The 543,324-nt window shown below is 43.2% G+C and overlaps 15 protein-coding genes, 2 long non-coding RNA genes and 1 pseudogene across 34 annotated transcripts; 9 read left to right on the top strand and 9 right to left on the bottom strand.

The window, feature by feature from the left end:
• Nucleotides 1-1,561: 1,561 nt before the first annotated feature.
• On the bottom strand, nt 1,562-14,227 carry tchp (trichoplein, keratin filament binding). 3 transcript variants are annotated; one of them, XM_031818126.1, is made up of 13 exons: nt 14,123-14,227; nt 7,730-7,935; nt 7,242-7,452; nt 7,061-7,117; nt 6,735-6,803; nt 6,233-6,406; nt 5,656-5,768; nt 5,460-5,526; nt 5,192-5,364; nt 5,005-5,086; nt 4,698-4,883; nt 4,419-4,562; nt 1,562-1,845 (listed from the first exon to the last, which is right to left on the bottom strand). In XM_031818126.1, the coding sequence occupies exons 1-13, from the start codon at nt 14,159-14,161 to the stop codon at nt 1,813-1,815; spliced, it is 1,554 nt and encodes a 517-aa protein (XP_031673986.1). In that variant the 5' UTR covers nt 14,162-14,227; the 3' UTR covers nt 1,562-1,812. The 3 variants fall into 3 exon arrangements, with proteins under 3 accessions (XP_031673986.1, XP_020324344.1, XP_020324351.1); XM_020468755.2 differs by lacking the exon at nt 14,123-14,227 and adding an exon at nt 8,161-8,319; XM_020468762.2 differs by lacking the exon at nt 14,123-14,227 and adding an exon at nt 8,161-8,233 and having other exon boundaries at nt 7,730-7,948.
• Nucleotides 14,228-14,285: 58 nt separating this feature from the next.
• LOC109876300 (transient receptor potential cation channel subfamily V member 4) lies at nt 14,286-59,733 on the top strand. Of its 3 annotated transcripts, XM_020468741.2 has the most exons (22): nt 14,286-14,399; nt 16,223-16,364; nt 18,175-18,233; nt 18,338-18,470; nt 18,785-18,933; nt 19,184-22,321; nt 34,617-34,707; nt 41,643-42,136; nt 44,919-45,103; nt 46,679-46,831; nt 49,779-49,919; nt 52,019-52,317; nt 52,520-52,699; nt 52,961-53,119; nt 53,289-53,381; nt 53,590-53,663; nt 54,225-54,390; nt 54,500-54,566; nt 54,672-54,982; nt 55,251-55,378; nt 55,857-55,987; nt 56,113-59,733. In XM_020468741.2, the coding sequence occupies exons 8-22, from the start codon at nt 41,703-41,705 to the stop codon at nt 56,211-56,213; spliced, it is 2,622 nt and encodes an 873-aa protein (XP_020324330.1). In that variant the 5' UTR covers nt 14,286-14,399; nt 16,223-16,364; nt 18,175-18,233; nt 18,338-18,470; nt 18,785-18,933; nt 19,184-22,321; nt 34,617-34,707; nt 41,643-41,702; the 3' UTR covers nt 56,214-59,733. The 3 variants fall into 3 exon arrangements, with proteins under 3 accessions (XP_020324330.1, XP_020324325.1, XP_020324335.1); XM_020468736.2 differs by lacking the exon at nt 34,617-34,707; XM_020468746.2 differs by lacking the exon at nt 34,617-34,707 and having other exon boundaries at nt 41,643-42,144.
• A 13,967-nt stretch (nt 59,734-73,700) lies between these two features.
• Nucleotides 73,701-145,874, bottom strand: LOC109873008 (protein FAM222A-like). The gene is made up of 3 exons (XM_031818110.1): nt 144,897-145,874; nt 106,657-106,811; nt 73,701-77,100 (listed from the first exon to the last, which is right to left on the bottom strand). The coding sequence occupies exons 2-3, from the start codon at nt 106,760-106,762 to the stop codon at nt 75,617-75,619; spliced, it is 1,590 nt and encodes a 529-aa protein (XP_031673970.1). The 5' UTR covers nt 106,763-106,811; nt 144,897-145,874; the 3' UTR covers nt 73,701-75,616.
• An 84,156-nt stretch (nt 145,875-230,030) lies between these two features.
• Nucleotides 230,031-248,562, bottom strand: LOC109871508 (mevalonate kinase). Its single transcript, XM_031818109.1, has 11 exons — nt 248,416-248,562; nt 248,218-248,314; nt 245,940-246,087; nt 243,820-243,967; nt 242,449-242,604; nt 241,806-241,909; nt 241,405-241,450; nt 238,697-238,787; nt 238,071-238,190; nt 237,450-237,603; nt 230,031-235,992 (listed from the first exon to the last, which is right to left on the bottom strand). The coding sequence occupies exons 1-11, from the start codon at nt 248,532-248,534 to the stop codon at nt 235,841-235,843; spliced, it is 1,335 nt and encodes a 444-aa protein (XP_031673969.1). The 5' UTR covers nt 248,535-248,562; the 3' UTR covers nt 230,031-235,840.
• A 160-nt stretch (nt 248,563-248,722) lies between these two features.
• On the top strand, nt 248,723-255,865 carry LOC109876291 (uncharacterized). Of its 3 annotated transcripts, none has more exons than XR_004208127.1 (5): nt 248,723-248,849; nt 249,086-249,180; nt 249,377-249,445; nt 249,551-249,646; nt 255,618-255,865. It is a non-coding gene; the product is annotated as an uncharacterized LOC109876291 (long non-coding RNA). The 3 variants fall into 3 exon arrangements; XR_004208125.1 differs by having other exon boundaries at nt 248,723-249,003; XR_004208126.1 differs by lacking the exon at nt 255,618-255,865 and adding an exon at nt 251,131-251,190 and having other exon boundaries at nt 248,723-249,003.
• Nucleotides 255,733-267,843, bottom strand: aldh3b4 (aldehyde dehydrogenase 3 family, member B4). Of its 6 annotated transcripts, none has more exons than XM_031818062.1 (10): nt 267,509-267,843; nt 263,508-263,703; nt 259,214-259,324; nt 258,625-258,745; nt 258,406-258,491; nt 258,228-258,309; nt 257,718-258,110; nt 257,299-257,465; nt 257,113-257,212; nt 255,733-256,628 (listed from the first exon to the last, which is right to left on the bottom strand). In XM_031818062.1, exons 1-10 carry the CDS (start codon nt 267,547-267,549, stop codon nt 256,429-256,431), a joined length of 1,497 nt encoding a protein of 498 aa, XP_031673922.1. In that variant the 5' UTR covers nt 267,550-267,843; the 3' UTR covers nt 255,733-256,428. The 6 variants fall into 6 exon arrangements, with proteins under 6 accessions (XP_031673922.1, XP_031673950.1, XP_031673938.1 ...); XM_031818090.1 differs by having other exon boundaries at nt 267,626-267,843; XM_031818078.1 differs by having other exon boundaries at nt 257,299-257,438; nt 267,509-267,619.
• Nucleotides 267,844-267,954: 111 nt separating this feature from the next.
• On the bottom strand, nt 267,955-282,055 carry LOC109876279 (ubiquitin-protein ligase E3B). Its single transcript, XM_020468724.2, has 28 exons — nt 281,780-282,055; nt 281,176-281,330; nt 280,774-280,943; nt 280,567-280,678; nt 280,275-280,334; nt 280,081-280,185; nt 279,880-279,976; nt 279,671-279,756; nt 279,294-279,376; nt 278,898-279,003; nt 278,593-278,713; nt 278,009-278,186; nt 277,646-277,809; nt 277,261-277,428; nt 277,004-277,175; nt 276,677-276,795; nt 276,407-276,521; nt 275,963-276,062; nt 275,736-275,855; nt 275,377-275,553; nt 275,143-275,253; nt 274,795-274,932; nt 274,390-274,455; nt 274,246-274,304; nt 272,214-272,396; nt 271,841-271,952; nt 271,612-271,704; nt 267,955-271,148 (listed from the first exon to the last, which is right to left on the bottom strand). The coding sequence occupies exons 3-28, from the start codon at nt 280,932-280,934 to the stop codon at nt 270,957-270,959; spliced, it is 3,198 nt and encodes a 1,065-aa protein (XP_020324313.1). The 5' UTR covers nt 280,935-280,943; nt 281,176-281,330; nt 281,780-282,055; the 3' UTR covers nt 267,955-270,956.
• A 2,697-nt stretch (nt 282,056-284,752) lies between these two features.
• kctd10 (potassium channel tetramerization domain containing 10) lies at nt 284,753-292,752 on the top strand. Its single transcript, XM_020468721.2, has 7 exons — nt 284,753-284,868; nt 286,633-286,846; nt 289,127-289,296; nt 289,689-289,775; nt 289,891-289,943; nt 290,255-290,450; nt 290,753-292,752. Exons 1-7 carry the CDS (start codon nt 284,866-284,868, stop codon nt 290,963-290,965), a joined length of 936 nt encoding a protein of 311 aa, XP_020324310.1. The 5' UTR covers nt 284,753-284,865; the 3' UTR covers nt 290,966-292,752.
• LOC109876251 (unconventional myosin-Ih) lies at nt 291,737-312,693 on the bottom strand. The gene is made up of 31 exons (XM_020468704.2): nt 311,577-312,693; nt 311,242-311,357; nt 310,735-310,933; nt 308,905-308,985; nt 308,606-308,785; nt 308,420-308,518; nt 308,096-308,209; nt 307,915-307,986; nt 307,616-307,735; nt 307,449-307,516; nt 305,452-305,557; nt 305,146-305,226; nt 304,901-304,992; nt 300,995-301,089; nt 300,798-300,844; nt 300,133-300,213; nt 299,697-299,802; nt 299,394-299,511; nt 299,031-299,144; nt 298,873-298,949; nt 298,723-298,791; nt 295,850-295,934; nt 295,478-295,640; nt 295,283-295,366; nt 294,283-294,376; nt 294,125-294,180; nt 293,860-293,995; nt 293,548-293,618; nt 293,256-293,353; nt 292,971-293,070; nt 291,737-292,648 (listed from the first exon to the last, which is right to left on the bottom strand). The coding sequence occupies exons 1-31, from the start codon at nt 311,700-311,702 to the stop codon at nt 292,622-292,624; spliced, it is 3,075 nt and encodes a 1,024-aa protein (XP_020324293.1). The 5' UTR covers nt 311,703-312,693; the 3' UTR covers nt 291,737-292,621.
• Nucleotides 312,694-328,759: 16,066 nt separating this feature from the next.
• LOC109871486 (forkhead box protein N4) lies at nt 328,760-337,262 on the top strand. Its single transcript, XM_020462387.2, has 10 exons — nt 328,760-329,688; nt 330,422-330,522; nt 333,457-333,641; nt 334,135-334,247; nt 334,381-334,491; nt 334,819-334,946; nt 335,184-335,280; nt 335,528-335,735; nt 336,083-336,472; nt 336,623-337,262. The coding sequence occupies exons 2-10, from the start codon at nt 330,443-330,445 to the stop codon at nt 336,880-336,882; spliced, it is 1,572 nt and encodes a 523-aa protein (XP_020317976.1). The 5' UTR covers nt 328,760-329,688; nt 330,422-330,442; the 3' UTR covers nt 336,883-337,262.
• Nucleotides 333,177-334,214, bottom strand: LOC116365434 (uncharacterized). Its single transcript, XR_004208097.1, has 2 exons — nt 334,105-334,214; nt 333,177-333,622 (listed from the first exon to the last, which is right to left on the bottom strand). It is a non-coding gene; the product is annotated as an uncharacterized LOC116365434 (long non-coding RNA).
• Nucleotides 337,263-340,453: 3,191 nt separating the features above from the next.
• Nucleotides 340,454-400,505, bottom strand: LOC109876227 (acetyl-CoA carboxylase 2-like). 7 transcript variants are annotated; one of them, XM_020468689.2, is made up of 54 exons: nt 399,972-400,496; nt 394,461-395,041; nt 371,129-371,261; nt 370,746-370,884; nt 370,457-370,566; nt 370,143-370,224; nt 369,914-370,012; nt 369,574-369,683; nt 369,149-369,259; nt 368,734-368,943; nt 368,348-368,518; nt 367,995-368,156; nt 367,731-367,894; nt 367,267-367,417; nt 367,030-367,133; nt 366,682-366,763; nt 366,211-366,356; nt 365,977-366,127; nt 365,709-365,843; nt 363,694-363,840; nt 363,216-363,404; nt 362,830-362,930; nt 362,642-362,730; nt 362,415-362,539; nt 360,461-360,574; nt 360,157-360,270; nt 359,968-360,057; nt 359,744-359,862; nt 357,502-357,525; nt 356,734-356,904; nt 356,502-356,601; nt 356,091-356,198; nt 355,876-355,932; nt 353,685-353,726; nt 353,338-353,553; nt 352,878-353,033; nt 349,917-350,120; nt 349,472-349,627; nt 349,213-349,335; nt 348,804-349,073; nt 348,268-348,365; nt 348,011-348,131; nt 347,740-347,850; nt 347,106-347,249; nt 346,684-346,804; nt 346,383-346,479; nt 345,952-346,048; nt 343,705-343,840; nt 343,197-343,374; nt 342,927-343,039; nt 342,499-342,653; nt 341,935-342,105; nt 341,546-341,682; nt 340,454-341,440 (listed from the first exon to the last, which is right to left on the bottom strand). In XM_020468689.2, exons 1-54 carry the CDS (start codon nt 400,155-400,157, stop codon nt 341,314-341,316), a joined length of 7,548 nt encoding a protein of 2,515 aa, XP_020324278.1. In that variant the 5' UTR covers nt 400,158-400,496; the 3' UTR covers nt 340,454-341,313. The 7 variants fall into 7 exon arrangements, with proteins under 7 accessions (XP_020324278.1, XP_020324285.1, XP_031673889.1 ...); XM_020468696.2 differs by having other exon boundaries at nt 356,734-356,874; XM_031818029.1 differs by having other exon boundaries at nt 394,461-395,119; nt 399,972-400,495.
• Nucleotides 400,462-416,827, top strand: LOC109872977 (DNA polymerase epsilon catalytic subunit A-like; annotated as a pseudogene).
• Nucleotides 416,828-422,314: 5,487 nt separating this feature from the next.
• Nucleotides 422,315-429,707, bottom strand: LOC109872964 (P2X purinoceptor 2-like). Its single transcript, XM_020464405.2, has 12 exons — nt 429,568-429,707; nt 428,714-428,849; nt 425,651-425,722; nt 425,299-425,374; nt 425,081-425,177; nt 424,867-424,947; nt 424,452-424,599; nt 424,005-424,135; nt 423,608-423,698; nt 423,411-423,476; nt 423,218-423,295; nt 422,315-422,971 (listed from the first exon to the last, which is right to left on the bottom strand). The coding sequence occupies exons 1-12, from the start codon at nt 429,705-429,707 to the stop codon at nt 422,864-422,866; spliced, it is 1,224 nt and encodes a 407-aa protein (XP_020319994.1). The 3' UTR covers nt 422,315-422,863.
• An 834-nt stretch (nt 429,708-430,541) lies between these two features.
• Nucleotides 430,542-460,779, top strand: LOC109876218 (pescadillo homolog). The gene is given in 16 exon segments (XM_020468681.2): nt 430,542-430,690; nt 431,185-431,264; nt 431,810-431,963; nt 432,069-432,178; nt 432,372-432,543; nt 433,171-433,260; nt 435,645-435,761; nt 436,674-436,751; nt 436,945-437,034; nt 442,808-442,938; nt 443,581-443,706; nt 445,066-445,194; nt 445,196-445,248; nt 452,755-452,873; nt 453,034-453,219; nt 460,350-460,779. Coding segments are annotated over 16 exon segments (1,743 nt in total). The 5' UTR covers nt 430,542-430,666; the 3' UTR covers nt 460,434-460,779.
• A 3,398-nt stretch (nt 460,780-464,177) lies between these two features.
• Nucleotides 464,178-473,137, top strand: LOC109871475 (galactosylceramide sulfotransferase-like). The gene is made up of 3 exons (XM_020462379.2): nt 464,178-464,557; nt 470,728-470,874; nt 471,156-473,137. The coding sequence occupies exons 2-3, from the start codon at nt 470,747-470,749 to the stop codon at nt 472,309-472,311; spliced, it is 1,284 nt and encodes a 427-aa protein (XP_020317968.1). The 5' UTR covers nt 464,178-464,557; nt 470,728-470,746; the 3' UTR covers nt 472,312-473,137.
• A 22,065-nt stretch (nt 473,138-495,202) lies between these two features.
• Nucleotides 495,203-498,361, top strand: LOC109871467 (putative claudin-24). The gene has a single exon (XM_031815855.1). The coding sequence runs from the start codon at nt 497,327-497,329 to the stop codon at nt 498,149-498,151; it is 825 nt and encodes a 274-aa protein (XP_031671715.1). The 5' UTR covers nt 495,203-497,326; the 3' UTR covers nt 498,152-498,361.
• A 3,857-nt stretch (nt 498,362-502,218) lies between these two features.
• On the top strand, nt 502,219-538,916 carry LOC109871456 (apoptosis-inducing factor 3-like). Its single transcript, XM_031817986.1, has 20 exons — nt 502,219-502,651; nt 515,231-515,454; nt 521,557-521,776; nt 526,423-526,532; nt 528,225-528,334; nt 528,448-528,492; nt 528,591-528,684; nt 529,330-529,442; nt 529,950-530,036; nt 530,308-530,399; nt 530,531-530,661; nt 530,879-530,994; nt 531,651-531,722; nt 532,219-532,282; nt 532,687-532,763; nt 533,062-533,179; nt 533,334-533,432; nt 533,928-534,003; nt 534,213-534,317; nt 536,330-538,916. The coding sequence occupies exons 2-20, from the start codon at nt 515,424-515,426 to the stop codon at nt 536,367-536,369; spliced, it is 1,800 nt and encodes a 599-aa protein (XP_031673846.1). The 5' UTR covers nt 502,219-502,651; nt 515,231-515,423; the 3' UTR covers nt 536,370-538,916.
• Nucleotides 538,917-543,324: the final 4,408 nt, after the last annotated feature.

Raw genomic sequence — 543,324 nt, 5'->3', positions numbered from 1 at the left:
GTCAATCAGGAACATTTCAAGGACTTTGAAAGTTTCTTCAAGGGCAATCTGATTTATTTAGAATTCAAGGCACACTTAACCAGCATGGCTACAACTGCATTCTGCAGCGATATGCCATCCCATCTGGTTTACCCTTAGTGGGACTATAATTTGTTTTTCAACAGGTCAATGACCCAACACACCTCCAGGCTGTGTAAGGGCTATTTGACCAAGAAGGAGAGTGATTGAATGCTGAATCAGATGACCTGGCCTCCACAATCACCTGATCTCACTCAACCCAATTGAGATGGTTTGGGATGAGTTTGATCGCAGAGTGAAGGAAAACCAACCAACATGTGCTCAGCATATGTGGGAACTCCTTCAAGACTTTTGGAAAAGCATTCCAAGTGAAGCTGGTTGAGAGAATGCCAAGAGTGTGCAGAGCTGTCATCAAGGCAAAAGGGTGGCTACTTAAAATATATTGCTTTGTTAAACACTTTTGGTTACTAAATGATTCCATGTGTATTATTTCATAGTTGATGTCTTCACTATTCTAAAATGTAGAAAATAGTAAAAGAAAAACCCTTGAATGAGAACGTGTGTCAACTTTTGACTGGTACTGTGTATATATATTTTTTTCCAGTGATTATAATAACTTAAAACAATCTGTTTGGGCTTCTTGCAGTCAATTTGCAGTCTACAAATGATTTGTATTTATGTTCCGGCCCCCTGAACATTTACTCAACAAAAAAATAGTCCCGCAGCTGAATCTAGTTGATGATACCTGCTGTAACCTAACTATGGAATTCTAATGTATAATTCAATATGATTCCAGCAAGTGTAGGAAGGAATGTTGGGAGATTTGGAACTGACTTGAACCATCTCATCTGTGCACATTTGCGTATCCCTGCAATGCCAATGTGCCTCCCCTGTGTTATTGCTTCCATTTTGAAATGCATCTACAGCTATCTATGCCTATTTCATATCAACACTTATTCAGGGGGGCAAATGATGCTCTTCACCAGCAATATGTTGTTTGTATTGAATTCTAGTGATATCTTTTTTGAACCATCTAAGATGGTAGACAGGGTTCTGTATTTGCTTGTGTACTAGAACAGTGTTAGTGCTGTGACCATAGCTAGATTTGCAGCTTATGAATCATTTTCCCTCTTCCGTGTGTTTTTGTGCTCCATTTTGTAATGCTACTAAGTTTTTATTAAATGTGCAACTAATTGAATAGGATTGTAGATATCCCCTGTAGATATCTCCTCTACAATTCTGCCAGCGGGTGGTCGTCATTATTAGCAGATGGTTTAGAGCTGTGTTATACTGTACTTGAAATGTGATCAAGGAAATGTCCCTCTGTGCTTCTCTTGTTCTGAATGGACTTTCAATAGGTGTCAGTCCTGCAGTTATCATAGATGCAGTGTTTGTGTGTGTTTCTTTTTATAAAAGTAATTTATAATTAACCCTCATGTTGTATTTGTGATAATGTAGTTATCCTGTCTATTAATGACCAAGTAATTGTTTGTTATATTCTTGTGTGATGTGCTTCGTCCATGAGAGCAGAAAAATGTGCAAAGAAAGGAACAGTGATTTATTTTAATGAAAAAATTTACAATTAAATCAAGAAGATTATATAAACATAAAACCCAAGATTGTAAACGCTATCCCTTACACACCATTTTGTAAAACTCTACAACCACTTTCTGCAACTGACGAGCATGGTGTTGGAATACTTGATAAGTTTTAAACGCATTCAGATTCACTTTTTGTACAAATGTGTATTAAAACATATGATTGTGCTGTGTCTTTTTTGGCCTCACAGGATCGTCATGTCCAGGCTGATCGGGGTCTGCTACGAATCTATGAGAGGAAGACTGTATGAATATGGGACAAAACTAATCAAGTGCTTTAGCAAATAAGAGCAAACATGGTAAGATATCAATCCAAATCAACCGCAATAGGCTTATACACTGAACAAAAATATAAATGCAACATGTAAAGTGTAAAGTCCCATGTTTCATGAGTTGAAATAAGATGCTAGAAATTTTCCATATGCACAAAAGCGACTCAATTTGTGCACAAATTTCTCCTTAGACAAGATAATCCATCCACCTGATAGGAGTGGCATATCAAGAAGCTGATTAAACAGCATGATATTTACACAAAATAGTGGTTGTCACACAACACAATGCCACAGATGTCTCAAGTTGAGGGAGTGTGCAATTGTCATGCTGACTGCAGGAATGTCCACCAGAGCTATTACAGAAGATTTAATGATAATTTCTCTACCATAAGCCGCCTCCCAACGTCAATTGAAAGAATTTGGCAGTACGTCCAACCGGCCTCAACTGCAGACCACGTGTATGGCGTTGTGTGAACAGAATGCCCCATGGTGGTGGTGGGGTTATGATATGGGCAGGCATAAGCTACGGACAACGAACACAATTGCATTCATCCGCCGCCATCACTTCATGTTTCAGCATGATAATGCACGGCCCCATGTCGCAAGGATCTGTACACAATTCCTAGAAGCTGAAAATGTCCCAGTTCTTCCATGGCCTGCATACTCACTAGACATGTCACAAATTGACCTGTTTGAGATGCCCTGGATCGACGTGTACGACCGTGTCATGACTTGTCCTTTTGGGTGAGGATCATAGCTGCCAGAAATATGAAACTATTTGTGAGAAGATGTAATGTGATGTTAGCCTTCTAAATGAGAGAATTGTTTTTCATAGGAAGTCTTAACCACTCAGTCACCACACCGACGTGAGCACAGACATTACCCCCCGAGTGCTTAAATAGGACTCGTGACAAAATGTATATTAGGCCAGCGAGACCAACAGTGTGAGCTGAAAGGTACGGAATGGCTAGAAACTCAAACTTTTAACAGAGAAGAAGAAAATCTCTACAAGACCAGAGAGCATGGAGCTGTGGCTACATGTTGAAATGGTTAGACAATAGAGACCCCTGAACAAGGCAGTTAACCCACTGTTCCTAGGCCATCATTGTAAATAAGAATTAGTTTTTAACTGACTTGCCTAGTTAAATAAAGAATATATTTAAAAAAAGAGACCAAGCAGGTGGACGGTGTGAACCGGACGTCACGAATGGTTAGACTCTATAGACCAGCTACCAGCAGCGCCAGCGGAATATGTTACAAATGGTTAAGAAATCTACAAAACTAAAGACTACACATTCACAGTCTGCTGCTGTATATGTAAAATAGTCTAGGAAACTCGACCGAAGACGAGAAACAAAGAACAATTTCCTCTCACCACTCTATTCTAAGGAACAGAGCTGCTGAACAAGCTACGACTACAAAGGAGGGGTATCTCTGGTGGACAACCAGACTCTCTGTCAACTGACTCTTCAGAAAATGGACCGGCGATTTCAACACAGAGACAACAAAGGCATACAATCGTAAATATGTACATTGCAATTCTTTTCGAATGAGCAGCTAGCCGTTCATGTGCATAGTATTTCCATGAGCATAGTTATCAGCTGTATGTACAATAGTGAAGTCCTTTGTCTTTTCTCCCACTTTCTTACATTCCCCTCCCTTTTCATTTTGTGTAACAAGCCATCATAACGGTTTAGTCCACTAGGGACCTTTCATTGCATTGTGTTAGTAACCAATAACTATACCGTGTGTGTTTATGTAATTCTGTGTGATTATTTAGTTAGTAAATAAATAATTACGCCAATTTGTGTATCGCTGATTCATCATGGAGACTAGGGTTTGTGCAGATTTGAAATCAACAATGTTCAGAATTTGACTGATAGAAAGTAGTAACAGTTAATTAATGAGAATGTAAGAGATCTTTAAGAGTTCATTTGGAAAACGGTAACTCGTTAAATAAACTTATGTGGTGCCCCAATATTGCTAATGAGTTAATGGTTGCGATGATTAATTTAATCAACGTAATAATTAAACATAGTTAATTGATTTGATAAAACAATTGTCATAACATTAATGATAGCCAAGACACGACAACAGCGTGTTGCAGTTCCCACCAATATCCAGCAACTTCGCAAAGGCATTGAAGAGAAGTGGGAAAACTTTCTACAGGCCACAATCAACAGCCCAATCAACTCTATGCGAAGATGTGTTGCGCTGCATGAGGCAAATGGTGGTCACACCAGATAGACTGGTTTTCTGATCCACGCCCCATATAATTTTAAGGTACTGTATCTGTGACCAACAGATTCATATCTGTATTCCCAGTCATGTGAAATCCATAGATTCAGCCCTAATGAATATATTTCAATTTACTGATTTCCTTATATGAACTGTAACTCAGTAAAATCTTTGAAATTGTTGCGTTTCTGTTTTTGTTCAGTATATTTTCCAAATGAATTGTTATCTGTATAGCTGCCAGGTAAAAATGTTGATATTGTGTGCCCAAATGAACAGGACTGTGGTTCAGTACCTTGTCCTGGTAGCCCTGCTGGGCCATTCTATGAGTCTCCAGCCTCAGCTCCTCCTCCTGCAGCCTCAGGGCCTCCCTCTCCACCTCCTCCATCTGCTCCTTCCGTCGCTGCTCTTCCCACTGCTCCCGACGCCGCTGCTCCACCTGCAGGCGAGAGAACAATGAGCCACAGACAGCTTCATCCTCTAACCCATGTCAACAACTGACCCAGGTCAACACAGGCTGTTCAAGGCCTTTCATACATCCTTTTAGAATTGGAGTTTGAAGGCCACCGCCAACCTGTGCATTGATCTCCTGCATCCGAGCCGTCCTGTGACCCTCGTCCTCCTCCCTCTCTTGGCGTCTGGTCTGCCGCTCCAGCTCTAGCTCTTCGATCAGCTCCTCGCGCCTCCTCAGAGACTCCTCCTGAGCCTGACGATTCTCTTGCATCTTGACATCCAGCTGCTGCTGTCTGCCTGCCAGAACCTTCCAGGGAGAAAAGGAGACGCTTGGATTCTCTAGTCTTCTGTAGATACAAAGACGCAAGCTTGGCACTCCTTGGTGTGTTGCTCATGTCCTACCCTCCCTTCCCCTCAGGCCCACTCACCTCCTGCATAAGCCTCTCCCTGGCTCTCCTCTCCTTCTCCCACTCCGCCTCCCGCTTCTCCCAAACACGCTGGGCCTCCTCCCTGACAAGACCAATAATTTAACTTATACAATACAAACGCAGATCTCCACCCCATAGTCAGACCTAGACTGTCAGGGGGAGTCATGATAGTATTGGTTCTACTGACCGGTACAGGACATCAAACTCTGCCTCCCTCTCCCTCTCCAGCTGGAGCTGCTCTTCAATGACGTGCTTCATCCAGGCGGCATCCGCCACTGCCCTCTCCCGCCGCACGCTTTCCAGACGCTGGTCCTCCTGCTCCCCCTCCAGCAGGGCTGCCAGAATCTTGCGATCCGCCTCCTGGTGAACGACACAGGCATTGCAAGCAGTGGTCACTGGTGAAGGGTGTGTCAATTCACATACAGCTGAGCAATTAAAAAAACAAGCGGACAAACCAGCTCCTCCTGCACCTGCTGGGCTCTCCTCTTCAGTTGGGCGCGGTACTGGCGGGTCAAGAATCGCCTGAGTAAGGAAACAGTTTGATCAAACCACAAAACAACAACTACTGGACATGAGGCAGTTTTTCAGTCCAGATGGTTTATTTATAGTTTTCATCCTTGACTGAACTCTTCCAATGGGAGAGTCTCTTACCCCATTTCAGATTTCTTGTGGCACTCCTCCACCTTCCTTCTCTCCTCCTCCAGCTTCTCCACCTCCCAGCGCTGGGACAGCAGGGCCTCCTGCTCCTTCTTCAGACAGCTGGCCTGAGAAACAGAGATAGCATAGGGGCTCAGTCACACTACCAGCATTTACAGTGCAATTCCATATTAGGCTTATGCGGGACTACCAGGTCTTACCAACAGGCTGCCAATACCAGAAATCATTCGTCCTCACCATTATCAAACAAACGACTGCCCGCCACCCCCATGAATCTGAAATGTTGCTTACCCCATGGACTGTATCCACGTGTTGTTTTTGTTGTATTTTGCTTGTGATTTATATTGTTGTATGTATTTATGCAGTATATGTGGTGATGCTGTTGAGTTTGAGATGAAATTTTCTGAAATGGACAAATTATTATTAATATGTCGTCTGACTGGTCTCCATAGTCTTGCTTTACTCAATGCACTACACCATGTACGGTGCTTCTTCTTATGGTTTAACAGTACCATTTTCCTCCTTTGCAGAACTAAAGTGTCCAGAGACTGAACGACAGCTGCTTGCTTACCTCTTCCTCCCGGAGCTTGAGCTCTTCCATCTGTTTGCGGAGCTCCTTGGCTCTCTCCCTGTCCTCTCCTCTTCTTCTATCCTCTGCCTGCTTCATCCTCTGCAGCGCCTCCCGTCTACTCGTCTCGTATTCGTTCTCAAAGCGCCTCTTCTCCTCCTGGGCTGCCTCCTCATGCTGCAGGTTTCAATGCCGGGATTACCACTTCATTGTCTTTCGATGATAATCAGTTTAAGATATGTCTACACTATTTGTCTTATTTTGAATAAGCATTGTGGATATCCACACATTTAAGGAAAGTCTTATTTTTCACCCTGAGTAAAGACTAGTCTAATTGGAGTTTATTTCCATAAAAGAATACTGTACTCACAGATGAAAGAATGCTCTTTAAATACTAATGACCATCTTGAAATTAAATACTCAAACCTGAGTTAAAGTGCACTAACTGAAGTGAACTAAACCCTGCGACAAAAAGGTCATACTGGCTGTAGCATTGAGCGCATACCTGTTTTTTCACCAAGGTCTGTGTCTGCCATTGGCTCACCACATGATCTTTATGTAAAGTTGACTCGACCTGTAGACACAAACAGTTCAATCAGGATTCGATACACAGAAGAGATGGAACAATTGCATCACAAGCCCTTTGGTTTCCAGATCAAGTGTACTTGACAACAGTTGTACTATACAGCACTTAGTCACCAGTGTTGTGTTCATTACGCACCAAATGGACTGAAACGGGAAGGACTTGTCCAATAAGAAACACATGTTGTTGTGACGAACTGTCAAGGGCTAGTCATGGCATCCTAAACCTCTAATTCGTCGGCCACTAACCTTCTGCAACTCAGGGTTGTTTTTCTTCCAGTGCTCCCTCAACAGCTCTTCTGCTAGCTGTGTGGTGGAATAGTAAAACAACAAAAATCATATGTCAATGGTCATGCACTCTGCCAGCTCAGTGTTCGTGTATCTTATTTGTTTTTGAGGAATAAACCAGATGAGGTTGGTGCCTCTATACCTTCTTCCTTCGTTCCTCTCGGCCTGAGCGGAGGTCTTCGGTCTTGTCCATCAGTTGCCTAGTCAGTGTGCTCCTGTCAGGGACAACATCCCGTAACTCAGCCTCAAGCTGGTCCCGCTCCTTCTGGAGCAGGGTCCTGAGACGCTCCCTGCGCTTCTCCAGACTCACCACCTTCTCCTCTTTCAGTCTCTCTTTGTGGTATGCTGACATACTGATGGATGGGAGAGAGGAGATAAGCCATTAACTAGTGATAATGGTTTTCAAGTATCATCCATTAGATCTACTGATGGTGTTCTTATCATTGTTGAACTATTGCCACTACAAGAAAAGTTGGATCAATACTAGATACGACTGGAGAATCAGGACATTTTTTAAGCATGAAATTAGTTATAGCCTAATTCCCATCATAGTATCTCAGTCAATTATCAGTTTCTGAAGTACAAACAATACAGCGGAAGGACAATACAGCCCTTAAGAATTAGGCCTACCTCTCCTGGTATGATTGACGAGAACTCCAGTGTGCCTGCTTACTGCTTACAACGTTCTGTTGTCTGTAGTACTTCGAGTTCATCTCCCATTGCTGCCGCCAACAAGCCTCCTGTTCCCGCTGCCGGCAGTGCCGCACCATCTGTCTTTCCAGAGAACGAACTCGACTAGGCCAGTGGGCAGAGAGGGTTGGTAGAGCCATATAGATCTAGATGGGAAAACTATATTCAGTTACCTATTTAGAAACGGATCCAACTGCTTCTGTTAGACAAAAGCAATGGACAAAGCCGTTACTTGCTAGCTACAGTAGATAGCGTAGCTAGCTAGATTCAAAATATGACGCCATCAGTAAAGTCCTAACAAAAGTTAGCTAGCGTAAAGTGCTAATCGACATTTGTCTTTACAAAAGTACTTTTTGCATCAAATTGCTTACCAGTCAACGTTCCCTCTCCAAAATATAATTTTGCGGCTGGAGAAAATCCTTAGATTTCTCTCTTCCCGTTTCGCTTAGTAACCAAATCCCTTCCTAGTTACACTACGGAGATTCACAAGGGTCAAACAGCTCGATGAGTAGGGCATTGTAATGATGAATGCGGTTTTTTTTCTTCACATTTATTTAACCAGGTATGTCAGTTGAGAACAAGTTCTCATTTACAATGGCGACCTGACCAAGATAAAGCAAAGCAGTGCGACAAAAATAACAACACAGTTACACATAAACAAACGTACAGTCAATAACACAATAGGGGGGGAGGGGGGGGGGGGGGGGAATGAAAAATCAATGTACAGTGTGCAAATGTAGAAGAGTAGGGAGGTAGGCAATAAATAGGCCATAGAGGCGAAATAATTACAATTTAGCATTAATACTGGAGTGATAGATGAGCAGATGATGATGTGCAAGTGGAGATACTGGGGTGAAAAAGAGCAAGAGGGTAAGTAATAATATGGGGATGAGGTAGTTGGGTGTGCTATTTACAGATTGGCTGTGTACAGGTACAGTGATCGGTAAGCTGCTCTGACAGCTGATGCTTAAAGTTAGAGACTCCAGCTTCAGTGATTTTTGCAATTTGTTCCAGTCATTGGCAGCAGAGAACTGGAAGGAAAGGCTGCCAAAGGAAGGGGTTGGCTATGGGGATGACCAGTGAAATATACCTGCTGGAGCACATGCCAGACTTCGGGTGTTGCTATGGTGACCAGTGAGCTGAGATAAGGCAGGGCTTTACTTAGCAAAGACTTATAGGTGACCTGGAGCTAGTGAGTTTAGCGATGGATATGTAGTGAGGGCCAGCCAACGAGAGCATACAGGTCACAGTGGTGGGTAATATATGGGGTTTTGGTGACAAAACGGATGGCACTGTGATAGACTACATCCAATTTGCTGAGTAGACTGTTGTGGAATAATTTATAAATGACATCGCCGAAGTCAAGGATCGGTAGGATAGTCAGTTTTACGAGGGTATGTTTGGCAGCATGAGTGAAGGATGCTTTGTTGCGAAATAGGAAGCTGAATCTAGATTTAATTTTGGATTAGAGATGCTTAATGTGAGTCTGGAAGGAGAGTTTACAGTCTAACCAGACACCTAGATATTTGTAGTTGTCCACATATTCTAGGTCAGAACCTTCCAGAGTAGTGAGGCTGGAGGGTGCGGGCAGCAATTGGTTGAAGCGGAAGGAGTGTTGTATGGTGTTTAAACTCGTTTGGAGGTTTGTTAGCACAGTGTCCAAAGAAGTGACAGATGTATACAGAATGGTGTCGTCTGCGTAGAGGTGGATCAAAGAATCACCAGCAGCAAGAGCGACATCATTGATATATACAGAGAAAAGAGTCAGCCCGAGAATTGAACCCTGTGGCACCCCCATAGAGACTGCCAGAGGTCTGGACAACAAGCCCTCCGATTTGACACACTGAACTCTATCTGAGAAGTAGTTGGTGAACCAGGTGAGGCAGTCATTTGAGAAGTTAAGGCTATTGAGTCTGCCGATAAGAATGTGGTGAGATTCGGTGGGAATGCGGTGGGATTCAAAATAGTCTGTGATTTGTTTGTTAACTTGGCTTTCAAAGATTTTAGAAATGCAGGGCAGGATGGATATAGGTCTATAACAGTTTGGGTCTAGAGTGTCTCCCCCTTTTAAGAGGGGGATGACCGCGGCAGCTTTCCAATCTTTGGGGATCTCAGACGATACGAAAGAGAGGTTGAATAGGCTAGTAATAGGGGTTGCAACAATTTTGGCGGATAATTTTACAAAGAGAGGGTCCAGATTGTCTAACCCAGCTGATTTGTAGGGATCCAGATTTTGCCAATCTTTCAGAACATCAGCTGTCTGGATGTCAAGAATGCCAAGAATACAAGCAGCACTACAACCCAGGTCCATGTTTGTAATTATTTTGCCAACCACTGACACTAGTTAACCTGTTTTGAGCCCCACATGTTTTGCAAAACATCAAATTAAAATACAATATGTTTTTTAATACGTGTCACATCAGTTTGCAAACAACGTAAAATTGTGTATATATATCATTGAGGTAATAAAGCTGTGTACAAACATGGTCTCTTTGTTTTCTTGAGGAAGGGAGCTCCAAAATGCAGGTGTTTCGGCCTAGCTCAGTGCTTTCTGTGGTGGTGGTGCAAGCCAGCAGAAGATATGGAGCTTTGCGCCGTGATTGGCTCAGTGTTCTGTCACTCATGGGGACACTACGTCACCACCAAGTCTAAGGGTAGACTTAGAACATTCTATCCCCTTGGATGCTGCCATAGAGTTACATCAGACGTGCCCATCCAAGAAGGCTGAAGGTCATAGGCCACACATAAAATGATGTCAAATCACGTTATATCTACAGTAGCTTTGTTTGGACATCATACTTTCAACATCATCATACTTTCAATATCTTAACTAGCAGTCATCATCATGAATCAAGTCAACAATCTACTGGCAAATCCTTTTTAATCCTTGTCATATGAAGAGAAATAATGAAGAAACAATATAGATAAAATGTATCGGTGCTCATCGGCCATTGGACATAAACATTACAAAACAAGTTGGAATTCGCAAATTCAACTAAAAGTGGTTTGGAAGGAATCAGTGGCTAACTGTGAGTTCAAGACAATTGGGAACTCTGGAAAAATGAGCTACGACTGGGGGAAAGAAGTTTTGAACTTTCATCCAACTTTGAATTGTAAATGGGGAACTCTGGCCTCTTTCTGGAGCTACGACCTGAAGATCACCGACGTCATCATGATTCAACTTTTTTTCTCAGAGTTCCCAGTTGTCTTGAATGCACTATAAATCCAGAAAATGCCAGACTTCGATGGCAAAGTTTGATGACAAAATTTGCCCACAAAGGACAGCAGCGCCACCTCCTTGTTCAAGTGAGCACAGCACAATGAGATGAGTCCAAAAATGTCTTGTATGCTGCTCCATAACTGTAAAGTGCCAGGGAATTATGTATACTGTAGCTAAGAAAGTAATTCTAAGTTTATGTTGTGTAGTAAGCTCTTAGTAGCCCATGTGCCTCATCCTAATAATTTGGTCTATTTCCACCTCTTAATTTATCCTACGGTTCTGACTTGGTGTACAATAATTAAGATGTCTTATCTGCATAATATGCTGATGTGATATACTTGTTATTAGAATGCATCCCTTTGGACTTTGGTGTTGGCAGTTGCACTTTTCCCTCAGCTGGGGCTCAGTCACTTGGGGCCCAGAGAGGGGAGAGGTCAGGCTTGTCTTTTACATGTCTCTGGTGCTATGCAGAATATCAGAAAGGGAAGAGGACAGGATGGAACATTGTCTTCATATGTGAATGTGTCTTTACCTATTCTTAAATCTTGTGAAGGGATGGCGTGATTAATGGGGAAGCGATTACTTGTCTCCATAATGTCTGTGCGCAAGTCACTCCCTCCTTGGGGGGAGGTGTATGGCAGTGTCTGGAACCATTGTATGTCCTTTCTGATATAGCACATATCCTGGGATAGTGTATGACATAGAGGCTCACTCCCCTCAGTGAGCTTGTCCAGGAGAGGGGTCAAGAAGGGTTTTACTTGAGATGGGAGTATCTAGAGTTGACAATTGATTTATGCCATTGGATGAGTTGGTGATTTTGTGTTATGAAGTACCAGGAACGACCAAACTGAACGATAATTTATAGCGAATGCTATCTGGCTACAGGATACTCCTTTCTCATTATAAAATCTTAACCTTGTGACCATCTGTGGTTCGTCATGTAGGTTGAGAGGGGTGTATCTTGGCTATAAAATATATTTTTACTTTTGTGTTGTCACTATCAACGGTTAATTAGAAATGGCAAATCGTTGAAAGTCAGTGCTATCTTATTATTAAAGATGTAGTTTAAGTATAACTTTGACTGTTGTGTGAAGTTTGTAACTCTCCTCATTTGGTAATGCAGAAATTAGCCACCACAATAGTCCAGCAATAATAATGGCTGGAATGGAGTCAATGGAATGGCATCATGGCAACAAAGGGTATATAACAAAGTATTGAGAAACTTTTGGCCTCTCTCATCTTTTTAAGTGGAAGAACTTGCACAATTGGTGGTTGACTAAATACTTTTTTGCCACACTGTATATATATATATATTTTTTTTTTAACTGCATTGTTGGTTAGGGCTTGTAAGTAAGCATTTCACTGTAAGGTTTACACCTGTTGTATTCGGCACATGTGACAAATAGAATTGGATTTGTTTCAATTCCATTGACTCCATTCCAGGCATTATTATGAGCAGTCTTCCTCTCAGCAGCTTCCACTGGGATACAGGGGTATTTAGACAAACTGATTGTATAATTTTCAATACCGTAAAAAATATATTTTTTAAAAGAAATAGCGCCCCTTGTGTGCAATTCTTGTGTGCAACGATGATATGAAAATATGGATACCGCCCAACCCTAGAATAAACCCTCTGACTTCGCTACGTTGATGTCAGAAGAGGGATGATCCTCGGTTGCAGCCATCGAGAACAAGTTAAAAGGGTTCTGCGGGAGAAACGTACAAGGGTAGTCTTCGACAGCAAATCCCCAACACAGGTGCACGATCAAAGGACCTAAAGTTAGAGTGAATTGTGGGACGGGACAATCTTTCAAAAGACAAGGGCAGGCAGTGAATACACTTATGAGCACAACAGGTATGGTGTTGGACTGACAGTAGCGGAGACTTGGGTTCAAGTCACGGCTGGGGCAACTCATCCGAACATGCCACACACAGTACATTTACGGCAGTATGCAAATATTTTCTTTGCCCACTGTCACCTGGTTGTGATTCCTCATTGCATAAAGAAGGGCATCGGGAGCAGGCCTGGGCCTAAAGTGGAGACACATAATTCTCTGATAAATTATTTATACATGGCTAAATCTTTAATAGTAACCAGATCATTGTAGGCCTTTGTCATCTGTATCTGCTAAATCAAGGATTTAGAAGAACATTTTACCAGAAGTAGCTTACAATGTTTTTTCTTCCTTCTCCATGAAAAGTCACAGAGTGCACAATGAGTTCAATTTGATTATGTTATCCACATTTTATTGTTGATTGCTAGACAGTTGCAGGTATCCCTGTACTTCACTTTCACAAGTCCCTTTCGATAGCCACAAGAGCGAGTGTCAGTCATCTTCTGACACCAATGCAGCAACCACCAGGGATGACCCTTGCTAAAGCTTTCTTGGGTGATGGTACCCAACCATCTGACCAATTCAGTAATTAAAAAGACAGCCTTTAACAGTTAATGTATATGTTTGAAATGTTGTGCTTGTATAAAGTGCTGTCAGATTAGCCTACCCGGGAAAATGTTCTCCCGCCTCTGTCACATGATTGGTGCACTGATGGGTGGGTAACCTGTTGAAATGGGCATTCAGCATGTGGTGTAACAGACAAAACGTTTTGCAATGGAATCCGACTAATGAATACACCCCAGGCAGGTAGCCTAGCGGTTAGAGCGTTGGGCAAGTAACTGAAAGGTTGCTGGATCAAATCCCTGAGCTGAAAAGGTAAAAATATGCAATTCTGCACCTGAACAAATCAAGGCAGTTGACCCACTGTTCCCCGTAGGCCGTCATTGTAAATAAGAATATGTTCTTCCTAATTAAATAAAGTTTTTTTTTTAAGTATGTTTGCTCCCGTTTTGTGGGTGTGGCAAGCTGTGGCCTGACCAATATCGTTGTGACCATTTGAAATAGCAAAACTAGTGCAGCACACCATACTGTAATCACCCTCTGGGCCACCATAATCGCAACGTCATCAACTGGGGTGAATTAATTAAGGAAAACAGTTTACCAAACAGAGCAAAACGACAGATTATGTAAAACAAATCCAGGTAGGTCCCTCCCCGTTTCATTCGCTTCCGTTTAAGAACCGTTTTGCAACATAATTGGCAGAATTAATAGCCCTACCGTGTCTGTTGAATTCAACGTTGCCCACCGTTCTGTCATACTGAACACACCCCTGGTCAGCTGCTGTGCTTCCAGGCAGTTTTCAGACCATTGGTGGGAGATGCTTAAGAGCTCACACCGGTGACAGTTCCGGGTTTTTACAAATCACTGTCGGAGTGTTTGTGCAGCCGACCATGGCTGTTGTTATGGCGCATCCATTTTTAACAGCTTCCAGACGATAAACAAGTGGAAACTAGATCTTTCTTGGAGTCGGTGTCATATCTTCTGCCATTCTTTGGTAAGTAGTTTGCAAATTCAGATTTTAGTTTGCAATATTCTAGCCATTGATCATGACTCCGTTCCACTATATTAGACATAAGAGTGATTTGATGAAGGCGTCTTCTGTAGGGCGAGTTTTGTTATTAATAGCCACGCGGCAGTTGGTTAACACACATTGATTGAACATTAACACACATCACTTGCGGTACTGTTTTGGAAGCATAAGGACCGTATCTTTAATATCGACGATAAATAATACACAATAAAAAGGTTTATATATATATATCTTTATACGGTTAGGGTTACCACACAGCCATATATTAATGTTACAGTGTTTTATTTACCGAAGAATGAGTGGAATACCTGTGCTAATTACTATCTGAGTATCTGAACACCTGTGTGTAAACGGAAGACATACGCCACGAAGGTGTTGTCACTGAAACATGCTGATGGCTGTGTGTGCATTTGTGAAATGATTTTGATGTCATATGAAAGTAGTGGGATTTATGTCTTCTAGAACCATACGTTTATATGGAGTATTTAGCTATTTGGGCTTCCAGAGCCAATTCGCCCTTTAAACAGAACATGTAAGGTCCTTGGACTAAGGAGTAACGTTTGGCTCCTTTAGGCCAATATTGGGCTAGCCAAAGCCTATGCATAGACCACCACCCACATTCCTCTCTACTTTGTTACAACAATCTTTTGCCTGTTACTCTATTGCATTTATTTCTACAAAATTATCACACCATTCGCTACAGCCCATCATGGATGAAGACAGAATTTGTCAGTAGGTTATGTGCTTTTCTCTTTTCTCAAGGTTAGTGTTATGAAAATTTGATTAACCTGACAATACTAGGAGAGGCATTCCTGTATCCAGAGAAGGGACTTTCATTAATCAGTAGTCTGAGGGATTTCAGAAAGTGAGTAGTGATCTGTCAAAACACCTCTGTAAATCCCAAGCAAAGAACTGCCTGAAGGGACAATCTAATTTATTTATATGCATCCTCCGAAACACCAGCCTGCCAAGCCGCACTGCTTCTTGACACACTGTTCGCTTAACCCGGAAGTCAGCCACACCAATGTGTCAGCGCAACTGGTGCCCAAAGTCAGCTTGTAGGCGCCCGGCCCGCCACAACAAATCGCGATGGCACAAGGAAATCCAGACCGACCTAACCTGGATGACGCTGGGCCAATTGTGCGCCGCATCGGCTGGCTGTGACACAGCCTTGGATCGAACCCGGGGCTGTAGTGATGCCTCAAGCACTGCGATGCAGTGCCTTAGACCGCTGTGCCACTTGGGAGGACTAACAAGGGACAATCTTTTTTGGATCTTATTTCTCTTTATCAAGCAGTCAACAAACATTTTTCTTGCATAATTTAATTCACTGGCCTTGATTTGAAGTTGTGAAAATTGATTAGCGTGGTGTTGTTTCCCTTGGCAATTCACTGACTGTGGTGCATTGGGGCATCTTTTTGTGGCTTCATTCTCTTTTAATATACCAAAGGTATTGTATTGAGTTAGCCATGTGAAACCCCTGTGAACCCTGGTGTTGATATTACTCTCTTTCCATTTCATTCTCATTGTTTAAACTGACCTTAACATTTTCCTGGACAACTTTTTTCCTTTTGACCTCATCAACTCAAGAAACAGGATATGTATGGTTAATTTGTTTTCTATGTGTTTTATTATGGTGTACTGGATTGTGTTATTTTAATGTTATACTTAGTCATAAATCAATTATGTATAACTGCTACATTGAGTTGTGACTAGCCCATATCATGTTGGAATTTCAAAGCTCTTGGGAGGATAGGCCTAAAATCTAATCTTTGTTTTTCCACCAGTTCTATATTTCCATATTATTACATTATGATTCCCCTCCCTGACCAAGGCCCTTCTCCCGATTGTTCAGCTGGCCGGGGGGCCAGCTCTAGGAAGAGTCTTGGTGGTTCCAAACTTGTCAACTGTGGGACCTTATATAGACAGGTGTGTGCCTTTCCAAATCATGTCCAATCAATTGAATTTACCACAGGTGTAGAAACATCTCAAGGATGGTCAATGGAAACAGGATGCATATCAGCTCAATTTTGAGTCTGGATACTTATGTAAATAAGGTATTTCTGTTTATTTTTAAGGTATTCCAAACCTGTTTTCGCTTTGTCATTATGGATTGTGTGTAGATTGAGGAATGTTAAATAAAATAAATAAAAAATCAATTTTAGAATGAGAGTGCATTCGGAAAGTTACAATGTAAATGGCCTGTTAGAAATTGCAGTTGCTTAGCCAAATTCTCCTATTAGAAAAGGCAAAGAATAGATTCTTACAAATTTTGGATCATTGGTAGTCTTTAAACCGAATGTGCTTAGGTAGGTTACTATACAATAATTAGTCTACACCTTGCTATGAAGAAAACTGTGCAAAACTTTCCCCCTGTAGTGTGGTGGTATTGGTCCTCTTTACACAATCCATGTCTCAATTGTCTCAAGGCTTAAAACCTTGAGACAATTTAACCTGTCTCCTCCCCTTCATCTACACTGATTTTTAAAGTGGATTTAACAAGTGACATCAATAAGGCATCCAAGCTTTCACCTGGTCAGTCTGTCATGGAAAGAGCAGCTATTCCTAATGTCTTGTACACTTAGTGTATATCCATAACATTGGTCTATTTGTACCTTGGAGAGATCTCAAACGGGACCAATACCACCACACTACAGGGGGAAAGTTTTGCCCAACATATTCTAACTTTTTTTTCTCAATTACCCCTCTCTCCTGTACTTTGTTCCTAACCCCTCTCTCTTTGTTCCTAACCCCTCTCTCTTTGTTCCTAACCCCTCTCTCTTTGTTCCTAACCCCTCTCTCTTTGTTCCTAACCCCTCTCTCTTTGTTCCTAACCCCTCTCTCTTTGTTCCTAACCCCTCTCTCTTTGTTCCTAACCCCTCTCTCTTTGTTCCTAACCCCGCTCTCTTTGTTCCTAACCCCGCTCTCTTTGTTCCTAACCCCGCTCTCTTTGTTCCTAACCCCGCTCTCTTTGTTCCTAACCCCGCTCTCTTTGTTCCTAACCCCGCTCTCTTTGTTCCTAACCCCGCTCTCTTTGTTCCTAACCCCGCTCTCTTTGTTCCTAACCCCGCTCTCTTTGTTCCTAACCCCGCTCTCTTTGTTCCTAACCCCGCTCTCTTTGTTCCTAACCCCGCTCTCTTTGTTCCTAACCCCGCTCTCTTTGTTCCTAACCCCGCTCTCTTTGTTCCTAACCCCGCTCTCTTTGTTCCTAACCCCGCTCTCTTTGTTCCTAACCCCGCTCTCTTTGTTCCTAACCCCGCTCTCTTTGTTCCTAACCCCGCTCTCTTTGTTCCTAACCCCGCTCTCTTTGTTCCTAACCCCGCTCTCTTTGTTCCTAACCCCGCTCTCTTTGTTCCTAACCCCGCTCTCTTTGTTCCTAACCCCGCTCTCTTTGTTCCTAACCCCGCTCTCTTTGTTCCTAACCCCGCTCTCTTTGTTCCTAACCCCGCTCTCTTTGTTCCTAACCCCGCTCTCTTTGTTCCTAACCCCGCTCTCTTTGTTCCTAACCCCGCTCTCTTTGTTCCTAACCCCGCTCTCTTTGTTCCTAACCCCGCTCTCTTTGTTCCTAACCCCGCTCTCTTTGTTCCTAACCCCGCTCTCTTTGTTCCTAACCCCGCTCTCTTTGTTCCTAACCCCGCTCTCTTAGCTCTTGGGAATGTAGACAAAGCTGGCATGTACATTGTGCAGGATGTTACTTTTCCAGTATGGGCAAACATGGTATTTTTAAATCTCTCTACAGACTGCCTTGGCTCTATTGTTTTTGCTCGAGGTAAATCTGACATTGCAGGGAGCATCACAGTAAGTAGCCTACATCAACTTTTTCACATGGTTAACGTGCAAATGGGTAAACTTGGAGCCATAAAGAAACAAACAGCTATATTACTGAACTACCCCTGTTTTAGAAAATCAAGGTGGTTTATGACAGCAACCTAGCAGGTTCAAGACCTGCCAAAAAATCCTGGAGGTAGAGAACGAGCTGTATGGAGCAGGCTGGCCCAAAATGGGAGCCACCATGGCACTAATGTGGCTGAAGAGGTCAGACAAATGTTTTATTTTTGGAGCTTGAGTCTAAAACTTTAGGATGCTTTTATAATGCATTATAAGACTTGTCATGAGCATACAAACCTCTTATAACATCTCGCTAGCATCTAATAATGAGCTTGATTAAGTACCAGACATTTCAATTCAGTTGATTTTAAATAGAGGGATATTTATATAGTCCTTATTATAAAGCCTCATACCTGCTTTTAACAGGTAAAAAGCCTTCCGGTAGATTGGTTTAAAGTGTCTACAGCTGTACCCGCTGTCTGATATGTGATTTGTATTTTTTCTCGTTCTTTATTGACCAGTGTCCGGTTTATCCAGGTCCTGCTACAGAGTTTGGTGGATGGGGAGAAGGGACGAAAACAACCCCAACCTCATCCGGGTCAATTGCACTGAAGCTTGTGCGCTGGCCCTGAAGAAGTACCATGGGTGGCTAGTGCAAAAGCTCTTCAAGGTAAGCGCCTCACCATAGCATGATTGCTTTAGATTACGGCTTTAATTACACTGTGTCTCCATTGACAGTTTATCACATTATCCGAAACTGTTATAGTTTAGCCAATTTGAAATCACTTGGTAATTAGCTGTGCTAGTGGTGGCCATCATTCAAATGATGTCACCGTCTCTTAGTTCTAACAGTCAACTTTGTTTGCTTATGTCAAGTCTGCCTTTTTGAACTGACTTTACTTGAATGTCTTCCACTGTAGGCAGCTGTGTTCGCAGCCCCCTACAAGGCAGATTTCCTGAGGGCACTGTCCAAGAGGTCAAGGAAAAGGACTGCCGGGACAAAATACGACTTTCTAGTGAACTTCACTGCCACTGATGCCATCTGAGATGTACACCAAGATGAATGCCGAGATCTAATTCCATTGGTACATCAACGTGATTGTATTTGATAAAAGATGCCTTAATATTGATGTAATCATACAAATGTCATCTCACCTAATCATCATTTAGGAAGTCAAAACCAAATCTCTCGCGGAAACAGTCATATCACAGGAGACTAATATTTGTAAACTGTCAAGTCGGGATGATTTGTTTTAAAAGATTGAAAAGTTCCAAGCTTCAAATAAGTGAGTCTTTTTAAAGTGTTCTAAAAAATGTGTTGGAAAGGAAATGTTTTATAACCTTTACATGTTAAGTGACATTGAAATCAATCCACCAAATGGTGACATTTCATTTTAGGCTGTTTCATAAATATGATTGATTGTGAATTACATTATGATGCAGTATTGATTATGATAAATAAACCAGATTTATTTTGTGTAATTATAGTGGCTGAATCAAGCCATGTGAGTATAGAGATGCCACTAATATTGTTAACCTAACTGTGCCTTCTGCCATTGACACAGGGGAGAGGGTGAACTCTCACTAGCTTTGTCTTTGTCCAACAGTGCAACTTTACAGGATGCCTGCCTCTTGAGTTGAATTTTTGATTTTCATAAGGCACTTTTTTCTCTTGCGAAACATTAGTGTACCCTAATTAACACACCCCTGTGATATATTGTAGAGGGTTTATCTTGAGAACCATAATGGAGCATGTCTTTCCTTGGTATTTCTCAGTTTTACTTCTGATTGACTTTCTAATACTGATTTGGGTGCCTCCAGATGTCCTTTCCTTGCCCTTTTGGAATTCATATTTGTTTGGTGGCCTATATGTCAAAACATTTAATGAAAACACTATGGCATTATAGTAAATTTATAGCATTATAGTAAAATTAAATTCACTGAAAATGTATTTTTTGTCAGTGATTCGTTTCCATTTTCTGGTTATGAATTTTTAGGTATCACTTGATTGTCATGAGAAATGTGTATGAAAAGGATTCAAATGCAGGGCATAAATTAGGCACGATATTATACATTATTTTAATCTTATATTGCAAATGAATATTTTTACAAAATATGACCAGTTTCTAATTTTATATTGACTTGTCAGAGGGAGCACCCCCTATTCACATCGAAAGGACAGCAGTCGAGAAGGTGGAAAGTTTTAAGTTCCTTGGCGTACACATCACAGACAAACTGAAATGGTCCACCCACACAGACAGTGTGGTGAAGAAGGCGCAACAGTGCCTCTTCAGCCTCAGGAGGCTGAAGAAATATGGCCTGTCACCCAAACCTCTGACAAACTTTACAGATGCACAACCGAGAGCATCCTGTCATGCTGTATCACAGCCTGGTATGGCAACTGCACCGACCTCAACCGCAAGGCTCTCCAGAGGGTGGTGCCGTCTGCACAAATCATCACCGGGGGCAAACTACCTGCCCTCCATGACACCTACAGCACTCTCACAGGAAGGCCAAACAGATCATCAAGGACAACAACCACCGAGCCACTGCCTGCTCAACCCGCTATCATCCATAAAGCGAAGTCAGTACAGGTGCATCAAAAGCTGGTTACCGAGAGATTGAAAAACAGCGTCTATCTCAAGGCCATCACACTGTTAAATAGCCATCACTAACTCAGAGAGGCTGCTGCCTACACTGAGACCCAATCACTGGACACTTTAATACATTGATCATTAGTCACTTTAAATAATGCCACTTTAATGTTTACATATCTTGCATTACTCATATCACATGTATGTACTGTATTTTATACCATCTACTGCACCTTGCCTATGCTGCTCGGCCATCGCTCATCCATACACTTATGTACATATTCTCATTCACCCCTTCAGATTTGTGTGTATTAAGTAGTTGTTGGGGAATTTTTAGATTACTTGTTAGATTTGTGTGTATTAGGTAGTTTTGGGGGATTTGTTAGATTACTTGTTAGATATTACTGCACTGTTGGAACTAGAAGCACAAGCATTTTGCTACACTCGCATTAAATCTGCTAACCATGTGTATGTGACCAATAAAATTAGATTTAGTTATTAATCATGTGTGCCCATATCAACTTTAATAACATGTTTTGTACATACTTTGTGAAATTCACTGGTGCCTGCTCAAAAACACAAGAGATTTTAGGAATTGTAGTAGGCTACATGTCTCGGAACAAAGCTGGTCAAATTGTCTTATTATCCACTTGGGGGTGCTACTGTGTTACTTTTTGGTGGTAGTCAGGATGATTTATTGCTGTATCTGCATGGCATGTGATTAGCCAATTCATTGAATTTGGAGTAACACCACAATACTATAAAGAAGTAAAACAGTGTAGTCCTCTTGTGAGACTGACTGAGGCATTTCAGCTATTTAAAAAAAAAACTTTCCTGCTGAAAACAATATCCTAAGTATAAATACAGTCATTTACACACATTTATGGGTAAAAAAAAATGTTTTGATCATAATTGTGTTTTCTAGACTTCAAGGAGTTGCTGGTCTGATGTGATGTCATTGGTCTCCCCCTTGCTGTTTACATCGTTCTCTTCAGCATTGTTTGCAGAAACAATAAAGGAGCAACAGAGGATAACAAAGAAAAGCGCCCCCCCGGTCACTTATTGAATTGTACCTTTTTAAAGTAAATAAGGTTATAAATTAGGTGAAAAGGAGACTGGGGTGCCACTTTAAGAGTAGTCCCTGTACCGGTTAGTCCGGTTAGTCCCCACCCAAACACAAGCGTACCTTGTATGCCTGAAAATGGAAACCGATTGGTGGAAACCAGAGGACAGAGGCTGCTGTAGTGTACCTGGGCACACTGCTTGCGGGGCTGAATAATTATTGGACTAGGCTACACGCGAAATCAGATCACTTTTCTCCCAAATACTTGGAAGAAAGAAGTAGCCTACTAAAGTCGGGAGGCAGTCGATCCAAATGTTTTGTCCATACACTTTTTTGAACTTTTCCTATTGTTAAGAATGAACAACTACACTGCACAAAAGGTCCATTGATTATAGGACAAGGTAAGCATAAAAAGTTCTCATTTGGGGCTCACTTATTTTCAACCGGGAGTAAGGTATTTTGTGTTAAATGGTTTTTGAAAGTGTAATTTTACTTTATGAAGATATTTATCCTATTGTGGCCATCTTCGCAATGGCATTTCTAGAAACCATATTGTACGTATAATTGTCGGGTTGGTGTATGTTTGAGTCCCTAGACTAGTGATCTCTCATTGATTCTAATAGCCAACATTGAGTGTGTCATGTAATTATGAGTTAGGCCTATTAGCAAAACATTATTTTTTAAGAAATCAGTGCAATTTTTCAGTCTAATTTATTTTATACAAATATTCACCCTCTTGCTGGAATATATGCCACACCATCTTTTAATTGCTTCATATTGGAACTTTTCTGTTCAAAGTTAGGCAAAGAAGCCAAATAATAACATTAAGACATTGAGGTTGTGAACATCTTCTCAGCTCATGAATCTATTGTTATGATGAAACCTGACAGTCAGACATGCATCCATGGGAATGTGAAACCGATTGTTGAGTTGGAGGCTGTTGTTGAAACAACAGTGGAACTGGCTAAATCCCATTTTCCCACAACCATTTGCACCTGGGCGGAACCCTTGCCTTCCCAAGTAGTCTGGGTCATATCCACTAAATCAGTGTTTCCCAATCTGGGATACTAGGATGGGAAAACACCTGAGCCATGGCCTGTTCACCCCTCTATCATCCAGAAGGCGAGGTCAGTACAGGTGCATCAAAGCTGGGACAGAGAGAATGAAAAACAGCTTATAACTCAAGGCCATCACTATCCGGCCTCTCCCCAGTACTCTGCCCTGAACCTAGTCACTGTCACTAGCCGGGTACCACCTGGTTACTCAACCCTGCACCGTAGAGGCTGCTGCCCTATGTACATAGACATGGAACACTGGTCACTTTAATAATGTTTACATGTTGTTTTACCTATAAAAGGCTCCCGAGTGACATCATGGGAAAATTAATAGAAATTAGCCAAGACCTAAGAAGAAAAATTGTAGACCACCACAAGTCTTGTTCATCCTTGGGAGCAATATCCAAACACCTGAAGGTACCACGTTCATCTGTAAAAACAATAGTACGCAAGTATAAACACCATGGGACCACGCAGCCGTCATACCGCTCAGGGAGGAGACGCGTTCTGTCTCATAGAGATGAACGTACTTTGGTGCAAAAAGTGCAAATCAATCCCAGGACAACAGCAAAGGACCCTGTGAAGATGCTGGAGGAAACAGGTACAAAAATATCTATATCCACAGTAAAACGAGTCCTATATTGACATAACCTGAAAGGCCGCTCAGCAAGGAAGAAGCCACTGCTCCACAACCGCCATAAAAAAGCCAGACTATTGTTTGCAACTGCACATGGGGACAAAGATCATACTTTTTGGAGAAATGTCCTCTGGTCTGATGAAACAAAAATAGAACTGTTTGGCCATAATGACTATCGTTATGTTTGGAGGAAAAGGGGGGGGGGGGTTTGCAAGCCTGAAGAACACCATCCCAACCGTGAAGAACACCATCCCAACCGGGTGGCAGCATCATGTTGTGGGGGTGCTTTGCTGCAGGAGGGACTGGTGCACTTCACAAAATAGATGGCCATCATGAGGAAGGAAAATTATGTGGATATATTGAAGCAACATCTCAAGACATTAGTCAGGAAGTTAAAGCTTGGTCACAAATGTATCTTCCAAATGGACAATGACCCCAAGCATACTTCCAAAGTTGTCGCAAAATGGCTTAAGGACAACAAAGTCAAGGTATTGGAGTGGCCATCACAAAGCCCTGACCTCAATCCTATAGAAAATGTGTGGGGAGAACTGAGAAAGCATGTGCAAGCAAGGAGGCCTGCAAACCTGACTCAGTTACACCAGCTCTGTCAGGAGGAATGGGCCAAAATTCACCCAACTTATTGATGGAAGCTTGTGGAAGGCTACCTGAAAAGTTTGACCCAAGTTAAACAATTTAAAGGCAATGCTGCCAAATACTAATTGAGTAAACTTCTGACGCACTTGGAATGTGATGATAGAAATGAAAGCTGAAATAAATAATTCTCTCTACTATTATTCTGACATTTCATATTCTTAAAATAAAGTGTTGATCCTAACTGACCTAAGACAGGGAATTATTACGAGGATTAAATGTCAGGAATTGTGAAAAACTGAGTTTAAATGTATTTGGCTAAGGTGTATGTAAACTTCCGACTTCAACTGTAAGTGAAATAATATGTCTGTGGTCAATTGTTGGAAAAATTACTTGTGTCAAAGTAGATGTCCTAACCGACATGCTAAAACTATAGTTTGTTAACAAGAAAGTTGTGGAGTGGTTGAAAAACAAGTTTTAATGACTCCAACCTAAGTGTATGTGAACTTCCAACTATATATACTGTATTATAGTCAAGGCCATCCTATTTAACAATTTCTGTACATATACTATTCTATCCTACTTATTCTACAGATATACTGCATATTCTATTCACATACTGTCCATAATGTCTATACATCCCACATATATATACTCCGGTATTGCTCATCCTAAAATGTATATATTTCTTAATTCCATTCTTTTACTTTTAGATTTGTGTGTATTATTAGATATTACTACACTGTTAGAGCTGGAAACGCAAGCATTTCGCTGCACCCGCAATAACATCTGCTAAATATGTGTATGCGACCAACAAAATTGATTTGATTTAGGACCCCTGGGGGGTAAATGGTCTATCCACATGGGGTACTTGAGAAGACTCATTAGACCATAGGTTAACTGGTAAAATGCACATGAGGGGGTACTTCAGAGGTACTCTTGAAAGAGTAAAATGTACTTGGTGGTACAGCAACCGAAAAAGGTTGGGAACCACTACACTAAGTCCATGAGGATTAAGGAAGTCATTTGGTTTTAGGGAGATAATTATCCTCAGTCTGACCCAGCTGACATGTCATCACCAATCATTCACCATTAATATTACCAATACATTGGTTTGTGTGAACGAGTGGAGGCTGGTGAAGGGAGGATGGCTCATAGTAATGGAACGGTGTGAATGATGTGTTTGATACAGTTCCATTGCATTAATGAACCAGTCCTCTGATTTAAAGTGACACCAGCCTCCGATGGTGTGAACACAATAGTATTAGCCTGTTTTCGGACTCATTCTTCATCTGAACTCCAGAGAATGGTCTCATTTGTCACCCCTCTGTTTAGAGAGTTTATCAACGAAAGCCTCCCTTCGTCCTGTTGTCCTTTTACCCTCCACAGTAGGAGTCCATTGGAGTGGAGAAGCCTGATAATCCTGTGTTGGAGTTGACTGGAGGCACTCCTCTGTTTTCCCTGACTGGACCCCAGTCTCTCTGTTTGCGTTGCTCCTCTCGGAGGAAGAGTCTGGCTTTGCTTAGTTTACATGTCAACCCTACGTGCTGTCAGAGAGAGACCATTCTGCTGCCAAGGACATGTGACAGTTTGTTTGTAGTTTATACCAAGGATGTACAGAAAACGGCCAAAATAATGGTAACACTTGAGTACTATAAATTGGGGCATATTGAAAGCAGGTGCTTCCACACAAGTGTGGTTCCTGAGTTAATTAAGCAATTAACATCCCATCATGCTTAGGGTCATGTATAAAAAGGCCCAGTTGCCCATTATTCTGGCTACCATAGCTAGAAGACATCTCAGTGACTTTGAAAGAGGGTCTCAAAGGCGCATACGGGGTTTAAAGTGTGTGTATATATATATCTCAGTCAACAGATCTCAACCCAATTGAATGATTATGAGAGATTCTGGAGCAGCGCCGGAGACAGCGTTTTCCACCACCATCAACAAACTCTAAATTATAGAATTTCTGGTAGAAGAATGGTGTCGCATCCCTCCAATAGAGGGACAGTAGAATCTATGCCAAGGCGCATTGGAGCTGTTCTGGTGTCTCGTGGTGGCCCAACACCCTAGTAGGCCAAAGACACTTTATTGGTGTTTCCTTTACTTTGGCAATTACCTGTATAACACTGTTATTAAAAGACATGCCTAGACAAGGTGACTACATTCTAAAGAATCCAGAATGATGACTTAGCATTGCTGTCCTGTGTGTGTGTGTGTGTGTGTGTGTGTGTGTGTGTGTGTGTGTGTGTGTGTGTCTGTGTGTGTGTGTGTGTGTGTGTGCTGCACATTGGACCCTTCATCTCAATTTCTGCCTAAAATGAATACTGCATCAGCACTTTTACGGATGAGCCCTGCATCAATACATCAAATACACAACACATATAAACTCAGCAAAAAAATACATGTCCCTTTTTCAGGACCCTGTCATTCAAAGATAATTTGTAAAAATCCAAATACTGTAACTTCAAAAGATCTTCATTGTAAAGGGTTAAAACACTGTTTCCCATGCTTGTTCAATGAACCATAAACAATTAATGAACATGCACCTGTGGAACGGTCGTTAAGACACTAACAGCTTACAGACGGTAGGCAATTAAGGTCACAGTTATGAAAGCTTAGGACACGAAAGAGGCCTTTCTACTGACTCTGAAAAACACCAAAAGAAAGATGCCCAGGGTCCCTGCTCATTTGCATGAACGTGCCTTAGGTATGCTGCAAGGAGACATGAGGACTGCAGATGTGGCCAGGGCAATAAATTGCAATGTCCGCAATGTGAGACACCTAAGACAGCGCTACAGGGAGACAGAACGGACCGCTGATCATCCTCGCAGTGGCAAACCACGTGTAACAACACTTGCACAGGATCGGTACATCCGAACATCACACCTGTGTGACAGGTACAGGATGGCAACAACAACTACCCGAGTTACACCAGGAACACACAATCCCTCCATCAGTGCACAGACTGTCCACAATAGGCTGAGAGGGGCTGGACTGAGGGCTTGCAGGCCTGTAGTAAAGGCAGGTCCTCACCAGACATCTCCGGCAATATCGCCTATGGGCACAAACCCACCGTCACTGGACCAGACAAGACTGGCAAAAAGTGCTTTTCACTGACGAGTCGCGGTTTTGTCTCAACAGGGTTGATGGTCGGATTCGCGTTTATGGTCGAAGGAATGAGTGTTACACCGAGGCCTGTACTCTGGAGAGGGATCAATTTGGAGGTGGAGGGTCCGTCATGGTCTTGGGCGGTGCGTCACAGCATCATCAGACTGAGCTTGTTGTCATTGCAGGCAATCGCAACGCTGTGTGTTACAGGGAAGATATCCTCCTCCCTCACGTGGTACCCTTCCTGCAGGCTCATCCTGACATGACCCTCTAGCATGACAATGCCACCAGCCATACTGCTTATTCTGTGCATGATTTCCTGCAAGAAGGGAATGTCAGTGTTCTGCCATGGCCAGCGAAGAGCCCGGATCTCAATCCCATTGAGCATGTCTGGGACCTGTTGGATCTGATGGTGAGGGCTAGAAATGTCTGGGATCTTGCAGGTGCCTTGGTGGAAGAGTGGGATAACATCTCATAGCAAGAACTGGCAAATTTGGTACAGTCCATAAGGCGGAGATGCACTGTAGTACTTAATGCAGCTGGTGGCCACACCAGATACTGACTATTACTTTGATTTTGACCCCCCCCCCTTGTTCAGGGACACATTATTACATTTCTGTTAGTAACATGTCTGTGGAATTTGTTCTGTTTATGTCTCTGTTGTTGAATCTTGTTATGTTCATAGAAGTATTTACCCATGTTATGTTTGCTGAAAATTAACGCAGTTGACAGTGAGAGGACGTTTCATTTTTTGCTGAGTTTATATATATAAACATATATATTATATAAAGTAGGGCAAACACAATCACTATAATGAAATGTGTGGACCAATAGGCAATAAGACACTCAAAAACCCCAGCCCCATCATGTCATAGCCAACATACACATAGGCTATGCTAATACATTGTATTAGTAATGGTGGACTGTCGTTTCATATATATACATATACAGTACAGTCAAACGTTTGGACACACCTACTCATTCAATAGTTTTTCTTTATTTTTACTATTTTCTGCATTGTAGGATAATAGTGAAGACATCAAAACTATGAAATAACACATATGGAATCATGTAGTAACCAAAAAAGTGTTAAACAAATCAAAATATATTTTATATTTTATATTCTTCAAAGTAGCCCCCCTTGCCTTGATGACAGCTTTGCACACTCTTGGTATTCTCTCAACCAGATTCTCTTGGAATGCTTTTCCAACAGTCTTGAAGGAGTTCCCACATATACTGAGCACTTGTTGGCTGCTTTTCCTTCACTCTGCGGTCCAACTCATCACAAAACCATCTCAATTAGGTTGAGGTCGGGTGTTTGTGGAGGCCAGGTCATCTGATGCAGCACTCCATCACTCTCCGTCTTGGTCAAATAGCCCTTACATAGCCTGGAGGTATGTTGGGTCATTGTCCTGTTGAAACTCAAATGATAGTCCCAGAATAGTGTGTAAGCCATACTGGTCAAGTGTGCCTTGAATTCTAAATAAATCACAGACTTCATTTGAAGAAACTTTCAAAGTTCTTCCACAAATTCCATAAATGATCTTTTAACACATGTTAATTGAAATGCATTCCAGGTGAGTACCTCATGAAGCTGGGTGAGGGAATGCTAAGAATGTGCAAAGCTGTCATCAAGGCAAAGGGTGGCTATGTTGAAGAATCTCAAATATAAAATATTTTGATTTATTTAACACTTTTTGGTTACTACATGATTCCATGTGTTATTTCCTAGTTTTGATGTATTCAATATTATTCTATAATGTAGAAAAAGTACAAAATAAAGAAAAACCCTGGAATGAGTAGGTGTGTCCAAACTGCTGACTGGTACTGTTTATAGAAATCAAAGAAAAATATCTCAAATGAATATGCAGTCATTTAAACAGCTGCATTAGCATGTGAAGCAAAAACATATTTTATTTACTGATATAAAAGTGGATATTTTCCTTCGAAAACATTTATTTTGCTCTGGAATCATAACTGTGCTCACTCACAGAGTCCTCATCCATTCATTTCGTGTCACTCTCCCGGTCAATTTCTGTAATAATCTCATCCAAATGTGTGTACTTGGACTAGCTTTTCCAATCTTTGTAGCCATGTTTTACTTTTTCAGTTTTGAGAAAAGTTTGTAGAAGAGAACGAACGTAAACTACAGTGCGTAATGTAAACTACCACAGCTCTAGCATGACGGCTGTTTGTCATAAAAAGGGTGTTCACGTACTGCGGGAAAGCCCAGCTCATTGGCTATCTAGCTAGCAGTGTTTCAAAATTAAAGGTGGTCATTGAACCAAGACACTGTCAGTCAAGTGAACCCTGCTCGTCTCATTGGTGCGTAATGACAGCTGACCTTCATTGGCTAATTGATGTGTTGTGTAGCCAATACGTAATGTAGAATGATGTAACAAAGTTTGCTTGCCTTCTAGAGTGTCTGAGGATTGCACAGAAACCAAACTTGACCGGGTTAAACAATGCTTGGCTAATTAGATTTCATGAATTGTTTTGTTGCAAGTTGAAAGATTCGGAAATAATGCAAAATGCTGTATACAACATGGATCGTGTTAGGATAGAAAAATGGATTTTATCCAACAGAATATGCTACATTTTATCTCTGGGACCTTCAGGATGACAAATCAGAGCAAGATTACTGAATGTAAGTACATTATTTACTGTCAGAGGTAGAGGTCGACCGATTATGATTTTTCAACGCAGATACCGATACCGATTATAGGAGGTCCAAAAAAAGCTGATACCAATTAATCTGCCGATTTTTAAAAATGTATTTGTAATAATGACGATTACAACAATACTGAATAAACACTTATTTTAACTTAATATAAAACATCAACAAAAATCCATTTAGCCTCAAATAAATAATGAAACATGTTCAATTTGGTTTAAATAATGCAAAAACAAAGTGTTGGAGAAGTAAAAGTGCAATATGTGCCATGTAAAAAAGCTAACGTTTGAGTTCCTTGCTCAGAACATGAGAACATATGAAAGTTGGTGTTTCCTTTTAACAAGAGACTTCAATATTCCAAGGTAAGAGGTTTTAGGTTGTAGTTAATATAGTATTTATAGGACTATTTATCTCTATACCATTTGTATTTCATATACCTTTGACTATTGGATGTTCTTATAGGCACTATAATATTGCCAGTATAACAGTATAACTTCCGTCCCTCTCCTCGCCCCTCCCTGGGCTCGAACCAGGAACACATCGACAACAGCCACACTCGAAGCAGCGTTACCCATCACTCCACAAAAGCTGCGGTCCTTGCAGAGCAAGGGGAATAACTACTCCAAGTCTCAGAGCGAGTGACGTTTGAAACGCTATTAGCGCACACCCAGCTAACTAGCTAGCCATTTCACATCGGTTACACCAACCATTAGGCTGATAGGCTTGAAGTCATAAACAGCGCTGTGCTTGTGAAGAGCTGCTGGCAAAACGCACACAAGTGCTGTTTGAGTGAATGCTTACGAGCCTGCTGCTGCCTACCATCGCTCAGTCAGACTGTTCTATCAAATCATAGACTTAATTATAACATAATAACACACAGAAATACGAGCCTTTGGTCATTACTATGGTCAAATCCGGAAACTATAATTTCGAAAATAAAACGTTTATTATTTCAGTGAAATACGGAACCATTCGGTATTTTATCTAACGGGTGGCATCTCTAAGTCTAAATATTCTTGTTACATTGCACAACCTTCAATGTTATGTCATAATTATGTAAAATTCTGGCAAATTAGTTCGCAATGAGCCAGGCTGCCCAAACTGTTGCATATACCCTGACTCTGCGTGCAATGAACGCAAGAGAAATGACACAATTTCACCTGGTTAATATTGCCTGCTAACCTGGATTTCTTTTAGCTAAATATGCAGGTTTATATGCAAGCCTATAAATACACTTTCCTACTTGTTGATTACTGCTGAGTGGAAATAGGAAGAATGCCCATTTCATGGCTTATACAAGTCTTGAATACAAAGTGTTGACAGTGCTGAGTAAGAACTTAAACATGAACTCACTTATAAAAAATAGTGTCTCTTTACTGTATACATTGACAGTCTCTCTCTAGTCAAATCAAATCAAATCAAATCAAATTTATTTATATAGCCCTTCGTACATCAGCTGATATCTCAAAGTGCTGTACAGAAACCCAGCCTAAAACCCCAAACAGCAAGCAATGCAGGTGGAGAAGCACGGTGGCTAGGAAAAACTCCCTAGAAAGGCCAATACCTAGGAAGAAACCTAGAGAGGAACCAGGCTATGTGGGGTGGCCAGTCCTCTTCTGGCTGTGCCGGGTGGAGATTATAACAGAACATGGTCAAGATGTTCAATGTTCATAAATGACCAGCATGGTCGAATAATAATAAGGCAGAACAGTTGAAACTAGAGCAGCAGCACAGTCAGGTGGAAGTTGAAACTGGAGCAGCAGCATGGCCAGGTAGACTGGGGACAGCAAGGAGTCATCATGTCAGGTAGTCCTGGGGCATGGTCCTAGGGCTCAGGTCAGTTGAAACTGGAACAGCAGCATGGCCAGGTGGACTGGGGACAGCAAGGAGTCATCATGTCAGGTAGTCCTGGGGCATGGTCCTAGGGCTCAGGTCCTCCGAGAGAGAGAAAGAAAGAGAGAAGGAGAGAATTAGAGAACGCACACTTAGATTCACACAGGACACCGAATAGGACAGGAGAAGTACTCCAGATATAACAAACTGACCCCAGCCCCCCGACACATAAACTACTGCAGCATAAATACTGGAGGCTGAGACAGGAGGGGTCAGGAGACACTGTGGCCCCATCCGAGGACACCCCCGGACAGGGCCAAACAGGAAGGATATAACCCCACCCACTTTGCCAAAGCACAGCCCCCACACCACTAGAGGGATATCTTCAACCACCAACTTACCATCCTGAGACAAGGCTGAGTATAGCCCACAAAGATCTCCGCCACGGCACAACCCAAGGGGGGGGGGGGGGGCGCCAACCCAGACAGGATGACCACAACAGTGAATCAACCCACTCAGGTGACGCACCCCCTCCAGGGACAGCATGAGAGAGCCCCAGCAAGCCAGTGACTCAGCCCCTGTAATAGGGTTAGAGGCAGAGAATCCCAGTGGAAAGAGGGGAACCGGCCAGGCAGAGACAGCAAGGGCGGTTCGTTGCTCCAGAGCCTTTCCGTTCACCTTCCCACTCCTGGGCCAGACTACACTCAATCATATGACCCACTGAAGAGATGAGTCTTCAGTAAAGACTTAAAGGTTGAGACCGAGTTTGCGTCTCTGACATGGGTAGGCAGACCGTTCCATAAAAATGGAGCTCTATAGGAGAAAGCCCTGCCTCCAGCTGTTTGCTTAGAAATTCTAGGGACAATTAGGAGGCCTGCGTCTTGTGACCGTAGCGTACGTATAGGTATGTACGGCAGGACCAAATCAGAGAGATATGTAGGAGCAAGCCCATGTAATGCTTTGTAGGTTAGCAGTAAAACCTTGAAATCAGCCCTTGCTTTGACAGGAAGCCAGTGTAGAGAGGCTAGCACTGGAGTAATATGATCAAATTTTTTGGTTCTAGTCAGGATTCTAGCAGCCGTATTTAGCACTAACTGAAGTTTATTTAGTGCTTTATCCGGGTAGCCGGAAAATAGAGCATTGCAGTAGTCTAACCTAGAAGTGACAAAAGCATGGATTAATTTTTCTGCATCATTTTTGGACAGAAAGTTTCTGATTTTTGCAATGTTACGTAGATGGAAAAAAGCTGTCCTCGAAATGGTCTTGATATGTTCTTCAAAAGAGAGATCAGGGTCCAGAGTAACGCCGAGGTCCTTCACAGTTTTATTTGAGACGACTGTACAACCATTAAGATTAATTGTCAGATTCAACAGAAGATCTCTTTGTTTCTTGGGACCTAGAACAAGCATCTCTGTTTTGTCCGAGTTTAATAGTAGAAAGTTTGCAGCCATCCACTTCCTTATGTCTGAAACACATGCTTCTAGCGAGGGCAATTTTGGGGCTTCACCATGTTTCATTGAAATGTACAGCTGTGTGTCATCCGCATAGCAGTGAAAGTTTACATTATGTTTTCGAATAACATCCCCAAGAGGTAAAATATATAGTGAAAACAATAGTGGTCCTAAAACGGAACCTTGAGGAACACCGAAATTTACAGTTGATTTGTCAGAGGACAAACCATTCACAGAGACAAACTGATATCTTTCCGACAGATAAGATCTAAACCAGGCCAGAACATGTCCGTGTAGACCAATTTGGGTTTCCAATCTCTCCAAAAGAATGTGGTGATCGATGGTATCAAAAGCAGCACTAAGGTCTAGGAGCACGAGGACAGATGCAGAGCCTCGGTCCGATGCCATTAAAATGTCATTTACCACCTTCACAAGTGCCGTCTCAGTGCTATGATGGGGTCTAAAACCAGACTGAAGCATTTCGTATACAGTCATGGTTTTAAACGTTTTGAAATCTCACATTACCAACTTTTCTGTAGCTTCCTTATATGCATGCTACGTTACTGCAGACACAGTCATCTGAGATATACGATTGGACAGCGTTAGACTTATAGTGCTTTTGATTTGCTCTCTGGGCCCACTGGCAAGGCAGATTTTGTACCTTCAGAAACATAAAATGGTTCAAAATGGCAACAGTTTGCCTACCCGGCGCGCAGGGCAGCTGAATCGGGTGCACATACCGTCAACAACCCGAGACAAAAAAAAAAGGAACTCATAACTTTATCTTTGCTGTTTATTTTACAGAAATGTTTAGCGACCCACTAGGAATACCTTGGAGATCGACCAGTTGATCGCCATCGACCGGTTGGGCTGATATTTCTGTGTGGCAGCCCCAGAGGAGCTGTGCGGCAGTCTCAGGGCTACAGCTTAGAGGGAACATTGGGCCTGTGTGTGTATATATATGTGTGGGCATGCCTGCACAGGTACATGTGTCTGAAAAGAAAAGTGACGTGTCATAGTAAAAGCCTGATACAGAAGACATGCTCCCTCTAGGGATTTCAAGACCTGTAGCTGTGTGGTTGATTTTGGCTAGAGACCTTAACTTTGGTTTCTAATGATTCCCCCACAGGATAAAACTTGTTTTGTCCACAGCAATAGTTGGTAACCAGAAGACCAACCTCAAGTCACATTTCACCCATAGTGGCAAATGGAGAACCAAAACCTCTACTCGCTGTAACACCCTTCTCTTTCATCAGTGTGCCCTGTCATGCTTTCCTGCCAGTCTGTATTACTGCCAGTTGCCCTCTCTGCTAGTTTTTGGTCTAACACAGATTTTGTTTTTAGCTCACACAGGACCTCTACATGCTCCAGGGTCACTTCTAGTTCCCCCTGAAAAAGAATACAGTACCACAGTGCGACATAAGGGATGAATGAGGTACGGACGGGTTAAGTGAATAGATCCCAGGACCCCAAGAGAACACACATTTTATTTTTTTATTTTACCTTTATTTAACCAGGCAAGTCAGTTAAGAACACATTCTTATTTTCAATGACGGCCTGGGAACAGTGGGTTAACTGCCTGTTCAGGGGCAGAACGACAGATTTGTACCTTGTCAGCTCGGGGGTTTGAACTCGCAACCTTCCGGTTACTAGTCCAATGCTCTAACCACTAGGCTACGCTGCCTAGGCTACGCTGCCGCCCCATGGGTATTCCCTTCATTTAACAGGTCTTCACCAGCTTTCTCTTTCTACCATCTCCTTGTCACCCTGAGTAGAAAATGCACTCTTTGGGGTGTAGCCATTCAGACTTTGTCAGGTGGTGATTCTTTTTATTTTTTTCCCCATTTGGAAAATAATCTGGGCCATGTTCATTAAAACATTTCAACATTTTAAAAATGTTTCTTATTGGACCAGTCCAGGTAGTCCCTCCCTGTTTCAGTCAGTTTTCTTACTTTCCATTGGTGCCTAATGAACACAACTGTTTTTATTATCGTCTGCAACAAAAAGGAATAGTTATATTACATAACATTACTGGAAAGGAGTAATGGGTTACTTGCATAAGGTACTTCAAAACAGTTGTTTATGTATAAGCCTATAATGATAATGGTTTAAAATATAATTATTTCAAAACAAAGGTTCTTGCATTACACTGTGATGAAACGTTTTGCCAAATATATTGATAATGGCTGAAGAATGTCATTGTTTTATATTTTCATATTATGTAATTGGAGAAAATACTCTGTCATCACAATAGTGTCTTTGAAGTGGTCCTCTGTCGTGTTCTCTGTCTGGTCAGTAAGCTGTTCTCTGTCTGGTCAGTAAGCTGTTCTCTGTCTGGTCAGTAGGCTGTTCTCTGTCTGGTCAGTAAGCTGTTCTCTGTCTGGTCAGTAAGCTGTTCTCTGTCTGGTCAGTAAGCTGTTCTCTGTCTGGTCAGTAGACTGTTCTCTGTCTGGCCAGTAAGCTGTTCTTTGTCTGGTCAGTAAGCTGTTCTTTGTCTGGTCAGTAAGCTGTTCTCTGTCTGGTCAGTAAGCTGTTCTCTATCTGGTCAGTAAGCTGTTCTCTATCTGGTCAGTAGGCTGTTCTCTGTCTGGCCAGTAAGCTGTTCTTTGTCTGGTCAGTAAGCTGTTCTCTGTCTGGTCAGTAAGCTGTTCTCTGTTTGGTCAGTAAGCTGTTCTTTGTCTGGTCAGTAAGCTGTTCTCTGTCTGGTCAGTAAGCTGTTCTCTATCTGGTCAGTAGGCTGTTCTCTATCTGGTCAGTAGGCTGTTCTCTGTCTGGCCAGTAAGCTGTTCTTTGTCTGGTCAGTAAGCTGTTCTCTGTCTGGTCAGTAAGCTGTTCTCTGTCTGGTCAGTAAGCTGTTCTCTATCTGGTCAGTAAGCTGTTCTCTGTTTGGTCAGTAAGCTGTTCTCTGTCTGGTCAGTAAGCTGTTCTCTGTTTGGTCAGTAAGCTGTTCTTTGTCTGGTCAGTAAGCTGTTCTCTGTCTGGTCAGTAAGCTGTTCTCTATCTGGTCAGTAAGCTGTTCTTTGTCTGGTCAGTAAGCTGTTCTCTATCTGGTCAGTAAGCTGTTCTCTGTCTGGTCAGTAAGCTGTTCTCTATCTGGTCAGTAAGCTGTTCTTTGTCTGGTCAGTAAGCTGTTCTCTGTCTGGTCAGTAGGCTGTTCTCTGTCTGGTCAGTAAGCTGTTCTCTGTCTGGTCAGTAAGCTGTTCTCTGTCTGGTCAGTAAGCTGTTCTCTGTTTGGTCAGTAAGCTGTTCTTTGTCTGGTCAGTAAGCTGTTCTCTGTCTGGCCAGTAAGCTGTTCTCTATCTGGTCAGTAGGCTGTTCTCTATCTGGTCAGTAGGCTGTTCTCTGTCTGGCCAGTAAGCTGTTCTTTGTCTGGTCAGTAAGCTGTTCTCTGTCTGGTCAGTAAGCTGTTCTCTGTCTGGTCAGTAAGCTGTTCTCTATCTGGTCAGTAAGCTGTTCTCTGTTTGGTCAGTAAGCTGTTCTCTGTCTGGTCAGTAAGCTGTTCTCTGTTTGGTCAGTAAGCTGTTCTTTGTCTGGTCAGTAAGCTGTTCTCTGTCTGGTCAGTAAGCTGTTCTCTATCTGGTCAGTAAGCTGTTCTTTGTCTGGTCAGTAAGCTGTTCTCTATCTGGTCAGTAAGCTGTTCTCTGTCTGGTCAGTAAGCTGTTCTCTATCTGGTCAGTAAGCTGTTCTTTGTCTGGTCAGTAAGCTGTTCTCTGTCTGGTCAGTAGGCTGTTCTCTGTCTGGTCAGTAAGCTGTTCTCTGTCTGGTCAGTAAGCTGTTCTCTGTCTGGTCAGTAAGCTGTTCTCTGTTTGGCCAGTAAGCTGTTCTTTGTCTGGTCAATAAGCTGTTCTCTGTTTGGCCAGTAAGCTGTTCTTTGTCTGGTCAATAAGCTGTTCTTTGTCTGGTCAGTAAGCTGTTCTTTGTTTGGCCAGTAAGCTGTTCTTTGTCTGGTCAATAAGCTGTTCTCTGTTTGGCCAGTAAGCTGTTCTTTGTCTGGCCAGTAAGCTCTTCTCTGTCTGGTCAGTAAGCTGTTCTTTGTCTGGCCAGTAAGCTGTTCTCTGTCTGGTCAGTAAGCTCTTCTCTGTCTGGCCAATAAGCTGTTCTTTGTCTGGCCAGTAAGCTGTTCTCTGTCTGGTCAGTAAGCTCTTCTCTGTCTGGCCAGTAAGCTGTTCTTTGTCTGGTCAGTAACCTGTTCTTTGTCTGGTCAGTAAGCTATTCTCTGTCTGGTCAGTAAGCTATTCTCTGTCTGGTCGGTAAGCTGTTATTTGTCTAAGCTGTTCTTTGTCTGGTCAGTAAGCTGTTCTTTGTCTGGTCAGTAAGCTGTTCTCTGTTTGGCCAGTAAGCTGTTATTTGTCTGGTCAATAAGCTGTTCTCTGTTTGGCCAGTAAGCTGTTCTGTCTGGTCAATAAACTGTTCTCTGTCTGGTCAGTAATCTGTTCTATGTTTGGTCAGTAAGCAGTCCTCTGTCTGGCCAGTAAGCTGTTCTTTGTCTGGTCAATAACTGTTCTATGTTTGGTCAGTAAGCTGTTCTCTGTCTGGCCAGTAAGCTCTTCTCTGTCTGGTCAGTAAGCTGTTCTTTGTCTGGCCAGTAAGCTGTTCTCTGTCTGGTCAGTAAGCTCTTCTCTGTCTGGCCAATAAGCTGTTCTTTGTCTGGCCAGTAAGCTGTTCTCTGTCTGGTCAGTAAGCTCCTCTCTGTCTGGCTGGTAAGCTGTTCTTTGTCTGGTCAGTAACCTGTTCTTTGTCTGGTCAGTAAGCTATTCTCTGTCTGGTCAGTAAGCTATTCTCTGTCTGGTCGGTAAGCTGTTCTTTGTCTGGTCAGTAAGCTGCTCTCTGTCTGGTCAGTAAGCAGTCCTCTGTCTGGTCAGTAAGTAGTCCTCTGTCTGGTCAGTAGGCTGTTCTCTGTCTGGTCAGTAAGCTATTCTCTGTCTGGTCAGTAAGCTCTTCTCTGTCTGGTCAGTAAGCTGTTGTCTATCTGGTCAGTAAGCTGTTCTCTGTTTGGTCAGTAAGCTGTTCTCTGTCTGGTCAGTAAGCTGTTCTCTGTTTGGTCAGTAAGCTGTTCTTTGTCTGGTCAGTAAGCTGTTCTCTGTCTGGTCAGTAAGCTGTTCTCTATCTGGTCAGTAAGCTGTTCTTTGTCTGGTCAGTAAGCTGTTCTCTGTCTGGTCAGTAAGCTGTTCTCTGTCTGGTCAGTAAGCTGTTCTCTATCTGGTCAGTAAGCTGTTCTTTGTCTGGTCAGTAAGCTGTTCTCTGTCTGGTCAGTAGGCTGTTCTCTGTCTGGTCAGTAAGCTGTTCTCTGTCTGGTCAGTAAGCTGTTCTCTGTCTGGTCAGTAAGCTGTTCTCTGTTTGGCCAGTAAGCGGTTCTTTGTCTGGTCAATAAGCTGTTCTTTGTCTGGTCAGTAAGCTGTTCTTTGTTTGGCCAGTAAGCTGTTCTTTGTCTGGTCAATAAGCTGTTCTCTGTTTGGCCAGTAAGCTGTTCTTTGTCTGGTCAGTAAGCTGTTCTCTGTTTGGCCAGTAAGCTGTTCTTTGTCTGGTCAATAAGCTGTTCTCTGTTTGGCCAGTAAGCTGTTCTTTGTCTGGTCAGTAAGCTGTTCTTTGTCTGGTCAGTAAGCTGTTCTCTGTTTGGCCAGTAAGCTGTTATTTGTCTGGTCAATAAGCTGTTCTCTGTTTGGCCAGTAAGCTGTTCTGTCTGGTCAATAAACTGTTCTCTGTCTGGTCAGTAATCTGTTCTATGTTTGGTCAGTAAGCAGTCCTCTGTCTGGCCAGTAAGCTGTTCTTTGTCTGGTCAATAACTGTTCTATGTTTGGTCAGTAAGCTGTTCTCTGTCTGGCCAGTAAGCTCTTCTCTGTCTGGTCAGTAAGCTGTTCTTTGTCTGGCCAGTAAGCTGTTCTCTGTCTGGTCAGTAAGCTCTTCTCTGTCTGGCCAATAAGCTGTTCTTTGTCTGGCCAGTAAGCTGTTCTCTTTCTGGTCAGTAAGCTCTTCTCTGTCTGGCCAGTAAGCTGTTCTTTGTCTGGTCAGTAACCTGTTCTTTGTCTGGTCAGTAAGCTATTCTCTGTCTGGTCAGTAAGCTATTCTCTGTCTGGTCGGTAAGCTGTTCTTTGTCTAAGCTGTTCTTTGTCTGGTCAGTAAGCTGTTCTTTGTCTGGTCAGTAAGCTGTTCTCTGTTTGGCCAGTAAGCTGTTATTTGTCTGGTCAATAAGCTGTTCTCTGTTTGGCCAGTAAGCTGTTCTCTGTCTGGTCAATAAACTGTTCTCTGTCTGGTCAGTAATCTGTTCTATGTTTGGTCAGTAAGCAGTCCTCTGTCTGGCCAGTAAGCTGTTCTTTGTCTGGTCAATAACTGTTCTATGTTTGGTCAGTAAGCTGTTCTCTGTCTGGCCAGTAAGCTCTTCTCTGTCTGGTCAGTAAGCTGTTCTTTGTCTGGCCAGTAAGCTGTTCTCTGTCTGGTCAGTAAGCTCTTCTCTGTCTGGCCAATAAGCTGTTCTTTGTCTGGCCAGTACTGTCTGTCCAGTAAGCTGTTCTTTGTCTGGTCAGTAACCTGTTCTTTGTCTGGTCAGTAAGCTATTCTTTGTCTGGTCAGTAAGCTGTTCTTTGTCTGGTCAGTAAGCTGTTCTCTGTTTGGCCAGTAAGCTGTTATTTGTCTGGTCAATAAGCTGTTCTCTGTTTGGCCAGTAAGCTGTTCTGTCTGGTTAATAAACTGTTCTCTGTCTGGTCAGTAATCTGTTCTATGTTTGGTCAGTAAGCAGTCCTCTGTCTGGCCAGTAAGCTGTTCTTTGTCTGGTCAATAACTGTTCTATGTTTGGTCAGTAAGCTGTTCTCTGTCTGGCCAGTAAGCTCTTCTCTGTCTGGTCAGTAAGCTGTTCTTTGTCTGGCCAGTAAGCTGTTCTCTGTCTGGTCAGTAAGCTCTTCTCTGTCTGGCCAATAAGCTGTTCTTTGTCTGGCCAGTAAGCTGTTCTCTGTCTGGTCAGTAAGCTCTTCTCTGTCTGGCCAGTAAGCTGTTCTTTGTCTGGTCAGTAACCTGTTCTTTGTCTGGTCAGTAAGCTATTCTCTGTCTGGTCAGTAAGCTATTCTCTGTCTGGTCGGTAAGCTGTTCTTTGTCTAAGCTGTTCTTTGTCTGGTCAGTAAGCTGTTCTTTGTCTGGTCAGTAAGCTGTTCTCTGTTTGGCCAGTAAGCTGTTATTTGTCTGGTCAATAAGCTGTTCTCTGTTTGGCCAGTAAGCTGTTCTCTGTCTGGTCAATAAACTGTTCTCTGTCTGGTCAGTAATCTGTTCTATGTTTGGTCAGTAAGCAGTCCTCTGTCTGGCCAGTAAGCTGTTCTTTGTCTGGCCAATAAGCTGTTCTTTGTCTGGCCAGTACTGTCTGGCCAGTAAGCTGTTCTTTGTCTGGTCAGTAACCTGTTCTTTGTCTGGTCAGTAAGCTATTCTCTGTCTGGTCAGTAAGCTATTCTCTGTCTGGTCGGTAAGCTGTTCTTTGTCTGGTCAGTAAGCTGCTCTCTGTCTGGTCAGTAAGCAGTCCTCTGTCTGGTCAGTAAGCAGTCCTCTGTCTGGTCAGTAGGCTGTTCTCTGTCTGGTCAGTAAGCTATTCTCTGTCTGGTCAGTAAGCTCTTCTCTGTCTGGTCAGTAAGCTGTTCTTTGTCTGGCCAGTAAGCTGTTCTCTGTCTGGTCAGTAAGCTCTTCTCTGTCTGGCCAATAAGCTGTTCTTTGTCTGGTCAGTAAACTGTTCTCTGTCTGGTCAGTAAGCTATTCTCTGTCTGGTCGGTAAGCTGTTCTCTGTCTGGTCAGTAAGCTGTTCTCTGTCTGGTTAGTAAACTGGTTGGAAATTCAGAATCATCCCACTCTGTTCTTCAACCTCAAATTGAAAATTCCGGGTACCACTTCCTTCACACGAGCTTTGGGCCAGGAAGTGTCAGGCAATACAGTGCTCAGTATTTACAGATTATGTTCCCAGGCTGACTGGTGTACTTCCTGTGCCATCAATGTTGCCCACAAGATGAGTAGGATGCAAGAGCTCTACCAACACACACCTGGGCTGCAGTGCATAGCGCTTGACCAGGGCCCTTGGGGTATAATCCCTGTAGTGCACTATAAAGGGAATAGTGTGTCATTTCGGACATAGCCCTGGTTACTTCAGGATTAGGGCTACACACAGGAGAGTCACTTTTAGACATACATTTTCTCAGTCTCTTATCTCAGCTGTGGTCAAAGACTTATTTTATTCAAGTGACTGTTTTAGAGTAATTAGTGATAGTTGTTCAGGGTTGTGTTCATGAAGAACCAGATGGAAAAAAACAGACTGAAACAGGGAGGGACTAACTGGACCTTCTTGTTTTCTGCGGCAAACAAATTCAGCTGGATCACTGTTTCTCTCCCATGTTTCTCTCCCAGGTCTTTGACCTGTTTTAGGGCTGCTCCGCTGCCACTCTACTGAGAAGGTATCACGTCGCCATGACGGAGAAGGACACGCCTTCCTTGGCTGTGACCAAGGCTGCTCTGTCCTCGGGCTCAGAGAAGGGAGGAGGTGGAATTGGAGAGGGACAGCCTGATGCCAGTAGTACCTACTCTGATCTATCGGCACTGGCCAACCTGTTTGAGAGTGAGGAGGGCTCCCAGTCAACTCCGGACCTGACCCAGGACCCTGCTCAGAATCTAGCCCGACCAGGCCAGCTGCAGCCAGGGGACGGCCGACAGAACCTCCGAATGAAGTTCCACGGTGCCTTTAAGAAGGGCATCTCCAACCCTATGGACTTGCTGGAGTCTACCATCTATGAGTCACCCGTGGTGACTGGCCCCAAGAAAGCCCCCATGGACTCACTCTTTGACTATGGTACCTACAGTCACACCAACAACAAGAAGCAAGGCAGGAAGAAGCTCCTACGAGGGTGAGGAGGTACTTGTTATGGTGGCCACAGGGGTTCATGAGCTCATGCAGGCATAGATTGTTAAACAACATGTAGAGTTAGGAGAAGCATAGTAGATCAATTCCGGGGTACAGATGTAACCTACTGGGTTCGAACCCGGGTCTCCTGCACACCACAAAACTGTGTTAGCCCCTTGAGCTTAACGCCTATATATCAGCTCAGGGAGACTATACAATGTGTCGAAAGCGTTCCACAGGGATGCTGGCTCTTATTGAATCCAATGCATCTCACTATTGTGTCAAGTTGGCTGGTTGCCCTTTGGGTCGTAGAACATTCCTGATACACACGGGAAACTGTTGAGTGTGAAAAACTTAGCAGCGTTGCAGTTCTTGATACAAACCGGTGCGCCTGGCACCTACTACCATACCCTGTTCAAAGGCACTTAAATAATTTGTCTCAATCCATGTCTCAATTGTCTCAAGGCTTAAAAATCCTTCTTTAAAATGGCTCCTCCACTTAATCTACACTGATAGAAGGTGACATCAATAAGGGATCATAGCTTTCACCTGTTCAGCTGGTCAATCTATGTCATGGAAAGAGCAGATGTTTCTAACATTTTGTACACTCAGTGTACATAAACACCTAAAGTATGTGTTATACAGTACCAGTCAAGGGTTTTTCTTTATTTATACTATTTTCTACATTGTAGAATAATAGAGAAGACATCGAAACAATGAAATAACACATATGGAATCATGTAGTAACCAAAAAAAGTTTTAAACAAATTAAAATATATGTTATATTTGAGATTCTTCAAAGTAGCCACCCTTTGCCTTGATGACAGCTTTGCATACTCTTGGCATTAATTCAATTCAATTCAAGGGGCTTTATTGGCATGGAAAACATGTGTTAACATTGCCAAAACAAGCGAGGTAGATAATATACAAAAGTGAAATAAACAATAGAAATTAACAGTAAACATTACACATACAGAAGTTTCAAAACAATAAAGACATTACAAATGTCATACTACGCATATATACAGTGTTGCAACGATGTACAAATGGTTAAGGGTACACAAGGGAAAATAAATAAGCATAAATATGGGTTGTATTTAAAATGGTGTTTGTTCTTCACTGGTTGCCCTTTTCTTGTGGCAACAGGTCACACATCTTGCTGCTGTGACGGCACACTGGGAAATTTCACCCAGTAGATATGGGAGTTTTCGAATTCTTTGTGGATCTGTGTAATCTGAGGAAAATATGTGTCTCTAATATGGTCATACATTTGGCAGGAGGTCAGGAAGTGCAGCTCAGTTTCCACCTCATTTTGTGGGCAGTGTGCACATGGCCTGTCTTCTCTTGAGAGTCATGTATGCCTACGGCGGCCTTTCTCAATGGCAAGGCTATGCTCACTGAGTCTGTACATAGTCAAAGCTTTCCTTAAGTTTGGGTCAGTCACAGTGGTCAGGTATTCTGCCACTGTGTACTCTCTGTTTAGGGCCAAATAGCATTCTAGTTTGCCCTGTGGGAAGAAATGTGATTGTTTTTTGCCAATTTTAACCGCACACTTGCATTATCTGAACCTGCTTCATGAGGAAGTGCTGAGCACTTGCTGGCTGCCTTTCCTTCACTCTGGTCCAACTCATCCCAAACTATCTCAATTGCGTTGAGGTCAGGCGATTGTGGAGGGCTGGTCATCTGATGCAGCACTCCATCACTCTCCTTCTTGGTCAAATAGCTCATATACAGCCTGGAGGTATGTTTTGTCATTGTCCTGTTGAAAAATGAATGATAGTCCCACTATGCCCAAACCAGATGGGATGGCGTATTGCTACAGAATGCTGTGGTAGCCATGCTGGTTAAGTGTGCCTTGAATTGTAAATAAATCACAGACAGTGTTACCAGCAAAGCACCCCCTCACCATCACACCTCATCCTCCATGCTTCACGGTGGGAACCACGGGGATCATCCGGTCACCTCCTCTGTGTCTCACAAAGAGACAGCAGTTGGAACCAAAAATCTCCAATTTGGACTCATCAGACCAAAGGACAGATTTCCACCAGTTTAATGTCCATTGCTCGTGTTTCTTGGCCCAAGCAAGTCTCCTCTTCTTATCGGTGTCCTTAGTAGTGTTTTTTTGTTGTTGCAGCAATTCGAGCATGAAGGTCTGATTCACGCAGTCTCCTCTGAACAGTTGATGTTGAGATGTGTCTGTTACTTGAATTCTGTGAAGCATTTATTTGGGCTGCAATTTCAGAGGCTGGTAACTCTATTGAACTTATCCTCTGCAGCAGAGGTAACTATGGGTTTTCCTTTCCTGTGGCAGGCCTCATGAGAGCTTGACTGACATTCACATCTTAAAGTAATGATGAACTGTCATTTGCAGTTCTTTGCTTATTTGAGCTGTTCTTGCCATAATATGGACCTGGTCTTTTACCAAATAGGGGTATCTTCTGTATACCACTCATATCTTGTCACAACACAACAAATTGACTCAAATGCATTAAGGAAAGAAATTCCACAAACTAACATTTAAGAAGGCACAGCTGTTAATTGAGATGCATTCCAGGTGACTACCTCATGCAAAGACTGTGCAAAGCTGTCATCAAGGCAAAGGGTGGCTACTTTGAGGAATCTCAAATATAAAATATATTTTGATTTGTTTAGCACATTTTTGGTTACATGATTCCATATGTGTTATTTCATAGCTTTGATGTCTTCACTGCTATTCAACAATGTAGTGTCCAAACTTTTGACTAGTACTGTATGTGAGTGGAAATTATGTCTATGGTCCTACACAGTAAGACTGAGATGTCCTGCGATGAAGGTGTGGACCCTACAGGCTCAGATCCACCCATGGTGATTAAAGAGTTTAACCGCACGCTGCTCTTCGATGGCGTGTCACAGGCCGACCCAGAGGCCCTTTCAGGCCTGCTGGAGTACCTGCAGGGTCACGACAAGAGGCTCACCGACGAGGAGTTCAAAGGTGAGATGATCCCAGTGGTGGGTGGAGCCCTCTGGTGCCAAATAGACAGGAGATATGTCAGCTTTCACAGCCAAAGGCAGAAAGGACAGAGGAAAAGAGAGAGTGTGTATGTGTGCTGAAGGGGAGGGCTTAAGATGTCCTATTCTAGCTACTAAAATAGCATATGAACTTTGTCTCAAACATTTCACCTCGGTTACAATCGTCTTATTCAAAGAGAAGCGTTACCTTTTAGTCCACTTAGGCCTGTGACTAACACCTTTAGTTTTTGTGTCATCCTGGAGTTTTGTCATGACTTCGTATAGTGATACTCAGTACAAATGTCTAAACAGACCTCTTTCTGCCCCTTGGGGTTCAACTCTGTCCTATCAGTATCCCCCCCTCCCTGTTGTTTTTGGCTCCAAACAGTAGAGAGAAGGAAGATACTGTGATGTCCGGGGTTTTGTCCTGCCAGTGGTGTGTCCAATGATAGCTTCCTGTTAGCTGTGTATGTATGGGGCGGGGCTTTATAATAGAGAGAAATCAGAGCAAACTCTCCCCTCTGGGAAGAAAAGGACTAAAGGGGGCTTGACAGACTAGCTAAAAAAAACTCAGCCCGAAAAACAATAGAAGCAGACAACTTAGTGCTTTAACATTTGGGTTGGGTGTTCTGTTTCTCATGATTGAGGCGTTTCCATTTTCAGTAAAATGTCACGCAAGCTTCCCTTTCTTATCGCTAACGATTTATCACCGGTCTTTACTTCCTCTATTTTTGTGTTTGTGTCACTAACCTCTTCCCCTTCTCTCAACTGGGAACCAGAGCCATGCTTTTAGAGAGTTGGGGCAATGCAGTTTCTGCATTTACATTACACAGCAACATTCTATAGTAGCCATGTTAGCTCCCCAATAACATTTACATGTGGAATATTTAAACAATGCTATGTTACTGAATGTCTAGAACAATATTCAACATTCTAAAAGTTGTCCTAACTCCAAATATAAGGACACAAGGCAAGACCCAAATGCAGACCCAGGAAGCAGATGGTTGATATTTATTAATCCAAGGGGTAGGCAAAAGGTAGGTTGGGGACAGGCGAGAGTTCATAAACCGGGTCAGAGCCCAAAACAGTATCAGACAAAGGGCAGTCTCGAGGTCAGGCCAGGCAGGGGTTTAGTAAACAGATTCGAGTCCAAACAGTACAAGGGGATAGGCAGGCTTGAAAACAGAACAGCCAGAGTGGTCAGGCAGGGGTTCAGGTGTCAGGACAGGCAAGGGTCAAAACCAGGAGGACTTGAACCAAAAGAAACCGGGAAAAAATAAATAGGAGCAAGGTTGACTTGACAAACAAGACAAACTGGCACAGAGAGACAGGGAAAGATATACACACACAGGTTATAATTAGCGACACCTGGAGGGGTGTTGCTTATGAACTTGGTGCTTGGTGTCACCCTGGTTGCAAGATAGTTTTTCACATTAACAATGCACTTTGCCGCAGCAAAGCATTTTTTTCCCCAATTTTTTTTCCCATGAATTCCCAGAACTGTACATGTCCACTCTGAGTATCATTAATAACCATCCTTTGTTTGATTTTTTTCCAGAACCTTCTACAGGTAAGACGTGCTTGCCTAAAGCCCTTCTGAACCTGTACAATGGTCAGAATGACACCATCCCTCTGCTGATGAATATCGCAGAACAGACAGTCAACCTCCATGATTTCATCAACACACCCTTCAGAGATGTCTACTACAGAGGTGAGCTCTCTACTAGTGATGGGAAATTCGTGAACAGCACATCACCAGTCTCTACTCATATTAGCGCTTCACTAAAAACACGGTCCTGATCATTAGGCACCAAATGAACTGAAACAGGGAGGGACTACTATCTGTACTTGGCCAATACAGATGCTCACTTTTGGTCTCCATTGCAAAACGTTTTAAAAAGTTTTCATTAGTGCACTTTTTTAAAAAGTGCACTAATGAACATGACCCAGTACCGTAGGATCGTTTGACTAGGATTGAAGTAAATCCTATCCTTCTAATTGGATATTATCACCTGTACTGTATGTCTATGATCTCATGTACCTGAAATAGGTGGCCTACGTACATGACGTACATGAACTACAGCATGGTCAAGCAAGTTAATGTTTATGACAGTTTTGGACCGGAGCTGCCTCCACTATTCCAGCACTATTTCAACATCATCAAATCACCTATGCTTGGTCTAATACAGTGACAACTAAAACATACCCCCAAAAATATAAATATACAATTTAGTCTAACTTCCATTCATGGGAAACGTTAGCTAATTAACATTAGCCTTCTACATCTAGCTACAGTTGAAGTCGGAAGTTTGCATACACCTTAGCCAAATACATTTAAACTCAGTTTTTCACAATTCCTGACATTTAATCCTAGTAAAAATTCCCTGTCTTAGCTCAGTTAGGATCACCACTTTATTTTAAGAATGTGAAATGTCAGAATAATAGAGAGCATGATTTATTTCAGCTTTAATATCTTTCATCACATTCCCAGTGGGTCAGAAGTTTACATACACTCAATTAGTATTTGGTAGCATTGCCTTGTAAATAGTTTAACTTGGGTCAAACATTTAGGGTAGCCTTCCACAAGCATCTCACAATAAGTTGGGTGAATTATGGCCCATTCCTTCTGACATAGCTGGTGTAACTGAGTCAGGTTTGTAGGCCTCCTTGCTTGCAAAATGCTTTTTCAGTTCTGCCCACACATTTTCTACAGCATTGAGGTCAGGGCTTTGTAATGGCCACTACAATACCTTGACTTTGTTGTCCTTAAGCCATTTTGACACAACTGTGGAAATATGCTTGGGGTCATTGTCCATTTGGAAGACCCATTTGCGACCCATCTTCAACTTCCTGACTGATGTTCTGAGATGTAGCTTCAATACATCTACATAATTTTCTTACGTCATGATGCCATCTATTTTGTGATGTGCACCAGTCCCGCCTGCAGCAAAGCACCCCCACAACATGATGCTGCCACCCCTGTGCTTCACGGTCGGGATGTTGTTCTTCGGCTTGCAAGCGTCACCCTTTTTCCTCCAAACATAACAATGGTCATTATGGCCAAACAGTTATATTTGTTTCATCAGACCAGAGGACATTTCTCCAAAAACTACAATCTTTGTCCCCATGTGCAATTGCAAACCATAGTCTGGCTTTTTTATGGCAGTTTTGGAGCAGTGGTTTCTTCCTTGCTGAGCGGCCTTTCAGGTTATGTCGATATAGGACTAGTTTTACTGTGGATATACATACTTTTGTACCTATTTCCTCCAGCATCTTCACAAGGTCCTTTGCTGTTATTCTGGGATTGATTTGCACTTTCCCACCAAAGTACGTTCAACTCTAGGAGACAGAACGAGTCTCCTTCCCTGAGCAGTATGACGGCTGCGTGGTCCCATGGTGTTTATACTTGTGTACTCTTGTTTGTGCAGATGAACGTGGTACCTTCAGGCATTTGGAAATTGCTCCCAAGGATGAACCAGACTTGTGGAGGTCTGCAATTTGTTTTCTGAAGTCTTGGCTGATTTCTTTTGATTTTCCCATGATGTCAAGAAAAGAGGCACTGAGTTTGAAGGTAGGCCTTGAAATATATCCACAGGTAGACCTCCAATTGACTCAAATGATATCAATTAGCCTATCAGAACCTTCTAAAGCAATGACATCATTTGCTGAAATGTTCCCAGCTGTTTAAAGACACAATCAAGTTAGTGTATGTAAACTTCTGATCCTCTGGAATTGTGATATAGTGAATTATAAGTGAAATAATCTGTCTGTAAACAATTGTTGGGAAAATTACTTGTGTCATGCATAAAGTTGATGTCCTAACCGACTTGCCCAAACTATAGTTTGTTAACAAGACATTTGTGGAGTGGTTGAAAAACAGGTTTTAATGACTCCAACCTAAGTGTATGTAAACTTCCGACTTCAACTGTACATATTGAACTGTCATCCTCTCCGGCATGAGGCACAACAATGTATGAATTAATGGTTGGATCAGAATCGCCGTTATAATCATTGCCAGTACGGAGAATTGAATAAAACCACAAGACCAAATCTCTGTCTCCAGCTATGGCTAATTTAGGAAAGGGACAATTTTAGCTAGCTGGCTAGCTAGCCCCCGTAGAACAAAAACACAATGACATGCAACAATTCTAGTTTTTCTCTCAATGACATGTGATCCCAATGGAGTTTGATAGGAGTGACTCCAAATCCAAGCTGGATTCCCTTGACACTTTATTTTGTTGCGCCAGGATCATTCACTGTTGAGCTCGCTCAGTTTAGCTTAACACTGATTGGCATTTTTTTTTATACTGTACTTTTTTTTGTCAAGGGATGCCAGATGCTCGCCGGCTTCCCTTGTCTTCAATGCTATGGGTGGCAACAATGTCATACTCGTTTGGACCAGACAGCATCAGATATATGGCCTACAGGAAGAGAGACATAGGGGCGCTGTATCGCTCACTCTGATTCTTTCTCCTGTGAGAACATTCAGCCTCTTCTGATTGAGGGAAAATGATGAAACACAGCGAGACAAAAGATAAATGATTTTCTTTTAAATAAAAAAATAATAATTTGTCAATTTTTTTAGGGGGGGGGGCCTGGCTTCCCTTGGCATTCATGAAACGCCACTGGTGTTGACTGACTCATTTGCGTGTCGCTAGGCCAGACGGCGCTCCACATCGCCATCGAGAGGCGTTGTAAGCAGTATGTGGAGCTGTTGGTGGAGAAAGGGGCAGATGTCCACGCCCAGGCCCGCGGACGCTTCTTCCAACCCAGGGACGAGGGGGGCTACTTCTACTTTGGTAAGACACCACAACAGTAGAATCAGATCTGATCCATTCTACTGTCTACAGAAGCTCTTTGTGGTCCTCATCGGACTATGTAAGATTCAGATTCAGGAGGTAATATTTATTACCATACCAAGAACCGAAGTCCGAAGTCAGCAGGAGGTTAATCAAATCATGCTTTATTTATACAGCATATTTCAGACATTGAATGTAATGTTTCAGACAATGTCCTTCAAATATAAAAATATAAAAATAAATATTTACTACACAGCAAACATAAGAATATCAATAAAAACGGAATGACTAAAAAGCCCCCTAAGGAATAGCAAAGCTAAAAATATGCATTTTAAGATCTCTTTTACATATGCTTAAAGTGACAGTACAGTGCAGGAGTTTGGTTTAATCACAGAGACGTCTCAGGTATCCATTTGGTGCTATGTATAGTAAGTCATGCCATCCTAGTCTATTATTGAACGTTGGCAGTATTTCGATACTAGTAAAGTCATATTCTATTCCTCATGGTTTTCAATGACGTGTGTTGTTTTACATGACATGGGGCCCTTGGTTCCCCACACAGTAAAAAAGTGGTTTTCTAGCTATCTCAGTGAGTCTTTACTGTACATGCCCAAAGGTTTGGGCTATAAAAAGACTGGATCGCTGCACAGTAGGATAACTTAGAATAAATATGTACTGGATCACAGCTAAGGTATTGCTTAGTTTCTCTTGTAAAATGCTTTCAGTTGTCATGGTAAAATGAACTGACATTTGAGGCCACCTTTCCCTTTTTACGTTGCTGTTTTGGGCTGGGCAAACACATTCAGGATAGTTCGATGGGCCAATGATAAACTACTGTAACCACCAAAAACTAGTCTGAAGTCATCAAAACGATAATTCTTAGTAGTCATCTCCAGAAAATGAAAAGAAAACATGTCACAAGTTCAACAAGTATTTCTGAGCAGTTTGGTGAAAGGTCTGTGTCTTGCTGTTGAAGAAAAGCAAACATACTGACTCGACTTCAGACGGGTGGGTTGCCCTTGCCTTGCTGACGTCACCGATGTTGCTGGCCGAGAGTACATTGACAGAAAGTCCAAATGAAACTCACTCCATACTGCCCTCTGCTGATTGGACAGTATCCCTGAAACTCTCAACCCTGAACCCAACATTCGACTATAGCCAGAGTAGACTAGCCTACATGCCATTCACCTCAACTAGACCTTCCAGCCTCAAGTTCAATAAACAATTTTTTCACACTATCCTTTCAAACCGAACTGCACTGTGCTGGCTCGGATATGTTACCTTGCTTGACATTGTTCTTTCCAGCACTGTGTCAGCAACTATGGTGGATACGTAACCAGGTCTGTGCAGTACCCTACAGCTCGGCTTGGCTCAGGGATGTGAAAGGGCTATAAAGGAGATGGAGGGAGAGGCAGATAAAGAGATACAGGTAGAAAGAGAGAAGATTTTAGTAGGCAAATATATACCTAAAATACTCTGTACTGTCAATGTTAATGTATTAATGCATTCAATTCCATGCTCATCACCCGGGGGATGATATCCAGTTGCACTAAGTGCGACTGTCATTCCCAAATCCCGGTGTGTCTCTGGCACAGTGCTAGTCATTCGCTACGGAGCTTTGTACTGAGGTGAACAGGAAACCTGGCAGAGAGGCGACAGCTAATGTGATTTAGCGCTATACTAACACTCAACGAGCACCCATGCAAATTCATGAAGAGGAGCGTTTCCCATGCGAGGTGACAGGGTAATCTGTCACCCATGGCAACAGCTTGTTTTCAGCAGCTGCTTTTGGCACATTGGTTTCAATACATGGGCCACTCCCTCAGACAAGTGGTACTAATTGGGCTCTTTTCGTTGCAAGAATTTAAGTCCAATCTTTGATCCACGTATAGGGAGCATTGCAAAGACATGCTTAAAGTGGTTTGCTGTTTCACATTAACTTTTCATGAACACATAAACTTCAATTCCTGGAGTGGATAGAGACTGCCTGAGTACCAGGTCAGCGGGGTTTGGGACTTCTATTGGTTCCATTGTAAAAGGGGATCCTTTTGATGTATGTGCTTGTTGCTGTATGTCTCTGACGGTATCTATTTGGCTAGGCGAGCTGCCTCTGTCGCTGGCAGCGTGCACCAACCAGCCAAACATGGTACACTACCTGACCGAGAACGGCCACAAGAAAGCCGACCTTAGACGGCAGGACTCACGCGGCAATACTGTGCTGCACGCCCTGGTGCACATCGCCGACAACACTCGGGACAACACCCGCTTCCTCACTAAGATGTATGACCTGCTGCTGACCAAGTGTGCCAAGCTCTACCCAGAAGGCAGTCTTGAGGACGTGCTCAACAACGACGGCATGTCGCCCCTCATGATGGCGGCCAAGCTGGGAAAAATTGGGGTGAGATTGAGAACGAACACATATCACGTGTATGTGGAACTATAATCTTAAAGGGATATTTTGAGTAACATTAGCAATGCCAATGGGAATGCTTTTGCGTAGCGCTTCAAGGGGTTAGGTATTGTATTATTGACAGAAATATAATCACATCCATTATAAAATAGACAAAAAAGGTCAACTTTTAGTTATTATTTTCTCCAAGGTTTTCCAGCACATAATTCGCAGGGAGATCAAGAACGAGGAGGCGCGTCACCTCTCACGGAAGTTTAAGGACTGGGCGTACGGCCCCGTGTACTCCTCCCTGTACGACCTCTCCTCCCTGGACACCTGTGGAGAGGAGGTGTCCGTGCTAGAGATCCTGGTCTACAACAGCCGCATTGAGGTGTGTGATACCCGGCTGAGCTAAAGTCGGGGCTTTAAAGCTCTGGGAGCTAACTCAAGTCTTCAGTGTATGTTTTGTGGCTAAGCATATGAGGTGGGGCATGATAGACAGGGTCTACGTGTGTTTCCTATCTGCACCTGTAATAGATGTTTTACTGAGAGAAAGGGAGAGCCATTATAGTCCTAAGAAAGATGGAAGATGATGTCGCTTTCACACCATACTCACTTACCATTAGTGCATGTCTTCCTGCACTGTCCACAGAATCGCCATGAGATGCTGGCTGTGGAGCCCATCAACGAGCTGCTGAGAGCCAAGTGGCAGAAGTTTGCTGCCGTCACCTTCTACATCAGTGTTGTGTCCTACCTGTTGACCATGATCATCTTCACCCTGGTGGCCTACTACCGCCCATCCCAGGGAACGGTACGTATGTGCCCAACAACTATCATACAAATACAAAAAATGTATGCATTTATACAATGTATGAAAGTGTTGGCCAAGTGGCATTATTATTATATTACTATACGTATACTGTGAAAACTGTATGGGTGTCACCACCAGCAAAGCTTTAACTCCGTTTGTCCCCACCCAGCCTCCGTACCCCTATACCACCAACACAGACTACCTGCGTATGGTAGGGGAGATTGTCACCCTGTGCTCTGGAGTCTTTTTCTTCCTTACCAATGTGAGTTTTTCCTTCCGGTTGAAGCATCCAATCAGTCAGACAGCTTTGAATGTTGACTCTACAATAAACAACTTCTTTCAAAGATGCCTCAATGTGTACACAAACATACACTTTTGCTATAAATCTTAGATCTACCCTGTAAATGTATCTTGTTCTTTTTTGACATTCATTGAATCAATCATTTCCTCTCTCTCCCCCCGCTTTGTAGATTAAGGACCTCTTACTGAAGAAATGCCCTGCGGTGAACTCAGTATTTGTCAATGGATCTTTTCAACTGCTCTTGTAAGACTCCAGCCCCCCCCCCCACCTCCTCTGTAGCTCCCTCTGGCTTGTACTGAAGGCTTATTTCTCATCCTCTTTTAATTGAGTCCTCTAATGAAATCCACATTAAAGCCTCCATTTCCCTGGTACGTTTTATAGTTTACGTCTTCTTTAATTAAACCTACGATCCCATCAAAGAGCAGAGGATTTTCGAGCGCCGCTCCAAAGCATGTTTGTTTTCATCATTAGCGCTGCGTCTGCGAGGGCCTACACGGTGGGCCTGTTAAATGCCAAATGGCAGTCCCGTGTAGGTAGGAGAATGATTATTATTATTTTTTATTTGAACCTTTATTTAACTAGACAAGTCAGTTAAGAACAAATTCTTATTTACAATGACGGCCTAGGAACAGAGGGTTAACTGCCTTTTTCAGGAGCAGAACGACAGATTTTTACCTTGTCAGCTCAGGGATTCGATCACAATGCTCTAACATTATTGTACAACGTGTATCTTGTACATTTCGATCAATTTTCTTCCATTTGGGGCAAATGAACACGGCCCAACTCTTCTATATATTTTTTTAGCTTCATCTACTCTTTGCTGGTGATAGTGACTGCAGCTCTCTACCTGTCGGGTATCGAGGCCTATGTGGCTGTGATGGTGTTTGCGTTGGTCCTGGGCTGGATGAACACTCTCTACTTCACCAGAGGCCTGAAGCTCACCGGCACCTACAGCATCATGATACAGAAGGTATCAACTCCTTCACTCTTTCATCCATCACATTGAATTTGAAATGAATGTGGACTTCTTTGGACACTAGATGGCAGATCACAATTTATCCTTCTTCTTTGGCTCTCAGATTCTCTTCAAAGATTTGTTCCGGTTTCTGCTGGTCTACCTGCTCTTCATGATTGGATATGCATCAGGTACAGTGTCCTCTACTCAGCACTTCTTCTTCTCAGCAGTCCGATGACCAGTTGAAACAGAAGAGAACTTCCCTCATCTCCTCATGTCTCCCATCTCCTCCCCAGCTCTAGTGTCCCTCCTGACAGTGTGCCCCGGGCCGGAAGAGGTGTGTCCAGAGAAAGGTGGCTGCCCCACATACCCCCAGTGCCGGGACACAAACACCTTCAGCAAATTCCTGTTGGACCTGTTCAAACTGACCATCGGGATGGGTGATCTGGACATAGTCAGCAGGACTCAGTACCCGGCTGTCTTCCTCATCCTGCTGATCACCTACATCATACTCAGCTTTGTTCTACTGCTCAACATGTTGATCGCTCTGATGGGAGAGACGGTGAGCCAGGTGTCCAAGGAGAGCAAGAAGATCTGGAAGCTGCAGGTGAGTGAGGAGGACAGCTGATGGACAGCTAGGTTCCCTAGAATTCATTAGGGCACATTGTAGTAAATGTTTTGCAACAGAAAACAAAAAACTATAATTTCTAATTGGACAGAAAGTGCAGAAAATCAGCTTTCTTTTTGGTGCCTAATTAACACAACCTTGTTATCCTCTGTTGACGGCATTATGCACAGTGCATCGTCTAGGCAGAGGCACATTATATTATGAAAGACACAAATACATGTCGGATGACATTCTGCTTTAACGACAGTGGGCTACGACCATCCTGGACATCGAACGCTCCTTCCCTGTGTGTCTGCGGAAGTCCTTTCGGTCTGGGGAGATGGTGACAGTGGGGAAGAACTGGGACGGCACCCCTGACTGCCGCTGGTGCTTCAGGTACAGTAATTTCTCTGGACTCTCACCCCTCTCTGCACTAAAGAAATGTGTCTGATTGGTCAGTCAGACAGCCCAGTGTGTTCTTTTTGTGATATGCTATATTTTCTGAAAAAAGTTATTCTGGGGGCCTCCTGAGTGGTGCGTCTTGACCGGGAATCCCAAAGGGCGACGCACAGTTGGCCAAGCGTAGACCGTGTTAGGGGAGGGTTTGGCCAGGGGGGCTTTACTTGGCTCATTGCGCTCTAGCGACTCCTTGTAACAGGCCGGGCGCCTGCAGGCTGACTTCGGTCGTCAGTTGAACAGTGTTTCCTCTGACACATTGGTGTGGCTGGCTTCCGGGTTAAGCGGGCGGGTGTTAAGGGCTTGGCGGGTCATGTTTTGGAGGGCACATGACTCGACCTTCACGGTTTGGCGGGTCAGGTTTCAGAGGGCGCATGACAAACATCTTCTAATGCAAACATCTTCTGTGGTCACCCAGGGTGGATGAGGTCAACTGGTGCCACTGGAATCAGAACCTGGCCATAATCAACGAAGACCCGGGCAAGAACGTAACAGAGACCCTCCAAACCTCCAGTACAGTTCATCAAACTGTCCGTGGCCTGAGGAGAGGTGAGACTCTTATACTCGGTTTCTAATAAATGCTCACACAGTTTACAAAGACAAATGTACAGTGTATAAGGGCAAGGTAAATCACATTAGCCAACCTTTGACCTTTGTTCCCCAACCTCCTGTAGATCGTTGGTCCACGATGGTGCCGCGGGTTATGGAGCAGAATAAAAGGCAGCAACCACGGGATCTAGTATTGGAAATGGAGCCACTGACCTCCAGACATTGAACCTGTGCAGGGCCAATGGGGGGCCCCGGGTCCTTAAGAACATCCTGCAGATCGGAGGTCATCATACTCAAACGGACAAAAAAGTGTTGGGCCACAAAGTTTGCCACTTTGCACAAAACTCTGTTGCAAAAATATGTATTATAAGAAAATTGAACAGATTTTTAGAACGTAATGAATCTAACGTATGTTCAAGCCAACAATTCATTGCTCTAAATAGGATTCTACTTGATGGTATTAACCCAGGGGGAAGGTGCATCTTTACCTGGTCGCTGGTTCGAATCCCTGAGTTGACTAGGTGAAAAATCTGTTAATGTGCCTTGAGCTAGGCACCTGTATGTACAGTTGAAGTTGGAAGTTTACATACACCTTAGCCAAATACATTTAAACTCAGTTTCACAATTCCTGACATTTAATCCTCGTAAAAATTCCCTGTCTTAGGTCAGTTAGGATCACCACTTTATTTTAAGAATGTGGAATGTCAGAATAAGAGTAGAGTGATTTATTTCAGCTTTAATTTCTTTCATCACATTCCCAGTGGGTCAGAAGTTTACATACACTCAATTAGTATTTTGTAGCATTGCCTTTAAATTGTTTAAATTTCAGCAGCAGCGCCGGACAGGCGGGAGACTCCGGCTGCGCCGGACAGGCGGGAGACTCCGGCTGCGCCGGAGAGGAGGGAGACTCGCAGCCGGAGAGGAGGGAGACTCCGGCTGCGCCGGAGAGGAGGGAGGCACTGGCAGCGCCGGAGAGGAGGAAGGCCCCGGCAGCGCTGGACAGGCGGAACGCACTGTAGGCCTGATGCGTGGTACTGGGCCAAGGACACGCACAGGAAGCCTGGTGCGAGGAGCTGCCACCGGAGGGCTGGTGTGTGGAGGTGGCACTGGATTGACCGGACCGTGAAGGCGTACTGGAGATCTTGAGAGCAAGGCTGGCACCAACCGCCCTGGCTGGATCTTCACCCTAGCCTGGCAGATGTGGGAAGCTGGGATGTAGCGCACCGGGCTAAGCATGCGTACTGGGGACACCATGCGAACCACCGCATAATCCGGTGCCTGACCAGCACCACGCCCGCCACGGTTAGCACTGCTAGGAGCACTGTAGTGCTGAGATGGCACAGGACGTGCAAGGCTAGGGGGATGCACAGGATGCCTGGTGCGTGAGGCTGGCACAGTCTTCACCAGACCCCTAGCACGCACCTCAGGATGAGTATGGAGAGCTGACCCAGGTGCCATTAAATCCCTGACACGCTCTGTCGGGCGAATGTCGTGCCTCATGCACCAAACCAGCAACTCCCTCATATCTCTCTCCTCCAATTTCCCCATTAACTCCTTCAGTCTCTGCTTCGCTCACCTCCAACACCAGCTCTGGTTCTGAGCTCCGCCTGGGCTCCTCACGATAAACGGGGGGAGTTGGCTCAGGTCTGACTCCTGACTCTGCCACACTCCCCCTGTGCCCCCCCCAAGACATTTTTGGGGCTGACTCTCGGGCTTCTATCCGCGCCGCCGTGCTTGCTTCGCCAACCTCATTCTCCTGTAACCTTCCGCGCACTGCTCCATCGAATCCCAGGCGGGCTCCGGCACTCTCCCTGGGTCGACCGCCCACCTGTCTATTTCCTCCCAAGTAGTATAGTCCATATTCTTGCCGTCCAAACCGTCCTCCCATGTCCATTCCTCTTTTCGCTGCTGTTGCCCGTTACCACGCCGCTTGGTCCTGTTGTGGTGGGTGATTCTGTAACGGTTCTCTTGGGGTGAAGTAGAGGCGGACCAAAATGCAGCGTGGTGGTTATTCATGTTCTTTAATTTATAAAGACACTACACATGAGATAACCTAAAACAGCCCTATCTGGTGCAAAACACAGAGACAGGAACAATCACCCCCAAACACAGTGAAACCCAGGCTACCTAAATATGGTTCCCAATCAGAGACAATGACTAACACCTGCCTCTGATTGAGAACCATATCAGACCAGACATCAGGCTAGACAAACAAGACATCCAACATAGAATGCCCACTCAGATCACACCCTGACCAACCAAAACATAGAAACATACAAAGCAAACTATGGTCAGGGTGTGACATTGAGATGTTTCTACAACATGATTGGAGTCCACCTGTGGTAAATTCAATTGATGGGACATGATTTGGAAAGGCACACACCTGTCTATATAAGGTCCCGCAGTTGACAGTGCATGTCAGCGCAAAAACCAAGCCATGAGGTTGAAGTATCTGGAAAAGGATACAAAACATTTGTGCACCATTGAAGGTCCCCAAGAACACAGTGGCCTCCATCATTCTTAAATGGAAGAACACTCGGAAGGGAAAGAAACAATTGAATCCATTTTAGAATAAGGCAACAGTACAGAATGTCACCTTTTCATTTGAGGGTATTTTCATACATATCTGTTTTAGAGATTAGAAATGAAGCGCTGTATGTATCTAGTCCCCCCATTTGAAGGTGTCATGAGTATTGGACAAATTCACTTCAAAAGTCTAGTATTTGGTCCCTAGCATGCAATGACTACATCCCGTGATTGGGAGTGTGCAAAGCTGTCACCAAGGCAAAGGGTGGCTACTTTGAAGAATCTCAAATTTAAAATATATTTTGATTTCTTTAACACTTTTTTTGGTTACTATGTAGAAAATAGTAAAAATAAAGACAAACCCTTGAATGAGTAGGTGTTCTAAAACGTTTGACCGGTAGTGTATGTCTCTGAACACTTAATTAATTAGGATGCTACCAAGTAAGAAAGTAAGTAAGAAAGTTATAGATGCAGAAAGATCACGCCCCCTAAACATGATGACCTCTTACCATAACAAATAACAGGAGAGGTTATCATTTTTTGGGGTATGATATTTATGCTTTTCTAAACATATTCTATTGTTATTTACAATAAAAATGACTCCAAAATGACACAATACATTATTTAGCATTAATTTCTATTGTAGAGTCACAGAATTCATGTAGTCATTGCATGCTAGGAATATGGGACCAAATACTATTACTTCTGACTCAATTTAATTCACTTTAAGTGAACTTGGCCAAATACATATGACACCTTCAAATGGGGGGGACCAGATACATAAAGTGCTTGCATTTCTAAATGGTAAAACAGATTTATGAGAATACCCTACAATAAAAGGTGACATTCTGTACTGTCGCCTCATAATTCTTTTATCTCAAAACCAAAATGCTGGAGTATAGAGCCAAATTAAAAGTATTACACGTCACTGTCCAAGGAAATACATTGGGGAGTGTATGTACATGTGTTTTTAGAGGTTTGGTGTTCTATGAAAATATACCTTAATTTAAGACTGAAACATTTGCTACTAATCCAATATCACCCAGAGAATGGTTTTGAATATGGAGGCATTACTATTGCAGTGAAGAATATTTAAGATGTCAATTTAAGATTGTGTTTTGAGGCCATTTTGGGACATTATTGGATGAATGTCTTCCTATGTGTTTCGATGTTTTTTATACAATTCTTTATACATTTTGCAACAAAGTTAACTACTGGTCCTTTGTGCCTTTTTTTATGAATGAATCATATGACATAATATCAAATTGCATGAGCTATATGATTTCTTGCTGTTCTGAATCTGCAATCAACAGCAATCCTTATGTTGGTCAGCAGATGGAAGCAGAGGTCTAAATTCCTAAATATGCTCAGTGGCCTTTCTTCCCTACAGCACAAAGGTTGTATTCATTAGGCACTAAACGGAAGGAAACAAACTGAAACAGTAAGGGACCACCTGAACTTATGCAATAAGAAATGCTCTTTTTCCACTGCAAAATGTTTTGCTACGGTGTGCCCAAATGAATACGACCCTGACTAATTACTTCTCCAATTTAAAAACACATTCTCCAACAAAAGTCAAAGCCTACTACCTTCCAAAGCACCTTTAAGTTTTTCTCCTTTATTCATCCACCTTGCTCCTATGTCTTCTCCTGTTGTCTGGTTAAACAGTCATATGTCTCAGATAGGTAGTAGGCAAAAGTGCTGCAGGGCCTGTATTAACAATAAGGGGTGCTGATGTAGGATCAGGTCCCCCTCCATATAATCTTATTTATTATGTTCTCAAAGGGAAATCTGACCTATAGCTGCACTTTGTGAATATGGACCCAGAGCCTCATCCATCACTTTCCCACCTCCCTCCCTCCCTCACTCCATCCCTCACTCCATCCCTCACTCCCTCCCTAGCCTTGCTGAAGGACATCGGGAATCTCTTGCTACCTCACAGGAGAGGCTAATCCTCTTTGCCCCAACTTTAACTGGGGCACTAATCCTCCATGTTTATCTAAGCAGTGTGAGCACCTAGCTAGCTCTGCTGACAACTTGGCCTGCCCTCCTCCCTCCCTGCAACCTCATTATCTAGGACAGGGCCAGGGTTTGCTAGTGTCACCGCCAACAACCCTCTCTGGAACCGCACACTTACACAGGAAGTCGTTAAGCTAGTGATTTTCTCTCATATGCTGTACTAGCCTTGCGTCATCGTATGAGTAACTGTGTCTCTGACGCAACACCACAAGTGGTAGATAAGTGGGGTCAGTCCCTGTGTTGGGGTCTGTAATTGGTTGACTGTCTATAACACATTGTTTACTGTCATTATAGGGCCATTCTTATACAACAGAGCTGTAGCTGGCAGCACACCTTGTCCAGATATTGCCACCTAGCCAATTAGGCCATTAGAATTAGAGCCTGATGAGTCTGAAGGTGATGATACCACAGAGTTTCTAAACCCAGAGGCCCAACATAGCAAGTCTTCCGGGAACACTTGAGAAGCAGACTTGGCAGACCAGACGGGGGTTTGAAAAGTCAATAAGAGAAGTTTAAATGTCTTCCTAGTTGTTATTTTTCTCAATCTAAAGGCAAAACCTAGATTTGAGCCGATGTCTTAAGTAATTGAACATGTTATTACTCCAACCTCATGAAAGTGACAAACTGACACATTTCCATTTTTGTCAAAAACAGCTTTATATTGAATGAGTGCCTTTGATTTGACGGCCTGTACATGCTCAGTTTGGCATGAGATGACCATTAGACCCGAGGACGTGTTTCTGTGCATGAGTTTAGCTAGCCGATGTCGCCATGACATCGCCTACAATTGTGATCAGGAATTTCTGTTGCAGAAATACTTTCTACATATCTTCATACTAAACCATCTTTGATTATATTATATGGGCTTCAGTCTTGCTCAGCACTCCACTCATGCTTGCCTTTCTCACTCATCCAACTCAGATCAAGTGTCCTGCCCAGCCCATTGGATCATTCATTACTTTTTCAATAATGAATATCAGTCGAAAATTGCGCCATTTTTTAAAATCATTATTAAAGACACTCGAATCAAAGCAAAGTTTATTTGTCACGTGTGCCGAATACAACAGGTGTAGGTAGACATTACAGTGAAATGCTTACTTACAGGCTCTAACCAATAGTGCAAAAAAGGTATTAAATGAACAATAGGTAAGTAAAGAAATAAAACAACAGTAAAAAGACAGGCTATATACAGTAGCGAGGCTATAAAAGTAGCGAGGCTACATACAGACACCGGTTAGTCAGGCTGATTGAGGTAGTATATACATGACTGTATAGCTAAAGTGACTGCATATATGATAAACAGAGAGTAGCAGCAGCGTAAAAAGAGGGGTTGGGCGGGGCACACAATGCAAATAGTCCGGGTAGCCATTTGATTACCTGTTCAGGAGTCTTATGGCTTGGGGGTAAAAGCTGTTGAGAAGCCTTTTTGTCCGAGACTTGGCACTCCGGTACCGCTTGCCATGCAGTAGTAGTGAGAACAGTCTATGACTGGGGTGGCTGGGGTCTTTAACAATTTTTAGGGCCTTCCTCTGACACCGCCTGGTGTAAAGGTCCTGGATGTCAGGCAGCTTAGCCCCAGTGATGTACTGGGCCGTACGCACTGCCGTCTGTAGTGACTTGCGGTCAGAGGCCGAGCAATTGCCGTACCAGGCAGTGATGCAACCAGCTCTCGATGTTGCAGCTGTAGAAACTTTTGAGGATCTGAGGACCCATGACAAATCTTTTTAGTTTTCTGAGGGGGAATAGGCTTTGTCATGCCCTCTTCACGACTGTCTTGGTGTGTTTGGACCATTCTAATTGGTTGTTGATGTGGACACCAAGGAACTTGAAGTTCTCAACCTGCTCCACTACAGCCCCGTCGATGAGAATGGGGGCGTGCTCGGCCCTCCTTTTTCTGTAGTCCACAATCATCTCTTTGGTCTTGGTTACGTTGAGGGATAGGTTGTTATTCTGGCACCACCCGGCCAGGTCTCTGACCTCCTCCATATAGGCTGTCTCGTCATTGTCAGTGATCAGGCCTACCACTGTTGTGTCGTCTACAAACTTAATGAGGGTGTTGGAGTCGTGCCTGGCCATGCAGTCGTGGTTGAACAGGGAGTACAGGAGAGGACTGAGCACGCACCCTTGGGGAGCTGCAGTGTTGAGGATCAGCGTGGCAGATGTGTTGCTACCTACCCTCACCACCTGGGGCGGCCCGTCAGGAAGTCCAGGATCCAGTTGCAGAGGGAGGTGTTTAGTCCCAGGATGCTTAGCTTAGTGATGAGCTATGAGGGGACTATGGTGTTGAACGCTGAGCTGTAGTTAATGAATAGCATTCTCACATAAGTGTTCCTTTTGTCCAGTTGGGGAAGGGCAGTGTGGATTGCAATAGAGATTGCATCATCTGTGAATCTGTTTGGGCTTTATGCAAATTGGAGTGGGTCTAGGGTTTCTGGGATAATGGTGTTGATGCTTTAAAGGCATCAACTCAGCTCTAACTCTATCCACATATGCTCATCATCATGGGATCAGAATGAGGAAGAAAGGAGAACTGTAATTCTTTCATCAATGAAATGAACCATGGCTAACTTGATATTTACCCCATCCCTCACAGCCATTTAAAGACACACCCCAGCTATTTTGGAACTTTTCCTGTTGAAAAACAATATCCCACATATAAATACCGTACTGTATTTAAGTTGTACCAAGATATTCTCTGGTACTGTTGTATACTAGGTAGCCAGCGGTTCTGAAAATAGCGCTCATGAGCCAAAAGTAGTCCCCGGAAATTGCATACTCACAAATGTGCAGATATGTGCACCACATCATTGCTCTCTCTCTCTCTCTCGCTGTGCATCTTTCTAGCTGTCACTCAAATGGCAAAGGGCTGAAGCTCATTGGCTGGAACTCGAATTGCTAGGGGGCTGGCTCATGGCGAGGTACATGTATGGAAAATTGTGCGGGACAGCTTCCAGGCCACAGTCGCTTTCAAACTAGGGATTTCAGTGGCTAATTGAGGTAAAACAGGTATTCTGCTCATAGATTATGCATATATGAACTACACATTGACACATCCAGCTCAAAGTGGGATGTTTAAAAAATACTTGCTAGTTGCCAAAGTACCGGAGCATCTGTCTTTAAAGGTAGATAGAGAGGTGGTAGAGTCCAGAAAGCAGATCTGTTTAGAGCCATGCTGACATGTTTATTTCAGGATCACTCATTGTCCCTTAGACAAATAATTTTTCCACATGTAATTATTCTTTCCTTTGAAGTAATTCCCTGAAAGGCTTTTCATATGCACCTGTGAAATACATCGCCCATGTCAGACATTTCTGAATGAATATATCCACTGGGAGAGTTAGGAACAACGACCAAGGCTGTATTTTTTAAAACCTTTTATTTAACTAGCCAAGCCAGTTAAGAACAAATTCTTATTTACAATGACGGCCTACACCGGTCAAACTCTAACCCGAACGACGCTGGGCCAATTGTGCGCCGGATTCATTAGGGCTCACCGTGGCAAAAGGCTTTGCAACGGAAAACAAACTGAGCATTTGTTATTGGACAAGTTCAGATAGGCCCTCCCTGTTTCAGTCAGTTTTCTTCCATTTAGTGCCTAATAAATTGGGCCCCAAGCAGTGGTGTAAAGTACTTCAGTAAAAATACTTGAAAGTACTACCTAAGTATTTTTTGGGGTATCTGTACTTTACTTTACTATTTATATTTTTGACAACTGTGACTTTTACTTCACTACATTCCTAATGAAAACGATGTACTTTTTACTCCATATATTTCCCTGACACCCAAAAAATCTCAATACATTTTGAACGCTTAGCAGGACAGGAAAATTGCCTAATTCACACACTTATCAAGAGAACATCCCTGGTCATCCCTACAGCCTCTTATCTGGCAGACTCACTAAACACATGCTTTGTTTGTAAATTATGTCTGAGTGTTGGAGCATGCCTCTGGCTATACATCATAAAAAAAAGAATAATTATGCAGTCTGGTTTGCTTAATTCAAGGATTTTGAAATGATTTATACTTTTACTTTTGATACTTAAGTATATTTAAAACCAAATACTTTTAGACTCTTCCTCAAGTAGTATTTTACTGGGTGACTTTCACTTTTACTTGAGTCATTTTCTATTAAGGTATCTTTACTTGTTCTCAAGTATGACAATTGGGTACTTTTTCCACCACTGGCCCCAGGTATCATGGGGGAATGTGGCTGGTGAGATGACCTTTCGTCTAGAATCTGAGAAGGAGCAAACTTGGGATGATTCAGAGTGTCAAAATGGCAGGTTGATGGTACGGTGACGGCAGAGGCACAGCAGCCCATTGGCTCATGCTATGGGCGTTTGTCCTCTTGATTTCTTGTGAAATTGCCAGGGACTCAATGTAGCGTGCAGGTGGATGAGTTTTGCTAATAAGAGAAGCATTTCTGCTCCACAGATCCCCTCTTTTCTGTGTGAGTGAGCGTGCATGAAATCAGTGTGCAGTGAGTCTCCCAGCTCCACATGCTCTGCTGGAGACGGCTGCCTGTGCCTGCCTCATCAGCCTGGGAGCTTATCACAGGGTTTAGGTGGGTGGAGTGGAATGGAGTGGTGGTGGGGAGGATGGAAGGGAGAAAAACAACAACAGCTCAACTTTCAGAGTTGGAGGTGCCAGTGTCATTAAACATTTAACTGGAGTGCTTGTAGTTTGAAGCCAGGATTCAATCCAAGGCGCATTTAAATAGCAGTGCACTGGACAGCCAGACAATGAGCCTTTTTAAAGGCATTTTCCTCAAAGTTTGCTGATATCTCATTCACGGTAAACGCTACACATGTCGGCTCAAGCGTAAATTATAGCTGAGTTGGTAGCTCAGCTGGTAGAGAATGTCGCTTGCAACGACTACCTGTACTCAAAATGAATCCACACATGACTGTAAATTGCTTTGAATGAAAGCATCTGCTAAATGGCATATTTAAAAAAAAAAAATGTTTTAAAGTTTTTTAATGTAACCTTTATTTAACTAGGCAAGTCAGTTAAGAACATATTCTTATTTACAATCGCGGCCTACCCCGGTGCCTTCGGAAAGTATTCAGACCCCTTAACTTTTTCCACTTTTTGTTAGATTACAGTTATCAATCTACATACAATACCCCATAATGGCAAAAGCAGGTTTTTGGAAATATTTGCTAATTTATAAAAATAAATATATAAATACATAAGTATTCAGACCCTTTACTCAGTACTTTGTTGAAGCACCTTTGGCAGTGCTTACAGCATCGAGTCTTCTTGAGTATGACGCTACAAGCTTTGCACATCTGTATTTGGGGAGTTTCTCCCATTCTTCTCTGCAGATGCTCTCAAGCTCTGTCAGGTTCGATGGAGAGCATTGATGCGCAACTATTTTCAGGTCTCCCTAGAGATGGTCGATAGGGTTCAAGTCCGTGCTCTGGCTGGGCCACTCAAGGACATTCAGAGACTTGTCCCGAAGCCACTCCTGCGTTGTCTTGGCTGTGTGCTTAGGGTCGTTGTCCTGTTGGAAGGTGAACCTAGAGCAGGTTTTTATCAAGGATCTCTGTGTACTTTGCTCCGTTCATCTTTCGCTTGATCCTGACTGGTCTCCCAGACCTTGCTTCTGAAAAACATCCCCACAGCATGATGCTGCCACCACCATGCTGCACCGTAGGGATGGGGCCAGATTTCCTCTAAATGATGCTTGGCATTCAGGCCAAATAGTTCAATCTTGGTTTCATCAGACCAGAGAATCTTGTTTCTCATGGTCTGAGAGTCTTTAGGTGGCTTTTGGCAAACTCCAAGTGGGCTGTCTCCAAACTCCCCGTTGGCCAACTCCAAATATGCCTTTTAATGAAGAATGACTTCCGTCTGGCCACTCTACCATAAAGGGCTGATAGCTGGAGAGATGGTTGTCCTTTTGGAAGGTTCTCCCATCTCCACAGAGGAACTCTAGAGCTCTGTGGGTGACCATCAGGTTCTTGGTCACCTCTCTGACCAAGACCCTTCTCCCCCGATTTCTCAGTTTAGCCGGGCGACCATTCCTAGGAAGAGTCTTGGTGGTTCCAAACTTCTTCCATTTAAGAATGATGGAGGCCACTGTGTTTGTGTGGATCTTCAATGTTTCAGAAATGTGTTTGTACCCTTCCCTGGATCTGTGCCTCGACACAATCCTGTCTCTAAGCTCTACGGATAATTCCTTCGACCTCATGGCTTGGTTTTTGCTCTGACATGCACTGTCAACTGTGGGACTTTATATATAAATGGGTGTGTGCCTTTCCACATCATGTCCAAACCATTCAATTTACAACAGGTGGACTCCAATGAAGTTGGACTGTATGACTGTATTACTGTATAATGCGCTGCTCTATAACGCATCTTGAATTGAATCCTGGCCCTACTTTGTGGTGTAGATGTGTTTCCAAATGTGCCTAACACTCTCATACCCTATGGGCCTACTGTTGTACACGCTCTCACATTCAGTACACACCAACAAATGAAGAAGAAAGGGAACTTATAACATGGTCACTCTGATTAAATACCATTATTTGATTGGATCAAGTTATCACCTGACAGCCAGAGGTAATAAACACACGTGTAGAATTCTGTCCAACTCAAAGCCCAGGAACAAGTACAAGAGGGAATATACATACATTTCACTTTGTCTACTGGAAGCTACGTTATAATATGAGCGAGAGCAAGCGACTGCGAGAGGAGGTGAGGGGAGAGAGAGGTCAATGGCTTTCAGTTGACCTCTAACTAATCAGGGTTATTCCTTGTTTGGAGAAACCTCTGCTACCCCCTCCCTCCCCGATCATGCACTGTATAATCAGCTGCTATAGGACACCTCCTTTTGGCTAGCTTGCTAAATTGAGTGTAAAAAGAGTTTAATCCAAAGCTTGTTTTATCTCGCCCTCTCTTTATCTAAGCCCATCTTTAGACGTTCCCAGGTCATGTGGTTCCCCCTCCCTTTAAATCTCCATCTAGGAAAGAATGTTATCCCATTACACAATCAAAAAGGTACCCCTCCCCACTTCATTTGTTGTCCTCCCTTTGTAAACACCACACTACTACATACAACTCATACTTTCTTGCTTCCCCCTTTTCCCCTCAAACCACTGCAGGACTTTTCTCCAGCGGTGGAAAAAGTACCCAATTGTCATACTTGAGTAAAAGTAAAGATACATTCATAGAAAATTACTGAAGTGAAAGTCACCCAGTAAAATACTACTTGAGCAAAAGCCTAAAAGTATTTGGTTTTAAACATACTTAAGTATCAAAACTAAATGTAATTACTCAAATATACATATGTACAAAAGTAAAAGTATAAATATTTTTTTATTACTTATATTAAGCAAACCAGACAGCACCATTTTATTTGTATTTATTTTTTGGATAGCCAGGGGCGCACTCCAACACTCCAACACTCCAACACTCCGACATAATTTACAAACAAAGCATGTGTGTTTAGTGAATCCGCCAGATCAGAGGCAGTAGGGATGACCAGGGATGTTGTCTTGATAAGTGAGTGAATTGGACCATTTTCCTATCCTGACAAACATTCCAAATTTAATGAGTACTTTTGGACGACTTAAGTAGTACTTTAAAGGATTTTTACTTAAGTACGTTACACCACTGCTTTTCTCCTAACGTGGGGCACCAAGGTTAATTATGCAACAGTAATGGTCAAACTATAGATGAGAGAGAAGCAATAGATAGTACCAAAGTCACCCAAATCCTACCTCACCCAAATCATGCCTGCCTCAAGTGTAGTTGCAGACTATCAGGTGAAAAGGCCACAGTGGATTGCAGAGGGCAGCAGACTACAGTATGCGATCATGGTGCGGTTCATGGAGTTTCAGCCTCCCACCACTAATGGACTTACCTTGGTTACCATAATCAGTTAGGACAGGGGTGGGCAAGAATTTTGTCTTGAGGGCCAATATTTCTGCGTAGATTTCTTGCCAGAATAATTTGTTAATCAAAAGCAATTTGCGGGCAAGATTGAATTGGCTTGGGGGACGGATCCGTATGTTGCCCACCCTTGAGTAGGATCTGATGGGGGAGACCTTTACACAAGAGGTGGAGGGAGACAGAGGGAAACTGAGAGACAGAGGGACAGAGAGAGAGAGAGAGCATGGGTTTATTTTATATTTTCAAGTGAGTAGGCCTACTTTGCAGTGAAATCATATTATCATAACATAGCCTTCTACCCACTGTGAGAGGAAAAACAACCAAAGCCGTGGACATAGAAGCCATCATCCATTTTATTTATTTAATGTCAAACAATATTACAGAACAGAGGACAGAATAAATTAACCATCTACATCAAAATAAAGAAATTCAGTCCTGAGATTGACAAAAAAGCAGGGAACAGTAATATTAGAATGATCCACTATGGTACCTGGGCTGGATGAGGGGGCACACAGCGGCAGTCTCAGCAGATTGGATAAGATAGAGGTTGGGTGGGGAGGGGGGCTGTAGGGGCGAATGGGGGGAGATTGTAAATGTGGGCTGGGATTCAAAAGTTGAACATTCCAAGGCTAAAGGATTTTACAGCTTTTTTCTTTTTAGAATTCAGAACCTTTTATTCAAAATCCAAGATTCAAATACACTGAGCAAAAATATACAAGCAAATGTAAAGTGTTGGTCCCATGTTTCATGAGCAAAAAGCTTATTTCTCTTAAATTTTGTGCACAAATTGGTTTACATCCCTGTTAGTGAGCAAGTGGACTGAAAATTTCCCAAATGCACTGGATATGATTTTCTCAAGGTTGTGGCACCCTCAGACTTTGGCAGCATTGGAGATCATTGTAGAATCTGTCCTGTTTGTCTACAGGAACCACACAAAGAGCCACACGAACAATGAATAGATACAATTAGAACAAACAAACAAAAATTCCTCAGACTTTTTAGATTGGATACAGCAACATAGCCACCCCATGAAATAGATGAGAGATTTGGGGGCCCTTCTAGAATTAATTTGTTGTTACATACAGTTGTAACATTGAAGAAAGTTCTACTTCGTTAGGTGCCTGAAAATTGTGCCCTGCTGCACTCCTTTGGCAGAGAAGGGCTACTAAGCGGTGCCTCTGATTCTACCGATCTGATCTTGGATCTGTGCTATAGGTTTATTTTCCAATGCTTTTATTGCTTTTTGATGACATAAAGAGAGAGAATGCTAGAAACAACAGTACTGTACATTCAAACTGAATATTCACATGCCAATCTGTGAACTGTGTCACCAGTGCCCATGAGGGATAACTGTAAGCACTCTGCTGTGGGCGATTCAATCCCCAATATAGATATCATGCAACTTGTGTAAGGCTCTTATGTCACCTAAACAAGCCTCCTCAAGAAAAACTGAATTATCAATAGAAACGTTGCTTTGCGTTAAACAGAGCCAAACGGCGAGGACTTTGTTGACCTGATGTTCCAGTTGGTAGCGGAGAGGTGGAGGAGGATAGGTCCCTGAGATAGGGGACCACAGGGGCCCAATGGGGTAGCCAGGGGATATGTCTCAGCTAGCCCTCTGGTAAGGAGTGAAGTGTTGACCTTAATTGATCTGCCCCTGTCCCCTGTCCATATCTGCAGTAGTTCTATGGCCACAGGCATGTACACAAGGTGAAAAGACCCCATGGACTTGAAGCCAGGGGGCGGGGGCGGAGGCTGGGGGAGTTTACTGAGAGATCTTAACAGCCTGTCTATCACAGTCTATCCCTCTTCATCTCTCCCCCATTGGCCGCACACTTAGTATCTTCCCTCTGCCAGTGTCACTGTGTCTTTCAGATACCTGAGATGCAGAGCACTGGAGGAATGCATCAATAGACATTCTGTGATATTAACATTTCTCCATATCCATTGGCCACAGTTAGATAGCAAAAAGGTTGTGGAGGTCATTCTCTCTGTAGGAGAAGAGTAGACGGTTGTTATATATCCACTGACCTCTGCCCTTCCAGGAACAACTGGCAGGTGATAAACAAGAACGTACATTTGTGCTTCATACAAATGGAAACCATTCAATACCCCTCACTGAAGACTGTGCTAGACCGGGATTCAAACAAACTGCACCGACATCCCACTGCACTTGACTAATTAAGGTCATTTTATGCTTCAGCCAACATCTGCAGCATTTACCAGTGAAATTTACCAGTGAAAAGACCGTGTGATATTGGTGTAGTGGGATTTGTTGGATCCTGGAAGCCAGAGATCTTGATAGATTGGCAGAAAGGTTTGATGTGAGTAACCAGTGTGCATCATAACACTCCCAGAGGCACACACTACTGTTTCTCAAAGCATAGCCTATGTGAATATGGGAGAACAGTCACCAGCTGGGAGGCTGAAACCAGCAGCAGCCGCAACGTGGCAATTATCCTGATTACTAAATGCTTCAGGGCTTGTTCTGACCCCCACTGCCTCTCCATCTCTCTCTGTTTGTGAGATCTGTCACAGAGAGCAGGCAGGGCCCCTCAGCCAGCTAGGACCTGGGCACATACAGCCACATCCATGCATAATCCAACAGAAAACAAATCCCCCCCAATCATCAAAAACAATAGGCCATCTTTCAAAAGAGCCTTCGCTGCCTCGGAGCCCAGGGTGTTGTAGAAGAGGAAGGCCCTCTGAGACGACGCTGTGTTTCAGTGACTCCCACCCCCCTTATACTGCCCCATCCCTTCAGTCCTCCTAACATTGCGTTTGTTTAAGCACTGGTGAACTCTGTTGGCCCTGGATGAGGGCGAAGGAGGGAGGGAGGGCTTCCATAATGACTTGCCATATGCCACTCTGCCTCTGCAGCTGAGAGAGGTCCTGCACGGATGGACCCATGGATGGACGCCCACAAGTCTTATTGAAAATGTAATTCCATTATCCTGATATAGGCTGAGCATCCATTGTCCCAAGTAGACAGAGGGTAAGGTATATTACATCACCAGTAACCCCCCTTTATCCAGAGTCTGGGACAGAGGGTTTGGAGGCTGTGTGACCACAAAATAAAGCCTCCTATCCCACCCAATGAAGCACGCGAGATACATTGTAATAGTATTACTGAATGCTAACAATCTAAAACAATTGCCTTTATTGACCAAGGGTCAATGGTCCCGATTTTTATAGATGGAATGGAACGATGAGACTTTCTTTATGGAATAGTTTAACTCAAACACGGTATTATTCTCTATCCTCAGATAATGACAAGTACAACTCTGAAAAGCAGTGTTGCAAATGGACATTACATAATAAATCAACAGTCTACAGGACTAGAATTTGAGAGGATAGAGCCCATTGTGGAGTGCAGAGCTTTACATTTGGCTATAAAATAATATAAGCCTCAATTTAAGTCTGTGTGGAGTCAGGAGAGAGGAAGAGAGCTGAGGAGTAAAGTCCTGCACATCCACTGTTTCAAAAGCACATTGACAATCTGCGATTCAACGCACAACAATAACCTCCCAAAAGGGACAGACAGAAGATGACATGCCCTGCATGAAGAGATACCCGTCTGGAAGGGTGCTCCGAGACGTTCCTTTTGTGGTGACAACGATCTGACAGATACGACCAAAAGAAGAAAGACAATCCGTCAGCATGCCAAGTCCCCAGGGGCTCATGTGGTCAGCTTGAGTGTCTGCCACAGTGAAGTCGAAGGGCAGAGGACGTGAGCTCACAGTTCAGATGTTTATTTCTAAAATATTCTTTCAATTTTCTAATAAGGAAGAAAATGTAGATTTGATGGTATTTTGTCATTTTCTAAAAAAATTCAAACATGAGAAGAAATACCTGATGGGATAAGGGATATAATACAATATAGTTAAAGGGTTTTATCGATTCTTCTGTCCCTCAAGAAAATCCCCTTGCTCTCTGAAAAACAGGATATAGTGCATTACAATCCTGTGGGCAAATTCATCCCACTCCCACAGTTCGTCACCCAGGCGTTATCCAATACTCTCATTAGATGGGAGGCCCATCACCACTAACGTTTCCTTGTGGGAAAACGCTGACACCAACTGCTCCACACACTGCCTGAAGTCTCACTAGCCCTCCTCCAACATCATGTGACATAGTTTAATGCATGGGTGCAGAAGCCAAAGGGAAGGGGATTTGGGATCTGATGCATCTTCTGTAAATCTGTCAAAATATTTCGACAAGACTGAATAAAACGATGCCAGAAACAGAACTGTGGCGGGGGTACTAAGCTGTTGAAACAACATGAAAATATTTTACTATGGAATTTTAAAAGGCCCAGTGCAGTCAAAAACATGATTTGCCTGTGTTTTATATACATTTCCAAACTGTTGGAATAATACTGTAAAATTGTGAAAATTATAAATGCCCTTTTAGTGTAAGCGCTGTTTGAAAAGAATGCCTGAAATTTCAGCCTGTTTTGGTGGGATGGAGTTTTGGCCTGCCTGGTGACATCACCATGTGGTAAATTTAATACACCAATAAGAGCGCGTTCTAAACCGCTCTGCCAATAACAGCACATTTTCAGTTCTAACTGAAAACTTTCAGTTCAGTTCTTCCTGCTTGAGAAATGTTTGTTTTCAATTAAAATGGTCAAAAAGAAACAATCAATCACAGTAAGGTAATTATATTGTTACCCCGAAATGATTTGATATTGAGATAAAAAATTGCTGCATTGGCTAACTTAAACTACTAGTGCAAGTCCAGGTACTCTTTGGTCTAAGAGCTTTGCTTTGTCAGCATTCCAAGGACTTCCACAAACTTTATTAGCATATTCATTAAGACTCATGATTCTGATTAAAAAGCAGGTTGAGGGGAAAACGTAAATGATGTTTGCTGATGCTGTTAGTTGTCTCCTTTTTGTGGCTCTAGTAAATCTAGGGATACAGTGTTGGAATATCTTCAAATTCGAAGATACGACTGTAGGTTGATAATTGTTATTTTTCAGTGTATGTGAACAATGGATGCAACTCATACTAGGCCATTTGAACAAGTGGCAAATTTAAAAGAGCAATTCCTTATGCAAAGGTTAGTTTGGGTTCTGTAATGACCTCAAAAGCATTTATGAAGCCTTTTTAACACACATTTCACACACACACAAACCTTAGATATAGCCACACCATGACTCGCCAAAAACACGATCAACTCCAGAATCATGGATATTTGACTTGAGATCCTTTTCTCTTCTTTTTTTTAGGACAGTAGAAAAATAATGACAATTCTCACAGCCAAGATTTGGCTTCTGAATATATTCTCAAATGAGATTTATTTTACACCTGAAAACAGAAAAGGATGGGGATCGGGGAACATTGGGAATGTATTCACAACTGTAGTTTACATTTTTTTGGTGTAAGCTCAGAGAAACGTTAATACAGTCATAATAATTGCACTTTATATATCTCCACTGTTGCCAGCATTTCCTCGTGACAAAGCCCAGCTCTCTCTCCAGTTAATAAATTCAATTTACCAGTGAAATTTGACTGACAAAGGAAATGCTAATTTAGGACCAGAGGACTGCTTCACTGCTGCACTGATCCAATTTGTCTTTTTTCTCGGGTTCACTCGAGTCCCAAAAGGCATTAGACATCGCAGTAATTTAAGTGCAGCACATTCAAGGGAAACTCAGACATAATAAATATTTAAATGTTCTGAATCCTAAAGTCAATGAATGACCCGGGCTCAACTCATCTCAACCATGGGCTGAAACGTACTAGGAAAAAGCAGTGAACCTTGTCTCATCTCACATCACCTGAGAGGACAGGGCATGATTGTTTCACTTTGTTCTTGTTTTTCGGGGTATGGGGCACATCGGTGTACCCTGGACAGACTCCCCTTTGGTCCCGGCTCACACTCCTTCTATATGATAGGGCCCAAAAGTGAAAGGGATATCCCACTTCTACCATACTTACTTATAAAAGTTAGGCAAGAGAGGAATAGCATTATAGCGGAATTAAGTAAAAAGCCCTCTCATAGGAAAAAGCTGATTCAGCCTCATTTTCAGATTCCTAAACTGGGTTTTTTTTTGTTTGGGGGGGGGGGGGTGGTCTAGGGGACAAAAATAAACAAATACACATCAGAGGTCATAGTTGACAACCTCTCAATCTTCAATAGTGACATTTTTCTCATCTTTTTTTTTTGCAACATTTTTTATTTTGAAGATATACTGTAGATTCCAGTGTTGGTTAGAGAAGAGAGCACTCTGGCCAGCCACTATGCCTTACACTAGAACATCAGAAACTGCCTGTCAGTTTGAGGAGGAATAACTAAATAAACCAATAAACCCCAAATGAAACAATAAAAAGCATTGAGACACTTTTCCCCATAGCAGCCAATGCATATAATATACCCACAAATATAGAAAACAACAAAAGTAGTTTCAAGTTTCTTCAACATATCATATCCAAACTACCCAAATCCAAACTCCAAAGTTAAATGTTTTTAAACTCCAAGCAGTGCAATTTATAGTATCAATTAAAACAATAATTACTAATATTGTAATATTTTTCTGTCAATATTGTGATTCTTGTACATCATACCAAAGTATTGATTCCATGTTTTTCTTTTTCTTATTATATTGTGTTTTGTTTGTGTATGTGTGTGTATGCATATAGGTGTGTGTGTGCTTGTGTGCGTGCTTGTGTAAGCAAATGTATGTGTGTGCGTATTCTTTTGGAGTTTAGAAAGCAGCCCTACACCTTGGCCCTTTGGGTCCTTCTATGTGACTACAGCACCCCACTGGCGTTCTATTTGGATGGGGGAACAGAGGTGGCTGTATGCACTTCATATCAAGCTATGATTCTCAGGAAAAGGTTTAGTCAACTCAACAACAAAACAAACAAAAAACAAAAAACTGCCCCAAATTCCAGTTGGCAAATGAACCACGGGACATCAGGAGAATCTTCTAAAAACCAAAACCACTGAAATCCCTTTTCTCCCCCACTGATAAATAACCATTCTGTCATCCTACACAGGATCCAGTCTAACGCCATCGCTTCCCTCCCTGGAGCCCCCTCCCTGCTTCAAGCAGTGCCAGTCTCAACAGACTTGTACATCCCCAGGAAATCAAGATCTTCTGTCCCTCACCTTTAATCCAGATTTCACTTCATTCATTAATTCTTGAGCTCTGGCACTCGCACTCTCATCCCCGTTCTATCTGTAAACCGGGAGGCGGATGTGGGCATGCTGGTGGTCCAACAGCCGTGGCACCGACACAGTCTCATAGCCTTTGCCCAGCATCTGCTCTTTAATGCAGGGCGGGTGGATGTCGTTGACCAGGTACTCCAGAGACTGCAGGCTGCTGCTCAGCACCGATGTGTTGCACAGCTGACTCTTACTGGGCAGGCTGCAGCACAGGCCTCCCCCACTCCCACTGTCCATGGCGGGGTAGTGGTGATGGTGGTGGGGGTGGTGGTGGTAGACCATCTCCCTGTGGCCCCCCGTAGCTGGTCCTCCTGTGGTGGTCCTCAGGAGCTCCTGGTGGGGGTTGTAACAGTCACTGTCAGGGGTGACCAGCACGCTGTTCCAGGGCGGGGCAAAGTATTGGCCCACAGAGAAGTTGCCATGCATCCCCATGCAGTTCAGAGGGGAGGAGCTGACCTTGTCCAGGCACCCCCCGCTGACAACGCCCCCCGTCAGGTGGTAGGGTCTGGAGGAGGAGGAGGAGGAGGACGACAACACCTGGGCCTTGGCCATAATCCCCCCTCCCCCCGGGGCACCACAGCTTTCAGGGGACTTACTGATGGCCCCTCCTCCCCCGCTGCCCCCACTGTACATGCGAAGCACAGCCTGTTGTTGCTGTTGTTTCTGCCACAGGATGTAGTCCATACTGTCCGAGTACACCCCGGCCTTCATGGCCTCGCCACTGTGGGCCGCCAGCGGCAGCCCCACTCCTGTGTACACCAGGTTAGGCTGGGGCGCAATGCTGCCCACATAGCCACCCCCCGAGGAGCCAGAGGAGATGCCCATGACACCCCCCGCACCCTTCTTGGAGGGGCTGGGGTTGGTGGAAGGTGCGGTGGAGGAGGTGGCCCCCTGGCACACCTGCTGCAGAGCCTGGGCCTGGCAGTGTTGGTTTATCTGATAGATGATGCTCTGGATGGAGGGAAGATTGGACTGGGAGAGGGGCTGGGCCAGGCCTCGCCCCCCTGTCACGGGGATCATAGAGCCGGCCACAGTGACGTTAGGGGGCACCGAGCGGGAGAGGGCAGGTGCTTCAGGGGGCTTCGAGGACCCCGTGTGGTACACCATCTGGCCGTGGCCATTGGCTAAAGTGCTACTGCTAGGGGGCGGGTACGGGGCCACAGCTATTTGGGCTGGGGAGAGCTTAGTCCGTCTGCCTTCCGAGTTCTTGATGATGCCCTTAGTGGGGCCGAAGGAGGAGGATGAGGTGGCATTGACAATGGCCAGGAGGCCTGTGTAGCCGCCGGTGTGGAGGTGTGGGTAGGGGCTATAGCGCTGGCTACCTGTGGTGTCGAAGCCATTCACAGTCCGGTTAAGGTGCTTGTGCTGGGGGACCCTGATGTTGGTGGGGAAGATCTTGATGGACAGCGGGCTGCTCTGCATCTTCTGGGCGTAGGCATCCAGCTCAGCCACACTGGGGTAGCGGGGAGAATGCATGGGAACCACCAGCTCACCTGCAAAACAAAGAGAGAGACACTGGAGTGAGAACAAGGGACAGAGCTAACCAACATGTGACCAAGTAATACGTCACCCCAGGGAACATCAAACTAATACGTCACCCCAAGTATAACTACAATGGTTCAGAATTTTAAAAACATATTTTAATGAGACTATGTTGAATAACTAGAGAGAACTGTGAAGACTGCTGATAAACTACTGCTGGGAATCTCTGAATTGTAACGTTTAGATCTAAGTTGTAGTATAGGGGAGTAACCACAGATTGAAGTCGAAAACATTAATATAGTCATATATGTACGCATCTCTATGGGTCTATGGGTGTAACACTAGATATTCTGCCTGGTACCAGAATTACACTCTCATAACCAAGCTCATGGGTCATGCACAACTGAAACTGGTGGTTGTAGTGGGGCTTTGCTATCTGGAGTACCTGCAGCCATTCCAACCCCAAAAATTAAATTCCACAATGTTGGAGTCCGCTCACACAAAAAACTTTGATTGGCCTTTACTCAAGTAGGAAGAGTTTAACCGACGTGAGTAGAGGTGGCAGGCAGCAAAATGTCCATAAAAAAAAATAAAACATGTCATTGTTGGGGGGTGGGGTACCATGGCGATATTGGATTCAAACGACATTATTCAGACAATTTCATGGCTAATTAACTACGTCCCACAAAAAGTGGCGTCAGGGAATATAACTAAATTGACCACCGATAAATCAACTGCCCCCAATGATTCGTAACCTCTTCAAAAATGTAATTTTTCTGCAAAAGCTAACAAAAAAAAAGCACCAAAATGAGAAGCCAAAGAACCAGTCAATGAATGTTATGGCAACCTGAGGAGTTGAGGGTAGGGGATGTGTGAGCGGGACTTACTCCATTTCATTTCCTATCACAAAGTCATGTTAAAGAGACTCCATAGCTAAGCAGTCACAACTCTAATTTCTCCGCTCCAATTACTGATACCATGGAGAGTTCATTTCTACAATGCAATGGGCCTTCAACTGTGAAAATGATTCAATCTACAAGATCCATATCATGAAGGAAAGAAAGTGGGAGTTAAAAAGCAGGGTGAGGGCATAGTATTCATGTCTGTGAATTTAATGCCAAAATGGAAGATGCTTTTTAAGCCGTTCCCTTTGCTCCGACTACAAGAGGATTAAATGCTGTATGTCGAAGTAAAACATTGATGGTTCAAGACAGATATATTAGGCCTATATATCCCAACCTTCAATAGTCAATGACAGATATATTAGGCCTATATATCCCAACCTTTAATAGTCAATGACAGATATATTAGGCCTATATATCCCAACCTTTAATAGTCAATGACAGATATATTAGGCCTATATATCCCAACCTTTAATAGTCAATGACAGATATATTAGGCCTATATATCCCAACCTTTAATAGTCAATGACAGATATATTAGGTCTATATATCCCAACCTTTAATAGTCAATGACAGATATATTAGGTCTATATATCCCAACCTTCAATAGTCAATGACAGATATATTAGGCCTATATATCCCAACCTTCAATAGTCAATGACAGATATATTAGGTCTATATATCCCAACCTTCAATAGTCAATGACAGATATATTAGGCCTATATATCCCAACCTTCAATAGTCAATGACAGATATATTAGGCCTATATATCCCAACCTTCAATAGTCAATGACAGATATATTAGGCCTATATATCCCAACCTTTAATAGTCAATGACAGATATATTAGGCCTATATATCCCAACCTTCAATAGTCAATGACAGATATATTAGGTCTATATATCCCAACCTTCAATAGTCAATGACAGATATATTAGGCCTATATATCCCAACCTTCAATAGTCAATGACAGATATATTAGGTCTATATATCCCAACCTTCAATAGTCAATGACAGATATATTAGGCCTATATATCCCAACCTTCAATAGTCAATGACAGATATATTAGGCCTATATATACCAACCTTCAATAGTCAATGACAGATATATTAGGCCTATATATCCCAACCTTCAATAGTCAATGACAGATATATTAGGCCTATATATCCCAACCTTTAATAGTCAATGACAGATATATTAGGCCTATATATCCCAACCTTCAATAGTCAATGACAGATATATTAGGCCTATATATCCCAACCTTCAATAGTCAATGACAGATATATTAGGCCTATATATCCCAACCTTCAATAGTCAATGACAGATATATCAGACTCCAGCATCACAATTGGTCCTAAATAAGACAAGAGACAATGGATTTTTTTTTTAACAATCCCATGTTTATGGCTGTAAATGAACTGATCACAATGGGATGGAACTGTCATACACAGTGTACAAAACATTAAGAACACCGTAATATTAAGTTGCAGGTGTATGACTAACACCAAGTATGAGTTTCCTGATAAGGACACTGTACAGATTACAAGGACACCGTACATAAAGGCATAAAGGACCATAGGCATCCAGATCAGTGGGTAGCAGGACCGGGGCTGCCTGACTGGGACACAACTCTCCCAACCCTCCCTGGTGACAGCAGTGGTGGCACCATGCTTTGATGTTCCCACAGGTACTTATTTAATTTGCTCTAAAGAGAAAAGAAACATGCTAATGGTACGGTGGCAGTTTTTTTCTGATCTTCTTTACAACACAGGATAAAAAAACATATTTGATCACATGGTTTAAATGAGGAGAGATACTCAGCTTTGTGCCGCCCCTCGCACCCCCATGATTTCTCCTAATTATTGCCACATGAGAAAAAACAAACAATTAAAAAACCCTGCCAGAAACAGCCAGGAAATTCTTTAAAAAAGGTGGATAATTCCCATTCCTTTCTGGTGAGTCCATATTTTCCACACCTAACTGCTGTGCCGTATATTTTCCCTCCTGCAGAAACCTAGACTCAGTCTATGAGATCAGGCTGGCCACAGAGAAACGCCCCACTACTCCCTCCATCCATCTCTCCCCGGCTCACCCGTCATTTGTCAACAGGCAGAACTATCTCAGCCCCACAAAGGCAGAGGAGTATAAGGATGAGGAGCAGGAGGTGGAGTATAAGGATGAGGAGCAGGAGGTGGAGTATAAGGATGAGGACCAGGAGGTGGAGTAGAAGGATGAGGAGGAGTAGAAGGATGAGGAGCAGGAGGAGGAGTAGAAGTATGAGGAGGAGAAGAAGTATGAGGAGGAGAAGAAGTATGAGGAGGAGAAGAAGTATGAGGAGGAGAAGAAGTATGAGGAGGAGAAGAAGTATGAGGAGGAGAAGAAGTATGAGGAGGAGAAGAAGTACAGTGGGGCAAAAAACGTATTTAGTCAGCCACCAATTGTGCAAGTTCTCCCACTTAAAAAGATGAGAGAGGCCTGTAATTTTCATCATAGGTACACTTCAACTATGACAGACAAAATGAGAAAAAAAATCCAGAAAATCACATTGTAGGATTTTTAATGAATTTAAGTATTTGGTCACCTACAAACAAGCTAGATTTCTGGCTCTCACAGACCTGTAACTTCTTCTTTAAGAGGCTCCTCTGTCCTCCACTCGTTACCTGTATTAATGGCACCTGTTTGAACTTGTTATCAGTATAAAAGACACCTGTCCACAACCTCAAACAGTCACACTCCAAACTCCACTATGGCCAAGACCAAAGAGCTGTCAAAGGACACCAGAAACAAAATTGTAAACCTGCACCAGGCTGGGAAGACTGAATCTGCAATAGGTAAGCAGCTTGGTTTGAATAAATCAACTGTGGGTGCAATTATTAGGAAATGGAAGACATACAAGACCACTGATAATCTCCCTCGATCGGGGGCTCCACGCAAGATCTCACCCCGTGGGGTCAAAATGGTCACAAGAACGGTGCAAAAATCCCAGAACCACATGGGGGGACCTAGTGAATGACCTACAGAGAGCTGGGACCAAAGTAACAAAGCCTATCATCAGTAACACTACGCCGCCAAGACTCAAATCCTGCAGTGCCAGACGTGTCCCCCTGCTTAAGCCAGTACATGTCCAGGCCCGTCTGAAGTTTGCTAGAGAGCATTTGGATGATCCAGAAGAAGATTGGGAGAATGTCATATGGTCAGATGAAACCAAAATATAACTTTTTGGTAAAAATTCAACTCGTCATGTTTGGAGGACAAAGAATGCTGAGTTGCATCCAAAGAACACCATACCTACTGTGAAGCATGGGGGTGAAAACATCATGCTTTGGGGCTGTTTTTCTGCAAAGGGACCAGGACGACTGATCCGTGTAAAGGAAAGAATGAATAGGGCCATGTATCATGAGATTTTGAGTGAAAACCTCCTTCCATCAGCAAGGGCATTGAAGATGAAACGTGGTTGGGTCTTTCAGCATGACAATGATCCCAAATACACCGCCCGGGCAACGAAGGAGTGGCTTCGTAAGAAGCATTTCAAGGTCCTGGAGATCAGATCTCAACCCCATAGAAAATATTTGGAGAGAGTTGAAAGTCCGTGTTGCACAGCAACAGCCCCAAAACATCACTGCTCTAGAGGAGATCTGCATGGAGGAATGGGCCAAAATACCAGCAACAAGTGTGTGAAAACCTTGTGAAGACTTACAGAAAACATTTGACCTCTGTCATTGCCAATAAAGGGTATATAACAAAGTATTGAGATAAACTTTTGTTTTTGACCAAATACTTATTTTCCACCATAATTTGCAAATAAATTCATAAAAGATTTTCTGGATTTTTTTTTCTCATTTTGTCTGTCATAGTTGAAGTGTACCTATGATGAAAATTACAGGCCTCTCATCTTTTTAAGTGGGAGAACTTGCAGTTGGTGGCTGACCAAATACTTTTTTGCCCCACTGTATGAGGAGGAGAAGAAGTATGAGGAGGAGTAGACGTATGAGGAGCAGTAGACGTATGAGGAGCAGTAGACGTATGAGGAGCAGTAGACGTATGAGGAGCAGTAGACGTATGAGGAGCAGTAGACGTATGAGGAGCAGTAGAAGTATGGAGGTGGTAAATTAGTGTCTGTGCTTTTTCTGATTCTAATTGCCTACAATCATTTCTTTGTTGCAGAGATTGTGACACACACACACACACAATTCTCTGCATCATTCTCCTGTTCTCTTGATTTTTCTGTTTCTCTCTCCCCCTCATTTGTGCACAAACACGCTCGTATGCACACACGCCCACAAACACACTTTGATGTGGTGTTTGATGTGCATGGCCAGGGTCTCTCCATCGGTCTTCTCCCAGGAGGAGCAGTATGTCAGGATAAGTAAACTAAGGCCATGGAGAAAGGACACTGCCTGGCGGTGTTCAGGCCAGATCTGCAGCTTTGTGGGACTTATTGGCTCTGGCTGCAGTAGATCACAGTGCTGAGCAGCAGAGTACAGATGGTACTGGCTGATAAACACACTGAGGCACCCACCCACTGCATCCTCAGTCTACTGCCTCCCCCCAGGGCTAGGGGTTTCCTGCACACACACACACACACACACACACACACACACACACGAGCTCCAGCTGTGATTGTGTGTTTCACTTGCCATCACTGGAGCATCCTGCTCTCTGCTGAAATGTAGGGCAGGGACGACAACAGGTGCCTGGGCGGGCGACAGCCTGCAATGCCTCCTGGACTAAATGCTTCACACTCGCTTCACTTCAACACCTGACAGCCCTGTACGGATTAATTACTTCCCCTGGGGATGGAAGAACAAACTTTTTTCTCTTCTTCAGAACGAGGCATGAGGCGACAACCGGCACTCTCACGTGTACATCTGAAACAGCGTCACAGAACAGAAGAAACACAGGAAAGACCAACACGGCTTTATAGCAAAATGCTACGACTACCACTCTCCAAACCATCACTTCAATGACTATCCAACCCCGATACCACAAGATTAAACTACCTGAAGTGAAGAGAAGTGGCATTGCCGGGTGCAGCTAGTGGTGGTGAGAGCTGGGCTGGGCTCCCACGCCAGGGTGAGGAGATGGCAGGGAGGCAATTAACAGGCTGACCTTTGCACTTAACCACCCAGCACACAATGCCCATGTGTCAGAGCGGGCACATCTCTAAATGCCATCGCTCATTAGTGCCAAGCACCCGAGTAAGAGAGGTAATGTGTGTATGTTAGTGAATCTGCTGATGTAAAAAGGGCTTTAAAAACACATTTATTTGATTGATTGATGCACGGGTTGCCCGCATGGTTATATCCACAGGGTGGGCGGGTTTAGGGTCATTAAATATTATGTGGATGAAGGGCAGGTGGGTGACAGGCAGGTTGAATAAGAGAAAACAATGCCTTAAAATCCTAAAATCCAATTTACACAAGACCACCTGCTCTTTCCATGGCATAGACTGACCAGGTGAAAGTGATAATTCCTTATTGATGTTACTTGCTAAATTAACTTCAAATCAGTGTAGATGAAGGGGAGGAAGCGGAGGAGACAGGTTAAAGAAAGATTTTCAAGCCTTCAGACAATTGTGACATGGATTGTTTCCCATGTGTATCAAGAATGGTCAACCAACCCAATGGACCAACGCTTGGCATTGTGCATGGTGATCTTAGGCTTGTGTGCGGTTGCTCGGCCATGGAAACCCATTTCATGAAGCTCCCAACGAACAGTTATTGTGCTGATGTTGCTTCTAGAGGCAGTTTGGAACACGGGTGGTGAGTGCTGAAACAAAGGACAGATTGTTACGTGTTACGCGCTTCAGCACTCTGTGGTCCTGTTTCGTGAGCTTGTTTTGCCTACCACTTCAGGGCTGAGCCGTTGTTGCTCCTAGACATTTCCCTTTCACAAACACAGCTCTTACAGTTGACCGGGGCAGGTCTAGCAGGGCAGAAATTTGATTAACTTTGTTGGGAAGGTGACATCCTATGACGGTACCACGTTAAGTCACTGAGCTCTTCAGTAAGGCCATTCAGGAACCAATGTTTGCTTTTGCATTTACTCCCCGGGCCCTAAACGAAAGAAACAGACAGAAAACTTTACTTAAGTCAACTAGATTGAAGCATTCTATCAATTTCTTACATTATTCTGGTGAGCAAGGGTTTATTTAGTCTTCTAGGGCAAAATATAATGACAGAAGAGAAGCATTTATCTAATTAGACAGGTTAACAAAAAGCCTACCAAAATGTTGGAAATTAGAAATATTTAAAATCAGGCGGCAAAAAAAAATCTCTGACCAGCACACCACTAGTGTCTGTGTGTACCACTACTGTAAACACAGAGACAGAGAGACAGAGAGACAGAGAGAGACAGAGAGAGACAGAGAGAGACAGAGAGAGACAGAGAGAGACAGAGAGAGACAGAGAGAGACAGAGAGAGACAGAGAGAGACAGAGAGAGACAGAGAGAGACAGAGAGAGACAGAGAGAGACAGAGAGAGACAGAGAGAGACAGAGAGAGACAGAGAGAGACAGAGAGAGACAGAGAGAGAGACACAGAGAGAGACAGAGAGAGACAGAGAGAGAGAGAGAGAGACAGAGATGGCAGAGCTAGGGATAAACTACAGCACGGTGAGATAGAATTGAAGAGAACAGGACTGAACAGCAGAGGGCCTTTCTCAACAGGGCCTTTAATAACAAAGCATATACAAAGTGTCTGTAACTGTTCTTCCATTGGTTTTGGTGACATGGAGCTCACCAAGGGCATCGTCCTTGGGGTGCCCTGTGCCGTCTTGGGGGTGCTGTGTGTGTGTTGCCCAATCCTGAACACTCAATTAACACTCCTTTAATTAGACAGCGGTACTCTGAATTCTGATTAACTAATTTTCTGTGTGTGGGGGTGGAGGAGGGAAAGATGTAGGAGGCAAGGTGGAAGGAGGAGGGAAGGATGGGGTGGGGTCCACTGGGTATGATGAGGTCCACTGGGTATGATGAGGTCCACTGGGTACGATGAGGTCCACTGGGTACGATGAGGTCCACTGGGTACGATGAGGTCCACTGGGTACGATGGGGTCCACTGGGTACGATGGGGTCCACTGGGTACGATGGGGTCCACTGGGTACGATGGGGTCCACTGGGTACGATGGGGTCCACTGGGTACGATGGGGTCCACTGGGTACGATGGGGTCCACTGGGTACGATGAGGTCCACTGGGTACGATGAGGTCCACTGGGTACGATGAGGTCCACTGGGTACGATGAGGTCCACTGGGTACGATGAGGTCCACTGGGTACGATGAGGTCCACTGGGTACGATGAGGTCCACTGGGTACGATGAGGTCCACTGGGTACGATGAGGTCCACTGGGTACGATGAGGTCCACTGGGTACGATGAGGTCCACTGGGTACGATGAGGTCCACTGGGTACGATGAGGTCCACTGGGTACGATGAGGTCCACTGGGTACGATGGGGTCCACTGGGTACGATGGGGTCCACTGGGTACGATGAGGTCCACTGGGTACGATGAGGTCCACTGGGTACGATGAGGTCCACTGGGTACGATGAGGTCCACTGGGTACGATGAGGTCCACTGGGTACGATGAGGTCCACTGGGTACGATGAGGTCCACTGGGTACGATGAGGTCCACTGGGTATGATGAGGTCCACTGGGTATGATGAGGTCCACTGGGTATGATGAGGTCCACTGGGTATGATGAGGTCCACTGGGTATGATGGGGTCCACTGGGTATGATGGGGTCCACTGGGTATGATGAGGTCCACTGGGTATGATGAGGTCCACTGGGTATGATGAGGTCCACTGGGTATGATGAGGTCCACTGGGTACGATACAGCAATAAAGAGAACTGGGAACGGGATTAGACTGTAAAAAAAAAATTACTTAAATTCGGTGCACTTCTAAGTGAGGGGTCAAATTGTGTTGATCACAAGAAGCAGTGGCAGACGGAGTGAGCAGGAGAGCATGGAGTTGGGTTAGTTGGAGGCAAAGAAGAGGGAGCGAGGGAGATAGCGAGAGAGGGAGCGAGGGAGATAGCGAGAGAGGGAGCGAGGGAGCAAGGGAGGGAGCAAGGGAGCAAGGGAGGGAGGGAGCAGGAAAGGAGGGAGGAGGAAAGGAGAGAGACGCAGAGTCAGAGTACAGTATCAAATTCAGAGCAGCATAAAACCGGTTGGCATTCTAATTAGTGGCTTAATTGAATATTCACAGGAATAAGCCGGAAAGAACTGGATGAAATCCTCTCCTTCCTTGCTTCCATTTATTAGCACTCCAAACGCTCTAAAATCATGAGCAGGTTGGGGATATTTCTAGTTATTATGAGAAGCCAACGAGTCACACATCAAATGAGAGCATCTGGTATTTTCTCATTCTCAGGCACAAGCCAGTATCAATGTGGTGCTTACTATACACGTTCATCTATCCCCTCTTATCCTACACCAACAAAGCCAAAGGAAATGTCCTTGTTTAAAAAAAGAGGGGGAACTACTAGGTGGTTGGGCTGTTTGCAATTATGTCTTCACAGAATGATATACACATAACATGCATTAGCTTTAACCAAATCAAAAGATGCTGTGAGGACAAGAGGGTGAGGGCAAATACAACAGGAGCTGATTTGTAGGTAGGTAGAGGGAGAGGGAGAGAAAGATGAAAGAAAACACAGGGTCAGCCACAGTGCAACATCCACCAGGTTCACCGGCGTTAACCTGTTCTCCAGAGACGAGTTGCTGCTGTTAAATGTGCATGAGCTGTCAGCACCATTGAGGGCCACAGAGGACATTAGCTGCTGCAGCCCCAGCTTCAGCCCTGTCACCCTATAAACCACAATGCTTTTAGGCCAAGCCATCCTAATCTACTTTTTTCCATTTCCACCATGCTGCTGCATATTCAATCTGTCCTCCCTCCATCCACAGAGCGAGCAAGCAACGCTTTGCCCTTTCAACCTCATTGTTATGGAGCTATTCAAGTTAATAATTAATGGCTAGAATGGCCTTCCAATCCCTCATGCCCAAATCACTTACTTTGGAAAAAGTTTCACTTGTTTAAATGTATTGCCATTTGGGAATTGACAGATTTGAAAAAGCATTGTTGCGAGGGGACACCCTTGACCCGTGCCTATTGTTGGGTCCTTGGCCAGATAGAATCAGGGTCTATGACACCCCCCCCCCAACGCCAGACAAAAGCAGGGCTGTGAAAGGAAGCAGAGGCCAGGGGGTGGAGGGAGGAGCCAGAGGCGGCACGCTAAACAATACCTGCCTTGTGCTAATGGAGGTGTCATCTGGCACATGGCTGATTAGTCAACGATTACAGGCCGGTCCTCGATTGCCGTGACAACTTCTGCAATGCACAATGGGCCCTGATAGAGCCAGCTGTTAGGTCCTCTGCAATTAACCCTGCATCCCTGTCGTCCCCGGCGGTGCGCCACCTCTAATTGACTATTGGGCACACAAAGCAGGGGCTGTAGGACAGACCCCCCCCCCCCCCAGCCAGAGGTAAAAACTATAATAAGAGCTGTCCTGCCGACTCGGCCACCAGTCAATCATATGTCTGGCTCCCCTGCCGGAGCTTCCGGAGGAGAGCGAGATGGAGAGAGAGAAAACTGAATGGAAGAGCTTGCGTGAGCCAGCTATCAACAGGGTACAGTTGCCTGGCGGGGGTGGGGGACATGTTGATTATGCCCTCAGTCAGGGAAACGAATTCAAGTGCATGTGGGGGGAAATGAGAGTCCCGCTGCTTGCTTTGCTCAGCATCAGGAAAAAAACATCCCAGGTACACTCATCTATCTCAGTTAATCACAAGGTTGATTGTTATACTGAACAAAAATATAAAAGCAACATGTAAAGTGTTGTTCCCATGTTTCATTAGCTCCAAATAAAATGTTCCATATGCACAAAAAGCTTATTTCTCTGAAAAAACACATTTGTTTACATCCCTGTTAGTGAGCATTTCTCATTTGCCAAGATAATCCATCCACCTGACAGGTGTGGCATATCAAAAAGCTGATTAAACAGCATGATCATTACACAGGTGCACCTTGCGCTGGGGACAATAAGGCCACTCTTAAATGTGCATTTTTGACAAACACCACAATGCCAAATATGTCTCAAGTTTTGAAGTGAGCATGCAATTGACATCCTGAATGTTCACCAGAGCTGTTGCCAGAGAATTGAATGTTCATTTCTCTACCATTAGCTGCCTCCAACATCATTTTAGAGAATTTGGCAGTACTTCCAACTGGCCTCACATCCGCAGAACAAGTGTAACCACGCCAGCCCAGGACCTCCACATCTGGCTTCTTCACCTGCGGGATCGTCTGAGACCAGCAGCCCAGACAGCTGCTGAAACTGAGGAGTATTTTTGTCTGTAATAAAGCCCTTGTGGGGAAAAAACTATTTCTGATTTGCTGTGCCCGGCTCCTCAGTGGGTGGGCCTGGCTCTCAAGTGAGTGGGACTATGACCTCACAAGCCAACCCATGGCTGTGCCCCTGCCCAGTCATGTGAAATCCATAGATTAGGGCTTAATTATTTTTGTTGTTGTTATCGAATGATGTCCTTATATGAACTGGAACTCAGTAAAATTGTTGCATTTATATTTTTGTTCAGTATCTCTCACACACACACACACACACACACTTTATTAATGTAATTGTCTATCTGCAATAAAGCTCATCTACCCTCATATATATATATATATATATATATATATATTAGAGGGTAGATCAGCTTTATTGCAGATAGACAATTACATTAAAGCCACAATTTATATAATTTCCAATCCCCCATATAGATATCTATTTTTTTAGTAAATATATATGTATCATTTTATATATACACTACCAGTCAAAAGTTTGAACACACCTACTCATTCTAGGGTTTTTCTTTATTTTTACTATTTTCTACATTGTAGAGTAATAGAGAAGACATCAAAACTATGAAATAACACATAAGGAATCATGTAGTAACCAAAAACGTGTTAAACAAATCAAAATACGTTCTATATTTAGATTCTTCAAAGTAGCCACCCTTTGCCTTGATGACAGCTTTGCACACTCATGGCATTCTCTCATTAAGTATTCACTTGGAATGCATTTCAATTAACAGGTGTGCCTTGTTAAAAGTTCATTTGTGGAATTTCTTTCTTTCTTAATACGTTTGAGCCAATTAGTTGTTGTGACAAGGTAGGGGTGTTATTTAATATATATATTTTACATTCATTTAACTAGGCAAGTCAGTTAAGAACAAATTCTTATTTTCAATAAGGGCCTAGGAACAGTGGGTTAACTGCATTGTCAGGGGATTTTTACCTTGTCAGCTCGGGGATTCGATCTCGCAACCTATATAAAATATATATATAATAAATATATACATAAAAAATACACACACACACACACACACACACACACACACACACACGAAGTTGGAAGTTTACATACACTTAGGTTGGAGTCATTAGAACTCATTTTTCAACCACTCCACAAATGTCTTGTTAACAAACTATAGTTTTTGCAAGTCAGTTAGGACATCTACTTTGTGCATAACACAAGTCATTTTCCCAACAATTGTTTGCAGACAGATTATTTCACTTATAATTCCCTGTCACAATTCCAGTGGGCGAGAAGTTTACGTACCGAAGTTGACTGTGCCTTTAAACAGCTTGGAAAATTCCAGAAAATGATGTCATGGCTTTCGAAGCTTCTGCGAGGCTAATTGACATCATTTTGAGTCATTTGGAGGTGTACCTATGGATGTATTTCAAGGCCTACCTTCAAACTCAGTGCCTCTTTGCTTGACATCATGAGAAAATCAAAAGAAATCAGCCAAGACCTCAGAAAAAAATTGTAGACCTTCACAAGTCTGGTTCATCCTTGGGAGAATAGCACGCAAGTACAAACACCATGGGACCACACAGCCGTCATACCGCTCAGGACAGAGACATTGGTGCGAAAATTGCAAATCAATCTCAGGACAACAGCAAAGGACCTTGTGAATATGCTGGAGGAAACAGGTACAAAAGTATTTATAACCACACTGAAACGAGTCCCATTTCAAAATAACCTGAAAGGCGGCTCAGCAAGGAAGAAGCTACTGCTCCAAAACCGCCATAAAAAAGCCAGACTACGGTTTACAACTGCACATGGGGACAAAGATCGTACTTTTTGGAGAAATGTCCTCTGGTGGCTGCATCATGTTGTGGGGGTACTTTGCTGCAGGAGGGACTGGTGCACTTCACAAAATAAATAGCAACATGAGGCAGGAAAATTGTGTGGATATATTGAAGCAACATCTCAGAACATCAGTTGGGAAGTTGAAGCTTGGTCGCAAATGGGTCATCCAAATGGACAATGACCCCAAGCATACTTCCAAAGTTGTGGCAAAATGGCTTAAGGACAACAAAGTCAAGGTATTGGAGTGGCCATCACAAAGCCCTGACCTCAGTCCTATAGAAGATTTGTGGGCAGAACTGAAAAGGAATGTGTGAGCAAGGAGTCCTACAAACCTGACTCAGTTACACCAGCTCTGTCAGGAGGAATGGGACAAAATTCACCCAACTTATTGTGGGAAGCTTGTGGAAGGCTACCTGAAACATTTGACCCAAGTTAAACCATTTAAAGGCAATGCTACCAAATACTAATTGAGTGCATGTAAACTTCTGACCCACTGGGAATGTGATGAAAGAAATGAAAGCTGAAATAAATAATTCTCTCTACTATTATTGCCCAGAAACCTGCTCCTTTTACTCTCTGTTCTGAACGTGCTAGACGGCCAGTTCGTATAGTGTTTAGCCGTACCCTTATCCTACTTCTCCTCTGGTGATGTGGAGGTTAATCCAGGTCCTGCAGTGCCTAGCTCCACTCCCACCCCCCAGGTGCTCTCATTTGTTGACTTCTGTAAACGTAAAAGCCTTGGTTTCATGCATGTTAACATTAGAAGCCTACTCCCTAAGTTTGTTTTAGTCACTGCTTTAGCACACTCTGCCAACCCAGATGTCTTAGCCGTGTCTGAACCCTGGCTTAGGAAAACCACCAAAAACCACTCATGCTGCCAAACATACCCTTGTAAAACTGACCATCCTAACGATCCTCGACTTCGGTGATGTCATCTATAAAATAGCCTCCAGCACTCTACTCAACAAACTGGATGCAGTCGATCACAGTGCCATCCGTTTTGTCACCAAAGCCCCATACACTACCCACCATTGCGACCTGTACGCTCTCGTTGGTTGGCCCTCGCTTCATACTCGTCGCTTAACCCACTGGCTACAGGTTATCTACAAGTCTCTGCTAGGTAAAGCCCCGCCTTATCTCAGCTCACTGGTCACCATAGCAGCACCCACTCGTAGCACGCGCACCAGCAGGTATATCTCACTGGTCACCCCCAAAGCCAATTCCTCCTGGTCGTCTTTCCTTCCAGTTCTCTGCTGCCCATGACTGGAACGAATTGCAAAAATCTCTGAAGCTGGAGACTCACATCTCCCTCACTAGCTTTAAGCACCAGCTGTCAGAGCAGTTTACAGATCACTGCACCTGTACTTAGCCTATCTGTAAACAGCCCATCTATCTACCTACCTCAACCCCATACTGGTATTTATTTATTTATTTTGCTCCTTTGCACCCCAGTATCTCTACCTGCACATTCATCTTCTGCTGATCTACCATTCCAGTGTTTAATTGCTATATTGTAATGACTTTGCCACCATGGCCTATTTATTTCCTTAACTTACCTAATTTGCACTCACTGTATATAGACTTTTTGTTTTCTTTTGTTCTACTGTATGTTTTGTTTATTCCATGTGTAAATCTGTGTTGTTGTATGTGTCGAATTGCTACGCTTTATCTTGGCCAGGTCACAGTTGCAAATGAGAACTTGTTCTCAACTAGCCTACCTGGTTAAATAAAGGTGTTCCCAACTAGCCTACCTGGTTAAATAAAGGTGAAATTAAAAAAATTTTAAAAATAAAGTACATTTCACATTCTTAAAATAAAGTGGTGATCCCTTTACTAGGATTAAATGTCAGGAATTGTGAAAAACGGAGTTTAAATGTATTTGTCTAAGGTGTATGTAAACTTCTGACTTCAACTGTGCATATATGTTTTATATTAATTCAACTAGGCAAGTCTGTTAAGAACAAATTATTATTTACAATGACGGCCCACCCCGGCGACGCTGGGACATTTTTGTGCCGCCCCAATCACGGCCAAATGTGATACAGTCTGGATTCAAACCAGGGACTGTAGTGATGGCTCTTGCACTGAGATGCAGTGCCTTTGACCGCTGCGCCACTTGAAAGTCTAAAGATAGCCCTATCTGGCAAAATACCAAGTCCATATTATGGCAAGAACAGCTTAAATAAGCAAAGAGAAATGACAGTTCACCATTACTTTAAGACATGAAGGTCCGTCAATACAAAAAATATGAAGAACTTTTTCAAGTGCAGTCGCAAAAACCATCAATCGCTATGATGAAACTAGCTCTGAGGACCACCACAAGAATGGTAGACTCAGAGTTCTCTGCTGCAGAGGATAAGTTCATTAGAGTTACCAGCCTCTGAAATTGCATAAATGCTTCACACGGTTCAAGTGTAATATTCTTGTTAGAACCTAGTATTGAGTTATTTGTTATAATGAATTGGCATTAGATTTAAGGTGATTGAATTGCTCCCAAAATGTAATGTTGTTAATGCATTTCTTTTAAGAAATATTTATTTAATGTATAATTGAATAGGTTGGTTTGCTTTTAAGTTTAAGTTGACCAATAAGTTGGCTTGTTAAGCTGTGGCCAATGGGAGTTGACCTGGTTAACGGGAGGCCTGCCGGGAAAAAAAGAGGGAGAAAGACGTTGAGAAAAGGACGGACGTTACATTATGACCGTTGGTGAAGAAAAATTATAAAAGAAGATGTAAAAATAGAACACCCATATCTAGAGTTTTGAAGGGAAATACCGATTTTATTTTATGAGAGTTGTTATAATTCTGTTAAGAAAGACTTCGTGTGACACCGAGAGAGAATTGCTTGGGAAAGATTAACGAGTTTGTGTTCCCATGGGATTTCTGTTACTGCTAAAGAGTACTGTCTGCATTGATAGCTGTGCTTGCTGTGGATCTTGTGAGGAAACCTGCAAGGAACTGCCATACTTCACTGAGGGAATATCTACGAGTAGTGAGTAACCACAACGGTGGGGTGCTTCTGGACTTTGTGTGTTGTCATTTTTTTGAGCTCCAATGCGCCAATGGGTTAACTTCTTGATGCACCCATCCCGTTAGCAGGATCATTTTCATCAACATCCACTGAATTGCAGAGCGCCAAATTCAAATTAAATTACAAAAAATATTTCATTTTCATGAAATCACAAGTGCAATATAGTAAAACACAAGGTAGCTTGATGTTAATCCACCTGGTGTGTCAGATTTCAAAAAAGCTTTTCGGCGAAAGCATACCAAGCGTTTATGTAAGGACATCTCTCTCAGCAGACAAAACATTACAAACAGCTAGCAGCAAAGTAGATTGGTCACTACTTTTAGATTGGCTTTCCTCCTGGGAAGGAGAGGCGGACCAAAATGCAGCGTGGTTATAGTTCATGTTTTTTTAATAGGTAAACTCAACATGAACATAATACAAAACAATAAATGTGGCAAAACCGAAACAGCCCTATTTTGTGCAACAAACACAAAGACAGGAAACAACCACCCACAAAACCCAACACAAAACAGGCTACCTAAATATGGTTCCCAATCAGAGACAATGACTAACACCTGCCTCTGATTGAGAACCATATCAGGCCCAAACACAGAAACAGACAAACTAGACATCCAACATAGAATGCCCACTCAGATCACACCCTGACCAAACAAAACATAGAAACATACAAAGCAAACTATGGTCAGGGTGTGACAGTCACGAAAGTCAGAAAAGCAATACAATGAATCGCTTACCTTTGATGATCTTCGGATGTTTGCACCTACGAGACTCCCAGTTGCACAATAAATGTTCCTTTTGTTCCATAAAGATTATTTTTATATCCAAAATACCTCCATTTGGTTGGCATGTTATGTTCAGAAATCCACAGGCTCGAGCGGTCATGATGGGGCAGACGAAAATTCCAAATAGTATCCGTAAAGTTCGTAGAAACATGTGAAACGTTTTTTTATAATCAATCCTTGGGTTGTTTTTACAATATATAATCGATAATATTTCAACCGGAGGATAGCTTCTTCAATAGGAGCGAGAGAGAAAATGTCTGCTCCACTCTGTTGGCGCATGCAAAACGCTGCTGGCACCCAGCCATCCAATGACACGATGTGATCTTTCTCGCTAATTTTTCAAAATAAAATCCTGAAACTATCTCTAAAGACTGTTCACACCATGTGGAAGCCATAGGGAAATGAATCTGGTTGATATCCCTTTAAATGGAGGCAAGGCTTGCAATGGAACAGAGAGCTTTCAGGAAAAACAGCACTTCCTTGTTTTATTTTTCTCAGGTTTTCGCCTGCAATATCAGTTCTGTTATACTCACAGACAATATTTTGACAGTTTTGGAAACTTTAGAGTGTTTTCTATACTAATCTGACAATTATATGCATATTCTAGATTCTGGGCCTGAGAAATAGGCAGTTTCATTTGGGTATGTTTTTTATCCAAACATCAAAATACTGCCCTCTACACTCAAGAGGCAAGCTTGAAACAATTTGGACATGGGTTGTGCACGAATCATTGGGGTATATTATTTTTTATTTATTTTGATGTGGTGCTTTGAAAATGTAATAATACACATCTTGAACCTTATGTTGCCTTGATGGAGTCATTTACTGTTTCAACTTAATTTAATGCATGGGAAAGTATATCCTTAAACAATAATCTATAATCATTCCATCTGAAGTTAATACCCTATTTGTCATCACCCTAGATAGTTTACAATAGGGATTCTTATTGAAGATGTCCTTCTCACCAAACATCCCATGCTGTTGAGATATACGTAAGTTAATATCGTGAAAGTCAAATTCGAGACTGGTGATAGGCTTACACATGTAACAGACATCTCAACATCAACTGTTCAGAAGAGACTGTGAATCAGGCCTTCATGGTCAAATTGCTGCAAATAAACCACTACTAAAGAACATGAATAATAAGAAGAGACTTGCATGGGCCAAGAAACACGAGCAATGGACATCTCCCAAATTGGAGATGTGTATTTCCCACCGTAAGCATGGAGGTGGTGTTGCATCAGTTGACATGGCCTCCACAATCCCCCAACCTTAACCAAATTGAGATGGTTTGGGATGAGTCGGACCGCAGAGTGAAGGAAAAGCAGCCAACAAGTGCTCAGCATATGTGGGAACTCCTTCAAGACGTTTGAAAAAGCGTTCCAGGTGAAGCTGGTTGAGAAAATGCCAAGAGTGTGAAAGGCTGTCATCAAGGCAACGGGTGGCAATTTGAAGAATCTCAAATATAAAAACATATTTTGATTTGTTTAACACTTTTTGGGTTACTACATGATTCCATATGTGCTATTTCATAGTTTTAATGTCTTCACTATTATTCCACAATGTAGAAAATAGTAAAAATTAAGAAAAACCCTTGAATGAGTAGGTGTTTTAAAACTTTTGACCGGTAGTGTATCTGTACTGTTAGTTTCTCTATTTCATTTTTAAAGATAAAAACTATTTAGGTTAAAAGAGTTAGTTTTAAAAGATGAGTATGTAATTGCATGGCTGATTATTTGGTTAATTACTTGCTTGGAGACGACATCTAAAAAATAAAATTGGATGAGATTTAAAGATTTGGTATGTAGGCTAGCTATAATTGTTCAGATTCTTATGAAAGTTCATGATGACAAAGATAGCTTGAATTATGTTTATGATGCATAGGCCTACAAACAGTACATGCAAGAAAATCATTCAGTTTCACACCACCCCCATCTGTGAACTCCCCGTCTCTGATGGCTACTTGACTAGTAACAGAAATATAGACATATTTCCGGGAAGGGAATGAGAGTGTTCCATTGACGGCCTGTTAGGCCCTGCAATCTCACATCTGATCTATCACAGCAAACTACAGAACCATGTCAAAAATGGATTTAGAAATTTAAAAAAAAACTCATATGACTCCTAATTGTTATCTTTAATTTCAAAAAGGTCATTCTCACCACAAATCCAATAAAATAATTTCCTGGCAAATGTTGGCTTTGTGCTTCCTTCCTTCAGCCTCCTGGCACTGATCACCTCTCCTCTTCTCAGGCCTACGAGAGCAACTTCATTGTCATAAATTAGCTTCAACAACTGTAGCCAAGATCATTTTCTCCTCATCTTTGCATTATTTTCTACTAAAACATTGATACATACAGTTCTTTCGTTAAATATTTTGACCCCCTTCACTTTGCTACCTTACAGCCTTATTATTTTAAAAAATCTACATACATCAATCTACATACAATACTCCATAATTAGAAAGCAAAAACAGGTTTAGACATTTTTGCAAATTAATATTTAAAAAAATACTGAAATATCACATTTACACAAGTATGCAGACCCTTTACTCAGTACTTTGTTGAAGCACCTTTGGCAGCGATTACAGCCTCGAGGCATCTTGAGTATGATGCTACAAGCTTGGCACACCTGTATTTGGAGAGTTTCTCCCATTCATATTTTCAGGTCTCTCCGGAGATGTTTGATCGGGTTCAAGCCCGGGCTCTGGCACGGCCACTCAAGGACATTCAGAGACTTGTCCCGAAGCCACTCCTATGTTGTATTGGCTGTGTGCTTAGGGTCACTGTCCTGTTGGAAGGTGAACCTTCATCCCAATCTGAGGTTCTGAGCACCCTGGAGCAGGTTTTCATCAAGGATCTCTAATTTGCTTTGTTCATCTTTCCCTCGATCCTGACTAGTCTCCCGGTCCCTGCCGCTGAAAAACATCCCCACAGCATGATGCTTCCACCATGCTTTACCGTAGGTATGGGGCCAGATTTCCTCTAAATGACGCTTGGCATTCAGTCCAAAGTGTTCAGTCTTGGTTTCATCAGACCAGAGAATCTTGTTTCTCATGGTCAGAGTCTTTAGGTGCCTTTTGGCAAACTCCAAGCTGGCTGTCATATGCCTTTTAATGAAGAGTGACTTCCGTCTGGCCACTCTACCATAAAGGGCTGATAGGTGGAGTTCTGCAGAGATGGTTGTCCTTCTGGAAGGTTCTCCCATCTTCACAGAGGAACTCTGGAGCTCTGTCAGAGTGACCATCTGTCAGGGAGGTGACCAAGAACCCAAGGCTCTTCTCCACAGATTGCACAGTTTGGCCGGGCAGCCAGCTCTAGGAAGTCTTGGTCGTTCCAAAATTCTTCCATTTACAGAATGATGGCCAGTGTTCTTGGGGACCTTCAATGCTGCAGACATTTTTTGGTACCCTTCCCCAGATCTGTTTCTCGACACAATCCTGACTTGGAGCTCTACGGATCTCATGGTTTGGTTTTCGCTCTGAAATGCACCAACAACTGTGGGACCTTATATAGACAGATGTGTGCCTTTCCAATTCATGTCCAATCAATTAAATTTACCCCAGGTGGACTCCAATCAAGTTGTAGAAACATCTCAAGGATGATCAATGGAAACAGGATGCACCTGAGCTCAATTTTGATTCTCATGGCAAAGGGTCTGAATACTTATGTAAATAAGGTATTTCTGTTTTCTATTTTTAATACATTTGAAAACATTTCTAAAAACCTGTTTTCACTTTGTCATTATGGGGGATCGTGTGTAGATTAATGAGGATTTTAAAAATGTAATCCATTTTAGAATAAGGCTGTAACGTAACAAAATGTGGAAAAAGTCAAGGGGTCTGAATACTTTCCGAATGCACTGTATATAGTGATATAGTTACGTCCATTGTTTTTATTATCTATTTGGTATCTCTCTATACCCAGACATTAATCAATCAACTAATTTGTTGGTTTGATGTAGCAACATGCCTTTTATGGGCTGTAGGGGAAATGATTGAGGATTGATTGATTCTGAAGGAGTTCCCTATGCACAGGGCCTAACACACACACAAAATCCTGTTTAGAACAGATTATCCAAACCACCCCTCTCCAGTTGAAGCTTACTTCCTCTAGTAGCTAGCACTGTGCATCATTTTATTAGCCTGGATTTTCTCCCTCTCATTTCTCGCACTCTCTCTCACCCAGAGTAAGTGAGTTCCTTTTGGGGTGTTTGCAGAGTGAAATCACCTTGTGGCGAACACTTTATTATCTATAGTCAAAGCGTCACCAAATAGCATTCTACACACACACACACACACGTGTCACTTTCCATTTGTCTGTGCTCAGGCTGCATTAGCAGAGCCCCGGGCCGAGCCCAGAGCAGAGCCCGGGGCCGAGCCCAGAGCAGAGCCCGGGGCCGAGCCCAGAGCAGAGCCCGGGGCCGAGCCCAGAGCAGAGCCCCGGCCCGAGCCCAGAGCAGAGCCCCGGCCCGAGCCCAGAGCAGAGCCCCGGCCCGAGCCCAGAGCAGAGCCCTGCAGACACCACTGCTACAATACTCAAGTGTTACCATTATTAGGATTATTAGACAGAGTAGTCCTAGTCACGCTGGTGGTCATGTCATAATGGTACTTTATTAGTGATTTTGTTATCCAGAGAGACCGTTTCCATATGTCACCACCACAAAATTCCTATGGCTGAATTATTCAAATGAAGCTTTCTTGCTAAATATTTATTGTTGTTGATCATCTTAGCTCAGTGTTGTTTGTGCAGCATTTGTCATGGACAGATTGTATAGCGGATAAACAGAGGTGTGTCTGAAATGGCACTCTATTCCATAAGGGCCCTAGTAAAAAAATATGGCACTATATAAGGAATAGGGTGCAATAGGGCTCTGGTCAAAAGTAATGCACTATATAGGGAAGAGGGTGCAATAGGGCTCTGGTCAAAAGTAATGCACTATATAGGGAAGAGGGTGCAATTTCACATGCAGCCAAATAGTTTTAAAAACTCCCCACATTATTAAAAGGATGTAGCTGACTATATTCAACAGTGATTCTAGTCCTCCATCTCCCGGGTTGAGTAGATAGCGAGACCAACAGAGAGCTGGCCGAGCCGGGACCCCTTTGTGTTGGCTGGGGAGGAGGAATGCAGCACGTCAGCAGTAGCCATGTCGGCTCTATTTGTGGGAAGGAGGCCCGTGTACCAAACAAACACTGAATCTGGGGCAACATGTTTACCCCCACAATTCACGTGATCCCGATAAACAAAACAGGCCAAACAAAAAGAGCTATGCCAAAAAACGGGTGTCCAATTGAACTTTTAGAAAAATAAAAAATAAAACATTTACAATCTCACGCCGCCGGCAAAGCCCATAGACCCGACCTCCTTTCAAGCACCGAGACACGCCAGTCTTTCTTTATTCACCAGCCTGTCCTTTGATTAAAATGGAGTATACCCGAGGGGAGCCTGGGCCTGGTACAGTCAATGGTTCTGTACCAGGCCCAGAACCATGGCGGTATGGCTGTGACGAGCCTGGCCACCCTCATTGTACACAGCATGATCTAGAAAGCAGAGCTTTATCAGCAAATACCCGAGTCAGCAGCACCGGCGAGTGGGGGGGCCGTTATGCGTTGCGACTGGCACACCAGCCGATATTGTCATGTGTGATTAGGCCTGTGCTCACGAGCCCGTGAACTCATTCCTGTGGCATCAAAGTCACCCCAGCCCCCTGATCTCTCCCTCCCCCGTCTCTATCCATTTCTCTCCCACTCCGCCCAGCCCCCTCCAATACAATGTGCCCCCATTGCCCTGTTAGAAGCTGCGCTCCAGTGCCGAGGGACACAGAGCCAACATTCAACATCAACCCAGACTGGTTTTCATTTCCAAAACAGTAGTGTTGACCTTTTTATACGCTAATGATCCCTGATCTCTCACACACACAAGCATGCACTGGGGCACTAGTTTCAATCACAACACACCTCTCCAGATGATAGCCCTGATAAAAGAGGAACAAATGGAGGCTCTGTGTAAAGCCACACACACACACCAGCTATATCATCTATTACAACAAGGCACCTCTTCTGTCCTGGCTGCTGTCTTTCAATAGTATTTGCGACTGTGCTACACTATTTCCTAAAAATGCCTACACAAGACACAAGGGGAGCAGAGCCGGCGGCAATGCACACAAACACACAGCACCCGTCCTCCACAAACTCAAGTAACCCAGAGTTTGAGTACGGGACCTGAGGACTGGAGATTGTAGGAGCACACAGAGCCAGAGATAACAGGCAGGCAGGCAGGCAGGGCAGCAGAGGGAGAGGAGGGAAGGCCGGCTCTGGGCAGGGCTGTCAGACTGGAGAAGGCCTGCAGGTAAATGGGAGAAGGCTCCCGCAGGCTGCCTGAGGCAAAAGCCCAGGCCCTTCTGTTCTATCATTTAGGAGACAAGTCCTCCACTGATTCCCAATTAATATTTAACGCTGTACAGACAACAAGGCCCTTCCACCAGCGAGCGAGAGAGACCTTTAATGACTCAATGCAGGTCAGAAAGGAAACTTCCAATCTGGATGGATACCGGTCTGGATATATGAGTAAGGAGAGATTGAGTATTCTCTCTACATATATCCTTCTGTCACTTAAAAGCACAGTGTGGTTTGGATGGATGACTCGTTTTAGCCCTTAGGGATCCACAGAGCAGTAGTGACAACCAGGGTCAGCAAGAACACTCACATCTGACACAGCTACTGTACACTGCTGTAGTCATGATACCTCAGAAGGCCAATCTCCTTACACATGCACACAATACAGTCAGGTAAGAGTATTACAGCATTGTTAATTATCCACATTTTGATGAAGAAAGAGTCCTACCCTTGGCAGTGATAGGCTGCCATATCTCAGCGACAATAGAATGTCACAGCCAGCACACAGTGATAGAATGTGTTACTGTCCTGCACCTGAGATACCAAAATGCCATCTAGCTGGGAACGGGTAGCCTACAGTACGTTTCCAAACCAAGTCCCAGTGTGGTAAAAACTAGAGTGGCCTGCTTTCTGGAACCTCACTGCCCTATGAAGAAACAACACTCCACACCCCCACGCCACCGCCGCGCCCCATAAACAGACGGAAGAGCGAAGGTGCATGGCACTGTGGGATGCGGCCTGCCGGAAATTATCTTCTGAGTGCCAGCCCTGAGATGCCCGCCACCCTCCTGGCACAATTGAGTGCCAGTGGGCATGAGACAGGCTGCTGGTGCGTGTACTGTATGTCCAGACTGTGTCCATCCACCAAACCACAGACCCAGGTTCAAATAGTTGTTTTCTTTCAAACATATTCGAGTGCTTGATTCGGATTTGCACTTTTGGGACTATTCCATTCGTTCCATGGCGCCAGGCAAGCATCAATCGAGCGCAGGTGAAGAAGTTACATCATGATTTTTTAAATTTGTTTTATTTATGTGAGTGGCTGTTACACTTAGTGGTACTGAGGGGGTGTGGCATTGAGCACTTGGCTGTCAATCACCTCTCACTTTGAGAAAGGCCACTTTAACATCTCTCCCTGTTCCCCAACGCGGAATAAATGGAATAATGATGGCGGCCGGCCATGTGCAGTGAGCCTGTGGAATTCCAAACGGGAGATGGAAGAGGCAGTTCAATCAGTGGGGAAAGGTCAAGTGCATGCAGATTCTCCCAGGGTACACTGCTCCTCCCCTCTCTCGCCTATTCCCCCTCTCTCTCCTCCTCTACATTTCCACTCCAGTCCTCTCTCCCTCCGGGCTCAAAGGCAATCAGGGAAAAGGTTGTCATTTCTGCTGCCATATTTAAGTATTCTACAGAAAACCTTTCCCTTTTCTCCCCAGAACAGGCTGTGGAGGTATACGATTGGATATGGAAAGGTAATTCTACGGTCATGTTTACCTCTGGCTCAAACACCAGCGAGAGAGTGGTAGATAGGGTGCTTTGTCAGACAGACTATTCCCTATATAGTGCACAACTTTTTGACTAGGGCCAATAGAATATCAGCATAGAAATAGAATTTCATAAATGTATTTCCTGTTCTAGCCATTCTATGTCTATGGATACCAGGCACGTAGTGAACCTAGGATATCAGCATAGAAATAGATTATCAGAATGGACATTCCCATTCATTTTGACCCGTTCAAGTTATTCTATTTCTACTGATGCCATAGAAACCCTCTGTGCACCTCCGTGATTGGCTCTCGAGGCCTGCTGGATGATGATATCAGCGTGCCTTCTGGACGTGGGGTTTAGAATCAGGGCCTGCTGTTGGCTAGAGGCACGACACAGATTGAGCCGAAAGTCTGATCCAATCAGGGGGCAGAGCCCGAGGTCTGATCCAATCACGGGGCAGACACAGGAGCGTCTGTGACATGTGCGGTCTAACAAGGGCAGCACCTACAGCGGACTGACCGGGGAAAGAACCCACGACGTGCAGATCCCAGTCTGACAGGGCTGTCAAACACGCCATATTGATAGCCACGAGCGTCATGGTCACTCCTGCTGATCTTGCCGACATCAAACAAACCATACGATGAAATAAGATAATAAAATGACCTGGACAGTGAACACATTCTCACATCCTTATCAAATTGTTACATTCTCGTCAAATTGTTACATTATCATCAAATTGTTACATTCTTATATAGGTGAAATGAGAAGTTGACCTGCTGTAGAGAGTACAGTAGCCTCTGTCTGGGACTATAAAAAGGTTATATCCTCTCCTCCAAATGAATGGCTGCTGAGTGCTGCTGTGCTGTGGTTCCTCCTGACCGGCCCTCTTAAGGGCCCTACACACACTTTCAAACAGAGCTACGGAGCGTCATATATGGTGTGTAGCGGCCTTTCGTTGGGACCCTCAGCCTCTCTCTTAGCCCTCAGCTACACCCTTCTCTGTCTACACCTCCCTATTTAGAGAGAGGCCGGTTCCACAACCACAAAGGGGTAGGGGCCTGAAGGCTGAGGGGTGAGAGGAATAAGCCTGGGTGCCTGGGGACTGGAAACTACTTTCAGTGGCATCTCTCTCCCCATACAGGCCCAGGGTCTTCCCTCTCTCTCCTCCGACTGGTCTGGGTGCCCTCTCTCTGGGGGAGAACGGCCTGAAGAGAGACACTGGCTCCATTGCCGTGTCCTCTCCTGCTTCTCACGAAGTGCAGCGCATAGTGGCAGAAGTGATGGGGAGGGGAGGACGGGAAGGGGGGGTTGCTACAAATGTCCCATAAGGGGAGATTTAATAAAAAATGACAGGTCCTGGTGCGCGGATAGTACAGCCCCATACACAGGGAATTTGGGCACGCTGAAAGCAAATGCCTATGATTTATAATTTATGTAATTCCTCCCCACTCTTAATTCCACAGCCAGAGAGCCAGAGAAGAGATTTGTTTTAAATCTAAAGGCCACCTCAGTGAGGGTAATCCAATAGGATGTTTCTAAAGGTCCAGTGCAGTCAAAACCTAGATATTTCAGTGTTTTATAAATATTTACACACTACGAGGTTGGAATAATACTGTGAAAATGATGATAATGCCCTTTTGGTGTAAGAGCTGTTTGGAAAGACCACATGACATTTTTGCCTGTTTTGGTGGGATGGGGTTTTGGCCTTCCATGGTGACGTCACCATGCGGTAAATTAGTTAGACCACTAATAGAATGGGAGGTTCAAACCTCTCTGCCAATAACAGCTACATTTCAGTTTTCCCTTCCCCACCCAGACAGTCCTAGACACATTTTTTCTTGAGAAATTGCCCTTTGCTAAGAAGCTATTTTTATTTATTTTAAACCATTTTAACTGAAAACAATCACAGTACGGTACTTAATTGTTACCCAGAAAACATTTGATATCGAGATAAAAATGGCTGTATTGGACCCTTAAAGGCAGGGAGTCAATGGCATTTTAAAAAGCCAGTCTCCCTCTCTTGTTCTCCCCCATCGCTCTCCCACTCCATCTTTCTTTCCTTCTCTACATACCGCTCTCCCGCTTCCCATTTCTTTCTCTCCCTCATCACCCTCTCTTCATTTCTCTCGCTCTCCTGGCCCAGATGCAGAGCAGACTGTGATAATGGAAACATCCCTCTCTTTCCGCCTCCCGTTTCTCCCGCTAAGCTCTATGCGCTCGGGGGAAATTGATTGTCTGGCGAGCCGATCTGAACTCTTCCCGCTGATGGCGAAGCCAGTTAAGTCCTTTTTTATTGAGGGTATGAGGGATTTTTAATGGGAGTCGCATCAATGAACTGTGCAGCTGCTCAGCATCGCTGCCCCCCTCACCCACCACCACCACCTCCTCACCATCCCCCCCACTCACTGCTTTCCTGCAAGGACAGCAGATGCAAATGGCAGAGCAGCTCACCTCTCCTGCCACTTCCAAGTAATAATCTCCCTCACATCCTATTTCTCTCTGTGAGGGGGTGGTGTCTGGCAGGCAGGTAGGCAGAGACAGGCCTCACTCGGGCTACTAAGAGCCAGGGTCACTTTACCCCACAACCCCCACTCCTCCTCACTCAGCTCAAACTGGGCCAGAGGGTGATCAATCGATGGGGACCTAGCTTTGCACGAAGGAGCCCAGTGTGTGTGCCCACGATCCCCCTGGCCAAAGCTGACATCTGCCTCTCCGCACCCCTTTTGAGCCTGGTTGAACAATCCCCTCTCTCATTGAAGGGCCAGTGGCTGTAAAGTACAGTACAATGCTGAAATCCAACACTCAGTCTCACATCCGCGGGACAGAAAGGAGGTCATTCTTCTCAGATCCACTCATTATATATGGCCACAGTGGTAATATTTCAATCAAAGGGTTTAACAGGTAGAGAGGTAGAGAGAGGTAGAGAGAGAGAGAGAGAGAGAGAGAGAGAGAGAGAGACTGTTATTTTTCTCTATTGATTCCATCTCTGACTCCCACTGGCTGCTCTTCAATAAGAGGCCCGAGGAGGAAGTGGGCTAATCCTGTCCAAATTGGAGGGAGAGGGAATCGATTAAGACAGCCATTTCCCCCCTCTGACTCATTCACACAGCCCTCCCTCTTTCTCTCTTTGGGAGGCAGAGGGTCCTTAGTTCAGGCCAGGTATGTTGTAATTTATTTACTGTGTTGAAAATGTATTTCTCTGAAGCTAGCTGGTTGTTGTACTCCCATCTTGAGTCTTGGTTCACGTTACTGTAAAATAAAAACAATTGGTTCTCGGGATATTTATTCTATGTAAAACTATACGATCACATTGTGTTATTATAGCCATGTTTGCCCTTTCATTTCTGATTATGGCGCAGACAGAGCTGGAGGAATGCAAATTCTTAATCGTCTGATTTGAACTTGAACACCTACGCTGTGTGCTTTATTGCCAAACTATAATAAACGGGGCAATCGCCTGAAGTAGCAACAGTCAAAAATCTAGGGGTTACAGATGCAACAGGAAGATGTGTACATAAGCGGGCCAGACCCACTAGTCGCGGTTAAATAGGGTCATGCGGATGTCCAACAGTATGTTTTTCTCGAGTGGAATTTTTTAAAATGTTACTACTAGTGATATGTTGTTGACAATTAGGCCTATTAGCAGGTGGAACTGTAACATGTTTAAGCTTTTGTAAACAGAGGTTGAAAATGTTAGGTTAACTCCTTCTCTCCATCCGCCTTGCCATGCAAACATAGGCCACTAAAGACTCTTGGAGTGTTCTATAAGCGGAACAGCCCCCTCCACCACCGATACACACAGGACAGTCTCATTCCACTAAAGGGCTAATCCCGAGGCTTCAGGGAAATTAGGCAGAAAGTCACCTTCCAGGGGAATACAGCAGCTTTCTTTAATCCTTAGCTGGTCCAAACTAGTTTCTTTCCCATTCATTTCCATAACAACTTCCCATGGCCAGTCCCTTTATATACAGGATTTTATGAGAGGGACTTTTGGGGATTTTAGAACCCCACAAGGATAGAAGAACTAACACAGCTACACAGTCACCGAGGGCCAGGGAGGCACGTTAAACTCTGCACAGTCAGCACACCTAGACAGTCACCGAGGGACAGGGAGGCACGTTAAACTCTGCACAGTCAGCACAGCTACACAGTCACCGAGGGCCAGGGAGGCACGTTAAACTCTGCACAGTCAGCACACCTAGACAGTCACCGAGGGACAGGGAGGCACGTTAAACTCTGCACAGTCAGCACACCTAGACAGTCACCGAGGGACAGGGAGGCACGTTAAACTCTGCACAGTCAGCACAGCTACATAGTCACCGAGGGCCAGGGAGGCACGTTAAACTCTGCACAGTCAGCACAGCTACACAGTCACCGAGGGCCAGGGAGGCACGTTAAACTCTGCACAGTCAGCACACCTAGACAGTCACCGTGGGCCAGGGAGGCACGTTAAACTCTGCACAGTCAGCACACCTACAGTCACCGAGGGCCAGGGAGGCACATTAAACTCTGCACAGTCAGCACACCTAGACAGTCACCGAGGGCCAGGGAGGCACGTTAAACTCTGCACAGTCAGCACACCTACACAGTCACCGAGGGACAGGGAGGCACGTTAAACTCTGCACAGTCAGCACAGCTACACAGTCACCGAGGGCCAGGGAGGCACGTTAAACTCTGCACAGTCAGCACAGCTACACAGTCCCTCTATAAACAAAGAGTAACAACATAGCAACCCCAAGGTCTCCCTCTACCAATTCAAATACATTGGGAAACCTAACAAAACTCCTGACCCTTCTTTGCCTTGGACTCACATTTTCGGCTGAGGGCTTGAGGCGGCTCCAGGGCCTTGCTGGCGCACAAGGGGTGCTGGGAGGATGGGATTGGAGGGTTCTGCCTCCTCTGCAGGCAGGCCAGCATGGCGGGGAGGCGGGCGGACAACTACAACTGGGGGACTGCCAAGGCCAACCTGGGGGAGAGAGAGAGAGAAAGAGAGAGGGGGTTGAACAAAGAATGTGAGAAAAGCAGGAGGATTTGGAAGAAGCTAAGCTCAATGGGCATGGAGGTCTGTGAAGTTCAGTGGCGGACTGGGACTGGCTCTATGCCACCTACAACTGTCTGCCTGCTTAGCAACTGGGACTGGCTCTATGCCACCTACAACTGTCTGCCTGCCTAGCAACTGGGACTGGCTCTATGCCACCTACAACTGTCTGCCTGCCTAGCAACTGGGACAGGGATAGCTCTATGCGACCTACAACTGTCTGCCTGCTTAGCAACTGGGACTGGCTCTATGCCACCTACAACTGTCTGCCTGCTTAGCAACTGGGACTGGCTCTATGCCACCTACAACTGTCTGCCTGCCTAGCAACTGGGACTGGCTCTATGCCACCTACAACTGTCTGCCTGCTTAGCAACTGGGACTGGCTCTATGCCACCTACAACTGTCTGCCTGCTTAGTAACTGGGACTGGCTCTATGCCACCTACAACTGTCTGCCTGCTTAGCAACTGGGACTGGCTCTATGCCACCTACAACTGTCTGCCTGCTTAGTAACTGGGACTGGCTCTATGCCACCTACAACTGTCTGCCTGCTTAGCAACTGGGACTGGCTCTATGCCACCTACAACTGTCTGCCTGCTTAGTAACTGGGACTGGCTCTATGCCACCTACAACTGTCTGCCTGCTTAGTAACTGGGACTGGCTCTATGCCACCTACAACTGTCTGCCTGCTTAGTAACTGGGACTGGCTCTATGCCACCTACAACTGTCTGCCTGCTTAGCAACTGGGACTGGCTCTATGCCACCTACAACTGTGCTGGTCTGGGGGCAGCAGAGTCAGACAAGTTAGGAGGAGTAGAGTCCAACCTTATAAATAGGACATCTGCTCGAGCCTGGCTCCTGTCTATGAAAACACATGCAGTACGTACATGTAACACTCCTTCCGGAGCAGTGCATAGCATGTGCAGTGGTGACAGCATTATCTATTGACAGCTAAACGGTAATGCTGAGAAAAGAGCAGTCTACCTGAAGCAAGTTAACATAGGACCACAATGGGAGAATGTCAGCAAAGGCCTGGGGGACCAAGATCCTAAAGTCCCCACAAAGATAGTAAAACAAGGAAAAGTCTTCCTCTTGGGGACATTTCCCATGTCCCCATGAGGACAAAGGCTGTTTTAAGGTTAGGGGTTAGAATTAGGGTTACAGTTCAGGTAAGGAGTTAGGGTAAGGGGTTAGGAGTTAGGGTAAGGAGTTAGGGAATATAGGATTTTGAATGGAAATACATTTTAGTTCCCCACAAGGATAGAAGATCAAAACGTGTGAGTGAAAATGGGTTGGGAGTGCCAGCAGTGCATCAGGTCCAGTGACAGCATTAATCAATCTCCCCCTAGGCTAAACATCTCCAGCTCTACTCTAGAGGAACAGAGCCTCTCAAAAATACCATCAGTGTGGAAACACAGAACACAACACACACGCAGTCAAGATCACCTCCGTCAAGGCCCATACACAGACCTGCAGGGCAGCCTCATCCACAGACTGGATTAGATCGAAATTCAGTCACATCGCCATCACCCAACACAATGAAGGATTACACAATGATGAGTGATTACAAGGACCGTGGGCTGAATTAATGGCCATAAAGAAGCAAACTGCGTCTTCTCATTAGACGTAGACTAACATTTTGTTTGTAAACTAAAAAGAGACGTGCAATGTAAAAACAGTAGGTCAGAACCTCAACCAGACCTAAAACAGTATTGTCTATGGTGTTTCAAGCTATTTCTTTCCTCTGTCTGGGACACTGTGCTGATGGAGTCTCCTGACGGCAATGCATGGATATGAATCAGTATCGTTTTCATTACATGAAAACAAAGAGAGCAGTCAAATATTTCACCGGGGCTGTCAATGCCGCCGTCTCTCGCCGTGATGCACAGCAGATTATTGAACAATTATTTCTCACGTGCCTGTCAAATGCCGGTCCCCGTTATTCATTTTCCCGGTGAATCACTAGATGAACATTTAGCCACATTCGCTCCAGTACTTAGTGTTATAGATTTGAATTGTAATATGAAAGAAATGAATTAAAATGATGAGTAAATGACTAGCGGTAACTCTTTAGAACCCGTAGCGGCCATCGAAGGCCTTTCTTTAAATTACTAAAGCGGCCACGAACTGCCTTGTTTTTCTAACAATAATATCTGTGTCAATATCGCAAAATGTACTATCTGTTGTACTCACGTGGCTGTTGTCAACCATAAAAAGAGAAACAGGGTTTACTTCACTTCTCAAAATAATGGCACCAAAGTGGACACAACTTTTAACTGTGAAAAAGGCTGTATCTCTGTTGGTTAGTGATACGGATTCGGACATGTCCTGGCAGATTGAAATACGATGATGTTGATGTGAGTTAAATAAGTTAACAGTACATATGTTTGGTGTTGTCGATGTTTGATGCTGTGGAACAGCTCTCAGATTAGCAAGTCCTGTCATGAAACTTGGTTGGTACAGGCTAGCACATCAGCAGTGGAGCTGGAATGATTGCCCTCTGTCTCATGAATTAGTTGCAGTGTGTGTTTAGCTGTATATAGTCACCTAACTAATTGGTTGTTTTGTCTTGTTTCTACCGATGTAAGTCATATGGAAACAGCCCAAGCTGCTTGCTATAGCTAGTCTGTCATGCAAGAAAAGTTGTGTGGAGGTAAATTTGGGCTGCACTTTCACTAGCTAGCCGTACACAGACTACCATCTACCTAGCCACCAAAATGAAGGCTAGAGTAATGTCTTTCTGTTGGGCTTAGGTTATGGTTTGTTATGCTTGCTAAATGCAGATATTCATAGGCTATGCATAGCCTCGTTTTCCTACTGTTTGACAGCTTTACTTCGCGTTAGGGTAGATATCCCCGCAGTGGAGCTCATATGATAGCTAGCTATAGCTATTACATCGCTTGATTAAGATGGCACCGGAAAAGGCTGACGTTTTACGTTTTCTTAACCAATTGTTTTTTTTGTTCATTTTTTTGCTTTATTTGTAACTTTTTTTAAACTTATTTTGTACATAATGTTGTTGTTACCATCTCTTATGACTGAAAATAACTTCTGGATATCAGAACTGCAATTACTCACAACGAACTGGCAGAATCCTTTTTTTCCTTTAACGAGTCCGATGTGAATGATACTCTGATTTCCCGGGAACAGGCCCAGATCCCTGTCATTTGTATGAAGAGACGGTGGGGAAAAAAGGGTCCGGAGGGCGGGCTGCCTTCTGAGAATTGTTAAGGGATCGAATATACCCCCACTGCCTTCCATTCTGCTCGCAAACGTTTAATCTTTGGAAAATAAAATCGATGACCTACATGGAAGATTAAATTACCAATGGGACATTCAAATCTGTAATATCTTATGCTTCACGAAGTTGTGGCTGAACGACGACATTATCAACATACAGCTGGCTGGTTATAACAGTGGCGTCTGGTAAGACAAGGGGCGGCGGACTATGTATTTTTGTAAATAACAGCTGGTGTACAATATTTAAGGAAGTCTCGAGGTTTTGCTCGCCTGAGGTAGAGTATCTCATGATAAGCTGTAGACCACACTATCTACCTAGAGGGAGTTTGTCTACATACCACCACAGACTGATGCTGGCACTAAGACCGCACTCAATGAGCTGTATTCTGCCATAAGCAAACAGAAAAACGCTCACCCAGAGGCGGTGCTCCTAGTAGCTGGGGACTTTAATGCAGGGAAACATAAATCCATCTTACCAAATTTCTATCAGCATGTTAAATGTGCAACCAGAGAGAAAAATAATAATAAACTCTGGAACACCTTTACTCCACACACAGAGACACATACAAAGCTCTCACTCACCCTTCATGTGGCAAATCTGACCATAATTCTATCCTCCTAATTCCTGTTTACAAGCAAAATTTTAAGCAGGAAGCACCAGTGACTCGAGAAATCAAATCTGGTCAGATGAAGCAGATGGTAAGCTATAGGACTGTTTTTTGCTAGCACAGACTGGAATATGGATTCCTCCGATGGAATTGAGGAGTACATCACATCAGTCATAGGCTTCATCAATAAGTGCATCGAAAGGGGCCTCCCGGGTGGCGCAGTGGTTTGCGCGCTAACCAAGGTTGCCAGGTGCACCGTGTTTCCTCTGACACATTGGTGCGGCTGGCTTCCGGGTTGGATGCGCGCTGTGTTAAGAAGCAGTGCGGGTTGGGTTGTGTATCGGAGGACGCATGACTTTCAACTTTAGTCTCTCCCGAGCCCGTACGGGAGTTGTAGCGATGAGACAAGATAGTAGCTACTAAAAACACTATTGGATACCACGAAATTGGGGAGAAAAAGGGGTAAAATTCAAAAAAATAAATAAGTGCATCGATGAAGTCGTCCCCAACGTGACCGAAAGCTGCCACTTTCAAGGAGTGGGACTCTAACCCGGAAGCTTATAAGAAATCCTGCTGTACCTTCCGACTAACCATCAAACAGGCAAAGCGTCAATACAAAACTAAGATCGAATCATACTAAAACAGCTCGTCAGATGTCCAAGCACACCAAGGTCCAAGCACACCAACACAGTCGTGAAGAGGGCACAAAAAAATCTATTTGCCCTCAGGAGACTGAAAAGATTTGGCATGGGTCCTCAGATCTTCAAAAGGTTTTACAGCTGCACCATCGAGAGCATCCTAACTGGTTGCATCACTGCCTGGTATGGCAACTGCTTGGCCTCCGACCGCAAGGCACTACAGAGGGTAGTGCGTACGGCCCAGTACATCACTGCTTCCTGCCATCCAGGACATCACTGCTTCCTGCCATCCAGGACCTCTATACCAAGCGGTATCAGAGGATGGCCCTAAATGTTCAAGACTCCAGCCACCCTAGTCATAGACTGTTCTCTCTGCTACCGCATGGCAAGCGGTACCAGAGCGCCAAGTCTAGGTCCAAGAGGCTTCTAAACAGCTTCTACCCCCAAGCCATAAAGACTCCTGAACAGCTAATCAAATGGCTACCCAGACTATTTGCATTGCCCCCCCACCCTCTTCTACTACTCTTATTATCTATGTATAGTCACTATAATAACTCTACCTACACATACATATCACCTCAATTACCTCGACACCTGCACATTGACTCCGCACCATATCCCCTGTATATAGCCCCGCTATCGTTATTTACTGCTGCTCTTTAATTATGTTATTCTTATCTTACCCCCCAAAAAGTATTTTCTTAAAACTGCATTGTTGGTTAACTCAAACTTGCTCCCATGCAGACACAATCTGTTTTTAGGTTGTTAAAGGATTGGCCATTGTGAGCGCATACATTTGTTTGGGGTTTTTGTTCAATTTTATTTCCTGCCACTGATAGACATCTGTTTAGGATTAGAATAGGTGAAGAGGGGATAAACGGACGGGTGGGGGGGGGGGACGTGACAAACAAGTCCGACTTCCTCCTCTCCTCTCAAAGTTAAGGCAGTAATAGGAGAAAATTGGTTCTTGAAATGGAATGGAAGGGGAAAGCGGTCTCTTTGAGAGCAAGATAATGACTTGGAATACATTTGGCAAGAGCAAATGGAGAATAATGGAGGGGTAGTTACACAATTGTCTTTCATTTTAGGAGAGGGAGGGAGGGGGTGATGAGGCATTCCCCATTAGGATGGTCTTTGGTCTCTATCTATGCTTTGTGCCCCCCCCCCCATCATCCCCCTGAACCACTAGCCTTTAACGAATGGGCTGTGAGGGAGGGCTTGTTGTGAAATTAGTATCTTCACAGAGGACACAGAGAGGCTTTTAGCCTGTGAATGGCCAGTAATGAGCTCAAAGTGCCTGTGTGTTTGGGCCAGGCCTGCCTCTGTGTGTGTGTGTGTGTGTGTGTGTGTGTGTGGTGTGTGTGTGTGGTGTGTGTGTGAGCGGAAATGGCACTGCACACTAGTGGGCTTTTCAGAGGCACCTGGCGGGGGGAAAAGAGTGCTCCTCTTTTTCAAACCCCTTTGTGTGCGCACATATAAGTCTTCTTTGACTATGCATACAGCATATGCACACATTTAGCTTCAGTTGGTACACTATGTTACAACAATTTGTCTAACAGATCCCCAGTAAGGATGCATGGTGTAGTTATATTAACAAGAATTTAAGCTTTCAGCCGATATAATGTACAGACATTTTTTGTTTCTCTAAAATCTGCAATCGTGACAAGGCGCTGCATGATTTACAACTGTCCCGTTGACGGGACGCCTATCCCCAAGTGCTTCTTAACCACATCTGAAGGTACTGCTAATGGACACACACCACCTGCCCCCTATTCACTAATCAAGTCCACACACAGTTATTTTATTACACCCATAAGAGGAGAAGTCCAAAGCCAGGAGTATTGGTCCCTGCCCCCATCTGCTAACTCCACTGCCACAGGGTTTGGAATGGGGGACAGAAGATCCATCTCTGCACAGGAGCGAATAAACTGGAATAAAGAGACTGTGGGCTGTTAGCCAGCCTGCCAGCATAGTGGAGTCTGCCATTAGCACAGTCAGTGTAGTCAGCTCAGCTATCACCATTGAGACCGTGTCTGTGCCTCGACCTAGGTTGGGCAAAACTAAACATGGCGGTGTTCGCCTTAGCAATCTCACTAGGATAAAGACCACCTCCATTCCTGTCATTACTGAAAGAGATCATGATACCTCACATCTCAAAATAGGGCTACTTAATGTTAGATCCCTTACTTCAAAGGCAATTATAGTCAATGAACTAATCACTGATCATGATCTTGATGTGATTGGCCTGACTGAAACATGGCTTAAGCCTGATGAATTTACTGTTTTAAATGAGGCCTCACCTCCTGGCTACACTAGTGACCATATCCCCCGTGCATCCCGCAAAGGCAGAGGTGTTGCTAACATTTACGATAGCAAATTTCAATTTACAAAAAAAAAAAATGACATTTTCGTCTTTTGAGCTTCTAGTCATGAAATCTATGCAGCCTACTCAATCACTTTTTATAGCTACTGTTTACAGGCCTCCTGGGCCATATACAGCGTTTCTCACTGAGTTCCCTGAATTCCTATCGGACCTTGTAGTCATAGCAGATAATATTCTAATCTTTGGTGACTTTAATATTCACATGGAAAAGTCCACAGACCCACTCCAAAAGGCTTTCGGAGCCATCATCGACTCAGTGGGTTTTGTCCAACATGTCTCTGGACCCACTCACTGTCACAGTCATACGCTGGACCTAGTTTTGTCCCATGGAATAAATGTGGTGGATCTTAATGTTTTTCCTCATAATCCTGGACTATCGGACCACCATTTTATTACGTTTGCAATTGCAACAAATAATCTGCTTAGACCCCAACCAAGGAACATCAAAAGTCGTGCTATAAATTCACAGACAACACAAAGATTCCTTGATGCCCTTCCAGACTCCCTCTGCCTACCCAAGGACGCCAGAGGACAAAAATCAGTTAACCACCTAACTGAGGATCTCAATTTAACCTTGCGCAATATCCTAGATGCAGCTGCACCCCTAAAAACAAAAAAAATGTCTCATAAGAAACTAGCTCCCTGGTACACAGAAAATACCCGAGCTCTGAAGCAAGCTTCCAGAAAATTGGAACGGAAATGGCGCCACACCAAACTGGAAGTCTTCCGACTAGCTTGGAAGGACGGTACCGTGCAGTACCGTAGAGCCCTTACTGCTGCTCGATCATCCTATTTTTCTAACTTAATTGAGGAAAATAAGAACAATCCGAAATTCCTTTTTAATACTGTCGCAAAGCTAACTAAAAAGCAGCATTCCCCAAGAGAGGATGACTTTCACTTTAGCAGTGATAAATTCATGAACTTCTTTGAGGAAAAGATTATGATTATTAGAAAGCAAATTACGGACTCCTCTTTAAACCTGCGTATTCCTCCAAACCTCAGTTGTCCTGAGTCTGCACAACTCTGCCAGGACCTAGGATCAAGAGAGACACTCAAGTGTTTTAGTACTATATCTCTTGACACAATGATGAAAATAATCATGGCCTCTAAACCGTCAAGCTGCATACTGGACCCTATTCCAACTAAACTACTGAAAGAGCTGCTTCCTGTGCTTGGCCCTCCTATGTTGAACATAATAAACGGCTCTCTATCCACTGGATGTGTACCAAACTCACTAAAAGTGGCAGTAATAAAGCCTCTCTTGAAAAAGCCAAACCTTGACCCAGAAAATATAAAAAACTATCGGCCTATATCGAATCTTCCATTCCTCTCAAAAATTTTAGAGAAGGCTGTTGCGCAGCAACTCACTGCCTTCCTGAAGACAAACAATGTATACGAAATGCTTCAGTCTGGTTTTAGACCCCATCATAGCACTGAGACGGCACTTGTGAAGGTGGTAAATTACATTTTAATGGCATCGGACCGAGGCTCTGCATCTGTCCTCGTGCTCCTAGACCTTAGTGCTGCTTTTGATACCATCGATCACCACATTCTTTTGGAGAGATTGGAAACCCAAATTGGTCTACACGGACATGTTCTGGCCTGGTTTAGATCTTATCTGTCGGAAAGATATCAGTTTGTCTCTGTGAATGGTTTGTCCTCTGACAAATCAACTGTAAATTTCGGTGTTCCTCAAGGTTCCGTTTTAGGACCACTATTGTTTTCACTATATATTTTACCTCTTGGGGATGTTATTCGAAAACATAATGTAAACTTTCACTGCTATGCGGATGACACACAGCTGTACATTTCAATGAAACATGGTGAAGCCCCAAAATTGCCCTCGCTAGAAGCATGTGTTTCAGACATAAGGAAGTGGATGGCTGCAAACTTTCTACTATTAAACTCGGACAAAACAGAGATGCTTGTTCTAGGTCCCAAGAAACAAAGAGATCTTCTGTTGAATCTGACAATTAATCTTAAAGGTTGTACAGTCGTCTCAAATAAAACTGTGAAGGACCTCGGCGTTACTCTGGACCCTGATCTCTCTTTTGAAGAACATATCAAGACCATTTCGAGGACAGCTTTTTTCCATCTACGTAACATTGCAAAAATCAGAAACTTTGTCCAAAAATGATGCAGAAAAATTCATCCATGCTTTTGTCACTTCTAGGTTAGACTACTGCAATGCTCTATTTTCCGGCTACCCGGATAAAGCACTAAATAAACTTCAGTTAGTGCTAAATACGGCTGCTAGAATCCTGACTAGAACCAAAAAATTTGTTCATATTACTCCAGTGCTAGCCTCTCTACACTGGCTTCCTGTCAAAGCAAGGGCTGATTTCAAGGTTTTACTGCTAACCTACAAAGCATTACATGGGCTTGCTCCTACCTATCTCTGATTTGGTCCTGCCGTACATACCTACACATACGCTACGGTCACAAGACGCAGGCCTCCTAATTGTCCCTAGAATTTCTAAGCAAACAGCTGGAGGCAGGGCTTTCTCCTATAGAGCTCCATTTTTATGGAACGGTCTGCCTACCCATGTCAGAGACGCAAACTCGGTCTCAACCTTTAAGTCTTTACTGAAGACTCATCTCTTCAGTGGGTCATATGATTGAGTGTAGTCTGGCCCAGGAGTGGGAAGGTGAACGGAAAGGCTCTGGAGCAACGAACCGCCCTTGCTGTCTCTGCCTGGCCTGTTCCCCTCTTTCCACTGGGATTCTCTGCCTCTAACCCTATTACAGGGGCTGAGTCACTGGCTTGCTGGGGCTCTCTCATGCCGTCCCTGGAGGGGGTGCGTCACCTGAGTGGGTTGATTCACTGTTGTGGTCATCCTGTCTGGGTTGGCGCCCCCCCCCCCTTGGGTTGTGCCGTGGCGGAGATCTTTGTGGGCTATACTCAGCCTTGTCTCAGGATGGTAAGTTGGTGGTTGAAGATATCCCTCTAGTGGTGTGGGGGCTGTGCTTTGGCAAAGTGGGTGGGGTTATATCCTTCCTGTTTGGCCCTGTCCGGGGGTGTCCTCGGATGGGGCCACAGTGTCTCCTGACCCCTCCTGTCTCAGCCTCCAGTATTTATGCTGCAGTAGTTTGTGTCGGGGGGCTGGGGTCAGTTTGTTATATCTGGAGTACTTCTCCTGTCCTATTCGGTGTCCTGTGTGAATCTAAGTGTGCGTTCTCTAATTCTCTCCTTCTCTCTTTCTTTCTCTCTCTCGGAGGACCTGAGCCCTAGGACCATGCCCCAGGACTACCTGACATGATGACTCCTTGCTGTCCCCAGTCCACCTGGCCATGCTGCTGTTCCAGTTTCAACTGACCTGAGCCCTAGGACCTTGCCCCAGGACTACCTGACATGATGACTCCTTGCTGTCCCCAGTCCACCTGGCCATGCTGCTGCTCCAGTTTCAACTTCCACCTGACTGTGCTGCTGCTCCAGTTTCAACTGTTCTGCCTTATTATTATTCGACCATGCTGGTCATTTATGAACATTTGAACATCTTGGCCATGTTCTGTTATAATCTCCACCCGGCACAGCCAGAAGAGGACTGGCCACCCCACATAGCCTGGTTCCTCTCTAGGTTTCTTCCTAGGTATTGGCCTTTCTAGGGAGTTTTTCCTAGCCACCGTGCTTCTACACCTGCATTGCTTGCTGTTTGGGGTTTTAGGCTGGGTTTCTGTACAGCACTTTGAGATATCAGCTGATGTACGAAGGGCTATATAAATAAATTTGATTTGATTTTGATTTGATTTGATTTGGAAAGGGGGTATTCTCTCAGTTTAAAGGTTGTTAAAGTGGAGCATTGATCACAGGAGATGTCTCCCCCTGTCTAGATAGGCATCCATCCAGGTGGGGAGAGCAAACCGAGAAAAGGGCTGCTCACACTCCAAAAGTGGAAGCCATAATAGAAATGTATGACTAGTGTGTGTGTTGTGTCTGTCAATGCATGTGTGTGCGCGCGTGCATGCACTCTGTCCTGGTGACCCCCCTCCTCATCCACCATAGCAGGCCTGGTCAGGGAGCCTAGTGGCTGGCTGGTAGTGGGCCTGCTTAGTGAACAGGGCGGGCTTGGGCCTAATTGAATGGTGACCCACCGGCTCACTGTGGGACGCCCCATGAAGTGCTTTTAACAAGCTGCTGTGTCTCCCCTGTTAATCAGTCCAAACAAGTTAATCCAATAGACACACTCAAAGCCCTTTCTTTCCCTTTAACAAGGCACTGCCTCTACCCCCTAATCTCCTAGCTCCCTTCTTTCTCTCTCCTCTCTCCCTAACCCCCTCTGTCTTTCTCTCTCACACCATACCACCACATGAATGGAGGGAGAATGAAAGGCCCCATTAGGAGTGGCTGGCAGTAAACCCCCCCCCCCCTTCACCTTAACTTTCCTCCACACACAGCAATAAAAACACGCACACTACTCTATCGTGGATAGAGCAATAGGACCGCTACAGACAAACACAAAAGGGAGAGACTCCCACAGATCACAGACACACACACCACCGCACAAGTACAAACACACACAAATTCTGAGAGGACATTTGCTGACAGGGATATTAAATAAAGCATTGTTAACAAACCCCCCACAGCTCCACAAACAAGAGACCCTATAACAAGTCTATACACAACAGTCCTGCCCAGCCCAACACACCAGCAGAACCTATTCCTAGACCAACAGAAGGTCATTGTGTTCTAAATCCTACAGAAACCATTTGCAAGGTGACACATTATTTAACATGTAAGAAGGATGGTGCAGCAGGATGCATTAACTTCACTGCTAGTATTGATGGTAATACAGTACAATAATAATTAGACAACCTTACCTCTGAGGTAAGTATGCCTACCAGAAAGTATCCATTGTCACCACACAGCCCAGTTTGTTAGTTATTGTCAAGTTAAGTACCAGCTAAAACTGGGCTGTCAAATAAAATGGTACCCTTTTGGTTCCATATTCCAGTCAGCTTCAGTTTATCAGTCATGAGATGCTGTCAGTCCAATGGCAGAGAGTAGGTCATCTACACACCTGCATAGACTAATCGAATGTCAACCATATCAAAGCAATGGAGTTGTGAGCCAAATGCTGCGTCAGTGAAGGGCTACCCAAAAAAGGTCACCCAAATGAGTCAACCATGACACTCTGACCAAGCAACAAGCCCTGCATGACAGTATATGTATGACAAATAAATACACTTATTGGTGCTGTTGTTGGCCTGTGGGAAATGAAAGCAAAAGTGGAGTCTGTCATAGACAGAGGAAACAGGAGCAAGTCTGCATTTAGTCTCTTTGGTCCACCGCAAAGAAGCAACTTTCCTGTAACGGCCCCAATGATGCCTCCAGCTCTTGACATGTCAGTGAGTCACTGGGTTGCTCCATAGCCTACACTGCTTACTGACTACATGCTAAGACAGCCACTTCTGAAGTATGACTTAACATCCAAATTACAACTCCAAAATCAGCTTAAATTGAATCTATTTTAGAAATGTTATTAATGTTTCTTTGTTGTTATTTTATAGATTTTTTGTTGAAAAATGTGCTTGATTTTTGTTTAAAGCTAAGCTAACTTTAAAATGATGCCTAGCGGCCTCTTACTAGACTTCATCAGTTCCAGAACTCTTTCAGTAAAACCCTATCATACTGTTCTCAAGATCTCATCTCCAGACCTGGTCTCAAAAAACCCACAGAGTATCCCAGGGTCACACTCCGAAATTGTGTCACAGTTAGATCTATTCATGGCTTAACACAACAACACAACGGTCTATTATACTGCCCCCTCACCCACACTGCTCCCATTTGAATATTCAAACAGAGTGTCGTCTTTGGTTCAATGTTCGTTGGTGCCGTCGTTTCTCAGCTTGGCTCCAACAGATCAGAGAGAAGCCATCGTAATTTTAGGAAGGAATCAAATGCAGCTGAACAGAGGGCGACAGAAAGTGCAAAGATTTACAACCGCTTACACACACACACACACACACACACACACACACAACCCGTCTGAAAACATGTACGTCTGAAAATGTGTGCGCGCTGGTCAATAAATCAATGGAATATAATTAAAAAACAATGTGATGCCTTTCCTTCTCTCTTTCATGTTTAAATCTGAACAACTCTGTGTTACTAAGGTGACCCCAATTTCCATTGGTGCAAAGCACAAGTGCAGGGTCTCTGATTGGAGGGAGTTATAGATCAAATGTTCAGTTATGCAGGGATGAGGCTGTCACGACTTCTACCGAAGTCGTTGCTTCTCCTTGTTTGGGCGGTGCTCGGCGGTCAACGTCACCGGCCTTCTAGCAATCATTGATCCATTTTTCATTTTCCATTGGTTTTGTCTTCCCACACACCTGTTTTCAATCCCATTCCTTACCTGTTGTGTATTTAACCCTGTTTCCCCTCATGTCTTTGTCAGAGATTGTTTTATGTCAAGTGTTGTTTTATGTTGTATAGGTGCGCGACGGGTCCTCGTACCCATGGTCGTTTATGTATGTACGTATTTAGTGTTTGGAGCATGTTAAGTGCACCCACTGGCTCCATGTCATCTACAAGACCCTGCTAGGTAAAGTCCCCCCTTATCTCAGCTCGCTGGTCACCATAGCATCTCCCACCTGTAGCACACGCTCCAGCAGGTATATATATCTCTAGTCACCCACAAAACCAATTCTTTCTTTGGCCGCCTCTCCTTCCAGTTCTCTGCTGCAAATGACTGGAACGAACTACAAAAATCTCTGAAACTGGAAACACTCATCTCCCTCACTAGCTTTAAGCACCAACTGTCAGAGCAGCTCACAGATTACTGCACCTGTACATAGCCTACCTATAATTTAGCCCAAAAAAACTACCTTTCCCTACTGTATTTTATTTATTTATTTATTTAGCTCCTTTGCACCCCATTATTTTTATTTCTACTTTGCACATTCTTCCACTGCAAATCTACCATTGCAGTGTTTTACTTGCTATATTGTATTTACTTTGCCACCATGGCCTTTTTTTTGCCTTTACCTACCTTATCTCACCTCATTTGCTCACATCGTATATAGACTTGTTTATACTGTATGTTTGTTTTACTCCATGTGTAACTCTGTCGTTGTATGTGTCGAACTGCTTTGCTTTATCTTGGCCAAGTCACAATTGTATATGAGAACTTGTTCTCAAATTGCCTACCTGGTTAAATAAAGGTGAAATAAAAATAAATAAATAAATAAATGTGGACTTATATTAAAAGACTCCATTTACACTCCGTTTGACTCTCCTGCGCCTGACTTCCCTGCCACCTATACACATGACTCTGACAGAATCTCTGACCAAAAATATGAAGTCAGCAGCTCATGGAGGTGGAGGAACGCGTCCGGGAACAAGCGGAGGAGATTGTCTGAGCGCCGCCATGGATCGCATTGTCCAGAATATGGAACGCTGGGAGAGACAGGGAGTTTCTCCAGCGCCACCACCACCACAACCGGGATCTCCCTTGAACGCTTTTCCCCCTCCTGAACCTAATAAGATCCATTTATCCCTACCCACGGGATACAACGGAGATACTGCCGGCTGCCAGGGTTTTCTTCTTAAACTGAACTTGTATCTGGCCACGCTCTCCCCAGTACCATCGGACTGTGAGAAGAGTTGCGCCCTCGTCTCATGCCTCACCAGGAAAGCCCTGGAGTGGGCCAGCGCTGTGTGTAGAGAGGAGGATGCGGCGTTGGACAATTTTGAGGAGTGCACCCGCCATTTCAGGACAGTATTCAACCATCCACCCGAAGGCAGAGCGGCAGGTGAGCACCTCCATCATCTGGGGCAGGAGACGAGGAGTGCACAGGAGTTTGCTCTGGAGTTTAGGACCCTGGCTGCCGGCGCTGGATGGAGCAACAGTGCCCTGATCGACCATTACCATTGTAGTCTACACGAGGACGTCCATCGGGAGCTGGCCTGTAGAGACACCACCCTCACCTTTGACCAGCTGGTGGACACGTCCATCAGGCTGGACAACATGCTGGCAACTCGTGGACGTCTAGATCAGGGTCTGGTTCTTCCATCCTCCTGCACCCTCTCTCCCGAACCTATGGAATTGGGAGGAATGGTGCGCAGGGAGTCCAAAGGGGGTTCCTGCTCGATCACCATCTATGGTCGCAGAGAGCACACTGCTGGTCGGTGCCGGGTTGGTTCCTCTGGGAATAGAGAAGGCAGGCAGGGCACTCTGACATCACCCCAGGTGAGTAGACACCATTCTCATCCAGAGCCCTCTGTTGCACTAATGTTTGTCTCGGTCACCTTTCTGGATTTTTCCCTGCATTCCCAGTATAAGGCGCTAGTAGATTCAGGCGCGGCTGGGAATTTCATTAATAAAAATGTAGCTCATAGTTTAGGGATTCCTAGTGTTTCTGTGGATATGCCTTTCCCTATTCATGCCTTAGATAGTCGACCATTAGGGTCAGGGTTTATCAGGGAGGTCACCGCACCTTTGTGTATGATAACACAGGAGGGTCACAAGGAGAAGATGAGTCTTTTCCTTATTGATTCGCCTGCGTATTCTGTGGTGCTAGGCCTACCCTGGTTACCTTGTCATAACCCCACAGTTTTTTGGCCACAGAGGGCTCTCACAGGGTGGTCGCGAGAGTGCTCAGGTAGGTGTTTAGGGGTTTCCGTTGGTGCTACTACGGTGGAAAGTCCAGACCAGGTCTCCACCGTGCGCATTCCCCCCGAATGTGCCGATTTGGCTCTCGCCTTCTGTAAAAAGAAGGCGAATCAATTACCACCCCATCGACGGGGGATTGTGCGATAGATCTCATGGTAGACGCTGCATATCCCAGGAGTCCCATGTATCCCATGTCACAAGTGGAGACGGTGGCTATGGAGACATGTCTCTGAATCCATGCGTCAGGGGTACATTCCGCCATCCATTTCACCAGTCTCTTCGAGTTTCTTTTTTGTGAAAAAGAAGGATGGCGGTTTACGCTCGTGCATTGATTATCGAGGTCTAAATAAAATCACGGTGAAATATAGTTACCCGCTACCTCTGATAAATACGGTTATTGAGTTAATGCACGGGGCATGCTTCTACACAAAATTGGATCTCAGGAGTGCGTACAATCTGGTGCGTATTCGGAAGGGTGATGAGTGGAAGACGGCATTTAGCACCACCAAAGGTCATTAGGAGTACCTTGTCATGCCATATGGGTTGATGAATGCTCCATCAGTCTTCCAATCATTTGTAGATGAGATCTTCAGGGACCTGCACGGGCAGGGTGTAGTGGTGTATATCAATGATATTCTGATATACTCCCCTACACGCGCGAGCATGTGTCCCTGGTGCGTAGGGTGCTTGGTCGCCTGTTGGAGCATGACCTATATGTCAAGGCTGAGAAATGCTTGTTCTTCCAACAATCCATCTCCTTCCTAGGGCATCGGATTTCCACTTCAGGAGTGGAAATGGAGAGCGACCGCATTGCAGCCGTGCATAATTGGACGACTCCAACCACAGTAAAGGAGGTGCAGTGTTTTTTAGGGTTTGCCAATTACTACCGGAGGTTTATCTGGGGTTTTGGTCAGGTTGCTGCACCCATTACCTCACTGCTAAAGGGTGGCCCGGTGCGCTTGCAGTGGTCGGCTGAGACGAACAGGGCTTTTGGACACCTGAAGACTCTGTTTACCTCCATGTCTGTGTTGGCTCATCCGGATCTCTCTTTGCCATTCATAGTGGAGGTGGAAGCATCCGAAGCTGGGATAGGAGCAGTGCTCTCTCAGCGTTCGGATACTCCACTGAAGCTTCGCCCCCTGTGCTTTCTTTTCGAAGAAGCTCAGCCCGGCGGAGCGAAACTATGATGTGGGGGACCAGGAGCTGTTAGCTGTCGTAAAAGCCTTGAAGGCATTGGCTTGATGGTGGCTAAACACTATTTTCTCATCTGGACTGACCACCGCAATCTGGAGTACATCCGGCAGCCGAAGAGACTGAATCCTCGCCAGGCAAGGTGGGCCATGTTTTTCACTCGTTTTGTGTTTACTCTTTCTTACAGAACAGGCTCCCAGAACGTCAAGGCAGACGCATTGTCTCGGCTGTATGACACAGAAGAGTTTCCTCCTGCTCGGTGTGCGCCCAGTGCAAGGCTCGTAGACACCTGCCCAGAGGTAAGCTACAACCTTTACCCGTTCCTCAACGGCCGTGGTCGCACCGGTCGGTGGATTTTGTGACGGATCTTCCACCTTCACAGGGTTACACCACGATCCTGGTCGTTGTGGATCGGTTTTCGAAGTCCTGTCGTCTCCTCCCTTTGCCCGGTCTCCCTACGGCCTTACAAACTGCAGAGGCCCTGTTTACACACGTTTTCCTGCACTATGGAGTGCCTGAGGATATACTGTCTGATCGGGGTCCCCAGTTCACATCAAGGGTCTGGAAGGCGTTCATGGAATGTCTGGGGATCTCAGTTAGTCTTACCTCAGGTTTTCACCCCGAGAGTAATGGGCAGGTGGAGAGAATTTACCAGGATGTGGGTAGGTTTCTGCAGTCTTATTGCACGGACCTGCCGGGGGATTGGGCGAAGTTCGTGACCTGGGCAGAGATTGCCCAGAACTCGCTACGTCACTCCTCCACTAACCTTACTCCTTTTCTATGTGTATTAGGGTATCAGCCGGTTCTGGCTCCTTGGCATCAGAGTCAGACCGAGGCTCCTGCTGTGGACAATTGGTTTCGGCACGCTGAGGAAACCTGGGAGGCAGCCCACGTCCACCTTCAGCGCGCCATAAGGCGCCAGAAAATTGCCGCAGACCGTTGCCGCAGTGAGGCCCCGGTGTTCGCACCAGGGGACAGGGTCTGGCTCTCGACCCTCCACCTGCCCCTCCACCTGCTCTGCCGGAAGCTGGGTCCGCGGTTGTGGGGCCATTTAAAGTCCTGAGGAGAGTGAATGAGGTATGTTATAGATTACAACTGCCCACTAATTACCGTATTAACCCCTCGTTCCATGTGTCTCTCCTCAGGCCGGTGGTGGCTGGCCCGCTCCAGGAGGCTGAAGTACGTGATGTTCCTCCGCCTCCTCTAGACATAGAGGGGGTCCCGGCGTACTCTGTTCGATCCATTTTGGATTTGAGACATCGGGCGAGGGGCCTTCAGTACCTCGTGGACTAGGAGGGGTTCTGGCGAAGTCGTTGCCTCTCCTTGTTCGGGCGTCACCGGCCTTCTAGCCATCATTGATCCATTTGTCATTGGTTTTGTCTTCCCACACACCTGTTTTCAATCCCATTCATTACCTGTTGTGTATTTAACCCTCTGTTTCCCCTCATGTCTTTGTCAGAGTGTTTTATGTCAAGTGTTGTATAGGTGCGCGACGGGTCCCCATGTTCGTTTATGTATGTACGTATTTAGTGTTTGGAGCATGTTAAGTGGACTTATATTAAAAGACTCCATTTACACTCCGTTTGACTCTCCTGCACCTGACTTCCCTGCCACCTATACACATGACTCTGACAGAGGCACTCTCCGGGATAATCAAAACAGTCCAAAGTTTAAATACTGACTCCGATTGCATTCAATAAAACTGACAGATGACAAACAAATTAACTTTTGTGTTGTTGGATTTCAGGTCCCTACTATATGTGGCAATGAGCACACAGCAAAACAGTCAGAAACCTAGCAGGTGTTATCCTCCACACACACTCACGTTTTCAAACCCGGGGATCTCAGCAGTCCTCCCTCTAGCCTGTAAAGCTCAAGTATCCAGCTGTTGTCAACGTGCTCCTTCTCACCACAAGAGAATTGCACCACAAGAGAATCCTATTGGACGGTGAGGGAGGGGAGACCCAATGCACGTTTATCTTAATCACTTGCTGGCTACAAATGGCACGGAAACTCCACCAAGCTGTTCTCATGGAACCAGGGGATAGAGACCAATATGACTGGTAGACTTGTCTCTCTCAGACTCACAAAACACTGAGAATGAAGACCAATCGAAGAAAACGAGTGTGCAGTAAGATGAACCGTTGGGGTCAGCAATCGTGGAGTGAGAACGGCTGGGGACGACTGATTATTAGTCCATCTTCAAGGATTTGGAGAAGTTGTGTCTCCTGGGGGAGAGGGGGTTATGTCAGATTGGAACAGAGTTTGCCTCTTTCTTCTTTGAGAGATGGAGAGACAGAAAGAACGAACTAGGATGAAATCATCCCCTTTAATAATGTCGCTCCTGAAGTTTAAAGTAGTTGGTGTTCCCGGCACATCAAAAACATCAGCGTAAAAAAAAGCCCAGAGACATCTTTCTTCCTGTGGCCACCTCTCCATCAGAATAGTGCCTGCTACTCCAGGCTGCAGCCCTGTGAGTTTCAGCTCTGCGCCCAGGTTAGTCCGTCACTGGAGACAGGTAGTGCTGCCAACACCCTGTAATTAGTGCAGATGGAGACTGTAATACTCTCTTCCCTCCCAGCAGAAATGGCAAGAGAATGAAATCTATAAATTCCGGCATATTAATTCAATTTCAAACCACTCCTGAGTCTGACACCTTGCTGGAGGGTGGAGATAAAGGGGAGGGTGAGTGGCAGTCTGAAGCGTGACCTCCTCTCTGAACATTGAAGTCTTTGATGTCACATACACATAAATACTATGGACAACCTCTCTTTATTCTCTCTCCGAAACAAAACCTCACTCCTGATTCCTGACCCTAGGCATTACAACTGGGACCCATCCACAGTCAGTTAAAATCTATTTTAGTTAGGTTGGTTGTTCCTGCACCACCATGCCTCCCCATCCCTCCATTTTTGTTCTATTTTTTCCCCTTTGGAAGATCTAGTTGGAGAAACTATTAGCATGAGAAAGCAGCCTGGCAATTGTCTTCACCCCACTGAGTCATCCCTGGGTAGAGGATTAGCTAGAGAGAGCCTTGTTTCAACTGCACAGATGCTGCTGCCTCCTAACCACAACAACCACCCACTCCACATTAGATAAAGACCGCCCAGGAAGAAGCCAAGTGACCCATAACTTCAATATTAACTCAAAACACCCCGGCAGTAGGTTGAAAATCTCATTTCCCCCCACACCCCCACACACATTGCACCACCCCTACTACACAACTGTTGACCCCATTTGCTTTTTCCAAATGTCCCCTTTATACATTTAAAATATATATATATATATTTTTTAATCTACTCGCTAATATGCTTTTCTGTTGAAAATGCAAATCGAAGTATAGGCATCTTAAACGTGTTCCCTATCCCTGATGATATATGTGATGTATTTAGAGACGGATCTGCCTAAATCGACCCCATGGGCCACCCTTTCTGCCTCTAATCTGCACGTCAACACCTGGCCTACCCATATGGAGGTGTCACATTTTAGGCTCGCTTCTTTCTGAGAAAAAGCACTTCAAACATGGCCGCCTCTTCTCCTGACCTTTCCATGGAGATAATCGATTAAGCCCAATTGGATTGATTCCACAAATGCATACAACTGTTACATAAAAAAAAACTAGGAATTCACCCCAGAGGCACAACTTCAAATCCATATAATATTTGTAGGCTCAATTTTCATTGGGGGTTTCAATCCATTTTCTCCAACTTTGTGTAGAGGGAGAGAAAGATCCCTTTCAGTAGCTGCTCTGGTATCTGAACTATGACACAGTCAAAAGCTGTATCAACAATCGCTGTTGCACATCCCAATCCAGGGATGTGGCCTCCACAGGACTCATCATAGGGAACAGTCATACTGTCTGTTTTCAGTCTGAATGGTCACTTGACCCAGCAAACACACAACGAACTACCACACAATGTTGCCTCAATTATTGGTTCAAATAGTTCCTCCCTGTTTAGGACTGTTTACTTCCATTTCTTCCCTACCGAACATGGCCAAATCATGTTCCATACCGCATCGCCGTGCGCCTCCCAAATTTAGTAAAAAAGCGCATGGGTCCGCATTGACATGATTGGTTGACGGTAGGTGGGGGCGGTACGTCCTGTATAAACACACATTTATTTGACAACTTCTTTCACAACAGCTCTGCTCTACAAAGCATGAGTATGAATGCCCTGACTTCTGCATAGGCCGCATCGCAGTAAATGCTGTACTGCCAATGCAGATGCTGGAATAACCATAAATAGTCTTTCACTCTATGCTAATCACATCCTATTTGAATAATGAGGCGATAGCACCACTCCCTCCTGCCCAGATCCTCTGAATCCTTCACTGGAGTCTTTGATAGACACTCATTCTAGTTTAATCTATAAAGCTCCTCTCATGCATTATTTATATCATCTATTACTTATATATATATACATAAATAAAGACTGTCCTGCTTACATTTTTAAAAATAGTTTGCATAATTGGTATCAGGGTCCCAAATTCGAGCTATAAAAATCTGATTTGTACAGGACTGACGTCCGGAACGATCCAGACCAAGCCTACAGAGCACTGTCTGTACACACAGTAACTCTGGTCTATTGTGCCCCAACACCCCCTTCACTTTCCCTTTCTCTGCAGCGTCAGGAAGTCTGCAGCATAATGCAACAGCCTCCTTTGTTTCACTGTAATGGGAGGCCATCTTCCCCAGCCAGGATCTCCACTCTGTCCTGACCAGGCATCGTGAGGAGGCACACAGCCTTTTCACTCATCCTCCTCTTCCTCACTTTCATTACAGCAGCCCACAGCCTCCCCAGCGTCAGGGCCAAACCAAGTGGCTTATCCGTTTCCTCCATGGCTCGCCAAAGTTTCCCCCGACGCAACTTCAATTCGGAAGATTTAAGCTAACCAGCCTCCCAGAGAATAAGAGAGGAGTACCACCAGACGAGGGGGTAAGAGAGAGAGATGGAGGTAGGAAACTGCAGTGACATCACATCATAGTGAAAATAGAAAAAGACTCAAGGTGTAAATTGTCCATCGCTCATGACAAACGATCTGATAGGGGGAGTTTCTCTAAATGATGCGCTCGTTCCCAATAGAGCTGTGAATAACCAGTCTATCACCACACTACTTAGCACCGGCCCCGCTGCACAATTAATAATACGATGGTGTAAAATATGTATATATTCAGATATGCAGTGGAGCTGTCACCAGCTGGTGCGGGGGTGTCGAGGAGGGGAGGACCGTTGGTGGTGTTTAACCCTAGTTTGAACTATCTGAAAGGAGGAGCAGCACAGTGGTTGGTGACTGTGGTGATTGGTGAGGACCTGTAAACCTGCTAAGTAGCCTTTGCTGTTTTTGTAGGTTGACAGTGGTGGCAGCTGGTGCCTAGGGACACCTAGTTCTGTGTTAGCCTGTTTTTCTTTTCTCCCTCTGCCCATGGAAGAGACAAAACAAATATACATTTGAATAAATCCTCAAATCAGCAGTGAAAAGACTAGAGTGGCATCAGCAGTTTTGTGAGCCTAAATGCTAACTAAGACCAGTTTGAACTGCAAATCAGTTTGGAGTGTTTCCCCCTCACATCTCAGATGTCCTTTGAAAGCTTGATCCAGGCAGCCTGAGCTGAATAGGCTGGGATGTTAAAGGGAGAGATGCTAGAAAAATGTACAGACAGCCAAGGCAACTTGACCTTCTCACACACACACACGGCAGCGTTTGTTTGGGGGACAAGGTGACCCTGTCACTCGGGGGGAGGGTCTGTGAAGGCCTCTCATACAGACACAATGAAGGCCTCTCATCCTTCACACAGACTCCCACCCGGCTGTGTCAGTTGCGGCCTGAAACAAGACGGGGGGAGAATACCCCACCGCAGCAGTCTTAAACCCCTTTTCAGAGACAGAGAGCCCCACGAGGTGGGCTCAAATCCCTGCTTGCGATGCCCTGGCATACAACCGACAGATGGGGTGGCTATTGAGTGGCGGATGGGCTCCCCCATCCATCCCCAGTGGAAACAATGGGGCGGCAGGACAAGAGTGCTGCCTCAATGGGGAGGGGAGGCGGAAAATGCCCACACACACACACACAAACACACACACAACTGTTGAGCTATGCATAGCAAACCCCTTGAAAGTGAAAGAACAGAGAATATTTTCAGGTGGAGGGGAAAAGGATAACACGCATTGTGTTCTGACGCTGGCTGCGGAAGCTCACAGAACTCAATCTGGGACAGCAGTGTTTGTAATGAACCTTATCGACTTCAAACAGAAAAACACAAAGACGTCCCCTCACCACACACTTGCAGTCTCACATAGGTATACATTCACACACACACGCATGCACAGAAATAAGGTTCAACAGAAACACTGCTGTCCAGATTCAGTGTTCACACGGCCTCTCTTCAGTCTACCAACGCCAGTAGAACGAGCGTGTGCGCTGTCATAAGATTCTGGAATTCATGAAAATAACCAATAGGCAGCAAGTTTTTCCATTAAGAGAGGTTCAAACAATTATTACAACATCGTAACAACTCTACATTCTGTTAATAATCTACCATGGATATTTGTGTAGATCAAGTTAACATTTACACCACAGATTCATTTATAGTAGTGATTATGGTACTGTAGGATTCTGCAATGATGGAACAGTGTCACACTGTCTCAGTGAGCTCAGCCAGGCTGATTGGAGCGGAGCTTTCCTGGTCTGATCAGGTTTCCATGAGACTACCACCAGGGAGTACCCAACCCAACTGGCCTGGAGGGGGAGAGTGGAGACAAGTACCATGATCACATACTAGAGCCACCAGATCTGATAAAACAGCTGAACTCTTGTGGCTGTATATTTTCACACCATCCATGCTTAAATTAAGTGGAGCTTTATTAGCAGTGCACAGAGGCTTTTGTGACAAATGAAGGTGTCAAGAAGGCTTTTCCTTGACAAAGGCAGTAATTGGGACTCTGAGAAAATTGTCCTAACAGTGGGAAAACTGAACACCAATTGCATGAAACAATTAAAACACAAAAACCCAACCCTTAGTAACCACCAGCCAGTCTTCTGAGAATAAAAAAAATAAGATTGTTGTAGACAACATGGAACCAGCTGTGATCTCCACAGAGTTTATTGTAGGTTACAAGAAATGCACTGTTCTACAAGGTCCCTGTTTTGTTATGCACAAAGTGACTTGTTGGCCTGGTTACTGTTGCATGTCTCATTGAGATGGCTACACCATGACGGCTCAGTGCTCCGCCATGTCGGGAATATACTGTAGCAACATTGAAACATACTGCTGCTACAGTTTATTTCCAAAGATATTCTCCCATAACAAAACTGATCGACAATTCCATATATGCATGGAACTAGCTATAAATACAGGGATTTCTTCCAGATCAGAGTACAGACACCTGCTGGAGTCATTTAGGAGAGGAGTGGCTGAGGGAGTCCTAAAATGTTGACCATACTAGAGTATCAGGTAGGGCCAGTGTGCTTTTGACTCCGCATGCCCCCACAGCAGCAGACCAAGATTAGACGTCTAACATTGGAGGCTCAATTTTCCTGCCACAAATGAGACCTAACCCAGCCCTGTTTCTTCTCCTTTTTCCTTTTCAGTGTGGTCTCTGAACGAGCTCATCTAAGTTCTCGGCAAACAATACTGCTTCTTTGCTCTTCTTTAAAAGATTAATAGGATGCTGCCGTTGTGGTTGAAATGAAATCGGAGGGGTTTCTGTGACAGCAGGAAAAGTGTGAAAAAAAGGCAACGAGAGACCATTGTCACGGTTACCAACTGGCTGCCTCCCTCGCCACCACATGATTGTGCTTTCAGGTCCAGCTGCCAATCACAGTGGTGGGGCATCAACGGAAGACATTTGAATGCTAAAACCATAGGTCAGGAGCAGACTATTTCCTTGTCACCGACAGGCTTGGTGGGGACTGTGGAGAATGGGGGCTGGAGGAAGGGAGGCCATATGGCTGTGTAATGCCGGATTCGCCCCTCAATCATCGGCACAATGATGCGTTACCACCAAATGTCTTCCTCACAATCCCCTGGTACAATTGGCAGCACGGCCTCGTCACCGTCAATGGAGAACAAAATGAAAACGGGACTGGAGACGAGCCTTACGTGACACTTAATTGGAGACATCCAGGCATTCTCTCTCTCAGCTCCAGTCAACAATATCCATCAAACTTTGCTTAAACCTATTGCAGTTTAAGCAGCCGCTGTCAGTCTAAAGGGAGACTACCAGCATTATATGCCTGAAAAGCCTGTTTTTAAAAATAGTACATCCACTACTTCTGGCTCCTAACAAAAACAGTCCAAGTCAAGGAAGGTGGATGGCAGTGTCACTCATAGAACTGAGCTCTTCTCAGTCAGTCCATAAAGAACTCTGTGCTATTATATGTACAGATGTAGGATCTTAAATTGTATCACCCTGTTGGAGGAGAACTTTGATGCAATGCAAGACATTTAAAAGATCTAGTGTATTTGAGGTTTAAAATGTTTTGAAGTTTTTAATTCCCACAGAAATTTCAGACTTGATTTCCCCCTTAATAAAAACACATCAACCCCTACAAAAATAGCTATTAATTATAATCCAAATAATAATTCCTGTTGCCACCGGATTATTTTCCTGCTGTGCCAAACTGGCTCAAATTAAGATTCAACATCTGTACAAGATTTTCCTCTTCCATGTACTATTGCACCAACAGCATGAAAGAAGCTAAAGACGGACAGCATGAGAGATTGGGAGAGAGGATAAAGCAAGCGAGGCGGTGAGAGAAAGAAACAGAGACAGAGACAGAAAAAAAGCTCAGTGAGCATCTGCTTTCCTCCCTTTCTCCCAGGCTCATCCCAGGAGGAAGTCCCATGCAAGCTCTCCCTCTCAGATCCTGCTTTGTGGCTGACAGACAGGACTGCCACTCGGCTCTCCCCACTCAGACGGCTTTATGGGCCTCCTCGTCCTCACTCTCTCTCCCTCTCTCCATGCTGCCATGAGCTTGGAAGCGAGGGAGGCGAGAGGGAGAGAATCTCCCAGTGGGTTCTTGTCAGTTCCAGGCCATTACACCGCATTCGCTGGGACTTTGTTTACACACACACGCATGTGCACACGAACACACAGAGGTTGAGAATTGTTAGGGGGGATGCCGCTTGGAATGTGAACAAGAAGAGCTGCAGACAGAGGCAACACTTGAGGAATTTAACAATGTCAAAAACAGGGCTCTCACACCCATCAAATAAAGAATGATACGTGTACACGTTGGCCCTTCTGAAAGGGTGCGTTGAGTTTTTTTTTTTTGGTTTAAATAAAAATGTTTCATTTACAATGCATGACAACCAAAATGACAGGATCACAGATCCATTCTATTTTTCATTTTGGTTGTTTAATGCTGTACAGAATGGATGTTGCCTAAGTAGGCGTCGCCGAACAATCAGCTCTACAAGTCTCATTGGGTGGGCGTATTCCAGTGACAATGTATAGTGTGACAGACTATATGTGAAAAACCATGTCAGCCATATTGAGTGTACTCATGAGGGTGCAGTCAAATTGCTGTGGTCTAAGGTGCTAAAATGTATTTATATGGTCAGTAGTTAAGTCTACTGACTCAGTACAGTAGTCAGGTAGGGTGAACATGCTTGACACACTTGGTCTTCAGGACACTAGAGTAGGGGCACAGTGCCCCTTGCGTGTTCAGCCTCTACAAATGTTGCCAAGCTCGGAGTGCAGATGACTGGCTGGCTGTGGTGACAGCTGGACAGCTGTTCCTTCCCGGAGACGCAGTCACAGAACCATACCACACGGGGGGGGGGGGGGGGGGGGGAATAGGATGTTTCATATGTTTGTATGAAGTTCCCCGGAGGAAGCGGTCATACCAAGCAACGGACGTAGTAACGATTTGAGTCGCTCGCTGTCTCTCTGAAACCAGACTGAATGAAGCAGCTCACAGTTGAGCGAACACCAGAAAGAAATGGATGAGATGGCCAATGAGCTGCCACCCCCCCTCCCCCATTTACATTTTAGTCATTTAGCAGATGCTCTTATCCAGAGCATTCATCTTCAGATAGCTAGGTGGGACAACCACAACCAGACGGATTACCAGGACGTGTACTCTGAGCATGGGCTGACCAACTGGCAAGTGTCTTCACTGACATTTTCAACCTCTCCCTTTGAGTCCATAATACCAACATGTTTCAAGCAGACCACCATAGCAGACCACCATAGTCCTTGTGCCCAATCACACAGGTAACCTGCCTAAATGACTACGGGCCCATAGCACTCACATCAGTAGCCATGAAATGCTTGAAAGGCTAGTCATTTCTCACATCAACACCATTATTCCAGAAACCCTAGACCCACTCCAATTTGCATAGCGCCCCAACAGATCCACAGATGATGCCATTTCTATTGCACTCCACACATGGACAAAAGGAACACATATGTGAGAATGCGATTCATTGACTACAGCTCAGCGTTCAACACCATAGTGCCCTCATAGCTCATCACTAAGCTAAGGACCCTGGGACTAAACCCCTCCCTCTGCAACTGGATCCTGGGCTTTCTGACAGGCCTCCCCCAGGTGGTAAGGGTAGGTAACAACACATCCACTATGCTGATCCTCAACATGGGGGCCCCTCAGGGGTGCATGCTCAGTCACCTCCTGTACTCCCTGTTCACTCATGACTACACGGCAGGCACGACTCCAACACCATCAGTAAGTTTGCTGATGACAACAGTGGTAGGCCTGATCACCGACAATGATGAGACAGCATATAGAGAGGTGGTCAGAGCCCTGACCGTGTGCTGCAAGGACAACCTCTCCCTCACTGTAATCAAGACAAAGTAGATTGTGGACTACAGGAAAAGGTGGACTGAGCACACCCCCATTCTCATCAAAGGGGCTGTAGTGGAGAAAGTTGAGAGCTTCAAGATCCATGGCATCCACATCACCAACAAACTAACATGGTCCAAGCACACCAAGACAGTCGTGAAGAGGGCACAACAAAACCTATTTGCCCTCAGGAGACTGAAAAGATTTGGCATGGGTCCTCAGATCCTCAAAAGGTTTTACAGCTGCACCATCGAGAGCATCTTGATGGGTTGCATCACTGCCTGGTATGGCAACTGCTCGGCCTCTGACTGCAAGGCACTACAGAAGGTAGTGCGTACAGCCCAGTACACCTTCCTGCCATCCAGGACCTCTATACCAGGCGGTGTCAGAGGAAGGCCCTAAAAATTGTCAAAGACTCCAGCCACCTTAGAGAGAACAGTCTATGACTGCTACCGCACAGCAGCTTCTACCCCCAAGCCATAAAGACTCCTGAACATGAATTTCCCCTCCCCCTCTTCTACTCTCTGTTATTATCTATGTATAGTCACTTTAATAACATGTACATATTACCTCAATTACCTCGACACTGGTGCCCTCGCACATTGACTAGGTACCGGTACCCCCTGTATATAGCCCCACTGTTATTTACTGCTGCTCTTTAATTATTTGTTATTTTTAGCTCTTAAATCTTTTGTTGTCATTTTCTTAATACTGCTTGGTTAAGGTCTTGTAAGTAAGCATTTTACTGTACACCTGTTCTATTCAGCGCATGTGACAAATACAATTTGATTTACACTATTTCTTAATAAAGTAGTTGTGAGAAATTGCAAGTGTTGGTTCAGGAAAGTGGTTTTATTATTTATTATGTAAAAATAAAAAGGGGGGGGGGGGTGAGGACGGGATTATTTAAAGATACCTATAGGGTTTCAGGTGCATTCAGAAGTTGGCCAGCTGTCCTAGCTTCAGGGGGTAGCTGGTTCCACCACTAAGGCACCATGGTTTTGTACAGGATGCGAACTTCAACTGGAAGCCAGTGGAGTGTGCGGAGGAGCGGGTGAGATGGGAGAACTTGGGAAGGTTGAACACCAGGCGGGCTGCAGCATTCTGGATAAATTGCATTGGTTTGATGGCACAAGCGGGGAGCTCAGTCAACAGTGAGTTGCAGTAGTCCAGATGGGAGATTAAGTGCCTGGATTAGGACCTGCAACGCATCCTGTGTGAGGTAGGGTCGTACTCTACGAAGGTTGTAGAGCATGAAACTGCAGGAGTGTGTCACTGCTTTGATGCTTGCAGAGAACGACAGGGTGTTGTCCAGGGTCACACCAAGGTTTTTTGCAGGGCAATACTGGAGTTGTCAACCCTGATGGAGTTGAAATGAGAAGGACATGTAGCAAAAGAGCGAAACAACTGAATTTACTTGCTCAATCGACAAAGCAAAAATCTTGGGTTTAAAAAAGCTTGAAGCCGTGCCAGTCATTTCTGCCAAGCAGAGCAGGTAATTCATTATGCCACCAAGGGTCAACAATTCCTTCAACTCAATAAAAATGTTAATAAAACTAAGAGCCTACAAACCTGAGCTCTGATCCCATTTGGTCTCTGAAGAGCGAGCAAGAGAGAGGATAACCAGCATAGCTCTCACACTGAGAATGACATTTAGCCAGTGGAATAATCCTGGTCAAACTCTACCAACGGCTGACCACCAAGTAAATAATGCTTCAGCGGATATACGACAGCAGGCAGTTTGAACTTATATATGGGGAAAAGGATCAACACACACCGAACACGGTTGTTACGGCACTCTGTAATCTAGGAAAACCAATAGAGCTCCAACCCCCACCCAAATCTCTAATTCCATATCCACTCACCTAAATAAATGAAAAGACCCATTAGGCAGATTTCCGAGGATGGCGATGGGCTTATAATTATACATGACATCTGAGAGATAAAAAGTGATTACTCTGGATGCCAGTCGGGCAGGGTGGGAGGGGGGGATTGCTTAGCAACTAGTCATTATCCTCGGGAGTGGAGCGAGGTGACCGGCCATCCGTCTAACTCTGGTGGCTCGCCTGGCTCCACTGCCCCCCCTCGTTGCAGTCTCTCCGTCAGAATACAAACAGAGATAAAGAACGCGGCAATCGCTCTCGACACACAAATAGGTTAACACAATAAAGCCGGCTTTGCCTGGCTTAGTCGGGGGAGGAAAGCAATTCCAGCAGCAGGCAGGAGGTAATAAAACAGGCGCTAGGAGAGAGAGGGAGAGTGTGTGTGTGTGTGTGTGTGTGTCCATACGTGTCCTCATGCCAATATTTCTATACGTGAGTAGACGCAGGCATAGAGACGCCAGGAGGCCTGAGGGTCTAATATCACAAGGATTTCCAACCCAGTCTTGACACAAGCAATAACACAAGAGAAAATGATGGAAATTCCTGTCTACTCTGCTCAGATCAGGGCAACAGTGAGTTGATGCTAGAAACGTATAGGTAGTTCCACAGTAACAGAGGGATGCATGTCAAACAAAAATCAAGGATTGCAAAGTTAAACAAACCATACAACTCTATGCACAAGGACTCTGCTTTTAACAATTTCCATTGAACATTTTACAATAACGCAACCAAATGGTGGAACAAACAGCAAACAGCATTCTGTTACCAAACTTTGCATCTGCACACTTCAATTAAATGTGTTTTTGTCAAATTTGCAGTGGAAATGGTTCAAAGTCTAATTGCCCATATACCAACTCCCCCACCCCTCCCCCCTCCCCCCTCACATGCCCTCTCACAAATCAGTCTCCAGCTTGGTTAAAATTCAACAGGTAAAATTGAATGAGTTTTATCTGTGCACGCCTCGGCTTTCCATTCTGTGATGCCGCTGCTAGGCCCGGCAATAAAAGATCCAAATCTACAGAGTTTTATTAAATGGTGTTGCGTTCACGCTGAGCTGGGGAAACGAAGAGGGGTGTTTTCTCCAATTACCATGCAGACCAGACGACATTGTTTTCTCCAGTCAGTGGAAATGTCATTACCTTTACAGCAACACCATCAGAATAGGGTAACAGACTCTTTTTTTTGTCACAACAGCTAACAGTCGCTGTGTCACCCACATATGTAGTATCCATTGGCAACATTAAGTAATGTAGCCATTGTCACACACACTCCTGAAGCCAGGCTAGCATGCACAATGCCTATTGTTTTTCAATGATACATAATAAATTGGATGAGCAAAATTGTAGTCCGCAGCTTATGTCTGAATCGACTGCATTCTCCTTAAACAAATTAATCCACGACACATCGATACAGCTGAAGCCTATCTACAACACAGAACCTAAGGATGACCTAGGTTATTCACATAGGGCCTCCATCCCCTGTGTAAAACTGGCAATATGTAAAGGGGCACTGGGCACCCATAGCCAGAGCTACATAATCATATTTTTTTTATTTTTTTTATCCTTAAATGGTTGACAAAAGTTCAACCAATTTAGGTCATATGGCTATTTGCAACTTTGTCAATCATTGACCCTGATAATTCGAGCTGACAGCTCCTTCAGCCAGGTAATGAACCAACAAGCAGAGCTGTAAAGTGCTGGCTAATGTCAACTGAGAATTAATGACCAAAGCATAAAGAGAAAACATCTTTATCTTGCTGATGTATTTCCTGCTTTTGCAGAAACAGTACAAAGCCCCAAGGGAGGGTAGCCAACCAAAATCCAGCAGAGAAGGAGATTAGGATGATGTGCAGTTCCTTGTTCCACTAAAGCTTGATCTTCCTCAATAGGCGAGGAGAATCCGATAGTGCCCATTCAAGATTAAAGTACAACAGCATTGGGAGAAGAGAGATTAATCAGACGCTCGCACGAGATAAAACTATCCCTAGCTGCTTCTGGCAGGGAAACAAGAGGCAATAAAGAGTTCTAGAGATAATAAGAAACACGGGAAAACACACAATAGTGAATCAAATGGCACCCAAGCCTCCACTACAAATCAAAACTTCCTTCATGCATAATTGTTGATGAGGCCATGATACACACACACACACACACACACGAGGGGGGGGTATCCAAGGCCTTGATGCACTACTGAGGGGTAGGGGACCCCTTTTGGCACAAGAGCACCCATAGAGGTTAAAAAAAAAAAAAAAAAGCCCCTCCCCATCCACTATATTTATCTTCGCTGTGCAAACCTGAAACCTTATAGGATTCACATAACTATCTTCAATGGGGTCAAGGTCCTCTTGGAGATTCCATCTTGTATCTCAAATGCATAACTGCATTTGAACCATTCTGCATGATGGGGTTGTATATTAACAACTTTGAAAACTGGTTAACCCATCACTGAGGAATGGAGTGCTTTAACTTAGCCTGGTCCCATAATGTTGGATGGGGTGTAGGCAACTCTTCAAATTGTTGCCATGCCACACATAAGGTATTACAACAGAAGAGTTGGCTAACGCACCTATAGTAGTAGCTAGGCTAGGGGACCAGGCTAAGTTATAGTTCCACTCTTGTAGAGCCTGATGAAAAGTCTACTGCCTGCCATCACTATGGGTTACAGTGGATGAACGCCTGCTAGGATACAGCACATTACTACTTTGGCCTCACAGCCAAAGGCAAGGAAATCATGTCTGGTGATTACCTCAAGGAACAGATATGGCTTTGAGGACAAAACCAGCACCACACAGGAGCCGCATAATTAGCTGTGGACACCAAAGAACTTGAAACTCTCGACCCACTCCACTACAGCCCCGTCGATGTTAATGGGGGCCTGTTCGGCCCGCCTTTTCCTGTAGTCCACGATCAGCTCCTTTGTCTTGCTCACAATGAAGACAGGTTGTTGCTCTGGCACCACACTGCCAGGTCTCGTACCTCCTTCCTATGGGCCGTCTAATCGTTGTTGGTGATCAGGCCTACCACTGTTGTGTCGTCAGCAAACTTGATGGGGTTGGAGTCGTGCCAGGCCACGCAGTCGTGGGTGAACAGGGAATACAGGAGGGGACTAAGTACACACCCCTGAGGGGCTTCAGTGTTAATATCAGCGTGGCAGACGTGTTGTTGCCTACTCTTACCACCTGGGGGCAGCCCGTCAGGAAGTCCTGGATCCAGTTGCAGAGGAAGGTCCTTAGCTTAGTGAAGTGCTTCGTGTGTTGAACGCTGAGCTGTAGTCAATGAACAGCATTCTCACATCGGTGTTCCTTTTGTCCATGTGAGAAAGGGTGGTGTGGAATGCAATTGAGATTGTGTCATCTGTGGATTTGTTGGGGCAGTATGCAAATTGGAGTGGGTCTAGGGTGTCCAGGAGGATGCTGTTGATGTGAGCCATGACCAGCCTTTCAAAGAACTTCATGGCTACCGACATGATTTCCATGGAGCGGTAATAATTTAGGCAGGTTACCTTCACTTCCTTGGGCAAAGGGACTATGGTGGTCTGCTTGAAACATGAAGGAATTACAGACTCAATCAGGGAGAGGTTGAAAATGTCAGTATAGACACTTGACAGTTGGTCCGCGCATGCTTTGAGTACACGTCCTGGTAATCCACCTGGCCCAGCGGATTTGTTAATGTTAATCTGTTGAAAGGTTTCGTTCACATCGGCTACCGAGAGCATTATCATACAGTCATCCAAATCTTATTCCTGTATTGATGCTTTGCTTGTTTGATGGTTCGTCTGAAGGCATTGCGGGATTTCTTAGAAGCGACCGGATTAGTCTCCCGCTCCTTGAAAGCAGCAGTTATAGCCTTTAGCTCGATGCGGATGTTGCCTGTAATTCATGGCTTCTAGTTGGGATATGTACGTACAGTCACTGTGGGGAAGACTTCATCAATGCACTTATTGATGAAACCGATGACTGAGGTGATGCATTCCTCAATGCCATTGGATGAATCTCGGAACACATTCCAGTCTGTGCTAGTAACAGTTCTGTAGTGTAGCATCCGCGTCATCTGACCACTTCCGTATTGAACGAGTCACTGGTACTTCCTGCTTTAGTTTCCGCTTGTAAGCAGGAATAAGGTGGATAGATTTGTGTTCAGATTTGCCAAATGGAGGGTAGGGGAGAGCTTTTTATGCATCTCTGTGTGTGGATTAAAGGTGGTCTAGGATTTTTTCCCCCCCTGGTTGCACAAGTGACATGCTGGTATAAATTTGTTAAAACTGATTTAAGTTTGCATGCTTTAAAGTCTCTGGCCACTAGGAGCGCCGCTTCTGGGTGAGAATTTTCTTCTTTGCTTATGGCCTTATAGAGTTGGTTAAGTGCGGTCATAGTGCCAGCTTCGCTTTGTGGTGGTAAATAGACGGCTACGAATAATACAGATGAGATCTCTCTTGGTAGATAGTGTGGTCGACAGCTTATCATAAGGTACTCCACCTCAGGCAAGCAATACCTCGAGACTTCTTTAATATTAGACATTGCGCACCAGCTGTTACTGACAAAAAGACACACCCCCACCCCTCATCTTACCAGAGGTAGCGTCTCTGTTCTGCCGGTGCATGGAAAATCCTGCCAGCTCTATATTGTCTGTTTCTTCGTTCAGCCACGTCACGGTGAAACATAAGATGTTACAGTTTTTAATGTTCCATTGGTAGTAAAATCTTAGTAGTAGGTCTTCAATTTTATTTTCTAAAGATTGCTTGTTAGCAAGGAGAATGGAAGGCATTGGGAGTTTACTTGCTCACCTCCGGATTCTCAGAAGGATCCCCAATCAGTTACCCCTTTTCCGGCGTCTTTTCTTCACGCAAAAGTCCTGGGTCTGGGCCTGTTCCAGTGAAAGCAGGATATCTTTCTGGTCGGACTCATTAAAGGACAAAGTTTCTTCCAGTCTGCGGTGAGTAATCGCTTTCCTGGTGTCCAGAAGTTATTTTCGGGCATAAGAGGCGGTAGCAGCAACATTATGTACACGGTGAGTTAAAAAATGAGTTACACAAAGCGCAAAATAAATAACAAAATAACAGGAACTCAGATCAATATCGAAATGAGATGCTATTTGGATGCCTTTGAGAGAAAAGGTTCATGTGTCACTAAATGTTTTGCCTAAATGTGTTTCCTGGAAAGAAAGAAGCAACTTTTATTGTCAGTGGTTGTGGAAGCTGAGCCACAAGATAGGATCCCTGCTTTCCATTACCTATAATTTAATGAAAATATATCCTATACAGAATAAACTAAATGCCTCTCTGGAAAACAAATATGCTATTACATTTCTGTAAATATAATTTTTTCAAATCACAAATAATCAAGCTGGCACAGTAAGCTTAGAAATTAATATCTATTGAAGATAAACCAGAGCAGATTATTTTTTAATAATGTCCTTGTTTTTGAAAGAAAAGCAGATTTTTTGTTAATTAAAATAACATCAAATTGATCAGAAATAAAGTGTAGACATAGTCATTTACAACATTAACAATTGTAGCTGGAAACGGCAGATTTTTTATGGAATATCTACATAGGCATCCAGAGGCCCATTATCAGCAACCTGTGTTCCTATGGCACGTTGTGTTAGCTAATCAAAGTTTATCGTTTTAAAAGGATAATTGATCATTAGAAAAACATTTTGCAACTCTGTTGTTCTGATTAAAGTATCAATTTTTTTTTTAACTGTCCTTCTTTAGACTAGTTGAGTATCTGGAGCATCCGTATTTGTAGGTTCAATTACAGGCTCAAAATGGCCAGAAATAAAAGACTTTCTTCTGAAACTCGTCAGTCTTTTCTTGTTCTGAGAAATGAATGCTATTCCATGTGAGAAATTGACAAAAAACTGAAAACTCATACAACGCTTTATACTACTCCCTTCACAGAACAGAGCAAACTGGCTCTAACCGGAATAGAAAGAGGAGTGGGAGGCCCCGGTGCACAACTGAGGAAGAGCACAAGTACATTAGAGTGCCTATTTTGAGAAACAGACGCCTCACAAGTCCTCAACTGGCAGCTTCATTAAATAGTACCCGCAAAACACCAGTCTCAATGTCAACAGTGAAGAGGCGACTCCGGGATGCTGGCCTGCTAAGCAGAGTTTCTCTGTCCAGTGTCTGTGTTCTTTTGCCCATCTTAATCTTTTCTTTTTATTGCCCAGTCTGAGTTATGGCTTTTTCTTTGCAACTCTGCCTAGAAGGCCAGCATCCCGGAGTCGCCTCTACACTGTTGACATTGAGACTGGTGTTTTGCGGGTACTATTTAATGAAGCTGCCAGTTGAGGACTTGTGAGGCGTCTGTTTCTCAGTTATTCCATAAATAAATTATAATAAATCCACCGTTTCCAGCTACAATAGTCATTTACAACATTAACAATGTCTACACTGTATTTCTGTTCAATTGGATGTTATTTTAAATGGACAAAAAAAGTTGCATTTCTTTCAGAAAAAAAAGAACATTTCTAAGTGACCCAAAACGATTGAACAGTAGTGTATATCATCCAAGGTATGTTTGCAGTGGCATTGCACACACTGTAGTTAGGTATTGTTGTCTCTGGGTCTGCATTAAGACAATCAAACCATTTTGGGATTAAAATAGTATTAATACATAGAACAGGAAATTAAAGTGAAGCTATTATGAAGATATTCATGAGCAAACCTTACTTATTCACTCAAGACTGCAGTTTTAATAAGCAAAGAGTATAGAGCATTCACCCCAATGCTATCAATCAATCAAATTGAAATAGTATTTCAGTGTTGAAAATTGATATAGTGCCTGGGCTTGCTTAGTATATTACTTCCGCTTTAATATCTTAGCCAAAATTAAATCTGTCCTTCAACCAACTCTTTGCACATTAAGAAGGATACTTGTTGAAAGTTCAGGCAACAGTATAAAATGTGTTTTGCTTTTTAGATGGTTTTGGGAGGCATTTAATCAAAGACGGAGTATTATTGCATTCACCCAACATAAAGTTGAGTTTGGATGGCACCGCTTTTAGTTTTAACAACAAAAACCTTGCTTTAATGATTTCCTGTATGGATTTAGAATCCTGCAAATGAGGTGACCAAAAAAAACAAATCAGATTGTATATTTATTTCTGTTTTGAATAAAAACTGCCAGGCAACTTAGGCCTACTTTACATTAAAATCCCAAATCAAAGTAAAAACACATTCAGCCTTCAGAAAGGCATTATGAGTCACGATATTTAGCCCCCCAAAATTAAAACAGAGCCAAGACTAAATCCAAGAGGTAATTCACTGGTCTACATATTAGGCTGTCCTGCTAGATCCAGTAGCTAACCCTATCGTCCCCAACCATAATGTTGAGTTAAGGCACGCATTATACTAGGGGGACTTTTTGTTTAGGTGAGGAGCAGTGTCAGAGCTAATATGAGCACAATTTGCCCAGCAGGTCATCGGGCCGAGTGTAGGAAGTAAATGAGGCGGCTCTGCCCACCCAATGTTTTACTCAATACTAGCAAGCAGCCGCTGTGCTATGCTATGCTATGGCAAGTGCTGTACAGGACTGGCAACTCCAGGAGCCTGGCCCTAGATGTAGAGGGGTCCCATATAAGATTATCAATGAGCAAGTAAGGGACCAGGGTAAAGTCCACTGTACTGTACTCCACTATCCAGCCACTGAAACAATGCAGAGATACTTTTAGCAGAGGCCTGGCCTATAGTGGTCTATGAATACATGGATTATCGAGGCCTGTTAACTAGCCACAAACTCCAGGAATTACACAGGAAAAAAATAAACCCCTTTGCTTATCAGTGTGTTTGTGTGTGTGTGTGTGTCTTCTGGTCGCTGAAGAGGTGCATGTGTGTAGCCTGATGGTCCCCATGTTACATCATACACAGATTAAAAATATGTACTTTTTTCCAGGTCAGCACCTGCTGTTTACAGTAGCCTGATATTGTGTGTGTCGCATGTACTTGGGTATAGCCTGTACTTAATGGCTATATAGAACATAGGCTATGACACCGAGCTCCAACTGAAAAGTTCTGAGGAATTACGCACTGGTGATGCTCGTTCATTTGAGGAAGATCACATCTAAGCGCGTCCTTAATCAACATCAGTGAATGTCATCAACTATTTAAAGAAACTAAGCCAGTTATACTTGGGGGTGCAAATCATTAATTGCCGCTGAAACTCTTCACCCACCGCTCATTAAAAATAATATGACACATGGGGACATACACAAAATAATTCCTTGTGTAGAATACTTCCGACAATATACTCAATTGTTCCCTATGCTTGAAAAGAACAAATACAACACGTCAAAGCAGATCCTAAATCCATTAAGTAACTGACATCGATTTTACAACATGTCCTTTATTGTAGGTTAGCCTAGGCTACTCATGAAAAACAGGTTTTATAGTCTGTCCTACCCCAGTCATTTCAACATCTCTGTACTGTAGACTCAGCATTTTACATCCTCATTCTATTTTCCTACAATACTATCCATCAATTGTTATGCAATGTGCCAGCTTTCTTACACTCAATCCATCAATTATGATATGAAGACATGTCGCCGAATGACCCCGGCTGCCATTAGCAGCAACACAATTCCCAAATTACGCATGCGATAAATGTATGACTATAGTTTTGATACCTGAAGATAAAATAGGCTAGTTACCATAAATTGTTTCGTAGTGCAGATTAGAATTCCATGCAGGTTAGCTGGCGATGAGTAGTCTGCTTCAGAACGTTGCGGTCCAGAGATAAATCAGATAGGTTTCATTCCGCTCTCCAAAATCCAAAAACCACCCGTTGTTGATCAACAGCAATACAGTTTATTCTCCCCCTTTCAGTATCATGCACATTTTCAGACAGTGAATAAGATTCCAAAATGAAAAACCCAATGGTTAAATGAATTGCTCTTTCCGTCAATGAACAATATTATTGTAACTGATGCGTTTCGTTTCCAGGGCTGAATGACCGTGAATTCAAAGCCTGGGAAATAACAGGTTGACAAATTCAGGAGTGTTGCGTGTCAGTCTCTCCCGTTAAACTGTGCTCTCACCTAACGCATATCATATTCAACCTTTCGCCCCCCGAAACTAGCCTGTCAAATGATCCGCTATCGTGTCATTTCTTCTCCTCGTTTCCCCGTGAATATTTCCAAAAAGATTTGTCACAAAACGAAATTCTCAATCCAAAAGAATTGATGGATGCGAATGGTTCCCCAAAGCAATTACGCATATAGGTCAAAGTGGTTCACCTATTTAGTCTAATCAATCTGAATTTGTCCACTAAACAAAATGTTTCAACGTTGTCTGTAGCACAGAGTAACCGTGCAGATTCCAATACTTTGAAACAAATGCAGTTGTGAGAAATAAGAGATGCTATTAAATCCTTTGGCATACACTTTCTCCGGCGATGTCTGTCTACAGCCTCTCGCAAAACGTCTGTCCTCCCGATTATAGACTCTAATTTCCAATTGAGATGACAAAACCAGTTCCAAACATTCCTTTGCGTTGACCTTCTCTTTGATCTAAATACCAAGCAATATTGATAATGTCCGAATAAATATTTGGATGTTTAAGGCAGCTCACTGCTATTCAGGATGCGGTCCTCTCCCTGTGCAAAGCTGCCGAAACTGACAATAACCCGGAACGATGCAGACTCTAACCGCTCCTTAAACCGCCCACCAACCAATCATTGTACTGAGGGAATTGAAACGTTCCCACGGGTTAGCCAATCATTGATAATTGAGGATCGTTACCACGGTGACGTTGTCAGCGTCAAGTTTGAAACCACATTGTTTAATCGCGGAAAGGTTTATCCTAGTCAGTGAAATGAGTAGTTGCCTAGAAAGCAGAGAGATTCAGTCTAGCCGTCTCAACTGAACATTGTACTATAAGTAAGACACGTCAATCCGTTTATTATAGACCCTATAATAAACGGAATACATTGATTTACGTTTCTTTATATGCCAATGTTTTAAATGTACCCTTTATTTAACTAAGCAAGCCAGTTTACAATGACTGCCTACCCGGACGACGCTGGGTCAATTGTGCGCCGCTCTATAGGACTCCCAATCCAGCCTTGAATCAAACCAGGGACTGTAGTGACGCCTCTTGCACTGAGACGCAGTGCTTTAGACCGCTGCGCCACTCATGAGCCTTTATTATAGGCCTTATAATAAAAGCCTTAGCAAGCTGCATTACAGTGCATAGTCAGTGGTGTAAAGTACTTAAGTAAAAATTATTTTAACTACTACCTACATTTGAAGTATTTTTTAAAATATCTGTACTTTACAATTTATATTTTTGACAACTTTTACTTTTATTTCACTACATTCCTAAAAGAAAATAATGTACTTTTTACTCCATACATCCCAGACACCCAAAGGTACTCATTACATTTAGAACGTTTAGCAGGACATGAAAATGGTCCAATTCATGCACTTATCAAGAGAACATCCCTGGTCATCCCTACTGCCTCTGATCTGGCAGACTCACTAAACACACATGCTCCATTTCTAAATGAGTGTTGGAATCTGCCACCAGCTATCCATAGAATAAAAGAAACAAAATAATGGTTTGTTTAATATAAGGAATTTGAAATGATTTCTACTTTTACTTTTGATCCTGAAGTATATTTTAGCAGTTACATTTACTTTTGATACTTAAGCATATTTAATGGCAAATGCTTTTAGACTTTTACTCAAGTAGTATTTTACTGGGTGACTTTCACTTTCACTTTCCAAAAGTATGACAATTGGGTACTTTTTCCAACACTGTCTCATGGTGTTCACAATTTGTCAAACAAATGCTAGAGCCTGTTGCTGTCAGCACCATATAGGTAAAGCCTGACAACATGGGACAGAGCAACCCAGCCCACAATTAAGAACACTGTTAACTTTTCCCATCTCAACAATACTTTAATTAAGACATCTTATTACATGTATCATCCACAACAAAGATGGACATTAAATAACTAACTCTGTCTTTTTGAACTTTTATTCCTGACCCTAACAGCTTCTAGACTATCTGTAATTGGATTTCTGCTTGCAAAAAAATGCATTCTACATTGATTGCTGGGAGCTCCATGGAGTTTGTAATGAGTGACATGAGGCCATCTCCACAAGCACCAGCCCACTCTGTCCAGCCAGCCCAGCACACACACAGACAGACCCTGCTGGAACACACAAAAGTAGTACAAGGCAATCACATCATGGCCTCTCATAATAAGCTGACGCTGGGAAGTGGGTGATGCAGCACTCAGCTTATGCCAGTGCCGATAAGAGTCTGAAAGTATTACCTCGCTCTGGCAGCCCGCTCTCCCAGAAATCCATCCTGAGCCAGGTCATCAATTCTGCCCTATCTGATCGCTCACCAATCCTTCTGCTCCTGGCAACTCCATGTTATGTTGCTAGCTGTCCTAGCTCTTCCCTTTGAAAATACTCTGTATGACTTTCACTTTGATGCTAGCCTCTTAAAGCACAGTAGGCTAAAGAGTAACAGGTTTCTGGAGGATACATATGGCATATGGTATTTTATGTCGTCTGAGACTGGACAATAGCCTACTCTCTGAGAATCCATAGTTAACCACTTTGATAGTTCCTCCCTTCTAGTCAGCCTCCAGTTGTCATGCTGCTTCCTTTATCGAAGTACCTGGTTGTGAGAGAAAATCCTGTCTCAACTAACTGTGTCCATTGAATCCAGCAAGTCAATCAGCAGCAGTCTGCTCATTCGGGCGCTAGGGGCAGCACCCCACTTGTGATTGGTCCCCCCCAAAATGTATTTATAAAAAAATAACATATATTATATAATTATGTTATACATGCTCATAAAAGTGGGGTAAATGTGTACATTTTCCTGTTTCAAAAATGTATTGTTCAAAACAAACTGTTCAGTTACTTACTACTTTGCCCCTTAGTGACTGCCAGCAGCAGCAGAAGCAGCAGCTCCGCCTCCATGGGCACATAGGTGGTGCAGACATTGCTTGGAATGTTTTGCCAGCTATTTGCTATGAGGAGGAACTTCCCCAATGAAATAGTAGCATTTCATAGCATAAATTATAACTGCACAAAGTAAATGGACCATCCTGGGGCCCTCAAATGTGTGTCCATTCAGTCACAATTTCTGGGTCTGCTCTAGTCTTCCTCCCAGCGATGAATCTCTCGCACGTGGGACTAGATCTGCTCTATCAGGTACAGATGGTGCTAAAGCAAATGTTAATTCACTTGTAAATAAATAATCATAACTGTCATGGCAGGCTGGGACCTGATAAACTGGACTACATCCAATAAGAGTCGAAGGACAGCGGGATACACTAGCTAGAACCTTCTCATCGCAGATCTGGTAGAGAAAAAAAGCATGGCCAATTTTATTGTTCCCCCCATGTTGTATATCAGGATCTACTGTAGGTCACAGGGCGACATGTTGTGTGGACTTAAACAGCATAAAACTGGGTGTATCACAAAGCATGACAACATGTATTAGGCAGCTACAGTAATTTTGAGAAACAATGAGACATAGTTTGGTAGATTTTTGTTGGTCAAATTAACCAGCTACACTATATATATATGAAGGTATGGGGACACCCCTTCAAATTCTGTCTATTTCAGCCAGCTATTTCAGGTGCACAAAATCGAGCACACAACCATGCAATCTCCATAGACACAATTTGGCAGTAGAATGACCTTACTGAGTAGCTCAGTGACTTTCTACGTGGCACCGTCATAGGATGCCACCTTTCAAACTTTCCCATTTTTGCCCTGCTAGAGCTGAAGCACATAGAGCGTAAAAATCTTCTATCATCGGTTGCAACACTCACTACCGAGGGAGGAGACCAACTCCATGTTATTGCCCATGATGTTGGAATGAGATGTCCGACAACAAGGTGTCCACATACTTTTGGCCATGTAGTGTATAGTTTAGTTACCTTTGATAAGTATAGCTAGCTCGCTAGCTAGTTAGCTCCATGCCAATTTCAAGTACTTCTAAACTAATATCTGACTAACTTAGTCAGTTATTTCAGAATGAAGGTTGACTGGCTAGCACATCATGCTTTCTGACGTTATGTTAGCTAGCTATCCCCAGTCAGATAATGTGTTTTCACTTGTTGCACCTGTTTTCTTGTTGCGTTGTCCCTGGTGTACTTGTTTGTTAGTGACGCGAGTTGGCCGCTCGTTCTAAATAGTATAATCTAATCTGTTCAAAACAGTGACAGCATGTGCAGCACTGGTCATTCGGTTTTTGACATGCAAAAGTAAAATAGGATTTATGCTGTTGTTTAAATGCACAGATCGCTTTATATATCTTAAAGAAACTACCGGTAGTTTGAAAACTTGGCATCATTTTACTGTCATGCTGCTTTGTTGACAACTTCAACCACCTCACGCCCCGGGTATTTAGCCAATCAGCAGCCGCCGCTACAAGTCAATCAACGCAATATCTTATTAATTGAAAATACTGGCCTGGGTACTGCTGTTGTGCCCGAGTGAGGCATGCATACAAGTCATTTGATTAGTTGATAAGCAGATGACTCAGCTGTTGAATCTCAACAAATATTCAAAACATGTTTACTATCTGCTTTGATTAGAGTACACCCAATACAGAGAAGATTGGACACAAATACATTGTGAAAACACTCAGCCGTTCCAATCCCCCAAGTCACCATGAGGGAACATAACAATAATTAATTATTTATGCAGGAGACAAGGGCAATATCACTGTGAATCATTTTCTTTGCGGCTGTATTAAATATATATATATATATATATATATTATTTTATGTCTGAGCTTGTGGAAATCATTCCTAATGATACCTGAATCTGTGACCTAAATGCATGATGATAGGCCCAGCAGATCACATTGAACATTTTCCTGCCAAGAGACCTGGCAGTGTTGCACAACAAAGCAGTGCCACACGCAACGCAAAACTTCCCCCATGCAATGCACTGGTAACCCAGGCTATCAATTGTTGTTTTCTCCCCAAATGAGATTAAACAAAAATGGCCTGGGTACTGCTACAGCAATTTCTCTTTTAGTTTTTGAGTGGCCATCCGGCCTACAGTATATTTGGTACTGTAAATCTAGAGAGGTGACTGTGGTTTCCCATTGTATTTGAAAACGTTTGATCCAGATTAGTCTCATTGAGATACAATGTATTTTGCAAGAGAGATCTTTTATTGCAAGAGATAAAGGTTATCTTTGATCCAGAAATTGTATATCAACTTTGCAATAACATTAGTGGGAGTAAGTCTTACATCCTGAAGACATCACATCCCAGGCCAGTTAAAATTTGTGCAGTTCCTTTTTTTCATGGGAACCTCATAAATACTGTTAGTCTAAAATCTGGCTAGAATTTCTGTCTGTTACTCAAATGCAAAACTTGCCCTGTTACAATTAGCTTCCCGGGCAAAGTGAACTGGGGTTTAATTGAACAAAGTTCAAGTCTCCACAAACAGCAAGGTAACAGCAAAAAAAAAATCAATTGCGGCAGAGGCATGGAAGAAAGAGATAGCATTGATTTATCTGCCATTGATTTGGGCCGGGATCACTGCATCGTGGCCCCCGGGTGAAACACGCTGTCTGCCAACTGAAGGGGATGAATCTGAAAAGGTGTCAAGTGGTTAGGGGACACAGAGGTGGGGGGTGACAGGGTAAGGAAGGTAGACAGGGGTGGGGCAAGGGCAAAAAGTACCAGATTGAAAAAGAGAGTGTGGATGGATCAGTCTGGATGAGGTACGCTATTGATGACTTGTGAGCTGTAAAGACTGGAAACAGTTTCTGGAAACAGTGATGCTTTTAGGTTTCCAGATCATGCATGTGTGACATTGCTAAGGGGTGGTCAGGGAAAATCAACTACCGAATCCCTGTAAACCAAGATCACCACACTTAAGTACTGATGGGAAGTACACGCCATGATATGAGTGATGCTGTATCCAGGATGCTTGATTGCAGGTCGGGTACGGTGTTAGTGTACATGTATTTACATTGAATAGATTTGGCTTACATTAGAATTAGATCACATCCAAATATGTAGTCTTCAGTAATGCAAATGCCTATTTTATCATCAGTGCTCACAATAGTAACATATTTCTAAAAAATAATTAAATTCCAGTGTGATATTCAACTTGAAATGTCTTGCTTAATTGTTCATGAAGGTTTTGACTGACCTAGTGGGTTGAATTGTCCCAGGATATTACACCCATTTGTCTTTCAACTCCCTTGAATATAAATGAATACATACAGTGCCTTGCGAAAGTATTCGGCCCCCTTGAACTTTGCGACCTTTTGCCACATTTCAGGCTTCAAACATAAAGATATAAAACTGTATTTCTTTGTGAAGAATCAACAACAAGTGGGACACAATCATGAAGTGGAACGACATTTATTGGATATTTCAAACTTTTTTAACAAATCAAAAACTGAAAAATTGGGCGTGCAAAATTATTCAGCCCCCTTAAGTTAATACTTTGTAGCGCCACCTTTTGCTGCGATTACAGCTGTAAGTCGCTTGGGGTATGTCTCTATCAGTTTTGCACATCGAGAGACTGACATTTTTTCAGTTACATTATATGCTTGCATTGTGTAAATACTTTTGCTTGAGATGTACTAATGGCACACTGTTGACATGTTTTTGTCTGGTATCCAAAGTGATTTTCCTGTGACTTGACTTGTGATCAGTAGCACACAGTGTGACTCCTCTCGCCTGAGGTGTACAATGTCATACAACCTTTCTACACTCATAAAACAGTAGCTGTGCTTTCATCGCTGTCAAGGCATAGCCATCCATATGGATGTCGTATATGCAGGTTATCATTTCTCGTTTTGAATCTTATTCTGGAGGCAGCTCTGCAGTGTGGTCACTAGCTGGCACAGCCACAAAGTCATACAATCTGACCTTAACCTTAATAATACTGCTAACCCTAACCCTAAATTAAAGGGCAAAAAGCACACTTTTGGTTTATACATTTTTACAATATAGCCAATTTTGACTTTGCATACAAATCAAATTTGATTGGTTGTGTACACATATTTTGCATGTTATCGCAGGTGCAGCGAGATGCTTATGTTTCTAGCTCCAACAGTGCCGTAATACCTAACAATATAAAACCATACACACATATCCCCAAAACATTTAAATGAATAAATATTAGAACGAGCAATGTCACAGTACGGAATATAAATATATATGTATATAATGGTGTATAGACAGTATGGACAAAATATGAATATAAAAAGTTTGTACACCAGTAGTTACAGTGAGGCAAAAAAGTATTTAGTCAGCCAACAATTGTGCAAGTTCTCCCACTTAAAAAGATGAGAGAGGCCTGTAAATTTCATCATCATGTGTCAACTATGACAGACAAAATTAGAAAAAAAAATCTTGAAAATCACATTGTAGGATTTTTTATGAATTTATTTGCAAATTATGGTGGAAAATAAGTATTAAAAAAAGAACCACTCCACAAATTTCTTGTTAACAAGCTATAGTTTTGGCAAGTCGGTTAGGACATCTACTTTGTGCATGACAGAAGAAATGTTTCCAACAATTGTTGACAGATTATTTCACTTATAATTCACTGTATCACAATTCCAGTGCGTCAGAAGTTTACATACACTAACTTGACTGTGCCTTTAAACAACTTGGAAAATTCCAGAATATGATGTCATGGCTTTAGAAGCTTCTGATAGACTAATTGACTTAATTTGAGTCAATTGGAGGTGTACCTGTGGATGTATTTCAAGGCCTACCTTCAAACTCAGTGTCTCTTTGCTTGACATCATGGGAAAATCAAAAGAAATCAGCCAAGACCTCAGAAAAACATTTGTAGACCTCCACAAGTCTGGATCATCATTGGGAGCAATTTCCAAACACCTGAAGGTAACACATTCATCTGTACAAACAATAGCACACAAGTATAAACACCATGGGACCACGCAGCCATCATGCCGCTCAGGAAGGAAACGCGTTCTGTCTCCTAGAGATAAACGTACTTTGGTGCGAAAAGTGTAAATCAATCCCAGAACAACAGCAAAGGACCTTGTGAAGATGTTGGAGGAAACAGGTACAAAAGGATCTGTATCCACAATAAAACAAGTCCTATATTGAAATAACCCGAAAGGCCACTCAGCAAGGAAGAAGCCACTGCTCCAAAACTGCCATAAAAAGCCAGACTACAGTTTGCAACTGCACATGGGGACAAAGATCATACTTTTTGGAGAAATGTCCTCTGGTCTGATGAAACAAAAAGAGAACTGTTTGGCCATAATGATCATCGTTATGTTTGTAGGAAAAAAGGGGAGGCTGCAAGCCGAAGAACACCATCCCAACCGTGAAGCATGGGGGTGGCAGCATCATGTTGTGGGGGTGCTTTGCTGCAGGAGGGTTGGTGCACTTCAGAAAATAGATGGCGTCATGAGGGAGGAAAATTATGTGGATATATTGAAGCAACATCTCAAGACATCAGTCAGGAAGTAAAAGCTTGGTCGCAAATGGGTCTTCCAAATGGACAATGACCCCAAGTTGTGGCAAAATGGCTTAAGGACAACAAAGTCAAGGTATTGGAGTGGCCACCACAAAGCCCTGACCTCAATCCTGTAGAAAATTGAAAAAACGTGTGCGAGCAAGGAGGCCTACAAACCTGACTCAGTTACACCAGCTCTGTCAGGAGGAAACAATTTAATGGTCAATGCTACCAAATACTAATTGAGTGTATATTAACTTCTGACCCACTGGGAATGTGATGAAAGGAATTAAAGCTGAAATAAATAATTATCTTTACTATTATTCTGACATTTCACATTCTGAAAATAAAGTGGTGATCCTAACTGACCGAAGACATGGAATTTTTACCAGGATTAAATGTCAGGAATTGTGAAACTGAGTTTAAATGTATTTGGCTAAGGTGTATGTAAACTTACGACTTCAACTGTAGGTCCTTAAATGCAACCTCTTCTCTATAGTCTGTATTGTTGAACACATAACCTAGAGACATAATGTGCTAACACTGTACAGGCATTAGGTAAAGTACTTTTAACAAACAATTCAGAAAGCTATGTCAACATCTAAAATGTTTATAATTAGGGGTGGAGTGGACTTGTCTTGGGTGTTTTGCGCATAAGAGTCTGAACGGTCTCAGGGTCCAAATAAACAACCCTCAAAATGTTTTTTTATCACCAAAGCAACAGCTGTTTTTGGCAGTGTCACCAACAAATATACCCAAACCCTCGTTTGTTCATTATGAAAGCCTCACAAACCTCTCTTCTAAGACAAGGCCATTGTTCCCTGATACCTCCATGCCACTGGTGGATGTGACAGGTGAGAGGGCCCTCTTCATACAGAAACCTGGCAAAACAGTGGCACCAATTACTATTGTTACTCTTGCGGTCTTCCCAAAATAACACAGTAATGGTGGGATATGATAAAACATAGAAGCCCAATGTAAATGTAATATAAATATAATAAGCATAATATAATATTGAGTATTAATTACCAGTTATCATTATTGTTAGTAGTGAGTATCTGTATTAACTAGGTGCTTTATTCAGTAGTGTTATTGTTATCTTATAAAACTTCATCAATGATTTGTAGACTTTTGTAGATATACGTAACTGTCACCGTCTTTGGTATTGCTTCGATTTGTTCATTAACCGTTAAAAAAGGTGGTCGGCCTTAGACTCCCACCCTCCCTCTGCCCCTCCGCCCTCCTCTATCTCCGTCAGTCAGGCTCCATCATCCTTCGCTCAGCTCCGTCCTCAGTGTTGCACCTCCGTTGGCAAGTTATAGTGCTCTATCAGTTCTGACAGCCCCCTGGAGCCATTGGGATTTGAGTGCTCCCACCTTTTACCCACTCTCCCTCTCACCCCCACCACTCTCTCATTTCTACACTCCCCCTCTCACCCCCACCACTCTCTCTTTTCTACACTCCCCCTCTCACCCCCACCACTCTCTCATTTCTACACTCTCCCTCTCACCCCCACCACTCTCTCATTTCTACACTCCCCCTCTCACCCCCACCACTCTCTCTTTTCTACACTCCCCCTCTCACCCCCACCACTCTCTCATTTCTACACTCCCCCTCTCACCCCCACCACTCTCTCATTTCTACACTCCCCCTCTCACCCCCACCACTCTCTCATTTCTACACTCCCCCTCTCACCCCCACCACTCTCTCATTTCTACACTCCCCTCTCACCCCCACCACTCTCTCATTTCTACACTCCCCCTCTCACCCCACCACTCTCTCTTTTCTACACTCCCCCTCTCACCCCCACCACTCTCTCTTTTCTACACTCCCCCTCTCACCCCCACCACTCTCTCTTTTCTACACTCCCCCTCTCACCCCCACCACTCTCTCTTTTCTACACTCCCCCTCTCACCCCCCACCACTCTCTCTTTTCTACACTCCCCCTCTCACCCCCACCACTCTCTCTTTTCTACACTCCCCCTCTCACCCCCACCACTCTCTCTTTTCTACACTCCCCCTCTCACCCCCACCACTCTCTCGTTTCTACACTCCCCCTCTCACCCCCACCACTCTCTCGTTTCTACACTCCCCCTCTCACCCCCACCACTCTCTTGTTTCTACACTCCCCCTCTCAACCCAACACTCTCTTGTTTCTACACTCCCCCTCTCACCCCCACCACTCTTGTTTCTACACTCCCCCTCTCAACCCCAACACTCTCTTGTTTCTACACTCCCAACACTCTCTTGTTTCTACACTCCCCCTCTCACCCCCAACACTCTCTCGTTTCTACACTCTCCCTCTCAACCCCACCACTCTCTTGTTTCTACACTCCCAACACTCTCTTGTTTCTACACTCCCAACACTCTCTTGTTTCTACACTCCCAACACTCTCTTGTTTCTACACTCCCCCTCTCACCCCCACCACTCTCTCATTTCTACACTCCCCCTCACCACTCTCTCATTTCTACACTCCCCCTCTCACCCCCACCACTCTCTCATTTCTACACTCCCCCTCTCACCCCCACCACTCTCTCATTTCTACACTCCCCCTCTCACCCCACCACTCTCTCTTTTCTACACTCCCCCTCTCACCCCCACCACTCTCTCTTTTCTACACTCCCCTCTCACCCCCACCACTCTCTCTTTTCTACACTCCCCCTCTCACCCCCACCACTCTCTCTTTTCTACACTCCCCCTCTCACCCCCACCACTCTCTCTTTTCTACACTACCCCTCTCACACCCCACCACTCTCTCTTTTCTACAACTCCCCCTCTCACCCCCACCACTCTCTCGTTCTACACTCCCCTCTCACCACCACCACTCTCTCGTTTCTACAACTCCCCCTCTCACCCCCACCACTCTCTCGTTTCTACAACTCCCCTCTCACCCCCACACTCTCTTGTTTCTTACACTCCCCTCTCAACCCCAACACTCTCTTGTTTCTACACTCCCCCTCTCACCCCCACCACTCTTGTTTCTACACTCCCCCTCTCAAACCCCAACACTCTCTTGTTTCTACACTCCCAACACTCTCTTGTTTCTACACTCCCCCTCTCACCCCCAACACTCTCTCGTTTCTACACTCTCCCTCTCAACCCCACCACTCTCTTGTTTCTACACTCCCACCACTCTCTTGTTTCTACACTCCCAACACTCTCTTGTTTCTACACTCCCAACACTCTTGTTTTCTACACTCCCAACACTCTTGTTTCTACACTCCCAACACTCTTGTTTCTACACTCCCAACACTCTCTTGTTTCTACACTCCCAACACTCTCTTGTTTCTACACTCCCAACACTCTCTTGTTTCTACACTCCCAACACTCTCTTGTTTCTACACTCCCAACACTCTCTTGTTTCTACACTCCCAACACTCTCTTGTTTCTACACTCTCTCTCTCTTCTGTTTTTCTAAAAAAGAAAAAACGGGGCTGTAGATGATAGGCCGAACAAAAGCTGTCATAAACAGAGAAAGATCTGCAGGGGATGCGGAGGACAATGCGTTACTTTGTCCCTGGTTTCATGATTGGCACATGTTTCCTTTCAAGCAGACAGCTAATCACATTAGGGACAACCTCTCTCTCTCTCTCTCTCTCTCTAGAACACTCCAACACTTTCTCCAGGAAAGCCAATCAACACACTGAACTGTCTCATTTGACTCTTGGTTCAATTAATACTTTCTCCTCAATCTCCTTCCTCACAAATTGTCCTAGTTTAGAATGGAATGACTAACTATGAAGGTTAGGCTCCTTGACCACACTTCTAAATATCTGCAGAGTAATGTATTATCGTTTAGGTTGGATCACATTGCTTGCGAGATATGTGCTCCTAAAGCATCATCACTGGGTGTGAAACATTTTCATTACGGAACATTGATGATGATGATGATGATGATGATGGAGACATTGTTGCAGGCCCTGATGACATTGTTATATCTATTCTTCAACATTTTTCCATGATGCTGAATGAAGCTGGAAGAATTTGACTAAAATGACACTGCTGGCTCCTTTGTTATCCTAGCGGAGGCTCTGTGCTAAATTGATGGAAAGCTCACAAACTAAACAACATTTAGAATATTATCTAAGATGACTGTGCCACTAGAAATACTTTCCAAAGATACATCAAGGTTGTGTTCATTAGCGTGCACAACGGAAAAGTTTTTTAATAATTTTGCAATAGGAAAATGTGCATTTCTTATCGGACTTATCGGAGGTTGTCCCTCCATGTTTCAGTCCTCTTTCTTCCATTCGGTGCCCAATGAACAGCACTGGCAGGGGCCCAACAAGCACTGTGGGACTTCGGGAAACGAAGCACTTAAAGTACGAATGAGGGCAGAGAAACGGGGCTAGAATCAGGGTCCTGGGGTGGAGTGCAAAAGAGCCGGAGCAGAAAAGAAACATGCAATCACCACACAAGGGGGAACCCAGTTGAAACAAGCAGCAGTAAATTAGAAATGGTTACAGGATGGGGCTCTGTACAATTAAATAGTCAATTTCCCATTTCACAGGATATAATTGACTCCCAGAGTTATTTTGTGCTATTCAGCTGATGTTGCCCTAAAAAAAGAAAGACTCAAATAAGCTTTTTGAATAATCATATCCCACTGTCTCTATCTTGGAGACATCATCTAAAAAACGCTGTTCACCTCTGTTGTGTGGTGTGCTGGGTCATGTTCATTAGGACACACTGTATAAATGTCTAAAAACATTTTAAAATGGAAAATGGAAGTCCAGATAGTCCTTCCCTCTTTCAGTCTGTTTTTCTTCCATTTGGTGCATAATGAACACAACCCTGGAGTTTAGAACTTCACTGGCATCTGTCTCTGAGAAGAATGAGAGGTATTTTCCCTCGCTTTTCTTTCTTTTATTTTCTCTGTGTAGTATCCATATGCCCTCCATATGTACCTTAATTTCCCCTCCCTCCCCCTCTCCTTTCCTGCTCTTCTTTTCTATCTTTTTAGCCCATTGACATTTTCTGCAATTCTTTTATCTATTTTTCTCAGCACTGGATCTTGACTAGTGTTACCTGAATTAAACATACAGGTAACTGCCAAAATAAAGGAAACGCCAACATAAAGTGTCTTAATAGGGTGTTGGGCCACCACGAGCCGCCAGAACAGCTTCAATGCACCTTGGCATAGATTCTACAAGTGTCTAAGTCTTTTGGAGGGATGCAACACCATTTTCCACGATAAATTCTATAATTTGGTGTTTTGGTGGAAAACGCTGTCTCAGGCGCCACTCAAGAATCTCTCATTAGTGTTCAATTGGGTTGAGATCTAGTGACTGACACACACACACACAAACAAACTCTTTAAACCCCCTATCCTTCTTTGAGACCCCTCTTTTAAAGTCACTGAGATCTCTTTTAGCCATGGTAGCCAAAATAATGGGCAACTGGGCATTTTATTCATGACCCTAAGCATGATGGGATGTTAATTGCTTAATTAACTTAGGAACTACACCTGTGGGGAAGCACTTGCTTTCAATACACTTTGTATCCCTCATTTACTCAAGTGTTTCCTTTATTTTGGCAGTTACCTATACCTCCATCTTCAGTATCATTCCACCTCCTCCTCCTGTTCAACTCTGACCCCAAAATCTCTCCTTTCTTTCCCTGGTGAATTATTATCCTGTCTTCTGTGAGACCCTGCCAATCTATTAATCTATCTTGCCATTTGACTGTCCCTCAACCCTCCCTTCCCCACAACTCTGAGGTTGGCTGCCTCCCCTCTCTCCATCTGTCAGTCAGTCTTTGTGTGCAAATCCCACTTCTTTCTCCCGCAGACTGCATTATTCAATTTAGAAGCCATTTGTTTCACAGCTGGCAGGAGAGGGCCGGTATGCACTCTCTTCCATGTAGACCTTGGTGCTAAATCGTCCGCACACGCGCGCGTACACACACACACACACACACACACACACACACACACACACACACACAACCACTCTGCCTCCTCCCTTACCATGCATGCATCCCTATTTCTATTTCACATCCATTTTCTCTCTTCCTCTGAATTAGCGCCAGGTATATGTGTGTGAAGAGGGATTTAGGTGTTGCAGCCTCCTGGGGCAGCTCGGGGTTTCACACCTGGAAATCAATTTGTTGAAATGAGCATTTCCCTGAAAGCCGCTATTATGATTCGCTAATTCCCCCGGTGCAGAGGTAGTGCGTGTGATCCCTACCTCCTCTTAATTGGGTTCTTCGGAAAAGCGTGTCTCACCTCACAGAACATAGAAAGAGGTAAGTTGTGTTTCTGTTGCGATGTCATAATGGTGAAAAAGAAGATACATATGGGTTTGACTCAAGGATATATTTTTAGACATGTTTTTCGCTCAGACATGTTGATTTACCGCATGAAGGTGAATATATCACATTGTATGGAAATCTTTGGTTGCGGCTCACTGAAGTCAACGGAATTGGATTGGATTATGTATGAGAGCATCCAAGGGGCAACATGATTCTCCATTTTGATATCCATTTTCTCCATTTTAAATTGAATGTATCTATAGTGACAGAAGATACTCACTAATGTACTAAACCTGAGTGGGCCTGTTGGTCTGGTTATCTCTTAGTGGAACATTGTACCAAAATACATAAATACTGTATATCATGAAATGCAGTTCCCATAGAGATGTGGACCCAATTTAATTTGAAATGTCACCAAAGGTCCAAAGTCCTCTTGTCAGTGTCATACACTTGTCCTCAGGGCCATGCACAGAGATTTGGAGGAGGCAGGTGCTCAAGCCCCCAAAATGCCACTCCGCCCTAAAATAAAATCGACTTTCATAATTCTAAATTCATACCATGCCAACTGTCTTTGTAGCCAAAATGTCAACATTTATATGCCTTCACAATCACCCATCACACATTGTAACCAAGTAAGTGCCAGTGATTCCTAGTAACTAGTCTAGAGATGACTATGATTGACATTGGGAAAATAGTAGCTATCAGCTGATCATAGCGAATGGAATGAGGATGTGAATCTGCTAGCTAGCTGTCTCGTTTTTACTTGATTTTAGTTTGTTCTGGTGCTGCTGACATCTGCCTCTTACAAACAAGCAGTGGAATTGCCCCCCTTCTCTGCCCCCCATATGACAGATCCAACTCAAATGTAGCCTACCAGTATTCAAACTCTCCACACGGTGTCCATAGCCAGTGGCCACTGCATGCAGAAGTCAGGCGAGTGCATGCTTGGGGCTGAAGTGCGGGAGGGGACATTTTCCGAGGATTATGAAATTAGCTAGTTTGATATGCACTTTGTTACATTTCAAATTAAAACATTTAAAAGTGACTCAAAGTAAAATGTAAAAGTAAATCATAAAAATTGTACAATCCATGAGCTGCAAGGGCACTTTTTCATAGGAAGGCAAAAGGGCAGGTGCTCGGGCACTGGTTGAGTCCTACCTGTGCCTGCTTGTCTTCTATTCTCTGAGCTCTAACAAACATGTGGCCTTTCGGGGCCTGTCTCCTTCCGCATACCATGGGCTTCAGCTCCTCAGCCTCCTCTAGTAACCAACTGCAAATGGAGGCAATCCGTTGCCCGGGCAACACACCCTCCTGGCTTCTGTCATGCAAATCTATCTGAAGAAAGGGCACAAAGTTAAGGAAGCCAATTCAGTCACTTTGCACTGTCCTGTGAGAGAGAGAGAGAGAGACAGGATTTTCTGGTGTTGCGGAGGGACTCTTCACAAAAGAGGCCTTGTGTCTGTCTCTGTCTCTCTTTTTTCTCTCTCTTCACCTCTCCCCATATAGTAGGTGGTCAATTGAGTAAGGAAATATATATATTTTTTACCACAACCCCATTAATTCCTCTTTCAGACACACACACACACACACAAAGGAACAGAGCCTACCTCTTGAACCATTTCCCCAACCTAAAAATGCACTGTACTCTTATCTTGAAAACTACAAACAGAATTGAAATAATAACATAAGGCTCCAAATAATATAGGGGGGGACGATACCATATTTGGCTAAGGAAATGTAGGAGTGCTTTTGTGTACCCAGAGGACCCTACCATGGGCATTTTGTCCTCCCTGGACTTAGAGCACCCTCCTGCCTAATGGAAGCGAAGCAGAACAGATGGGACACAAATTGCACTTTCATACACCTCAAGGTTCAAGGCAATTTCCCCTGTGCCTGTGAAGTTCTCGGATTGCCTCTCCAGCCCTTTGAGCTGTGCACTCTTCAAAGGAGTTTGGTTTGTTCTGGGCCCAGACACACACACACACACACTCACACAGTTACAGACAGACACACACACAGTTACAGACAGACAGACACACACACACACACACACACACACACACACACACACACACACACACACACACACACACTCACACAGTTACAGACAGACACACACACACTCACACAGTTACAGACAGATACACACACTCACAGTTACAGACAGACAGACACACACACTCACAGTTAGACAGACAGACACACACACACACTCACAGTTACAGACAGAGACACACACACACACACACACCTCCTCCATAGTACTCGTTCACACCCGACATGAGTTTTCATAGTAGTCGCTGTGCATTTGGTCTGAACACACAATAAAGTGTCCATGATTGCGTAGTTGTGTCGGTGCTAACCGCAGCTCGCTGCTCCAAACTGGCCATCCCCATACATTTTGATGTGCCGATAGCACTACTTTTGTATGGCACTCCAACCTACACTCTAACAGCACAATCTGGCAGATTATTACAGATAGAAAAAACAGACATGTATTTTTAAAGGGAACAGCATTTCTGGTATTATTAAATGGAGCAGATTTGTTTCTTTTGATGTCACGTGGTGTGCAGGTTGAATGGTCCAGGTGCTGGCAGAGCAGAGTGGAGGGAGGGAGCTGCTGAGGAAGTAATAGATGTTGTTTACTGCTCCATTAACAAACAAACATCAGGGCCCATTTGACTAAAAACTGCTGACGGGGATTGCAGTGATTAATTGCCATGGCAACCACCCCTGGTTAATAAAGTACTGGATGCTTTGGGGAAGCGCAATGGACCTTGTTAAGAGAAAGGGTATGGGTTTGTGCGTGCATGTATGTTTATGTGTGTGTTTTGGAGGTTGATTTTTAAGTGCTCTGTGTTCTATTTCTGGCCTTTGTCCGATGAAGGGAGGAGTAGGCCTGCTCTGCATCCAATCGAAGGGTTGACCATGTCTCCAACGCAATTACAACCAATTGTGGAGGTAGTTAGCAATTAGTGGATTAAACGTAATGAGTTTGTCGTTACCATGACAAAATCATTTTAGATGATACTTGTTAAAATGAAGAGCACTTGAAAAAAGAGGAGATTGTTTCAGCTACTATTGCAGGCTAAATCCATTAGACCTGGGTTTTGCTACATAATAATCATCAGTTTCGGAGATAAACGTGATTTGTTTTATTGTTGTAAAAGTAAAACAAACCAACAAATAATGCAATTAGCTCAGAATAATGGCCGACAATGGAAACCAAGCCACAAGCTGAACTCCAACTGTGACAGAGGGCTCTTGCTGTGGGTGTCATGAAAGCAGCCATTACTCAAAGCTCCTTCATTGCAATCAGACTAGTTTTAATGAACTTGGTCTGTGTTAGGATTACAGCTTGATATAAATAGATATGGTGGAATAATTGATTATTATGCTTAAGCATGTCCTGTGACTAACATGAATTAAGGCCCTGCGACCTGAGATCATAGAGAGGCTTTGAAGTCTACTGATTTATGTTCTTGTCACTGAATTATCAACCATTTATTCCATATATTTCCACTTCATTCTCACTGTACTTATTCACAGTCCCAGCTTAGATGTTGAGAAGTGTAAAACTTGTAAGAGTGTAGCGCTGAAGGATCTGAGCTAAAAGGAGAGGCGAGGTATTCTGAGAACCAATGACTTAGATAAGAAGTTCTTGTTCCTGGCTCGGACTTACTGTGCTCTTACTACAACTTGGTAGAAGAGAGTATTAATGCTAAGTAAAAACAACTACTTAAGTGACTAACCTACAGACAGATATGGGAATGGGGGAGATAAAACGAGTCACACGGTCCAGTATTCTTCAGTGTGTAGAGCATGGCGCTTGCAATGCCAGGGTTGTGGGTTCGATTCCCACTGGGGACCAGTACGAAAAGAAAAACAAGTATTAAAGTGTATGCACTCACTACCAGGGGTTGGAACAAAATGACTTCCCAAAAGTTTCAGAACAACTTTTTTTTTTGTTTCGTTCCACTGTTCCGACCAGCAAAATCAAGTTCAGAATTGGTTCGAACCCCCAAAAAGTAATGGTTTATATCATTCCTTTCTGTTCCTTTTCTAACCTGTGAAATCAACCGTTTTTTTTACATTTAGCTCATTAAATGACTTCATCAATCAGTGCAGACAGAGCAGGCAAGCTAGTTGTTTACATGCAGGATGGACAGACAAGTGTAGCCTATGGCGCAAGATGCGACTGAAATTTTGCAGGTGGGGAAAGAGCGAGAGATGGTTGAGGAGGAGACTTGAAGTGCTGGGCATCTTGTTATGACATGCATTATCTGAATTATACCTAGGATGAGCAGCTTCTATCGCGGAACTTTGAATGTCCTTGGAGGTAGCTAGCTAAAAAGCTTGAGCGAGATAGCTAACAAGCTGGTGTGCAGAGCCGCACCAGAATTAAAAACATGTTTTACCTTTTTGTAGTTAATAAATCCAACAAGAAACATAATAACTAGGCCTATGCTTCGGAGGGGGGAGGGGCAGGTAGCCTAAACACACACAGGTAAAGATTTTGTGCTTGCAGGCAGACACAGGAATACGTTTCTGAGTGACAGATGGCTTTGCATAGGTACTTTGTTGCGTTTTGTTGTGGCACAAAAAAAATGCCTGGAGCACAAAATAATGCTATTAACCGGTTCCCATGCTTTAAAAATAATGGTTCTGTTCTGGAACAGTATGGATCACTTTCATTCCATGTTCAATTTCTTGAAAAACTTTATTTTCCGGTTCTGTTCCCAGAACCAGTTCCAACCCGTTTTCGGTTCTGTTCCCAGAACCAGTTCCAACCCATTTTCTGTTCTGTTCCCTGAAGTGGTTCCAACCCCTGCTCACTACTGTAAGTCACTCTTGATAAGAGTGTCTACTAAATCAGTGGTTCCCAACCAGGGGTACTAGTACTAGCAAAATACAGTTGGTGGTACAATGACTGATCAAAGTTGGGAACCACTGTGCTAAATGATTCAAATGTGAAAGAAAAAGATAACACATTTTAGTTTCAAAACTGCAATTTATTCTGGATATTGGACAGTTCTTTGTCTGTAGCTTTTCCTTGTTTCTTTATGAAAACATCTGTGCGACCATGGTCAGAGTTCAGAGATGATTTATGACAATTTATGAAGAGAGGCCGAGGGGGGAGAAACAGATTAGTTCAAAATCTGGAGTGATAAAGATGAGATGGCTGTCTGCTGCTGAGGGCAACGAGACGAGCCCAGAGCCCCCATCTGTATCGGGCTCCAGGGAATGTACTCAGGGCTCCGACAGAAAGCAGCAGACGATCTCAGAGCAGAAAACAGTCAACATATTTTATTTTTATGGGGCGTGGGAATATTACAAATATTGACATGAGACACAGACAAATAATTGGCATTCATGTCTGACGTTGGAGCACATTACGATATTAAATTTCCTTTCTTGGGTTACTTTAGAACAAGCCATAGTCTTTGTGCGCCTTGTGAGAGGCATGCATCTTTCGGCAACTTAATTGGCAGCTCACGGCAATAATCTGAATGAATATGTTCTGCAAACGCCTCCTAGTTCATAGAACCGTGGTTACATGAGTAACCTTTAGATATAAGCACCTGGGACTAAGGTAGTGGCAACAGCGGTTTCAAGAGCACCTTGAAAAAAATGATCCAATGAATTTGGATCCAGCTTTAGAATGGTTGGAGCTATTATCGACTCCGTTCCATTCCTCTCAAGAACACGTGTCGGTTTCCATCTACGACGCATACAGGCTTTGTCGGACTCTTTAGAAGAGAGTGATGAATCTGAACATGATGACTGGGGAAATGAATTCATTCTCCACAAAGATTGCTTGATAAACATTACCATCCCTGATGTTTTCCTGAACTTTAGAATACATTTCTGATGAATGTCAATCACTCCAAGGCATGGACTTCCTTCAGATTGAAATTTGCCATTACCTGATTTGAAATATCTTTGTGTTATATCTTTAACTGAATTAATGGCAGTAAGGCCAGATTCAGAAGACTCTTTTAAACTGTTAGAAATGTGTTGCTGATACCCCTGAAGTTTCCTACAATAGATGATTAAATAGCTTGATGGTCCATGTTAATAGTATCTTAAATATAAGGTGTGAATCCATTTGATATTATGTATGAGTCAATTTGACTTTGAGGATGGGGTTGTTGCACAAAAGTGGCTTCCTCAGAAATATTAGTGACTACCATTGCTTTAGAGCTTGTTGCCTATTACAATACAGATGCAGCATAACCCTTAAGAAACATGTGAGTAGGAAGATTTTTTTTCTTATGTTTTGTTCTTTTAATTTCTCTTCAAATAAACAAGGTGGCCTCTCGAGTGGTGCAGCGGTCTAAGACTCTGCATCGCAGTGCTAGATGCGTCACTACAGACAAGGGTTTGATCCCAGGCTTTACAGCCGGCCTCGCCCAGGAGACCCACGACGCGAAGCACATTTGGCACAGCGTTGTCCGAGTTAGGGGAGGGTTTGGCCGGCTGGGATGTCCTTGTGCCATCGCATGCACGCTGACTTCGATCGCCAGTTGTTCGGTGTTTCCCTTCCGGGTTAAGCCAGCAGTGTGTCAAGAAGCAATGTGGCTTGGCAGGGCCGTGTTTCAACCTTCTCCTCTCCTGTGTCCGTACGGGAGTTGCAGCGATGGGAGAAGTATTTTTTATTATAACACAACCCAACCAAGCAGCACTGCTTCTTGACACAACGCCCACTTAACCTGGATGCCAGCCACACCAATGTGTCGAAGGAAACACTGTACACCAAGCAACCATGTCATCGTGCAGTGCACCTGGCCCGCCATAGGAGTCGCTAGTGCGCGATGGGACAAGGATATCCCTGCCGGCCAAACCCTCACCTAACCCGGACAACACTGGGCCTATTGTGCGCAGCCCTATGGGTCTCCCGGCCAGATAGAGCCTGGACTCGAACCCAGAATCTCTATTAGCACAGCTAGAACTGCGATGCAGTATCTTGGACCACTGCGCCACTCGGGAGGCCCCTGGGACAAGTCTGTAACTTCCAATTGGATGTCACGAAATTGGGGAGAAAAAGGTGGTAAAAAGTTAAAATATATATATAAAAACAAAAGAACATTCTAAACAAGGACCATCCTCTCCTACTTCACTGGACGGAGCACATGTGGTATGGGATCCACACACTGTAAAGCTACTAAAAGGTTCCTGTCTGCAGTGAGACCATCTGATAGCAGCTGGAAAGGAGAGGTCTGATCCACTCAGCTGAGCTCATAAAGAGAAGACAGCATGATTTATCCAGCCCACTCCTTTCCTCTGGACCTGCTGCTTTTCTGGCTGCCAGAGGGAATCAACAGTAGTAACAAAGGCCATAGAGATAGCATGAGATAGCCGTGGCATGCATGCCAGGAATCTATATTAAAGCAGTCAAAAAGCCACTGTCTGGTATTTTCCGGAAATGGCCAATAAATCCCTGTCTGTCTGTCATCCTGGGGAAAGATTGTTTGAAGTCACCTCAACGTTACATTAACATTACATAATCTGCTACCAGACAGAAACCAGGGGGGACTGTCATCTGGCCACTTTTTATTATTTTTTTGTTGTTGTACTGAGGGAAAAAAGCAACAACATTTGTGCTGATGAATCACCAGTAAGCTGGGCTGATTTAGCTTATTTCCCCTGCTTTCAGCTTCCATCTTCCTTTCATTTCTACCTCTCTCATTTAGTTAGGATGGCTGTCAGCCTTGATGCTGGCCAGCATGAGCCGGGCGCTGCTACACTGGGACAGGGAGCTAGAAGGCCTATGCGATTATTTGTGGCCTCCCCGCTTGGAGCCACTGCAGAGGGAGTAAGAGAGAAGAGCGAGAGCGTGACAAGCTTTTATAACCACGCACAATAGGGCACCCCGAACCCCAGACAGGCACCATATTTATACAGATCCTTATGACAGAGCAGACGGAATGATGGCGCCTATGCCTCGCAGCCAGGGATCCATAATTCATGAAGCGAGGTGGATGGGGGCTGAAAACAGGGGCCATGCTTACAGAGGGGGGCACCGCCTGAGCAGTGTGTCCTGAGCCCTGTGTGTCTAAGTAATTAAACAGGATTAGGCATATCCTGAATCCATTTTGAGAGAGATTGGCTGGCAATGCCATTATTGTTGGAAAGGATCAGAAGGGCTTATAGGCACTGGGAAGGTAACTGAAGAGAGGTTTGAGGATATATATATATATTTTTTAAAGAAAACAACTCTCAACTGGAGACAATCACTTTTTTTCTCTCTATCTTTTTTTCCCCTCAGGATGGAGGTGAGAGTCACATGGTCCAGTGGATCCTGTCTTCCTGTGGAGGTGTGGGGGCAGTCAACACATCAAAGGAAGCCCAGTGCTGAGTGGGTCCACGGTCCGCACCTCTCCTCTGCCCCTAAATGGATGTTTCTCATTTGTGTAACAATGCACTACGTGGATGGTAACTGATTTGCAAGAGTATGCCTGGACCTGCTCTCATTTGAATATACCCATATGGGTTATCTGGGATCAACTAAAATAACATTTGATTTGTAACATGCACTGAAAACAACACGTGTAGATTTGACCGTGTAATGCTTACCTCCAAACCCCTTCGCAACGATGCAGAGTTAAAAAGTAAGAAACATTTGCTAAATTAAAAAGGAACAAGTAACACAATAACTTAGGCTATATACAGTTGAAGTCAGAAGTTTACATACACCTTAGCCAAATACATTTAAACTCAGTTTCTCAATTCCTGACATTTAATCCTAGTAAAAATTCCCTGTCTGTCATGGCAGATTTCCTCCTCTTAAGAGGTGAAACAAGGATCGGACCAATATGCAGCGTGGTAAGTGTCCATGGTATTTAATAAGAAAACTCAACATAAATACAAACCAACAACGTGAACTGGCACCGAAACAGTCCTGTGTGGCACAGACACAGGAAACAATCACCCACAAAATACCCAAAGAACATGGCTGCCCAAATATGGTTCCCAATCAGAGACAATGATAAACACCTGCCTCTAATTGAGAACCAATCTAGGCAACCATAGACTTACATAAACACCTAGACTAGGCAACACCCCATAAACATACAAAACTCCTAGACCAGCCAAACACATAAATCCCCCATGTCACACCCTGACCTAACCAAAATAATAAAGAAAACAAAGATAACTAAGGCCAGGGCGTGACACTGTCTAAGGACAGTTAGGATCACCACTTTATTTTAATAATGTGAAATGTCAGAATAATAGTAGAGAGATTGATTCATTTCAGTGATGATGTCTTTCATCACATTCCCAGTGGGTCAGAAGTTTACATACACTCAATTAGTATTTGGTAGCATTGCCTTTAAATTGTTTAACTTGGGTCAAACATTTCAGGTAGCCTTCCACAAGCTTCCCACAATAAGTTGAGTGAATTTTGACCCATTCCTCCTGACAGAGCTGGTGTAACTGAGTCAGTTTTGTAGGCCTCCTGTCACGTTCTGACCTTAGTTCTTTTGTTATGTCTTTGTTTTAGTATGGTCAGAGCGTGAGTTGGGTGGGTTGTCTATGTTCCTTTTTCTATGTGGTGTTTTTGTGTTTGGCCTGGTATGGTTCTCAATCAGAGGCAGGTGTCGTTAGTTGTCTCTGATTGAGAATCATACTTAGGTAGCCTTTTCCCACCTGTATGGTGTGAGTGATTATTGTCTGTTCAGCGTTTGTCATTTTATTTGTTTTGTTCAGTGTTCAATTACTTTATAAAAAAATATGAACACTTACCACGCTGCGCATTGGTCCTCACCTTCTTCCACCGATGACCGTTACACCTCCTTGCTGCACGTGCTTTTTCAGTTCTGCCCACACATTTTCTGTGGGATTGAGGTCAGGGCTTTGTGATGGCCACTCCAATACCTTGACTTTGTTGTCCTTATGCCATTTTTCCACAACTTTGGAAGCATGCTTGGGGTCATTGTCCATTTGTAAGACCCATTTGCGACCAAGCTTTAACTTCCTGACTGATGTCTTGAGATGTTACTTCAATATATCCACACAATTTTCCTCCCTCATGATGCCATCTATTTTGTGAAGTGCACCAGTCCTTCCTGCAGCAAAGCACCCCCACAACATGATGCTGCCACCCCCGTGATTCACGGTTGGGATGGTGTTCTTCGGCTTGCAAGCCTCCCCCTTTTTCCTCCAAACATAACAATGGTCATTATGGCCAAACAGTTATATTTGTTTCATCAGACCAGAGGACATTTCTCCAAAAAGTACATTCTTTGACCCTATGTGCAGTTGCAAACACCTAGTCTGGCATTTTATGGCGGTTTTGGAGCAGTGGCTTCTTCCTTGCTGAGTGGCCTTTCAGGTTATGTCGATATAGGACTCGTTTTACTGTGGATATCGATACTTTTGTACCTGTTTCCTCCAGCATCTTCACAAGGTCCTTTGCTGTTATGAGATTGGTTTGCACTTTTCCCACCAAAGTACGTTCATCTCTAGGAGACAGAATGCGTCTCCGTCATAAGCGGTATGACGGCTGCGGGGTCCCATGGTGTTTATTCTTGCGTACTATTGTTTTTATAGATGAACGTGGTACAAGCTGAACCAGATTTGTGGAGGTCTAAAAACAAATTCTGAGTTCTTGGCTGATTTCTTTTGAGGCATTGAGTTTGAAGGTAGGCCTTGAAATACATCCACAGGTACACCTCCAATTGACTCAAATGATGTCAATTAGCCTATCAGAAGCTTCTAAAGCCATTACATCAATTTCTGGAATTGTCCAAGCTGTTTAAAGGCACAGTCAACTTAGTTTATGTAAACCTCTGACCCACTGGAATTGTGATACATGTACAACGTCGATGTCCTAACCGACTTGCCAAAACTATCATTTGTTAACAAGAAAATTGTGGAGTGGTTGAAAAACGAGTTTTAATGACTCCAACTTATGTGTATGTAAACTTCCGACTTCAACTGTACAAGGAGTACTGGTACCAAGTCAGTGTACAGCGGTACGTGGTAATTGAGGTAAAATGTACATGCAGGTCGGGGTAAAAGTGATTAGGCAATCAGGATAATTAGACAAACAGAGTAGCAGCAGCGTATGTGAAGAGTATACGTAGGTCTGCCTACGGTGCTTTCAATGCAGATTTGCTCCACTCAATTTCTTTTACGGAACGGATAATTCCATCCACGGTGGTGGGGGCAGTGCTGTGCACACAATGAAGCTGTATTTTACCACCCAACTCAACGGGATGAAAAGGAACCAGAAAATTGATTTAGTTGTTTGACAAAATAATTAACCCTACATCTAAGCAATTTAAAGTGCACAAAAAAAGAAGCACCAGGGTTGCTATGAATTAATGGAAAGTATAAAGGTCGTTCCTTGATCAGTGCATTTGGAAAATATTCAGACCATTTCCCACATTCTGTTACATTACAGCCTTGTTCTAAAATTGATTAAATAAATACAAAATCCTCATCAATCTAGACACCCCATAATGGCAAAGTGAAAACAGGTTTTTAGAATTTTTGTAAATGTATTAAAATTTAGAAACAGAAATACTTTATTTACATAAGTATTCAGACCCTATGAGACTCGAAATTGAGCTCAGGTTTCATATTGATCATCCTTGAGATGTTTCTACAACTTCATTGGAGTCCACCTGTGGTAAATTCAACTGACTGGACATGATTTGGAAAGGCACACACCTGTCTATATAAGGTCCCACAGTTGACAGTGCATGTCAGAGCAAAAACCAAGCCATGATTTCGAAGGAATTGTCCGTAGAGCGCAGGATTGTGTCGAGGCAGAGATCTGGGGAAGGGTACCATAAAATGTCAGCAGCATTGAAGGTCCCCAAGAACACAGTGGCCTCCATCATTCATCCTCAATCAGTCGTGTTGTGACAAGGTGTGTGTGTGTGTGGGAGGGGGGCAGGGGGGGATCACCCTATTTGGTAAAATACCAAGTCCATATTATGGCAAGAACAGCGCAAATAAGCAAAGAGAAACGACAGTCATAATTACTTTAAGACATGAAGGTCAGTCAATCAGGAAAATGTAAAGAACTTTGAAAGTTTCTTCAAGTGCAGTCACAAAAACCATTAACATGATGAAACTGGCTCTCATGAGGACCGCCACAGGAATGGAAGACCCAGAATTACCTCTGTTGCAGAGGATAAGTTCATTAGAGTTACCAGCCTCAGAAATTGCAGCCAAAATAAATGCTTCACAGATTTCAAGTAACAGACACATCTCAACATCAACTGTTTAGAAGAGACTGTGTGAATCAGGCCATCATGGTTGAATTGCTGCAAATAAACCACTACTAAAGGACACCAATAATAGGAAGAGACTTGCTTGGGCCAAGAAATTCTAGCAATGTGTAAGGACCGACGCTGGAGTAGAGAAGCAGGTACAGGGAGTGAAACATTTAATTAGGAACAGACATGAAACAAGACAGGAACAGCGTCAGCACACAGGTATACAAGGACAGAAGTCAATCAATGCTTAAGCAGGGAACAGAGCGCGGGAACAGACAGATATAGTGGAGGTAATGACAGAGGTGATTGAGTCCAGGTGAGTCCAATAATCGCTGATGCGCGTGACGGAGGAAGGCAGGTGTGCGTAATGATGGTGTCAGGAGTGCATAATGCTGGGCTGCCTGGCACCCTCGAGTGACAGGGGGGAAGAGCGGGAGCAGGCGTGACAGTATCCCCCCCTCTAGGGGCGCCACCTGGCCTGACAGGCCGGCCGAGGCATGGGCGCTGGACAAGCCGGCTGGGCGTGAGATCCCGACGAACCGGCAGAGGCGTGAGAGCCTGGTGAGCCGGCTGAGGTACCCCTGGTTCCATCGGTGGCGACCCCCGGACGCGACGTCACTAACCCGGAAAGCCAGCACTCCCCGATGCTTCGTTTGGTGGCTTCAGCATTCTGTACGGACCGACGCTGGAGTAGAGAAGCAGGCACGGGGAGTCAAACATTTAATCAGGAACAGACATGAAACAAGACAGGAACAGCGTCAGCACTCGGTTATACAAGGACATAAGACAATCAATGCAGAAGCTGGGAACAGAGCGGGGGAACAGACAGATATAGGGGAGATAATGACAGAGGTGATTGTGTCAAGGTGAGTCCAATAATCTCTGATGCGCGTGATGAGGGAAGGCAGGTGTGCGTAATGATGGTGGCAGAAGTGCGTAAATCTGGGGAGTCTGGCGCCCTCGAGCGCCAGGGGAAAAGAGCGGGAGCAGGCATGACAAAATAGGCATTAGCCTGGAGTCCAAATTGGAGATTTTTGGTTCCAACCGATGAGTCTTTGTGAGACATGGTGTGGGTAAGCGGATGATCTCTGCATGTGTATTTCAAACTGTAAAGCATGGAGGAGGAGGTGTTATGGTGTGGGGGTGCTTTACTGGTAACACTGTCTATGATTTTTTTTAGAATTCTAGGCACAATTAACCAGCATGGCTACCACAGCATTCTGCAGCGATATGCCATCACATCTGGGTTGGGCTTAGTGGAACTATAATTTGTTTTTCAACAGGACAATGACCCAACACACCTCCAGGCGGTGTAAGGGCTATTTTACCAAGAAAGAGAGTGATGGAGTGCTGCATCAGATGATCTAGCCTCCACAATCCCCCGACCTCAACCAAATTGAGATGGTTTGGGATGAGTCAGACCGCAGAGTGAAGGAAGAGCAGTGCTCAGAATATGTGTGAACTCCTTCAAGACTGTTGGAAAAGCATTCCAAGTGAAGCTGGTTGAGAGAATGCCAAGAGTGTGCAAAGCTGTCATCAAGGCAAAGGGTGGCTATTTGAAGAATCTCAAATATAAAATATATTTTTTGTTTAACACTTTTTTGGTTACTACTGTACATGATTCCTTATGTGTTATTTCATAGTTTGATGTCTTCCCTATTATTCTACAATGTAGAAAATAGTAATAATAAAGAAAAACCCTTGAACTAGTAGGTCTTATAAAACTTTTGACCAGTAGTGTAGGTTATGCATCAAGTAAGAAGCCTATTTTGCGTTGATTTCAAAATATGTTCTCAGCAACTGTTCACACAATAAACCAACATTAAAGCCTTTTTTAGAACCCCCCCAAAAGGTGTTTGTTCAAAATGTATAACTATGTGATTGTGGGCTTTTCTTAACCTGTAAATACAGCCATTAGCCATGTCCTTTTTCTCTGTGAGCAAAAACCATGCCTTTCTATTTTTAGGTGATTTGGGAGCAAATACAGTAGAGGAACATATCAAACTGTTGTAGGTTACACTGGCAAGAATAAGAATATTTGCCATGGCATATTATTTTATAAAAAATCAGATTCTTTCATATGGGGGAAGCTAAAAGGCTAGCTAGCTTGCTGTTTTTAGCCAGCTAGCTAGCAAGACAACAAGAAAATCTCTGCTATCGCCCCCTTGTGAATGTATTTGGGAGTCTAGGTACGCATGGACTGGCGAGGTCTCATGTTACCAAAAGGAGCACGTTGCTCCAAGAAATATGACTCTGCCCAAGCGCACGCACGGCCGTTAAACAACAGGGTAAGCTGTGGATTTCCCTTAACAGCATATATTGTTTTCCAACCTGAATGGATGGCAATTGCGAACTAACGTGTCCAACTGAATGATGATTTCCTCCTCCTGTCAAAACAGTTCTTGTTTGTGCCACTTTGAGTTTTTTTCCCTTCGTTCCTTTTAGACAGAACCTTTCGGCGACAGCAACCCAGGGAAAGACGCAGAAAGTATGTCCCCCGGGGAGAAAAGCTGCCTCGGGCTTCAGAAAGCCTATTTACAACAAGCTGTGCTTGTTACTTTCATCAAAATAGAGCACTGAGCTTTTCTTCTGCCTTGTTTTTTTCCCGTTGCACTTTTGGCAGGAGGTTGTTATTGTAAAGCCTTGAGTCTGACTCCTCTGTGCTCAGCGGTGCAGTAACAGTGTAGCTTGCCCTTGTCTGAGGAGAGGAATTGAGGAAAGGAAAGGAGGAAGGATGTACAGAGAAATAAGACCCTTCCTCCCCCTCCCCCTGTTTTATGGACCTTGGAGGAGTGTTTTTTAGAGAAGGAGAGAAACCTGCTGTGTCACTGAATTTCCCCGACCTTTGATCCTCAGCTGTACACCATCAGGTTCAATTAGAGAGGATTGCTGGTCTCTCGCGGCCACGTTTGTCATAATCTATTGGGTACGGCGCATTCCAGATATTGAAGGAGAGGACAGAAAATCAATAGACTGAATTGGGGCTGCGAGGCCCCCAGGGAGGTCTCCTTACCCCTTCTCGTCTGCCCAGCCTCAACTTGCCTCTCCTCCATCAAGGCTCTCTCTCTCTTCTGCTCTGTTCTCTGTGGCCATCAAATTTCAAATTGAATTTCAGCAATAAAAAAATAATGTCAGGTTTTTGTTTTTCCACAACTATACTCCCCACAATCTATTTGAGACAACAGAGGTTGTTTTCTGCGCCCACTAATCTTACATTCTCACATTCAGTGGTGATTTTAGCATGCAAATCTTGGTGGGGCAAACGCATCATTTTTTTTACATGCATGCCAGCAAAGCCACTACACAACACTAAACAATACTTGAATTGCAATATGACAGTGACAAACAGTGCCCACAAACTGTTAGGGCCTACATAAAGCTGTACCAACAGCAGAGCTTTCCTTCAGCACCATGGAGTTGATCCTTACCACCTCTACACCTGGCTATCAGCGGAGCCTTGTCTGGCAGGGAAACAGTTCATTCAGCCTCATTTACTGACTTTTTAAAAACCATAGCTGATATGGCTGACTTGCTTAAATAAATATGATTTCTACTAACTCCTTGTGGATTTGTGGAACTCGATAAGAACCACATTCTTCTTCATTAGTGAGTAATGCGGACATGAATCTGGACTTTTGAACAATACAAAAACATTATTACATTTATGTTCAGTAATCTCATAATGTTTGTTTTTATATCATTAACACTTAGCTCTAAGTATAAGCAAATACAAGTATACGAACTGTGATGAGGTAAGCCTACTCATTCAGCACTTTCAAAATGGACACCAACAGAAATTCAGAGATGTTGTTCAGATCAATTCAGCAAGATGTTGAGGCCTTAACGTTACTCTTCTTTAAGTCACCTCCCTGTGTGAGAGAGAGAGAGAGAGAGAGAGAGAGAGAGAGAGAGAGAGAGAGAGAGAGAGAGAGAGAGAGAGAGAGAGAGAGAGACTTGGTTAGACTACCATTTGAAGTATTTTACTAGGTGTCACGTTCTGACCATAGTTCTGTTATTTTATTCTTTATTGTAGTATGGTCAGGACCTGAGTTGGGATGGGCAGCCTATGTTTGTTTTTCGGCCTAGTATGGTTCTCAATCAGAGGCAGGTGTCGTTAGTTGTCTCTGAGAATCATACTTAGGTAGCCTGGGTTTCACTTTTGGTTTGTGGGTGTTTGTTTCTGTGTGAGTGTTTGGGCCACACGGTACTGTTTCGGTTTTCGTTTTCATCACATTGTTTTGCATTTCAGTGTTCAGTTCATTTTTTAATAAATCGTCATGAACACTTACCACGCTGCATCTTGGTCCGATCCTTACTCCTCTTCAGACGAAGAGGAAATCTGCCGTTACACTAGGTCTAAAAATGATGGAAAATACAATCACATGGATCCACTTTTACAGACAATATACAGATGCACAGGCAGCGCATTGCGCAAACAAAATATCCGTTGCAGTATCAACTGGAATTACACAGGTCTATTACTGAACTTTTTGTTAGAAAAAATATTTGAATGGGAAGTGATAGTCACTGGCAAACATGGTTACAGACTCAACAACATTATATAGTATCCCCTCCTCATGAAGAAAAGCACATGAGCTAATTGTAATACACAAAGTAAGCAAAAAATTAAATGCATCATTCTAACTGCCTAAAATAATGAATAAGATACTAATGATATAGACCCATAAAAGCAACATAAAAATTGAGATGTACAAACTATGGCATAAGGGAAAGATGAGCGGATAAGAGGCAAGACAAATTTTAGATTAAGACATTATTGAGCGAGCTAAGACTGACGTAGTCGATATGCCTATTTGATCAGCACTTTTGAAATGGACAGCAACAGAATTCAGAACATGGGCCATTCTTACAGTATTCTCCTTGTACACCAAGTCGGAACCGTAGGATAATAACGGGGACATATAATCTGACAATGAAAGCCCTTACAATATTCGATGATGTCATTTCTCTAAAGCAGGCTATAGGCTACATGTGCACCTCCAAGTCAGAACAGTAGGCTAAGTTCCGAGGGGAGAGGGTTCCAAATTCTTAAGGTGAGACACATGGGCTACTAACAGCTTACTACACAACATACACATAGTATTACTTTCTTAGCTATAGCATACAGTATCACCATGGCATATTACATCATTTATGCAGCAGCATACAGTGGTCCTTCTTGTGGGCAAACTTTGTCATCAAACTTTGTCATCAAGAGTCTGGCATTTTCTGAATGAAGTCATGCTGGATTGAAAGTATGGTCAATGTATTCAACCTTTTCTGGCCCATGGTGTTGTGTGTTGTAAGCTCTGAAAAAATACCCTTTCAGACAGATGTTTTACATCCTTAAATCCAGACCTGGACCACACACACTCTAGACCATATAGCAGGCAGGGGAAGCAAAATTGTGATTGCTTTGCGATGCTCGCGGTTAGCCACGGATTCCTTCCAAACCAGTCATTGTTGTATTTGCGATTTCCAACTTGTTGTGTAACTTTTATGTACAATGGCTGATGAGCACCAATCCGTTTTATCTACACTGAACAAAAATATAAACACAACATGTAAAGTCTTGGTCCCATGTTTAATGAGCTGAAATAAAATATCCCAGAAATTGTTGTAACAGCCGTCGTCGGTGGAAGAAGGTGAGGACCAAGGTGCAGCGTGGTATGTGTCCATATTTATTAAATGAACACGGAAATAACAAAATAACAAAGAGAAACGACCGAAAACAGTTCTGGCTGGTGCAGACACACAACAGAAAACAGAAAACAATCACCCATGAAACACTGGTGGGAAAATGTTCTCTGCTTTTGCTAGCTGCCCCTCCAACACAGGAGCACTGAGCTAGGCTAAAACACCTGCATTTTGGAGCTGCCTTACTCAAGATAGCGCCTTGGACAATAGGAACACCTATGTGAGACTGTTGTTCATCGACTACAGCTCAGCGTTCAAAACCATAGTGCCCACGAAGCTCTTCACTAAGCTAAGGACTCTGGGACTAAACACCTCCCTCTGCAACTGGATCCTGGGCTTCCTGACGGGCCGCCCCCAGGAGGTAAGAGTAGGCAACAATACGCCTGCCATGTTGATCCTTAACACTGGGGCCCCTCAGGGGTGTTTACTTAGTCCCCTCCTGTATTCCTTGTTCACCCACAACTGCATGGCCAAACATGACTCCAACGCCATCTTTAAGTTTGCTGACGACACAACAGTGGTAGGCCTGATCACAGACAAAGATAAGATGGCCGATAGGGAGGAGGTCAGAGAACTGGCAGTGTGGTGCCAGGACAACAACCTATCCCTCAATGTGAGCAAGACAAAGGAGCTGATCATGGACTACAGGAAAAGGTGGGCCGAACAGGCCCCCATTAACATCGGCGGGGCTGTAGTGGAGTAGGTCGAGAGTTTCAAGTTCCTTGGTGTCCACATCACCAACGAACTGCCATGGTCCAAACATACCAAGACAGTCGTGAAGAGGGCACGACAAAACCTTTTCCCCTCAGGAGACTGAAAAGATTTGGCATGGGCCCCAGATCCTCAAAAGGTTCTACAGTTGCACCATCAAGAGCCTCCTGACCAGTTGCATCACCACCTGGTATGGCAACTGCTCGGCACTACAGAGGGTAGTGCGAATGGCCCAGTACATCACTAGGGACAAGCTTCCTGCCATCCAGGACCTATATAATAGGCGGTGTCAGAGGAAAGCCCATAAAATTGTCAAGGACTCCAGGCACCCAAGTTATAGACTGTTTTCTCTGCTACCACACGGAAAGCGGTACCGGGGCGCCAAGTCTAGGACCAAAAGGCTCCTCAACAGCTTCTACCCCCAAGCCATTAGACTGCTGAACAATTCAGCATAGTCACTTCGCCCCCAACTACATGTACAGGTTACCTCAACTAGCCTGTATCCTTGCACACTGACTCGGTACCGGCTCCCCCTGTATATAGCTTCGTTAATGTTATTCTTATTGTGTTACTTTTTATTATTACCTTTTATTTTAGCCTCTTCTTCTTGAACTGCACTGTTGGTTAAGTGCCTGTAAGTAAGCATTTCACTGTAAAATCGGCGCATGTGGCAAATAAAGTTTGATTTGATTTGATGTTTGTTCAAGAAAGAGACAATGTTTGTATGCGACTTTATTAACTCAATGATTTAAAACAATTTTTTGCATTGTTTGCAAAACTGATATGTGGCATGAATTAATGCCAGAATAACATTGCTGAATTTAAACAGGTGAGGCTCTGCCCCACATGCCCTGAATGACGTGTTGCCACTGCTCACATTATTTATTAACTATGATTGCTTGAAACCTTTTTTTCAACAGATATGACAATATTGATGATATTAGTGTGACAATAACCTCAGAGGTGAAACCTGTGTTAATAAATGTTTTTTGTACCAACAATATTGATAAACAAATGTTCTGGCCTGAAGAGTAATGTTATAATAATAACAGTAGGCCTAAGTATGTTTTCAAATAAAGTTTAAAGGAACACTCACACAAAATCTAAAATGAAATGTCCAAAGACTAGCCTGTTGATGTTGCGAGCCTCTTCACTCCCTCTGTGTCAACACAAGACTCCCAAATGAGATGCCAGGAAGGAACTGTAGGAGGAATCAAGGTCAGTGACTCCTTGACAACTGTTCCATCTGTGAAGTATTATCATGTCATTATCATACCATTACCTGCCCATGTCAATGGCCACGCCTGTTTTTTACTCCATCTCCATAGTAACTATTGATTCATTGTTTGTTGAGCCAATCATTCCTGGACAATTACCCCTTGATGGTGCGACATGAGCGGGTCATTGTCTGGTGTGTGTGTGTGTGTGTGTGTGTGGTGTGTCAGCGTGAGTGTCAGTGTGTGTTTGTTTGCATGTGCTTGGCCACCCCAAGGACAGTGTCCAATCTCTCAACCACAGCAGACAAAGCAGAAGAGTTGCAGAGGACATGGGTCTTCCCCCTCCCATCATGTGTGTGGGGGAGCTCCATGCAGAAGAGTGGTCACTTAGTGGATATGGTTTTTATCAGGGCAATGTTCAATAAGGAACGTAACAGAAAATGTTTGTGTTTTTAAATTGCAACAGAAAACGAAATTAAGCGTTTCTTATTGGACAACTCCAGGTAGTCCCTCCCTGTTTCTGTTCAGTTTGGTGACAAATGAATATGACCCAGGAGTGTTTCCCACTTTTCCCTCTCTTACTTTCATGTCTTCAAGTATGCAGAACAAATGAGGAAATAAATATCCCCCGAAGGAGGTGGTCCACCTCAAAATCTATAAAATCCTCCATCAAAAATCCGCTCCCCTGCTTTACGAGGACATTAATCTGCTGGCTCGGCGCACTGCTCTGCTCTTCAAAGCACCTTGACAATGCGCTTGTCCTTTCCTCAGCTACTGGGGGTTTCTTGTGTGCTTTGTTATAGGAATTGAGAATCTCAATAGTTTATCAAACAAAAAAAGAGAGTGCGTGAGAGAGAGAGGGGGGACAAAAATGGAGATGAAAAGAGAGAGGAAAGAAGATAGAGGAAGAGAGAAAGAGAGAAGAAAGACTACTGCCTCTGAGTAATAGCCCTGCTAAAAGAAGCCCTCCAAGGAAAAATAAAACATCCCTCTGAAATAAAAGTAATCGCCTTCCAAAAACACTGCTCCATCCATTAATGTACTTTTAGATACATGTCTGGAGAGAGATGGAGAAGTTGTCCTTGTGGTTGTGGTTTCTGCCCCCACATACATACACAGCTCCTGCACAATCACACACTCCTCTGGCACATATACCTCCATAGGTGACCGGGTCAGTCTAGCGAACCCTTGGCCTTCCAGGTTGCACTACCATTCTGATTTAATTGCCAGTCTGTGCATGGGGAGAGTGATGTCAGTCCAGCCAGCAAGATGGATACATTAGAAGGGCTGTATGAGCCATGGACAGAGTTGGAGAGGAACAACAAAGGCCTTGACAATCTTAGATGCATCACACAGAGTTGCACTACTAGATAGCAGGAACCACTGTACACCCAAAGTCTTTAAACAAGCGACATTGATCGTGATAAAAGGCCTCTACGCCAAAGCCCACTGTCATCACCCTAATATTTATCATTGGCGGTGCTCATTGGCTTCGGCCAAAGTGCGCCATTGATATAATTTACGGCGCATTGGAAGGCCCTGCCCTTTCCTTTAATGGCCCCGCCACCGCTGCAGTGTGAATAGAGAGTGCTGCCGGGAACCTGAGCAGAGCTGAGCCGAGCCGGTGGCACTGCTCTGTTCTTTTAGTAAATAAATTAAGTGGGTAAATGAGGGCCGAGAGCAGCAGGAGCAGAAACCCCACTCCCGTTAATGATGCTCTTGGCTGCAGTGGCCGGGACTCTGGCATACTAACAGGCGGGCCCAGGGTAACTAATGGTTCCAGGTGGCCTTGTCAAGCCAAAGCAAGCCCCTCCCCCTGTAGGCTACTGTGGACAGGTGAGATGCCTGCGTGGGGTCTTATATAGACAGCAGGGCAAGAGAGCCAATAAGGAATATGATGGGGGGAGGGCCAATCGACCACCAGTATCATGTACAGCCCAGGAAGCACCGCCACTCCAGTCGTTTCTTTTAACGGCCTGTCTTTTTTTTAAAGACGAAATTCATAATCACAGAAGAGAGACGACACAGCGAGCATCAAACTAGACGAGCGACTTTGGCTTCTACACAGCCGCCTAATAAAAAAGCAAACAAGTGATAAATAAAAGAGAATTTTATAGAGGGGCGTCTGTCAGCGTGCATGGGGCCGGGTGGAGGTTTGGGGGGACGGGTGGGGGAGAAAGCACGGGAGAGCTGGGGGGAGACATCAGAGAGCACGTTGCCGTGACATTGCCTATTATAAATACAATGTGTCGCTATTTAAATATCACGGCAGAGGCAGGTTGGCTTCGAGCGGGGCTGATATGACAGCTCGTAATGAGGTCTTTTGATGTGGCAGATGAGGGGGAACTGAGAGAGGGAGAGAGGGAGAGTGATACTGAGGGCCCTCTGTAGGAAAGAGAGGTGAGAGGAGGCCAGCATGTCCCTCCCACAGGCACAGGGGAGAGGAGAGACCGGAAGCAGCTACTCAGTGGCCGAGCCAAAGCAAGGATCCAACAGAGCATTGAGAGGGAACTGCGTCAGACAGAGGAGAGAGGCGTCCTACATGAAGCCCCAGTGCAATATCAAATCAAATCAAATCAAATCAAATTTATTTATATAGCCCTTCGTACATCAGCTGATATCTCAAAGTGCTGTACAGAAACCCAGCCTAAAACCCCAAACAGCAAGCAATGCAGGTGGAGAAGCACAGTGGCTAGGAAAAACTCCCTAGAAAGGCCAATACCTAGGAAGAAACCTAGAGAGGAACCAGGCTATGTGGGGTGGCTATGTGGGGTGGCCAGTCAATATGCTCCAGAGCTTGGAATCCAAGTCAACATTAGAGTCTGAACAACCCTATAGACACACACACACATACACACACACAAAAGCTCACAGAGCATAGGTTCTAGCTATTAGTCTTTAGCAGATGGCTCCTACCGACTAGGTCCCACAAACAGACTTCTTCATCTGCTGCCTCAAGCCTAAAGTGCTGCATTTGGATGCATGTACACACGCACGCACACACACACGCACGCACACACACACACACACACACACACACACACACACACACACACACACACACACACACACACACACACACACACACACACACACACACACACACACACACACACACACACACACACACACACACACACACACACACACACACACACACACACACATCTCTCAATCAAGACACACAAATCAAGCCACTGCTAAGATGGAGAGTTCTCTAGCTTCATCCACCCTACTTTTGCCTATAATCAGACAGAAACTCCACACACACGATCCATAAGCAAACATAAACAAACATGCCTCATGGGGAGCTCTAAAAACCAAACACGAGGCGCTGCTTGATGTCTTTTACTGTGAACAAAGCGCAACATGGAAGGAAGGGATGATTTGACAGGAATAGATCATGTGACATTGTGTGTGTGCTGAGGCCTTGTACTTTTGACATTTCCAGGTGAGGCAGTGCTATTGAAGCTTTGACGAGACCTCGACATCAGTCTTGTTTCTCTGATTGGAAACAAATTAGTTTCATTACCCGAGTGTCATCACATCACATGATCCTATGGATGGAAGAACAGAGTGTAGGTGAGGCCTTTTGATTTTGGGGTTGCATCAACACACTCTTTTCATCTTGGGACAAGTTTGTTTTTCCCCAACTGTGTTGCCTTGATCTGGGTCGAGCTGGCTGATCTCAATACTCCTCCGTGTTTTATATCTCAACTTCAGACCAAAGTCGTAGAGGCTATTGAAAAGTTGATTGGATTTGTACTGAACATTATTAATGACTTAAAGAATCATGTATAAACTGTTATGCCAAGGATTGCATTTGATTGACAAGAAAATAGAAAAAATAAGGAAAAGTTGATTGGAGTAGATGGTGCCGACAGATATGGTAGCTCTGCTTCTAGCTCCTAAGCAACTTTTCAGTATTTCGGTTTTTTGTGTGTTATTTCTTACATTATTAGCCCAGAATGTTTTTAGTGTTATTACATACAGCCGGAAATTACTTTTGGACATCAGAGTGGCGGTAACTCAACAGCATTACGACCAATAATACGACTTTCCCGAATTGGATCCTTTTTTCGTACCCCCAGGGCAATAGAACTTATCTCAGAGGCTGCTCCAACACACCACCGGTGGAGAAGAGGTATTTGGAGTGGACTTCAGGTCCGACTCAGGAGGCAAGCACACCATCCATTGCTTCCGAGTATATTACTCGCTAATGTTTAGTCTCTGGTCAATAAAGTAGACGAGCTCAAGACGAGAATCTCCTTCCAGAGAGACATCAGGGACTGGAACATACTCTGTTTCACGGAATCATGGCTCTCTCAGGATATACTGTCCCCATCCATACAGCCAGCTGGGTTCTCAGTACATTGCGCAAACAGGAATAAAGAATTCTCAGGAATAAAGAAGAAGGGCGGTGGTGTATATTTCATGATTAACTACTCATGGTGTGATCGTGATAACATACAGATAGCACAGATTTCCAGGACGTGGTCTCTGAGCATGCACTGACCAAAGTGTCTTCACTGACATTTTCAACCTGTCCCTGAGTGAGTTTGTAATACCAACATGTTTCAAGCAGACCACCATAGTCCCTGTGCCCAAGAACACTAAGGTGACTTGCCTAAATTACTATCAACCTGTAGCACTCACGTCTGTAGCCATGAAGTGCTTTGAAAGGCTGGTCATGGCTCACATCAACACCATTATCCCAGAAACACTAGACCCACTCCAATTTGCATTCCGCCTGAATCTCTATTGCACTCCACACTGCCCTTTCACACCTGGACAAAATGAACACCTATGTGAGAATGCTATTCATTGACTACAGCTCACCGTAGTCAATGAACACCATAGTGCCCTCAAAGCTCATCACTAAGCTAAGGACTAAACACCTCCCTCTGCAACTGGATCCTGGACTTCCTGACGGGCCGCCCCCAGGTGGTAAGGGTAGGTAACAACACATCCACCACGTTGATCCTCAACACGGGGGCCCCTCAGGGGTGTGTGCTCAGTCCCCTCCTGTACTCCCTGTTCACTCATGACTGCACGGCCAGGCACGACTCCAACACCATCATCAAGTTTGCTGATGACACAACAGTGGTAGGCCTGATCACCGACAACGATGAGAGCCTATAGGGTGGAGGTCAGAGACCTGGCCATGTGGTGCCAGGACAACAACCTCTCCCTCAATGTGATCAAGACAAATGACATGATTGTGGACTACAGGAAAAAGAGGACCAGGCATGCCCTCATTCTCGTCGACGGGGCTGCAGTGGAGCAGGTTGAGAGCTTCAAGTTCCTTAGTGTCCACATCACCAACAAACTATCATGGTCCAAGCACACCAAGACAGTCGTAAAGAGGGCACTACAAAGCCTATTCCCCCTCAGGAGACTAAATAGATTTTTCATGGGTCCTCAGATCCTCAAAAGGTTCTACAGCTGCAGCTTGCATCACTGCCTGGTATGGCAACTACTCGGCCTCCGACCACAAGGCACTACAGAGGGTAGTGCGTATGGCCCAGTACATCACTGGGGCCAAGCTTCTTGCCATCCAGGAAGCTCTACACCAGGCGGTGTCAGAGGAAGGCCCTAACAATTGTCAATGACCCCAGCCACCCCTGTCTTAGTCTGTTCTTTCTGCTGCCTCACGGCAAACGGTACCGGAGCACCAAGTCTAGGTCCAAAATGTTTCTTAATAACAGCTTGTACCCCCAAGCCTCCTGTACCCACAAGATTCCTGAACAGCTAATCAAAGGGCTACCCAGACCCCTCTTCTACGCTGCTGCTACTCTCTGTTTATTGCATAGTCACTTTAACTCTACTTACATGTACATATTATGTAAATTACCTCGATTAACTGGTGCCCCACATTGACTCTGTACCGGTACCCCCTGTATATAGCCTCACTATTGTTATTTTACTGCTGCTGTTTAATTATTTGTTACTTTTATTTTACATTTTTTACTTATCCTTTTTACCTTTTGTTTTTACTTAAACCTCACAGGACCTGTGTTCGCCCCCCCATGGGATGGTAAAGCTAACGTAGGCTAAAGTGATTAGCATGAGGTTGTAAGTAACATGAACATTTCCCTGAACATAGATGTTACGCATCCCTTTGGAACTTTCATTGCGCACACCTGGCCCCTATTCCCACTGATTGTATTTGTATATATGTGCCCTTTGTTCACCATGGTGCTGTCGATTATTGTTACAATGTCCGTTGGTCCGTGTGAGTACCTGTGCTGTGTGTTTTGGCTTTCGTGCCCTTGTGGATTGCGCAGATGATTATGGGTCTTGTCCCGTGTGTTAATCATTGTGCGTGTGTGTATTTATTCGAGGTACTCCTCGCTCTTTTGTTTGGGTTTCAACCCTGTGTTTTGTGTTTGTGTTTGTTTGGTCTTCGTCCCTGTGCCTTTACACGGCATGCTGTAATTTGGGCTGAATAAAAAAAACTATTACGCATTCCTGCGCCAGTCTCTCGAATCTCTTCATGTGAATGTGACAATAGACATATCTGATATGGGCAGAACGCTTAAATTCTTGTTAATCTAACTGCACTGTCCAATTTACAGTAGCTATTACAGTGAAATAATACCATGCTATTGTTTGAGGAGAGTGCACAATTCTGAACTTGAACATGTATTAATAAACCAATTAGGCACAATTGGGGAGTCTTGATACAACATTTTGAACAGAAATGCAATGGTTCATTGGATCAGTCTAAAACGTTGCACATATACTGCTGCCATCTAGTGGCCAAAATCTAAATTGCTACTGGGCTGGAATAATGCACTCAGGAAAAAAGAAACATCCTCTCGCTGTCAACTGCGTTTATTTTCAGCAAACTTAACATGTGTAAATATTTGTATGAACATAACAAGATTCAACAACTGAGAGATAAACTGAACAAGTTCCACAGACATGTGCCTAACAGAAATTGAATCAATGTGTCCCTGAACAAAGGGGGGGGGGGTCAAAATCAAAAGTAACACCAGCTGCATTAAGTACTGCAGTGCATCTCCTCCTCATGGACTGTACCAGATTTGCCAGTTCTTGCTGTGAGATGTTAACCCACTCTTCCACCAAGGCACCTGCAAGTTCCCAGACATTTCTGGGGGGAATGGCCCTAGCCCTAGCCCTCACCCTCCAACCCAACAGGTCCCAGACGTGCTCAATGGGATTGAGATCAGGGCTCTTCGCTGGCCATGGCAGAACACTGACATTGCTGTCTTACAGGAAATCATGCACAGAACGAGCAGTATGACTGGTGGCATTGTCATGCTGGAGGGTCATGTCAGGATGAGCCAGCAGGAAGGGTACCACATGAGGGAGGAGGACATCTTCCGCGTAATGCACAGCGTTGAGATTGCCTGCAATGACAAGCTCAGTCCGATGATGCTGTGATACACCACCCCAGACCATGATGGACCCTCCACAAAAGCTACTCAATACTGCCCCTGCAGCCATAAGAAGTTAGATAAGGATCATATCACCTCTACCTTTAATATTTTTTTATTTTACCTTTATTTAACTAGGCAAGTCAGTTAAAAGAACACATTCTTATTTACAATGACGGACTAGAAACAGTGGGTTAACTGCCTTGTTCAGGGGCAGAACGACAGAAGGACAGATTTTTACCTTGTCAGCTCAGAGATTTGATCTAACATCCTTTCGGTTACTGGCCCAACGCTCTAACCACTACCTTACCTGACACCATAAACCCACTTCAATTTGCATACCATCCCAATAGATCCATAGACAATGTAATCGGCAACTTACTGCACACTGCCCTATCCCATCAGGACAAGAGGAATACCTATGTAAGAATGCTGTTCATTGACTATAGCTCAGCATTCAACACCATAGTGCCCTCCAAGCTCATCAGTAAGCTCGGGGTCCCAGGGTCTGAACCCCAGCCTGTGCAACTGGGTCCTGGACTTTCTGACGGGCTGCCCCCCAGATGGTGAAGGTAGGAAACAACACCTCCACTTCGCTGATCCTCAACACAGGGGCCCCACAAGGGTGCGTGCTCTGTCCCCTGCTGTACTCCTTGTTCACCCATGACTCAGTGGCCACGCGTGCCTCCAACTCAATCATCAAGTTTGCAGACGTCAGAACAGTAATAGGACTGATTACCAACAATGGCGAGACAGCATACAGGGAGGAGGTGAGGGCCCTAGCAGAGTGGTGCCAGGAAAATAACCTCTCCCTCAATGTCAGAAAAACAAAGGAATTCATCGTGGACTTCAGGAATCAGCAGAGGGAGCTCGCCCCTACCCACATCGACGGGACCGCAGTGGAGAAGGTGGAAAGCTTCAAGTTCCTCTGTGTATTTTTCACTGACAATCTGAAATGGCCTACCCATACAAACAGTGTGGTGAAGAACAGAGCCTCTTCAACCTCAGGAGGCTGAAGAAATTTGGCTTGGCCTCTAAGACGCTTCCAAACTTTTACAGATGCACAATTGAGAGCATCCTGTCGGGCTGTATCACCGCCTGGTATGGCAACTCCACCGGTCGCAACCGCAGGGCTCTCCAGTGGGTGATGCGGTCTGCCCAACACATCACCGGGGCAAGCTACCTGCCCTCCAGGACACCTACAGCGCCCGATGTCACAGGAAGGCCAAAAAGATCATCAAGGACATCAACCACCCGAGCCAAGGCCTGTTCACCCCGCTACCATCCAGAAGGCAAGGTCCGTACAGGTGCATCAAAGCTGAAAAACAGCTTCTATCTGAAGGCCACCAGACTGTTAAATAGCCATCACTAGTCGGCTACTACCCAGTTACTTAACCCTGCACCTTCGAGGCTGCTGACCTATATACTGTACATAGACATGAGATCACTGGCCACTTTAATAATGGAACACTAGTCACTTTAATAATGTTTACATACTGCTTTACTCATCTCATATGTATATACTGTATTCTATTCTACTGTATTTTAGTCAATGCCACTCCGACATTGCTTGTCCTAATATTAATATATTTCTTAATTCCATTATTTTACTTTTAGATTTGTGTGTATTGTTGTGAATTGTTAGATACTACTGCACTGTTGGAGCTAGGAACACAAGCATTTCGCTACACCTGCAATAACATTGGCTAAATATGTGTATGTGACCAATAAAATTGGATTTGATTTGAAATTTGATTTGATTTGAGTATAATGGCATATTGTCGGAAATGGGGCTCATGAGACTGTATCAGATGCAATACAATTCTCACAAATACCTATTGGAAAAATCTAATTGCCCCCATATAGAATCTACAAATAAACACTTGCCAAGAGGAGGATGATATTCAACAATAAGCTCTGAGAAACAAATGGACAAGAAAAACACGGTTCTTCCTTTTTTCTGTGGTATGGAACAACATTCCAATATTGACTGTCAACGTAGTGTTAACTAGAGATCCATAAGCCTGTAGGAACCTGGGCCCGCATTCACAAAGAATCTCAGAGGAGTGCTGTTCTAGGATCAGGTCCCCTGTGTCCATATAATCTTATTAATTATGATCCTAGATCATAATCTGATCGTAGATCGGGACTCCAGTGCTTTATTACTGATTACTGTATTGTAGGGTTTAAAGCTTGCAAGAAAGGCATTTCACTGTACTTGTGCATGACATTAAAACTTGAAAGTTATGAATAGAGGCACTGAACTCAGAAACCCAGCAACTGCCATGTCACCTGGTTGGCGTGTGAGAACCCCTGTGGTACGGCTCATTTCCTCTGTGTCTTCATGCCTGTTGGCAGTCAAATGACTCGGGCACACGATCAGCCTCTACGCCGGAGGCTGCGTGTCATTTCCACCCCTGCATGTGGAGCATGAGAACAGTTCTCCCTCTCTCTTTCTCTCTCTCTCTAATCAGAAGGGCTTCACAAGGAAATGTTTCTCTCTTTGAGTCCAAGAGGAACCCTAGCCTTGGCATATTTCTAGTGGTATCCAGTACATAATGGAAATGACCTCTGTGAGATGAAGTTTGAGATACTCTCAGCATTTTGATCTATTTTCAATATATTGGAAGAGGTACCTTCCGAATAATTTGTTAGTAAAACTGATGGCCAAACTACAAAGCCTAGAGAATACATAAAATCTAGGAACGGCCTGGGTTAGAAGTACAAGATTAGTAGTTCAGACGCCACCACTGAGGGGGATTGAAGTCTACCGACTAGCTTAAATCCTGCAGCTCTCACATCAAATAAAATGGATGGAGCAAGACAAAGTTCTATGTAAAAATGTCTTCAGTAACTACCACAGAGATAAACGGCAGAGGCATTAAAAGTGTGTTGTAAATACGTCACAGTCTGCAGCGCACTGTTTGCTTTGCAAAAAATCTATATGGGGGCTTCGTCAGTGTTGAGTGATCAAGGAGCACACAGAACCCAACAGTGAATAACTTAACCACTGCAGCATCATGGAGGAAGAGCTAACAAACAGACTTGTGTGATGAGAAAAGGACCACATTGCTAACATTGTTTATGAAATAATTCTATATCTGGCTGAGTTTATAGTTTATTTTGATATTTTCCTTCTATGAGGCTGGTACTGTCTCCTCAGCACGTGTTGTCTCCGTGTTTCATCACTGGGCTGTGAGCACGACAGTAACCTGATGCAGGGGCCAATAAGGAATAAGGGAGGGGGGGGGGACTGAAATGCCACTTTTCAGGCAGGAGCTCCTCTTCCTCCTCACCATTCTGACAGCAGGGTAGAGAGTCTCCCAAACCTTCCCCCTCGACTCCCCCCTTCCACTACCCCAAAACTGGCCTCCCTCCCTATGAGAGATCAGAAGATAGGGCCTTTGTCCCGGCTCACATTACCCAACTGCACCCCCCAACTTCCCCCTCCACCACAACCACCACATCCTACAGCTGTGAACTCAGAACACTGCCCGCTCTACAGGGTGTGAAAGAGGTTAGAGGGAGGGGAGTCTCAATGACGGTGGTCTCTGCTCTCACCGCCCTGGCTATAGCCTCAGTCTCATCCGGCAAGGCTGGATTGATACCAAACAGAAGCCCTCAACTGAACTGCTCCACCCAGCCGTATCAAAACATTCCCATTGTTTTGTAGAGAGCCGACTTCAATGCAGAAGCCACAGGGTGTAGAATGTGATAGCCCTCATCTGTTTTTAGGGTCAGACACCAAAGATTTCATGCTTGCTTTGACAGAAACTCAAATCCAGACAGTCCCACAAAGGTAGCATGACTTTCCCCCATATATTTGAGGGATTCCGCAGTGGTACAAAGGGCTCTGTAAATCATTACTAATCAGACATCAGAAACCAAATTAAATGGGCTGAGGAATCAATGGAATCCAATTGATCCAGTCTAATGGACAGCTGATTCCCCTCAGAGAGCACTGGAATTTCAATGGCAATTCTATAGAATGCCATGGATCTATTTCCACTTTATAGCCGCAGCTGTCAGACTCAATTTTGATCAATCCCAGACCTTTGCGCCTGAGCGTGGCTTGCTCGTGCTTTGAAAAAAAAGATTATATATTTCACCTTTATTTAACCAGATAGGCTAGTTGAGAACAAGTTCTAATTTACAACTGCGACCTGGCCAAGATAGAGCAAAGCAGTGCGACACAAACAACACAGAGTTACACATAGGATAAACAAACGTACAGTCAATAACACAATAGAAAAGTCTATATACAGTGTGTGCAAATGTAGTAAGATTAGGGAGGTAAGGCAATAAATAGGCCATAGTGGTGAAATATTTACAATTGAGCAATTAAGCACTGGAGTGATAGATGTGCAGAAGATGAATTTGGCAAGTAGAGATACTGGGGTGCAAAGGAGCAAAAAATAAATAAAAATATGGGGATGAGGTAGTTGGGTGGGCTATTTACAGATGGGCTATGTACAGGTAAGCTGTTCTGACAGCTGATGCTTAAAGTTAGAGAGGGAGATATAAGACTGTAATTCAGTGATTTTTGCAATTCGTTCCAGTCATTGGCAGCAGAAAACTGGAAGGAAAGGCGGCCAAGGGAGGGGTTGGCTTTGGGGGTGACCAGTGAAATATACCTGCTGGAGCACATGTTACGGGTGGGTGCTGCTATGGTGACCAGTGAGATGAGATAAGGCGGGGCTTTACCTAGCATAGAGTTATAGATGACCTGGAGCCAGTGGGTTTGGCCGAATATGAAGCGATAGCCAGCCAACGAGAGTATACAGGTCGCAGTGGTGGGTAGTATATGGGACTTTGGCGCCAAAACGGATGGCACTGTGATAGACTACATCCAATTTGCTGAGTAGAGTGTTGGAGGCTATTCTGTAAATGACAGCGCCGAAGTCAAGGATCGTTAGGATAGTCAATTTTACAAGGGTATGTTTGGCAGCATGAGTGAAGGATGCTTTGTTGCGAAATAGGAAGCCAATTGTAGATTTAATTTTGTATTGGAGATGTTTAATGTGAGTCTGGAATGAGAGATTACAGTCTAACCAGACACCTAGGTATTTGTAGTTGTCCACATATTCTAAGTCAGAACCGTCTAGAGTAGTGATGCTAGACGGGCGGGCGGGTGCGGGCAGCGATCGGTTGAAGAGCATGAATTTAGTTTTGCTTGCAGTTTGTTTTAGTGCTTAACTAAAACAAAAGCTGGGAGTGCAGTAGGAATATTGGGAAGGAACCAGTCTCATGGAATCATGCTGACCAGCTAGATAACATTCCCTCGTTCTCTCCCTGGAAGTCGATGACGTTTCCGACGTTCCTGTCTGTCCTGCAGATGAGAGACAGATGGCTCCTGGTTCAATGATGGAGGGTTTTGAACTTCTTTATGATCAGACGAAGACAACGTTTTGACCAAAAGACAGTGAAAACACCACACACATGACCACTATAGATACGTCAGGATAAGGTAGAGCATTTCACAATTCACCTTGAATGTTGTTGTGGTGTTTTGAATTTACCCGGTGAATAACTTGGTCATCTGTTTACACAAGCTCTTCATTGATTGCCACTAGCTATGGAAACAGTGAGAACACATTTATTCTACTGTAGGTCAGCACGAGATCAATTGGGCAATGAACAGGGTTTAGGGGACTGCTCACAGGAAGAACATTAATCAGAAGGATAACAGGGTGTGCTCTCATTCCCCCCATGCAGTACATGAAGAAACAACTAGCTAAAACACTTTTCACCAGTAAAATGAGCAACTTCCAAAAACTAGTCAGCTAAGTGGAAGAAAACATTTGAACATCTTGGCCATGTTCTGTTATAATCTCCACCCGGCACAGCCAGAAGAGGACTGGCCACCCCACATAGCCTGGTTCCTCTCTAGGTTTCTTCCTAGGTTTTGGCCTTTCTAGGGAGTTTTTCCTAGCCACCGTGCTTCTACACCTGCATTGCTTGCTGTTTGGGGTTTTAGGCTGGGTTTCTGTACAGCACTTTGAGATATCAGCTGATGTACGAAGGGCTATATAAATAAATGTGATTTGATTTGATTTGATTTGATCTCTAACTCAAGAAGATTTGGAAATCGACAAGGGAAGTTGGTATCTGCTACCTACTGGATCCATATTCATCTATAGTTATGCTCAGTTGATTAAATTATGTTTATCAACATTACAAAATAGTAATGATTGTTAATCATGAATTAATCATGTCAATACTGTGTGCACTTCTGCTTTGAATATTCACTGTAAAAGGTTGCTGTAAATTCTACCAATGTTCACCTTGTTAGATGCCTACAACTATGGTAGACCCCTGAGGCATACAAGTCCAGTAACCCAATCTGAAAGTGAGAAGAAATCTCCTATCATATCACGTGAAATTACTCTGAGCATTTCTCAGCCTATTCCGATAAGATATAGATCAGCAGAATAGATTGGCTTTTTTCATTATCGGTTAGGAGATCTTGGAACACATTGGGTAGATAATTTGTTAATGTTTCTTGTGACCTCCCCATATTTAAATGATGTCTTTGGCTACGTGTCAACCCAACCCTTATACTTAGCAGAGAGCATGCACTCCTCCGCACAGTGTACATTTTAGGATATCCTCAGATTCAAGCCTCAATCCTCCTTGAGTCAATCGTGCAAGGCTTGAGGCTGAGGATATCCTAAAATGTACAGAGCCATATTTTCCTGCAACATATAGTAACTGTCCTATATTCATTTGCTGTTATGAGAGACTGTAAGGAGAGTTTTGCATTCCACATAAAGGGTATGAATTGACTCTGTACCGGTTGTATATAGCCACATTACTGTTATTTTATTGTTGCTCTTTAATTATTTTTCTATTTTCTTCTTTTTATTTATTTTTACTTCAGTTTATTTTAGCAAATACTTTCTTACCACTTATTTTTCTTGAAACTGCATTGTTGGTTAAGGGCTTGTAAGTAAGCATTTCACTGTAAGGTGAATATATTTGGCTCATGTGACAAATAAAATTAGATTTGAATTGAATTGAACCGGGAGAGTGACCTCTGTGGTCACTGCGGTGTGTTCGAAGGGATGGGGAAAGGAGGAGGCGGAGGAGGAGGATGAAAATGGAACAAACATATAAAAATGGAAATTCACCTTCAGCTGAGTGAAATGTCAAGGCAAATTATTCACAAAACTCGATTCACTGATTGTTTACATTTTTTTAAGTAACGTTCACATTTTATCGAAGTCGGTAACACTGTAGATGCTCCATAGACTATCTACAGACTATCAGTAACATTTCAATTAACTATCTACTAACCCTAACCCTAGCTCTAAACCTAACCTAACCTAACCTTATCCTAACCCTAACCCTAACCCTAGCCCTAGCCCCAACCTTAACCCTTACCCTAAGCCTTATTCTAAACCTAACCCTAACCATAACCTTAGCAAGCAGTTGCTTATCAACAGATAGTTTGTTGATAGTAGGACGATCTGTAAAGAATCTACAGATGGAAAATCCAGACTTTAGTTCCATTTAATAGGCTTTTTTAATCTGGGAATATATGGAAAGGAAATATATATATATATTCTAATACAAAAACATTTGATTTATATTAATACATGCCGCCGCTATTTCTTTCCTCCTCGGACTGTTTTTCTGTAGCATACTACTTTATGAACCATTTAGGCTGAACTAAGTAACTTTGACACTGCAATTAAACTGTTCATTGTTTCAAACAAGTGAGCAAAAGACAAATAAATGCACAAAGAGTGATCTGTTTTGGTCTGACATTATTCTTTGATTATTTCACATTTCAGTAGAGTACCAGTCAAAAGTTTGGACACACTTACTCATTCAAGGGTTTCTTTATTTTTACTATTCTCTATATTGTAGAATAATAGTGAAGACATCAAAACTATGAAATAACACATAGGGAATCATGTAGTAACCAAAAAAAGTGTTAAACAAATCTAAATATTTTGTATATTTTTGAGTCTTCAAAGTAGCCACCCTTTGCCTTGATGACAGCTTTGCACACTCTTGGCATTGTCTCAATCTGCTTCATGAGGAATGCTTTTCCAACAGTCTTGAAGGAGTTCCCACATATGCTGAGCACTTGTTGGCTGCTTTTCCTTCATTCTGGGGTCCAACTCATCCCAAACCATCTAAATTGGTTTGAGGTTGGGTGATTGTGGAGGCCAGGTCATGTGATGCAGCACTCCATCTCTCTCCTTGGTCAAATAGGTTGGGTGATTATGGAGGCCAGGTCGTCTGATGCCGCACTCCATCACCCTCCTTGGTCAAACAGCCCTTACACATCCTGAGATCCCGATTTACAATTCTGAGTTGGATGAAAGTTCAAAACGTATTTTCTCAGTCGTAGCTAGTTCCCAGTTGTCTTGAACTCACTAAAGTCCACTTTTGCAGTTCCGAGTTTCGAGTTAACAGTTGTTTTGAGCGTGGGCACACGTCATGCTTCATTGACAGCATGGCCAATTTTGAATGTTTACACTAGGAAAAGGGACCCTTGATCTTAGACTTGGGACCACACAGCCACAGCCACTCCACTTAATAGCAGGATAATGATTGCTTTGCAATGCCAAACCACTCATTGTTGAATTTGCGATTTCCAACTTGTGTCATGTTTATCTCCGATGGCCGATGAGCACCGATACGTTTGATCTATAACTTCTCTTCATTATTTCTCTTCATATGGCAAGGATTAAAAAGGATTTGACAGTAGATTGTCGACTTGATTCATGATGATGACTGCAAGCTAAGATTTTGAAAGTAAGATGTTGACAGTCCAATCAGAGCTACTGTAGATATAACGTGATTTGACGTAATTTTATCTGTGGCCAATGACCTTGAGCCTTCTTGGATGGGCACTTCTAATGTAACTCTATGGCAGCACCGAAGAGGATATAATTTTCTGTCTACCCTTAGACTTGGCGGTGACGTAGTGTCCCCATGAGTGACAGAACACTGAGCCAAATCACGGCGCAACGCTCCTTATTTTCTGCTGGCTTGCCCCACCTCCACAGAAAGCACTGAGCTAGGCTGAAACACCTGCATTTTGGAGCTGCCTTACTCAAGAAAACAAAAAAGAGAAGTATGTTTTCGGGCTTTATTAACTCAATGACATTTCTTTTTTTTTTTACATTGTTTGAAAACTGATATGTGACACATATTAATGCCAAAATAACAGTGCATTCAGTACAGTGCATTCAGAAAGTATTGAGACCCCTTTACTTTTTCAAAATTTTCTTACGTTACAGCCTTATTTTAAAATGGATTACATTCATTACTTTTTTCCCTCATCAATCTACACAAAATTCCCCAAAATGACAAAGCGAAAACAGTATTCTTTGCAAAAATGTCCAAATCCCTTTTTTCGATTTGTCATTATGGGGTATTGTGTGTAGATTGATGAGGAAAAATAACTATTTAATCCATTTTAGAATAAGGATGTAACGTAACAAAATGTGGAAAAAGTGATGGGGTCTGAATACTTTCCAAATGCACTGTACGTTTCATTTCAACATCTTCTTTTGATTTACGTTTGGTTTAGTTGTCAACTAACGTGAATTTAACCAAAAATTTCACCATGTCTTTGGATTTGGGTCAGGTGAAGAAAATTTTAAAAAATCCTTTATGTTATTAATAACTTTTTCAAATCATATTAGTTTTCCACACCGATTCAACGTCATCACATTGAATCTTTTTGTTGAAATGGCATCGATTCAACCAGTTGTTGCCCAGGATGAAAATGACCCCATCCACAGGACACTAGTGGTCACTGAATGGTTTGATGAGCATGTAAACCATATGCCATGGCTGTCTCAGTCACCAGATCTCAACCCACTCATGGGAAATTCTGGAGCGGCTGGCACAGACAGCTCCAATCAATGTGGAAAACTGATTGGATTTGAAAAGTAATCACCGTAGGGAATTGTTTTGTCTTTTTTTCACCTGATCCCTCAAAGAGGACCTGAATTCCCTTAACTCCCAGCATTAACAACTAGGGTTGCAAAATCTGTGAACTTTCAATAAAAAATCCATCTGGGATTTTGGGGAAACTAGGGAATTTATTGAAAGTTCACAGAATTTTGCAACCCTAGTAACAACCAATGAGAATATAGAAAAAACTAGAGAGAAGCAGGCAGACGCATTCCGAGCACACAATACAGTAGGTCAGGGGTTCCCAAACTTTTTTACTCAGGTCCCTCCTTCCATCATTGGGGAACATCTCGAAATTGCACCTTGTACATTCTAGTATTACAACATTCAAAAGTAAATTGAAAGCTGGACTGAGTTCCTTAAAAAAAGGGGGCGCACCCTACAGTTTGGGAACCACTGCAGTAGAGGCATCACTACACCAGGTTTGATAAAAATGGGCCTGACATTGATTGAGTGACAGCCAAAACTTATAAAAATGATAGTTTTCCAAAAATTGTGCTCAAATGTTAATTTAGCCCCCCCACCCCGCCCCACCCAGTGCAGCTCTGTCACATGCCGTATTACAATGCCAACCCCCTCCCATTACCAGGTGCATTGCCTGTGATTTAAACCTTTGATTCTGTTTAAATGACAACAAAGGTGAGCCTAGAGCTGACGCTACCAATTCATCATTTCCTGCATGATAAGAGCCGGGATTAATGACCCTGACGCGGGCAATCATCCATTCCAGCCCATTGATGGTCCCCAGGGGCAGCTGCTAAAAAGCGAGAACACCTGAAACACCAAGCTGGGGAAGGGCAGAGTCAGGCTGTGTCTGAAATGGCATCATATTACCTCAATTGTGCACTTCTTTTAACAAGGGCCCGCTTAGGGGATATTTCAGACACACCGGGACTGGGCTAATCTGATGTGAGCTCCATGGTGTGTCTCTCTCTCTCTCTCATATTGCAGCTTTCTCCCTGGGATGCATGGTGGCGTCCTCCTCCAGAGTGCCAGAGCAATGCCCGCCTGCCCTGTGGCCTTTCATGCCTGTCGGTCCTGTGGCCCTTCCTGCCTGCCAGCCTGCACTGTGGCTCTTCCTGCCTGGCTGCCCTGTGGCCCTTCCAGCCTGCACTGTGGCTCTTCCTGCCTGGCTGCCCTGTGGCCCTTCCTGCCTGCCCTGTGGCTCTTCCTGCCTGGTTGCCCTGTGGCCCTTCCTGGCTGCCCTGTTGACCTTCCTGGCTACCCTGTGGCTCTTCCTGCCTGCCTGCCCTGTGGCCCTTCCTGGCTGCCCTGTGGCCCTTCCTGCCTGCCTGCCCTGTGGCTCTTCCTGCCTGGCTGCCCTGTGGCTCTTCCTGCCTGGCTGCCCTGTGGCTCTTCCTGCCTGGCTGCCCTGTAGCTCTTCCTGCCTGCCTGCCCTGTGGCTCTTCCTGCCTGGCTGCCCTGTGGCCCTTCCTGCCTGCACTGTGGCTCTTCCTGCCTGGCTGCCCTGTGGCTCTTCCTGCCTGGCTGCCCTGTGGCTCTTCCTGCCTGGCTGCCCTGTGGCTCTTCCTGCCTGGCTGCCCTGTAGCTCTTCCTGCCTGCCAGCCCTTCCTGCCTGCACTGTGGCTCTTCCTGCCTGGCTGCCCTGTGGCCCTTCCTGCCTGGCTGCCCTGTGGCTCTTCCTGCCTGGCTGCCCTGTAGCTCTTCCTGCCTGCCTGCCCTGTGGCTCTTCCTGCCTGGCTGCCCTGTGGCCCTTCCTGCCTGCACTGTGGCTCTTCCTGCCTGGCTGCCCTGTGGCTCTTCCTGCCTGGCTGCCCTGTGGCTCTTCCTGCCTGGCTGCCCTGTGGCTCTTCCTGCCTGGCTGCCCTGTGGCTCTTCCTGCCTGGCTGCCCTGTGGCTCTTCCTGCTGCCTGCCCTGTGGCTCTTCCTGCTGCCTGCCCTGTGGCTCTTCCTGCCTGGCTGCCCTGTGGCCCTTCCTTAAGTTCTTTGGCTACCATACCAGAAGCAAATGGTCCAAGGACCTGGGGTGAGGTTGACCCTCTATAACCACTGTGATTACTACTGTACCGTGCAGGTCAACTATGAACGTTTGAACATCTTGAACAGTTTGAACATCACACACGCAAACCCTCGTACACAAACACTCGGTCTCAACAGGACCTCTCTGAAGAGGGAAAGCCTTTTGTGGAATAACCCTTTTGGTTGACCATGTAGCTTTGTAAGTGATCAAAATGCATCATGTGCAGTCATTTTTTAAAGACGCTTTCCCCCATTCCTTCATAGCTAATTTTGCATTCACTCGACACTTAACAAATCCTGCCCCCATGCCTAATTTCAAGTGTCGGCTGGAGTGGTGTAAAGCTCGCCGCGATTGGACTCTGGAGCAGTGGAAACACGTTCTCTGGAGTGATGAATCATACTTCACCATCATCTGGCAGTCTGAAGGACAAATCTGGGTTTGGCGGATGCCAGGAGAACACTACATGCCTCAATGCATAGTGCCAACTTTAAAGTTTGGTGGAGGAGGAATAATGGTCTGGGGCTGTTTTTCATGGTTCAGGCCCCTTAGTTCCAGTGAAGGGAAATCTTAACACTACGGCATACAATGACATTCTAGACAATTCTGTGCTTCCAACTTTGGGGAAGGCCCTTTCCCGTTTCAGCATGGCAATGCCCCTGTGCACAAAGTGAGGTCCATACAGAAAGGGTTTGTCAAGATTGGTGTGGAAGAACTTGATTGGCCTGCACAGAGCCCTGACCTCAACCCCATCTAACACCTTTGGTATGAATTGGAACGCCGACTGTGAGCCAGGCCTAATCACCCAACATCAGTGTCCGACCTCACTAATACTCTTGTGGCTGAATGGAATTCCCTGCAGCGGAGTGGAACGCCTTCCCAGAAAATTGGGGGTTGTTATAGCAGCAAAGTGGGGACAAACTCCATATTAATGCCCATGATTTTGAAATGAGATTTTTGACGAGCAGGTGTCAACATACTTTTGGTCATGTAGTGTATGTGGTGAAAAGGTATGTTTTTATACGGATGTGGGGAACCTAAGTGTGGACTCTTTCAGTTCCCCACAGTCCACATTGGCTTGCTCAGCTGCTCAAGCTGGAAAATAATTCACATGCACTCCAAAGCCGACAGTATTCTATTGTTCATGAGTTCTGACTGAAAAGTACAGCGCTTTGGGCTGTGCTTTGAGGGGCAGATCCAGCCTCCATGGTCGATTGTGCGTGAGTCTGTGGGCATCTGTGTCTGTGTGCGTGTGAGTCTGCATGCTTCAACCTCCCAGGACAGCTGACCTCTCAGTGGCCCCACTCCAACATAGACACGGCTGGGTCATTCACTAACTAACGAGATCCAGCAATAAGTCAGGCGGTTTCATCCCTCAGCCAGGTTAACCTCTCAGTCCAACCTGCCTCCTCATCTTTAGTGACCTTTGGAATGATGTAGAATTCCTATCTGTGTAAAGCATAAGTAGGCCTGGTGATTCTCTATGGTGCACTTGTTTCCACTCACAAACCCCCTCAAAGTACAGCTTCCCCAATTCCCTCTCATCTGGTCTCTGTTCTGCTGTGTATTGTATTTGCTAGCGTTTATGCAACATACAGTAAATAGAAAATGTATGGCGTCCGACAACACTCTGTCGGTTAGGATAGGTCGTTGCATGGGAACTAGGTCCCTATCCAAGCCCACCAGGGTGTGTTGACTGTTTCGAGTGACTATTGATTTTCTGACTAAAGCAATGGCTTCATTAATATCAGCATTAGTCTGCCATCTGACGCTGATGGCTGGGAGGGGGAACATGCAGACAATAAAACAGCTGAGTAGACTCAAAGACGTTATTGGACATAAGAAAATCCAACAGACATTTTACATTCTAAAGATTTATGCACATAAGATTTGGAATGGCAGTTGGGCTGATATCCACTTCTTCTGATGCAGCACGGTGTTCAAAATGAAATCCATCCAAAAAACGAAATCGACTAACCTGAGCCAAAAAGGAGATTTCCAAATAAATGCAAAACCTAAAACCCGCAAGGTAAAACAATGTCAACATTACCCCTGCCTAAGCACCCACAAACATAAACAGACATTAGCCTCAAATTCTCCTTTCATCGTTCAATTTAAACTTAATCTGTGAAATAGGAGAGAAAAATCAACAGATCACTTTTCAGCGGGCTTTCAAAACAAAACAAACAATGACAGAAAGATCATTTTCCTTTTAATCTGGGGGCACCAGTTTAGCAAAAACAAAAGCACGATCATGGGAACACTGAGGAATGAGACTGCATACTCTATCCACCGAAGCCAGCTCTCCATAAAACTACAAAAGAAGAACAAAGAGAGATAGGGAGAGAAAAGAGAGAGCGGTAGAGGAAAGGGGGATTTGAGATCTATATTAAAACTGCAAATAGCTTTGAAAGATTAGTGATGGGCAGACTGCAGTGACAGCAGTGGGATATGTGAAATGTGGATTGTCACTCCCTTCTGTGTGGATGTTTTTGATAGCAGTACGTTTGACAAGCATCAACTTGAGTGAAAGTATGCAACGTATGCTGAAAAGCCTTGACAAGTTTCTTTGAGGCGTGTATTCATCTTTTGGTGACTGAATAGAACACAAATCGGGATTATGAATTACACACTGCAACTCAAACAGCTGGCATTTGGGAGCTGATGTATATTTTGGCAAGAACTTCAAGAATGGATGTCTCTGTGACTATGTAATTACTGAGATCTGTGCCTTTGTAAAATGCCACCTTGCTTAAAGAAAAGGTCGAATATGGGGTGCTTATATTTGTTCTGTTTCACACATGTAAAAGTGTGGTGAAATGGAAGCGTTTTTTGCATATCCCACTCAGATACCCTCGGAGAGTGGGGTCACAGCATCAGCCATTATTGATGGCAACCCGAAAGCAATTAGGGTTAAGTGCCTTGCTCAAGGGCAGATTGACATATTTTTTTTACCTAGTTGGCTCTGGGATTTGAAGGAGCAACCTTTCTGTTACTGGCCTAACACTGTAACCGCAAGTCTACCTGCCACCCCTATGAACCTTTTGCTTTTGTTTTTAACTAATCTCCCATTGACTGACTATATAGTGAACCCCAAAAAACTCATTTCATTAATTAAGTCTATTTCATGACTCTGTCATTACAATGTGGGATTTTTTTACACAAAAAAATTCTAAATACATATTTTTTTATTTTCAGCCTAGTGTGCAAAGCCGAAGCATCCTGTCACGCCCTGACCTGTGTATTCTTTGTTTTCTTTATATATTTTGGTTAGGTCAGGGTGTGACGAGGGTGGTATGTGTGTTTTTGTCTCATCTAGGGTGTTTGTACAATCTAGGGGTTTTGTAGATTTATTGGGTTGTTTCCATCTAGGTGTTTATGTAGGTCTATGGTTGCCTAGATTGGTTCTTCATTCATAAACAAGAATGTATTCTAACCACGCTGGGCTTTGGTCTACTCCATACGACGATCGTGACACATCCAGAGAATTGCGTGGGCGAGTGTACGTCCTGTGCCCTGCACTTGTTTAAACCGATCACCATGGTCATCACAGTCTCTGCAGTTTTCTCTGTAGTCAGAGATGCTTCTCACTCGGCAGCATTTGTCAGGATTAGACAGAGGTAATCCCCAACCAAACTCTAGAGGATGACATTTGGAGACATGCGCTGCCACTGAAACTGTGTCGGCTTACCCCCCCAAAACCCCATCTTCCATCCCATCTCAGTCTAGATACGTACCCCTTGCCAGGTCTTTAAACATGTCAAATCAAATCGTATTTGTCACATGCGCCAAATACAACAGGTGTAAACTTTACAATTGTCACGACTTCCGCCGAAGTTGGCGCCTCTCCTTGTTCGGCAGTCGTCGTCACAGGCTTTCTAGCTGCCACCGATCTACGTTTCTTGTTCCATTTGTTTTGTCTTGATTGTACACACCTGGTTCCCATTACGTTAATATTATTTCCTTATTTAACCCTCTGGTTCCCATGATGTTTCTTGCGTGATTGTTCCTTGTCTTGTGTATTCAGTCTTCTGTGTTATGGTGTGCTTTCCCTGCGTGGAATTTATAGTTGATTATTTTCAGAGTAAAGTACGTTATTTTACTCAGTTCTGTGTCCTGCGCCTGACTCCGTACTCACCTCTGCTTACTGATACATGACAACAGTGAAATGCCTACTTACGAGTCCTTTCCCAACAATGCAGAGTTAAAAAGTAAGATATATATATTTTTAAAGGAAATAGTAACACAATAAAATAACAATAACGAGACTGTATCCAAGGAGTATCAGTACTGAATCAATGTGCAGGGGTACGAGGTAGTTGAGGTAACTGAGGTATCACAATATGTACACAGTATGTACACAGTATGTACAGGTAGTGGTAAAAGTGACAATCAGGATATACTGTATAATAAACAGAGTAGCAGCAGTATATGTAAAGAGTGTGAAAGTGTTAAACGATAAAAAATCGTTTTTCTACCACTCCACAAATTTCTGGTTAACAAAATATAGTTTTGGCAAGTCAGTTAGGACATCTACTTTGTGCTTGACATAGGTAATTTTTCCAGTAATTGTTTACAGACAGATTATTTAACTTATAATTCACTGTATGACGATTCGAGTGGGTAAGAAGTTTACATACACTAAGTTGACTGTGCCTTTAAACAGTTTGGAAAATTACAGAAAATGATGTCATGGCTTTAGAAGCTTCTGATAGGCTAATTGACATAATTTGAGTCAATTGGAGGTGTACCTGTGGATGTATTTCAAGGTCTACCTTCAAGCTTTGCTTGACATCATATGAAAATCAAAAGAAATCAGCAAAGACCTCAGAGAAAAAATTGTAGACCTCCACAAGTCTGGTTAATCCTTGGGAGCAATTTCCAAATGCCTGAAGGTAGCATGTTCGTCTGTACAAACAATCGTACGCAAGTATAAACACCATGGGACCGCGCAGCCGTCATACCGCTCAGGAAGGAGACGCGTTCTGACTCAGAGAATAAAGTAATTTGGTGCGAAAAGTGCAAATCAATCCCAGAACAACAGCAAAGGACCTTGTGAAGATGTTGGAGGAAACAGGTACAAAAGTATCTATATCCACAGTAAAACGAGTCCTATATCGACATAACCTGAAAGAAGGCTCAACAAAGAAGAAGCCACTGCTCCAAAACCACCATAAAAAAGCCAGACTACAGTTTGCAACTGCACATGGGGAGAAAGATCATACTTTTTGGAGAAATGTCCTCTGGTCTGATGAAACAAAAATAGAACCGTTTGGCCATAATGACCATTGTTATGTTTGGAGGGAAAAGGGGGAGGCTTGCAAGCCCGAAGAACACCATCCCAACCGTGAAGCATGGGGGTGGCACCATCATGTTGTGGGGGTGCATTGCTGCAGGGGGGACTGGTGCACTTCACAAAATAGATGGCATCATAAGGCAGGAAATTTATGTGGATATATTGAAGCAACATCTCAAGACATCAGTCAGGAAGTTATAGCTTGGTCGCAAATGGGTCTTCCAAATGGACAATGATCCCAAGCATACTTCCAAAGTTGTGGCAAAATGGCTTAAGGACAACGAAGTCAAGGTATTGGAGTGGCCATCACAAAGCCCTGACCTCAATCCTATAGAAAATGTGTGGGCAGAACTGAAAAAGTGTGTGCGAGCAAGGAGGACTACAAACCTGATTCAGTTACACCAGCTCTGTCAGGAGGAATGGGTCAAAATTCATTCACCCAACATATTGTGGGAAGCTTGTGGAAGGCTACCCGAAACATTTGACCCAAGTTAAACAATTTAAAGCCAATGCTACCAAATTCTAATTGAGTGTATGTAAACTTCTGACATGATGAGAACGTGATGAAAGAAATAAAAGCTTAAATAAATCATTCTCTCTACTATTATTCTGACATTTCACATTTTTTAAATAAAGTGGTGATCGTAACTGACCTAAGACAGGGAATTTTTACTAGGATTAAATGTCAGGAATTGTGAAAAGCTGAGTTGAAATGTATTTGGCTAAAGTGTATGTAAACTTCTGACTTCAATTGTAAGTGTGAGTGTGTGGTGTCAATATGCATGTGTGTGTTTTGTGTGTGTTTATTTTTTTTAATGTGAGCATATGTAGTGTGTGTGTGTGTGTGTGTTTTGGAGTATCAGTGTAGTATGTTAGTATGGGTAGAGTCCGGTGAGTGTGCATAGAGCCGGTGTCTGATTTCTTGAAGTGATAAAAAATGTTAAACATTGAAAAAGACATGTCACAAATGGCACTATCAACTGCCCTTCAACCTACTCTCTCATCCCTCTCTCGCAGTCTCCCTCCCACCCCACTCCCATACACTGCCTCGTCCAGGGAAATAGGCAGGAGGGAAGGAGAGACGCTCATGGAGAGGGGGTGGGGGCGAGAAGCCCTGTCGCTGACATCCATTACAATAATTCTTAACACTCCACCGCTGTCACATCACCACCCGGCATTAAGTCATCACGTGTCCCACACAGGGGCTACTCTGTGGTCCCAACCCCTGCCCCTCTCACAGGCAGCCTTGTGCCCTGCGCCTCCCCTGCAGCACTCCTCTCTCTCTCTGCCAGTAAGAAGACAGCCATTGGAAAAAAAAAACAGGGCTCATAAATCAAACATGTGCCTGAAGCCTCCCCTCTTATCGCCGCGGTCAGTGCAGGCATTAATACACCGCGGTCAGTGAGGTTATTAATACACCGCGGTCAGTGCAGGCATTAATACACCGTGGTCAGTGCAGGCATTAATACACCGCGGTCAGTGCAGGCATTAATACACCGTGGTCAGTGCAGGCATTAATACGCCGTGGTCAGTGAGGGCATGAATACAGTGTGGTCAGTGAGGGCATTAATACCCCGTGGTCAGTGCGGGCATTAATACACCGTGGTCAGTGAGGGCATTAATACACCGTGGTCAGTGAGGGCATTAATACACCGCGGCCAGTGAGGGCATTAATACACCGCGGTCAGTGAGGGCATTAATACACCGCGGTCAGTGAGGGCATTAATACACCGTGGTCAGTGCAGGCATTAATACACCGTGGTCAGTGAGGGCATGAATACAGTGTGGTCAGTGAGGGCATTAATACACCGTGGTCAGTGCGGGCATTAATACACCGTGGTCAGTGCAGGCATTAATACACCGTGGTCAGTGAGGGCATTAATACACCGTGGTCAGTGAGGGCATTAATACACCGCGGTCAGTGCAGGCATTAATACACTGTGGTCAGTGAGGTTATTAATACACCATGGTCAGTGAGGGCATTAATACACCGTGGTCAGTGAGTGCATTAATACACCGTGGTCAGTGAGGGCATTAATACGCCGTGGTCAGTGAGGGCATTAACACACCGCGGTCAGTGAGGGCATTAATACACCACGGCTCGGGGGAGCTACCTACTGTGACCTCCCGAGCAGAATGGCACGGTCCTCAGGAGCCGGAGTCAGCCCTGAGAAGGCCTACCTCCACCAGTCACTTTATATTACATCCACACTGAGAGAGTGAGAGAGAGGTAGGGAAGGAGAGGATGAGAGGGGGGAGAAAGAGAGAAGAGGCATGGGGAGAAGAGTTATAGGTAGAGAGAGTGGAGAGAGATCCAGAATATACAGAAATACCAAAGAAAGAAAAGCAGCACCAGCAGGCAGTGCAGCAGGCAGTGCAGCAGGCAGTGCAGCAGGCAGTGCAGCAGTCCAGTGCAGCAGGCAGTGCAGCAGTCCAGTGCAGCAGTCCAGTGCAGCAGGCAGTGCAGCAGGCAGTGCAGCAGTCCAGTGCAGCAGGCAGTGCAGCAGTCCAGTGCAGCAGGCAGTGCAGCAGGCAGTGCAGAAGTCCAGTGCAGCAGGCAGTGCAGCATGGGTAAAATCCACTGTGTACACAAGACCTCTCAAACACCACCAATCTTCATCGGCCAGACGGGAAGTGATATATGTGACTGTCTGCCAGCGTAAATTAGGCAGTCCAGCCCGCTGTGTGGTAAAGCATGACGGGGGCCGGAGAGTGCACTAACTCAGGCAGCCCGGTGCCATGCGCACCGGATTCTCCCGGTGCTTTTTGCTGGCCCATAAATCACCAGCCTAGGAAAATTAATCGCCGGCCGTCAGCGCTGGACGCACCAGCTGGCACCGCCATCACCTGACCAGCAGGAAGCCCGTACCGAGGAGCATCCATGCCGACACGGCGGAGAGGCTGGAATCAAGAAAAATGAGGCGAAGAGACCGACGGAGCCGAGCCTCTGTGGTCTCTCATTAGACTCCTCTGGGCCTCCTCCTGCTACTCCTTCTGCTCCTCCTCCTGCTCCTCCTCCTCCTTCTCGTTCTTGCAACTCGGGCTCCTCGCTTCTCGCATTTCCTCAGAAAAATGGGCACCCAGATTGTATTTCACGAGTAACTCAAGGGAAGGAGGAAAAATGTACAGAAATGATCCCCCCTGGGCTCCTCACACGTCTAAAGTCAGACAGACGTCTGGAGAAACCGCAGGCTTGAGGCAAAGCACAGGGCCTTTGAGGGGGGACAGTTTTGTATTCACAGGGATTAAAATGGGGTTATTTTACAGATAGTAATGACTCGACTAAACTGTGGATTCCACTCGGCATTCAGATGTGGTCAACAAAAAACATGTTGATGAATAGATTTTTTCGCAATGTAGCCGAGTTGCTGGTGGAGAGCCCACTTATATGCTGACCGCTGTGAATATGAGGAGCCGAGTGGGCGTCAGAGGCGAGGCACAAATGGGAGGAAATTACATCAATATACAGCCCTACAGAGAGAGTAACATGACCCTGAAACAACACTAACGTTATCCTCTTCGACAGGTGAAGATGCCACGTTAAAGAAACCCAAATTATCAGAGAAGATAACTCTACCTAGCAGCATACCACCCTGCATCCAGCTGCTGGCTTGCTTCTGAAACTAAGCAGGGTTGGTCCAGGATGGAGAGACCAGATGCTGCAGGAAGTGGTGTTGGAGGGCCAATAGGAGGCACCCTTTCCTCTGGTCTAAATAAAAGGGACATTTCCCTGTGTAGGGTGCCGTCTTTCAGATGGGATGTTAAACAGGTGTCCTGACTCTCTGTGGTCACTAAAGTTCCAATGGCACTTATTGTAAGAGTAGGTGTGGCAACCCCAGTGTCCTGGCTAAATTCCCAATCTGGCCCTCATACCATCACGGTCACCTAATCATCCCCACCTTACAATTGGCTCATTCATCCCCTCTCCTCTGTAACTATCCCCCAGGTTGTTGCTGTAAATGACAGTGTGTTCTCAGTCAACTGACCTGGTAAAATGAGGTAAATAAGAATTGTAAAAATATACACAGCCAAAATTGTTTTCCCTCTGCTCTGGGATGGAGACAACTAGCTGACAAACAGCAATGAAACTGGATTTAAAATTAAAATTCAAAAAGTCATATTTTGCCTGATGCGTCTAAAATTGCCATTAACGTGAGACTGGTGCTACTGCACGTCACTCATCTTGACTGACACAGAAACTTTTCTGTAGTCACCCCCCACACACCACCAGCAGGTTTAGCTTAAATTATTTCCTGCTGCATCCGTCCTCTAGAGCGCCCTGTCTATCACTGTCTGAAGAGAGGATTAGTTAGCCTAGCCACCTCTCTCTTCCTGCTCAAATGAATACTGTATGTCATGGCCACCTGGTGATGAATGGCAGGAAAGACAATGTAAATAGGTTCTGGGATCAGTCAGGGTGGCAAGGTGAAGTCTGGCCGGGCAGACTGCCCGTCTCTCACCTCACCTCTTCATCCTCCCTTGCCACTGGTCCAGGCAGTGATCCCCTGTTGTGCTTCCAGGTGCACATCTACTCCACACACCTGTAGCCAGCCAGCCAGCCTACCTACATCATCAGCCCGGCATCTGTTTTGACAAGGTGTCCAATTCGATCATCACATCTCAAGATCCTTGCTTGGACACAATGGATATTGTCAGGCTAGTGTCTATTGCTCTTGTGTCCATATCCAAGAGGTGAGTTTCTTTGAGGGGTAAGATGACATAACACAAAGTATCCTGCACCTACCTCAAGATGAAAGAAATGCACATGATCTTATATCGGCTGTATTTCATCCTAAAGATAAGTTATATGAAACCACAATGCATGTCTTTAAGGAAGTACAAAGAATAGAAACTGTAGCTTAATACAGTCCAGATGATTATCTATTCTAGACTGTACAAAGTTGCACAACTCCACTCTCTCCTTCCCCTCTCAACTTGCCTGTATTAGACGAGGCTCAGCGGCAACCAAAACAACTGCTCTCTAATTTCTTGTGGGTCCCTGGTCTCTGCAGCTGTTGCTGTCACCGCCACCCCCTTCCATTTCAACTGTAATCATGTAACCATGCAAATGCCGTGCGGTGAGAGGTTCGTGCTCCCCTCTCCGGGACATTATTCCCAGCTGTCAGAGCCCTTGACTTGACCACCCAGGGGAGGGGAGAAGGGGAAGTCATCAGCGCTATCACAGCCCAGGCTGGTGCACTCTGTATGCCGCAAGGCAGCCGCTCCAACTCGTAGTCCTTGACGACTTCACTAAAATATTCCATTTACAGTCAGACCCCATTTGGAAATGAAAATTGAAATCAATCAGTTGTTTTTTTCTAAATCTGCTTGTTTGGCTGACCGAAATGGCACCGGAGAAAAGGGAACCTTTTACTCCCATGGCGCTGCTATTCTACCCACATCTCCAGGATATTCATAATTCATCATCTTCCATTCCTGACATCTGCCGCTGATTGTGCTGTTAGGGCTGGCTGGAATTAGCCACTCCTGGGAGCAGGCGCTAATGTGCCAGTGGGCATGCCATAAGGAAGGTAGGGGGTTGGGGGAGCCTTTCACAATCCTAACGTGTAATTAGAAGCCATTTTGGAGCGCTGCCTTCCACCACCAAAATTAGCTGTCTTTTATTAATCAGGCAGACCAGCACAATGGCATACTGTGTCCCCTTATACTCTAACACCAAATGTTGTTCTTAATTACAGGGCTGGGGGTTAGGCAGCCCTGTTAGTAAGGAAAGGGCTGGAGCTCTTATGTGTATGACCCACCCCTGAATATATTCTGCTTTCCAAATCCATGTAGAACACACAAACATCAGACAAACTGAACACACACTCAACGCTCACACACACACACATACTCAGACATACAGTATAGAATGCAAAATGAACCTCACAAATGCATGGTACATTAAATACATTAGCATATGTTGAATGGCAGCTCCACTAGTGAATGAGATTATCATATATGTGATTACAAGTACTGGCCCTCCATGTTTAGTGTAAGTGCTGTGACCCTGACTGTATGTGCCCATCAATGCTAATGCACTCATTACTAGTGATGAGGATGAACGTGTGCGTGTGTGTGTGTGTGTGTGTGTGTGTGTGTGTCTTCTAGGCTCATGTGGAATACATAGTATGTTGCTGTAGCAACAGGGCACACTGAATAATGGACATGGCAAAACATTACTATTCCAAAAAGTGGAGTACTTTTACATTCATGGGAGGAGAGCTAGGGCAATGATGAATCTCAGAATCTCTGAGTGACATAATAGTGTTTTTTCTAAATCACTAACACCTACAAAAGCTCCCTCCAATCTCTCCCAAATGTCCTTCATCGCTCTGCATCAGAAAAACTTTATCCTCACTTTCATTCCAAAAAGATATTCTGATTCCTTTAAACAGACTGTGGATGACACTGGCCCTTCCTTTGTCCACTAGCTGCACTGCAGTGGGAGGTGTCACATCACAGAGGTCATTACCTCCTGTAAAACCTATAGTCTGCATCTCACATGGCACCCCATTCCCTACGTAGTGCACTATATAGGAAATAGGGTTTCATTTGGGAAACACCTATAGTCTGCTTTGGGATTCATCAGACAGCTCGCTTGACAAGAGAGCCTGTCAGTCAAAGCATTATTGACTGGATGTATACTAGTGGACAGAAGTGGGAGCAATGTGTCAATAAGGGTCATAGGTGCCTCTGGTGTTATGATCACAATGGAGTGCCAATGGAGCAGCTGCAGTCACAGAGAGCATTGGGACTAGGAGGCCCCTGGTGTAAGGACATTATACACTAAGCATATTATTAAAGGTATAGGATGACCAATTTGATAATAATTATAAATCTGGGTCCATTTTCACAAAAGGTTTCAGAGGGTCATGGCTAGAAGGGGTCCAGCTTTTGTCAGAATAGATTTGTCGTAGCAGGTTTAGGAGAACTTACGCAGCAGGTTAGGAGAATAAATGTGGCAGGTTAGGAGAATTAGGTTAAGGTTAGGAAAAGGGTTGACTAAAATACTAAAGAAATAAAATAATTGTGACGTATATTTGACAAAAGCTGGATCCTATTTAGACATGACCGTCTCAGAGCAGAGGAGCGCTGATATAGGATCAGATTTCCCTTTAGATCATAATGAATAAGAGGATATGTATTGTCCCATGTAGCTCAGTTGGTAGAGCATGGCGCTTGCAAAGCCAGGGATTTGGGTTCGATTCCACTGGGGGACTAGTGGAAAAAAAAAGAAAAAGAAAAAAACGATGAAAATGTATGCACTCTGGATAAGAGAATCTTCTCAATTACTTAAATAAAAAAATATATGGACCTGATCCTAAATCAGCACTCTTACTCAGAGCCCCTTTGTGAATACAGGCCCTGATATTTAACCTTTTGCTGCAGTGGGCTAAATCAGGGGCTCACAGAGTGATTCTTGGTCGTCTAAGACGAATCTACTTTGAAACAAAATTATACACCGAGCACACTTAAAAAAGAAGGCATGTCAGATATAGAGTTGACATTTATTCAATTTTGAGTTTGCATCCCAATATTACACTTTATATAAATCACAGAAGACTGAAATATAACAAAACTGTTTGATATAGAAACTGTATTTTTTGGGGTAAAGAAAATGTCTAAAAAATATTTTTTGGTTTTGAAATTATGAAAAATATTAATAACATTCCACCCATGATGCCAAAGAAGGCACTTTTGGTCATTAACTGCAGGAAAGGGATACCTTCTCCCTCACCAAGACAGAAAACAGTTACAGTTACTTTCGAAAATGGTCAAAACCCATAGTTTATTAGTATATTGTGCAGGTCTATATAGCTTTGCTGCAGTGATCAGGGTAGACTTTCCAGCATGTTTTAAAATGGCATCGACTGTAGTGCTCCCAAGTGTGCCCCCTCATTGTCACCCACCTCAGGTCTCCTCAGGGTTCCCCTGGGAGGGCGGAGAGGGCGGGTAGGGGAGCAAAGGAGCTGTGCTGTCTCTTGACGGTGAGCCACTGGGGATTGGAGGCGACCGACGGCGCGCTGAAGCCTGAGTGTGCACCTGCGCTGTCTGTCACAGGGCTACAAACACAGACTTATGTGACACATGACAGGACAGCAGTTGAGGCTGCAGCACTGGAAGACCCGGGTGACAGTGTGGATGAGGTGCACGCAGCTAAACTCCATAACATCCCTCCCTCGACCACTGGAATCCCAGCCTCTCTCTCTCTCCTTCTGTCTCGCTCTCGCCTGCTCTACTTCTCTCCTTTCAAATATGTCAGGGTCCTGCTGGGTTCAAGCCCGCAGCCATAGGATGTCTGAAGAGACTGCCTGTGAAGTGTGACTGGCTCAGAGGAGGGGAGCTGATGTGCTGCAGTCTGACAGAGAGAGCTTCACGAGGAAACCGAAACGAACAGGCTCTTAAGATGAATTTCCCACTCTGCATTACTAAACTAAATTGATATCCAATTATGTTCCCCACATTGACAGGCTAACCGAGTGGTGGCGAGCCGCACCATAGCTCTGCAGCGCGGCAGTGTGGGCCTGGAGTGTCAGAATTGGCCAGGCACGAGGCAGGCTGAGAAACCCCAGGACCTTGAAGGAGATGTCATGAGGAGGCCGGAGTAAGTCTGCCGCTTGACCGAGCGATGGTCCACACGCTTGCCTGAAATCATGACATTGCTGAAGGGGGAAAAACACAATTTTATCATTCAGTGCCATTCGCACCCTCTCTCCCTGTCAAACATGCCATATGTCCCCATCACAGGTTGCCCTGCTGGCTTATCGAGTGTGACAGGGCTATTCACACACTGCTCCCAATCAGACAGCATCTCCTGCAGAAATAAGGGTGTGGGGGTTATGAAAACGCTGCCACCTTGGCACAGTGACGGGCTGTCAGACAGCGAGCACCAACCTCCACAGGGCTCTGGCTGAGGACCTGCCAGCCGGGGGAGAGGGGCAAAGGTCCTGGGTCAAGATTTGGAGACACAAAGTACACACACATACACACGTCACTAATGCAATGAAAGTACAACAACTGGGTTCTGAGTTCATGTGAGGGCATGCTTGTGGGTGTGTACAAAGATCGCAATCTAACCACTAGTCCATTTTCCTAACCACCAGTGATTTCTGGCACTAATTAGCATAATATTTACAAGACATTAAGATATTAATACATTTTCACACAGTAAGGTGCATACGCGACCGTTTGAAAGATGGGGATCTTCCATATAAGGCCAGTGCCTGCCCACCCACAACCTCCTTCTGAGGCTGAAAAAGATGACAGCTAGATAGGGACATGGGGATAGAGTCCTCTGAGACATGTTGCCCAGAGGGAAAAAGTTAAAACGATAGAAGAGACGCATGGAGAGGCCAGAGATAGCCAGACTGGTAAATTGGGATAAGGAACAGAAGTTGGGTTTTGGAGAGACGCCATCAGTGCGTGCTCTGCACGGATAGACGTGGTAATGGACAGCGAGGAAGAAGGAGAAGAGCCGAGTGCAGTGGGAAGATGTGTGTTGAGGAAGAATAGTGCCACGTATAAACCATATTCTGCTGTCACTGATGGCTCAGAAATTGAACCTCATGAGAGTGAGGATGAATTACCTGTGGTGGGATGTGTGGTGAAGACCTGAGCAAAGGATACTTCGGGCCCAGTGGGAGTGACATTTTAGACCCTGTTTATTGGCTGATCCACATATAGTCTCAGGCTGGGTAGAAAATAAGTTGGGTACTAATAAATCGGTGAGGGTAGTGCGAAGTGGACTTGTGATTATTTTCCATGTTTCTTCGCACCACGCGAAGGTGATGCGAACACCCACTAAGGCGTTTCAGATGCCAAGCTTATGGTCAGGTTGCAGCAGGGTGTAGGAGGGAGATTCCGATATGTGAGAAGTGTACAGGAGTTTAGAAAAAGTTTACGTCAATCCACGGAGACAGAAAGTAAATTGTTGAAGTTCAATTCAAAAAGAGAAAAGCTGAGAAATGGAGAGTTGAAAATACAGAGAAGGGAGGGCCATAAAAGTAATGTTTGGAGAAGTGGTAAAAGAGGATGATATCAGTCTGTTATGTGATGATTGTGAGGCGCTATACAAATTCGACAGTAACACGACAGTGACTTCAAATGGGGAAGTTCAAGGGAACTGTAGCCTAGGCCTACTGATAAGATGGGTTAAATGGAAACTGAAAAGTCTATAACAGGGGTCTCCAACAGGTCAACCTATGAGTAGCTCGATAATTTTTTCCCCATGTGTTCCAACACAAACTGTCATAAACAAATCTCAAAAGTATCACACAGAGCCAGCTCCTAGCTATTATCTATTCAAAGCAAGATGGTGCCGACAGAGATAGTTTCCTAAGGACTCAAAGCGAGGCGGCTATGTATTATTTCTTACATTGTTACCCCAGGAAATCTAAAGTCTTATTACATACAGCCGGGAAGAACTATCGGATATAAGAACGACGTCAACTTACCAACATTACGACCAGGAATACGACTTTCCCGAAGCGGATCCTCTGTTTGGACCACCACCCAGGACAATGGACCTAATCCCAGAAGCCGACCCAAAACAATGGAGCATGCAGAAGGGACAGACGGAGCGGCCTCCTGGTCAGGCTCTGTAGACGTGCATCGCCCATCGCTCCAGAGTATGCTACTCGCCAATGTCCAGTCTCTTGACAACAAGGTAGATGAAATTCGAGCAACGGTTGCCTTCCAGAGAGACAATCGAGATTGTAACATCCTTTGTTTCACAGAAACATGGCTCTCTCAGGATATGTTGTTGGAATCGGTTCAGCCTCTGGGCTTCTCCATGCATCGCGCCGTTTAAGATAAACTTCTCTCTTGGAAGAGGAAGGGCGGGGGTGTATGCTTCATGTTTAACGACTCATGGTGTAATCATAACAACAGACAGGAACTCAAGTCCTTCTGCTCACCCGACCTAGAATTCCTTACAATCAAATACCGGTCATATAATCTCCCAAGAGAATTCTAATCAGTTATCGCCACAGAGGTGTACATTCCTCCTCAAGCAGACACCAAGATGGCCCTCAAGGAACTTCATTGGACTCTATGTAAACTGGAAACCATATATCCTGAGGCTGCATTTATTGTAGCTGGGGTTTTTAACAAAGCAAATTTGAGAACAAGGCTACCTAAATTCTACCAGCATATTGACTGCACTACACGCGGGTGTAACAACCTCGATCACTGCTACTCTAACCTCCGCGATGCATACAAAGCCCTCCCCCGCCCTCCCTTCGGCAAATCCGACCACGATGCCATCTTGCTCCTAACGTCTTATAGGCAGAAACTCAAACAGGATATACCAGTGACTAGAACCATTCAACGCTGGTCTGACCAATCGGAATCCATGCTTCAAGATTGTTTTGGTCACGTGGAATGGGATATGTTCCGGTCTGCCTCAGATAACAACATTGATCTATACACTGACTTGGTGAGTAAGTTTATAAAGAAGTGCATTGGAGATGTTGTACCCACTGTGACTATTAAAACCTACCCTAACCAGAAACCGTGCATGGATGGTGGCATTTGCGAAAAACTGAAAGAGCGAACCACCGCATTTAACCATGGAAAGAGGTCTGGGAATATGGCTGAATATAAACAGTGTAGTTATTGCCTCTGCAAGGCAATCAAACAAAATAAATGCCGGTACAAGGACAAAGTGGAGTCGCAATTCAACGGCTCAGACACGAGACGTATGTGGCAGGGTCTACAAGAAATCACAGACTACAAAAAATTAACCAGCCACGTAACGGACACCAACGTCAAGCTTCCAGACAAACTTAACACCTTCTTTGCCCGCTTTGAGGATAGTACAGTGCCACTGTAGCGGCCAACTAATAAGGACTGTGACCCCCTCTCCTTCTCTGTGACCGACATGAGTAAAACATTTAAAACGTGTTAAAACTTCTTGACACTACCCATCCCTTTAGTGGGATAATTGTCATCAACAACCGCTGAATTGTAGAGCGCCACATTCAAATAATATTACTACAAATATTTATACACTGCTCAAACAAATAAAGGAAACACTTAAACAACACAATGTAACTCCAAGTCAATCACACTTCTGTGAAATCAAACTGTCCACTTAGGAAGCAACACTGATTGACAATACATTTCACATGCTGTTGTGCAAATGGAATAGACAACAGGTGGAAATTATAGGCAATTAGCAAGACACCCCCAATAAAGGAGTGGTTCTGCAGGGGGTGACCACAGACCACTTCTCAGTTCCTATGCTTCCTGGATGATGTTTTGGTCACTTTTGAATGCTGGCGGTGCTTTCACTCTAGTGGTAGCATGAGACGGAGTCTACAACCCACACAAGTGGCTCAGGTAGTGCAGCTCATCCAGGATGGCACATCAATGCGAGATGTGGCAAGAAGGTTAAAAATCATCAAGGACATCAACCACCCGAGCCACTGCCTGTTCACCCCGCTGTCATCCAGAAGGCGAGGTCAGTACAGGTGCATCAAAGCTGGGACCGAGAGACTGAAAAACAGCTTCTATCTCAAGGCCATCAGACTGTTAAACAGCCACCACTAACATTGAGTGGCTACTGCCAACACACTGTCAATGCCACTGACTCTACTCCAGCCACTTTAATCATGGGAATTGATGGGAAATGATGTAAATATATCACTAGCCACTTTAAACAATGCTACCTTATATAATGTTACTTACCCTACATTATTCATCTCATATGCATACGTAGATACTGTACTCTATATCATCGACTGCATCCTTATGTAATACATGTATCACTAGCCACTTTAACTATGCCACTTGGTTTACATACTCATCTCATATGTATATACTGTACTCGATATCATCTACTGTATCTTGCCTATGCTGCTCTGTACCATCACTCATTCATATATCTTTATGTACATATTCTTTATCCCCTTACACTGTGTATAAGACAGTAGTTTTTTTTGGAATTGTTAGTTAGATCACTTGTTCGTTATTACTGCATTGTCGGAACTAGAAGCACAAGCATTTCGCTACACTCGCATTAACATCTGCTAACCATGTGTATGTGACAAATAAATTTGATTTGATTTGATTTGTGTCTGTCAGCGTAGTGTCCAGAGCATGGAGGCGCTACCAGGAGACAGGCCAGTACATCAGGAAACGTGGAGGAGGCCGTAGGAGGGCAACAACCCAGCAGCAGGACCGCTACCTCCGCCTTTGTGCAAGGAGGAGCAGGAGGAGCACTGCCAGAGCCCTGCAAAATGACCTCCAGCAGGCCACAAATGTGCATGAGTCTGCTCAAACGGTCAGAAACAGACTCCATGAGGGTGGTATTAGGGCCCGACGTCCACAGGTGGGGGTTGTGCTTACAGCCCAACAACATGTAGGCCATTTGGCATTTGCCAGAGAACACCAAGATTGGCAAATTCGCCACTGGCGCCTTGTGCTCTTCATAGATGAAAGCAGGTTCACCCTGAGCACGTGACAGACGTGACAGAGTCTGGAGACGCCGTGGAGAACGTTCTGCTGCCTGCAACATCCTCCAGCATGACCGGTTTGGCGGTGGGTCAGTCATGGTGTGGGGTGGCATTTCTTTGGGGGGCCGCACAGCCCTCCATGTGCTCGCCAGAGGTAGCCTGACTGCCATTAGGTACCGAGATGAGATCCTCAGACCCCTTGTGAGATCATATGCTGGTGCGGTTGGCCCTGGGTTCCTCCTAATGCAAGACAATGCTAGACCTCATGTGGCTGGAGTGTGTCCGCAGTTCCTGCAAGAGGAAGGCATTGATGCTATGGACTGGCCCGCCCTTTCCCCAGACCTGAATCCAATTGAGCACATCTGGGACATCATGTCTCGCTCCATCACAAGTGCAATATAGCAAAACACAGTTAAGCCTTTTGTTAATCCACATGTCGTGTCAGATTTAGAAAATATGCTTTACAGCGAAAGCAATCCAAGCGTATGTGTAAGTTTATCGACCGCTCGACAAAACATTATGAACACCTAGCATCAAGTAGCTTGGTCAAGAAAATCAGAAAAGCAATCAAATTAATAGTTTACCTTTGATGATCTTCGGATGGTTTCACTCACGAGACTCCCAGTTACACAATAAATGTTCCATAAAGATTATTTTATATCCAAAATACCTCAGTTTGTTTGGCGCGTTATGTTCAGAAATCCACAGGAAAGAGCGTTCACGACAACGCAGACAAATTACAAATAGTATCCGTAATGTCCACAGAAACATGTCAAACGTTTTTTATAATCAATCCTCAGGTTGTTAATCGATAATATATCAACCGCAACTTCTTCAGTGGGAGAGGGAAAGGCAATGGCTGCCCAAACTCTGTTGCGCGAGCAAAACTCATGCGAACACCTGACGCAATGTTATCTTTCTCGCTCATTTTTCAAAATAAAAGCCTGAAACTATGTCTGAAGACTGTTGATACCTTGAGTAAGCGATAGGAAAAGGAATCTGGTTGATATCCCTTTAAATGGAGCAAAGGCAGGCTATGGAACATGGAGTTTTCAAAATAGAAGCCACTTCCGGGTTTGATTTTCCTCAGGTTTCGCCTGCAGTATCAGTTCTGTTATACTCACAGACAATATTTTGACAGTTTTGGAAACTTTAGAGTGTTTTCTATCCTAATCTGTCAATTATATGCATATTCTAGCATCTGGTCCTGAGAAATAGGCCGTTTACTTTGGGAACGTTATTTTTCCAAACATAAAAATAGTGCCCCCTAGCTTCATGGCATCCCTAGCCGCGTCCTCAGAGCATGCGCAGACCAGCTGGCTGATGTGTTTAAGGGCATATTCAATCGCTCCCTATCCCAGTCTGCTGTCCCCACAAGCTTCAAGATGGCCACTATTGTTCCTGAAGGCAAAGAACTAAATGACTACCGCCCCGTAGCACTCACTTCTGTCATCATGAAATGCTTTGAGAAACTAGTCAAGGATAGTATCACCTCCACCTTATTGGCCACCCATGACCCACTTCAGTTTGCATACCGCCCCAACAGGTCCACAGACGATGCAATCGCCATCACACTGCACACTGCCCTATCCCATCTGGACAAGAGGAATACCTATGTAAGAATGCTGTTCATTGACTACAGCTCAACATTCAACACCATAGTACCCTCCAAGCTACAGGGAGGAGGTGAAGGCACTTGGAGTGTGGTGTCAGGAAAACAACTTTTCACTCAACGTCAACAAAACAAAGGAGATTATTGTGGACTTCAGGAAATAGCAGAGGGAGCACCCCCCGATCCACATCGAAGGCACAGCAGTGGAGAAGGTGGAAAGTTTTAAGTTCCTTGGCGTACCCATCACAGACAAACTGAAATGGTCCACCCACACAGACAGTGTGGTGAAGAAGGCGCAACAGTGCCACTTCAACCTCAGGAGGCTGAAGAAATTTGGCTTGTCACCCAAAACCCTGACAAACTTTTACAGATGCACAGTCGAAAGCATTCTGTCTGGCTGTATCACTGCCTGGTATGGCAACTGCACCGCCCTCAACCGCAAGGCTCTCCAGAGGGTGGTGCAGTCTGCACAACGCATCACCAAGGGCAAACTACCTGCCCTCCAGGACACATCAAACCACTACCATCCAGAAGGCGAGGTCAGTACAGGTGCATCAAAGCTGGGACCGAGAGACTGAAAATCAGCTTCTATCTCAAGGCCATCAGACCCAATCACTGGCTACTTTAATAAATGGATCGCTTGTCACATTAAACAATGCCACTTTAAATAGTCACTTTAATAATGTTTGCACATCTTACATTAATCATATACAGTGCCTTGCGAAAGTATTCGGCCCCCTTGAACTTTGCGACCTTTTGCCACATTTCAGGCTTCAAACATAAAGATATAAAACTGTATTTTTTTGTGAAGAATCACCAACAAGTGGGACACAATCATGAAGTGGAACGACATTTATTGGATATTTCTAACTTTTTTAACAAATCAAAAACTGAAAAATTGGGCGTGCAAAATTATTCAGCGTCATCAATCAACTGCATTACAGTCCCCGATCTCTTTCCATTTGTGTCTTTCAAATCCTACCCGAGGTACCATAAATATGTTTTTTTATTTGTGAACTTGTTCTGATATCCTTTTGTCAAAGTTCTCCATGTTTGTTGTCAAGTAAGTGAGTTTGTTTATACAGGATGTACCGCCCCTACCTACCGTCCACTAATCATGTCGATGCGGAGCTATACGGAGCCCTCCACATGGTTAATAAATGAGACGTGTACGGAACTCGATTTCGCCGTATAGAGCTTGATTTGGCCTCTGGAGGCTCCGCAATTGCGTCACACCCTCTGTACGGACCTCCAGAGAGCATTTCCAGATCAAGCATAAATTGGCTTTTAAAGGCTCTGCATGGTCAATACATTGGCTGTTCACAGTGGCGATTTTAGCACGTAAATCTTGGTGGGGCAAATAGAAAAATATGCATGCCAGCAAAGACACTATACAACACTAAACAATACATTAATTGCACTATAACGGCAACAAGCGGTGCCCACAAACTGTTAGGGCCGACATAAAGCTGTCCCAACAGCAGAGCTTTCTTTCCAGCACAATGGAGTGAATCCCTACAACCGCTACACCTGGCTATCATCGGAGCCTTGTTTGGCAGCAAAACAATTAATTTAGCCTCATTTACTGCCTTTTAAAAAAACATAGCTGATATGGCCGACTTGCTTAAACAAATGTGGTTTCCACTGACAATTGAGATGTACAAACTATGGCATAAGGGAACAATGAGCGTATAAGAGACATTCTGTAATTTTGATTAAGATATTAATGAGCGAGCGATAACGGACGTAGTCAATATAATTATGTGTTCAGCACTTTTGAAATGTACAGCAACAGAATGCAGAACATGGGCTGCTCTTACAGTATTTTCCCTGTATACCAAGTCAGAACCGTAGGATAAATGAAGGGGACATATAAGCAAACAATGAAACCTCTTACAATATTAGATGATGACATGTGCAGCACCACCAAGTCAGTTAGGTGAAATTAAGAGGTGAAAATAGACCACATTTTTGTGGTTACTAACAGCGTACACACAACGTACACTTAGTATTACTTACTTAGCTGCAGTATACATATCTCCCTTGCATATTACATCATGTATGCAGCAGCATACAAGACATTTTTGGACTCACCTTGGCTTGTGATGTGCTCACTTAAACATGAAGGTGGCATGGCGGTCCTTTGAGGGCAAATTTTGTCATCAGTCTGGCATTTTCTGGATTTATGGTGGGAACTCGGGATAAGAACACATAGCCACTGCATTGTGGAGCGGCAGGTAGCCTAGTGGTTAGAACATATGACTAGTAACCGGAAGGTTGCAATATCGAATCCCCTAGCCGACAAGGTAAAAAACTGTCGTTCTGCCCCTGAACAAGGCAGTTAACCCACAGGCCGTCATTGAAAACAAGAATTTGTTCTTAACGGACTTGCCTAGTTATTAAATAAAGGTACAATGAAATGTAAAAGCTGGCTACTGTTTGCTTTGCAATGCTTGCAGTTAGCCACTGATTCCTTCCAAACTGTTGAATTTGCAATTTCCAACTTGTTGTGTAATCTTTATGTCGAATGGCCAATGAGCACTGATACATTTTGTCTATAATTTCTCTCCATTATTTCTCTTCATATGAAAAGGATTTGCCAGTAGATTGTCGACTTGATTCATGATGATGACGGCTAGCTAAGACTTTGAAAGTAAGATGTTGACATGATCAGTCCAAGCAAAGCTACTAGATAAAATGACGTAAAATCACGTTATATCTGCCAATGACCTTGAGCCTTCTTGGAAGGGCACTTGTAATATAACTATGGCAGGACTCAAATTTTGGATGTCTACCCTTACTAAGGACTTAAACTTGGCGATGACGTAGTATCCCCATGAGTGACAGAACACTGAGCCAATCACGGCGCAATGCTCCTATTTTTTGCTGGTTCCCCCACCACCACAGAAAGCAGGCTGAAACACCTGCATTTTGGAGCTGCCTTACTCAAAAAAATAAAAAAGAGACCATGTGTGTATGCGGCTTTATTAACTCAATGACATATTCATTTGTTTACATTCTTTGCAAACTGATATGTGACACGTATTAATGCCAAAATAACATGCAAGCCCCCCAAAAATATATCTAGCAAAAAATAAATATATTTTTGCAAAGAATGTGGGACTCTGGACCACATTGCCTCCGGACAACATTGCTGGATCAAGCATAAATTGGCTATTAGGGTCGGGTCGGGTGCGGGCCTCAGATTTTCACTTGATCAAATATAGTCGGATGGGTTATTAGCAATTGCAGGCGAACAAACAGTCGACCTGTGCACCACTACTTTACAGGGTTGTAGCAAATAAGATAAGCTTTTGAGACCATATCCACATCACAGGGGTGGAGTTTTCCCCTCTTTGCAAGAGGAGTGCTCAAAGCCGCATGTGAGTTGTTATTTCCTCTTGCAGTTAGCCGTCGAACCCACGCACAGAGCAGCAGACACAAAAAATATTTGTACGCACTTTTGTACATATTTGGATAGCTAGATAGTGTATTCTTATAGCTAGCTAGTGTAGGTAGTATCAATATGGCTAGTGGCAAAAATAAGTAATGGACTACGGCTACAACAGTGGTAGGCTTGATTACCAACAACGATGAGACAGCCTTCAGGGAGGAGGTGAGAGCCCAGGCAGAGTAGTGCAAGGAAAATAACCTCTCCCTGAAGCAGCTGATCGTGGACAACATGAGACTGCAAAGAGAACACACTCACAACCACATCGACAGGGCCGCAGTGGAGAGGGTCAAAAGCTTCAAGTTAGGCCTCCCGTGTAGCGTAGCGGTCTAAGGCACTGCATTGCAGTGCTTGAGGCGTCACTACAGATTCGGGTTCGATCCCAAGCTGTCACAGCTAGCCGTGACAGGGAAACCCATGAGGCGGTGCCCAATGACTTGGGTGGCTGGAGTCTTAACAATTTTGACTGCCTTCCTCTGACACCACCTAGAACATTATGAAGGTCCTGGATGGCAGAGAGGTCAGACCCAGTGATGTACTGTGCCATACGCACTACCCTCTGTAGCGCCATGCGGATAACAAGCCGTTGCCATACCAAGCAGCGATGCAGCCCATGAAGATGCTCTCAGTGGTGCAACTGAAGAACTTTTTGAAGATCTGAGGGCCCATGCGAAATCTTTTCAGCCTCCTGAAAGGGAAGAGGCATTGTCGTGCCCTCTTCACTGTGTTGCTGTGTGTGGACCATGATGCGTGCTCAGCCCCCCCGTTTCCTGTAGTCCACGATCTGCTCCTTTGTCTTGCTGACATTGAGGGAGAGGCTGATGTTGTTGTTCTGGCACCCCACTTAGTCAGTATATACTGTATTCTGGTGATGGCCCATCTTATATAAAACTACTGCTGTACACACATTTTCTATTCATATACTTTCCATACTGTCTTTAAACACCATTATATAAATATATTTATACTCCGGTCTCTGACATTGCTCATTCTGATATACACTGCTCAAAAAAAATAAACACTAAAATAACACATCCTCGATCTGAATGAATGAAATATTCTTATTAAATACTTTTTTCTTTACATAGTTGAATGTGCCGACAACAAAATCACAAAAATTATCCATGGATTTCAAATTTATCAACCCATGGAGGTCTGGATTTGGAGTCACACTCAAAATTAATGTGGAAAACCACACTACAGGCTGATCCAACTTTGATGTAATGTCCTTAAAACAAGTCAAAATGAGGCTCAGTAGTGTGTGTGGCCTTCACGTGCCTGTATGACCTCCCTACAACGCCTGGGCATGCTCCTGATGAGGTGGAGGATGGTCTCCTGAGGGATCTCCTCCCAGGCCTGGACTAAAGCATCCGCCAACTCCTGGACAGTCTGTGGTGCAACGTGGCGGATGGAGCGAGACATATTGTCCCAGATGTGCTCAATTGGATTCAGGTCTGGGGAACGGGCGGGCCAGTCCATTGCATCAATGCCTTCCTCTTGCAGGAACTGCTGACACACTCCAGCCACATGAGGTCTAGCATGGTCTTGCATTAGGAGAAACCCAGGGCCAACCGCACCAGCATTTGGTCTCACAAGGGGTCTGAGGATCTCATCTCGGTACCTAATGGCAGTCAGGCTACCTCTGGCGAGTACATGGAGGGCTGTGCGGCCCCCCAAAGAAATACCACCCCACACCATGACTGACCCACCGCCAAACCGGTCATGCTGGAGGATGTTGCAGGCAGCAGAACGTTCTCCACGGCGTCTCAAGACTCTGTCACGTCTGTCACATGTGCTCAGTGTGAACCTGCTTTCATCTGTGAAGAGCACAGGGCACCAGTGGCAAATTTGCCAATCTTGGTGTTCTCTGGCAAATGCCAAACGTCCTGCACAGTTTTGCGCTGTAAGCACAACCCCCACCTGTGGACGTCGGGCCCTCATACCACCCTCATGGAGTCAGTTTCTGACCGTTTGAGCAGACACATGCACATTTGTGGCCTGCTGGAGGTCATTTTACAGGGCTCTGGCAGTGCTCCTCCTGCTCCTCCTTGCACAAAGGTGGAGGTAGAGGTCCTGCTGCTGGGTTGTTACCCTCCTACGGCCTCCTCCACGTCTCCTGATGTACTGGCCTGTCTCCTGGTAGCGCCTCCATCCTCTGGAAACTACGCTGACAGACACAGCAAATCTTCTTGCCACAGCTCGCATTGATGTGCCATCCTGGATGAGCTGCACTACCTGAGCCACTTATGTGGGTTGTAGACTCCGTCTCATGCTACCACTAGAGTGAAAGCACCGCCAGCATTCAAAAGTGACCAAAACATCAGCCAGGAAGCATAGGAACTGAGAAGTGGTCTGTGGTTACCCACTGCAGAACCACTCCTTTATTGAGGGTGTCTTGCTAATTGCCTATAATTTCCACCTGTTGTCTATTCACATGCTGTTGTGGAAATGGAAATTTATTGTCAATCAGTGGACAGTTTGATTTCACAGAAGTGTGATTGACTTGGAGTTACAGTGTGTTGTTGAAGTGTTCCCTTTATTTTTTTGAGCAGTGTATATACAGTTGAAGTCGGAAGTTTACATAAATTAGTTTTAATGACTCCAACCTAAGTGTTTCAACCACTCCACAAATGTCTTGTTAACAAACTACAGTTTTGACAAGTTGGTTAGGACAGCTACTTGGTGAATGACTCAAGTAATTTTTCCAACAATTGTTTACAGAAAGATTATTTCACATATAAATCACTGTATCACAATTCCAGTGGGTCAGAGGTTTACATACACTAAGTTGACTGACTTTAAACAGCTTAGAAAATTCCAGAAAATGATGTCATGGCTTTAGAAGCTTCTGATAGGCTAATTGACATAATTTGAGTCAATTGAAGGTCTACCTGTGGATGTATTTCAAGGCCTACCTTCAAACTCAGTGCCTCTTTGCTTGACATCATGGGAAAATCAAAAGGAATCAGCCAAGACCACAGAAAAGCAATGGTAGACCCCACAAGTCTGATTCAACCTTGGGAGCAATTTCCAAATGCCTGAAATGTACCATGTTCATCTGTACAAACAATAGTACGCAAGTATAAACACCATGGGATCAAACAGCCGTCACGCCGCTCAGGAAGGAGACGTGTTCTGTCTCCTAGAGATGAACATACTTTGGTGCGAAAAGTGCAAATCAATCCCAGAACAACAGCAAAGGACCTTGTGAAGATGCTGGAGGAAACAGGTACAAAAGTATCTATATTCACAGTAAAACAAGTCCTATATTGACATAACCTGAAAGGCTGCTCAGCAAGGAAGAAGCCACTGCTCCAAAACTGCCATAAAAAAGCCAGACTACGGTTTGCAACTGCACATGAGGACAAAGATTGTACTTTTTGGAGAAATGTCCTCTGGTCTGATGAAACAAAAATAGAACTGTTAGGCCATAATGAGGCCATTATGTTTGGAGAATAAAGGGGGAGGCTTGCAAGCCGAAGAACACCATCCCAACCGTGAAGCACGGGGGTGGCAGCATCATGTTGTGGGGGTGCTTTGCTGCAGGAGGGACTGGTGCACTTCACAAAATAGATGGCATCATTAGGCAGGAAAATTGTGGATATATTGAAGCAACATCTCAAGACATCAGTCAATCGCAAATTGACATCAATCGCAAATGGATCTTCCAAATGGACAATGACCCCCAAGCAAACATCCAAAGTTGTGGCAAAATGGCTTAAGGACAACAAAGTCAAGGTATTGGAGTGGCCATCACAAAGCCCTGACCTCAATCCTATAGAAGATGTGTGGGCAGAACTGAAAAAGTGTGTGACAAGGAGGCCTACAAACCTGACTCAGTTACACCAGCTCTGTCAGGAGGAATGGGCCAAAATTCACCCAATTTATTGTGGGAAGCTTGTGGAAGGCTACCCGAAACATTTTACACAAGTTAAACAATTTAAGAGCAATGCTACCAATTACTAATTGAGTATGTAAACTTCTGACCCACTGGGAATGTGATGAAAGAAATAAAAGCAGAAATAATTCACTCTCTCTACTATTATTCTGACATTTCACATTCTTAAAATAAAGTGGTGATCCTAACTGACCTAAGACAGGTCATTTTTAATTGGATTAAATGTCAGGAATTGTGAAAAACTGAGTTTAAATGTATTTGGCTAAGGTGTATGTAAACTTCTGACTTCAACTGTACATACACACACTACCGTTCAAAAGTTTGGGGTAACTTAGAAATATCTTTGTTTTTGAAAGAAAAGCACAATTTTTTTGTCCATTTAAAATAACATCAAATTGATCAGAAATAGTGTAGACATTGTTAATGTTGTAAATGACTATTGTAGCTGGAAATGGCAGATTTTTTATGGAATATTAGGCCCATTATCAGCAACCGTTACTCCTGTGTTCCAATGGCACGTTTGATCATAAGAAAAAACTTTTGCAATTATGTTAGCACAGCTGGAAACTGTTGCTGTGATTAAAGAAGCAAAAAAACTGGTCTTCTTTAGACTAGTTGAGTATCTGGAGCATCAGCATTTGTGAGTTCGATTGCAGGCTCAAAATGGCCAGAAACCAAGAACTTCCTTCGGAAATTCGTCAGTCTATTCTTGTTCTGAGAAATGAAGGCTATTCCATGCAAGAAATTGCTAAGAAACTGAAGATCTCATACAACGCTGTGTCCTACTCCCTTCACGGAACAGCGCAAACTGGCCCTAACCAGAATAGAAAGAGTGGGAGGCCCCGTTGCACAACTGAGCAAGAGGACATTAGAGTGTCTAGTTTGAGAAACAGACGACTCACAAGTCTTCACCTGGCAGCTTCATTAAATAGTACCTGCAAAACACCAGTCTCAACATCAGTGAAGAGGTGACTCTGGGATGCTGTAAAGAAAAAGAGTTTCAAAGAAAAAGCCATATCTCAGACTGGCCAATAAAAATAAAAGATTAAGATGGGCAAAAGAACACAGACACTGGACAGAGATTTGTCTTTTTCTTTGCAACTCTGCCTAGAAGGCCTGGAGTGATGGTTGCTGATAATTGGCCTCTGTACGCCTAAGGAGATATTCCATTAAAATCAGCCGTTTCCAGCTACAATTGTTAATGTTATAAATGACGGTCTACATTTCTAAGTCACCCCAAACCTTTGAACGGTAGTGTATATTGTGTAGGTTTTCTTTGCACCTGCAATAACATCTGCAAATCTGTGCACATGACCAATAAACTTTGATTTGATTTATGATTCTGGAGGATAGGGCAGCGGACACGTAACATATGGAGGATAATAGCGGCAACTTGGACAGCTGCATTTTTACAGCGATTACATTTTTTTAAAGGGCTCCCTGCATCCTCTTTTGGATTATTGTAAGTACATTTGATTTTGATTTGTTCTGCATGTAGATCATGTGTCATTGCTGGTTTTTGGATTTGTATTTTTTTAGGACAAGTCCCGAATTGCATTCTATTCCCCCTATACAGTGCACTACTTTTGTCCATGATACTATGTGCCCTGATCAAAATTAGTACACTACATAGTACCATTTGGGACTAAAAGGTCCAGGCTCAAAGGATTACTTTTGTTTTGGTTTAGATAACTTGCAATCTTTATCTTTTCATAGTAGGCTGTTTTGACCTTAGTTTGAAAAATGTGTGAGTGTACCACTGGGCAATAATGCCCAATGCTTCCGTGCCTTTGTACATATTTTCTAAGTGCACCTCTGTGTGTCTCAAATCAAATACATGTTTCAGGCTTTCTATTTTGCACTGGTTTTCACTGTAATGTAATGTCGCTTCCAATATGATAATTTCTCCCCCAGTCAGGACACTGATGATGAATGGGAGCCAATAACCAGGCTGGGGGCCCAGTCAGCTGTCCCTCCCTACTGCCACCCCTAGCACCCCCCCATCCCCTTGGCCAACATCTCCAGCTTGATTGCTGCCAGCATTATTGATTGTTTTGTGTGAGTGCACCTAAGCTTGGCCCAAATCAAATACACTTCAATATGTTCCCAGGACACTGACTTATTGTGTATTGTTGAAAACATTGCCCTGTACCTCTGATATGTTGGATGTTTTAGGCCTCAGTTTTGAAAACGGTTAAACCATTTCAGTTTTTCTGTGAAGAAATGTTTGCAATTGTATAACTAACTGTATGTCATACTTTGAGTACATTTTGGGCCACAACAATGCTCAGCACTACTTCTTCATGTGATGTGGAAAATAAACCTTATCTTGTGTAATTCCTATCTATGATATGACATTTCTATACAAACTACAATGTGTTTCCTTTCAAACGATACCATCCATCTGCATGTGCAGCAAATAATTACTAAGTTACACACTTTTTAGTTTGGGTATAACATTTTAGGTGGAAATTCACATTTTTTGCCTGCCAGCTGAAGAGGTTTTCAAGGATGGTCACGGTGCCATCTTCCTCTTCCTAGGTTGTGGCAAATGTTTAAATTTGATAATAGAACATCCCTGCTGAGCTTAGCCACGCTGCCCCAGACAACACTGCAGATGCAAAAATATTCAGCAAGTGAGCAATCACTTTAAAAGCAGGTTGAAAATGACATATATTCCCCCTATGATGATGATGATATGCATGGAGAAATAAATCAGAGTGCAAGAGGGAGAATAGAAGAGAAATGGGGAGAGACAGTATCACCTGATCTGTCACATCTTAAAAAGCGCAGGGATGTGTCACCTCACGTCTTCAAAAAAAGAGATAGAACCCTCCTGGCACATTTTGATATGAAAGGTTTCTGTGATTGCTAATCTATGCAAAACAGTGACTCATTCATAATGCATGAGCAAGAAGAGATACCAATTTTGCAACGCTTTCAGATTATTAGATATTATCGTGAATGCAGCAGATGAAATATGAACTCTCCTACCTGTCCCATAGTAATTACATGAGTGGAGTGGTCTAAACAGCAGTGGTGGAAAAAAGTACTCAATTGTCATACTTGGAGTATAAGTAAATATACTATAAAATGATGGTGTATGGTCCCCAGTGGGGCACAGACCAACGGGATATAATCACAGAACTCCTAATAGGGATGAATGTGTTTTCCCCCCATTCTATGAATCACATTGTTCACCTTGATTTATTCACTTTAATGCTGAATCTTTAAGTATGAGCGGTTGACTGAGCTTTAACAGGCCGTCAATCACACTGATGACGTGATTAAATAGGAAGATCTTCATCCTCTCAAAACCTCGGCGACACACAGCAGGATTAAATTAAATTGGCAGGTATCCCAAGGACAATGAGTGTATCTTCTATTCAAAAGGCAGTTCAAAGTATGCAAGTTAGATTAGCATTCATTTAATAATAGCCAGCTTATCAAATTTCTGCTTGGATATTTGGGTTCTTTAGAAAGCCAAGTGTAATTGCATTGAGTTCTATGCCAGGTTCTTAACGCGGGTGGTTGCATGATTAAAGATTTGGCATCAATGTTTGAGTCTCTAGATTTACAATAGATGCAATGAATTGTACATATTTCTGATTGAAGCTTCATAACCGAGAGACATCAAGAGAAACCACTTCAATATCATTTACTAGCATATTCACCCAAATGCCACAGTAGATAGCATTAATTCCACAGAAGACAACTACACAACCTGAGAAATCATTATTGCCAAAGTTTTGGTGGGGATTTGACAGGTTCAGTTCATTTAACCATAACAACAGGAGCATAGCTGCTTTAGAGTTGGGGTGCACTTGACTCATTCAGTAGAAAATATACATATTTTTTAACAGAGTTGGCGATGAGCTAGCCCTTGAGCTGACCCATCTACGAGACAGACCGCAGGAATAAAAATACAGCCTCAATACTTCCTCTCACTCTTTTTAAAAAGCAGAGGAGCCCAATTTTTCAAAACTTCAATGTCAAAACGTCTCGATTGCACATCAGTCTTGCGGAAAAATAATTAAAAAAATATTGCTGACAATTTTATGCTTTTACATTCCTGGTAACTTTGCCATAAGGGATTTGCTCTTAAACCGAGTAGAGCAGAGTTGAGGGGTGGTATAAAAATCAACAAGGCTCTTCAAAGGCAACAAGAAAAAGAGAAACCTTAGCCTGCAATTAAAACAAGAGCTGCCAGCACAAAGGAGATGACATACTACTGTGCAGGTTTCTTCCACTACTTCACACAACCAGTTACCTGATCGATGTAATGACATGATTATGGTATGTGGAGTGGACACTAGTCATGTGCTGTGGTGGTCAACGCTCCCTGTTGATGTAGTTCTGGTAACTCTGTCTAGTTATGTTAGTGCTCACGTGAGTCACAAGTGACCCATTGTTTTTCCAAAGTGGTACCAATGTTTCAGTCCTCTTCAAATGAAGCATGGACTCTGGGGAATTCTGTCACAGATTCCACCACACCCCACTGGCTTTAATAGGGTCAGCAGATGCCTGCTTTCACCACAGCCAGTTGCCCCTGCCCCCCTCCGCCCCGTCACTTCCCTAAAAGGGCAACCTCCCCACAGGAGGGTCACAGAGCCCTAATGAGTGTGTGGTGGGGGGGGCTGATGTTAGTCAGCCGTCTGTCTGTGCCTGTAGGCTGGGAGAGGATGGACATGCACGCACACACTGCTGCCTTGGCAACAGCTAATGGGGATCCTAAGAAACGACTAAATGTTAATGACCACATACTGTACTCAAAATCTCCAACTGACATAGATACCGATATAATGACCTGCAAGGAAAAACATGTATAGGCAAACAGTCATGGCCAAGAACAAAGTGGTATATTGTCTGCCAGTTCCAATTGTGTGTTGAAAGTGAATGGGTCATGACAACATTTCACCAGCTCATTGAGACCAGAGGGATGGTGGTGCCATAGTGATCATGATCACAACATTTCCATAACAAAATTAACCATTGCGTTACTTTTGCTTGAGCAGTACAATTTCTGCATCCCTTATTATTCTCCCATAATGATTCAAACACTGCACACTTTGTGAAAACAAAACCACAAAAAAAATAGATAATTTACACATTCTCTCTTTTGGCTTTTCATGTCATCTCCAGTGCTGTCATTCTCCCTCTATCCTTGACCCCCTTTCATTGCTCCTTCTGTTATCTGAAATAATGTCAGGGCCTTCTTAGAATCTATTCATCAGAGCAAAAAGAAGCTGGCACTGACATTGATAAAAAAAACATCTGTGCCTCGCAGGGGTAAAAGGAGAGAGAAAGTAGAGAAGAAAGAGGAGCTTAAAATGAAACGGGCACGGCTGGGCTGCTGTCTCCCTCTTGTCCCCCCTCGTCAATGCCATTTCAATTGAAAAGTGCAGTGGTAATTAAATTGCAGCGGGGGTTAGGGGAGACTGTGCAGAGCAGTGACGGGGGCAGCACTGACATAAAGATGACACAATTCAGGGGGACGAGAGGGGCGACAGGCGGAAAGGGATGGAGGGGGGGGGGGGGGGCATGTGACAAATGCCGTTCATTCATACACACTGCCAGGTCCACACTACTCAATCTTCATGACATTTAAAATTAAATAAAAATTTAGATTTAAGACTCAGATATCCCCAACTGACCTTTCCCGAAATGAGAAGTTTTCTAAATTAGGCTAATCCATATCTTATACGAATGCAGCATAGGCAGAAATTTCTGTTATGCTTAGAGGATGAGCAGTTAAGTAAAACATCATTTGAAGATGCCCGTGTGTGTGTGTGTGTGTGTGTGTCAGCACAAAAGTAAGCGTGAGTCACTGCACGCCACGAGCTGTTGATCCACATTAGAGGACATTAATCCAGGCTCACTGATAAGCCTTGGAGAGCCAGCCTCCCATTCCTCATGTGCTACACCACCTTTCTCACACAACATTAACACTGATCAAAAACAAATGCTTTTCCTAATTTTGAAAATAAATCAATAGAAATACGGGATGCATATGTACCAGAGGAGGCTGGTGGAAGGAGCTATAGGAGGACAGGATCATTGTAATGGCTGGAATGGAATTAATGGAACAGCATCAAACGCATGGAAACCACGTTTGACTCCATTTCATTTATTGCATCCATTACAATGAGCCTATCCTCCTTTAGGTCCTCCAACCAGCCTCCTCTGATATGTACTGAAATACATTGATTCAAGATTAGATTTTTTCCCCCTCTTATACATGCTCTAGCATATCATGGTTAATATAAATAACAAAACATGAAAACCAATGTGAAAGGCAGAGATGTAGCCTAGCCTACCTACCAATAGTTATTTTTAAAGGCCTTGCATTTCTTGGTCTGCGGCATGATGCGTCAGACATATTTGATGACCAAAGAAATCAGATAATGGCTGTCATTTTCAATTTCATACTCAGCTCTTGGAAAGAAGAGCTTTGAGGGGCTGTCTTCAGAAAAACATGGTCTCACCACAAAAAAAGTATGGAGAAATACAATTTTTGCTTTGGACCTTGAAAAAACAATTTCCGTGCTATGCTTCTTGAGGAAGTGGTTTATGTAAAAAAAATATTAAAAAAACTAGTCTTGGATGGTGTCCAAGTGTGCAATAGCTCCTTTAAAAAGACATCCACACACCATTTATGTGACACATAGAACTAGAAGGTTTTCAGTTTTAAAAGGTTAGTTTAACAAATAGTGCATCAGCCATGGCATTGTATTGACACCTGAAGCAAACACTGAATGACAATCTATCGCTCTGACTCGCTCAGTCCCTGTTGCTCTGACTCACTCAATCCCTGTTGAGGTTAGTGAATTCTTACATTTTGCTGCCATCTATTGGACAAACAGATCATGGCACCCTCTTTTGAAATTAACAAGACGTCAACGAAGGTACTGATATTCAAAAACACGACGAAAAACCGCATACTGAAAAATAACAGATGGACCAATCTTGAGTTGAAAACAAATAAGCACTAAAGTCAAGGTTGGTCATCGGTCTTAATTTTTGAATTTTTTTTAATCCCAGTGGGTTCGTTTTGACTCGTTTTTTAATACTAGTTCTCTCTGCCAAAACCATCAGCTAGACACACTGCTGAGCACAGTGTTTCTTGCTCTTCTGCAGCATCCGCTTTAGACATCTAATGAAAAGCTCATGAAAAACCTAGAAAAACGGTTCAAACCCACATCTGTTAATATTATTCATAATATTCTGTTAATATTCAGGGGAGGCTCATACTCCAATAGTGAAAACTAGAAAACCACATTTCAAAGTGACTTGTGATCTGCCTAGTTCACCTACAATATTAGTTTCATGACCTCATGAAATGGCATGATTTCAGAGTTAGAAAAATAAGTGATGTGTGTGATGAGCTATTGTCCTCCCCTGACACAAAGCGTCTTGACTGTTGGTAGTCTAATAGACAAGTGCTATTAATATTTACGTGTCAACCCATACTGTAGCCAACTCTATTGTTCGCTGTTATTCCTTAACTTTTGGTGACAGGGGGGCAGTATTGAGTAGCTTGGATGAATAAGGTGCCCAGAGTAAACTGCCTGCTACTCTGTCCCAGATGCTAACATATGCATATTATTAGTAGTATTGGATAGAAAACACTGAAGTTTCTAAAACTGTTTGTATGATGTCTGTGAGTATAACAAAACTCATATGGCAGGCGAAAACCTGAGAAAAAGCCAACCAGGAAGTGGGAAAGTAGTTCTGTAGTTTTTCAACTCTTTGCCATTCCAATATACAGTGTAAATGGGGTCATATTGCACTTCCTAAGGCTTCCACTAGATGTCAACAGTCTTTAGAACTTTTTTTGAAGCTTCTACTGTGAAGTGGGGGTGAATGAGAGGGGATTGAGCCAGGTGTCTGGCAGAGTGCCACAGGCTTGTATTGGGCGGCCAGGAGAGAGTTTGCTCTCGTTTCATTGCTTTTCTACAGACAATGGAATTCTACGGTTGGAACATTATTGAAGATTTATGTTAAAAACATCCTAAAGACTGATTCTATACTTAGTTTGACAATTTTCTACGACACATATACATATATCTTCTTGAAATTTTTGTCCCGACGTTCGGCTGGACCTGAACGCGCGTTTGGATTTGTTTACCAAACGCCCTAACAAAAGAAGCTATTTGGACATAAATTATGAACTTTATCGAACAAATCAAACATTTATTGTGTAACTGGGATTCCTGGGAGTGCATTCTGATTCTATTTCTGACTAATGATGACTACACAATATGGCGGGTATCTTTTTGGCTGCTTTGTTGTGTGAATGCTGTACTCAAATTACTGCATGGTTTTCTTTTTCTGTAATGTAAAAAAAAAATCTGACACTGCGGTTGCATTAAGGAGAAGTATATCTCTAATTCCATGTATAACACTTGTATTTTTAATCAACATTTATGATGAGCATTTCTGTAAATTGATGTGGCTCTCTGCACAATCACTGCATGTTTTAGAACTACTGAACGTAACGCGCCAATGTAAAATGATTTTTTTTAAATATAAATATGCACTTCAGCAAACAAAACATGCATGTATTGTGTAACATGAAGTCCTATGAGTGTCATCTGATGAAGATCAAAGGTTAGTGATTCATTTTCTCTATTTGTGCTTTTTGTGACTCCTCTCTTTGGCTGGAAAAATGGCTGTTTTTCTGTGACTTGGTGGTGACCTAACAATCGTTTGTGGTGCTTTCGCTGTAAAGCCTTTTTGAAATCGGACACTGTGGCTGGATTAACAATAATTTTATCTTTAAAATGGTGTAAAATACTTGTATGCTTGAGGAATTTTAATTATGAGATATTTGTTGGTTTGAATTTGGCGCCCTGCACTTTCACTGGATGTTGGCGAGGTGGGACGCTACCGTCCCACATATCCCAGAAAGGTTTACAATAGAAGACTTGGTAGGCCAGAGTCATGGAGCTAAGCTCCCCGCTACCCTGTAGGGAAGGCATTGGGCACACCCATGGCCAGTGAGTCTCAGTAGCGCGCCAAAACCTCCAGGACCTGCTCTTTCACAGCGAGGGGAGAGTGCTGCTGCACACCTGCTGCACCGATACGGGTCTCCCAGCAGTCATAGCCACAGTCTCTCAAGTCCTGGATCGTGTTCTGGATCACCGAACACTCCGTTTCTACGAGAGGAAATCACAAAGAAAAACAAACCATCACACATTGTGAACTACATTTAACACCCAACTTGTTTTTGACCCTCCGTTCCTGCTTGCTGCACCGGAGGATTCATTTACATCTGTAGAGCTTGGGAGAAGGACTAGGTTTGCTACTGAAATGGCACCCCTCGGAGTCCGCACCCTAGGGTTCTGTGATGCGAGACTCCCACTAGGAGGTGGAGTCTGACAGCCGCTGTGAGAGCTGAACCCACAAAGCCCTCTCTAGCAAACACCAGGGTGCCCAATAACTGGATAATAATGTGTAAACATAGGCTAGGGCTAAAATGCTTGGGGTGAAAATGTGTCAAATAGGGGAGCAATTTCTGAAAGTAAAAGTAGAAAGCCTCCCACCATGCAGCAAAGGAAATGTTTGCGTGGGATTTGGATTTCAGACTGACCTTGAAGAGGGCATTTAACCTGAACCGCTTCTGTGGTGCTGTGTGGCTCAGTGTGTGTGGCTCAGCTGGGAAGAACATGGCACTAGCAACGCCAGGGTCATGGGTTCAATTCCCACTGGGGTCAAATATATTAACAAAATGTTTGCTCCCACTCTCTCTACTGTACAGTAAGTCGCTTTGGATAAAAGTGTCTGAAATGGCTACTATACTGTATTAGTAGTAGCAGTATTTATTCAGCTGAAGAACAAACAGTAAGCTAAAGTACATCTCTATGTGGAGAAAAATCATTACAAAGCTCATTACAAAGAAATGATAAATACGTAGCACGTCAGACAGTGGTGGGTTTTAACAAGGCTGCAGGATAGCAGGTTACATCACTGCATGTTTCGTCCCTGCTCTCGCTCAAATCAAAACGTCTCAGGTCAAAGCTGATCTGAGAGTACTGAGGGAAACACTTGACTAAACCTTTTGGAAAATAGCTGCAAACCACAAAAAATGTGCAACACTTCTTTGCTAGTACAACAAAACAAATCAACTTCATTTGGGGCTATATAGTCTGTTATGGGCTGCAGGCATAAGCAAAGGTGGCAGTGGATTTTTGTGGAAGATAAGCGGGAAACACGGGACCCTCCTGGCTAACTCAACCAGCTTTCCTTCTCCATGCCATCAGTTTGAGACATAACTTTTACCTCAAAAGAGGATGACATTTTGGCACACAACCCATATCTTGGCTCACCGTCAAATCAATATAATGAGCCAAATCTACTGATGTGTCGACATACAATCAGCATGCAGATGTCATTTCACAGATCTCGCTCACCGTTAAGAGGTCACACTATTCATAAAAATATAGACAAGGCAACAAGGCTTTCAGCAACTCTCTGCCTCAAAATTAAGGCCAGGGCCATAGATGGTGGCAATGCCAATGCAGTGTAAGAACACATAACATACAGACGCCCACAGTTGATTACTGTGAGCCAGATGAAAGTGCAGGGAGGCGTTACTAGCAGTCAGCTACAGTACCTGGTCTAAGCAAGGTAATGCCACAGCCCCCTCCTCCGGCACCAGTCAGCTTGCTGTGTAGACCTCTGGCCAGGGTGACCTGGCACAGGGTGTCCAGGGTCGTGTGTCCGACACCAATCACATTCAGGTGGTGCTGGTTGATGTCAATAAGCTCCTATGGGAGACATAATAGCAGATGTGGGTTTTGACATAATTTCATTTTCAATCTGGTTTGTATGAAAACACAATTTTGTTCTGTATTTTGGCTTTTCATGCAGCTATAGTTTTTACCAGGGGTGCAACTTTGGTTTTAGAAGTGAGGGGGGGTATAATTATTTTTATAAATGAAGATAACCACTCCAAACAGCCTACCCGAACACTCGCAGGCATCCGCATGGTCCTAAAGCACACCGTTGCCTCATTTTGTATCACATTCCAATGATAAAACTGGGGGGGGGGGGGGACAACAAACGCAATTTCAAAATGTTAAGGGGACATGTCCCCAGTCCCTAGTGAAAGTTGCACCCCTGGCTTTTACAATGTGTAAGAGTAAGTCAATAATTTTCTACGTTGTGTCAGACTGGTAGTGTCTGCCCCACCAGAACACACCGTCTATAGGCAACATGTGTTTCCATACTGTACCTCCAGGACATTGTAGTGCTCTGGTGTGGGGGTGTCGCTGGCCATCTCTGTTAAGGTCTGCTCACAGGTGCAGGAGACTGCATCCACAGACTCCAGTACAGGGTTTATAATAGAGGGAAACTGGAGGGGGGGAGGAAGAAAACAGCAAATAAAATATAGAATGAATACTTTTGACAAATAATTGGGAATTCAAAGTAAAGGAATTTAACAACACTAAATATACTTTTAAAAAGTCAGTGCAGACTAAAGCAGCAAATGTCCATAATAATGTCTCATCTAGCGGTCATATCATTAATTAAAACAGTCAGTACATATTGCATAGCAGCACAAAAAGCCAGTCACTCGGTGCTGAGCGGAAAAAATGTAGCTCTTTCCCACAATCACAACACTGCCAGTAACGTCACCTATGACAATCTAACAGAACAGAAGTGCTCACACCTGTGGATGTCACCGAGGCAACGGCACACAGGGGTGCTAGCTTAGCGCTTCTTCTCCATGTTTTATGAAGGCAGTCAATGCCAGGCCCCAGAGTATTTTTCCCATGCAAATTAAAGCCCTGGTGATTACACTAATTACAGGGCTGGGGAGGAGAACAAAGTGTAGACGAGACCACAGCCATTTAGTACCTTGTTCATTTTGTCCTTCACTCCAGCAACAAGTACCTTGGTGCTGCGAGGGACCTTGGTGTTCGTGAGTAGGATCCTTAACATTGGGACCCTACAAGTGGGAAAACATTAAAGGAAAGTTAGCAATATCATACCACATTATGTACCTGTATTTATTCAGGTGATGCTATTGTCAATGTTTCTCCTCATGAGTGTGTTAAGGGAATTTTTATCAATAATGACTAATTATGTATACATTTCAATCAGGACTGACTAATCAGAATACTATTATGTTACTGTATATGTACTAATCAGAATACTATTATGTTACTGTATATGTATGAATTTTCTTTCTTAATCCTAGTACTGAATGTGTGTAAATATAATCAAGAATTAGAACAATGACTGTCTGTTCCTTGGTAGAAATGAATGAACTATATCTTCAGACTGGCTAGAATGCTTATCTACACAAGAAGACCTTGGCTCATAAATTATATTAAATTGGTGGTGAGACGATGTGGGAAGGCTTGAGATACTGCCTTTGTACCAGGGTGGGAGAAGAGACGGGTTGGTACTGGAACTAATGACGTCATTTTCAGTTTATAACCTGTGGTAAACTATCGTGTTCAGTACTCTCGTGAATAAAAGCTGCTATTTGACTTTAAGACTGGGCTCTGTCCATTTTTATAAAATAAGGGTCATACAAATCCTTATGAATTGACAGAGTGTTTCATTTTAATTGCGTGTTAAAACAGAGGAATTCAATTCCTGTAACAGAGTGGCAATAGCAGAGTGGAGTCAATAGAATCCAAAGAGAAGGAGCACAGACTATATTTTCCATTCATTGTTTGTGACAGCATGGGCAGTGTCACAGAGGTACAGTGGGGCAAAAAAGTATTTAGTCAGCCACCAATTGTGCAAGTTCTCCCACTTAAAAAGAGGAGAGAGAGGCCTGTAATTTTCATCATAGGTACTAACTATGACAGACAAAATTAGATTTTGTTTCTTCAGAAAATCACATTGTAGGATTTTTTATGAATTTATTTGCAAATTATGGTGGAAAATAAGTATTTGGTCAATAACAAAAGTTTCTCAATACTTTGTTATTTACCCTTTGTTGGCAATGACAGAGGTCAAACGTTTTCTGTAAGTCTACACAAGGTTTTCACACACTGTTGCTGGTATTTTGGTCTATTCCTCCATGCAGATCTCCTCTAGAGCAGTGATGTTATGGGGCTGTTGCTGGGTAACACAGACTTTCAACTCCCTCCAAAGATTGTCTATGGGGTTGAGATCTGGAGACTGGCTAGGCTACTCCAGGACCTTGAAATGCTTCTTACGGAGCCACTCCTTTGTTGCGCCCGGGCGGTGTGTTTGGGATCATTGTCATGCTGAAAGACCCAGCCACGTTTCATCTTCAATGCCCTTGCTGATAGAAGAAGGTTTTCACTCAAAATCTCACGATACATGGCCCCATTCATTCTTTCCTTTACACGGATCAGTCGTCCTGGTCCCTTTGCAGAAAAACAGCCCCAAAGCATGATGTTTCCACCCCCATGCTTCACAGTAGGTATGGTGTTCTTTGGATGCAACTCAGCATTCTTTGTCCTCCAAACACAACGAGTTGAGTTTTTACCAAAAAGTTATATTTTGGTTTCATCTGACCATATGACATTCTCCCAATCTTCTTCTGGATCATCCAAATGCTCTCTAGCAAACTTCAGACGGGCCTGGACATGTACTGGCTTATGCAGGGGGACACGTCTGGCACTGCAGGATTTGAGTCCCTGGCGGCGTAGTGTGTTACTGATGGTAGGCTTTGTTACTTTGGTCCCAGCTCTCTGCAGGTCATTCACTAGGTCCCCCAACTGGTTCTGGGATTTTTGCTCACCGTTCGTGTGATCATTTTGACCCCACGGGGTGAGATCTTGCGTGGAGCCCCAGATCGAGGGAGATTATCAGTGGTCTTGTATGTCTTCCATTTCCTAATAATTGCTCCCACAGTTGATTTCTTCAAACCAAGCTGCTTACCTATTGCAGATTCAGTCTTCCCAGCCTGGTGCAGGCCTACAATTTTGTTTCTGGTGTCCATTGACAGCTCTTTAGTCTTGGCCATAGTGGAGTTTGGAGTGTGACTGTTTGAGGTTGTGGACAGTTGTCTTTTATACTGATAACAAGTTCAAACAGGTGCCATTAATACAGGTAACGAGTGGAGGACAGAGGAGCCTCTTGAATAATAAGTCACAGGTCTGTGAGAGCCAGAAATCTTGCTTGTTTGTAGGTGACCAAATACTTATTTTCCACCATAATTTGCAAATAAATTCATTAAAAATCCTACAATGTGATTTTCTGGATTTTTTTTCTTCTAATTTTGTCTGTCATAGTTTAAGTGTACCCATCATGAAAATTACAGGCCTCTCATCTTTTTAAGTGGGAGAACTTGCACAATTGGTGGCTGACTAAATACTTTTTTGCCCCACTGTATGTCCTTATTCTAAAGTAGTCCATTGTAACTGCATTGGGGATTTAATGCCACCTGCCATAATTATTCAAGAGTATAATCCATTAACACACTGACCTGGATGACATTCATTAATCCCTCCACAACACAGTCGACTACTTTAAAATAAGGCATGCTATCACACTCTGTATAACTGGCAATGTAAATTAGGCCCATTGACCATATTCACTGCAGTGACATGGAAAGGGATTGGTTTAGTGTACAGTACCTGCTTAAGGCTGTTATCTTCCCAGAACGGTATCTCAATATGCCACCTTCAAGAGTCAAAGCAAAGTGATAGGCCATCAATCAGATACCATAGAGTAATTTAAGCAAAATAGTATTTTCTGGCTGCAAAACAGCCCTCACACCACACAAAGGAATACTGCAGCTGGTGACTGCATTACATGCAGCACATTTCCCCACTGCTAACTGTAACAGCAGCCTGCTCACAGAGAACACACACAAGAAAAGTAACTCCCGCTACAATACTGTTCAGTGCCGTTCTGCAGACAGAACATGCTGCCAGATTGTATCACACCATTCATTGTACCAAACACACCACAAAGCGGTGTGCTACCGTGGGGTCTGTGCTGTTGAATGCACAAGGCAGAGGGATCCGGGTCTTACCCCATGTCCCCACAGCATTGTCTACGCCTGAGGGGTTCCCATGGATGATCCTCTCTCCCTGAAACGCCCACCTGTTAATTAGCTCCATCTCCACCTCACCCCACCTGTTGAAACACATTGAAATACAGAAGAGATGATTACAATGAGGATTTACACTGGGCCTTCAACCCCTATCTAACATAGCCCTCTTGTCCAGCCCCGCCCATACTGACATGTGAGGACATCAGAAACAAAGTCCGATCTGACTTCCAGAATTTATAACGAACAAGCATCCTCCAGTTGTGGAAATAGATTCAAGAAAAATGGGGATCTGAAAACTATAAAAATCTTTACAGATGACTGAAAAACAATATGTAGGTTGCTGGAGAAACTGCAGCCAAACGGAAGCAAATAGTTCACACTGTGGGCAGAATATATTTGTATTGACTGACTGTCTGGAGGGTGGAATAGCATATCCAAGGACTCAGCTAGTGGTGCTGCAGTCGCTACTCTAAAATAACTAGAGTAACTATAAATTAAGACAAATATGGCTTACAATGTTTTATTTGTTTGTTCCAATAAAAAAAAAACAGCTACTGGAGAGATTTCTTTAAATAATTCAATGTTAATAGATCCAGTAGGGTATTTGGTGTTAGGTCATTACCTGGCTGTGTTTTCCTGGTCACTCAGTGGAGAAGGGATGGTCCCACTGGCAGAAAGCATGGCTGCAGCCAGGCACACAGAGTAGGCAGCGCTGGACCCCAGACCCGCTCCAGTTGGCAACTCTGACCACACAGACACCGTCAGACTGGGCAACTCCCTGAGATGGACGAGAACTATTAACCACATTCAATCAATTACTGCAAACATTATCAGCATGGCTTTCTTACATCTAGGAATGTGACTGTAGTAGGATTTCTTCAGCCTAGTTGGGTATGGCTGAGTGAAAAACTATTAAATGTGGATGAAAAAGCTAAAAATAGCACTATTGTTTTTTGTGTTTAAACACCAGCTACACTAGTGTTTGTAATAGCTTTTAGGGCACTCAATCCCACACAAAAACATCACACTTTGCAACAGCTCCTACAGCAAAAACATCCCAAAAAAAGCACATTTCCTTTGATCTTAATCCAACTGGCCAAAGGGTCTAGACACAGCAGTCATTTTTATTGTGAACAACTAGTGTGGCGTACATATGTGCATGGGTGTGACTGCAGTAGACTTGCCCTTTCTGGGCAGACAAGACAGGCACTGTCAATGCCCATGGCAGCCGGGCTCTTTCTGTGCACTGTCAATGCCCATGACAGCCGGGCTCTTTCTGTGCACTGTCAATGCCCATGACAGCCGGGCTCTTTCTGGGCACTGTCAATGCCCATGACAGCCGGGCTCTTTCTGGGCACTGTCAATGCCCATGACAGCCGGGCTCTTTCTGGGCACTGTCAATGCCCATGACAGCCGGGCTCTTTCTGGGCACTGTCAATGCCCATGACAGCCGGGCTCTTTCTGGGCACTGTCAATGCCCATGACAGCCGGGCTCTTTCTGGGCACTGTCAATGCCCATGACAGCCGGGCTCTTTCTGGGCAGACAGGACAGGCACTGTCAATGCCCATGACAGCCGGGCTCTTTCTGGGCAGACAGGACAGGCACTGTCAATGCCCATGACAGCCAGGCTCTTTCTGGGCAGACAGGACAGGAGGACACTCAAAACTAATTAAGGAGCTGCTTTCCCTTGGGACAAGAAAATCCATACTTGTTAAGGCTGCAGCGTGAGCCCAGTGCCAGCCTATCATTAGTGGCTGTCCGTCCTGTCAGAGACCGTCCACCACTATCTCAGACATGCTAGCATAGCGCTGCAAGCGTCAACTCATGATTAGGCCTACTCCTTAGCATCTACCCAGCGCCTATCTGTCCAAGTCTTTCTCACTAGGATGGGGTCTGTGGTGTTCATTTGGGCATTAGAGGTTTGGTTCTTGGGTACCAAGATTAGCATTACCCTATGTTAACAGACCTATATAAATCAGTTGACACTCTTACCTTGACTTGGCAAAGACACAGAGGTAGATGTAGAGGAAGGCTAGGATGGCCATGCTGCGAGTATCCAAGGTTCCATTTGATACACCAACAAAGTTTCGCAGCATCCTGACAAGCTCTGCATCAAGCTCATTCACATTCCCCAGCTCAGCTGTGAGACAGAATGACAACGACAACATTACAATAAGAGAATTAAACAAAAACTACCACAACGATACTTTCAGCTGTTATTTTACAAATTTGCCAATAGTTTTTGGGTTCAATTCCAGCTCATCTCCAAAATGTGATACGTTGGCGTCTTGTGCTGATTGATAAACTGATTTTTAAAAATGTTACTTACTCATTTGTTACGTTTTGGGGGGGGATTGAGCTCAATGCGCAAATACATTGCACAGTTTTTCTAGAGATAAATCAGATCAAGCCTGAACTCTGCGATGTAGTAGGGAGTTGTAGATTCAAACGGGCCAATATACATATTTTAGTGCATAAAACATGGCAATTAACTACAATGACCATAATGGAGAGACGGAAGAGGAAGCAGGACGTCGGGATGATTTGCAAGAACATATGGCGGATGGTTGGACATGGTGGAGAGTGGCGGAGAGTAGTGCGGACCAAGTCGAGAAAATGGCTGTGCTGGAATGTGATCAATATGGGTGACAGTTCTGATGATATGGATCAGGAGGATGAGGGTCAAGGATCTGAATGGTCTGTAGTGGAAAGACATAGGAAGAAGAGAGATCATGAAACAGAAAGTAGTGGAGCATCTAGTAAAGAAGGCATAAAGAGGGTCAAGGTAGGAAGCAAGACTAATAATGTGTCGGAGTGGAAAGTTCTGATGGTGTTTGAGACCACAGGGCCTCGTTTACACTCTATCTGATTAACCAATGCCGTAGAGAAAGAGATAGGCGAATTCAAACTAGCCCGGTTCATTGGAAATGGAAGACTGCTAATACTTTGTGGTAGCCAGGCTCAGCAAGGGAATATTCTGCTAATGGAAAAGCTTAATGGGAAGAAGATTAAAAGCCATGTGCTTATGCTAGATTGAGGAGAGTCATCACTGGGGTTCCATTATCTATGTCCATAGATGATACTATAGAAAATGTGAAGAGAGGCAGAGTGATTGAGACCAAAGGATTGATCAGTAGGAAAGAAGGTCAATGATGTGAAAGCTTATCAGTGCTGCTCAGTACAGATAGGATTCCTTTTTTCAATGCAAGAAATGGAAAGCAGATGTTACTGTCGAACATGCTGAATAATCCTGAGGGTGGATTGTTTCAGCATGATATCAAGTGTAATAGGGTAGGGGTGCTTGATTGGGGAGGGTGATAGAAATTAGTATGGATAGATGTATTTTTTCTTAGTAGCACAGAATTCGGCAGACTATAATTGATCGCACATTCCAGCACAGTAGGTGTTTGGTTTGTTCTTCTTTTACGCCTGCTACAGAAGCAGAAGAATGCACGATCGTGATGCGATAGAGAGAGCAGCTGTTGCTTCGAGAGGTATCACTACCTGAAAAAACATCATCTAAGTGATTGATAGTTGGTATTCAGCAGTCATAAAAGTATGCTTTATTTACTTTGAAGAGCTACTAAACAGTGATTTTGTCAGAAATCATAGGCAGCAGCTCTATAGAGATGAGATTACTTGGAATTAAATAAAGTTGTTAAATAAATGTAATACTCACAATAACAGAAATATTTTTTTTAAGTAATGTGCATAAATGGTTAATAAGTGATAAGTAGTAATGGGTAGTCACTACCATCATGGGACTTTTATTCATTGTTTTATTCTGTGTTGTTACAGCATTTAACCTTACCCAAATAATCAAAACTCAAATCCATGAATATTTTTTTCATAAAAATAATTTAACCAAAATTACCACAAAAAGCACTAATAGCTCAGCACTATCAGAAGTGGAATACAGCTACTGGGAGGCCATTATGTACCGCAGCATGGATGCCAGGAACGTGAAGAGAAGGGACAAGTGTAGCAACCTTTGTACAACACCTACCTGGTCAAGAGCCTCTTTGTGTAATGACTAAGATGTTGGACTGATAGGGACCAGGGTTCAAATCCCACTCCAGTTACCAATCTGTCAGCCCTACAACATCTCTCACCTCCAAAGTCAGGGAGGAGCTGCTTCAACACGGCCACATCCCAGCTGAGGAAAGTGTTGATGTTGGGGAGATTGATGCAGACTTTACTAGTGGATGTGGCCTGCAACCGTAGGTATGTGCGCAGGTTCAAACTTACAGCCAGAGCCACCTAGCACGGGTGGGAGCAAAAATACCTCTGAATTATTGTTGTGGTTACTGTCAAATCAATTTAATTTCAACAACCAATCTTTCGGTGAACTGAAAACAATAACACTGCTTGTCCTGGGGGTCATATGACGAACAAATCTAATGAATACATAAAGATGATGGACTGGCATGGACAACTATCTTCAGTAAGATATTCATACAATAAAGTAAATCAGGCTCAAAATATACTTAACAAAAGTATAAAACGTAAAATGTAAAGTGTTGGTCCCATAGTTCATGAGCTTAAATAAATGATCCCAGAATTTTTCCATACACACACAAAAAAAAGCTTATTTCTCTCAAATGTTGTGCACAAATTTGTTTAAATCCCAGTTAGTTAACATGTCTCCTTTGCCAAGATAATCCATCCACAGGTGTGGTATATCAAGAAGCTGATTAAACAGCATGATCATTACACAGGTGCACTTTGTGCTGGGGACAATAAAGGAAAAATAAAATGTGCAGTTGTGTCACACAACAATGCCATATACGTCTCAATTTGAGAGGAAGTGTGCAATTGGCATGCTGACTGCAGCAATGTCCACCAGAGAGGATGCCATATAATGTTATGTTCATTTCTACTATATGCCACCTCCCAATGTCGTTTTAGAGAATTTGGCAGTCCAGCCGGCCTCATAACCGAAGACCACATGGAACCACGCCAGTCCAGGACCTCCACATCCAGCTTCTTCACCGGTGGGATCGTCTGAGACCAGCCACCCAGACAGCTGATGAAACTGAGGAGTATCTCTGTCTGTAATAAAGCCCTTTTGTGGGGAAAAACTCATTGTGAGTGGGTGGGCCTGGCTCCCCAGCGGGTAGGCCTATGCCCTCCCCGGCCCACCCATGGCTACGCCCCTGCCCAGTCATGTGAAATCCATTGATTGGGGCCTAATTCAATTTATTTCAATTGACTGATTTCCTTATGAACTGTAAATTTGTAAAATCATTAATTGTTGCATTTATAATATTGTTCAGTACATGTCTGTTTTTTTATTTTCACCTTGATTTAACCAGGTAAGCTAGTTGAGAACAAGTTCTCATTTACAACTGACCTGGCCAAGATAAAGCAAAGCAGTGCGACAAACAATAACACAGAGTTACACATGGAATAAACAAACATACAGTCAATAATACAATAGAGAAAGTATATATACAGTGTGTGCAAATGAGGTAGGATAAGGGGGTGAGGCAATAAATAGGCCATAGTGGCAAAAATATTACAGTATGGAAAATTAAACACTGGGGTGATAGATGTGCAAAAGATGAGTGTGCAGAAGATGAGTGTGCAAGTAGCAATACTGGGGTGCAAAGGAGCAAAATAAATAACAATATGGTGATGATAGTTGGATGGGCTATTTACAGGTGCAGTGATCTGTGAGCTGCTCTGACAGCTGGTGCTTAAAGCTAGTGAGGGAGATATGAGTCTCCAGTTTCAGTGATTTTTGAAGTTCGTTCCAGTCATTGGCAGCAGAGAACTGGAAGGAAAGGCAGCCGAAGGATGAATTGGCTTTGTGGGTGACCAGTGAAATATACCTGCTGGAGCGTGTGCTGCAGGTGGGTGCTACTATGGTGACCAGTGAGTTGAGATAAGGCGGGACTTTACCTAGCATAGACTTATAGATGACCTGGAGCCATTGGGTTTGGCGACAAATATGTAGTGAGGGCCAGCCAACGAGAGCATACAGGTCGCAGTAGTGGGTAGTATATGGGGCAGTGGTGACAAACTGGATGGCACTGTGATAGACTACATCCAATTTGCTGAGTAGAGTGTTGGAGGCTATTTTGTAAATGACATCGCCGAAGTCAAGGATCGGTAGGATGGTCAGTTTTACAAGGGTATGTTTGGCAGCATGAGTGAAGGATGCTTTGTTGTGAAATAGGAAATCCTCATGCCATTTGCACACACTGTATATAGACTTTATTTTTATATATTGTGTTACTGACTGCACGCTTGTTTATTCCATGTGTAACTCTGTTGTTTGTGTCGCACTGCTTTGCTTCATCTTGGCCAGGTCGCAGTTGAAAATGAGAACTTGTTCTCAACTAGCTTACCTGGTTAAATAAAGGTGAAATATAAAAAAATACTTACCTTGCCATGCACGACAGCGTGTTCTCCGTGGAGGATAGCTTTCCCTGGTGCAGACACTATACATTCCTTGATTTGCATTCTGATAGCAAAATAAAGCCTGCCAAGTAAATGTTGAATTGTTAGTAAAATAGATAACGTTAGCAAGCTTCTTCCAGTTAATTAATCGGGAAAACGTCCTGTAGCTATATATAGTAATACCTCCAAACCACTCCGTACGATGAGGGGTAGTCTTTACAAACACCCGTGGTAGTTTTAGAAAGGATAAAGCGTCCGTATGAAGCTGTCGGCACTGTTAAATACCACAATCTTGAAAACATCAAGCGACAGTCAACACAGCCAGCGGGACATGCCTCTGGCTTCATGTCCAATCAGCGCTAGAGGTGAGATATACAGATATTTTGATAGCCAATCAAAATCCTACTCTCACCCTCGTGCCATTGGTCGTGTGATCAGATTCGTTCAGCCCACTAACATACGGATGCCACCAATAGACAAGAGGCACAAGAAGCGTTTTTATTTGGTTTAAACATGATTACAATGATTACAAAGACATCTCATCTACGGTGTATCCTAACAATAGTAACATGTTTAACTGTGAATTGGACAAAGATATAATTTGGATAAAAAATAAGGTAGTTAGCTGTATAGTATAACTCGCTTTTAATGCTACAATATTGTATCTTGTTTGGTAACAAGTTAGCTAGATTTGACACACATTTAACACCACTGTCAGCACAAAGCTAGACAGCAGCATACCCAAAATATACACCAAAACGGGCGATAAAGGTGGATATTCAAGCATGTCATTGCATATCATATGGTCATTTCATCAAAGAAAGCCCTGCTCATCATCTTGTCATTGCCAAAGGTTTCTTTAGCACTTACACTGGAGAGAGAAGACCCAAGGAAGATCATGTGTTTGAAGCATTGGGAACAACAGATGAGCTGTCGATCAGCAAAAGGGTAATGTGATGTCCTTTCCTTCTATTGAGTATTATGCTTTGTGAGAATTCACGGTCATGTGTTTTGCATCAACAAAGGTCATACTTCACAGATCAGCTGTACAAGGTCTGAGTTTGTACTTATTCAGTTCATTTTTGGAGAGTAATGATGAACATATGTTATATTTTACTCCGTGCTTACCTGCCTAACCCTACAGATTCAGTGTGTCTTACAAGATGTGGGATCCAACATTACCACACTTCTGTCATCTGCAAGAGAAAGATAAGTAAATATATTTCTGCAAATCCTTTTGTAGAATCATTACACACAGCTCACCCCAGCCAGTGGCCTTCTCATTCTACTCATACTCTTATCTCACTCTATCCAACAGAGAAAAGCAAGTTCCGTTCCCAGCCAGTGGCAGACCTGGAAAGCTGTCGACGCATTCACAGAGGGGCTGCCACCACTGGCAAACTTTATATTACCTGTAAGCACCCACTCTGGATGAAACTTTTCATTTCAATTTTTTTATTTCACCGTTATTTTACCAGATAGGCCAGTTGAGAACAAGTTCTCATTTACAACTGTGACCTGGCCAAGATAAAGCAAAGCAGTGCGACAAAAACAACAACACAGAGTTACACATAAACAAACGTACAGTCAATAACACAAAAGAAAATAAAAATAGAAAAATCTATGTACAGTGTGTGCAAATGTAGACGAGTAGGGAGGTAGGCAATAAATAGGCCATAGAGGTAAAAATAATTACAACTTAGCATTAATACTGGAGTGATAGATGTGCAGATGATGATGTGCAAGTAGAGATACTGGGGTGCAAGAGGGTAAGTAATAATATGGGGATGAGGAAGTTGCGTGTACTATTTACAGAATGTCTGTGTACAGATACAGTGATCGGTAAGCTGCTCTGACAGCTGATGCTTAAAGTTAGAGAGGGAGATATAAGACTCCAGCTTCAGAGATTTTTGCAATTCGTTCCAGTTATTGGCAGCAGAGAACTGGAAGGAAAGGCGGCCAAAGGAAGTGTTGGCTTTGGGGATGACCAGTGCATGCTACGGGTGGGTGTTGCTATGGTGACCAGTGAGCTGAGATAAGGCGGAGCTTTACCTAGCGAAGACTTATAGATGACCTGGAGCCAGTGGGTTTGGCGACGGATATGTAGTGAGGGCCAGCCAACAAGAGCATACAGGTCGCAGTGGTGGGTAATATATGGGGCTTTGGTGATAAAACGGATGGCACTGTGATAGACTACATCCAGTTTTCTGAGTAGAGTGTTGGGGGCTATTTAGTAAATGACATCGCCAAAGTCAAGGATCGGTAAGATAGTCAGTTTTACGAGGGTATGTTTGGCAGCATGAGTGAAGGGGGCTTTGTTGCGAAATAGGAAGCAGATTCTAGATTTAGTTTTGGAATGGAGATGCTTAATGTGAGTCTGGAAGGAGAGTTTACAGTCTAACCAGACACCTAGGTATTTGTAGTTGTCCACATATTCTAGGTCAGAACCGTCCAGAGTAGTGATGCTAGTCGGGCGGGAGGGTGCGGGCAGCAATCGGGTTGAAGAGCATGCACTTAGTTTTACTAGCATTTAAAATCAGTTGGAGGCCACGAAGGAGTGTTGTATGGCGTTGAAGCTCGTTTGAAGGTCTGTTAGCACAGTGTCCAAAGATGGCCCAGAAGTATACAGAATGGTGTCGTCTGCGTAGAGGTGGATCAGAGAATTACCAGCAGCAAGAGCAACATCATTGATATATACAGAGAAAAGAGTAGGCCCGAGAATTGAACATTTATAAGGTGATGTGGAAGTATTGATGATCGGTTTACAGTGTGTCGCCGAGTAGAATGTAGGTCAATTTGAGGTAATCATATGGTTCAGACCAACCACTGTAAAACAGTCATCCTGAACATTGTCCCAGAAACAGCCATATTAACTATAACACTGTCTTATTTGTTCAGTGTTTCCCCTATAGTGCGGTCAGGTGAGGCCGATCCTGATGTTGCCACATTTTTTAACAGGTACAGTGCCTTGCAAAAGTATTCATCCCCCTTGGCGTTTTCCCATGTTTTTTTTGCATTACAACCTGTAATTTAAAATGATTCTACAAAATAAAAATGGAAAAGTGGTGCGTGAATATGTATTCACCCTCTTTGCTATGAAGCTTCTAAAAAAGATCTGGTGCAACCAATTACCTTCAGAAGCAACATAATTAGTTAAATAGTCCACCAGTGTGCAATCTGTGTCACATGATCTGTGTATATATACAGTGCCTTGCGAAAGTATTCGGCCCCCTTGAACTTTGCGACCTTTTGCCACATTTCAGGCTTCAAACATAAAGATATAAAACTGTAGTTTTTTGTGAAGAATCAACAAGTGGGACACAATCATGAAGTGGAACGACATTTATTGGATATTTCTAACTTTTTTTAACAAATCAAAAACTGAAAAATTGGGCGTGCAAAATTATTCAGCCCCCTTAATTTAATACTTTGTAGCGCCACCTTTTGCTGCGATTACAGCTGTAAGTCGCTTGGGGTATGTCTCTATCAGTTTTGCACATCGAAAGACTGACATTTTTTCCCATTCCTCCTTGCAAAACTGCTCGAGCTCAGTGAGGTTGGATGGAGAGCATTTGTGAAGAGCAGTTTTCAGTTCTTTCCACAGATTCTCGATTGGATTCAGGTCTGGGCTTTGACTTGGCCATTCTAACACCTGGATATGTTTATTTTTGAACCATTCCATTGTAGATTTTGCTTTATGTTTTGGATCATTGTCTTGTTGGAAGACAAATCTCCATCCCAGTCTCAGGTCTTTTGCAGACTCCATCAGGTTTTCTTCCAGAATGGTCCTGTATTTGGCTCCATCCATCTTCCCATCAATTTGAACCATCTTCCCTGTCCCTGCTGAAGAAAAGCAGGCCCAAACCATGATGCTGCCACCACCATGTTTGACAGTGGGGATAGTGTGTTCAGGGTGATGAGCTGTGTTGCTTTTACGCCAAACATAACGTTTTGCATTGTTGTCAAAAAGTTCAATTTTGGTTTCATCTGACCAGAGCACCTTCTTCCACATGTTTGGTGTGTCTCCCAGGTGGCTTGTGGCAAACTTTAAACAACACTGGTGTGTTCCTTGTTCTTCATGATGCTCTCTGCGCTTTTAACGGACCTCTGAGACTATCACAGTGCAGGTGCATTTATACGGAGACTTGATTACACACAGGTGGATTGTATTTATCATCATTAGTCATTTAGGTCAACATTGGATCATTCAGAGATCCTCACTGAACTTCTGGAGAGAGTTTGCTGCACTGAAAGTAAAGGGGCTGAATAATTTTGCACGCCCAATTTTTCAGTTTTTGATTTGTTAAAAAAGTTTGAAATATCCAATAAATGTCGTTCCACTTCATGATTGTGTCCCACTTGTTGTTGATTCTTCACAAAAAAATACAGTTTTATATCTTTGTTTGGAGCCTGAAATGTGGCAAAAGGTCGCAAAGTTCAAGGGGGCCGAATACTTTCGCAAGGCACTGTGTATATATATATATATATATATACACATACATACACACACATGTATAGAGTTGAAGTCAGAAGTTTACATACACCTTAGCCAAATCAATTTAAACAAAGTTTTTCACAATTTCTGACATTTAATCCAAGTAAAAATCCCCTGTCTTAGGTCAGTTAGGATCACCACTTAATTTTAAGAATGTGAAATGTCAGAATAATAGTAGAGAGAATGATTTATTTCAGCTTTTATTTCTTTCATCACATTCCCAGTGGGTCAGAAGTTTATATACACTCAATTAGTATTTGGTAGCATTGCTTTTAAATTGGTTAACTTGGGTCAAACATTTAGGGTAGCCTTCCACAAGCTTCTCACAATAAGTTGGGTGAATTTTGGCCCATTCCTCCTGACAGAGCTGGTGTAACTGAGTCAGGTTTGTAGGCCTCCTTTCTCGCACATGCTTTTTCAGTTCTGCCCACACATTTTCTGTAGGATTGAGGTCAGCGCTTTGTGATGGCCACTCTAATACCTTGACTTTGTTGTCCTTAAGCCATTTTGCCACAACTTTGGAAGGATGCTTGGGGTCATTGTCTGTTTGGAAGACCCATTTGCGACCAAGCTTTAACTTCCTGACTGATGTCTTGAGATGTTGCTTCAATATATCCATATAATTTTCGTGCCTCATGATGCCATCTATCTATTTTGTGAAGTGCACCAGACCCTCCTGCAGCAAAGCACCCCCACGGGTACTGCCACCCTGTGCTTCACGGTTGGGATGGTGTTCTTCGGCTTGCAAGCCTCCCTGCATATTCTCCAAACATAACGATGGTAATTATGGCCAAACAATTGTATTTTTGTTTCATCAGACTAGAAGACATTTCTCCAAAAAGTATGATCTTTGTCCCCATGTGCAGTTGCAAACCGTAGTCTGGCTTTTTTATGGCGGTTTTGGAACAGTGGCTTCTTCCTTGCTGAGCAGCCTTTCAGGTTATCTTGATATAGGACTCGTTTTACTGTGGATATAGATACATTTGTACCAGTTTCCTCCAGCATCTTCACATGGTCCTTTGCTGTCGTTCTGGGATTGATTTGCACTTTTTGCACCAAAGTACGTTCAATTCTAGGAGACAGAACACCACTCCTTCCTGAGCGGTATGACGGTTGTGTGGTCCCATAGTGTTTATACTTGCGTACTATTGTTTGTACAGATGAACGTGGTACCTTCAGGCATTTGGAAATTGCTCCCAAGGATGAACCAGACTTGTGGAGGTCTACCATTGTTTTTCCTGAGGTCTTGGCTGATTTCTTTTGAATTTCCCATGATGTCAAGCAAAGAGGCACTGAGTTTGAAGGTAGGCCTTGAAATACATCCACAGGTACACCTCCAACTGACTAAAATGATGTCAATTAATGTATCAGAAGCTTCTAAAGCCATGACATTTTCTGGAATTTTCCAAGCTGTTTAAAGCCACAGTCAACTTAGCTTATGTAAACCTCTGACCCACTGGAATTGGGAGACAGTGAAATAATCTGTCCGTAAACAATTGTTGGAAAAATTACTTGTGTCATGCAAAGTAGATGTCCTAACCGACTTGCCAAAACTATAGTTTGTTAACAAGATTTGTGGAGTGGTTGAAACACTTAGGTTGGAGTCATTAAAACTAGTTTGTAAACTTCCGACTTCAACTTTACCTGTTCTGAAAGGCCCCAGAGTCTGCAACAACACTAAGCAAGGGACACCATGAAGACCAAGCAGCTCTCCAAACAGGTCAGGGACAAAGTTGTGGAGATCAGGGTTGGGTTATGAAAAAATACCCCAAACTTTGAACATCCCACGGAGCACCATTAAATCCATTATTAACAAATCTGCCAAGAGGGCCACCCATCAAAACTCATGGACCAGGCAAGAAGGACATTAATCAGAGGCAACAGAGATCAAAGATAACCCTGAAGGAGCTGCAAAGCCGCAAATGTCTTGGAATTAGAGTATCTGTCCATAGGGCCACTTTACGCCATACACTCCACAGAGCTGGGCTTCACGGAAGAGTGGCCAGAAAAAAAGCCATTGCTCAATGAAAAAAAAATAAGCAAACACGTTTGGTGTTTGCCAAAAGACATGTTGGAGACTCCCCAAATATATGAAAGAAGGCACTCTGGTCAGATGAGACTAGAACGTTGCTTTTTGGACATCAAGGAAAATGCTGTGTGGTGCAAACCCAACACCTCTCGTCACCCCAAGAACACCATCCCCACAGCGAAGCATGGTGGTGGCAGTATCATGCTGTGGGGATGTTTTTCTATCAGCAGGGACTGGAAAACTGGTCAGAATTGAAGGAATGATGGATGGTGCTAAATACAGGGAAATTATTGAGGGAAACCTGTTTGTCTTCTAGAGATTTGAGACTGGGATGGAGGTTCACCTTCCAGCAGGACAATGACCTTAAGCATACTGCTAAAGCAACACTCGAGTGGTTTAAGGGGAAACATTTAAATGTCTTGGAATGGTCTAGTCAAAGCCAAGACCTCAATCCAGTTGAAAATCTGTGGTATGACTTAAAGATTGCTGTACACCATCAGAACCCATCCAACTTGAAGGAGCAGGAGCAGTTTTAACTTGAAGAGAGGGGAAAAATCCAAGTGGCTAGATGTGCCAAGCTTATAGAGACCTACCCCAAGAGACTTGCAGCTGTAATTGCTGCAAAAGGTGTCTCTACAAAGTATTGACTTTGGGGGCAGTGAATAGTTATGCACGCTGAAGTCTTATTTGTATATTCAAAGTGGTAGGCATAAATAAAATGATAAACCCCCCCAAAAAAATAAATCATTTAATTCCAGGTTGTAAGGCAACAAAATTGGAAAAATGCCAAGGGGGTGAATACTTTCGCAATCCACTATGTGTGCTCTAGCTGATGAACAGTCACCTCACGTCTTCCCACAGATTGAGCAACTACCTGTTTCCAGTGGCCAGGTACACAGCCATGAAATAAGGTAATGAGGAGAAAATCTACAAAAGACCTGAATGACACATCTACACATGAATGAACATACTGGGGAACTTTGAAACAACATTTATTCTGTTTAAGGATTGAATTCATCATTGGCATATGTAAAAGACAGATTGATGGTATACGCTTGAATATCTCATAATGGAACTGCCCCTACATTTCAAATAAAGACTTGAATCAAGTTTGACTTTGCTCGAGGCTAAACCTTAACATACTGAGTGGCACATTGCTTTTAATGAAATTTGGAAAAACTGCTACAACAATAACCTGTGATACTAGGATAATACCGAATAAAGAATTAGAATTTTGTAATGAAGTGAGCAAGTTATAATCCTGTGTTGGAAGCACACAATGTACATTGTTGTATTTAAATGTCACAGGTTGGATCACAAGAAGCTTCTTCTTCTTTTCAGAGAACACTGGACAAATAGCTTAAAATATCCCATAGATACAATATTTATACTGATGGGCTATCATGCCATGCTGCAGTAAATAAACTTGCTGATCATAGTCACTGCATTAGCATCATGTTCTACATCAGAAATGTAATGTGCTGAATATATTGTCATATTGGAGAACTATCACAACTGGTCCTCAATGTACTGTAGGTTCAGATACTCTTTTCACACTGGGATTTACAGCATGGTTTCAATAACTATGGTGGATGTGTAATCAAGCCAGTACAGTAGAGCTCAGCCTGGCTTAGTGTTGTAAAAAGGTCTCCGTCTTCCAACTCGCACACAGTCACAGTATCTGGCACCAGCCCTGGCTCTTCTGGGAAAGGCTACTTGCCCAGGTCATAAGTGACAGATTGCGTTCCTCATATGGTGGGTAGCGCAGGTAGGTGACACACTCGATGCAACTGTTTCTGAGCAGGCATGATTTCCGGTGCGAGAAGGTGTCAAAGCTGTAGCGCCCATGGTAGGAACCCATCCCACTGGCACCTGTCAAGTAGAGTTAAACAAAATATGGGAGGGTTAATATAATATATTTATTCATTCACTATGGTGCGGCCTGTCAGACCTTATTTTTTATTTTTTTTAAAGGGAGATGCAGTTCGACACAAACCGGTGCGCCTGGCACGTACTGTACTACCATGCTGTTACATTTTTTGTCTTGCCCCTTCGCCCTCTGAATTGCACACAATCCTATTACCAAGGGTTAAAGAAGGATTTTTAAGCTGCCCCCTCCTTCATCCAATGATTTAACTGAATTTAACAAGTGACATCGATAGCGGATATTAGCTTTCACCTGATCAGTCTGTCAATACCATGTTTGTTTTTAATACTTTGTTCAATAAGAACAGATTTCTGCTGCAAAACATTTTATTACTGTATGCCCTACTGAACATGACCCAGGTCTCTGTACTGAGAAGGGTTTAAGACCCGAGGCAGTAATCTGACCCAGGCAGACCTTTCTCAAACCTACCTACTCCCCCAAAAGGCAGGACCACCATCAGGCTCTGCAGGACACTGTCATTGGAGCAGAAGCTCCCACTTGAGGTCTCAGTCATTAGCCTTGAGATTACCTGCACGGGAAGCAGAAAGAGGCATGACAGCCAGCATATATTGTATGTGTACACATGAATTGTGTGTGTAAGCTTGTGCCAGTCACCTTGCTGTTGCTAGAGTAAGCGTACACACAGAGAGGCTTCTCTCGACGACTGATGAAGGAGATTGCCTCATCTATGCTGTTGACGGTCAGAATGGGCAGAACAGGTCCGAAAACCTCCTGCTGCATGATAGGGTCCGAGTCTATCACATCGCACAGAACGGTTGGTGCTTCACACAAACAAATATATATACACAAAAGTCATTATGTACAAATACTGTGGTGTAGTACAGACTGTACATCAGGTGCATATACATGTAGGAATAGTTTCCTGGACACCAATTAAGCCTAATCCCAGACTGAAAATCACTTTCAATGGAGATTCTCTGTTGAGCATGCTATTTGCGCAGGACTAGGCTTAATCTTCGCCAAGGAAACCAGGCCTTAGAATCTCTTCAAAACTTCCTTCCTCGTTCATTTACCAATGTATTTATCTGCTTCATTCACTTGGCCTCCTACAGCCACCTTGCCAGACCTCCGCAGCAGGTCCGTGGTGAGGTGTACGTTCTCCAGGTTCACGATGCGGCCAAAGCTCCTGGACTCCTGGGGGTCTGAACCATAGAACTGCAGGAGGCAGCAGCGCAAGGCCTGGAGCAGCTGTGCTTTGGCCTCGGCATGGCACAGGACGTAGTCAGGTGCTACCATACTCTGCCCAGCATTATGGAAGCGGGCCCAGGTGATGCGTCGTGCCGTGGTGGGGATGTCACACTGCTGGTCCACGTAGCAGGGGTTCTTACCACCGCCCAAGACCAGGGTGACGGGTGTGAGGGTGCGGGCTGCTGCCTGTGCCACTCTACCCCCGTCCTCACGGTTTCCTAGGGGAACCATTATTACCTCATACAAAGAGCACACATTAAGTCTGATACAACAAAGATTAGGGAGCAAAATTTAGATAAGGCAATGGTGACATTTTAAATCTGAACCTTTTTTACCTGTGAAGAAGACATGATCAAATTTGAGGTCCACTATTTCAGCCAGGTCATTCACCCCTGCAAGGGTCACATGGTAACACTCCTTTGAAAAGAGCAGGAATGTTTGTAGGTTAAAAGGTACTCACTTTTAGGACAAGTCACCAAAACAGCCACCTGTGTAACATTGAATTCAACTCACATTGTCCAGGTATGACGGTATGAGGTGGTGTAGCAGCTCCGATGTGTGAGAACTACATTCTGAGGGGTTGAGGATCACACAGTTCCCTAAAGAACAAACAGATACAACAGTACAACGATTGGCAAGCAACTTTCAGTATTGAATGCAAATGGATGAGCATTATGTTTGAGTGTGTGACACTGAAATGCCCTAAAGCCTATAGTTACAGTGTATTGTTACCTGCGGCAATGGCCCCAACCAGGGGTACCAGACAGAGCTGAACAGGGCTACACCAGGCCCCCACAATCAGCACCACCCCCAGTGGCTCACACACCACCAGGCACTCATCCAACGTGGTGGTCTGCACCAATCAGAAGAAGGCAGAGGGGAGGAGCGCACATTACCCAGCCAATGGAAAACTCATGAGTCACAGGTACTACGTGCATAGTCACTGTTTGGCATGACAATTCCATAAGAAGTTGAAAATAGAGCAAAAACAGACTGGCACCCAGACTATTCTAAACTGTTTTGACAAGTTCAGCACAATACATTTCTTTGTAGGCGAGAGGGGTTCTCTCAAAGACAATTTAACTAATTGATGATTCAACAATCATATTTTAAGTGGCTTTAAAACTTGTGTATTCCTACAAAGTCCAACTAAACCACCCTCATACATAGCAAAAGGTTATGCAACATAAAACAGTGTTTTTACTGGACAAATTCAGGTAGTAGTAACCTCCCCGTTTCACTCCATTTCAAAATGTTTCTCCCAACTGAAGACGACCCAGTATTCAGAAAACACACATGGGGCACCCTGCAACAGTCTTACCAGGTTCCTCTCCACCGGTTGCGGCTCCATCCACTTCTTGAGGTTGTTGATGGCATGAAGAGCCTCGTTCTTCACCAGTATCAGTTCAGACACTACCGTCTCAAACCGCGGCTGGCAAAACAGCACAAACGCTCAGGTCTCGGACAGAACATTTGAAATAAGGCCTTGATGGTAGCCGGTTTGTTTACACTACTGATTACCTTGAAGATAAACATTATAAAATGCCACAGTGATTTATTGGGGAACCAATGCGTGCCTTCAGGAATGTGGATTCCCTAATAAAATCACTGTTAGTAATAAAGAAGGTGATTACACGTCAGCTTTAGAACACCTACTCAGGGGTTTTTATTTGTACTATTTTCTACTTGTAGAATAATAGTGAAGACATCAAAACTATGAAATAACACTTGGAATCATGTAGTAACTAAAATAAGAACAACTCAAATAAGCAAAGAAAAATGACAGTCCATCATTACTTTAAGTCAGGAAATATGAAAAATGTGAAGAATTTTCAGTCGCAAAAACCATCAAGCGTTATGAAAACTGGCTCTCGTGAGGACTGCCACAGGAATGGAAAACCCAGAGTTCATTATAGTTACCAGCCTCAGAAATTTCAGCCCAAATAAATGCTTCAGAGTTCAAGTAACAGCCACATCTGAAATTCAACTGTTCAGAATCAGGCCTTCATGGTCAAATTTCTACAAAGAAACCACTACTAAAAGGACACCAATAAGAAGAGATTTGCTTGGGCCAAGAAACACGAGCAATGGACATTAGACTGGTGGAAAAATCGGTCCTTTGGTCTGATGAGTCCAAATTTGAGATTTTTGGTTCCACCCGCCGTGTCTTTGTGAGACACAAAGTAGGTGAACGGATGATCTCTGCGTGTGGTTCCCACCGTGAAGCATGGAGGAAATGGTGTGATGGTGTGGGGATGCTTTGCTGGTGACACAGTCAGTGATTTATTTAGAATTCAAGGCCCACTTAACCAGCATGCATTCTGCAGCGGTATGCCATCACATTGGTTTGGGCTTAGTGGGACTATCGTTGGTTTTTCAACAGGACAATGACCAAACACACCTCCAGGCTGTGTACGGGCTATTTTACCAAGGAGAGTGATGGAGTGCTGCATCAGATGACCTGGCCTCCACAATCCCCCAACTGCAACCCAATTGAGATGGTTTGGGATGAGTCGGACAGGCAGAGTGAAGGAAAAGCAACCAACAAGTGCTCAGCATATGTGGGAAGTCCTTCAAGACTGTTGGAAAAGCATTCCAGGTGAAGCTGGTTGTGAGAATGCCAAGTGTGCAATGCTGTCATCAAGGAAAAGGCTATTTGAAGAAACTCAAATATAAAACATATTTAGATATGTTTGCCATTTTTTTGGTTACTACAATCAAATCAAAATCAAATCGTATTTGTAACCATGTGTATGTGACAAATAAAATTTGATTTGATTTTGATTTGATTTACAAGATTCCATGTGTGTTATTTCATAGTTTTGATGTCTTCACTATTATTCTAATAGTAAAATAAAAACCCTTGAACGAGTAGGTGTTCTAAAACTTTTGACCGGTAGTGTATATACATTATATAGAACAAAATGCAACAATTTCAAAGATTTTACTGAGTTACAGTTCATATGGAGGGGAAATCAGACAATTTCAATAAATTAATTACACCCTAATCTATGGATTTCACATGACTCGGAATACAGACATGCATTTGTTAGTCACAGATACCTTAAAACAGGTATTCCCAGGGGTATGCGCAATGCCGTCGGGGGTATGCCAAATAAAAAATGTGATTCACAATAAAAAATATAAAAAATTCTTCACATTTTCAAACAGTCCATTTATATTTTCCAACGGGCTATACATTTGGGTGAGGTTTCCCTCCTCGCCCGATTAGCCTAGTTTCACTGCCAAAAATAAAACTAAACCATCTAGTGATCAGCGAAATAACAATGTAAAATTACAGGTAGCCCAGCTAGCATGGACACTGACAGTTGGGAATCTGATGCAGCCAAAGAGAATTAAGACGACTTTCGAGTAGTAAGACATGTATAAATGCAACAGATACCATTAATAAGAAGGGGCTAGAAGTGTCTTATATGGTGGTGAGCTACCGAGTGGCTCGGACAGGAAAGCCCCATACTATTGTGGAGTGCTTAATTCTTCCTTCTGCCACAAATATGGCACGGACAATGCTGGGGGAAAAGACTCCCTCCCAAAAAAATATGGGTACACTGCAGCATCCACAGAGAGGCTCTTGCTGCCAAGGGAATGCCTGACCGCTTGAAAGACATTTTGGACACTACAGTGAAAATGGTTAACTTGTTATAGCAAGGCCCCTGAACGCGTGTGTATTTTCTGCACTATGCAATGATATGGGTAGCGACCATGTAAAGATTTTACAGTATACAGTAGTGTGCTGGTTATCAAGGGGCAAAGTATTGATTTTTTTTTATTTTTTAAATGAGCTTAAAGTAAATTTTACTAACCATTATTTTCACTTGTCTGACCACTTGCATGATGACGAGTTTCACACGACTGGCCTATCTGGGTGATGTTTTTTCCTCGCCTGAATGATCTGAATCTAGGATTACAGGGACTCTCCGCAACTATATTCAATGTGCGGGACTAAATTGAGGCTGATTAAGAAGTTTGAGTTCTTCTCTGTCTGCATTAACAAGGACAACACACAGGTCTTTCCATCATCGTATGATTTTGTGTGTGCAAACGAGTGAGTTTGATGCGCAATTACGTAGGTACTTTCCCGAAACGGATGACACAAACAACTGGATTCGTTATCCCTTTCATGCCCTGCCTCCAGTCCACTTACTGATATCTGAACAAGAGAGCCTCATCGAAATTGCATCAAGCGGTTCTGTGAAAATGTAATTTAATCAGAAGCCACTGCTCAGAGTATCCTGCCTTGGAAAGTCGCACTGTTAAGACACTGATGCCCTATGTGAGAGTGGATTCTCGGCCATCACTAGCATGAAAAGTAAATACAGACACAGACTGTGGAAAATGATTTAAGACTGAGACACTCTCCAATACGATCCAACATTGCAGAGTTATGTGCATCCTTTCAAGCACACCCTTCTCATTAACCTGTGGTGAGCTATTCACAATTTTCAATGAACAAAAAGGTTTTATATGTAAGATGGTTAAATTAAAGAGCAAAATGTATTATGTGTGTCCTCGTCCTATAAGAGCTCTTTGTCACTTCCCACGAGCAGGGTTGTGACAGAAACTTATGTTTAATAAATGTATAGTATAGTGTGTGTGGCAGGCTTACAATGATGGCAAAAAACAATATTTGACAGTGCGCTGACCCTGGTGGTAGAAGGGTTATGCAGCTGGAGGTTGAATGTTTGAAGGGGTACGAGACTATAAAAAGTGGGAACCACTGCCTTAAAAGAAATGGTCTCACAGGGGGCCTCAGGATCTAGTCACGGTATTTCTGTGCATTCAAATTGCCATCGATTAAATGCTATTGTGTCCTTTGTCTGTAGCTTATGCCTGACCATACCATAACCCCATCGCCACCATGGGGGACTACGTTCACAACCTTGACATCAGATAACCGCTCGCCCACATGGCATCATACACGTGGTCTGCGGTTGTGAGGCCGGTTGGACTTACTGCCAAATTCTCTAAAACAATGTTGGAGGCGACTTATGGTAATGAAATAAACAAATAATCTGGCAACAGCTCTGGTGGAAATTCCTGCAGTCAGCATGGCAATTACACGCTCCCTCAAAACATCTGTAGCATTGTGTTGTGTGGCAAAACTGCACATTTTAGAGTGACCTTTTACTGCCCCCAGCACAAGGTGCACCTGTGTAATGATCATGCTGTCTAATCAGATCCTTGATATGCCACACCTGTCAGGTGGATGGATTGTCGTGGAAAGAAGAAATGCTCACTAACAGGGATGTAATCAAATGTTTGAAAACATTTGAGAGAAAGAAGCTTTTTCTGGGACATTTTATTTCAGCTCAAGAAACATGGGACAAACACTTTACATGTTGCATTTATATTTTTGTTAAGTGTATATAAACCTGTTTTTGCTTTGTCATTATGGGGTATTGTGTGTAGATTGATGAGGGAAAAAACGATTTAGTCAATTTTAGAATAAGGAAAAAGTGAAGGGGTATGAATACTTTCCGAATACATTGTATATTGTTATTATGTACTGGTCTGCATCTTGTCAACCTCTTCGGCTCCTACTAAAATATGGAGAAATGATTAGACATTCTCAATCTGGAGAATAACTTCTGTACCTTATGGAGGTCCCTCCCAAGTGCATCCACAAAGTCACACTCGTGTTCCACCAGCATGCGCACTAGGGCTTCCAGTTGGACCTGTCTGAAGCTCTCGTCAAATGCGCGGCCAGCTTGGAAGGCAGCTCTGGCCCTTTTCAGCAGCTCCATACACTCTAAAAGACAGGTCTTCATGCAGGGCTCCTCCAGCCTGTTCCTGAAATACATGTCAGACAAAAGCCAGTGTATTCCTATGTGTAAATGAAACAAGTCTTGTAGTTAGTATTCTAGATCAAAACATATTCAGTACACCTTCTGCAGGTTAGGCTGCCATTCTTCTTGCATGCATAACATGCTGTTGCTTTTCCGCGCATGCTTCCTTCTACACTGTCATGTTAATCTCGAACAGGCTTACAGATACACTACATGGCCAAAAGTATAGTCGAACATCTCATTCCAAAATAATTTAAATGGAGTTGGTCCCCACTTTGCTGCTATAACAGCCTCCAATCTTCTGGGAAGGCTTTCCACGAGATGTTGGAACATTGCTTCCATTCAGCCACAAGAGCATTAGTGAGATTGGGCACGGATGTTGGGCGATTAGGCCTGGCTCGCAGTCGCCGTTCCAATTACTCCCAAAGATGTTACATGGAGTTGAGGTCAGGGCTCTGTGCATGCCAGTCAAGTTCTTTCACACAGATATTGACAAGACTATTATTCCTCCACCAATCTTTACAATTGGCACTCTGCATTGGGGCAGGTAACGTTCTCCTGGCATCCACCAAACACAGATTCGTCGATCGGACTGCCAGATGGTGAAACGTGACTCATCACTCCAGAGAACGCGTTTCCATTGCTCCAGAGTCCAATAGCGGCAAGCTTTACACCACTCCACCCGACGCTTGGCATTGCGCATGGTGATCTTAGGCTTGTGTGCAGCTGCTCGGCCACGGAAACCCATTTCATGAAGCTCCCAACAAACAGTTATTGTGCCGATGTTGCTTCCAGCAGCAGTTTGGAACTCGGTAGTGAGCGTTGCAACCGAGGACAGATGATTTGTATGCGCTTCGGGCACCTGCCGGTTCCATACTTTGAGCTTGTGTGGACTACCACTTCGCGGCTGAGACATAGATGCTCCTAGACATTTCCACTTCACAATAACAGCACTTACAGTTTACCAGGGCAGCTCTTGCAGGACAGAAATTTCACAAACTGACTTGTTGAAAAGGTGGCATGCGATGACAGTGCCACGTAAAAAAAAGTCACTGAGCTCTACAGTAAGGCCATTCTACTGGTAATATTTGTCTATTGAGATTGCATGGATTTGTGCTCGGTTTTATACAGGGCGGCAGATAGACTAGTAACCGAAAGGTTGCAAGATCGTATCCCCGAGGTGACAATGTAAAAATATGTTGTTCTGCCCCTGAACAAGGCAGTTAACCCACTGTTCCTAGGCAGTCATTGAAAATAAGAATTTGTTCTTAACCGACTTGCCTAGTTAAATAAAAAAGGTTAAAAATATTTAAAAAATACCTGTCAGTGACAAATTTGAAGGGGTGTCCACATACGTTTGGCCATATAATGTATAAGCCTGGTGAAAAGTGTGTGCCAAACAGAGGACAGCCCATGGGCAGTATCCATACCATTAAAACCCCAGTATCAGAGGACAATGACTCAGCCAATCAGGTTGCCTGGAAACCTGTTGAATTGCATTTAACCCTACATCGGGCAGAAATTAGTGTTTGAATCAGGAAAGTTAACGCTCATGACCGCAACAAGTCAGAATGGTGAATAAAATTATATTTTAAATGTACTTTACCGGTTGTCCTTGCAGTTGGTCCTTTGGGCGGTAGGAATGTGAGACAATGTATCCACAGGAAAGTTTTCAAAGCACTTGTAGAGCGTTTTGATCACCTGAAGCATGTGATACAAATACATGCTGGAGAAGGATGAATACTTGCTGGAGAGGCATGCATACTTGCCAAGCTGGTACACATGTTCATGTTTACATGGTTCTGTGCATGCTTCAGGTGATTGAAATCCAAATGCACCATCAGCATGTAATTATACTTTTCTGCCACCAAAAGGACCAACCACACAGACAAAACATTCTGGCTTGTAGAGGTGGTGAGAGGGACATTTCCTGACTCAAACACTCATCTCTGCCCACCTAGACGTCGGGTTTCCAGGCAACGCAAAAGAGAATCAATGAAAGATATGAGTAATGAAGTTGTTCAAACCTGTCACATGAACTTTCTAAAAGATAAGTAATATTGATCTCAAAGATGAACAAAGTTTAACAAAATAAATAAATTTTGCGCAACAAACGTAAATCAATAAAACATGAATGCGTGTTACTACCAACGTGATTCAAGTGAATTTAGACAGCGATTTGGGATGTGTCCGACTAGTTTTAATCGGCTCCCGAGTGGCACAGCATCTCTGTGCTAGAGGCGTCACTACAGACCCTGGTTGGATTCCTGGATGTATCACAACCGACCGTGATTGCGAGTCCCATAGGGCGGCGTACAATTGGCCCAGCGTCGTCTGGGTTAGGCCCGGGTAGGCCTTCATTGTAAATAAGAATGTGTTCTTAACTGGCTTGCCTAGTCAAATAAAAATACAATAAGAAGAAGAAGAATGATAACAATGTAGGCAACTTACCTCCGCAATGCTTTGAACCGGTGTGTTAGAGGAGTACTCATGGTTTTTGAGATGCAATGATCGTTAAATTACTTTTTGAAGTGTATGAAGGGGACGCATTGAAATTCAGGCTCACCTGACCCAAACTTGAGTCTTCTGACATATGTCTTCGGGCGTGCGCAGTAGCCTATAAACCGCTATAGCCTAGGCAGGGAGGGTTAGTGCTATCTGGAATCATTGGGATGTCCCCCCAACCTAAACAATAACGATGGTTACAAAATTCCGCTAATTTCAATATATTCCCTGATTTTCCCGAAATCCCGGTTGGAATACTCCCGGAATCAGGAGGAAATAAACACGAAATCTGTAATTCTTCAGCCAGGTTAACCATTTTAAATTTCAACGGGGTAGGGAAGTCCCAAGGTCCATTCAGCGAGTTTGGTCCTTTGGGCGGTAGGAATGAGCAAATAAATCCACAGGAAAGTATAATTACATTTTTTCCCAAAGCGCTGGTAGAGCGCTTAGATGTATATCACCTGAAGCATGCGATACAAATACATGCTGGAGAGGATGGGTATAATTTGTGAAACGATCCAACAGGAAACTGTTCCAAAAACTTCGTGAAGTACAAGGTAACATGAGCAATCCACCTAGCTGCCGAATAGGCATCAACTCACCATGTAGCTTATTCTTAATGTTTGTCGATAGGCTACCAGAGTGAGTAGACATTTTTCGGAATAAACAGTTTTAAAAAAGTAATTAAATATCCCACTCCCTACCCCGTTATCTTATTCTGCTGCTATACAACTTTGTAAGTGTTTGTTGGCAACCTTGTTATTTACGAAGTTTTTGGAACAGATTCCTGTTGGAATGTTCCACAAATTATACCCACCCTGCAGGAGAGGCATGCATACATGCCAAATTGACGCACATTGTTATGTGCATTGCTTCAGGTGATAGAAATCTGAGTGCACTACCAACATGTAATTATACTTCCCTGTGGATATATTGTCTCACATACCAACCGGTAAAGTACCTTAATATACTTTTATAACATTCTGGCTTGTAGAGCTGGCGAGATGAACAGTTCCCGATTCAAACACTCATCTCTGCCCACCTAGACGTCGGGTTTCCAGGCAACCAATCAGGAAACGCAAAAGATAATCAAAGATAAGAGCGATGAAGAAATCAAGTTGTTCAAACCTGTCACACGAACTTTCTGAAAGATAAGTAATATTGATCTCAAAGATGAACAAAGTTTAACAATATACATTAAGTTTGAAATCAATAAAACAATGCGTGTTACTACCAAAGTGATTCAAGTACATTTAGACAGCGATCTGGGATGCGTCTGACTAGTTTTAATGTAGCCAATTTACCTCCGCAATGCTTTGAACCAGCGCGTTGGAGGAGTCCTCATGGTTTTAGATATGCAATGGTCGTTAAACTACTTTTTAAAAAGTGTATGAAGGGTAAGCATTGAAATTCAGGCTCACCTGACCCAAACTTGAGTCGACTGACATACGTCGCTATAGCCTAGGTAAGGGAGGGTTAGTGCTATCTGGAATCATTGGGCTGTCCCCCACCCTAAACCATAACTAGGGTTACAAAATTCCGCTAATTTCAATATATTCCGCTAATTTCAATATATTCCCTGGAGTATTCCCGGGATCAGGAGGGAATAAGCAGGAAATCTGGAATCCTCCAACCAGGTTAACCATTTTAAATTTCAACGGGGTAGGGACGTCCCAAGGATCCCAGATAGCAAGGAAACGATCTGGACTTTGCAGATAGAAATGTAATAAATAGAGAACTGACACGAATCCATGACATAACCTGTTCTACACAGCTGCTATTTCATTATTTAATATATAAATACCTCTCTGCACTATACAACCTCTCCTGAAGAAAAGCATGGCTTGATTCCTGAAGAAAGACACACTTTAGTTAAGTAAAGTTTAGAATAAATATGGTTAACATGACTCAACAATTGTTAATGTTTTACAGCAGAAATATCTTACACAGACATGTTTTACATTGAAATAACCTTTTCAACAACCTGTATTTCACATAGTGCAACCAGTTTCAAAAACACTTAAAAAGGAGGGAGAGGACAGTACTTTCATAGGAGTATGTTGCACATTTCCTGGATTTCCTTTTCTTCTAATAAAAAGATAGCAAGATCTCATGACATCATTTAAAAGTGAGGAATGACCTCATCAAACACAACAGACAGAGTGTGTGTGATATCTTCCATTCTCTCTTGGACACTGAACATTTGTCTCACTACAGCTCTCATTTCTAATCCGCATCAGGCTGTTGAAACAATTGATTGAAAGAATTTATGGGTAACATTTAGTCAGACACCACTGAGGACATTGACCACTGACTTGTCAGAGAGGCCACAGTCAGAGGCTCTTGGGAATTAAATATATCGCAGTCACAACAGACAAAATTGAGGTAAGATCTTCCCATACTATAGTCTCTAATAGTTATTTAAATTTGTCAATGAAATTGATGGCATTCATAACTGGGGGAAATGCCTGTACATGTAGGTTGTACCCCTCTAATATTACTATACACAAACAAATAGATCACAGATTTCGGTTCATTGGTCAATATAAGATAGCGAAGCAATATAAAACCATACAGAACCTTGTTTAATGGCCCATATAATCCCCATAACATCATCAGAAAGGTGTTTTCTGTTAGCTAGTGATTAATGCCATGAGGTGTTGCGGTGCATTACGCCTTCAACTAGAAATTATCACAACCAGAGCCGCATCTCTGGCTGACCACAACCAGAGCCGCATCAATGGCTGACCACAACCAGAGCCGGATCTCTGTCTGACCACAACCAGAGCCGCATCTATGGCTGACCACAACCACGCAGTGCACACGTACACCCCCCCAGGAAAAAGTTCTGCATAAAATACAGAATCAACAAACAGGCTATTGCTTTTTATCAACCTGTTTATCTTTCATTTCCATTTAAGACCCTAAACTGCCTTGTCTCCCACCACCAAGTTACTAACAACTGCCCAACATAAATAAAAATTTACTGACCCTGTTAATGCAACATTTTGCATGGTATTTTGCAGGGTTTTCTGTGCAAGAGAGGGTCTGAAGGAGGGTAGATGGATACAAAAGAAATGCTTTCAGATTCAGGTGATCAACCAACCCATGACATCATGTTGTAGTATAGTTTGCTCCCTGTGTAACCCCTTTCCATGTGGCTGTAAGGTCTTCAGACAAGGGAGCATCCTTACAGGGTTGGCATGCACAGCCAGTGACAAATGACACCAAACTTTCCTGGTTTGGTTGGTTGGTTCGTTCAGTGGCGGACACGGTAGAGGGAGCGTTGAATTTGAATTGTCTCTAAGCAGGCTCAAGTCCTTATAAATACCTTGTCCTGTGTGTTTATGGCTTGATTCCATTTCGAAGAGACATGGTCAGTCACAAACGCGATCAAACGCCACACTTAGACATATGAGGTGAGGACATGAGGCACTCAGCATTTTTCAGAGCTGTAGTGAGAATTATTCAGTGAAATCCTAGTGAATAGAGAAACATTCATGATTGACTTCACTGTAACAAATTTGTTTGGGAAGGTCACAATCAGCGACATGCAATGCGGAAAAAACAACAGTTGTCTGCTGTAGTTATAGGACCCAGATATTTCACAGCAAATCATAAAAAACATTCAAGAGCCACTAATTAATTATCAAAAGCAAACAAAAAAGACTCCGGAACCACGACATAAGATAATGGGACATCATTTGTCTGTATCAAACAACCGCATGATCAGTGAAAGTATTGACATGACAGACAGGCATCACTTTGGGTTACAAATGCATTGCGGTGTAACATGAGTTCTAATTTCAATACATTAGAGAACAGAGATACAAGGTCTAATGCTTTTGTCAGGTGACTGACTGTAGTGTGTGTATATGGGGAGAGAAAGAGACAGATCGTCAGGATTTAATTCCTTAATTAATCCATGAGAGCCAATATAAATATGACACAGGTGTCAACAGGTGACCACCTCTCCGTGGTTAGAACTTGTTGTTGAACATGAGGCAGTGATTTGTCGTCTCTTTATAAAATGGTGCTTTCGTCATGTTCAACAAGGCTATTAAGACTCATCGAATGACAGCTGAAAGTTGCATGGATAACATTGTATTCCAATAGATAGGAAACTTTGTTCTATGGTTTTGCTCCAGTGAGAAGTCTATTACGTGTCTAATGGCTTGCATTGCATCTATATTGCTTTCCAGTTCATTTGACGTGGGAGTGCTAGATCCAAGTATCGTTCTATTAAGCCTGAGAAGAAATGGTAAGACATGGAGCCATTTTAGTTTGGCAATGTGTTAGGTAACACATTCTTCTCCTTGTTACGATTATTAGCATGGGGTTAAAGTTGAGAGAGCAGAAAGTAACTGTTCCAAATGTGTTGCTCCCACAGCACTTGTTTCTTTAGCTACTTGTCTATTTGAAGAAAAAAGATCTAACGTAGTCGAAGACTACAACTGGTCAGAAAATAGGTTACCGTGGTTACACAGGCAGCAAATGGGCTTGAGAGCCCTTGGGGTGGGTATCTTCCAGAATCCAGACTGATTGGGATAAGAGAGGGTGGAGCTCTTCTGGTTTCCAAGGCTGCGATAAAGGGGGGGGGGGGGGGGGGATCTTATGTGTTTTGCCTTCCGCTTTGGTAAAGCTCCACTGACTTAACGGACTCCCGCCTCTAGCCTGGGTAAGGAGGACGCTCTTCAGTCGTTCTCCCATTTGTTTTGCTGTCAGCAGGCCACGAGCAGGGGGGAGTTTATTTTATGAGAGCTCAAAACCTGTGTTCATACTGATGGCGTAGCGGAGCTTGTCACGCAGGATGCTCTTCTTGCTGTAGTTAGGCAGCTTGAGCAGGTTGAAGCAGGTGGACGAGGTGGGGAGGCGACCACCTGGTTCCTTCTTCCGGATGGTGAAGAAACCCCGGAGGACGCTGCCTAGGGTGTCCCCAGTGTCCTAGAGAGAGACAGGCAACAAGAGCAGACATAAACACACAGTAGTCCCAAGGGACTGACTTCTCAAAGCTATTTTATTTTTCAACAAAAAGGTCAAAGTTCAATGGAGAGTAGCAGGGGTGCTGGTGCCTGTGTGCTGTCGTAGAGCTGGGACGATAAACCAAAAATGATCGACACAGACCATACTGATCACTTATAGCAGGCATTTTGCGGATATCGTTCATCACGATTAGTGTCATTACAGAAATGTAAAGTTTGAAATGAAATAAGTTCGCTAATATGGGTTATTGTTAATGGGACAATTGATGGCTATAACTTTTTAAAATGTTAAACTGTGGTGCACATTGTTATAAACGTATAGTTTAATTTATCGTATCAAATCAGGCTATACATTATCATGGTATGGATTTTTTTCCATATCACTGAGCTCTATGTATAAACATCTGACTGATTAGTGTTCTCACCTGATCGTCAGACACCTCCACACAGCGGATGGAGAAAGGGGGCTTGAGGTAGGCAAAACCTAGGAGGGGGGGTCTTGAACAACTGGTGACAAACTGTAAACCAAGAACAACAATGGATGATCACATAACAGTTACAAGTCTCAAACTGGCGCCCCGCAAGTCGATTTAATGCAGCTAAATGAATGAATGGTAAAATAGCATTTTTGTATCATTTGGGGCTGGTTATTACCTTGAGGAACATGGCTCTTTCCTCAGAGGAGAAGTCACTGGACAGGATGTCCCACAGCCAGATGATGACCCGATGGCTGCTGTGGAAACCTCCATAGTAAACTGTGTGTTTCCTGACAACAGGAGAGAGACAGAGAGACAGGCAGAGAGAGACCATGTCAGCAAGCACCTTAACCTTGGCTTCATCACCTTCTTACAAGGGCAGCTCATTGTCAGCGAAACAATCAAATGGGAGATTCACACCATTTGAACACCGTGGATTTCAGGATTTCCCTAAAATGTTTGACAATTGGCACGTTGAAGAGCTGTCGAGTGACAACAGTAATGACATGTGGAGGGGCTGGTCGGGGTGAAAGGGGTTGAAGGTTACGCACTTGAGGTCGTCCAGGTCAATTTCGGCGTTGTCCCCGGAGACGAGGCGTTGGACCTCTGGGGTGGAGAACATGTGCAGCCACTCAGGGTTGATGATGCTGCGGTATCCTCGGATAAAAGCTGCCGTCTGCTCCTTGATCTGCGTGTGCATGCGGAAGTGCGCCATCAGGTGGATGTAGCTGATCCTGCAGCACAGAGAAGGTCAAAGGTGAAGTTACGTCAGACTCAGAACTCCATGGCAGAGTTTCCTGTCGGGCTTGTATCGCCGCCTGGTACGGTAACTGCACCACCCACAACCGCAGGGCTCTCCAGAAGGTAGTGCAGTCTGCACAACACATCATTGGGGGCAAACTACCTGCCCTCCAGGACACCTACAGCACCTGATGCCAAAAAGATCATCAAAGATAACAACCACCCAAGCCACTGCCTGTTCACCCCGCTAACATCCAGAAGGCGAGGTCAGTACAGGTGCATCAAAGCTGGGACAGAGAGACTGAAAAACAGCTTCTATCTCAAGGCCATCAGACTGTTAAACAGCCATCACTAGCACAGAGTGGCTGCTGCCTACATACAGACTTGAAATCATTGGCCACTTTAATAAATGGATCACTAGTCACTTTAATAATATTTACATATCTTCCATTACTCATCTCGTATGTACTGTATTTTATACCATCCATTGCATCTTGCATTTGCCACTCTGTCATTGCTTATCCATATATTTATATATTCTTATTCCATTCCTTTACTTACATTTGTGGGTATTAGGTGGTTGTTGTGGAATTGTTAAATTACTTGTTAGATATTGCTGCACTGTCGGAACTAGAAGCACAAGCATTTCACTACACTCGCAATAACATCTGCTAACCATTTGATTTGATCTCAAGACTTCCGGGAACGCTTATGAAGCAGACCAGGGTTTAAGAAGTCAATAAGAAAAGGGAAAAGTTCTTCCTTGGTTGTTCATTTTCTGAAACTCTAAAGGCACAACCTAGATTTGAGCCGATGTCTTAAGTAGCTGAACATGTTATTACTCCAACCTTGTGAAAGTGACAAACTGACATGTTTTTATTTGTCAAAAACAACTTTATAGCAAAGGAGTGCCTTTGATTTGACGACCTGCACATTGCGCAGTTCAGTGAGAGAGGACTGTTAGACCCGATGACGTGTTTCTATGCATGAGCTTAGCTAGCCAACGTCGCCATGGCATCACCTACAAGCGTAATCAGGATTTCTATTGCAGAAGCAGTTTCCCATCTTCATACTGTACCGGTCTTTGACCATGGGCCTGTCTAGAAACAACCCCCTAGCCCTTCCCTCCTGGGCACTTGTGAAATCAACTCAAACTATTGGTCACAAACGCTGAATACAACAAGTGTAGACTTTACCATGAAATGCTTACTTACAAGCTCTTAACCAACAGTGCAGTTCAATAAGAGTAGAGAAAACATTTACCAAGTAGACTAAAATAAAAAGTAATAATAAAGAAACAGTGAAGATATGAATGGATTTGACAGGTATAGTAAGCAATGCATGTACATCTACTATGCCCTGGCCTGGTAGGACATTCACCTTATTGCTTATACCTATCAGATCCTTTTAGATCTCCACAAGTGTCTGGGGGGGGGGGGGGGGGGGGGGGACAATAAATACATATTGTATTAGACAAACAATGGTGTGAACATCAAGTGGAATTAATAACTAACATCTGTAAGTTTGGTTCTACATCAGTGGTTCTCAAACCCCCACCGATTCCATGTATTTGATCTATTCCACAGCTATCACACCGGATTCAACTTGTCAACTAATCATCAAACCCTTGACTAGGTGAATCAGGTGAGCTGGTTCAGAGCTACAATGAAATTGTGAAACATCCAGGGGTCCCAGAGGAGAGGTTTGAGAACCACTGATGTACTGTAGAACCAAACTTACAGATGTTAGTTGTTAATTCCACTTGATGTTCACACCATTGTTTGTCTAATACAATATGTTTTTATTGAGAACCACTAGATAGTGGATCTGCATCTTGCTCACTTGTTTTCGTTGGTGACTTGCATCGTCTTTCCTCCAGGAATCAGCTCGTGACAGACCAGCTGCCAGGAAACATGAAGAGAGTATTAAGAGATTAAAAGAGCAGTTCTGTATTCCTGCATTGAGAAAAAAATATATAGTTTCTACCTGTCCCATAACGTCCTCGTCATACGATAGTGTCAGACCCAAATCACCAACATCCCCGTCATAGCGCTGGAAAAGGACAAAACCAAGATCAACCACCTATTTGGAGTCAACTTCCACAACTTGAAGTAAAATTGATCACAAAAAGTAGCGACAAAGTAAAACAAACATCTCAAATCAAAAGAGCGCAATTATAACCATAAACCAGGGTCGTGTTCAACAGGCAACAAGCGGGAGAAAACAGACTGAAACAGGGAGGGACCACCTGGACTTATCCAATCAGAAACACTCATTTTCAGTTGCAATTTCCCCCCCCAACGTTTTCGTAATAAACACGGTTTATGCTGTAATACACACAATACCAGGGAATGTAGGACTATGATAGTTGTGGCGGGGGATCTTTCTGACCTTGATGGAGGTGAGGTTCTTGTAGAACTCCGAGTCCAGGGAGGGAAGCTCGTCGATGGAGCTGTAGAAGGTGCTGTGGTGGTGACCCATGACCTGGCTGAGGAAGAAGGAGGCGAAGGGTACGTCCACCACGATGCCCTGAAAAACACACATACACGTTGATCTCATGGACTATCAGGCATTGCATCCATAGCTCCAGCTATGAACCGTCGTTACATTTCTCCAGACCCATCCCTCAGTTTTATAGGGGGGAAAGTGGTGGGCAGGGCTTGTGGCTTTAAAAGGAGTCATTCTTGTAAATATATGGCAATTTCACATGACTAACATCCTCTGTGAGTGCAGACACACCTCATACATTGCTTTGCCAAGCATCTTCCCCACGAACTCAAAAAGCTGCAGGTGGTTCTCGTGGATGTAGGATGTAGGGGAGGGGTACAACCTCTCGTTGCCACTGGTGGTCTATGGGGGAAAATACATCATCATCAGCAGCATGGTTGACAGAAAATGGCTAAAAGCACCTTGTGAGAGTGAATCTTTCAAAATTATTCCAAAAGTATTTGAAACGAGGTCTGGAGCGCAAACCTTAAAGAGGTTGAGTGCTGGGTTGAAGACTTTCTTGATGATCTCTTCCAGGAACTCCTTGAAGACGCCGTCCTGGTCGATTCCTGCCTCGTCCACACCCAGGTCGTTGACAAACTTCACACGGATCACGCCTTTGATGGAGTTGACAGGCAACCGGCGGAGTTGGTCATAACCATCCTGAAGAGTGTTCAGGCACAAAGAGTTTGGGTGATCAGTTTGGGCTGAAGTCACAGCCACCATACCTGACTGTATTTGACAACTAGACTGTCTCAATCTGTACACTTGAATACAGAATTCATCCTAAGTGGTATTCCAGTGTGGGGGAAAACATGCAACAGATCGATACATCAATTACATACCTCTAACATCCGTGAGCGGCGAATGGTGATATGGGTGACATGCGGAGACGCGGAGCTTGTTTCCACCAATCCTAAGGTTTCCTTCTCCTTGGTAATAATGTTCCGGAACAGCAGGACCCTCTAAAGTGGGTAGGACAGGATTACGAATGGGGGTGAGACACCATGTACATGGTACAGTGAAACTACAGATGCCCCAGAGGGACAATATTCTTTCTGTGCAGACTCACGTTTTTGTGGGGAATGACGTGTGGTATGTACTGCAGTAACAGCTGAGCTCTCCTCTTGCCCTTCTCCAGCTCTTGGAACAAAAGGCTCGGCTTCAGATCCCTGGACATAAGGGTTGAAAGAGTGTGTGTGTGTGTGTGTGTGCCTTTTTCCAACATCACAATTGTCTCCTACAGATCACACCTGGAACAAATACATAAGTCAAATACTTGAGATGGACCCAATATTTCCCCGGTGTACAGGGTGGACAAAGTTGGCACTTTTGGCACTAACATTCCATTGGTTCCATTATGGTGGGCAAGCTTCATCAAGCATACCTCAAGCTTTGAGAGTATTTGACTGCTACTGATCACAAGGATCACCTTATAAGGATTTGGGAAGTGCAGAATAACAAACATGGGAAGTATTGGGGATTAGGATCAGTATGTTTCCAGAGGGGCACTTACTTGCGCAGCCAGTTATCATCAGGAGAGAACCTCCTCCTGCAGTCCCGCTCATAGAGCACCATCAGCCAGCCGTGAACACTGTGGAACAGGTCCAGCTTCTCCCCCTTGGCATTCTCTGTCACAACACACTAAATGAATACACCCACTCACTAACCCTATCCCCAAACTATTTCTCATGGTGCCGGAACCAGGGATTGGCAATTCTGTCACTGTCAATCAGCTTGACCTTTGAGTTTGACAAGAGTTCAACAGGGGTAAGAGGCGACTCACCTAAAATGCCGTCCCAGACCATCTTGTACACAAATGTGTTGAGAAACGAGGAGATGGTGACAAGCTCTTCTGTCTTAAATGAGATCTGCTCCTCGTAAACCTCGATGTCATCCAGGATCCTGTGGAAAACATACAGTATAACATGTCAGTAACAACAGACATCCAGTGGGTCTGGGATACTGCATTTATGGACAGTTTTCCAGACACAGATTAGTATTGAAAGTGCTTCTTAGTCCAGGACTAGATGTAATCTATAGGTGGGAAACCCTCCCATACTGGACGTGTCTATCACGTGTCTGTTATATAGTAGCAATTCATGGAGCTCACGTGATGAGGTGTCTGGAGCAGTCACAGAACAGCATGAGCATGGCCAGCAGCTGCTTAGACTCCTCTGTGTCGTTGTTCAGGCACTCCATGAACAGCTTGAGGCCTCCCTGGGGGCCTAGCTCGCAGATGAAGGCCCACAGCTTAGGCAGAAGGTCATCCAGGTAGGTTAGGCCTGAGGGCGACACCGCCGGAGAAAACATGAGAGAACATATGTTGTGTGTGTGTGTGTGTGTGTGTGTCAAATCGCAGGGACTCACCAGTGAGGATTTGCAGTCGTATCTGAGTGAGCGTGGTGAGGGCTGTCTGGTACAGCACACAGATACTGCACACCTTCTGCACCTCAGCGGAGTCCACTCGTCTCCCGCCGACCGGCTTCAAGATGTTGCGCACCGAGGCAGACTTCTGAAACGCCCGCTTAAAGAGGCCTAAGAGAAACCCACATGTCAATCAGAAACCACTCAGAGTTACTTCATTGATAAGGTTTAGTTCATTGTTTTAAAACACAACCTTTAATACAGTGTTGATTGACAAAAACCCAGGTAAGTGGGGAAAAAAAAAACTGACAAGTGTCTAAATAATTAACCCTTGAAATTGATTGATTAAGTGCCTGGGAGGAAAACAAACAAACCAAATTCAACTTACTCTTGACTGGCAGGTTGTTCTGCGACGTGGTAGGCTGTGGTGGAGGTGTGGGCTCTTGGGTCTCAAGCTTTTTGCTGAGCACGTCACTGAAGAGAGTCCGGATCACAGGCATGCCCCACAGGTACTGCAGCTGCTTGGTGACCAGTGGCATAGACTCATTCAGACTGGAGAGAAGGACAGGGTGAGGGAGTTAAGATCCACTTTAAATCCATGACATTCAATGATTGAGATCCCATTTCATAGCCCGGTCCCATATCTTTTTGTGCCATTTTGCTCCTATGGTCATTGTCATGAGTTTGGCATGACAATAAGAGTCAACAAGAGAGCAGAAACATATCTGGGTTCTGAGGATGTCCCACTGACCCGTAGTCTACAGTTTGGGAAAACCAGCCTAAGACCGGGTGCCAGTGAGTGAGGTTGGATTTCTTCTGGGACACGTATCTCTGGCAGTAGGACAGCATGTCCGTCAGGTCTTTCACAAAGTGGTTGGCCTCCTCCTCCAGGACTTTCTCGTTGAGGTAGCCCAGGTGAATCAAGTTACCTACAGTACAACAGGATGAAACAGAGGCCCCCACAGAGCAGCAACCCCAAAGAGCTGATTAGGTATGCTTCCCACAGCACGGCACAGAGAAAAACAAGAAAGAGTCATGCAAAAAAACTCTAACTTGTACACTCACACAAACAGTAGCCTATAGCAGGTTTCCCAAAATGGGCCCTGTCCTGTCCCCATCCCCCATCCACTGGGTGCAGGATTTGTTTTTCCCCTTGCACAGCTGATTCAAATAACCAACTCATCATGAAGCTTTGATTATTTGAGTCAGCTGTGTAGTGCTAGGACGTGCACCAGGGTGGGCCCCAGGACAGAGTTTGGGAAACCCTGCAATATACAAGAGAATGAAAAACTATTGCCGTAGAATAGCTATGTGAGGCAGTGTAAAGGACCGTACCCAGCAAGCACAGTGTGTGGCTCCCCTCCAGGCAGACACAGATGTCGACACACTGCTCCTCGCGGCTCAGGAACAGTGTGAACTTCCTCAGCAGGTCGTGGGTCTGTATGGTGGCCATGCACTGCACAGACAAGCGCACACTCAGAGGCTCTCTCATTGTACAAGTTATGATGTCCACACAATAAAGGGTGTGTCTGAAATGGCACCCTATACCTTACGTAGTGCACTACTTTCGAGCACCCTATTCCCTACATACAGTGCACGAGGTAGAGAATAGGGTGCCATTTCTTCATGTGAGTGTCTACCTCTGGGGTGATGGTGTTGATGTGGGAGACGACAGCTGGGACAGACATGATGTGGATGAGAAGAGACCTCAGCAGGTTGTCAGAGAAGTGAGCAGCAATGACAGGTCTATAAAATAAAGACAAGTTACACTAATGGCTCCCAAAGCTTCTTTGGCTCAGAGCATTCTAAAACGGTAACCAAGCAGATCATACACTATGATAAGAGAGGACTTAATTCTCCATGAAGCTAAAACACAGGATTATTTTCTTACTACAAACCCTGTTACTGAGAGGGAACATGAGCTAGCTGAACCCTGGGAATCCACTGCAATAGATCTGCTCCAGGCTCTAGAGATGCAGAGACAATTGATCCATTGTGGTTAAATGGGGATTAGAACACTCCCAACAACCGCTCACCTTAATGCCAACGTGAATACTGCTGTGAGTGTGCCCTTGGTAAGAGAGGGTCTGGAGCGCGCCAATCCGTTGGTGAGTAGAATCTACCAGGGAATCCAAAGGTGACAGTTCAACATTTAATATTGCATAAACAACCAATACACGTCAACAACCATGGTTGGGGTCAATTCCATTTCAGTTCCAGTCAATTCAAAAAGTAAGCCAAAATTCTAATTCTTCCTAATTGAAAAGCATTAAAGATAATATGAATTAGAATGTGTACTTCCTGAATTGACTGGAATTTAAATGTAACTGATCCCAACCCTGTTAACATCATAATAATCGTTCTAAAAGGCCTGGGGAAAAGATGGAAGATGTATGTGCGTATGTAACTGTACCTGCAGTATTGAATAAAATCCCTTTTGATTGAGATGCCCCATGATGTTCTCACAGATCCGGGTCAATGCTGGTTTGAGGGCCTCTCCTAGAACAGAGGAGGGGAAAAAAATGTCAGATTCCACTTTGTCTTTTTTTCTTTCAATATCAAGACACTTGTGATAATAGAGGATGTGTGTGCACTGCAGCAGTGGTTTGACCTGAGACTGACCTTTCCCTCTCACTATCTTCCAGGTTGACGTGTCTGTGAAGGTCACCAGCATGGTAAGGTACAAAGTCACCAGCTTATTGTCCTGCAGGATGTCAGGCTACAGGAGAAGGAAGGGAGGGGTAAAGTTACAATTTTGACATTTCAATATTTAAAATTATACACCGTTTATTATCCTACTTATCCTAAAGTATTAATATTTACCTTTAATTTTTTCAGAAAATTACAGGAGACCCACAGAACATCTTTGATCTGCTTTATCCATGGGATGGTGAGGTCTTTGGAAAGGGCCAGTGACACATACCAAACCTGATAACCAAGAACACAATCAGAGTCAATCACACTCTGGGTTCATAAAAAATCTGTAATCCCTGATGATCAATAATAAACATACTCACTTTGGGCTCATTTTCAACCTCCATGCTACCAAGAATGGAGCGACAAAGCTTCTCAAACCTCTGCGCAGAAAAAAACATCATAGTTCATTAGTTAAATGTACACTAAGCAATCTTCAGTAATCTCAAGTACTATAGTGATAAATAATTATTGAAATGTCTTTCAGCTCATAAGTAAATAAGAGACATCCTCCAGTAAGAGACAATTAAAACATTCAAATCAGTTAACAATGTACAAAACATATTTTTTATATATTATCAGTGAGGGTAAAGTGTAGGGGTTAAAGAAACTCACCAGCTTATCCTCTTGACAAAAAATGAATAACAACTTCCGAGCAATTTTAAAAATTGATAGTGCATTTCTTTTTGTTGTTCCGACATCTTGAAAGAAGTCATCAACCTCTTTCCTGGTCAGAAAGAGAGAGAATTCACACATTGAGTCTCAAGAAAGATGATATGTCCTCCTAAAGCATAATGGCAAGTATTGCTTGTAAAAGCTAACCTTATTTGCTTCTGGAGTTTGCAGCGACAGAGGAATCTCCTGACCAGCGCTTGAATCAGAGTGGCTGCTCTCTCCCTCTCTTTGTACCCCTTCCTCTCCTCACGTGCCTGCCTGGCTTTGTCCAGGAACTCAGACTTGGAACTCTGAGTTGCACTAAACATTGTGCACCCCTAAGGTCAGGCAAAATTGACAGATTTAGTTTCTGCAGAAACACAATAGTTATAAATATTCAAGGACAAATTCACTTATCGGTATTCTCTGTGGGTAAATGGGAAGGGGGGAAAACAATAACATGACTTTGATCTAGCCGCACACTGCAATAGAATAAGAATACATTCAAATGAAGGTAATGACATCACACACAGAAAACAATCGCACAAAAACAGGACATGGTGTGCATACCTGTGTTTTTCTCTGGTGATCTTGGCTTGACCTTTGCAACTATGCGCTATGTTTCTGCAGTCATTTGAACATCCTCGAGATCCAAGTTTCCAGAAACCCTTCGAGAGCTATAGCTGCGCATTGGTTAGCCCAGCAAAAGCGGATCAATTTGTCATCTATGAAAATAACACATAAAGAACATATGCAACGAGTTAACCCATCATTACAACTTTGAGACCATTTAAGCTAGCTAGCCAACGTTAGCCAAATTGTGGATGGTCTGTCTGGTCTCAAACGATGACACGTTCCTAATTTAGTTACAGTAGAAAGCAAGCAAGCTAACAACATAAACAACATTTTAATCCATGACAAACTAACATTGTGGTACAAGTCAAGAGTAACAGTTAGCTATACTAGCTAGATAACTACAAGACCCGACAAAATAACTCGCTAGCTTGTTGTAGCCAACAATCTACTGTATTATGGTTTACGTTAGCTAGCCACTGATTAGCATAGCAGGCTAACGTTAGCTAGCTACTTCGTCACCACCAATTGACTTAGTTACTTGTCAACGCATTTTACGAACATGAAAAGCTAGGTAAAACATTACCCAACAAGAACTTACCGTTCACTGTCAATGACACCCCCATAAAGTAGAGGCCTTCGGCTGTTTCAAAATGTAAACAATAACAAGAGATCCGTGATTGCAGCCATTAATCCTTGCACTTTCGCACTGAAAACATTCCAAGTGGGATGTATTTTTCTGAGTAAAGAATTTATATGATCTTTTTCATATTGATACACTGTATGTACACAAATTATGTTTGTTAGAATTATTATTTTGTCTAAACTGGATCTATTCAATTGAAGCTTTGATCCAATTCATAGAACTATGGATATTAATTTAAATCTAAAGAAAATGGGGGAGCTATTATTGGTTACCCATTTCCGGGGTGGAAGCTAATTAATGACGTATCCACAGATAGTTAGAAATGGGCTTGTTCGCTGTTACAGCCGACAATGCAGGAGACTGGCGACTGACTGATCTACAAATCACCTTGCATCTACAAATAATACTGACTCGTTATTTAAGATCAGTCAGTCTGTCGCAGTAACCCCTGATAAATCACGGTTTGATGCTCTTGAACACTGCCAATCACATTGGTATGGCCCAATTCCAAATGGATCCCTACACCCACTTGTGGCGATCTGAGATTTGACAGGTGCACCCAATATGGTAATACCTCAACCTTGCCCTCTGATAGACTATGCTGCCTTGCTATCTTAGGTCTCGCTTAATGTAGTGTTGTCTCCCATGCCGTGATGTGTGTTTTGTCCTATATTTATATATTATTTATTTTTAAATCCCAGCCCCCGTTCCAGCAGGAGACCTTTTGGTAGGCCATCAATGTAAATAAGAATGTGTTCTTAACTGACTTGCCTAGTTAAATAAAGGTTAAATACAACTAAATAAAATACCAAAAAAAAACTTTCAGCTCTCCACAAGTGCATAGGGTCCAGGGGTTCATTTGGGATTGGGCCGTTGACTGTCCAACATGCTCTTTTCTGGTTTAACGCCCTATAAAGAATTAACTTGTTCGACATTGCAGTGTGGGATTCTGTATTTTACATTATAGCCATTACCATATAAATGATTAAATATTATCTGATGTTGGTTGTGTGAGGTATCTGTAATGGGTATCTGTAAAAATAACTACTCATAACTAGTCAGTCGGTCACAATTTACATACTCCAACCAGAAGCCATGGATTACTTGCAATATCCGCACTGATCTAAAGGGTAGAGCTGCCGCTTTCAAGGAGCGGGACTCTAACCTGGAAGCTTATAAGAAATCCTGCTATGCCCTCCAACAAACCATCAAACAGGCAAAGCGTCAATACAGGACTAAGATAAAATATTACTACAACGGCTCCGACACTCGTCGGATGTGGCAGGGCTTGCAAACTATTACAGACTACAAAGGGAAGCATAGCCGCGAGCTGCCCAGTGACACAAGCCTACCAGACGAGCTAAATTACTTCTATGCTCGCTTCAAAGCAAGTAACACTGAAACATGCATGAGAGAATCAGCTGTTCCGGATGACTGTGTGATCACGTTCTCCCTAGCAGATGTGAGTAAGACCTTTAAACAGTTCAGCACTCACAAGGCCACAGTGCCAGACGGATTACCAGGACGTGTACTCCGAGAATGCTCTGACCAACTGGAAAGTGTCTTCACTGACATTGTAACACCAACATGTTTCAAGCAGACCTCCATAGTCCCTGTGCCCAAGAACACTAAGGTAACCTGCCTAAATGATTACCGACCCGTAGCACTCACGTCTGTAGCCATGAAGTGCTTTAAAAGGCTGGTCATGGCTAATAACACCATTATCCCAGAAACCCTAGACCCACTCCAATTTGCATACCACCCCAACAGATCCACAGATGATGCAATCTCTATTGCACTCCACACTGCCTGTTCCCACCTGGACAAAAGGAACACCTATGTGAGAATGTTATTCATTGACTACAGCTCAGCATTCAACACCATAGTTCCCTCAAAGCTCATCACTAAGCTAAGAACCCTGGGACTAAACACCTCCCTCTGCAACTGGATCCTGGACTTCCTGACGGGCCGCCCCCAGGTGGTAAGGGTAGGTAACACTACAGGAAAAGGAGGACCGAGCACGCCCCCATTCTCATCGACGGGGCTGTAGTGGAGCAGGTTGAGAACTTCAAGTTCTTTGGTGTCCACATCACCAACAAAATAGCATGGTCCAAACACACCAAGACAGTCGCGAAGAGGGCACGACAAAGCCTATTCCCCCTCAGGAGACTGAAAATATTTGGCATGGATCCTCAGGTCCTCAAAAAGTTCTACAGCTGCATCATCGAGAGCATCCTGGCTGGTTGTATCACTGCCTGGTATGGCAACTGCTCGGCCTCCGACTGCAAGGCATTACAGAGGGTAGTGCGTAGGGCCCAGTACATCACTGGGGCCAAGCTTCCTGCCATACAGGACCTCTATACCAGGCAGTGTCAGACAAAGGCCCCCCCCCCCCCCCTATTTTACGCAGCTGCTACTCTGTTAATTATCAATGCTTAGTCACTTTAACTCTGCCTACACGTAACCAGAGCCCCCGCACATTGATTGACTCTGTACTGGTACCCCCTGTATACAGCCTCACTACTGTTATTTTACTGCTGTTATTTGTTACTTTTATTTCTTATTTTTAGTTATCTATTTTTTACTTAACATTTATTTTTCTTACAACTGCATTGTTGGTTAAGGGTTTGTAAGTAAGCATTTCACTGTAAGGTTGTTGTATTCGGCGCATGTGACAAAAACAATTTGATTTGAATTTACCATGATAGATTACGGTTTTGATCCTCTCGAACATGACAAATGACCTGGTAAATATTCTACTTTGTGTTGAAGAAGTGTTTCAGTGTATTAAGAATAATACATTTTATAAACTTTAGAGAAAATAAGCAAAATGGGCCATTGCACCATTTTAACCAATTCTGTCAACTAATTTAGTATTGAATGATGAGACAAAATGCAGGGTAAACTAAAAGGGGAAATTATTAATTTGTTGGTGCGCACAGTCCCTACCTGTATTGACGTCATCAATTGTTTGCTGGTCCGGAAGCAGGTGATTCTTGGGGCTGGTGCTCGTCGAATTCCGAAGTCTGTTGGGGGGTTCTATGGTAAATATGACTGAACAATGTTGTTTTAAAAGACACTTTCGGAATAGAAAACAATTGAATCAATGATCACTAATTTGTGAAATGTCGACGTACTTTTCGGTTTGGCCTAAGTTAGCTAGCTAACGTTTAGCCGTTTTGGTTCAGGTCTCCTAGCTAGCTAACGTTAGCCAGCTAACCGGAACTCTTAGCAAACGTTACGTCTACTTTAGCGCAATAATGTAGGCGAGCATACCGTTACTCCAAAGACCTTATTGCTTATTTTGGACTGTACCACTAGTATGCACTCTTATGTTATACTAGGGATACTGTGTTTACATAACTCGGGCTGACCGGAGTATTTTTGAACATGGCCTGTATTAACTTATCATAAACCCCGGGGCTTTGTTTTTTTTTTATGCCGACGACGACGACTCAGTCAGGGTTTCAACTTAATCTTGAGAGTTATAAAGTAGGGTACACAAGGTGCAATTACGATTTTTTTTTGTGTGTGCATCAGCAGTTTATCTTATGTCAGTCACTTAATTAGCCATGTCAACTAACAATTTTTAGATTGGTAAATTAGTCCAGCCGGCTATCCAAACTTGTAGTAATGGCAGAATACTGACTGTGCTCAGGGGCCCTGACCTCTATTGATTTTGTTAGTCACTCCCACTCAGATCATTAACATGGCATAAGCAATGGCAAAATGTGAATAATAACAGGTAATTAGCTTTAAAACGGCAAAAATTACTCTGCCCCATAGCAAAATGTTTATAATTGCAGGACATTAACTTTCTCTCTGCTGTCAAGAGGGGGGTGAAAAGTGTTTTTCCCGCGCGGTGGGGTGCCCAACCAAATCTTGCATAGGGCCCCCAAGAGGCTAGGGCCGGCCCAGAATCAGTTACCCAACCAAGACAGGGACCCCTAGTTACCCACATGAGCCCCCTACCTCCTCTCCTCCTCCCATCTGATGATTACCAGAGCGGGCTCATGAGGCCACCTGTGGTTGGTGGTGAGAAGGAGTTACAGTTCACAGTAATCCATTGTTATGTAAATTCCAACTGAAAAGTACCAGTGGCCTGGCTTTGGCCGCAAGTGAGAGCGGGTCCACCGAAGCCATGGCGCCCGGCCCGCGTAGATGAAAACAGAAAAGTCTTAAATTGAGCTAAGCAGAAAATCGACGCCTTTGCAGCCTGAAGGGAGAATGTTTTATGTCTGAACCGGTCCACGGGGGTACGAGTGTATAGCCGGCTGCATAGATTCCCTTTGGACGGTAAGATTAAACGACTCAATATCGCCATCAGCCGGCCTTTGGGCTAGTTCAGACCGAGCATTTGGGCACTTAACAGTCCCCTGGGAAGAAAATACCTTAATCAATAAACGCTAACGGTAGTTAGCGTATATGAATGGGGTACGTCTAGTTATGCTTTAGTTAGATCACTGTAAAGGATATCATGGGTGTTTTGAAGAATATAAAGTGCTGGTTTTGTCAGTCTTTGTCCGTGTGAACTCACCAGAACAAAAGTTAACTGCCATTCGGGGTGTGTAAGTGGCAGGGCAACTAACTGGGCAAGACAAGTCATAGTTGTAAGAATTGATAATCATATTGGTCCTACCTATCTAGCTAGCTAATCCTTTCCAATCCCAAATAATTTAGAGTTAAAAGCTTGGTGTCAATGTGGGATTGAATGGACTAGTTTTCCAAAGCTGACCTGTCCATGCGGCTCATTGTCCTGTTTGCCATCTTGACACCTGACTTGGGGTTGTTTTGTGCCCCCGTCACAGGAAGAGATGTCAGGAGAGAGCGTGGTGAGCTCGGCAGTGCCGGCGGCTACAACCCGGACCACCTCCTTCAAGGGCTCCAGTCCCAGCTCCAAGTATGTGAAGCTAAACGTGGGCGGGGCGCTTTACTACACCACCATGCAGACCCTCACCAAGCAGGACACCATGCTCAAGGCCATGTTCAGTGGCAGGATGGAAGTCCTCACAGACAGTGAAGGTACTGTATCTGTCAGACCTCCATGGCACCACTCATTTCAGATACGTTTGGCGGGAGTGTCTGAGTGAGGAGTCTTTAACACCTCTATTATTACACCTGTGTTTTTCTATTCTGGTCCGAGATCTATTTGTACTGTCTTGCCAACTCCTAAATGGTCATTGTCAAGAGTCATGAGTAGGGCTGTTGCGGTGACCACACCAGCGGTCACAAGTCATGAAGGCAGTCAAATTCCACTTGATCGGTTAGTCACTGTAATTAGGCTTCTCCAAGCTCTGATGCAGCTGGTGATCCTTAGTAGCATACCAAACTTGCTAACTGCCTGGTACTCAGCACTCTATTGTCCCTCTAATCACTTTGACATCAATGCAAATGTATTCGAAAATCAAATTAAACACTTAATGAGAACCCATGAGCTCATATTGCGCAACATTTCTATAGGCTATGCAATTGTACAACAAAACACAGTGATAGCCTCTAATCAAAGGAGGAGGATCCGATCAGCTTTCTATAGCCTAGGCCTACTATATTTATTTCTCAACTTTCCTAATATTAAGCACATTGTTTATCTTTACAACAGGAGTATAGCCTACCTGGTTGGCATGAAAATGAACCACGGGAAAAGCGTCCTCAATTCGTCATTTAAGTGCATAGATGACATGTATTTCTTCCTGCTGCCCCTGTTTCAAGACCGGTGCATGATAATGGTCCATTCTAAATCAAAACAAATTTCTTACATATTATTTAGTATATGTAAATCAAGAATAGTCTGGGTGACAATATTAGCCTATCACTTGAGTTATATATCATCACAGAATAAGAAACTGCCTTTTTTTGCGACATTCTAATCATAGTTGCACACCTCATGTTGTCTAGCCCATAGGCCTATATGTTTTGAGAAGGTTTGTATCACACCTCATGTTGTCTAGCCCATAGGCCTATATGTTTTGAGAAGGTTTGTATCACACCTCATGTTGTCTAGCCCATAGGCCTATATGTTTTGAGAAGGTTTGTATCACACCTCATGTTGTCTAGCCCATAGGCCTATATGTTTTGAGAAGGTTTGTATCACACCTCATGTTGTCTAGCCCATAGGCCTATATGTTTTGAGAAGGTTTGTATCACACCTCATGTTGTCTAGCCCATAGGCCTATATGTTTTGAGAAGGTTTGTATCACACCTCATGTTGTCTAGCCCATAGGCCTATATGTTTTGAGAAGGTTTGTATCACACCTCATGTTGTCTAGCCCATAGGCCTATATGTTTTGAGAAGGTTTGTATCACACCTCATGTTGTCTAGCCCATAGGCCTATATGTTTTGAGAAGGTTTGTATCACATCTAAAGTGGCCAAATAACCTCTTAAAATTAAGCACATTAATCCGCTTTACAAGGAGTGTAGAGGCTAGCTGGCATACAGCGCATGAGTTTTAAGTTTGGGGGAAGATCATTTTCACCATAAAAATGCATCTTTATAATAAAAGCATTACAGCCACAAAGGGGATGCCACCGTGAAATTCGAGGCATTATCAAGGGCTTGTCAAATTGTGAATGAGAGACTAATGAAGTGTGTACAGCTTGCACAAAAAGGTGAGCTCATGCGTTAAGTATTAAAAATCAAAACATATTGCCCAACATTTGTATCATAACTAAAGTTACATAAATAACTCTAAATTAAGCACATAGGAGTACCTGTTTCTTTTTTAACCGCTTAACACAGAATAGCCGCATGTGCACACTCCCTCAAATCTTTGAGAAACATTTTATTTTCTGAAATTTTATTCAGCTTTGTTCAATTGTATTTTTCATACTATAAAATAATGCCATGGAATTCTAGGCAAATCTTCTGTTCTTCTGAAATGGACTACATTTTCTTCATATCATGCTTCTTTAGACCTGTCTAAAATAAGTAATGGATTCATTGTGAAGGTGTAGGCTATATTACATGGATTTATTAGACTTTTTAAAACAGATATTTCAAAGGTCTGCATCAATGGCTTATCGGCTATGTGTGGAAGCCAGGAGATGCTAAATGTGTTTTTTAATTAACAGTGAATTACCGTTTGGCTGACAGTTATTTGCTTGACAATCACCGGCTGACAGTTATTTGCTTGACAATCACCGGCTGACAAAATTCTGTCACGGCCACAGCCCTAGTCACGAGCATGACAACGAGCTTAGGAGTTACACACAGTATAAACAGAACTGGGATCAGCCTAGTATTTTGTTAGAGGTCTAAAAATGAAAATGGCCATTAAGTTGATCTGGTGGTTGTCCCTGTCCAGGCTGGATTCTGATTGACCGGTGTGGGAAACACTTTGGGACGATTCTGAACTACCTTAGAGACGGGGCTGTGCCGCTCCCAGAGAGTCGTCGGGAGACTGAGGAGCTGATGGCTGAGGCCAAATACTATCTGGTCCAGGGCCTGGCTGATGAGTGTCAGGCTGCCCTGCAGGTGCCGTCACCCTCGGGACTGCTTATTTCTCCTCTACTCTTTACCCCTTTTCACACTACTGAGCTGAGCCAAACTGCACTGCACAGGATTGGTTATGCATCGACCATAGTTGCTTGAACCGTGCTGGAAAGGACATGTCAAAAGGAAAATATCAGATCCAATACTGTTTGGGTCGGCACAATGGTGTGAAATGATCAGTCTCATCCCCCACTCTTCATCTAGCTCTACCTCCCACTGCCTCTACATTCTACACATACACCGTTACGGGCCCAGCCAACTCACTCAATCTGCATCTATTTGTTAGAGGACTTATGTTAAAAATCATCCATTCTAGCTAAAAAAATCTGTCTTTACCATTCAAGTATTTTAAGAAATCTTTATTGGTGTTCTAGAACAAAGAGTCATACGAGCCGTTCTGTAAAGTTCCTCTGGTGACATCATTGAAGGAAGAACAGAGACTCATCGCCACCTCTAATAAGGTATTGTTGACCGAGTCACGCATCAGGGTGAAGGACACGCCCAGTATTTACTTAAGCTCTAGTCTCACGTATTCAATTCTGACTGACGTTTTCCTGTTGTTTTGGGTCTACATAGCCCACTGTCAAACTCTTGTACAACAGAAGCAACAACAAATACTCCTACACCAGGTGAGAGATTCTTACATCTATTAAAGAAGTGTAAATGATGAATGTAAAGTGAAAAATGTATGGTTTAAGTGCATTCCACATCCCAGGCTGACTACATTGTAGTCAGCTTCCAGATCTCACAACGCCTGGATAAGTGTTTAACATCACCTAACCACATATGATATAGCAATCTGATGTCCGACTGCATAGTCAATGACGTGGTACACAATAGGTGGTTACTGTGCGACAGCAATTATGTGGCTGCAGTGTAGTTGGCGTGGAACGCAACCTCTTATCACTAACCAGGCCTCCTCATCCTTCCCTCCATGCAGTAACTCTGACGACAACATGCTGAAGAACATTGAGCTGTTTGACAAGCTGTCGCTGCGCTTCAACAACCGTGTGCTCTTCATCAAGGATGTGATCGGCGACGAGATCTGCTGCTGGTCCTTCTACGGCCAGGGACGCAAGATTGCTGAGGTGTGCTGCACCTCAATCGTCTACGCCACAGAGAAGAAGCAGACCAAGGTAATGCAAAATAAAAAAAAATCGCACTGCAATGGCATATAGTATGATGTCATCTTAAGATATTTCATTGAACACAGACTCAGCAACTACATGTCTCTGGCTTCAAGGCTTTGAAGGTAGAACACCTCTAGTAAACTACCCCAATGTGGGAGTTTGTTGTTGCTAGCCTGCTGTTAGATTACTGTAGAAAAGTATACTTTAATATACCATTGGGACATTTTCTTTGCTACAAAGTACAGGCATTCTTGGCATTCATAACAATGACCAGGCAGACCTGAATACATAAACCCCTTCCCCTCCAGGTGGAATTCCCTGAGGCACGAATCTACGAGGAGACCCTCAACATCCTGCTGTATGAGTCCCAGGATGGGAGGGGTCCTGACAACGCTCTGCTGGAGGCTACGGGGGGTGCCGCTGGCCGCTCGCACCACCTGGACGAGGACGAGGAGCGCATTGACAGGGTCCGTAGGATCCACGTCAAGCGGCCCGATGATCGCACACACCACCACCAGTAACCCCTGACTAACCGCCCCCCCTTGACCATCCAAAGCCCAGCCCATCCCTGGATGTCTGATCCTGGAATCTCAGTGGACCATGTGTGTGCCTTACTTCCAACACCCAGCGCCTCGCTCTCTCTTCTTCCCCCACTTTTACTCTCACCAGTCCCCCACAGCGGGAGCCCACTGCTGAGGAGAGACGAGTGGAGACTGTGTGTAGTGGTGAAGTTGTTTTATGTAGACCATCTTGTTTTGTGTAGTACTCATCCAACATTTTGGGGTGTTTAGTGTCTCAGAGGTAGGTGGATGCCGAGTTAGGTGATTGGATTTTCTACTATGTGTGAATGTGAATTGGATTATGAATGGGACGTCAATTGTGTGGAATGGAATTGTGCCAGTGGTTATACTGGAGGCAATTAAAATGTCAGCATCATGCATTTTTCTTTGGTGCTTGCTTTGTTGCAGCAAGAAGAACAAGAATCATTACGCCTGTCTGAAGTGTATGGAGACACTATAATGGCAGTCAATCAGGTGTTCTACAAAAAGTCCACCAGGGGGCATTATTGAATCAAACAAACAGAGACAGGCAGCGATGCTATCAATATTCAATTAAATCGTAGCATCTTCCTTTTGCCCCATTCTGTGAATATCGGTTGAATCAAAATATCATACAATCAGATACCTCCACAGTCCCACAACCTCTTTTAAAAAAAAAACATTTTATGAATAGGATTTCCCATTTAACGCAATGTCCCTTCATGCCATGTAAGTGATTGCTTAAAAGGAGACCACTTGAGCTGTGGTGTGAAGTGTTATCTGGGCTGAAAGAGCTCCAAGGCTGAAATTAATGTCTGAAACCAGAGCTCAACTCAAGGAGGGCTTTTAACAGGCAGAGAAATTAGACCTGTTAACCGTACATCTACACACTGTGTCCCCTTTTAACAACCAGTGCTTGTAGATTCATCTGTACAATTGTACAACAAAATGTTTGACATATATTTATACATACCTTATCACAAATTAAAAAAAATCTACAAGAATGTTTGTTTACTCTTATATTTGAAGTGTAAAATGATGGTACATTGTTGCTAAATCAATCAGTGATTCCTATACAAGAGTAGCCTGATGGTTTGATATAGTGCAAAGAAATGTAATTGACTATTTTAGAGAGCAATGCATCCTGCTCTCAGTCAGTGTAGTAATGTTTGTTTACAACTGGAAAACTAAACCAGCATGCATACACATGCCTCCCTTAGCCTTGAATTCACAAAAGATCCTTATAGGTTTGTGCTGTTTTGGTCCCTTAAATGAACACTTGTCTCCAGTCAATTCTCTTAGACAGGATGGGTGCATAAGGGGGATTTATTTTCTTATGAGCTCTGCCTAGAGAATGACATTGAGCCATTGGTTCGTAGCTTTCATGGTTTCCTGAAAACAAGTGCTGTAGTTCTGTTTTAGGGTTCATCTCTATAAAACTCAGCCTGATTCCATATCTGTTTGTGGTGTCTTGCCAACTGGCTATTGAGTTAAATATATGCACAACACAAACAGATCTGGAATCAGGCTATACAGGAGCAGAATACAGATGTTGTCCACAGGTTCTAATGTGCTTGGTCAGTCTCCTGAGACCTTATTCGTTCTCTCAGTGTGTCTATCTGCTGGGCACTGAGCAGTTCACCGAGCCTTGGTCCGAGTGGATACCTAGAGTGACAAATATGTTATTTGTTCAGATTGCACGTATTGATCAAGTTCATTAGGGAACATAACAGACACCATTTGCAATTAAATGAGATATTTGTATTGGACACCCATGTAATCCCTCTTTCAGACTGCATTTCTTTTTTTTAAATGGTTGATTATGTCCATAACAAGGTAGTGCATGCCTGTCAGACCACCATACAATCACTATCTTAATCCAAACATTTGCTAAAGGCCCAGTGCAGTCAAACATGTTATTCTTGTGTTTTATATGTACTTCCACATTATGAGATTGGAATAATACAGCAGCAATAGCATTACTCACCACCATGAGGTGTCCATTCTTGTCTTTGTACACCATGGACTCCTGGCCACTGCTGAAGTCCACAATACCCTCTTTCCCCGCCTGTATCTGAAACGAGATGCTGAAAAACAACAGCATATTCATATTCATCCAGGACTCCATGGAAAACAGTGGCATGTGTTACAGAGAGGACTATCATAAATATAAATAAATAAAGATGAAATAAACATAAGCCAGCTCATCTGGCTACTTGATCCATCGGACTAGAACTCCCAGAATCCATCCTGTTGTCAGCCACAGCCTCACCTGCCCTGGACCACGTTGATAGCGCTCTGCTTGTTGGCAACCACACTGAGTTTGGTCAACACTTCAAACAGGTGGTCACACTGGATGACCAGGTCCCCCTGAACATGAGGTCAGGACACATTGGGTAGCATTAGGGGTGTGTCTGAAAGGGCACCATGTTCCAAGGCATGTAGTGCACTAGGATGGATTTCCTTCTAAACATATCCTGGTTAGAATCACTAGAAAAACAGAGGCGCTACACTCACTTTACCGAGCTATTACACTATGCTGTGTGACGACAGTGTCCTCCTACCTTCTGTTTAACGTCTTCACTTGCAATATGGAAAATGATGATGCTGTCACTCAAGGTACTGACAGACACACCTGCAATGGAGTAAGCAGCACTCACACAGATCAGTACACTTTGAAACAAACTGTATATTATATATATTACCAGTATTTTCCTAACTTACACTTCAGTTGAATTTTCAACTAATAATCCATTGTGAAAATTTGATGCAGATGGAAATTAGGATTCGCCCCACTGAAATCAAATCTATTTTGCAAGTGAGACCAGACAAGCTCAAACCCCATGCATCACATCCATACCATGTTGTAGGCTCACCTTTCAGAGTAGTGTACTGCACTTTCTGTTTGATCTTGGCCTCGTCCACCACATAGGCAGCCGTCTGCGTGAGGATGAGCTGCCGAGGTCGGGGTTTAAACCCATTCCTATCATACTTCACCACTGGTACGCTATACTGCAGAGAGAGGAGGGAGAGAGAGAGAGAGATAGTGTTAAGGGTTTTAAAATGATGGAGAAAGCGAGAGTTTTAAAATAAGAGAGTTTAAGGGTTAAGGACATACTGCAATGCAAATGTCTTGATTACCTTGATGCGTTCATGGCGAATTATCTGCAGGATCTTCATATTGATGTCCTGTTCACCTGAAAATATAACATAGTGCAAAAGATGGCATTTGATCCTAAAACACGAGTGTGAGTAAGATGCCACATGTAATTAGCAGATATCTGCTACTATATACTGACTGATCCTGGTGTCAACAAAGGGTTGGGAGACACTCTGAGGGTAGCTGTCCTTCTTGTCCTTGAAGATAACACTGGTGATCCCCTTGAGTTGAAGCTGGGAGGGTGAGACAAGGAATGAACATCACCAACATAGAACTAGCTAAAGAATTCTGATTTATAGGATCTTTGTGATCACAAATATGTTACACAGCATAGGCTATACAGGGCACTAAAAGGGTAGGTTATACAACACAAGTATGTTGTCTACTATGTCCATGATGTAAGTCTGTCACACCCTGATCTGTCTCACCTGTCTTTGTGATTGTCTCCACCCCTCTCCAGGTGTCACCCATCTTCTCCATTATCACCTGTGTATTTATACCTGTTTTCTCTGTCTGTTGCCAGTTAGTTTTGTTCATCAAACCTACCAGCGGTTTTCCCCTTGCGCCTGTATTGTCTATAGTTCCTGTTTTCTAGTTTTGACCTTTCTGCCTGCCCTGAGCCTGCCTGCCCTGAGCCTGCCTGCCCTGAGCCTGCCTGCCCTGAGCCTGCCTGCCCTGAGCCTGCCTGCCCTGAGCCTGCCTGCCCTGAGCCTGCCTGCCCTGAGCCTGCCTGCCGTCCTGTACCTTTGCCCCACTACTCTGGATTACCTGCCCTGAGCCTGCCTGTCATCCTGTACCTTTGCCCCACTACTCTGGATGCCTGACCTGAGCCTGCCTGCCGTCCTGTACCTTTGCCCCACTACTCTGGATTACCTGCCCTGAGCCTGCCTGCCGTCCTGTACCTTTGCCCCACTACTCTGGATGCCTGCCTGCCGTCCGGTACCTGTGCCCCACTACTCTGGTTTACCGACCTCCGCCTGACCTGACCCTGAGCCTGCCTGCCGTCCTGTACCTTTGCCTGCCTGTGCTCGATTTAATACACTTTTGTTACTTCGACACTGTCTGCACCTGGATCTTACCTTCAAACCTGATAAACTCATGATTTAAAAGGGACAATTCTAGAGTAGTTCTGGCCTTACCTGTGCTTTCTGTTGTGCAGTGATCCCTCTGACGTACCTCGTCACCATGACACGCATGTGGAGCTGACGCAGGATCGCTGAGGCCTGTACAAGAAGAGCAAGCACAGTCCAACAGACGTTTCACTGAGCTTCCCCTTTAACACCAAAATAGCTGTCCTCAATTCAATGTAATTGAATTACAATGGGAATAAATACCTCAGTCAATACAGGTGGAGGGGTTAGCCAGCTGATTTTATCCAGAACTGTTTTTGGGAGATTGTCTTTCAGCCTGTTGAGGTAGTTCTGTCTGACAAAGGCCAGGTATTCAGAGTTATCAGTAGTCTTTGCCTCCCCTCTGGTCATGTATCCTTTAATAAACCTGGAATAAAAAAGTAAATAATTGGTCATCTACAGTATTAATAATAATACTGCCCTCTGGGAATGTGCTGAACATTATAGGCTTTAATCCACTATGGATCTGTAGTTTGTGGCAAACTTCAGAGTATAAATTTATAATATGTCATTTTGGTTGATGGATCAACATTGCAGTGCTAGAACCTGAAGATGTGATCTCGTTCTCACTCTTACTTCTTGATGACCTTGACAGCCCATTGTCTCCTCTCTTTCTCTTTCCTGGCTTGAACTCCTCTCCAGCAAGTCTCAATCTTGGTGGCTAAAGAACACATTACACAACAGGTATCAAATCAAGATGGAGAAAAATGTGAATTTATTGAATATCTGTGTAGAGGTTTGCATGGCCAGTGACATAAATATATACTGTATCTTGCCTACAATGTTTCTGCTCTCCAAAAAGACAACTGTTTATACTGTCATGTTACACACATTATGATATATAATATATCCATGCCATTTAGCAGATTATTTTATCCAAAGCGCCTTAGACATGCATCCAAACATTTATCTACATACAGTGCCTATGGAAAGTATTCAGACCCCTTGACATTTTCTTACATTACAGCTTTATTCTACTAAATAGTTGTTTTCCTCAATAACCAATAATGACAAAGCAAAAACAGGTTAAGACATGTTATGTAATTTATAAGAAATAAACCAACTGAAATATGATTTTCATATAAGTATTCAGACCCTTTACTCAATACTTTGTTGAAGCACCTTTGGCAGCGATTACAGCATTGAGTCTTCCTGGGTATGACGCTACAAACTTGGCAAACCTATAGTCGAGGAGTTTCTCCTGATTCTTCATAGTCATTGTCTTGTTGGAAGGGGAACCTTCACCCCAGTCTGAGGTACCGAGTGCTCTGGAGCAGGTTTTCATCAAATACCTTTCTAGTGGAGTGGAGAAGGTGGAAAGTTAAGTTCCTTGGCATACACATCACTGACAAACTGAAATGGTCCACCCACACAGACAGAGTGGTGAAGAAGGCGCGACAGCTCTTCGAACTTCAGGAGGCTTAAGAAATTTGGCTTGTCACCTAAAACACTCAAAAACTTTTACAGATGCACAATCGAGAGCATCCTGTCGGGCTGTATCACCGCCTGGTACGACAACTGTTCTGCCCACAACCGCAAGACTCTCCAGAGGGTAGTGCGTTCTGCACAACGCATCACCGGGGGCAAACTACCTGCCCTCCAGGACACCTACAGCACCTGATGTCACAGGAAGGCCGAAACGATCATCAAGGACAACAACCACCCGAGCCACTGCCTGTTCACCCCGCTATCATCCAGAAGGCGAGGTCAGTACAGGTGCATCAAAGCAGGGACCGAGAGACTGAAAAATAGCTTCCATCTTAAGGCCATCAGACTGTTCAACAGCCACCACTAACATAGAGTGGATGCTGCCAACATACTGACTCAAATCTCTGGCCACTTTAATACATTTAATAAATGGATTTAATAAATGTATCACTGGTCACTTTAATACATTTAATAAATGGATTTAATAAAGGTATCACTGGTCACTTTAATACATTTAATAAATGGATTTAATAAAGGTATCACTAGTCACTTTAATACATTTAATAAATGGATTTAATAAAGGTATCACTAGTCACTTTAATACATTTAATAAATGGATTTAATAAAGGTTTCACTGGTCACTTTAAATAACGTCACTTTAATAATGTCGAAATATCCTACATTTCTCATCTCATATGTACTGTGTATACTATATTCTATACCATCTACTGCATCTTGCCTATGCCGCACGGCCATCGCTCATCCATAACTTTATATGTATATATATTCTTATTCATCCCTTCACAGTTGTGTGTATTAGGTAGTTGTTGTGAATTTGTTAGATTTCTTGATAGATATTACTGCACTGTCAGAACTAGAAGCACAAGCATTCCGCTGCACTGCTAACCATGTGTATGTGACCAATTAAATTTGATTTGATTTGACTATACTTTGCTCCGTTAATCTTTCCTTAGATCCTGACTAGTCTCCCAGTCCCTGCCTCTGAAAAACATCCCTACAGCAAGATGCTGCCACCACCATGCTTCACCGTAGGGATGGTGCCAGGTTTCTTCTAGATGTGACGCTTGGCATTCAGGCCAAAAAGTTCAATCTTGGTTTCATCAGACCAGACAATCTTGCTTCTCATGGTCTGAGAGTCTTTTGGTGCCTTTTGGCAAACTCCAAGCGGGCTGTCATGCCTTTTACTGAGGAGTGGCTTCCATCTGGCCACTCTACCTTAAAAGGCCTGATTGGTGGAGTGCTGCAGAGATGGTTGCCCTTCTGGAAGGTTCTCCCAACTCCACAGAGGAAATCTAGAGCTCTATCAGTGTGACCATCGGGTTCTTGGTCACCTGCCCTGACCAAGGCCCTTCTCCCCAATTGTTCAGTTTGGCCGGGAAGCCAGCTCTAGGAAGAGTCTTGGTGGTTCCAAACTTCTTCCATTTAAGAATGATGGAGGCCACTGTGTTCTTGGGGGCCTTCAATGCTGTAGACTTTTTTTGGTACTCTTCTCCAGATCTGTGCCTCGACACAATCCTGTCTCGGAGCTCGATGGACAATTCCTTGGAGCTCATTGCTTGGTTTTTGCTCTGACATATGTCACATGTGGGATCTTATATTGACAGGTGTGCCTTTCCAAATCATGTCCAATCAATTGAATTTACCACAGGTGGACTCCAAGTTGTAGAAACATCTCAAGGATGATCAATGGAAACAGGATGCACCGGAGTTCAATTTCAAGTCTCAAAGCAAAGGGTAATAATTTTTTATACATTTACAGAACATTTTGTCATTATGGGGCATTGTGTGTAGATTGCTTAGGATTGTTATGTATTTAATCCATTTTAGAATAAGGCTGTAACGTAACAAAATGTGTGAAAAAGTCAAGGGGTCTGAACACTTTCTGAAGGCACTGAATCAGTGGTCCTGGAAATCGAACCCACTATCCTGGTGTTGCAAGTGCCATGCTCTTCCAACTGAGCTACAGAGGACCACATCCATGTAGCTTTGCTGTCACTTACCAGCTTCTTTCTGTCTTCTGAATTCTCCTTTTTGCCGGTATCCCTTGTACTGGGCCTGAATCCTTGATGCTGTAATATACATTAATAATATTGAAATCTCTATGCAAATAAATAAAATCTCTTGATTTCTCTTAGCTTTCATGCCCTTACCAAGTTTATGTTTGCAGACCTCGAAGGCATCTTCTGTGGCAAAAAGTGTCCTGGGGTGGCGGATAAATATCTTGGTTCTAGAGGGAAATTAAAAAGTAACAGAGATTTGTAAGAACCAATCTAGTGGAGGAGAAATGAGTTGCCCAAACTGCTCTCACCTGCCCATTTTGTACTCATCTGGCAGGTATCCCAGGTGCTGCACCAGCACTTCCACTCCTTCTGCAGCCACTCCTCTCCAATGGGGCCAGGTGGCTGGGCATAGGGGCTTGTATCTGGAGGTGGATCACACATCACCTCATTGTCCTAGATGTACAGATGTATTTGGAATGCCTGTAATGCCTGTGCTTGTTTGCGTTCAAATGCAACACAACGTTCCCCGAGGGGACAGAATAAAGAAATTAATTAATTATTTAATATCAACAGCTCAAGTAAAGGCAAAATCTCTCAAAGATTCTAGTCGAATGTTGTTTCTTCAAAGTAATCAATGTGGTCTACTAAAGCAACAAGTTCTGTTGGCCTACCTCTGCAGAAACAACTCGTAGCGGCGTCGGTATGCAAAACCTGCCCGTCTGACCCTAAGGTGTTCCATCAGCCCCAGGTACTTCACTTGGTGCCGAACCAGCACGTCGTCAAAACGACCTGTAGCATGTGTGTTTGTGTACGTGCCAAAAAAAGAGTGGGAGAAAAAGACACAAAGGGGAAAAAGAGAGAGAGAGAATGAAGGAGAAATTGCTTCATAAAACACAGTTGACAGATTGAAGTTTGGAAGTACCACCAGCTGGTGATGATATTGTGCACGTGGCGGAGGTCAGAGGGTCTCTCACCTGGCTGTTTGGACTCGTTGGATTTGAGGCAGCGCACATACCAGGGCTCCTTAGACATGAGGATGTCTGTCAGTCCCAGCAGACTGCTCTTAAACTGGCTAGCAACCTACAGAGAAACAGGCCTGGGATCAGTTGTAGAGTCCCCCAACAGTTTATCTGTCAAATACACATGGATGATGGACCACAACAGGCTGCCAGTGACAGAGGTAAATGACGATCAAATGCTGCATAAGGGGACAATAAATAATCCAATATAAACACAGAGACATCTATTACTTTTCTCAGTAGTCCGTCATTCTGAAAATGGTGTGTTTCTATCCAGCTATACTGTACAATATGTTATACTATTGAGGCAGTGTACAAGTAAAAAAAACTGTCATTGTGACTTCAGGGGGACAGATGGAAAAGTGGTGGGGAAAACTTGGTGAGCTCTCACCGTCTCTGGTCGCCGCCTGCTATCTGACTCTGTGGAAGCAAAGCACTCTCTGACTATGGCATTTTTTGACTGCCGCATCACCTGTGTACAGACACACACACACACACACAGTGGATACTCAAAACCAATTGGGCAAATTCACTGCATTCCCCTCCTCTTGTATTATTTACAGAACTTCAACAGGAGTAAATAATTAAGGAACCAATTGAAAAGAGTCCCATTCTCTACCCCCCCTTCTCCCCTCCTCCCCCCCCCCCCTTCCTCCCTTCCTTCCTTCCTCCCCTTCCTTCATTCCTCCCCTTTCTTCCTTCCTCCCCTTCCTTCCTTCCTCCCCTTCCTTCCTTCCTTCCTCCCCTTCCTTCCTTCCTTCCTCCCCTTCCTTCCTTCCTTCCTCCCCTTCCTTCCTTCCTTCCTCCCCTTCCTTCCTTCCTTCCTCCCCTTCCTTCCTTCCTCCCCTTCCTTCCATCCTCCCCTTCCTTCCATCCTCCCCTTCCTTCCATCCTCCCCTTCCTTCCATCCTCCCCTTCCTTCCATCCTCCCCTTCCTTCCATCCTCCCCTTCCTTCCATCCTCCCCTTCCTTCCATCCTCCCCTTCCTTCCATCCTCCCCTTCCTTCCATCCTCCCCTGTCTCACATAATCCATCAGTAGAAACCTGCAGACTTACATATTTGATGTTTCTGTATAACATGTCATTGTTTTTGTCGATGAACCCTGGGATGACACAAACAACAACATGCGAGAAAGAGTGGTGAGTGAGAAGGGACATGTGAGAGTGGCAGTGAAATCTACTAGTAGGACATGTAGGGACATTGAGGAGCAGGGTAATGCCACCATTGGGCCTGAGACCATGGGATACCTTACCCACAACGCCATAGGTGACCTCCCCAGCATAATGCAGAAGGCGAAAGTCACCCCGATCCAGCGTCTTACGAATCTTCTTGTCAGACAACTTGTGCCTGCAGTCAATGGGACAGAGAGAGAGAGAGAGAGAAAGAGAGAGAGAGAGAGAGAGAGAGGGAGAGGGATGAAGAGTGAGAGGCAAATAAAGACAGAGCCTAAGCCTTTTTACTGTGTCGACTCACAGGTTGGGAATAGGACAAGAGGTCCATCCAGGGACGGCTTCAGGAATAAGTGACAAACGGTTGCTTAGGGGGCCCCAGACCCACAAAAATAATATACTGCATATACAGTTGAAGTCGGAAGCTTACATACACCTTAGCCAAATACAGTGGGGCAAAAAAGTATTTCGTCAACGACCAATTGTGCAAGTTCTCCCACTTAAAAAGATGAGAGAGGCCTGTAATTTTCATCATTGGTACACTTCAACTACGACAGACAAAATGAGAAGAAAAAATCCAGAAAATCACATTGTAGGATTTTTAATTAATTAATTTGCAAATTATGGTGGAAAATAAGTATTTGGTCACCTACAAACAAGCAAGATTTCTGGCTCTCACAGACCTGTAACTTCTTCTTTAAGAGGCTCCTCTGTCCTCCACTCGTTACCTGTATTAATGGCACCTGTTTGAACTTGTTATCAGTATAAAAGACACCTGTCCACAACCTCAAACAGTCACACTCCAAACTCCACTATGGCCAAGACCAAAGAGCTGTCAAAGGACACCAGAAACAAAATTGTAGACCTGCACCAGGCTGGGAAGACTGAATCTGCAGCTTGGTTTGAAGAAATCAACTGTGGGAGCAATTATTAGGAAATGATAGACATACAAGACCACTGATAATCTCCCTCGATCTGGGGCTCCACCCAAGATCTCACCCCGTGGGGTCAAAATGATCACAAGAACGGTGAGCAAAAATCCCAGAACCACACGGGGGGACCTAGTGAATGACCTGCAGAGAGCTGGGACCAAAGTAACAAAGCCTACCATCAGTAACACACTACGCCGCCAGGGACTCAAATCCTGCAGTGCCAGACGTGTCCCCCTGCTTAAGCCAGTACATGTCCAGGCCCGTCTGAAGTTTGCTAGAGAGCATTTGGATGATCCAGAAGAAGACTGGGAGAATGTCTTATGATCAGATGAAACCAAAATATAACTTTTTGGTAAAAACTCAACTCTTCGTGTTTGGAGGACAAAGAATGCTGAGTTGCATCCAAAGAACACCATACCTACTGTGAAGCATGGGGGTGGAAACATCATGCTTTGGGGCTGTTTTTCTGCAAAGGATGAATGAATGGGGCCATGTATCGTGAGATTTTGAGTGAAAACCTCCTTCCATCAGCAAGGGCATTGAAGATGAAACGTGGCTGGGTCTTTCAGCATGACAATGATCCCAAACACGCCGCCCGGGCAACGAAGGAGTGGCTTCGTAAGAAGCATTTCAAGGTCCTGGAGTGGCCTAGCCAGTCTCCAGATCTCAACCCCATAGAAAATCTTTGGAGGGAGTTGAAAGTCCGTGTTGCCCAGCAACAGCCCCAAAACATCCCTGCTCTAGAGGAGATCTGCATGGAGGAATGGGCCAAAATACCAGCAACAGTGTGTGAACACCTTGTAAAGACTTACAGAAAACGTTTGACCTCTGTCATTGCCAACAAAGGGTATATAACAAAGTATTGAGATAAACTTTTGTTATTGACCAAATACTTATTTTCCACCATAATTTGCAAATAAATTCATAAAAAATCCTACAATGTGATTTTCTGGATTTTTTTTCTAATTTTGTCTGTCATAGTTGAAGTGTACCTATGATGAAAATTACAGGCCTCTTGGGTCAAATGTTTCGGGCAGCCTTCCACAAGCTTCCAACAATAAGTTGGGTGAATTTTGGCCCATTCTTCCTGACAGAGCTGGTGTAACCGAGTCAGGTTTGTAGGCCTCCTTGCTCGCACACGCTTTATCAGTTCTGCCCACAAATGTTCTATGGAATTGAGGTCAGGGCTTTGTGATGGCCACTCCAATACCTTGACTTTGTTGTCCTTAAGCCATTTTGCCACAACTTTGGAAGTATCCTTTGGGTCATTTGCAACCAAGCTTTAACTTCCTGACTGACGTCTTGAGATGTTGCTTCAATATATCCACATAATTTTCCTCCTCATGAAGCCATCTATTTTGTGAAGTGCACCAGTCCCTCCTGCAGCAAAGCACCCCCACAACATAATGCTGCCACCCCCGTGCTTCACGGTTGGGATAGTGTTCTTCGGCCTGCAAGCCTCCCCATTTTTCCTCCAAACATAACGATGGTCATTATGGCCAAACAGTTATATTTTTGTTTCATCAGACCAGAGGACATTTCTCCAAAAAGTACAATCTTTGCCCCATGTGCAGTTGCAAATCGTAGTCTGGCTTTTTCATCGCGGTTTGGAGCAGTGGCTTCTTCCTTGCTGAGCAGCCTTTCAGGTTATATCGATATAGGACTCGTTTTACTTTGGATATAGATCATTTTGTACCCGTTTCCTCCAACATCTTCACAAATCTTCCTTTGCTGTTGTTCTGGGATTGATTTTCACTTTTCGCACCAAAGTACATTCATCTCTAGGAGACAGAATGCGTCTCCTTCCTGAGCAGTATGACGGCTGCGTGGTTCCATGGTGTTTATAATTGCGTACTATTGTTCGTACAAATGAACGTGGTACCTTCAGGCGTTTGGAAATTGCTTCCAAGGATGAACCCATTTTTTTCTGAGGTCTTGGCTGATTTAAAAAGAAATTCACATGATATCAAGCAAAGAGGCATTGAGTTTGAAGGTAGGCCTTGAAATACATCCACAGGTACACCTCCAATTGACTCAAATTATGTTAATTAGTCTATCAGAAGCTTTTAAAGCCATAACATCATTTTCTGGAATTTTCCAAGCTGTTTAAAGACACAGTCAACTTAGTGTATGTTAACTTCTGACTCACTGGAATTGTGATACAGTGAATTATAAGTGAAATAATCTGCCTGTAAACAATTGTTGGAAAAATGAAAAGTAGATGTCCTAACCAACTTTCTAAAACTATAGTTTGTTAACAAGACATTTGTGGAGTGGTTGAAAAACGAGTTTTAATGACTCCAACCTAAGTGTATGTAAACTTCCGACTTCAACTGTATATTTTGGTCTCAAGGTGCAACTTCAAAATTTGTTTGTGCATCAAGCCATTTTTATTTTGTTATGTCAGTCACTCAGTTATCCATGTCAGCTAACAATCTTTAGATCGGTAAGTTAGTCTAGCTAGTTATCTTGGCCGAATAGTGACCGGGCACACAGGGCCCCTGACCTCTAGGGGGCCCCCAATGATTTTGTTCGTCACTCTCACTCAGATATCATTAACATGGCATACTGTAAGTCATGGCAAAATGTGAAGAATTGCAGGAAACTTGCTGTAAAACTAAAAACATTCTCTCCACCTCATGGCAAAATGGTTAGAATTTCTGGAAATTAGCTGTGAAACAGATGTATTTTTTGCACCATGGCAAAATGAGTAGAATTATATGAAATTTGTTGTGAAAATCAAAAATGTTCTCTACCCCATGGCAAAGTGTACAACTGCAGAAAACTTTAAAAGAGCAACATTTTCTATCCACCCCATGGCAAAGTGTGTGAAATTTCAGGAAATTAACTTTAAAATGAAATGTTCTCTCTCTGCCGTCAAGAAGGGAGCCACCAAAATGTTTTGCCCGTGAGGTGGGGGGTGGTTAGGGATTTGAACTTAAGTGATAAGGGAGGTTGATGTAACGCTGTTGTATATCCCTGAGAAAGGCTGTGTGTGGTCAACATGTACATATGCAGGACTGTGGTTCGGGGAGCGAGGGAGATAGCTGAACTCACGTGATGAAATGAGGGTGACTGCCCATTTTCTCCTCAAGCTTCTCCAGAAATGTGAAGTCAGTGGCCTCTCCAGGCCTCAGGCATTCTTCATCCTGAGAAAGCAACAAGATCATCCCTTTCATTTCAGCCTATGTCCTTCCCAAGAGCAATAGGATGCATCATGTTACTAATTTACTATATGGGTTGAGTCCTGATCAAAAGTAGTGCACTAGATAGGGAATAGGGTGCCATTTGTGTGTCCTCACCAGTACTGAAATGATGCCCCGGTGTTTCTCCTCCACTAAGTCACAGATAATCTTATTGTTGAAGAACTGGACAGGCTCCCACTGAAGACGAAAGGAAATAGGTGATGGGAAGATGTGTGAGTTACGGGAGTATTACCTAAGCTAAACTCAGCATAAACACACAAGGCATTGCAGGATGCAACAGTAAACTATAACACCAAAGTAATACTATGACAAGGTACAAATGCCAATATTACACATGTTGACTAAATAGAACCGGATAGAATAGGATAGATAAATATCCGTGTGTGGAAAAATTACGTGTACCCCAATGCCCTCTGCCTCGTATTCCTCCTGCTCCGACTTCAAGGTCAGCTGGATAAAAAGCTGCTGCAGTTTCTCGTTGCAGTAGTTTATACAGAACTGCTCAAAACTGGAATGGACATACAACAGATAACAATTGATGTGCACCTTAAAATGTAGCCCACCAGTTTTCTACAATTTACTGCACAACCTAGTTCCACCCAGAGCTATACAGTGCATTCGGGAAGTATTCAGACCCATTCCCCTTTTCCACATTTTGTTATGTAACAGACTTATTCTAAAATGAATTAAAGATCATCAATCTACACAAAATATCCTGTAATGACAAAGCAAAACCAGGTTTTTAGACATTTTTGAAAATGTATTAAAAATAAAAAACAGAAATACCTTAACTTAATTATTCAGACGCTTTGATAAGAGACTCGAAATTGAGCTCAGGTGCATCCTGTTTCCATTGATCATCCTTGAGCTGTTTCTACAAGTTGGAGTCCACCTGTGGTAAATTCAATTGATTGCACATGATTTGGAAAGGCACACACCTGTCTATATAAGGTCCCACAGTTGATAGTGCATGTCAGAGCCAAAAACAAGCAATGAGGTTGAAGGAATTGTCCGTAGAGCTCCGAGACAGGATAGTGTCGAGGCACAGAACTGGAGAAGGGTACCAGAACATGTCTGCAGCATTGAAGATCCCCAAGAACACAGTGGCCTCCATCATTCTTAAATGGAAGAAGTTTGGAACCACCAAGATTATTCCTAGAGCTGGCCGCCCGCCTAAACTGAGCAATCGGGGGAGAAGGGCCTTGGTCAGGGAGGTGACCAAGAACCCAATAGTCACTCTGAGCTCTAGAGTTCCTCTGTGGAGATGGGAGAACCTTCCAGAAGGACAACCATCTATGCAGCACTCCACCAATCAGGCCTTTATGGTAGAGTGGCCAGACGGAAGCCACTTCTCAGTGAAATAGCACATGACAGCCAACTTGGAGTTTACCTAAAGACCTCAACAAGATTGTCTGGTCTGATGAAACCAAGATTGGCCTGAATGCCAAGTGTCACGTCTGGAGGAAACCTGGCACCATCCAGGTGTTTTTCAGCGGCAGGGACTGGGAGACTAGTCAGGATCTAGGGAAAGATGAAAGGAGCAAAGTACAGAGAGATCCTTGATAAAAACCTGCTCCAGAGCGCTCAGGACCTCCGACTGGGGCGAAGGTTCAACCACCCTAAGCACACAGCCAAGTCAACGCAGGAGTGGCTTTGGGACAAGTTTCGTAAGGTCCTTGAGTGGCCCAGCCAGAGCTGGGACTTGAACCCGATCGAACATCTCTGGAGAGACCTGAAAATAGCTGTGCAGTGACATTCCCCATCCAACCTGACAGAGCTTGAGAGTATCTGCAGAGAAGAGTGGGAGAAACTCCCCAAATACAGGTGTGCCAACCTTGTAGTGTCATACCCAAGAAGACTCAAGGCTGTAATCACTGCCAAAGGTTCTTCAACAAAGTACAGAGTAGGGTCTGAATACTTATGTAAATGTAATATTTCAGTTTTTAATTTTTAATTCATTTGCAAAAATGTCTAAAATCCTGTTTTTTCTTTGTCATTAAGGGGCATTGTGTGTAGATTGTAGATATTTAATCAATTTTAGAATAAGGCTGTAAAGTAACAAAATGTGGAAAAGGTCAAGCGGTCTGAATACTTACCAAATGCACTGTATATATAGAGTTCGGACAACTTTTAAAACAGATGCAATGTTGATGCCATTGAGCTTTCAATGGATTCATTCATGACAAGTATTTGGATTCTACTTTTAGTTCTAGAGGTTAAGTTTCATAGCTTTGTTCCAAATTAAGAAAATTCCATAAACTGCTATTGGTCATATTGCCCATGGGGAGCTAACATGGCTGCCATATGGAATTCTTTGATTATACTGTGTAATGTAAATGCATAAAAATGTGGAAACCACAATGTACTAACTCTAAATATATGGCTCTAGTCCCACCTACCTGTTGACATAGAAAACCTCAAAGCCATATATGTCAAGGAGACCAATAACCGTCTTCCTTGACGGTTCCTGTCAAAAAAGGTTTCAGGAAACAGTGGTCAGTCACACAGATCATCAGGGCTCCCGTTTCATCTTGACATGAGCTTGTCACTTACAGTATCTGCTAACCTTATTCTCCATGGAATCATTGATCTTATTGACCAGCCAGGTAAAGGTGCGTCCATAGATGGCTTTGGCCAGGGCATTTCTGGCATAGATGGCATGGTCCACTGTGAACGGGCTGAGCACCTGGATGGTGATTAAAAAAGGAAAACATTACATAATACCAAACCTGACAAGAGTATGCAAATTCACATCTGATTGAAACAGCTGAAATCATGAATGAGAAAGAGTACTGGGTTTACCACTAGTAAGTGCAGTTAATTCATAATTAATTAATTCAGTCAGTCCCCTCCTCCCTCTCTCACCTCATCTGTTTTGGCCTCAATCTTCCTGTATGTCAGCCCTTCCTGCAGTACTTGAACGTTAATTCCCAGCAACTACAGATGATCACACACAACACAAAGTCAGCAAAGTGTAGGCAGACTGTGGTCTCCAGGGCTTTGGCATGGTGTCGTTGCAGAGTGTCCAAGGAATAACAAGGCTTACTGTTGACACCCAGCGGAGTTCTGTGTTCTTGTTCAACGTGGCGTAGCCTTTGCTGTCAGCTTCAAACTGCACATTCCCTAAGTGGAGGACGCTTGCTATGATCCCAAATAGGTGCTGAAGAGAATGCAGACATGTGAGGGTTAGGGTTAGGAATAGGGTTAGAATGGTGGCTGGCTGTGTGTAAGCAGCTCCCCTCACACACACATATACACAAAGCAAAAGTATGTGCAGCCTAGTACTGCACAGTATATTTCAATAAGATATACAGCTCATTTGAATGTCATCACAAAAGCTGTTTCCACAAACAGTGTGACAGCAACTCACTTGTATATCGCTCTCGTCAAAGTCGATGACGGACAGGGCGTTTCTCACCGTCTTCCAGTCGTTCTTGTCATTGATCGACGTCACATTGGCACACTCGTCCTGTTTGAGAGAGGGAGTTGCCATTATAGAGTGGCTGTTAGCCTAGCCCTAGATAGCCAATCAATCGACCACAGTGGTTGCCCATACTTGCACCAAGTAACTGTAGTGCTGGCAGTTGCTCTCGAGGCCTAGCTGATGCAGCAGGTCTTCCTCCCCTCCCTCCACCAGCTGGTAGAAGATGTGGAAGTTCCTCTCTCCGTGGTTCTGGTGGACCACTCGGGACTTCTCCAGCAGATAGCTCAGGATATGGCCCCCCACGGCATCCCCCTGGAGGGTAAACGAGATCAATTATCAATTAGCCTCAATTAACTGCTTACCAGACCTGGACCTGAATTCACAAATCGTCTCAGAGTAGGAGTGGTGACCTGGGAAACATCATTTCTTACCTGGATGTCAAACTGGATATCCATGTACTTTCCAAAGCGACTAGAGTTGTCATTCTTCAGTGTTTTGGCGTTGCCGAAAGCCTGTTGGGAAACACTGAGGCATTAATCAATGAGAGATTTACTACTGGGTCGTTCCACGAAATGAGTCCCTTTTGGGTAGTGTAACTTGGTGAAAAAACACTTTTCATTTCATCTAACATTGATGTTCAACTAAATTAAAAAATCAATAATCTGATCTCAAGAGGTTATAAAAAAAGACTATAGTAAGTACCTATTAAGTGCCAAATAAAGTAACAGGGTTGATGATTTAATCTTAAATCAGTCATAAATCCCCTCGTGACAGGGAGAATGGAAGCTTGTTGTTTGCAACAGGGAGGGGCAATTTAATGCAAGCTTCTAAAAATTATCATTTTAAAAATAACATTCTAGCCTGTCTATGTATAGGTAACATGGTTAACGTGTTATGCTAGAACCACACCCCAAAATGTCCATAAAGAGTAGAACCAGTTCGTTCACCTGCTTTTACATAAAGAGTAGAACCAGTTCGTTCACCTGCTTTTACATAAAGAGTAGAACCAGTTTGTTCACCTGCTTTTACATAAAGAGTAGAACCAGTTTGTTCACCTGCTTTTACATAAAGAGTAGAACCAGTTCGGTTACTAGTCCAACACTCTAACCACTAGGCTACCCTGCCGCCCCCATAAAGAGTAGAGCCAGTTCGGTTACTAGTCCAACACTCTAACCACTAGGCTACCCTGCCGCCCCCATAAAGAGTAGAGCCAGTTTGGTTACTAGTCCAACTCTAACCACTAGGCTACCCTGCCGCCCCCATAAAGAGTAGAGCCAGTTTGGTTACTAGTCCAACTCTAACCACTAGGCTACCCTGCCGCCCCCATAAAGAGTAGAGCCAGTTTGGTTACTAGTCCAACTCTAACCACTAGGCTACCCTGCCGCCCCCATAAAGAGTAGAGCCAGTTTGGTTACTAGTCCAACTCTAACCACTAGGCTACCCTGCCGCCCCCATAAAGAGTAGAGCCAGTTTGGTTACTAGTCCAACTCTAACCACTAGGCTACCCTGCCGCCCCCATAAAGAGTAGAGCCAGTTTGGTTACTAGTCCAACTCTAACCACTAGGCTACCCTGCCGCCCCCATAAAGAGTAGAGCCAGCTCACCTGCTTTTACACTATGATTTGACTATTACATGTTTCAATGTTTCTTTTGGAAAAAACTTTTTAAAATATTTTTTTACGTTTTTAAAAAGGAACAGTTTCACCATATTAAAACAAGAGTTCAGTTAACATAACAGGGTTGACCTTAAAATGAGGGACAGGTTTTGTTTTACCTTAAAATTAATCAATAATCACATTAAATAAATAATTATCCTCAGAAATTACTTTGTAAAAGCAACAAAATAACTACGGCCTTACAGTGATGGTGAAAACTTGGAGAAATGTTGGTTGGACTTCAGAGAAGTCACAGAGTCCTGAATTTGGGTAATTTAGCAAGTCTTTATTCATATATAGGATATTTTTTATAATTCATTTTCCATGTGGTCTATTTAAAGTGCACTTCATTTAATTTAACAGGATTTTAAAACCCAATATTAAGGCCCAGTTCTTACTTAAAATATCAAAATGACTCATTTTGTGGAACGACCCTACTATGTGATCCAGGATGTGTGATAGCCTGGTCCCAGATCTATTTGTACTAAACAGCTATGATGACAATAAACATAGCACAACACAAATAGTGAGAGAGCAGAAACAGATCTGGGACCAGATCTGACCAGATGTGTGATAATAGTGAGTGCTAAGAACAGTCCAATCAGACCTCTAGCACAGGGTTGGACACCAGCATCCGGTCCCTGACACTGTCCAGTAGGGTAGTACTGGGGCAGCTCACAGCATAGTACTGTAGGATCTTCTTGGAAGCCTCGGTCTTGCCGGCACCACTCTCCCCAGAGATGAGGATGAAATGGTTGTTGGCCTCAGCCATCATGGTGTGGTATGCGTTGTCCGCCAGGGCATAACTTCAGAAAAATGGATTGTGTCAAGTGATATGTACATTTTGCATTCCACAATGAATCATTTGTACACGGATGCTGGGCCAATAAGGAATGAGGAATAAGGAAAGAAATCCTATATATTATATATGCTGCTCCTGTGCTTTATTCCTGCACCCAGACAGACGTCAGACAGCGATGTTGTATAAACATTGTATAAACGTTGTACCGTGTATGAGCTTATACCGTGGATTGACATCTGATCTCATGAGTGACAAACAATACGATTTAAACATGCGGATAGACATGCACAAAAAATGATGTAACACACTCACATATGTGGTGGAAGCTCAAAAAAGTTGACGCCCATATATATATCCATCTGTTTTTTACTGTAGATATCCAACTCCTTGTAGGGGTTCACAGACACTAGCAGAGTGCCTATATAGGTCTGCACAGGAAGAAACAACAGGTTTACAGTATATCTGGAAGTTGATAATTCTTCAACATTCGCTAAAAATCCCAGAAAGTGGCTCATAATCTATTTTTCCTTCAACTATTGCACCAAAATAGGATCTGCTCTTGGGTCTAAAATGATGGCGTCATTATACGTGATACTACATACTGTATATCATAATGTTGGTACTAAGTTAGCCACTTCCGAACTCACATAAATTAGGTCCTCACTGAAGCGTTTTTTCAGGTTGCCTAGGAAAGCAGTCTCGCTGGTATGGGTGTCCAACAGGACAAAGTCCTGGATCCCCACGCGGTCTCGGGCGGTCAGAGCCCCCTCCATGTCCAGCTGACCCTGGGCACCCTGTGCCTTATGCCCCTACAGCCAATCACACAGCAGCAATGCTTGATATGAAGGATACCTACTGTACATAAGGGCTTGAAGAAGAAAATGAGCATTTCATGAAGGTATTATGAGCTGTTTATGAATGTTTTACGAAGTCCTTATATAGTTCCACATTTACAGACATGCATCCAAACAAAAGTGTATGGATAAATAAGAGGACTTATAGAGGCACAGAACTTTTGGCTTTGGGGGTCCGCTAATTAGACATTCATTGGAACTGAGCATACCGCTCCACCTCATGAGAATTATGTTTTGGTTGTTTGCCTAAAACTAAGGATTTGAGTAGTTTCATGAGATAAGAAATGGATTAATATTATATCATATGTATGCCATTTGTATATGAACCATACAGCCAACATTTGACGTAAACAACTAGCAACTCCTCCATCGTGTAGTCAAGTCAAGTTACAAAAGGCTCTTTGGTTGAACAGAAAAAAAGCACAAGCGGAGTCCCTGTTAGTTCTACTGAAACAAGGACTCTGTGGCTCTCATGGGGCTTTGGAGCAGAGCCCTCTGATTGTGTCGAGGTAGTCTACAGACAGAAGCTAATGTTGGCTACAGAGCACATAGTACGTCGGTGTTGGCCAGCAGCCCATAGGCCACCACAGCTCACACCAACCTCACCCTGTGCAAATGGAACAGGGGAACACGAAAACAACGGCACATTTGAGAAAAGCAGAGTGGGAAAATGTTCAGTAATCTGTTTTGCATTCTCAACACCAACACTTGGACCAAAGGTTTCTTCACAGCTTTTGTAGGTTTTCTTTTTTTCTCCTTCTTTAGAAGGCAGAACTCCTTTGATTCTCAACTCTGTCTGTAAAAAAAAACATTTCAAAAAGATAATCCATTGGATCTAATTGACACAAAGCCCTTAGTACCCAACCCCACCTCCCCACACACTCCCCTCCCTTTCCATAGCCCTTGTTACTTCTGAGAAAGGCCAAGTGTTTTTGTCCTGTAAATAGCACGGAGCAGAGACAAAAAGGAGGTTTTTAAAATGCAGTCTACAATCCATTACATATATTCCCCCAGCATATCCATTCAGTAATTATTCATTAGAAAACATTTAACGTCACAGTCAATTTCACACTGGCCAGTTGAAACACAATAGAGGAGATTTGCCCTATTTTGGGGTGAGAAGGGGAGGGGGGGCGGTTGGACAGAGGAAGGGTGAGGGCAAAGGAGGGAGGGAATGAGGGAGGGGGCAGTATTTGTCTGATCTGAGAACCCTCTGAAACGGGGCCGTCTTGAGACAACGGGGCAGACTAAATAGTGCAGTAACGGTCTATGTCCCGCTGTTTGCTATGACACTCATTTAGTGTGCCCTGGGAGTGAACAATAGGGGCTTGTTCCAAGCAATCCTGTGCTGTAATTTGGACTTCATTACTCTTCTCACACCGGGCACCATGGATGGAAAGAGGGGGGGGGCTGGTCAGATGAGGTTTTTTTTCCACCTGTCAGCCAACCTCCCATCTACCCCCACCCCCCAAATCTCACCCCCTCTCCTTAACAATACCCCTCACTCCGTGTCCCCACCAATAACCCTCACCGACCACCTCCCCGCAGTCTTCCCCCACTTTAAGCCATTGAGACAGGTGAACAATATCATTGAAGGCACACCATTTGAGATGTCAAAATCAATCTGGCAACTTGATGGTAGTGGTGTATTTTTTTTTACACTGCCCTACTTCATGGGAACAAACATTTCTCAAGGCAGTGCAAGCAGACGATGTGCAAAGCTCAGGGACGGATTGGACGGGATACTGTACAGCTCCAAAACAGATCATATGTATTAAGTAATTCATAGAACTGTTAATACAGCTACTGTACCTGATGAGGCAGAATTTCGGTACTCGAAGAATGGCCACAGTAAAGCAATAACTGTGTACAAGACACTGACTCTGTGAGGTTACTGTACTACAGCTGTGTGGACTGGGGACATGCTCATATTACTGAACATGGCAGAATTCCATGGACAAATGCCTTTTATCAATCTAGGCTATATTGAATAACAGATAAGTGACAGAAATATTGTGTACCTAAAACACTCAGAGATACAAAGCCCATGAAGAACAGTGGAAACAATGGTTACGTAGGGAACCCAATCAGCCATTCATTGTCAGATCAAATGACCAATTGTCTTAAGAGATGCCCCTTCATCTTGGTCTAGAGTGTCAACCAACATCGCCTGAAACAGTGGTGACCTCATCTCATCCCTGTGAGAGATGGATGTGGAAGGGGAAAACTAACTAGGAAGACCCAGTGAAACATGGGTCATATTCATTAGGCACCAAAAGGAAGAAAATGGACTGAAACAGGGATGGACTACCTGAACTTGTCCAATAAGAAACATGCATGTTTGTTTTCTGTTGCAAAACATTTTTTTGTTTTTATTCCATTATGTGCCCTAATAAACAGGACCATCATGAGACACTCAACTCCATGGCAGTCCGCTCCTCAGCCAGGAAACAAGAAAACCTGTCTCCAAAGGATGGACTGAGCCTGCCTCCATCCATTCTTCTATTCTGCCCCGCAGCATGGCAGCCAATCTCTTCACTTGATCAGCAAGATCTTGTTACACCCCACTAACAGAGTGGGCCTCCATCCCTTTCTTAAGCACTCTATCTACACTCCACTGGCTGGGCCTCTATGCCCCCTTCTGAAAAACACGGTCAGACAGTGAGCCCCCAATGGGATGATATTGGTTATTTTATATTTTTTACTTGTAAAGATTTTTAACTAGTTAACTAACATCCTAGCTTTAAAAATGCAAAATGGCACACAAACAGTACATTGGAACATTCAATCATACCTGCATTCTCCAAATCTGTATTGGTCAGTTCTCAGTCAAACTCAGGAATGGGATGGGGACATTCAGGTTGGCTCCAAATTCTTCATTCACCCTCGCTGGACCGGAGCTATATCACACGTGTGCTGCTTCTCCATGTCCTCCCATGCTCTATTCAGTCACTGTAGATGAATCACTGACCATTAGTTGGCAAAAATCTAATTCTGAAGAAATCCTGTATTTACATTACAGTCCTTTCTCCTCTGCAGCCACTACAGACCCATCACTGAGGATCTACCAGTGGGGTTGGTGGTCCTGTCTACCTGTGTGCTCTGCTCCTCCACACCTTAGTCATACCGACCCAGGCTCACGGCACTGCGGCCCGGCTGCTTAATCTATCATTCATGCCATGGGGGATAGAGGTGGAGGGACAGGGAGATCTTATTCAGTGCTTACTTGAGTGTCTACTAGCTCGACGGGGTGTAACACAAAGATGCAGAAACACAATCCAATCCAACCCTCCTCCGAGTCTCTCTCGTCGTGTGTGTGTTCGAACCAGCAGCACAGCAACCCCCGCTGGCATAGCATAGGACTGGTTACTGATCTTTGATTACGTTGCAGGCTAATTACAAACTACTCAGAGTATAGTTCCACTGGGCCACCGCTATTTCAGAAGGGTCTCTGACTGCTGCTACAAGTGCCCTGCTCGACATAATGCTTTTCTCATAATGCCAAGCTGGGTCATATTCATTCTTGCACACCATAGAAAAATGTAGCAATATGTTTTGCAACAGAATACAATAACAAGTGTTTCTTATTGGACAAGTGTAGGTAATCACTCTGTTTCAGTCCGTTTAGTGACTAATGAATACGACCCTGATATTAAATCTTAGCGCTCTCTGATCAGATGTCAATGATCGTGGATTCAAGAAACTTTGCTTTGTGTGTGCACCATAGAAAACTACACACGCTTGACAAGAAATGTCTCAAGGTTTACGAGATAACCTCCAAAAGGCCTGGGAATACGAACAAAATGACCCTTTATATTCTCCCATCATATATTTAAGCAATAAGGCACAAGGGGGTGTGGTATATGGCCAATATACCTCGGCTAAGGGCTGTTCTTATGCACAACGCAACGCAGAGTGCCTGGATACAGCCCTCGGCCATATACCACAAAACCCCGAGGTGCCTCATTGCCATTATAAACAGGTTACATACGCAGTAAATATAAATGTTTTGTCATGCCCGTGGTATATTGTCTGATAATCAGCCAATCAGCATTCAGTGCTCGAACCACCCAGTTTATAATAATCAGTATATTTACATCTTTACACTATAAACACACAGTTGTACGAAAAAAGAAGAGACAACTTATAAAATAAAAACTTCAGCAAGAGACTGTTGGGTCGTATCAGGTTTGTGGTGTTCCCTTGCATTGGGTATTCACAGGGAAAGACCACAAGGGAGCATTAACCTGGTAACCTCAGTAACATGGTAACCTGTAGCAGCAAACACGCATGCATGAATGCAACGCAAGTACGCATGCACACACACACACACACAGACAGGGGGAAGGAGAAGCACAGGTGTCCATTTCCACTGGCCCGATGACCTAAACGAGACAAAATATCAAATGTCCGTCTATTTGTGGCAGTTCAAGCTGCTTCCCACCATTGGAGTAAAGTTAGACATAATGGATGTTCAGATGTTGCCCATTTCAATTATCCACCCTCCACTCCAAAAAGTTGTCAGGGGGCTACTTCTGCCCGAGCACCCCGCCTCTCTCTCCCCAATCCGGCAGCCCAGCAATGCTTGTCCAATCTTAACAAGCTTTGCGCTACCCACTGGGCTCTGATTCAGCACGAGACCCGGTTAAATCCAATTACACAGGAGTCAGAGAGGTTGATTTTCCCATTAGAGAGTCCATGCTGAGAATGAAGGCTGGATGATAACACTCACATCATCAGAACATTACAGCCAAGTCCCTCCCTCTCTCGCGCCCCCCCTCCCCACTTTCTATCTCTCTCCCGCTCTCTCTCTCTCCCATTCCCCCTTTTCCTCTATCCCTCTCTCGCTCCCTTTTTCTCTCTTTTTCTTTCTTTCATAGTCCATCAAAGTAATTTTTCAGAGCAGCGGAACGAGGGCCGAGCTCCCGTCTTCAGTTCATGTTCCAGCCGTGGAGTACACGGTCAGCAAGGTTAATTACTCCCTGTATACATTGAAGGCAGTTCTTTACTTTCACAACATTTCGTGTCTTTGTCTGAAGCTACAGTATATGACATAGGAACCACCTGTATATATTTCTTTCAATTTACAGTATGATTTCATATGTATGTGAACAGCATTTTTCCCTATGCTGTACGAATAACAACAGGTCATCAAAATAGTTAAACGGTTTTAAAAACAATTCTAATAAATGCAACAGTTGGACAATGGATTTTTTAGCGATTACAGCTGTGAGTCTTTCTGGGTAAGTCACTATGAGTTTTCCACACCTGGATTGTGCAACATTTGCCCACATTATTATTTTAAAAATTCTTCAAGCTCTGTCAAATTTGTTGTTAATCATTGTTAGACAACCTTTTCAGGTCTTGCCATAGATTTTCAAGCAGATTTAAGTCAAACCTGAAACTCGGCCACTGTTCTTGGTAAGCAACTGCAGTGCAGATTTGGCCTTGTGTTTTAGGTTATTGTCCTGCTGAAAGGTGACTTCATCTCCCAGTGTATGGTGGAATGCAAGCTGAACCAGGTTTTCTGCTTGGATTTTGCCTGAGCTTAACTCTATTCCATTTCTTTTTTATCCTGAACAACTCCCCAGTCCTTAATGATTACAACCATACCCATAACATGTATGCCAACATAACATTTTTACTCCTGACCTTATTTAGGCTTGCAATAACAAAGGGTTGAATACTTATTCACTAAAGACATTTCAGTTTTTATTTTTTTTAGTAATTAGTAAACACTTTGAAAAACATAATTCCACTTTGACAATATGGGGTATTGTGCGTAGGCCAGTGGGGAAAAAAACTAAATTTGATCCATTTTAAATTCAGGCTGTAACACAACAAAATCTGGAAAAGTAAAGAAGGTGTGAATACTTTCTGAAAGCACTGTATACATTTTCAAATGGTATCAGGTATTTAAAAAATATTTTGTGTTAAAATTAAGAAAATTGTATGTGCCTCATTTGCATAAATACACTGGGTGTATTTTCATATAGTCACACCCTGATCTGTTTCACTTGTCTTTGTGATTGTCTACACCCCCCTCCAGGTGTCGCCCATGGCTGCAATCACCAAAAACGTGTTCTGTCTTGGCTGGGACTACTTGCACTCACCTGCACTGTCTAGAGACTGCCTTATGAATTACTGTTGTTGTCCTGTTCTGGTGTATAATTCAACAAGTGTGCCAAAAGCAAGACACCCTCGGATAAAACATCAACATGCTTGGCTGTAGATTACATCTACCTACAGTTGAAATCGGAAGTTTGCTGGAGTCATTAAAACTCGTTTTTCAACCACTCCACAAATTTCTTGTTAACAAACTATAGTTTTGGCAAGTCGGTTAGGACATCTACTTTTTGCCTGACACAAGTAATTGTTCCAACAATTGTTTACAGACAGATTATTTCACTGTATCACAATTCCAGTGGGTCAGAAGTTTACATGCACTAAGTTGACTGTGCCTTTCAACAGCTTGGAAAATTAGAACCTTCTTATAGGCTAATTGACATCATTTGAGTCAATTGGAGGTGTACCTGTGGATGGATTTCAAGGCCTACCTTCAGACTCAGTGCCTCTTTACTTGACATCATGGGAAAATCAAAAGAAATCAGCCAAGACCTCAGAAAAAGAATTGTAGACCTCCACAAGTCTGGTTCATCCTTGGGAGCAATTTCCAAACACCTGAAGGTACCACGTTCATCTATACAAACAATAGTACACAAGTATAAACACCATGAGACCACACAGCCGTCAATACCGCTCAGGAAGGAGACACATTCGATCTCCTAGAGATTAACGTACTTTGGTGCGGAAAGTGCAAATCAATCCCAGAACAGCAGCAAAGGACCTTGTGAAGATGCTGGAGGAAACAGGTATAAAAGTATCTATATTCAAAGTAAAACGATTCCTACAGTGCCTTGCGAAAGTATTCGGCCCCCTTGAACTTTGCGACCTTTTGCCACATTTCAGGCTTCAAACATAAAGATATAAAACTGTATTTTTTTGTGAAGAATCAACAACAAGTGGGACACAATCATGAAGTGGAACGATATCAAAATAACCTGAAAGACCGCTCAGCAAGGAAGAAGCCACTGCTCCAAAACCGCCATTATAAAGACAGACTACGGTTTGCAACTGCACATGGGGACAAAGATCATACTTTTTGGAGAAATGTCCTCTGGTCTGATGAAACAAAAATAGAACCGTTTGGCCATAATGACCATTGTTATGTTTGGAGGAAAAATAGGGAGGCTTGCAAGCCAAAGAACACCATCCCAACCGTGAAGCATGGGGGTGGCAGCATCATGTTGTGGGGGTGCTTTGCTGCAGGAGGGACTGGTGCACTTCACAAAATAGATGGCAGGAAAATTATGTGGATATATTGAAGCAACATCTCAAGACATCAGTCAAGAAGTTAAAGCTTGGTCGCAAATGGTTCTTCCGAACGGCCAATGACCCCAAGCATACTTCCAAAGTTGTGACAAAAAAGCTTAAGGGCAACAAAGTCAAGGTATTGGAGTGGCCATCACAAAGCCCTGACCTCAATCCTATAGACAATTTGTGGGCAGAACTGAACAAGCGTGTGCAAGCAAGGAGGCCTACAAACCTGACTCAGTTACACCAGCTCTGTCAGAAGGAATGGGCCAAAATGCACCCAACTTATTGTGGGAAGCTTGTGGAAGGCTCCCTGAAATGTTTGACCCAAGTTAAACAATTTAAAGGCAATGCTACCAAATACTAATTGAGTGTATGTAAACTTCTGACCCACTGGGAATGTGATGAAAGAAATAAAAGCTGAAATAAATCATTCTCTCTACTATTATTCTGACATTTCACATTCTTAAAATAAAGTGGTGATCCTAACTGACCTAAGACAGGGAATTTTTACGAGGATTAAATGTCAGAAATTGTGCCAAACTGAGGTTAAATGTATTTGGCTATGGTGTAAGTAAACTTCCTACTTCAACTGTATATACACTGCTCAAAAAAATAAAGGGAACACTTAAACAACGCAATGTAACTCCAAGTCAATCACACTTCTGTGAAATCAAACTGTCCACTTAGGAAGCAACACTGATTGACAATAAATTTCACATGCTGTTGTGCAAATGGAATAGACAACAGGTGGAAATTATAGGCAATTAGCAAGACATCCCCAATAAAGGAGTGGTTCTGCAGGTGGTGACCACAGACCAATTCTCAGTTCCTATGCTTCCTGGCTGATGTTTTGTTCACTTTTGAATGCTGGCGGTGCTTTCACTCTAGTGGTAGCATGAGTCTACAACCCACACAAGTGGCTCAGGTAGTGCAGCTCATCCAGGATGGCACATCAATGCGAGCTGTGGCAAGAAGGTTTGCTGTGTCTGTCAGCGTAGTGTCCAGAGCATGGAGGCGCTACCAGGAGACAGGCCAGTACATCAGGAGACGTGGAGGAGGCCGTAGGAGGGCAACAACCCAGCAGCAGGACCGCTACCTCCGCCTTTGTGCAAGGAGGAGCAGGAGGAGCACTGCCAGAGTCCTGCAAAATGCCCTCCAGCAGGCCACAAATGTGCATGTGTCTGCTCAAACGGTCAGAAACGGACTCCATGAGGGTGGTATGAGGGCCCGACGTCCACAGGTGGGGGTTGTGCTTACAGCCCAACACCATGCAGGACGTTTGGCATTTGCCAGAGAACACCAAGATTGGCAAATTCGCCACTGGCGCCCTGTGCTCTTCACAGATGAAAGCAGGTTCACACTGAGCACATGACAGACGTGACAGAGTCTGGAGACGCTGTGGAGAATGTTCTGCTGCCTGCAACATCTTCCAGCATGGCCGGTTTGGCGGTGGGTCAGTCATGATGTGGGGTGGCATTTCTTTAGGGGGCCGCAGAGCCCTCCATGTGCTCGCCAGAGGTAGCCTGACTGCCATTAGGTACCGAGATGAGATCCTCAGACCCCTTGTGAGATCATATGCTGGTGCGGTTAGCCCTGGGTTCCTCCTAATGAAAGACAATGCTAGACCTCATGTGGCTGGAGTGTGTCAGCAGTTCCTGCAAGAGGAAGGCATTGATGCTATGTACTGGCCCGCCCTTTCCCCAGACCTGACTCCAATGGAGCACATCTGGGACATCATGGCTCGCTCCATCCACCAACGCCACATTGCACCACAGACTGTCCAGGAGTTGGCGGATGCTTTAGTCCAGGTCTGGGAGGAGATCCCTCAGGAGACCATCCGCCACCTCATCAGGAGCATGTCCAGGCGTTGTAAGGAGGTAATACAGGCACGTGGAGGCCACACACACTACTGAGCCTCATTTTGACTTGTTTTAAGGACAAAGTTGGATCAGCCTGTAGTGTGGTTTTCCACTTTAATTGTGAGTGTGACTCCAAATCCAGACCTCCATGGGTTAATACATTTGATTTCCATTGATAATTTGTGTGTGATTTTGTTGTCAGCACATTCAACTATGTAAAGAAAAAAGTAATTAATAAGAATATTTCATTCATTCAGATCTAGGATGTGTTATTTTAGTGTTCCCTTTATTTTTTTGAGCAGTGTATATATATATATATATATGTATATACATACTTTACACAGTTTGCAAGATCAGACATAATATCACTATAATCTGAGTGCTCATTTTCAGAAGTTGCTTTCATTTCAGGCAGTCTAATTTGTAAACACAACTGTATTAAACTAACAGAAAATGAACACCCATCAAAATAACGGTCTTATTCTTCTCTTTCTTGTGATGTAAGGGTCGAGATGATGTGTTAAATCCCAGATGAAGATTTACTGTTCTTATGCCACGAAAATAATGCATTCAATGAGCCCATTTCCGCCATTACTGGAGTGTGTTTGATAGGACCTTACATACACTTCCGGGGGGGGGGGGGGGGGGGGGGGGGGGGGGGGGGGAAGACTGCCAGAAGCAAGGGTTTGAAAGAGTCGCAGGGGTAAAATGAAAATCAATCCAGCGAGATTTAAGTCACAAGCAGTAGTGATGCATGGGTAAAATCACTGGGGAAGCCAAGCCTCCCCGCCCCCCTCTATAACCTGTTAATGCATATGCCTTGTGAGTGCCACCGTGATATATAGGCCGAGACAATAAGAAGACACAGTAGCAGAATAAATTCAACCACACCTTTGTTTTTAATCACAAAACTGGATAGCAACCTCTGTCCAGTGAAGTCCATAAAGCATATTCCATGTACAGTAACATACAGTTACATGATGTACAGCATGGTCAAGCCAGTTAATGTTTCTGACATTTTTAAACCATGAAACAACTATTGATTTAGACCCATAGTTACCGCAAATCGCAAAGAAAACAGGAGCTGCCTCAACTATTCCAGCACCATTTCAACATCATCAAATCACTTCTGCTTAGTCTAATACAGTGACAACTAAAAGAAGACCAAAAAAATGTGGTCCAACCAACATAAGCTAAATATGATGTGGCTGTCCAATGTTCTGATTTCTGTGTGTGTGCGTGCAAGTAGAAAAACATGTTGACTCACCCTACTAGAAACACCAATGCCATCCTCCTCTCTTTCAAGTTGATAAAACGCTCTGTCACTCTGTCAAACGGTACACGCATATTTTTTTGTTGTCCTAGGCTACCTGGCTAAAATGCTTGCTCACTAGCCTAACTTCCATTCATGGGCAACATTAGCTAGTTAACTATAGACTTTTACATCTAGCTACATATTGAACTTCCATCCTCTCAGGCCAGGGGTTCAACAGAGTTTGAATTAATGGTTGGATCAGAACAGAGAATTAAGTAAAACCACAAGTCCAAATCCCTATCTCCATCCATGGCCCTTTTAGAAAAGGGACAATGTTTGCTAGCTGGCTAGCTAGCCACCGGAGGACAACAACACAACGAGATTCAACAATTCAAGTTTTTCTGTCAACGACTATATGCTCTCAATGGGATTTGATATGAGTGACGCCAAATCCAAGCTGGCTTCCCTTGACACTGTTTTTTGGTGCACCAGGACCATTCACAGTTGAGCTCGCTCAGTTCAGCTCAATGCTGATTGGCACATTTTTCATATTTTTTTTGTCAAGAGATGCCAGATGCTCGCTGGCTGCAATGGTCTCCAATGCTGTGTGTGGCAACAATGTCATACTAATTTGGACCAGACAGCATCAGATAGATAGCCTACACATAGAGACAGAGGGGTGCTGTTTCATTCGCTCGGATGCTTTCTCCTGTGAGATACAGTCCGCCTCTTGTGAATTAAAGGAAAATTATGAAACACAGACAGATGAAAGATAAAATAATGTATGTTAAAAAAATGATTGGTACATTTTTTGGGGAAGTCTGGCTTTCCTTGGCATCTACGAATACACGCCACTTGACAAGTGGATTTTTCACCCATCAAACACAGGAGATAGATGGCTGAAAAATACAGGGGCATGCGAGTTGCTAGTATGAACATCCTGACTATACAGCACTGGATTCAGCTCAGCTGTGACGATATCCTTTTGTTAGTTGAGAATGATCTGTTAATTGAATGATTTGAATATTCCGCCCTGAGACATATAATTGTATGGAATTGATTGATTAGAATGTATAAAATCATCATCAATAAATGTGTAGTCCTAGTCAGAATTAGGGTAAAACAATATGTCTTTATGGTATTTTAAACACAGACTGTTTGAGCTTGGTGCCGACCTGACTAGAGATTTGGGAGAGAACGGGGAGTACGTCTCAAGGACAAGGTCACTATCTCTGTCGGCTGGGTAGTGAGACAGACAGTGTGTGCGTCTGTTTGTGTGTATGAGTGTCTTTGTGTGTATGTGTGTGCGTGTGAATGTGTGGGCGTGAGAAGTCAGTATGAAATGAAGGTCTTTGTACTGTGCACGCCAGAACGTTCCCGTGAATAAACCTTTTGGACTATTTTAGCTGGGCCTCCATCTGTTTCATTGGACCAGGATCTTACAAATTCTGGTTTGCAGACTGAGTAATATAATTAAATTGGGTTATGTACCTTAAGAACATAATTCTCTTATCACCTTTACACCACTTAAAGATCCACAGTGCAGAGAAACAGGAATGCACAAAGGATAAGAGTGAAAAACAGACCAAAAGTTATCTCCAACTTGGTCAACCCTGCACTATGCCCTATGGGCCCTGGTCAAAAATACATTTTAGTAATTTAGCAGTTGCTCTTTTTTAATTTTAATTTTGTGTATTATTTATTTTTTACCCTTTTTTCTCCCCAATTTTTGTGATATGCATTTGGTAGTTACAGTCTTGTCCCATCGCTGCAACACCTGTACGGACTCTGGAGAGGCGAAGGTCAAGAGCCATGTGTCCTCCGAAACACGACCCCACCAAGCCACACTGCTTCTTTGACATAATCAGTGGTGATTTTAGCATGTACAAGTTGGTGGGGCAAACTCACCCAATTTCTTTAGATGCATGCCAGCAGCAAAGCCACTACACAACACTAAAAAATACATTTATTCCACTCCAACGGCGTGGTGCCCACAAACTGTTAGGGCCTACACAATGGAGTGAATCCTTACCACTGCTATACCTGGCTATCAGCGGAGCCTTGTCTGGCAACGAAACAATTCATTCGGCCTCGTTTACTATCTTTTAAAAAGACATAGTTGATATGGCTGACCATATCTCCCTGGCATATTACATCATTTATGCAGCAGAATATAAGAAATTTTTAGACTCACCTAGTTGTGCGCGGCGGTCCTTCGTTGGCAAACGTTGTCTTCAAAGAAAGAGAAAGATATACAATTCCGAGCTGGATGACCGCTCAAAACGTATTTTCCCAGTCTGAGCACGTTTATTCCGACATTGCAATGCTTGCAGTTAGCCACTGTCACTGATTCTTTCCAAACAACTCATTGTTGAATTTGCAATTTACAACTTGTGTAATATGTATGTCCAATGGCCGATGAGCAACGATACGTTTTGTCTATAATTTATCTTCATTATTTATCTTTATGACAAGGATTAAAAAGAATTTGCCAGTAGATTGTCGACTTTATTGATGATGATGACTGCTAGCTAAGATTTTGAAAGTAAGATGTTGACATGATCAGTCCAATCAAAGCTACTCTACATATAACGTGATTCGATGTCCTTTTAGCTGTGGCCAATGACCTTGAGCCTTCTTGGAAGGGCACTTCTAGTCTAAGTCTATGGCAAGACCCAAAACCTCACATTCTTGATATTATCCTTCTAAAGGCGGTGACAGAACACTTAGCCAATCACGGTGCAATACTGAGCCAATCACAGTACAATGCTCCTATTTTCTGCTAACCTGCAACACAGCCTGGAATCGAACCAGGATCTGTAGTGACACAGCGAGCACTGCGATGTAGTGCCTTAAGACCGCTGCGCCACTCGGGAAGCTATTTAGCAGATGCTCTTCTAAAGAGCGGCTGACAGTCATGAGTGCATACATTTTCATACTGGATCCCGTGGGAATCGAACCCACAACTCTGACATCACTGGTGAATGAGATGGAGACTTTTTCATCTTACCCTCTAAGCCAGTTGTTTTCAAACCCCTCCTCAGGGACCCCAACTGTTCAATGTATTTGAACTATTCTAGAGCTAGCACAGCTGATTCAACTTGTCAACTAATCATCAACCCTTTGACTGATCAAATCAAATTTATTTGTCACATACACATGGTTAGCAGATGTTAATGCGAGTGTAGCGAAATGCTTGGGCTTCTAGTTCCGACAATGCAGTAATAACCAATGAGTAATCTAACCTAACAATTCCAAAACTACTACCTTATACACACAAGTGTAAAGGGATAAAGAATATTTACATAAAGATATATGAATGAGTGATGGTACAGAACGGCATAGGCAAGATGCAGTAGATGGTATCGAGTACAGTATATACATATGACATGAGTAATGTAGGGTATGTAAACATTATATTAAGTGGCATTGTTTAAAGTGGCTAGTGATGCATTTTTTACATAAATTTCCATTATAAAGGTGGCTGGAGTTGAGTCAGTATGTTGGCACCAGCCACTCAATGTTAGTGGTGGCTGTTTAACAGTCTTATGACGTTGAGATAGATGCTGTTTTTCAGTCTCTCGGTCCCTGCTTTGATGCACCTGTACTGACCTCGCCTTCTGGATGATAGCAGGGTGAACAGGCAGTGGCTCGGGTGGTTGTTGACCTTGATGATCTTTATGGCCTTCCTGTGACATCAGGTGGTGTAGGTGTCCTGGAGGGCAGGTAGTTTGCCCCCGGTGATGTGTTGTGCAGACCTCACTACCCTCTGGAGAGCCTTACGGTTGTGGGCGGAGCAGTTGTCGTACCAGGCGGTGATACAGCCCGACAGGATGCTCTCGATTGTGCATCTGTAGAAGTTTGTGAGTGCTTTTGGTGACAAGCCGAAATTCTTAAGCCTCCTGAGGTTGAAGAGGTACTGACAAGGTCAATCAGGTGAGCTAGTTCACGGCGACAACAAAATTGTGAAACGTCTTGGGGTCCCTGAGGTTTGAGAAACTGCTAAACCAGTGTTTGTTAATCCAGGTTCTGGGGACCCAAAGGAGTGCACATGTATGTTTTTGCCCGAGCAATACACACCTAATTCAAATCATGGCAGAACTACAATGTGCAACCCTTTGGGTCCCCAGGATGAAGAAACACTGCTCTGAGCCTATGAAAAGGGCCATCCTCCCCATAGAACACACCCGATTGGTCTTGACCCGGGTCACACAAAGGTCAACCCCATTGATTTCTCTAAACCTGAAAGATGGAGGGTGTGTGATCTCCCAATACAATAGCACTGTGACAGAGGAACTGAAGCAACTTTCAGATGTTAGGTCCATGCAACAGTCTCTCAGAGAACCGTCATTATCTGCCATGTCAAATAGAAGAGGGATTGAATCGGCAGGAGAAAATGTAGATCAAGCCTGTCTAAGAGTCGCCCCTGCAGTTCATTGCCAGTCCTGAAGTAATCCATCTTTTCTCTCGCTGGACCATTTTAGAACAGTAGAATGGATGGACTAGTGGCTGTCACTTTTTATAACTCTTTTTTGTGTCTTTGTCAGTTTCATAATTGAGTACAAATATGAGTATAATGTCATGATAGCATCTTGTAATGTCTAATTGGGTGTACTGATAGAGTCTAGAGATGTCCGGTCACCCACCTCTTTTTTCATCTTCAATGGTCAGAGCAGACACAGATGTCTACCTACTGGAGTGTCCAGGATTTGTAGATACTCCACAAACATCTCCATTACAACAAATGTGTAAACATCAATATGTGTTGATGGAACCGTGGTTCAATGGTCAAATCCCACCGTTTCCCCATTATTCCTGGACAAAGGCACGAAAGGGAATGTCACCACTGTGTTCTCTGAACAGGGAGTTGTTTACTGGGACATCCTTTTCTGATGCAAACAGTGGTGACTTTACCTGTGTAGGGGGAACTAGTGATCTGGATCTATATTATTAAAGCATCTCAGACTAGGAGTGCTGATCTAGGATAAAGTCCCCCTAGTCTATGCACTCCTGCTCTGAGACCCTTTATGAATATGGGCCCTGGTTTTTATTTTATTGATTTATTTCACCTTTATTTAACCAGGTAAGCTAGTTGAGAACAAGTTCTAATTTGCAACTGCGACCTGGCCAAGATAAAGCAAAGCAGTTCGACACATACAACAACACAGAGTTACACATGGAATGAACAAACATACAATCAATAATAGAGTAGAAAAATCGATATACAGTATGTGCAAATGTAGGATAAGAGAGGTAAGGCAATAGGCCAGGGTGGTGAAGTAATTACAATATAGCAATTAAATACTGGAATGGTAGAATGTGCAGAAGATGAATGTGCAAGTAGAGATACTGGGGTGCAAAGGAGCAAGATCAATAAATAAATACAGTATGGGGATGAGGTAGATTGGATGGGCTATGTACAGGTGCAGTGATCTGTGAGCTGCTCTGACAGCTGGTGCTTAAAGCTAGTGAGGGAGGTAAGAGTCTCCAGCTTTAGTGATTTTTGCAGTTTGTTCGTCATTGGCAGCAGAGAACTGGAAGGAGGTTGATTGCCTTGGCTGTACTTTATGTCACACACTCTAATCCTTTATCAGTATAATGTAACTAATGTAACCACTTGAGAGCCCTGTCACAGTCAAAATGACATCAGCCTGTAAACACACAATCAGAACTCTAAATGTTTTGTTACATTTACCACTGTGACACTACAGTACATTTTAGTACTTTTTCTCTCTCCATTTTCTCAAAATGATTTCTCTCAACATAATTTCTCTCCACATTTTTTCCTCTCTCTTAACGTAATAATATGCAGTTAACATAATAAGCCGTTAACCTTGTTCCAACAACAGGATGGTCAGACTTTTTCTTATACTAAATCTTTATGGCGCAGTGAAGGGAGTTGTGGTCCCTCGGCAAATTATCTAAGTAGAGCCATGTGAATAATACAGTGTAACACCACGGACTCTAGGACTTATATTTTCTGGATCTTTGGGGAAGGCCTTATTTTGTCAGTTACGTTCATGCATGTAATCATTGATTGTGTCCATTGCGGCAGCATGATTTACCATCTGTGGTGTCCCATGGGTTGACACTGCTTTCACTGGCTGTATCCCCACAGACATTTGTGTTAATTTCCGGTTGTGAATTTTTTGCAAGATGTTTCTCAAATTCTAGTTGTTTATGTAAACGTAGACAGATTTTAAAGTTGGTACACCCACAAAAATAACAGTGAAGTAGACAACTTTTCCACCTTTCCTAAGCAGTTGTCTTTAGCAGTTTAGCCCATAAGAGTCTATTACTTCCAATGTATATTGTCACCTAAAGTACGCTAAGATTGAAGTCGAAATACTGTGTCCAATAACACAGGTTGACATCACCAGCTCAAATCTCTTCTGACAAGTGACAACTTTGCAGCCCTGTTGTTTCCTTGGCTCATGTACCCTTTACCTCCCCTGCGCGCCTTCCAGCCTATTTTTCCCGCTGTTGTACGGAGAAAGACGCGGGTGCAGCGGCGGGGAAACAAATTGTCAACAAGCACTCGCCTTTTAATTCATATTCATTCCGTTTCAGACGCTAACAAGCAGCGATAGACACCATCAGAGTCGAATGTCTCTAATAATTACTATGTTGGAATACTTGAAAACTGGAACTTGGGAGGACTGGACATTATATCGAAGGGAAATTGTATAGGGTACAAATACGCTATAGGACTACATCTTTCTTAAAGCAGTTATTCCTCTTATTTTTTATTTGCATTAATTTGTTTTAATTTGTAGCGCTGATTTCAAATTAAGACTGGGCAAAGTGATGTGTTAATGTTGTGTATTGTAGGCTATAGCGACGCATCTAAGGCGCACCTGCGCCTCGATATTGACATAACAATTTATTTTAGCTGACTAACAAAAAGTATCACACAAGTATGCTACCATATGTCGCCGTACAATGACAATTGTCAACTATATTGGATAGAGACTGGGTGGCTACAGCTATAGAGTGGTTTATTGTTTTGAAACCATCCTTTCTCAAATTCGTCATTGTCCATGGATAGCCTACTGTTTATCCAGAAACTCCACAATCACAGTAATTAATGGAAATACTAGCCTAGGTGTAAATACAAAAAGTGAGATCAGGCTGCATATTTTTTTTGTCCATTCGGATGGTGTACTGTCTTCCACGGGAGTCTGTTACAAGTTGTTACATTGGCAGCAGCTGTCAAACCCGTAGGAACCTGCCCTTTGAGCAACAACAGGCTCCGTTAAGGTAGGTAGGCCTATTGCGCATGACAGTGTGCTGGACAGCTCCAGAGAGGGAAATTTAAAAACGGTTTTTCGGAAACAAGTGCAGCACAGTGAAAACACAGTAGACTACACGGACTCATCAACAACTAACATTTTCTGCAGATTATCCTGAACAGGTAAGATTGAACTTTTTCCGGTATGACATGGATGAATGTCAGCAAATAGTTATGATACTTTGAGTGAGAGGGGATTATTTCTATTAGAGGACTTGTCATTATTGTTATTTCAGAAAGGGTGGGAAACGCTGCTATATTTAGGGATTGCACAAAAAGGCGTTTTTTTTATCAGTAAAAAAATATGAATAAATAGCCTTATCAATTGCAATGCTTATTAAATAGCAATCCATTTGTTTTCTGTATTGTACAACGTCAATGTTATATTCATTTGAAGCATAGGCCTACATCTGTGAACTGATACCCCTGTAACTTGTGCATAAAAACATCTAAAGTATTGTTTGTTGTCTATTTTAATTTGCAATTGTTATGCTTTTTCCATGATAGCTGATATGATTGTCATTAGCTTATGTCATTATTGTTATTAACTGATCATAATCAGATTCAGATTTTAGAAAATGGTGCATTCATTGTAGCCTATATGATTAATGTAGTACATAATACTATATCATACATAATATAAATACTTATTTTCCTCCATAAGTAGTCTGTTTGATGTGCTAATATTTTGTTTATCTAAAGGTCATAATCATAGCCTATATAATGAGTAGACAAAACAAGGAAACAAAATTCAAATAGTTTGGTCAGTTTAAAAAAAGAAATAGGTCTAAACCTAAATGACATCAAGTATTGAAGCCTAGATGTCTTATGCAGAGGCACTTTTTCCTTGTTTCAGCATTATCAAATATCCCAGGAAATGATAGAAAGTGGAATTGCATCCAGGATGTCAGGAGTTCTAGAAAATGCAGGTCATCATCCCTCTCCACAAGATTACAGGTAAGACTGGATTTGTGAATTGCAATGATATGCTTTTTGATCAAAGTTGTATCTTTGTAAAGTTGGCTCCACTTTAAAAAAAAGGCAAATATGATTCAAAAGGTTTAGGTAGAAGGATAACTCCAATATATATTTTCCAAAAACTCCCTATACTGTAGTTTTAATCCAACGGTAGATGGACAGCTCTTTCAGTGAAGGGAGGTGGTGTATGAAAAAGGGGAGAAAAAAACCCACTACCTAAGAATAAATGATTTTGTCTGAATGGATCTGTCAGAAATAATCAGCTCTGTTTACACTCCCGCAGCCGGCACACAGTGAGACTCAGCCTCTTGGCCCGCCGGCTCCAAGGGGGAGATGGGGCTCTCCGGGTCACTAGCGAGGAGAAGTGGCTCTCAATTAGGAGGTGGGAGTGGGGTCTGTGTAGTATTGAACCTCTGGGAAAGCTTGTGCGACTTGTGCTAGACGGGGGACACTATAGACCAGCATGCCGTGCCTCGTCGAACATGCTCTTTATTGTGGGTTAAGTGGGGGTGTATAGGGAAGAGGCATCCTAATTGCTGTAAAAATATTTAGGGTAATTGGCTTAGGCCTAGAGATGCTTTTCAGATTTTCAGGAAAAAATTAAAAAGCATTAAGAATGTGTTTTACATATAAATTGTGTTATATAGGCTATGACTGTTTCCAATCAAGTTTAAATGTTTTGATCAAATCCCACTAATTGTTGAAGGGATATTCATGTTCACAAATACAACCTAATCTGATTTTTGTAACTTAGCTGTAGTAAATTCCTCATTCATTTAGAAAATTTGTCCAAAACACCATACAAATACCCAAATCCTATATTACAAATGTACCCTTTCTGAAGGTCGTGTTTACATGAGATTTTTGAAAAGTCACGTTATCATGTTATAGGCCTAATCCACTTCCAGATTTTGCTTTGATGGAACTCAATGACAATATTCAAAAGTGGATTGAACCCCAAAAAAGTTCAGACATGTCCTTCAGGAAAGGATACTGCTGTAATACGAGTTGGATTGGTCTGTTTGTAAGGTGATTTAGACATATTTCAGAATGAATGGGACCCTATGTTAATACTGACTAAATACAATGACTATCAAATACCTAAGTGAAAGAAACAAAATACATATCCAAAGAACTGTCTTGGGGATCCAACTACAGCAAAGGTAAATGGCAAATCACGTTAGGTTGTATTGAGTTGAACATCCCTTAAGGCCAAAATAGTAATCTTGTTGTTATATGCTTCCATTGGAACTAGTGCTCTCTAAAATGTGTTTTACCTATTTGGATTAAGCCTGAACTCAGGGTTACAGCTGGTGAGGCATATATTTGTCGTTTTTTGTGTGTGTGTGTTTTTTTAAAGAGAGAGAACACGCATGTGTGTGTGCATGTATGTAGGCATGTGTGCATGTGTCTTTTTTGTGGGTAGAGGGAGCTCATACTACAAATCTCAAGTAGAAATAGGTGCCTGTGGTGTACAGTTTCACAGGAGCGTCTGTCACTCTGCTTTGAAAGAGACGGTTATTCACAAGCCTTTACTAGCACATGCAGTCAAGGTGTCCAAAGCCTTGTGCCAAGGCAAAGCTCTGGATGAAATGTCATTTATTCAGGTGACAGGCTGAGTGAGCAGTGTGGGCTGACCTCCATCAACCCCACCCTCCTCCCTCAGTCCCCCAGGGCCCCGTCTACTGCCCTTCTGGGTGGAGGAGGGGGGACAGTGTGAGGGGAGAGGGACAGGGAAGCAGATGGCATCCTATTTGTCCCTCTTGTGTGAGGACTGTCATTCCAACAGATTAATGCAGGGGCTTGTAAAAAAAAAACGTTAAAAAAACGGCAGAGACAATCAAGGAAGGGTCTGGGTGGAAACAATAGGGCCACGTGCCACTGGACAGATTTGTCGTTTGGGACACAATAGGTGATAATTTTTCAATAGACAAGGCCAACTGTTGCAGAGCGACATGTGCCGCTCTCCCATATTTTCAAATGATCTCATGCGCTGTTTACTTATGATTCAGCCAATGGGTAGAGGGAGATTGTAGTCACCTGATGTAGGGGTGATTTTGTTTGCAGTTGGGGTGGGGTGGGGAGCGGGGGATCCTACAGTCTCCAGACCCACAAAGTAACTGAATAGTGAGTGTCGTCATAGCGACCCCAATTACTGAACTATTCTACAGTAAGTGTGTGGAGAGACGACTGGAGAGGATTCTTCTCTTTTCTCCTTGCAGAGCCCTCCTGTCTAAAAGAAATAATGAGCAAAAGCTGATTGGCACCCCATGCCCCGATTAAGCACAAATTAAGCAGTAAATCTTAACAAATATTCTACGCAGGTATGGGAATTCATTGTTGACACAAATTGATCATCATTGTTGGTGGTTATGTTGCAAATCTAGTGATCACTTATTTTTATTTCCCAAAACTCAGGAAGTAGATGAGAACATTAAAATTGTTGATGAGGAAGGTCATAAGCAAGTTACTGAAGAGGGATTAATAATAACGAGAATGTTGGCTTTTTATCCATAATGTTACTATTACAGTAATTAGCTAATCAAATAGCACTCTATAATATACTTGTGGTAAATCCCAGATAAGATTATACTCCTGGATTATGATTCATTTTCACTTCTCCCACACCAATGTTGGATGCATTACTTTAGGTTTAATGGAATACATGTCTGTTCAGTCAGTGTCCTGTATATTTGCCCTAGATATAACCAGACCTGAATAGTATGAATACTATTTATAAAGTGGCTACTTACACATTTGTTTTGGGGTTTGTACTTTTGGGATTATTATTTTTTTGCTTCCTTGGCAATAATGATTTCAACTAGTATTTGAATCCAGGTCTGGATATATCCTACAGTTGTATGCTAGGCTGTGTATCTGAGTGGTTGTGTTGCTTGTGTCCCGTCCCTGCAGACTTCTGACCACAGACCCCTCCCAGCTTCAAGAGGATCTCCCTGGGGAACTGCAGTCTCTGTCATGGCTCACATCTGTAGATGTTCCCCGGCTGCAGCAGATGGCCGATGGTCGCGGTGGTGGCGGAGGAGACTTCAATGGGCCTTCCCAGGGGCAGGGGGGCAGCCTGCTTGAGCAGCAGACAGGTGAGACACACAAAAACACACACACGCCAATTGGGGGAGCCTGCACCATTTCAAATCCACACACACGCTCTGATTGGATAGTTCAGGAGTGCTTCTGGGCTCTGATGCTGAAGAGGACAAATTGATCAAAATGATTACAGTTGGAAGCATAACTGCCAACCTGGCTAATGAGACTGGCAAGACCAATAGAATGATTAAAGTGCAGTATAAGGGGATATAGACTTGGGCCTACACTGATACTTGATAGGGCCATGGACCCTGTCTTAATGCTTAACAAATGCATCCTTCCTTCTTATCTTCCTTGAAGCTCAATCATGTATCAGATTACTTAAATTGGTAAAAGTAATAGGGTGGTAGCCTTGCTCAGCCCTATCCAATCACATTTGCTTACCTCGAGGAAGCGAGGAAGGATGCATTTCTAAAGTATTGGGACAGGGCCGATGTGTGGAGATTGAAGACAGACCTGGATTTTGTACTGCTTCCTTCCTCACAGCTCAGCTGAACAACATGACCATGGCAGGGGGACCGGGAGCCATGATCCACCTACAGAGCAACATGCAGCACAGCCCCCTGGGAATTAACGTCATCACCCCCCACAGCGGAAATGTAAGTTATGCATCCTGACATTAAAAAATACATATATGATTTATCCAAACTGTTTTATTAATCAGTGCTTATTCTCTAGCTAAATGAAATCATATAGTAAATATACTAAAGTTGCCCTGGGTCTATTCCACAGATGTCTCCATTCTCCATGAATGGGCAGCCCTCCCCAGGTTACCAATGCCCTGCCTCTGCCTACCAACCTACAGCCCAACAAGTTTTCACTCTGACCCAGGCTAGCCAGCAGGTAACTACGTCATCCCTACAACTGGGCTGTGGATACAGTTTGTGAATTAGAAATGAATTGTTACATATAAATTACATAGTATTGTAAAGAGTATTTAGTAAATGACAATGTAACAACCTATTAATACAGTAATGTTAGCGTAATTACAGTGTTACTACATGGGTATATGAGCAACTTAATTTAGTGTTAGAGATTATTCTATTCGTTTACGGCCTACTGCTGATTAAGGGTTTGATGTTTATATGGCATTAATTAAAACACTATTTTTATTTAAAATAAATAATATACATTACAAATATTCTAGATTGTTCTCTCATTTTCTCTCAGTGTTCTCCTGCTGGGTTCTATAGCAATGTCTCCTTCAACAACCAAAACCTGTTCACACAGCCGCGCCTGGCTCCACAAAACCAGGACCTACAGCCCAAGTCTCTCCCCAAGCCCATCTACTCCTACAGGTAAGCCTCCCCTGGGCCAAGGGGCATTACAGTAGTATTGTATTGCCCGGGTCATGTTTACTAGGGCACACAAAGGAAAATGACAAGTTCAGGTAGTTCCCCATTTAAGTCAATTTTCTTCCCTTTGGTGCCTAATGAACAAGACCCTGGTCTAATTATCAACCATATGAAATGTATTTACTTCCTAGATTTATAACTAAATGGTAATATTGTCTTTCTACTTTGATCCATCCTCAGCTGTTTGATTGCTATGGCTCTGAAGAACAGCAAGACGGGCAGTCTCCCTGTCAGCGAGATCTACAGCTTTATGAAGGAGCATTTCCCCTACTTTAAGGTAAGACTTGAGCAGATCCTCTAAGGGCTGGTTTCTCGGACCCAGTTTAAGCCTAACCCTGGAATAAAAAGCATGCTCAATGAAGAATCACCATTGAACATGCTTTTTAGTCTAGGACCGGGTCCAGAAAACTGGCCTAATATTCAATAGGGATTGGGGAAGCAGATATGTTGCATGGAAGTTAGCATTGTGTTTAGTAAGTCGTTTAAATGTCTCCTTCCTCTCCTTGGGGTTGTTTTCCCTGTAGACAGCACCAGACGGATGGAAGAACTCAGTCCGACACAACCTGTCTCTAAACAAGTGCTTTGAGAAGGTGGAGAACAAGATGAGTGGCTCCTCGCGTAAGGGCTGCCTCTGGGCCCTGAACCCGGCCAAGATCGACAAGATGGAAGAGGAGATGCAGAAGTGGAAGCGCAAGGACCTGCCAGCCATCCGTCGTAGCATGGCCAACCCAGGTGAGACCACAGGGCTGACTGAGTCTATTCACACACAACCTGGATCCTGTTCAATAGGCACAAAATAGAGGAAAAGGGACTGAAACCGGGAGGAACAACCTGAACTCATTTTTGTGTGTGCTCTATTGAACACGGCCCATCAATGAAGAACATGACCCTCCACCAATGAAGATGATTAATTCCTCCTCAGTTTTATATGTCTATGTGGCAACTGTCATGGCTACAGTACAGTTGGCTATGTTCCAATTGACACTAATATGCTTAGACTCTGCTAAGTTTTTTGTTTTAAATGGACAGTCATCAGTCTGTCATCAGCTGCTAAACTGCCCTGTTTTTCCCTCTGTCAGATGAGTTGGACAAGCTGATCACGGACCGGCCAGAGAGCTGCAGACGAAAGCCCATGGACCCCGGGATGACCCGTCTCCCCAGCTGTCCGTCCGGTCTAACCCTGCCTGTCCCAGGCCAGATGCAGCCCCAGCCCGTGGTCACCCTGTCCCTGCAGTGCCTGCCCATGCACCACCAGCTTCATGCCCAGCTCCAGGCCAATGCCCAGGCCAGGCTGGCCTCGGTATCCCCCGCCCAGACACCGCCCCTCCACACCGTTCCTGACCTCTCCCACAGCCCTCTTGCCACCGAGCATCCCAGCAAGCAGCCTCATGACTTCTACAGTCTCCACGGTGACGTCAATGCAGAGGTGGACGCACTGGACCCCAGCATCATGGACTTCGCTCTACAAGGTGGGTAGCTATAGCACCTAGTCACAACATGATATACTAATTGAACAATCCTCAAACCAATGTTACTTTGCACTTGAGTTGGCCATTTTCTTGTCTCTTAGAAGCAGTGATGACCATTGACGTGACAAAATTAGTTCCTTCTGTCCTCAGGTAACCTGTGGGAGGAGATGAAAGATGACAGCTTTAACCTGGAAGCGTTGGGCACCTTCAGTAACTCTCCCCTGCGTTTGTCTGACTGTGACCTGGGCGCCATGACCGGCAGCCTCCCTCCTGTCTCCAGTGGAGGCAGCATGCCCTTCTCAGACCTGCAGGCGACGGGCCTGTTCACCTCATACGCCACCCTGGACGCCCTCTCCTCCCAGTACATGGGCACGCCAGGCAACAGCAAGCCCATCACCGCCCTGCTTTAATGAAAACATCCCAACCACAGAGTGAAAGTCAAAGACAGAGCTGTAGTGATGCATCACCAACAGAATCAAAATACCTTCTTTTGTTTTGCACAGAGGCTCCACTTGTCATTCCCACTACTGGCACCAAAAAAAACCCCACATCTTCTTTGACTGAAAAGCGTGAACCCTCATTGGTTTTCTCTGTCCACAATGACAGTGCAACTTGTGTTGCCGTCCCCAAGCCACTACTTCAGATGGGAGAAAGAGGTCCGTTTGGAGACTGATTTGATCAAAATAATTTAAAAACCACACACATACAGGGTCTTCGGAAAGTATTCAGACCCCTTAAATTTTTCCACAATTTGTTACGTTACAGCCTTATTCTTAAATTGATTAAATCAGTCTACGCAAAATACCCCATAATGACAAAACAAAAACAATTAAAATAATAAATAAATGGAAATATGACATTTACATAAGTACTCAGACCCTTTACTCAGGACTTTGTTGAAGCACCTTTGGCAGCGATGACAGCCTCGATTCTTCTTGGGTATGACGCTACAAGCTTGGCACACCTGTATTTGGGGAGTTTCTCCCATTCTTCTCTGCAGATCCTCTCAAGCTCTGTCAGGTTGGATGGGGAGCGTCGTTGCAGAGCTCTTTTCAGGTCTCTCCAGAGAGGTTAGATCGGGTTCAAGTCCGGGCTCTGGCTGGGCCACTCAAGGACATTCAGAGACTTGCCCCGAAGCCACTCCTGCATTGTCTTGGCAGTGTGCTTAAGGTCATTGTCATGTTGGAAGGTGAACCTTCACCCCAGTCTGAGGTCCTGAGCGCTCTGGAGCAGGTTTTCACCATGGATTTCTCTGTACTTTGCTCCGTTCATCTTTCCCTAGATCCTGACAAGTCTCCCAGTCCCTGCCGCTGAAAAAAAGGGATGGTGCCAGGTTTCCTCCAGACGTGACGCTTGGCATTCAGGCCAATCTTGGTTTCATCAGACCAGACAATCTTGTTGAGAGTCTTTAGGTGCCTTTTGGTAAACTCCAAGCGGGCTGTCATGTGCCATTTCACTGAGAAGTGGCTTCCGTCTGGCCACTCTACCATAAAGGCTTGATTGGTAGAGTCCTGCAGAGATGGTTGTCCTTCTGGAAGGTTCTCCCCATCTCCACAGAAGAACTCTAGAGCTCTGTCAGAGTGACTATTGGGTTCTTGGTCACCTCCCTGACCAAGGCCCTTCTCCCCCGATTGCTCAGTTTAGGCGGGCGGCCAGCTCTAGGAATAATCTTGGTGGTTCCAAACTTCTTCCATTTAAGAATGATGGAGGACACTGTGTTCTTGGGGATCTTCAATGCTGCAGACATGTTCTGGTACCCTTCTCCAGTTCTGTACCTCGACACTATCCTGTCTCGGAGTTCTACGGACAATTCTTTCGACCTCATGGCTTGTTTTTGGCTCTGACATGCACTGTCAACTGTGGGACCTTATATAGACAGGTGTGTGCCTTTCCAAATCATGTCCAATCAATTGAATTTACCACAGGTGGAATCTCAAGGATGATTAATGGAAACAGGATGCACCTGAGCTCAATTTCAAGTTTCAGAGCAAAAGGTCTTAATACTTATGTAAATAAGGTATTTCTGTTTTTGTTTTTTTATACATAAAAATCTGTTTTCGCTTTGTCATTATGGGGTATTGAGTGTAGATTGCTGAAAAAATATATTTAATCCATTTTAGAATTAGGCTATAACGTAAAAAAATGTAGAAAAAGTCAAGGGGTTGGAATACTTTCCGAAGGTACTGTGTACTGTAAGCAAGAGGAGTAACCAATGGCGGCTAAGAGGTAAACTCAAATTAGAAGCAAATTGACAAAAATATACGGACATCTCTGGTGGAGCTTTGCCAAGCAAAGACTCAAGAAGCTGTGCTACCCTGTAGTACACCAACTACTAACTTACCATCTGCTAGTTATTGTACCATTGGCATTCCTGTGTTTGTAAGCCTTACCATGATACTGTTAAGTTCCCTGTTCTTTATCTGTTGTGTGTATCATCTTAGGAAGTATTACTGTGATGTTTTATTTATATTGGAGAAAGGGAGGAATTTATCAAACACGGTTTACTGTATATATTTGTATGTTTCAAATCCCTTCTATCTCCACAGAAAAGCTTTCGTTTCTTAAACAGCATTTACCCATACATTCCAAAACAGGTCAGCATTGGAAAATATGCTAAAATCAGTCAAATTCTGATTTCATCATTGAAGTGATTTTTTATGACTGTCAGGCTACATGTACTTTAAAATGACATAAAAACAATAAAATCACAATGGGTAAATCAGTTTCAGTTTTGTGCTGAAAATAGATTCATTACATTTATTTACTTTACCTCTTATTAGGGTTACGTACACAAAATAGCAGATATTTTATATATATTATTAACACCATTTCAAATGGATATCTGATATTTTGTTGAAGGCAACAGCAGGAGAATAGCTTGGGGTCTTTCGGTTACAATTTTGTCATTTATCCATTGCACCGTTGTCTGCCCCTGTTCACCTGAGTTTAAGCAACAATCAGGATTCTATTAAACACAATGAAAACATGTACACGTATTCATATCACATACAAAAAGATAGCATAAATCATGATCTTCTTTAGGTGTCCATTTGTTCTAAATGAGCACCATACAAGTACTATGGGTGTGAATTTATCTAGTGGCATTTAGATTGTTCAGCCAGACTACACACCATGTATACACCATCAATAACCAGGTTTCCATCCAACCTTTTTATGAGAGTAAAGTACATGTTGGATAAGAAAGGTGACAACAGGCCTGATGCAAATTTGTAGGTAAACTTCACAAATGTCGACAAAACAAAATACGGGGTTACTATCAGGTGGGTTATTATAAGGTGGGTTATTTTTGTGTCTGTAAAATGTATTATGTGAGAAATTGCGGTGAAAATGCCTTTATGCGAAAATATTGCTCTAATAACCATCTTATCAAAGTAAACTTGGAGTCATGCGATGACATGTTGTGTGGTCCTCCCACTAGACTCGTTGGGAAAGCATGTAGTTAATTAGGCTACAGATGAAATAAATGATGAACTTCACAGGGTGGTGAAAGTGCACGGTGATGAGCTTGATGCTCCTTTCCAATAAATATTGAGGGTCTTATTCTGGTGACATGATGATCAAAGCTTGGCTGCCGTTTGACAAATCAAAATGATCTCACTCTTTTGTCCATGATAATCTCATCATGTAGGCTATCCTACCTGCACTGTATATCTGCGAGTTGTTGGCTAGCATGCAAATGATTCGACCTGAATGAGCACATTCGCTATATATATAAAAAATATGTGTTAAAACCATCAGTAAAGTTGAAAATCCGACGGAAACCCATTTAACATGTTTTTTAAATTTCAATTTGGTAAATGGGAATTTAACAGCAAAAGTCATTTTTTGTGCATACCTCGTCACGCACAGCCTTTTATCCGCACCAAGTCAATTTGATGGAAAATGCACATTGTTTTTATGCTAATTTTAGAATATTAGCATGAAAATCTGTCACCAATTTGGATGAAAATACAAATGAAATGACTCAGGAAAAACACAGGTGTATTTCTAATTCAGTCAAACACCAATAATAAAAGAAAGAAATTCAAGGGTACAAGAATAAACACCGGGTGGTAACATTAAGTACAAATAAAGCTTTGACCGGACTTTCAAATTGCACACAGTTAGGCTTTTAAAGACGACACTGACCTAAAAACTAACCTTTGGTTTAATTAGGGAAAGAAAAAAGAACATTCCCCTTCGTACAGTATGCCATACATTCAAAGGATAGCAATGAGAATCTTTATTAGAATACTGACAAAAAGGCCCATGGTTCAATCCATTCAATGAATGTTACATTTTTTTAATATATGGGTTTTCCCATCCTATTGATAATGTGCATTTGAAATGCCAGTGAGTAGTGGCGGTTCCCTCTGATCACAGCAATGTCAACCGCTACATGGAACCAGACCATTTTTTTGCCTGCCTGTAATGTCAGGTGGGTGTGGTTTGTACCTTTGATCATTTTCTATTGGTTCCATTGGAACAGGCAAGCTCAAATACAGTATTTGAAATGATCTGAGATAGTATTTGAACCCAGGCCTGCTTGGAACATCCTAAACATGTCCAATCACAGCATGTAGTACATGTGCAGTGGCAGGGTGAATCTCTGCTGTGCCTGGTTACAGTGTGTGAGTAGCACTAACTAGCCCTAACCCTGAGAATAAGACAAGCTTTAGTCTTAGCTTTATTGGCTCACCTGATTACAACAGAAAGTAGGATGCACTGGAGAAGATGCTGGCCCTAGGGTCCACACGTCTACTTCTCTAGTCTCTCTCGTATGGGACAACTACATAGATGTCTTGTGTAAGGCGTCAGGCAGCTCAGCTCAGACCTGGAGTTTAACTGGGGGCCGTGCCGTCCATCGTGGCCAGCATGTGGGAAATCTTGGCCCTCTGGGACGGAGTGATGGTCTGGCTCATGTGGATGATGCAGTCCATGGTCAACTCAGGATTGGCCTGCACTAGGCTAGAATAACAAACACAGTATACACAATAGGATTACTGGTAGTTCCCAGCATATACACACAGTACATTCAAGTGCATGCACGCGCACGCGTGTGTGTGTGTGTACCTGCGGATGTGTTTTAAGGCGTGGTCCCTCTTCAGGTACTTGATGTTCTCTCTGATGGCTGATCGTGTGCCGTCCTCTTTGGTCAAATGTTTCTCCAGCCACTCCACCACCGCTTTGTTGTGGTCCCAAAGGTACGCCTGGAAATGAGGCACAGAATCTCACTCTAAAACACTTCTCCACACAATGGATTGTAGTGAAATAGATTGTGTTTCCCACGCAGTAACCCAACATCTTAAACATTGGACCAAAAATAACTCCTTATGGTCAGAGGGTGACAATTAGGACATGTTTCAGACAGGGCTACATGTTTCAGACAGGGCTACTACACTATAATAGCATAACACCACTTGTATGACATGAACGGAGACATTAAAGTGTGACGTCCATACCTGGACTGTTCCCTCAGTCTCCACAAACCAGCGGCGCAGCATGGACTGGATGTGTCCGTCACTCAGCTCTGGGTTGGCCTGCAGGACCTCACACTTCACCACGGCCTCCAGCAGGAGGCGCCGCAGACGCCAGTAGAAGAAGCTTCGCACGTTCTTCCAGTCCAGGATGTCCTGCATGTGACCCCCGGGTTACACAGACCACCCCCGGGTTACACAGACCACCCCCGGGTTACACAGACCACCCCCGGGTTACACAGACCACCCCCGGGTTACACAGACCACCCCCGGGTTACACAGACCACCCCCGGGTTACACAGACCACCCCTGGGTTATACAGACAATAGAGTGAGAGGGAGGGACACTAATGCCCCTGTCCCATTGCAGGTACAGAGAATAGGACTGGCCACGACACATGCATCTCCTGCCAGCCCATGTGCTCCACTTGTAATTTCCTTCAACTTTATTTTGCTTTGCAGTGTTGGCTCTGGGACCTTCTCTTGTTTGATTGACTATCAAAACACAGAAAGTGTTGTTGAAAATACAGAGAGGAAAGTTGATTCTTACCGTGATGGCGCCCTTCTCCTGCATCCTACCAGGAGTGTCGTGGAGGTCCACAAACTGCACTGCCACCTGGTGGTAAATGGGCAGTAGGAACTCCTCTCTGGCACTCAGCTTGGCCTCCAGGTCCCGCCGCTGTTTGTCCGTCAGCTCGGGTGTACCTGGTCAGTCAAGAGGATTTATCAGCCAGTGTCTCCAATGGAAAGCAGAAAATGTTTGTTTCTTATTGGACAAATCCAGGTAGTCTTATCCTGCTTCAGTCTGATTATTTTTGTTTGGTGCCTAATGACCCAGTTGTTTTTTTTAATAGTTGACATACTCCTTTTACTCTAAATATGCCAAAACTTCAACAATTGTTATAATGCTAATGGAAAAAAAACATAATCCCTATTGTAGATATGGGTGAAACAACAGGTACTGTTGTAAGAGTTTACCAAGCTTTTCAGCCAGAACGGCGTAGACTGAGTCGATTCGGAGCATGGTCTTCAACAGGTCTTTCCTGCGATACTTAATCTCAACAGTGCCCTCTGCCTCGAGCACACCACCCCTGGACAGGGAGAGTGAGAGACAGAGACAGACAGAGAGGGGAGAGGGAAGATAAGGGGAGGGTAAAGATGAAGAGAGAGAGAAAGAGAGAGAGTAAGAGAGGAACTCATTCACAATGAAGGGAAGCTTCTCTCCTGTGTAAATGTAAAAAGGCCCACCTGCTCTCCTTGTCTGCGTAGAGCTCCATGCACAGAGGGTTGATGGTGGGGTCGATCACTACCCAGGATCCCCCTCTCAGCTCGGCGTGCGGCGGGATGTAGATCAACACGGGCTGGCGAAACTCCCGCAGGCCATCCACGATGTAGGCACCGAACTTCAGCACCTGGTCGTACATGTCTAAGAGAGAGAGAAACGAACTTGCACTTGTGGTTTTATTTTATTCTATAAATGCTGAGAGAAACGGACGCGCAGTTATGGTTTTATTTTATTCTTTAAATGCTGGGGTGTTTTAGTGGCAGTTATTGTTCCAGTCAGTACCAGACCTGGGTTCAAATACTATTTGAAATGTTTTAAATATTTTGAGCTTTAATCTGCCAGATGGGCATTCTTTGCACTTTTCTAGACGTTTCTATTGGTTCCCTTAAAACAGGCAAGCTCAATCAGGCACAGATACAGTATTTGAAATGATTTTATGTTGTATTTGAACCCAGGTCTGCCAGTCTGTACCTTTCATTCCCCCGGAAAAGCCTCTCCAGTTGGCGAACACCATCAGAGGCAGCCGCTCGCGGTTGAAGTCACGGATGGCCTGGGCTGTCTTAAAGGCTGAGTCTGGGAACCACACCTGGCCAGCCTGTTGCACCAGCTGAGAGGAACGCACAGAGAGGGATATTACACTCTGGTGTAGCTGTCATTTCAGTCTGTGTTACCTTGTCAGATCATGTATTTATTTTCTAAATGATCGAAGGCATCAAAACTTTATTAATGACGGCTTACAAACAGGTCCCCTTGGCATATGACACAAGCAGGTCCATTACGTAATCATTAAAGGACACAACATACACTAGGTGTACAAAACAGAGGGTTGTGCGGACAGTACATCACTGAGGCTGAGCTCCCTGCCATCCAGGACCTCTATATCAGGCGGTTTGAAAAGAAGGCCCGGAAAATCGTCAAAGACTCCAACCACCCAAGCCATAGACAATTTTCTCTGCTGCCGCATGAAAAGCGGTACCGGTCTACCATGTCTGACACCAAGTCTGACACCAACAGGCTCTTGAACAGCTTCTATCCCCAAGCAATATGACTGATAAAAATGTATCTTTATTGATCTTTTAATTCAATCTTTGCACTGTCTCTGTGCACACTCACATAGCCTCTAAACACTCGGACACCCACTCACATACAAGCTGCTGCTACTCTGTTTATCTTCTATCCTGTTGCCTAGTCCCCTTTCCCCTATACATATCTACCTTCATCACTCCAGTATCCGTCACCTTACCTCTATACATATCTACCTTCATCACTCCAGTATCCCTGTCACCTTACCTCTATACATATCTACCTTCATCACTCCAGTATCCGTCACCTTACCTCTATACATATCTACCTTCATCACTCCAGTATCCCTGTCACCTTACCTCTATACATATCTACCTTCATCACTCCAGTATCCCTGTCACCTTACCTCTATACATATCTACCTTCATCACTCCAGTATCCCTGTCACCTTACCTCTATACATATCTACCTTCATCACTCCAGTATCCGTCACCTTACCTCTATACATATCTACCTCCATCACTCCAGTATCCGTCACCTTACCTCTATACATATCTACCTTCATCACTCCAGTATCCCTGTCACCTTACCTCTATACATATCTACCTCCATCACTCCAGTATCCGTCACCATACCTCTATACATATCTACCTTCATCACTCCAGTATCCCTGTCACCTTACCTCTATACATATCTACCTTCATCACTCCCTGTCACCTTACCTCTATACATATCTACCTTCATCACTCCAGTATCCGTCACCTTACCTCTATACATATCTACCTTCATCACTCCAGTATGCCTGTCACCTTACCTCTATACATATCTACCTCCATCACTCTAGTATCCGTCACCTTACCTCTATACATATCTACCTCCATCACTCCAGTATCCCTGTCACCTTACCCCTATACATATCTACCTCCATCACTCCAGTATCCCTGCACATGTAAATATGGTATTGGAACTGACTTTTTAAAATATTTCCTTTATATAGTGTGCTTACTTAATTACTTTATTGTATATAACATATTTCCTATTCTTATTTCTCGTGTTTTTTTTCTAGTAATACATTATTATTGTTTATTCCATTGTTCCATTTTGAGTTTGCAAGAAAGGCATTTCACTGTACTTGTGCATGTGACATTAAAACTTGAACACCTTCCTAACATTGAGTTGCACCCCCTTTTGCATTCAGAACAGCCTCAATTATTCTGGGTATGGACTACAATGTGTAGAAAGCATTACACAGGGATGCTGACCCACATTGACGCCAATGCTTCCCACAGTTGTGTCATGTTGGCAGGGTGTCCTTTGAGTGGTGGACCCTTCTTGATACACATTGGAAACGGTTGAGCATTAAAAACCCAGCAGCGGTGCAGTTCTTGACACACTCAAACCGGTGAGCCTGGCACCTACTACCATACCCCGTTCAAAGACACTTAAATCTTTTGTCTTGCCCATTCACCCTCTGAATTTCACACACACACAATCCATGTCTCAATTATCTCAAGGCTTAAAAATCCTTCTTTAACCTGTCTTCTCCCCTTCATCTACACACTGATTGAAGTGGATTTAACAAGTGACATCTATAAGGAATGATAGCTTTCACCTGGTCGGTCTATGTCATGGAAAGAGCAGGTGTTCCTAATGTTCTGTACACTCAGTATACAATGTGGACACTAAGCCACTCACTCTGGCCTCAGAGTCCAAGTTGGCTGGATCGGCCGGGATAGCCACCTCAACGGTGCGTGTTTCCACTGCGATGACACCAATAGGAATCCCTCCTAACCTGTGATGTTTTTTGTTACAAGTTAGTTGTTAATTTACGTTCCGAGCACTAACATCTCAGGGGTTCCATATCCTGTAGGTATGATGCTTTACATGTTGTCAACATGTATGGACCTTTATAATGTCATATTATAACACTTCAAATGTCTCTCTCTATGTAGCAAACGTTTTCTACTGACTCAAAATGGCTGGTATTTAGTAAGGATTCAAATGCATTAGAATTTCATCATAATGCATTGTGCCTGCAGACGTTAAGTTTTACTCGTATGTCTTCTGTAAGCATTTCTATCACAGAATTCTAGGATTACAAGTTGCTATTGTGCGTATGTGCGTACCTGGCTCTGCCTACCACTACTGTCTGGGCCCAGGATCCCAGTACCTCCATGAAGGAGCCATGGTCACAGAATCCACTCTGCCAGGCTCCTTTCAGAACTAAACACACAAACAGAGTTGATTTAGTCATCCACATTAATATGTAAAGTGTATTGCATTTCTTTAATGCACTTTAAATAGTTTTGGTTCGATTCAAAATACAATACACTACACCGTGGAATCAAAATGATAGTGATATATCCATGAGGAAATAGAATCTGGGCAGAGTTAAGAGGGTTATGTATTCTGCAGAGTGTGTCTTACTGGGGTGGGGCCTCCCAGCCAGTAGCCAGCGGGGGTCATAGGGAGCCTTGGTGGGGGTGAACTCGATCTCCCTCTCTACTGGGTCCTTGGGTGGGATCACCGGCACTGGAGAGTGCTTGTTCTGAAACCAGAGTAGAACAATGTTCTGAGATCTTCTATCTGGGGGTTGGTCGGCTGAGTTCGACCTCTTACCGGACATATTTTGCCTGGTCCCACATCTATTTGTGCGGTCTTGCCAACTTGGCGTCTCAGAGTATAACTGCTGATCTAGGATTAGTTTTGCCTGTTAGATCATAATGAATACGATTATATGAACAGGGGGGACCTGATACTAGATCAGCACTACTACTCGGAAAAGCTTTATGAATATAGACTCAGATCTGGGACCAGGCTACGATGTTCTTTCTCTTCTTCGAATGTACCTTTGGCATAAAGGAGAGCCACTGCAGGATGGTGAAAACGCCCTCGAAGTCGTCAGGCACCGTGCTGTGTGTCACGCCATTGTTGTGCATGATCTGGACGCCTCCCAGCTGGTTGTTGGAGGTGTACACCTCTCGGCCCAGGACCTGCAATGAAAACAGCTCCACTGTCAACGAAACACCACATATCCAGTGGATTACATTCCACTGCGCAACAGGGAAAGGCAGATACCTAGTCAGTTGTACAACTGAATGCATTCAACTTAATCAGAGAGGTGCGGGGGGCTGCCAATATCAACATCCACTTCTTTGCGGCCCGGGGAACAGTGGGGCTACTGGTCCAACAATCTAACCACTAGGCTACCTGCCGTCTAAGTGGTTGAAAAGCAGAAGGCATTAATGGTTATTTAAAATAGTTTTTTCAAGTAATAGTTTCACTATTTATGAAATACGATTCTTCTTAAAGGGGTATTTTAGCTAAAAAACATATTTTGATATATTCCTTTTCAGTCCACTGCTGATATGGTCTCAAATTACCATTATGTTATCCTAATAGTGGACCTGTGTTCACTTCTTGGAAAAGTCTTACAAGGTGTCAAAAGCATGATGAATCCAAACAGACAGGACAGAGGCATACCTTGTTGAGGGCTCCAGCCCCAGTCAGGATGATGTGGGAGTTCTCCACCTGGATGACCCTCTGCCCCAGACGCACCAGATAGGCCCCGATCCCAATGGCACGGCACGTCACCTGCAGTAACCAGGACATAACATGGCTTTAACATAAGCTATGAGGCATGGTAGGTCTAACCACCTGGGATATCTAACCCCAGACGAAGAGATGTGTGTGTGCGCGTGCGCGGTTTGCGTGCGCGTGTGTCTGTTGTGGTGATGTGACGTCTCCTCCTGACCATGCTGATGGTGATGATCTCATCGTAGGCCTGGGATGTCTCCCCGGCGATGGTGCCTGATCCCCTCAGGTTCTCCACCCCCAGTCCCTCCTCGGTCCCTATGATATCAGTGATAACATACCTGGAGCCCAGTCAATGGGATGGGAGAGAGTGAGAGGAGAGTGAGTCAGCGAATCTCTGGGATAACAAAATGTGTGTGTAAGCTGTGCTATTTGATAAAGGGGTGACTAGCCCCAGGTGAAGGGGGTGTGTCCTACCTGGACTCCCCTCCCTCCTCCACATGGTGGCAGTGGACAGAGTTGGTGGAGCTGATGCGGGTGTAGTCCTGGGGCGTCAGGTACAGATACTTGAAACCCTACAGGTGGACACAATAAAACAAACAGTCATCAGTCCAAAGGAAGAGGGCTCACACAGTGAAAGAGACAGGGCATGACTGTGTAGAGGCTGATAGTGATTACATTATGCCCCACCCACCACTGTTCTGATCACAATTCTGTTTGTCCAACATAGTAGACCATGCCACCAGCACATGTGGAGGGAAGGAATACCGTTAAGTCAGAAAAGGAACATGTTTGATTGCCATAATCTCTACTGCAACAGATTATTAACATTTTGAATGAGTATTTCCAGCGAGTGTGTTTCCCCCCCCCCCCTTTACCAGCATGGTTATGCCCTTACATGTTTCAACCCTGCACCCAAAGACCTTTTTAGAATGACTATTGAGTTGAGTGCGTCAATAGTTAAATGGTCTGGCATAGAGTCTACTGGTAAGTAGTGCCTGGTGGTAAGCCACCTTGTAAGGGTCTTGGGGGTCGATCCAGGCCACCTGGAACATGTGTCGTATCTCCTCGGCCAGGCCAATACGCGCCCCGCTGTTGGCTGAGATGTAGATACGTGGAATGCCCTCGTCCCGGGCCAGCTCAGACGCCCGCAGGAACAGCAGGTCTTCCTGGGGCCCGAACGAGCCAATCATATAGGTGATGTCGTTGCAGATGACGATGATGTCGCGGCTCTCGGGATACTCAGGCGTCTTCATTCGCATCCGGAAGGCTACCATTCCCACCTGGGAGGGAGAGAGAGTGAAGAAGGGTATATGCGATTGCCATGTGGTTTTGGGACAACATAGGGGATTTAAAATAAATAGCGTCCTGCTTATCTTTGCTTCAGTTCCTTCCAATCCACTTGAGCATGACGTGTTCTACCTGGTTGTCTCCAGGCAGGCGGTTCATCTGCACCAGTCGGTCCTGCGGGTCCAGCACCAGCTCAGTGCACATCAGCACATCTTTAGGATAACTGTCACCCGGACCCCACAGCTTAAAGAGGGCCTATGAGACACATGGGTTAAAAAGAAATACAGTCCACACAGCTTAAACAGAGGAAGGATCAAGGGTAAAACACTTTTACAGTGAGAGAGAGTGAGAGTGAGAGTGAGAGTGAGAGAGAGAGAGAGAGAGACCCCACCTGTCGGAACATTTCAGGGAAGTCGTAGACGTAGGTGGTGCCCAGGGTCTGAGCCTGGAAGCGCTTGTACTGCAGCAGGTCCTTGGTGACATAGGGATGGTTGATAAGCATGCCGTGCAGAGGGCCCTGCTTGTCCTCGTATGACTGGAACATGATCTAGAGATCGGAGACGGAGGTCAGCAGCAACTCATAGCTTTGAATTGATAGAGAAACTTAAAAAGAAAGTTCTTATCAATGATTTGTGAAGCATCTAGTCTTCATGAATGCCCTATGAAACCTTTATTACTTGTAGAATCTTTAGTCCTGCACTGCTTATTCAACACCATTTCTCTGACTGTGCAGTCTGTACCAATCTGTGCCCACTGAATGTGAGTGGCAATTTCCTGTAGCACCGGTAAGCAAGTGAGCTGATCCGGTTTATAGTGCTCTTCCTGATCTGACCTACCTGTCCTGTTGAGGGGTCTGTGACTTCCTTATATAGGCTGATGTCCAGGTTGTAGCCTGACTCATTGGTGAGGAACAGGTGGATGGGGATGGCGGTTCCGGTGGGCGTCAGCCGAATGTTGATCTTCAACTCGGCCTGGAGCACCCGGAGCTTCCACAGCCTACTACCGTAACGCATCACCATGGAGTGCACTGACTCCTCAATCTAAAAGGGGGAAGGGGGAGAGAGAGGACACAGAGAGGCAACACATACAGTATAGTTCATATACAAGCTTTATTTATATAGGACATTTCAGACATGAATGCAATGCGCTTCACAGGAAAAAAACTATACAGGAAAACTGAAATATTTACTACACAACAAACATAAGAGGATAGAAAAAAAAGCATAACAATAAAAAAATGAAAGACTATAAAGCACCCTGAGGAAAAATAAAGCTAAAAAGGTGTTTCAAGATCTCTTTTAGATATTTCCACAGTTTTGGCTCCCATCAGGTTCTCTGGCAGGTTATTCCAGAGGCTGGTGGCATAATAACTAATGGCTGCCTCTCCATGCCTCTTGGTCCTGGGCTTTGGGATAGTTAAAAGGCCAGTGCCAGAGGACCTGAGGGACCTACTGGGAACATAACTTAAAATCATGTCTAATATGTATTGGGATGCACAATTCTCGATTGATTTAAAAACCAACAGAAGAATCTTAAAATGTATTCTAAAACTCACAGGCAGCCAGAGCAGAGACTTTAAAAGCGGTGTAATGTGTGCTCTCCGTCTGCTGCAGCAGTCTGTATGTTTTGCAGTTGAACAACGGCTTTCTTGAGAAGACCAGACAGGAGAGCATTACAGTAGTAAAAGCATGGATGAGTCTATCAGCCTGAGATAGAAACGGCCGCACCATGGCAATGTTCCTCAGGTGGTAAAAAGCTATTTGTCACATTCCTAATGTGTGATTCGAAATTGAGTTCAGAATCCAAAACGACACCTAGGTTTTTGGACCTGGTGTTTGATCTTTATTGCCTGTGAATTAAAACATGCAGCCAGATTCCCTCTGTGCTTTGGCTCCAATAATAAGTACATCAGTCTTGTCTTGATTTTGCTGGAGGAAGTTGTGAGCCATCCAAGTATTTAAATCATTAATACAGTCTATTAATTTAACTGTGGAGCTAAAATCCTCTGGTGGCACAGAAATGTAAAGTTGTGTATCATCTGCGTAGCAGTTAAAATCAATCCTGTGCTTTCTGATTACGCTGCCAAGGGGTAACATATATAAACTGAACAGTATGCAAAAATCGACCATGTGAAACTCCAAAAGGGTGAGAAAAAAAACTCTTGCCCTAAATACACTATATGATCAGAAGTATGTGGACAGCTGTTCGTCAAACATCTCAATCCAAAATCATGGGCATTAATATGGAGTTGGTCCCCCCTTTGCTGCTATAACAGCCTCCACTCTTCAGGGAAGGCTTTGCACTTTATGTTGGAACAATGCTGCAGGGAATTGCTTCCATTCAGCCACAAGAGCATTAGTGAGGTCGGGCGATTACGCTTGGCTCACAGTCTGCGTTCCAATTCATCCCAAAGGTCTACAAAGGGGTTGAGGTCAGGGCTCTGTGCAGGCCAGTCAAGTTCATCCACACCGATCTCAACAAACCATTTATGTTTGGACCTCGCTTTGTGCACAGGGGCATTTTCATATTGAAACAGGAAATGGTCTTCCACAAACTGTTGCCACAAAGTTGGAAGCACAGAATCGTCTAGAATGTCATTGTATGCTTTAACGTTGCGATTTCCCTTCACTGTAACTAAGGGGCGATGCCCGAACCATGAAAAACAGCCCCAGACCATTCATTATTCCTTCTTCACCAAACTTTACAGTTGGCACAATGCATTGGGGTAGGTAGAGTTTTCCGGGCATCGGCCAAACCCAGATTCGTCCGTCGAACTGACAGCTGGTGAAGCGTGATTCATCACTCCAGAGAACGCATTTCCACTGCTCCAGTCCAATGGCGGAGAGCTTTACACTACTCCAGCTCACGCTTGGCATTGTGCATGGTGATCTTAGGCTTGTGTGTGGCTGCTCAGCCATGGAAACCCATTTCATGAAGCTCCCAACAAACAGTTATTGTGCTGAAATTGCTTCCAGAGGCAGTTTGGAACTCGGTAGTGAGTGTTGCAACGAGGACAGACGATTTTTACAGCACTCAGTGGTCCCGTTCTGTGAGATTTTGTGGCCTACCACTTTGCAACTGAGCCATTGTTGCTCCTAGATGTTTCCACTTCACAATAACAGCACTTACAGTTGACCGGGGAAGCTCTAAAGGGCAGAAATTTGACGAACTAACTTATGCTGCCTATGACGGTGCCACGTTGAAAGTCACTGGGCTCTTCAGTAAGGCCATTCTAATACCAATGTTTATCTATGGAGATTGCATGGCTGTGTGCTCGATGTTATACACATGTCAGCAACAGGTGTGGCTGAAATAGCTGATTTCCACTCATTTGAATGGGGGTGTCCACATACTTTTGTATATATGGTGTAGGTCCTAAACCAATGTAGAACTAGACCAAAGAGGCCAACCCACCTCGAAAAAGCAGCACTTAAATCCAAGAGTACAAGGACAGAGAGCTGTTTGGCATCTGTGTTGGCTCTAAGATGATTTACCACTTTAACTAAGGCCACCATCATGTAAGATCATTCGCTTCTTAATTCATGAAACCACACAATCCTTAGTTGTATGTTTTTGCTCATAGGCCTGGAGAGGTGAGCTCTTTTCTGTCCGATAAGGTCATTTCTGGGTAATATGTGTGTTCATTTAAAGGACCTGTTTTGGCCCTGGAGCACCCCCAGAGGTAAAAGTTTTGCATAGCCCCTTTAAAGATGGAATATTACGAAAAGTATTGTCGTCAATCACTTAGCTAAGCACGTTATGGAGGAGCCGGCAGCGCAGATAGGAGGCACACTGACCTTAGAGGGATCCATGATGACGGTGGGGACAAAGTTGAGGAAGATGTGGTTGCAGTCAGTACGCACATTATTGTTGCTGAAGGCTACCTCCAGCTCATCCATGGCCTCCAGGAGAAGACGCTCGCCCTCATTCTGCAGGTACTCAAAGGATGCTTCCTGGAGGAGAGAGAGAGGTGCAAGAGCTATGAAATAAAAACATTATTCTTAGCAAGACAAACTATTTATCTTAAATATAAGAGAACAAAAACAATACATGTATTTTTAAAGAGATTTGTATTTCATTTAACCTTTATTTAACTAGGCAAGTCAGTTAAGAAAAAAAATCTTATTTACAATCATACTGGCCACAGAGATAAAAATGGTATCCATGAGTTCATCTGACTCTGGGGAAGTAGATAAAGGGCCTCAATCCCGAAGTATCCCTTTAACTTTGTGTGGCGTTGACTCAACTCCCCTGTACCTTTGTGATGAGGTCAGAATGGCGGATGATGGCTCGGATGAAGAAGCGGTAATCGGTGACCTCGGCACCCTCCTGCACACGGGCGGCGCCCAGGTACAGGTGCATCTTGTGGTTGGCACAGGGCACGGCTGTCAGGTCAAAGTTACGCATGCGGTTCAGCTCCAGCTGGAAGGCCAGAGCAGGCTCCAGGTTCCTGTAGATACGGTCCTCCTGGAACTGGGAGAGAGTGAGGAAGTGGGGGGTGTTGAGAGAGAGATAGTTTACTAGTGTTTTAAAGTTGTTCATGTATAACAAATGTCCAGTTACTGTGAGAACTATTTTGTGTAAATATGTTGTTGTTTTTTTACCCCGTCTCTGGCTCTGAAAGTGAAGAACTTGGGAAATTCCCTCTGGTAAAAATCAGAGAGAAAAATGTTATCAATCTTGGTTGTATTCATTAGGGCACCAAACAGAAGAAAAGGGTCAGAAACAGGGAGACTATTATTGTCGAATAAGAAAGGATTCTTTTAATTTTCCATTGCAAAAATCTTTATATATGACCCTGCTTTTATTAGCCATAGTTTAATGTAAGTTCATGTTAAGTTAATTGTACATTAATCATAAGTGACTGAACAATTTTTGTAACCTTTATTTTAGCAGGCAGTCCCATTGATACCAACATGCACACAATTCACAAAATACAGTTGGGGAAATGTGTAGATTGTAAGGAACTAAAAGCTGATTTATTCCGAGGAGACCGAAGAGATTACCAGAGTTAGCCATACCTGAGACCGGGAATGTTAACTCATACGTCTGAAGGTTATTAATGATGTTAGGTACGGTAGGAGTTTTTGTAAAATAGCTTTAGAAATAAAAAGAGAGCAATGACTCAACCTATGTGACTGTCCAACAGTAAAGAATGCAGTGAACAGAACATGTCGCCTTGTAATAAAACGAAGAGCGCTATGTCTAACTGCATCTAATGGCTTTAAAACCTTTTACAGCAGTGGGCTAAATCACACAGAGTGTCTCTTGGTAGTCTTAAACAAATCTACTTTGAAACAAAAGTATACACTTCACACACATGGTTATGGTCTTAAAAAAAGAAGACACCTGTACCATGTCAGATATACAGTTGAAATGTATTACATTTTGAGTTTGCATCCCAATATTACACGTTTTTGCAATTTTATAACTGACTTCATGCAATTCTACTAATTTTGCCATGGGGTGGAGACAAAATGAGCAGTTATACAGCACATTTCCTGCAATTCTACACATTTTGCCATAGGGTGGTGTCAAATGTTAGCAGTTCTTAATATGATAACGGATGATCAATGGGCTCCAACCTGGTCGGTAATTTGACCAGGTTTACTACAAGTTTAGATAGCTGGCCGCTAGACTAACTTAACAATAAAAAAAAACGAATATCTGACATGGGCTAAATGAGTGACTGCTGATACACAACCACATTTCTGAAATTGCAACTTGTGTATTCTATTATTCTAACTTTCAACAGTTGAGACCCCTGACTGAGTTCCCCCAAAAAAATATTATAGCCTATGGCGACGTTGATTGAATGATCTGCTTTCTACTGTTTAGCGAGAAGCAAACTATTTCTATAGAAGAAACCCATTTGTATTCCCAGCTTCTTAAATAACTCATCAACATGCTTTTTAAGAGACAGCATATTGTCTATCCAGATGCCCAGATATTTGTATGCAGGAACATGATCAATGGAGGCACCATCCAAGGTACATACTTGTATATTATCAAAAATCTTTTGGCAAGCAATTCAAGTACAGTCAGTCTGAACATCTCGACGTTGGTTTGGAGTTGATAGCTTAGACGGTGAAAGAGGACATAGGTCTAGAATTTATTTTACCATTCTAGTCTATGGCTCTTTTTTTCCATTAAAATGCATTGGTATTCATAGTAACGGCTCTATTTAAGATGCTCAATTAGGGGACATAAGAGAGCTATTTGCTGACATTACATAGCTACTTTTTGTCACTCTAAACTCCGACAATCAGCTTGTGATTGGTAGCAGATATTTTTGTTACGATTTCAGACTTGAATAGCAGGGAAGTAGACCAAGATGTCATACCCTCTAACCTTTCGTCTAACTTGTTGAGGAAGTGGTCAAAGGAGCTGATTTGTGTCAAAAGTTGCATTCACAGCGAATGGAATGTTGGAAGTCATGATGTCACAATGGAAGCTTTAGAATGTTGAAGAAATAGTGTGAGAGGAGATGAAGTCCAATACGTTAGTATGGTTAGTATAGGAAATTGTATAAAATCACACTATTCAAGACCAGTCTGCTTGTTTTAAAGTTTGAATTGCAAGCCACACTTATTAATAGTAAGAGATGACGGAGTAAAACTCACCATTTTATTCAACAACAACAAAGGGAATTTCAAATGTAGCCTCGTATGACCATTCTGATCTCCAAGCTTATATTCTGTTTCGCTACATGGATTCCGTGCAACAGAATGGAAGCTTGGGAGATCAGGATGATCGTACGAGGATATTTCAAATGTTCTTGTAGAAGCATCTTACCCTCTGTGCGACTAAAAACGTGATCCTTCGGATGCCGTGCTCAAAGAGTAAAACTTTCTGGAATAAGAAATCATCATATCAAGTATAATCCCAGTGCAGAAATCATAGGACACTGGGATAATAGTGAAGGGGTGAACCCCTTTAAGATTCCCCCCTATGAGAGAAATCCATAATGTTACTGAGAGAGTTTGGGGGGGATGAACAGTGCTGCTGACCTTAGACTGGGCAAAGGCAGTGAAGGCTGTGACCAAGGCATCGTCATTCTCTGTGTCTGCCGACTTGATGGACACATTGATGATATGGATGGGGTTCTCCCTCATGTTCTGCAGGTGTGCAGGGGAAATAATCAATCACAGCTTAGTGAGAAATCTCAGCCTTCCCCCTCATATACCAAATTATCCTCTTAAAGATACTCTGAGATGTACAGTTAATTAACATAGATGATAACAAAATAATATAAATGTCTTATATTATAAACATACAAATCATTAGTATTAGGCAAACAGTATATATTTTCTGTCTGATATTTTGGTCTATTTAGGGGATCCCTTGGGGGTGGCTCGCAAACACCACCAGAGTCAAAAGGTCTGTAAAGACTGTGTAACACGATCCCATCACATGGTCACCTTGCAGTTGTCCTCCTCGTAGAGGCTGGGGCAGGCCTCGGAGAACAGCGGGCTCTCCAGGAGAGGGTCAGCAAAGCTGGAGATGACCTCGTCAAAGTTCCTGCACACACAACCAGCGGATGGACACACTGGTCAGGTCAGGACAAGGCGTAGTATTACCCTATATTACCCAGCCTACATATTTCTACCATGCAAACCTGACACCCAAGAGTTGTTCTCTGTGTTATTTCACCTTTTGAAGTCTTCAAAACATTGGAAGGCCACCATGGCCCCCATGCGCTGACAGGGGGGAGAGAGTGCCCCTTCTAGGAAGAGCTCGCTACCCTGCCGCCTCATCTCAAAGTGCCCTGTCCTGTTCACCGGCATCGCCACCCTGAGGGGAGGGAGGATACACTGGTGACTCCTGGGTAGGTTTGGGGTGGGCACAGAGAGCAATGTTCAGTTAAGGTTGGGGGTTGCTTTTCTTCAGCACTAGGCATGGTGAACAACCATCGACACAAATGAGTGTAGGTGTTGGTGATCAACTGACAGCAAGTTTACATCATGATGCCAATAGCATACTGTACCTGTTGTCTTTCCACAAAGCATAACAGACAGCAATATCTTAGTTCACAAGACACTTTTTTTCTTTGATAATACGTTTCATAATATGAACTGATTGGCTGATTGTGTTTGATTGGAAATGGTGGGGCAGATTACTACAGTGGCCTATGAGGGTAAAATCAGCCTCTGGTTGAATACAGAATCCCCTTTTTGTCACAAAGGAATCACACAAGGTTTTAAAAGGCACAATGCATACTGTAGGTCAGACAAATTAAATGTGCCTCCCAAAAGCTAATTATCTCTATGAAAGTTAAGACAAACAATACACAACATTAGAAAGTCAATTGGCAGAGGTTTACAGTTTTAAAAAGAGAGGGAAAAGCCATGCATTCCTATGAGACATACACAGACAGAGCCAGAGACCATGTGGCAGGAGGAAGGAGGAGCTGTATCCTACCTGTTCAGAGTAGGGCTGCTCCCTCTGAAATCAGACAATTGGCAGGTGAATGTTCACAGTGGATGATCCACCTGAAAGCTCTTCCTTTACCTCTTGCATTCTTATTAGTTTCAAAGCACTTCATGACATACTCTAGCTTTGCACACATTAATAATCACCATGAAAAATGATTTTAAAGTAAAAAAGTTAAAAGCAGCTTATGGGTAATTGTATTTCTGTACTGTGTGTGATTGAGATCCATTGTGATCTTTCAGGTTGCATTCATGAAACCAGACTTATGACAAAGTAAGAGAGCAGAGAGAAAAGTTAAGCCTCTGCAATCAGGCCCGACTTTCAGTGAAATAGAATTTGCAACACTCTGTAAGAAAAAAAAATGTTTTAAACAATAACAATGACTGAAGTCCTTTTCCTGGTTTGTGGAATCGGAGCGTTGCCATCTTGAAAGGAATCTGATATAACAGAAGTTAATCCCAATAGTTTACCTCGGTCTGACTATTTGCCCCAAAGTGGCGGTGGGAAAACAACAAAGCTAAGGAGGGTTGGTCCTGGTCGGTCCCTGGATGGGAGACCAGATGCTGCTGGAAGTGGTGTTGGAGGGCCAGTAGGGTGCACCCTTCCTCTGGTGTAAAAAAATCTGCCCCAGGGCAGTGATTGGGGACATTGCCCTGTGTAGGGTCTTTCGGATGGGATGTAAAATGGGTGTCCTGACTCTCTGTGGTCACTAAAGAGTTCATGGCACACTGTAAGAGTAGGGGTGTTAACCCTGGTGTCCTGGCTAAATTCCCATTATGGCCCTCATACCATCACGGTCACCTAATCATCCCCGGCTTACAATTGGCTCATTCAACCCCCCTCCTCTCCCCTGTAACTATTCCCCAGGTCGTTGCTGTAAATGAGAATGTGTTCTCAGCCAACTTACCTAGTAAAATAAGGGTAAAAAAATAAATAATTGTGGGGGGGGGGTTGAGGAAGGACAGAGAGGGTGTACTGCTGTGCCCAAATGGAAGCAGCACACAGACTGTACCATGACCAGGGGTTACAGGATTTATTAGTGCTCTCAGTAGAGGGACTGAACCATCGATTGGCTCATTCGTTAACAAAGATACACCACCCAAAAAAATCTACCAGATACAATAGATTTCCATTCACATTGCTTAACATAATTAAAGCCTTACGTGGTGAATAGTGAATTAACTACAAACAACTTTTCTTTTGACACAGTTATCATAATGGCAGAGTTGTAACTTTGTGTTGTAAACCAACTGTCATTTCTATGTCTATTTTCGAATCCCCCAGTTTATGGCAAATTGCACCCACCCTGTTCCTTCCATCTCAACTCACAGACTTCTTACTGGTCACTTTTTGGCACAAGGGGAGACCTGGCAGATATGGAAGCCTTGTACCTGGCAGCTTTGGGTGCCTTGTACCTGGCAGCTATGGAAGCCTTGTACCTGGCAGCTATGGAAGCCTTGTACCTGGCAGCTATGGAAGCCTTGTACCTGGCAGCTATGGATGCCTTGTACCTGGCAGCTATGGATGCCTTGTACCTGGCAGCTATGGATGCCTTGTACCTGGCAGCTATGGATGCCTTGTACCTGGCAGCTATGGAAGCCTTGTACCTGGCAGCTATGGAAGCCTTGTACCTGGCAGCTATGGATGCCTTGTACCTGGCAGCTATGGATGCCTTGTACCTGGCAGCTATGGATGCCTTGTACCTGGCAGCTATGGATGCCTTGTACCTGGCAGCTATGGATGCCTTGTACCTGGCAGCTATGGATGCCTTGTACCTGGCAGCTATGGATGCCTTGTACCTGGCAGCTATGGATGCCTTGTACCTGGCAGCTATGGATGCCTTGTACCTGGCAGCTATGGATGCCTTGTACCTGGCAGCTATGGATGCCTTGTACCTGGCAGCTATGGATGCCTTGTACCTGGCAGCTATGGATGCCTTGTACCTGGCAGCTATGGAAGCCTTGTACCTGGCAGCTATGGAAGCCTTGTACCTGGCAGCTATGGAAGCCTTGTACCTGGCAGCTATGGAAGCCTTGTACCAGGCAGCTATGGAAGCCTCGTACCTGGCAGCTATGGAAGCCTTGTACCTGGCAGCTATGGAAGCCTTTTATTGTATGTTGCAACGGTCAAAATGATGTGAATTCCATAGTTGGGAGATAGAGTAGAGAGTTTGGTGTAGAGCTGCTTTATGATGCTGGCAGAGAACTGGTGTCTGCCGTTGGCTGGGTACCTGTTGGGGTGGGACGACGGCAACATGAACTGGAAGTCTACAGCACACGTCCCGTCCTGCAACTGGCGATGCTGGAGGCTGTTCAGCTCATAAGCAATGTAGCCCCTGCGTACGTACACCTATAGGGAGGGGACAGCGGGAAGAGAACATAAGGGAGAATTTTAGGGAAATGACCCCATCAGGATGAAGCCAAATCCGGTTTACATGCTGTTCATTATGCTCACCTCCAAGGCAGCCATGCACACCACCCGGTTAGAATGGTAGAAGAAATTGGGCAAAACATCGAAGATGGTGGTCTCAGACAGGATGAGTTTCTGCCGAGGGGAAAAGCAATATTATCCTTTAGATGTTGTGTAAGTCAACAACAACAAAAAATGCTGTTTTGCATACAACGCAGAAAATATGATGCTCACCTTCAGGTTCTCTGGGCAGAACTGGTGCCCATATATGTCAATGGCAGACAGAAAGATGGACTCCACCTGGTTGTGCCTCAGTTCATAAGAGGGCAGATGGGAAGCTATCAAAACCTGCAAAATACACACTTGTCCATTAATATCTGTTGTTTTGTAGCTACTAAACTGCCTATCTAAGTGAATAACATCTATCATCTTATCTGACTAAGGTTTTACAAGTCTTGACTGAAGTCTTAGAATGATGAAGAACAGTACACTCCATTGTGGGAAAACGTCATTCAGTACAAACAGTTGCGAAAAATACCTGTCTGGCACGCAGAGCCACCTTTGAGTTCTCCATCTTGTTGAGCTGTGTGAGCTCGTTCAGGATGGCCATCAGCTCGTCTGTTATGGTGGGGTCCCGGCCACACAGCTGATCCTAAACATCACCAGGGATACACAACCCACTCCCTATTAGCATTAGAGAGACGTAAAACATGGCCCCAATACAACAAACTACATATGTAGGAAAACTGCATTACAGGTTCACTGAAAATGATTACAATAATAATTTTGTATTATAAAGACAGGTGTGGTTTCAGAACCTGGTCTCAGAGCATTTTGTATTATTCTGTATGTAAATCCGAGACACTCGATTTAGTATGATATTTTACATTTCTTATGGTATGTATTCATTTGTGGATGTCCATCACCCATTTTGTATGATATGTCACGAATTACAATTCGGGGGAAGGGTTAACTAACATGTTAAGTAGTTGCAAAGTAGTTAAAAAGTTGCTAATTAGCTAAAATAATAAAGTTGTCTGTGATGAGATTCGAACTAGCAACCTTTGGGTTGCTAGACATTTGCGTTATACGCCTACCCCCCCAGTTATAAGCTCACCCCGACCAACCACCCTACTTTAGTTTTTTGCCTTAAGTAACCATCGGTGACAAATAAAATGTGATTTTGATTTGATGTTTCATGAGCTAAAATAAAATATCCCAGAAATCTTCCATATGGACAAAAAGCTTATTTTGCTCAAAGTTTGTGCACAAATTAGTTTGCATCGCTGTCAGTGAGAATTTCTCTTTGCCAAGATAATCCATCCACCTGACAGGTGTGGCATATCAAGAAGCTGACTAAAAAGCATGATCATTACACAGGTTTATGCTGGGGACAATAAAAGGCCACTAAAAATGAGCAGTTTTGTCACAATGCCACACGTCTCAAGTTGAGGGAGCCTGCAATTGGCATGCTGACTGCAGGAATGTCCACCAGAGCTGTTGCCAGAAAATGTAATATTAATTTCTCTACCATTAGCTGCAGACCACATGTATGGCGTTGTGTGGGTGAGCGGTTTGCTGATGTCAACACTGTGAACAGAGTGCCACATGGTGGTGGTGGGGTTATGGTTTTGGACGGCATAAACTACGGACAATAAACACAATTGCATATTATCAACGGCAAATTTGAATGCACAGAGATACCGGATGCCCATTGTCGTGCCATTCATCCCCGCTATCACTTCATGTTTCAGCATGATAATGCACGACTACACGACGCAAAGATCTGTACACAATTCCTGGAAGGTGAAAATGTCCCAGTTCTTCCATGGCCTGCATCCATGGCCTGCATACTCACCAGACAGGTCACCCATTGAGCATGTTTGGAATGCTCTGGATCAACGTGTACGACAGCGTGTTCCGGTTCCAACCAATATCCAGCAATTTCACACAGTCATGGAACAGGAGTGGGACATTCCACAATCAACAGCCTGATCAACTTTATGCGAAGGAGATGCATCGCTCTGCATCTGACTGGTTTTCTGATCCCCACCCCTAGGCATCTGTGACCAACAGATGCATATCTGTATTCCCAGTCATGTGAAATCAATAGATTAGGGCCTAATTTATTTATTTCAATTGACTGATTTCCTTAAATTAACTGTAACTCAGTAAAATCTTTGAAATTGTTGCATGTTGCGTTTATATTTTTGTTCATTATATTTTTGTTCACTATAATTTGAGTGTCCCGGATTTACATTTACTATGCTACGTCTACTCTATGAGGCCAGGCTGGGTTTCAATGACCAATGACAAAGTCAAGCAGAGAACAGCTTGCAGGTTGTGTTGGTTGACCCCTCCGATATAGCATAAACATTTGCGCAATGCATTTTCCTTTATAAAGATTGAGGCTGAATTGATGTTTAAGCATCACTTGTTCTTCATCAAGTGGAGGCGGAGCTGTGGGTGTTAAGTTGAGAAAGTATTCTTACAATAAGCATAGTGACCAGGATGTTCTTTTTGGATACTTGGGCGTGAGAAAAGATGCTCGCCAGCACAGGGGTCATGTCAGGCTTGTACTGCTCCCTCAGGTTGATCACACACTTGTCGTAGTGAGCTGTTCACAAAAGGAAAACATATTGGAATACCATGTATCACCACAATCTAAAATAACATACAGTCTATGTCTTGATTATATCCACAGTGAAACACCAATCACCTTGCTGGAACTGCATTTCAACCTGAAGATAACGGTTGAGCAGATCAAGCACCACAGACTTCATGTAACCCCGGATTCCACTGCGGTACCTGTGACACATTCATATTACAATCCACTCAAACATCATATATCTGAAGTCATGTCTGTTATGGAGTGATGATTCAGATGTGAAATAAGAGAAGTGTGACCTCTGCACCAGCTGGACGATACTCTGAGTGTTCATGAAGAACACTTCCCGGTCACCCTTCCTCTGTAAGGTGGCCGCATGGCTGTCCAGGATACAGGCAATCTAAAAATGGAGGGGGAACAAATTCAGTAGGCATACTGTAGAAGGATTCACTTCATTAGTTGAGAGGTGGATGCAGTTCACTGTGCATTTATTCAATTCCCAGTCCCAAGTCTGATCATGTGGTGGCGATTGTATGGTGCCTGACAATGACTAAGAGTTGGCAAGACAGCACAAAAAGATCTGGGGACCAACCTGCTACTAAGGTACTCAGAGGCCACTCACTTTGGCGAAGTGTGAATGGTCAGACGGAGCATATCAGTTAGGATTCCAGGCTAAGTCACTCACCCTTTGGCTGGGGAACTGGCAGAGCACCGAGGTGATGTTGCTGGCGTACTGGGCCATGACTTTGCGGATGGCCTTCTCCACACCGGGCGGGATACGGCTGGACACGCTGGTCATGATCTCCTGCAGCTCCAGCAGGGGAAGCGAGGGGTCCCGCAGGGTCTTCATCAGGGAGCCCACCCACAGCTTCACCTGAAGGGGTGGGGGGAACATACTGTCATCACACCCTTATATCACACCCTTGTCCCACAGCTCAATCAACATTCCCATTCTACAGCGTGCACAAGGGATAAAATTGCCCGCATTCCAACTTGTCTTCATAACAATCTGACAAGATTTACGTGGTTCCGGAGAAGATAAAACACTTCTTTGGGGCATTATGCGATCTGATAATCTGCTTGACTACGATAATAATGTCGACCTGGAACCTTGCGACCCCTCTATTGGTATGTGCAGCGCTGCAGTAGGTGGAGGCCCACACCTTGTTGCTGAAGTAGGGCTCGGTGAGGCAGTAGCCATCCATGACCTTGACCAGGTTCTCCAGGACCATGTGGAAGACCTGGTGGAGCTTCTCACCCACAATGGGCAGCGGCTGCTGGGCTGGGAGAGAGGCCGTGTTCAGCTCCACCTAAGAGATCCACAGGAAGACAGAGATTCAGATATAAACCAGCCTCCAAATGTGTGACTGACCACTGCATCATCCCTGCTATTGACTGGCTGACTGATGGGACTGTTGTGTAGGTGGGTTCTTGTCCATGCCTATGTGAAGGCGTGTGATTTACATGATGTACACTACCGTTCACAAGTTTTGGGTCACTTAGAAAATCCTTGTTTTTGAAAGAAAAGCACATTTTTTGTCCATTAAAATAACAAAAAATGTATCAGTAATACAGTGTAGACATTGTTAATGTTGTAAATGACTATTGTAGCTGGAAACGGCTGATTTTTTATGGAATATCTACAGAACAGAGGCCCATTATCAGCAACCATCACTCCTGTGTTCCAATGGCACGTTGTGTTAGCTAATCCAAGTTTATTAGAAGGCTAATTGATCATGCAATTATGTTAGCACAGCTGAAAACTGTTGGGCTAATTAAAGCAATAAAACTGGCCTTCTTTAGAATAGTTGAGTATCTGGAGCATCAGCATTTGAGCGATCGATTACAGGCTCAAAATGGCCAGAAACAAAGAACTTTCTTCTGAAACTCGTCAGTCTATTCTTGTTCTGAGAAATGAAGGCTATTTCATGCGAGAAATTGCTCTAGAAACTGAAGATCTCGTACAAGGCTGTGTACTTCTCCCTTCACAGAACAGCACAAACTGGCTCTAACCACAATAGAAAGAGAAGTGGGAGGCCCCGGTGCACAACTATGCAAGAGGACAAGTACATTAGAGTATCTAATTTGAGAAACAGACGCTTCACAAGTCCTTAACTGGCAGCTTCATTAAATAGAACTCGCAAAACACCAGTCTCAACGTCAAACCGTGAAGAGGCGACTCCGGGATGCTGGCCTTCTAGGCAGAGTTGCAAAGAAAAAGCCATATCTCAGACTGGCCAATAAAAATATGGGCAAAAGAACACAGACACTGGACAGAGGAAGATTGGAAAAAAGTGTTATGGATAGACAAATCTAAGTTTGAGGTTCGGGTCACAAAGAAGAACATTCGTGAGATGCAGAAAAAAAGAACAGATGCTGTAGGAGTGCTTGACGCCATCTGTCAAGCATGGTGGAGGCAATGTGGTGGTCTGGGGGTGCTTTGGTGGTGGTAAAGTAGTAGATTTGTTCAGTGTAAAAAGGATCTTGAAGATTTTGCAACGCCATGCCATACCCTGTGAATGGCGCTTAATTGGAGCCAATTTCCTCCTACAACAGGACAATGACCCAAAGCACAGCTCCAAACTATGCAATAACTATTTAGGGAAGAAGTCAGCTGGTATTCTGTCTATAATAGAGTGGCCAGCACAGTCACCGGATATCAACCCTATTGAGCTGTTGTTGAAGCAGCTTGACTGTATGGTATGTAAGAAGTGCCCATCAAGCCAATCCAACTTGTGGGAGGTGCTTCAGGAAGCATGGGGTGAAATCTCTTCAGATTAAGGTCTGCAAGGCTGTAATTGCTGCAAATGGAGGATTCTTTGACGAAAGCAAAGTTCCAAGGACACAATTATTATTTCCATTAAAAATCCTTATTTATAACCTTGTCAACGTCTCGACTACATTTCCTAATCATTTTGCAACTCATTTCATGTATGTTTTAATGGAAAACAAGGACATTTCTAAGTGACCCCAAGCTTTTTTGAATGGTGGTGTATGTTTTTAAACCTATTGCACTACTATGTGATTTGTACTGTATTATGTGATAAGAATGCCTGCTATAATAGCTGTGTCCGAAATGGCACCCTATTCCCTATATAATACAGTGTAAATGTTGGATAGTGTGCCAGTTCAGATGCAGCAATAGAGTTGTATTGAAGTAGGTGAGGGGGTGACTTGCTGGATGGATGCTGCTGGGGTTGTCCAGGTCCATGCGTGCCACCACACAGCCAGGCTCCAGCACCGCCCCATGCCTCTTCACATAGTGGACACAGCCAGACTCCACCACTGTCAGTGTCATCACCATCTTCATGACCTGCAGACGCACCGCAGAAGTCAGTTGGCACACGCACACACACAAACAAGACTGACTACACATGTAACGATTATCGAATTATGAAAACCAAACCTGTAGACATACAGTAGGTTTTCATGGACTCCTCGCTCACCTCGATCTCTGCATACGAGTTCCCTGCACAGATATGGCCTCCGTCCTCCACCAGGTACAGCAGGAGCTTACCAGCAGAGGACGACCTCAGCACTGTAGGGTCTTTCTCCTTCTCAAACACACACGTCTTGTTGCCAACAGTGATCCGGTAGCTAGAGGGTTACAAATACATACATTCATGATGGCAAAATAATTGTCTTAATGGCCCATCCATCCACCCGACAGAATGTCCCACCTGGCCACTTCCTCCTTCATGTAGGTGGTGTAGCTGCTGCCGTCGTAGGAGAGCAAGAGGCCGCCGTCACTCAGCCGGTGGACATCGATCTCAATGTCCGAGCCATTCATGATGACAACGTACGTGGTGGGGGACTGGCGAGCCACCTGTCAGTCACAAACAATGTTGAAGTCTTATTGGTTGATAACTCTTGAGGGGTGAATCCTAACTTCCACTTGAAATGAATTTTGACTTAGTCATGCATTGATGTCAATAGGAGACTAAGTGAAAATTTGACTGAAATTAAGATTCGCCCCTGATCAATCAAATGTATTTATAAAGCCCTTTTTACATCAGCAGATGTCAAAGTGCTGTACAGAAACCCAGCCTAAAACCCCAAACAGCAAAGCAGATGTAGAAGCACTTATCCCTGAGAGGATAAGATCAAGCCATGACAGAGAATGAGACAGGTGTAATGAGAGGTCTTCGTACCTTGAGGCAGTATTTGATCCCCTCATAGACCAGGTCCACCTTGACAGTATTGAGCAAACTGGCTGCAGGCAGCACCTGGCCCCTACAGAAGGACATTACACATACTGGATTTAGACAGGTGTACAACTTCACAGCAATAACACACCGACAAAGGTGATATTCGGATTCTCTTCCTTCTCCCCCTCAAGGATTTATAAGTATTGGATTGGTTGTAACAAATATGGGAGAAAAACACTCCATCTAACGCCATGCCAATCCAATACTTTTTCAGCCTTGAGGGGAAAGTAACAATTGCACACTTCAGGGAGAAGGGGGGGTGAGAATGTGAATTGGGCTATAGTAGGCCACCTTTCCAGTGAGTGCAGGAAGTCGGACATGCTCTTCCTGAAACTAGCGTCCGCCACGTGTAACGACCCGCAGACAATGCCCAGCATGGTGTCTGGCCTCTCCGCCTTCAGGGAGAACACACACACGTTGGAGATGTTTTCACACACACAGACGTTGGAGATTTGTTTTTAACCAACTCTCGTCTTACAGGATTGACTTTTTAAAGATTTACGTTCATATTCCACAAGGGTCCTCTACCTGAACTTTATCTGCGATGAGATTATCCAACCAGCCGGTGTCGATGTCGTTGTTCCTGAAGCTCTCTGTCTCCAACAGCTTGATGAGGTACTCCACCGTGGTCCTGAAGTCCCCCCGGATACACAGCTCCTTCATGGCCACCACCATGTTCCTGCGCCACCACACAGTAACCACCACCACTATCACCCCCCAGATATGGTAAGACACCAACACACAAACCACCAACTCATACAGAATTCCAAATGGATCTGAGCCCATACACCCAAATCACTCATGTAGATCTGAGAGCACTTTGATAATAGCTTCATCTTGCCTTCTGATTGGCCAGGTGAAAATGTCACCATATTGCTTCCACCTATCCTATCCTCAGGTCTACAGAAGTGGTTAGGGAGTAGAGGCTAGCGGTCGATAGGGACTTCATCAGAATAACTGTCTACAACACAACAGGGCAAGGAAGGACTCACGAAATGGCCTCCTCTCGGTTCTCCCCCCAGGAGAAGCAGTGGCCGAACTGGGAGTCAGCAAACTCGTGCAACCCCCCGGTAGCCCCGACACTGAAGTAGCCCCACACGTTCTTACTGCTGCGGAAGTTGAGCTCCTGCACTGTGCCCGAGCTGGGCTTGAAGCCCTGTGAGTGACAAGGAGGGAGGACAGGTCAGTTGTAAGCCTGCAGAACCCATGCCATCTCCTGTTAAGAATATGGCCGGCCAGCCCTGTAGAATGCACACCTCGTCTGGGTTCTCGCTGGTGATGCGGGCCGCGATGACGTGTCCCCGGGGACTGGGTACACAGTCGGGGGCCTCAAAGTTGATGGTGGTGTCCCCCCAAGGGGCCTCTCCATAAAGCATGCGGATGTCTTTGATCCTGTGGAGGGGGATCCCCATGGCTATCTACAACAAAGGAGAAAGACCAAGTTAACATGGTTTATTCCCAAGGAACTATTCACAGTTCCTAAAGCTTTCAGAACATCTCAACAACCACATTAATATGACATTTTACTGAGATTGCGGGAAAAAATGGAATGCGATCATTAACTACGCCAAAGGACGAGATTAAACCCTGACCTCTGGCTGCTGCGTACCTGTAGCTGGGCGGCAGGCAGGTTGACATCCCCAATCATCTCTGTGCAGGGGTGTTCCACCTGCAGACGGGGGTTGAGCTCTAAGAAGTGGAAGCTCCCATCTTCAGAGAAGAGGTACTCCACGGTGCCTGCGCTCACGTAGCCCACCATCTTAGCCATCCGCACTGCATACTGACATGGGGAGGGGGAGGGGGCTTGTGTTCATTAGGCACCAAGAGGAAGATAACTGACTAAAACAGGGAGGGACTACATTTTCCATTGTGTGCCCTAATGAACACAACTATGGAATAGTGAAATGGCCGAAAAACAAGTATCTAAATGTCAAAGGGGAGAATCGTCATTACAATGGAGAACACAACGACAAGGAAAGGCCCTCTGTGTCTCACCTGCTCCATGTGCTCAAAGGTGGTGGAAGATGCTATGGTGGCTGGGGCCTCCTCAATGATCTTCTGGTGTCTCCGCTGGATGGAGCAGTCTCGGCCAAACAGGGAGATGGCGTTGCCGTACTGGTCGGCAAGGATCTGGACCTCCAGGTGACGGGCATGCTGGGCCAACTGCATGACGAAGATGGGCGAGCCAGGCACCTCCGACTGCACCTGTAGATGTATGGATCCATCGATTTGTATTAGATGAGGGTAACACAAAATTGTGCTAATTATGGACATGACATCTCATGCAGTGTGTGTGTGTGTGTGTGTGTGTGTGTGTTTCAGGTGTTATGGGCAGCCTATCTGTGTGGATGTGGATTCAAATAAAGTATTAAAATGTGTGTGTGTGCATGCGAAATGCGATGACACAAACCTGTCTAAAGAAGCTGGGAAAGTCCTCAGCGTTGTCCACCTTCCGGATGCCCTTACCCCCTCCTCCTTCTGACGCTTTTATCACCACCGGGTAGCCAATTCTGTCTGCTCCCTTTCAGGAGAAAGCACATTGCAGACGAAAGGATATTCAGCAACCCTGAACTTGAAATCAAATATTTTATTGTTAAAACCAGCGCGTTTCATCTTCAGTTTGCTCCACTGTTTATGAACCTTGGTTTAAAAGAGAGTTAGGGACAGCATTTCCATTGCTCGGGAAAGAAACACATTGAAATCCACCGTTTCAGACATCTTAAAGGACATCAATACAAACAGAGTGAATTAAATACCTCTCCAGTGACTACTTGTCATATGCTGCAATGGATGTCTCAATAGTTTCAGCATTGGCGATGGCGTGGAGATGCTTACCGCAAGTCCAACGTCAACATCACGCACGCAGCCGTGCACGTAGACCTCTGGAGGCACGCTGATCACGTGGCCGAGCCTCTGGTCCTCCTCTGTCCAGTCTACTCTCAGACCTACAGCACACGCAAGAGAAAATAACATGAGACCTAGCTCAGGACAAATACACTGTTATGACAGAGTATAGAATAGAACAGAATCATCTTCAAAACCGCTAGTGTCAAAACACAACAGTCAGTCACCCAGTCAGAGTCCTAAAACTAGGGGTGTGGGGAAGGGGTTAAGATGCAAGGATGGATGGATGGGGGAGGTCTGGGGGTAAGTGTGGGGCAGGGGGGTATATAACCTGATCCACTCCAGGGCAGGGTGGGGATGTCTGCGCTCTGGGCCACGATGGAGGAGGCCACCTTATCACCCAGGGCCCACATGGCCTTACTGGATGGCCCTGAGACACAGGCAAAAAAATATACAAAAAATAAACATATCTACATCAACACACCACAATGAATGGTGCTTGTGTTGTAATGCGAGTTAACCATCCAATAATCCACAAACGGCTTCATGCCGGGCTGTACCTAAGAAGGAGATTCCGTTCTTGTCCAGGAGCTCAGGCAGTTTGGGGTTCTCAGAGGCGTGACCCCATCCAACCCAGACCGCCTGTGAACAATAAGAAAACCGAGATCAGAGTGGGAGCCATGAAAATATATTTACTAGAAGAGACAAAGCCTCTCAGACCAATTTGACAGCAACATTCATCGGTGCACTCAATATGGACACCGGTCCACCCATCATAGGACATTGGGACTTGATTTGGGATTGGTAATGTCCCTTCTAAGCAAAAACAAATTCTCCTGTGGGTGAGAATGGAGATGGAGGAGCACCGTCTGACCTGTACAGGGATCCTCTTGGCGATGTCCACTATCAACTCTACGTTGGCATAGTTGTTGTTGTTGGCGCCGCCGGGTACGGGTACATAGTGGTCCGCCATTTTGATATACTCTATAGAAGAGTCACACACAGTCACATTAGTTATTTGTGAGACGTTCACACAGAAATAATTTATTTGGAGTAATTGAGTGACTCGCTGTCGACTTTATCTACAGATGTGCCAAGAGACACAATGAGGAACAACCATCTGGAGCTGATGATGATGACCTGCTAAAACATGTTTCACTGACCTGCATTCGCTTTCAGGTCCTCAGGGGTGACCATCACTACAAAACGGATGGTCTTCTCATTCCGGAACATCTCGTAGGACCAACGGCGGATGGAACGCATACATTTGACCGCCGCTATGCCATTATTAGCTATCAGCACCTTGTGAAAGAGAAAAAGTGGGAGAGAGAGAAAGAAAGAGAAAAAGAGAGAAAGAAAAAAGTATAGAAAAAGAGAGACAAAAAGAGAAAAAAAAAGAGAAGAAAGTAAACGGTACTCAACTCAACTTTTGACATTATTTTGTTGTCTGTTGCTCATAGCTTAATGAGGAGTTTAGTCAAGAGAGACACACATTTAGTGACACGCATCCAAAAAATGCACAGACAGACAGGGAGGGATATCTTACCTTATCTATCACACGGTTTCCTCCGAAGCGGGTGACAAACTCAGCCGGCGAGGCCACGGTGAAGTCTCTTTGCAGCTCAATTTTTCGGTGCTCGCGACCCTTCTTCACCAGATGTGGGTGAGACATGCTAGGCCTGGAAAGAGAAATAAATACAAGTGGTTGTCCAAGAGCACAAACGCATCAATGCCTCACGCTTTTTATAAATATTTCATACGCACAACTCAAGTAAAACATTAAGCAACTGGCAATCAGTCATTTCTGTGTTGGGACAAATCTCTGCATCATGTAAAGTAGGTCCCGGTAAATTAGGACGTAGGACTTCTAGAAGAACATTCCCGTCCAGCAAGCAAGTTCACCAACATCGGACTCACGGGCCAAACCCAGAACGAGGAGGAAACAGCAGCATTGGACCATCACAGCAATCAGCCAAAGTTCAGTCTCTACAGAGGGTAATGGTTGTGCTGTCACAGCTCAGGTCACAAGTGCATGTCTTATCTTCTCTGTGAGACAAACATTTTGTCAGCCATATCCTAAGCAAGGTGTTCAGTCTACCGTGACAGACAAATGTTTCAACTCGGCGACAATCTGACAGGCTACAATACAACACACATGCTAATCCTTTCAGTTACCTACAGAGGTGCCGCAGACATGCCTGGTACTGCACGTATAAACAATGCTCCCAGACCACAGAGACAATCAAAGGTTAATGTGTTATCAGCAAAAATACATAGCCTAGTTACACAAGCCCTTAATCCTATCAGCAGTGGCAGAGCATTTTACCATCTCTCCATTGTGCACAACCACCAAAATGTTCACATGGACCAAGTTCATATGAAAAATATATGCTAATGGAAACAATACTAACTGCACTCTGTTAAGCTGACAAGTAAGCATCAATAAAAAAAGGTGTGATACTAACAAGAGCAGTGTGCAGGTTTCTATTTTCTTTAAAGTTCTCTCTATGTTACCATGTAACTGAAACAAGATTGCTCAAATGTGCGAGTGACGTTTTACATTTTGAACTGCAGTCAGTTAAAAGTAACCTGGAAATGGGTTTTCGTTTTCAATTCAAAATTTCTGTTCAAAATATAATGAATCAATTAGAAGCCAGACTTTCAGAATATCTGCCTATATTATTGAAGAGTGACAGGGGGCACAATAAAACAATATAATGTTCACTACCGAGAATGATCAAACACTAAACAATACAGGGGTAATTCCAAGGTAATTATGCTTTGACTCATACCAAACAAAAAAACAATGATTTCAAAGTTGAACAAACCATACAATTCTATGCAAAAGGACTACTTTTAACAATTTGAAAATAAAAATGTACTAAAACTAATTTAGTGGAAGAACTGTGCCAATGCAAACTTTGGTGATGGAGTTAAGATAAAATCTCCCTCAGGTTTTCATGCAAACATGTTGTCCAAAAACTCTTAAATACTGTATCTCCTCCGAATTAAGATTTAAAAAATGTCTGCAAAAAAAAATGGGGTGTCAGCTATGACATACACTACCGTTCAAAAGTTTGGGGTCTCTTCGAAATGTCCTTGTTTTTGAGAGAGAACCACATTTTTTGTCCATTAAAATAACAACATCAAATTGAAATTGATCAGAAATACAGTGTCGACATTGTTTATGTTGTAAATGACTATTGTAGCTGGCAACGGCTGATTTTTTATGGAATATCTACATAGGCGTACAGAGGCCCATTATCAGCAACCATCACTCCTGTGTTCCAATGGCACGTTGTGTTAGCTAATCCAAGTTGATCATTTTAAAAGGCTAAGTGATCATTTGCAATTATGTTAGAACAGCTGAAACTGTTGTGCTGATTAAATAAGCAATAAAACTGGCATTCTTTAGACTAGTTGAGCACTTAGAGCATCAGCATTTGTGGGTTCGATTACAGGCTCAAAATGTCCAGAAACAAATAACTTTCTTCTGAAACTCGTCAGTCTATTCTTGTTCTGAGAATTGAAGGCTATTCCATGCGAGAAATTGCCAAGAAACTGAAGAACGCTGTGTACTACTCACAGAACAGAACAGCGCAAACTGGCCCTAAACAGAATAGAAAGAGAAGTGGGAGGCCCCGGTGCACAAGTGAGCAAGAGGACAAGTACATTAGAGTGTCTAGTTTGAGAAACAGATGCCTCAAGTCCTCAACTGGCAGCTTCATTAAATAGTACCCGCAAAACGGCAGTCTCAACGTCAACAGTGAAGAGGCGACTCCGGGATGCTAGGCTTCTAGGCAGAGTTCCTCTGTCCAGTGTGTGTGTCCTTTTGCCCATCTTAATATTTTTTATTGGCCAGTCTGAGATATGGATTTTCTTTGAAACTCCGCCTAGAAGGCCAGCATCCCAGAGTTGCCTCTTCACTGTTGACGTTGATACTGGTGTTTTGCAGGTACTATTTAATGTACCATTTTAATTGGTGATCTGTAAGCCAGCTGATGAGAAATGTTGCAAATCATCTTTTTAAATCTGTGAAATGTTTGCAGGACAACACAATCTTTCCCGAAAGGTGTGAAAGTAGGAAATTGTAACATTATCTGACTAAAAACGTTAGAAATTCAGCTGTCCGTTTTCTGGTCAATGTAGGCTTGCTTGCAACTCTGGGTCGTCCTTTCCTGTGGCGGTCCTCATGAGAGCTAGTTTCATCATAGCGATTGATGGTTTTTGCAACTGTACTTGAAGAAACTTTCAAAGTTCTAGAAATTTTCCAGATTGACTGACCTTCATGTCTTAAAGTAATGATGGACTGTTGTTTCTCTTTGCTTATTTGAGCTGTTCTTGCCATAATATGGACTTGGTATTTTACCAAATAGGGATATCTTCTGTATATCACCCCTACCTTGTCACAACACAACTGATTGGCTCAAACAAATTAAGAAGGAAAGGAATTCCACAAATTAACAAGCCACACATGTTAATTGAAATGCATTCCAGGTGACTACCTCATGAAGCTGGTTGAGAGAATGCCAAGAGTGTGCAAAGCTGACAACAATACAAAAAGGGTGGCTACTTTGAAGAATCTCAAATATATTTTGATTTGTTTAACACTTCTTTGGTTACTACATGATTCCCTATGTGTTATTTAATTGTTTTGATGTCTTCACTATTATTCTACAAAGTAGAAAATAGTACACATTTAAAAATTTAATTGAATGAGTAGGTGTTTCCAAACTTTTGACTGGTACAGTGTATGAAACATATAACACTAACATATCTTGATTAGATAAGTATTCAATCCCCTGAGTCAATAAATGTTAGAATCACCTTTGGCAGCAATTACAGCTGTGAGTCTTTCTGGGAAAGTCTCTAAGATCTTTCCACACCTAGATTGTATAATATTTGCACATTATTATTTTAAAAATTATTCAAGCTGTGTCAAGTTGGTTGTTGATCATTGCTAGACAACCATTTTCAAATCTTGCCATAGATTTTCATGCCGATATAAGACAAAACTGTAACTAGGCCACTCAAGAACATTCAATGTTGTCTTGGTAAGCAACTCCAGTGTTTCATTGGCCTTGTTTTAGTTTATTATCCTGCTGAAAGGTGAATTTGTCTCCCAGTGTCTGTTGGAATGCAGACTGAACTAGGTTTTCTTCTAGGATTTTGTCTGTGCTTAATTCTATTCCATTTCTTTTTATCCCCTCAAAAACGCACTAGTCCTTGCCGATTACAAGCATACACATAACACGATTCAGCTACCACCATACTTGAAAATATGAAGAGTGGTACACAGTGATGCATTGTTCGATTTGCCCCAAAAATAACACTTTGTATTCAGGACTTATTTAGGGTTGTAATAACCAAAAAGGGTTTGAATGACTCAAGACATTTCAGCTTTTCAATTTTATATACATTTTTAAAAACATAATTCCACTTTGACATGATGGGGTATTGTGTGTAGGCCAGTAACACAAAATCTCTATTTAATCCACCTTAAACTCAGGCTGTAAAACAAAATGTGGAAAAAGTCAAGGGGTGTAAATACTTAGTGAAGGCCCTGTAGCTAGCTAACCAAGACCAACTGGAATGCCACACTCAGCCTTCAAGTGCCTTTAGCAGCACAGCAGTCAAGTAAACAAACTCACAAATTGCTTCCTGAGGTCTAAAATAGCTGGACAAGAGGGCATTGAACCCATCATTGTTCTATTGTCTACTATTACAGAGAAAACAAAAATGGTACAGCTAGTGTGCCATTATTGATTACATGCCCCCCCCCACACCTCTCTTTTCAGTGTAAATACAGCTTTCCTGTTGAAGTTGTCAGTGATATCAAAAATGTTACAGCGACTAAGTTCACAACCTTTAAACCTGTTTCATAATGTGTCCTTTAACAAACATATTATCGATCCTGTGTCACATTGAAAAGAGACGGTGAGGAGTTCTTGTTGATGGCATTACTTCTGTAGTGGTCATGAGTCATGACACCTAAAGTCACCAGCAATGTGGATAAGAAAGGTTTGTTGAAAGAGGCTATCGTGCTAAGCAAAGATCTGTGGGAAGATGGCTGTATTACACTCTATGGTTTGTTTCTGCTTTCTTTTACAGCTTGAGTTGATTTCAGGGTGTGGTTCGATGCAGATGTCTCATGTGTGTGAGGGTGTTTGCAGATGGGAAGAGTTAGCCAAATTATTTTGCCAATTAGCTTCAGCTGGCTGTTGTGCGACCGTAGCAAACTTGGTTTGACTTTTGATAGCATATCTCCAGGGCTAGTTAGGGACCATCAGGAAATTAATTACACAATGTAAATTAGACCATATTTTCATGTTGGACACCTTTTAGTTTTCATTAAATGCTTTCAATATTTGTATATGAATATCTACAATTAGTTGGTTTGAGGTTTTAAGTCATTGAAATTTGGAGCCAATACACTTTTAACATACAGTATGTCTCATGGTCCATAATTACTGCAGGCATTACAATTGGCTTGCGTGCAGCTGCACTCCGAATTTATGATTACTTGTGTGCTGACAGCTGTGAGCATGTGGGCAGGATTGAAATTAACACAACCTTAATTTACATTGTGACATACTCATGTACAAAACTCTGCTTTGGACCAGACTGACTTTATGACCATAATTATTTAAACTTTGTAGTCAATTCTGACAGAATAAATGTTTTTGACTCATATCGATGCCACGTAGAAGTTGAGAAGTTGGTTTTTAGGGGCTTTGTATCATTATATATCTCTGTCTCAACCACACGTTTCCCAAACAAGGAAAATAAGTAGTTTGTACTATTCCAGTTCCACATGATGGAAATCAAGGTTGTAGAAACATCTCAAGGATGATCAATGGAAACCAGATGCACCGAAGCTCAATGTTTTTAGCAAAAGGGTCTGAATACTTTGTAAATAAGGTATAGTTTTAAAACATTTTAATACATTTCCAAAAATGTCTAAAAACCTGTTTTTGCTTTGACATTATGGTGTAGTGTGTGTAGTTTTTAAAATCCATTTTAGAATAAGGCTGTAACGGAACAAAATTGGGAAAAAGTCAAGAGGTCTGAATACTTTCTGAATGCACTGTATAGTATATGTGGTTCAAGTGGACGGTACCATACACACACACACACCAAGTTTTCCCCTGGCAACGTCATGCTACACTAACAGCCATGGTACGTTACGAGCAACACAACCAAATTAAGAAACTCTTGGCACGGTCACTGACTACGAAGAGACCTGGGGTTAAGTCTGCTTTCAAAATTTGTTCTGCTGCGAAGAAGAACGCTTTCATAGCCTAATAGCTTAGCGAGTCGAACAGCTATGTCTTGGCTATTATGAGGAAAGGAACGTTCAGAATCGGGAGGAGCAAATCTGTGCGTAATGGTAGGCTAAGCCTATGATGACCTTATCGGATGTGCTTTACTAACAGTATTTATAAAGGCAACTATCCTTCTAACAACTGTCGTACAGTACCAGTCAAAAGTTGACACCTACTCATTCAAGTGTTTTTCTTAAATATTTTTAAACAATTTTCTATATTCCAGAATAATAGTGAAGACAAAAAAACGATGAAATAACACATATGGAATCATGTAGAAACCAAAATATATTTTATATTTGAGATTCTTCAAAGTAGCCAGCTTTGCCTTGACACCTTTGCGCACTCTTGGCATTCTCTCAACCAGCTTCACCTGGAATGCTTTTCCAACAGTCTTGAAGGAGTTCCCACATATGCTGAACACTTGTTGGCTGCTTTTCCTTCACACCGCAGTCCAACTCATCCCAAACCATCTCAATTGCGTTGAGGTCGGGTGATTGTGGAAGCCAGGTCATCTGATGCAGCACTCCATCACTCTCCTTCTTGGCCAAATAGCCCTTACACAACTTGGAAGTGTGTGTTGGGTCATTGTCTTGTTGAAAAACAAATGATTGTGGGACTATGTGCAAACCAGATGGGATGGCGTATTGCTGCAGAATGCTGTGGTAGCCATGCTGATTAAGTGTGCCTTGAATTCTAAATAAATCACTGACCGTGTCACCAGCAAAGCACCCCCACACCTCCTCCTCCATGCTTCACGGTGGGAACCACACATGCGGAGATAATCTGCTCACCTACTCTGCTTCTCACAAAGACAAAGCGGTTGGAACCAAAAATTTGTACTCAAATTTGTACTAATCAGACCAAAAGGACATATTTTCACCGGTCTAATGTCCATTGCTCATGTTTCTTGGCCCAAGCAAGTCTCTTCTTATTGTTGTCCTTTAGTAGTGGTTTCTTTGCAGCAATTTGACCATGAAGGCCTGATTCATGCAGTCTCCTCTGAACAGTTGATGTTGAGATGTGTCTGTTCCTTGAACTCTGAAGCATTTATTTAGGCTGGTAACTCTAATGAACTTATCCTCTGCAGCAGAAGTAACTCTGGGTCTTCCATTCCTGTGGCGGTCCTCATGAGAGCCAGTTCCATCATAGCACTTGATGGTTTTTGAGACTGCACTTGGAGAAACTTTCAAAGTTCTGTATTGACTGACCTTCATGTCTTAGAGTAATGATGGACTGTTGTTTCTCTTTGCTTATTTGAGCTGTTCTTGCCATGATATGGACTTGATCTAGGGCTATCTTCTGTATACCACCCCTACCATGTCACAATACAACTGATTGGCTCAAATGCATAAAACACATTAAAAGTTAATTTAACAAGGCACACATGTTAATTGAAATGCGTTCCAGGTGACTACCTCATGAAGCTGGTTGAGAGAATGCCAAATGTGTGCAAAGCTGTCATCAATGGCTACTTTGAAGAACCTCAATAATACAATTTATTTTGATTTGTTTAACACTTTTGTGTTATTTCATAGTTTTGATGTCTTCACTATTATTCTACAATGTTGAAAATAGTAAAAAATAAAGAAACCCTTGAATGAGTAGGTGTGTCCAATTTTCTTGACTGGTACTGTATGTGAGTACACCCAGTTGAAAATAGTAAACTTGGGATCAGGAGACCACGGGGCCAGTGTGTGTGTGTGTGTGTGTGTGTGTGTGTGTGTGTGTGTGTGTGTGTGATGTATATGATTCCCATGTCGCATCAATTGTAGAAAATAACAAAAAGGCCCATGAAAGGCACAGAATATGCCCTCACATAACCACCTTTATTGACAATGTTTTGATCCACATCTTCATCGTCAGGTCAAAAGGACATATTTCACCCCACATGACCATTACGCACCCCCGATTCCAACCCCATTTAAGCACATGTAAATGGTTCATTCCCTTTTCTCTCTATGCATATTCTGAATTTAAGCATGAGAATAGCATGCTATTCACCTACTATTCATTCAGGGGTGGAGATAGAAAAAATTAAGATGTAGTGGAAATGTGTCTACAGATATGACATATTCTGACCTTGACTTAATTCCCTCATAACGCCACCACCTATATGCAAGAGGAAACCATGATTAAGGTTGAGCCACTTTCCAAGTGGTTGAAGCACTTTCCAAGTGCAAGTGGAAAAAGCATATTTTTTTCCCGATAACAGCATTCTCTATGCACTGTAATTTACAACTTGATAAAAGCTAGGTAAATGAGTAATCTGTTTGGATAAGGGGATTGAAAATTTTAATGACAGTTGTTTTAGATCTATTTGACCATATGATCGCTGGTGACAAATGTTAAACCAGTCACATGGTGGCAAACTGAAGCATGTCAACATTTCCACAGTGAAGTTTATAAAATGTTGTGTCCATTATGCAGAATGAAAAATCTTACAGCCTTTTAACTTACAGGGATGAGAGCTCTTGAATGTCTTAATTATAGGCTACCCCGAATCTCTATTGTTTTCTACTTCTATCATGATAAATATTAGCCACAATCAGCATCGACCGTCAGTAGACCTAATAATAACACATATTACACTGTCAATTTACTGTTAGTTCCCTTCAGTTGGTATAGCCTACATTATCATTCCATTTACCAGGGCCAAACGCACCAGCATATGGTCTCACAATGGGTCTGATGATCTCATCTCGGTACCTAATGGCAGTCAGGCTACCTCTGGCGAGCACATGGAGGGCTGTGCGGCCCCCCAAAGAAATGCCACCCCACACCATGACTGACCCACCGCCAAACCGGTCATGCTGGAGGATGTCTAGGCAGCAGAACGTTCTCCACGGCGTCTCCAGACTCTGTCACATCTGTCACATGTGCTCAGTGTGAACCTGCTTTCATCTGTGAAGAGCACAGGGCGCCAGTGGCGAATTTGCCAATCTTGGTGTTCTCTGGCAAATGCCAAACGTCCTGCACGGTGTTGGGCTGTAAGCACAACCCCCACCTGTGGACGTTGGGCCCTCATACCACCCTCATGGAGTCAGTTTCTGACCGTTTGAGCAGACACATGCACATTTGTGGCCTGCTGGAGGTCATTTTGCAGGGCTCTGGCAGTGCTCCTCCTGCTCCTCCTTGCACAAAGGTGGAGGTAGCTGTCCTGGTGCTGGGTTGTTGCCCTCTTATGGCCTCCTCCACATCTCCTGATGTACTGGCCTGTCTCCTGGTAGCGCCTCCATGCTCTGGACACTATGCTCACAGACACAGCAAACTTTCTTGCCACAGCTCTCATTGATGTGCCATCCTGGATGAGCTGCACTACCTGAGCCACTTGTGTGGGTTGTAGACTCCGTCTACCACTAGAGTGAAAGCACTGCCAGCATTCAAAAGTGACCAAAACATCAGCCAGGAAGCATAGGAACTGAGAAGTGGTCTGTGGTCACCACCTGCAGAACCACTCCTTTATTGGGGGTGTCTTGCTAATTGCCTATTATTTACACCTGTTGTCTATTCCATTTGCACAACAGCATGTGAAATTTACTGTCGATCAGTGTTGCTTCCTAAGTGGACAGTTTGATTTCACAGAAGTGTGATTGACCTGGAGTTACATTGTGTTGTTTAAGTGTATTTGGTCAATAACAAAAGTTTCTCAATACTTTGTTATATACCCTTTGTTGGCAATGACAGAGGACAAATGTTTTCTGTAAGTCTTCACAAGGTTTTCACACACTGTTGCTGGTATCTTGGCCCATTCCTCCATGCAGATCTCCTCTAGAGCAGTGATGTTTTGGGGCTGTTGCTGGGCAACACGGACTTTCAACTCCCTCCAAAGATTTTATATGGGGTTGAGATCTGGAGACTGGCTAGGCCACTCCAGGACCTTGAAATGCTTCTTACGAAGCCACTCCTTCGTTGCCCGGGCAGTGGGATCATTGTCATGCTGAAAGACCCAGCCACGTTTCATATTCAATGCCCTTGCTGATGGAAGGAGGTTTTCACTCAAAATCTCACGATACATGGCCCCATTCATTCTTTCCTTTACACGGATCAGTCGTCCTGGTCCCTTTGCAGAAAAACAGCCCCAAAGCATGATGTTTCCACCCCCATGCTTCACAGTAGGTATGGTGTTCTTTGGATGCAACTCAGCATTCTTTGTCCTCCAAACACGACGAGTTGAGTTTTTACCAAAAAGTTATATTTTGGTTTCATCTGACCATATGACATTCTCCCAATCTTCTTCTGGATCATCCAAATGCTCTCTAGCAAACTTCAGACGGGCCTGGACACGTCTGGCACTGCAGGATTTGAGTCCCTGGCGGTGTACTGTGTTACTGATGGTTGGCTTTGTTACTTTGGTCCCAGCTCTCTGCAGGTCATTCACTAGGTCCCCCTGTGTGGTTCTGGGATTTTTGCTCACCGTTCTTGTGATCATTTTGACCCCACGGAGTGAGATCTTGAGTGGAGCCCCAGATCGAGGGAGATTATCAGTAGTCTTGTATGTCTTCCATTTCCTAATAATTGCTCCCACAGTGGATTTCTTCAAACCAAGCTGCTTACCTATTGCAGATTCAGTCTTCCCAGCCTGGTGCAGGTCTACAATTTTGTTTCTGGTGTCCTTTGACAGTTCTTTGGTCTTGGCCATAGTGGAGTTTGGAGTGTGACTGTTTGAGGTTGTGGACAGGTGTCTTTTATACTGATAACAAGTTCAAACAGGTGCCATTAATACAGGTAACGAGTGGAGGACAGAGGAGCCTCTTAAAGAAGAAGTTACAGGTCTGTGAGAGCCAGAAATCTCGCTTGTTTGTAGGTGACCAAATACTTATTTTCCACCATAATTTGCAAATAAATTCATTAAAAATCCTACAATGTGATTTCTGGATTTTTTTTCTCATTTTGTCTGTCATAGTTGAAGTGTACCTATGATGAAAATTACAGGCCTCTCATCTTTTTAAGTAGGAGAACTTGCACAATTGGTGGCTGACTAAATACTTTTTTGCCCCACTGTATTTGTGAAGTTACACGGTACATCGGCCGCATCTGTAAATTATCTAGGAAGGTGCCTTGTGGCGCAGTTGGAAGAGCAGATCTACCCACCATTTGGCAGTGATGTTTGGGGCGCGTTTGAAGACTAGCAGCAGGTGTTGTTTAAACTTGTTTTTTTTCTTCTTCAGTTGTGGGTCAGTGATCAAGATGTGCCTGTGATTTTTTTATGATATGGTCGAATTGTTTGGGAAGTATTAAAGGAGACATTGGGCTCGTTATTCAGGGGGGGGGGGGGCTGGTTTGGGAGAGTGAGCCTGAATATTTCTGTAATGTCATGCAGCCATTACTCCTGGTAACGTCGCTGTATGAAGCATTCATCCAGACAGTGCGCCTACTACAGATCATATGTATGCAACAGTATTGGCTGATAGAGGTTCTTTTTGCAGGGTTGGAAGCTACCTCTGCGTAGGGAATTCCTGTCCGTCGGCTTTCTAGGTCCATGCTAAAGCCACCCACTGCCTCTTTACCGAAATGTTCAGAAAACTTGTTTCATGCGCATTACATGTCAGTGTGAATTTCTGATTTTCACTGCTTGTACACCTGTGATTATTGATTATGTGTGAAGTGCTTTTGGTATAGCCAAGTCTTGAATGGTTTCCACAACCACTATGCGTAATGGTCCGGTGGGGTGGAATGCATAGTACCAGGTAGTCATCTATTTTGGAGACAGGGATTGTGTCAGGACATGAAGGCAACACATGAAGTGGCACTGTTATAGGGGTGATGGGCAGCACCACCGTGGAAAACACACACACATTCTATTTACAGTTTCTGTAGAAAGGATTCACACCCCTTGACTTTCTCCACATTTTGTTGTGTTACAAGGTGGGATTAAAATGAATGTCATATTTTGTAAACGATCTACATAAAATACTCTGTCAAAGTGGAAGAAAAATTCTAACATTTGTTGAAAAGAATATGAAAAATAAAACACTACTATATTTTGATTACTTAACTATTCAACCCCCTGGGTCAATACATTTTAGAGTCACAGTTGGTAGAGATTTCAGCTGTGAGTCTTTCTAGGAAAGTCTAAAAGCTTTGCACATCTGGATTGAACAATATTTGTATATTCTTTAAAATTCTTCAAGCTCTATCAAGTTGGTTGTTGATCATTGCTAGACAGCCATTTTCAAGTCTTCAGGTCTAACCATAGGTTTTCAAGTAGATTTAAGTCAAAACTGTAACTTGGTCACTCAGGAACATTTAATGTCGTCTTGGTAAGCAACTCCGTGTAGATTTGGCCTTGTGTTTTAGGTTATTGTCCTGCTGAAAGGTGAATTTGTCTCCCAGTGTCTGTTGGAATGCCGACTGAACCAGGCTTCCCTAAAGGATTTTGCCTGTGCTTAGCTCTATTACATTTATTTTTATCCTAAAAAAAGACTCCCTAGTCCTTGCCGATGACAAGCATGCCCATAACATGATGCAGCCACTACCATGCTTAAAAATATTTAGAGTGGTACTCCGTGATCTGTTGTGTTGGATTTGCCCCAAACACAAGGCTTTGTATTCAGGATGTAAAGTTAATTTCTTAGCCAAATGTTTTGCAGTTTTAAATGTAGTGCGTTATTGCAAACAAGATGCATGTTTTGGAATATTTGTGTTCTGTACAGGCTCCCTTCTTTTCACTCTGTCATTTACGTTAGTATTGTGGAGTAACTATAATGTTGTTAATCTATCCTCAGTTCTCACAGCCATTCAACCCCGTAACTGTTTTAAAGTCACCATTGGCCTCACGGTGAAATCCCTGAGTGGTTTCCTTCCTCTCCGGCAACTGAATTCGTGTAATTATTAACTTCACCATGCTCAAAAGAGATATTCAATGTCTGCTATTTTTATTTATTTCATCTGCCAATAGGTGGTCTTTGCGAGGCATTGGAAAACCTTCCTGGTCTTTCTGGTTGAATCAGTGTTTGAAATGCACTGCTCAACTGAGGGATCTTACAGATAACTGTCTAAACATGGAACTTATGTGACTCGTTAAGGACATTTTTACTCCTGAACTTAGTTAGGCTATCCAAAAAGCACAGCAAATGTACAATTGTAAATGTTAGGGATTTCTGAACGTTTGCTCACAAATCGTTCTACATTTGTTCAAATTGTAGTTTTATTTGTAAGTTATGCTGAATATACACTGACTAGAAATGTAAACGCAACATGTAGTGTTGGTCCCATGTTTCATGAGCTGAAATAAACAATCCCAGAAATGTTCCATATGCACAAAAAGCTTATTTCTCTGAAAGGTTTACATCCCTGTTAGTGAGAATTTCTCCTTTGTCAAGATAATCCATCCACCTGACAGCTGTGGCATATCATAAAGTTGATTAAACAGCATGATCATTACACAGGTGCACCTTGTGCTGGGGACAATAAAAGGCCATTCTAAAATGTGCAGTTTTGTCACACAACACAATGCCACAAATGTCTCAAGTTGAGGGAGCGTGCAACTGGCATGCTGACTGCAGGAATGTCCACCAGACCTCTACCATAAGCCGCCGTTGTTTTAGAGAGTCCAACTGGCCTCACAACAACACCAGCCCAGGACCTCCACATCCGGCTTCATCTGAAACCAGCCACCCGGACAGCTGATGAAAGTGAGGAGTATTTCTGTATGTAATAAAGCTCTTTTGTGGGAAAAAAAACTCATTCTGATTGACTAGGCAGGGGCACAGCCATGGGTGGGCCTGGCTCCCAAGTGGGTGGGCCTATGCGCTCCCAGGCCCACCCATGGCTGTGACCCTGCCCAGTCATGTGAAATCCATAGATTAGGGCCTAATTTATTTATTTAAATTGACTGATTTCTTTATATAAACCTTAACTCAGTAAAATCGTAATTATTGTTCCATGTTGCGTTTCATATTCCTGTGCTGAAAGTGCATTAGTCAAGCTCCACCACTACTTTGTTCAATCTGCCCTCTGGTGAGTGGGGCCAAATTGTGAGAGGGAATTGTCGTCATTTCCCTAACTTCCTCTTTATAGGGGTTACACGTGCCAAGACCAGCACTGCTCAGTTACATAACACACTCAACCATTGCCACAATGTCAACAGAACAGCCATCATTTTTTACTACATATTCTGTCTACCAACTCAGACAAACCAACTATCAAGTATACAACATGGTAAAGCAGGTCTCTGGACAGTATTATACAGTTCTGAAATCGCGTACCCTGAAATAAGCTGTTGTCTGAAACCTGCAGTCCAAGAATCAGAGACAAACAGGAGGCTACTTAAAAAAGCAAAAGGAATAAACTAACCTGAGATACTGAAACCAGCAGTTGAAACTTCCATCACCCTCCATGGCAGATAGATTTCAACTCCGCCATTCACACACCAGAGACTAAGACCAAAACAATACAACCTCCACCAGTCCCTTCCTCTATGAGCCAAGCCCTCCCTCACCCCTCCCACAGGCATATCAAAACATCCTTCAACCGCAGAACCATATGGAACGGGGAACAGAACACTAGTCTCTGTGTGTGTGTGTGTGTGTGTGTGTAGCAGACCTGAGTTCAAATAAATATGTATGAGTATTTTCTAATAATATGACCCGAAATCAAATGTAATTGATACAGAGGTACAATCAGTAAGGCTGGTCTGAATGGATAGCAAAGCTGTGAAACCTATTGTTATTCTTAGGATAATCTTTTTTTTCACTTGACATGGTCAAATAACTCAAGCATAGGTTTGGTAACTTTTGTTCTAACATGGCACACAGAAACTAGAGGCCATGAGTAACTTGGTCAAAAAGAACCGCACTGACTGGCCAATAGGTGGCGCTGTTATAGGCAGTCTCATTTAAACCTTCATATCTGCTGCCCCGTTTGACCTAGAGACTTAACTTTGTATGTAGATGTCTTTCCTCATACTGAACACATTTTCCTGAAGGACCCATAAGGTACATCAAGATAAACTTTCCTCCATCTTGGAAGCTTGGGGATTGGTTAAGAGATGGCTGAGTTACTGATCAATCAGAAAATCAGATTTCACGTGTCCATTTACAGTGCCTCCCCCGCAAGTATTCACAACCCTTGACTTTTTCCACATTCTGTTGCATTACAGGCTGTATTAAAAATTGAGTCAATTGAGATTGTGTCATTGATCTATACACAATACCCCATAATGTCAAAGTGGAATTTTGCTTGTATTATTGTTTTGTAATTAAGAAATTAAGCTGAAATGTCTTGAGTCAATAGGTATTGTGGTATCCCAGGAGGTCTACCCCGGGGGATGGTAATAGAGTGGAGGTACGTGAGGCGATATTGGCTCCCTCTGCTGGGAATACGGGAGCTGGGCACCCCGACACGGACAGCAAACGAGGTAATTAGAGGAAAGCGCCAACCAGCCGTGGAGGCTAAATAAAAGGAGCACGGTGGCACATCGCGGGAGAGAAGGGAGAGAGACTGACGCCAGTTAAGAAAGACCGAGCAAACCCTAAGTTATTTATTTGATATATTTATTTTCTGTCTTTGTAAACTTGTTTTTGCGGACTAAACCCTCACTGTCTCTGTGTCAATCTCTGCACTCTCCACCCAACGGTTTACTGCAGTATTCAAACCCTGTTATGGCAAGTCTAAATAAGTTCAGTAGTAAAAAAAGTATTCCGTGTTCAATAATAGTGGTTAACGGGATTTTTTAATGACTACCCCATCTCTGTACCCCACAAACAATTCTCTGTATGTTCCCTCAAATTGAGTTGTGAATTTCAACCACAGATTCAACCACAAAGACCAGGGAGGTTTTTCAATGCGTAGCAAAGAAGGGTACCTGTTGGTAGATGTGTAAAAATAAAACAAGCAGACACTGAAAATACCTTTGAGCATGGTGAAGTTATTAATTAGGAAAGTGCTCAGGGATTTTACCATTTAAAACAGTTACGGATTTAGTTTAAATAGTTATATGAGACAACTGAGGATGGATCAACATTGTAGGTACTCCACAATCCTAGCCTACATTACAGAATGAAACTGAAGCCTGTACAGAATAAAAATATTCCAAAACACGAATCCTGTTGCAACAAGGCACTTAAGTAATAATGTAAAAAATGTGGCAAAGAAACGTAATACTTAGTATTCAGGACAAAAAGTATGTTTGGGGCAAATCCAACAACAAATCCCTGAGTACCCCTCTTAATATTTTCAAGCATGCACCTGGTTGTTTGCTTTGCAACAGACAGTGGGGCACAAATTCACCTTTCAGCAGGTCAATAATCTAAAACAAGACCAAATCTACACTGGTGTAGTGGTGCCTACTATAATGGTCCCAAAAAGTTGCAAAACGGACCGCCCTGCGTCAAAGGCACCCTGAGTAAAAAATCGTATATTATTCAGTTTTTTTAGATTGTTTTTCAATAACAAAACTTGATGGTTTAAGTCCAAAACAATGCTTAAATGACTATCTGATTCGGTGGGCCTGTCAGGACCTGGCTCCCCAGTGGGTTGGCATCTGTCCACCCCATCCATGTCTACGCCCTGATGCAAACAGCACATGGTGACAATTACGCATCAAATAGCCTACTAACAAACACTTCAGACTAAACTTTTTCATACCCATTGTTGCCTTAGTTATAATTTCCTACTCTACCGGCTACCGATGTCATTCTTCTGTGAGCTGCTCCATGCCAAAACCGTTTCCTCTTTCTGCCTGCAATGATATTCCGCTGAAACTAGGCTGTGTGCGCAACGCACATGTGAATATATTTCACGTGCTTTGCGATCGTGTAGGCTACTTTGTTTGATTTAACTATTGTACTACATAATTGATAAATCGTATACCTCCACTACACTACTTTGATACGCATCAGTAGGGATGAAGTTGTGAGTATACGCAATTCCCACTGGAGGAAAAAAATATGATTTATACCTTTGTATACCCTCCACTTCACCACTTACCCTTTGTATTTAAAAAAAAAGTGCACTCTCCTGAGTGCCCTGGTATAACGGTTGCTGTCCTTTCAGAATCACACACCTGTCACACACTGAAGGCCTATAGGTTCGCCACTGCGCAAACATGTCCATAATATACAAAAAGTCTGTTAATATAATGATTCAAGAAAGAAGTGTATAAATTAGGCCTGGCGAAGCTGTTTTAGGCACCGACTGAATGGAAGCGGATGATTCGTTTTTTACTCCGCTGGTCTCGTGAAGAAATTACACGTCCTCACTGTACAAATGTATCTGACACCGAGACAATACCAAGTCACTCAAATCTTGGTCTCAAATACTACAACACTGGGTTGAATATATATTTTACGGTATTAATATCCATTGAGTGATTGGTTGAGGTTTCTTGGGTGCGTGACGTCACTACGAGTCCGTGAGAAACATGAGACAGATTCTCTCGCCTGGAATCGGAAACCAGTAGTGACCACCAAATTAAATTACAGTTAATTTACAAGTAAACGGAGAATATAACATTCCGGCATCTCAATAACATTGTTGCAGAGGAGGGCTTGCTAGATAGTGTTTGAGTCATCTCAGATGTTTTCTTGTTTTACAGTTCAGCTGGCTTGTGAAATGCACATTTTTGACGTAAGCTAACTAAACTGCTTCTAGACTCGGGTGCTCATGGGATTTCAGGAGCCAGAGGATTAGATGATTCCACAATGGGCAACAACTGGCTACTAGAACTGAACAGATGGTCATGGGGCAATGACATTTGGTATGTAAAGCTTATGTATGTCCTTAGAAGCTGAGTGAATATAAAGTCACTGACACTTTAGGATGGTACAACAGACCAGTTGGTGGCAATATAGATCTCATTGGCATCAGTGGCACCATAGGATACTAGAGCAATAACCTTCGATCAAGTGGACTTTGTCTCATGCACATTAATGTTAGATTCTAATTATGCAGACAATGTGAATGATCATGATTAGTATAGCTGTAAAATCACATATAGTTGCCCTATTATGTCAACAACAAAAAACATTTTATTTGCCACGTGCTTCGTAAACAATGTGTGGACGAACAGTGAAATGCTTACTTAGAGGTTTTCCCAACAATGCATAGAGAAAGAAAATACAGAAATAATTGAAAAGTAAAACACAACGATAAAAGTAATAGACATACAATGAGTAACAATCTATGTATATATTGGGTACACTACCGGTCAAAAGTTTTAGAACACCTACTCATTCATGGGTTTTGCTTTATTTGCACTATTTTCTGCTTTGTAGAATAATAGTGTAGACATCAAAACTATGAAATTACATATAGAATCATGTAGTAACCAAAAAAAGTGTTAAACAAATCAAAATATATTTGTGATTCTTCAAAATAGACACCCTTTGCCTTGATGACAGCTTTGCAGTGTCTTGGTATTCTCTCATCCAGCTTCACCTGGAATGCATTTCAATTAACAGGTGTGCCTTGTTAAAAGTTAATTTGTGGAATTTATTTCCTCAATGCGTTTAAGCCAATCAGTTATGTGACAAGGTAGGGTGGTATACAGAAGAAAGCCCTATTTGGTAAAATACCAAGTCCATATTATGGCAAGAACAGCTCAAATAAGCAAAGAGAAACAACAGTCCATCATTACTTTAAAACATGAATGTCAGTCAATATAGAACATTTCAAGAACATTGAAAGTTTCTTCAAGTGCAGTCACAAAAACCATCAAGTGCTATGATGAAACTGGCTCTCGTGAGGACCGCCACAGGAATGGAAGACCCAGAGTTACTTCTGCTGCAGTGGATAAGTTTGTAGCGGTATTTATTAGAGAGGGTAAAGAAAGATTTTGTTCGGGCGCCAGGCAGGTATTAACCATGCCAAAAGGAAAAGAGTAGAATAGAGAGAGTACCACTACCAGACACACACACATCAGCAGAAGAGACTGCCTAGAGTGTAGCCTGTTTACCAGATAGCCAGTGGAGAGAAAAGAGAATACACACCATATAAAACCCACATCACAACACAGGGGTAACCCAAACAAGAATACCTCATACAATAATACTAATACTAATAATGGCAGAGCAATTCAACAGCAACTTCATACAAGAACGAACCCAGTCATCAACATAGGATTTGCAATAATCTGTATTATTATTTTCTAGTGGATGAGTGCAGAGGGTATGAATGTGGGGGGTGTTCATCGACACAACAAAGGCCTTAAAAATGTCCACAGTCTTCACGGCCACATGTCATTAGTACACCCCACCTCAATACAGTTCACATAATATACAACTTGCAAGCAACCTACTAAAATATCCCTCCAAACACTTCTGGCAGGGAAATAATAGTTCAGCTCTAATGAACTTCAATGGGAAGTGCATTTGAAAAATAGAGAGTCTGTTGCAGGGTAAAGCACTGGAATGAGAGGGAAGAGAAAGAGAAAAAGATAAGAGAGATCTTAGCTGTGGTCTTCAGGCGTGCAGGTGTACTGTCTGACTGTCCGATGGTTTGTTGGTTGGTATGTTAAAGCTTCGCAACAATGTTGCTACTAATCCATGCGATCCATAACGGGCGCGGTCCCAAATGAAAACAACCACGACCTAGAGCGATTACACCGATGATTGTGTTATATACTCTATAAACTACACACGCTGAAAACAAACAAAACTTCTGCAGCACAGCACACACAATCAAACTGCCGCGCCACCCAAGAGCCCCTTCCCAAATAGCTGAACGAGCTCTCTTTATCGCCTCCTTCCTTACTGCTCATGCGCTCTTAAAGTGGCAGCGCACGGTGAAGGCTCCGAGCAGATTTCGCCACAAGTTCAATAGAGTTACCAGCCTCAGAAATTGCAGCCTAAATAAATGCATCACAGAGGTCAAGTAACAGACACATCTCAACATCAACTGTTCATTAGAGACTGCGTGAATCAGGCTTTCAAGGTCGAATTGCTGCAAAGAAACCACCACTAAATGACCCCAATAAAAAGAGACTGGCTTGGGCTAAAAACAGAAGCAATGGACATTAGACCGGTGGAAATCTGTCCTTTGGTCTGGAGTCCAAATTCGGCATTTTTGGTTCCAACCTCCGTGTCTTTGTGAGATGTGGTGTGGGTGAACGGATGATCCCTGCATGTGTATTTCCCACCGTGAAGCGTGGAGAAGGTGGTGTTATGGTGTGGGAGTGCTTTGCTGGTGACAGCGTCTGTAATTTATTTATCATTTAAGGCACACTTAACCAGCATGGCTACCACAGCATTCTGCAGCGATACGCCATCCCATCTGGTTTGCGGTTAGTGGGACTATCATTTGTTTTTCAACTGAACAGTGAACCAACACACCTCCACGCTGTGTAAGGGCTATTTTACCAAGAAGGAGAGTGATGGAGTGCTGTATCAGATGACCTGGCCTCCACAATCACCCGACCTCAAACAAATTGAGATGGTTTGGGATGAATCGGACCGCAGCCAACAAATGCTCACCTTATGTGGGAACTCCTTCAAGACTGGGAAATGCAATCCAGGTAAAGCTGGTTGAGAGAATGCCAAGAGTGTGCAAAGCTGTCAAGGGAAAGAATGGCTATTTGAAGAATCTCTAATATTACATATTTTGATTTGTTTAACACTTTTTTTGGCTACTACATTATTCCACATGTGGTATTTCATAGTTTTGATGTCTTCCCTATTATTCTACAAAAAAAATCCTTGAATGAGTAGGTATTCTAAAACTTTTTACCGGTAGTGTATATCCAAGGGGTACCAATACCGAGTGGATGTGTAGGAGGTAAGAGGTAGATATGTATATACAACCAGGAATTAAGTGCCAGATAGTAAACAGTAGCAGCAGTATATGTGATGAGTAAAAACAAGTTGGTGCAAAAACCATCCAAGCAAATAGTCCGAATATCTATTTGGCAGTCTGTTGGTTCCATTCTCTAAACTGTTTTAATAAATATTAATGCTTGCATTATGTCTCTGCTGTTCATTCAGTTAAGCATGCCCTCAATTGAACTACCTCTATTGGAAGCATTTTCTAATAATTCCCAAAAATTTGCCTACTATTTAAAATTATTTTCTAATACTTATTTCAAATACTATTTTCAAATACATAGTGTATGAGTCAGTGTATTTGCGTATTTCCAAACACATTCCAATTTACTACTAAAAATCAAACAAATTGAAATATTTACTTTCAAATGTCTTTGAAAGTAATTGAAATACCCTAAATAGTATTTGAACCCTGATCTGGTGTGTAGACGTGTTTGACAATCTTATCTGATCTCTTACACACACGCATACAAAATCACGTTCACACACACACACACACACACACACACACACACAGACTGGATGTATCAAGTTCTCATTAAAGTTAAATACAACTAACTTGTCCCTTCACGAACCACCAAACTATAGCTTATGGTAACCTCCTAGCATCGTAAACAAAAACGTGGGAGGCTAATCCTTCCATGTAGCAAACTGACTGAAATGGTCAAAACATAATTGGTAGGTGTTATGTCTAGGCCTACACAGTGGCATCATGTCAGTCAGTGCTACTCATAGGCCTTTGCTACTTCACAATGTGGAAAAACTATAATTCCTGAAAGCTTTCCATGTGTTATCTTACCTCTCTCCCCTTTCAGTTTTACCTCCGTGGTGATTACTGCACATGTGGCTCAAGAGTACAAACAAACAAGCTTTTCAAAACTAGGCTGAGAGTGGACTGTGGCATTCAAAGCCAACTGAACCTGTCAAGTAGACTTAGATATGCTCAGCTGACCAACTACCTGAGATATCCATTGTGATGTCACCAAAAAAAGATCAACAATAGCGCCTCATGCTCTATGCCTAAAGGCAACATACAGCAAGTCAAATGTATTTGCAGAGAACTTCCAAGGGATGTAGAAACATTTGTCAAGCACACATACAATATGTTGTTGTGTGCCCTCCTGGGACTCAGACCTTGGTTCTCAAAGTCAACGACACTTGTTCCGTTAAAAGTGCAGAGAGGCGAGGCATGCGACAATAACACAAGTTACTGTCAGCATGCATGCTGTGGTCAGGTGATCATAGGCAGCTGGTTGTGTGGATACAGCATGGGGCAGCAATAATACCACAATGTGGCTGGCAAGTTTGCCTCCGGCCTAGCCAACAATTGGTCTCGCCTTTTGGACAACAGCGCACTCTGTTGATACCCATAGACTACTGCACTGACAGGCAGCCTCAAGTCACGAGCTAATCTTCTGAATGATTCATTGATTCTTAACACTGGGTTGATGGAGCAAGCACTTGCATTCATTATCAACACGTTCTGAACTAAATACAATTCCAATGTCATCGGAGTAGAGAAAACGATGACGTCTAAACCTGTTTATTCTATACTGAACAAAAATATAAAACGCAACATGTTACGTGTTGGACACATTTCATGAGCTCATGTTAGTGAGCATTTCTCCTTTGCCAAGATATTCCATCCACCTGACAGGTGTGGCATATCAAGAAGCTGAATAAACAGCATGATAATTACACAGGTGCAATTGGCATTCTGACTGCAAGAATGAGGCCGGTTGGACGTACTGCCAAATTCTCTAAAACAACATTGGAGGTGGCTTATCCTCGGATGGGGCCACTGTGTCTCCTGACCCCTCCTGTCTCAGCCTCCAGTATTTATGCTGCAGTAGTTTGTGTTGGGGGGCTAGGGTCAGTTTGTTATATCTGGAGTACTTCTCCTGTCCTATTCGGTGTCCTGTGTGAATTTAAGTGTGCCCTCTCTAATTCTCTTACTTTCTCTCGGAGGACCTGAGCCCTAGGACCATGCCTCAGGACTACTTGACATGATGACTCCTTGCTGTCCCCAGTCCACCTGGCTGTGCTGCTGCTCCAGTTTCAACTGTTCTGCCTTATTATTATTGGACCATGCTGGTCATTTATGATTATTTGAACAACTTGGCCATGTTCTGTTATAATCTCCACCCGGCACAGCCAGAAGAGGACTGGCCACCCCACATAGCCTGGTTACTCTCTAGGTTTCTTCATAGGTTTTGGCCTTTCTAGGGAGTTTTTCCTAGCCACCGTGCTTCTACACCTGCATTGCTTGCTGTTTGGGGTTTTAGGCTGGGTTTCTGTACAGCACTTTGAGATATCAGCTGATGTACGAAGGGCTATATAAATACATTTGATTTGCTTATGGTAGAGAAATTAACATTCAATTATCTGGCAACATCTCTGGTAGACCTTCCTTCAGTCAGCATGCCAATTGCATGCTCCCTCAACTTGAGACATACGTGGCATTGTATTGTGTGACAAAACTGCACATTTTTGAATGGCCTTTTATTGTTCCCAGCACAAGGTGGACCTGCGTAATGATCATGCTATTTAATCAGCCTCTTGATATGCCACACTGTAAGGTGGATGGATTATCTTGGCAAAGGAGAAATGCTCAATAACAAATGTAAACAAATTTGTGCACAACATTTGGGAGAAATAAACTTTTTCTGGGATCTTTTATTTCAGCTCATGAAACACAGGACAAACACTTTGCATGTTGCGTTCATATTCTTGTTCAGTGTAATATGAAAATGAAGTTAACTTAAAAGAAGTTGCACAACATGCTATGGCCTACCTCATGCCATGGGAGGTAGGGGTTGATGTTACTGATGTAACTTGCTGTGGGGGGGAGAAGGTGGTTGAGGTTGCTGATACGGTTTGTCGTAGGCAGGAGGTGGCCGTTGCCTGAGAGGAACCAAAACCTGTAGGGGGTTTCATGGTCAAAGGCAGATCTTCATCTGAAGAATTGTCCTCCGATGCCCCCAGGATGAACTTGGGGCGCGCTTGTCGAGCTTCTAGGCCTGAGATGAGTTTGGGCCTGATCGTTCTACTGGGAGGCTGAGGGACAACGAAGGGAAGGGATGGCTGTGTGTGCTTCATTTCCTCCGAAGAGGCCTGAGGAGCCTGGGAACCCCCTGCCCTGGGTATCATGGGACCGACAGTGGGGTCAATGTGGGTTAGGGGACGGTTGTCCCCGCTATCTGTTGAGGTAGATGCTGCAAGACCCATGGGTGTGGATTGTTTAGTAGGGGGTAGAGCAGGGGTGTGTGCAGCCGCAGCGGATCTATCGGCCGCTTGCATCTCCTCCTGTGCTGCAGCTGCAGGGGTTCCACAGCCAGTCACTATTTCCTCCCCTTTATCCAGCATCTGCTTGACCTTAATCATCCAGAATAGACACAATATCAGTAGTAATCCCAAGAGTAGAAGTGGGAGCATTCAGACATCCTCTTGAAACTGCAAAATAAAAATAGATGTATGATACTTATCCCAATTTCCTGACTGTACCAACTTTTATCATTAGAAAATAAATATGGATTCAAATGAATTATGCAACTGCCTCATAAGGAATTCAGTAAAGTGCACAAGCAACCGTTTCCATAGAAGCAAAACACCTTGTATAAAATCTATTCAGAGTCGTTCAATGTCATTTCAGCAAGCCATGACACCCACCATCACAAATTGTTCTTAAATTGTTTCTGTAACATTTTATTTATTTTTGCGATATTAAGCTAATTGACTGCACCCAAATTGGCCCTTTTGATTTATTGGATTCAAATAATATTCAATATTGTACCCAACATCTGATTTGGACCAAACTTCTTCCTACCATTGAGTAACACATATGAGGAAATACAATAAAATGGTCATGAGGAATCCAACGAAAGCCACCCACAGACCCCCCACACCAAACCCACCTCAACAACCAGTATACAGTGTCAGTTCCCTATGTCTAACAAGTAGTATGGAGCTGCGGTTTGGAGAATTGCTTTTTCATTCTATTTCATGTATTCCTCCTGAATCTGGTGATGTAATTTTTTTCCCTGTTCTGAATTGCTTTCATGGAGGACTGGCTTAAATTGTGAGGATGACCACACAATTGATTTTATCATGAGCAAATGCTATTGCTTTTGTACCCAAAGTTGCAAAGAAAATGTTCTGATCCATTTAATAAACACAAGAGTCCAGCCAAATTGATACAATTGTGTGGCAGTAGCAGGAACAGTGGCATCTAGTGGGGATAACCTGGTACTTTCACTCATTTATGGTAAATAATGCAAGCGACTTCAATGGCTAATTTCTCTGAACAGAGGGAGAAAAAAAAAAAAAAAAAAATCACAGGTAATACATTACAAAGGATGAAAACACAATAGGCCTACTCCAAGCCACAGCTCCATACTACTTGTCAGACAGACAACTGATACTGTATATTTTTTGTTGGTGTGGGATTGGCGTGGGGGGGTACATGGGTGGCTTTTGATCATTTAATTGGATTCCTCGTCTTACTCATTGTTCGGAAGAATTATGGTTAAAATCGGATGCTCGGTACTATATTTATAGTAGATTATATGAATCCCTTTAATAAAAAATTAGCTTAATTACATTAAGAAAATTATGTTTCAGGAATGCTAATCTTAACTTTTTCTAACAGAAACCATTTCAGCACAATCTGAGATGGGGGAATGCTCTCCCAACCCTACACTGAGAGAACAGACTATGTGGAGGTTGACCCCAATCACTGTTCAAGGGTTAGATGTCTTCTTTATCCCCCGCTAATATTTACAGTCAGGCAGTAAGGTAATCTGATCCCAGATCTGTGGTTAGAGGCAACTTCTACCTCATAAGGACAGTCTCTGAAAGCCCAGACAAACAGGAATGTAAACTACAAGCAGGCAAAGAAACATGCCTGTTATGGCAGTGCACAAGGTAGCCTGTAAATGAACAACCCAAATGGGTTGTTTTTTCAGTTGCGAAAACTTTTGCAGTGTTTTTAGGGACTAGGCTAGTGAATAGGCTATTCCTTCACTACTACTTTGTGACAACCTTACTCTGGCAGCTGACGAGAGAGAGAGCTGAGTGGGTTTCATTCATACAAACACAGCTAACATCTGTCGTTGTGACACATGGAGGAAAGGTCAGCAGTGAGGGAATAAAATGTGGAGGGGGAGGGACAAGCCCAAGAATTCCTCCTTAAGATCCAAGGACCCTTTATGTTATTTTCAGAGGTAGACTGGCTCTGGCAGCCAAAACAGCCAAATACTCCATCTAAACGGGAGTTGAGATACGGTTCTAGAAACATAAAGCCATTTACTTTCATACAGGGGTGGAAGTAAGCCGATATGGCATCCCGGCAAAATAAATAGTGGGGGTACGCCATACCGGTAAAACATGAGCCTATCACAATAAACACAAAGTGCCAAGAAAAGATGAGTGGCTGTGACTTAGGGCCGGGTGGACAACTGTGGAAGCATCAATTCAGGCTTCAAGTGTAGGCCTAATGACAATTGCAGAATGTTATTACAATACATGTAGTTGTTCTGTAACAGACAGCATTCATCAAATTGCAGGTGCACAGTTCACTGTTTGAATGATGAAATTATTTTGCGTTTAGTCTACAGGAGTGCCTTTCTGAAGTGATTGTCAAACAATCAGATGAAAACATTATGACTGGTTGTGCTTATGCCACATTAAAAAGTTAATGAATGTTGAAAATAATATAAATATATACTAGGCCGAGGCTACCAGGCCCACAGAGATCATATGATATTAATAGGGATTCTATGATTACACCTAGGCTATAAATAAATAAAAGTGTGCGTGCTTGGGTGTCCCATACCGGTAAAAAATTAAATCTACTTTCACCCCTGCCTTCATATCACATCAAAATAATTTCACAAATATAAAATATAAACTTATAGTTCAAACACATTTCTGTCAACCTTCTTCCATTACACAGGTGTTCGTGGAATGCTAGATAGCTAATTATCACAGCCTCAGTCTTCCGTAAACACGTGCTGTAACATGGGGATATGGCTGTGTAGGAACACTAACCCTATGAAAGGTGTACTATTTCGCCTTTTTTAATGATTTCTCGCTGATATGGAAGATATGTTTGTTACGGTTTTCTAGTGGTGAAGGAGAGTCGGACCAAAACGCAGCGTGTAGATTGCGATCCATTTTTAATCAAACAAACGTAAACACGAAATAACACAAACACTACAAAACAATAAACGTAACGAAAACCGAAACAGCCTATACTTGTCAACTAACACATAGACAGGAACAAAGACACTAAGGACAATCACCCACGACAAACTCAAAGAATATGGCAACGATAAACACCTGCCTCTGATTGAGAACCACTCCAGACAGCCATAGACTTTGCTAGATAACCCACTAAGCTACAATCCCAATACCACTACCAAAACCCCAAGACAAACACACCACAATTACAAAAAACCCATGCCACACCCTGGCCTGACCCAATACATGAAGATAAATACAAAATACTTCGACCAGGGCATGACAATGTTACTAATGTTTCCAAAACCGTACTGCAAGCGATGCCTGTCCACAGTTAGATCGAGCGTCAGAGCTCTTAACAAAAGTACCCCGGACCTTCTTCAATAGGCGCTAAAGGTAGTTAGTATCTGGGACAGGCAGGCAGGCAAGTCATATAGCCTTAACCAGGGGTTCTCAAACTTTTTGGGGCCGGGGACCCCTTTTGTGATAGCAAATTCATCAGAGACCTCTCATAATCAGAACAACTTGGGTTAGTAAATCTCCTTGTATGCTATTTGTTATCTATGACTTCGGCAGTGTATGGCTGAATGAACCAAGTCTTGGAGTCTGGGAATAAACATTTTAAAGGAGAGAATTTTAGTTTTCAAGCAATTTTCCTGCAGTTCTATACATTATCATAGGGCAGAGAGATTTTTTGTTGTTGCAGCTTTAAAGCTAATATCCTGCAATTTACACATTTTGCCATGAGGAGATAAACTGCAGTTTTAAAGCTTAAATTACAGTGCATCTAAGAAAAGAAAAAGAAAAAAAGTTTTAAAAATAATAATTGGGGGCGAATATAGATAGTTAGTTAAAATGTATAATTGGTGAGTTGAAGTACTGTGGATACCCAGTATTACACCCTTTCAAATTCTTCCACCTTGGCCAAAATTAGTTGAATTTTTTGTTTAATAAAATGTTATAACCCCTTTTTCTCCCCGATTGGTAGTTACAGACTCAGGAGAGGCGAAGGTCGAAAGCCATGTATCCTCCAAAACACGACCCTGCCAAGCCGCACTGCTTCTTGACACCATGCTTGCTTAACCCGGAAGACAGCCGTACCAATGAAACAATGTTCAGCTGGCGACTGAGATCAGCTTGCAGGCGCCCGGCCCGCCACAAGGAGTCACTAGAGCGCAATGGGACAAGAAAATCGCAGCCAGCCAATCCCTCCCCTAACCCGGACGACGCTGGGCGAATTGTGCACCGCCTCATGTGTCTCCCGGTCACGGCCAACTGTGACACAGTCTGGAATCGAACCAGGGGTTGTAATGACACCTCAAGTACTGCGATGCAGTGCCTTAGACCGCTACACCACTCAGGAGGCCTGGCCATATATATATATATATATATATATATATATATATATATATATATAAAATAATTTATTTCTCTCCAATATAAATAAATAGAGCTGTCCGCAGACCCCCTACAGTACCTCAACCGCGGACCCCACTTTGAGATCCGCTGGCCTAAACAAGATTGGTATAGGGACCAAGCAAAATGATACCATATCAGCATACAAAATCCTTAAAGCAAGACATCCTTGCTACCCTCACGTTCCCACAAAAAGGCATCTTCTCTGCCAAGTTTTACTTTCAAAGTGAACCTGGCTCAGAATGGTGGAGGGCCATTTCCTATAACATGCTTGAGTAGATGGCTGAGCAGTGAGCACAAACATGTATGACCATTAAATAGTTTACTAATACGTTTGTTAAACATCAAATAGACTAGGTCAAAAGAGAACGCGCTCATCAATATTTCTGATAGGGTAATCTACAAAAGTACTAGCTATCTCAGACAATGATAACAGTAGTCTATCGATCTCTCTGGAATTAGCCTAAAACATTTCAGGGGTAATTCTACAATGTGGATGGATATTCGTGGAACTGAACAAGTTTAAACTCCCAAATGCAATACTATGTAGTACACATTACTATGATAACTTGGCAGTGAAAATGACCGAGGTCAGTTCCGTTAGTAAATGTAGTTAACGCCTAAATTAACTAATTAATCGTAGGCTTACCTCTACCGTGTTGCGCGTGGTAATGGTTACAATGTCTATGGTGGCCACACGTGTGCACCAGATAAACAACAGGGGTGTACGCCCTTGTTGAACGCTAGTAAGTAACGTCGATGGGTTACAAAGTTCAAACATCGTATTGCTTAAAAATATTTTGTACACGGAATTCTGAGCGAAAAGAGCATACATCACGTTGCTGTGATTAATGTATTTGACACGAATATCCTTCTTCCAGTGAGTGGCCTATCAAATCTCAATTTCGGGTTGCGATTGTTATTGATGAAGCAACATGTATGAATGAGGTGCCATGCTGCTCAAAATAGTTCTGGGTTGACGTTAAAATAGTCTTGAGAGGCGCTACTCACCACCTATGAAAGCGTTTAATATATCATTGTAAGTAACTACAGCAGTGCCAGTTCGATGTGAAGTTGTCATTAGTGACTAATTAAAACCCTTGTTAGGCAAAACAATATGTCCAAAAATCAATCAAATTATGAGCGAGTCGGGGGCATTCCGTCTGAAGTTGTCCACGGGTGCGTATGTAAATTCACTCTGGCGATCTACTCTGCTTTGAGAGCACTCTCGTCTGAATGTGCCAGAGCGCAGATCACTAACGGATTTACAAACGTTTTTGTTAGTATTGGTGCTTATGAGGTCAGAACGCAAGGATCTACCCTAGGTTGCAACCCTACTCCTCGGCCTGAGCGTAAAGTGTGCTGGCTGCATCAGTTGCTATATTTTAAAGGGTTCTTGCGATATGGGATCCTTTGGGCATTCCTATCCTATTCAAGTTGTAATTTTAAATGTATATGTTTGGGTAACGCCATCCAATCAGGGGTGTCTTTGGTGGTCTCTGGGTAGAAAAACCTAGCTAGCTCAGCCAGCCATTGGCTAGGCCGTCAGAAGCTGGACAGAAGGCCTCTGCAATTCCACTGCATTATAGCAGAATTTGAGTGGCAGTGGAATGAACCAATCACATTTTGACTTGCAATTGATTGTATTTCTGTGACGTGTCTAGGCCTTCACTACTGAGGTAATTAATTCATAATACAGTATAGTAGGCTGATAAACTGCCAATTCAGTAGGTGGCAGCAATATACTTATACGTTGTAATCTGCCATAAAATCTTGAAGAAGAGCGTGCAAGAGAATGGTTATGGTCCAAACACAAGACACACCCGATCCTCTCAGCCCTCAAATGAAGTGGACGCTTCTGATGATGTCTAATGAGTATACACTTGCAGGGCGAGGGAGGAAGGACTGATTTTTAAATGGTGCGGTTGACCAAACAATAAAACCAGCAGATATCTTGACTTGTCACTCAGTATATCAGTAATGTTCAGAATAGTACTTTAATATCTTTGGCTGGAAATTCTTCACTCATTCATCCCGCAATGATTGTGTATTAAGCCAGCGGTAGCTTGTGGGTGCTTTATATGTGCTACATTCAATTATGAGGGCATGTCTACTTATGTTAAATATTATTAATATATGCCTGCCGATTAATCGGTATCGGCTTTTTTGGTCCTCCAATAATCGATATCGGTATCAGCGTTGAAAAACCATAATCTGTCGACCTCTAATATCTACATGTACATACTACCTCAATCAGGCCGACTAACCTGTGTCTGTATGAAGCCTCGCTACTTTTATAGCCTCACTACTGTTATTTTTCACTGTCTTTTTACTGTTGTTTTTATTTCTTTACTTACCTATTGTTCACCTAATACCTTTTTTCCACTATTGATGTTGTATTCGGCGCACGTGACAAACGTTGATTTGATTTGAAATGCTTTTTGGAAGTTGATAAAGCAAACTTATTATTTTGGTGGACATGTTGATCTATCAGGGTATAATATGATCAGTCGTGCAATGTTTCGGTATAAATCCAATTTGGCTTTTACTCAAGACATTGTGCTTATTAAGGACGTTTAGAACTCTTACATTTACAGAAAACCTTCCCCAGGTTACTGTTCACACAAATGCCTCTGTAATTGTTAGGAACACATTTGTCTCCGTTCTTAAAGATTTGGGTTATGAGTCCTTGATTCCAAATGTCAAGGAAATAAACTACACTCGGGATCAAATTAAACAGTTTTAATATATCCAATTGAAATTTTGCACTAGTGAGTTTGAGCATCTCATTTAGTATGCTTTTTTAAAATTTGAGGGCCTGAAGTTTCTCACAGTGCTCCTGGTCAGTAATTGAGGAGTCCAATGGATTTTGATTGTCCTTTATAGCTTTTTCTAATCTTTTCAACTCCTCATGATTTTGGCATTATTCTGCATTTGTTTTAAAATGGGTTGTCCATATGTCACCATTTTGTATTGCTAATTCTTCTTGTTTAGATGTTTTATTTTTTACAAATTTTGCCAGAAGTTGTTTGTGTATATTGACTCCTCAATTAGTGTCAGCTGCTTGCTGTTGTACTGTGCTTGTTTGGTTCTGAGTGTACGTTTTTATATAGCTTTAAAGTGCTAGATTGATGCCTTCTTCACTGTGAGTGAATGTGCTATCCAGAAAGTTATCTAAGAGTGTTTGGATATTTTGGTTACAGGTTGCTTTCTTGTATTCTTCTGTGCTGTTTTGGGCCCATCTGTATGAATTTCTGATGTTGTACAGCTTACTGGGCTGTGAATGTGTAGTTGTTTCCATGTCTGTTCTTAGGAGGAGCAATGTAATTTGTCTATGATCAGACGGAGGTGTTAGTGGTTTGACAGTGACTGAGCTGAGAGAGAAAGGATCAATGTCTATAATCATATAGTCTACTGTGCTGTGGTTTAGAGGTGAGCAATGGGTGAATCTCTCCAAAGAGTCCCCCCATAACCTACCATTGACAAAGTACAGACCCAGGCTTCGACAGAGCTGAAACAGTTCCCTTCTGTTTTTGTTGATGGAGCTGTCACTGTTGTTTCTATGGGGGAGTTAGAAACAGTATGGCCTGTAATAAAGCTGTCCCCTCTTGTGGTCATTAGATCAGGTAGTGTCCTGTGCACGCATTTGTGTCCCCACAGATGAGCACATTTCCCTGGGCCTATAAATGGCACATCTCTTCCTCAAGGGTGGGGAAGATCTCTGAGTAATATGGGGATTCTGAGGGGGGGGGGGGTTGTATATAGTTCAAAGGAACACATATTTTTCTGTCAGTTTCAGTTATTTTTCAGTTTTAACCAAATATGATATTTACTCATTTTGACGGGATCAATTAGATTTTGGATTTGTACCAAATGATCAATCATCCAGAGTCTCTGCCTCTATTGACAGAGCTGTATTTCTGTGATTACCTCTCTGTAGCCTGTGGGACAGTAAGTGACAATTTCAGCCTTACACCATGTCTCCTGCAGAATGATGACATCAACATCTTTAAGATTTTTGTTGAACTCCAGTGCTGAACTATTCAGTCCAAAGGTTGATGAGTTTAGGCCCTGAATGTTCCACATGCTAACTAATAGTGATTTCATGTTGCAAAAAGAAAGAATAACAGTCAGAAATACAGTAACTACTAAGTTGTTAAGATTTAGATAAACAGGATAACAGCCAAATGTTTTCTGTTTCATAGAACAAGTAAACTTTTAGTACAGTGTGTGTGTGTGTGTGTGTGTGTGTGTGTGTGTGTGTGTGTGTGTGTGTGTGTGTGTGTGTGTGTGTGTGTGTGTGTGTGTGCGTGTGTGTGTGTGTGTGTGTGTGTGTGTGTGTATGTGGTGTGTGTGTGTGTGTGTGTGTGTGTGTGTGTGTGTGTGTGTGTGTGTGTGTGTGTGTGTGTGTGTGTGTGTGTGTGTGTGTGTGTGTGTGTATGTGGTGTGTGTGTGTGTGTTTAGTACAAATGTATTGGAGGAGCTGTTTAATCTAACTCAATCCTACAGGGTTCTCCTGTCCTCTGACGACGGTGGTGATGTGGGAGTTTGGGAACCACTCAGAGGCCGTCTCTGCTACTCTGTTGACCAGGCTGCCTATTCTCTTCTGTCTCTCTCGCTCTCTGTCTTTGTCGTTCTCTCTACCTCTGTTTCTGTCTTGCTGTCTCTCTGTCCCTATCTCCCTCCATCTTTGTCGCTCTCGCTGTCTCAGCAAGTAAAATTAGGAGGCAGCAGATTCCACAGAACAAAGTAGCAAGGATTGTTTTACGGTGGATATTTGGTTATTATGTTGTAGTCATGCACAATGCTCTTGGTTGGTCATCAATCAAAAAGATCATTTAAAAAAATATGCTAATTTTATTTCACAATGTCCACCATTTAAAACAGTCAAACTCCATTCACAACAATATTCAGTTGGTAAGAGACCAGATATTCAGTCAATACAAAAGAAAATTTAGCTTCAGAGCAATAAAGACATTGAGGAATTTATCTGTGCAAACCAGAAACCTTTCAATATATGCATTCAAACAGGACTTCAGGACCTTTTAAATATAGTACATTGGAAGGTTGTGCAGGACTATGGTAGATGAAGGAACCTATCTATCTTTTTAGACTGTTAGAGTATTTATCTGGTCAATATGTCAGTGTGTTATATCTGAAAATATGATCGTATTATAAATTGTATTTTAATGTTTAAGGACTCTTGGAAGATAAGTCCAAATGAGGACTAAAAGAGATCCTAATAAAATCAAATGTCTCTCGCAGTCTGTCAGTCTCTCTCTCCTCTCTTTCACTCTTCTCTCTCTTTCTGTTGTCTCTATCTGGTGTGGTCAGTTCAGTTGGACTACCTACCTACCTCCACCGTGGTGTAGGGGAACTTAAACCGCATCCTGCTGTGCACCAAGAAGAGAAGGATAGAGGACGCCATCGATTACGTTGCTCCCCGCCCCATGTACTACTATCCCTCTAGAACGTTGCTGTTTTATAACATATATGCCAATTACTGAACATAAGAAAACAATATTTTTGACTACTAAACAAATAGCTGTGCCACCAGAGACCCTGGGTTCGCGCCCAGGCTCTGTTGTAATCGGGTTGGATGCGGCTTGGGTTGTGTATCGGACTTTCAACCTTCGTCTCTCCCGAGCCCGTACGGAAGTTGTAGCGATGAGACAAGATAGTAAAAACAATTGGATACCACGAAATTGGGGAGAAAAAGGGGTCAAATTAAAATAAATACATTTAAAATAAAATAAAAATCAGTGATGCATGGTGGCTGAGTGATGGCAAGCCCTGTCAAGTTCATGGATGCTTGAATGAATAAATAAGGGTTCGAGCTAAATCACCGTCCGCGACCGGGATGTCCGTGGGGCGATGCACAATTGGCCTAGCGTCGTCCGGTAAAGGGAACAACACTGACCATAAAGAAATTAAATTAATTATTTATTTTTTACTTTATCTGACCAAAACAATCCTCAATCATCTTCCTTGCAGTATTCACTCCTTCTCCCACTGCTGGGAGATCCTTATGTGGATGCATCTGGCAAATTATGGAAGAGTGGAGGGAAAGCTGCCCTTCAGCTGCCCTCTCCTGTATGGAGAGGTACATTCTAGTTCTACTGGACCTGCTTTTAAACAATGTGTGTATGTGTTTCCCATTTCTCACAAGCAATGAAAAAGGCTGGGGTAAAAATGACACACCACCTGCATTAACTTTCAGAAAGGGACAGCCTAGAAGAAGGGAAATGGGGGTGGAGAGGAAGAGGAGAGCAGTGAGGATGAGGAGGAAGCTGACCATGAGGAGGAGGATGGCGCTGGAGACATGGATGAGGTGGAGGAGCTGATGGTAGAGCTGCTGGAACATCATGCAGTGTCTGGCCCAGACTGCCTCCTGTCTGAAATACTTCCTCATGACCGTCTGTTATCATATCATGTGTACAGTGTTTGATCCATAATGAATTTGGAGGGGGTGCGTGGGCACAGCTCCCTGATTTCCTGCACAAATCCATCCATCCTTTTATCATGTCTCCTCTGTTTCCTCTTAGCCTACATCGCTGCCGTTGACCACGGCATGCGAGTGAAGAAAAGACGTAACGCCCCAGGAACCACACCCATTAAGAGGCGGGGGAGCAGGGCAGGCTTCCCAGCAAGCAGCAGGAGACTCCAGCGCTCTTCTCGGTAAGTAATGAGAGAGCGGTACCACAAAGCCACAAGGTACAGTACAAGTCAAAAGTTTGGACAAACCTACTCATTCAACATTTTTCTTTGTTTTTACTATTTTCTACATTGTAGAATAATAGTGAAGACATTAAAACTATGAAATAACACATATGAAATCATGTAGTAACCAAAATAGTGTTAAATATATTTACAATTTTAGATTCTTCAAAGTAGCCACCTTGATGACAGCTTTGCACCTCACAAAGACACTGCGGTTGGAACCAGAAATCTCAACTTTGGTCTCATCAGACCAAAGGACATAGATTTCCACTGGTCAATTGTCCATTGCTCATGTTTCTTGGCCCAAGCAAGTCTCTTCTTCCTATTCCTACTCTTCTTCCTAGTCGTTTCTTTGCAGCAATTCGACCATGAAAGCCTGATTCACGCAGTCTCCTCTGAACAGTTGATGTTGAGATGTCTGTTACTTGAACTCTGTGAATCCCCTCATTGACAAACTCCATTACTGCAGTAATTAAATAATAAAGTTGACTTGTTTTGAAGAAATGTAAAAGTCTCTCCTTTTGATTACAATAATTCCATGACAGTCCTCCGACCCCCACAGGTATGATCTCCTTCTCTCAGGAGTATGTGTCAAGCATCCTGACCCAGAACTTCTTCAGCATCACCCAGAAGATCCAGAAGAAGGTGACTGGTAGTGGTGGAAAAGGTACCTAATTGTCATACTTGAGTAAAAGTAAAGATAGCTTTAGTTTAAAATGACTCAAGTAAAAGTGAGTCACCCAGTCAAATTCTACTTGAGTAAAATACTAAAAGGATTTCCTTTAAAATATACTTGAGTATCAAAAGTAAAAGCATGAATAATTTCAAATTCCTTATATTACGCAAACCAGACGGCACAATTTTCATGTTTTTTTTTTCTTCTTCTATTTGCGGATTGCCAGGGGCACACCAACACTCGGACATCATTTACAAGTGAAGCATGTGTGTTTAGTTAGTCCGTCAAATCAGAGGCAGTGGGGATGACCAGGGTTGTTCTCTTGATAAGTGTGTGAATTGCACCATTTTCTGTCCTGCTAAGCATTCAAAATATAATGAGTTTTTACTTAAGTACTTTACGCTACTGGTGACAGGCACCCGGACTGTGACCCAGCCCTCAGAGATGTTCCCCGTCCTTCCCCATAGAGCCATGCACGGGCATGAATTTTAAACCCAACCCATTCCTGTGACATTCAGGCCCTACCCTACCATACCCGGGCCTGATTGCTTCTGCCAAATTTAAAGCCCGGCTCTGCCCGAAATTAAAAATAACTTCCTCTGTTAGTAAACCCATTAGCTGCTATTCTATGTCAGTCACTGACTCCCTGCACCCAGGCAGCTTGCTGTCTCTTTCTTTTGATGTGGTTGAAGTACTTCTGACATCATGTTATGATCTTAGTCAGATATGGCTGTACTGCACAGCAGAGCACGAGCAAATTAGCATGGCTGACGCGTGACCCACATGACTACACAGCTGTGACTCACTGAGGTTGGTGATAACAAGACTACAAGCAAATGGCTCAGCTTCAAAATGTTGGTGATAAATGTAGTGATACCTGAGCCCTGCCCGTAGCCTAGTTATTTATGGGGAAAAAACAGGTCCTAGCCAGTCCTAAGTTGATGTATAATGTTGGGGCCAGTCGGTGTCGGGTAGCAGAGCTCTACTGCCCGGCTCCCACCTGCCACTCAGAAACCCAGCCCTGGAGTTCATCAAATACGTCTGCCACGTCAGTGACTGGGAACACGGGTCACACCGTAATGTCAAAGTTTTGCAATGAAAATTAGTGTTTGTTATTGGACAAGTTCAGGTAGTCCCGGCCCGTTTGCTTCCGTTATGTGCCTAGTGAATACACCCCAGTGTCATACATTAGTGCACACTGTTTCAAAGTGTTCCGTAACGCAAAATTAAAATGAGCATTTCAGTTCTGTTTTCTTCTGTTTCATGCTAATGAATACAACCCTCCCCTATAGGTGCTCTCCCTGGAGGCCAACATGGTGAATAAGCTAAAGAGGGACCTGCTGAGCCTGGTGGACGTGGGTGAGTTTTCGGAGGACACCCAGTTCCGGGACCCCTGAAACTACTGCTTCCTGCCCGAGGTCATCTGCCACCACTACAACCTGCTGCGATGTTGACCTTTGCAAGGATCCCTCAGTGGCACAGGTGAGTGAAACGCTACAGCTTACATTTCTACTTATATAATTTCAAGTACCAATTCAGAATAGTATATCCTTCGTCATGGTCAAATTTTGTCATCAAACTTTTTCATCAAAGTCTGGCATTCTCTGGATTTATGGTGCTTTCAAGACAACTGAGAACTCGAGAAAAAAAAAAAGTTGAATCAGCTTGTTTTTCCAGAGTTCCCAGTTGTCTTGAACTCTCTAAATTCAGATTTTGCAGTTTCGAGTAAACAGTTGTTTTCAGTTGATTCATGATGATGATGACTGCTAAGCTAAGATTTTGAAGTATGATGTTGACGTCAGTTAAATCAAAGCTACTGTGGATATAACGTGATTTGACGTCATTTTATCTGTGACCAATTAGTTTTTTTGTGTGTTTTTTTTAACCTTTATTTAACTAGGCAAGTCAGTTTTAAGAACAAATTCTTATTTTCAATGACGGCCTAGGAACATTGGGTTAACTGCCTTTTCAGGGGCAATGACCTTGAGCCTTCTTGGATGGGCACTTCTAATGTAGCTATATGGCAGCACCCAAGGGGCTAGAATTTTCTGTCTACCCTTAGATTTGGCGTGACGTAGTGTCCCCATGAATGACAGAACACTGAGCCAATCACGGCTCAGCGGCCCATATTTTCTGCTGGCTTGCCCCACCACCACAGAAAGCACTGAGCTAGGCTGAAACAGCTGCATTTTGGAGCTGCCTTCCTCAAGAAAACAAAAAAGAGACCATGTTTGTATGCGGCTTTATTAACTCAATGATATATAGATATTTTTTTACATTGTTTTCAAACTGGTATGTGACACGAATTAATGCCAATATACCATGCCTTGAATGATGGGTCGCTGCTGAGGTGAATAATTCTAATAAGTGTGTTGTAATATAATTATACAACAATAAATACATGTAAAATGTAATGATGCTGTCACGACTCCGACCGAAGGACACTCCCCTTCCCGTTCGGGTGGCGCTCGGCGGTCGTCGTCGCCGGCCTACTAGCTGCTACTGATTATTTCCTCCCCCTCCTTATGTGTTGATTGTGTGCACCTGTTTTGTGTTAGGTAGTAGGCTTTATTAGTCAGCCGGCCCGCAGGGTTCTTTGTGCGGGATTAATTATTGTGATCGTCTGTTTGGTGTACTATTGTGCACATCGATGGGTTTTGTGTTTTCCCATTTTGTGGTTTTTCCCTGGACCGTTTAAGTCCCCCTGTTTGGGGCATTTGTTTGTTCAGTACGCCCTGTGTGTTTGTGAGGGTTGGCTTATGTTCAGCGTTTTTTCTCAGTGCATTAAAGTAGCACTCCCCTGAACTCTCTGCTTCCTGCGCCTGACTCCTCACCCACTACACTCAGACCGTTACAGAATCCCGCACCACTGGAAGGGAGTCAGCAGGAGCAACAGCCACTCCCCTCCCCTCGATGGAAGAGAGGGTTCTACATCACACCACCGTCCTTCATCGGATCGGAACAGCGATGGATCTGGTGATGGAGAGAATGGACCGATGGGAGAGAAGCGGTTTCCTCTCTCCACCTTCGGCCCCCCCTCCTCAGGATTCCCCATCTCCCGACTCCAGCACCCTCCGTCTTACGCTCCCGAGGGTCTATGATGGAGCGGCAGCAGGGTGCCAGGGGTTCTTACTCCAGCTAGAACTGTACCTGGCCACCGTCAGACCTACTCCCTCGGGAGCGGAGAGGGTGAATGTCCTCATCTCCTGCCTCACGGGTCATGCTCTGGAGTGGGCAAATGCAGTTTGGAATGGCCCAGACTCAGCTAAGGAGCACTACCCCGAGTTTTCTCGCCGTTTCCGCGCCGTTTCCGCGCCATCCTCCAGATGGCCGAGCGGCGGGAGAACGACTATTCCATCTCCGGCAGGAGAAAAGGAGCGCCCAGGATTACGCGTTGGAGTTCCGTACCTTGGCAGCAGGATCCGGATGGAACGACAGGGCCCTTATCGACCACTACAGGTGTAGTCTCCGGGAGGATGTCCGCAGGGAGCTAGCGTGTCGGGACACCGCTCTTTCCTTGGATGAGCTAATTGACATGTCCATCCGACTGGACAATCTACTGGCTGCCCGCGGGCGTTCGGAGAGGGTCCTGTGTGTTCCACCACCCAGCACCTCCACTCCTGTTCCGATGGAGTTGGGAGGGGCTTTGCCGAGGGGTACCGGAGGAGGAGGCTCCCTCTGCACCAACTGTGGTCGGAGAGGACACACGGCCGATCGGTGCTGGGTGGGTCCGTCTGGGAGTCGAGATGGTAGGCGGAACATTTCTCGATCACCCCAGGTGAGTCAGCACCAAACTCACCCAGAACCCCCTGTTGGTCACATGTTTGTCTTGATTTTTTTCCTTAAATTTTTCCCCTCTTCCCAGCATAGGGCGCTAGTCGATTCAGGCGCAGCTGGGAACTTTATGGATCGCGGACTTGCTATTAAATTAGGTGTTCCGCTTGTGCCGATAGATTCTCCCTTTCCCGTGCACTCCCTAGATAGCCGGCCATTAGGGTCAGGGGTGGTCAGGGAGACCACGATCCCACTGGACATGGTAACGCAGGGGAATCATAGGGAGCGTATCAGTCTCTATATTATTGATTCACCTGCGTTTCCAGTGGTGTTAGGGATTCCCTGGCTGGCCCGGCACAATCCTAAAATTTTGTGGAGACAGGGGGTTCTCCAGGGGTGGTCAGAGGAGTGTTCTGGAAGGTGTCTGGGAGTTTCCGACGGTGCCACCTCGGTGGCAAGTCCAGACCAGGGTCCCACAGTGTGCATTCCCCCCGAGTATGCCGATTTGGCAATCACTTTTAGTAAAAAGAAGGCGACTAAATTACCACCACATCGACCGGGAAGGGATTGTGCGATAGATCTCCAGGTAAACGCTGCGCTTCCCAAGAGTCACGTGTACCCATTGTCCCAAGAGGAGACGTTGGCTATGGAGACCTATGTCACGGAGTCTCTGGGACAGGGGTACATTCGGTCCTCCATTTCACCCGTCTCCTCGAGTTTCTTTTTTGTGAAGAAAAAGGAGGGAGGTTTGCGTCCCTGTATTGATTATAGAGGTCTAAATGCCATCACAGTGGGGTTCAGCTACCCACTACCTCTCATTGCTACGGCAGTGGAATCGTTTCAGGGAGCGCAGTTCTTCACAAAATTGGATCTCAGGAGCGCGTATAGCTTGGTGCGTATTCGGAAGGGAGACGAGTGGAAAACCGCATTTAGTACCACATCGGGCCACTATGAGTACCGCGTCATGCCGTATGGGTTAAAAAATGCTCCAGCCATTTTTCAATCCTTTGTAGACGATATTCTCAGGGACCTGCACGGGCAGGGAGTGGTTGTTTATATCGATGACATTCTGATCTACTCAGCCACTCACGCCGCGCATGTGTCTCTGGTACGCAAGGTGCTTGGTAGACTGCTGGAGCATGACCTATACGTCAAGGCTGAGAAGTGTGTGTTCTCCAAACGAGCCGTCTCCTTTCTGGGTTATCGCATTTCCACCTCGGGGGTGGAGATGGAGGGTGACCGCAGTGAGGCCGTGCGTAATTGGCCGACTCCAACCACGGTAAAAGAGGTGCAGCGGTTTTTGGGTTTTTCCAACTACTACCGGAGGTTTATCCGGGGTTTTGGCCAGGTAGCGGCTCCAATTACCTCACTGCTAAAGGGGGGCCCGGTGCGGTTGCAGTGGTCGGCAGAGGCGGACAGAGCTTTCAACAGGTTGAAGGCGCTGTTCGCGGATGCGCCCGTGTTGGCGCATCCGGACCCCTCTCTAGCATTCATAGTGGAGGTGGACGCGTCCGAGGCTGGGGTGGGTGCCGTGCTATCACAGCGCTCGGGTACGCCACCAAAACTCCGCCCCTGCGCTTTCTTCTCGAGTAAGCTCAGCCCAGCGTAACTATGATGTGGGGGACAGGGAGTTGTTAGCGGTGGTCAGGGCTCTGAAGGTGTGGAGACACTGGCTTGAGGGGGCTAAGCACCCCTTTCTCATCTGGACCGACCACCAAAATCTGGAGTATATTCGGGCAGCTAGGAGACTGAACCCGCGGCAGGCAAGGTGGGCCATGTTTTTCACTCGATTCCGGTTCACTTTATCATATAGACCGGGCTCCCAGAACGTGAAAGCGGACGCACTGTCCCGCTTTTACGACACGGAGGATAGGTCCACCGAACCTACTCCCATCCTTCCGGCCTCAAAGCTGATGGCACCGGTGGTATGGGAGGTGGACTCGGACATCGAGCGGGCGTTACGGGCTGAACCAGCGCCTCCTCAGTGTCCGGCGGGGCGGAGGTACGTGCCGCTTGGTGTTCGGGACCAACTGATTCGGTGGGCTCACGTCCTACCCTCCTCGGGTCACCCTGGGGTGAGGAGGACAGTAGGGAGCCTTCGGGGGAGGTATTGGTGGCCTACCTTGGCTAGGGACGTTAAGGTTTATGTCTCCTCCTGTTCGGTATGCGCCCAGAGTAAGGCTCCTAGGCACCTTCCTAGAGGGAAGTTACAACCCCTCCCCGTTCCACAACGGCCATGGTCACATCTATCCGTAGATTTCCTGACCGACCTTCCCCTGTCTCAGGGCAACACCACGATTCTGGTGATTGTGGATCGGTTCTCTAAGTCCTGCCGTCTCCTCCCGTTGCCCGGTATCCCAACGGCCCTACAGACTGCGGAGGCACTATTCACCCACGTCTTCCGGCACTATGGGGTGCCGGAGGACATCGTTTCTGATCGGGGTCCCCAGTTTACGTCCCGAGTATGGAGTGCGTTCATGGAGCGTCTGGGGGTCTCGGTCAGCCTGACCTCCGGTTATCACCCCGAAAGTAATGGGCAGGTGGAGAGAGTAAACCAGGAGGTGGGTAGGTTTCTGCGGTCGTACTGCCAGGACCGGCCAGGGGAGTGGGCGAGATACATCCCCTGGGCGGAAATGGCCCAGAACTCATTACGCCACTCCTCTACTAATGTGTCCCCCTTTCAGTGTGTGTTGGGGTACCAGCCGGTCCTGGCACCGTGGCATCCGAGCCAGACCGAGGCTCCTGCGGTGGAGGAATGGGTGCAGCGCTCCAAAGAAACCTGGAGGGACGTCCAGGAATCCCTTCAACAGGCTAGTGGACGGCAGAAAAGGAGTGCTGACCGCCACCGCAGTGAGGCCCCCGTGTTTGTACCAGGGGACAGGGTCTGGCTCTCGACCCGAAACCTGCCCCTCCGCGTGCCCTGCCGGAAGCTTGGGCCGCAGTGTGTAGTGCCGTTCAAAGTCCTGAGGAGAATAAACGAGGTGTGTTATCGATTACAACTCCCTTCCTATTATCGTATTAACCCCTCGTTTCATGTGTCTCTCCTCAGGCCGGTGGTAGCTGGTCCCCTACAGGACGGTGAGGTGCTGGAGGTCCCTCCTCCCCCCCTGGACATCGAGGGGTCCACGGCGTATACGATACGGGCCATTCTGGACTCGCTGCGGGAGCCATGCGTCAAGGGGGGGGTACTGTCACGACTCCGACCGAAGGACACTCCCCTTCCCGTTCGGGTGGCGCTCGGCGGTCGTCGTCGCCGGCCTACTAGCTGCTACTGATTATTTCCTCCCCCTCCTTATGTGTTGATTGTGTGCACCTGTTTTGTGTTAGGTAGTAGGCTTTATTAGTCAGCCGGCCCGCAGGGTTCCTTGTGCGGGATTAATTATTGTGATCGTCTGTTTGGTGTACTATTGTGCACATCGATGGGTTTTGTGTTTTCCCATTTTGTGGTTTTTCCCTGGACCGTTTAAGTCCCCCTGTTTGGGGCATTTGTTTGTTCAGTACGCCCTGTGTGTTTGTGAGGGTTGGCTTATGTTCAGCGTTTTTTCTCAGTGCATTAAAGTAGCACTCCCCTGAACTCTCTGCTTCCTGCGCCTGACTCCTCACCCACTACACTCAGACCGTTACAGATGCCATAAAATTGCCTGGATAAAAGACATGCATTGCTGTTGAACCAGCATTATTGTAAGCGTAAGGGAGGGCTTGGGTTTGGAACATGTGAAACTGGAAAATAAGCAACTTTTACAGGTTACAGATAACTTCTAAATATCATCTCTTGTTGCATAATGGGCATGGACACGTAGCCTACATCATGGAGGGGGTTTTACACACGTCCAAAACGGAACCTGTATAGCTCAAATAATGTGGGCCTGCCTACAATGCATAGATAAATAGGGAATGTTAGCTCACTGTTTTACTCCTCTCAAACTTGATATTTTAAAAATATTTGGTGATTAAGATTATTTTCAGAGCAGTCTCATGAGCCAAAATCTTGACTACTTCACGATTGCATTGGGCAGACAAAAAAAGCCTTGATTGAAGGCTGAATGGACAGGATGGGCATATTGCTAACTTTGAGACAATCTATCTTTGATGTGACAAGAAATTATGATCATGCATCTTTATTCCTCTATGATTTTCTATACAGTAGCTGTAAAATCAACACATAAACGACATTTCTTGACCACCCATGTACTGTAAACGTAAATGAGTTGCCAATCGCGTCAATCAGCTTTCCAGTCTTTACTAGTCTCCAGACAAAATTGTAGATATGGTGTGTTTTGCCTTTGTAATAGGAAATCTCATTGATTACAACAAATATAGTACTATTGTCAAGTTTTTTTTTTGTCTTCATATTTTTGTCAATAAATCTTTTTTGTAAATGACACAACTGACAGTTTCTATTTTCATTGGACATTTTCCGAAGCGAAATCATCGTTTTTTCTTCTCTGAAACCCTCTCTCTCAATTGTATATACAGTGCCTTGCGAAAGTATTCGGCCCCCTTGAACTTTGCGACCTTTTGTCACATTTCAGGCTTCAAACATAAAGATATAAAACTGTATTTTTTGTGAAGAATCAACAACAAGTGGGACACAATCATGAAGTGGAACGACATTTATTGGATATTTCTAACTTTTTTAACAAATCAAAAACTTACAAATTGGGCGTGCAAAATTATTCAGCCCATTTACTTTCAGTGCAGCAAACTCTCTCCAGAAGTTCAGTGAGGATCTCTGAATGATCCAATGTTGACCTAAATGACTAATGATGATAAATACAATCCACCTGTGTGTAATCAAGTCTCCGTATAAATGCACCTGCACTGTGATAGTCTCAGAGGTCCGTTACAAGCGCAGAGAGCATCATGAAGAACAAGGAACACACCAGGCAGGTCCGAGATACGTGAAGAAGTTTAAAGCCGGATTTGGATACAAAAAGATTTCCCAAGCTTTAAACATCCCAAGGAGCACTGTGCAAGCGATAATATTGAAATGGAAGGAGTATCAGACCACTGCAAATCTACCAAGACCTGGCCGTCCCTCTAAACTTTCAGCTCATACAAGGAGAAGACTGATCAGAGATGCAGCCAAGAGGCCCATGATCACTCTGGATGAACTGCAGAGATCTACAGCTGAGGTGGGAGACTCTGTCCATAGGACAACAATCAGTCGTATATTGCACAAATCTGGCCTTTATGGAAGAGTGGCAAGAAGAAAGCCATTTCTTAAAGATATCCATAAAAAGTGTTGTTTAAAGTTTGCCACAAGCCACCTGGGAGACACACCAAACATGTGGAAGAAGGTGCTCTGGTCAGATGAAACCAAAATTGAACTTTTTGGGAACAATGCAAAACGTTATGTTTGGCGTAAAAGCAACACAGCGCCTCACCCTGAACACACCATCCCCACTGTCAAACATGGTGGTGGCAGCATCATGGTTTGGGCCTGCTTTTCTTCAGCAGGGACAGGGAAGATGGTTAAAATTGATGGGAAGATGGATGGAGCCAAATACAGGACCATTCTGGAAGTCTGCAAAAGACCTGAGACTGGGACGGAGATTTGTCTTCCAACAAGACAATGATCCAAAACATAAAGCAAAATCTACAATGGAATGGTTCAAAAATAAACATATCCAGGTGTTAGAATGGCCAAGTCAAAGTCCAGACCTGAATCCAATCGAGAATCTGTGGAAAGAACTGAAAACTGCTGTTGACAAATGCTCTCCATCCAACCTCACTGAGCTCGAGCTGTTTTGCAAGGAGGAATGGGAAAAAATGTCAGTCTCTCGATGTGCAAAACTGATAGAGACATACCCCAAGCGACTTACAGCTGTAATCGCAGCAAAAGGTGGCGCTACAAAGTATTAACTTAAGGGGGCTGAATAATTTTGCACGCCCAATTTTTCAGTTTTTGATTTGTTAAAAAAGTTTGAAATATCCGATAAATGTCGTTCCACTTCATGATTGTGTCCCACTTGTTGTTGATTCTTTATATCTTTATGTTTGAAGCCTGAAATGTGGCAAAAGGTCGCAAAGTTCAAGGGGGCCGAATACTTTCGCAAGGCACTGTATCTGTCCTATTTATCGTTGACCCAGCCATGGTAAGTAAGTCATTGATTGAGTGCTGAGTGCTGAGATATGGAACCCCCATCAGTCCTAAACATCCTGTGGTACCTCTTCCCTCTGGAATCAGATGCTAATGTGCCTCACAGGAATAGTATGAGCTTTTATTTCATGGTTTTTACGCACTGATTTGGGCCCAGACTACATTCTTCTCACCCATTTATCCTCTCGGTCTGATGGCTTTCAGGGCCATGATCTCTCTGGAGATGAGCTAATGATGAGTGCTGCAAGTCATGTCTCTCTGCCTGTCTGCCATTAGAACAAGATGCATTGTATCAAATCAATATATTTCAAGCGCATTTTAAATCACAACACACTTTACAGTAAAAAAAAAAACATTAAGCTATTTGATTTAGAATTTTAGGACCCCTGTAGGTATAACAAAAAACAAAAAATGTGTATAAAATATTGAATTTGCACCTTTACTACTATAGTCCAAAGAATTGCATTCAATAATTCATTCATAAATGGCAAAACAGACAGGTACAGTAAAAAAAACAATACAAGCTAACATATGGAATTGTTTTAAGATGGTCATACCATGGATTGTTTGGCTATTTGATTTAGCATTTTAGGACCCCTGTAGGTATGAAGAAAGAACATGTTTTTATACATTATTGAATTTGCCCTTTACTACTATAGCCCATAGAAACGCATTCAATACCATATTCATAAATGGTAAAACAGACAGGTTTTGAAGTGTATTTCCTGTATCTCCTAGATAGAAAGCCAAGAAAATATTGTATTTTTTCGGACATGTATTTAACCCCTTTTTTTGAGGGGGGGGGGGGGACAAAACTACCTCCATACTTTCATAAAAGTTTCTAAACCTGTACCAGGTGACCTTCAAACAGAAGAGTCCTGTGGCGCATTGGTTTGTAGCCCAAACGGTTTCGACGCTACAGACAAGTTGGCGTTACAGACCTCAGACATGGAGCAAAAGTAGTTTGTTCGGTTGCTACAGAAGTTTTCTTGAGAATACCAATGTCTCGTGGTCTGACAAACACCGCTGTAGCTCAACCACCTTCCACCGCAGATATCTCTCATTTAAATTGACAGATGTTTATGGGGATTATTTTATGATGCTACAAGATCGTCAAATAGACTCTTAAACCAGGTGTACACTACACGTTTTTGGCCGCAATTTAGCTGTCCCAGACAAGCTTTTGAGAGCAGCCAAAATCCCAATGTTGTTGCCTTCTCGGTGCGCCCGGCCGTCACTGACGCTCGTTTAATTAAGGTTAACTGGTCAGAGATGCAATCTGAGGGCTACCGATCTCGTCCTTGAGCAGTACCAGACGTCCCGATATTTTCAAACATGTTTTATTTTACCGGCACGAAATCTGCAATGTTCTTGTAGTGTAAGATGTGCAATGACTAGTTTTGAGAACAATGATCATGTTTAGCAAAGGAGAGCGCGTCAGAGAGGAAGTCAGTGAGATGACATTGTTTCGCGTCATCCAGAATGTGTAGACTCTAGAGCAGTATCGATGACTACGATTATTATGTACCTGTACTTATCTTTAAAGAGGCAATATGTAACTTTTTGGGCGAACAGACCAAATTCACATAGAACAGATCTACCGCTTCTTAAACGTTTCTATGTGTGCTATTTCTATGCATACTATTACGTTTGGGTTTGTACATCAGTTTCAAACAGCAGAAATTACCATATTTTTGTTATATATTTCACAGCGGTTTTCAATAAAATTTTATTCAACTGAATTCTAAATTTTAGCTAGACACTTCAACTCTCTATGGCAAGTGTGAGTGTCTGACTGAAAACGTTTATGAGGCAGCTTTGCAGTGGTGTAAAGTACTTAAGTAAAAATACTTTAAAGTACTACTTAAGTAGTTTTTGGGGTATCTGTACTTTACTATTTATATTTTTGACTACTTTTACTTTTACTCCACTACATTCCTAAAGAAAATAATGTACTTTTTACTCCTTACATTTTCCCTGACAGCCAAAAGTACATTTTGAATGCTTAGCAGGACAGGAAAATTGTCTAATTCGGGCACTTATCAAGAGAACATCCCTGGTCATCCCTACTGCCTCTGATCTGGCAGACTTACTAAACACAAATGCTTCATTTGTACTGTCTGAGTGTTCAACTGCGACCCTGGCTATCCGTAAATAAAAATAAATAAGAAGAAAATCGTGTTGTTTGGTTTGCTAAATATAAGACATTTTAAATTATTTATACTTTTAATACTTAAGTACATTTAAAACCAAATACTTTTAGACTTACTCAAGTAGTGTTTTACTGGGTGACTTTTGCTTTAACTGGAGTCATTTTCTTTTAAGATATCTTTACTTTTAGTATGAAAAAAGTATGAATATTGGGTACTTTTTCCACCACTGCTGCTTTGAGCCACAGCTTGTTGTATCTATGTTAAATCTAATGGCATCATTGTTTTTGCAAGACAGCGTGGTATTGACAATCCTCACGACCAAGTGAAGAATATTATAGTGTGTGACACCCTGTCTGTGACATTTCGTTTAGTGTGTGCACCACTTCATTGGCAAGACAAAAAAATGACAGAAAATACCCTTGTTTAATGTGAGAGTCTCAGCCATGTTAGGATTTTGAAAGTCATGTAGTGTACAGTTATGGCCAAAAGTTTTGAGAATGACACAAATATTAATTTCCACAAAGTTTGCTGCTTCAGTGTCTTTAGATATTTTTGTCAGATGTTACTATGCAATACTGAAGTATAATTACAATCCTTTCATAAGTGTCAAAAGCTTTTATTGGCAATTACATGAGGTTGATGCAAAGAGTCAATATTTGCAGTGTTGACCCTTCTTTTTCAAGACCTGTGCAATCCGCTCTGGCATGCTGTCAATTAACTCCTGGGCCACATCCTGACTGATGGCAGCCCATTCTTGCATAATCAATGCTTGAAGTTTGTCAGAATTTGTGGGTTTTTGTTTGTCCCACCCACCTCTTGAGGATTGACCACAAGTTCTCAGTGGGATTAAGATCTGGGTAGTTTCCTGGCCATTGACCCAAAATATAAATGTTTTGTTCCCCGAGCCACTTAGTTATCACTTTTGCCTTATGGCAAGGTGCTCCATCATGCTGGAAAATGCATTGTTCGTCACCAAACTGTTCTTGGATGGTTGGGAGAAGTTCCTCTCAGAGGATGTTTTGGTACCATTCCTTATTCATGGCTGTGTTCTTAGGCAAAATTGTGAGTGAGCCCACTCCCTTGGCTGAGAAGCAACCCCAAACATGAATGGTCTCAGGATGCTTTACTGTTGGCATGACACAGGACTGATGGTAGCGCTCACTTTGTCTTCTCCGGACAAGCTTTTTTCCGGATGTCCCAAACAATCGTAAAGTGGATTCATCAGAGAAAATGACTTTACCCCAGTCCTCAGCAGTCCAATCTCTGTACCTTTTGCAGAATATCAGTCTGTCCCTGATGTTTTTCCTGGAGAGAAGTGGATCTTTGCTGCCCTTCTTGACACCAAGCCATCCTCCAAAGTCTTCGCCTCACTGTGCGTGCAGATGCACTCACACCTGCTTGCTGCCATTCCTGAGCAAGCTCTGTACTGGTGGTGCCCCGATCCCGCAGCTGAATCAACTTTGGGAGATGATCCTGGCGCGTGCTGGACTTTCTTGGGCGCCCTGAAGCCTTCTTCACAACAATTGAACCGATCTCCTTTAAGTTCTTGATGATCCGATAAATGGTTGATTTAGGTGCAATCTTACTGGCAGCAATATCTTTGCCTGTGAAGCCCTTTTTGTGCAAAGCAATGATGACGGCATGTGTTTCCTTGCAGGTAACCATGGTTGACAGATGAAGAACAATGATTCCAAGCTCCACCCTCCTTTTGAATTTTCCAGTCTGTTATTCAAACTCAATCAGCATGACAGAGTGATCTCCAGCCTTGTCCTCATCAACACTCACACCTGTGTTAGCGAGAGAATCACTGACATGATGTCAGCTGGTCCTTTTGTTGCTGGACTGAAATGCAGTGGAAATGTTTTATTGGGATTCAGTTAATTTGCATGGCAAATAGGGACTTTTCAAATGAATTGCAATTCATCTGATCACTCTTCATAACATTCTGGAGTATATGCAAATTCACATCATACAAACTGAGGCAGCAGACTTTTCGAAAATTAATATTTGTGTCATTCTCAAAACATTTGGCCACGACTGTACACCTGGCTTTAAGGATGCATTTGAGTTTCTGTGGAATCAGCTTTCAACAGTATGTTCTATCAGAGCCTGCTGCTCCAAGACCAGCGTTTTATCATTACTATACTGCTGATGTTGAGCATGAGTTTCCTGGAATTTAAATGACAGTTTAGTGCAGTGTTGCTTAGCTTTAAAATTTGTTGATTTAGTCTATCTGGAGTGATAATGATGAGGAAGAGTGCACATTCATCCCTAGCTCCCTTTGTTGTGATCGTCTGTAAAAAAAACACAAAAAACACACACAAAAAACAGCCACTGGTTATGGCATCCCCCTGTCTAGATCAAAGTGATCTTAACCCACCAACCTCCATCACGATAACCTCATTGTCCCAGAGAACTCACTTTGTGTACTAATGGGCATTTCTCTCTCAGACCAATAATCTGATTTCACATCTACGCTGGAGCTGAGTCTTACAATTAGATTGGTTGCATTGGGTTCCCTGACGACTGATAGCTTGTCTCAAATGATTGAGTGAAGTACTTACTGTACAGAGCCCAATATACTTACCATATCCCTTTTTATGCTATATTTTATTATGACATCATGTTACAGAGGGGAAAATGTATTGCAATTTTATAATGTCTTCCAAAATTAAATAAATATAGAACTCTGCATTAAAACAGCATTTATAGCATTGCCTAGGTTTTTCTAGTTACAGGCATGATATCTGACTTGGTCTGTTCCTATCACTTAGTTCCAAAGTGTCATTGTGGTTGTCAACAGACAACAGCGGTCCATCTATTGCATAATACAAGAGGAGGCTGGTGGGAGGAACTATAGGAGGACATGCTAATTTTAATAGCTGGAATGGAGTAAATGGAATGGTATCAAAAACATCAAACATATGGAAACCAACCCACTGAGCACACACTGATTGAATCAATACTGTTTCCACATCATTTCAAGGAAATGACGTTGAACCGACATTGAATTGACGTCTTTGCCCAGTGGGACATGTTTGACTCCATTCCATTTATTCTATACCAGCCATTACAATGAGCCCGTCCTTCCTGAGCTCCTCCCACCAGCCTCCTCTGCACAAGGCAGTCACTGATCCAGTAGACCTCAGAGATGAGTCCTTTTCGATATCGATGTTTCTATTATTCACTACGAGTCCAGATGGATTCACACTTCCCCACAATCTTGTTATAGAAACCATTTTGTGGGAAATGTCATCATTATTTGATTACTCTCTCTGAGAGTAGCTCTCCTCTTAGGCATCTCGCTCAGCATCAGTACTCTACAAGAACATTGGAGGGAATATAGTCCCAGAGACTGTTATCCCTGAACATAATATACTGAAATTGCCCACCATCATCTTTTTGATTCTCCCATTGTTTGAAATGTGTGTTTTCAAACCAGAAAAATGATCTGCCAAAATATTTTTTCTTTATTTCTTCCAATCTGATCTATGTACAGTATATGATTGACTGGCAGAGATCACAAGTTATAATTTGATGATGCTAGACATTTATTGTTGTGTTTGCATGTATAGCTTATACAGTTATTGACCTGGTTCAGGGTAGACAGGAAAAGAGGGTTCTCAGCATAATGTACTCCAACATGTTTAGCTGATTGCGATAACTTATTTAGTTTATTTTTCATTGGTTGGATTAAATTCAGATCATTTGCAATTATTTGAGATTCAGTTGGGGTCAGTACCATTTCAGTCCCTGTCAGTTGAACTGGACATGGAATTTCTCCATTGGAGTTTAATTCAATTCCTGAATCAACAGGAATTTTCATAAAAGATTTACACTAACCCATCATAGGAAATTGATTTTAGTGAAAGAACTGGTGGCACTCTAACTAAGTAGGATGTTTTAGTGGTCTTAGCTGTCTTTCAGTTCAATCCCGCAGGGACAGAGGTTGACCCATCAAGGAGGTCTCTCTGAGGACATCTGAGACTGCTTGGGGGGAAAGGTCGTCTGTCTGTCCCATCCGTCTGATCAGCAGTCAGGTGTCTGATGAAGAACATCATCCATGCATGTGGCCAAAGACTGATGTGGCCAGAGGGCACTGTGGGGATGGGATGTCACAGGGCCACTCCATCTGACAGGTCTGAGTGGGTGGAGCCATAGCTGATGATGGTGAATTCTGTGGGAAGTGTGAAGGTCTGGCTGGGTTTGGGAACTTTACTGTCCTGTAGAAATATACGGTCAGAAAAAAAAATGTTTTTGGAACCATGCTAACTCACAGATAGGGGCTAAGACAGAAGTATTACATTATATTAATACTTTTACACATTAAACTCCTATATTCTTTGGGAGTTACATTACCTAACTGGGTGTTTAATCAATGATAAGGGCTATGATATAGCAGAAAATGGTTAACAGAAGAAAAAAATATGATCATGAATATGTGTGGAATCAAGTAGTTTTTTTCTTACATCATCAAACTTTCTGCCACTGTAGATAGCGTTCTTGTCAATGAAAGTGAGCATGATCCAGTCACAGATAATGGAACACTGGAATGGATAAAAGTATCATGTCAATGAATGGATAGGAGTTGGTACAACCATTACTGGAAGCTGGTAGAAACAGACATCAACTCATACCACAAGAGTGCTGAATCAAACTCACTATTCCAACTGATGTCATGGCTGTCACTGTGTTGATGATAGTTGGGATTATGCTGAATCGTCCAGCCTGGAGAGGAATTATTTAAGAGTATGACTTTGACTAAGTCTATAACCATATGTCACTAACTAATTGTTCTGATCAACTGGTTATTGATGAATTGAGTACTGATGAAGGCGGTTAAAGTAGGAAATTCTTACATTTCCATGAACTATTACATCAAGACGAATCCCAAAGGCCTTGATAAGTGTCCGGAACTCTTCTCCATCTTTGCTGTAATACTTGGCAAATCTAAACATAATTTTCTAGGTCAAACAACTGCAGAAAAAGGGGGAAAAGAGTCCTCTATGCCTTACCAAGATACAGCAGAGATAGTCTAAAATGTTACAATAGGTCATGTCAATGAGATGGCAAGAGTAAATACATGGTCATATTCACTAAGCACCAAACGGAGGAAAGCGGACTAAAACGATGAGGAACCACCTAAACGTGTCCAATAAGAAACACTTGTTTCCTGTTTCTGTTGAAAAACACTTGCTACAGTGTGCACTATTGAATATGACCCAAGCATTCACAAGATGCTATGAAGAGGCGAACCTGAAGTTGTAACCAGAGCTGGGCAGGTTCTTCCGAAGGTCCAGGCGACGGAATGAGTATGTGGGTTTACACTCCGAGGGGTCCAGGTCAAGATCACACTTCCAGTTAATGAAGACTCCAATCACTCCCCCCTGACATGATACAATCCATGAGCTCTCTAACTAAACCATTGCAGCGCTCTGTCCAGCTCATCTTCACATTCCTCACTATTGTTGATGGTCTCTTATTTTTTATTTCCATGATCTATTAATTATGTTATCAGTAATCACTGTCAGATTCAGAAATATTAGAAACACACATATTGTTAGAGACATTAGACCTAGATGGAAGATTGTGTCTGTGTGTCCTGTGAGCACTGAAATGTAAGGGTTCTCTACAGTTAATATGATTGGTCAAATGGGATATACATTTTGATTGTATGTATGTATATTGCAGGTGTAAACATACAGTCCTGCAAAGCTCGCTGAACTTCTCCCTGGCCTGTTCTGCGATGTAACCCAGCCGGAAGATGGGGCAGTAGGGGTGTTTCTCCTCATTGTAATGACACTTATTCAGATATTTCTGCCCATTTCGTTTGTTTGGTTTGATGTTTCCTCTGCCAAAGAGATAAGAAAAGATTGCTTGCAGAAACAGTTGAGACTGCATATTTGACGGGGATACGGTTTCCTATATTATACAGTTCTTTATATCACCTACGTATGGCTCCTTGTCAGTGTATTGACCATGTATTGCAGCCTGATGTACGTGTGTGTGTGTGCATCGGTTTTGCAGTCTGCGAGCGCATTCTGTGTGTTGTTGAGGTTGATGTGTGTGTGACTGTGTGTGCATGCATGTGTGTGTGTTTTTGAGGTTCATACTATACCTAAACACTTTAAATTTGGGGAAATGGATGGCATTCTTGATGTAAACAGTGAAATTGATGGCCTCTGCTAATGCCGGCTCCCTGGAGGAGACAATAACAGTTTAGACCCTTGTGCCACAATGATTTTACAAGTGATTTATTCCAGACTAGGGAGACAGTAGTTCTGTGTTTGACTACTTCCTATTTAAAATGTCAAATTGATATTGACCCTTACCGTATTGCTGCATAGTCCTCAATAGGACACCAGGTCTGAATCTCACAGGTCTTGAAGGTCTGGTTATAGTAAGGAACACAGCGCCCAGTTCTCTGTCCTACAGGAAACACATCAGTCTAAATGCATTAGGACTAACCATCTACTAACGGACAGACAGACTCATAGAATGTCTGGCTTAGTGAGACTTTTCACTTCATCCCCTCCTTTATAGTGCGTACCATTGCCATCAAAGTCCACTTTTCCTGAGATGCAGTCCGAGTCCTTTGAGCAGTTGGCATTGGGAACGGTAAAATGCTAAGAAAAAAATAAAACGTAATAGTTCAGATGGCAGCATTAACTGGCTTTCCTTCTCTGTGGTGGTAGACTGGTAATGATACTGATAGATCTTTATCACATTATCTTACAGAGCTTTTCCAGGAGACAGTGCTAGTTGCAATATTAGAGTATGGAGCAAAGCACACAACTCAACATGAAGCCCTAGTATTGATTATGGGAAAACTACTGCAGTTTTATTTAGCTCATATTGGTTTCAGGAGAACACGAGTGTGGAGAATGGTTGTGACCTCTCACCTCAGCACACGTGCCTTGCCTCTGGTTGTGTGTGACCACTCGTCTCAGTATTGTGCTGATCACGTCACCGCCCTGCAGGTTCAATACCATACAGAAGAATGTACAGTATATGTTGGTAATTACATAGGCTATATGTTAAAAACATACAGTAACTAGCTACACATTGCATCTTCTATGGGAAGCACAGCCGCGAGCTGCCCAGTGACAGGAGCCTATCATACGAGCTAAATAACTTCTATACTCACTTCGAGGCAAGCAACACTGAAACATGCATGAGAGCATCAGCTGTTCTGGATGACTGTGTGATCACGCTCTCCGCAGCCGATGTAAGACCTTTAAACAGGTCAACATTCACAAGGCCGCAGGGCCAGACAGATTGCCAGGACGTGTGCTCCAAGCAAGCGCTGACCAACTGGCAAGTGTCTTTACTGCATTTTCAACCTGTCCCTGACCAAGTCTGTATACCAACATGTTTCAAGCAGACCACCATAGTTCCTGTGCCCAAGAACACCAAGGTAACCTGCCTAAATGAATACCGACCCGTAGCCCTCACATCTGTAGCCATCAAGGGCTTCTAAAGGCTGGCCATGGCTCACATCAACACCATTATCCCAGAAACCCTAGACCCACTCCACTTTGCATACCGCCCCAACAGATCCACAGATTATGCAATCCATACTGCCCTTTCCCACCTGAACAAAAGGAACACCAACGTGAGAATACAATTCATCGACTACAGCTCAGCGTTCAACACCATAGTGCCCTCAAAGCTCATCACAAAGCTAAGGACCCTGGGACTAAAGACCTCCCTCTGCAACTGGATCCTGGACTTCCTGACCTGGCCTGACCCAGGTGGGAAGGGTAGGCAACAACACATCTGCCACGCTGATCCTCAACACGGGAGCCACTCAGGGGTGCGTGCTCAGTCCCCTCCTGTACTCCCTGTTCACCCATGACTGCATGGCCAAACACGACTCCAACACCACCATTAAGTTTGCTGATGACACAACAGTGGTAGGCCTGATCACCTACAACGATGAGACCGCCCATAGGGAGGAGGTCAGAGACCTGGCAGTGTGGTGCCAGGACAACAACCTCTCTCTCAACGTGATCAAGACAAAGGAGCTGATTGTAGACTACAGGAAAAAGAGGACCGAGCACGTCCCCGTTCTCATCCACGGGGCTGAAGTGGAGCAGGTTGAGTGCTTCAAGTTCCTTGGTGTCCACATCACCAAGAAACTATCATGTCCAAACACACAAAGACAATTGTGAAGAGGGCACGACAACACCTTTTCCCCCTCAGGAGACTCAAAATATTTGGCATGGGTCCTCAGATCCTCAAAAGGTTCTTCAGCTGCACCGCCGACAGCATCCTGACTGGTTGCATCACCGCCTGGTATGGTAACTGCTCGGCCTCCGACCGCAAGGCACTACAGAGGGTAGTGCGTACGGCCCAGTACATCACTGGGGCCAAGCTTCCTGTCATCCAGGACCTCTATACCAGGCGGTGTCAGAGGAAGGCCCTAAAAATTGCCAAAGACTCCAGCCACCCTAGTCATAGACTGTTCTCTCTGCTACCGCATGGCAAGGTGTACCGGAGCGCCAAGTCTAGGTCCAAAAGGCTTCTTAACAATTTCTACCCCCAAGTATTAAAACTCCCCAACAGCAAATGGCTACCTGGACTATTTTACTTCATTTTATTTGATTAAATACTTAACCAACAATGCAGTTTTAAGAAATATAAGTGTTAAGGCCTTGTAAGTAAGTATTTCACTGTAAGGTCTACCTGTTGTATTCAATTTGCTTGGATTTGATTTGATATATTTGACCCATAATCCTTGCTTTATGAACTCAGAGCCAAACTGCATGTTCAGGATTGACTGCAGACTGACTGATCTACAAATCACCTTGTATCCTAAATACAGTGGGGCAAAAAAAAGTATTTAGTCATCCACCAATTGTGCACGTTCTCCCACTTAAAAAGATGAGAGAGGCCTGTAATTTTCATCATAGGTACACTTCAACTATGACAGACAAAATGAGGGAAAAAAATCCAGAAAATCACATTGTATGATTTTAAATTAATTTATTTGCAAATTATGGTGGAAAATAAGTATTTGGTCACCTACAAACAAGCAAGATTTCTGGCTCTCACGGACCTGTAACTTCTTCTTTAAGAGGCTCCTCTGCCCTAAACTCGTTACCTGTATTAATGGCACCTGTTTTGAACTTGTTATCAGTATAAAAGACACCTGTCCACAACCTCAAACAGTCACACTCCAAACTCCACTATGGCCAAGACCAAAGAGCTGTCAAAGGACACCAGAAACACAATTGTAGACCTGCACCACGCTGGGAAGACTGCATCTGCAATAGGTAAGCAGTTTGGTTTGAAGAAATCAACTGTGGGAGCAATTATTAGGAAATTGAAGACATACAAGACCACTGATAATCTCCCACGCAAGATCTCACCCCGTGGGGTCAAAATGATCACAAGAACGGTGAGCAAAAATCCCAGAACCACACGGAGGGACCTAGTGAATGACCTGCAGAGAGCTGGGACCAAAGTAACAAAGCCTACCATCAGTAACACACTACGCCGCCAGGGACTCAAATCCTACAGTGCCAGACGTGTCCCCCTGCTTAAGCCAGAGGAGATCTGCATGGAGGAATGGGCCAAAATACCAGCAACAGTGTGTGAAAACCTTACAGAAAACGTTTGACCTCTGTCATTGCCAACAAAGGGTAAATAACAAAGTATTGAGATAAACCTTTGTTATTGACCAAATACTTGTTTTCCACCATAATTTGCAAATCAATTCATAAAAAATCCTACAATGTGATTTTCTGGATTTTTTTCCCTCATTTTGTCTGTCATAGTTGAAGTGTATCTATGATGAAAATTACAGGCCTCTCATCTTTTTAAGTGGGAGAACTTGCACAATTGGTGGCTGACTAAATACTTTTTTGCCCCACTGTATCTACTATTATTTATAGATCAGTCAGGTTGCTCTGTCAGTGATTATGGGACTGAGCAAAATTGATGTCCTCAAGTTGGCTCACCTCTGAGGGTCGGACGTATTCTACCATGTCCAGAACGTGGTCCCCCTGCAGTGCTGTGCCTTTCATCTTAGTGTAGACTGAGTTCTCTGGCCTCGTCTCACTGTCCTGATAGGCTTTCTGACTGATAAAGACATACCTATAGTAGGGCGACATGACAGATGCAGATTAACTTCTGTTCTGAGGACAAATTCAATATCAATTCAGATCTCTTAGTGGTTATGATATATTGATTTTGAGAGATACTTAAATATGATCAACTTTGTTTGAAATATTTGAAAATCGAACGCTGAAATATGATGTTTATCAGTACAGTAGACAGAGAGACATCTTCCTCTAAAGGACCATAAAAAAAAATGAAATGTATGAAAATTGGTCTATTTGGATCACATTACTCAATGACGGTGGTCAGTAATGGCCAATCAGAATACAGCAGTCCCGCTTAATGACAGCAACCTGTATGTGGTTACCATCAATGTATTTAATTGTGAGTGAAAGGCATTTCCTCACCACAAAGTGGCTATTCTCAGCAAATTACTAATTTCACATCACAGTGGCTTGTATAGCTTTTGAAAGCAATAATGTGGGTACACTGACAGAACATTCCATCTGAGCTTACAAGCCAACCATTTTAATTTTTTACCATTATTTTCTTCCTATGCTTTCCAATACCAGACTTAACGTTGCCTTGATTAGCAACATATCTGCATTATTTAAGGCAGGTCACAGATAATGCAACAGAAATACTCGATCACAGAAAAAGTCAGGATAGTTACACACAAAGACAATACTAATTCAAATCACATCCTTGTCTATCTATTTTTAAATGCATGCATAAACAGGAGGCCAGTACTTACCAGATGAAATAGGTGATCACAAAAAACTGAACCCCTCTATATATGACTCCAAGTTTTTTGTTTTTAACCACCATTACCTTGGGGGTCTCATAGTCCAAGAAACCAATAAAATAATCCTTTATAAACTGAAGCAGTCCCATTGTGATTTCTGAGTTTATCAGCTGTCTGTTCAGATGTGAGGTCCTGAGTGACTTGTTCGCAGATATTTCCAAGCTTGTGTCATGAGTCAGCCAGTCAGTCTCTCTCTCTCTCTCTCTGTATCTCTCTGTCTCTATCTCTCTCCCTCTCTTTAACACCCCTGCCTCATCCCCTGTTATGCTGTTCTCAAAAACGAATTGCATGGATAAATTCAACATAAAATGTGATTCACTAATTTGGTGGATTGATCATGGTAAGGAGAAAATATAGTGTTTGTTTTCTTTATTCTGACCCACACAGAAAATACACATTTTATTTATGCTGGTAGCAGATAGGAAATGTCTCTCAAATCAACAATTATCTCTGTCTGTCTGTCTGTCTCTCTGTCTGTGTGTCAAATCAAAATAAAAAAAATCAAATCAAGTTTATTTGTTATATGCACATTTTTATTGCAGGTCTAAAACTCAATAGTGCATATAATAATGTAGAATATCAAAGCTAATCAATGAACAAAAATAAATACAAATCAAAAGAGCACATCAATCAGTAAAAAAAACAAGGCACATAAAATTGATACAAAAGAACACAATTTCCCTTTATGCAAACAATGCAAAACATTGCAAAACAATGTGTGTGTGTGCTTGAGTGCTGTGCGTGTGTGTTTGAATGAATTATGAATTAATCCTTCAGAAATTAAACTAGCTGCTCATTAATAAATATACGGTGTTTAAATATTGACTGGTTTACATTAAAAATAATAATAATATTCAGGCCTAAAAATGACTTGATGTGTCGGGGTCCTGGGAGCTCATTCCGCGCATGTCAGAAGATATACTTGTCACACAACACGTGCAACAGACCGCTGTGTTTTTTGTTGGTGCTTGTGTTTACATGATTGTCTACAGAAGTATACCTACAAATCTAAGTCATTTACAGAATAACACGAACAGATATTTTGTAAATGGGGGGTCTACAGAAAAAGAAGGTAAGGATGTCACTGTTTGTTATATTAATTATCTAACCATTTGGTTAGTTAAGTACTGAAGTTAGCAAGCTCGGTCAGGCTGTTTCTCTGAGCACGGAATTATGAGTTCAGGCCGAAATGATTTAGCTAGCTAGCAATAACATATCGCTAGCTAGTGTGAGACACTTTTATGTAACGTTAGCTAGATAACTTACTCACCTATTGTATTTCAATTTCCGTCTAGTCTTGGAATCTTGTGCAGTTGATGCGTGTTGTTTTCAACCCAGCTAGCTAGTTAACGTTAGCCTAGCTGTTACATATTCACCTGTCTAGTGCATAAAAAAAGCAGTAAAGAGTACTAAATAGTAAATTGTTTTGCAGAACATTGCCAGCATCACGCTTTTTACTCTTAAGTCTAGTTACACGTGTTCTAGTAATACGTTCCTCCAATACCTCACACATATGTCTGTCTAAATGTTTTGTGAGTAACTGTAAACCTATGTGTCTTGTTTCAGTATGAGAGGGGCTCTGCCACCAACTATATCACAAGGAACAAAGCCCGCAAGAAGCTGCAGCTGAGCCTGGCAGATTTCAGGTACTAAGTACTACTGACCCACCACAAACTGGGTCGTATTTATTAGTGTTGTTGTTGCTCCCAGTTTCAGTCCGTTTTCTTCCCTACGGTGCCTGTTGAATTAGGCCCTGTGTTCTGGCTGTGGATATAATAGCATGGTTGCCTCTGGTGTCAGTTTCTGCAATGCCAAATTCACTGTCTGCATGTTCATCCACTGTTCCACATGTAACAGTACTCGTCTGGCGTTGTGTACAATCAGTCATCGACACGGAACTCCAACATGTAGCACCAGTCATGTAGCTTTATTCTGATAAGAACGACACAAAATTGCACGTCATGCAATGCACGTCTCACCATCCAACTCTGCACTCACGCACGCTGGTTTGGTGCTTGTTCACTGGGTCGATTCTAACTGGAACATCCCCCCTCGTAAGCAAGCTACGCAAACCAGCCAAAAAGATGCCATGTTGAGTAGGTGAAGGCAAGACAAACTCAAACCAAAAACCCATTGGCTTAACAATAAAGTGGCAAGGGGAATCACCAATATAACCCTGTTACACACACAGACGCCTGTGCATTCTGAAGGGCATCTACCCTCATGAACCCAAGCACAAGAAGAAGGTGAACAAAGGTTCCACAGCTCCCCGCACATTCTATCTACTTAAAGACATCCGGTTCCTCCTGCACGAGCCCATCGTTAGGAAATTTAGAGAGTACAAGGTAATGTTTTAGACTATTGTTTTGACTGAGATACAGATATTGTTCCATTTTTTTTTTTTTTACTGTTTACATTTTTCAGTCAAGCACTTGTTCCATCTCTGGTAGGTGTTTGTGCGTAAACTGAGGAAGGCCTATGGAAAGGCAGAATGGACAGCGGTGGAGAGACTGCGAGATAACAAGCCTGGCTACAAACTGGACCACATCATCAAAGAGAGGTGAGGTCTCAATCCACCGCAGCGCCAACTGCAAACAGCAGATGGCAGTATTGAGCATATAAATTACCTGTAGAAAATAATCAAATAGGATCTCGTGTTGTGCCCTGTTTATGGTTCATATCAGTATAACATTTGTAAAGGATGTCCTACATGTGTTTATCTGAGCGTTGTGTTGGCTCTATTTGTGTGCCAGGTACCCCACATTCATCGATGCCCTCCGTGACATAGATGACGCCCTCTCCATGTGCTTCCTGTTCTCCACCTTTGCCCGCACGGGAAAGTGCCACGTCCAGACCATCACGCTATGCCGACGTCTCACCGTGGAGTGGATGAACTACGTAGTCACATCTCGCTCTCTCCGGAAGGTAGGAAGGACAATAGTACAGACGTGTCCTCACTAACATAAAGAGTTGGTCCTCAATGAAAATCTCCATGTTGTGGATAGACAAAGTGCAGGCATGATTTATTAAGTAATGATACGGACTGTTACAGGTAAAATAGCATCTGAAATTGAATTGTCATTTTACCTTCATATACACGTACAGTACCAGTCAAAAGTTTGGAAACACCTATTCATTCCAGGGTTTTTATTGATTTTTACAATTTTCTACATTGTAGAATAATAGTGAAGACATCAAAACTATGAAATAACACATATGGAATCATGTAGTAACCAAAACAGTATATTTCAGAATTTTCAATGTTGCCACCCTTTCCCTTGATGTCAGCTTTAACACTTTTTTTGGTCATTCCATGTGTTATTTCATAGTTTTGATGTCGTCACTATTATTTTACAATATAGAAAATAGTAATTATAAAGTAAAACCTTTCAATGAGTTGGTGTGTCTAAACTTTTGACTGGTACTGTACTGATTTTTGTTGTTGTGGTTACTAGTCCACATTGGATATGTATGAATGAGATGTATGCTATTTGGCAAGAGAATAACTGGTAGTCCGCAGCACCCTTAACCTGGTTTTGCTTTCCCTGGCAGGTTTTCATCTCCATCAAGGGGATTTACTATCAGGCAGAGGTTCTTGGACAGCTCATAACCTGGCTCGTGCCCTACCAGTTTGCCCATGATGTAAGTGCTGAGTGACCTCACAGCAGCTCAAAGAGCCATTTCAAATGTATTCAGTCACTGTGTTAAAAGCCTCTTTTTTATTTCTACATTATTTTATCAGGGAGTCATACTGAGACCAATGTCTCTTTCGTAGATGATCCCTGAATTACAGAAAATACACACGTCAATATAAATACAAAATGCAAGCAGAAACAACATGGTCCTTCAACACACATTCACAAGACCCTCAATCAGCTTTCTGAATTGCCCTCGAGGCATCAGAACATCACATTTTAAGAACATTTTGAAGATTGTTCCACAAATGAGATGCAAGAACTAAAACCTGATTTTACCAAACTCCGTAGAGACCAAAGGAATTTCCAGAGTTAACCATCCCCGAGACCGGGTGTGAACTCATACAACTAAAGTTTAGTCATGATGTTAGGTACAGCGGGATTTTTTTGTAAAGGGGCTTTATAAATGAAAATATATCAATGAATCAACCTACATTACATCAGATCGCCAATCAACTTTCTGGTAGAGAATGCAGTGATGAGTACTGAAATTTTCACCATAATTAAGCGCAGTGCGCTATGATAAACTGCATCTAGAGGCTTTAATGAAGTGGCAGTTGCATTCATATAGATGTTGCCATAGTCTCGGACCGATAGGAACGTGGCTGAATCTGTTTTCTACTGTTTAGTGAGAGGCAAGATCTATTTCTATAGAAGCCCATTTTTATTCTCCGCTTATCTAACTCATCAAATGCTTTTTGAAAGATAGCTTTTCATCTATCCAGATGCCCAGATATTTATAAGCAGGGACACAATCAATGTGGACATCATCCAAAGTTCATATCTTTTAAATCATCAAGTTTATTTTTATGTGCTCTAGAGAACAACATGTACTTAGTTTTACCTGCATTCAATACTTATTTCAGGTCAAAGTTTTTCTGTATTACAATGAAGGCAGACTGTAGTTCAGAGAGCCTGGTCAACTGGTGGCAATATTATACACAACAGTATCTTCTTACAAGTGCAGGTTCGTTTTTTTTACAGAGGTCGATATTGTTAAGGTAAAAAGTACAGGATCCAGAATCGACCCAATGCAGCTGTTTTTATGTTAGATCATTTCTGGGTAACAATTTAAGTACTTTACTGTTATAGATTTCCTTTTAATTGGGCAAAATGTATTTTTAGCAAAATACTATTTCACAAGCAACAATTTTGCTAGGACTGTGAGTGAGGATAAAACTAGCTGTTATTGACAGAGGGGTTTAGAACACTCTTTGTTATTGGTTTATTAACCAATTTACAGCATTGTGAGCCAGATGTTTCACTGGATGTATAAATCTGAAGCATCCGTTTGGCATTTCCACTCACCACCAAATGTGGTGATGAGAGGAAGCCCAGTGGGAGAAGATGGAGCCAGATGGATGTTGGCCAACATTCTGGGAATTTTCTCATCGATGAAACATTTTGATTTCAATACACTTTTCTGTTCCAAAAACTAGAATCTGTTACAGCGTGGACTTAGTTTTGTAGACTACCTTTTGCCAAAGTTTCAAGACATTTTGTTTAAGTGCAGGGGCAAATTTTGTTATTGCACACGCGCACTTCATAGAGTTGGCGTTCCCTAACATAAATATGCTAATTCATGATAGAACGGTGGAATCAGATTTGAAGTATAATGGCATCATACTTTGATTCCAACCTCTTTCAAAAAGCTGGTGAAGAAAGTAACTCATAACCAAATTCAACCTAGATAATTTCTGATCCATATGAAATAGTTTGATTACAAAGGTAGCAGAACTGTACAGCAGTGCTATGATACTTCCTCTCTTAACGTCCTGCTTGACTAGAAGGGCCCAAGCTTACTGTACAACATTAAAACCCATTCAGTGTGTGTGTGTACAATAGGCTCTCAAAGTGCTTGATAGAATAGACATCACTGTTACATCCTCAGAAAGCATGAGCTCTGGAGTTGGGGAAGTATTGTGCAATACACCAACATTTGCAGGTCAGCTGTACCGACTTCAGACGAGTCACAAATCGCTTCTTGGAGATCACCACAAAACGGAGAACACCATTGTGTTCGTATGAGTCCTCATCCTTAGAGGAGTCAAAATAGTTTATAGGCCAAATCGTTTGGACGTTACATACAATTTTGTGATAAAAAATATTTCTAGCTTAAACCTGAGATTTTTATGGGGAATTTTTAAAGTTATGCTAGTTCTATTTCCACGGGGCGTAGACATCGACCATGGGGGGTTAAATACTTTACGTTGATGCTGTTAATTGTCTTTAAATTAAAGTAGCTTGACATGTGGTTGACGGGGCCTCAACATTGATTTTACAATACAAGCGTTCAGACTAATAATAATCTGTCTGTCCTATGTCCCCCAGCACCCAACAGATGTGGACTATAGAGTAATGGCTACCTTCACGGAGATGTACACCACCCTCTTTGGCTTCATCAACTTTCGCCTCTACCAGACACTTAACCTAGTCTACCCACCCAAGGTAATCCAGCACCTGGCCTAAACCTGGGATGTGTTCATTAGGCACCAAGGGAAGAAAACAGACTGAAACAAGGAGTGACTACCTTAACCTGTCCAATGACAAATGCTTGTTTTTGTTATCCTGTTGCAAAACGTTTTGCTACAGTGTGCACTAATAAATACAATCCCGGAGAACCACTTCAGCCATCGCACATCATAAGCAGTGCTTTTTTTATCACGATGTTCCTTCTGTTGATGAATGTACAGTTGAAGTCGGAAGTTGACATACTTAGGTTGGGGTCATTAACTCGTTTTTCTACCACTCCACAAATTTCTTGTTAACAAACTATAGTTTTGGCGGTTTGGACATCTACTTTGTGCATGACACAAGTAATTTTTCCAACAATTGTTTACAGACAGATTATTTCACGTATAATTCACTGTATTACAATTCCAGTGAGTCAGAAGTTTACATGCACTAAGTTGACTGTGCCTTTCAACAGCTTGGAAAATTCCAGAAAATTATGTCATGGCTTTATAAGAAATCAGCCAATAATTTTTTTTTGTAGACCTCCACAAGTCTGGTTCATCCTTGGGAGCAATTTCCAAACGCCTGAAGGTAAGGGTGTTCATCTGTACAAACAATAGTACCAACAAACCAAAAAATACTCTACTATTATTCTGACATTTCACATTCTTTAAATAAAGTGTTGATCTTAACTGACCTAAGACTGGCATTTTTACTAGGATTAATGTCAGGAATTGTGACAAACTGAGTTCAAATGCAATTGTGACAAACTGAGTTCAAATGCATTTGTCTAAGGTGTATGTAAACCTCCGACTTCAACTGTATATAGTCTAGTAATATACAGAGATCATTGGCCTGCTAATTGTTGTGTGTCGGAGCTGTTGCTAACCACAACCCTCCCTCCAGCTGAACAGCAAAGCTGAGTCGGAGCTGAAGGCTGAACACGAGGAGGACTACGCCATGGACTCTGAGAGCTACATGGAGGTGGGCCTTTCATCACTTATGTATTGATACAAATAAATGGATAGAAGTTATATTTGCTTGATGAGGGACAGCCAGCCCTCTCTTCTTTGTTGTGGGCTACCTGCCCTACCTTGATGCTACTCTGTCAGTAGAGATGTGTAGTTTTGAAGCGGTGTGTGAGAAACTGAACCAGTGGGTTTCATGCTCTCTACAGAAACTGTCTGCCCTGAGTGCCAGCTTGGCGCGCGTGGTTGCCACCGCGGAGGAGGAGGAGAACCAGCTCGACCAGTTCCCTGCTGACGGGGTAAGGTGACACACTGAATAAACTGGCTACCAGGTGGTCAGGGGTGTGTTAGAACCAATGCGTCCCACGGTCACATTTCATTGTTTCCATTTAGAAATCACTCTTTGAAAAATCTTCAGGATGTAGGTGGAGGAACTATTTGTAGCCTCCACTCATCTTGAATGGATAGTTATACAAAAGTCATCCTCTATTTGATGTTGATGTCCTTAAAAATGTTGCCGGTCAAATGTTCGGTCTACAGAGAAGGGCTCATTCCTGCCAATGTATTGTATACTAGGCATTTAAATGATTGCTCAAGAGCTGATTGGAAAAGCTCCACCAAGGATTCACCTTATTATGGTGCATTTTCTTTGAAGATTTAGCTTGGTGTTTTTCAGTTTCCATCTACGCGGACTGTCACGTGTGTCTCTCTGGGCCATGGCTCCTGCGGACCTGCTCTAACCTGGAGCCAAGACAAGGGCCTGGGTACTTTTCAGTTTAATTTACATAATGGCTGTGAATCAGGGTTTCTGTTCGAAATGTGTCACCGGACATTTGACCGGCAACATTTTTAATTTCCCGGACATTTGAGAAGTCTGCCGGACCCGTATGCATTGGGTGAGTAACCTGATTAGGGTGTCCACCCACGGTGCTCAGAATGACAATCTCATTTAGATTATGGTAATTCATATTTACAGAACATGCAAGTTGAGGATGCCTTAACTTCTGATGTGCACTTTGAAAATGTTAAAACAACTGTCCACATTTAATTTTCCTTAGGCAACAAGGTGAGTAATGAACAGCAAAATCAATAGCCTATGTCAATCAACTTTCCCCCATTGTGGAAAGGTGACCTATTGCGTTGGTCAGCTTCTCGAGACAGAAATAGCCTATTCCAAACCGACTCTGGGACAGTTGTGGGGAGATCGAGATGTGGACTTTGAGTCACAGTAAGTTGAGTCACAACTTTAACTTGAGACTTGACTTAATGTCTGATGACTTAAAATGATCTGGACAGGGTTTGTAATCTTTTGTCACTCGTTTTCTGGGTCTTCGTGGATTACGCTACACTCGGCAAGAGACAGTAGCTGCAGCATCGCCTTTGCAAAAAAAACAACAACAAAAAACAGCTGCAACAGATTGGCTTGTGAAACACACACTTGGCACTCTGGACCAGCAAACTTGTCAATCAACACAGGTCGGGGGTGCTAGCGAACAGATTGATTTGCTGTACAGCTATAGGATTGGGTGCTGCGCAAATGTCAAATTGTAGGGAGAGAGGCTTACCATGCATGGTGTGTGTGTGTGTCTCCCAAAAAATTTGATCACCAACCTTAACTGTTACTTTGCTAGCTCACAAGCAATGGGGCAACAATTACTAGCATAGGCCTATTGGTCTTTTGGTATGTAACAATTGCTTGACATTGATAACTTACTAATGAAGCTTGCATTGGTTGTTAAAATTAATTATTACTGTGGCGAAGAGCTGCTCATCACCTATGCTCCCCAATGTGGAAATTGCGTTGTAGAACCAGTTTTGTAATTGATAATTGTATGGTACTGGGGGCCAAATGCTTGTATTATGTATGTCTACTTGTTTGAGCTCCTGTTAGACAGATTTGATTTGGTTTCTCAAGATGAGGGTGTACAGTAGGGCTGGGCGATAAATCAATATCAATAATTATCGAGAATTACTTTCCTCAATAACGATATAAAACATATTTAGATTAATTTTCGATAATGTCAATTTCACCTCTGACGTAGCAGGAACATGCGGAGAAGTGACAATATGCACGTGGCGAGGTATACGCCCACTAAAAAAGATTTAGCACCTCGAGTGAGAGAGTAGCCACTTAACCACAAAATGAGTGATGTAGGTGAAAACAGTGGCAGTGATAGCCATGGAGAAGCTTCCAATGAAGAAATTATTGATAAAAAGGGTTCACTTATTTGGTAGTGGTTTGACTTTTTGATGTCGGACAAAGAGCAGAGCAATATCCGGTGCAAATTGTGCCGTAGACAGGTGGCTATCAAATCTGGTAATACGGCAAGTTTTTCACCATCTGAAGCAAAATCGCCCTTTGGAAGTTTGAGTTTGCGCCACGGTATTGATAAACGCCAATCTAGGCATGTTCGCCCGAAGCAGTAAACACTGACCCCTTTTATTCCCTACGAGCAAACATCGAGAAGACAGACACTCACAAATGCTATTATGCATTGCTAAGGACATGCTACCAATTAGTACAGTTGAAAAGGAAGGTTTCAAGAGGCTAATCAACTATTAACCCCCAGGTACGCACTCCCTGGCCGCAAACATTTCTCACACCGCACTGCCTAAACATTACACCGGGTGTCGGGAAAAGTTGAGGAACAGCGCAAGACAGATTTTACGTATTTTGCTACTACTACTGATCTGGTCTAGTCGCACATTAGCCTCACTATCCACTATATTGATAGAGTAGCATCTTCAAAATAAATGCCTCCAAACATCATACTTTCCCGACGATCACACGGGTGATGCTATAGCAGAGGGGCTCATTGACGCTCTTGCCTCCTGGGGACTCAGTCAAGACCGACAAGTCTGCATTACAATGGATAGTGGTGTGAAGGCTGCTCAAATGGACCCGACTGCAGTGTTTTGGACATCGTCTGTACTTGGCCGTTAGTAAGTAACCTTGTCAATTGTGTATATTGAAGTGATTGGTTAGATGAAGGGGGGAAAAAATCACATTTAGTTTAATCAACTGATTAATTTAAATATTACATTTGTACATAACTAAAGGGATTATTGTGATTTTAACATTTTATTAAAATCTCTTGATTTCTCTTAGTGGGTAGAGACAAACGGGTGGATAGAGCAATTGGAGTGTGTAAGAAAGTGTTAGGTGCCTTTTCCTATTAGTTGCTCAAAAAGAACACAGCCTACCCCAGCACAAGTTGGTGACAGTCGCCTACCAGGTGGTGATCATGTCAAAAGATGGTGCAAAGAGTACTGGAGCATAAGAAAGACATTTCACAGGTCTTGTCCATTGACAAGAAGACACTGCACTTAGCTCCCACCTATACAGATATAGACGTGCTTGAGTCCATCAACCAGGCATTGACCCCACTCCTAGAATTCACAGATGCTCTGTCTGGTGAGTCTTATGTCAGTGTGTCTTACTTGAAGCCAGTACTACACCTGTTCAATAGAGGTCATGAAGCCTGATGATAGTGAAACAGCTCACTGTCTCAGAGATGGTCAATGAGGTACATGAAAACCCAAGCCCAGCACAGGGAGATGTTGCTACTGCTTCACCACAACTGGCAGCTGAAAAGAGTTACTGGGCAGTTTAAAAAAAAAGCCATGCTCCTCCACCACAGGTCTTAATGAAATCCAGCTGCTAGAAAAGGAACTCAGTTGCTACCTTCAGTCTCCTGATGCTGACAGTGAAACCAATCCACTGCACTGGCGGAAGATCCAACCCCAAAAAACTTGCCCCGAGTCAGCCACCTGGCAAAGCGCTACCTGTGCATTCCTGCGACCAGCTCCCCCTCAGAGCGTGTTTTTAGCACAGGTGGAAACATGGTGACCTGCCATAGGGCAGCTTTAAAGCCAGAGACCGTAGACAGACTTGTCTTTCTTGCTTTTAACTTGTAAGACAACTACCCCGACAAACTGATGTGCCATTAGGCTAACAGTTCTAATGCATATTGACTTACACTATTTATTTGTATTGCTTGTTCATGACTTGTAAGGGTTTATTACAGCTTAAAAAAAAAAAAAGTGGAGTTAAAATGTTTGAGTTCTACTTATGACAATAAATAAGAAACATTAAAGCCTTTGGCTTGTTCAGGCATTCTTGAGTGTAAAGCAGATATGCACCCTTTTAAACATTATTTGATTAAAATCGTGATAATTTACATTTTTTCATTTGATAATGATAATTATCACAATATATTTGCGTTTTCGCCCAGCCCTGGTGTACTTGCCTGCTACCAGAGTCCGTTCAGATAGGACAGGTTAAACCTGATAGAGGCTATTTATTTTGGGCTATTGTCCGTGTGTATTTTGTATGATATGGTGCTTGCACCATTTGGATCATCAACCTGCTTTGCCTTTAGCTGATTTCAAATCAAAATCAAATTTTATTTGTCACATGCGTCGAATACAACAGGTGTAGACCTTTAGAGTGAAATGCTTACTTACGAATCCCTAACCAACAACGCAGTTTAAAAAATGTGGATAAGAAATGAAAGTAACAAGTAATTAAAGAGCAGCAGTAAAATAACAATAGCGAGACTATATACAGAGGGTTACCGGCACAATGTGAAGGGGCACCAGTTGAGGTAATATGTACGTGAAGGTAGACTTATTAAAGTGACTGCATAGATGATAAGAGTAGCAGTGGCATAAAAGGGGTGGGCAATGCAAATAGTCTGGGTTGCCATTTGATTAGGTGTTCAGGAGTCTTATGGCTTGGGGGTAACAGCTGTTTGGAAGCCTCTTGGACCTAGACTTTGGGCTTGTGGTACTGCTTTCCGTGTGGTAGCAGAGAGAACAGTCTATGACTAGGGTGGCTGGAGTCTGACAATTTTTTGGGCCTTCTGACATCGCTTGATATAGAGGTCCTGGATGGCAGGAAGCTTGTCCCCAGTGATGTACTGAGCCGTTTGCAGTCGGAGGCCGAGCAGTTGTCATACCAGGTATTGATGCAACCAGTCAGGTGGGTGCAGCTGTAAAACCTTTTGAGGCTCTGAGGACCCATGCCAAACCTTTTCAGTCTCCTGAGGGGGAATAGGTTTTTGTTGTGCCCTCTTCACGACTGTCTTGGTGTGCTTGGACCATGTTAGTTTGTTGATGTGGACACCAAGGAACTTGAAGCTCTCAACCTGCTCCACTGCAGCCCTGTCGATGAGAGTGGGGGTGTGCTCGGTCCTCTTTTTCCTGTAGTCCACAATCATCTCATTTCATGGCCTTAAGACAGCCACAAGGTCCATATTTTACAATTACATAGGCTAATTACAGGCTAATAAAGATATGTTGTAGACAAAACAATGAAAAGAGCTGTCAGGGCCTCCCAAGTGGTGCAGTGGTCTAAGGCACTACATTGCAGTGCTTGAGTTGTCACTACAGCCCCAGGTTCGATACCAGACTGTGTTACAGCGGGCCGTGACCGGGAGACCCATGAGGCGGCGCACAATTGGCCAAGTGTCGTCCAGGTTAGGGGAGGGTTTGGCCGGCTGAGATTTTCTTGTCCCATTTTAAGCTCTAACGACTCCTTGTGGCGGGCCGTGTGCCTGCAAGCTGATTTCGGTCACCATCCAAAACAGTTCGGAACAGTTTGCATATATTCTTCGGCAAGGGTTTTTTCGGGTGTTCGTGCACACATTTTTCCTTGAGGCAAGCCGAAGTTCAGAAGCCGAAATCTACACCCCTTTATCTGTGATTGGCAAACCAGTAGGGATTCTTCAGTAAAGTGTTTGTCATTCAACGAGAGACGAATCCTTTTCATCCACAACAATTAATTACTGATTTCTTGACTATTTTAATGTCTCAAGATGGACAAATGGTACAATTGCTGCTTATTTTCTCATTTTTCAAGCAAAGATATAAAGGGAGTATGCAAGCACACTTGTTCAGTTCACCTAGCTGAGTTCGGCTAGGCGCAAACTGAAGCACACGGAAGGTTTAAGACTGGGGAGCACACCTATGTTTTCAAGGGATGAGGTTTGTAAACAACATGAAGAAACCAATCCCATCCCACCAACTGCTTTCCCCATCTCCTTTCACCCCCCCCCCCTGTCTCTTCAGGAGGACCTTGAGAACATGGAGGCCAGAGAGAAGGAGCAGAAAGAGCAGGAGGCCCAGAATAGGCTTTTTGAGGGTCTCAAGTTCTTCCTGAACAGGGAAGTTCCCAGAGAGTCACTGGCTTTTATCCTGAGGTGAGAACCAGCCCACCACCAAACATACCCAATGATGTCTATAAACTCTGGATTATGATGTTATGTATTGGCCATTGAGAGGCTTTGAAGCCACCGGTAGGCCGTATTGGCACTCCCCAGTAGGAGCAGTCCTCCAGAGGAATGAGTGGAATTCTACAATACTTCAATTATTTATTTTATGTTGTTGTCGTGGGACAGTAACATTGTTAATCTCAAAAAAGTATACTTTAAGGAGAATGTTATATATTTTAATGTTTAGCTCACATACTATAATGTAAAAGTATGCATTAAGATGTCTAATAGAATAAATGTTGCAAATTTGAATGTAGACATTAATAAATGCATTTCTATAGCTTAAAATAAATAGTTTACAATGATGGGGGGAGTGCCAAGATGAAGGCACAGTGACTTCAACACAGTGCCCCCTATCAGTCATCTAGTGTGTATCTATAAATCATTGCACACACCCCAGCCAGTCTGGGCTGCTCAATAATGTTATTGCACCTTGTGAAGTAAAAGCAGGCCAAACGCAAGCGGAAGGTTTTAGGGACTGGTTCCATGCTACACCGCACCTCAAAGAAGAGCTTTGATGCAGAGTGAAGTGATCCATCGTTTATTTTTATTGATCTCTCTGTCTGACAGGTGTTTTGGTGCCGAGGTGTCATGGGACAAGTCCCTCTGCATCGGTGGTACCTACGACGTGACTGATGAGACCATTACCCATCAGATTGTGGACAGGCCCGACATAGACAAGCAGTACATCAACAGGTGAACAGGCCCGCTGGATCTACCAATATTTCTAGTCGTTACAGCCGTTGCAAATGTCTTGCAATTCATAAAAAATCTTGGAATGATCTTTAGGAAGAAACAAAACTGGATACAACCCAGATCCAGCGCCAGAACGAATCAGTTGGACAGGGATTTTCTTTCGGGGGCGTGTTTTTTTTCAAGGGACATTTTATGTGTGCACGCGTTTGTGCATTTAACTTTTTTTGTTTTATGAATGTAACAGTGGAGAACATAGGCAGCTTGTGTGTTTCAAGTTTGGGGGAGTTTACAATTTTTCCTACAATTTCTACCGATCTGCGTGATACATTTTTTATGCATATTTCATGGAACAGTTTAATTTCAATAATTTTCATTTCTCAAAATAATCTTCACGTGGTTAATCATAAATATCTGAAGTAAAATGATAAACATATTAAAGTTAAAATTCAACTATGGCGAGAGCACTAACCTCTGCCATATGGACATTGATACACTGATCCAGAAATGAGTGTAGAACTCAGATGCAGCAGTAGGCCTATATTCCTATATCGTCAACTAGGTAAAATACATAGGCCTAAAGCCGACAAATTCAAACGGTAGAAAATATCTTGATTTCGCTCGCTCGGATGCTTTAACTGAGATTAATGTGTCTGTCGGCACGTGTCTTGGCCAATATTTTATTTGGACGGTCAAGGAGGTACCGTGGGATGGGCCCCCTAAGGGCTGCCCACAATGTCGGCCCTGATACAACCCAAACCCTCTTTCAAATCAACAAATGTATTTTCAGCCAAGCTATTTTCCAAGGCTACTTACCCCCCCCCCCCCACACACAGAGATGGGCTCAGCTCATCCCCACAATGGCCCCTTTGAGAGGGCTCTTCCTGCTCTGGTCACTCAAGACCCCTGTTATCAAGGGAGGGGGGGGGGGGGGGGGTTCAGAGTCACGCGTGACAGACCATGTCCTCTTCCTTTATGTCGCTTCATAGAGCTTAGCTGTACATAGGGTACATAATGCCTCTATTATGGGCCTGTTAACTCCTGCCCACATTCATTCATTTGGCTGTTGTGATTACATTCGACTGTAGTGTGATGTACATACAACACATCCACAACTTGGTCATGTGTAAATGGTCTCCAATCTTCATGGAACTTTGAAATGTTACATTCAAAGGTGGGTTGACTCGACTGACTGAGCATAAATATCCCAAAGGTGCAAACCACACCCATCTGGTACTCCAGAAAAGTATCTGAAAGAAGACAACTATTATTTGAACCAAGTTTGATATGTCTATGTAGAAACCTTGTCCGTAAAGGAGACCGGCTGGTGTGTAACTAACTGGTGGTCGTGTTCTGTTCCAGGTACTACATCCAGCCCCAGTGGGTGTTTGACTCGGTCAACGCCAAGATGCGCCTGCCCGTGGAGGACTACTTCCTGGGGGTGACGCTGCCGCCCCACTTGTCACCCTTTGTGGAGGAGAAGGACGGTGACTGTGCCCCCGGAGAAGCTGAAGCTCATGGCCCTGCAGCGTGGCGAGAAGCACGGTAAGAGCTGAGCCTCTCCATAGCTTCACATGTTTATGTTGGGCCTGCATGATGAATGTTCACATTAGAGGTCGACCGATTATGATTTTTCAACACCGATGCCGATTATTGGAGGACCCCAAAAAAAAAAGCCGATACCGATTAATCTGCCGATTTTAAATAAATATTTTTTTTATGTGTTTGTAATAATGACAATTACAACAGTACTGAATGAAAACCTATTTTTAACTTAATATAATACATCAATAAAATCAATTTAGCCTCAAATAAATAATGAAACATGTTCAATTTGATTTAAATAATGTAAAAACAAAGTGTTGGAGAAGAAAGTAAAAGTGAAATATGTGCCATGTAAGAAAGCTAACATTTAAGTTCCTTGCTCAGAACATGAGAACATATGAAAGCTGGTGGTTCCTTTTAACCTCTTACAGTTCCCCCTACTTTGTGCAATTTCCGCCTGAAGACATACCCAAATCTAACAGCCTGTAGCTCAGGCACAGAACCAAGGATATGCATATTCTTGGTACCATTTGAAAGAAAACACTCTGAAGTTTGTGTACATGTGAATTGAATGTAGGAGAATATACGTTTTATTTTTTATTTTATTTTTAAAATACAAGGACAAGATATAACAAACATTCAGATAGGATGATGGGGACAATTTCAGTGAAAAATATAAGAGGCCAACAGTACTTGTGCAACGTTTCAGAATGATAACTTCCAAAAACGAGTGTGCTACATGACATTTATCATGAAGTCACCCAGGTGTCCCACACAAGTAGCCCAAATGTACCCAAATGGCCAAATTGGTGAAGGTATACATTTTGAAACAAATAACTATACACAAAATACCAAAATGGTATTCAACCCCCCCCCCCCCAAAAAAAATTAGGGGGGAAAAAATAATTGATTAAAAAATCTACACTGCTCCAAAAAATAAAGGGAACACTAAAATAACACATCCTAGATCTGAATGAATGAAATATTCAAATTAAATACTTTTTTCTTTACATAGTTGAATGTGCTAACAACAAAATCACACAAATTATCAATGGAAATCAAATTTATCAACCCATGGAGGTCTGGATTTGGAGTCACACTCACAATTAAAGTGGAAAACCACACTACAGGCTGATCCAAATTTGATGTAATGTCCTTAAAACAAGTCAAAATGAGGCTCAGTAGTGTGTTTTGCCTCCACGTGCCTGTATGACCTCCCTACAACGCCTGGGCATGCTCCTGATGAGGTGGCTGAGATGGGTGATGAGATGGTCTCCTGAGGGATCTCCTCCCAGACTTGGACTAATGCATCCGCCAACTCCTGGACAGTCTGGTGCAACGTGGCGTTGGTGGATGGAGCGAGACATGATGTCCCAGATGTGCTCAATTGGATTCAGGTCTGGGGAACGGGCGGGCCAGTCCATAGCATCAATGCCTTCCTCTTGCAGGAACTGCTGACACACTCCAGCCACATGAGGTCTAGCATTGTCTTGCATTACGAGGAACCCAGGGCCAACCGCACCAGCATATGGTCTCACAAGGGGTCTGAGGATCTCATCTCGGTACCTAATGGCAGTCAGGCTACCTCTGGCAGGCACATGGAGGGCTGTGCGGCCCCCCCAAAGAAATGCCACCCCACACCATGACTGACCCACCGCCAAACCGGTCATGCTGGAGGATGTTGCAGGCAGCAGAACATTCTCCACGGCGTCTCCAGACTCTGTCACACGTGCTCGGTGTGAACCTGCTTTCATCTGTGAAGAGCACAGGGCGCCAGTGGCGAATTTGCCAATCACCAAACTTGGTGTTCTCTGGCAAATGCCAAACGTCCTGCACGGTGTTGGGCTGTAAGCACAACCCCCACGTGTGGACATCGTGCCCTCATACCACCCTCATGGAGTCTGTTTCTGACCGTTTGAGCAGACACATGCACATTTGTGGCCTGCTGGAGGTCATTTTGCAGGGCTCTGGCAGTGCTCCTCCTTGCACAAAGGCGGAGGTAGCTGTCCTGCTGCTGGGTTGTTGCCCTCCTACGGCCTCCTCCACGTCTCCTGATGTACTGGCCTGTCTCCTGGTAGCGCCTCCATGCTCTGGAAACTACGCTGAAAAACACAGCAAACCACCTTGCCACAGCTCGCATTGATGTGCCATCCTGGATAAGCTGCACTACCTGAGCCACTTGTGTGGGTTGTAGACTCCGTCTCATGTTACCACTAGAGTGAAAGCACCGCCAGCATTCAAAAGTGACCAAAACATCAGCCAGGAAGCATAGGAACTGAGAAGTGGTCTGTGGTCCCCACCTGCAGAACCACTCCTTTATTGGGGGTGTCTTGCTAATTGCCTATAATTTCCACCTGTTGTCTATTCCATTTGCACAACAGAATGTGACATTTATTGTCAATCAGTGTTGCTTCCTAAGTGGACAGTTTGATATTACAGAAGTGTGATTGACTTGGAGTTACATTGCGTTGTTTAAGTGTTCCCTTTATTTTTTTGAGCAGTGTATGAAAAAATAATATATACATTTACAAAATAACATGGGTAACTATTTACACACTTTCAATATTTGGAAGAACCTCAGTCCTCTATCAAATCTATTTATATAGCCCCAGCCTAAAACCCCAAACAGCAAGCAATGCAGGTGTAGAAGCACGGTGGCTAGGAAAAACTCCCTAGAAAGGCAAAAACCTAGGAAGAAACCTAGAGAGGAACCAGGCTATGAGGGGTGGCCAGTCATCTTCTGGCTGTGCCGGGTGGAGATCACAGTGGTTGTAGAGGGTGCAACAGGACAGTTTAGGGTTCCATAGCCGCAGGCAGAACAGTTGAAACTGGAACAGCGGCAAGGCCAGGTGGACTGGGGACAGCAAGGAGTCATCATCATGCCAGGTAGTCCTGACGCATGGTCCTAGGGCTCAGGTCCTCCGAGAGAAAGAGAGAATTAGAGAGAGCATACTTAAATTCACACAGGAAACCGGATAAGACTCTCATTCGGAGTCAGTGTCACTGTGAAAGAAAATGTTCAGTTAGAATAGTTTCATATATGAGCCCTGTATCAACAGGGCTAAACAGATATATATGAGAGAGAGTTGAAGGTTGAATATATTAGGTTGAATATATTATTATTACCTGCTAGATCTACTGTCTCTTTTATATAATGACGTTTCAGCTAGATCTACTGTCTCTATTATATTATGACAGACCAGCTAGATCTACTGTCTTTATTATATTACAACAGACCAGCTGTATCTACTGTCTCCATTTCACTTTGACCATTGATGTGGTCCTGCCCTCTCCTCAACAGCCTCAAATAGGCTATTTCATGTGGGTTGGGGTGGGGCGGCAGACGCACGCATCTCACATTTCATGACATTGTCCTCTCCCGTTCAAAAAATATTCCTCCACAATCGCTAAATGAATCGTCCAACAACAATCTCTGGCTCACCTTCCCAATCAATTTATTCTAAAATTGTGTGTACATCTGTATATCTAGACTTAGATTTAGCTTTCCCTGACTTAGTCTCCATAATGATTGATATATAAACAGCTGAATCTGCGCATTCACCAAACAATGCAGTGTGTAATATTTGTTTCTCCTTCCGGTATGAAACTTCAATACCTAATGACTCACTTTACGCTGGAGCTTACTACATGGGTTGTTCTTGCAACACATAAACATGGCGTATTGCCGTTTAGCTCAGTTCATTGGCTATCTACCCAGCTAGATTTCAAGACGATCAGTGGTCATTGGGTTAAAAGACAGCCAATCAACGAAACAGCGGGCAAATCATTGGTGCACAATGATGTCATGACTTGTTGTCTTCAAATCGGTTTCTTTCAGTCAATACGTCCCGCGAAATGGCCCATCAGGTTTGATTGTGTTACAAACAAACCAGTTGATTGCAGTGAAACCAAACATGACTGGAGAAGTCACGTTCTGTGTGGGTTATTTACCTGGAATGTGTCGTCAAATGGAATGAGACGGAATTCACGACACAAGCGGTTCACAAAATGTTTTGTGTTAGGCTATAAAAATGGATTTGATCAAACAAAAGATCATTCATTGTGTAACAATGAGCATTGGAATTGGAAACAGACGAAGATTGTCAAAGGTAAACCATTTATTTTACTGCCGTTTGTGATTATGTTACGCCTGTGCTGGTTAAAACATTTTTTTTTAATGGGGCTCTATGCTCAGATAATCACATCGTATTCTTTCGCAGTAAATCCTTTTTTAAAAATCTGACAACACAGTTGGATTAGCAAGATTCTAGGCTTTCGTTATATGTGAGACACTTGTACCGTATGTTGTGGAATTTCAGCCCGCTAGCGGGTTCCGTGCGCAGCGAGGTTAACATGAGTCTTCAATATTCCCAGGTAAGAAGTTTTAGGTTGTAGTTATAGGAATTATAGGACTATTTCTATCGATACGATTTATATTTCACATACCTTTGACTATTGGATGTTCTTATAGGCACTTTAGTATTGCCAGTGTAACAGTATACAGTGGGGCAAAAAAGTATTTAGTCAGCCACAAATTGTGGAAGTTCTCCCACTTAAAAAGATGAGAGGTCTGTAATTTTCATCATAGGTACACTTCAACTGTGACAGACAAAATGAGGGGAAAAAATCCAGAAAATCACATTGTAGGATTTTTACAATAACAAAAGTCAATAACAAAAGTTTATCTCAATACTTTGTGATATACCCTTTGTTAGCAATGACAGAGGTCAAAAGTTTTCTGTAAGTCTTCACAAGGTTTTCACACACTGTTGCTGGTATTTTGGCCCATTCCTCCATGCAGATCTCCTCTAGAGCAGTGATGTTTTGGGGCTGTTGCTGGGCAACATGGACTTTCAACTCCCTCCAAAGATTTTCTATGGGGTTGAGATCTGGACACTGGCTAGGCCACTCCCGGACCTTGAAATGCTTCTTACGAAGCCACTCATTCGTTGCCCGGGCGGTGTGTTTGGGATCATTGTCATGCTGAAAGACCCAGCCACGTTTCATCTTCAATGCCCTTGCTGATGGTAGGCTTTGATACTTTGGTCCCAGCTCTCTGCAGGTCATTCACTAGGTCCCCCCCCGTGTGGTTCTGGGATTTTTGCTCACCGTTCTTGTGATCATTTTGACCCCACGGGGTGAGATCTTGCGTGGAGCCCCAGATCGAGGGAGATGATCAGTGGTCTTGTATGTCTTCCATTTCCTAATAATTGCTCCCACAGTTGATTTCTTCAAACCAAGCTGCTTACCTATTGCAGATTCAGTCTTCCCAGGCTGGTGCAGGTCTACAATTTTGTTTCTGGTGTCCTTTGACAGCTCTTTGGTCTTGGCCATAGTGGAGTTTGGAGTGTGACTGTTTGAGGTTGTGGACAGGTGTCTTTTATACTGATAACAAGTTCAAACAGGTGCCATTAATACAGGTAACGAGTGGAGGACAGAGGAGCCTCTTAAAGAATAATTTACAGGTCTGTGAGAGCCAGAAATCTTGCTTGTTTGTAGGTGACCAAATACTTATTTTCCACCATAATTTGCAAATAAATTCATTAAAAATCTTAATGTGATTTTCTTAATTTTTTTTTCTTCTCATTTTGTCTGTCATAGTTGAAGTGTACCTATGATGAAAATTACAGGCCTCTCTCATCTTAAGTGGGAGAACTTGCACAATTGGTGGCTGACTAAATACTTTTTTGTCCCACTGTAGCTTCCGTTCTTCTCCTCGCTCCTACCTGTGCTCGAACCAGGAACACATCAACAAAAGCCACACTCGAAGCAACGTTACCCATGCAGAGCAAGGGGAACAACTACTCCAAGTCTCAGAGCGAGTGACGTTTGAAACACTATTAGCGCGCACCCCGCTAACTAGCTAGCCATTTCACATCGGTTACACCAGCCTAATCTCGGGAGTTGATAAGCTTGAAGTCATAAACAGCACAATGCTTGACGCATTGTGAAGAGCTTCTGTCTAAACGCACAAAATTGCTGATTGAATGAATTCTTACGAGCCTGCTGGTGCCTACCGTCGCTCAGTTAGATTGTTCTATCAAATCATATACTTTAAAAAAAAAAAGTTTTCTCCCCAATTTCGTGGTATCCAATTGTTTTGTCTCATCACTACAACTCCCGTACGGGCTTGGGAGAGACGAAGGTTGAAAGTCATGCGTCCTCCAATACACAACCCAACCGAGCAGCACTGCTTCTTAACACAGCGCGCATCCAACCCAGAAGCCAGCCGCACCAATGTCTCGGAGGAAACACCGTGCACCTGGCAACCTTGGTTAGCGCGCACTGCACCCGGCCCGCCACAGGAGTCGCTGGTGCGTGATGAGACAAAGACATCCCGACTGGCCAAGCCCTCCCTAACTCGGACGACGCTATGCCAATTGTGCGTCGCCCCACGGACCTCCCGGTTACGACAGAGCCTGGGCGCGAAACCTGAGTCTCTGATGGCACAGCTGGTGCTGCAGTACAGCACCCTTATTAACCACTGCGCCAAATCATATACTTAAGTATAACATAATAAAACACAGAAATACGAGCCTTGATTCATTAATATGGTCAAATCCGGAAACTTTCATCTAGAAAACAAAACATTTATTCTTTCAGTGAAATACGGAACCGGATTTCTTTTAGCTAAATATGCAGGTTTAAAAATATATACTTCTGTGTATTGATTTTCAGAAAGGCATTGATGTTTATGGTTAGGTACAGTCGTGCAGCGATTGTGCTTTTTTCACAAATGCGCTTTTGTTAAATCATCCCCCAGTTGGCTGTCTTTGTTAGGAATAAATAGTCTTCACACAGTTTGCAATGAGCCAGGTTGCCCAAGCTGCTGCATATACCCTGACTCTGTTGCACAGAACGCAAGAGAAGTGACATAATTTCCCTAGTTAAAAGAAATTCATGTTAGTAGGCAATATTAACTAAATATGCAGGTTTAAAAATATCTTTGGAGCAACGACAGTCCTTTTTCGCGAATGCCACGGCATCGATTATAAGCAACGCAGGACACGCGAGAAACTAGTAATATCATCAACCATGTGTAGTTAACTAGTGATTATGATTGATTGTTTTTTTTAGAAGTTTAATGCTAGCTAGCAACTTACCTTGGCTTCTTACTGCATTCGCGTAACAGGCAGGCTCCTCGTGGAGTGCAATGTAATCAGGTGGTTAGAGCGTTGGACTAGTTAACCGTAAGGTGGAAGGTTGAATCCCCGAGCTGACAAGGTAAAAATCTGTCGTTCTGCCCCTGGACAAGGCAGTTAACCCACCGTTCCTAGGCCATCATTGTAAATAAGAATTTGTTCTTAACTGACTTGCCTAGTTAAATAAAGGTGTTAAAAAATAACGATTTCCGATTGTTATGAAAACTTGAAAGTGGCCCTAATTAATCGGCCATTCCGATTTAATCGGTCAACCTCTAATTCACATGTTTCTGTTGGGCCTGCATGATGAATGTTGTGTATAACTCCAATATTCAACCATTCTTTTTGTTTTTGTTACAATCAGTACAAGAGGAGGAGGATGATGATGATGATGAAGAAGAGGACAACGATGAGGTGGACGATGAAGATTTGACTGAGGAGAAGAATCTGAAAAAGATGAAGGATCAGCGATCCCAGGGCAAGGTGAGAGAATCCTAGCAGTATCTACACGATTGACCATCTGAATGGCCTGTTTCATCCAACATAAAAGAACATCGTTATCATTAGGCATAGTGCACTATAGGGAATAGGGTGCCATTTTGGGGACACTCTAAGATGTATCTCTCCTGTCCTGTCCCAGCAGACTCTGGCGGTGAAGGTGACCCCCGGCAAAGTGAAACCCTGGGAAACTGGTTCCGTGGTGAACAAGGTTCGACTGGAGAAGGAGGAGAAGGCAGAGGAGAAGCGTCTGGCAATCATGATGATGAAGAAAAAGGAGAAGTACCTGTACGACAAGATCATGTTTGGCAAGAAGAGGACGACACGAGAGGTGAGTACCCTCCACTCCACACCTGCCTAACTGACATTGCAACTCACAAGCCTCCCTCGCTGCGTTCCATCTCCAGTCTGTACGTGGATGTAGATGAATAGATAGACACGACATGTAACTGTCGGACCCATCAGTACTGTCGCCTTGGGAACAGCCAGTCTCACAGCCATATTAACCTCTCTAGGGTAGGGGGCAGCATTCTGAATTTTGGATGAAAAGCATGCCCAAATTAAACAGCCTGCTACTCAGGCCCAGAAGATATGATATGCATATAACTGGTAGATTTGGATAGAAAACACTCTAAAGTTTCCAAAACTGTTAGTATAGTGTCTGTGAGTGTAACAGAACTGATTTTGCAGGCGAAAACCTGAGAAAAATCCATTCAGGAAGTAGTTTTTTGTTGTTGGTTTTGTAGTTTTCTATTCAATGCCATGACAGTATCCATTGACTTAGGACTCCATTTGCAGTTCCTATGCCTTCCACTAGATGTCAAGTCTTTAGAAATCGTTTCAGGCTTGTAATTCTTATAAATGAGGGAGTAAGACCAGTCTGAACGAGTGGACCCTAACGTGACGCAGAGTTTTTTTCAGGCGCATGTGCATTTCTTGTTTACCTTTTTTATATTGACGACGTTATTGTCCGGTTGAAATATTATAGCTCATTTAGGCTAAAAAACAACCTGAGAATTGAATATAAACATCGACATGTTTCTATGAACTTTATGGATACAATTTGGATTTTTTTTGTCTGAGTTTGAGCCTATGGATTATTGAAGAAAACGTTTTTTGGCTATAAAGAGACTTCATCGAACGAAAGGAACATTTATTGAGTAAATGAATGTCTTCTGATTGCCACCATATAAAGATCATCAAAGGTAAGGGATTAATGTTATCTCTATTTCTGAGTTTTGTAACGCTTCTGCTTGGCTGGTTACTGTTTGTAATAATTTGTCAACTGGGCTATGTTCTGGGCTAGGTATGTTCTGGGCTAGGTATGCTTTTAAAAAAAATAATGAGCATGTCTCTAATTGAATTTGGCGCTCTGCAACCTCACTGGATGTTGGCCAGATGGGACGCTAGCGTCCCACATACCCTAGAGAGGTTAATATACATGGAGTAGGCAGTGGAGGCTGCTGAGGGGAGGACGGCTCATAGTAATAGCTGGAACGGTCAATGGAATGGTATCAAACGTGGTTTCCATGTGGTTGATACCATTCCATTGACTACATTCCAAGCCTTATGAGCCAGCCTCAACTGGGAGGTAGAGAATCAGACCCCATTGGGCATTTTGGGAAAACTGGCAGTGTACTTTCCAGCAGGCTGGTCTCTGTGCCTAGTACCTACTAGAGGTTGAACGATTAATCGGCATGGCAACTTGAAATCGGCCCCAATTAATTGTTCATAACAATCGGTACTTGGCATTTTTGGACACTGATTACATTGCATTCCACGAGGGAACTGCATGGCAGGCTGACCATCTGTTATGTGAGTGCAGCAAGGAGCCAAGGTAAGTTCCTAGCAAGTATTAAACTAAAAAACAATCAATCTTCACATAATCACTAGTAACTACACATGGTTCATATTACTAGGTTAACTAGCTTGTCCTGCGTTGCATATAATTAATGCGGTGCCTATTAATTTATCATCGAATCACAGCCTACTTTGCCAAACGGGGGATGATTTAACAAAAGCGCATTTGAGAAAAAACCACAATCGTTGCACGACTGTACCTAACCATAAACATCAATGCCTTTCTTAAAATCAATACACAGAAGTATATATTTTTTTAAACATGCAATATTAACTAGGGAAATTGTGTCACTTCTCTTGCGTTCATTGCACGCAGAGTCAGGATATATGCAACAGTTTGGGCCGCCTGGCTCATTGCGAACTAAATTGCCAGAATTTGACATGATTATGACATAACATTGACGGTTGTGCAACAGCCCGTTCGATAAGATTCCTAATGGTTCCGTATTTCACTGAAAGAATAAACATTTTGTTTTCGAAATGATAGTTTACGGATTTGACCATATTATTTACCAACGGTATTTCTGTGTTTATTATATTATAATTAAGTCTATGATTTGATAGAGCAGTCTAACTGGGCGGTGGTAGGCAGCAGCCGGCTCGTAAGCATTCATTCAAACTTTACTGCGTTTGCCAGCAGCTCTTAGCAATGCTTGACTCAGTGCTGTTTATGACTTCAAGCCTATCAACTCCTGAGATAAGGCTGGCAATACTAAAGTGCCTATATGAAATACAAATGGTATAGAGAGAAATAGTCATTGCGTCATAATTCCTATAATATCTACAACGTTAAACTTCTTAACTGGGAATATTGAACCACCAGCTTTCATATGTTCTGAGCAATGAACTTAAATGTTAGCTTTTTACATGGCACATATTGCACTTTTACTTTCTTCTCCAACACTGTGTTTTTGCATTATTTAAACCAAATTGAGCATGTTTCATTATTTATGAGACTAAATAGATTTGATTTATTTATTATATTAAGTGTTCATTGTTCATTCAGTATTGTTGTAGTTGTCATTATTTATATATATATATATATATATATATATATATATATATATATACATAAATAAATTAATTGGCCGTTTTAATCAGTATCGGCTTTTATGGTCCTCCAATAATCGGCATTGAAAAGCATAATCGGCCGACCTCTAGTACCCACCTATTGAGCTGTAGGAATGTTTAACAGGGTTTGAATAGTTGTGTCCTGGAAAGCATGCACACTAAAACGATAGCCCCTTCTAATAGAATTGGTCAATTTCTAAATCTTTTTTGAATTTTTTTTTTACCAAATCCCTCTTTTTCTTTTATGTCGAGTACCAGTCAAAAGTATTTGGACTATTTCCTACATTGTAGAATAATAGTGAAGACATCAAAACTATGAAATAACACTTGGAATCATGTTAAACAAGTTTTAAACAAATCATGTTAATCAGTGTTAAACAAATCAAAATATATTTTATTTGAGATTCTTCAAAGTGGCTACCCTTTGCCTTGATGACAGCTTTGCACGCTCTTAGCATTCTTTCAACCAGCTTCACCTGGAATGCTTTTCCAAAGGTCTTGAAGGAGTTCCGACATGTGCTGAGCACTTGATGGCTGCTTTTCCTTCACTCTGCAGTCGAACTCATCCCAAATCATCTCGATTTGGTTGAGATCGGGGTAATTGTGGAGGCCAGGTCATCTGATCCAGCACTCCATCTCTCTCCATCTTGGTCAAATTTCCCTTACACAGCCTGGAGGTGTGTTGGGTCATTATCCTGTTGAAAACAAATGATAGTCACTGCAAACCAGATGGGATGGCAGAATGCTGTGGTAGCCATGCTGGTTTAGAGATTTCACATTGTTTTGAGAAACTTACCCCACAATAGACTTCCTAATTGCTTGTTCTGCAGTTTGGGGGCTACGAAAAAACATGAATAAAGGCTAAAAAAAAACGGTCATTTTAGAAACAGCTTCACTCTCAGTACAGCGATGCAGGTCTTTTGATATTGGACACATGAAATTGTGTAATTACAAACTTTATCCGCATCATATTCCATTTGTGCGATTCAAGTGGTTTCTCCTACCAGCTGTGCTGCTTCTGTGTAGCCTGCACAGCGCAGCTAACCGATCGAGTTGCATATTTATCATGCAAAAGAGCCCAAACTCCAAGCGACGATTCAAATGTTTACTCAACGAAGATGTAACAGCTGAATACACACATTCAATACAGTGCAGTGTCCACTTTTACCCATATCTCTCATCCCTTCCACAAAGATGTACTTTTCCATCAACCAGGATTTCTCTGTGCTGCTCTGTTCATATCACAGGCCTGATCAGTAAGGAGAGGTTTTGTGTTATTGGGAGTACACATTCCTGCAGTCAGAGTTTGAACCTCTCAGACGGTCGTGTAGAAGAATTTTTTATTTTTTAATTTTTTATTTTATTTCACCTTTATTTAACCAGGTAGGCTAGTTGAGAACAAGTTCTCATTTGCAACTGCGACCTGGCCAAGATAAAGCATAGCAGTGTGAGCATACAACAAAGAGTTACACATGGAGTAAACAATTAACAAGTCAATAACACAGTAGAAAACGAAGGGGGGGTCTATATACAATGTGTGCAAAAGGCATGAGGAGGTAGGCAAATAATTACAATTTTGCAGATTAACACTGGAGTGATAAAAGATCAGATGGTCATGTACAGGTAGAGATATTGGTGTGCAGAAGAGCAGAAAAGTAAATAAATAAAAACAGTACGGGGATGAGGTAGGTGAAAAGGGTGGGCTATTTACCAATAGACTATGTACAGCTGCAGCGATCGGTTAGCTGCTCAGATAGCTGATGTTTGAAGTTGGTGAGGGAGATAAAAGTCTCCAACTTCAGCGATTTTTGCAATTCGTTCCAGTCACAGGCAGCAGAGAACTGGAACGAAAGGCGGCCAAATGAGGTGTTGGCTTTAGGGATGATCAGTGAGATACACCTGCTGGAGCGCGTGCTACGGATGGGTGTTGCCATCGTGACCAGTGAGCTGAGATAAGGCGGAGCTTTACCTAGCATAGACTTGTAGATGACCTGGAGCCAGTGGGCCCGTGCAGAGAAGTACAAGATGGAACTTCACTGAACTTTATAGAATTCTCTAGAAAGGATAGTTAACGTTGATAGTGTTTCGCTGTTCTGTGGGAGTTGTGCTAGAATCAATGCAATATTAGCCACTTTCAATGTAATCTACCGAAACAAAATTAACTATGCAAGACTTAGTATGCAAAACTAACTGTGCGAGAGATTTTCTTGTAGGCAGAGCGCATTGGAGTAGGATTCTATAGCATTGACAGGCATGGCTCCGGTCCGTACTCTACACAAACCGGTGCGCCATATTCAATCAGAGCTGCAGTAGGGCCATATGCAAATTGCCATATATGGATCTGTACCATTTACATTGAACTGGACTGTGTTTATAGCATGAGCAGTCGTGAGTAGATGTGTTTGTTTTGAGATCAAAGTGAGAGCTACATGTAGCCACGTGTGCACCATTGTTCATATGTTTTGCTAGTCAGTGAGTTATTAGCCCATTTATAGATAATTTGTTGTCAACGATGGGGGAGTGGTTACTTCCTACAAGAGCGCACAACGTGTGCGTTTCTAGCCGTTTTTGTCAGGTAAATCAAATTAATAGCTTTTTTCCCTCAAAGGGTCAGTGTTGTATTTTGAGACCAGCTTGAATACTCTAAGTAGGCAGGGGTTAGTTTAATTTGTCTGATTCTCAGTAATAATGGTATGGGAATATTTATGCATTTTTATTTTGTAACGTTGTTTTTTTGCATCAAACAACACAACAGCTTCTTTAGTTACCTTGTCTGAAGAACAACTGGATTAACAGGTTAATGTCAAGCCCTGCATGTTTTTGTTTTTTTAAGTCTCATGGACTGTAGGCCTTACATTGAACACCACACATTGGCTGCTGCTGTAGGCTGCATGATAGAACAGTTATTTTCTCCATTGTTTCAACATTATGATCAAATAGCCACAGTAGCCTACTTGACCACTTAACTGTAACTTGAAGTGGGTACTGCCTCTGTTCAGAGTAAATGTGCGGCGGAAGATTTCACAATGTTCAAGTTTGCGCCCAGCAGACCTTAAATTTGCTCAGTGCCCCAAAACAATTGAGGGAACATTTCCCAACAGTACATTTAATCTCTTAGGATATAAAAACAATCTATTCATACTAAAAATATATAATGCTATAAAACTCTAAAAGTAATATAAAACAGTAATTTACATTCTATCAAATCCCTTAACTTCTTGCGTCGAGCAATCCCGTATCCGGGAGCGTAATCATAGCCTCAAGCTCATTACCATAACGCAACGTTAACTATTTATGAAAATCGCAAATGAAATGAAATAAATATATTGGCTCACAAGCTTAGCCTTTTGTTAACAACACTGTCATCGCAGATTTTCTAAATATGCTTTTCAACCATAGCTACACAAGCATTTGTGTAAGAGTATTGATAGCTAGCCTAGCATTCAGCAGGCAACATTTTCACAACCAAGAAAAGCATTCAAATAAAATAATTTACCTTTGAAGAACTTCAGATGTTTTCAATGAGGAGACTCTCAGTTAGATAGCAAATGTTCAGTTTTTCCAAAAATATTATTTGTGTAGGAGAAATCGCTCTGTTTTGTTCATCACGTTTGGCTAAGAAAAACCCCCGAAAATTCAGTCATTACAACGCCAAACTTATTTCCAAATTAACTCCATAATATTGACAGAAACATGGCAAACGTTGTTTAGAATCAATCCTCAAGGTGTTTTTCACATATCTATTCGATGATAAATCATTCGTGGCAGTTTGGTTTCTCCTCTGAACCAAATGGAAAAATGCACGCAGCTGGAGATTACGCAATAATTTTGACGGAGGACACCAAGCGGGCACCTGGTAAATGTAGTCTCTTATGGTCAATCTTCCAATGATAGGCCTACAAATACGTCACAATACTGCAGACACCTTGGGGAAACGACAGAAAGTGTAGGCTCATTCCTGGCGCATTCACAGCCATATAAGGAGACAGTGGAACACAGCGCCTTCAAAATCTGGGACATTTCCTGTTTGAAATTTCATCTTGGTTTCGCCTGTAGCATCAGTTCTGTGGCACTCACAGATAATATCTTTGCAGTTTTGGAAACGTCAGTGTTTTCTTTCCAAAGCTGTAAATTATATGCATAGTCGCATCTTTTCGTGACAAAATATCTTGTTTAAAACAGGAACGTTTTTTTTATCCATAAATTAAAAGAGCGCCCACTATATCCAAGAAGTTAAAGAGCATGTGACCTTGGTTGCACACCCATGAATTCTTCAGTCGGGGCGGCAGGGTAGCCTAGTGGTTAGAGCGTTGGACTAGTAACCGGAAGGTTGCGAGGTCAAACCCCCGAGCTGACAAGGTACAAATCTGTCGTTCTGCCCCTGAACAGGCAGTTAACCCACTGTTCCCAGGCCGTCATTGAAAATAAGAATGTGTTCTTAACTGACTTGCCTGGTTAAATAAAGGTAAAATAAAATAAAATAAAAAGTCACTCCACTGTTCATTAACTCAATCTGATCTCCCTTCGCAGGCAAACAAACTGGCTGCCAAGAGAAAGGCTCACGAAGACACCAGCAAGGCAGAGAAGAAGCAGAAAAAGGCCAAGAAACCGTAGCCACCTAACAGTGGAAATTCATCAAGGACTGGTTTTGATTTGTATGGTTGTCAATCATACAAGGTTAACGTCTCATGAAACTCATGGGTTTATTATGGGAAAAAAGTGAGTTGGTCCCATGGAGATTGAGATCAATGTTAGTGTCATTTGTCAAGCATGTTTGCAGGAAGGAATACTAGAGCAGTCACATTGTTGCAAAATATTATCCACCCTGCCTCGTCAAACGTTGAGGTGAATGTCTGCTTTGTTCTTATTTGTGTGAACTCTGACATTCTGGTCAGTACTCTGTAAAAGAAAGATTTTACCACTGATTAATTTTAATCTATTAAATGGGGTTCTGTGTTCACCATTTACTGTTAATGACTAATAACATAAACAACAAGCCCTGCTGTCATCAGAGAAATTAACTTGGCTTGAAACCTCCCCTAACAAAAAAACAACACTTTTTGTATACTTTTAAAAAAGTAGGACACTTTTTTTGCTTGATGTGTAATTACAATAAATCGTTTTTGTTCAAAGTAACCCACTTCTTTGAACTTGAGGGCAGGGAGCGATGCATAGGGTAACACTAACTTACACTTGAAGTCGGAAGTTTACATACACCGTAGCCAAATAAATGTACTCAGTTTCACAATTCCTGACATTAATCCAAGTAACAATTCCCTGTCTTAGGTCAGTTAGGATCACCACTTTATTTTAAGAATGTGAAATGTCAGAATAATAGTGATTTCAGCTTTTATTTCTTTCATCACATTCCCAGTGAGTCAGTAGTTTACATACACTCAATTAGTATATGGTAGCATTGCCTTTAAATGGATTAACTTGGGTCAAATGTTTCGGGTAGCCTTCCACAATCATTTTCCTTTCTCATGAAGCCATCTATTTTGTGAAGTGCTCCAGTCTCTCCTGCCGCAAAGTACCCCACAAAATTATGCTGCCACCCCCGTGCTTCACGGTTGGGATGGTGTTCTTCGGCTTGCAAGCCTCCCCCTTTTTCCTCCAAACATAACAATGGTCATTATGGCCAAACAGTTCTATTTTTGTTTCATCAGACCAGAGGACATTTCTCCAAAAAGTATCATCTTTGTCCCCATGTGCAGTTGCAATCCGTAGTCTGGCTTTTTATGGCTGATTTTTGAGCAGTCGCTTCTTCCATGCTGAGCGGCCTTTCAGATTATGTCGAAATAGGACTTGTTTTACTGTGGATATAGATACTTTTGTACCTGTTTCCTCCAGCATCTTCACAAGGTCCTTTGCTGTTGTTCTGGGATTGATTTTGCGCTTTTCGCACCAAAGTACCTTCATCTGTAGGAGACAGAATGCATCTCCTTCCTGAGCGGTATGACGGCTGCGTGGTCCCATGGTGTTTATACTTATGTGCTACTGTTTGTACAGATGAATGTGATACCTTCAGGCGTTTGGAAATTGCTCCCAATGATGAACCAGACTTGTGGTCTACAATTTTTTTTCTGAGGTCTTTGCTGATTTTCTTTTGATTTTCCCATGACGTCAAGCAAATGTACTGAGTTTGAAGGTAGGCCTTGAAATACATCCACAGGTACACCTCCAATTGATTCAAATGATGTCAATTAGCCTATCAGAAGCTTATAAAGCCATTTACATTTTCTGGAATTTTCCAAGCTGTTTAAAGGCACAGTCAACTTAGTGCATGTAAACTTCTGACCCACTGGAATTGTGATACAGTGAATGATAAGTGAAATAAACAATTGTTAGAAAAATCACTTGTCATGTACGAAGTAATGTCCTAACCGACATGCCAAAACTATAGTTTGTTAACAAGACATTTGTGGAGTGGTTGAAAAACTAGTTTTAATGTCTCCAACCTAAGTATGTAAACTTCCGACTTCAACTGTACCCATGTCAACTTAATGTATTTTCACTGTTTTTGTCACACTACAACCTTTTCTCAAGACTCCATTATGAAGATTTAAGTTGTGCTAATCCTTTGGATAAAGATACCTGTGTCAGTGTCCTATTGTAATGCATTACTGACTATTCCTTCTATTCAGTGTACCACTCACTGGGAGCCAAATCATTTATTGGTGCCGGTTGTGTCGGTCTATGCATGACAGAAGGCAGCCTTCTGGGTTCCATATATGCTGGTGGTGGCACCGTTGGACCAACTCTGATACCAAAGAGGTGGAATCTGATGCCACATCATGAGGACTGTGGCGGGGACAGAGGCTGAGGATGCCATGTTATCAAAGTAGCCTTTTCCACAGTGCTGAGCTGGCCTGATTATGCATCCCCTTCATTGCTGTAGGCCACTGTCCATAGGGTGGCGCACAATTGGCCCAGTGTCGTCTGGGTTTGGTCGTGGAAGGCCATCATTGTAAAAAAAAAAAAATCTTAACTTAAGGTTAAATTTTAAAAGTCCTGAAACCATGACGTAAAAGCACAGTACATTTGGCTTGGCCTGCTTTGGGTAAATCAGGCATGTGGTGGGGGCTGAGTTTGGTCCACTATCCTGACCTGTGGGTGGTAATGACGAGGGACTGCCCTCTGATCATGCTGTGATCTCAGTGGGTTAGGGGCCAGTCCCTCCTGCTACTCAATCTCCTTATTCACTGACTGACCCTCCCACTCACCAGCATGCCTCAACTACATTCCACACATGCCAGTCCGAATCTCAGCCTGGCACTTGGAGCGTGTGCCCGCCAGGGTGCTCCATGCTCAACAAAAGGTTGAGTGTTCAGACTGGGGGGGGGGGGGGGGGACTATCGGTATGGTCCCTCTGGTTTGAAGGGCTACAGTGTGCAGAAAGGGTAGGACAGTGCCCACCTCCCTTACTGTAATGGTCAGTGCTGTATGACCACATATTGTCACATCCCGTCTCCCAGAGCCAAATGGACTCCTCAATCCCTGGCTCGTATGGTCGTTCTCTATTGACATCTTACTGCTGTTGAATGGCCGGTCCGGTAGTGGTACAAAATACAGTGTTCCATATTCTCACGAGTACAAAAGACTAGCTAGGCAAATTTCCATTAATTGTTTTTTAGTCCAGGAGTAGGTTGAGTCTGAGTCAGGTAAAATCGGGCCTCAATTTGAAACAAAATGCAGAATGAATTAAAAAAGCTTTTAGAAGCATAATCAATCTATAGCTTCAAAATATAAATAGGCTGTTGGTCCTTTAATTTGAGAACGGTAACAGTTCTCCAGCCCATCCCTCCGAGTTAATTTAGGATTGTTTCTAGAATGTATTCTGTACTGTAACTGGGTTCACCACAAAACAAAGACTACATGAAATACAATGCCCATTTATTTTCAGTTTATTTGGACAATAATCTATTGTCTGTCATTCCTAATAACAGCCCTTGGTTGTGTGTTATTTACAATAATCCATGTGTTCACATGCCTTAACTTAATATTTGTATATTCTATTCATCTGATTTTTGTCAAAAGTATACAGTATATGCAAAGCTTGCTAAAACAACTTTTGAGCAATACTGTAGTGAGACAGCAAGCTTGGAGAAGATGGCACAATCGAGCTCTTTGTGCCTTGGCTCTCTGCAATTGTTCTTTTTATACTATTTGCTACCCCTCCTATCAGCTTTCAGCTCAGACTAGTGTCTGCTCTCAATAGCCTTCTGTATGCAGCCAGAGAATAGAGCCCATGCCCTGGCCCCCTCTCTTTCTCTTTATCTCTTTCTCTACCTCCTCTCCATCTCTCGTTCCCTCTTTCTTTTTCCCTTTGTGTCTCTCCCTCCCCTCTCGTTCTCTTTTAAACACAAACAAGTGCAAGTCCTGACAGGGAGCCTGATGTCACAGTTGGCTGTATTCAGCTGGATCTCGTTCAGAGTCGAAAGTGGAGCAGGAGAATCAGGTGTGCATAATATACAGAGAGAGAGAGAGAGAGAGCGCACCTGCCATATGAATTGGCTATGGAGCGTTGGGCATAACATGTAATGAAAAGGAAAGCATTTTACCATGTGGTGGGGTTGTGACACCGTGTGTGACCCGACGACCAGACACAAGCAACCAGTGGACTGGACAGCTCCTCTGAGACGTACTGCTATGCACTCTGAGGAGAAACAACAGTCTTAGGTTTTAACTTCAGTTGCATTTTTCATCTAACTGCAGTTGCGGGATTTATGCACAACAGGGTAAGTGTTATGTTTTACGAAGAGAATGATATGAGGATCATTTGAAAATTAAATGTATATTGTTTTTTGGTCGTATTCTTTGACAAACGGTTTAATAGAATGATCAGACTGCAACTATAATATATTTTTATCTCAAGTTTATGAGCTCTGAAATGTGAGCTGAAGAAAATTGTTTCTGCCATGCGATAGAGCAGCCCATTTAGTTTGGGCATTTGGGCATTGCCAATGAGATGGAGTGCATAGTAACTTTGCCCTCATATTGAATGCTTTCCTGAATGTCTCTTTTTGGGGTTCATTGTCCCGTATGTCGTCATGCATCGTATGTCATTATGTGCGTCTGAAGGTTATGACATCATTAGATAATGGATACATTGCTGCTTATGCAATTTGTGGAGAGCGTGACTTTTGCCTTTGACCTTACGATTCGATTTGAATGGTATTGTATGCATAAAGTCTTAGCACCTACTTATATCAGACCATACTCAGACAGTTGATGCAATAAAACGGTACACATTGACACCTGCCCAACAAACAATACAATGCCATTACAGTATAAAGTGGGGTCCGAAATTATTGCGAGCCTTGATAAAGAGCAAAAATTACACTCTAAAATAAACTATTCAAATACTGGGCTACAGGTAACTTCCAAAATAATGGAAACGCTTGAGTAAATGAGGGATACACCTGTCAGGTGGGTGGATTATCTTGGTAATGGAGAAATGCTAGCTAAAAGGGAAGTAAACAAATTTGTGCACAACATTTGAAATAAAACATATTTTTGTGCATTTGGTAAATTCCTGGGATCTTTTATTTCAGCTTATGAAACATGGAACCAACACTACATGATGCGTTTATATTTGTGTTCAGTATAGTATAAAATAATATAATTTCAAAACAATTTTGAGCATACAAAATAGCTCAGTATTTGAATTATTTATTTTACACAGTAATTTTTGCTCATCTTTATCAAGGTTGTCAATATCTTCAGACCCCACTCTATATTTCTATATCACAGCCATCATTATCTGAAATGATGACTCCCTTCGGGTTCAGAAATAATTTCCAGCAGGTGTTAAACGCAGGCCCCTGGTGGCCCCTCGGGTTTAATTCCAGGTGCATCCCTCCCAGAGGCAGAGGAAGCCCTCAGCCTAACGAAGCACACATCTATCTATACCAAGGTCCATTTTCAGGTTAAACAGCTCCATGCAAAGTCCACTGTTCAGGAGGACTAGTGCTCAAATGTCTCCCATATATCCCAATGCCTGGGCTGGTTTGAGGGCAGGGAGAATGGCCCCTCATGTGCCTCCATAATGGCCCCTTCATGAAGCTCCCTGACAAAGGAGCAAAATACACTATCTACTTTATCTACTTCATCATAGCAATTATCAGTAACAAAACTTTTTTTTTCTCCATCAGACAAAAAATATCACACAAATGTCTGCAAAATTGGAACAGTGATTCTAGCTGATGTTAGACCCAAATGTTTCCAAGAGATTTCAAAATTATGGAAACTAGTTTTTGATCTTTTCAAGGAGCTGTTTTGAGGAGAAACCTCAAACATAAACAAAGATTTGGGAGCTTTCTGTGAAGTCAAGAGTATTTTGATAGAGGTTTCTTGATTTGGTTTGTCTTTAGTATAGTTTCTCCACACTGCTACAGGTGGAAACCGGGTGACCCATGTTACCTACTGAATGCTGACTTAGCCTCTGGGTCACTGTTTTTGCGTTTACACAGTTAGCCCAATTTGTATATTTTTGTTCACTAATTCGTCCTTTGACCAATAAGATCTGAAAAAGATCTGATGTGAAAAGATCTGTTGTGATTGGTCAAAAGACCAATTAGTGGGGGGAAAAAATATCAGAATTGGGCAGCCTGTGTGCAGTCCGATCGGATTCCAAGCTACAGGGTGAATAGCTGCAGACTCAGACTGGATCACTTTCCAGCCCAATGCATTATTAATCTAAAGGATAGATGACACAAACACAGTGTATATCCGGCCTTGCTGTAGTGTAGCTTCACTGTGCACTGTTCCGATTAAAGGCACAGTGGTAACACTGCTTAAAGCATGCAGGTGTAATGCTTATAACTTGTTATAAGAATGTTTAAGCCTTCATATTGTCTTACAATTTTAAGTCTAACATAGACTTAAATGATCATAAACTCTTGAGTATATAACTTTCATGATTAGGTGCTGGGACATATACCTTTGGACAATATGCCATTGGGCAGTTTTCTAGGAATTGTATAAAGAATGCAGTATCAATCAATCAATCAAATATATTTATAAAGCCCTTCTTACATCAGCCGATGTCACAAAGTGCTGTATACAAACCCAGCCTAAAACCCCAAACAGCAAGCAATGCAGATGTAGAAGCACGGTGGCTAGGATCAACTCCCCAGAAAGCCCAGAACCTAGAGAGGAACCAGGCTCTGAGGGGTGGCCAGTCCTCTTCTGGCTGTGCCGGGTAGAGATTATAACAGAACATGGCCAAGATATTCAAACGTTCATAGATGACCAGCAGGGTCAGATAATAATAATCACAGTGGTTGTAGAGGGTGCAACAGCACTTCAGGAGTAAATGTCAGTTGGCTTTTCATAGCCGATCATTCAGAGATAGAGACAGCAGGTGCGGTAAAGAGAGAGTACAAAACAGCAGGTCCGGGACAAGGTAGCACGTCCAGTGAACAGTATGTGGGTTGAAACGATCAAGGAATGCACTTTTTCTTTTCTTTTTTACATTTGCTCAACATTAACCTAGTAGTTGATGTGAAGTTACAGTGGGGAGAATAAGTACTTGATACACTGACGATTTTGCAGGTTTTCCTACTTACAAAGCATGTAGAGGTCTGTAATTGTTATTATAGGTACACTTCAACTGTGAGAGACGGAATCTAAAACAAAAATCCAGAAAATCACATTGTATGATTTTTAAGTAATTAATTTGCATTTTATTGCATGACATAAGTATTTGATACATCACAAAAGCAGAACTTAATATTTGGTACAGAAACCTTTGTTTGCAATTACAGAGATCATACGTTTCCTGTAGTTCTTGACCAGGTTTGCACACACTGCAGCAGGGATTTTGGCCCACTCCTCTATACAGACCTTCAGGTTTCGGGGCTGTCGCTGGGCAATACGGACTTTCGGCTCCCTCCAAAGATTTTATATTGGGTTCAGGTCTGGAGACTGGCTAGGCTACTCCAGGACCTTGAGATGCTTCTTACGGAGCCACTCCTTAGTTGCCCTGGCTGTGTGTTCGGGTCGTTGTCATGCTGTAAGACCCAGCCACGACCCATCTTCAATGCTCTTACTGAGGGAAGGAGGTTGTTGGCCAAGATCTCGCGATACATGGCCCCATCCATCCTCCCCTCAATACGGGGGGACCTTGCATGCGCTGCAGGATTTTAATCCATGACGGCGTAGTGTGTTACTATTGGTTTTCTTTGAGACTGTGGTCCCAGCTCTCTTCAGGTCATTGACCAGGTCCTGTCGTGTAGTTCTGGGCTGATCCCTCACCTTCCTCATGATCATTGATGCCGCACGAGGTGAGATCTTGCATGGAGTCCCAGACCGAGGGTGATTGACCGTCATCTTGAACTTCTTCCATTTTCTAATAATTGCGCCAACAGTTGTTGCCTTCTCACCAAGCTGCTTGCCTATTGTCCTGTAGCCCATCCCAGCCTTGTGCAGGTCTACAATTTTATCCCTGATGTCCTTACACCCTCTCTGGTCTTGGCCATTGTGGAGAGGTTGGAGTCTGTTTGATTGAGTGCGTGGACAGGTGTCTTTTATACAGGTAACGAGTTCAAACAGGTTCAGTTAATACAGGTAATGAGTGGAGAACAGGAGGGATTCTTAAAGAAAAACTAACAGGTATGGGAGAGCCGGAATTCTTACTGGTTGGTAGGTGATCAAATACTTATGTCATGCAATAAAATGCAAATTAATTACTTAAAAATCATACAATGTGATTTTCTGGATTTTTGTTTTAGATTCCGTCTCTCACAGTTGAAGTGTACCTATGATAAAAATAACAGACTTTGTAAGTAGGAAAACCTGCAAAATCGGCAGTGTATCAAATACTTGTTCTCCCCACTGTATGCTTTAAGTGAATGCTTTGGAAAAACAACAATATTGCGTAAAAAATGTATACGTCATTGAAAGATAGTGATCTAATAATAGCACATAACATGAGACATTTCTGTAACATTTGTCATAACCTGCCATAATATGGTCATAACACTGTCATTACACATATATTTAGACCTGTTGTGACATATGTAGCATTATTTTATGGCCGGTAATGACCCCTACATAAGAGTGTCCAAACCCACGAAACCTACCACACAAGGCAAAACATTCCATTACACCATAACCTTCTTGTCAACAGTATGTTTGTTATACAACATTTTCCATAATTGACCATATAAAATTATCATTGTAATTACACGCACATTGATGTCATACATGCACCTACCCCAGTGCTCTGTTGCTGATGACTGGGATGAACACAGGAGCAGGACTAGACACCCTATTTTTGATTGATGACTGACATAAGGGCATGTACGTGATGACTGACATTGACTGACATAAGGGCATGTACGTGACAGGCCTATCTGGCTTATATGATTATGATGGTCATAATGCTTCTTGACAGAGTCATAAAGTGTATTTTCGTAGTCCAAGTAAAGTGACACAGGATGGTCCTAATGCTTCTTGACAGAGTCATTAAGTGTATTTTCGTAGTCCAAGTAAAGTGACACAGGATGGTCCTAATGCTTCTTGACAGAGTCTTAAAGTGTATTTTCGTAGTCCAAGTAAAGTGACACAGGATGGTCCTAATGCTTCTTGACAGAGTCTTAAAGTGTATTTTCGTAGTCCAAGTAAAGTGACACAGGATGGTCCTAATGCTTCTTGACAGAGTCTTAAAGTATATTTTCTTAGTCCAAGTAAAGTGACACAGGATGGTCCTAATGCTTCTTGACAGAGTCTTAAAGTGTATTTTCGTAGTCCAAGTAAAGTGACACAGGATGGTCCTAATGCTTCTTGACAGAGTCTTAAAGTATATTTTCTTAGTCCAAGTAAAGTGACACAGGATGGTCCTAATGCTTCTTGACAGAGTCTTAAAGTGTATTTTCGTAGTCCAAGTAAAGTGACACAGGATGGTCCTAATGCTTCTTGACAGAGTCTTAAAGTATATTTTCTTAGTCCAAGTAAAGTGACACAGGATGGTCCTAATGCTTCTTGACAGAGTCTTAAAGTATATTTTCTTAGTCCAAGTAAAGTGACACAGGATGGTCCTAATGCTTCTTGACAGAGTCTTAAAGTATATTTTCTTAGTCCAAGTAAAGTGACACAGGATGGTCCTAATGCTTCTTGACAGAGTCATTAAGTGTATTTTCGTAGTCCAAGTAAAGTGACACAGGATGGTCCTAATGCTTCTTGACAGAGTCATTAAGTGTATTTTCGTAGTCCAAGTAAAGTGACACAGGATGGTCCTAATGCTTCTTGACAGAGTCATAAAGTATATTTTCTACATGTAAAAAAAAAAAAAAAAAACATGACTGTGAAGAATTCATTACAACAACAAAGGAATTAAGAAACAAACTTTCAAACAAAAGGCAACTTATTTGCAGGGGAAAAACACATTTGAATAAATGTGGGTTTGACACTCTTATGTAGGTGTCATAACCAACCATAAAAAAGCACAATATTTATCACAACAGGTGTAAATATATGGGTCATGACAGTGTTATGACCATATTATGACAGATTGTGGCAAGTTATGTCAACTGTTGTGACATGGTTATGACCGTGTCATAATGTGTTAGGACGCTGGGTGTCAAGTAAAGTGTTACCGAAATTTAAATTATGCCTAGAGATAACCTCAACAGATTGAACAGAGTGGATTTCTAAGAGTTGTTCCATTACCAGAGGCACACAATGTCCTAACTGGAAACAGCCATCTGACTGAGCTGCTGTGTGTTCCCAAATAATTGGCCACAGGAGACAGTGGATCCAAGGGACTTGCAGAATCCATGTCAATGAAAAAGTTGAGGTCATCGATGAACCATAACCATAGAAGATTTCAGGACTGCCAGTCCATTGTTTTGGTATACTGGATAACTTCAACTTAACTTAAAACTTAACTTAAATTTTGCTTCAGATAACTTCTATTTGGGACCATGGTTGGCAAGCAGGGGAGGCAATGGAGGTCGATGTGCAAAGGCCTTGTCCTGGGTACTCTACTCACTAGCTGTATGATCCTGCTCTACTGCCTTTCTGCTCCACAGGCCCACTTCAACCTGCCTGAGTAAGCCTCATCCATACTCTTCTTACTGGGGGGGATGTTGGTACAATGGTTGGGCATCCTTTGAAGTATATATTGCATCAACAACATTCAGTAGCAATATACATGTATATGATATAGCCCACAGATGATACAGATACTTGTATTTGCCATATGAATGATGGTAGTACGCTACTGTACTATGGGAGGCAAAAGGAGTTTTCTATAACATTGCATGATGGTAAATCAGTCTATAACATTGGTAATTTGATAATGTGTTGTATTTGTACGCGTGCTCTCCATAGGGGTCCAGTGCCTTACTCCTGTTCCCATCGACCTGCTCAAGCCCACACCAGACTTTTCAAAAACAGCTCACACCATTCACCGGGGCAGACAGGCATCTGCACTCCCAAAGTGGACATCATGTTCATGAAAACACACAAGACAGCTAGCAGCACACTCCTCAACATCCTCTTCCGATTCGGAGAGAAGCACCGGCTCAAGTTTGCCTTCCCAAACAGCCGTAATGACTTCTTCTACCCCTACCCATTCCAGCGCTCCCAGGTCAAGGACTACAGGCCTGGCATGTGCTTCAATATCATCTGCAACCACATGCGCTTCAACGCACCTGAGGTGGCCAAGGTGCTTCCTACAGACACCTCCTATATCACCATCCTCAGAGACCCGGCTGAGCTCTTTGAATCCTCCTTCCACTACTTTGGCCGCCTGGTGCCCATGACCTGGAAAATACCAGGCGAGGACAAGTTGGGGGAGTTCCTGCGCGACCCCCGCCACTACTTTGACCCCAATGGCTTCAACTCCTTCTACCTCAAGAATCTGCTGTTCTTCGACTTTGGGCAGGAAAACACTCTGGAGCTGGGCGACCCGCGGGTAGAGGAGGGCATCCGGGCCATCGCAGGCCGCTTCCAGCTGGTCATGCTGGTGGAGCACTTTGATGAGTCCCTCATGCTGCTCAAGGACGCCCTCTGCTGGGAGATGGACGACCTGCTCTTCTTCAAGCTCAACGCCCGGAAGGACTCCACCGTGTCTAAACTGACCCCGGAGCTGAGGGTCAAGGCCCTGCAGTGGAATGCCGTGGACTGGAGGCTTTACCAACACTTTAACGTCACCTTCTGGAGGAAGGTGGATGCATACGGACGCCAGCGAATGGCCGACGATGTGGCGGAGCTCCAGAGGAGGAACGCAGTGATGGCAGCAGTCTGTATCGAGGGAGGCCATGCTGTGGACGCAGGGAGCATCCAGGAGACAGCCATGCAGCCCTGGCAGCCCATCGGGGAGAAGTCAATCATGGGCTACAACCTGAAAAATAATGTGGACAAGGCCCACCGCAAGCTGTGCCTTAAGATGCTCACCCCAGAGCTGCAGTACCTGACAGAGCTGGGGGTCAACCTTTGGATCACTAAACTGTGGGGTCATGTGAGAGACGTGATCAACTGGTGACTAGAGGGTGATTAGAGAGACACGAGCCATGGGCCAAGAGAGTGCGGCTGTGGGTGTGTGCCTGCTTGTGTGAGAGCCCCTATTGGATTGCATAGACTCCAAGGCCTGAATGCCTGCAGAAGATCATAAGGGGTTTGGTTTTGCATAGCCTTCTCAATCATGGTATGATGGACTCTTCCTCTGTGTCAGCAGTATTGACTTGTTTGCCTTAAATACAGTACATGTTTGCAGTATGTAATGTACCTGATAGGTGCTTGAGAACTGCAACGTTTGTGTTAGAATCTGAAGATAAGCATAAGCATCCCTCTTTAAAATGTACGTGTTTATAGGTATAGTATACTGAATACCCTTTATACCCTCAGCCCTGCCAATCTTAGAGTATTTTTGAAATAAAGACTAAATTGAAAAGATGTCTGTTGATTTGACTTATCAAGGTTGTTCGCAAAGTTAATAGTTAAAAAATGATGTCTTGATGTGCATTTTGCTTTACTTTTCAAGACGTATATCTAGAAATCACATCATCTCAATTTTACACCCACTTTAGACGTCATGTTTGTAACAACATAATTGTAATAACACCAGGTCATGTAATAACTTATAATATTGTACTACTTTACTCCCACTTTAGAAGTCATGCTTGTAACAACAGATAATTGTAATAACACCATGTCATGTAATAACTTTTAATAATGTACTACTCTTTCTGGATTATGTTATAAATCGCCAGATAACGTAATTGTTTAACAGATAACATAATACCCTTTTCTTGATAACGTAATAATATTACATTTTTCTGTGATTATTCTGTGAATAAAAAAGTAGTAGACCAATTAGTAGAACATCTGTAGAAAAAAGATCCGAAATAGGCTGCCTGTGTTAACGCAGCCCATGTGATTCAGTTGAACCGGCAGCATGCCGACCTTACCCTGTCTCTGTCTCCCAAACAGGAGTATGTAGCTTGATGGGATATCTCAGCGCATCGGCTCTTTTCTATCCATTGCTTCTGTCTTTGATTGGTCAGCTTCCGGGAGGAGGAGGAGTGTGGTTGGCAAGGGAAATAGGTGTGGGTAATAAGTAACTAAAAGACATACAACATTATTGTAGATAAAAGAGTATAGAATAAGATGAAAGGTAGAAATATAAGATGTTTTTTCCTTGTTCTTTATTTTCTTCATTTATTTAAAGGTTTTGGGCTACTATCCCATTGGGTGTGATTTGTCTTGCTTCTTGTTTTGTGAAATGTTTTGCTTCTTTTCTTCTTGATGGGCATCATCTGGCTTTCCATGTGTTGAGTTTAAGGCTGAGTGTTTAGATCTGAGCCTGGGTCCGGGAAGGGGTCAGGTGGGGGCTTGGATAGGAACCTTGTTTTGGGTAAGGGGTACCGGGGTTTGGGTACGGACTCGATTTAGGGTAACTAAGGGGTATAGTTGTGTAGTTTTCTTTTAGGACAGGTGTCCAGTAGGGTGGAGAGAGGAGTGTCCTTGTAATGAATGCTTCTTCAATTGTTTTCTTTAGTGATAGGTTATATGCTTTGGAAATGTATTGTTTTCCTAACAGGTCCAGGCATTCAGTGATGGTTTTCATGCCAGAGATATCATGGAGGTAGGTAACAGTTAAGTTGCTTTGGAGGTGGTAGACTGCTCTTATTGCGGTGTTCTGCATGACTTGTAGTTTGTTTGTTTTTAAGTTTGGCTGATGACATTATCCAGGCTGGCGAGGAGTACTCGAAAACAGGCCTGATGTAGCTCCGGTACACGTTCAGTAATGTAGTTGGAACTGCTCCGGTACTCCTCCCACACAGGGCTTTTAGATGTTTTATTCTTAATTTTCTTTCTGTTTCGACGTTTTGAATGTGTATTATCCATTTCATATCTTGCTGGAATGTCACCCCCAGGAACTTAGCATTTTTTTCTGTCTTTAGGTTTTGTCTTTAAAGGTGTTTAAATAGTATAATTGATCAATACACCATCATACCAGGTAATTTAATGCTTAAAAACAAAAAAAGGATGAATAAGATATTTGGCTACAGACGTGCCATTTCTTACCGATATCTACTGCTTTGGTCCAAAGACAAATTTTGTGAAATTACTTCAACACATACTTGAGGAGTTACTGGCTAAGCTAACAAGTGGCTAGCTACATTTGTTGCGGCGTGCATGACCAGAATGACACATCAATGAACCACCAAAAGCACACCCCATTTCTGTTAGAAAATTTAGAAAAAGGTGTTGGACAGTTTTTTGTGCGAATAGTAGACCATGTCCAGGTAGCAGATATAGTAGTCCAGGTAGCAGATAATGGACACTAAGGGTGGGTTGCACCAACATGGATTAACTCTTAAACTGGGTTAAATCAAGGTTTATCTGTTAATCTTGTTGCACCAAATGTTAAACCTAGTTTAAAATTAATCCTAGTTATATGAAATCCTTCCTCTAATCGAAGATTAGTTTTCACTTTAAACTTAGATTAATTTTATGAATTAAAAAATATATGTAAACTAAGCTTGGAGGTTCATTCTAAACTGCCACTTGAGATGGTTAAAATGGCAGCATATCTACTGTGGAGAGACCAAAACGAGTTCCTCTGTCACGTCGGTAGAAAGGGTCGGGAGACAGGCGCAGGAATGCGTAATAGTTTTTTTTATTATACCCAAATTACAGCATGCCGTGTAAAGGCAAGGGGACGAAGACCAAACAAACACTATACAAAACACAGGGTAGAAACCCAAACAAAAGAGCGAGGAGTACCTTGAATAAATAACACAAGCGCACAATGATTAACACACGGGATGAAACCCGTAATCATCTGCGCAATCCACAAAAAAAAGCCAAAACACACAATACAGGTACTCGCACAAACCAACGGACATTGTAACAATAACCGACCGGACACTGGTAAACCAAGGACCCATTTATACAATTACTAATAACTGGGAATAGGAGCCAGGTTTGCATAAGTTCTGGAGGGATCCGTGACATCCTCAGAGAATAATTAGAGACAAGTTGAATCCTGCTGAATTTTATGATAATTAACTTATTATTAGTAGGCTATTTACGTGCCCATTTTGTACAACAATTGAATTGGGGCTTATGATATGCCCATTCTTGGTAGAAGTATGATGTTATGTAAGTTTTAACATGCATTATAGTCATTGATATTTACCAGTTATTTATGCTAACTAAATATTTGTGGGTCAAGTTGTCTGTCGTCATCATAGGGGTTATGGAGAGGGGCAAACTATTGGGGAATCATCTCACATATCTTTTGGGTGATAGGATCCCCTTGGACAGAGGCCCCCCTCTGATTTGGGTCCCTCTTCTCTTTAATCCGTGTCGATCCATTACATTTGTCGCATAAAATGGCCCAGGCAGTTGTGTTGTCTGTCTTTGTATCCTCCAGTACGTTACTAAATTCCTCCATCAGCTCCGACAATAGTTTTTTTTCTCATAAGAGTATGAATGCTATGCTAGCTAGCTTGGTTTATAAACTAGCTAGCTACAGTTGCTAACGTTAGCTAACAAATTTGTTTTCTCTCTAGTACTGGCAAATAACACATTTTAATTTCAAATCAGCCAATTGAATTGTTGCATCTTGTTGTGTTGTTGTCCTCCGGTGGCTAGCTAGCTAGTTAAGCAAGCATTTTAGCCAGGTAGCCGACAATAGTTTTTTTTCATAAGAGACCTGAGACATTTTAACTTATTTGACGTAGCATGATCAGGTGGCTAGCGGACAAATAATAAAATAGCAAAATAACATTAAGTAATGACAATAATAAATAATATTGTATGCTAGCTAGCTTGGTTTATAAACTAGCTAGCTATAGTTGCTAACGTTAACTAACAAATTCATTTTCTCTCTAGTACTGGCAAATAACACATTTTAATTTCAAATCAGCCAACCCATGAGAACCTTCACGATGGAGTTGCAGTAGTTCTAACCTAATATTGTTATTAGTTATTAATGAAGAGCAACTTTGTGACCTCATTTGTCAGGTAGGCTAGCTACTTCGTTTCAACTCACGAAATACCTCATGTATTGGTGTAACATGTCACTAGTCATAGTTTAAAACCATTAATCATAGATTTACTGATCCAGAATTACAATTAAGCGGTGCAACACGTCTCTGAATAATTATAAACCTAGATTAGCTCCAATTCTAGATTAATTTAAACCATATTGGTGCAACCCACCCATTGTCTTTTGTTTGGAGAGCACCTGATTACACTTAGACGTAGGCCTATAGGCTACCTGGCATGCGCGCAAATGTAGGCATATAAATGTGCCCATTTGGGGATCTGACAGTATTTCTGATTTGGCTTAACTCACCACTGCTAATGAGCTGTGGAGCTTCTCAAAGTAACGTTTTCTTCAACTGTCGTGGAAATTCTAACCAACTGTGAGAAACTTTGTAATTTCTTCAAACAATGGATCTTCATTATAAGATTTGCAAAAATGTTTAACGATCGCATCAAACAAGTGTCGGGTCTCAGCCTTTTATATGAAAGTTTATTAGTGGAGTGGAGACAATATCTATATTGTGTTATATAAAACTGTTGTTGATGTGTATAGCTGCATTTCAGATTTTTGTACATTTGAATGTTGCAGTAATAGGACCTAGGCCTACAGTGTTTTTTTTTGTGTGTTTTGAATTTTTACCCCGTTTTTCTCCCCAATTGTTTTAGTAGCTACTATCTTGTCTCATCGCTACAACTCCCATCCTCCGATACACAACCCAATCAAGCCACACTGCTTCTTAACACAGTGCACATCCAACACGGAAGCCAGCCGCACCAATGTGTAGGAGGAAACACTGTGCACCTTGGGAACCTTGGTTAGTGCGCACTGCGCCCGGCCCGCCACGGGAGTCGCTGGTGCAAGGAGAGACAAGGATATCCCTACCGGTTAACCCCTCCCTAACCCGGACCACGCTAGGCCAATTATGCGTCGCCCCACGGACCTCCCGGTCGCGACAGAGCCTGGGCGCGAACCCAGAGTCTCTGTTGGCCCTTAACCACTGCGCCACCCAGGAGGCCCTGGCCTACAAGCTCAAAATGGCCAGAAGCAAAAAACTTTATTTTGAGCCTGTAATTATTTTTTTTTTTGAGCCTGTAATCGAAACCACAAATGCTGATGCTCCAGATACTCAACTAATCTAAAGAAGGACCGTTTTATTGCGTCTTTAATCAGAACATCAGTTTTCAGCTGTGTTAACATATTTGCAAAAGGGTTTTCTAATGATCAATTAGCCTTTTAAAATAATAAACTTGGATTAGCTAACACAACGTGCCATTGAAGATACTCAACTAATCTAAAGAAGGACCGTTTTATTGCGTCTTTAATCAGAACATCAGTTTTCAGCTGTGTTAACATATTTGCAAAAGGGTTTTCTAATGATCAATTAGCCTTTTAAAATAATAAACCTGGATTAGCTAACACAACGTGCCATTGAAACACAGGAGTGATGGTTGCTGATAATAGGCCTCTGTACCCCTATGCAGATATTCCATTTAAAAAATCTGCCATTTCCAGCTACAATAATCATTTACAACATTAACAATGTCAACACTGTATTTCTGATCAAGTTTATGTTATTTTAATGGGAAAAAAAGTGATTTTCTTTTAAAAAAACAAGGACATTTCTAAGTGACCCGAAACTTTTGAATGGTAGTGTAGGTCCTGAATTGCAGGAAGCTTGGCCCCATCTACTGGGCCGTACACACTACACTCTGTACGGTCAGATGCCGAGCAGTTGCCATAACAGGCAGTGACCAACCAGGATGCTCTCGATGGTGCAGCTGTAAAACTTTTTGAGGATCTGGGGACCTATGACAAATCTTTTCAGTCTCCTGTGGGGAAAAGGTTTTGTCGTGCCATCTTCAAGACTGTCTTGGTGTGTTTGGACCATGATAGATTGTCAGCTATCATGCTGCACTACAATTTTCTAAAGATCAAAAACATTTGATCAGTTCCACAGGGGTGGATTTTTCTTTTGTCAAACTTTCTTTATTGCAACATGTGATGATGGAAACTGTGTTTTTCAAATGAATGATGATTGCCAAGTATTTTTTTTTTTTTAAGGTTACACGGGGCACGGATGTCATCGCGTAACTATAAGATCCACTCCAAATGTAATTCTAAATGCCTAATGGTTTGCAAAATCCTTAAAAAATTTTTTAAAATAATGTTTCTTTGCAGGACAATGATGGCTCTGACTTTCAAGAATTCCTGAATTGCTTCACCTTGCTTTTATGGTTGGCTTGCAAGTTTCCCCATCCAATTATCTACAGGAGTGCAAGTTTTCCCATGACAAAATAGTATACAATAATAGCCATTCAGCATTGAGCTTAACTGAGTGAGCTCAACTGTGAATGGTCCTGGTGCATCAAAAAAAAAGTGTCAAGGGAAGCCAGTTTGGATTTGGCTTCACACCAATCATATCGAGAGCAAAACGTAAATGGCAGAAAAATCTTGATTTGTTGCATCTTGTTGTGTTGTTGTCCTCCGGTGGCTAGCTAGCTAGTTAAAATGGTCCCTTTCCTAAATTAGCCATTGTTGGAGATAGGGATTTGGATTTGTGGATTTACTTAATTCTCCATACTATCCAATGATTATAACGGCGATTATGATCCAACCATAAAAGGATGGAAGTTCAATATGTAGCTAGCTGTAGTAGGCTAATGTTAACTACCTGGCCTGGCGCATTGTTGCCCATGAAAGTAAGTTAGGCTAGCGAGCAAGCATTTTAGCCAGGTAGCCTAGGACAACAACAACTAAAAGCATGTACTGTATGACAGAGTCTAAGCATAGATGATTTGATGATGTTGAAATGGTGCTGGAATAATGGAGGCAGACCCTGTTTTCTTTGCGACTCGCAGTAACTCTCCGTGGTTCTAAATTAATAGTTGTTTAGTAGTCCAAAAATGTCAGAAACATTAACTTGCTTGACCATGCTGTAGGCCAAGTAACTGTTTGCTACATGCAATATGCTTTGTGGACTTCACTGGACAGAGGTTGCGCTCCGGTTTTGTGATGAAACAAAGGTGTGGTTTACTTTATTCTACCAGTTTGTCTATATATCATGGTGGCAAGGTATATGAACTAACAGGTTATAGAGCAAACAACACAATTATCACAACACATACTGTAGTTTGTAATATGACTTTTTTTCTGGCTTGGCTTCCCCAGTGATTTTACCCAATACTGATGAGAATTATAAGGATATGGCAAATATTTGTCAGTTATTGCATTCTACCCATGTTGCCTTTCGGGTACTACCTGAGACATGAAACAGATAGGTGGGAGGGTATACAGGCTGTTGCCAATTTATTAATGCGCAATTTGCCTAAATGGGTAATGGAAACACTTCAACCACAACATTTTTATTCATCACTAGTAATTTGCGAAAAAAAATTATAAATATTGGTGTGACGTCGTTACTTCCAGCTGTTTTCATCGACAGAAGACAGTTAAATGGAAACGTACCCTAGCAGGCAATTGTCACTGTCACACCCTGACCTTAGAGAGCCTTTTTATTTCTCTATTTGGTTAGGTCGGGTGTGATTTGGGTGGGCATGCTAGTTTTTCTATTTCTTTGGTGGTATGGTTCCCAATCAGAGGCAGCTGTCTATCCTTGTCTGTCTATCCATACTTAGGCAGCCTTTTTTCCATCTATAGTTTGTGGAATCTTGTCTTTGTATAGTTGCTGTTTAGCGCTACAGCTATTTAGACATTGTTAGCCACTAGCCACTTTAGCCCGGATAGCCCAGAAAATATCTGCCAGTCTGCACAGCGCGATATCAGCCCTGAGCATATCGGACTGCTTTTTCCCGCCCACTACTACATCACTTGATTCCTGTCGCAAACTCTGGACCATTACACGGGATCACCACAGCTAGCTAGTTGCTACCGAGTGGCTATCGTGGCTAATACCCTTGTCCAGCAGCAAGCACCATTTAGCCCCAGGCTAGCAAACAAAGTACACCAACTACAATACCTCTCCTGCCAATTGGCCTGGACCATTTGTCGACATGGAGCCCCGCCTATCCATCACGACTGGTCTGCTGATGTATTTTGGCCGATGTGCTCTCAACTGGCCTCTGCATTGTTGATGTCAGTGAGGACCCAGCTACTAGCCCCGGCCCGCTAACTCTCTAAGCACCGTGTCTCCCGCTCGCCCAGCCTGTTTCGTCCATTGCTACTTATTGGATCCATTGATCACTCTGCTACACAGCTGATGTCTACTGGACTGTTCATTAACACGGTACTTCATTTTGTTTATCTGTCGGCCCCAGCCTCGAACTCAGGCCCTGTGTGTAGCTAACTGACCCTCTCTGCCCATTCATCGCCATTTACCCGTTGTTGTTGTCTTAGCTGTTTACCCATTGTTGTCTTAGCCCTACCAATCAACACCTGTGATTGCTTTATGCCTCCCTCTAACACTTCAACCACAACATTTTTATTCATCACTAGTTTTTTGCGAAAAATAAATAAATATTGGTGTGACGTCGTTACTTCCAGCTGTATACTGTTATTTAGGGTAGCTCTCATTGTTTTGTTTTACTGCAGAGCCCCTAGTCCCACTCAACATGCCTCGGTTAGCTCCCTTGCCTCCCTTGCAACTGGCCCAAGCCCCCTCCCCGCTTCTCCTTCACCCAAATCCAGACAGCTGACGTCCTGAAATAGCTGCAGAATCTGGATCGCTACAAATCAGCTGGGCTAGACAATCTGGACCCTCTCCTAAAATTATCCGCCACCATTGTCGCAACCCCTTACATTCCTAAAGATTGGAAAGTGGCCTCGGTCATCCCCCTCTTCAAAGGGGGAGACACTCGACCCAAACTGTTACAGACCTATATCCATTCTGCCCTGCCTTTCTAAAGTATTCGAATGCCAAGTGAACAAACAGATCACCGACCATCTTGAATCCCACTGTACCTTCTCCGCTATGCAATCCGGTTTCTGAGCTGGTTACGGGTGCACCTCATCCACGCTCAAGGTCCTAAACGATACCATAACCACCATCGATAAAAAAACAGTACTGTGCAGCTGTATTCATCTACCTGGCCAAGGCTATCGACTCTGTCAATCACCGTATTCTTATCGGCAGACTCAACAGCTTTGGTTTCTCTAATGACTGCCTCGCCTGGTTCACTAACTTCTTCTCAGATAGAGTTCAGTATGTGAAATCGAAGGGCCTGTTGTCCGGACCTCTGGCAGTCTCTATGGGAATGCCACAGGGTTCAATTCTCGGGCTGACTCTTTTCTCTGTATATATCAATGATGTCGCGGCTGGTGATTCTTCGATCCACCTCTATGCAGACGACACCATTCTGTATCCATCTGGCCCTTCTTTGGACACTGTGTTAACAAACTTCCAAACAAGCTTCAATGCCATACAACACTCCTTACGTGGCCTCCAACTGCTCTTAAATGGTAGTAAAACTAAATGCATGCTCTTCAACAGATTGCTGCCCGCACCCACCCGCCCGCCTAGCATCACTACTCTAGACGGTTCTGACTTAGAATATGTGGACAACTACCAATGCCTAGGTGTCTGGCTAGCCTGTAAACTCTCCTCCCAGACTCATATTAAGCATCTCCAATCCAAAATTAAATCTAGAATTGGCTTCCTTTTTCGCAACAAAGCCTCATGCTGCGAAACATACCCTCGTAAAACTGACTATCCTGACGATCTTTGACTTCGGCGATGTCATTTACAAAATAGCCTCCAACGCTCTACTCAGCAAATTGGATGCAGCCTATCACAGTGCCATCCGTTTAGTCACCAAAACCCCATATACTACCCACCATTGTGACCTGTATGCTCTCATTGGCTGGTCCTCACTACATATTCGTTGCCGTACCCACTTGCTCCAGGTCATCTATAAGTCTTTGCTAGGTAAAGCTCCGCCTTATCTCAGATCACTGGTCACCATAGCAACACTCACCTGTAGCAAACGTTCCAGCAGGTATATCTCACTGGTCATCCAAAGCCAACACCTCTTTGGCCGCCTTTCCTTCCAGTTCTCTGCTGCCAATGACTGGAACGAATTACAAAAATTACTGAAGTTGGAGACTTCCTCAAGCATCGGCTGTCGGAGCAGCTTACCGATCGCTGCAGCTGTACACAGCCCATCTGTAAATAGCCCATCCAACCAACTATCTACCTCATCCCCATATTTGATTTTTGTTTTTTTCTGCTCTTTTGCACACCAGTATTTTTGCTTGCACATCCTCATCTGCACATCTATAAACTCCAGTGTCAATTGCTAAATTTTAATTATTTTGCCACTATGGTCTATTTATTGCCTTACCTCCTTGCTTCATTTGCACACACTGTATATAGATTTTCTATTGTGTTTTTGACTGTACGTTTGTTTATCCCATGTGTAACTCTGCATTGTTGTTTTTGTCACACTGCTTTGCTTTATCTTGGCCAGGTCGCAGTTGTAAATGAGAATTTAACCAGGCCTACCTGGTTAAATAAAGGTGAAAAAATAAATGCAGTGTGATACATCTCCTTCGCATAGAGTTGATCAGGCTGTTGATTGTGGCCTGTGCAACGTTGTCCCACTTCTCTTCAATGGCTGTGGGAAGTTGCTGTATATTGGTGGGAACTGGAACATGCTGTCGTACACATTGATCCAGAGCATCCCAAACATGCTCAATGGGTGACATATGTCTGGTGAGTATGCAGGCCATGAAAGAACAGGGACATTTTCAGCTTCCAGGAATTGTGTACAGATCCTTGTGACAAAGGGCCTTGCATTATCATACTGGAACATGAGCTTGTCATGACTGTTCATGAGAATCCAAATAGGTCAGATCAGGTTTGCAATGAATAACTTCAATCAGACACCCTTTCACCCATAGAGGGTGGAGAAAAGAACTAGTGGGGATTGACACTCACGTCCTGTTGTAAATCAAGGGAGAAGATCCAGGCCTGTGCTCTCCAAATTGTCTCAAAATACCTTTTTGCCGCTGAAGCTCTTAACACATTCAAAAGCGAATACTGGAACAATATTTCTAACGTAGAACGTGGGGAATGGTCAGAGGCGATTTATAGAACACTGTCATTTTGTTTGTTATTTTGGGATATCATTCAAAATGTTATAAAGGATATACTGTAACTTGGAGAGTATACCCACTACATGGATGAAGTTTCCATACTATGGGTTGTGCATGTAATATAGACAATTATGAGTGTTTTTGTTAAGAAAGGGATGTGATTTGAGAAGTTACAAGATATCATTTTTCCCCATAACTTTGCACAGTGAGTAATCACCGCCCCAGAGTGAGGTCAGGGAGAGTGCCAGCCTTCCGGAACCACGCCATTCTTGCGAAAGGCATAAATGATGGGTTGAACCAGAAAAAACGTAAAGCGCCAGCTACACGTTTAAAATGGTTTGAACTTTGAATCACCTCCGGGTAAAATCACCTCCAGGACAATCACTGTTATGGCTGATTAGCTGTCCTAAGTAAAGTATATGTACGAAAGCAAATTTAAGTAAGACCATCCTGTTACTCTGCTCAAACAATAATATCACACTACTTTCATCACCCCATTGAGAAACGATCGATACAGCTGGCTAGCCTATCTTCAAATCCAATTTTATTTGTCACATACACATAGTTAGCAGATGTTAATGGGAGTGTAGCGAAATGCTTGTGCTTCTAGTCCCGAAAATGTAGTAATAACCAACGAGTAACCTAACCTAACAATTTCACAACAACTACCTTAGACACACAAGTGTAAAGGAATGAAGAATATGTACATATGTTCAAAAAAGCACCTACAAGAGCGAATGGAAGGAAAATCAACTCTGTAATTCTGTTCAGGACTACACGACATGTCACCGGATACCGGACAACTACGAAGAAGGACAACAGTAGAAAAGTTGTTGGAAACATTTCGGACAATCAAAGACTTACAAGCATGCCATAAAAAGGCCCACCCCCTTTCCAAGGCTGCCCCGTTGACCAAGAGATCCCTGGGGAACCCAAGCATTTCACGTAAAAACGTCAATGATTTATTGCTCAAACTGGGCGGCGGTTCAAGTGTAAGATGTTGCAAAAGAACATGGCTGATGTTTTACATTCTCCCAACCAATTGTGCTATTTTGTTATTTTTTTTGCATTTGTGTAACTTATTTATGACCGGAAAGAACTTCTGGACATCAGAACTGCGATTACTCACCGTGGACTGGAAGAAACTTTCTCCTTTAACGAGTTCGAGGAGAAGGATATACTGCTTTCACTGGAACAGGCCCAGATCCCCGCCTTTGCGTGAAGAAAAGACGCAGGAAAAGGGGCCGCAGATCGGGCAGCCTTCTGAGAATCCTCTAGGCGAGTGTGTAAACTCCCACTGACATCCGTTCTTCTCGCTAACATGCAATCATTGGAAAATAAAATTGATGACCTACGATTAAGATTATCCTACCAACGGGACATTAAAAAATGTAGTAACTTATGTTTCACCGAGACATGGTTGAATGACGATACGGACAATATAGAGCTAGCAGGATTTTCCATGCACCGGCAGAACAGAGACACTACCTCTGGTAGAACGAGGGGTGGGGGTGTGTGTCTATTTGTCAATAACAGCTGGTGCGCAGTGTCTAATGTTAAAGAAGTCTCGAGGTATTGCTCGCCTGAGGTAGAGTACCTTATGATAAGCTGTAGACCACACTATCTACCAAGAGAGTTGTCATCTATATTATTTGTAGCCGTCTATTTACCACCACTGAACGAAGCTTGCACTAAGACCGCTCTCAACCAACTCTATAAGGCCATAAGCAAAGAAGAAAATGCTCACCCAGAAAAGGCGCTCCTAGTGGCCGGGGACTTTAATGCAGGAAAACTTAAATCAGTTTTACCAAATTTTTACCAGCATGTCACATGTGCAACCAGGGGGAAAAAAATCCTAGACCACCTTTACTCCACACACAGAGATGCATACAAAGCACTCTCCTGCCCTCCATTTGGCAAATCTGACCATAATTCTATCCTCCTGATTCCTACTTACAAGCAAAAACTAAAGCAGGAAGTACCAGTGACTCGCTCAATACGGAAGTGGTCAGATAACGGGGATGGTACACAACAGGACTGTTTTGCTAGCACAGACTGGAACATGTTTCGGGATTCATCCAATGGCATTGAGGAGTACAACACCTCAGTAATTTTCTTCATCAATAAGTGCATCGATGACGTCGTCCCCACACGTCCTGACAGGCAACATCCACATCGAGCTAAAGGCCAGAGTTGCCGCTTTCAAGGACCAGGAGACTAATCTGGACGCTTATAAGAAATCCCGCTATGCCCTCAGAAGATCAAACAAGCAAAGCTTCAATACAGTATTAAGATTGAATACTACTACACCAGCTCTGACACACATCGGATGTGGCAGGGCTTGAAAACTATTACGGACTACAAAGGGAAACCCAGACGCGAGCTGCCCAGTGATGTGAGCCTACCAGACAAGCTAAATGCCTTTTATGCTCGCTTCGAGGCAAGCAACACTGAAGTAGGCACGAGACCACCAGCTGATCTGGATGACTGTGTTATAACGCTCTCTGTAGCCATTGTTAACAAAAACCATTAAACAGGTCAACATTCACAAATCCGCTGGGCCTCAAAGCATGCGCAGACCAACTGTCAAGTGTCTTCACTGACATTTTCAACCTCTCCCCGACCGAGTCTGTAATACCTACATGTTTCAAGCAGACCACCATAGTCCTTGTGCTCAAGGAAGCAAAGGTAAACTGACTAAATGATTACCGCCCCGTAGCACTCAGGTCGGTAGCCATGAAGTGCTTTGAAAGGCTATTCATGGCTCACATCAACAGCATCCTCCCGGACACCCTAGACCCACTCCAATTCGCATACCTCCCCAAAAGATCGTCAAGGGCTTATATAGTGGAGGGAGAAGGGCGTGTTTCACAGTCTACAGCCCATGTCTCTTCACAGGGCCGGGCCACTGATTGAGCAGAGCCCTAAACTTATGAAAACCCAAATCTCTCATTTGGAAGCTAAAATTACATTTCATCTCTTCACCAATAATTTTATATTCAAACATTTAAATTGAACAACAATTCCATGTGAATCCGATAACTACAATGTGCAGACTTTCCACTGTAGAGTTTATGTCATCTTATCATTGATGAGAATGTCTCAGATGACAACCGAACTGACATCATATTCATTAAGTACCACCGCATATGTTCAATTGGTCAGATTACCAGAATATAGTTAATTTCCCCCACCTTCTGATGTTCCCAGAATATCTATGTTAACCAAGGGGTTTTCAAATTTCACATCAGTAGGGTAGAGAGAGGAAAAAGGGGGGAAGAGGTATTTATGACTGTCATAAACCTACCCCCAGGCCAACGTCATGACACTTGCCTAGTTAAATAAATGAAATAAAAATACATCTCAAAAAGTCTCATGGACTGTAGACCTACATTGAACACCACACATTGGCTGCTATGGTAGGCTGAATGATATAACAGCTATTTCCATGTTAGCATGTTATTGGATGCATTTTCTCCATTGTTTTTGATGGTAGGCCACTCTGGTAGGCCTACATTATGACCAAATAGCCACAGTAGTCTACTTGGCCACTGTTAAAACTGTAACTTAAAGCGGGTACAGCCTCAGTGCTCACAGTAAACGTATGTTGGAAGTTTTAACAACATTCAAGTTTGCACTCAGTGCCGAGAAAAAGGGAACATTGTTGCCACCTATCATTGGCTATTATCGATGCATGTATACTGTTTTGGGTGAATGACTATTTAGAGCTTAAATACATATTTATCCTTACATCATTACAATCAAATTATATAGGCCTACATGTGATCCAAATTTATAACAAAAATAAATGAAATATCCTACTTGTGACAATATAGCTAATGTATTTATCTAGATGTTACTGTAATGCTGTGGCCCATGTTATAGTCTACAATTTGTCTTGTCTGTAATATTGTTGCCATCAAACAAATACAAATTTGTTGATTGTCTAAGTGTGAAAAAAAATGTATACATATTGTAGGCTACACATGGGTTATTGAAAGGAACTTCTACACTGGCAATTTTAGAGGCTTAATCTGTGTCCGAGAAACCGGCCCTTAAACCTCTACAGGATCGGAAGGTCCCCCACAGGACGGTTGAGCTAACGTAGGGTAATGCGATTAGAATGAGGTTTTAAGTAACAAGAACATTTCCCAGGACATAGACATATGTGTTACGAATCCCTTTTGGCCCGACAGTCTAGGGGGGATGGTAATGAGACCCGTAACATAACTCATGCAAATTCTTATTGTTATTATTGTGACAAAGTAAAAGTGTGAACGAAATAACCACGACAAAAGAAATCTACCGTCAAACTCCAGGTTTATTTATAAACACACGGTAATGGGGGGAGCAGGAAAAGGGGCTGAGCTGGACCCAAGGAAAGAAACAATAAATATACAAAAACACCCCTAAGCTAGACTAGCCTACTTTAACAACAGCTAACTAACTAACCAAAAATACAGTGGGTGGTCCGCCCAGTTCTAACTAGTGTATTTAACAAAGTTCACCTACGGGTAGTGTATGCCCATGGGCGACTTGCCTTGGTTTCCCCCTTTTCCCACCAGCAACAAACAAACACCATAACCAAAAACAATACTCACAGGTGATGACAAAGTGCTATGGAGGTGCTTAGAACTGGGCGGACCACCCACTGTATTTTTGGTTAGTTAGTTAGCTGTTGTTAAAGTAGGCTAGTCTAGCTTAGGGGTGTTTTTGTATATTTATTGTTTCTTTCCTTGGGTCCAGCTCAGCCCCTTTTCCTGCTCCCCCCATTACCGTGTGTTTATAAATAAACTTTGAGTTTGACGGTAGATTTCAGTTGTCCTGGTTATTTCGTTCACACTTTTACTTTGTCACAATTATAATTTGCATGAGTTATGTTACGGGTCTCATTACCATCCCCCCTAGACTGTCGGGCCAAAAGGGATTCGTAACATATGCTTATGTAACCGGTGTGAAATGGCTAGCTAGTTAGCGGGGTGTGCGCTAATAGCATTTCAATTAGTGGAAAGAACTGAAAACTGCTGTTCACAAATGCTCTCCATCCAACCTCACTGAGCTCGAGCTGTTTTGCAAGGAGGAATGGGAAAAAATTTCAGTCTCTCGATGTGCAAAACTGATAGAGACATACCCCAAGCGACTTACAGCTGTAATCGCAGCAAAAGGTGGCGCTACAAAGTATTAACTTAAGGGGGCTGAATAATTTTGCACGCCCAATTTTCCAGTTTTTGATTTGTTAAAAAAGTTTGAAATATCCAATAAATGTCATCCACTTCATGATTGTGTCCCACTTGTTGTTGATTCTTCACAAAAAAATACAGTTTTATATCTTTATGTTTGAAGCCTGAAATGTGGCAAAAGGTCGCAAAGTTCAAGGGGGCCGAATACTTTCGCAAGGCACTGTATAGCCTTAAGGAGACTGAAGGTTTACATCGCTATAAGAAGATTAAAGGCTTAAATAGCCTTAAGAAGACAAAGTTTATATAGCCTTAATGTGGATGCTATCATGATTACAGATAATCATGAATGAATCGTGAATAATGATAAGTAAGAAAGTTACAGTGCTAGCAAAAGAGTCCTGTAGCTTAGCATTTGCTTCATCTGACCACTTTTTTAATGACAGAGTCACTGGTGCTTCCTGCTTTAGTTTTTGCTTGTAAGCAGGAATCAGGAATTATGGTCAGACTTGCCAAATGGAGGGCGAGGGAGAGCTTTGTACGAGTAAAGGTGGTCTAGAGTTTTTTCCCCTCTGGTTGCACATTTAACATGCTGGTAGAAATTAGGTAAAATAGATTTAAGTCCCTGGCCCTTAGGAGAGCCACCTCTGGATCAGCATTTTCCTGTTTGCTTATTGCCGTATAAAGCTCATTGGGTGCGGTATCTAGTGTGGTCTACAGCTTATCATGAGATACTCTACCCCAGGCGAGCAAAACCTCGAGACTTCCTTAGATTTCGTGCACCATCTGTTGTTTACAACAATACATAGACCGCCATCATTAGTCTTACCAGAGGCTGCTGTTCTATCCTGCCGAAAAAGCGTAAAGCCCACCAGCTGTATGTTATTCATGTCATCTTTCAGCCACGACTCTGTGAAACAGTTACAGTTTTTAATGTCCCATTGGTAGCATATACAGTCTCCAGATCTCAACCCCATAGAAAATCTTTGGAGAGAGTTGAAAGTCCGTGTTGCCCAGCAACAGCCCCAAAACATAACTGCTCTAGAGGAGATCTGCATGGAGGAATGGGCCAAAATACCAGCAACAGTGTGTGAAAACCTTGTGAAGACTTACAGAAAACGTTTGACCTCTGTCATTGCCAACAAAGGGTAAATAACAAAGTATTGAGATAAACCTTTGTTATTGACCAAATACTTGTTTTCCACCATAATTTGCAAATAAATTCATTAAAAATCCTTCAATGTGATTTTCTGGATTTTTTTTCTCATTTTGTCTATCATAGTTGAAGTGTACCTATGATGAAAATTACAGGCCTCTCTCATCTTTTTAAGTGGGAGAACTTGCACAATTGGTGGCTGACTAAATCCTTTTTTGCCCCACTGTATATGTGCTCATAGTTCATCTGTTTTATTATCAAATGATTGTTCATTGGTTAATAGGACCGATGGTATAGGCCCATTACACACTCGCCTTCAGGTGAACATCTCCATCGGTGAGATGGTGCCCAGCATGCAGGCCTTTGAGTTCATGCTCTGCTACATGTACTATGGGATGTTAACATGCCTCCAGAAGACTCTCTGTATCCTTCCCGCTCAGCCAATACATGGCTAGTATCTTCCACATCATCCATTTGTGTACAATACAACAGGACACTGTTTTTAACATACATTTTGTGAAAAATATGAATTCCTATCACTTGGCAAAACTGACATTTGTATGCAATGAATGAATGAAGCCCTTGACTCTTGATAACAGCTACCTGTTCGCAGCACCATATTGCTACGGTTTCCTGAACAACAGACTACAGGCCTACTGCAAGCAGAACCTGGAGATGAATGTGATGGTGGAGAACATCCTCCAGGTATTCTACACCTACTGTTAATATCCTGTTAGTGTGTCATTGAACATGTGTGCATCACTCGTCCTCCTTCAGTTCCATGTCCTTCATTTGATCCTTCCTTTCAGATCCTAGAGGCATCGGACAAAACTCAGACCTGGGACATGAAGAAGCACTGAATGCACATCCTCATCCGCCAGTTCATCAAGGTGGGTGGGCTACTGGTGTCTGGAGCCATGGGGAGGTTTTGCCCCCCACTCCACAGCTAAGCTAAACCCCTGAGGGCAAACTCTATGGGGGAAGCCTCTACACCAGTAGTTCCCAACCAGGGGTACTAGGAGGTACGTGGCCTATCCACAGGGGGAACTTGAGAAGACTCATGAGACCATAGGCTTACTGGTAAAATGCACATGAGGGGATACTTCTAGGGTACAGCTTGGTGGTACAGTAACCAAAAATGCTTGGGAACCACTGCTCTACACAGCGGTTAGAGAAGAGACAGTTTACAGCCAAGCATGCAGTAATATATGCCATTTAGCAGTAACAGCAACTTATCCTTTACTGTTGTCCACTCTCCTTACAGTGCCATGTGGGAGTATCTTTTGTCTTAACAAACCAAGGAAAATACTACGAGATGGGCTCCTACATCTAGGACCAGGGTGTTGACCTACTCTCTCTACCGAAGCCCTCCGTGTCTGCTCCCTTCCTCATTAGTCATTCCATTACACCAGTGAAGGTTGGTAAAAGGAGAAATGTGGAGGATGGGTTCTCTCCACCAGCTACCACTGCCTTATAAGTTAGGGTTAAGGCTCTCGAGTGGCACAGCGGTCTAAAGCACTGCATCTCAGTGCTAGAGGTGTCACTACAGACCCTGGTTCGAAACTGGGCTGTATCACAACCGGACGTGATCAGGAGTCCCATAGGGCGGCGTACAATTGGCCCAGCATCGTCTGGGTTAGGGGAGGGTTTGGCCTAGTTAAATAAAGGTTAAATTAAAAATGCAAAAATAATTTACTGTGGACCTTACATAACATTTCCTCAACCTTGTCCCAAATGTCACTTTTTTACCTATGCTGGGTTACTTTGGATCCGCTCTCTAAATTAATCATGTTTGAATGACCTGCGAGAAGAATACTGAACATTATACAATGATCACCTGAATGTGTACGTCTGGGCCAGTTTTGAGAATGCTGATATTGTGCTAGCATGAAGTAACCTCCCCCTCATCCTTGTTCAGTTAGCCTGATTTCAGTTAGCATGGTTTATAAGTATTCTTTTCATCTATTTATTCCCTCATATATTAATTTTATAATTTCATAAATGGTATATAAAAAACCCTGGATCATCGTTAAATGTTGATTCTCCTGCAAAGTAAAGCTACATACTGCAGGGTTACCCAACTGGCGGCCCATGGTTGTTTTTCTTTGGCCTCTCCAAGTTTTCTGAGCAAAAACGTTATATACAGTGCATTCGGAAAGTATTCAGGCCCCTTGACTTTTTCCACATTTTGTTACAATACAGCCTTATTCTAAAATGTATTAAATGGTTTTTTTCCCCTCATAAATCTACACACAATACCCCATAATGACAAAGCAAAAACAGGATTTTTGAAATTTTTAAAAACGGAAATATCACATTTATATAAGTATTCCGATCTTTTACTCAATACTTTGTTGAAGCACCTTTGGTAGCGATTACAGCATCGAGTCTCCTTGGGTATAATGCAACAAGCTTGGCTCAACTGTATTTGGGGAGTTTCTCACATTATTCTCTGCAGATCCTCTCAAGCTCTGTCAGGTTGGATGAGCGTCGCTGACAAATCTCCCCACAGCATGATGCTGCCACCACCTTGCTTCAGCGTAGGGATGGTGTCAGGTTTCCTACAGATGTGACGCTTTGAATTCAGGCCTTCAGACCAGAGAATCTTGTTTCTCATGGTTAGAAAGTCCTTTACTTGCCTTTTTAGGAAACTCCAAGTGGGCTGTCATGTGCCTTTTACTGAGGAGTGGCTTCTGTCCACTCTACCATAAAGGCCTGATTGGTGGAGTGCTGCTGAGATGGTTGTCCTGGAAGGTTCTCCCATCTCCACAGAGAAACTCTGGAGCTCTGTCAGAGTGACCATCAGGTTCTTAGTCACCTCTCTGACCAAGGCCCTTCTCCCCCGATTGCTCAGTTTGGCCGGGCAGCCAGCTCTAGGAAGTGTCTTGGTGGTTCCAAACATTTTCCATTTTAGAATGATGGAGGCTATTGTGTTCTTGGGGACCTTCAATTCTGCAGACATTTTTTGGAACCCTTCCCCAGGTCTGTGCCTCGAGACAACCCCGTCTCTGAGCTCTACAGACAATTCCTTCGACCTCATGGTTTGATTTTGGCTCTGACATGCACCGTCAACTGTGCGACCTTATATAGACAGGTGTGTGCCTTTCCAAATCATGTCCAATCAATTGATTTTACGACAGGTGGACTCCAATCAAGTTGTTGAAACAGCTCAAGGATGATCAATGGAAACAGGATGCACCTGAGCTCAATTTCCTGTCTCATAGCAAAGGGTCTGAATACTCATGTAATACTCATTTCTGAATTTCTTGAATTTCCTTATCATTCTACACATGATACCCCAAAATGACAAAGTGAAAACAAGTTTTTTTTTGTTTAGTAAAGGCTGTAATGTAACAAAATGTGGAAAATGTAAATGGGTCTGAATACTTTCTCACCAGGAATGAATTGAAGAAATCTGTTTCTAAGTTTTCCCATGCATAATAGAGAGACACGTATACAAATGTCTACAAATGATTTGTAGTTATGATCCGGCCCCCCGACTATCCTCTCAAGAACAAATCGTCCCATCGCTGAATCTAGTTGATGATCCCTGACATACTGTATGCATTATATACAGTGGGGCAAAAAAGTATTTAGTCAGCCATCAATTGTGCAAGTTCTCCCACTTAAAAAGATGAGAGAGGCCTGTAATTTTCATCATAGGTACACTTCAACTATGACTGACAAAATTAGAAGAAAAAAAATCCAGAAAATCACATTGTAGGATTTTTAATGAATTTATTTGCAAATTATGGTGGAAAATAAGTATTTGGTCACCTACAAACAAGCAAGATTTCTGGCTCTCACAGACCTGTAACTTCTTCTTTAAGAGGCTCCTCTGTCCTCCACTCGTTACCTGTAATAATGGCACCTGTTTGAACTTGTTATCAGTATAAAAGACACCTGTCCAGAACCTCAAACAGTCACACTCCAAACTCCACTATGGCCAGGACCAAAGAGCTGTCAAAGGACACCAGAAACAAAATTGTAGACCTGCACCAGGCTGGAAAGACTGAATCTACAATAGGTAAGCAGCTTGTTTTGAAGAAATCAACTGTGGGAGCAATTATTAGGAAATGGAAGACATACAAGACCACTGATCATCTCCCTCGATCTGGGGCTCCACGCAAGATCTCACCCCGTGGGGTCAAAATGATCACAAAAATCCCAGAACCACACGGGGGGACCTAGTAAATGACCTGCAGAGAGCTGGGACCAAAGTAACAAAGCCTACCATCAGTAACACACTATGCCGCCAGGGACTCAAATCCTGCAGTGCCAGACGTGTCCCCCTGCTTAAGCCAGTACATGTCCAGGCCCGTCTGAAGTCTGCTAGAGAGCTTTTGGATGATCCAGAAGAAGATTGGGAGAATGTCATATGGTCAGAGGAAACCAAAATATAACTTTTTGGTAAAAACTCAACTCGTCGTGTTTGGAGGACAAAGAATGCTGAGTTGCATCCAAAGAACACCATACCTACTGTGAAGCATGGGGGTGGAAACATCATGCTTTAGGGCTGTTTTTCTGCTAAGGGACCAGGACGACTGATCCGTATAAAGCAAAGAATGAATGGGGCCATGTATCGTGAGATTTTGAGTGAAAACTTCCTTCCATCAGCAATGGCATTGAAACGTGGCTGGGTCTTTCAGCTTGACAATAATCCCAAACACCGCCTGGGCAATGAAGGAGTGGCTTCGTAAGAAGCATTTCAAGGTCCTGGAGTGGCCTAGCCAGTCTCCAGCTCTCAACCCCATAGAAAATCTTTGGAGGGAGTTGAAAGTCCGTGTTGCCCAGCAACAGCCCCAAAACATCACTGCTCTAGAGGAGATCTGCATGGAGGAATGGGCCAAAATACCAGCAACAATGTGTGAAAATCTTGTGAAGACATACAGAAAACGTTTGACCTCTGTCATTACCGACAAAGGGTATTTAACAAAGTATTGAGATAAACTTTTGTTATTGACCAAATACTTATTTTCCACCATAATTTGCAAATAAATTCATTAAAAATCCTACAATGTGATTTTCTGGATATTTTTTCTCATTTTGTCTGTCATAGTTGAAGTGTACCTGTGATGAAAATCATCTTTTTAAGTGGGAGAACTTGCACAATTGGTGGCTGACTAAATACTTTTTTGCCCCACTGTATGTGTGACATAGAAGAACTCTTTATAGTTGTACTATATTTAAGCCATAATGCACAACGGGGTGTGGTATATGGCCAATATACAAAGGCTAATGGCTTTTCTTAAGCACAGCACAATGCGGAGTGTCTGTATACAGCCCTTAGCCTTGGTATATTGGCCATATACCACAAGCCCCCTGAGGTGCCTTATTGCTATTATAAACTGGTTACCAACGTAATTAGAGCAGTAAAATAAATGTTTTGTCATACCCGTGGTATACGGTCAGCCAATCAGAATTCAGGGATCAAACAACCCAGTTTATAATATAAAATGTGTTTCAAGAAGAATTGAAGACGTGGTCATTATTCTGAGGGAATAATTAATTCCTTAGCAACTAAATCAATAATTCTTTCCTTAGCAACTAAATCAAACATGATGGGAAATGTATCACCAAAGGATTTGCTCCTCTCTGCTGATCTATTATAACATGAAAACATTTGGAAATGTTTAACATCACAGCATATAATCAGTATAATTGAATTCTGAATGGTTTCAGATGAGCTATGGCATGTCTAGTACTGGAGAGGTGTTTGTTTAAGCTTGGGAGAACCAGGTTTTGTTTAATATTGCTGTTTGACACAGGATCTATATTGGAAAATTCTCTGATTAACCAGCTGCTGTACAGTTGGCAGGAATATGAACCTGCTCAAATACTCTGTTTTGTGTTTTGCTATGATGACATGCTACTGAGTCAAATGTTTCTCACATTGACTCCATCAAAGCCTTAATAAATTACATATTGGCTCCCGAGTGGCGTAGCAGTTTAAATCACAACCGGCTGTGATTGGGATTTCCATAGGGCAGGTCACAATTGGCCCAGCGTCGTCCGGGTTTGGTCGGTGTGTAGGCTGTCATTGTAAATAAGAATTTGTTCTTAATTGACTTGCCTAGTAAAATAAACGTTAAATAAATAAAATACAAATATGAAATTCATCACTTAGTCTATGTACTTACACCCCATCCTGTCACCCAATATAGGTTGGCTTTGTGTAAATAGTTGTTTTGCTGAAAACTGTCACAGGGATTGTTATTGCAAATTGCAAAGATGTGATTGCTTATAGAAAAGGCTCCCAAAACCACATTAAGCAACACTCTGAAGGTAGACCACTTTTTAAAGAAGAAAAACATCCTGATACAGTTTGATTGACTACCAGGTCTCTCTTTCTCCTGCTGTGTGCTTTGTCCACCCGTCCCTTACCTGAAACATAATAGTAGAAAAGAGACTGAGTGACCTGATTACAGCACAATGGATCTCATTCTCTCTGACACACCGTCTTCCAGTAGTGTGCAACCGACACTGCCTTCAGTCGTTGGGCTGCAGCAAGCTGGTATTAGAAACGTGAAAGTATTTGACTTTTTCAAATTCAGCAGATGATGTTGAATCAGTGGACCACTTGAGGGAAATGGAGCACATGTCAGCTGCTGTACCAGCAGGTGGCCAGGGGAAATCAAAGCTGAAGGAGAAGTCCAAGTCTACGCAGGTTAATCCTTGACCTTTGTCTCTACAAATTAGCAGTTTCAGGTTCCACTGATATGTGAGAGATGAGCTTGCACAATGCACCTTTCAATAGAGGGGGCGAAATCCTTCCATTTAAGCAAGTTTATCAGACCTTATACCTTATAGATTTTCCTTTTTAATATTTATTACATACTGAATGATTAATGAAAGATATTTTGATATTTCTGTTTACCGGTAGTCAAGCTTGCCATTCATTTGGATTGTCAGCGTATAGCTGGGTCTACAAAACAGATTACCTGGGATGTGTACAAAATTCAAATGTTCACGTCTGAAAACAATCGATAAACTTAGATTTTGCAGTGGAATGTTGACTCCTTTCATCTGATTCCATTTGATTTTATGTAACATTTAAAAGAAGATGCTTTCCCTGAAGTGAACGAATCAAAGACTCGAGGGCTGAATGGCCAGATAGGATTTAATGTTCCCTGCCAGCTACAAACCCAGACCTCAATGAATACCTCACCAAGTGTCTTTTGTATGTAGTATTGCTTTGAGCACTATTCCTAGTCTTAACACTTGAGACATTTGGCAAATCAACTGATTTTCTATAGATTTCTTCTATAGATTAAAAAATAATAATAATACTTCACTCACACGAAGAGCTAATCTCATAAGCTCTTATCAGTAACATCAGCACATGGTTTCTCTTGAAATAATTAGCTGTGGCCAATCAAAGAGTCCATAGAATCAGGCCACTGGACACCCTTGGGAGAGTTTTTGGCCCTTCCTCTTTTTGTTTGTTCCCCCATGATCCCACTAGACATATCTGGTTTACATATCTGGTTTCATCTCAAAACAGAGCCCATTGTTCCCTACAATGATATTTAACACTACAACAAAACAATATGTCTTTTGTAATGCCTCAGGACCTGGGATTATCTCCCAGTAATGCATTCTATTATAAAGCTGGATGAGGCAGGCTGGCTGGGTCGGTCCAAGTGCTACCACAGGAGAGGGGGACGGGCTTCCCAGTCACTCACTAGCTGTTCTTCAGCCAGGACAGAGAGAGGGACAGAGAAAGGAGCAGAAAGAGTGCGAGGAGTGTAAGCAACGACGACTGACACTGAAGATGGTGCTCCTGACTGCCAAAATCATGGAGAGGACTGCGCTCTTTGTGATATTCGGGGGTCTGGTCACTACTCTGGTCACCACCTTCATTCCCCTGTGGAAGACCTTGAACTCAGAGCTGAACGAAGTGGAGAACTGGTACTCAGGCCTGTGGCATATCTGCATCTTTGCCGAGGAAGTTGGGATGCAATGTAAAGCCTTTGAATCCCTCATGGCCCTGCCCATGGACTTGCTGGCTTCCCGGGTGCTCATGCTGGTGTCTGTGGGTACTGGGGCCCTAGCCGTGGTGGTGGCCTTCCCAGGCCTGGAGGGGGTGGAACTGGGCTCTGGGAGGCAGCAAGGGTTAAAGAGGGGCCTCCTCATTGTCAGTGGGGTGCTGTCCTGGGTGTCGGGGCTCACAACACTGGCCCCCGTCTCCCTGGTGGCCTACGTGACCCTGGTGGAGTTCTGGGACGAGAACCTGCCTGACGTCGTTCCACGCTGGGAGTATGGCGAGGCCATGTTCTCCGGCTGGTTTGCGGGTCTCTTCCTGGTCATTGGAGGCTCTCTTTTCTTTGTGGCTGTGTGCATGGCGGATCATGACAGGCAGCAGCGAGTGGCCAGCCTCCCAAACACCCCCCAGGCGAAGCCAAGGAGTCAGTACTACTTAAAGACAGAGGTTTTATAGTCTCATTTTCACTTAATGAATGGTGGTAGCTAAGAATGCCTAGTTTGAAGGAGAATGATAAAGTTGAATTCAGACTGCGACTGCCTGGGCTTATTTTGAAATATGAAAGGTCACATTTGAAATGTTTGAAAGATATATTTGTATATTTCAATATTGTTGAACATGGATAAAGTGCTGTATTTCTGATATAAAAGTGCAATGAAAACCTTTTTGTCTGTATCTTTTTTGCAGCCTCTCTTTTCTTAATTACATGAGACTCTGGTCATTGTAATTTGAGTGCCTACTTTGTTCCTGCACAGTATGTCTTGTCTCTTGATATGCATCAAGCTGGATGGGTGGTCTCTGTCGCACTGTGAAGGTATTCCTACTGGTGAAGATAATACAATTCCTTTCAATTATGAATTGTATGTTAAGAGAAAGGAAAAGATCACTGTGATTTTCCACAATCACTAAAGCTCGTAAAGGGATAGTTTTGCCACAATATGCCATGATATAAGTGGAGCTACTTGTTTTGTAATGCCAACTCTGCAGTTGTTTCCCTTAGTGGAGCTCAGGGGGCAATTTTAAAGGATGAGTTCTGTTTTTTACAATTTAATGTTAGATGGTAACTCATCCTGGAAGTAGTCTTTGGGTCAGGGAAAACTGTAATCCATGGTTTGGTTTTCTTTACAGCCACTGTAAACTTAGCCATTGCTAGTTAAAAATCAATGAGAGTGGTAGGGGCATGCAGTACCTTTGTAATTTGTTTTGTTGCCATATCACCTTGAAATAACATCAAGCTAAATAATTCAGTTGATTTGAGTTGATTTGGCCATAAACATTTTAATAGGTACGTATGTCTTTACCACTCTCAGTGATTTTAGTGTCTAAATTTAGCTGAAGTTTGTAAACCAAACCATGGATTACAGTTTGTCTGTGCCCAAAGACTGCTTTCAGGGTAAGGGACAATCTATTGTTACGTGTTGTAAAATCCCCTTTAAAGGTAAAGTTCAAAATATTTCAACTTCATCATCTCCACACCCCAACATCAACATACAGAGCCTTCAGAAAGTATTCACACCTCTTGAATTTTTCATCATTTTGTTGTGTCACAGCCTGAATTTAAAGCAAAATTACATTGAGATTTGTTGGTTGCTGGCCTACAAACACAGATTCAATCACAAAGACAAGGGAGGTTATCCAATGCCTCGCAAAGAAGGTAGATGGGTAAAAAAAATACAGACATTGAGCAGAATTAGTGGAATGGTATCAAATACATCCAACACATGGTTGGGTGCCATTCCATTCGCTCCGTTCCAGACATTATTATGAGCCGTCCTCCCCTCAGCAGCCTCCACTGGTAAGAGAGAGATGCATTTCAAAGCCCCGCCTCTTCTGAGATCTGAGATCTTAATGCCTGAGATCTTAATGCACATTTTGGCTCAGGGACGCTACTGTATGTTGTACAAGGAGTGAGACCCAAATAGACGTTTGTTTGATGAAAGACTGTAGCCTACTGTAAATGTAAAAGGGAGACAGCCAAACAATCACATGTATCACCAATAAGAGTAAGGTAAAATGAGTCACTCTCTGGGCCAATGTCAGTGAAATCAGATATTTAGTATTTACACAGTGTAGTATTGCCCAGAGAGTAGTAAAGGGGTTAAGCCTACACTTAAAGCATCTGACATTAACATTTGGAGATCATAGCACATAAATGAGGCACCCATGTGGCACACGCCTTTAATCTGGGTTTCTGGAGTGCGTGTGCGTGGCTGGCTATCCCTGGGGCATGGGGGGATTGGACTACTACTGTAATTAAATTCAACTGAGTGATGTATCAGTGATGTTATATTGTGACCCTCCCCCTGCCCTTGGAGAGAGACGATAAGTAATCTTGCCGCCCTCATAGTAACAATAACACAGACACACATGTATACAAACACATTACACATTACACACACACACACACACACACACACACACACACACACACACACACACACACACACACACACACACACACACACACACACGCACACACACACACACACACACACACACACACACACACACAGAGAGAAACAGTGGTGCTGTTCTTTCACTGTGTGACCAGCAGAGGGTCTTGTGAGCAGAGCAGCAAGACAAGCGACCTCAAATTATGCTTTTTTTGCATTGGTTGAGCATTACAGCCAAAGCAAAACATTTCATTTGCAATGCTATGGTTCAGATTTCTCCTCTGGGTCCGTAGGAATTGTAAGAACTAATGTCAATATGGCAAATGGCATATTATGCCACTTCAGTGGAGGCTGCTGAGGGGAGGACAGCTCATAATAATGGTTGATGTATTTGATACCATTCCATTTATTCCACTCCAGCCATTACCACGAGCCCGTTCTCCCCAAATAAGATGCCACCAGCCTCCTGTGCTTCACTTATTCCAAATTATTCAGCAAACATTTTCATGTCATGAAATACACAATCTATACCCTGAAATAGATACATCTAGGTTGTTCGTGTAATTGCTCTAACATTTGGGCATGGTATTAAGCAATTAAACAAGTATAATTTTCTAGATATGTATTTAATTGTATTTGGGTATCTTCCCATTCTAAAGCAGCTAATATAACAGCTTCATTACTATAAATATTCTTTTGCATTCTTATAACTTAGGTATTTTAATAGACTTCTTTTTTTCTATTGATCTATATATGAAAAACTTTCTAGCATTCAAAAGAATAGATAAATATCTCTAATTCCACAAAACCTGTCACCACAACTCATCACCACTGGTAGAATTTCTTTCCCTAGTACATTAAACAATGCTTAAAGATAAAGTTTTGCTGTTTAAAGGACTTGCATTAGGTTGTATCAGTGATAAACAGTTCAATATAAACAAAAACATGTATAATGTGTAACTATTTGTCATTTAAATGTATTTTTCATGGTTGTGAAGCTGAGGGACCGCAATTCAAGAATGACCCATCTGTATCTTGGTGCAGTATTACCATAAAATCAATTCCTTTCCAGTGAATATGATATGAGGTACTGTATGGCCATTGTCAGAAGTTACAGAGGGGATTTGACAGTCAATACATAATTTAATCCACACCAGAGCAACCAGCACACCTATGCCCCATCCCCCAAATAAATGAAGTCAAGGACATCTTATCAGTCCTGTTCCCATTCCATCCACCAAGCAAAGGAGATATATTGAATTTTGACCAATGTACATAGACACCCAGCTGTCTAGATTTAGTATGGGAAGTCATAATCCTGTCATTTTCTGGTTGTAAACAGTTTTTCTATTGGTAGAGACATCAGAAAACAGATTACAACCAGGTAAAGATATATTTTACTCTAACATCTTAGAAAGACGTCATATTTTGGTTATTAACTGGTCAGATAACCAGGTTACAATCCGTTCAACCATTACAACCAGTTCTTCTGGTCACTTCCTTTAACAGCCAATATACAACTGGACCATAATGTTACTTAAGAACGTCATTGCAATTAGTTTTGCCCACTAGGCAGTCAAGCCAGCCAGTAGTCAGTAAAATAGACATTTACAGTAGGCAGACAATCCTCCACACAAACAGGCAAGCAGGCATACAGTAGAGCACACATGCATGCATTAAGCAGGCAGGCAAGCAGGCAGACAATCAAAGAAAGCCGGCAGTCCAGGCAGTACAGGGGGGCTCGCAGCCAATCTTTGATCAGATTTAACTGGCCAGTCAGGCCTTTGGCATCTGAAGGCAAGGCTGAAAGGATCTGACCAGGAGGGGGACTGTGTGTGTGTGTGTGTGTGTGTGTGTGTGTGTGTGTGTGTGTGTGTGTGTGTGTGTGTGTGTGTGTGTGTGTGTGTGTGTGTGTGTGTGTGTGTGTGTGTGTGTGTGTGTGTGTGTGTGTGTGTGTGTGTGTGTGTGTGTGTGTGTGTGTGTGTGTGTGCGTGCATGTGTGTGTGCATGTGTGTGTGCATGTGTGTGTATGCGCACGTGTGTGAGAGAGAGAGAGAGAAAGAGTGAGAGAGGGAGTAGAGAGGGGAGGAGAGTGGTGGAGTGGAGTTGAGTTGAGAGAGAGATGGAGGGAGGAGAGCCGAGCACTGTGAGAATTCCTGCTGTGTTAGCATCCACCCAGCAACTCTGTCAATACTGCATACAGCTAAGAAACAGGCAGAGGCCCCTGGTGCTGCATTTGCCGGCTCCGTCAGTGAGAGAGAGCAGCTTCCACAATCCCCCCAATCCGTGTGCTGCTCGAGAGGTTTTTCCCAGGGATAACACACCCACCAGAGCCCCGGCCGCTACTGCTGCGTCGGAGGGAGAGGAAGAGACAGGAGGAGAGCTGAACAGTAGATACGGAGTGGGAATACTCTAGAAGAGAGAGACGATCCTGGGGGAGGGACAGGATTCTTGGAAGACTGGGTGTGATAGTATTCTAACGTGCTCCACAGGAAAGGCTGAACACTGGGGCGTTTGACAGACAAGCACTCAGCGGTGCACCTGCTCTACACTAGCTTGTTGGGTAAGACCCTTTTCCTCTTTTACAGTCAGTAGGCCAAGGGCTGATTTTATGATTGTGCTTGTTTCTGCTGATATGATATCTTAATGTGATGCTCAGTATATCATTAGACTTTACTACTTTCTGTGGTCTGTATCTGGTACAGCACTATGGCCATTCAGCATTATAGAGCCAAGGAAGTAACTCGGTTCTGGGAGCAATGTGGTGCAGTAATATACTGTCACGATGTGCGTAATAATGAGTGGACCAAAGCGCAGCGTGATCTGGGTTCCACATCTTTTATTTCTATGTGAAACTCAAAGCAAAACAAAAAAAATAAATGAACAAACGAAATGTGAAGAAAATGCAGTGCTCACATGCATCACACAAAAACAATATCCCATAACCCACAGGTGGAAAACATTCTACTTAAGTATGATCCCCAATTAGAGACAACGATAACCAGCTGCCTCTAATTGGGAATCATACAAATCACCAACATAGAAAATTAAACCTAGAACCCCACATAGAAAATATAAACTAGGACAAAAACTCCTAGTCACGCACTGACCTACTCTACCATAGAAAATACAGGTTTTCTATGGTCAAGACGTGACAGTATCCCCCCAAAGGTGCGGACTCTGACCGCAAAACCTGAAACAAAAATGGAGGGTTAGGGGGGGTGTCTAGTGTCGGCGGCGGCGGCGGCGGCAGCTCTGGTGTGGAACGAAGTACCCGCTCATCCTGCGGATCCAGACATGGACCCAGGCTGAACACGGTGCCTGGACAAGACCTAGGTGCAAAGGAAATCTCCCGCCATGGAGCGGGACTGGATGCTATGCCTGGACTTGGCACCAACGCCGAAGAAGACTCTGGCCTTGGAGCTGGACTGAACGCCGTGCTTAGACTGGGCATCTGCGCAGGGGAAGGCTCCAGCCATGGAGCTGGAGGTTCCGGACCATGGACCATCTCATGAGGTTCCGGACTGGGGACCGTCTCAGGAGGTTCCGGACTGGGAACTGTCGCCAGAAGCTCTGGACTGGGAACTGTCGCCGGAAGCTTGGTGTGTGGGGCCGGCAATGGTGGTACCGGGCTGGTGACACGCACCTCAGGATTAGCGCGAGGAGCAGGAACAGGACGCACCTGACTGGGAAAGCGCACTTGAAGGAGAGTGCGAGGAGCAGGAACAGGACGTACCGGACTGGGGACACGCACTGGAGACCTGGTGCGTATAGCCGGCATCAATCGTACCAGAACTTTAACACTCTTCTCATGACAAGTACGGGGAGCTGACTCAGGTGGCACCAAATCGACAACACGTTCCTTTAGTCCAAATCCGTGCATCCTCCACCAACTCAACAACTCTCCCATTTCTCTCCCCTCCAAATTCTCCTTCTCACAGACTGGCTCTGGTTCACTCCTCGGCTCCGCCGACTGCTCCATGTGCCTCCCCCAAAAATGTTCTTGGGGTTTCTGTGGCCTTCCCCCCAGACTTCGTCGCTGTCCCTCCTTCGCTGCTTCCACCTACTTCCATGGCAGGCTCTTATCTCCTGCCATTATTTCTTCCCAAGTCCAGGCTATTCTCTCCTTGATCTCCTTCAAAGACCCGGATGCCATCTCCTCCCGAGCACGCTGCTTGGTCCTGTTGGGATGGGATATTCTGTCACAATGTTTGTAATGATGAGTGGACCAAAGCGCAGCGTGATCTGGGTTCCACATATTTTATTTCTATGTGAAACTCAAAGCAAAACAAAAACAATAAATGAACAAACGAAACGTGAAGAAAATGCAGTGCTCACATGCATCACACAAAAACAATATCCCATAACCCACAGGTGGAAAACATTCTACTTAAGTATGATCCCCAATTAGAGACAACGATAACCAGCTGCCTCTAATTGGGAATCATACAAATCACCAACATAGAAAATCAAACCTAGAACCCCACATATAATATATAAACTAGGACAAAACCCCCAAGTCACACCCTGACCTACTCTACCATAGAAAATACAGGTTTTCTATGGTCAGGACATGACATATACTCAATACTCTGACAAACAGTACACCAATGGACACAAGGCACTTCACAAACAAGCAAATTCTTACACAGTGACAAATGTACAGTAAATTACAGTATTCAAAATAAACAGCCATATTAGATAGAGGAGGTAATTGAGAGATTTTCTGACCTCAAAACATTGACTGGTCCACTAAGGGAGATTGCTCCTATACATTTGTGTATGAGTTGTGATATAATTTATTTGTTTAGCTTTGTGTGTGTTTTTGTGTGTGTTTGTGTGTACGCACGCGTGCGCACTCCTCGGAAATGGGTTGTTTTATTCGTTTGTTCTGACCATGGAAACATTGGTCCCCTGCAGGAGTGGACACCCCTCTGTAAAAGGCTATTCTGGTTTTCCATGACCTCACAATTCCCTTTGCCTAATTGGGAGGCAAACGCTGAAAGCAGCACCAAAACGCCCTGACACTACATCTCGATAGCGCCAATGCCTGCTATTCAGCGTAACATCTCTTTAATTCTCCATTATTTGTCATATATCTGTAAACTTCAAATTTCCTAATCAGGCTCTATGTTTCATTTCAGTAAATTCAGATCATGTATCATGTTTGGAGTGGCATTACATGGTTAACACAACTAATTGTAGGTCGCTAGAACTTGTGTGGTATCACGTGGTATCCCTGCCTTATCCCATCAAGTGTACGAATGGTTAGCCTCTGAATTCCACAACAAGGTCAACGACCAGGGGTCTCTTCACAACCAGGGGTTTGTTCACAGTCCCCAAGTCCAGAACAGACTCCTGGTAACACACAGTACTACACGGAGCCATGACTTCATGGAACTCTATTCCACATCAAGTAACTCATGCAAGCAGTAAAATCAGATTTAAAAACAGATAGAACTACACCATGGAACAACGTTGACTGTGAAGAGACACACACACAGGCACCCACACACATGTGCATAGTCACACACACACACTAGCACATGCACTCTACACACACGTACATTTTACTATTGTTGTATGGTGGTATTATACACTGAGTCTATAAAACATTAGGAACACCTTCATAATATTGAGTTGCACCCTTTTTGCCCTCAGAACAGCCCTAATCAGACGGGGGCGTGGACTCTACAACTTGCCGAAAGCGTTCCACAGGGATGCTGGCCCATGTTGACTCCAATGCTTCCCACAGTTGTGTCAAGTTCTTGATACACACATGAAACTGTTGTGTGTGAAAAAAAACAGCAGCGCTGCAGTTCTTGACACACTCAAACCAGTGCGCCTGGCACCTACTACCATACCCGATTCAAAGGCACTTCAATCTTTTGACTTGCCCATTCATCCTCTGAATGGCACACATACACAATCCATATCTCAATTATCTCAAGGCTTAAAAATCCTTCTTTAACCTGTCTCCTCCCCTTCATCTACTTTTACTGAAGTTGATTTAACAGGTGATGTCAATAAGGGATCATAGCTTTCACCTGGATCCACCTGGTCAGTCAATGTCATGGAAAAAGCAGTGTTCCTAATGTTTTGAACACTCTGTGTACATTTGTGTTGTAGATATGTAGTGGTGTAATGATGTTATATGATGTACTGTTTTATTTTTAAAAAATTGTGTGTATTTTGTGATGTGCTTTAATGTGTCTGGACCCCAGGAAGAGTAATTGCTGCCAAGGTAACAGTTACTCTTCCTGGGATCCATAATAAATACAAATACAAAATAACCTACCTGACCTCCGCAGCCGGATCATGGTAAAACACATTTCAGACATCAAACATTACATTCCAGACTTAATGACTTTCACCACCTATTGCATGGAAACTTCACTGTCTATTAGCCACAGTAGCTACATGGAACCTTGTTCATCTTGGTCATATACAGCTATGGAAGAAATGAAGAGACCGCTGCAAAATTATCAGTTTCTCTGGTTTTACTCTTTATAGGTATGTGTTTAAAAATGTTGCTTTATTCTATAAACTACTGACAACATTTCTCCCAAATTCCAAATAAAAATATTGACATTTAGAGCATTTATTTGCAGAAAATAACTACTGGTCAAAATAACAAAAATATGCAGTGTTGTCAGACCTAAAATAATGCAAAGAAAATAAGTTCATATTAATTTATAAACAACACAATACTAATGTTTTAACTTACAGTAGGAAGAGTTCAGAAATCAATATTTGGTGGAATAACCCTGATTTTCAATCACAACTTTCATGCGTCTTGGCATGCTCTCCACCAGTCTTTCACATTGATGTTGGGTGACTTTATGCCACTCCTGGCGCAAAGATTCAAGCAGCTCGGCTTTGTTTGATGGCTTGTGACCATCAATCTTCCTCTTGATCACGTTCCAGAGGTTTTCAATGGGGTTCAGGTCTGGAGATTGGGCTGGCCATGGCAGGGTCTTGATCTGGTGGTCCTCCATCCACACCTTGATTGACCTGGCTGTGTGGCATGGAGCATTGTCCTTCTGGAAAAACCAATCCTCAGAGTTGGGGAACGTTGTCAGAGCAGAAGGAAACAAGTTTTCTTCCAGGACAACCTTGTAAGTGGCTTGATTCATGCGTCCTTCACAAAAATAAATCTGCCCGATTCCAGCCTTGCTGAAGCACCCCCAGATCTTCACCGATCTTCCACCAAATTTCACAGTGGGTGCAAGACACTGTGGCTTGCACCCACTGTGAGATTTGGTGGAGGATCGGTGATGATCTGGGGTTTCTTCAGCAAGGCTGAAATTTGTCTTTGTGAAGGATGCATGAAGACATTTTACAGTGGCGAAACAACATTTAAAAAACAATGTTAGATTTTGATCTTACCTTACATGTACCTTATGGACAAACAAACGTAAACAAGCAAGCAAGTACAAGACAAACGGGGGAATGCACTTAGTCACAATGTATGATGATTGTTTCACATGTTTCTAGAGCCTAGTATTGGGGAATTTATAATACATTCACAGTGTAAAATTGGTCGCCTCTGGAAATAATCAAAAAAATAATATAAAGTAACTGTCCAGTGTTTCCAGATTTCTATGAAATAGGACCTATATTTAACAACAATATGAGTTCAATAGTTTTCCTTCCAAAGAAATTGTAATTAAGTATGTTAAAAAGCATATTTTCTGTCTTGGAATGATGTGAGCATACCCCAACCACAGACTGTTGTGGGTGTATACCGGTCATTAAAAAGATTCAAGTGAGTAGACCGGCTCAGCCAATGACTCAACATGACATCATGTTCTATTAGGAAATAGCAAGCATTTTTTAAATGTTCTGTTTGAGATGCAAGTTTGAGGTGGGATTTTGTTTTGTCTACCAATTTGTGCTTTGGCCACAAATACAAGTATAGGATGAGTTAACAAAACTTCTTTCCACCCCTTAACAATTCAAACAATTGTTATTATTTCATCAGCTTTCCAGGGCTTGTTTTTATAGCAATTAAAGCTGAACAACAAGCTAAGTATTTGATCAGCATTGCAGGTTTTCTAACATAACAAGAACATTCGAAATGAGGTTAACTCCACAGGCTTGATTAGGCTCAGGACAAACATGCTAAATGCAGCTGTTAAATGTCTCGGACGGAAAAGGTTGTTGTTCAAGCGGTGGTTAACACAATCTTGGGACGATCAAGTTTATCTTGTAATTCACAAATCTGCAGTAATGGGGGATAGGTGTTGTGCTACTTTGTCTTGTGGGGTGTTACTTTGTCCTCGGTCCTTATCAGCCGTGGATGTAATCGAGCAGCCTGATTTACCTGTGGAACAGGTGTTAGGTGCATGAGATGTTAAATAACCAACTGAGATGTTAGTTAAGCAATAAGGCAAGAGGGGTGTGATATATGGCCAATATACCATGGCAAAGGGCTGTTCTTATGCACGACGCAAGGCGGAGCCCTTAGCGATACAGCTCTTAGCCGTGGTATATTGGCCATATACCACAAACTCCCGAGGTGCCTTATTGCTATTATAAACTGGTTACCAACGTAATTAGAGCAGGAAAAATAAATGTTTTGTCATACCCATGGTATATGGTCTGCTGTACCATGGCTTACAGCCAATCAGCATTCAAGGCGCAAACCACCCAGTTTATAAATGTAAATAACCAGTTAGCTATGCTCGAGGGACAAATTATCATGTTGGTTCATGTACAGCATAGAGAAACCACATGCTTACAGACAGAAAACATACACTCTTGCATAGCATTACTGGTGAAGATCTGACTGCATCTGCTTTCAAGGTTTACCAGATTACGTTGAAAATGGAACCCTAATGGTTGCTTGAGCCACATGCTTGAGGAACCACAATAATTTCTGATACATATTTACTGAAACTACTGGCCCATGATATCACTGAATGCCTGAGGCAGTGAGGAGTTTGTTAGCGTGTTGTTGTCTCTGTAGGGATAAGGGTCATCTACTGCCTGGCCTGAAGTTTCTGTTTGTGTATCGTCACACCCTGATCTGTTTCACCTGTCTTTGTGATTGTCTCCACCCCCCTCCAGGTGTCGCCCATCTGCCCCATTATCCCCTGTGCACAGTGCCTTGCAAAAGTATTCATTTCCCTTGGCGTTTTTGTTGCATTACAACCTGTAATTTAAATGGATTTTTATTTGGATTTCATGTAATGGACATACACAAAGTAGTCCAAATTGGTGAAGGGAAAAAACGGAAAGTAGTGCTATGAAGCCCCTAAATAAGCCCCTAAATAAGATCTGAGGCAATCAATTACCTTCAGAAGTCACATAATTAGTTAAATAAAGTCCACCTGTGTGCAATCTAAGTGTCACATGATCTGTCACATGATCTCAGTATATAAACATCTGTTCTGAAAGGCCCTAGAGTCTGCAAAACCACTAACCAAGGGGCACCACCAAGCAAGCGGCACCATGAAGACCAAGGAGCGCTTCAAACATGTCAGGGACAAAGTTGTGGAGAAGTACAGATCAGGGTTGGGTTATAAAAAAATATCAGAGACTTTGAATATCCCATGGAGCACCATTATAAATAAATGGAAAGAATATGGCACCACAACAAACCTGCCAAGAGAGGACAGCCCACTAAACTCACGGACCAGGCAAGGAGGGCATTAATCAGAGATGCACAAAGAGACCAAAGATACCCCTGAAGGAGCTGCAAAGCTCCACAGTGGAGATTGGAGTATCTATCCATAGGACTACTTTAAGCCATACACTCCACAGAGCTGGGCTTTACGGAAGAGTGACCAGAAAAAAGCCATTGCTTAAAGAGAAAAATAAGCAAACACGTTTGGTGTTTGCCAAAAGGCATGTGGGAGACTCCCCAAACATATGGAAGAAGGTATTGTGGTCAGATGAGACTCAAATGTAGCTTTTTGGCCAACAAAGAAAACGCTATGTTTGGTGCATACCCAAGACCTCTCATCACCCCAAGAACATCATCCCCACAGTGAAGCATGGTGGTGGCAGCATCATGTTGAGGGGATGTTTATCATCGGCAAGATCTGGGAAACTGGTCAGAATTTAAGGAATGATGGATGGTGCTGAATACAGGGAAATTCTTGAGGGAAACCTGTTTCAGTCTTCCAGAGATTTGAGACTGGGTCGGAGGTTCACCTTCCAACAGGATAATGACCCTAAGCATACTGCTAAAGCAACACTCAAGTGGTTTAAGGGAAACATTTGAATGTCTTGGAATGGCCTAGTAAAAGCCCAGACCTCAATCCAATTGAGAATCTGTGGTATGACTTAAAGATTGCTGTACACCAGCAGAACCGATCCAACTTGAAGGAGCTGGAGCAGTTTTGCCTCGAAGAATGGGCAAAACTCAGAGTGGCTAGATGTGCCAAGCTTAAAATACCCCAAGAGACTTGCAGCTGTAATTGCTGCAAAAGGTGGCTCTACAACGTATTGACTTTGGGAGAGTGAACAGTTATGCACGCTCAAGTTCTCTGTTTTTTTTTGTCTTATTTCTTGTTTGTTTCACAATAAAACATATTTTGCATCTTCAAAGTGGTAGGCATGCTGTGCAAATCAAATGATACAAACCCCCCAAAAATCAATTTTAATTCCAGATTGTAAGGCAACAAAATAGGAAAAATGCCAAGGGGGTGAATACTTTCGCAAGCCACTGTATTTATGTGTTCTCTGTTTGTCTGTTGCCAGTTCGTCTTGTTTGTCAAGCCAACCAGCATTTTTGTGTCAGCTCCTGCTTTTCCCCAGTCTCTCTTTTCTCATCCTCCTGGTTTTGACCATTGCCAGTCCTGACCCTGTACCCACCCGCCTGACCACTCTGCCTGACCCTGAGCCTGCCTGCCATCCTGTACCTTTGCCCCACCTCTGGGTTACCGACCTCTGCTTGACCTGACCCTGAGCCTGCCTGCTGTCCTGTACCTTTGCCCCACCTCTGGGTTACCGACCTCTGCTTGACCTGACCCTGAGCCTGCCTGCTGTCCTGTACCTTTGCCTATGTTGCTGTAATAAACATTGTTACTTCGACACGGTCTGCATCTGGGTCTTACCTTGATACCTGATAGTGTATCAGTAGTCTGTTTAGAAACACAGTGTGTTTACCTGGGCTGTTCAAAGAAAAGTAAAGACCCTTTTCTGAGTGATTGATGTGGCTAACGATAGATAGCTGCCTCTGATTGAGAACCACACCCGGCCAAACACAAAGAAATAGAAAACATAGAAATAAAGAAACTAGAATGTCCAACCTAGTCACACCCTGTCCTAACCAAAATAGAGAACAAAAAGCATCTCTATGGCCAGGGCGTGACACTATCGGAAAAATAGGAAAAATGCCAAGGGGGTGAATACTTTCGCAAGCCACTGTATTTATGTGTTCTCTGTTTGTCTGTTGCCAGTTCGTCTTGTTTGTCAAGCCAACCAGCATTTTTGTGTCAGCTCCTGCTTTTCCCCAGTCTCTCTTTTCTCATCCTCCTGGTTTTGACCATTGCCAGTCCTGACCCTGTACACTATCGGAATTGATTCTGGTCCTCGGAATTTAACATGGGTTTCACACAGATCCATTCTTGGGGTGGGTGTGTGGGGGGAAACTACCTAAGGGTTATGCCACAATGGCTAATTCCCTGCTACATTCCAGTAAAACGTATTACATTTGTGGAGAAAAGTGAGTGAAACTGACAGCTTGTTTGCAGGAAGGATTATTAGCACTGCTTGGGGACAGGCCCAACGGTGAGCGAATGGAATCTGCGTCATATGTTGAGGACCAAATCTGCTTAACCTGACTTTGGGTTAGTACAAAATACAAAACATTCATTCAATTTGAATTTGTATTGTAATTATTGATATGAGAAGATAGAGTGTACTTCCGTCTTCATGAAGTGTTTAAACCTTCATTGGTTTCTTCATAGGGAAACATCCTTCTCATGACAAAATGGCATTTTGAAATGTGTTTGTTGTTGTTGGGTCATTGAGATTGGTGAAGCTATAAAATTAGTGTAGAAAATAATTAGTGGTTGCCATGACATTTTCACAGTTTGTGTAGAGAAAAAACAGATACCCACATTCAGCCCAAAAGAACTAGGCTATCCCAGTTATTTAGCTTGCTCCGGTTCTATATTACCTTTAAAATGACTAAAGTGACTCTTGATAATTCCATGCTGCAAAACTTTAAACTTCTTGAATGTTTTTGTGATCCTTTTGAATTGATTTTATTGTGAAGTATATACACTCATATACTTTCGATGTAGCAGTATGACAACGATGACATGACACAGACATTTCTTACTGTGTGAAATGTTTCATGATTCAAAAGAGAGATCTTTCCATGTCTCACTTGGTCTCTGGAACTTTAATCACTTCTCCATTCAAAAGTGCAAGCTTCTTTTTTTTAACTTCAAGGACATTAAGATGTGCTCTGAATATTAAGTACTTTCTTTAGTGCACCCCGAAGTGTGGCTTGCTATTGCTAACGAATCCCACTGCGTTGTGTGATATACCTGTCATTCAGTGAATGCTTGTTTCTGTAGTGCTGCTCTCATATTCATATCAACAGCTGTATTGCAACAGTGGGTTGAAATATCACAAGCTCTGGCAGGGGTGTGTGGGCATGTGTGGCAGCAAAACAAAAGTGGTTTTGAAACTCATGGGGCCTCTGCCTACATTCAAAACACAGTGACGTGAAAGTTAAAGGTGCTAATTAGGTGTTAATGGTTAACAACACTTACAGTGCCTTCAGAAAGTATTCATACCTCTTTACTTATTACACATTTTGTTATTTGCTTTGCCACATTTTTTTGCAGTATTACTTTAGTGACTTGTTAGGAAGGATGTCTGTATCTTTGTAGTGACTTGGTGTATTGATACACCATCAAAGTGTAATTAATAACTTCACCAGAGGAATATTCAATGTCTGCTCTTTTTTATTTTTACCCATCTATCATCTACAGTTGAAGACAGAAGTTTACATACACTTAGTTTGGAGTCATTACAACTTGTTTTTCAACCACGCCACAAATTTCTTGTTAACAAACTATAGTTTTGGCAAGTCGGTTAGGACATCTACTTTGTGCATTACACAAGTCATTTTTCCAACAATTGCTTACAGACAGATTATTTCACTTATAATTCATTGCATCACAATTCCAGTGGGTCAGAAGTTAACATACACTAAGTTGACTGTGCCTTTAAACAGCTTGGAAAATTCCAGAAAATTATGTCATGGCTTTAGAAGCTTCTGACAGGCTAATTGACATAATTTGAGTCAATTGGAGGTGTACCTGTGGATGTATTTCAAGGCCTACCTTCAAACTCAGTGCCTCTTTGCTTGACACCATGGGAAAATGAAAAGAAATCAGCCAAGACCTCAGAAAAAAATTGGAGACCTCCACAAGTCTGGTTCATCCTTGGGAGCAATTTCCAAACGCCTGAAGGTACCACATTCATCTGTACAAACAATAGTACACAAGTATAAACACCATGGGACCACGCAGCTGTCATACCGATCAGGAAGGAGACACGTTCTGTCTCCTAGAGATTAACTTACTTCGGTGCGAAAAGTGCAAATCAATCCCAGAACAACAGCAAAGGACTTGCCCAGAACAACAGCAAAGATGCTGGAGGAAACAGGTACAAAAGTATCTATATCCACAGTAAAACGAGTCCTATGTCAACATAATCTGATAGGCCGCTCAGCAAGGAAGAAGCCACTGCTCCAAAACCACCATTAAAAAGCCAGACTACGGTTTGCAACTGCACATGGGGACAAAGATTGTACCTTTTGGAGAAATGTCCTCTGGTCGGATTAAACAAAAATCGAGCTGTTTGGCCATAATGACCATCGTGTGATAATTGTTTAGTTCAGTAAACAATAATTTCTTAAAGGTAGCTCTACTGTAGCTTAACTTCTTCCAGTGTGAAGTAATTGGTAGCTTTGTAAACTGTATTTTCAAAGTAAGTTCCCCAACACTGAAGACAAGTGTAGAAAACAAGGGACAACCTTTTCTCAGCCTTACATTGTTGCCAAGTGTTGCTGGAGGGCAGAGCACACAGGAATAGTACTAGAAGCTGCTTAGTTCTATACCACCTCAGAGAACCAAGTTAGGGCCTCTCTACAGGTTGACGGACAATTACACACCCTCTCCTTTTCAAACGGCAGTTGAAAAATGCCATTGAGAGCACTGTGGATGGTGCTGTGAATGCTAATGGTTGTTAATGAGTGCTAGGCTAGCCCTTTAACTACCACAGTGGCCTTTCCAGGACTTTGTCCATGTTTCTCAGCATCATGACTGGCATCATGAATGCATAGTAGTTCATTGTACCATTTCTAAGCCATGGTTGATATAAGTGGCTAATCTTCACGTGATATTATCTAAATTTCTTCAGAAAATTATGAAAATATAAAGTTTTCCTAATGTTGATATCAACTATTTGGTATCCTTAGGCAAACTCACAAACTGTACGTATTTCAATTACTAAAATGGGTAGTGGTTCACAAATGCAAACACACCACACACACACCACTTTATACAGAGGAACTCTAAAAAACATAAGTAGTCATGTGAGAAACTTTTAGAACTGTGTAGTCAGCCTGGTCTCATAGAATAGACGTAAAATTATTATGACATGTCACGTTTGGTATGGCTGCATAAGACAGAAGGTTACTTAAGGCAAAAATGAAAGTAGGGTGGTTGGTCGGGGTGGATGGGTGAGGTTATAACGTGAACGTTTAGTAACCCAAAGGTTGTGTGTTCATTTTAGCTTATTGGTAAATTTAGCTAACGTTAGCATTAGCCACCTAGCCACCGACAACAAATTGGAATTCCTAACATATCATAGGTTTGGCAAATTTGTAACATATTGTACGAATTGGAATTTATTACATATTGTATGAAGTGCAATTTGTAACATATCATATGAAATGGAAGATGGACATCCACAAATTAATGCATACATTATGAAAAGTAACATATCATACTAATTTACATTTACTATGTTAAGTCTACCCCTGAGTCCAAGTTGGTGTAGTGGTGTTGTTTGATGGTTGGGCTTTTGTAATCTCCCAATTTCTCCCTGGACCAGCCTCCACTGGGCTTTTCAGCCACTCAGCTTTGTTCACTCTTCCTTCTCCCAGGTGGTGATGTGGGAGAGCTGATGTCTACAATGGCTGACCTGGATCTGCACCTGCACATACTGATACCCCCGTTTCAACACTGTCGTGGTTACCTCCCAACCCAGCAGCCCAACCCCAGGATCTGACCCCGTCTCTTCCTCACCTCCCCTGGGCTTCCTCCAGCCAGGCCTCCTGGATCTACCTTGGGCCCATAATGGGAGGATGCCTCTCCAAAAGCAAGCCAGGTGAACACTATCTCCACCAACCCACTGTTCTCCTTCCCTCCGTCCTACCCCGTCTTCCTCATCTCCGTCCTACCCCCGTTCTCCTACTCTCCGTCCTACCCCCCCGTTCTCCACCTCTCCGTCCTACCCCCCCGTTCTCCTCCTTTCCGTCCTACCCCCCCCCCCGTTCTCCTTCCCTCCGTCCTAGCCTCTGTTCTCCTCCTCTCCGTCCTACCCCCCCGTTCTCCTCCTTTCCGTCCTACCCCCCCGTTCTCCTTCCCTCCGTCCTACCCCCCCGTTCTCCTTCCCTCCGTCCTACCCTCTGTTCTCCTTCCCTCCGTCCTACCCTCTGTTCTCCTTCCCTCCGTCCTACCCCCGTTCTCCTTACCTCCGTCCTACCCCCGTTCTCTGTCCCTCCGTCCTACCCCTCCGTTCTCCTTCCCTCCGTCCTACCCTCTGTTCTCCTTCCGTCCGTCCTACCCCCGTTCTCCTTACCTCCGTCCTACCCCCGTTCTCTGTCCCTCCGTCCTACCCCTCCGTTCTCCTTCCCTCCGTCCTACCCCCGTTCTCCTTCCCTCCGTCCTACCCCCTGTTCTCCTTCTCTCCGTCCTACCCTCTGTTCTCCTTCCCTCCGTCCTACCCTCTGTTCTCCTTACCTCCGTCCTACCCCCGTTCTCTGTCCCTCCGTCCTACCCCTCCGTTCTCCTTCCCTCCGTCCTACCCCCGTTCTCCTTCCCTCCGTCCTACCCCCTGTTCTCCTTCTCTCCGTCCTACCCTCTGTTCTCCTTCCCTCCGTCCTGCCACCGTTCTCCTTCCCTCCGTCCTACCCCGTTCCAATCCTCTCCATCCTACCCCCGTTCTCCTTCCCTCTATCCTACCCTCTGTTCTCCTTCTCTCCATCCTACCCCCGTCCTCCTCCTCTTCGTCCTACCCCCCCGTTCTCCTTCCCTCCATCCTACCTCCGTTCTCCTTCCCTCCATCCTACCCCCATTCTCCTTCCCTCCGTCCTACCCCCATTCTCCTTCCCTCAGTCCTACCCCCGTTCTCCTTCACTCCGTCCTACCCTCTGTTCTCCTTCCCTCCGTCCTACCCTCTGTTCTCCTTCCCTCCGTCCTACCCTCCGTTCTCCTTCCCTTTGTCCTACCCTCTGTTCTCCTTCCCTCCGTCCTACCCCCATTCTCCTCCTCTCCATCCTACCCCCGTCCTCCTTCCCTCTGTCCTACCCTCTGTTCTCCTTCCCTCCGTCCTACTTCCTGTTCTCCTTCCATCTATCCTACCCCTTTCCAAATCCTGGAATAATTGGCATTTGTTCGCCAGCTATACAGTATATAGGTCATACAAACCCCTCTCCTGACTGCCTTTGTAGCATGGCGATTTGTGAAGGAGGAATTTTAATGCTCTCAATGGCATTGCCTTCAAGAGGATTACATAGTCAAATTTGAGTTTTAAACATATGGCACAACGTATAACTGTTTCAAAGCAAACATATCACTGTTGCAATGCAGTCAGCTTGTTGAAGGCTGTGGTAGGTGCTGTAATCAAGCACATTACGTTTTTTATATCTTTGCTTGCTCCTAAAGCTTTGACTTAATAGTGCTTTAGCTCTTATGGAGAGCAGTTTAAAAAAACAAAACAAATTAAACATAATTTTCACAAAAACTACCACTGCAATACCACACTGGCAGCTAGTATGAATAAAGTGGAGGGGATAGGGAGCTTGTCTCCAGTTCTATAGGGGCGACTTTAGAGGGTGCTGTGATGGAGCAGAGGCACCTCACTGTAAAATGTCTAATTAGTCTTTAAGAAACAAGTGGGACCCTGAATGGAACCTTGGACACAGCAGGGATGAGCACCAGTATAGTTGAGAAACTAAACCAGACAAAAACTTTTACACAATGTTAGATAAATACATGTTTTTAATGTAGAATACAATATCACACCATCATTACTGTGTAAGTATTCCTGTAAGTACAATGTAAAAAGTATTGTAATTACTTAAACTGTACCTAGCACTAAGTTAAGGGTTAGGGTTAGGGCTAGGGAAAATCCAGAGAAAAATTGAAATCATAAAGCACTTACATGAAGATGATACTGAACATTTCTGAAAAGCGTGGGCTTAGTCAAAACATTGATGCACACGGTGAGTTTCTGCAGTCAGTGAAAAGCAGATTGGTACCTAATTTGACGAATACATTTTACATGATCCCTACAGGTGTGTTAGTGGCAGCTGACTACTCAATTTGATCAAATAAAATAGTTTAGCAACATAGAGTCAAGTAAATCCAAGATAGTTTCTAAGACTAGGAATATTATAAAGCCATCAGTGCCAACTCAAAAGGATTAAGCACATGATGCCTCTGAATGGAAAAACAGAAGGGAGAAAAAACGGGGGAATGAGTGTGTGAGAGAGGGGATGAAGTGATAACATATGGCAAAGTGAGAGAATGCAGCAGGAGTATCTCTTCTTCACTTGACAAGTATGTTTCTCCTGAGGTGTACAATTCACTCAGTTTTGCTGCCAATAAATCGTATTGCTCTTTGGTGCATTGGACAATCTCAGTGGAGAGATTGATCCCTTAACTAGGCAGGACTAATCCAAGAACAAAGAATCTTGCATTTCTAGAATAAATGGTGCTATATAGAACCACAAATCAGCTTTGTTTTTTAGCAGTGTGTATGAATGTAAAATTACACTTTGTACATGTAATATACAGTACAAAAGTAAGAGCAACTACACATTGTGGACAAAGAAGTGATAGGTTTTAGGACCGAGTCATCTCGCATAGTTTTACAAGTCATTGACAAATAAACCCTGTCCAGGAGAAGTTGAGGTGAACCAAAATATACACTTTATGCTTTTTTAATGATGATTTTAAAAAATGCTCATGTACATGAATGGGTGGTGCTGCTTACTTTAGATTCAATGAATTAACAAATTATTGAATTAATTCATTAATGTGCAATTATCATGCTTCTCTTCATTTTATATACAGTGCCTTGCGAAAGTATTCGGCCCCCTTCAACTTTGCGACCTTTTGCCACATTTCAGGCTTCAAACATAAAGATATAAAACTGTATTTTTTTGTGAAGAATCAACAACAAGTGGGACACAATCATGAAGTGGAACGACATTTATTGGATATTTCAAACTTTTTTAACAAATCAAAAACCGAAAAATTGGGCGTGCAAAATTATTCACCTCCTTAAGTTAATACTTTGTAGCGCCACCTTTTGCTGCGATTACAGCTGTAAGTCGCTTGGGGTATGTCTCTATCAGTTTTGCACATCGAGAGACTGAATTTTTTTCCCATTCCTCCTTGCAAAACAGCTCGAGCTCAGTGAGGTTGGATGGAGAGCATTTGTGAACAGCAGTTTTCAGTTCTTTCCACAGATTCTCGATTGGATTCAGGTCTGGACTTTGACATTCTAACACCTGGATATGTTTATTTTTGAACCATTCCATTGTAGATTTTGCTTTATGTTTTGGATCATTGTCTTGTTGGAAGACAAATCTCCGTCCCAGTCTCAGGTCTTTTGCAGACTCCATCAGGTTTTCTTCCAGAATGGTCCTGTATTTGGCTCCATCCATCTTCCCATCAATTTTAACCATCTTCCCTGTCCCTGCTGAAGAAAAGCAGGCCCAAACCATGATGCTGCCACCACCATGTTTGACAGTGGGAATGGTGTGTTGTTGAGCTGTGTTGCTTTTACGCCAAACATAACATTTTGCATTGTTGCCAAAAAGTTCAATTTTGGTTTCATCTGACCAGAGCACCTTCTTCCACATGTTTGGTGTGTCTCCCAGGTGGCTTGTGGCAAACTTTAAACAACACTTTTTATGGATATCTTTAAGAAATGGCTTTCTTCTTGTCACTCTTCCATAAAGGCCAGATTTGTGCAATATACGACTGATTGTTGTCCTATGGACAGAGTCTCCCACCTCAGCTGTAGATCTCTGCAGTTCATCCAGAGTGATCATGGGCCTCTTGGCTGCATCTCTGATCAGTCTTCTCCTTGTATGAGCTGAAAGTTTAGAGGGACGGCCAGGTCTTGGTAGATTTGCAGTGGTCTGATACTCCTTCCATTTCAATATTATCGCTTGCACAGTGCTCCTTGGGATGTTTAAAGCTTGGGAAATCTTTTTGTATCCAAATCCGGCTTTAAACTTCTTCACAACAGTATCTCGGACCTGCCTGGTGTGTTCCTTGTTCTTCATGATGCTCTCTGCGCTTTTAACGGACCTCTGAGACTATCACAGTGCAGGTGCATTTATACAGAGACTTGATTACACACAGGTGGATTGTATTTATCATCATTAGTCATTTAGGTCAACATTGGATCATTCAGAGATCCTCACTGAACTTCTGGAGAGAGTTTGCTGCACTGAAAGTAAAGGGGCTGAATAATTTTGCACGCCCAATTTTTCCGTTTTTGATTTGTTAAAAAAGTTTGAAATATCCAATAAATGTCGTTCCACTTCATGATTGTGTCCCACTTGTTGTTGATTCTTCACAAAAAAATACAGTTTTATATCTTTATGTATGAAGCCTGAAATGTGGCAAAAGGTCGCAAAGTTCAAGGGGGCCGAATACTTTCGCAAGGCACTGTATACAGTGAGCTCCAAAAGTATTGTGACAGTGACACATGTTTTGTTGTTTTGGCTCTGTACTCCAGCACTTTGAATTTGAGATTATACAATGGCTAGGAGGTTAAAGTGCAGGCTGTAAGGTTTAATTTGAGGGTATTTCCTTCCATATTGGGTCAACCGTTTCGAAATTACATCAATTTTTGTACATAGAGTCCCCCCATTTTAGGGGACCGAAAGTATTGGGCCAAATTCAGTTATATGTGTATTAAAGTAGTCAAAAGTTTAGTATTAGGTCCCCTAAAATAGGGAGACTAGAGCCAAAACAACAACAAATGTGTCACTGTCCCAATACTTGGAGCTCACTGTACATCAATCAACATTCTGACTTCAGCATGGTTGAGTAAGCTATCAATTTATGGATTCAGAATCAGTGGATGTGATTTTATGATCTGAGAATCAAAAGAAAAGAGAATATCGAAATGTAAAATATCCCTACAACAAATTGAATACACAATGTGAATTCTCTTACATTTAGGTCCTTGTTGAAGATCCCATATGAGTCTGGGGATGGATGCCTCTCCCCCTTTCCTCTCCTGTGATTGCAGTCACTCTCATGATTTTCCATTGATTTTAATTAAGACTCGCTCAGCAGGTCAAAATTCCAGCCAGATTATCGTGTAGGAACCGGAGGGTCAGCACATTTCTACTGCCGAAGAGATAAATCTGGCTGCAGTGAAAACGGGTTGCACAACCACCTCTTCAAATGCAGAAATACAAACACCAGAGGCAACTTATCAGATGTCATCAAACGCCTCAGGGCGCCTCACAACAAATAAACCCAAACATCCACTTAGGCCTGTCCTTGTGTATGTGTGTTATTTCAGCAAATATCAAATGCATGGTGTAGTGATCCTAAATATATGCTATAAAGCTCTCAAGAGTGCCACAGTAAATTTGCCCCATGTTTTTTTTTAAATCTCATAAAGTATTTTTATAACTTAAAGTTATGGAGGATGATGGGTAAAAGTTGTGACCTAAAAACAGGGGAATACATTTTTTTTTAAATGTAAGTGACTGGGCAAACATCAGCCTGAAAAGGGTGGTGTTTTCCTAGCGGTCTGTGGTCTGTGTTCTGCAGTTTTGCTACTGGTCTGTGGTCTGTGTTCTGCAGTTTTGTAATGGTCTGTGGTCTGTGTTCTGCAGTATTGTTACTGGTCTGTGGTCTGTATTCTGCAGTTTTGCTAATGGTCTGTGGTCTGTGTTCTGCAGTATTGCTACTGGTCTGTGGTCTGTGTCCTGCAGTTTTTGCTAATGGTCTGTGGTCTGTGTTCTGCAGTATTGCTACTGGTCTGTGGTCTGTGTCCTGCAGTATTGCTACTGGTCTGTGGTCTGTGTCCTGCAGTTTTTGCTAATGGTCTGTGGTCTGTGTTCTGCAGTATTGCTACTGGTCTGTGGTCTGTGTCCTGCAGTTTTGCTAATGGTCTGTGGTCTGTGTCCTGCAGTTTTGCTAATGGTCTGTGGTCTGTGTTCTGCAGTTGAAGTGAAGGTGGAGCTAACCCTTCTGGGCAAAGAAAAGGATCCAGGTGTGAAGTCCGCCAATGGAAAGGCGAGCCCCTTTTCTGACTGCAGACCCAACGGAGCACTGGAACACTGCTCCGATGAGGACTCCGCCGCTGCCGCCCCCCTCAGGCTCTACAAACCCCGTGATTACCTGGAGGCCTCCGTGTGTCATGTCAAGGACCTGGAAAATGGACAGTAAGGCCAAACAAAAGACAATGTACAGTGCATTCGGAAAGTATTCACACTCGTTGACTTTTTCCACATTTTGTTACGTTACAGCTTTATTCTAAAATTGATCAAAATGTTTTTCCTTATCAATCTACAAACAATACCCCATAATGAAAATGCGAAAACAGGTTTTTAGATTTGAAAAAAAAGTATTAAAAATGAACAAAAATACCTTATTTACATAAGTATTCAGACCCTTTGCTATGAGACTCGAAATTGAGCTCATCCAGTTTTGGTGGATCCAGTTTCCATTGATCATCCTTGAGATGTTTCTACAACATGATTGGAGTCCACCAGTGGTAAATTCAATTGATTGGACATGATTTGGAAAGGCGCACACCTGTCTATACAGTGGGGCAAAAAAGTATTTAGTCAGCCAACAATTGTGCAAGTTCTCCCACTTAAAAAGATGAGAAAGGCCTGTAATTTTCAACATAGGTCCACTTCAACTATGACAAACTAAATGAGAAAAAGAATTCCAGAAAATCACATTGTAGGATTTTTTATGAATTTATTTGCAAATTATGGTGGAAAATAAGTATTTGGTCACCTACAAACAAGCAAGATTTCTGGGTCTCACAGACCTGTAACTTCTTCTTTAAGAGGCTCCTCTGTCCTCCACTCGTTACCTGTATTAATGGCACCTGTTTGAACTTGTTATCAGTATAAAAGACCCCTGTCCACAACCTCAAACAGTCACACTCAAAACTCCATTATGGCCAAGACCTGCACCAGGCTGGGAAGGCTGGGAAGACTGAATCTGCAATAGGTAAGCAGCTTGGTTTGAAGAAATCAACTGTGGGAGCAATTATTAGGAAATGGAAGACATACAAGACCACTGATAATCTCCCTCGATCTGGGGCTCCACGCAAGATCTCACCCCGTGGGGTCAAAATGATCACAAGAACGGTGAGCAAAAATCCCAGAACCACACGGGGGGACCTAGTGAATGACCTGCAGAGAGCTGGGACCAAAGTAACAAAGCCTACCATCAGTAACACACTACGCTGCCTGCTTAAGCCAGTACATGTCCAGGCCCGTCTGAAGTTTGCTAGAGAGCATTTGGATGATCCAGAAGAAGATTGTGAATGTCATATGGTCAGATGAAACCAAAATATAACTTTTTGGTAAAAACTCTACTTGTCGTGTTTGGAGGTTGCATCCAAATACCTACTGTGAAGCATGGGGGTGGAAACATCATGCTTTGGGGCTGTTTTTCTGCAAAGGGACCAGGACGACTGATCCGTGTAAAGGAAATAATGAATGGGGCAATGCATTTCGAGATTTTGATTGAAAACCACTTTCCATCAACAAGGGCATTGAAGATGTAACGTAGCTGGGTCTTTCAGCACGACAATGATCCCAAACACACCGCCCGGGCAACGAAGGAGTGGCTTCATAAGAAGCATTTCAAGGTCCTGGAGTGGCCTAGCCAGCCTCCAGATCTCAACCCCATAGAAAATCTTTGGAGGGAGTTGAAAGTCCGTGTTGCCCAGCAACAGCTCCAAAACTTCACTGCTCTATAGGAGATCTGCATGGAGGAATGGGCCATAATACCAGCAACAGTGTGTGAAAACCTTGTGAAGACTTACAGAAAACGTTTGACTTCTGCCATTGCCAACAAAGGGTATATAACAAAGTATTGAGATAAACTTTTGTTATGTGATTTTCTGGATTTTTTTTCTCATTTTGTCTGTCATAGTTGAAGTGTACCTATGATGAAAATTACAGGCCTCTCTCATCTTTTTAAGTGGGAGAACTTGCACAATTGGTGGCTGACTAAATACTTTTTTGCCCCACTGTATACTGTAAGGTCCCATAGTTGACAGTTCATGTCAGAGCAAAAATCAAGCCATGAGCTTGAAGGAATTGTCCATAGAGCTCCGAGACAGGATTGTGTTGAGGCACAGACCTGGGGAAGGGTTCCAAAACATTTCTACAGCGTTGAAGGTCCCCAAGAACAGAGTGGCCTCCATCATTCTTAAATGAAAGAGGTTTGGATCACAACGACTCTTCATAGATCTGTCCTCCCAGCTAAACTGAGCAATCGGGAGAGAAGGGCCTTGGTCAGGGAGGTGACCAAGAACCTGATGGTCAATCTGACAGAGCTCCAGAGTTCCTCTGTGGAGATGGGAGAACCTTCCAGAAGGATAACCATCTCATCATCACTCCATCAATCAGGCCTTCATAGTAGAGTGGCCAGACGGGAGCCACTCCTCACTAAAAGGCACATGACAGCCTGCTTGGAGTTTGCCAAAAGGCACCTAAAGACTCTCAGACCATGAGAAACAAGATTCTCTGATCTGATGCAACCAAGATTGAATTCTTTGGCCTGAATGCCAAGTGTCACATCTGGAGGAAACCTGCCACCATCCCTATGGTGAAGCATGGTGGTGGCAGCATCATGCTGTGGGGATGATTTTCAGTGGCAGGGACTGGGAGACTAGTCAGGATTGAGGGAAAGATGAATGGAGGAAAGTACAGAGAGATCCTTGATGAAAACCTACTCCAGAGCGCTCAGGACCTAAAACTGGGGCGAATCGAACATCTGAAATCAAATCAAATTTTATTGGTCACATACACATGGTTAGCAGATGTTAATGCGAGTGTAGCGAAATGCTTGTGCTTCTAGTTCCGCCAGTGCAGTAATATCTAACACGTAATCTAACAATTCCCCAACAACTACCTAATACACACAAATCTAAAAGGGGTGAATGAGAATATGTACATATAAATATATGGATGAGCGATGGCCGAGCAGCATAGGCAAGGTGCAATAGATGGTATAGAATACAGTATATACATATGATATGAGTAATGTAAGATATGTAAACATTATTAAAGTGCCATTATTTAAAGTGACGAGTGACCCATTTATTATTCAAGTGGCCAATGATTGGGTCTCCATGTAGGCAGCAGCCTCTCTGAGTTAGTGATTGCTGTTTAGCAGTCTAATGGCCTTGAGATAGAAGCTGTTCCTCAGTCTCTTGGTACCAGCTTTGATGCACCTGCACTGAGCTCACCTTCTGGATGGTAGTGGTGTGAACAGGCAGTGACTCGGGTGGTTGTTGTCCTTGATGATCTTTTTTCCTGTAACATTGGGTACTATAGGTGTCTTGGAGGGCAGTTAGTTGCCCCGGGTGATTCCTTGTGCAGACCGCACCACCCTCTGGAGAGCCTTGCGGTTGAGGGCGTTGCAGTTGCCGTACCAGGCTGCGATACAGCCCGACAGGATGCTCTCGATTGTGCATCTGTAAAAGTTAGTCAGAGTTTTGGGTTACAAGCCCCATTTTTTCAGCCTCCTGAGGTTGAAGAGGCACTTTTGCGCCTTCTTCACCCCACTGTCTGTGTGGGTGGACCATTTCAGTTTGTCTGTGATGTGTACGCTGAGGAACTTTCTACTTTCTACTTTCTCCACTGCTGTCCCTTCGACATGGATAGGAGGGTGCTCCCTCTGCTATTTCCTGAAGTCCACGATCATCTCCTTTGTTTTGTTGACGTTGATTGAGAGTTTGTTTTCTTAACACCACACTCCGAGTGCCCTCACCTCCTCCCTGTAGGCTGTCTCGTCATTGTTGGTAATCAAGCTCACTACTGTTGTGTCATCTGCAAACTTGATGATTGAGTTGGAGGCGTGCATGGCCACGCAGTCATGGGTGAACAGGGAGTACAGGAGGGGGCTGAGTATGCACCCTTGTGGGGCCCCAGTGTTGAGGGTCAACAAAGTGGAGATGTTGTTAACTACCTTCACCACCTGGGGGCGGCACGTCAGAAAGTCCAAGACCCAATTGCACAGGGCAGGGTTGTGACCCAGTGACTCCAGCTTAATGATGAGCTTGGAGGGTACTATGGTGTTGAATGCTGAGCTGTAGTCAATGAACAGCATTCTTACATAGGTATTCCTCTTGTCCAGATGGGATAGGGCAGTGTGCAGTGTGATAGCTATTGCATCGTCTGTGGACCTGTTGGGGCGGTATGCACACTGAAGTGGGTCTTGGTTGGCCGGTAAAGGTGGTGGTGATATGATCCTTGACTAGTCTCTCAAAGCACTTCACGATGACAGAAGTGAGTGCTACGGGGCGGTAGGCATTTAGTTCAGTTATCTGAGAGAGACCTGACAATAGCTGGAGAGACCTGAAAATGGCTGTGCAGCGACACTCCCCATCCAACCTGACAGAGCTTGAGAGGATCTGTTGAGAAAAACACGAGAAACTCCCCAAATACAAGTGTGCTAAGCTTGTAGCGTCAGACCCAAGAAGTCTCAAGGCTGTAATCTCTGCCAAAGGAGCTTTAAGAAAGTACTGAGTAAAGGGACTGAATTTACTTATGTAAATGTGATATTTCAGATTTTTTAATTTTAATAAATTTGCAACAATTTCAAACACCTGTTTTTGCTTTGTCATCAAGGGATATTGTGGATTAATTTGAACAAACAATTTAATCAATTTTGGAATAAGGCAGTAACGTAACAAAATGTGAAAAAGTCAAGGGGTCTGAATACTGAAATTTGTATGGCTGGAACCTGTCATTTTTTCCCTTTGATCACAATTTTTGTCCCTTCCTGTGTGTGTGTGTGTGTGTGTGCGTCTGTGTGTGCACTTATTCCTGTTTAGGATGAGAGAGGTTGATTTGGGAAGTGGCAGAGCGCTGCTCATTAAAGAACATGGAGAGTTTTCTGCAATGGGGCACAAGTGCCCACATTATGGGGCACCATTGGTCAAAGGTGAGTCCCGTTCTGCATTGTTTTCTTTTTTTGTGGAATATTGGTATGAAAATTCATATCTTTGCTGTCTTATCAAGTTCTGAGATGGATTGGTGAGTGATACAGTGGGATGTACAGTACCAGGACACACCTACTCATTCAAGGGTTTTTCTATAGTTTTCTATTTTCTATTGTATGTAGCATAATAGTGAAGACATCAAAACTATGAAATAACACATATGGAATCATGTAGTAACCAAGAAAAGTGTTAAACAAATCTAAATATATTTTAGATTTTAGATTCTTCAAAGTAGCCTCCCTTTGCCTTGATGACAGCTTTGCACACTCTTGGCATTCTCTCAACCAGCTTCATCTGGAATGCTTTTCCAACAGTCTTGAAGGAGTTCCCACATATGCTGAGCACATGTTAGCTGCTTTTCCTTCACTCTGCAGTCCAACTCATCCAAAACCATCTCAACTGGGTTGAGGTCAGGTGATTGTGAAGGTCAGGTTATCTGATGCAGCACTCCATCACTTTCCTTCATGGTCAAATAGTCCTTACACAACCTGGAGGTGTGTTGGGTCATTGTCCTGTTCAAAAACAAATAATAGTTCCACTAAGCAGAAACCAGATGGGATGGAGTATGGCTGCAGAATGATGTGGTAGCCATGCTGGTTTAAATGTGCCTTGAATTCTAATTAAATCACATACAGTGTCACCAGCAAAGTACCCCCCCACACCATCACACCTCCTCCTCCATGCGTCATGGTGGGAACCACACATGTCATCGTCTGACAAAGACACAGTGTTTGGAACCAAAAATCTCAAATTCGGACTCATCAGACCAAAGGACAGATTTCCACCGGTCTAATGTCCTTTGCTCATGTTTCTTGGCCCAAGCAAGTCTCTTCTTCTTATTGGTGTCCTTTGGGTGGTTTCTTTGCAGCAATTCGACCATGAAGGTCTGATTCAGTCAGTCTCCTCTGAACAGTTGTTGTTGAAATGTGTCTGTTACTTGAACACTGTGAAGCATTTATTTGGGCTGCAATTTCTGAGGCTGGTAACTCTGAAGAAACGTATCCTCTGCAGCAGAGGTAACTCTGGGTCTTCCTTTCCTGTGGTGGTCTTCATGAGCCAGTTTCATGATTGGCTCAATGGTTTTCGCGACCGCACTTGAAGAAACCTTTAAAGTTCTTCGCATTTTCCAGGTTGACTGAAAATGTGACTGACCTTCATGTCTTAAAGTACGGATGGACTGTCGTTTCTCTTTGCTTATTTGAGATCTTTTTGCCATAATATGGACTTGGTCTTTTACCAAATAGGGCTATCTTCTGTATACCACCCCTACCTTGTCACTACACAACTGATTGGCTCAAATGCATTAAGAAGGAAAGAAATTCCACAAATTAACTTTTAACACGGTACCTGTTAATTGAAATGCATTCCAGGTGACTACCTCATGAAGCTGGTTGAGAGAATGGCAAGAGTGTGCCAAGCTGACATCAAGACCAAAGGGTCTTAAATATAATATATATTTTGATTTGTTTAACACTTTTTTGGTTATTTCATGATTCCTTACGTGTTATTTCATATTGTTGATGTCTTCACTATTATTCTACAATGTAGAAAATAGTAAAAAATAAAGAAAAATCCTTGAATGAGTAGGTGTGTCAAAACATTTGACTGGTACTGTATATTGTTGTGTGTTGCAGGTATCTTGTCCAAAGGCCACGTGCGTTGCCCCTGGCATGGAGCTTGTTTCAACATCGTTACAGGAGACATTGAGGAATTTCCTGGGCTTGACAGCCTGCCCACCTTCCAGGTGACCTTCCTCGTTCGGTTCGCAATGCCATTCACATTCCCTGCCTTCACATTCACATTCTCTCTAAGCATCGTCAAAACCGTGTACACATCGCTCATGTCTGTTTGCTTCAGGTCCGAGTTGAAAAGGACAAAGTGATAATTCGTGCTAACAAACAGGTAAAGACACTCTGGGACTATTTAGAATAGATCATTGTGCTAAATCAACTGATCCCCCTTTGATGACCTGTGACCTGGCAAACATTTCTTTCTTCCAGGATCTTCAGTCACAGAAGAGGTCAAAAGCAATGGCCCGATGTTCAGCAGTTAACTCCAGCACTGGCTTCAGCCAGGTCCTTATCGTTGGATCAGGTGAGTTGGCCGTTGAGCATCTCCTTACACTCACACACGGATGGAAATTAAGCTAGCCCGCTAGCCCGTGGTTAGTAGTTTTCAGACCGGGCTAGAAGAAAATGTATTCAACTTGCACGCCGGCAACTGACATTTTGCCTTTTCAAATATCGCATGACACAAATTTTCAACCCGGCTAGTAAAAAATGTCCGTCTACTAGCCCTGCTGGCCAGTGCCCAAAATACTTAAGTTCCATTCCTGCACGCACTGCTGTTAAATAGAAGTCTGTTTGCTTATGTTCAAACTATCGACTAGGACTTGAACCATACAGTATATTTTCAGTTCAGTATAGGTCCTGAGTATTCCAAAAAAAGGATTGATGACAGCAGCTCCCAAGAACTATTGCAGCAACACGGATGTTAGTTCATAGTGTATTTGTACTACAGTACACGTTTCAACTGTATGCTCTTAGTTTGAACATGCTCAAAGTGTTTTGTTTATGTTCACAACGCTCTAACATCGTCTGGTATGCTTAACTCAATCCACGCTCCAATTCACTACTATTGTTTCACTCAATAGTTATGGTAAAGGGAGCTTGGATTCAGTTTGGATAGCAAGGATCTAAGATCCTATATAGACATTAAACAAGTGTCTTGTGTCTCCAGGTCCAGCAGGGCTGGTGTGCGCTGAGACATTGCGACAGGAAGGCTTCACTGATCGCATTGTCATGTGCACTATGGACAAACACCCACCCTATGACAGGCCTAAACTGAGTAAGGTTTGTACAGAGATCCAGAGCATACCACAGAGATGGTAAAAGGAATATCTCCATAAGGACTTAGTGGCCATGAGGGTTCTTTAAGTTGACTATTCTTCTGGATACAAACATTGTTGAAATTGCTGATGAAGGACTACCAGTTATACCCTACTGTATTTCGTAGCAGATTGAAAATTCTTCCCAGACATTTCATGCTCCAAAATACTTCCCATTGTGTTATTGCTAGTATTATTAACCCATCTTGAACCCATCTTTGGTCTGTAATCTTGGGATAATATTTGTCCCAGCCAATATAGAAATTTGGCCATGATATCTATGAGAAAATGGTTTGCTGACCTTGAGTTTCAAATTGTGATCATGTTAAAAATGTTGCATTAGCATCGTAAAAGTGTCATTTCTTCACTGAATGTCACCAATAACATTTCAACTTAACAAACCTCACCACATAATCTCCAACCTGTGGTGTACTGTGCTGTGGTGCGGTATAACTAACCATCTCCCCCTCAGTCCTTAGAGAGCACAGCAGAGCAGCTCCGGCTACGCTCCATAGACTTCCTCCAAGCCCACGACATCGAGTTGCTCACGGAGAAGGAGGTAAGACCTGAAACACTGATTATATTGGTTAAGTTGGAATCCACATCTGGGCTGTGTTCAGTGGGCAGTTTTCAAACAGATTGAAACAGGGAGTTGCTACCTGGTCGAACTTCTTCCAAGAAGATTTTAGTTTTTTCCGTTGCAAACTTTTGTTAGTGTGACCTACTGAACACGACACTGGTCTCAGAGCGGCAATGAAGTGGTATGGATTCCCTTGGTGACACCCTGGCCCTATGTTCTCTTCCTAACTGGGATGTTTGGATGTCAATAGGCTGTGGCAGTGGACGTCAAGGCGAGGGCTGTGACTTTTCAAGACGACTCTAGGATGGAATACAGGAAGCTTTTCATTGCCACAGGAAGCAAGTGAGGAGTAACCGTAACTTGTCTTTGGTTGAATGCAATTTAATGGAATTCAATTCTCTTCTTGTTGATATGACCAGTTGTGACTCATTGTTCTGTAGACATTGATATACCCATATTTTGTCTATTGTAAGACCTAAGCTGATGAACTACAAAGGCCAGGACGTTAGGAATGTGTTTCACCTCCGAACCCCTGAAGATGCTAACAGCGTAGCGAGGCTGGCCAACAACAAGAATGCTGTGATTGTGGGAACATCATTTGTTGGTGAGAGAGATGACAGGCATGCAGTAGATAAAACAGTCACATATTCCTTTTTCGAAGGAATGTTGATCTATAAGCCTTAAAGGGTTTAGGAAGACTACATTAAGTTGTACTTTGTTGAACAGTTGTTTGGAACCTTTGTTTTGATAGTACTACTGTAATTGTAGCACATCTATCTGTAAATGTGTGCATGTGTAATCTTCTGTATTCTCTGCATTAGGTATGGAGGTGGCTGCTGCTCTCACTGACAAGGCCCACTCTGTCTCCATCATTGGGATAGAAGCAATCCCTTTCCGGAAAGCTCTGGGGGAGAAAGTAGGGAAAGCCATAATGAAGGTAGGGACCCACCCCTGAGAAATCAGGCTCTGTGTCAGCCCTACTACCTCTAGAACAGATTAATCTGCATTTCTACTCAGAGAAACATATAATTTAAATGTGAATCATGTTCATTGGGCTCAATTCACCAGGTGCCACAAGGGAATATTTGGAGTATATTCTTATCGGTGCTCATGCACTTATTTAGACAATCAGATAGATATTGTCCACGAGTCCTGTTTTTTCAGGGGAGATTATACTGTGTGTGTGTGTGTGTGTGTAGGGTCTCAGCATGATAGGGTCTCAGCATGGTAACACTGCATGTTCCCTGCTGTTAAGATAAGGCAGAGGGAGACTGTCGATACAGTCATACCTTGTAATGCATAATGTGTTTATAATCCATTATTTAAAAAGTATTCATAAGAGCGTTACTGCCTACCCGCCAATTAACCATCGGCATTAATAACAGGCATATGGGAGATTTTTTAAAGAAGTATATTTGTAGCTGAACACAATTTAGGCTAAACTTAACAAAAAGCTAAACTTTTTGAGAAGTAGTTTTGCCCTTTGAACCTTAACCCAGTGCTATCTCTCTCTCTCTCTCTCTCTCTCTCTCTCTCACCGTGTCTGCCTGTCTGTCTGCCTGTGTCTGCCTGTTTGTCTGACTGACTTTTCAGCTGTTTGAGACGAACAGGGTGAAGTTCTACATGTTGAACGAGGTATCGGAGATGCTTGGCCATGATGGACAGGTATTCCGAAAGTGAGAGAAACAGCATAACATGCACAGATGGCTCTCTCCTTCCTTCTCTCTGCTGGCCAGTCAAGCCCACTTTTAGGCTTCGCCCAGATTCTCTACCATGCACACTTCCGTTATTGATTTCACCATGGTGGAAACTCCCTCTGCGAATTATTACACAAATCTATGATGGGAAGTGTGCAACGATACAATTGGGGAGAAGGGTGGAGAATGGGGATGCAGCCATTGAATGCTGATGAATGGGTGTGACTGACCCCGATGCACCACAGTGTGCCAACAAAAAGAAAGGACAAGCAGCCAAGATTACTACCAATTACAGCCTCCATTTGGAGTGTGGCTCAGTAAAAAAGACTTGACAATACTGGTTTTGCAAAAAATATCTAAACTTTGTAGTCAGGAACGGAACTAGTAGAACTGAGGGTAATCTATTTCTAATATAATGTGTGTTGCCTCACTGTTTTTGTCAATGTTGTTTTTATGTTCCACAGTTGAAAGAGGTGGTTCTGAAGAGTGGGAAAGTACTAAGGGCGGACGTGTGTGTCATTGGCACAGGTGAGGCAGCCAGCTCAGAGACACAAATGCTCGTTCAGCAATAGCCTCCACTTTAGCAAACTCACTCCTATCAGTGGTGGTGCAGGAGTGTAGTAGAGTTGATCCAACTCACACTCAGTCAATCAAATCAATCAAATGTATTTATAAAGCCCATTTTACATCAGCCAATGTCACAAAGTGCTATACAGAAACCCAGCCTAAATCCCCAAACAGCAAGCAATGCAGATGTAGAAGCACGATGGCTAGGAAAACCTTTCTAGAAAGGCAGGAACCTAGGAAGAAACCTAGAGAGGAACCAGGCTCTGAGGGGTGGCCAGTCCTCTTCTGGCTTACAATAAGCCATTGTTACTCTCCTTCCCGGTGGTGAATTAATGGTGGACTCTATCTATGTGGGACCCCTGCAGGGTCAGGCCCAGCCACTGGCTTCCTGAAACAGAGTGGAGTTCACATGGATTCCAAGGGTTTTGTCCCCGTCAACAAGGTAGAAACTACAACACACGGCACTGTATGCACAACAATTATAATAACACACAAATACTTTGAATGTACTAATTTCATTTCAAATGCAATCAGTTCATAGAAACAATTAATTTCAGTGCCACTCTATTGCAATGTACAAGTGTTACTGTGTTATTTGCAGAGCTAGAGACCTGAGTTTTTCCTGACAGGGAAAATTGCAGTTATCCTCTAATTTGTCAGGTGCCTTGTCTACAAGTAAGAGATCCTCCTGATTTCCACATTGGCTCCTGTATTCTTCTTGATGACCCTCTATCCCTCAGACAATGCAGACCAACGTTGATGGTGTCTTTGCCGGAGGAGACATTGTGACGTTTCCTTTTCCGGGGCGGAGCAATAAGAAGGTGAACATCCCACACTGGCAAATGGCCCATGTGCATGGTAAGGGTTCATTTTTAAGGGCTAAGTATTACAGAGTAATGTGTTAAAGTGTGAGTTTTTCCCTAAGGTGTCAAACACTCAGCTGCATGTCTGGGGCTGGATTTGCAGTATATTGGTTTTTATGGAACCTTTTCTGTTTGTTTGGGATTGACAGGGAGAGCAGCAGCACTTGGCATGATGGGAAGACCCACTGAGATCAAAACAGTGCCCTATTTCTGGTCGGCCATGTTTGGGAAAAGCCTACGCTATGCAGGTAAACAAAGCCTCACTCCACAAGTAATATAATTTAATACCGGTAGGGTCATTTAGCAGATTATATCCGAAGCACATGGCAGAACTGTCAAAATGGACAGTGACACATCCATTCATTATATGTGGCCTGTGCATGTATCCAAACCTCCACCATGGGGTTGCCAGCACCATGCACAGTCTAGCCCACTGAAACATTGGAAACTTTTTCACACACAAGTTATACAAGTTTTGTTTATGTACTGTGTGAATTGTTTGGGAAATAATCTTAAAATAGTGAGTTGGTAAGACTACTACCAAAATTGCTCTCCTCCAAATGTCTCTGTTGAGATTATAGCTCCAGTACTGCCACCTAGCTGTGAAGTCAGACACTGAGTGTTTTCAGTCATCATAGGATTCAGAAGTATGCCATCATAATGGGTGTTGTGGTGGTGCTGTGATGGTGTGTTTACTCTTTTTACAGACCTACTTAAGAAAGTGCTTTTATTCTATTACCAAGGTTACGGGGATGGCTTTGATGACGTCATCATCCAAGGAGACGTGGATGAGCTGAAGTTTGTGGCATTTTATACCAGGTATGTGTCCAATAACAATTGTGGATATCTACTAAGATGCATTCAGCCATCGGCTCATGTTGTTTTGTAAAGTAAATCCTCTGTTTTGTTTTTGTCATGTTTTGTTTGTTCTTATATAATCCAGGAGTGTTTATCCTTACAACAGACTAAACTCTAGTAATCCTAGAGTTTTCCCTAAAAGTTATTTGGTTAATCTCTCCTACCTATAGGGGTGAGGAGGTGGTTGCCGTGGCCAGCATGAACTTTGACCCCATTGTATCCCGTGTGGCAGAGGTCTTAAGGTCTGGAAAGATGATTAGAAAGCGAGATGTGGAGTAAGTGCATGTCTATTGGTCTTCAGTTGGGTCTGGGTGACAATGAGGTTATGTTCTTTACATTTTCCGAGGCTCACTATGAGCAAACACTGACCTCTATAAATGTTAACACATGATAAGTGATAAGTGATACACTTTTCCAATGTTAATAAGTAGAAGAGGGTTCACATATTTACCAGTGGGTGTCTGTCAGTTTGCTTGAAAGAAAGTTTGATGTATTTAAATGTTTTAAATGTCATTAGTCCACTGTTGATACAACGCATGTCAGCGATCAAGGTTTCAAAATATAGGACTTTCAAAAAGCAAATTGTCACTTGCCACATCATCATGATGATATGATACGTTTTTTTTGTGGATTTTTCCTTTAAGATACAGTAATGTAATGCTTTACTCTAAACCAGGGGTGTCAAACTAATTCCATGGAGGGCCTAGTCTCTGCAGGTTTGAGTTTTTTGCTTTCAATGCAGCCCTAGACAACCAGGTGTGGGGAGTACCTTACTAATTAGTGACCTTAATTCATCAATCAAGTACAAGGAAGGAGCGAAAACCCGTAGACACTCGTCCCTCCGTGGAATGAGTTTGACATCTGTGCTGTAAACAATATCTTACTTTCTCTAATGTAGATCCTTCATTTTTAATTGTCCATTCATACAATGAAGGCTGTTAACCCGACAACGCAACTACGAAAACTAAAGCTAAGATGTTTCTTAATCTCAGTCTCCACTAACAATCCCTTCATGTGCAGACAATTACATTGATAGAATCCACAATATACTGTATCTGCAATATTAAAGCTGATATAGCTCCTAAAAAATATATACAAATTAATCTAAATAAATCCCTTCATGAAACGCTATACGATACGGCTGTGTGTGAAACGCTCTGTCAGAACACACAATAATCAGCCTCAGCATGCTTATGCTATATTTAAGCAATAAGGCATGAAGGGGTATGGTATATGGCCAATATACCACGGCTAAGGGCTGTTCTTACGCAACGTGGAGTGCCTGGATACAGCCCTTAGCCGTGGTATATATACCACAAATATACATATACCACATACCCCTGAGGTGCCTTATTGCTATTAGAAACTGGTTACCAATGTAATTAGAGCAGTAAAAATACATGTTTTGTCATACCCGTGGTATAGTCTGATAGATGACCTGGAGCCAGACCCACTGGCTCCAGGTCATCTATAAGTCTTTGCTAGGAAAAGCTCAGCCTTATCTCAGCTCACTGGTCACGATAAACAACACCCACCCGTAGCACGGGCTCCAGCAGGTAAATCTCACTGGTCATCCCCAAAGCCAACACGTCCTTTGGCCGCCTTCCCTTCCAGTTCTCTGCTGCCAATGACTGGAACAAATTGCTGAATCTGGAGACTTATATTTCCCTCACTAACTTTAAACATCAGCTATCTGAGCAGCTAACCGATCGCTGCAGCTGTACACAGCCCATCTGTAAATAGCCCCCCCAATCTACCTACCTCATACCTATATTGTTTTTATTTACTTTTCTGCTCTTTTGCACACCAGTATTTCTACTTACACATCACCATCTGCTCATCTATCACTCCAGTGTTAATTTTCTAAATTGTAACTACTTCGCTATTATGGCCTATTTATTGCCTTACCTCCTCACACCATTTGAACACACTGTATATATATATTTTTTTCTACTGTACGCTTGTTTATTCCATGTGTAACTCTGTTGTTGTTTGTGTCACACTGCTTTGTAAATGAGAACTTGTTCTCAACTAGCTTACCTGGTTAAATAAAGGGGAAATAAATAAAAAATATATATATACAAATAAATAAATAAATATATATATACTACGGCTGTCAGCCAATCAGCATTCAGGTCTCGAAGTGAACTAAACCGGGTGGTTCCAGTTTTACACTTTTTTCTGTTGTTCAGAGCCTATACTACATTATCCACATAATTATTGTCTAAACTGCATAATATGCACTCTGAGTGATGTTTTTTGTTGGTTCTTTTCCTCCGAATTGCAGGACAGGGGACATGTCTTGGTTGATAGACAAAGGGTCATAGTGAGCGAGCCTCCACATCTCAGGCTCTCCGTGCATCTGGGGTCGGTTGGACACTAACTATGGACACTTGTGGTGCTGATGAGATGCTGTGCCATACTGTAGACATACAGCAGAAGACCCATGTCTGGGACTGTTGGAGTTGCTCCCCTGGAATCGAGGCTGAGACGGTTCTACAGTGAACCTCCACGGTGATAGGCTGTACATACAGTATTCTTACCAAAAGCATGAACCATATATGGTGTTAACATGCTCCAATACCGTAAAGGAAGATCTGTGTCCTAATGCTACTTCACAGTGAAGCAAACATGGATGCAGTCTCTGTGCTTCTGCATTATGTATCTACCTGTACACTTTTTTATAAGGGGCCAGATAGGGGTATTGAATTTTTTTGTACATGCAACTTTGTATATAGTTATAATTCTCAATACACTGTAAACAAAACCGTTTTAAACTGTAGTTTTCTAAGGTTGAGATGAACTAATCTGGTTAAGTATGATCATGTGGGCTAAAACAGGCAATGTACAGTATATCTGGTAGTTGAAATAATAGGATTTCTAATAGATTGCTTCGATGAGTTGGGGCTGAACAAAGACATTGTTACCTATAAAAGCCACATAAAAACAATGCTTAGATTTGTCAGCTTTGCATTTTGACCCTTAACTGCACAATGTTTGCCTCAAAGCCATGCAAACAGCCTGGTCTTATAGACTAGACATAACATAGTACGTGTAAATCTGGGATATTCAAATTAGTATGATATGTTATGTATGTTAAGTATAACGCGTTTAGCATTTTAGCAACTTTACAAGTACTTACTACTTTTTAGCTACTTTGCATGTTAGCTAACCCTTCCCATAGCCCTAACCTTAACCACTTAACATGACACCCAACCCTAACCTTAACCCTAGCTAACGTTAGACACCCAGCTAACATTAACATTAGCCACCTAGCCACCTAGCTAATGTTAACAATAACAAATTGGAATTCGTAACATATCATGCATTTTGAAAAATGTGTAGCATATTGTACAAACTGCAATTCGTAACATATTGCATGAATTGCAATTCATAACATATCATACAAATTGTAATTTGACATCCACAAACTAATACATACCATACGAAACGTAACATATCATACTAATTGGAGTGTCCCGGATTTACATGTACTATGCTACGTCTACCCCTGAGTCCAGTGTGATGCAACGTATCATAACAAGATGAACTACACATAATCCATAGTTGTCTCTTTCCCCACCTGACGCATAAATGCACGGACACACACACACACACATGAAATCCTCACAAGATGCTCACAAATCACTCCTTTAAGGATGACAATGTACCTCTATTTATTGGTGGCTCATAGATTCCATAAATGAGAAATTGAAATGTATTTTAATCTATGTTCATGCTTGCGCAATAGAATAACATGTCTGTGCTTTCTAAAAGGTAAATGACTGTTGTTCTTTTAGATATGGTCATGTCATAGTTGCTGAAGGCTATTTTTGGTAGTTGTCACCTATGAATGCTCTTTGTTACTAACTCAGGGAACTGAGGTTTGAGGCCTGGTCACATTGGGATTGGTCCCATTGCAAACACATTCATTTGTTTCTTTTATTTTCTTACCATATGTTAGTTCTCTGTATTTGAAGAGGTCTTGTTTTCAGAACTTGTTTATAATTCCCTTAGATGTGTAGAGGAGAAAGCATTTCCATCTCTATTTTGGCATGTTGAAGATTCCAAAATATTTAAGCCCAGAGGTGAAAGACATTTTTAAAAACATATTCTTCATACAGGGAAGATTAGAATGGTATTTTTTATAATAGAAACTTTGAAATAAAAGTCTTCAACTATTTTTTTCTGTACTACTCTGCATGTTTTGGAATTAAAGCTACATGTGCAGTGGGGTCCATAATTATTGGCACCAGTTTTTAATAATCTAGCACCCTCTCCTTGAGGAGGATAATGACTGAGCCTTTTTCTAAAATGTTTTATGAGATTGGAGAACACGTCTGGAGTGAGCTTAGAACCTTCCTCCATACATAATATTTCCAGATCCTTGATATCCTTTGCCTGCGCTTATGGACTGTTCAAAACACAGGTTTTCAATGGGGTTCAAGTCCGGAGACTGAGATAGCCATTGGAAAATGTTTATTTTGTGGTCAATTAACCATTTATTTCTGGATTTTGATTCATGCTTGGAGTCATTGTCTTGCTGGAAGATCCACTTGGGGCCAAGTTTCAGCCTCCTGGCAGAAGCAACCAGGTTTTTGGCTAAAATGCCCTGGTACTTGGTAGTTCATGATGCCGTTGAGTAGAACTGGGAATTTCCAGAGACCTCGTGATACGATATTATAATATTCCTTAGGTGGCGATACCATATGTATTGCGCTTCTCATGATTCTATATGTATTGCGATTAGATACTCTGATTTTATTGCGATTCAATGTTCCAATCATATTGCTCGCCATCTGTCTGCTGAGTTTTGATTAGTCATAGAAATAAAAGTGCTGAAAACAAATTGTCTCCCTATTTAAAAGAAGATGGAGGACAAGCTATGGATGAAAAAATACTGGAGTTTTGGCAAAGGTACAACCAACAAGTGCAAAAATATTATTGCAATATTAAAAAAACGATATGATACAATAAATTGTCAAATTAATAACAATAATATGTAACTGTATCAATTCTTTCTCCCATCACTACAGTTGACCATAACAAAGGCCCCAGGACCAGTTGAATCAAAATAGCCCCATAACAGAAAAGATCTACCACCATATGTTACTGTAACAGCTTTCTTCCGCTGAAGGAGAGGAAGACCAAAATGCAGCGTGTTTAGTGTTCAACATCTTTAATATTGATGATAAACGAGAACACTACAAAATACAAAACAACAAAAATGAAGACCGAAACAGTCCTATCTGGTGCAATGACACAAAGACAGAAGACAATCACCCACAAAATAACCAAAGAACTAAATATGGTTCCCAATCAGAGACAACGACAGACAGCTGCCTCTAATTGAGAACCAATCTAGGCAACCATAGACATACAAAACTACCTAGAAAGGAAACAGCCCTATAAACATACAAAACCCCTAGACCAGACAAAACACATAAATCCCCCATGTCACACCCTGACCTAACCAAAATAATTTAAAAAACAAAGGCAAGGGCGTGACAGTACCCCCCCCCCCCCCCCAAAGGTGCGGACTCCTGGCCGCACACCTAAATCCATAGGGGAGGGTCTGGGTGGGCGTCTGTCCACGGTGGCGGCTCTGGCGCGGGACGTGGATCCCACTCCACCATAGTCTTTGTCCGCTTTAGTCTCTTCCTAGGAACGGCGACCCTCGCCGCTGACCTAGGATTGGCAACCCTACTAAAGGGCCCCACTCCACTAAACAAACTCCTCCGGACTGAGGGGCAGCTCCGGACTGAGGGGTAGCCCAGGACTGAGGGATAGCTCAGGCTGGTTGACGGCTCTGGCGGATCCTGGCTGACTGACGGCTCTGGCGGATCCTGGCTGACTGACGGCTCTGGCGGATCCTGGCTGACTGACGGCTCTGGCGGATCCTGGCTGACTGACGGCTCTGGACAGGCGGGAGACTCTGGCTGAATGGCGGCTCTGGACAGGCGGGAGACTCTGGCGGCTCTGGACAGGCGGGAGACTCTGGCGGCTCTGGACAGGCGGGAGACTCTGGCGGCTCTGGACAGGCGGGAGACTCTGGCGGCTCTGGACAGGCGGGAGACTCTGGCGGCTCTGGACAGGCGGGAGACTCTGGCGGCTCTGGACAGGCGGGAGACTCTGGCGGCTCTGGACAGGCGGGAGACTCTGGCGGCTCTGGACAGGCGGGAGACTCTGGCGGCTCTGGACAGGCGGGAGACTCTGGCGGCTCTGGACAGGCGGGAGACTCTGGCGGCTCTGGACAGGCGGGAGACTCTGGCGGCTCTGGACAGGCGAGGCGCACTGTAGGCCTGGTGCGTGGTGCCGGCACTGGTGGTACTGGGCCAAGGACACGCAACTCAGGGCGAGTGCGGGGAGGAGGAACAGGTAGTACTGGGCTCTGGACACGCACAGGAAGCATGGTGCGGGGGGCTGCTATCAACGATAAACGAGAACACTACAAAATACAAAACAACAAAAGTGAAAACCGAAACAGTCCTATCTGGTGCAACGACACAAAGACAGAAGACAATCACCCACAAAATACCCAAAGAACATGGCTGCCTAAATATGGTTCCCAATCAGAGACAACGACAGACAGCTGCCTCTAATTGAGAACCAATCTAGGCAACCATAGACATACAAAACTACCTAGAAAGGGACAGCCCCATAAACCCATAAACATACAAAACCCCTAGACCAGTCAAAACACATAAATCCCCCATGTCACACCCTGAAATAAACAAAATAATAAAGAAAACAAAGATAACTAAGGCCAGGGTGTGACAGTTACTGTGGGTATGATGTACTTTTCTGCAGATGCTTCTGTTTTTCAACACCAAAACCACCACTGGTGTGCGTGGCCAAAGAGCTCTATTTTCATGTCATCTGACCATAGCACCAGTTCCAATCCAAGTGCCAATGCCATTTATCAAAATCCAGGCGGTGATGTGATCTCATATAAATACATTTTAAAAAATTACCTGGTTGCCTCTGCCAGGAGTCTGACACAGGCTGCAAGTGGATCTTCTAGCGAGACAATAACCGCAAGCACACATCAAAATCCACAAAAAACTGATAATTGACCACAAAATCTACATTTTGAATGGCAATCTCAGTCCTCTGACTTGAATCCCATTGGTTTGTGGTTTGAATTGAAGAGGGCAGTCCCCCCCAATATCAGAAGTCAAATTCAGCCGCACACAGCGCGAGATACTCCTTGTATAGTTTCCCCTGTAGGAATAGGTTGAGAATGGTATACAGATGACATGTACACAGTAGCACATTTCATGCCTGAGTATTACACTACACATACAAAAGTATGTGGACACTTCTTCAAAAATAAGTGCATTCGGCTACTTCAGCCACACCTGTTGCTGGCAGGTGTTTAAACTCAAGCACATAGCCATGCAATTGCTATAGACAAACATTGGCAGTAGAGTGGCCCATACTGAAGAGCTCAGTGGCTTTCAATGTGGCACCGTCATAGGATGCTACCTTTCCAACAAGTCAGTAAGTCAAATTTCTGCCCTGCTACAGATGACCCTCCCACTCTGTCTGCCGAATTCTTTCTCTTTGCTCTTTTTTGCCTTAATAGGATTTTGGTGGGCGGAGCCGGTAGGGTCATCAGCGAAAATGGGACACACCTAGGCTCAGGTGTGTCCCAGGGATAAATACACCTTCCCCCATTCATTCAATCTAGACTCTCTCAATGCAGACACGCTGTTGGATTTTGGCTCTTTGTGTTTCTTTGTGTTCTTTGTTTTGGCACCTCTCAACACCTGTCATTATCACCATGTATGAAAGCAACTACTTACTTACACTACTGATTAATGACTACACACACAGTTTATTTTATTCAATAAATATATTTTTGTTATTCATTATCTCCGGGTTGTCTCCCTCTTTGTTAAGGGCTATGAGCCGGTTCGTGACATTAGTGCTGTTTTTTAATTTGTATAAACTTGCAAAAAATTCGAAACCTGTTTTTTCTTTGTCGTTATGATGTATTGTGTGTAGATTGATGAGGAATTTAAAAAAATCATGTTTAGAATAAGTCTGTAATGTAATACAATGTGGAAAAAGTCAAGGGGTCTGAATGCTTTCAGAATGCACTGTATATCAAAAAATTATACAACGGGTGGATCTAATCCTGAATGCTGATGGGTTAAAACCGAATTCCAGCCGGTGTCTATTCCGCAAGTTGCCATCGCCTAAATCTATGATGTTAAAATGCCTATTTCAAATCAAATTCTATTCTTCACATGCGCCGAATACAACAGGTGAAATGCTTATTTACAAGCCCTTAACCAACAATGCAGTTAAAGAAATAGAGCTTATAAAATATTGACTAAATAAACTAAAGTTTAAAAAATTACAATTAAAATAAAATCATAAAGTAGCACAATGACGAGGTTATATACAGGGGGTAGCGGTACAGAGTCAATGTGCTGGGGTACAGGTTAGTCAAGGTAATCTAGATACCATCTGTGGTCACCTTCGCCATAACCTCGAAAGAGACCAGCACAACAGTTTAGTTAAGGGCATTTCTGATTCAGGAAATCCAGACAAATCATTCACTGTATGACAAATTATTACTACTACCAATATTATTTATACAGATTTCTAAAACAAATCTCAAAGAGAATAAGAATACACAGTTTAAACAATTTTCCCCCAAATTGGCTTATACTTCTCTATCATCTTGGCGATCTCACTGCAAAGTTACAGGGTCAGGGAGTTAGGGGGCCTATCCTTAGGGAGACATCCTGACCATATAGCAGACCCAATTTGATGAGATTTGTTATGGAAGCAAGACAGCAACAAACAAACAACAGCAATACACTTCTTCATATAAAACTAGAGGTGGGCGAAAACAATACACATATCACTCGAGATGTGAAAAACTTCAATCCATTTGAAATAACTGTCAACCATTACCAACATAGCTTTTTCCCTTTTTCAGGCAGGCGTGTGAAGAAAATCTATTTGCATATTTACCAAAAGGCCCCAGGTAATTAAAACAAATCAAAATTAAATGAATTAGAAAAACAAATCTAATTAGAATTACAACTTTTGATAACTCCATAAGGAAATAATTGTATCACACAAGGTAATGGTAAAATAGACTAGAGACACCCAAATTACAACTATACCATTTAGCTAAGTTAAGAATGACGTGAACAATCAAGTCAATAACTGTTGGGTAGTTAGATAGCATATAGTTAATATACTAGCTAGTTTGATGTATTAGTAGCCAACTAACGTTAGGTAGCTAGCGAACATATATTA

Source organism: Oncorhynchus kisutch, linkage group LG3 (assembly GCF_002021735.2).
Source record: "Oncorhynchus kisutch isolate 150728-3 linkage group LG3, Okis_V2, whole genome shotgun sequence".
Classification (NCBI taxonomy): Eukaryota; Metazoa; Chordata; class Actinopteri; order Salmoniformes; family Salmonidae; genus Oncorhynchus; species Oncorhynchus kisutch.
Note: the sequence above shows the minus strand (reverse complement) of the source record. Positions and strands in the feature narration are given on the sequence as shown.

Coding starts and splice junctions, on each gene's coding strand:
- LOC109876251 (XM_020468704.2), bottom strand. CDS start 311,702: ATGGAGGGGGCTCTGACCGCCCGAGACCGCGTGGGGATCCAGGACTTT. Junction 310,934..311,241: donor TTTGAGCTTCCACCACATAT/GTGAGTGTGTTA, acceptor ATTTTTCTGAAG/TTATGCCCTGGCGGACAACG. Junction 298,792..298,872: donor GGTCTGCAAACATAAACTTG/GTAAGGGCATGA, acceptor TGTATATTACAG/CATCAAGGATTCAGGCCCAG.
- tchp (XM_031818126.1), bottom strand. CDS start 14,161: ATGACAGAACGGTGGGCAACGTTGAATTCAACAGACACG. Junction 7,118..7,241: donor GAGAGGAACGAAGGAAGAAG/GTATAGAGGCAC, acceptor TCCACCACACAG/CTAGCAGAAGAGCTGTTGAG. Junction 5,365..5,459: donor AGCAGGTGCAGGAGGAGCTG/GTTTGTCCGCTT, acceptor GTCGTTCACCAG/GAGGCGGATCGCAAGATTCT.
- LOC109871456 (XM_031817986.1), top strand. CDS start 515,424: ATGGGAGGATGCCTCTCCAAAAGCAAGCCAG. Junction 521,777..526,422: donor AAGGACCTGGAAAATGGACA/GTAAGGCCAAAC, acceptor ATTCCTGTTTAG/GATGAGAGAGGTTGATTTGG. Junction 526,533..528,224: donor TGGGGCACCATTGGTCAAAG/GTGAGTCCCGTT, acceptor TGTGTGTTGCAG/GTATCTTGTCCAAAGGCCAC.
- LOC109871467 (XM_031815855.1), top strand. CDS start 497,327: ATGAGGCAGGCTGGCTGGGTCGGTCCAAGTGCTACCACAGGAGAGGGG.
- LOC109876279 (XM_020468724.2), bottom strand. CDS start 280,934: ATGTTTAGTGCAACTCAGAGTTCCAAGTCTGAGTTCCTGGACAAAGCC. Junction 280,679..280,773: donor AAACTCCAGAAGCAAATAAG/GTTAGCTTTTAC, acceptor CTTTCTGACCAG/GAAAGAGGTTGATGACTTCT. Junction 278,714..278,897: donor TCAACACCATCACCCCAGAG/GTAGACACTCAC, acceptor TTGTCTGTGCAG/TGCATGGCCACCATACAGAC.
- LOC109876300 (XM_020468736.2), top strand. CDS start 41,703: ATGACGGAGAAGGACACGCCTTCCTTGGCTGTGACCAAGGCTGCTCTG. Junction 54,391..54,499: donor ACAGCATCATGATACAGAAG/GTATCAACTCCT, acceptor TTTGGCTCTCAG/ATTCTCTTCAAAGATTTGTT. Junction 54,567..54,671: donor CATGATTGGATATGCATCAG/GTACAGTGTCCT, acceptor TCTCCTCCCCAG/CTCTAGTGTCCCTCCTGACA.
- LOC109871486 (XM_020462387.2), top strand. CDS start 330,443: ATGATAGAAAGTGGAATTGCATCCAGGATGTCAGGAGTTCTAGAAAAT. Junction 330,523..333,456: donor CCCTCTCCACAAGATTACAG/GTAAGACTGGAT, acceptor CCGTCCCTGCAG/ACTTCTGACCACAGACCCCT. Junction 334,492..334,818: donor TGACCCAGGCTAGCCAGCAG/GTAACTACGTCA, acceptor ATTTTCTCTCAG/TGTTCTCCTGCTGGGTTCTA.
- LOC109871508 (XM_031818109.1), bottom strand. CDS start 248,534: ATGTTTTCAAGATTGTGGTATTTAACAGTGCCGACAGCTTCATACGGA. Junction 242,605..243,819: donor TGTGTCTTTGCCAAGTCAAG/GTAAGAGTGTCA, acceptor CGTCCATCTCAG/GGAGTTGCCCAGTCTGACGG. Junction 238,788..241,404: donor AAGATAACAGCCTTAAGCAG/GTACTGTACACT, acceptor TCCCACTTGTAG/GGTCCCAATGTTAAGGATCC.
- LOC109873008 (XM_031818110.1), bottom strand. CDS start 106,762: ATGCTGGCCTGCCTGCAGAGGAGGCAGAACCCTCCAATCCCATCCTCC. Junction 77,101..106,656: donor TCAAGCCCTCAGCCGAAAAT/GTGAGTCCAAGG, acceptor TTTGTTTTGCAG/GTGAGCTGGTGGTTCCCATG.
- LOC109871475 (XM_020462379.2), top strand. CDS start 470,747: ATGGTTGGCAAGCAGGGGAGGCAATGGAGGTCGATGTGCAAAGGCCTT. Junction 470,875..471,155: donor GCCCACTTCAACCTGCCTGA/GTAAGCCTCATC, acceptor TGCTCTCCATAG/GGGTCCAGTGCCTTACTCCT.
- aldh3b4 (XM_031818062.1), bottom strand. CDS start 267,549: ATGAGGACTCCTCCAACGCGCTGGTTCAAAGCATTGCGGAG. Junction 258,746..259,213: donor AACCGGTGGAGAGGAACCTG/GTAAGACTGTTG, acceptor TGATTGGTGCAG/ACCACCACGTTGGATGAGTG. Junction 258,310..258,405: donor TACCGTCATACCTGGACAAT/GTGAGTTGAATT, acceptor CTCTTTTCAAAG/GAGTGTTACCATGTGACCCT.
- kctd10 (XM_020468721.2), top strand. Junction 286,847..289,126: donor AGTCCTCACAGACAGTGAAG/GTACTGTATCTG, acceptor GTCCCTGTCCAG/GCTGGATTCTGATTGACCGG. Junction 290,451..290,752: donor CAGAGAAGAAGCAGACCAAG/GTAATGCAAAAT, acceptor CTTCCCCTCCAG/GTGGAATTCCCTGAGGCACG.
- LOC109876227 (XM_020468689.2), bottom strand. CDS start 400,157: ATGTATGCTCTTTTCGCTCAGAATTCCGTGTACAAAATATTTTTAAGC. Junction 353,727..355,875: donor CGTTTTTAGTCGCACAGAGG/GTAAGATGCTTC, acceptor GATTTTTACCAG/AGGGAATTTCCCAAGTTCTT. Junction 342,654..342,926: donor CGTTCTGGCTGAAAAGCTTG/GTAAACTCTTAC, acceptor TTGACTGACCAG/GTACACCCGAGCTGACGGAC.
- LOC109872964 (XM_020464405.2), bottom strand. CDS start 429,707: ATGGGACTGCTTCAGTTTATAAAGGATTATTTTATTGGTTTCTTGGAC. Junction 425,375..425,650: donor GGCAAGGCACGTGTGCTGAG/GTGAGAGGTCAC, acceptor TTTTTTTCTTAG/CATTTTACCGTTCCCAATGC. Junction 424,136..424,451: donor TCAGCGAGCTTTGCAGGACT/GTATGTTTACAC, acceptor GTATCATGTCAG/GGGGGAGTGATTGGAGTCTT.